The sequence below is a fragment of the Hemicordylus capensis genome, chromosome 1 (assembly GCF_027244095.1).
Source record: "Hemicordylus capensis ecotype Gifberg chromosome 1, rHemCap1.1.pri, whole genome shotgun sequence".
NCBI classification, from domain to species: Eukaryota; Metazoa; Chordata; class Lepidosauria; order Squamata; family Cordylidae; genus Hemicordylus; species Hemicordylus capensis.
This window is the reverse complement of record NC_069657.1, coordinates 279,664,684-280,241,399: the sequence shown is the minus strand read 5'-3', so window position 1 is coordinate 280,241,399 and position 576,716 is coordinate 279,664,684. Positions and strand designations below refer to the sequence as shown.

At 43.6% G+C, this 576,716-nt stretch overlaps 5 protein-coding genes and 3 long non-coding RNA genes across 40 annotated transcripts in view; 4 read left to right on the top strand and 4 right to left on the bottom strand.

Annotated features, from left to right (window-relative positions):
- The window catches only part of SLC66A3 (solute carrier family 66 member 3), a 13,717-nt gene extending 10,925 nt beyond the window's left edge, over nucleotides 1–2,792 (top strand). Inside the window, exons 6-7 of the mRNA XM_053285637.1 lie at nucleotides 1,361–1,402; nucleotides 2,447–2,792. Coding sequence (XP_053141612.1) covers nucleotides 1,361–1,402; nucleotides 2,447–2,538 — 134 coding nt within the window. The 3' untranslated portion in view covers nucleotides 2,539–2,792. The remainder of the gene's footprint in view (nucleotides 1–1,360; nucleotides 1,403–2,446) is intronic.
- Nucleotides 2,793–21,189: 18,397 nt separating this feature from the next.
- ROCK2 (Rho associated coiled-coil containing protein kinase 2) lies at nucleotides 21,190–191,284 on the bottom strand. Of its 5 annotated transcripts, none has more exons than XM_053285616.1 (34): nucleotides 191,270–191,284; nucleotides 136,566–136,647; nucleotides 131,098–131,198; nucleotides 119,303–119,440; nucleotides 117,885–118,145; nucleotides 94,846–94,990; nucleotides 93,601–93,739; nucleotides 91,330–91,421; nucleotides 79,761–79,920; nucleotides 78,977–79,064; nucleotides 77,299–77,387; nucleotides 76,104–76,152; nucleotides 75,520–75,655; nucleotides 75,282–75,373; nucleotides 74,845–75,091; nucleotides 74,526–74,632; nucleotides 73,113–73,272; nucleotides 71,749–71,909; nucleotides 65,477–65,661; nucleotides 64,858–64,927; nucleotides 61,817–61,920; nucleotides 61,353–61,539; nucleotides 60,144–60,237; nucleotides 59,953–60,047; nucleotides 54,575–54,754; nucleotides 54,024–54,189; nucleotides 53,540–53,716; nucleotides 49,079–49,149; nucleotides 47,539–47,627; nucleotides 39,682–39,760; nucleotides 38,695–38,956; nucleotides 37,626–37,839; nucleotides 24,720–24,842; nucleotides 21,190–23,557 (listed from the first exon to the last, which is right to left on the bottom strand). In XM_053285616.1, the coding sequence occupies exons 3-34, from the start codon at nucleotides 131,161–131,163 to the stop codon at nucleotides 23,554–23,556; spliced, it is 4,230 nt and encodes a 1,409-aa protein (XP_053141591.1). In that variant the 5' UTR covers nucleotides 131,164–131,198; nucleotides 136,566–136,647; nucleotides 191,270–191,284; the 3' UTR covers nucleotides 21,190–23,553. The 5 variants fall into 5 exon arrangements, with proteins under 5 accessions (XP_053141591.1, XP_053141592.1, XP_053141593.1 ...); XM_053285617.1 differs by lacking the exon at nucleotides 191,270–191,284 and adding an exon at nucleotides 186,146–186,299; XM_053285618.1 differs by lacking the exon at nucleotides 24,720–24,842.
- On the top strand, nucleotides 39,796–46,579 carry LOC128340484 (uncharacterized). 2 transcript variants are annotated; one of them, XR_008313748.1, is made up of 5 exons: nucleotides 39,796–40,346; nucleotides 43,000–43,101; nucleotides 43,305–43,499; nucleotides 44,381–44,482; nucleotides 46,027–46,579. It is a non-coding gene; the product is annotated as an uncharacterized LOC128340484 (long non-coding RNA). The 2 variants fall into 2 exon arrangements; XR_008313747.1 differs by lacking the exon at nucleotides 39,796–40,346 and having other exon boundaries at nucleotides 42,107–43,101.
- A 15,595-nt stretch (nucleotides 191,285–206,879) lies between the features above and the next one.
- On the bottom strand, nucleotides 206,880–217,374 carry E2F6 (E2F transcription factor 6). Its single transcript, XM_053285635.1, is given in 7 exon segments — nucleotides 206,880–207,979; nucleotides 210,278–210,373; nucleotides 210,562–210,721; nucleotides 211,016–211,081; nucleotides 212,701–212,851; nucleotides 215,504–215,597; nucleotides 217,258–217,374. Coding segments are annotated over 7 exon segments (651 nt in total). The 5' UTR covers nucleotides 217,336–217,374; the 3' UTR covers nucleotides 206,880–207,973.
- Nucleotides 217,375–217,443: 69 nt separating this feature from the next.
- Nucleotides 217,444–364,675, top strand: GREB1 (growth regulating estrogen receptor binding 1). 16 transcript variants are annotated; one of them, XM_053285607.1, is made up of 34 exons: nucleotides 217,444–217,589; nucleotides 225,065–225,142; nucleotides 272,870–273,026; nucleotides 290,651–290,779; nucleotides 295,725–295,901; nucleotides 313,713–313,895; nucleotides 315,008–315,151; nucleotides 316,260–316,373; nucleotides 323,650–323,772; nucleotides 325,879–326,049; nucleotides 326,168–326,353; nucleotides 328,782–329,132; nucleotides 332,085–332,213; nucleotides 333,779–333,904; nucleotides 338,193–338,390; nucleotides 338,474–338,654; nucleotides 339,818–340,010; nucleotides 340,710–340,846; nucleotides 341,168–341,507; nucleotides 342,621–342,736; nucleotides 345,151–345,350; nucleotides 345,739–345,828; nucleotides 346,754–347,316; nucleotides 348,942–349,044; nucleotides 351,057–351,215; nucleotides 352,411–352,553; nucleotides 354,969–355,130; nucleotides 356,492–356,696; nucleotides 357,192–357,366; nucleotides 357,454–357,672; nucleotides 358,057–358,192; nucleotides 359,238–359,438; nucleotides 360,610–360,748; nucleotides 363,325–364,675. In XM_053285607.1, exons 2-34 carry the CDS (start codon nucleotides 225,140–225,142, stop codon nucleotides 363,486–363,488), a joined length of 5,817 nt encoding a protein of 1,938 aa, XP_053141582.1. In that variant the 5' UTR covers nucleotides 217,444–217,589; nucleotides 225,065–225,139; the 3' UTR covers nucleotides 363,489–364,675. The 16 variants fall into 16 exon arrangements, with proteins under 16 accessions (XP_053141582.1, XP_053141576.1, XP_053141583.1 ...); XM_053285606.1 differs by lacking the exons at nucleotides 217,444–217,589; nucleotides 225,065–225,142 and adding exons at nucleotides 232,275–232,448; nucleotides 232,618–232,856; XM_053285605.1 differs by lacking the exons at nucleotides 217,444–217,589; nucleotides 225,065–225,142 and adding exons at nucleotides 232,431–232,534; nucleotides 232,618–232,856.
- Nucleotides 228,240–233,018, bottom strand: LOC128340485 (uncharacterized). Its single transcript, XR_008313749.1, has 2 exons — nucleotides 232,686–233,018; nucleotides 228,240–229,055 (listed from the first exon to the last, which is right to left on the bottom strand). It is a non-coding gene; the product is annotated as an uncharacterized LOC128340485 (long non-coding RNA).
- On the bottom strand, nucleotides 363,177–381,748 carry LOC128340483 (uncharacterized). The gene is made up of 4 exons (XR_008313746.1): nucleotides 381,679–381,748; nucleotides 369,868–370,054; nucleotides 368,461–368,539; nucleotides 363,177–363,471 (listed from the first exon to the last, which is right to left on the bottom strand). It is a non-coding gene; the product is annotated as an uncharacterized LOC128340483 (long non-coding RNA).
- LPIN1 (lipin 1) lies at nucleotides 380,302–506,116 on the top strand. 13 transcript variants are annotated; one of them, XM_053285629.1, is made up of 24 exons: nucleotides 380,302–380,325; nucleotides 430,698–430,754; nucleotides 434,176–434,351; nucleotides 437,474–437,838; nucleotides 464,284–464,484; nucleotides 465,766–465,861; nucleotides 466,632–466,963; nucleotides 469,115–469,222; nucleotides 470,198–470,305; nucleotides 474,814–474,943; nucleotides 476,732–477,050; nucleotides 480,146–480,239; nucleotides 481,038–481,228; nucleotides 484,264–484,357; nucleotides 484,996–485,065; nucleotides 488,770–488,862; nucleotides 489,654–489,709; nucleotides 490,136–490,280; nucleotides 491,310–491,458; nucleotides 493,615–493,701; nucleotides 494,225–494,377; nucleotides 495,038–495,152; nucleotides 496,940–497,043; nucleotides 498,508–506,116. In XM_053285629.1, exons 5-24 carry the CDS (start codon nucleotides 464,293–464,295, stop codon nucleotides 498,665–498,667), a joined length of 2,796 nt encoding a protein of 931 aa, XP_053141604.1. In that variant the 5' UTR covers nucleotides 380,302–380,325; nucleotides 430,698–430,754; nucleotides 434,176–434,351; nucleotides 437,474–437,838; nucleotides 464,284–464,292; the 3' UTR covers nucleotides 498,668–506,116. The 13 variants fall into 13 exon arrangements, 12 of the variants coding, with proteins under 12 accessions (XP_053141604.1, XP_053141599.1, XP_053141602.1 ...); XM_053285627.1 differs by lacking the exon at nucleotides 380,302–380,325 and adding an exon at nucleotides 381,966–382,017; XM_053285628.1 differs by lacking the exon at nucleotides 380,302–380,325 and adding an exon at nucleotides 393,908–393,988.
- The last annotated feature ends 70,600 nt before the right edge of the window (nucleotides 506,117–576,716 follow it).

Genomic DNA, 576,716 nt, shown 5'->3' with positions numbered 1-576,716 from the left:
CCTAGTTATAGATTGTCCTTATCAAGAGAGTGTCCAGTTCCTTAGACTAGTACAGTCGTCGTAAAGCAGTACCAAAGCAGCAGTCTTTCACTTTGGTCTTCACAATTTGAGATCCTGTTTGAAATGAATGCAGTTAATTGCGGTCAGAGTATGACATACCTTAGCATTTGAGTTAGAGGTAAACTTGACTTACACAAATTATCATCTATGTATAGTTGGGGTGCAAACCTAAATGACAAGAAAGCAGTCATTAGCACAAAACTAAGTTAACATCAGAAAACAGCCTGTATCTTATGTGAACCAAGTTGGATCTATTTGTGACAAAAACAGGATTGCTACCACCAATTGCCTATAGTAAAATTATCTGATAAATGTGGAGATTCCTGCTCAGAAGAACCACCTGAGGCATTTCAAGGGAAGTTGAAAAGTATTTGATAAACTAGTGAGATTACTTGGGGGTGGGGTGCAGGGGGGGGATGTCCTTGCATCTTTACTTGGAGAAAACATTGATGGAGGTTATTGGTCAAGCTGTTTAATGGGTGTCGTCTACCTTTCAGCAGGGATGGATGTTCTTTTGGGAGAGGTGCAAGTCTCCATACAGTAGGCAGTACTGAGACAGCGTGGTGTAGTGGTTAGAGTGCTGGACTAGGACTGGGGAGACCCGAGTTCAAATCCCCATTCAGCCATGAAACTAGCTGGGTGACTCTGGGCCGATCACTTCTCTCTCAGCCTAACCTACTTCATAAGGTTGTTGTGAAAGAGAAACTCAAGTATGTAGTACCCTGCTCTGGGCTCCTTGGAGGATGAGCGGGATATAAATGTAAAAATAAATAATAATAATTAATTTTTATTGTTATTATTATTATTATTACTATTTCAAGCTGTAGTAGTATTATTTCTGGCAAGCTTCACCTAAAGAAAATGTCTAAACAAATATGGAGAAAGAAATGTCTGAGGAAGTGCAAAGAAAGACACACATTTTTTATTTTTTTAAAATAAGCCTAAAATATTTTGTATCTCTCTGCGTGTGGCAAGATGGCTTTGCATATCCCTAGACCAGGCTTGCTCAACTTCGGCCCTCCTGCAGATGTTGGCCTACAATTCCCATAATCCCTGGCTATTGGCTGCTGTGGCTGAGAATTATGGGAGTTGTAGTCCAAAAACAATATGGGGGACCTAAGTTGAGCAGGCCTGCCCTAGACTAAATCATTCTATTTGAAGTAAAGCCAACATGTTAATGCATCAATTGTCTGGTTATATGTGGAAACTGCAATTTTAAATGGCCAGGTAGGATATTTGCTTGACAGCTCTTAGCTTTTTGATTGTTAAAGTTTGCCAACTCTTTCTGTCTCAATTACAGCAAGAATATTTACAACTATAATGACCTCAAATGATGTTACAGGTAATACTGTGTATTTTATACACTTTTTGCTCTGGCATGGCAAACAGTAGCTTAGGGGTGTGTGTGGCGGGGGTGTACACACATTTCAATTGACTGTTGTTACTGCAGTGGGCTTTATAAAGTTACATAAAGGGGATGTATAGACATTTATAATTGTGGGTCCAGAGACAAAATTTTAAAATGGGCCCCTCACTGATATATATACACACACACACTCACTTCACATGTGACTTGCCTCTGGGGGGGCCCTTGAGGCGTGGGGGGCCCCATGCAGCCGCCTCCCCTTGCCTAATGGTAGTTACGCCCCTGGGAACAAAATAGGGGGAAAACTCTCTTTGGATTAACTAGTTGTTGGTGAGAGAGAGGCAAATTTTTGAGAGCATATCTCTGCATTCTAAACAGAATTGAAGCTTGCTTTAAATTTAAGGTGAGAAAACAAATACTATTGGTTGTGAAAACATTGAGTCTCTCCAGTCTTCATTTGTTATCCAATACCTACTCAAGCAAGCAAGCAAAGTTGCATATTTTTGTACTATTTGTTATTGTTATTAAAAATGCTTATCGGTTTTAAACCACAAAGTTCTCAAAGTAGTAGTAATGATGATTTATTGCAGTCATACGTATCTCGGGAAAATAGCACCTAGGGCAAGCACTGAAATTGCTCCCCCTGTCCAAACATCTGACACTCATCTTTCAAATAACTTTACCATAATATCAGTAAAAGATTTTTGTCTGACTGGTGAACAGAGCCAATGCTTCTTGACCCCTGTCTATGGGGTACCTGAACTGAAGGTTTTCAACAAAAGGGGTACATTTGCTAAAAATGGTCAGGAATCTGCACAATATCCTGCTCCAATGTGTGGACTTCCTCTTGCAGGATAAGGGCAAAGAAATTGTGCTTTGGGTTACTATGTATTTGAATAAACACGTGATGTTAGCTTAGTATATGTCCGAGTGCACTTATCCTTTAACTGAGTGTATACTGTAGAATGGAAAAACAAGATGGCTAATCTTTAACTAAACACTACTTAATTCCTTTTTCAGTTCTTGTCCGTTTCATAGTCATGTCAGTTCTCAATGTGTGGGTCTTAGCAACTATACTGCATTACAGGAAGATTGTGAAGAAGACTGACTAAGATGGGAGCTCTTCTATTTTAAGTCGCTTGGACCAAATAGGAAGATGGAACCAATATAAGAGACTCTATCTGGGGCCAAAGTGTCATTAAATCAACATTCCATTTAATAGGAAATCACCAAAAGCTACACGCTGACAATTGAACTTGGCCGTATTGATATCTGAAGTAAAATTCCACAAGACTTTGGAATATACACACTTGGATGTACTGTTTTCTAATAAACTTAAATAGTTGGACAATATTTTAGGACGGTATCCACTTAATGTGTGAGTTTTTATTCTTTGGTCTGATCAAATGTTTGAATATATTTATATCACCAACTAGCCAATAGGTGTAGGAAGGTAGGGACAGCATTCGCCTTGGTTGTTGCCCTGCTTCCTGATCCTATCCTATCGAGTTAAGGAATGTCCTCTGGGAGTGAAAATGGGAAAATAAAAACAGGTTGCTCACCTGTAACTGATGATCTGGAAGGGATCTGTTGTATTCATAACATTGGGTTCTGCGCCTGCACAGTGACCTCACGGACCAATTAGCTAGCTCCTCGCTCCGCCCCTAACTGCCATGCATGAGGCCGTGCTGCTCTTATCAGTAGCAGTTGGGGCGTGTCTCTTTCAGTTTCTGGTGGACCGATAGTTGACTCCTTGAAGTCCTTACATGATCTTGTCCTGCTCATTCACCGTGTGGAGGTCCCGGCGGGTCTTATGAATACAACGGATCCCTTCCAGATCATCAGTTACAGGTGAGCAACCTGTTTATCTGGATAGTGATCCGTTGCATTCATAACATTGGGTGATTAGCCAGCTGTAACCCTGGTGGTGGGCAGCAGTCATGGCAGGACCCTTTTCAACACACTCCGCCCAAACTCTCCTTCCTTCGATTGACGAATGTCCAGGGCATAATGCCGTATGAAAGGTTGGCTGGATGTCCAAGTTGCTGTTCTGCAGATGTCGTGCATCAGCACTCCTGCCAAATCCGCTGCTGAGGATGCGTAGGCCCTAGTTGAATGCGCAGTAATGGACCCTGGCGGAAGCTTCCCCTGAACAGTATAAGCCAACCTTACCGCTTGTACAATCCACTGAGCCAATCTTTGCCTAGAGACTGGTTTTCCTTTAGAGCGTCCCTTATAGAGGACAAATAGCTTCTTAGTTCGTCGCATATAGCTTATTGTTTCCATGTAGTACAAAAGTGCTCTACGCACATCCAGAGTATGCATATCTTGTTCTATACTGGACTCTGGGTTCTAGAAAAATGTTGGAAGAATCACGTCTGCATTGATGTGGAAATCCGTCATCACCTTGGGGCGGAATCTCGGATCCAAGCGTAACGTGACCTTATGTGGATAAAATTGCATGAATGGCCGATCCATCCGGAGGGCAGCCAACTCACTCACCCTTCGAGCCGTGGTAACCGCGATCAAGAAAGCGGTCTTTAGAGTCCGTAAACGCAAGGAAGCTGTAGACATGGGCTCAAACGGCTCTTGAGTCATTGCCTGCAGCACCAATGTTAAATCCCATTGCTGCTGTGGGCGTCGTATCGGTGGAAACAAGTTATTCGAGCCTTTGAGGAACTTCTTGCATTCGGGATGGGAAAACACCGTAGTCTCGTCCCAACCCCTATGCTCTGCCGATATTGCAGACAAGTGAACCTTCAGCAAAGTGTTCACTAAGCCTGTCATCTTGAGAGTTGTCATGTACAACAACACCTGAGTCACACTTGCTCGCCTTGGGAAGAAACCTTGTTCTTTGGCATATTGTTTAAAACGCCTCCACTTACTATCGTAATTCTGGCGCGTTGACTTTTTTCTATTATTTAGCAGTATTCTACTTAGTAGCCTATGCACCACGCTGTCAGTCTTAGCACTTCCACCTGAGGATGTCGCAACGCTCCGTCGCTCTGAGTCAACAAGTCCGGCACGTTGGGAAACTTGTGGTAGACCCCTTTCGACATACGTAGCACCGCTGAAAACCACTGTTGTCTGGGCCACCATGGCGTTATCAAGATGCCCTTTGTGGCGTCCCTGAGCAGCTGTACAACAACCTTCGATATCAGCGGCTGTGGGGGGGAAAGGTAGAATAGACTCCTGGTCCACTTGTATTGAAAAGAGTCCCCTTGCGACCCCGTGCCTACACCCGCACGTGAGCAATACGTTGGACACTTTGCGTTTGCAGCTGTCGCAAACAGATCCACAGTTGGCCACCCCCACTTGTTGAAGAGGGGCCTTAGATAGTCCATACTTATCTCCCACTCGTGGTTGTGACTGCACAGCAGTGACCTGCTGAGACCATCCGCCTGTACATTGTCGACCCCCTTGATGTGTATTGCCATCAACACCCCGTCTTGAGCTATGCACCAGTCCCAAATGTCCTGACTCAGCACGCAAAGCGACCGAGAGACCATACCCCCTTGTTTGTTCAGGTACGCCATCGCTGTGGTGTTGTCCAGATGAACCTGCACAACCTTTCCTTGCAACAGGGGCTGAAATGCCTTTAGGGCCAAAAATACAGCCAGGAGTTCCAGGTAGTTTATATGTCTGCGCGCTTGCTGACTCGACCAGTGTCCTTGTATCTGATGGTGTAGACAATGCGCTCCCAACCCTGTAGGGAGGCATCCGTTGTCATACTGCACGCCAGGGTAAGCGGCTGATAAGGTACCCCCGACAGCAAGTTGGCCGGGATCATCCACCAACTCAGAGATTCCAACACCACGCCCGGGAGTGTTAGTCGCATGTGCTGACTGTCGTGGTTTGGTCAGAAGTGCTTCAGATACCAGTTCTGCAGCGTGCGCATACGTAGTCGAGTGTTGCGGACTGTTGTATTGCACAATGCCATCAGTCCCAGGAGCCTCTGTATTGACACCGCCCTTTGTTCTGGGTGTCGTTGAAACAGGCGAATAAGCTCCTTGATCTGTAAAAATCTGGACTCCGGCAGGTACACCCTCTTCTCCTGCATGTCCAATACCGCGCCTATATAATCGACCCTCTTTTTGGGTTCCAACCTGGATTTCTTCAAGTTCACCGTAATTCCCAGGTCCCTTAGAAGATCTAACACACACTGGACATGCGAAAGTAACTTTTCTCTGTCGTCGCTGACCATCAACCAATCGTCTAAGTACGGATATATTACTATACCCATGGTCCTCAAATGCGCCACCACAGCCGCCATCACTTTGGTGAATACCCGTGGCACCGTGGATAAGCTGAACCGCAAAACCACATATTGGTATGCTGTACTTCCGACGGTGAAACGCAGGTATCTCCGATGGTCTTCCCGAAAGCCTATGTGAAAATAGGCGTCCTTCAGGTCTAGAGTGACTGCCCATTCCTCCTGCACTAGAAGGTGTAAGATACTTTGCAAGGTTATCATTCTGAACTTTCTTGTGTCTACATACATATTCAGTTCTCTCAAGTCCATAATGGCCCTTATTCCCCCATCTTTCTTGGGGATTTGAAAGTAGCGGGAGTAGAAGCCCTGCATCCTGTCCACCCACCTCACTGGCACAATTGCCTGTTTTTTTATCAACTCCTTCACCTCCTCCAACAACACTTGGGTAGGTCTGGTATACGTTATCCCTTGAAAGGGTGGCAAAGCCTTGAACTCTATTGCATAGCCAGACTCTATGATCTTCCAAACCCACTGATCTGATGTTATATGGTGCCACGCTTGGGCGTGGCTGGCCAGCTTGATGGTGTTGCTGACCCGCACAAGACCAATGTTGTGGGTCTTGGGTTCTATCTGCTGTGGTATTGTTGGTCTCATAGGTAATGTTGGATTCAGAGGTGGATGGACCGTCCCATCAAAGAGACTGCTTTTGTTGATCCTTGCCCTGTTTCTGACCTCTTTGGCGCTGGGCATAAGGCTTACCACGTTGGTAAGGCCTATAGCGTCTCTTGTATTCTCTCTTATCTTGCCTATAGGCCATCCGGCCTTGCTGCCGCCCGAACGTGCAGTTCCTAGACGCCTGGCCTCCCATGGCCGCCATGAATGTCTTTGTGGTAAACTTCGACTGTTTCCACGATTGCATCGTTGAATCAGTAACCTCTGCAAAAAGTCCCTTGCCGTCGAATGGCAGATATTCCACCTTTTCACGCATGTCCTGCTGCAGAGTTGTTGAGCGCAGCCATGCATGACGCCGTAGTGTTATGGCCGTAGTAAGTCTTTCTAAAATTTTCTTGAAATTCTTCCGGTGTCATAGTCGCAGAATCTTGGAATAATGTGTCCCAAATATGGTGTCCATAGCGTGCTAGACACGCTGAGTAATTTGCGATCTTTATCGCCAGACTTGATGTCGCATAAACTTTGCAGCCCAGCACATCAAGCTTTCTGCCCTCCTTGTCACTGGGCATCGAATGACGCTGGCCACCTCTGGTAGAGGCACACTCTACCACCAGTGAATTGGGAACTGGGTGTTTCATGAGGTAGTCGTTGTCTTCATCCTGTACTCGATAGAGCCCCTCTAGTTTATGGGAAGTAGCTGTCGACGTCTGTAATACGTCCCAAGCCGTCTTCGCTGCCTTTGTTATTGCTGGCAGCATGGGTAAAGACACCGGGTGTGTTACCTTGGCACGCGCCATCATATTGTATACAGGGTCTTTTAAGTGCATTTCCGGTTGTTTTAACTCAAGTCCCAAAGCCTCTGCCATTTCACGAATTTGAACATGGTAGGCTTTTAATTCCTCTGTGGGTGACATAGATGTGTGTGAGGGCACATCTGACGGCAAATCCGGCTCTAGCGGCTCCTCTGGAATCGAAGGGTCATCTTCATCCGAACCAGAAGTGTCTGAAGAATCTGCATCTCCAGAGTCAGGCACCTCAGGTGGTTGGACCGGCACCTGGCGCTGTTGTCTCACCGGCTGACGTCTCTCTGGTGGTGCAGCCACCAGCGTACTCCTGGGTGGAGGTACAGGTGTTGGCATCGCTGCCTGGGCCACCAGAGTTCCAGATTGATACTGTGCTTTCCAAATCTTATACTCGGCGTAGTCCGCCGGATAAACCACCGAAGGGGTATGAGTAAAGCCACACACGACTAGAATGTGAGGTCTGCGGGTGGGTGAAACACATCACAGGAGGGCACACAAACAACGGGGATGGCCCCATCAGGGTTGTCCTATCCATCATCGGCAGTCTCTGCGGTTGCATCGGGCTCGTCGCAGCCGAAACACACTGCAGTGGTCCCAGCAGAGCAGGTAAACGTAGGGGTGCATGCTGCGGAGACATCGATGGTGTCCTCGGTACCGGGAGGACAGGCGAAGCACTTGGTACCGACAGCAACCTGACACCTTGGTCCGTTGATACACCCGAGAAGCCATGAAATGTTGTTCCCGTCGGAGTTGTATCAGTGGAGTCCAAGAGAGCAAGTAAGTCAGTCCGCGCCTGTGCTCCCTCTGTTATACCTCTCTCCGCAGCATCTTCCCCAAAATCAAGGAAGTCCTCTGGTCTGTACTCCTGTCGCGGAGTCAAAGCAGGTGAGACCAGAGGGGTATGCGCTGGGGTAAGCTCCATTGCTGGCCGACGATGTAGAAGGGGTCTCGCACCCTGTAGATCCAACGGTGCCTCCCTCGACACCGAGCACGACGTCGAAACGAGTCTCGGTACCGAGGATGTCAGCAACATCAGCACATTCTGTCCTACCGACACCTGCGGCCTCGATACCGAAGTTGACGGCGTCATCGAACTCGACATCGGTTGCAGCAGTTCCTCTGCCGGAGTCAAGGAGTCTTGTGCCGGCATCGAGAATGAGGATGCATCAGCCTGTCGCGGCGTCGCAATGCTCGACTGCTCTGTCGACCTAGGTGGCTCTGGGCTTTTCCTCGATGTCGATACCCACTATGTCGAGGCCGTCGATCCCATGGATTCCCAGCCTTCGCAATCGGACTGGAGTGGCAATGGAGTACGACTATGCACTCGAGTCTTCTTTTTTCACTTTCTGGGGGGCGAAGCATCCCGTTCCTCTTCCATTGACGACTTATGTGCACGTCGCTTATGCTGGTGGCGCCTCTTCGCCACGTCCTCTGGCTGCTTGAACTCCTTCAACGTAGTGGCTTTCGACTTCCCAGAGGCAGAGTCCACCGTAAGAGCACTCGACCCTGACTGCACAGATGACTTTATTGTCGGCATCGAAGTAATTCCCGACATCGATGTCGAGGGTCTCGGCATCGGCGGGCGGAGGGCATCATCATAAAGTGCCGCCCACAACAGCAATGCCCGGTTCTTTAACGTCTGCTTTGAGAAAGATGAGCATATTTTACAAGTCGCTGGGTTGTGCTGCTCCCCCAGGCATAGCAAGCAGGAATCATGCGTGTCCGTGGAGGGCAACTTTGCCTTACATTCCGAGCAGTGCTTAAAAGTTGTTTTGGGCTTCTCTCTGGCCGCCATGGCCTTAGCCATAACTGGCTTGGAAACGATCGTTTTTAAGCTTATTCTCCTTAGGTTAATCCATATCCAGTCCAAAAAAAACAGTCCAATAATCAAGATCCTTTCCGTGTTCCAATTCCAAACCTAGTCTTTGTCCAAATTTACTATCCAAGGAGCTAACAGTCCGAGGTACTCACGCAACGGTGGTCAAACAGAAACTGAAAGAGACACGCCCCAACTGCTACTGATAAGAGCAGCACGGCCTCGTGCATGGCAGTTAGGGGCAGAACGAGGAGCTAGCTAATCGGTCCGTGAGGTCACTGCGCAGGCGCAGAACCCAATGTTATGAACGCAACGGATCACTATCCAGATCCACCCTTGTTTCTGCAGAGGCGGGACAAGTTGTCAGCACAACCATAGAGTTCCACTTGTCATATTCCTAGCTTATTATGGAATAAGACTGTCCCTACATATATTGAGGCTATATAGCACTGTGATGGAACCTATATAGGAGCTGGTGAGTGTGTGGGGGTTACCTTAGTAATCAGGTGTGGAACGTTCCGAGGGAGAGGGATTTAAAATAAAGGCAGTGGAGACAGAGAGAGGAGTTGCATTTAGTTGCATGGGAGTAGGAGGCAGGCGTTTTGGGCTGAGGGTTGAGAGATTGGTTGTTGTGTTCTGAACAGGAATGATTGTTTGTCTGGAGGGGGGGGCATTGTGTGGAACTGGAAGAGTGAATGTGAGGAGGCTGGAAAACCAGCAGTGTACTGGGCAGCTCCTAGTAACAGACTAGGACGAGGTCTGGAAGAATTCACTAAATTTACAAACCCAGTTTCAATTACCTCTGTCCCAGTTATCTTATCTCCCTATATGTTACATGTTATCCAGATGAAAAGAAACACTCAAGAAGTTGAACAGCGGATGTACCTAGCAACTTGGTAGAGGAGCTTGTGTACTCTGCTTTGCAGAGATCTTTATTCTAATCAGCAAATAATAAACTTGTTTTCATTTTATACCTCGAGTTTTGTTTCATTTTATATTCTCAACATATACGCCAATCCTGTGCTCGCAAGGTTATGCAGTCAGAGGTGTTGAGTACCAAGAGCAGGGTAACAAGAATGTATATGTTTTAATGTAAACCACCCTGAGCCTTTTGGAAAGGGCGGGTGTGTGTGTGTGTGTGTGTGTGTGTGTGTGTGTGTGTGTGTGTGTGTGTGTGTGTGTGGTGGCAGTGGGGTGGCAGTGGGGTGGCAGTGAGGGAAAGACAAAACTCAATGAATTCCCAGAACCTTGAAACTAAACTGTCATAGAACACTGAGAGAGGCGTCAGGAAGGGACCCTGACAAGCACCCATACGTGGTCTAGTTGGCCCTTCGCCCCAGCTTTCCTAAAAAGCTTAGTGAATCAGTTTTAAATAAACTCAGCAGAAGTTGAACTATATTGAAGAAACACAGATTAACATATAGCAAAAGCACACATCAGCTCAGTAACATTGTATGCACACAAGTTTTGCAAGTGATGTTATGCAAAAGTAAACCCATTGGAAATAATGAGTTTACACATCTCTAACACTTGCAGTTAGTGCAAGTTGCACAACTCACATGCATGCAAAGTTATTGGCCTGAAGTTCCCTTGTGCAGTGTGTCTCGCCAACGAATTTTAGGCCCTTTACAATCTTGTGTGAAAATGGAGAGCTTTTCTTAAGAGGTCCTTGTTTGTGCCCAGTCCTACTGTGATCGATATCCTTATGAGCCCCAGAATTTAAAATATAAAAATAACAAGTCATAGACATGTTTAGCTGAGATTCTCTCAAAATAGCTTTAGCCAAAAAAGAGAGGTCTCTTTCTGTTGAAATCTCAGGCTTTCTTTTTGTGGGGGTATCTAGTGCAAAAGGCTTCCTGAACATCAAGTTACATTAGGCTCAGTTTAGGTTCATCTGTCAGTGTGTACAGGAAGAGTTAGTCACACTGTATTGAAAAGCCATTGCATGGGCTGCCTTCCTAAGGTGTGCATTGCCACCGTTTGTCCACCTGTTAGGTGACGGCTGTTATGTAAGCTTGAATTGCTGTATGGAAAGTGCAAGTCACAGAGGGTTAATTTACAAGTCCATACTGATATATGGCAGGTAGCTTGCCCTTCAAAGAGTGCAAATGCTTGATCAGTTTAGAAAGATTTGTAGCATTGCCTCACATGTTGAAACGGCAGCTGTTGCTTCCTGGCAGTCTAAGCTAAGAAACTGACTGGTGAGGGAGAATGTTTTGTGCTGATTTTGTAAAGTGTCTTCTTCTTGTAGTCCAAAAGTATCTAGCCCACTGAGATTGGGAGTTGTAGTCCAATGGTATTTGAGAAGCCCTGGTGTGAACAGTCTTTAGAAGGTGAGAATAGGGAGATTTACATTCTTTCCACTCCTCCTCCACGGGAGATAAATTCTAAGCATGTGCAACATCCTGTATAGCCTAAAAGTGTGCATACAAGTAAAAGAAAGAGCAATAGAGGTTAATACACAGTGAAATATTGATAGCCACCTAATGGCTAGTAGCAAATTAGCTGGACCCACTTTAGGAAGAGGTGACACCTGAGCCATGGATTTCCAAAGTCGCAATTAATTCACTGCACTAAACCAGCTGTATACTAGAACGAATATAGCATGCCACTACCTAGCTATGTTAAGGGGGGGGGGACAAGTAGTTCCTACTTTCCTTTCACTATAATTACCATCTTCACAAGGTAGCCTCAAATGTTCACGCATCTGCCATTTTGATTTGGAGTGGGTGACATCATCACACTATACTGTTCAGTGTCGCCCAAACTGCACACCTTCAAAGGTCAGCCAACATGCTTCATAGGAATGCCCGTGAAGCCAGGATTTTGGCAAAGAGCACTTCTTCTTCCCCAAGAGCACAAATGCTGTAGCTCTTGCAACAATGCCAGCTAAGTCCCATGCCAGGGTTAATCCTCTAGAACTTATTATAGGAGCAGTAATGCAAAACTACCTCAAATTTGTTTCTAAGGCTAACTGCTCATAAATCAACAATCTGAACTTATGGGAAGAAAGATGGGATACAAATTAAAAAACTTAGTGGAGTGGTTCACATTACCTCCCCCCCCCAAAAAAAAACCCCCAACCCAGCCTGCACAGTTAAGAACCGGGATTCATTGGGGTTGTGCCTGTCCCAGTGCCTTTACTAGTGTGTGTGCGGTTTGAACTGCCAATCAAGTGTGTAGATTGCATGTAGAATAACAATCCAGGAAAACTGTCTCCACCACCTGCAATAGAATGAATTGTTGACACTTACCTGAAAGGTCACTCTCCTCAGAAATATGGGTTATATCCACAGCCTATCCTGGGTTGCTTCGACCTCCTGCTCCTAGGCACAGCCAATCAAATAACTTTGCCTATAACCAGGAGGAAGGAGCAATCCCCTCATTCACTGGAAAACATATAGTTAACAGAACAAGACACGTTTGCAAGGGGAAGGAAAAACCCCCAAGGAAAATATCCTAGAACTAATAGAATATTCTCCAGGGAGAACAAACCACCCCGGAAAGGAACGCTGCCCATAGAAAAAAGGACAGGAAGAAGGAACAGACCAGACCAAAGGAGGAGGGAGGCAGATACAACCCATACTTCTGAGGAGAATGACCTTTCAGGTAAGCATCAACGATTCATTCTCCCTCAGAAGAGGGTTGTATCCACAGCCTATCCTGGGACCTACCAGAGCCCCTACAAGAAAAGACTTGGGTGGGAATTGCAGAGTCTGGTCCTTAGGCAGAAACCACTTGCTGCAGTACCTGCCTGCCAAAAGCAGCACTGGCGGAAGACCAATCATTGATCTTATAATGCCTAACAAAAGTAGACAGCGAAGCCCAGGTGGCCGCCTTGCAAACGTCCGCTAGTGGAGATAAGGTAGACAAAGCTGCAGAGGCAGCAGCACTCCTAGTCGAGTGGGTCGTGACCCCACCGGGAGAAGCCATATCAGTAGCAGAATAAGACAGCTGAATACATTGGAAAATCCACCGGGCTAGTGTGGACGTGGAAACTTTCTTGCCCAGGGAACAATTCCTAAAGGAAACAAAAAGAGAATCAGAAACTCGAAAAGATATGCCTCCAGTAGATCTTTAGGGCTCTATGCAGGTCCAAGGTGTGCCACTCCTTTTCCTTAGGGGATGACGGACAAAAGGATGGCAACATCAGTTCTTGGGCTCTATGGAAAATGAAATTAACCTTGGGAGATACATAGGATCGATACGAAGCAAGACATATTCCAGGAGAAATAAACACAGCTCTTTCCATACCGACAAGGCCACCAGGTTGGAAACCTGCCTGGCCGAGGTGATAGCCACCAAAAACAATACCTTAAAGGAAAGGAGTCTCAAGGGGACTGACCTCAAGGGCTCAAAAGGTGCTTTAGTCAGAGCCCCGAGAACCAGCTTCAGATCCCAGGTGGGAAATCTGTGCACCGGTGGCAGAGAAGAGCCACACCCCTCAGAAACCTTTGGACATGAGGATGCCCAGAGAGAGAGAGGGCACACCCTGCACCTCCAAAACTGAGGCAATGGCAAACACCTGACGATGAAGGGTATTTGGCCAAAGGCCCCTATCCAACCCCCTCTGCAAGAACCCCAACACCTGAGCAATAGAGACTGATAGATGTAAAATACCCTGAGAGAAGACCTTCCAGGACTGGTAAATCCTGACTGTAGAAGGTCGATGTGAGGCCATGATGGTACCCTGGACCGAGTGAGAATACCCGCAGGACTCTTAAGGAGGCCGCTCAATCTCCAGGCAAAGAGATTGAGCCATTCTGATTCCGGGTGGAACACAGGTCCCTGCCTGAGAAGCTGGTTGTGACAACCCAGAGACAAGGGAGCCTCCCTGGACAACTCCACTAGGTCTGAGAACCAAGGTCAGCGTGGCCAGTGTGGAGCCACCCAAACCACCTCTGCCCTTTCTTGCCAGATACACCGGACAGTGTGTGAAATCACTGCCATCGGAGGGAAGGCATACAACAAGCCCTGTGGCCAGGGAGCTGTCAGGGTGTCCACACCCTCGGCCCCCAAGGTCAGGTACTTCGTCAAGAACTGATCTAGCTTGGCATTCTTTGGAGTAGTGAACAGCTCCATGACTGGTAGGCTGAACCTTTGCACAATCTGACAAAAGGCATGTTCGTTCAGTGACCACTCCGCTGGGTCTATTGGCGACCAACTTAATCAGTTCACCACTGTGTTTGACAACCCGCTTATATGATCAATCTCCAGGGACAGGACAAGACAGGACAGGAGATTGACCTACGCCCAAGCTAGAAGCAAGGTGGCCTCCATCAGGGCCTGAGATCTTGTACTACCCTGGCGGTTGACGTGGGCCTTGGCTGTTGTGCTGTCTGTTCGAATCAGGACATGCTGGTGCTGGAGGACAGGCAAGAACTCCCTGAGCATATATCTGATGGCCTGGAGTTCCAGCCAATTTATGCTGTTTGACCCCTCCTCCTGGGACCAGAGACCTTGTGCAATGAGATGGTGACAATGCCTACCCCCCAGCCCTGAAGGCTGGCATCTGTGGTTACCTGAATCCGCTTGAGTGGCAGAAACATTACCCCTTTTCTTGTGGCTGGAGACACCTACCAATTTAGGGATAACCATACTGATTTTGGCAATGCGATTCTGAGCCTTGACCTCTGCATGACCTGGTCCTGCCAAGGTAACAGAGACCACTGGAGGGGCTGTGAGTGGAATCAACTCCACGGGACTATCCCTATGGTTGAGCCCATGAGCCCATGTAGTTGGCTCAAGGACAGAATGTTGGACCTGGGACACAAACTCAGAGCATGGCAGCTGGCCTCCAGCTTGCGCCTTCACTCGGGAGGGAGAGAAACCACTCCCCTGGCAGTGTTGATGAGGGCCCCTAAGTGCAAGATCTTGGTCTGGGGCTGAAAGGAACTCTTTTAGTAGTTCACTATGAAACTGTGGGACTCCAGGACTGAAAGAGTCACCTTGACATCCTGCTGACTGTTTTGAATGGATGATGATCTTATCTTATCATCTAGATAAGGAGAAACATGGAAGCCCTTGGTCCTCATGTGTGCCGCCAGTGCCATCATAATCTTGGTAAGCACCCAAGGTACAGTCGAGAGACCGAAGGGACGGGCTTGGTACTGGAAGTGGGAGCTGTTGTACGCAAACCGAAGCAAGCATATGACCTGAGCATGAATGGGCACATGGAGATATGCCTCCTTGAGGTCCACAGATGTTAGGAAGTCCCCCCCCCCCCACTGAATTGCCATCAGAATCTGACGTACTGTGACAGCCGATGCCAGAGCCCTGGCTGACAACTGGACTGCATCAAGTGAAGAGTCTGCCATAAAGGCAGCAGCCTTGCCCAGTTTGTTAAGGCAATGGCGCAAACCTGGCAGCTTGGGTGGAACAAGCAGAGTCAACTCCTTGACCCACAGGATCGCTGCCCTGGCAAAAATGGAATTAGACATGAAGGAAAAGGGCAGTAGCCTCATGAGACCTGCGTAGGGCTGCATCACATTTCTTATCATCAAGGTTCTTAAAGACATCATCGCCGTCCTTGGGAAGGACAGCCCCCGTCACCAAAGCAGCCACTTCCGCATCCACAGGTGGCACCTTAAGCTTATCCATGATGGGTTTACCCGAATTCTAAAAACACCTGACTGCAGGTGGAGGACCCTTAGACTCAGTGGGCCTATCCCATTCTGCCTGGACGATGTCCAAAAATAACTGCGGGCAGAGAATTGAAATCTTAGGCACCTTAAGGGAACGCAGCACTACTGGGTCTCCTTCAGAACTGTCAGGTGCTGGAAGAGTAACCCCCCTCCAGCTTGAGACTTTTAAGCACCTTATGTAGGAGCACAGGGAAATCTGCTTGCGAGAATAAACGATAAGGAGTATGCTGGGGAGACTCAAACTTTCCCTCATCCCCTAAAAGTTCTCCCTCCTCCCTGCCAGAGTAGGATGCCTCAGATGGCTCAACTGGGATGGCTCTAGAAGGCAGAGAGAGCGCACTGCTGGACAGACAGGGATGGGAGAACCCTGAGGAGACAAAACGGGTGGCTCTTGACAATGCCTGAGATTCTGCGAACCTGAATCTGACAGAGGGACAGTTTCCCTGCCCCCTCTGTCATCCAAAATGGCGGCCGCAGTTCCCCGAGTGGGAAAGCCTGGCAAATTTGTGGGAATAGGCGGCCATGGAAATTGACTCCTCAGCCACAAAGTGGCGGAGCAAGGCCACAAAACTAGGGGAAATCTCATCCCCCACAGCGTCGGATGAGGCTTTCTATCAGCAGACCCCGGACAGATAAGGGAGCTTTGTGTGCGGAGCACAGGCGATAGTGGTGGTAGCCTGCAGCTCCAGGGCCCCATTTTCCTCCACCAAATTGGCCAAAGCAGGCGAAACACCCTCCGAAGGGGAACTGGTGGTGGGAATTACATCGGCCGGCACCCCCTTTCGATGTGGAGTCTTACGTGCTGCCAAAGCCTTGTCTGCCTTCCTCTTCACTGCTGCCTTTTTCGGGGCTTTCAGAGGCTGAGCATCGGGTGAGGGATGAGATGCTGCTACCCACTTGGCCTGGCACACAGAATGCGCCATCACATTCCTTCACTCCAAGAGTGAAGGAGAAACCTCCCTCTCACTATGAACGCTATCAGTGGCCATAAAGGAACAAACACGCTGAACAAGCTGCAGCGGGGGCAAAAGTGGGCGCAACCAGTCACACTGTCTCCCTGGCTTCCCCGGACTAGCTCTAGGCATGCAGGAAAGATGAAGGGGAGAGGAGTCAAATAAAATAATAATAAAAGAATTAAAGAACTAAACGTTCAAAAAGGAGCAAAAGCTAACGAGAGCAACAAATTTTGGCACCTGCTGGAGCTAGACGGGGCAAAAAACTGGGAGAATTGAGAGGATTGCCCCTCCCTCCTGGTGATAGGCAAAGCTCTTTGATTGGCTCTGTCTAGGAGCAGGAGATCGAGGCAACCCAGGATAGGCTGCAGATACAACCCTCTTCTGAGGGAGAAGGAATGACAAGGGCTTCTGGGAAAAATGTCCCGATGGGCATGCTCTCTGCACTTCCCCATTTTTAATTGGATGGGCTGGTTGAGGGCAGGGGGAAGCATCCAAATTGGAATGTGCCACTTTTGGCATATTACCAGATGCCTTCCTTTCCAGAATATAAAGGGCTCTGCCTACAAAATTCAGGAAAAACTCCTAAAGCCTCTTCACTTGCCAGCCGAACCCCTAAGCAAAAACAAAAGCCATCTGCATGGGTTACAGTATGATATTGGACCTTGCTAAAATACTACTGTAGGGTCCATAATAAGAAGTACTTCTGTAGTTCAGCAAATTCCCTAAATCCTCTGTTGGAAATAGATCATAAGTTTGTTGGTGCTGAGGTTGGGTTGACCTCAGCTTAACCATCAACACTATCTTTTTAAAACTCTTGAGAATCTTGTGACACATCCATGGCCTTTGTGATTAATTCCGATTCTCTGTGGTGCACTCCGATTTGATACCATAGGCTCTATTCTGCCCAAGGTTGTAATTGGTAGAGACAACACACAGATATGATCCTTCATATCTCAAGGCTAGTCCTGTGATTACACTGCATGAAGCATATTGTGTAATTTAATTGAAATAACTGTAGATCAGATCCTTCAAGCTCCCAGCTTTAGAAGTTGACAAGTCTTCTGATGAGAAGAGGAAATTATCCAGCCTGCAGATTGCTCAAAGCAGAGTCACTCTCTAAAGCCAAGATAAAGTCCAAGCAGGTCGGTGAGTCAGATGATCCAACATCTGATGCCAAGGCAAGAGTTACACACTTGACAAGGGCTTTTTAGGAAGCTCAGAGCAGGAGGTGGCAGCAGTTGTATGGACCTGGTGCTCTGCAGAGTATTGCCCTATAGGTGACTATTGCAGTACTCTGAGGAGCACCAGGTCTATGCAACTGCTGCCTCTTCCTGGGAAGCCCCTGAGCTTCCTTAAAAGCCCTTGTCATGTAACCCTCTGCAGTTCAGGAGATGGTAAGGAGAGGAGAAAGCCTGGCAGAAACATCTGGTCTACTAGTGGAGCTTTGCTTGCTTTCCAGGCTCTCTCCTGGTGTGGCTACCTGTACTGCAACCCCCAGCAAGGACTCTTTGGGAAGCTCAGAGGAGCCAAAATACCCCCCCAACCCCCCCCCTCAAGGTACCTGACTGATAATAAGATGTACTATGATATTAGTAGAAAGAGAATATATACATTAGTTAAAGATATATACAGTCTAAGTGACTCAATGGGTAATGACCCAAATGACAAAATGCTGAGGCTTGTTGCGCTCAAAGCAAGTTTTGGAAACTTCCTCAGTCATATGAAATCTCACAGGGAGCAGCACTGCTTTTAATAATATGAAGAAGTTTGGAGACCAACTTTGTTTTTGTGGCAATACCTGTAAGGCCAATGAGAGCCATTGGAGGCGCAAGGCACTAATAAGTAGGGGTGTGCAATTCGAATTTTTGGTGATTCGGTTCGGGACCCGAACCGAATCACCCCTGTTCTGTTTTGTGCCCGAATATGGGCCACACGAATCACCCTTGATTAGTTTCGGATTCGGATTTAATCCTAATCCGAATCGATTCAGGGGGAAGGGGCCCAGGGGCAAAATATTGGGGTGGGGTGGTAGTGCCCAATGGGTGGAAGCTACCACCCCAATTTCAGGGGGATTGGGCAAAGGGGTGATTTTTGGGGAATTTTTGAAGTTTTAGTGACTTTGGGGCAGTTCAGGGGCATAGCATGGGATCTGGACAAAAAGAGTAGGGTGGGGTGGTAGTGCCTATTGGGTGGAGGCTACCACCCCAATTTCAGGGGGATTGGGCAGAGGGCTGATTTTTGGGGAATTTTTGAAGTTTTGGTGTCTTTGGGGCAGATTGGGGGCAGAAAGTGGATCTGCCCCAAAAGAGTGGGGTGGGCTGGTAGATAGTGCCTAATGGGTGTAGGCTACCACCCGTCCCCAATTTCACCCATCCCCTCAGAAGTTTTTCTGAAGAGATGTTTTTTCCTTATTTTCTGAGGTGTGAATTCTCATTCTATGATAGCAAATGAGATTTTTTTTTCAATTAAACAACTCTCATGACCCCACTTTCACTTTTTCACACTCTCATTTACTAAGAATATGATGAATGGGATCAATCTAGCACACTGCGCCTTATGAAGAAAAACCTCAGAAATTCACCAAAATTCAGCCCTCTGCCCAATCACTCTGAAATTGGGGATGGGTGGTAGCCTCCACCCATTAGGCACTATCTACCAGCCCACCCCACTCTTTTGGGGCAGATCCACTTTCTGCCCCCAATCTGCCCCAAAGACACCAAAACTTCAAAAATTCCCAAAAAATCAGCCCTTTGTCCAATCCCCCTGAAATTGGGGTGGTAGCCTCCACCCATTGGGCACTACCACCCCACACCACTCTTTTTGCCCAGATCACATGCTATGCCCCCGAACTACCCCAAAGTCACTAAAACTTCAAAAATTCCCAAAAAATCGGTCATGAGCCGAATCACCCGAATTTTTCAGCCCCAAAATTCGGGTGATTTGGCTCGGCCCTGAAAAATATCGGGGGACATCGGGGGTGATTCGGTTCAGCCCCGAATCACCCAAAATTGCTCGTTTTGGGCACAGATCGATCTGTGCCCGAAATTTTTTGCACATCCCTACTAATAAGTGCAGCTTGTAGAAAAGACCACAGAAGTCCATTTGAAAACATGACTACTTCCTTTGAAGACTGAGGAAAACATTGCCAATATATTGAGTGGAATTCAGGTTGACTAGCTACCTTTTGGATTTGATAAGGTCTGTGATATGTGAGTATAATCACAACTAATAATATAGTGGCTGGTAAATTGGAGATTTAATATGACTAAGTTTCTAAAACTTAGTTCGAGCACTACAAGTCTCAGTATTTTGTCATTTGTATCATTACCCATTGGGTCACTTATACTGTATTTCAGCATGGTGTAGTGGTTAGAGTGCTGGACTAGGACCGGGGAGACCCGAGTTCAAATCCCCATTCCGCCATGAAACTAGCTGGGTGACTCTGGGCCAGTCACTTCTCTCTCAGCCTAACCTACTTCACAGGGTTGTTGTGAGGAGAAACTTAAGTATGTAGTACACTGCTCTGGGCTCCTTGGAACATAGGAAGCTGCCATATACTGAGTCAGACCATTCGTCTATCTAGCCCAGTATTGTCTTCAGACTGGCAGCGGCTTCTCCAAGGTTGCAGGCAGGACTCTCTCTCAGCTCTATCTTGGAGATGCCCAGGAGGGAACTTGGAACCTTCTGCTCTTCCCAGAGCGGCTTCATCCCCTGAAGGGAATATCTTGCAGTGCTCACACATCAAGTCTCCCATCCATATGCAGCCAGGGCAGACCCTGCTTAGCTATGCGGACAAGTCATGCTTGCTACCACAAGACCAGCTTTTGTGGAGGAAGCTCTTGTGGACCAGCTCTTGGAGGAAAAGTGGGATATAAAATGTAAATAATAATAAAAAATGTATATTCTCTTTCTACTAATATAATAAAGTACATCTTATTAGCCAGGTCATTATTTTTTTCTCTCATTGGGATTGTATTTTGGTACTTTCCCTTCTTTTATCCCCTAAGCTCAGGGAAACAACAAATGTGTGGACTCTGTATTCCAACATGTGAGTGTGTTTGTCTGAGAGTTGCACTGTGTTGCAAAAGACATATAGAGACCACTCCCATTTATGTTTACCAAGAAGGCAGTCACACTAAGTTCAATGGGCTTTAGTCCCAACATATGCATAGGACTGAAATCTAAGGCTCCGTTTGTGTGACTGTTTTGTGTTCTCTGACTCCGTTCATTAGAAAAAGAGGACCTGGCCCAGCTCTAGCAGAGTATTTGGTTTACCTGAAGCCTGTTTTTTCTCACCAGTCAGATTTGGTAGGTCTCTCCAACCTCTGGCTGTCCCATTTTTCTCTGATGTACTTACCAGGCTCACATACAACATCTATCAGGGACCTTTCATTCTTCCACCAGTCTTAAATTTATGCCATTCTCTGGAAAGGCAATGAATTACAGCTGACATTGCCTCTTCTGCTGGCATAGATCAGTGCCAGGATTGTCTCCATCTTTCAAAAGGACTACATAAAGTTCTGGTTTTCAACACAGGCAACAGCTTTCCTGTAACCATACAAATGGCATTTTTCTCATTCTGAATCCTAGAAGAATAGTTTTATGTAAATGGTCTGTTGCATACTTTTAAAAAATTAATCAACTTGTCAACATCAGGAATTCTTTTATCTTACTCAAATAGTTTATTTAAAAATATATATATATATTTTCCCCCAATTCAGAACTTCTCACAAAACAATTTTTATATAAAATATGTATGCCTTCAGTGAATGGAAACAGTTTTTATTGTATACATGTTTAAAAAGTTTTGTATGTAAAATATGCATTTCTTAAAATATGATATACTCCAGCTGTTCAAAGCAAGCAGGCAAAATGATAAATATTCCTTTGCTGTGCCACTGGGGCTTTAAGGGTAACTGAAACAACATGGTACATTTTAAATTATAAGTTATGGGATGCACAGCTTTTCTTTCTTTCTTTTAAACTGTATAAACAATATAATCGGATATATAGTGGGTAAGTCACAATGTATTAGTTTTTTTTTTAAAAGATAGGCCCGGTTCACTGGGATCTTCTCCTATTCAAGACCCACTGGAATGAATTCCTGCTCATTTCACTGGGGTTTGAATGGGGAAGATCTCAGTGTGCCATAAGCTTAAACTTCCTGTATCCTACTCCTGCACACAAAGCCTGCTGAAATAAATGGAAAATGTACAAAGAGTTCTGATTAGTGATGTCCCATATGGAACTCTAGCCCAGATTCCAATTTTCATGGCTATGATGTTTAAACTAATCACTCCTTCCAAAAACCTAGCTATTAAAGAAAACAATCTAATGAAATGTCTCATTTCCTTCACTTAATGTTAGATTCTGTATTTCAATAGTACACTATCACACAACATATATATGCATATATATGTATACATACTTTTAAAAAAAGAGACCAAGGAAGAAGCTATAATATTACTTTTTTACTGCCAACATGTTTAGCATTATAGCATACTGTAGTTGTATAAAACATGCATCTGCTGGGATAAATTATGGACATGGCATGAATGAGCTCACATAAATTATATTTTGTACACATACAAAAACCAAAAACCAGATTAAGTGCCTTCAAGGCTTTCCCCTCCCAGCTATATGTTCTCAAACACACAACTGAAAGTATCTTCCTATTCCTAAAGCTATGTGCCAAGAGAACAGGCTTCAAATAGTTTAAAATACATCTACAGTATGTTTCAATTAAGGATTGGTGACAGTCCTTTGATATTGTGCGGTGAAAATGTAAAAATAGTTAATAGGTATTTTTCCAGAAATAAAACACACACACACACACACACACTAGGATAGTATGCAAAAAAGAAAGGCAGAATGAATTTCTGTAGCACTTAATAAGGGCGTAAGTCAAATGACCAATATCGAGGTTTGTACAGAAGGTTAGATGGAGAGTTATGCCAATGCAGGAAAGTTATATATTAGTTCTAATACTACCAGTTCATTGTCTGAAATCAATACTTGACCAACCCCTCCTCCCCTTTCAAACTCATTAGATATACATTCAGAATAGACAGACACTGATATAAAACTATTATATGTAAACATAGTGCACTATTTTGTTCTGTCACAAAGCAAAATTGCATCCTAAGAGCTGGTAAACCTCTGTATCCTCCCCCCCCCTTAAATATCTAGAATGGGCATAGCATTTAAGGGAACACAATTAATTTAAGGCATTCAAGACTGGTAAAACAGGATTGCCCATGAAGTAGTAACTAAATGAGCATATACTTCAGGACTTTTCATTATACTTTGCTGCTGAATGCAGTCATGCAGCTTTCCCTATACAGATATGAATGATATATATAAACAGTATGGCTTTATACAAGTGCATAGTTGCAACTGTAGTTAATGGTACATGAATAATATGTATAAAAATAAAGTGGAAAGTTTTGTTTTTTTAAAACCCTCTTGCAGCATTACAGTACAATATACATATATACACACATCAAAACACACACACATACATACACCCTCGCACACACAGTATAATGGTCACTTCTTCAAAATACAGTTTTCATCAGTGTGACGAATCCGTTTCCCCTCCTACCCCACTAGTCTTCTATCAAAACTTGCTGGTGCCATTTTTCCACACAAAGCTGAATGAGGGATGGCTTCTTCAGGTTTTCCTGCTCTCTCCATTCCTTTTTTGAAATGTAGTGTGAATCTTTCCAAGACAAAACAGAATTTAGGCGTATCCTTGCACTATTAGCAACCATTCCTAATTTAATCGGTCATCCAGAGGAATTACATTTTAAAAACCCACACTGGAATTATTAGTAAGTTGTATTGCAGCAACAACAACAACAAAAAACCACCTCCCTGTAAACCTCTGGTATATATATTTATATATAACTGTCTTTCGGGAACATATATATAAATTTCTCATAAATTTTGGGATACGATGTTTCAGTCTTATTTCAATTGGAAGAAGACACCTTCAACAAGGACTGCATTCACAGAAGGCAGTTAGCTGAAAAAGAAGAAAGATCTGGTCAGTAAATGTTATCGTTTTGCTCAAAAGCAGTTGAATTCATTTCACAGACTGTTGGCTCCAAAGCACATGCGCACGTACGTGTGTGTGTGTGTGTATTTGTATGCATATCTGAAACAAAATGTTACACACATGGCACTTCTACATTCATTCATATGAGATAAAGCCCTTGTGACAGAACCTGGGTGGCAGGCTTACACTGTGTATTTTTGGGAAAGGGGGAGTATGGGGCAAAACCTGCCCACTGCACCTAACAATGGGTAGCCTAATTACCACAATCAGGGACCCCACAGGATGGGGTCCCTCCCTAAAGGGAACCCAATACCTACTATTGCCTCTTCCGCCATCCCCCAAACTAAACACAGTTTCTGGACATGGGGTGCATGTGTGCGCGCCTTATTTCATCAGGACACAAACACCATGTTCTACTGCGGGGGGAAACAGGAGACAGGGCCAGATTTGGAAAAGCAGGCTGGTCCCACCTGTAAGGCAATAGCCTCAATGATAGGTACAAGGGTGAAGGGAGTGGGAGCTGGGAAAACTAAGACTGGAGTTCTCCATCCAAAGACTGGAGCTCTGAAGGACAAAACTGAGGGCCCTTTATCCAGTGAAGCACTACATTAGTTTTACAACTTATATTTCAATGTATTTGCAAAGCAACTTAAGACTACTCTTCACAAATGGTTAGAAAATAAGAAAAAAGACACACAGAGAAAGCCAAGTCATATTTAAATTTCACAGCACTATCAGGAAATGCAAGATGCAAGTCACCAGCTAGATGAAAAGCTGCACCACACTTCAAAACAGATATATGTTGCTGCCCACATCTCAGGTTGCAGTAACATATAAAGGATGAAAAATACTACATGGTGTTGTGTTTCTTTAAAATGATTTGCAGGAAGGTAGCAACACATACTTGAAAAGTATGTTGTGACACACAGCTTAATATGTGGATACTGAGAATCACAATTTCAAGGTCCAATACATGTATTGAACATTTCTGAATATGTTTTTTTAAAAATAAAAATTGCTTTGGGGCAGCATTTGAGCTCACATGCTTCTTCTCTGGGAAAAATCCAAACAGCATGCTTTATTTTAAGAAAGCCAATTCATTCTTCCTAGGGATAATCACCCTATTTACCTCTTCAGAACAAATACATCGTTATCATCATCGCTTTCACCGTCATCATCAAAAACATCAATATCATCAAAATCAACATCATCAAATGACCAATCCCAGTCTTTACATGCCAAATCAAGCAATCTGCAAAATGAGGTTTTAAAGTTTATGAGCTGTTAAAAACAGTCTTAACATGATAATAAATATTGCAACACACATTTCCCCCCTGTGTATTATTTGTGACAGAGGTCCTATGTGTCAGGGAGATAAGAATGGATTATTTTTTAAAAACAAAAACTGGATTTTTAAAAAAATCTCAAGTTTGGGAAATATTCACCTTCTCTTTTCAAAACAACCTTGTTCAAAATGAAATCTGAACAGAAAGTGATCATGTAATGTCTTATGACCCTCCTATGAAAGGCTGTTTTTCTTGCACAACAATAGGTATTGGGGTGGGGGGTGGGGGAAAGCACACTTTCAGTAAGTCAACATGTAGCATAATAGTTCACATACTTATATGATGGCTTGATAATGGGGCTAGGAACTTGCATGTCAACCACAGCGCCATCCATTGAGCCATCTCATAGGAACATAGAAAGGTGCCATATACTGAGTCAGACCATTGGTCTATCTAGCTCAGTATTGTCTTCACAGACTGGCGGCGGCTTCTCCAAGGTTGCAGGCAGGAATCTCTCTCAGCCTTATTGTGGAGAAGCCATGGAGGGAACTTGGAACCTTCTGTTCTTCCCAGAGCGGCTTTATCCTCTGAGGGGAATCTCTTACAGTGCTCACATGTGGTCTCTCACTCAAATGCAACCAGAGCAGACCCTACTTAGCTAAGGGGACAAGTCATGCTTGCTACCACAAGACCAGCTTTCAATGATCTATTACTCCTATGTTATGCCTGATCTCTAAAACTGGCTCAGAGCTACTATTCTGATGATAAATATACCTCCTACCTACTAATCAAAGCACACGGGCATTCACCTTTCATCTTTAGAGTATATTAATGCTCCCAGTAACTACTTTGCCTATGGGTTCCCCAGAGGCATCTGGTGGGCCACTGTGTGAAACAGGATACTGGACTAGATGGGCCTTGAGCCTGATCCAGCAGGGCTATTCTTATGTTCTTATGTACCACTGGCTCTTGCTTGTAAAATTTTAATTTATCAATTATTTAAAATTGCCCTTTTTTCTTGGTACTTTACATTGCTAATTAACTTGCCTTGATTTAAATCAATCCATCTTGCTGGATTGAGGAAATAATGTGTGTTTAAAGCAAACCAGTGTCTGCATAAGGCTCTTCCTACCATAAATGACATGAGAAGTTGTGCATACGTGAAGATGTAGGTAGTTGTGGTGCTTTGCAATATTGCACAGCCACAAGTGAAAGACCTTCTCTAGGACACATACAAAGTTACACAACTTGTCAACATCTTTCACTAATTCAAGAACTAGTCTAGAACACGCTTTCTTTCTGCAGTGTCCTTCCACTAGCGCAACACTAGCCTAGATGTTGGCTGATGGCCATGACAGTGGCCCAGAGCACTGTTCCCTCTAAGGCATGTGCGCACGCTCACAAATTTTCTGGTGTCCACCCAGTTAATTTTAGATCCCACTCAGGTTGAATTAGGAAGGCCCCACTCTGAATGCATGCTCACAGACAGTGCCTTGATTGTGTCACCCAGAACAAAACTCATTCCACACAGAGATGAAAAAAATTAGAGGGACCACTGGCCCAGAGGCCAAAGTAGTTAACAACTACAATGTTTCACTCCCCCCGACAATTCCCAAAAGCATTAATTTCTCAGACTGCTTCACAGGCTCCTTTTGAAATTCTACAAGGAGAAAGAGACAGCTTGGCTAGTCTGGAAGATGAAAAGCGGATTTTGACAACTGGGGGACTGACGGGGCTTAAAAACAAAGGATAGGAATGAGACCTTTGTTTAAGATGAAAGTTGGATAGAAAGAACAATTAGGTTTACTATCTTTCCAACATACCTAGGCACAATAGGTTTTGAACCAAAATAAATCTTAACATAGGACCCTAACTGCCACAATTTGATATTCCAAAAATGTGAAACTAAATGAATAAGCTGATACATTCCACAAAACAATCACACTCACAGCAGCTGACAGCCTAAGAAAATGAATCAATTTTATCAACTAGAGCTATAACTTGATTAAATCTTAGTTTAATATTCAAATCTATGCAGATTTGATTAAAGCCTATATGATTAGACAATAATTCTAAGTACATATGCTCAATTCAGACATCATACCAAAGCACAGTTTGAATGACAGTTTGAACTTCTCAAGCTTGAGGCTCATGTTCTCTCTGCTCCCAATTCCATGAGCCCAACTGATGCTCCAACCAGGACAAACCTGACCAGACTGACAGAGCAGCTGTTTCCTGCCCCTGGCACTCTGCCCTTCTGTCGAATGATGAACGGAGTGGAGAGAACACTGCACTGCCCCAACCATAGTACCTCATTACATTAAACCATTTCAGCAAACATTGCTACAGAAAAAGCAATCACATTTAACTGACCACTGCTGAAAGTTATACAAAAAGTCTCACAGTTGCTAAAGATACAATTTTTACACATCTGTATACAAAGCTCACATCAAGAGAGAATGCTTTCTAAAGCCAGTATAGGAGAACCTCGTTATTCGCGGGGGTTCTGTTCCAAGCCTACTACTGTGAGGAATGGAACCACCAGGAACGAGGCATTAGGGCTATGGGAAAGAAAGGTGGGTGAGGTTCCAGGGTGGAGGGACATTTTTTTAAAGCCCTCAAAACAGCCCTGAACTGACTGTGGTGTGCTGTGTGTGTCTCCATGTGCCCAAGAATGCCCCTAAAGGACAAAATGCCTCCCCGCAAAACCACAACAAGTAATGGAACATCCTAACTGCCAGGAGACTAAACTTTTAGACACTATCTTTTTGAATGTGAGGCAGGAGTCCACACATAGAAATTACACCTGCAAGTGGACTTGTTTCTCTTCCTATGCTGCCACCAAAGAGTTTGACCCCTTTGCTGCCTCAATCCGCCAGGTGCTGCTTTATTCAAAGACTCTTAAGTGCACAGGACTTTCTAACACATCTCTTAAGGTTCTTCTCACAGCCCTCTCATCTAGACATCCTGGCTGGGATGGGAAATCGCTTTTTTCTCACCCAGATGCAAAGAGATTTTTGAAGGGAATAAACAATCTCTTTCCTTCCATCCGGTCACTGGTAGAGAGAGATGGCAGCAGCCAAGGATCTCGGCTCCGTTTCAGTGAGATGCTTGGCTTAGATGCTCAGATGTTGTTTTGTGACCTCTACTGACCTAGCCAGGACAGCCTTCAACTTTTCATGGAAGGAGTCTGGGACCCACTCAAGATCTTGACTGAGCTCATCCCATACAGAATAGTTGTACTTAGCCATACAAGCCATGTAGTTGGTGAGCTTAACTGTCAAGCACAAAGACGAAAAACAGGTTGCTCACCTGTAACTTATGATCTGGTAGAGATCCATCAACATCCAGAAGAATGGGGGTTCTGCACCTGTGCTGGACCCTCGTGATAGAATGCTGCAGCTTGTGGTGGTGACCAAGCACCGCCTCCACGCCCACAGCATGCTATTTAAAGCTGGGCCAGTGCCATGTTCCTCAGTTCTTGGATGAACGCCGTGGATGACGATCATCTGGAATCAGAGGAGTTCATCGTCGAAGAAGAATAGCATGCACACTCTGAACACACATAACGGAACACTACTCCAGAGGAGTGGTTCCAAAGAATATTATGGATGTTGACGGATATCTACCAGATCATAAGTTACAGGTGAGCAACCTGTTTAGCTGGATCGAGATAAGTTGAGATCTGTAAGAATTGGTGTTTAGCTTGCTCCCAGTGGAGGAGATTGCAGTGGTAGCTACTGTAACACTCATTTCAGAATGCCTTTCCTGAAGCTCGCCTTGGCAGCTTCAAAGAGCACACATCTATGGCATAATGCTCTATGAAAGATAACTCTGTGGACCATGTTACTACTTTACAGATATTTGTGAAGGTTACCCCTGAAAGGTGTGCAGCTGATGAAGCATAGGCATGGGTAGAGTGGGCCTTACTTGCTTCAGGTGGAGTTATGTCCTGTGCCTTGTAGGTCAGCATAATGACCTCAACTAGCCATCTGGAAATGCAGGTGCCTTTAGTAGGATCCTTGTATGGTACAAAAAGGTGCTTGGTGGACCTAAAGTCTTAAGTGCGGTCTAGGTAATGTAAAAGTGCCCTGTGCACATCCAAAGAGTGCAGCACACATTCCAAAGGTGTAGGAGGATCCCTGAAGAATGTAGGGAGAACAGTATCTTGACTGAGGTGGAATTCAGATACCACCTTGAGTAATGAGTCGGGATCCATACACATGAGCACATGATCAGGATAGAACCTGGTGTATGGGGAGTCAATCCTCAAAGTTGTCAGTTCACTTACACGCTTTGCCATAGTTATGGCCAGTAGGAAAGCCATTTTTAAAGTTACTAGACTGATGGAAGTAGTACCCTTTGGTTCAAATGGGCTCTGGGCCAATATCCAAGGATATGTTCCAAAGTTCCACAGGAGTATGAATAAGTGGGTATACATTCATGAGGCCTTTCAGGCCTTTCCAGGTGAGAGAAAAGAGTCTTACCAGCAGAGCCTGCAAGTTTGGAAGAGAGTGCCGCCAAGTGAACTTTAAGGGACACATTAGCCAAACCCTGCAATTTCAAAGTAGTCAAATAGAGGAGTACATCTTTAATGGTCACTTGCTTAGGGTGAAAACCAGGCGCTCTGCCATATATCTTAAAACACAGCCATTTGCCCAAATAGTTACAGCTGGTGGAAGGCTTCCTACAGTTGAGCAAGATGTTACTCAGAAGTCGATTCACCATGCTGTCAGATGGAGTGTGAGTACATCTGGGTGTAGGATATGACCGTTGTGTGTCAGACGATTTGTGGCAATTTCTGGTACTGGTTTCCCAATAGTTTGAGTACCTGTGGAAACCATGGTTTTCTTGGCCAACATGGAGTCACTAGGATGTATTATCTTGGAGTAATCAGGTGACATGCCATCATGTGGCTGATCAATGGGTGTGGTGGGAACATGTATGGCATCTCTCAAGACCAGTCCATCTAGAAGGCATCCCCCAGTGAGTGTGGGTCGTGACCCGCCCTTGAACAAAAACAGGTGCACTTTGTGTTTTCCAAAGTTTTGAACAGGTCTATAGTGGGGCTCATCCAGTTGTTGAAGAGGGGAGCAATTTATTCTGTTTTGATCTCCCACTCATGTTGCTGCTGTTGCGCAAACATGCGACTTCAGATCTCCTGCTAGGATATTGTCTGGGCCTTTTATATGGATGGCTATTGGGTAAACCTGATGCCTGATACACCAGTGCCACAGTTGGAGGCTGAGATTGCGAAGGGTCCTTTACACTGGTGGTTGATGTAAGCCAGGGAAGTGGTGTTGTACAACTGCACCTGCACAACTTTGCTTTGTAGAAGTGGTAGGAAGGCCTTCATCGCTTGGAAGATGGCTAGCAGTTCCAATGAGCTGATATGAAACTGAGTTTGTTGTGGGGTCCACTTGCCTTGAATTTGATGGTTCTTGCAGTGGACGCCCCAACCCAGTAGACACACGTCCGTTGTCAACCAAGTTGAGCGAGTCAGAGTCTGAAAAGGAACCCCCTCTAAGAGATTCCAGCCATTTGACCACCATGAAAGGGAGTGTAGTATCTGAACCACAATTTCCAGACTCTTGTGCTGACTGTCCAAGTTCCAATAGAAAACTGATAGAAACCAAAGTTGTAGCTTTCACTTCTTCAAACATGCATAACATACTACTGTGTTGCAGGATGCCATGAGACCCAAGAGCAGTGTTCCCTCTAAGGCATGCACATGTGTGCACGCTCACTCATTTTTTGATGTCTGCTCAGTTAATTTTAGATCCTGCTCAGGTTTAATCAGGAGGGTTCCACTCTGAATCCATGGGTGCTCACACTGTCTTGATACTGCTGCCCAGAACAAAACTCATTACGCAACACAGATGAAAAAAATTAGAGAACACTGCCCAAGAGTCACTGAATGAGTTGAGCCGGCTGCGACAGATGTTGTCAGAATTCGTGGATCAGATCTCTGATACAATCTTATTGTTTTTTGAGTAAGCAAGCTTTCCTGGTCTCTTTGTTCAAGATTCCTCCAATGTAGTTGATGATGTGCACTGGTTTTAGATGGAACTTTCCCCAATTGACTTGGATCCTCATGTCTTGGAGGAAATTTAAAACATACAGTGTCTGAGAATATAACTCTCCTTGGTCTTTGGATGTCAGGAGCCAATCATCCAAGAACAGGTAGATTACTATACCTGCATCCTCAGATGGGCCACCACAACAGTCATACACTTGGTAAATACCCTTGGGGTGGTAGAAAGTCTGAAGGGTAACGACTTGTATTAGTACACATGTTCGCCTACGGTAAATCTTAAATACTTCCTGTGTTGTTCCCTTATACCAGTATGAAAGTACGCATCTTTCAGATCCATCATTGCAAGCCAATTCTCTTGATAGAGAAGCAGTAGGATCTCTTGCAACGCTATCATGTGAAATTTCCTTACACGGACAAGCTTGTCTAGGTAGCGTAGATCCATGATGGGGCAGATCCTGCCATCCCTCTTTGGGATCAGGAAATAACAGGAGAAAAAACCCTCATGTTTGTGCACCCACCGCACAGGGGTGATTGTGCACTTTTCGAACTCCTCATTCACTTCCTCTTGTATCGCCAGGGATCCTTGCAAAGTATGGGGCCATTATGAACTCTATGGCATATCTCAAGGATATAATCTTCAGGACCCAGCAGTCCAATGTTATGCGGGGCTGTGCAGGGGCATGGCGTGCCAGCCTGATGGAATCGTGAGCTGAAGGAAGGGATGGGATTGCAAGGCTGGTTGAGTTGCTCGCTTGCCAAGATGTTAACAGCCTGGTGGTGGGAAGAGGGAGGAGTGTAGAGGAGACAGTGGGCTGTCTTTTTCCTCAAAGATGCTTTTGAGGCTTTGTCAGTTTTGTGTGCTGTGATTGGGTGATTGGGTGAGCTGAAGGAAGGGATGGGATTGCAAGGCTGGTTGAGTTGCTCGCTTGCCAAGATGTTAACAGCCTGGTGGTGGGAAGAGGGAGGAGTGTAGAGGAGACAGTGGGCTGTCTTGTTCCTCAAAGATGCTTTTGAGGCTTTTCCAGTTTTGTGTGCTGTGATTGGGTGATTTTGCCTTTTACATTAACAGGAACACTTATAAGGGTGCTGTTTTTTGAAATCACAGCGCTCCAGTTGTCTGAACAAGGGCTTTTGTCTAGTATTTTGCCCCATAAGAAGAAGTTGAAGTTGAGGTGGTAAAAGTCTTTGCAGTAACTTGGAGTTCTTTAATTGCTCCATTGTGGAGTCAGTAGCCTGCTGAAAAGGCCTTTACCATCAAAGGGCAAGCCCTCAATCTTCTATTTCATATCGCTCTGAAGAGAAGAGGGGTGAAGCCAAGCATGTCTCTGTAGTGAGACCTCCATGGTCATAATACAAGACTTGGCCAGATGTTTCGTTGAGCTCAGTTGTTGTCGAGTGAGGGCAGCTGATTTATTCAAGGTTTTTTGGTATCTCCTTTTAAACTCTTCAGGTGACGGACTGTCTAAGTCATTTTGAAGGGCTTCCCACAGGCCATGATCATACTTAGCTGTGCAGGACAAATAATTTGTGATCTTAATTGATAGTTATGACGTGGAGTAGATTTTCCTCTCTAAGGGATCCACCTTTCTCCCATATTTATCTGCATGAGTCGTGTGGCGCCTCCCAGATTTCGCCGAGGTGGTGCAGTTGATGACCAGGGAGTTAGGAGCAGGATGCTTTAGCAGGTAAGTATTGCTCTTTTCTTGGATGCGATATAAGCTTTCCAAACATTTGGAGGTTGGGGGTTGATGTATGAACAGCCTCTCACACACACTTTGCTGTCCTGGAGATTAGCGAGAGAAGAGGGAGAGCCATAGGTTGAGTTGTTTGTGACTTCACCATAATATTATAGACGGGATCGTCTATGGTGGCTAGTTCAGATTTCAGGTCCAAGCCCAGAGCCTCCGCCATTTCCTTAATGTGTTTATGGTAGGCTTTCTTCGTTAAGGGAGACATAGGTAGAGGATGGCACATCAGTAGGGCAATCTGTCAAACTGCCCCGTTCGTTTGGATCCGATTTGAAGTCTGAGGAGCCTTGATGGTCTGAAGGTGAACCAGTTGGGGAAAGTGGGATGTATGTTTGAGTCTCAGAAGTAGACTTCACAGGTGGTGAAGGCTGAGAACGCGTTTGAGTCCCCACATCCAAGTACGGAGGTTTTGGTAGCAGTGGGACTGTTTGTGTCACCATAGACACACGAGGCACAGGAGTTGAAGTAATGGTCTGCGTAGCCCACAGAAGTTAGCATAACAGGTCTGCTCGATAAAGCAGGTGCATCCCCACTCGCCAAGTTATTTACTGCCAAAGAAGAAGAAAGGGAATGGTAAGACTTCAAATGAGTCAACTTCCATGATCTTCCTTCCTGATAGTCATATGTAACTCCAGGAGAGGAGATGCCAAAAGCAGCCATAGCAAGCTTTGAATCCGCAGCCAAAGTATGAGAAAAGCCACAGGAGTGCCAAACAGATGGCTCCTCTAAGTGGGCAGCATGGTACAAGAAGATGGCTGGTCCACTAAATGAACAGGGACAGATCATGTCGGTGTAGTTGTGCATAGTTGTGATCCACCGGCGCCTGTCGGGAGAAACCCTTTGAATGTGGACATATAAGGAGTGCTGGAGGATGAGTCTAGGATCGACAGTAATGTGTGTGCAGTGGAGGGTCTAATTCTGCACCTCTGTCTGAATCCTTTTCATCAATGTTGAACTGAACTGGCATCTGACATTGAAGTGAGACTTGCCTTGATGCACAGGTACATGCACTGTTGACACGGTGACTCCTCGATTCCCAACTGCATTGTTGACACTGCATCTCAGCGTCAATCAGCAGGCGTAGAAGGGGCAGAGGAATTAATCGGTGTTGGAGCTGGTGACAGAGATCGAGTCCTTGACATCAACTGCATTGGAGTCGAAGGGCAGTCAGCGTGGAGAGGCTCATGTGGTTCCAATGGATCTTAGACCTTTTTGATGTTGAAGTCGAAGGATCGATGTCGAGGGTAACCTTCAACTTTGAGGACTGTACATTGTCAAATGTTAGATGCTATAGATCCTAGGGCCACCGTGTACAGTCTTTGGTTAGATCTATAGTTTTAGACTTCTTTGATCTTGGAGACAATGAGTTAGCTTCCAAAGCTGACTGTTTGGTCTTGGACTTCGATTGCTTCAAAGTCGAGCCAACTCCCAAAGGTGGCTTAGGGCTCCTAAAAGCTGTAGACGCTGATTCGATGTCGATGTTTTTGAAGACTTTGGTGTTGAGACTTGTCTTCGATGGCGATTTTGATGGCAAAGGGTGGGGCTTGCCCAGAACCAAGGGACTTAGTGCCTCGTCTTATATAGCAGCATAAAGCCTCAGAGCCTGATTCTTGTGAGTTTGTTTAGAGAAAGACAGACATATCTTGCAAGCAGAAAAGCGGTCTTCCTCTCCAAGGCAGATGAGACACAAGTCACGGAGGTCTTTAGAGGAGAGTTTAGCATTACATCCCTTGCCACTCTTAAAGATCAGTTTCTCCTCAGCCATAATGATAATCAAAAGAATAGTCCAAAGCCTGTTTCGAAGGTCAAATAATGCCAATGTTGTCTGGAAGCAAAAAACAAGTCAAATAACTGAAATAACAGTCCATTATTTTTTTTTAAAACAGATGAATTTATGAAGAAAAAATTCTGAAGAACTTTATCCAACAAGGAGCGACAGACCAAGGGCTGAATGCAACGGATGTCAGAAAATAACTGAGGAACATGGCACTGGCCAGTCTTTAAAAAGCATGCTGTGGGCGTGGAGGATGTTTAAACAAAATGGATGTTTAAACAAAAAGAATCGTCTTGAATCCTATATAAGCTTTCAAAGCACTTGGAAGTAGAGATAGAAGCTGCTGGGGATTCCCACACTATCTTAGTCGAACTGGCTAAGAGCTGTAGATGATGATGCCATAAAGTTGTAGAAAGGGTCAGATAAATCTTGTACAAGGGCTTTGATTTCAAGGTAAAGCACACTGGCCCTATCTTAAGACTTGATAAGATTTCGTCTCTTGAGCAGATGACATAGAGGTATATTCCCCATCAGAGCTGTCATCCCGGGGGGCAGGGGGGTGGTGATCTAAACTGGTGGGTCAGCAGGCTGAACCGGTGGCCGTGAGGATTCCTCAGGAACATAAGTAGCAGCAGATTGTAATGGTGAATTAACTGGACCTAAAGGAGTACCAGGAGTTGAATCCACATGCCTTGGTGTAGGGATAGCCGGTTTGGGAGATGACAGTCTCCCCTAAGCTTTTTCTCCTTTCACGGATGGTAATCAGCAAAGTCATAAGGAAGAGCTGGAGTAAAAAGGAAAAATGAGAAGAGTCTCTGCAACACACACAAAATCTCTTCATAGGAATGAGAAGAAAAGCGAACCTATGCAACCTATGCAGCGGTCATGAAGGAACTAAGGCAATCGGGTGCTTTCCCACTTAGATAACGGCACGATGCAGGTGTGAGGCGGTGGGACGAAGACCGTCCCAAGAGGAGCTTGTAATTCTTCCACAGTCATTTTGAGCATGAGCACAAAACACAGTTGCAAGGGACCATGGATCCCCTCTTAAAGATCTTCACAGTTCCTACCCAAAGGAATGATTTACTGGTACAACAAATTAGCAATAGCAATAGCAACAGCACTTACATTTATATACCGCTCTATAGCCGGAGCTCTCTAAGCGGTTTACAATGATTTTAGCATATTGCCCCCAACATTCTGGGTACATTCTGGGAAATTAAAGGCCTTTTTTGTATGTAAGGATTTATTTGATCTGGAATTTACCGTTGGTCCCAATCTCATCAGCAGTCATGCTGTTGTCAGTCATCTGGTGCTTTTTTCTTCCAGGAAAGAACAGGAAATTCTAGCCCAACTCAATAACTAGTTAGAACCATACTAAACTTGAAAATGGATGTTTGCTTTAGTTAAAAGTGGTAGGTTCTAACAAAAACAAAAGGTATAATATATGTGCCCCACTGATTTCAATGAGATTCAGAAATGCATCTAACACTCTCTATATTGAGTCAGAATAATCTCATATTACATATTTCTTTTCATAGTCTTTCAAAAGTCTTTTCAACTTCAGTATTACCCATAAATCTCCACTGCTATTTTAAATGCACCACCAACAGGAAAAGCATCAAGCACACAAAAAACATCTTTCATCATTCTGACATATTCTAAATTTGACTTGCTGTAAGATGACAATATTGTTTTTGCTTTGTTTACAAAACTATAATGGAATGTGGATTGTAAGATTTAAGAGTGTGGATTGTAAGATTTAAGCAGCAAAATATTTAAATTCTTGAACCTTTACCTCTATGCTAATGTGATACCTACTATCATTCCAATAATTTATTCCTCATATCCAAGCTGATACAGATCTTTCAAAGATATTGTCATTTAGGCTTTATAGCCAAGTTGTCACAGTTAGTTCTCACAGTTAGTTCTCAGCATGCATTTGTTCTTGAGCTGTAGGTCCCTATTACTTACTGTTGAAATGTTAATACACACAGTATCGGGTGGGGGTGGAGTGTCAGTGAAGAATAATTCGAAGGACGGGCCCAGAACTTTTTAAAAAAGGGGGAGGGAGAAGAAAATAAACACCAAAAGGCACGATATATGTTGTTTTCACTCATAAATTGTTTGTGACCATTTTCTCTCAGAACCAGAAATTAACATTATGTTTTTATAATATCAAGGAAGAATAAATGTAACAACATCGATATCATGTACTCTTAAAAAATTATACAGACATGGCAGCTGATGCAAATGCAGTGGCTCACCTAATCAGGATGGGTAACCTGAACCTACAGAAACTGCCTACAGATACTGGGGTCCATTTGAGGATTCTGGTTTTGGCCTGCAGAAGCGCTTAGGACAAGATATAAACCATAGCAAATATGTAACAAAGGGCTCTAATTTTGTCAAACACGCAAACATTGTCTATTATACAAAGCTAAAAATCAGACTAGAGAATATTTGCTGTTGACTTGTGTAGCCAGGCTAATCAGTTAAAACACCCACTGAAGTCTGCACTATAAACTATACACAAAATGCAAGCAAAATAGACAGGACAACCTGAGAAATCAGGAAATCATTTGGCAACATAATAAAGTGGTGGTGATGAAGCAGCAGCAAATTGCCTCATTCTTTGAGTCAAACAGGATATAAATGTAGCTCATTTGATTACTTAGGGATTTGAAGCACAGCAAGGCCTTACCTTCAAACTCATGCAACTTTACTTAATGGAAGACATCAGCAGAAGACACATGGCTAATTAGCATGGAATGGTAATAAACCATTAAAAGCAAAGCATTCCAGTGATTCAATGCTTCCACTAATGCAGTACCAAAAATATCTTTTTATTGCTTTATTGCTTTGCTAAGGAGAAATGGATTTGACTTGTGCTCTAGCCTTGAACATCCATTATCAGTTCCATGCAGCTGGCTGTTTCTACCCCTTCTTCCCAGAATACTTTCAAAAAGGTTAGAAGAAAAGGGATTCCAATAGATAGCAAAGATCTCTTAAGACAAAACAGGCTAAATACAGTGTGGTGGTACAAGTCATAAAAATGCTGAAATAGATGCCACACTTCAACAGTTTTCAGACATATAAACACATCTCTAGAATTGCCTAGGTGAACGATCCAACATGGTTATCTAAAGTAACAATGTAATCCAGTCATGACCCTTGTGTGGCTTTTTACCTTGGTTTATTTGGAGGAAGTTGTCTACTTGGCCGTCTCATAGACTGGTTTGGCTGTACCTTCATGGAAGTTCTTGGTGAAGATCGTGCAAAAGGATCTGGTGTTGGAGGCTTCTTGGGAATCTTTTTCCCCAGACGGCTCACCCATTTCTGCTGTTCCTCTGTAGAATTGGCTAACAGTAGTAGATTCTTTGCAGTTGAAATATCATAATTTACTGAAAGGTAATATTAAAATCAACATCTCAGAATGGATGCTCATGAAAATTGAACTCACTGTACTTAACATGGGAAATAAGCAGATCTGGTTCCTACAAATAGTGGCCACATCCAGTGAAAATTAAACCATTTAAGACAGCCATTAGTTTAAGAACATACTAATTCTCCTGCTGAAATTCACAGGCTTAACTTAGGCTGGATCATGCCTAATGCCAAGAAGATAACTTGCCAAACAGCAGTCAAATGACAGGAAAGCAATATAAACCTAATTGTTTGGGCTTCCTTGGCAATATAAAAGAGTGATTTTGAAACTGTATGAAGGGAATCTTGGAAGTGCTTGGTTTGTTAGTTTTTTCTCAGAAGATCATGGCGGACAAGCTTTCCTGAGGAACAACTAGCCACCAATCTTCACTTGCAATGCGCAGCCTGGAGATATTGGGTACATACTATGGTGAATTCTTCAGCTCTGTGTGAACTGGCTGCACACACTACAATAAACCTCATATTTTGGTATAATAATAATAATAATAATAATAATAATAATAATAATTATTATTATTATTATTATTATCATTATTATTATTATTATTCTACAGTACATAGTGATTCTTTGACAGAAATCAATGTGGAACGGGTTCCCTGAGGGTAGAAATTCTGAAACTTGCAGATGCAGAAGTCATGCCAAGTTACCCATGCATTTTGAAAGTTGTATGTTTTTCTAATTATGCTTCAGAAAGGCAGGGAAAACTTATTCTTAGAAATACTTCTGCTGGTACTTCACAAGACCCAGTAGCTGCATCTCACTTTCCTAAGAGACCAATCCAAGTTATACTATGCAGTCATTTATTAAATACCTTTGCAAGGTGCTATAATTTCTTCCTTTTTATCCATGTGGTCTTTATGACATTTGATATGGCAGCGACGGCATTCTAAAGCAGGAGGAGGTTTGAACATGTGCCACAAGGGCTTCATACAAGCCTCACAATTGGTTGGGAAATGATACAGAGTAGGTATGAACTCGTGTCCTTTGTGGCAAATATAATTTGATTTCTCCCCTACAGACTCTACAGCAAATTCTTGCTCCCTTTTGCTTTCTCCTTCATTATCATACAGGATCTGGAATAAAAACAGAAAGAACCATGCCAGTAATTCTTGAGATACAGGGTATGTTTCCCAAATGAATTTATTAGGCTTTTAACTGAAATTAGTTTTAAACTGTTTAATTTGTTTTTATCACGAGCTTGTTTCACTTTATTTTTTGTAATTTTAACTGTTTTTACTCTGTTTTATATTGTGTTTTAAATTTTGTACACCATCTAGAGATGGCACATATCAGGCGGTATAATATATATATGAGAGAGAGAGAATGAATTGAACGTGGCTATGAGGAGAATTTTCTGTTTCTACTCAAAAGAAAGGGTGGGGAGAGGGAAGCCTGTAAGGAAGTAAAATGACAGAGCGGCAGTTCAGACAGGGCTTGAAGCATTCGGCCCATTCACTTGTCAGACACAATATACAGGAACTACAAACATGAAATCCAACCCCTGCTACCCTAAACTGTGGCATCACTTCCTATAGGTTTTGTATGTTAAGGCTTGTGTGATTCAAACCTATAGACTCTGGACTTTCTGCATGTAGTCCCATTTTAACATTGCATCCAACAGACAGATGATAGGCACAGAAGTAGGACAAGTATGCCTGGGGGAAGGGACAGATCATACACCATATACCACAGAATTTTGATTTGATTTTTAGTTAGAGTGATCCAAAGGACTCTCTCTTTAGAGTTCATCAGGACAAACTATATTTAAGAGACAGATGCACATCAGTCCTACACATACCTGAAAAATCCTAGGAATATCTTTGGAATCTGCTCGGTACACATCTGTTTGTGTGACTGGTCGGACATGGAACAATTTGCTTTAGAGGCAAAAATGCAGAAAGATGACAAAAATGTAAGTAAAATATGAAATGATGAAGTAAGCAATTTTAATCCATTGAAGTCTATACAAGTTTTCCTCTTTCCTTTTGCTGAGTTCAGCTCAAACCCTAAAGAATTTAGATTTAAATCTACACATGCATGTAGTATTTTAAAGCCTTACTTACATAGATTCTTCAATTACTATATTTTAAAACCAAACAAATATTACTCGGAGTAATATCTGTATCACTTTCCCTATACTTTTCAAACAATAACAATTCAAAATAAATTAATAAGTGGACAGAATATATAAGCTCTTTCTCTGGTTAGAAAGCCAGAATGAAATCCTTTGCTCAATTAGATAAACAGGTTGCTCACCTGTAACTACTGATCTGGTAGAGATCCATCTACATCCAAAAGAATGGGGGTAATGCGCCTGTGCAGGACCCTCGGTGAAAAATGCCATAGTCCGTTGAGGCAACCGAGTCCTGCCCCCACGCCTTCAGCATGCCATTTAAGGGCGAGCCAGGTGTTTGCTCTTCAGTTTTTGGACGACCGCCATGGAGGACAATAATCCGGAATCAGGTGAGTTTATCATCAAAGGAGAATAGCATGCACACTCAATGCACACATAGTATAGCACTACTGAAGAGGGGTGGTTTGGAAGAGTCATGGTTGTTGACAGATCAATAGTTACAGGTGAGTAACCTGTTTATCTGGACCGAGATCCATCAGAATGAGTGTTTAGCTAGCTCCAATGGAGGAGGGTGCAGTAGTAGCTATTGTAATACCCACTTCAAAATGCTTCTCCTGAAGCTCACCTACACAGCCGAGCACACATCTATGGCATAATGTTTGATGAAAAGTAACTCTGTGGACCAGGTTGCTGCCTTACAGATATCCATGAAAGTTACCCCCAATAGTTATGCAGCTGATGAAGCGTAGGCATGGGTAGAGCGGGCTTTCATTGCTTCAGGTGGTTGAACATTCTGTGTCTTGTAGGTTAGCAAGATAAGCTCAACTAGCTATCTGGACATTCTTTGTCTGGAAATACAGGAGCCTCTCACAGAGCCCCTGTGTGCTACAAAGAGATGCTTGGTAGATCTCAAGTCCTTGGTGCAATCCAGGTAATATGAAAGCGCCCTCCGCACATCCAAGGAGTGCACTGCACATTCTAAAGGTGTAGATTGATCTCTGAAGAACATAGGGAGAACAATGTCCTGGTTGAGGAGGAAGTCGGATACCACCTTGGGTAGAACATCCAGGTCCATACACATTAGCACTTTATCAGGATAAATTCTGGCATATGGCGAATCTTTTGGCAAAGATGTCAATTCACTAATGCATTTAGCTGTAGTTATGGACAGAAGGGAGGCAGTTTTCAAAGTTACTAGCTTGACAGAGGCAGAACCCATAGGTTCAAATGGATCCTCTGTCAAAGTTGAAAGGACCAAGGATAGTAGCAATAAGTTTATTATGGTCCTTAGACCAGCTTAACATTTAAAAGACCATGGATATATTCTATGGTTTGATGGGTATGCAAATGAGTGGATACAAATTTGGTTTGGAAGGATCTTATGCAAGCATCAATCCACCATGCTGTTAAGCAGAGTGTGAGAACATCTGGATGCAGTATGTTGCCATTGTCCTGTATTAAGAGATCTAGCTCTTGTGGTAGCCTCCTGCAACACAGTGGTGCGATATGCCCAATTAAAGATGCTCAGGTTGCAGCATTGGTTCTGTCTGTCTTCTGCCCGGATATGGATCGTCAAGACCTATGTCTAGTGCTCCCAGATCAAATTCTACACTCACTTACCTGGTGGTTGATGGGCTGGAAGGCGTCTCCTTGTGGGTTGTGACCTGCTCTGGAGCAGAAACGAGTGCACTTTGTATTCTCTGAGGTGGCAGAGATCTATCTAGTCGTATCCAACTCATGAAGAGAGGTGTAATGTATTCTGTCTTGATTTCCCATTCATGTTCTTGTTGTGGGAAAACCCGACTTAAGTCATCCACCAGGATGTTGTCTAGCCCTTTATGTGTATGGCCATCGGATGGACTTGATGCCAGATGACCCAATGCCATAATTGTAGGCTGAGTGCACAAAGACTTGGAGAAACTGTCCCTCCCTGACGATTGATGTAGGCCAGGACAATGGTATTGTCTAAATGCACTTGTACAACTTTTCCCTGCAGAAGTGGTAGGAGGGCTTTTATTGCTTTGATGACAGCCAAGTCCTCTTGGTATAGAAGAGGTAGGATCTCTTGTAATGCTGTTATGCAGAATTTCTGCACATGGAGAAATTTGTTCAGATGGCATAGATCCATGATAGGTCGTATGTTGCCATATCTCTTTGGGATCAGGAAGAAAAGGGAGTAAAATCCCTCCCATCTCTGCACCCACAGGGCAATGGCCCCTTTGGCTAAAAGCTCCTCACTTTTATTTATTTATTTTTACATTTATATCCCGCTCTTCCTCCAAGGAGCCCAGAGCGGTGTACTACATACTTGAGTTTCTCTTTCACAACCACCCTGTGAAGTAGGTTAGGCTGAGAGAGAAGTGACTGGCCCAGAGTCACCCAGCTAGTTTCATGGCTGAATGGGGATTTGAACTCGGGTCTCCCCGGTCCTAGTCCAGCACTCTAACCACTACACCACACTGGCTCTCCTCCAATAATAATTCACACTTCCTCCAATAATGCTTGGGAGGGTTGAGTGAACCTCATCCCTGTAAATCTTGTTCTGAACTCTATGGCATAGCCTGAAAATACGATCTTTGGGACCCAGCAGTCCAATGTTATGTGATGCCATGAAGGAGCACGGTGTGCCAGCTCGATGTTGGTCTCTGGTAGGAGAATAGAGTTCGTGAGACTGGTGTTGTCCTTCACTTGCCAAGATGTTGTGGCCCCCTGTGGCGGGAAAAGGGAGGAGTGTAGTGGTGACAGTGGGTGGATCTGAACCTCAAAGACGTTTCTGAGGCTCAGTCTGTTCCCCTTGCCTTGAAAAGGGTGTTTGTAGTAAGGTTGGTACTGCTTTCACTCCTGCTGCCTGAATGTGGACTTCTGTTTTGAATAAGGATGGTATTTGGAGCCATAGGAAGAGGTAGATGTTGATGCGGTGAACGTTTTGGTGGTGAATTTAGATTTTTTCATTTTCTCCATCGTGGAGTCGGTGTCCTCACTGAAAAGGCCCTTACCATTGAACGGTAAGCCCTCAATTATCTCTTTCATATCGCCCTGCAGGTTGGTGCAGCAAAGCCAGGCATGCCTCCGCAGGGAAACTGAGCTGCCAAGGAGTGCGATTCAGACTCGGCCAGGTATTTGGCAGTGCTCAACTTCTGACGGGTGAGTGTAGCTGATTTATCTGTTTCTTGGAATTACTTTTTAAATTCTTCTAGAGAGAGGACCTCCATGGCATTTTGTAGACCTTCCCATAAGCCATGGATGTATTTTGTAGTGCATGCTGAATAGTTTGCTATCTTAACAGACAGGCAAAAGGTGGGATAAATCTCCCCCCCCATCCATTTTTCTACCCTCTTTGTCTGCAGGAGTAGCATGCCGGTGACCAGACTTAGAGGACGATGAAGTAGCACAGTTGATGACTAGGGAGTTAGGCGCAGGAAAGCTAACATCTGGTAACATCCAAATTGGACTACTGCAATGCGCTCTACATGGGGCTGGCCTTGAAGACTGTTCGGAAGCTTCAGCTGGTTCAGAATGCTCCCGCAAGGATGCTCGTGGGTGTAAGTTGCTTCACAAGTATTACACCGATCCTGCGTCAGCTTCATTGGCTACTGGTCTGCTTCCAGGCGAGATTCAAGGTGCTGGTATTAACCTTTAAAACCCTACACAGCTTGGGGCCAGGGTACCTGGCAGACCACATTTGCCCATATGAATCTGCCAGGGCCCTCCGCTCATCACCTCAGGCCCTGCTCATGACCCCACCACTAACAGAGATCCGGTTGGCGGGGACTAGAGACAGGGCTTTTTCGGTTGTGGCCCCTCGGCTTTGGAACGCCCTCCCTGAAGAGCTTTGCCATGCTCCCTCCCCTCAGTGTTTTTAAAAAACATCTTAAAATGCATCTTTTTTAAGAGGCTTTTTAATGCTCCATTATCATTATTGTTATATCTGGTAGGTTCTTTAGCTTTTTATAATTTTCCATTTTAATTTAAACCTAATGGATTGTAGTTTTTAATCTGACAATTTTTTTCTTTTTTCTTTTCTTGTTTAATTTAGTTAATTTTATTACTTTTTTGTATCTTGTGTCTATCTTATTGTTGTGAGCCGCCCCGAGCAGTAGTGCACTGGAGGGGCGAGGTATAAATATCGTAAATAAATAAATAAATAAATAAGTTTGGAAGATATTCATTGTCTTTTGCCTGAACCCAATATAAACTCTCCAGTTGCTTAGACATGGGGGTTGAGGTATTCCCTACCATGCACATTGTGCAGCCAGTGAAATGACTGGGAGAACAGGCAGAGCCACTGGCGGAGTTAATTCAGACCTAGTCATAAAATTATAGACTGGGTCATCAATAGTGGCTAGTTCAGATTTAAGATCGAGACCTAGCACTTTAGCCATCTCCATAATGTGACGGTGATACGCTCTCATTTTCTCATTAGGGGAGACGTGGGTTGTAGGAGGCACTGCAACTGGAGGATCCACTCTGTTGTCTGGGTCATCTGAATTGGACTCGAAGTCAGAAGAGCCACGGTGATCAAAAGGTAAGTGAGACGAAGAAGGTAGTATGTATGTTTGTGTTTCAATAGTCGTTCTCCATAGAGTAGGAATACTCTGTGTTTGTGTTCCAGCCTCCCTGCTTTCGTAAACAGCCTGTGCAGCCACAACTTTAAAAACTTTTATCGGGGACCAGGAAGTAGTTTGTGTGGCTACCGAAAAAGTTTTAATTATAGGTTGTGATGGCATGGCTAAATTATCACCTCCACCCAGGGTGTGTACAGTACAGATGAGAGGCACCACTGTAGTTAGCGGCAGAGAAGGTTTAGTCTTTGAGTACCAGGGTTGGTACTCTTGAAAGTTGTAATGGAAACTGGAAGATCTAGTCCACATAGGTTTCGATGCCAATGTCACCCCCACAGCCACATGTATGCCATGGCGAGGAGTCTGTCAAATGAACAGCCATCAGTGTACCCAGTGCCATAGTATGGTGGATCAAGGACTGCACTGCAACTGATTCCCTAGGAGTTCCCACTTCCAATGATTGTGGAGGAAGATCCTTAAACATAGATGCTGAGGGAATGCTGAAGGTAGAATCGAGTATTGAACGTAAGGTTTGGGCAGTGGAAGAATCTAATACCGCGTCCCTGTCCTCCTCCTCGACATCAAAAGTTGGTATCTGGGCTTGGCATTGAGGAGTCACTAACCTCAACGCCAACAGCATTGGTGTGTTTAAAGTCGGAAAAGGAAATTGTGCTTTTGGAGTCGGTGGAATTTGAGTTGATATTGAAGGGATTTCCTGGTGGCGATTTGCAGGTGTCGATGGAGGCAAAGAGTTTATTGGAATGGGAGCTGGAGACAGAGCATGCTCTCGGTGTCGACAATCTCGGTGTCGATGTGCTGTTGACATTGACGACTCCATGCGTTTCCGATGTTGGTTGTTCCTTTCAGGTGGAAGTTCTCGACATCCAGAGATGTCTGTCAACCCTGACATCAGAGGTCGAGGACTTTCAAGGGCAGGGTCTGTAGACCTGATGGAGATGGTGTCCTTTCCCTTGTCAAATCCAGTTTTGGATTTCTTCGGCCTCGGGGAAGACCAAGGATCCTCCAATCCTGACTGTTTTCGTTTCAACTTTGAATGTTCTGTTGTCGAAGGGGGAGCGGACTTTGAAGAGATCTTGGGAATTCAAAATAATGCCATCGTTGAGCTCAATGTTGATGGCTGTGGTTTCATAGAAGGAGGCTTTGATTGTCAACACTGAAGTTTTCGAAGTCGAGGATGAGGTTGCAGGACAGGGTTCTCCTGATGTTGAAGGACTTAGCACCTCATCATAAATGGGGAAAGCCACAAGACCCAATTTTTTCTCATCTGCTTTGATAAAGATAGGCATATCTTGCACGAGGAGACACTGTACTCTTTTCCCAGACAGATTAAGCATAGCTCAAGCTCTGTTTCTCCTCAGCCATTTTAGGGATATTCCAACTTGTAGTCAAAGTCAGTTTCAAATTTGGAAAAAAAAATGCCAGCAAAGTCTGGAAGCCATTTCCAAGTCAAAACTGATAAATAGTCCAATATATTTTAATTTTTCAGATACTCATAAAGAAGAACTTTAACTGACGAGGAGCAACAGCCCGAGGATTGAACACAACAGCGGTTAGAGAAGAACTGAAGAACAGGTGCTCGGCCCGCCCTTAAATAGCACACTGAAGGTGTGGGGGTGAGATTTGGTCACCTTGACGAGATGCAGCATTCTACCATGAGGATCCTGTGCAGGTGCATTACCCCCATTCTTATGGACGACGACGGATCTCAATCCAGATCTGCATGTTATTTGCTTGAGTAGGATGGTTCAAAATCGCAGCCAAGAACCAAAAGCTGAATGTGTCACAGTTATTTGGCCCAGAAAATCTCAGATGATATTAGTAGAGAGGGACAGCTAATATTTTGCTGTCCATTCCCAACCTGTGGAGAGATACTGGTGGAGGTGGTGGGTCAAGTAAAAGATTGGATAACTATTTTTGATCACCCCTTTCCTATGAAGTCAGATACTAGACATGTCTCACAGACTTCCAGCAGCTGCAAAGATTATTGCCAATTTGACAATTGTATATTTACATGACTTGCTTGCAGAGAGGCAAACAGAGTTTAATAAAGGATTACTATTATGTGGTGGTTTTTTGGTGGTTTTTTTTTTTAAAAGCCCAGAATAGCTTGTATCCTGGCTATATTTGCCTAAAGCAAGTCTGTGCTCAAACACCACTGCTTATTGGGCACCCCATCCTAAATTAGTAAGCTATCAGCTATGATGGGCTTTCAGTGTATAACTTCTTCCCTCCAGATCTCCACCTCATATCTTGAAAGCACCCGAAGATTTTCTCTCTACTGTTTCATTTTAATGACTCTCCAATTCATTGTTTTCCACCTTGTCACATTTTTTTCTTTCCACTGTACTTGCCTCTTTAGGTTTTACTGCATTTTTATAAGAAGTACCTGAGCACCACTGCTGGGTGGATGCATGCATTCAAGCAATACAGCCAAACTAAGGGTTGCACAACAGCATGTTCATTTTTATTTACAAACATCTTGGAACAAGATATTGGTAATAAATGCAATAGAATTGGCATATATATGGGCAGGTACACATGTAGCACTCTTAATTCTTTAACCATGGATGGGCCAGGTTCATTCACCCCACCTGTTCTTCACAAAAGTATATGGCAGCTTCCTATGTTCCTAAATTCTACCTGTCATCCATAAACATGGTTAACACTAGCCAGATGTTCAGAAGCTATCTTCAAATCCTGATTAGTACCAAGCCCTGGGGAATGTTAAAGTTAGTGCCAACCTAAGTCTCAACTATAGCACCTACTCTCTTAATTATGGCTAAGGGATTTAATGCACTAGATACACATGTTCTATTCTCATATTATGTACTCTACTTGTATTTTTAAATAATAATTACCACCATCCACACAGGACCAATGGACACATTTTAAAATCATTTATATTTTTCTGTTGGCATTGGTGTAACATCTTTCTATCCAAGATTTTTGTGACTAATTGTATGTTAACAAATGAATAAAGTCACATAACAATACTTACTCTATATCTAACACCATATAAGGGTTTGATTGCTCTTTATCTTGTTCACTGTGATAGAATAGTATCTTCTTGCTGCTTACAACCACATACTATTTTTTTAAAAAAAGATACAAGCATAGTTTTTAATTGCAATTTCATTTTGACCAATACAAATTATCTCTTCAGTGATAATATTTTTAGAGGGTAAAACCATACCACAAGATGAACTTACAGACCAAGTTAACTGGAGAAATAGCTTTGGCTAGTTTGAAGTCATTTGTAAAAGCTATCACTCCAAGTAACTGTATTAAGTCACAACTTGTGTAGTGACAAACGACAGAGCAGCATGAGAACTGTATAAGCAAAAGCACAATCATTCAAAGTTACAATATGGTACAGGTAATACAAACTAGACTGGGTAAAACAAGAAGAAAAAAGAAAAAGAAAAACCAACTCTCTGTACAAAAGCACCTACCCCTTGGATTAAATTCTTCTTTGGTTTGAAGCTGCAGTTTAAGTTCTTGCGGCTGCATAACCAAATTTTTTTAAAAATGTAACTCCCCCTTGCCTGAAAAAATCACTTCAATCTGTAGCTGCAAATAGGTTATTCTAAGGTAAAGATAAAGTGTGCTGATTTCTGTAGTTGTCTTTCATAGAATACAGGAGGGGTTTACCATTGACTCCTCCCGTGCAGTATGAGACGATGCCTTTCAGCATCTTCCTATATCGCTGCTGCCTGATATAGGTGTTTCCTATAGTCTGGGAAACATACCAGCAGGTATTTGAACCAGCAACTTTCTGCTTGTTAGTCAAGCATTTCCCCGCTGTGCCACTTAAAGTGGCAGGTTATTCTACCTTTAGAATATCCAAAACATGGCTTCACGCATTTGTAATTTTTAGGTTTACATAGAGCCTGGACACATTGCACTTGAAAGCGCTATATTCATCAGTTGAGAGCAGCCCATGATGTGAGAGTTCTTCCTGTTGAGAATTCTAATTTTTTCCTGCTCCTTCCCCTCTCAACCCCTAAGGAAAGATTAGCCACTAAGTAGCTGTCACCTAATGGCACAGCGAGGAAATGACTTGCCTAGCAAGCATGGAGTTGCCAGTTCGAATCCCTGCTGATATGTTTCCCAAACTATGGGACACACCTGTATCAGACAGCAGTGATATAGGAAGATGCTGAAAGGCATCATCTCATATTGCATGGGGGATGGCAATAGTAAACCCCTCCTGTATTCTGCCAAAGACGACCAAAGGGCTCTGTGATTGCCAGGAGTTGACACCAACTCAACGGCACACTTTACCTTTAGAGTTGAGAGAAAAATAATTGATTGAGGAAAATTATCCAGCAGCTTGTTTTTTTGCTTTATATGTGTACAATTTATTTCCCATCCAACATTTCCGCCTGTTGTGGGAGCCTACAGAACTGTCGACGAGAGAGGTCTCATAGGCTGAGTTTACTGTTTGCGCTAATTCATACTTCATATCTAGAAAAGTAGAAACTCACTTTAGGAAATCTCAGTATTAGGCTGACATGTCAAAGAATTAGATTTCTCACCTTTTTAACCCATCCAAATTTCTTAGTGTTGTTTCGGGCAGGAAGGGATAGCCAACCCTCTAGTCTTGACTCTAGAAACATATTGAAAAAAGAAAACATTTAAACAACAAATATTAATTTGAGGGGTGGTGTTTCGTTTTGTTTTTTAAATAGACACCCCGATATGCAAAGTGATAAAAATGCTATTCATCTACAACCCCTCTTCAAGCAAATATTACATTTCAAACAGCTGAAATCCAGAGGCAAAATGAGCAAAGCTCTAGTCATAAAACTGTGTCACCAAACATCCCTATTAGTAAATGTTTTATGCCCTGCAGCAGAAACATATAAAGCATTTATTACTATTTAAGATAATGTCTGTTGTAATCCATTCAATTTCCTTTTGCAAAGACATTAACAGAGTACACAGCAAATTCTTTTGTGGCCATACTTATAGATAATCTTCTTTATATATATTTCTCTAAGGCACACCCATGGCTAATCCCATGCGTGGCAGCTCTCGCAGGAGTTGGGAGAGCTGCCGGATAGCCACGGGACGGGTGGGGGAAAGAAAATGGTGGCAGTGGCCGGCGGGCAAAAAAAAACAGTGATGAATGGGGCTGGCCAGCCGAAGAAAACAGTGGTGGGCAGTGGCAAAACAGTAGGCCGGCGGGGGGCAGGGAAACAAGATGACGGCAGGCAGGCAGGGGGCGGGCAGGGAAACAGATTGCCGACGGGCGGAGAAGGAAGAAGATAGAGGGCAGGGTGCGGGCAAGGAAGACTGTGGTGGGGTGGGCAGGCAAAAAAGCGGCAGTGGTGAAATAGGAGCACAGATGCTCTATACCGGATCAGCTAGTTTCAAATAAAACAAGAGTGCCTGAAATGAAATTATGTTATAGGATGTACCAAGGAGTTTCTGCTCACAGTGCAAGATCTGGGACCTTGGTGATCCTTAAGTATTTTTTGCTGAAATCTTCAAAGGGATTAAACAGATCCTGGCACATATGGGAAAAAGACTCTAATACTTAATAAAAATATGAATATACCACCTTACCTACAATCTGAATCTAGATGAAGATAGCTTGCTAAAATTTGAAAATGTCTTAAGAAAAAAGAGGGCTTTTGACTTGCCTCTTCCCTTTAGCTTTGCAACTCAGACTGCAAAGCTAAAGGGGTCTCTTGGCTCTTACTTACATATACAGCTTAATATACAACAGGCACTGCACTTATTAACCTATCACATAGCTCAGGGGTTCCCAAGCCTGGGTCCTCACATGCTGGTCTAGAACTCCCATCATCTCCAGCCCAGTGGCCTTTGGCTACTGTGGTTGAGGATGATGAAAGCTGAGTCCAGCAATAGCTTAAAGACCCAAGGTTGGGGAATCCCTGATACAGCTGAAAAAAATCAAGATGTCTGTTAAAAAACAACTACTGATGGGATGAATATAAATATGTATGTAGATTTAATCTAGCCTTCAAATGTGTAAAAACTTGCTTTTAATAAGTATTTCTTCAAAATCCAGCACTGTGGCTGGGGCAGAGATTTCAACTTCCCCAAGTGTGGGAAAAGATACTGGATTTTACAAAACTGGAATGTATGGAACTAAATTTCGAGATCTTATCGGGGGTTTTTCAACCAACTTCCATCAGAAGACATATGGAAGGGTGTTTGGTAAAAATACTACCTAACACGCTCTAGATCTGAATACATGCTACATAAATCTATATTTATTTCAGTATGTGGTTAGAAGATAATGATACAAGCAAAAGGTTTAATATGAGAGATGTTTGAATAGTTGTAATAACTCTTTTTTAACATGCTAGCAACTTTGGAAAGGTACTTTATTTTTGGGTTTACTTCTTCAATCACCTTCAGCATCATAAATTCAAAATGCAAGTCATATTTTGTTAAGCTCAGTTTCCCCTAATCCTTCAATTTAATTCTTAAACCTATTGTTTTTGCTGACAGGTTTGCAAACATTCATATTTACAGCCTAATGTGCTTCTACCAATGTTCCAAGATTATATTAATAATACACCTGAAACTTCAGTTTGCGCATGCGCACACACAAACACAGAACAATACAGCACTGCAGTTTCTCAAGTGTCAATTTTCCTGGGAGCATGGAATGTATATTAGTATTAGCAGCGGCAGCCAGTATTTCAGCCAACTTCAGGCCTTTTAGATTAATATGCACACACAATCTACGTAACACACTCCTTTACTGATGGAGTTACACTGGCTGCCAATAGGTTTCCGGACGAAATACAAAGTGCTAGTTATAACTTACAAAGCCCTAAAAGGCTTAGGCCCTGGGTATTTAAGAGAGTGTCTTCATCATTACAAGCCCCACCGCCCATTGAGGTCATCTGAGGAGGTCCGTCTCCAGTTACTGCCAACTCATTTGGTGGCTACACAGAGACGGGCCTTCTCAGTCGCTGCCCCGAGATTGTAGAATGTGCTCCTTGCTGAGATACGATCCTCCCCATCTCTGGCAATTTTCAAATAACACCTGAAAACCCATCTTTTCGCCCAAGCTTTCTCAGCTTCCTAATATTTTTGGGTTTTAACCTCTGGTTTATTTTTAAATTGTTAAATTGTTTTTAAGTTTTTGTATATGTTTTTAACTGGTTTTATGTAATTGTAAATCGCCCAGAGACTAAAGTTTGGGGCAGTGCACAAATTTGATTGATTGATTGATAAATAAATAATCTAGTGATGTTTCCCTGACTAGAGAATGATACCATGACAGGTACAAACAGCCACATCTGGAGTAGCTGAAGGAAAGTTGATGTTCTCCCCCACCCGGGGAAATATCATCCTAGTACCTAGTAGCTCTTCTTTTCAGTAGAGAAATTTATTAGTTCAAGGATTTTGTCATCAGAAAAGTAATTCAGTAAATTAATCTTAAGCACTGTTGACCCAAAATATTACTCTGGGTCCACAAACAAGAATGGCATAGTTAGGAGTCTTTCCCAGGTGTATGTTAGAATACTCTCCTTCCATCCACAGAAGCAGAAGGAAAGTCAAAAATCGGCTTTTAAACAATCTCTAATGATTAGTGTCTCAGAAGAGGTTTCAGATATTTTGTGTCTCAGCTGGCGATGACAAGAGTAGAGAACAAACAAAGGCATCGACTACAGTTGCCCCTTGCCAACCGCAGGTTTGCCAATCATGATTTGAGTATCCACGAGTCACTGGAGCCAATTTTTCTCCATTTTTGGCCATAATTTCAGCTGGTTTCTGGGGTCACAGGGTCAATCCGGAGGTCAGTTTCAGAAGTCAGGAGACCTTTTCAGGGGGTCAGGGGTGATTAAAAAAACCCTTTTTGGTGGATTTTAGGCCCTTCGGCACTCGCGATTCCCCTATCCCCCTGTTTATAATGTAGTCCTATGCCTCGCCAACTGTGAATTCTCCAACTATGGGAGTTTCCAAGAACGGAACCCTCATGGTTGGCAAGGGACAACTGTACGTTCCTTCCACAATGTGTACTTTCCACAATGTGTACCACAATGTGTACAACTGCACTTTTCTTCCACAGATCATGCTTCTCTATGAACTATGTCACCAAGCTGATCACCTTTCTGACAGCAGCTAGGAAGGGCGTGCTCTCCCCTGACACTCCACTCCACAGAAGAAAAAGGGCTGCCTAAAATGAGTAACAGAAGCAGCGCCAAAGCAATATCAAGTAACAAAATGTCCTATGTGTTGAGCTGGCAAGAAGAACCCGAATGCAAGTTCACATCCCTGTAGGTGGATTTAGAGCAACAAGCTCACACGTTGAACTGATTTCTGAAGTGGGGCCAGACAGATTCCACAAGTTTAGGAATACTTTGAGTTTTCTGGCTGAAGTGTCATGCAGAAGATCTTGATATGGAAACACACAAGGAGCACACCATATAGAATATTTACTACCAGCAGCTCTTCCTAGAGAGAAAACCCAACACATTGTCTCTGTGGCTACTGACTAATTAAATATTAGGCAATTCATCATCTAGCTTTTAACGGATTACATTGAAATAGATCTGAATTGTTCAAGATTTCCAAATAAGCTTTTTTGGAGAATACCGAAGAGAGAGTGCAATAACTTACGATGTCCTAAAGTAGAGGGCACAATTCCAAAGTGAGCTACTCAATCACCACTCTGAACTAAAACTTTTCTCTCACTGTATAATCAGTGAAGGCTTTAGTTGATTAAATCAATTAAGGTTTGCAGCCCTATGTTTTTCATCAGCAGCTCTTGTGCCCATGGTGAAAACTGCGGATAAGGGAAAATGTGAGTGTTGTATGCATGCATCTCCAGACAGCACCACAGCGTCTGATTAAGGTAACAATCAGGGGCTATTTGAGATAACAACAAGGGCCACTCCTTCCCTCATGCAGCTTTGGCTTCAACTGCTTTCAATGTTAGTAATGACAAATTAAAGAGACGGCCTTCAAGCAGCAGCATTCCACCACTCAATGGTTTTCAGGAACGTCACCTGTATTGTCAGGTTCTGAAGGGGCTTGTGTGGAAGACAACGGTTCTTCCTCCGAGTCAGAATCAGAGTTGAGAAACACATGAGTACTCGAAGGCTTAGTGGCAATACTGACAGAGGTAGAAGAGCGCTGATAGGTAAAAGACATAGACTCCGTGGTGTGGGACTGAGTGATACGAACTGAGTACGCAGGGTCAAAATGGAGGAGGGAAAGTGCAGAAAGAATTAATGAACACAGCTAAAAAAATTAACATGTTTGCTTCAGTTATGTAAGAGAATAATAAAGCAGATGCATTAAGAGGAAAATATGAGTGAGAACTTGTTTCTTCATATATTCAAATGCTTTCTGTTAAAAAGTTGAAGTATTGATGGAGGAACAGATGAAAAGATTGCATTTCAGCTTTTGAATGTTACAGAAGGGAGTAAGTTTAGATATTTTTTGCTTCTGTGACGAAGGAAACGTACACTAATGACAGACGAGCCTTACCAGGAAATCCATCGTCAGCTTCTGCTTCCACAGGGCCACATATACTGGTGCTATCTAGACCGATGTGTATGGACTGAAGCTGTGAGCGAAGCTGCTCAATGTCACTGTCCTTGCTGTCCAGAGCCATCTGCAGTTCTATTCGAACCTGGCTCTCTTCTGCAATTTGCTAAGAAAGGATATTTAAGGAGCACAATCAAACCTCAACTTACTCTTAAATGTTTTACTACATTACAAAATCTTGCTTGCAACATTTTCTTGGTAGACATGTTCTCAGACTATTCTCCCAATTTCCACCACTTGAAAGAGGAGAGAGACCCCAGAACCCTGTGAAAATAAACAGCAGGGTTGGCTTGCACAAGCCCAGGGAATGAGAACAGTGGGGACAGAAGATCGGGATCGCAGAAATTGTATCAGGAGTACAGGGTAGACTAGACTTTTTGAATTATTAAATTTCTGAAACATTCTTTTGGAGTAATTTCTTTTTCACTAGGCTATGCAGTAATTTTGTTACCACCATACAGTTACTTGCTGCTTTGCATACAGGTACTTACTGCTTGCATTTCATTGATCTCTCTCTGATACTTGATCATCATCTGAGTTAACTTTTCACGTTCAGACTTTAGCTCCATATGAAGTTTCCTGTTTTCTTTTTCTTTTCTTCGGACATCTGTATCAGCCCCTCGCTGGACAAACTGCTTCCTATTCATTACTTCTGCCAGCTTGTTGACAGCCTGGGAGGAGGAAAGGGGTTGGAAAAGAAAACTACATTAGGAATGCAGAATCAGAGTTCATATCCTCAATCCAGAGTAGAAGCCCAGCAGAGGAGCGGGAGAAGTCCATCTGCTTCCCACCCAATACTGCCTAGGGTGTGAGACCAGGTGGGTCTTGGGGGCTCCTTCTGCTGCTGCCTGCCTACTCCTGCTTCCCCTGTGGGGCTGCTGACTGGAGGTAACATCTGTGGGGAGTGAGTGCAGGACTAGGACCAGCCCCTGAGTGACTCAGCTGTTCCTTGGGTCATCTGCTCAATCTTGGCTTTATAGGAGGCTGTTTGTGGCGGTGGGCCCGCCACCGGCGGGGTAGCCACTTCGGGGGAGAACGAAAGCAAGGGCTAGAGGGCTTCTGTTTAATTAGTCTTAGCTGTCTGGGAATTGGGTTGAAGTTGCTGCAATGTGTTTGGATTCATCTGGAGATGGGGAAACAGGGGGCACCTTCGTTGACTATGGGGCAGCTATTCCGGTGGTGGTGGGTAATAAAAGAAGAAATGTTGGCAGGTCAGTAGGTTGCTCCAGGGGAAGGGTAGTCAGAAATGTATTAGCTGTCTCTCCTTCCGGCTGTCCTGCCAGCTCTTTGACCTCGGGGAGCATTGCCAACAACCCACATAGGCTTACCTTGTTCCTCTGCAATGCCAGGTCTGTCCAAAATAAACCTGAGCTCATCCATAATTTGATTATGAATGAGGGGGCCGACCTGGTAAGTATTACCGAGACTTGGTTGGGGGAGGCTAGTGGTCCAGTCTGGTCCCAGCTTCTCCCTCCAGGATATTCTGTAGAGGAGCAGGTGAGGGGACGTGGGCGGGAAGGTGGAGTGCCTGTGGTCTATAAGGATAACATCTCCCTCACCAGGGTCCCTGTTAGGGTATCGGACCAAATTGAATGTGTGTACTTAAGTCTGGGGACCAGGGATAGATTGGGACTTCTGTTGGTGTACTGATCACCCTGCTGCCCAACGGAATCCCTTACTGAGCTCATGGACTTGGTCGCAGAACTTGCGTTGGAGTCTCACAGACTTTTGGTGCTGGGGGACTTCAGTGTTTTGGGACCAGTGTTTTGGCTGGAGGACTTCAGTGTTTTGGGACCAATCTGTCAGGGGCAGCTCAGTTGTTCACAGCGGCCATGACAACTATGGGCCTATCCCAAGTGGTCTCTGGACCGATGCATATTGCAGGTCACAAACTTGATTTGGTCTTCTACTCTGATCAGAGTGGTGTTCTGTGGGTGGGGACTCCTTTGATCTCTCCGTTGTCATGGACGGATCACCATCTGGTTAAGGTGGGACTTACAACCACTTCCCACCTCTGCAGGGGCGAGGGGCCCATTAGAATAGTCCACCCGAAGAGGTTATTGTGGAGGGATTCAATGTTGGCTTTGCTGGTGATCCTGTTGATGCCCTGGTTGAGAACTGGAACAACTCGCTTATCAGGGCAGTAGACATGATTGCCCCCAAGCGTCCCCTCTGACCCACTTCAAAATTGGCCCCTTGGTATACGGAAGATCTGCGGGGGCTGAAGCAGCAAGGTAGGCGACTGGAGCGCAAGTGGAGAAAGACTCGACTCGAATCTGACAGACTACGACATAGAGCACATTTAAAGATCTATGCTCAAGCAATGTGTACTGCAAAGAAGTGTTTCCTTTCTGCCCGTATTGCCTCTGCAAGTTCACACCCAGCGGAGTTGTTCAGGGTTGTGAGGGGACTGGTATCCGCCCCCCATCCCTTGAACCAGAATTTGGAGTCATCTGTTACCCGCTGTGAAGTGTTTATAGAGTTTTTCGCAGATAAAATCTCTCAGATTCAGGCCGATCTAGATGGAGACTCCACAGTTGCTGAACGGGAGGTGTCCAGCAACTCCTCTTATGCAATTCAACTGGATCGGTTTCAGTTTGTGACTCCTGAGGATGTGGACAAGCTGCTTGAGTAGGTGAGGCCTATGGACAAGCTGCTTGGGGAGGTGGGGCCTACCACTTATTTTCTTGACCCTTGTCCAACATGGCTTGTTTTATCTAGCAGGGAGGATGTTGTAGACAGCCTGGAAGAAATCAAAAATGCTTCTCTGAGGGAGGGCAGGATGCCTCCTTGTCTTAAGGAGGCAATCATTAGACCTCTTCTAAAGAAGCCTGCATTAGATCCCTCAGAGTTGAGCAATTATAGGCCAGTTTCCAATCTCCCATGGTTGGGCAAGGTAATTGAGAGGGTGGTGGCCTCTCAGCTCCAGGCGGTCTTGGAGGAAACTGATTATCTAGATGCATTTCAAACTGGTTTTCAGGCGGGCTACGGGGTGTAGACTGCCTTGGTTGGCCTGATGGATGATCTCCAATTGGGAATTGACAGAGGAAGTGTGACTCTGTTGGTCCTTTTGGATCTCTCGGCGGCTTTCGATACTATCAACCATAGTATCCTTCTGGAACATCTGAGAGTGTTGGGGGTGGGAGGCACTGTTTTACAGTGGTTCCATTCCCACATCTCGGACAGATTCCAGATGGTGTCAATTGGAGACTGTTGCTCTTCAAAATCTGAGCTTAAGTATGGCATCCCTCAAGGCTCCAATGCTTTTTAACATCTACATGAAACCGCTGGGATTTGGAGCTGGGTGTTACCAGTACGCTGATGACACCCAGATCTACTTCTCCATGCCAACTTCTTCAGGAGCTGGCATATCCTCTCTAAATGCCTGCCTGGAAGCAGTAATGGGCTGGATGAGGGAGAATAAACTGAAGTTGAATCCAGATAAGACGGAGGTACTTATTGTGTGAGGTCAGAATGCCAGAGATTATTTTGATCTACCTGTTCTAGATGGGGTCACACTTCCCCAAAAGGAACAGGTTCGCAGTCTGGGAGTACTTCTGGATTCACACCTCTCCCTGGTTTCTCAGGTTGAGGCGGTGGCCAGGGGTGCTTTCTATCAGCTCCGGCTGATACGCCAGCTGTGCCCGTTTCTTGAGATCAATGACCTCAAAACTGTGGTAGATCTGTTGGTAACCTCCAGACTGGACTTTTGTAATGCACTCTACGTGGGGCTGCCTTTGTATGTAGTCCGGAAACTTCAGTTGGTTCAGAATGCGGCAGCCAGGTTGGTCTCTGGGTCATCTCGGAGAGACCATGTTACTCCTTTACTGATGGAATTACACTGGCTGCCAATAGGTTTCCGGACGAAATACAAAGTGCTAGTTATAACTTACAAAGCCCTAAACAGCTTAGGCCCTGGGTATCTAAGAGAGTGTCTTCTTCATTACAAGCCCCACCGCCCACTGAGGAGGTCCGTCTTCAGTTACCGCCAACTCGTTTGGTGGCTACACAGAGACAGGCCTTCTCGGTCACTGCCCCGAGATTGTGGAATGCGCTCCCTGCTGAGATACGATCCTCCCCATCCCTGGCAATTTTCAAATAACACCTGAAAATCCATCTCTTCACCCAAGTTTACTCAGCATCCTAAATGTTGGGGTTTTTAAAATATGGTGGTTTTTTAAAATTTAAAACCTGATTTCAGAGGTTTTAATTACTGTAATGGTTTAATTGTTGTTTTAAAATGTTTTGGGTTTTAATTACTGTAATGGTTTAATTGTTGTTTTAAGATGTTTTTAAATTGTTAGTTGTTATATTGTGCTTAGCTCTTTACTGTTTTAGTGGTTTGTTTTAACTGTAAATGGCCCTGAGCCATTTTGGAAGGGTGGTATATAAATCAAATAAATAAAATATTTTCTTCCAGTGTTCTTACCTGATCAAAATTAAATACATTCTAGTTTAAGCTTGGCATTGGTCATTACCAATACGCTTTCAAGAAGACTTTTAAAAGGCATGTGAATCCATTTGTTTTACATGCCTAAGTTCTGACTGGAGAAGCCACAGTTTAGTTTGTCCAATGAGACTTTCACCAGTTTCAGCAAGGGGGGTCAAGAAACAAGACAGATTAAAATAAAGCAAGCTTTATATGTAAAACTATCTGGTAAAGAACAGTTAAAGGTTTATCATAAAGGCAAGCATGGCTCTCTATTGTTCAGCTATAATCTATATAATTATTTCTCGAAGACATGCTGGAAAAAATTTGTGGTGGGTATCTCACCAGAGTTTGTGAGCAGGACAGAAAATGGCAGAAATCTCCCGAGAGTTCGCGAGCAGGACAGAAAATCACAATGGCGGCCAGTGGAGCTGGAGGTGGCTGACGGGCAAAGCCACACCAGTAGGCAGAGGCAGCCGGCCGGCCAGTGAGAGGATATGGCAGTAGGAGGAGGCCAGCAGGCAGGAGGAGGCAGCCGGCGGCGAGCCTGCTGACTGGAGGAGGCAGGCGAGCAGGAGAAAATGACTGGACCCAACTAGGGGCGCAGATGCTCTGCCCTCCGGCCCACTAGTTTAACTATATTATGTGCAATGACCACAATATGCCAATTGAATTTTGGCATAGATTTATTCATTCAACCAACCAGCTAATATTTAATATATCTAAATGACACTGGCTGACATCCTAAGGAAGCACCAGTGCAGCAAGAGGATCAAAGCAACAGCACTTCCCCAGTGCACCACTGCAATTAAACTGGAAGGGATGATTTTTTAAAATGACCTTCCCTTCCCAAGGGAGCTTTCTGTGCCACCCGAAACTATTTCCCTGAGGACTGTGCAACTTGTAGGGACATGTTTTCAGGTGGCACTGAGGGTTTTCTGGCGAAGTGGAGGTTGTCAAAAAGATCACCACTTCCATGGTGCACTGGTGCAATTAGCCTCAAAGTGCTGCTGTTCTGATCCTGTCGCTGCATTGGTGCTTCTTAGTCACAATGTCAACCACTGTTCTGCTCATTACAAGGCTTGTGCTTGTGCTTAAACAAGTAACTAGCTAGCTCAGAACAGCTACCTAGCTTTCAGTGCTGCTCTTCTGCTCACTTGGTGTATTATATTCTGATCAAGTTGTTCATTGTCTAGAGGAGCCTGTGGCACATTTTCAAAGAAACAATGGCAGTCTTACTACAGTCATTAAAACAACTGTAAAGATGCTTTGTAGGACACTATTCAAGTTGCATAGTATTTATATTTAAGTCTGAAGCTGTGGACATTTACAGGGCTTCTTTTGTTGCATTACCAGCCTAAAACATTTTTGAAAATACTTGCTACTGCATACTGAAGTAATAATTATTCTGTTTCACCACATTTCTCTTTTATGTTTTACCTGAGTTTTCATGGTCCGCTCATAGGCCAATTGTTTCTCAAATTGTGTCTTGAGAACGTCTATGCCAGCTTCTTCTTCATTAATGCTGACAAGTTCTGCAACAACAAAATGAAGGTTTGTTTTAAGAAATAAACTTTAATTGATGAAATAAATGCACTATAATTTTATAAAAGGCGGGGGGGGGCACTCACGATCTTGGATTTCCTTCAGTTTATTGTTCAGTTCCTCTTTTTCATTGGCCAGGTTTGCAACATCACTTGTTAGAGTACGATTTGCTTCCTCTAGCTATAGATATTAAAGGAGGAACATGTTACTCACAGGCTATAAAAGGAAAAAAAAAACCCGCTAGAAATGTGAATTAGTAGAGGGGAGTTGAGGGGACTGTCCAGGGATGGGGGGAAAGGGAATGCATAATGGAATGAACGGTGAGTTAAAACTACAGAAACAGTGGTGGCAAACTATATAAATATTAGTGACAGTCATGAATTAGGATTCAAAATCAAGCAACTAGATATGTAGACTGTGCAACTGGAGCGTGCATATTTGTATTTTTAAACATAAGACCAGCCTGATTCTCAATCCAGATCAGGACCATGCGGTGGGGTGGGGTGGGGGCATTAACCCTTTCCCTGCCACAGCCTGGATCTGGATTGGGGTCCCCATGACTGCTATTTACAATTTTAAAACAGAAATGCTGGTTACAGTTACACAATCTACATATTGTTCAGTTTGGCCAGGATAGGAGAGTTACAGACTGGGTTAGAGGTGAATGTCATTCGGAGCAGATGGTAAATAGTGGTCAGCATGCATGAGCAAGAAAAAATATGCTGTGCACACAAACTGAATTCCTATACACTCTGGCTACAAATCTGTTTCAGATACACAAGCATTGGAATAACACTGGAACCCATGTTTTTGAAACTAGCTGCATGGTTTTCAATTGCACTTCATGCTATTATATATTATAGGAGCAACCAACACTCCTTAGATACATCCATGACTGCAACATAGTAAAATTATGCTATGTTTTCATCGGGTACATGACCGAACAGACCTACTTTGGAAGGCTCCAAAGTTAGCTGTATTTTTTCAGCCAGGGCAAAAAACATCTTTTTCGGAGGACCTAACATTTCTCTTTTTCAATATAGAACACACATCGCCTAACAGATATCCAATTGCTTATCAATGCTCTACTCAGCAACTCAATACTGTTTCAGGCTCTAATGACAAAATCATAATACTAAAGGTGTGAGCAGCCTGGCTGTCACTCACACAACTGTAGCCAATCAGGCTACTTCAGACTCGTTATCCGTGGTGGCTCACCACAAAGGACTCCTTGTACTTGATAAAGAAATTCTGACACACAAACCTACAAATAAAGTTTGATGTCAATTACTTACAGAAGCAATTGTTGCATCTTTTTCACCAAGTTCCTGTTTGTGCCTAGCCATCATTTCCTTAATTTCCAACTCCTTCATTATCTTTTCTTTTTCTAAATCCGAGTACTGTTCTTCAGCAATGGAGCGAGCCAACTGTTCTGAATCTGCTTTGGTTAAGGTAATCTCAAGTTGTGCTGCCAAAGAATCCCTGCAAGATGACAAACAAACATTTATTTATTGTTCCATTTCTACACCCCTTTTCATTAAAATAACCCCAAAGCGGTTTACACTGTAACTAAAACAATGCACAATTAAAATACAAATTAAAAGTACAAATAGTAAATATAAAAATAATACATTTCTATTTTAAAAGTTTAAAAACCTATAATAGCATTGTGACTGAAGAAGTTATTCCTGTAGTTTCTAAATGTTCAATACAGGTATTTTGTTATGAATAGACAAGAATAAAAACTGCAAGTTCTCACCTCTCATCTTGCAACTCTTGCATCTTTTGTTGCATTTCCTTGCAAAGTTTGGTTTTTTCTTCACATTCTTCTTTAAGTTCCCGCACTTGTGTTTTGTACAATGTCTGAAATTTTTTATTTAAAAATGTGCATATTTTAGCATTGGTGAAGTGAACAGGGGAAGGGCACATTAGAAAGGCTGTTTATCTGCATTAACTTTCATTCAAGATGCACAATCTTTACATTGGGCAGGGTGTCTAATTTTCCCCTTTCTTGTTATTCTAGGCCATTAATGAAAAAAAAAATTAAACATTAGAAAAAGACGTAGACTTTCCACAGCTCCTAGCCAACATGACATAAGAAAGAAACCTTCCCACTGTATGATCACATACAGAACAACTGCTGGCATGGAAGCTATGAAAAAACTTATTGAGCAAGTGTTCTACATTTGAACCTCCAAACAGTATGGCTACTAAACTCTTTCACATTATTCCCACATTACTCCTAGACAGACATGCAAAATGTTCCATCTTTGCCTTATCTTATCACTCAGAAAAACAGGTTGTTCACCTGTAACTTCTGATCTGGAAGCGATCCATTGCAGTCATAAGAGTGGGTTCTGCGCCTGCCCGGGACCATTCGGGCAGAATTGACTAGCTCCTCAAAGTGTTTAGTCCCGCCCACTGCACGTGGTGCACTGCCTCAGTCTGGGTGGGCTAGCGTTTTCTCTTCAGTTCCTGAAGGACTGACATTTGGATTCTACCATCATATGGAATTAGATCACAGTTCAACAAGGTATGTAGCACTCCATGTTCTATGAACATGAGTATTGTCATTTCGCATACTGTAGCGGGGTTCTGTTTTCTTGTGTTAGAGGATCTTCACGATAAGGCAGATGTCTGTGGCAACCCTTCGACAGTCTGAATATGCCTGTTGAAACTATAGCTTTTAGGGCCACCATGGAGAAGGAATATACAACTTGCTGATCCCTGCAGGATTTTTGCCAGTACTCTGTTCAACAGAGGTAAGGAGAAAAGATGGATAGCAACTTTTGACCCCAGTTGAATCGGATGGCATCCCCACTGGAGTTGTGGCCAATTCCGGCCCTTGACCAATACTGGGAGCACTTCTTGTTCACTGATGTCATGAACAAGTTGACGTCTGGAGTCCCCCAAGTCCTGAACAATGGCTGGAGGTATTGCTGATTAATCTCCCATTTGTGTTGCTGCAGATAAAGCTGTGACCTGCTGAGACAATCCACTAAGGTGTTTGCCACTCCTTTTATGTGGATCGTGATCTAAGTAATCTGCCGTGCTATGGCTCAATCTCAAATTTGTAGACTCATCATTCATCCCTCCCTGGCGGTTTAGGTAAGTGATCACTGTGGTATTGTCCAAGCTGCCTTGGACCACTTTGCCTGTCAAAGACAGTTGGAAAGATTTGAGTGCCTGGAAGACTGCCAGGAGTTCTAAAAATTGATGTGCATGTGGTGCTGATTTGGGGACCACAGGCCCTGTGTGCAAAGATCCCCACAATGGGCTCCCCAGCCTCTCAGGGAAGCATCCATCGTGACGCAAGCAGATAGCTGAGGAACCCTGAACAAGACTCCCAACAGCAAGTTGATTTCCTTCGTCCACCATTGGAGTGTGACTAAGATTGGGCAAGCAATTGTCAACAGCACCTGAGAGCTGTCCACATTTGGTCAGAATACTGACAGAAACCAAAGTTGAAGCCTTCTGAGTTGTAGTTTGGCGTAGTACATGGTGGAGTTGCACGATGCCATGAGGCCCAGCAATTTCTATATCTCATATGCCTTCTGTCTTGGTTGTGCTATGAAGGCAGTTATCAGGGTCTTGATGCGCAAGAAGTGCTCCTCGGGCAAAATAAGTCCGTTCTGCCTCCACATTGAGGATGGCCCCTATGTAGTCTATGTGCTCCACTGGCTGGAGCTTGGACTTTGACCAGTTGACCTGGATACCTGAGTCTTCAAGGAGCCAGTCATCGAGAAAGAGGAAGACTATCAAACCCTGCACCCGGAGGTGCGCTATGATCATGGCCATGCACTTTGTAAATACTCGGGGCATCATCGCCCGTCCAAAGGGCAGGACATTGTACTGGCAGACGTGGCAACCCACCATGAACCTGAGGTACTGTCTGTGATCGTGTTAGATCCACAAGCATGCATCTCGGAGATCCAACTTTGCGAACCATTCCTTCCCATGGAGGAGACCTGGGCATTGAAGTGCCAATGTAAAGGCCCTCAGCCATAGGGCTCTGTTCTTTCTTGTTTGATGAGAAGTTAATCAAATTTTTACAGGTGGAAGTAACCCTCTCCCAATGCACCTCTCCCAAACCAAGTAGACACAAATCATGATTGTCCACTGAAGGGAGTTTTGCATTACAGTGAAAACAGTGCGTAAAGGTTTTCTTCTTATCCATAGTGCAATAAAGAAATAAAAAGAAAAAATACTCAAGTATTGTGAAGGAAAGTCCATTCCAAATCCAGTCCAAGGCCATGTGATCATCCATCCATTTCGACTAAGTTTTAAAATACTAAGAATAAAAATAGTCTTGTCCAGTCCAAGTTGTAAAACATCAAAAATCTATCCAACTCTTTTCTTATTTCCACAAGAAACTGTTCTGGTCCAAGAAGCTCAATGTCTGAGACGCCGAAAAAAATGGCAGTCAGAAAGGAACTGGAGAGAAATCACTAGCCCACCCAAACTGAGACAGTGTATCACGTTCAGTGGGCGGGGTTAAGCGCTTTGAGGACCCAGTCAATTATTCCTGAATGGTCCCATGCAGATGCAGAACCCACTCTTATGAGTGCAATGGATCACAATCTAGATCTCAAAGATGTAGCACTTTACTTTGACTCCAGAGAAATTAGCAAGGCTGTAAGTGGTAGAGCCACCTTGAATGGCTAGAAGTCTACTGATCCCCAAGGGAAAGATGCTATTTACAGGTGTGATATAACTACAAGACCCATGAGGTGATGAAAAATGTCTGCATTCTCTTTAAGAAATGGAATGGAGTGATAAAGGTGCTAACGCAATACATACTGAAAAATACTGTTCTGCTTCAAGTTGGTCTTGAAGTTCTTTCATCTGCCCATCAGCATCTTGACGTTCCCTGGTAGAAGCAAAATAGAGATTTGTTTTAAAAACCAATACAGTTCTTCTGACAAACACTGCTTGCCCTAGATACATTAATATATCAGATCTTCTATTTCCCAATCCTCCATCCTTTCTTGTAGCCATGGCCCTTGTTAGCTGTCCTTCATAAGCAATTTATTAGAACAATTATACCTGATACATACACACCTGCAGTGGGGAGGGTGCTACTGAAAACTGCTTTGGCATGGCAAAGGCTCCATACCAAAATGGGTTTTATCAGCAACTAAGAGGTTGACGGTACATGAAAACTGGACCTGAGCAGAACTAAAATGACAAGGGTCTGAGTTTTAATGCAAGTTCTGATGGTTCTCAAACTTTAGGGTTGACCCAGAGAACAACTAAGTTATCCACTTCAATTTGCCTCTAATTCTTTATCAGTCCTTTGTTTAATATCAAGATGGTTGTGTAATCTGATTGTTTCCCATGTGGCAGATGCTACCTTATCCAACAACAACGGAATATAAAACAGGAAAAAATAAGCACCCTTATTAGAGAATTGTCTTACTTGCGGAGTTCAGCATTTTGCTTTTCCAAACTTAGCTTGATTTCAGCAAGATGGTTATTCTCCTGTTTTAACTGTTTCTCTGACACTTTCAGTGCATTGACATGCTGTGTTTGCATCTTGAGGTCATTCTGTGTGAGGCAGCGCTTTTGTGTTTCCTGTTCTATTTTTAAGGTCAAGTTTTCAACCTGGAAAACAACCCAATCATTCCTTTTACACAAACATTTTGAAGGCATACAAATAACAAACAATGAACATCACTGGCCACTTAAAAAAAATGGTTACTCAAACATGGCCAGTAAAGGGGGGGTGGGAATCTTGGAAAATTTACAAAATATTAATAGCTGAAGAAGGAAATTATTCACCCTACAAAATTTCCAACACCTACAAGTAGAGAAGTCTATAGTTTTTCAGGATTAAGCACACCTAAATTTTTCAACACATATTCACTGCCTATAACTGTACAACGTAATTTATATTAAGAGTGACTAAGACTGCAGTTCTAAACAGACATATGTGGCAGTAGATTCCACAAGTAATTGAGACTTGCTCCCAATTGTACTCATTTGTTTACAATTTTTTTTACACCCCTTTCTTTATAAAAGCAGGCACAAGGAAGTTAACATAAAAACAGGCATAAAAACATACAATAAAAGAGAATACATATATATACAGTAAGCAGCAGCCTAAGAGTAAATAAAAGCTTCGCTAGACAGAGAACCTGTTCTTGTAGAGAACAGGCAAAAATAGAAAGATAGAAATACAATTAAGAATCTGATGTTGATCTTGTAATGAGACACCAGTAACTTTTATTTATTTAAAATATTTTTATTCTGTTACAAACACGTATGTGTTTTTAATTTTATTTTAATGTAAACCACCCTGGGCCACTTTAATAAGAGTGGTATATAAATTAAACAAACAAACTTGTGCTTCACTCACTGCTCTGTAATCTGCATTGCAAGGTGTACTCAATCAAAATGTGGCTGAAGTTGAGCTTATGGCTTTGCTTGCTGCTAAGTGTGCAGCTGGGACAGTGCTGGGAACATTACATAAGGAGTCATAACTGTATGTGAGAGAGTAACTTGTGCCAATGATGTTGCTGCAGTGCAGGCACTGTGGCTGGCAGTGGATTCTGGGTCAGTGATTCTTTTTTGGCCATTTTTGGACTGTGCTTGAAATGTGTGTTTCTGTGTTGGGAGAGATAGATTCCCTTCTACTTTGTGCTTCTGCAATGTTTTTCAAGGTAGGATTGCAAAATGCATTGCAAATTGCAATGCAAAACTTGTCCGTGAACTCTGTAAGTTCAGCTTGTTACGGCCATAAGGCACAATAGGAAAACTTGCAACACCCCACTATTCCCCGTGGTTAGCTCCTAGGATCCTATGGAGATTGGGGGGAAAGGTAAAAGGTTTGTTTAAAATCACCCACTTCCCATTTCTTTTGTGAGTTGGGTGGTAGGTAGCACCATCATGCCCTACCATATAACCCACTTTGGTGTCCCTAGGAGCTACCCATGGGCAACCGGGGGTGATTCTAGTTTCCCCATTGTTCCCTATGGAACAATCACAAGCACTCAAAACGTTTCAAGTTTGTTCCATCGAAACAGCAGGGGTCGGCCGCTGTTTCAACGAAACGTTTTTGCCATCTGTGTTTTGAGCATGAAACAGAACACAAAATCAGTTTTGTGCACAACTCTAAAAAAACAGGAACAACTGTACACCAAAGATAAGCAAAAGCCCCCGCAAACCACAGCGGACACCACAGCATCCTTCCCAAGCTGTGAACCTGTTCCTTTAAGCGGAGTGCAATCCCATCAAGGACAGGTTGGGTATACCATCCCTGAGGCAGTATTGCACACCATTTTATTGGCAGGCTAAACATGTATCCTCTATGTGGTTCTACTGTCTGTCATACTGCAGGCCACTTATTTGGTTCATATCCTGACTGCTACCTGTTGCTTGCTTGCCTTAATTGTGAAAACATCCTGCTGCTGGGCCATGTTTATCTGACAGGGTGAGTGAGAGGCATGCCTATTGGACTCTCTAAATTTCTGGCCCTTTATAAAGGTGGGCTGTGCCAGGGGGGCAGCCACCAGTGCGGCCTGCTGGTGGGCTGGCCGGCCACCTTCAGGGGTGGGACTGAGGGCTGAGGCAGACGTTACTATCTGTTTCCTAAAGGAGAAACCTCTGCTTACCACACTGCTACTGTTGTCAAACATATTGTTGGGTCTAGTGTTGGTATGTGCCTTGGATTGTCCAGAGATGGGAAAACAGGGTGACTCTGGGGCAGCTATTTCAGTGGTGGTGGGGAGCCGATGAAGGTATGGCATTGGTAGGTCAGCAGACCACTATAGGGGGAAGGGTAACTAGAAACCTAATAGCTGTTTCTCTTCTTCCAATTGGCCTGCCAACTCTTTTGAGCTTGGGGAGCAGTGCCAATCACTCACAAGAACTTCACTTTGCTACTTTATAATGCCAGGTTGGTCCAAAATAAATCCGAGATCATTCATGACCAGATTGTGGATGAAGGAGCCGACCTGATATGCATTATGGAGATTTGGTTGGGAGAGGCTTGTGGTCCGGACCACCTGTCTGGTCCCAGCTTCTCCTGGTGGAATACTCTGTGCTGGAGCAGGTGAGAGGATTTGGGTGGAGAGGAGGTGTGGCTGTGGTCTATAAGAATACCATCTTGCTTACCAGAATTCCTGTCAGGAAATTGGCTTATATTGAATGTGTGTACCTAAGTCTAGGGACCAAGGATAGACTGGGACTTTTGTTGTTACTAATCACCCCACTGACCAACAGAGTCTCTATGAGCTGACAGACCTGGTTGCAGAACTGATGCTGGAGTCACCCAGACTGTTGGGAGTGGGGAACTTCAATGTTCACTTTGGGACTGGGCTGTCTGGAGTGGCTCAAGAGTTCATAGCTGTCATGGCGACTATGGGCCTATCTCATACCGAAGCATGATGCTGGTCACACACTTGATTTGGTCTTTTGCTCTGATAAGGTCTATGGGTGGGGACTCCTGTCATTTCCCCATTGTTATGGACGAACTACCATCTGGTTAAGATAGGATTTGCAGCCATGGCCCACCTCTGCAGGGGTCAAGGACCTATTAGGTTGGTCCACCCAAGGTGGTTATTGGATCTAATAGGATTCCAAGAAGCATTGGAAGGGTTTTGAGTTGGCTGTGCCAAAGTGTCTGTCGATGCTCTGGTGCAAACACGGAACAATAAACTCACTAGAGTGGTTAACACAATTGCTCCTAAACATCCTCTCCAGCCAGCTTCAAAATTAGCCCCATGGTAGTCAGAAGAATTACAGGAGCCAAAGCGGCAAGGTAGACAGAGTGCAACTGGTGGAAGGACTTGATGCGAATCGGATAGATTACATTTGAAGATCTATGCTCTGGCAATATAGGTGGCAAAGAAGTGGTTCTTTTCTGCCCATATTGCTTCCGCAAGTTCACATCCAGTGGAGTTAGCTAGGGTTGTGAGAAGGCTATTACGTGCCCCTACCCCTTGAGCTCAAATTTGGAAACTTAAATCACCCACTGTGACGTTTTTAATGAAGTTTTGTGAATAAAATCTCCCATTTTCGGGCCGAACTGGAATCCACAATTACTGCAGAGTATACTAGGGAGAAGTCCAGGAACTCCTCTTATGGAATCAGATTGGATCACTTAGAGTCTGTGACTCTTGAAGATGTGGACAAGCTGCTTTGGACTGTACATCCTACCACCTGTTCTCTTGACTTTTGCCCCACTTGGCTCATTTCATCTGCCAAAAGTACTATCAGAGATAGTCTAGTACATATTATAAATGCTTCTCTGAGGGAGGGCAGGATGCCTCCTTGCCCAGGATGCCTCCTCTTAAGGGGGCTATTAGACCTTACTTGAAGAAACCTGCACTGGATCCATCAGTTAGCCAATTATAACCTGTCTCCAATCTTCCATGGTTGGGCAAGGTGACTGAGTGGGTGGTGACCTCTCTGCTCCAGGCAGAGAGGAAGCAGATTATCTAGACCCATTTCAAACTGGCTTTTGGGTGGGCTACAGGGTTGAGACTGCCTTGGTTGGCCTGATGGATGATCTCCAAGTGGGTATTGGCATAGGGAGTGTGGCTCTGTTGATCCTTTTGGAACTCTTGGCAGCTTTCGTTACCATCAGCCATGGAATCCTTCTGGGTCATCTGAGGGAGATCAGATTAGGTGGCAATGTTTTACAGTGGTTCCTACCTCTTTGACAGATTCCAGATGGTGGTGCTTGGAGACTGTTGCTCTGCAAAGGGGGAGTTAATGTATGGAGTACCACAAGGCTCCATACTGTCTCCAACGCTTTTTAACATCTACATGAAACCACATGAAATCATCAGAGTTTTGGTGCAGGGTGTTACCAGTATACTGATGACATCCCAATCTATTTCTTCATATTAACTTCATCAGTTAACACAGATATTAACTGCCCTAAATGCTTGCCTAGTGGCGGTAATGGATTGGATGAGGGATAACAAACTGAAGTTGAATCCAAATAAAATTATGGGGGGTCAGAACTCGAGAGATAGTTTAGATCTGCCTGTTCCGGATGCGGTTACACTCCTGCTGAAAGAACAAGTATGTAGCTTGAGAGTCCTCCTAGATCCAAAACTTTCTCTGGTCTCTCAGGTTGAGGCAACGGCCAGAGGCACTTTTTATCAACTTCAGCCAATACATCAGTTATGCCCATTTCTGGAAGTTAATGACCTTAAAACAGTGGTGCATATGCTGGTAACCTCCAGGCTTGACTACTATAACACTCTCTACATGGGGCTACCTTTGTATGCTTTGTATTGTATTGTCCAGAACCTTTGTATTGTTTGTCCAGAAACGGGTCTCTGGGATAACCCAAAGAGAATATAACACAGATCTTAAAAAGAACTACACTGACTGCTGATATGTTTCCGAGAGAAATACAAACTGATGTTATTACATATAAAGCCCCGAGTTCAGAGTATTTAAGAGAGTGCCTCCTTTGTCATGAACCCTACCGCCTATTAAGATCATCAGGGGAGGTCCTGTTACAAACGAGTTACAGCCAGCTTGTTTGGTAGCTACTTGGGCCCGGGCCTTCTCTGTGGCTGCCTTGGGGATCTAGAATACACGCCATGTTAAAATCAGTGTTTCTCCATCTCTTGCTATTTTCTAAAAGACCCTTAAGACACACATGTTTCTCAGACTTTTAATTAATTTTAGTTGATTTTATATTGTAATTGCTTAATCATGTTGTCCTGTTTTTATATTGTATTTTAAATTATACAATATATAATTTATATATATATATATATTATTATTATTATTATCATTATCATCATTATCATCATCACATGTCAGACAGTATAGAAATATGATGAATAAGTAAATATGTATATCCAATAAGAATAGGATAGTAAGACCACCTTAAGTGGTGCAGCGGGGAAATGCTTGACTAACAAGAAGGTTTCCAGTTCGAATCCCCGCTAGTACCTATATTGGGCATCAGTGATATAGGAAAATGATGTAAGGCATCATCTCATACTGCACAGGAGGTGACAATGGCAAACCCCTCCTGTATTCTACCAAAGAAAACCACAGAGCTCTGTGGGAGCCAGGAGTCAAAATCGACTCAACAGCACACTTTACCTTTAAGAACTCTTTAAGTACTTATGCCGTCCACCTTTAAATTAGGGTTAAATTGGTCTGTAATAATGTCTGCTTCGTAAGGGAAGTTCATTTTATTATACCTAATTACTCATCCAAAGTTTATACATATTACAAAAATCAATTTTAATTTCCATTTAAAATTACAAACAATTTGCATAGGGTTCCATAAGGTAAGGGTACAGATTTAGAAACACATGCTTGGTTCAAAAGTACATTGTGCACAAGTGGAAGGTACTTCTGTTCATAAATCGGGGGCGGGGGGAGAGAGAATATCAATTCCCCTTCTCCCTTTCCTCACAGCCTCTCAAGCTGCTAAAGCAGCTTTTCAGGGGCAAAGTTAGCTGGAAGCTACAGTGAATACACAAAGTGGTGTACACAGTACTTTAGATCCATGTGGCCTACTGGATTCTCACACCTTATGTTCTCAGTTTCTGGTAAAGAACCAAAGTGAAAATAAGTGAGAACACCAAGTAGAAACTTAGGTATAAGGAAATAATGAATTGTATTTTTGGTAAAGTAGCAGAAAAAGAGGCCTAAATAAATGTAAAAAAAAGCAAGCTTTAAAGTTATTGAAAGTTGCCTGTTCATACTTACGTCCTCATTCAGTTTATCTTTTTGCTTAAGCAGCTCATTTATTTTCTGCTGTGACTGTTTTAGATCACAGTCCAACATAGAACACCGTTTTTCAACTTCTAATAAGCAGTTTTCTACTTTTTGCTTTGAAACTCTCTCCTCTGAGAGCTTCTTTTCCATTTCTAAAAAGTTTTTGTAAAAAACACCACAAAATTAATAATGCAAAGTCAATGTTCATCATTTTTAAAAATCTTGGCACTTGCACAAATACATTTAGCCCCACCAACAAACACAAAGAACCTCTGGGAAGAAAAGCAATTTAACATATGGATCAAACTGAAAATTCAGTTATTAGTGAAAGACCTACATAACTGCAATCCTCTTAAATTGGACAGAATAGTCTTTGAAGCTTCAGTCTGTGAAATGTTTTTATATTTAGCCCAGTCAGCTTGAAATGAACAATTATTTGAAGACATTTTATATAACCAAGCCCCCTCAGCTTCAGATTCACTGTCAGCTTTCCACTTTGCTATTCTAAGACAAGATCTAACTTAATTACTGCCTACACACATTCTCAGTACTTTGTGAAAGTATAGTTAACTTTTTGATGCATGGCTACCCCCCAGTTGGATGTATCAGTCATATTTGACTGGGCAGGGACAGAAGCTCCTGTACATTCTAGTGCAAGGACAAGCAAGCTCATTAAGATTTGTAACAGTCCACACAGTTTATTCTGAGTAAAACTGTAAGAACAGAGAGGGGATTTCCCTCTTCAGCAAATTTAATGTATATTATATACATTACTTTGTCTTGGAACTACCCTGGAACAATCCGGACATGACAGTTTACAAATCTTTGGACATATTTGAAAGTACCCTCACTCTCTCTTTTTCATTCATTTTCTTTGACAAAACATAAAATGCCAGAAGGATCCAGAGGTAGCACTATACAATTTATAAGACTCAAAAGTTTCCAGAATGATTAATGTATGAACACATAATGATCAACAGTGGGTCAATGTCTAGTCTACACTTGAACACTCCCCCAACCCCAAATCTAGATGATAACTGACATACAGCTGTGAAGCTAGACAGACTTTATTTGTATCAGTTTGCTAATCTGCAGAACACTGACAGTGTTTCAAATTAAAATCAGCCAGTGTGATAAAGGGACCAGAGTGTTTAGCTCAGATGTTGAAAAACTCAGTTCAAATTCCCATTCAACCATGAACTTGACTGGGTAGCCTTGGCCACATCATTACCTCTCAGTCTAATCTACCTCACAACACTATTGTGAGACTGAGGTGCTGCTGTGAGCTCCTTGGAGAAGGAGCTGGATACAAATTTAATAAATGAAATTATGAATGTCTGACTTTACATACTAACCTTTCATGGCTTCAGACTTGGCTTCCTCAATAGACTTGTAGATTTTATTTTTGTCTGCTAGCCGAGCTTTTGTTGCCTTATGTTCAACTTCTTCTTGCTCCATGTTCTGCTGCATGACCTTAAGTTTGTAAGTCATATCTATTTCCATGTTGCTCTTCTCCTGTTAAATAAGCACACAAAACAGGCAACTGCTTGAGTATAATCCCTGAAGTGCTATAAACTAAAAATAGTATAGTTTAATCAAAATGCCTGGCCGTTGTCAGAAAAAAATATGAACTGACTGACAGATTTCTAATTTGATCTTTGTATAACAGAGTAATCAAGATGCACATTTAATATGTTAATTGGAAACTGAATGTGTACTGGAATGTCGTACACAGCCACAACTAAAACTTGCGTTGCAATACAACCTACAACTCAAAGGTGTGCAGAGTCTGATTCTTCAAACTCTCTATACAGCTTGGAATAGTGCTTGGAATCTGGACAATACCATGAATGGGAAACATGACCACCTCAAAACTCTTCTCACATCCTACTTTATGTCCCCATAGCCTTTCAGTTTCTCAGCTTACATAAAGTAGTCCCTTTATTCAACTTTCCACAGTTGCCTTAACATACAACTGGCATCATTTTATCTTTCATCTCAATAGTTTCCTACCCATGAACTTCTCAATCTCCCTCCTACTGCCTGAGCATCAAAGGTGTATGGGCAGGAAGGGAAAGAAACGTGCCAAGCGGTGACTTTGAGACAGAGTAGAAAACAAAGAATATGGAGGTTACATCAACTAAGTTTCATCCCTCATCACTGATGTATGAAAAAGGGGGCACAGACTGGTAGAAGAGCAAAGGAGAATTAAAAGAAATACACAATTACAGACACAAGGATTCAGGGAAATCTTGTTCTCCCAACAGTGGGCTACAATTCCTCCACTAATATGATCACCAGCCAGCTTAGAAAAGTATAGCTTAGCCAACTGCTTAATGTTTAATGCCAGTACAGAGGTCACAAATGAAACAGAATATGGTGGGAAAAGAACAAAATTTATTCAAAGAGCACCCAGTCCATCAACTTTTATATATAGTTTTTATTTATTTATATTTGAACAAAATATAGCAGCTGACAGCCTAACACAACATGCTTAGGATCAGGGATGTACTTTTGCTTTAACAGAACACTTCCGGACTGTGGAGAGAGCTCCAAAAGAATTCCTGCTCACAAGAGTGCTCCTGACTCAGAAGTGCAGGAACTAGTGATATGTGTACACTGTTAGAAGAATGCATGCAGTGTTAGGATGTCAGCCAGTATAATTACTCCTGCCAAGGAATGTTGAAATTAGCACATAAAAGGTAAGTGACTGGAAACTAGGCACAAACACACAATAAATAATATAATCTTTGCTTTGATATGTTTACCTTTTCCAGTTCTGTGAATCTTTCCTGTAATTGTCTTTTCTCTGTCTCCATTTTAGCTAATGTGTTTTTCCCATTTTTTACTTCTTCTTCCAAACTAGATATTCGCCCTAAGAAAACGTTAAAAAAGAAAAACCAGAAAAAAATAGTATTAACTTTTTTTTTAAAAAAAATCTTAATTCATAGAAGATCTTTCAGATGTCTGATTAGTTAGCAGAAGCATCAGCTGCCACTCTGTAACCAATTGAATATTGGCTGTTCAATATGCTAGCATAATAGCTTCTAATGTGCTAGCCAGTTTCCAGGTTACTGAAGTTCATACCCTGTAGATCACTGATCATCTCTGACCCATGACTTCGATCTCTTCTTTCAGACTCTAGGGCTGACTGCATATTGAGGAAGTCCTTCTCAAGTCTGATCTTGGTATTTTCCAGGGCACAATTTTTATCCTGCAGCTCTCTGTTATTAGCTTCCAACTGCTGAATCTGCTTTGTACTTTCCGAATGGTTCTTTCTCAGCCGGGCTGCTGTATCAGACTCTGTGCGCAGCAAAGAATTGGCTTCTTCCAGCTAGTGAGCCAGGAAAAGATTTCAGATAATTACTTATCAACCAAAAACTAAAGCCTTTAAAAACACTTTTGAGATGACATCACTGTACCAAAGCATTCTATCAACAGCATCACATTTGTTTAAATAAAAATACTTTTAACTTGCCCCCCAGACTTTAAGAATTTAATTTATAAACAGAAACATAACTTGCCTGTCTTTGCAGCTGATTAATTTTCTCATTTGATATTTGAGAGTTCTGATTCCTCCTCTTCAAATCTTCAAGTTGGTCTTTCAAACTGTTAACTGCAATAAAAATGACAAACTTAATTCCCCCACACATTGAAAATGGTCTTCTACAAATTCTGAGCAGGAACAATTTTTTTCATTCCTCAACACATCTTCCTCCATCCCTCAATAAAGCAATCTCTCTAGGTTTCGGGTCCATTTACCATCATTTTCCAGATTGCGTTTTTTATCTGCTTCATGTTCTGCTTTCCTCTGGTATTCTGCATTCTTATGCTGAAGAAGAGCTTTTTCCCTTTCCAATTGTCTTAAGACAGATTCTAGATTCTTTCTTGAGGTTACCTAGAAACACGTATTGAAGAATAGGCATTTTTTTTAAATGAAAAAGACTGAATATTCTTCTAAAATTGCAGCAGAGAACTCATAACATCCAATTAATGCACTAAAAACTCAAAATGTTTCTCATCTGACTGGAATAAATATAATGTCCAGCAGATGTATCATGCAGAATTTCAGACAGCCACAAAATTTTCAAACAGTGAAGCAGACACACAATTCTATATATTAGAAATCTATGGGACACATAGAAAGTATCATTTTAAAGTTGTACTATGCTATTTCATCCTAAAGTGTACAAATTTAGGATGTAATCCATAACACATTAAAAACAACCAAACCCTCTCCAGTAATCTTTCAGAGCTGAATTAATGTTGCCCTTGTTTAAGAAAGACAACCTTTGCTGCCTTGTTTAAGAAAAGAATTGTTATAACATTCAAATACAATACTTTACCTCTTCATCCAGTTCTTTCATTATCTTCTCTAAACGGTTATTAATAGTCCTGGTGAAGTATTGAAATAAATATTAGAGAAAAAACACAAAATAATGTACAGTACACAAGAATCTGCCTTGAGTTAGAGCATTGGCCCATGGAGCTCAGTATTATCTACACTGACAGTAGCTTCCCAGGGTTTCAGAAAAGGAGTCTTTCTAGATTCTTCCTGAAAATGCCAAGGATTGAACTAGGACATTCCATGTGTAAAGAATGTGCTTTGAACTACAGCTGCCAGTCTTAAGGTTGAAATTATTCTGTTTCTCCATTATAAAGCTTCTACGTAAAAAACGCAAACCACTCATAAGCTTTCTAGCAGTTACCAAGTTACAGGTGACACAGAACTGAACATTCTCCAAAAGCCCATTTCACATTAGATCTGTTATGGCATAGGATGGCCGTGCAAAAAGTCCAGACAGTAAAAGGTCTGCAAATACATGACTTTTTGGATATAAAGATCCCTGAGGTGCGCCAAGTTCCAACATTGTGTACATTCAGGAGAATGATGAAGACGCACCTCTTTACCCTGGCCTTTGACTAGAGATGTAGTGGTTCTTCCCCTCTCAGGCACTGTATTTTTTAATTGTATTTTTGATTGTATGATGCTGAATTTTAATTGTTTTATATTGGTTTTATTGTAACCTGCTCTGAGACTTTTGGGTATAGGGTGGGCTAGAAATGTAAAATAAATAAATAAATAAATTTCTATCATCAATAAGCATTCAATCTGTAGATTGCAGCTATATAAATGGATATGTAGAGTGTAAGAAAACAAAAAAAAGTATTACATTTATGACAGAACCAATTTACACTTATTTTTAATTGAGTTTAAAAGGATTAGGAGCTTAGACAAGAGGAATGGCTGAATATGCATGTGAAGGATGGCCCAGACCTTTCATTTTCCCCAGCAACCAGTTGCACTGCCTGTGAAGGCAGAAGAAAGAGTGAAAATAGGACTCAATTAAGCCCCTGTCATGAGTGCACCAAGGCCAAAAAAATATTAGAAATTTCCCAGCACTAATATAAATAAAAGTGCATCAAATATAGACTGCTTCTTGGTACTATGGCTTAATGCAGGCAATATTCTTCATTACTATCCCATTACATATTTCTTGCAGAGCTATTCTATGCACAGGGGCTGGGTGGAAACTCTACCTGCATTTTTGCTCGACTTCATCTTTGGCTTGTATTTCATTGCGAAGTTGATCTTCTAATTTGTTTACTTTTTCCTGAAATTGTGCAAACTGACAAAAGCAAGATCTGGATATTAAATGCTTATCAAACAGAACTTGAAAAGTTAATTCGCACTGGTAAAAACTACAAGCAGCACCCACCATTTCATTAGGGGGGAAATGGTTTATTTACTAGTTATATCCACAGCTGAGAATAAATTAGGGCTTGGCTTCGGACGTCACATGGAACAATAATTAAGCTAGGTCCTGTGCAACCTCTTCAAGATTCAGGAGCATGTGCTCCTCCCCTTCCATGCCCCTGCAAGGATCTACTTTCAATTTAGGTTAGAATAAACCAAGGTTGGTGGTGACGTTCAAACCAACCGATTTCTAACCTAACCACTTAAACTGCAACTGGTTGTTTTGGATGTCACTACCAATCTTGGTTTATTCTAACCTAAATTGGAAGTAGAGACACACACAGGCTTGGGAGGGGAAAGCGCATGCTGCAAAAACATCAATCAGGCTTAACTATAGTTCCACATTATGTCTGAACCAGCCCTCTTATTTTTTAAACAAACTCAAAATTTCACAGAAATACATAGAATGGCATCTTCAATTACAGTAAAATTCATATAACTCTTTGTGAAAATAATAAATAGAACACATATATAGAAACATCACCATCAGTGTTCATAATCCTCTACACTAACTTGTACAACAAGATAATGACACAGGATATTTCAAAATCCAATTTATTTTTAAGTGTTGCAACACTTTACAAATATTGTATGTTGTCATAACTATTTACAATTTGGGAAGTCAGAATTTATAGATGTCAAACTGCAGTAATTATGAAAACTTTAGTAGGTGCAAAGCAGTCTATAAACATGCTTGTTTCAATGATATAAATACATTTTACCCAACATGGTTTTCCTCTGTAGTTCAAATTCTAGAGTGAGAATGAGAAAACGCAACAAATACCATCCTCAAGGTTGCCTACCTGCCTCAACAGTCTTAAGTCTACAACTACAAGCAAAGGATGCTGTGAGGCAAGCATGACAGGGAATTACCATCAATTGTCAGTTTGTATACCACTATTTTTTCTAATATGAATTTATCAAAGTAAAACTGGCAATTCACAAAATCTGGATTAATGTTTCTTATCTAGGGGTATAGCTCTCAATTACTATACCACCAGTATATGAAACAATTTATATGTGTAGCCAGCTACTGCTAGTGCTTCTTTAAAATATTTTAAGTCTATACTCAAGACAGTATTGATAGTGTCAAAAAAAGCTAGTTGGACAAATCTTTCCATCTCTTCCACATTTTAAAATAATGTGCTTACCTCTTCACTGTGCTGTAAAAACAGACCAAAAATCCAGATCAATGCTTATTTTTAATAGGCCTCCCCATCCTAAGTTTCCAATAAGCTATACAGACTCACTATCTTGGTACTGCATTTTCATTTCTTCAGAGAACGACTGTTCTAAGCCATATAATGGCCAAAATCCTTTCACGTAACTATTCACAAGCAGTACCAATTTGGCAACTAATGCAAACTGTTCAATATCTAATATGGAAGTCTACAGTATATGGCTTTTTAAAAATACATAGAATACTTCACACGTGTTTAGTGTTTATTAAAAAGCACTTGCCTCATTTTTCCTTGACTCATTTTTCCTTGCCACGTTGTTCTTACAGGGTTCTGCTTCCCTACAGAGCTCAGGAAAGTCACTTAGCAACCTGTTGAAAACAACTCAAGTTTTCAAAAACTCCAGCAACCATGCCAATCAACTTACATTAATAAATTCTCAAGTCTTAATCCCCACTAGATTACTCTCAGAATGAAGGCAGTTTTATTCAGGGAGAATTCTCTTTTCATTTTAATTGACCCCTGGGGCGTAGCTACAATTGAATTGGGGCTGGGGATGAGGCGGCGGCAAATGTCCCTGGGCCCTGGTGCTGGGGTGACAGCTTACTCTTTGCCTTCCCCTTACGTCTCTCGGAAGACAATGACCAAGGGGGCAGTGGTAGAGGCCCATCTGCACTTTTTTGTCCCAGGGCGCACTTCACCTTATTATGCCCCCTGATTGTCCCTAAGGGCTTTGGGTTAAAAGGAGAGATTGAGAGGTTTTTTCAAACCAATCTTAAACTATTAAAAAGGTCTATGCAAAAATCAATATTTATTCATGTTATAACACATTTATGTGAAGGTTCGATGTTGCTCCTTAATTAACTACCCTACCAGTACATGTATTCTACTTGAACTTTTCCCCACCCCCTGCCAAACTACTAAGTACTTGTACTGAACACAATATCTGTGGATATTACAAAATACAGAGTATAATGCTTGAACATTAATCAATCATATTTTGATAAAAAATCAACTGTTAAGGAAAGCATAATTGTCATGGACATTTTCACAAGTATATTACATACAGGTTGTCTCTAAAGTAGGTAAATCCTATAAAAGGCAACTGGTTTCCAACAAAGGCTTTGGGTACAGGAAAAGTTTCGACATCTCCTTTATCATCTTCAATGTCATCAAAATTGCTGCAATCTATGTCACTACTCAGCTCAGGTACAACTGGTGCAGCAGCTAAAAAAAAAAGGAAGGGGAAATAGCTGCATTAGGATAAAATTCATGTCCTCAATATTAAGTTTATTCCTGCTATGAAAGAATTTGGACTGCAGAATATGCACCTGCAGGCCAACTGCAGCATACCAGCAACATTCTGCAGCACACCAGAGTCTTGATAAGACCAGTACTTTAAAAGTTTTGAGAAACTGAGAAACAGAATGTTTATTCACTTGTGTAAACGGGTGGGCCACAATGCAAGCTACTGTGCTGTAACTTGTGCAGGACTAGAACAGTTCCTAAGTAAAAAATGATGAAAAACAGCTTACGTACCTGTAACTAATGATCTGGTGGTGATTCTTTGTATTCATAAGGAATGGGTTCTGCGCCTGTGCAGGGACCTCACAGATAAATTAACTAGCTCTTTGTGATGCCCACTCTGCCTTGCACATGCTCCATGCTTCTGATGAAATCGGCAGTTGGGGGCGCCATTTTCTTAGTTTCTTGCAGACCACCATATCCTGACGATTATGCAGTGTCTTTTCCATGTTAAGTCCTTTCCTGTCCCTTTTTTTAGGGGACTAGGCACAGTAGACCTGGAAGCCTATGGCAACCCCTTCTTTAAAACACTCCTCCCAAAACCTGCCTGCTCAGCAGATCACAAGTCAATGGCATAATGTTTAATGAATAGCTGCTGCGAAGACCATGTTGCTGCTGCACAGTTATCTGCCATTAGAATTCCGGACAGATGCACAGCCGATGACACATACACTCTTGTTGAATAAGACCTTATGGTGCATGGTGGATCCACGCCCCGTAGTTTATAAGCCTGCATTATCAATTCCACTAACCAATGTGACAGCCGTTGTGATACTGGCCATCCCCTGGCCTTGCCCTTATAGGCTACAAAAAGGCATTTTGTTTTTCTAATACTTGTGGTCCCTTTCAGGTAGTACAGAAGAGAATGCCAAACATCCAGAAAAAAGAGCACCCTCTCCAATGGTGTCTCTGGATTATGGAAAAAGATAAGCAATGTGGTTTAAATGAAACTGAAACAATCTAAGGGCAAAACTGCAGATCTAATCACATAACTACCTTTTGCAGAAAAAGCTGCATATAAGGAACATCAGTCTGCAGAGCTGTGAGCTCACTTACACACCTTACAGTAGTGATTGCTATCAGGCACGCTGTCTTTAGGATGAGCAGCGTTAAGGTGGCGCACCCAAAGGCTCAAAAGGGCGTTCTGAAAGGGTGTACAAAACCAGAGACAAACGCCACTGCTCCATGGGTTTTCTTACTGGAGTGTATAGATTGTTTAAGCAATTCGTTTAGGAATTTTCTGCTGTCTTGGTGGGAGAAAACCGTGGTGCCTTCCCAGGAGAGCTGGTCTTGTGGTAGCAAGAATGACTTGTCCCCTTAGCTAAGCAGGATCCACCCTGGTTGCATATAATGGGAGACTGCAGTGTGTGAGCAATGTAAGATATTCCCCTCAGGGGATGAAGCCACTCTGGGAAGAGCAGAAGCTTTCAAGTTCCCTCCCTGGCTTCTCCAAGATAGGGCTGAGTGAGATTCCTGCCTGCAAAACCTTGGAGAAGCCGCTGCCAGTCTGTGAAGACAATACTGAGCTAGATAGACCAATGGTCTGATTCAGTATATGGCAGTTTCCTATGTTCCTAACCCCCATGGTTGGAGGAAATAGCCGCAAGGTGGGCTCTGAGTGACACATTCGCCAAGCCCTTGAGTTTCAAAAATATCACGTACAGCAAAACTTGGCACAAAGGTGCCTTATGGGGTCGGAACCCATGTGCTCGCATACTCTTTGAAACGCTTCCATTTGCAGTCATAATTCTTTCTAGTCACAGGCTTCCTATTGTTAACTAGTATTTTCTTCAGAAGCCTACTTTCCACACTGTTAATTTCATAGTCCTTACATCTGGGTGCAACAGCTCTGATGTCATCAGAAGATCTGGTCTTAGAGGGAAGCGGTAGAAGGTCCCTTTCGCTAGTTTGAGACCAGAATGCAAGTTGTGTTGTCTCGAATAAGCTGTGCAAGTATGTGATTTATCAGTGGCTGGGGTGGAAACATGTAAAGGAGTCCTTTACTCCATGCATACTGAAACACATCTCCCAAGGATCCCCAGATGACACCTGCACGCGAGCAAAATCGCAGGCACTTTCTTTTGCCTGCAGTAGCAAATATGTCCATGAAATGACCCCATAGAATGAACACTTGCAGGAGGCAGATGCTGTTGAGCTCCCATTTGTAGTTTTGATATTGTTGAATGGAACTGCTAACAACATCCACTAACACATTGTCTACCCTCTTACGTGTATGGCTTGAGGGTAAACACTGTGGCTAATGCGCCAATTCAAAATCTGTATACTCAAGGCACAGAGAGAACGGGACACTGTCTCCCCACATCTGTTGAGATATGCAGTGGTCATGGTGTTGTCGAGTTGGAACTGCACCCCTGTTCTGGAGCAGCAGCTTTAATGCTTTCAGTGCCATGAACACAGCCAATAGCTCCAAATAACTGATGTGCAGACAATGCCAATGAGCTATCCAAAGTCCTTGCACCTGATTCTCAGCACAGTGCCCCCCCAATCCTTACAGACACGCATTTGTAGTCACCCATTGTGAGGGCGCCAATCATTTGAAAGGGACCCCCCCATAGGTTGGTTCCCAACATCCACCAGCGTAGAGACCACAGCACCTCCAACAGGATAGCCAATAACTTTATCTGGCTGTCGTCTACATTTGGGTGGAGGTTTCTGAGTTATCATATTTGCAGCGGCCGCATCTGCAGACATGTGTAACATACTGTAGCACTGCAGGGTGTCATCAACCTCTGAATACTGCATGTGGCTTGCACTGGTCTGTTGGTGAAAAGATAAACTAGGTCCTTGATCTGCTGGTAATGTTCTACTGGTAAGAATTCTCTTTTTTCTCACACATCCAGAATCGCCGCAATGTTAACTATGTGCTTCTGTGGCTCCAGGCTCGACTTCTTCCAATTGACATTGATGCCCAGATCCTGCAGCAAGGTCAACACATATTGGTTTTGAGAAAGTAACTTTACTCTGTCGTCTCCCGCCATGAGCCAGTCATCCAAAAATGTGAAGACCGCAATGCCTTCTGCCCTCAGGTGAACTATAACTACTGTCATAACCTTTGTGAATACTCACAGGGCAGCTGACAACCCAAAGGGAAAGACAACATATTGGTATACTGCATTTCCCATTGAAAACTGCATATACTTGCAGTGATTCTTTTGAATCCCTATGCAGAAGTATACATCCTTCAAATCCAACGTTGCCACCCACTCCCCCTTGCACAGAAGAGGCAGTATTCCTTGCAACGTCGTCATTAGGAACTTGCATGCCAATATGAATCAGTTGAGGCCCGAAGGTCTAAAATTGCCTGGATTCCCCCATCCCACTTTGGAAACAGTGGGAGTAAAATCTGGACATCCTCTCCGTCCACTGCACAGGGACAATTGCCTCCTTTTCCAAAAGAACCTGCACTTCTTCCAGCAATATAGGAATTTTGTGTATTTCATGCCCGAAAACGTAGACATAGTTTTGAACTCTAAAGCATAACCAGACCTGATAATTCTGAGCACCCATTGGTCTGATATGTGTTGCCATGCTGAGGCATAGCTTGTCAGTTTGATGAGTTGGCAACTACAAAGCAGGTGTTGTATGCTCTGGCAGGCTGCTGTAGAAAGTGCAGTATATAGTGCAGCAGATCAAAGAGACTGCTTGTTCTGATCTTTAGCAGGCCTGTTAGTCTGGGCCTTGGCCTGCTGGCTGAATCCTTTGTTTCTTTGGTAAGGGTGGAACTGATGTCTGTAAATTCTCTTTTCTTGTTTGAAATTCGTTCACTGGTTGAAATTTGTTATCAACCATAAGGCTGATAATGGGACGCAGCAGAAGATGATTTCGTGGCTGCAGCCATGAACTTTTTTGCTGTATATATTGATTTCTAAAGTGATTCCATAGTTGAGTCCGGTTTCACTAAACAGGCCTTTGCCATTGTATGCCAGATTTACTATGTGCTACTATGGGCCACTGTGCGAAACAGGATGCTGGACTAGATGGGCCTTGGGCCTGATCCAGCAGGGCTGTTCTTATATCTTGTTGAAGGCTAGTGGATCTCAACCAGGCATGGCGGAGAAATGACACTACAGTCGCCATAGCCCGTGACTGAGTGTTTAAAAGTACTCAGCTGTTGTCTGGTGATGGCTGTGGTCTTTTCACAGACTTCATTATATTTATCCTGGAACTCTTCTGGAGTCATAGACAGAGTCATACAATAAGGAATCCTAAAGATGATTATACCTGAACATGCAGGCTGCATAGTTAGCTATCCTTATAGCCAAACTGGATGTGAATAAATCTTCCTCCCCATCACATCCATCCTTCTCTCTTATTCATCTGTAGGTGTGGTGTGACAAAGTCCAGCCTTTGACAAGGACACGCAATCAGTAACCAAGGAGTTTGGCACCAGATGTTGCAAAAGGTAAGTATTGTCTTCTTGTTATATTCTATATAAGCCCTCTAGGTGTTTTGAAGTCGGCGTAGATGTTTGCAGCATCTCCCACGCTGATTGGGCTGCCTTAGTGATCACAGGCAGCATTGGGAGCGCCACTGGGTGAAATGTTTTCACCGCCACTATCATATTGTATACAGGATCCTTCAGCTCTGCCTCCGGCAGCTTCAACTCTAGGCCTAACACCTTCACCATTTCCCAGATTTGAGCATGGTAGACCTTTAACCCCTCCAATGGGGAGGTGGAAGTCTTGAGAGGCACATCTGAGGGCGGGTCCAAGGGGTGATCTGCATCATCCAATTCCGTGTCAGAAGAATCAGAAGAAGCACCATCACCATCTGATGGCGGGGCTACCGGAGCCTCTTTCCTTTTTTGTTTCTTCTTTGGAGTTGGTGGCTGAACTGGAGACTCAAGAGGTGCAACAGGAGGCAATGACTGTGCCAGCATTCAAGGAGCAGACGTACTTGGTGGAGCTGCATTATGGAGCACCTGTGGCACAAAATGCTCTGTCACTTTAGATTCTATCTGACTGTCCGTGGAAATGGTCCCGGTGCTGCTGACAGGGGCAGTAGCTGCGGCAGCCTGAGCAGGCGGTTCCACAGGTTGTCCCTATGTGGATATGGGATGTGCTGAAGTTGTTTTAGTGGCTATTGAAAAGCTCTGTGTGCCTTCCATACTTGAAACAGCATAATCATCTGGAAGCATCGCAGCAGTGGTCAATAGCCAGGGGTTATGGGAGTTTTAGGCCAACATCTGCAGGAGGGACGGAGTTGAGCAGCTCTGCTGTAAGCCCTGGAACCCTGGCTCAGTAAGCCTTGCAAAGCCACATATTGCACAAGAGACTTCCAGGACGAAGGAGTAAATATTGCAGTTGTCAACATTGTAGGTTGAGTTAATGTTGGTATTGACTTCGACATCGAAGTACCCCCGAAAGGGAGACATGCTGGTGATGACGACAGTGTCTTTGGGATTGAGATGGGAACCTCCTCAACATCAGGGTCGATGTCGAGGACACTTCTCAAGAACCCATGAAAGGTGGAATCGGAGGAAGTGCTGTTGGTTGAATCTAGAATAGAAAGTAGTGTGTTTGCTGTATTTGGATCAAGTGCTGCCTCATCCCCTATAAATCGGTCCTCCATGGTGAAATCCACCAGATCAACTCGATCCGATTGCTGTTGATGTAACTGTGTCGAGGGAGACTGAACCGGCATTTATGCAAGAGAGAGTTGTTGTACTCTACGAGAAAGATGGTTGCCAACAGTGATCAAGGCATCCCAATCGACTGAAGCAGAGTACAAAGCCAAAACCCCGATTGACGACGATGTCAATATCAAAGTTGACATTGAACAAACAGGCACGTTCGATGCCGAAGCCTCTGTCGACAGCTTCAATGACATAGCCTTGGTATCCAGAGCAGAGGGCGGGCTACAGCACTGCAAAGTAGGAGACAGGGTGACAACCTTTATTCTGGATTTTCTCTTATAAGGCAGAGAATCTCGCTCCTCATCCGAGGAGTGCATTCTCTTTTTTCCCTTATGTCAATGTGCCTGCTTAGGAATCTCCTTTGGACGTTTGAACACTACCTCCGTGCTTGCAGTCAAGTTTTCAGTGTATCTTAACAGTTCCTGACTTTTCCTCTGATGCCAGGCCCGGCGCCGCACTCAACCCCAATGCCGATGGATAAGATGGTCTGGGTGCTGGAGGTCGTAGAGCCTCATCATAAAGAGCATTGCACAGCCGCAACTAGATCTACTACAGAATTATGCTGCTCCCCAAGGCACATTAAACAAGAGTCATGATAATCCGTAGAAGGCAATTTTGCCCTGCATTCCACACAGCGTTTAAAAGTCTTTTTAGTCTCCAATGCGAGAGGGGCACAAACCAAGGCCCTGTGTCTCACAGTGCCATGGCAAAACATAGATAATCAATGCGGGGGGAGAACCACAACTAGCTTAGTCCGTACTCCAAAAGAATAGTCAAGAAGTCCATATATCAGAAGGAATAATATTGTTTTCTCTCTTTCTCTAGAATCAATTTGAACTGAGGAGCCAGCAACAAGGTGTTGACGCTTTGGCGGTCAAATAGAAACTGAGAAAATGATGTCCCCAACTGCCAATTTCAACAAAAGCATGGTGCATGTGCATGGCAGAGTGGGTGTCAGGAGGAGCTAGTTAATCTGTCTGCAAGGTCCCTGAGCAGGTTCAGGTTCAGTCACGGAATAACTCATGAATGCAACGGATCACAATCCAGATCACTCTGTTTTCAAACCAATGACAGACTCAAAAATATTATGATTTAAAGCAGCGTATTAGGATGCATGTTTTTGCTAAATGAGAGAAGAACCTGAATCACTATTTGAAAATACTGAACCCACACAGAGTTCAGGCTAACAATTAAGAATAAGCATTTGATCAAGCAAACCTAACAACTATTATCAGCAGTCACCTGTCATCACCAGTAGCCCCTCCCTGAAGTCCTCTGGCACATGCAGAGAACTGACAATATGGGAAAGTCTTCTCTCACTTTGTACAAAATGAAAGGAGAGCTAGTCTTGTGGTAGCAAGAATGACTTGTCCCCTTAGCTCAGCAGGGTCTGCCCTGGTTGCATATGAATGGGAAACAAAGTGTGAGCACTGTAAGATATTCCCCTCAGGGGATGGAGCCACTCTGGGAAGAGCAGAAGCTTTCAAGTTCCCTCCCTGGCTTCTCCAAGATAGGGCTGAGAGAGATTCCTGCCTGCAGCCTTGGAGAAGAAGCCGCGGCCAGTCTGTGAAGACAATACTGAGCTAAATAGACCAATGGTCTGACTCAGTATATGGCACCTTCCTATTTTCCTAAAGGGATAAAACACAAGCATATCATACATGGCACACTTGGGGTTTCAGTTAGAATCATCTACATGACAAAAGTGGTCGAAGTATATAGGAATCCGTGTGTGTGTGTGTGTGTGTGTGTGTGTGCGCGCGCGCGTATAAAATTGGAAATGCATTCTTATGCTCTGATGTAAATATGCCTTCTACCAAAAGGTTATTTTGCTTACAGTCCGTTATTGGATGATGGATGACAACTCAGGAATTTTTAAAGAGCAAAAGATAATGGTACATATGGGAAGGAAAGAAGACAACAGAGAAGTCTGCAGCTAGCATTCAGTATATGAAGTCTGTTTTGTTTATGAGAGTAATTGTGAGAGTATATGCATTTTGGAAATGAAGTATTCCTATGAGCATAAAGAAAGCCCTGCTGGATCAGGCCCAAGGCCCATCTAATCCGGCCTCCTGTTTCATACAGTGGCCCACCAGATGCCACTGAGAAGCCCACAGGCACGAGGTGAGGGCATGCTCTCTCTCTTGCTGTTGCTCCCCTTTAACTGATATCTATAGGCATCTTGCCTCTGAGGCTGGAAGTGGCCTATAGCCAACTGACGAGTAAGCCATGGATAGACCAGACCTCCATGAATTTGCTAAGCCCCTTTTAAAGCCATCCAAGCTAGTGGCCATCCCCACATCCCTTGACAGAGAATTCCATAGATTAATTATGCATTGTGTTAAAAAGTAACTCCTTCTCTTTGTCCTAAATTTCCCAGCCTTCAGTTTCATGGGATGAAACTGGTGTGTGTGTGAGAGAGAGTTTGAGTGAGTGAGTGAGTGAATGAGTGAGAGAGAATTTTCTCTGTCCACTCTCTCTACTCTCTGCATAATTTTGTACCCCTCTATAATGTCTTCTTGTATTCGCCTCTTTTCCAAACGAAAAAGCCCCAGATGCTGTAGCCTCACTCCATAAGGAAGGTGATCCAGGCATTTTGGTTGCCCTCTTCTGCATCTTTTCCAGTTCTACAATGTCATCCTTAAGATACGGTGACCAGAACTGTACTCAGTACTCCAAATATGGTCTCACCATAGATTTGTATAAGGGCATTATAATATTAGTATTTTTATTTTCAGTCCCCTTCCTAATGATCTCTAGCAGGAATTTGCCTTTTTCAGAGCTGCTGCACACCAAGTTGACACTTTCAATGAGCTGTTCACCACGACTCCAAGATATCTCTCCTGGTCACTCACCAACAGCTCAGACCCCATCAGTGTATATGTGAAATGGGATTTTTCTGCCCCAATATGCATCACTTTACACTTGCCAACACTGAACTGCATTTGCCATTCTGTCACCCACTTTGGAGACCCTTTTGGAGCTCCTCACAATCTGATGTGGATTTCACTGCCCTAAATACTTTAGTGTCATCTGCAAATTTGGCTACTTCACTGCTTACTCCAACTTCTAAATCACTTATGAACAACTTAAAGAGTACTTGCCCCAGTTTAGATCCCTGGGGAGACCCCACTTCTTACTTACTGAAAACTGTCCATTTATTCCTACTCTCTGTTTCCTGTCCTTCAACCAGTTACCAATCCATAATTGAACCTGTCCCCTTATCCCATGACTGCTAAGTTTACTCAATAGCCTTTAGTGGGCAACTTTGTCAGAAAAGAAATTGTAATTCCAAGTGTACCATGTCAACTGGATCACCTTCATCCACTTGCCTCTGACACTCTCAAAAAACTCCAAAAAGTTAGTGAGACAAGACTTGCTTTGCAGAAGTCATGTTGGTTCTCCTTCAGCAAGGCCTGTCCTTCTATATGTTTAATAATGTTCTTCAGTATGCTTTCCATCAATTAATTTACCAGGCACAGAAGTTAAGCTAACTAGCTTGTAGCTTCCTTGATTCCCCCTAGATCGCTTCTTGAAAATCAGAGTTACATTAGCTACTTTCCAGCCCTCTGGTATAGAGACTAACTGTAGGAACAAGTTACATATTTTTGCTAAGAGATCAGAAATTTCACAATTGAGTGGATGCCATCTGGCCCTGTTGATTTAATTTTTAGTTTCTCAAGACAGTTTAGAACATTCTTACCTCTTGTCCATCCAATGGCTGATTCAGATGCCACATGGTGTCCCATTCTGGTTCCATAATTAAACACTGACTTCAAACCGTGCCTCTGAGGCTCATGAGCACCCATGGCACCCCACCCCCAGAATTCTCCTTATGAACATGCCTTCAAAGCCCACCCCTCTACCATACACATGCCAGGTGAGTGACCTCCAAATACTGCAGGGAAAATGAATGTGTCACTGGACAGTTAAGAACAAGCCAACATTGCTTGTTACATTTGAGTTGTCTGATCCTGGCTTATTCTGAGTTCCAAATAAGCCAGGATCTGGTGCTCTCTCTGGTTCAGAACCTGGTTTAATTTCTAACTAAGCCAGAATGTAATGTAATTTGGATGTCCTAGCTCATTCTCAAGCAGACATGAAAGAATGCTTCCAAAACATGCATATGGGGAAAGATTGCATTTTCCTGAAACTCTGAAATGTCACACAACTAGACTCTGCGTGACATCCACACTGGCCCAATGTAATATAATCTAGCCAGAAGAATTTAAAGAAGTTCACTATTCAGAACAGATTTGCCAGACATACAGAATGGAAAATTTTATTTACTGTAAATTTCTAACCATGAGAGTGAACCGAGAACAGCTTTCACCTCTGGGAAAACACCTCCTCCTGGCTGAAGGAGCTGTAAGCCACTCAACCCACTGAGCCTAGAGTTGTGAAGGCCTTCTCACTAAAGTCCATCAAGGAGGAAACCCACTTGGCCACTCCCAAGTTTTATGTGTATGGCAGACACTGAAGACAGTGGGGCTGGTCTCTCTCATGCAGCACAGAAATCTCCTCTTCAGAGTTCTCTACAATGATTATGCAAAGAACTTGAGAGGACATATCTGCACTAAGCAAGGACCTTCTTCAAAGAGTGAGAACCTGTCACTACTGACTAGATTTGTGGACGACTGAGCATTAAAATAGCTGATTAACAACCAATATGTTCAATTTCAGAAAGGCTGCATTATGGCAGGTGGGCCAGGCAATGCAGAACACAACACAATACCAACGCCAGGAAATATTCTTGGGTAGGTATTCAAGGATACTAAAAGAGATCCTGGCAACACTGGGTTGACTGATATTTGAATGAGCATGAGAACTGATGTATTTTTAACAATCCAGGAACTACACCCCATTTTTGCAATTCCACATTGTAATGTGTATAGAGTGGGTCAGGTACTTAGCTGGGCTCAAATTGCACAACTTCAGTTGTAAATGAACCACACAGGGCCTCCTCAAAATGTATTTGTTTCAATCAAATTGTACAAAATTCACTTTAATTTAATGCTTAGAGGTTATGAAGTCAACGTGATCTTGAAATATATGAAGTGGTATATTGGACTTCAAAGTACATTAAACAGAGAACATATGCAAGTTAGAAGATAAAAACTAAATATGCTCACATTTCTTAAATATTGAAGTGTAACTAATCTAATCCAGGGCTTCCTTACATGCTTGTGAGCCCGACTGAGTTATCAGATGTGTGAGGGTTTTCCTGTTGAAATTAGGGAATCTCTATGCATCAGCCAGTCATATCCCTTTGCATGTGCACAGCTGCCCCTGAAGTTAAATGTGGAAGCTTGTGCATTCAAAAAGCCTTCAAGATCATCAGACTCCTCACACATGAGTTCTGAATTGGAGGGAATATTTATTATTGAAACAAATTATACTTTTACATATACATATATGTATATCTTTAAATCAATGGAACACATAAAGCTAATTTCAGGAATATCTGACCTACTTTCAGTCACTACAGAGATCATTTCAGCTGAAAAAAATGGAGACAACGAATTTCAAAGCCTTGATAATTTGCAGGAAAATGTAATTTGCAAACTGAAATTTCTATAACAAGACCTTTTAAAAGCTCCTGAATTTTAAATCCATGCTAGCCCAAAGCAACTTAAGAAAGAAAAATGTATTTTTGTGCTAAAAAAGGTACTTACTCTCTCGAATGTTTTCCCAATTCCATTGGTCGTTCTTAAAGAAAAGATGGGATTTAATTTCTTCTACTCCATTCCTCCCGAGACGCACTTCCCTGAACATAATAAAATCAAATTTTATATTGATGGTGCTCCACGTTCAAATACATTTTTAGATTCTATTTAAGTGCCAAGGATGTCTAAACTTTGCCATGAATATCAGTTTTTCATCAAAAACAATGCTAATTTTAAGCCTCCTGCTGAATGTACCGTTGTGTTGCTCAGTACTCTCACATACTGGGAATCAGAACGTTTCACATACAAAAATGACTGGAAATCTCTGTCTGCCACGTGTGGAGTAAAACGTATTTCCAACTGGACTGTGCAGGAAAGGAATGCAGGAAAAGGCTTTTAAAAAATGCAAATCTACACAGTTTGCCAAACCACAGTACAAACATTTAGATGTAAAATGACAGATGACCTCCAAACATAGGCTTCCAAGCACAGAACAGTTATTCAAACCCTACTGAAATAAGGAATGTTAAAAAATGCATCCTTTGCCTTTCAAAATACAGAGATGTACACATTTCCCTCCAAATGTATAATAAGACCACTATGCAGGTAGCATACTAACTTATTTTCAAAACAGGTTTTGCTGCTGTTTTAACAGCTCACGTAAGAAGCTTGCATACAAGAACTAATAAGTCATATGACAGATACTAGCTCCTTGTTATTTTAAGTGCTTCAGTGGCATCTGTATATATAAAAAGGCTCTCTGTTTTAAATAAATCCACAGATACATTTACTATAACTAGGAAAGCATACAGGAGAAGGAAGAAGAGTAGAAAGTCAAAGTACTCCTTCAAGTCATTCAAAGCTCTTTCCCCTCTATCTCCTTTCCCATCTGCCATTCCTTGTATTTGAACATGGGCAGAAGCTAATGCATCTCCAAAAACATAGAACCTCTTGTGCTGTTTGAGTGATTGTTCAGCAAACAGGATCCTCCTTTGAAGAACAATACTCAGGTCTACAGGTGAAACTCGGAAAATTAGAATATCGTGCAAAAGTCCATTAATTTCAGTAATACAAATTAAAAGGTGAAACTGATATATGAGACAGACGCATTACATGCAAAGCGAGATAAGTCAAGCCTTAATTTGTTATAATTGTGATGATCATGGCGTACAGCTCATGAAAACCCCAAATCCACAATCCCAGAAAATTAGAATATTACATGGAACCAAGAAGACAAGGATTGAAGAATAGAACAATATCGGACCTCTGAAAAGTATACAGTGTACTGTGCTTGACTGGCCAGCAAACTCGCCTGACCTGACCCCATAGAGAATCTATGGGGCATTGCCAAGAGAAGGATGAGAGACATGAGACCAAACAATGCAGAAGAGCTGAAGGCCGCTAATGAAGCATCCTGGTCTTCCATAACACCGCATCAGTGCCACAGGCTGATAGCATCCATGCCACGCCGCATTGAGGCAGTAATTGCTGCAAAAGGGGCCCAAACCAAGTACTGAATACATATGCATGCATATACTTTTCAGAGGTCCGATAGTGTTCTGTTCTACAATCCTTGTCTTCTTGGTTCCATGCAATATTCTAATTTTCTGGGATTGTGGATCCCAGAGGAATTGCATGTGGCAATTGTAACATGTTCATCTAAAGCAAGACTGGAAAATTCCAAATTGAAGAAGCGTAATGCTGATAGTTTAGAGTCAATTCACACCCAGCCAAGATTCAGTGACAAGAAAATCCTGAGACACTCATTTGAACAGGCACAGGGACTCTAAAAGCAAACGCTAGAGTGAAGGCTTGGGGAGTGGAGACACCAGTCCATCTGGTCAGCAGTAGTTAGGGAATTATTAGTGACCAATTCTAGTCTGCATTGATGAAAAAATGCAAAACCACCAAAAAGGGAAGGACATTTTAGACCGTATAGCAACCATAAAAATAAGGTTGTGATCCACCTATCCCTTTAAAGCACCTCAAGCCTATGCAGGATATTCAAGAATGGAGCCTCTCCCCCTTTTATGGGCAGTAGAAAGTGACATAGAGTAATCCTTAATTGAACACTGAGGATATTTAACATTTTACTTATGAACGTAATCTCATTGACTGTACTCACTAGATTGTGTCCAGAAATATTGGGGGGTGGGGATGGATGGGGTGGTGCAGGGAGAAGAATTCCCCTGAAAGTTTGTTTTGATAGGACAGTTTTGAGCATGGAATTTCGAGCATGGAATTCATTTCATTAAGAGAGAAAGTTCTGCGCTGACATACCTGTCTGTTAAAAAGGCACAGATAAGGTCCTTTGCATGCTTAGAGATTTCCACATCATCTGGGAAATGCAACGTGTTCTTATGATCCATTATTTTACTGTATGTTCCTACCAGTGAATCAGCATAAAATGGAGTGTCTCCTAAGATTAAAAAGTTTAGCATAAATATTAACTATTGTAAGTCAAATACCAAAAGTTCAAGGTAGATAAATAATATCTTAAGATGATAAAAATATATGTAAAGGTTCAAAACAAAAACATAATGGCTGACATCCTGACTAACAAAGCATACGCACTTCAAGGGACCGTGCGGGTGCACAGGGCCCTCTTCCCCCTGTGCACATTAGGTTGTGCAACATGTTTCTGATCTTGCAGAGCCCTTCCAAAGTCCTTGGAATCATAATGACTCTGGGAGAACTGCACAAGGGCTGCTGTCATGCCCTTGCGGTCCTTCATAGTATGCATGCGTCTCGTTAATCAAGATGTCAGCTATTGACATCTACCTGATGAACATCAATTATGTCCCCTTGTTTATGTACACACAAAACTATCAGTCTAATTAAATACAAAACTCAACACAGTCAACATACACAAAATTAGATCAAGCATATAGTGAGAATATTTTCAATTACCCATCAAACTCATTTGCCTCCTCGCTGTGCAAGGGGGAAAAAGGTGTTCTTTGGGAAGCCTGATTATATATCCAGCTGAAGTATCACCATTTAAAAACAAACAAACAAACAAACCGAAAAATAACATACATAGAAATGGAGGCCTGCTGCAGAGAAAGTGGCTTTGCAATAGGGATTTGGTAAATTGTATATGGGTCCCTAGTTTGCTTTAATTATGAATGAGAGCAGCAAAGGGAATCAACAAGTTTCTCCAGCATCCCTCAAGACATAACACAACCTGGAATGAAAGACACTGACTATATTAAACCCATTTATCTGGAGAATGGCACTACATCTCATTGTTTCCACAACCCAATCAATGGGTGCGGAGCAGGAGAGATTTGGGTGAGGGGTGATTTGGTAGGACCTAGAGAGAACCATCTCACACATAAAGAACCCATGGTTCTGGTATAAAAAGTATTACTAAAAGTAGATTCATTCGGGGACCAATATCATTATCATCATCTTCTTCATGATTTATTACATCAATAACTCACAGGACACCTTAGTAGCAATGTACAACCACCTGAGATCTAAGTGCTATCTGGGTGGAATATAAAAGAATTCACTACTCACCAACCAGCATCTCAAACAGGAAAACTCCCACAGACCACCAGTCACATTCCCTCCCATAATAGCCATCACCACCTTGTGATTTTAGTACTTCTGGTGATATGTAGTCTGGTGTTCCAACAGCAGTATCACAATGCACCATCCCTGTCTACATAATCACATACAAGACAATTACAAATTTGGCATGTGTAACTTACCATGCTAATTTATGTATTTTTAATCTTAGGCTAAAAACATATTTTTAAACATTCTAGGCTGCCATTACAAGTATCCTACACTTATGTACACATTCTATTACAGTGTAATTATCCCTTATTTATTTCATAAAGCTCTTGCCATATGTATATAAAAGGAATCTTGTTAAGTGAAATGGAGGAGTTAATCATGGAGCCAGACAAAGTAAGCAAAAGTTGAGAATGCACGCTATGTCCAATTCAAGGCCCACAGAATTCACTAGAAGTCTTTGCAATAAACTGCAAAAGAAATTTGGAGCTGGTCCTATATAATAGCAGAAGACAATATACAGACACACCTCTGTTTAGACCAACTGAGTGCAGTTGTGAGTGGCCTTTCTGTGCTACAGTAAAACAGATCCTGGTTGTACACAGACTAAACTAAGCAACTTGAAAGAATGTATGTATTTCTATAGGCTTTGGTATTTTAAAGCTATTTATTTAAGAACCAACATAGTATGGTGGTGAAGAGTTTGAGCTGTGAACCCAAAGTTCCTAACTGAAATTTTCCCTCGACCACAAATTTAGCAACTCTCAGTTTGTTTTCACATCTACCACGTGCTAATATTACTGACCTCACCAAGTTTTTCTAAAGATTACAGATAATATCTTCAGGTAGTGTGCGTGAACTGCTTTGGATACTCTAAAATATTCCAGTAATATTAAAATGCCTGCATGTTCATTGTGAAATTAAGAGGATCTCCAGACTCCTTATGTTTCTGCTCACACACTACATAATACACTGTTTACGAGTAAAGACTTCCACTAGTTTAACTAGGATTATTCCACAGATTTCAAGTGGAGAATAACACAAAAATATTATCAATATACTAAGATCCCCACGCTTTTCTTCCCACACATTTATTTTATTTATAGCACTTTTACCCTGCCTTTCAAGAAAAGCTTCTTGGGGCAGCTAGATAGACGTGTTTCCTGGAGATTACCTTGAAATGGCTTCTTCATGCTGGGATAGCTTTTTACTTATAGATCTACTCTGTTAACCTGAGCTCTTACAAAAAGCAAGAACATGTGTCAACATTTGTAGAAAGCTTACAAAAAGAAGCAATTTATATCTACCTGGTTAAATGTCTGACTTCATGGCTGTGTGTAATAAGCTCTTGGTCATTATTTGTACCGAAACATTCTAATTATACAAATGGCACATAGCAAGTGCCAAGCATGTAATATATTGTATTTGTAAAACTATAAAGGTCCTAGTTACTTTAAGGCAAACAACATTTTAATTCTATGTTTTCACTAACACTGTTGTAAAATTAAGTCTTTATAATCACACCTATGTAAATTTGTTTATTTAAAGGGATTAATCAGTTAAAATAAAATTACCTAACTTGGGCGAGGGGGGAGTAAAGACAATACATGAAACCTTGGTTACATTTAACTGATGGGCCTCCATCAGCAGAAATGCTGCAAAGCTGTACAAAAGGTCAATGGTTATTTCCTTCGATAAATGCCTTGCATAAGCTTCCCCCTTGTACAGGAGATCAGCGAGGCACCCCAAAGAGCAGGGCATTCCGCTCCATTCTTGATATTAAAGAATACAAGACACAAGGCAGAAAAGATCAGGTTGGGAAAGGGATTTCACGCTGTGCTGAATTTGCTGTTCCCAGGGGTGGAGCCACCATTGGGTGAACGGGTTCAAAGAACCCGGGCCGCCACCAATCAGGGGATGCGCCTCATGGCCCCAACATGCCCCCCCCCAGCCACGTCTGACGTCAGACGCAAGGGTGCTGATTTAGCTCCTGAACTAAATGGCTACTGCGTTTGCGGCGCAGCCAGTAGGGGCTCTTCCCAGCTTTTAAGGCAGGCAAGAGCCACTCCTGGCTGCACTGTGTACGCAGCACCAGTCTAGCTCCTGAAGGGGCCGCGTGGCCCCTTCAGAAGCTAAATGGCCGGTGCTGCGCCGGGCTCCAACTCCCGAACAGAGCCAGGCCACGCGCCCTGTATCTGATGTCGGCCGTGGGGGGGGGGGGCGGGGTGATCAGTGCCGCCGCCGCCGCTGGACATGGGCCACTGGCAATCAGGCTCTGCACCTGGCTGCACCTGTGTTAATGGGCTGCTGATGGGTTTCTGCTGTGGCAGGGAAGAGAGTTGCAGAAGCAGCAGCTTCTGGAGAGAGAAGTCAAAGAAACAAACTACATGTTGTATTCTATGTAGTTATCTTTTGTGTTGTGTTGTTTGGATGTTTGTCCCAGTGGACATCCTGTAGAGAGAGTGTGTGGGTGGTGGGTGGGGTGGAGTCAGGAAGGAAAAGGGAGGAAAAGGAGAAAATGGAATTGCTGCTGAATAAACTTTTAGTTAAATCTATATAAAAGTTTTCTTTATGTGTATCAGGGAAGCAGCTATAGAACACTACAGTTTATTCCAAAGGTGGGTTCACATTAGGGATGTCCACGGAACCAGTTCATAGGCCTTTTATGGGCCTCTGAACTGGTTTGAACGTGGGGGGGTTGACTGTAAGGATAGGGGAGGGTGCACTTACCCCTCCCCCTCTTTCCCCCCATCGGCGCTCCATTGCAAACAGGTCCAACGGGGTGGCAGCGTACCTCCCTGCTGCCCCGTCCATTCCTCGGACCAGAAGTAAGCACAAGTAACCGGCATGCATGCTAACAGATGTTGCGCGGACGTGCCCAATATGCACCTGAATGCCAGGGACGTGCGTGTGATGTTCGTGCACATGCACGCTGGGTACTTCCGCTTACTTCTGGTCCAAGGAGTGGATGGGGCAGCAGGGAGGTACGCTGCCGCTACACCGGATGAGTTTGCAATGGAGTGCTGACAGGATGAAAGCAGAGGGAGGAGTAAATGCACCCTCCCCCCACCCTTAAAGTCAACCCGCCCCCCGCCTTCGAACTTCCCCTTCCCAGTTCAGTGCACATCCCTAGTTCAGACATAATGCAGAACTAAAGTTAGCCTCACCTTAGAGACACGAGCCAACTTCCAATCTAGGATTCAGGTCTTGGTTAACTTCCATAAATAAAACCATGGTTATATTGCAGAAGAAGAAGACTGCAGAATATCAGGAGGAGATGAGCTTTGACTGTTTATCATCTAGCCTCCTTTGCTGGACAGCTGGGAGTCTCTCAGCTGCCTCCCCCACCCTTGGTTTGCTGGCCAGGACAACTCAGACCAGCACAGTCCTGCTGCCTGATTGGGAACCTTCCTTCCTCCAAGTGCCTGAACTAATACCACACGCAGGTACTGGTTGGATACATCAGCCTTGCCCAGAGTCCTTTGTGAGAGGAAGGACTCTGGAGGCTTTTTAAGGAACAGGGCTGCCGCAGGCAGTATCTGCAGAAGATCAGAGGAGGTGAGCTTTGACTGTTTATCATCTAGCCTGGTGTTTCTCAACCTTTTTGGAGTCAAGGAACAGTAAATTATTCGTGCGGAGTTTCAAGGACCACTACTTTCTCCGTGTGCACTTTCCTGGACCAGCAGTTAGTAAAGGGGTTTCAAGTTTATCTATTAGTACAGGCATGCACAACTCAAATGATCTGGTGGGCCAAAACTGACTGCGACTTGACTCACTGGGGCAGAGGTCCATTTTTAGGGTGCTGATTATTAAAGTAACACTTAATATCAATCAATTAAATCAAATTTAAGTGAAATTAAAATGAATTTAATCAAAATTTAACTTGAGAAGTTGTGGCAGGCCAAGATTTATTTAAATTAAAATAAAATAAATTGAATTAAAAATCCTAATAAAATAAATACAATACAATTTGTATAAAATAAATAACAAAATGCATTGTTCTTCCTTTCCACCTCTGCCAAATCATGGAGCACTTGTAAGGAAAAAGATTAGAGAAGTTTTTCTCATAATTTTGGCTAAGAAGATTACGCTTTGATCAGAAGGGAGAGGAGGAAAGGATGGGGCAGGAGGCTTGGAGGAAGAGAGAGAGAGAGAATGGGGGGGGAGAAACAGGGAAATGATGGGGCAGGAGGCTGAACGAGAGGAGCCACCCCATCCCGCCAAACCTCCATGCGTTTCCTTTTACATTCTGCCACTGCACGGCCAAGGGTGGCTGCTGGGGGGTTGAGCCTGGAGTAGTCCTTTCTTCCCCTCCAGCAGGCAGTGGCTCCCAGGGGAGAGTGCAGCTGGGCAAGGCCGGGGCTGCGGCAAGCTGGTGCGGGACCAGCGGGGCTGTAGAGGAGGAAGCGGAGGCAACAACGGGTCCTAGGTGGCGGCAGCTGCTGCTGGGCAAGGTCTGGCCGCCTCGGTCACCACCGACAGCCTGGCCGTGGGGCAACAGGAGCCTGGCAGCGCCACAGGCAGAGACATGGGGAAGCAGCAGAGCTGCGCGGTGGCTGCAGGCAGTGAGGAGAAGAGCAAGGAAAACTCTGCCCAACGCCTGGCTGGAGAGCTCCACAGGCTGATACTGCTGTTGTGGCGGGAAAGGAAAAAGAGCAGGGAACCTGGCTCTGCTGCCTCCTGCTACTAAGGCTGCTTGCCAAACCCGCCTGCCCTGGTCCACATGCTGCGCTCTGGGGGTGTTGCTGTGCCGCCCCAGCCCTGCCTGCCAAGCAAGCTTCTCTGCCTCTTGGCCTCTCACCCTCAAACCACACATTTCGCCTGCTACAACAAAACCAGCAGCTTCCCTGCCTATGTTCGCCAGGTCTGCCCTTCCGTTTGCACTTGTAGCCACTAAACTGGTGCCTCGACGCCAACCCTGTTTATAGCAGGAGCAGCAGCAGCAGCAGCAGAAGCCTCCCTCCTATTCCCAGAGCAATGCAGGGCTTGCAGTTTGGCTACGCCTCTCTTCCCAACTGTGAGGTGCACCTGCACAGTGCAAAGATCCTCGCAGCTGTGTCACTATGGGAGCCGCGGCGGCGTCTAGATCTACTCTGCTAACTCCACGGCCAGATCTACTCTACCTGATGGACAGCAGAGTGTGCACAGGGAAGAACTACTATTTCTGGCTCACCTCCCTGGCAGCCATCCCTCGGCAGCAGAAATTTAAAGAAAATTTAAAAATAAATACATGGAGGTTCGGAGTTGGGTCAGGAAAGGTGGGGAGGGGGACAAACAGAATGTTTGGGGGGGGGCGGTTCCTTCCCAGGCACAGACCGGCACTCAATGCTTCACGGACCGGCACTAGTCCCCAGAACAGTGGTTGAGAAACACTCATCTAGCCTCTTTTGCTGGACGGCAGGGTTTCTCTCAGCTGCCTCCCACACCCTTGGTTTGCTGGCCAGGACAACTCAAACCAGCACAGTCCTGTTGCCTGAATGGGAACCTTCCTTCCTCCAAGTGCCTGAACTAATACCACCTGCAGGCACTGATTGATTACATCGGCCTTGCCCAGAGTCCTTTGTGAGAGGAAAGACTCTGGAGGCTTTTTAAGGAGCAGGACTGCCGCAGGTGGCCACCAAAGCCGGCCACCAAAGAGGGCCAGCCTTTGGTGCCAGCCTTCAGTGTAGGGGTGAGGGTTGGGCTACACTATTTTTATTTTGGCTGTTTAAGAAGTTGTAGTAGTAAGTGTTCCAGCTTTGATATTGAGATTGGGTTGAAGTAGTCATAATGTGTTTGGATTTGTCTGGAGATGGGGAGGCAGGGGGCGCCTTCGTTGAATGTGGGGCAGCTATTCCAGTGGTGGTGGGGAATAGAAGTTACGTTGGCAGTTCAGCAGGCCGTTCCATGGGAAAGATAGCCAGAAATTTAATAGCTGTCTCCCCTTCCAGCTGTCCTGTCAGCTCTGTGACCTCAGGGAGCACTACCAACAACCCGCAAAGCCTTACCTTGCTCTTTGCAATGCCAGGTCAGTCTAAAATAAACCTGAAGTTATCTATGATTTGATTCTGGATGAAGGGGCCGACCTGGTGTGCATTGCTGAGATTTCGTTGGGGGAGGCTGGTGGCCCAGTCTAGTCCCAGCTTCTTCCTCCAGGGTATTCTGTAGAGGAGCAGGTGAGGGGACGTGGGTGGTGAGGTGGAGTGGCTGTGGTCTATAAGGATAACATCCCCTTTACCAGGGTCCAAGTCAGGGTATCAGACCATATTGAATGTGTATACTTAATTTTGGGGAGCAGAGATAGATTGGGACTTTTCTTGGTGTACCGATCGCCCCGCTGCCCAACAGAATCCCTTACTGAGCTCACGGACTTGGTTGCAGAACTTGCATTGGAGTCTCACAGAGTTGGAGTAAGAGTTGCGTTGGAGTCTCACTTTTGGTACTGGGGGACTTCAATGTTCATTTCGAGACGAATTTGTCCAGGGCAGCTCAAGAGTTCATAGCAGCCATGACAACTATAGGCCTATCCTAAGTGGTCTCTAGATCGATGCATACTGCAGGTCACAAGCTTGATTTGGTCTTTTACTCTGATCAGGGTGGTGTTCCATGGGTGAGAACTCCTGTGATTTCCCCCTTGTCATAGACGGATCACCATCTGATTAAGGTTGGACTTACAACCACTTCCCACCTCTGCAGGGGCGAGGGGTCTATTAGAATGGTTCACCCGAAGAGGTTATTGGATCCAGTGGGATTCCAAAAAGTCTTGGAGGGATTCAATGTTGGCTCTGCCAGTGATCCTGTTGATGCCCTGGTTGAGAATTGGAACAACTTGCTCACCAGGGCAGTAGACACGATTGCTCACAAGCGTCCCCCCCCAACCCGCTTCAAAATTGGCCCCTTCGTATCTACAGGGGCTGAAGTGGCAAGGTAGGCGACTGGAGCACAAGTGGAGGAAGACTTGACTCGAATCCAACAGATTATGACATAGAGCACACTTAAAGATCTATGCTCAGGAAATACGTGCGGCAAAGAAGCGGGTTTTTTCTGCCCGTATTGCCTCTGCGAGTTCACATCCAGCGGAGTTGTGTAGGGTTGTGAGGGGACTAGTATCTGCCACCCCTCCCCCTGAATCAGAATTTGGAGTCATCAGTTACCCGCTGTGATGTGTTTAAAGAATTTTTCGCAGATAAAATCTCTTGGATTCGGGCCGACTGAGATGAAGACTCCACAATTAATTTGATGTCTGAACTGGAGATGTGCAACTTCTCTTCTTATGTGATTCGGCTGGATTGGTTTCAGTTTGTGACTCCTGAGGATGTGGACAAGCTGCTTAGGGCGATGAGGCCTACCACTTGTTCTCTTGACCCTTGTCCAACATGGCTTGTTCTATCCAGCAGAGAGGATGTTGTAGGCAGCCTGGTGGAAATAATAAATGCTTCTCTGCGGGAAGGCAGGATGCCTCCTTGTCTTAAGGAGGCAATCATTAGACCTCTTCTAAAGAAGCCTGCATTAGATCCCTCAGAGTTAAGCATTTATAGGGTCTTTCAACCTTCCATGGCTGGGCAAGGTAATTGAGAGGGTGGGGGCCTCTCAGCTCCAGGCGGTCTTGGAGGAAACTGATTATCTAGACCAATTTCAAACTGGTTTTCGGGCGGGCTGTGCAGTGGAGACTGCTTTGGACAGCCTGATGGATGATCTCCAATTGGCAATTGACAAAGGAAGTGTGACTCTGTTAGTCCTTTTGGATCTCTCAGCGGCTTTCGATACTATCGACCATAGTATCCTTCTGGAACATCTGAGAGTGTTGGGGGTGGGAGGCACTGTTTTACAATGGTTTTGCTCCTAACTCTCAGACAGATTTCAGATGGTGTCAATTAGAGACTGCTGCTCTTTGAAATCTGAGCTTAAGTATGGTGGCCCTCAAGGCTCCATACTTTCTTCAATGCTTTTTAACATCTACATGAAACCGCTGGGAGAGATCATCAGGGGATTTGGAGCGGGGTGTTACCAGTACGCTTACGACACCCAGATCAACTTCTCCATGTCAACTTCTTCAGGAGCTGGCATATCCTCCCTAAATGCCTGCTCGGAAGCAGTAATGGGCTGGATGAAGGAGAATAAACTGAAGCTGAATCCAGATAAGACGGGGCAGTGGCGGCTGGTGACTCCTGGGACTGGGTGGACACCAGGCAAGTGGGCAGAGCCAAAGTGGGTGGCGCAGGGGTGAAGCAAAAAAACAAAACACAACAACACTAACTCCTGTGGGCATATAGGAAGTAAAAGGTAAAGTTGTGCCATCAAGTCGGTGTCGACTCCTGGCGACCACAGAGCCACGTGATTTTCTTTGATAGAATGCAGGAGGGGGTTACCATTGCCTCATTGCAGTATGAGATGATGTCTTTCAGCATCTTCCTATATCATTGCTGCCTGATATAGGAGTCTGGGAAACATAGCAGTGGGGATCTGAACCAGCAACCTCTTGCTCCCTAGGCAAGTTACTTCCCCACTGCGCCATTAAGTGGCTATGTCATTCCAAGGAACATACCCGTAAACAGGGGCGTAACTATTATAGGACAAGGGGAGACAGTTCTCTGGGGGCCCACTGCCTTCGAGGGGGGGCTCAGAGGCAAGTCACATGACTGACTCCCCCAGATGCACAACCGCCCGGGCTTCCTTCAGTTGTATTTCTCCTCTGAAACTGACGTGAGTGTTAAGACCTGGAGCTACCAGAACAGCATGTCTTTCTCTAGTACCATTAAATGACTTGCACCATCCACAATTGTTACCACTATTCAGCTTCACTCAAGATTTCTTTACTTTGTGAGCTGAGCTTCAGTGGGGGGGGGGGGGGGCATTTTAAAATCTCGTCTCTGGGCCCACTCCAACCTTGCTACGCCCCTGCCTGTAAAAGCCTCTGCATTCAAGGACACCCATTTTCAGACAGTTATAAAAACATGCCATGAGTACATGTTTTGGCACACTTTGAAAATGTTTTGTTGGTTGTTTTTTAAAGCTTAAGAATTCTCTCTCTCTCTCTCTCTCTCTCTCTCTCTCTCTCACACACACACACACACACACACACACACACAGAGGATGGGACTTCTCTCCCATGTGCAACACACACACGGTTCATGGGGGTGGGGGGGAGAGCGAGCAGCATGGTAGCTTGACCTAGGGGAACAAATCTCTCTCTCTCTCTCTCTCTCTCTCTCTCTCTCTCTCTCTCTCTCTCTCTCACACACACACACACACACACACACACACACCCAACCAAACAGCAAAGGGTTTACTTTCAAACATCAAATGTTTTACTTCCCTTCTTGGTTGGAGGGAGACTCTCAGTCCAACAGAGCCAGCTACCTGGGCTCTGCAGTTCCATACAAATTCCATTCGGGGGAGGAGCACAAGACTCCAGGAGAAGCAATTGGGCTGGAAGGAAAGTTAACCCTTTCTTGACTGTCTGCTCCTCCTGATCTCCAAGGCTTGCTTTGGAAAGCTTCAGGCTTCAGCGAGGCCTATGCATAGGCCTCTCTGAAAGCCTGGCCCACCTGCCACTTTTTACTATTTCAGAAATGCCTAACAGAGCGTTTTAAAATAATTATCTATCATTTCCCTCTCTCTTTTTACTTGTAACCCTGAATGCCTAGAAAACCATCTGTCTGGCTCTGCAGCTTTGGTGTATTTAAAAATGCTAAAAACAAACAAACAAAAACCCCACCAAAACCCTCCACAAATTAAATCAAGTTGTTATTTCCACATAGTACTAGCATGAGGGGCTTATAATTATTTCTCACATTTGCAGCTTGCTCTTTCCAGGGGCAGGAGGAGCCATGCCTATTCCAGTGTCCCGCACAAAGAAATTGGTGGGTTAAGTGAATGCAGAGGAGGCGGGAGTGTGTGGCTTGGCAGGGCCCCAGAGTGCGTAACTAGGGAGGCAGGTGTAAAAAGCTTCTAAGCTACCCCTCCTGTTTTATAAATAAAACTGTCCAAATGATGATAGGAAATATCTGCAGACTGCAACTATGGGAAGATTAGATTCCCAATTTGTGAAATGATGGTTTTTAAATCATGGCAGACCTGGCAGGAAATTAGTAATTATTGCAAGTTCATGATAATAAAAGTGCAAATAAAGCATGCATTTAGCAGGGGTGGCCCTTCCATGTGGTAGGGCAAGGTGATCGCTTCAGGTACAGACCTGAGGAGAGTTGCAGGGGGCTACCTACACATTTTGTTTTGTGTTGATTAGTTCCTCAAAGGTGCCCAAACGCACATTGCTACCTACCGCGCTGTAATTGCTGCTAGCAACTACATAACTTACATAATCTGACAATCACATAAACTTAACTCACATAATCTGAGGCTAAATAAACAAAATAAATGGTCTCTCAGCAAGCTCTTCTCTCAGCACACTGTCCAAGAGTGACAAAATGGCGATTGCCGCTGTCTTCCTTCAGAAGACTAGAACAAGGACTGCCCCCGGCCACACTGATTGCTAGTTAGAGGCAGAGGGAGCTGTCAATCAGGATGATGTCTTCCTGATAGGGCTATTTGAATTCAGCCCATCTTTTGACAACAAAGGCAAGCCATGGGATTGGCTCCTGCCTTATGAACACTCTCATTTGAAACTAGGGGTGTGCACGGAACCGGTCCAGCACTGGGGTGGGGGGTTCCAATTAAAGCAGGGGGGGCTTTACTCACCCCTTCCTTCAAAGTCACCGTAATTTTTGTAGTAATCGGGCGGCAGGGTGCCGCCCGCTTCAATCTCTGCTCGTCGCGGCTCCTCCATGTGTACACGTAATCGGGCGGCAGGATCGCTCCCAGTCCCTGCCGCCCCCTTCAAGCTAAGCCCCGCTCGGCTGGCGGCTGCCCCCTGCAGCTCTCCAAAGGTCCCCTGCCGCCCCTTTCTTGCCAAATATTCCCCCGTTACAAGAGGACGGCAGGAGAACTCCCTGCCGTCCCCTTCCCCTTTGCCGGCTGGGCTGCAAATGGCTTCTAGGAATTATTCACTCGCAGCATACCTTTTCCATTTATCTATCTCTAAATTTCGTTGGGCCCTGACTTTAGCACGCTGTAATGCTTTGCACACAGCAGTGCTGGAAGGAAGGTTTCATGGTGTCCCCCAGAAAGATCGGGTGTGCCCATGTGGTTCAGGAGAGATGGAAAGTACGGCCCATGTTATTTTACACTGCCAGTTTTATAATGATGCTAGATTTGAGCTTATTTGCCCTGAACTTGCCTTTTGCTACCCAAAATGGATTTTAGAAGCACAAAAAAGTCTTTGGAGTCCAAAGCACTCCATGGTCCTCCTTCAAACTCCTCTTATAACCCGTAAGCACATGCAGCAAGAACCAATATGTGAAACGATGTACTGTGGACAACAAAGTGGGGTATATATTGCCCGACCGTGGATACGTGAAATCACGAGTGCTGAAACCGCAGACAACGAGGGCCACCTGTAAAGATCGTTTATGGCATTCAAGGCTGATAGGTAGGAACACAGAAGATCTTTATACTAGCATGTGTGGCCTTTGTATGCAGACACCAGAAACAAACTGAAACTTTTGTTAACATCTTTAAATGGGAAAAATAATGGGAAAAAGAAATAAAAACAGGTTGCTTACCTCTAACAGGTGATCTGGTGGTGATCAGATAACATTAATAAAAAATTGATTCTGCGCCTGCACAGAACACTTTTGGAAGTACACCTCCCAAATTTAGCTGCTGCTACTGAGCGGAGATCCATCACACAGTGCTTCATAAATGTCTACTCCGATGCCTACATAGCAGCCATGCAAATATCTTTGAAATTAATTAATTCCAGACAAGTGTGCTGCCGAGGATGAATACACCCTCGTAAAATGGGCTTTCACTGCCTTAGGGGGATCTACCGTCTGCATCTTGTAGGCCAGGTAGATCGCCTGCAGTAGCCAATGAGAGATCCTTTGTCTAGGGACTGGATTTGCTCCATCTTACAGCTTATAAGTGACTAACAACAGTTTTGTTTTTCTAATGGCAGACGTCTTCCAGAAGAGCATGCCACACATATAGGCTATGCATTGCTCTTTCCAGTGTTGATTCAGGATTGCGGGAAAAGGGAGGGTAGAACAATATCTTGAATGAAGTGGAAGTCAGAAACAATCTTTGTCCTGAATTCTGGGTCCAATCGCATCACCACTTTGTCATCATGAAACTTGGTGCACAGCTCATCAATACACAAAGCGGAAGAGATCACTTACTCTTTTTGCTGTAGTAATAACAATCAAAAACACTGTCTTAAGCGTCACCATCTGAACTTTAGCCATTGCCATGGGTTCAAATGGCCTTTCTGTTAGGGCCAATAGGACCAGAGAAAGACTCCATCTATCCATGGGTCTCTGCACTGGCGGTCCACTTCCACTCACTATATGCACAGCAAAGTATTTTAATGAATTATATACCCCTAGAGGCAGAATCTTCAATGGGACACCTGTAACTATTGGGGAGGTGAAGCAACTAATTGAGCAACTGAAAAGAAACAAGGTCCCCGGTCATGATTCCATTCCTGCAGAAGTGTTCCAATCGAATATTGACTGATGGGCACCAGTATTGGCATCTCTTTTTACATATATTGATAAATCCACCCATTTCCCGGATGATTGGGGTATGGCAATCATCGTTCCAATTTATTAAAAAGGACAAAGGAAAGATCCTGCCAATTACTGCCCGATCAGCCTCTTGAAGAGGAGGAGGAGGAGAAGGAAAAGGTAAAATATTCTTGTTTGGATGAAAGAAAACTGAAGGATTTCCTCGCTTTAAAATAGTGGGGTGGAACTCCCACAGCTTGTGGGGCTCGTATTAAGGGAAAAATACACACATTCCAACAAACTCGAAGGGTAAATAAAATGAGATATTTAGGATGCACTTCCACTTGGAGTAAGTGCCTTTGAACAAAGTTGAAGAGGTGAAGTCACAGATTGAGGCAGTTCTTTGCTTAATGAAAGAAATACCAGCCAGAATTCCAAGAAAAACTAAGGATTACAAATTTTTGACAGATGTTTTGAATTCCAATGGAATATACTTCAGGGGGGAATTATTGGAGGGAGTTTATATATATATATATATATAAGGGTAAGAAGAACAGATTTACTGAGCTCCTTAAAGTGCAAGAATTCTGGTGGAAATATATTATTTTTAAAAAAACTTATCTTTTGAGCATCCAGCTCCTTCAACACATAATTCAAATTAGACCAAATGGCTAATAGAGATTAGAGGACTCTCTCTTGGAACATTAATGGGTTAAATACAAAAAACAAAACAAAACAGACTCTTTCATTCTTTTAAGAAACAAAATTTGGACATTGTGTGTTTGTAGAAGACATATATTAGAAAGCAAGAGAATTTTTTTTTTGTTAATAAGGCTTTTGGACAAGGATTTTTTTACCTAGACAAGAAAAAAAGGGGGGGTTAGTATTTTATGTTGAATAATAATTTGAATCTAAATTGATTTTCAAAGATGAGGAAGATAGGTTATTAGTATTGGAAATTCAAATATTTCAAATTAAAATGGTGATAATTGGAACTTATGCCCCTAATGAAAAGAAAGCTGAATTTTATAACTATTTAGATTTTTAAGTTGGATTTGATGATTAGGTTTTAAGTTCTGACAATTAGTTTCTAAATGTATAAAGTGTTACTTTTGGAGGAGACAAGAGAGGAAGTGGTTAAAACGTTTATGATAAAGTGGGCTCAAGATGTGGGGTGCAATATAGAAACGGCAACCTGGGAAAAATTATGGGAAACCGATTTAAAATTTACTGTATCTTATGCTCTAAAAGGAAATTATTATAAAATAATGTATAGATGATATTTGATAACAAAAAAAATGGCATTGATGTATATATGTATAGAAATGGAAAAGCAGTGAACTGCCTTTAAAAGAAGATTGGTTGATAAAAATTTTGGAATATGTGGAGATGGCAAAATTTATAACACTGATAAGAGACTAAAACTTAGAATGTTTTAAAGAAGATTGGAAATTATTTTTGTTGTACTTAAAGAATTCCTACTATGGATCTTACAGCTGGATTTGAAATCTGAAATGCTGGTTGGGTAGATTAATGGTGGTGGAAGGTTTAAATTTGTGTTTTTTATTAATATTATAATATGGGTAAAATTTATAGTTGTTATCAAGAAAAGAGGTACGTGGGAAGTCAATTTGTAATTGTGTTTATTATGACTGTTATTGTTAAAAGTTAATAAAAATTTGAAGAAGAAAAAAAAGTAATCTCTTTTTTATTTCTGAGTAAACAGATATGAACCGCATTCCATTAATGGGGAGAGGAGGTTACAAGATGATTTCTGGGCGGGTGTTAAGGTGTCTTTGGGGTGTGCAGGAGATTTCACCCTGCAAGAGGAGGAGGGAGAAGGAAAGTGTGTGCGCGCGCACACGTGCACCAAAAGAGAAATGAACGAACAATAACCCCCAGCCCAGCCCAAGGGAAAAGGTAGAACAAAGGCATCATGATTCTGGCAGCATTTCACATTTATTTTAAAAGAAGAAGCTTGCATATTTTATTATACTAAAAAGTGCAATGGATAAGATGCATTATTTTTTTGAACAGGCTAGATATTCTGTCCAACCTAGCGTCTCTTCCCCCAAATGACTGTGTGGATGCCTTCTCGCAGAAGCAATAATTTATTTGGGACGGGCTCGGATGGCACTGGGACCATAATAATAGAGCAGGGTTATAGTTTAGGGCCCTCCTTTGCAGGGTCTGCTTAAAGACCCCGTTTGCTGGAAGGTTAGCCCGCGTTCTGATGAACTCTTGAGGAGCTCGCCAAATGGAGAGGGTGAGATGGGAGAAAGACCTGCCGGGGTGCACAGAGAAACACCGGTTTGGGTAGATTTCCCTGCTCTAAGGTAGATTTCCAAACTGTGTCTCCAGCTTGTCTTTCTCTTCCACTAACTCCAGAATAACCCTGCTCCATTGCCTGGCCACAGGTGTGTTTCCTGCGCCCTTCTCCAAGAAGCTAAGTGTGTGACTCTGGCGCTTCTCTTGCTCTTCTTAAGGAGGTGAAGGCAGATGCTTTGTTCAGTCCCCGCTACATAGCTTGGGTTTTGATGGAAGAATCTTCGCGGAAGGGGCAGAAGCTCCAATTAAGAGAAGGGAAAGCTCACAGATGCAAAGAGCTGGGGAGGGTCACAGGGGACCACCGAAGATAGCAGCCCAGGGAACGCACCAAAGGTTATCTGCTGCTCTGTCTTGGGAGAAATTTGAAATTTGTCCTTCAGGCAAGGCTACTGCTGTGGTATTAAGTGGTCCTCCATTGTCGGGCCCAGCTGGATATATACGTATTTTTAAAATTCCTTAAGGGGGACCCCCCCACTGTTGAAAGAAGGGGCGCTGAGAAAGATACTCTGTCTCCCTATACAGGGAGGAGACCAGAAATGCAAATGTTGTGTTCAGCTTCTCCAGAAAGACCAGGAATTCACCCACACCTGAACTTTTTAAAACCTGGAGAATCCATTTGGGAAATTTTCCCAAAATTATTTGTATCTTTATTATTAACCCTAACACTGCATCCCAAACCAATTTCATTCAAAGGATGCCCACACTGAATTCAAGCTTCAAAACTCCTTTAGAAATCCACAGGACAGAAATCCCAAAAGCGTATTTAGGATTTGCAGGGAACTATCCAGTCGTTAGAATGGGGCAGGCGGGAGGATCTTCTGGACTCCACAAAATTGGGGTCTCAGAGGCACAGCAGCTGCAGGCAGCCTTTATGGCTGGGGACAGGGCTGAGGGCCTTTGCCCAAAAACCAGCTGAGCAGCCAAACAGCTGGCTGAAGTGGCCAGAGGGGAACATAAGTAAAGAGCCCCTGGTGGCGCAGTGGTAAAACTGCCGCCCTGTAACCAGAAGGTTACAAGTTCGATCCTGACCAGGGGCTCAAGGTTGACTCAGCCTTCCATCCTTCCGAGGTCGGTAAAATGAGTACCCAGAATGTTGGGGGCAATATGCTAAATCATTGTAAACCGCTTAGAGAGCTCCGGCTATAGAGCGGTATATAAATGTAAGTGCTATTGCTATTGCTATTGCTAAAGCCGGCAGGGGGAGGGGCAACCTCCCCCCCATCACCTCCATCAACTCCCCGAAGGGAGTGAGGTAAAACATTTTTTAAATTTTTTTCCAACACTTCAAAACATCCACAAACCCCCCTGAACAGAACAGGGGGAGGAGTTTCGAGGCGGTGCCAGACTAAACTGGCCCTGTCAGGTTCAAGTCCAGTCCGGACTCGAACAAAACGAGGCCAGTCAGTTCCGTGCACATCCCTAATTTCTAGCACAGAGAAATAATCAGCTGGTAACAAACAATGAGTCAATCTCCATGACTTAATCGATTCAGGGACTAGTACAAGATCTTGTACATGTGCTACATCTAATATACTCTGTTTCAACACATTTCTGACCCCTTCATAGCCCAAAGGTGTCAAGCTTTCAAGTGAAAGCCCGTAAGTTAAGGGCTTTTCCACCAAGGAATGTTTCCATGGTGACTGGAAGGGGCCAATTCTTCGGAGGGAGGGGATTAATTTTCAGCCAATAACTAAGGCTGCAAGCCCAGGCACAAGATTCCACTGTCTGCAACCCTGCCTCCAAACCATGGACTGCATTGGGAACACACCCAGCCACCTGCAAAACTGATCTCAGGGATTTTGGTTGAATAGTGTCTAATGGTGACTGTAAGTAGTAAATACACACAAGTTATTTCTTCACAAACATTAACATGTTTTTAAAAACACACAAGAGATAAACAGAGAAATCAAAAGCCACTTTGATGCTTCAGTCTTGTTTATTACTAAAAAACCCCACAAAGTTCTCCCTCACCCAGTTATCCAATGTGAATTTATTTCCAAGCTTTTAAACGTATTTTTAAAGCCATCTACTGGCAAAAACTGGTAAGTCAGTTTGGGGAGGGAGAAGTGGGGAGAATGAAGCATAAAGATAATTGCTTTGGACAACCAGTCATTCCAGGTGGTGAAGTACACCGACTGCTGTCAGCTGCTCCGACTGCTTGCCACCAACTACAAGACCCCCTTATGCACCACCTTCAGCAAGCAGGCGGTGCCCTCCCTGTACCAGGCATGCAGAGAGGTTGTGCCGTGGCTACTGCGCACAGCTGTGCCCGACACCAGCATGCACTTCACTGCCAATCTGTAGGAGGATAGTCCCAGTGGGAGGCGCACTGCTTTCCTGTCCCTCACAGTGCACTGGTAGAGGCAGGAGAGCGAGGGGGCAGCTGCTGTTGGTGGCGTGGCCTGCCTCTCCCATGCAATGAAACACAGGTGGGCTTTGCTGCATGTGGAGCTGCTGGACACTAACCACATGGCAGATGAGCCATTGGTTCGCCCGGTGGTTCATGGAGGAGCTCCTTGATGCCTTGCCAAAGGGTATGGGAGGAGCCCACTGAGCTCTGCAGCAAGACTCAGCACTATGTGCTGCAGTACCTACAGGAGCCGGTGGCAGTCCAGGAGCCCATCTAGTTTGGGCAATGTGTAGCCAACACTGTTCCCTGTCCTTATAGAGCACATAGAGAGAGAGCGCGCATGTGCGTGTGCGCACGCTCACACATTTTTTGATATCCACTGAGTAAATTTTAGATCCCACGCAGGTTGAATCATGAAGGCCCCACTCTGAATGCTTATACACACAATGCCTTGATACTGCCGCCCAGAACAAAACTAATTCCTCACACAAATGAAAAAAAAAAATAGAGCGAAAACTGGTCACCAGGTCTGGCCAGACTTGGTGATGATTGCCAGATGGTTCATCTCGTACCCATCAAATGGCATCCAGAGTGAGAGGGTGTTCTCCATGGCCGGGGTTTTGGTGACATCCCATCGCTCACACTTGGACACTGAGATGGTGGAGCAGCTGGTATTCCTCAAGGCCAACCTTCCCCCTGCTGGGCTAGCTGGCCAAGGAGGACAAGTGACTCATGGTCAGCCCCACCCACTGCAACACCACTGGCAACTTGGCCCACCCTGACCAGCCCCGGCCAATACCAAACTAGGGATGTGCACCAATTGGATAATGCACTCCCGGGAGGTGGAGGGGGTCCTTTAAGGGGCAGGGAGAGTGCCCCTACCTGTCCCGCTGCTTTCGTCTCACCGGTGCTCTCACCAAAAGCATTGGCATGGGGCTGCAGCATACCTCCCTACAGCCCCAATCAGCGTCATACCAAAAATGGCTGAGGCGCATTCAAAGGACGCATGCGCACTGGCTATTTCTAGAAAAATAGCACCAACCCGGTTCATGCACACCTCTACCCCAAACTCAGATGTGTCTCAGACTGCCTGTTAGTGCTGTTAACACAGAGAGAGTGCTAACACAGAGAAACACATACACACACCACTGCCATAGCAGATGATGAGATATGGACTGGTGCCCTTGACCCATGTGTCAGGCTGTCAGCTGGGGCCCAGCACCAAGCCATGCTGATGTCATGCTGTTATCCAGACACAGGCAGGCATTGCCTGCCTGTCTTGAGTTGTGGTTTGGTCTGTTTGTGAGATGGTGTTGTGGCAAGAAACAGACAGTGGCAGCTCAGCTCTCTCTTTCTCTCTGCAATATTTTCTTGGTGACTCCTGCAAGATGAGCTTAGTGTCTGGTCTTGGACTAACTTGTGCTTCACTCTCTGCTCTGCAATGAATCTTCATTCTGCATTGCAAGTTCTACTCACTCAGTCAAAATGGCTGACGACATTGCTGTAGTTGAGGTTATGGCTATGCTTCCTGGCTGCTAAGGGTGCTGCTGTGGTAGCTGTAGTAAGGAGTCATAATTGTGTGTGAGAGAGCAACTTGTGATGTTACTGCAGTGCAGGCACTGTGGCTGGCAGAGGATTCTGTGTAAGTGATTCTTTTTTGGCCATCTTTAGACTGTGGGTTCAGCAAAATAAGGTGTTCCATGTTGGGAGGGACTTGTGTGTGCTTTTGTTCTGCCGTAGTGTTTTTCAAGGCAGGGTTGCAAAATGTGTGCAAGCTGCTTGTTTAGCCCATGGGGAACTCCAATCACCCCACTGTTCCCTGTGGGTAGGTCTTAGGGATATCAAAGTGGGTTGGTTTTTTTTGTGGGTAGGTCTTAGGGACACCAAAGTGGTAGGCATGACCCTACCACTCAACCCACAAAACCATCAGGCAATCAGGTGATTTTTAATGAATGACGTGTGCACGTGACACTGAGATGTGACACGCATGCGCAAAAGGCTTTCTGAAGCCTTTTGCTGACGACTGAGGGAAGGGGCGGCAGGAAGGTACCCTGCCGCCCCAACTGCTTACTAAAATACACACGCCAGCAGGGGGAAAGTGGCGGGAGGAGTAAGTACACCCCCACCCTGACGTCGAACCACCCCATGTCCGGACTGGTCCATACACATCACTAATGAATTTTTGAATTTTATCTGGGCCAGTAGGTCAAACAACATGCCCTACCACCTCAACTGACTTTGGTGTCCCTACGACCTATGCATGGGGAACAATTAAGTAATTCAAATTCCCCATTGTTTCCTATGGGCAATTCACAAATTTTGCAATTTGATTTGTCAAACTGGCCAGTGATGGCTGGCTGATTGAATGAATTGATTTGTGTTTTGTGTTATTCAATTCGTGGTCAAATCGAATTGCAAAACACAATTTATGCACACTTCTACTGGGATACCTCCAAGGTCCTATGATCAATTACAAGCAACATTATTAACCAAGTAGAACTTTTTAAATTTGTTGACAGCCCTGAACAAAAAATAATCCTACACTACAAATGGGCCATGATTCAAAGGATGATGATGATTATCATCTTTATTTGTTAAGCTGCCCCATAACAAATTGTTCTCTCGGCGGCTCACAAGAGAGGATTAAAACATACTATTAAAACACAACATATTAAATCATAACAGACAAAAAAGGTAAAAAGAAAAAACAAAATACAGTCATCCCTCGCCAACTGCAGATTTCCCAAACGTGGCAACAAGTATCCGCAACGAGGAGTTTGTGGTTGGTCTCAATGTGACTTAAGTATATGCCATTTCCTGCTCCTGTCTGCCCACAACCAGCCTAAGGCTCACATCCTGGGCCCCCTTCTTCCCACCAAGAACCTATTCCCTCACCTCCCTTTCATATGCAACTGTCACCCTGAACCTCTCACGGGCTTCCCTCGCTCACTGGCTTCCCTCCATTCCTTCCCTCCCAGGCACCCTTACGTGCCCCTCTGCACACCATTTCCCTCATCCCCGCCCCATCTCCTTCCACTCTCCATTTCCTTCGTCACCTGCCCTGCCTCCGCACACCATTTCCTCCGCTCTCCATTTCCATCTTCCCCCAGCTGCTCGCCATTTCTTTCCGCTCTCCATTTCCCTCCACAGCCATTTCTCTCTGCATGCCAGTGGGTGCCTACGGCGGAGCCAGGGCTTACCGCAGGGTCCATGGGGCAGCTCCCTGGCAGGACCTCTCGCCTCCTCTCGTCTCTGTTTACAGCAGAGCACTGTGACTTCAAATCCCCCCACCCATTTCTGAAGTGGTTTTGGGACAGTGGTTCCCCTAACCCCCTCATTCCCATTTATTCCTATTGCTCACCAACCGCAAATTTGCCAACCACGGGGTTTTGTGAGAACACAGCCCTTGCGGTTGGTGAGGAATGACTGTACAATACAAAACAGCTTAAAAACTCATTTTAAAATTCGTTATCAGATCAAATCTGATAACTAATCAGAGATGTAAGTTTTGGGTGGTATAAAAATATGTTAAATAAATAAAATCTGAAGACAAGAATTTAAAAGGCCTGGGTGAACAAAAAGGATTTTACCTGGCATCTAAAAGAACAGAGTGATGAAGCCAGGTGAACCTCACTGGGGAGGCTATTCCATAAACGAGGTGCAACCACTGAAAAGGCCCTCTCCCTGGTAGCCACATGCCTCACCTTGTTTGGCAAGGGCACCTGGAGGAGGGCCTCTGAAGATCTTAAGGTTTGGATTGGGTCATATGGGGCAAGGTGCTCTCTAAGGTAGCCTTCTCCCAGGTAACCTGGTTCCCAAACATCACAAAGAAGGGCTTTTTAGTCTCTCCCTAGCACACAAACATCTCACTGCAAAGCTGAGAAGTCTCTCCTCATAAGTAACACTGAAAACAACTGCAGAAGTTGTGCTCATATTTTAAAGCTTGTTTTACTATTTCCTGCCTCCCTTGAAAATACGCAAGTTTTAAACCTGGTGTTCAAAACTGAAATATAGAATTGTGTCCTGAATATTCACACCAACCTTCATTGTCTCTCAATCTGCAAGACCGATATAATAAATGTTGGGGGGTTTTTCCCTTCCCTCTTTTAAGAACAAGAATGTGGATTGAACTAGTTTTCAAATTTGAAAGGTAGAACTGTGTCCTGAACATGCAGATCAAATTTCATTCCAATGTTTTAACATTACAAAACTGAAAAAAAGAAATGTTGAACTTTAAACCAAAGGTTGTATTTCACTCAGCACATTAATATGGTGCTTTATGTGCCTGGAACGGATTCTGAGTTCTATTTTGAGCTCGAAAATAAATATAAGATGACTGAAAAGTTCCATCCAAACAGCAGTTGAACCAGCTGTTTCGAAAGAAGCTGTTTCGACAGAAACTCAAAACATTTCAAGTGTTTCGACCATTGGGAAGAATGGGGATCCTGAAACACCCCATTGTTCCGCATGGGTAGCTCCTACGGACACCAAAGGGGGTTGTGTGGCAGGGCATGATGGGTGCTACCTGCCACCCAATCCTTGGGCTTGCCGCATGGGCAAGCAGGTGATTTTTAACAAAAAATTTAACCATTCCCTAAAACCCCCATAGGATCCTATCGGGGTTTGGAGAAAAAAGTCAAAAATTTGTTTAAAATGTTTGCTTTCCCATTTCTTGTGTGGGTAGGTAGCACCCATCATGCCTCACCACACAACCCCTTTGGTTTCCTGTAGGAGTTACCCATGGGGGACAATGGGGTGTTTCAGGTTCCCCATTGTTCCCAATGGCCGGAAGACGCTGCATTCACAGGGTACACTGCACGCAAGTTTTGCTTTGCAATTTATAGTGCATTTTGCAACCCTGCCTTGAAAAACACTGCAGAAGCACAAAGTAGAAAGGAATCTGCCCCTCCCAACACAGAACAATGCACATTTTCAAACACAGTCCAAATATGGCCAAAAGAAGAATCACTGTCCAGAGCCCACACTGCAGTAACACCACCGGGATAAGTTACGCTCTCACACATTACTCCTATTGCAACAGCTGCCACAGTAGCACCCTTACTTAGCAGCAAGCATAACCATAAACCCAACTAAAGCAACTTCAGCCACATTTTGATGAAACCACAAAAATCAAACCTTCATTCAGTCCTAATGAATCCTCTTCTTCAAGAAAGGCACAGTATAAGGGCTCCCTCTCTGTCTCCCAGTCCCTTTGAATACACTTTGAATTTGAAATTCCATCCTTTTATGTTCCCTCCTCACCCCAGCCAATGGGGGCACAGTTGCACATGACAACACTTGATTTCTTTGATAACAAGCCAACCAAGAAGCAAGGAGACCACAAGCCAATTGGAAGCCAGTGCCAGAAAACTAATCAGCAAGGGAAAAACAGGTCTCTAAAATGGCACTTGGAATATCAGAACATTTTGAACGAAACGGGGGTTGTTCTGCTCTGAGCTCAAAACAGTCCCTTTATTTAAAGGAGGTTCTGTTTCAAGCTTGAAACACTCAAAATGGCCTCTTCACCAACTAAACGTTCTGCACATCCCTACTTTGAAGTGTTCAAAGCATCTTATGCCTGACTGTTTCAACAGTCCTTTAAACAATCCCACAGGGCAGATCAATGCTGTATACTGTACAGGGCAAAAGGCGAGGCTATATGAATTCAAAGCAATTGTAAGAATTGACCTGGGAACTTTCACAGCTCAGTTTCTTCACCACTACATTATGCACATTAATAACTATGTCCTCATAAAAATTGATCCCCCATGCTGTACACACATTGTTTCAGAAGCAAACACAGTAAACCACATACTTACTTCATCCATTTTCATACAAGTACCAAAATCGGCAAGCTTCAGATGTCCATACTTATCCAACAGCATGTTGTCAGGTTTCACATCTCTGTGTATCAAGCCCAAGGAATGAATTGCATCAAGAGCAAGGACGACTTCAGCTGTGTAAAATTTGGCCCACTTCTCAGGCACATCGTAATTGCTCATAAGGTTGACAAGATCTCCACCTGGCATGTATTCCATTACCATGTATAGATATCGGTCATCTTGAAAGGCACTAGAAAGCTGCACCCAGAAGGATGGACAGTTATAACATTTGAAAAACTGATTGATTTGCAAGGATGAAATCGACACCCATTCACAGACATGCTAGGTTAGGTCCAGTGCTCTGCTTGCAATTCTGAGGTTCCTATAGAAATTCTGATACAAGTCATGAACTTTAATTTTATTTTCTTCTGTCCCATTTGTCCAAGGGCTACTGCCCCCTCCCTGTCGCTCTCCCAACTCCACTTTCCCATTCCACGCTATGTGTGCGTTAATCCACATAGCAGGAGGGAGAAGGCAGCCAACTTTATTCTCTTGGGTTTATCTTCTTACACCCTCCAACAGTGCAATAAGGACAATACAAAGGGTACGCCTGCACAGAAGTGCTATTATAAGTCCAAGAGCAGCCAGAGAAGTGGTTTAGGCTGAGGACTGCCCTGGTTCCAAAATGGTTTTAAGGTTTTAATTTGCTTTATGTGCTGTGATTCACCCAGAGACAGAAGTTTGGGGCGGAATACAAATATAAATAAAATAAAATATACCATAGTAACAATAATTGTGCTTCAAGATATTTATTTAAATGATAAATTTAAACATATCATTGGAAGTCCATTTGACACACTCATGCACTCATTCTTCCTCTTCTCAGAAATCCTCCCTGCATTCCATAATCATGGCAATGGGGAGCAAGACCATGCCTGCTGCCCTCCCCATGACAACCTCTTTGGCATTCTTGAAAAAGGAGTGGTGCCCACATACGCTACATCAGTATCAAGGGGCATGGCCAGCAGGCACTCTCACTCCCCTTATTTATGGAACTCAGAGAGGGTTTGTGACAAGAGGGCTACGGATACCAACGTACACTGTATGTATGGCAGAATTATGCTTTTGCAGTGGGGGAGCAGTTTTCCTAATATATGTCATGACATACACACAAAGGTGCTTTACAATAACCTGAATATTCAGAATCTAGGAAATGCATCTGAAAGAACGGCACATTACAAGTCCATCGTAATATAGAGAAAGCCAAAACAGAGACAGTACCCCATTATAAACTAGGTAGAAATGCATAAACTAAAGTCACTATAGAAAGACCACTCTACACATTTATAGTTTCAATGCTTATTAAAATTCACCAAAAAGCACCACATAATATTCAACACAAAAATAACCCTTACCTGAACTACCCATGGACTGTTGGCAAAGGCCATTATATCTCTTTCTTCCCAGAAAAAGGCTGAATCTGATCTTTTGAGCATTTCAAATTTACTTAGAAGTTTCATTGCAAAAGCCTTCTGGGTTGTTTTGTGGCGAACCTGTTGATGAAGATTTTCTTTTAATGTTACTTTCTTTATAAGAACCTTACAAAAATGATTTAAATTAAGTGTCTTGTATTATTGTCTGTACTGGCTCACAGTAATGTAGAAATCTGAATCTACTTCCCTTAATAATAAAAACCAGAGTATAACTAATGCAAATGATTTCTATGCAAACAAGAAGTTTTTCTAAGCTGATTTGAATGCTAAGGGACACAATACCCTCAAGAAATCAAATTAAAGACCTAGATAATACAGACATATCCAAGTGCAAATACCACTGATAAATGGCAGATCTCTCAACATTTAGACTTATTAGAAACCTGTTACAATCTAGTCAGTATGAGTTTGTGCTTTATCTGATAATTAAAAGGTACCCCCACTTTACCTTAATTTTACCAAATGTTATTCATAAACATTCCATACATCTCTTAACAATGTTCCCAATAGTTTATAGCACAAAATATCAAAATATTCATAAAGCAATACAGCAAAAAATTACAACGCTTAAGATGACAGAAATAAATCATTAGAGATAACCACTTTTTAGAAAGTCACTACTAATCTTGCTAAGGTCTTAGGTTGAAAAGTGGTCAGTGAATTAGATTTGCACTTTATGGCAGGGAGTACATTCCATAGCCCAGTGCTACCACTGTAGGTCAAAACCAGCACTTTCAACTGGGTCTGGAAACTAAGTGAAATTGAGTACAGATGCTTCAAAACTGCTTGCTACTTAACCCTAGTTATGGGATGCGCTACCTTGATGTCAAACACAGCAGCATATTAAATAATTTCAAGGTAGCATAAAGGATCTGGGAGTAATCCAAGGTTGCTCCAACAGTGTCACAGAGCAACTCCATCAACAACACACTTACACAGAGCACTCGGCTTCCCGAGTTTTGCAGAGGGACAGCAACTGTCCATATTCCACCAATCATACTATTCCTGCCAGTAGTGTTGCTGGAGTCTCCCTTGTGTTTTTGCTAGATTGTGAGCCCCTTTGGAGCAAGAACAGCCTTCTCATTCCTTTTGCAATGTAAACTGCTTTGAGAACATTTTGAAAAGCTGTATACAGGAGGCCTCCAATTATCACAGAGGTTACATTCCAAGATACCACCACAAATACCAAAACCACAATAATGGAAACCTTGTGCCTATGGGAATGATGGGGTTAGATTCTTCGGTATATTAAAAAGTACCCAAAAAAAATTAAAACCCAAACACAACCTTGGCCACTCCAGTTCTCCAGCTCCTCCAGTAATGCCCTCCCCCAAATCTTCCAGATTCCACAAAAGCTCATCTCATCATGAGTCCCAAGCCAGAAATACCACTGGAAATGCCACTGGAAGTGTGAAACACACACCCAGGAACAGCAAAAGGCCAAAATTCAGCCCCATGAGAACTGAAACTGAGCATATGGAGCTGAACCGCAATTAACTGAAACCGCAAATGCCAGACTTGAGATAATCAAGGGCCTCCTGTGTAAATATTCTTAAGAACATTGGTAAAGGTAAAGTGTGCCATCAAGTTGATTTCGACTCCTGGCACCCACAGAACCCTGTGGTATTCTGTGGCAGAATACAGGAGCAGATTACCGTTGCTTCCTCCCATGCAGTATGAGACGATGCCTTTCAGCATCTTCCTATATCGCTGCTGCCCGATATAGTACCAGTGGGGATTCAAACTGGCAACCTTCTGCTTGTTAGTCAAGCATTTCCCCACTGCGCCACCAGATATTTGAAATACTGCAGCAAAAGCTATGACCAACAGCTTAAAAAACTGCTGACAGATCTAGATATTGGCTCAATTATGATCAACTGTTCAGTTGTTGCAGTGCATTTCACCCTGTCCGAGTGTGTCTGCCACAGCTGCAAGCCGTTAACCCGTTTTTGGGGCACACTCTTGCCAAAAACCTGGGTTAAGTGGTGGGCTCCATAAGTGGGCTTGCTGCCGAGAGCCATGTAGCTCTCGTTGCTGCACACGAGCAGCAGAAACCGGCTGGGCTCCCTTAGCCCAGTTCCTGCTTCTCATGAGAATAGTTTCTTTGTGTTTTTATTTTATTCCCCAACCCCCCCCCCAACCTCTCTTTAAAAGAGGCCTCTTGCAACCTCAATTATGCTTTCCTTTTGGCCTTGTTCATGCCTTATTATATGTTTCACTTGTTCATGACTTATTATACCAGCGTGGTGTAGTGGTTAGAGTGCTGGACTAGGACCAGGGAGACCAGAGTTCAATTCCCCATTCAGCCATGATACTAGCTGAGTGACTCTGGGCCAGTCACTTCTCTCTCAGCCTAACCTACTTCACAGGGTTGTTGTGAAAGAGAAACTTAAGTATACAGTACACCATCCTGGGCTCCTTGGAGGAAGAGCAGGATATAAATGTAATAATAATAATAATTTAATAATAATAAGAAGAAGTTTGACTATCTCTTCTAAATACATTTGTGTCAGTGTCAACATTTGTATCAGTAGAATGTATCAGTAGTACCGAGAATTGTAAGATGTTTGCACTGTAATCAAGGAAGAGGATCATAAATACTGAAATCACATTTATACTAGAGAAACACTGTTCTGAACACCTAGAGCCAGAATAAAGTTCTTCTTAAAAAACCCAGCCTGGTCCCTTGAGGTGAGCTGATTTAATCAAAGCCCTCAAGTAGCTTCAATATGAATGAATCATCAGATATTCAGGAACTTGATTGATTAGAGTACTAATGCATCAAAAAGGCAACAAGATCAACTTTGTGAAAGCAGCCTAAGTGGCTGTGACTTTTTATTCTGCTATTAAGCGAGCTAGTGGCAGAAGGCCAAACTGCATGCTATGTTAAGCATATGCTTAATGCTGACATGCTTGTTCTTTATTCATTAACTAGCCACTGCCAATAGCAGTTTCCCTTAAGGGGCAAAGAGCTTCAGGCAGCCCCACTTTGGATTAGTGCCATGGCAGGGACAAAAGGTCAGATCTACCCTCTCCCCACCTCAGGTTCCTATCTGGCTCAGGTCATCCAACAGCTACTAGTTAAAGAATAAAACAAGGTGGTGCTTAGTGTAATATGCAGTTTGGCCCTAAGAAAATGAGCGATGCAGTCCCAGTTCACATATTACTTCAGCCATAAACTCATCAGGCAAGCCATTATTTTCTCAGCTTTAGCCTATATCTGCAACAAGACAATAAGGATGGTAGCCTACCTAATACAGATGTGACATGCAAAGATGACGGAGATCATCTATCTGAAGTGCTTCAAACACATGAAATGCCACTTCTTGTGAGTATTACACTCTCTTAATTCCCTGTAACTGCTTTTGGCACTACAAATGGAAGTGTTTCAAATCTTCCAGTATTGCATCCTTCCATCCCCATGTTGAAACATTGGTGTGACAGGGCTTGGTTTTTTTGTTTTAAAGGCATGTTTGAGAAATGAATTGCTAGTAACAGTGCCTAGCCTGTTGTGTTTTGCCCTTAGGAGTGAGGAGTTTGATTCAGCTCCTTCCAATTCAAATCAGTCTCCGGGGACTTTGTTCTGCTGTGATGCTTTTAATGGGTTCTGTGTGAACACAATCTCTTGTATTCGGGCCGACTTGGACTACACTGTCTCTGCAGAGTCTATTAAGGTGGTGTCCAGCAATCCCTCTTGCAGTATTAGATTGGATCAGTTTCAATCTGTGATGCCTGATGACGTGGACAAGCTACTTGCGGCAGTGCAGCCTACCACTTGTTCTCTGGATCCTTGCCGAACTTGGCTGCTTCCATCTAGCAGGGAAATTGTTGGAGATGGCCTAGTTAATGTCATTAACTCATTGCTGAGGGAGGGTAGGATGCCTCTTTGTTTGAAGGAGGCAATGATGAGCCAACTTCTTAAGAAGCCTTCCCTAGATCCCTCAGTGATGGATAGTTATAGGCCAGTGTCCAATCTCCCATGGTTGGGCAAGGTGATTGAGAGAGTGGTAGCTAACCAGCTCCAGGCAGTTTTGGAGGAAACTGATTATCTAGACCCATTTCAAACTGGCTTTAGAGTGGGCTATAGGATTGAGTCTGCCTTAGTCAGCCTGATGGATGACCTTTACCAGGCAATCGGCAGAGGGAATGTGACTCTGTTGGTTCTTTTAGACCTCTCGGTGGCATTCAATACCATCAACCATGGTGTCCTTCTGGATCGCCTGGGGGAGTTGGGGATAGGAGACACTGCTTTGCAGTGGTTCCGCTCCTATCTCTCAAGCAGATTCCAGATGGTGGCGCTTGGTGGCAGTTCCTCCTCAAAACAGCTGTTATGTGTAGTCCCTCAGGGATCCATTCTGTCACCAATACTTTATAACATTTACATGAAACCGCCGGGTGAGGTCATCAGGAGATTTGGTGCAGGGTGTTATCAGTATGCTGATGACACCCAAATCCATTTCTCCTTATCATCATCATTATCATCATCATGATCATGAAATGGCATTCACTCCCTAAATGCCTGCCTAGCAGCAGTAATGTGCTGGATGAGGAATAGCAAATTGAAGCTGAATCCAAGCAAGATGGACATCCTCATTGTGGGGGGTTGGAATTTGAGGGATGAATTAGCTCTTCCTGTGCTGGATAGGGTTACACTCCCCTAGAAGGAACAGGTATGCAGTTTGGGAGTGCTCTTGGATCCAGGCCTTACCCTGGAATCTCAGGTGGAGGCTATGGCCAGGAGTTCTTTCTATCAACTTCAGCTTATTTGACAGCTGTGTCCATTCCTTGAAGAGAACAATCTCAAAACACTGGTGCATCAGCAGGTAATTTCCAGGCTCGACTACTGCAATGCACTCTACGTGGGGCTGCCTTTGTACACAGTTCAGAAACTTCAGTTAGTTCAAAATGCGGCATCCAGACTGGTCTCTGGGGTAACCCAGAGAGACCATATCATGCCTGTTTTAAAACAGTTGCAGTTGCTGCCGATATGTTTCCAGGCGAAATAAAAAGTGCTGGTTATTACCTTTAAAACTCTGAACGGCTTGGGTCTGTCCAGGCTACCTTAGAGAGTGCCTTCTTCTGTATGATCCCCATTCCACATTTAGGTCATCTGGAGAGGTCTGTCTCCAGTTATCACCAGTACGTCTGGTGGCGACTCGGATCCGAGCCTTTTCTGTACCTGCTCCTGGCCTATGGAATGCACTCCCAGCAGATATCCGCAGTTTAAGCTGTCAGCCTTTAAGAGAGCCCCCCAAATTTACTTATTTGGCCTGACCTTCCAAGGTTTTTAAATTGCTTTTTTAAAGTTTTAAATTGGTTTTAAATGGTTTTTAATTGTTCTTGTTCTATATTGTTTTTAGCTCTGTGTTTTAAATGGTGTGTGTTTTTATATCTTTTTAAATTTGTTGTACACCGCCCAAAGCCTTTGGATGGGGTGGTTTATAAATGTAATAAAATAAATACATAAATAAATCTAGTCAAAGTCTTTTATGCTTTCTTCCCTATTGCGATCACCCAATTAAAAGAAATCTTAGTCAACCATATGAATTCTAGTTGGTTAATCAAATCAATCCCTCATTTGTTTAGCTGCAATATTTTACAGCCAGTGTTCCCCCTAAGATGTGCGCATAACTCACAAGGTTTTTGATGTCCGCTCAGCTAATTTTAGATCCTGCTCAGGTTAAATAAAAAAGGCCCCACTCTGAATGCACCTGGGGCCACACTGGCCTAACTCACACATAATGCAGAACTGCCAGTCCAAACGACCCACGGTTCCACCCACACCCACCCCACTCTTCCATCTGCGTTTGGACATTGGGAGAGCTGCCTCTCTGCAGTCAGTGAGACTGCAGGGAGCTGACTGAGAAGGCTTCCTTGTTGACAGCAGGACAACCCGCATAGCCAATTGGGATGGAGTGAAGGAGGAGCTGCCTCCCTCAACTCCCGTTCCATAGGGCCGAAACTGCAGGACTAGTGGTTGGATGCAATGTTGGCAACACAAAACTGGAGTTAAAGGTGGTAAAACTCCATTCTGACCAAAGGTTAAGAGTTTGGGGAGGGAAACCGGGGGCACTTTTTCACCCTTAACTCCAGTTAAGGTCCTCCATGAGAGGAGAGCTAGTCTTGTGGTAGCAAGTATGACTTGTCCCCTTAGCTAAGCAAGGTCTGCCCTGGTTGTATATGAATGGGAGACTAGAAGTGTGAGCACTGTAAGATATTCCCCTCAGGGGATGGTGCCGCTCTGGGAAGAGCAGAAGGTTCCAAGTTCCCTCCTTGGCTTCTCCAAAACAGGGCTGAGAGAGATTCCTGCCTGCAACCTTGGAGAAGCCGCTGTTAGTCTGTGTAGACCAGGGTTTCTCAATGTGTGGGTCCCCAGATGTTATTGGACTTCATCTCCCATAATTCCCAACCAAAGGCCACTAGGGCTGGGGATTATGGGAGTTGAAGTCCAGTAACATCTGGGGACCCACACGTTGAGAAACCCTGGTGTAGACAATACTGAGCTAGATGGACCTATGGTCTGATTCAGAGTATGGCAGCTTCCTATGTTCTGGTTTCCTGAATTCGGACATGCGGCTTCAGAAACCAGAGGTGAAGGGACCTCTGGTTTCCTATTACGTCCAAATTTGGCCACTCCCTTGATACTGCTTCCCAGAACAAAACTCACTCACACACAGATGAAAAAAATTAGAGGGGGACACTGTATACCACTATAATTGCACAAATGTAATTGCACAAAAAAAGGGGGGGGAGCCAGCGTAGTGTAGTGGTTAGAGTGCTGGACTAGAACCGGGGAGACCTGAGTTCAAATCCCCATTCAGCCATGAGACTAGCTGGGTGACTCTGGGCCAGTCACTTCTCTCTCAGCCTAACCTACTTCACAGGGTTGTTGTGAAAGAGAAACTCAAGTATGTGTAGTACACCGCTCTGGGCTCCTTGGAGGAAGAGCGGGATATAAATGTAATAATATAATTAGAGAGAGAGAGAGAGAGAGAGAGAGAGAGAGAGAGTATAAGCATAAGTACTGCAACTGCATAACTCAACAAAAAAGCAGTAATAATCTGTACCACAGAAGCTGCATATACAAATTAGGCAAATCAGTATAGCTTACACTAAGCAGGACTCTTTTTGAAGAATTATATTCTATTCCAGCAAGATAATGGGTAAATCAAGTGCCAAAGGGGCGGGGGGATTGGAGAAATACTAATAATTATAGTAATGAGCCATGGGGAGCATCATGAATCTGAATCAGTATGAATAAGTGGTTTCAGCACTTCCATTGCTGTGGGGAAATGACTACTTTTAAGACAAATTCCCTTCCTTCTTCTAAGATGGTAACTATTGTGACATCTAAAAACTAAGAAAAATGATTTCTTTCCTCTCAGAGCTCATGTTTCAATCATGCACAAATTAAGAAATATTAGTCAATTCAATCAATAAAAACACAAATGATCAAACCGACAAAGATGTCTTTAGTTGGATGACAGCTGTATCACCCTTCAACTCTCTTGGTATGCTCATGTGGCTGGAGGAGGAGCTCTGACAACTAACCATGGGCGTAATGAGGGGGGATCAGGCAAGGCATGTGCCCTGGGCGCCAGTTGCAAGGGGGCACAAAGTGCCTGCCATGCCCCGCCCCCAACCACCCGCCCCCAACCACCACAATTTTTTTTTAAAAAAAATTGTTTTAATTCCCCGCCCCGCTTAATTCCCCGCTTAATTCTCCGTGCCACCACAGCCCACACCCCTCCACTTGGGCATACGTGACCTACGAGATCTCTGAGTTCGGGTGGTGGTGCCGGTGGGCGGGTGCTGTCTCCTCCCATTGGCTGGTTGAGTCTGAGGGAGCGTGTGCAGCGCCCTGCCAGAATCAGCGCATGCCTGCCTGCCTGCCCGCATGATGCATGAGATGACCACATGGTTGGATGGAGGAGAGAAAAGAAACTAGCAGTGTGCTCCGTGCTAGTTAGTAGTCCCTGTGTTGTGTGCCGCACAAAAATAACAAGCATTCTGCCTGAAGTTTGTGAGCCTAAAGTTGTAACTTCCTACAAGTTACTTTCTGATCGCAGCAGACAAAAAATGGGCACCCCGTGCCCCCTTTCCTCATTGGGGTCTGTGCTGAGCTCGTGGCATCTGAAGTTTTAAGTCAGACAAAGCGGATGGCCACGGAAGGATCGGCATCTGGCTTCCATTAGCTTGGGTAATGTTTGTTCCTCTGAGTTGTTCTGGGAGCCAGAACCGTAGAGTGGAAGGAGGCGACTTTACAACTTTTCCCCCATAGAGGAAAGATGTGCTGCTGTTTACCCCTAGCACTGCTCGTGAGACAAACAGTGACAAACCTCAAAGTCTTTCTTTAATAGCTCCTCTCCTGGCTGGAGATGAAGAGAGTGCTACATTTTGTATTGCAAATGCCCCTCCCCTGCACCTTAGTAGTCCTAGATTTGGAAGGACTGAGGCTGTAAAAACTCCAAGAGTGACAAAAAGCGCTTATCCCTTGAGAGGTCTTTTTGTAGCTTGATCCTGTGCATGTTGTTGTTTACTTGGAGGTAAAGAGTTTTTTGTCGAGGGGACTAAAACATATACCATCAAGTAAGTGTGGGACACCTATTGCCAAGCAGTAGGTGTGCAGCTTTCGTGTGCTGCCTCTTCTCATTATGACTCCCTAGGGAGTTTCCTTGAGCCGTCTGGATACAGCCCTCCTCCGTAGCACCTCTGCTCTGCAGTAAGCGAGCCTCTCTCCCCCACTCACTCCTTTCTTCTCCTCCCCCGTCCCTTTCTAGTGCGTGCGTGCGTGCGTGCGTGCGTGTGTGTGTCTGTAGCCCCAAGAGCCCTCTGAGTCCCGCTCCCTGCTGCGTCTTGGCTCTTAGAGCTGTCCATTCAAGCAGGGAGGATTGCACTGTCTGCAGTAGGCTGAGGCTGGCGCGAGGCTTGCGATCCAGCCCCGCCAGGTGGAAAGGAGCCCCTCAACTTTCCCTTGCTCACTTTCCCGCATCTATGTGCCATTTATATAGCTATCAGGAAGGATGCCCTCTATGATATCAATTTTCTGGTTCATGGTGCAGCAGCCTGATTAAGCAGTTGTGATCTGAAAGTGGTTGGAATTGTTGATATTTATAAAATTGTCTCCCCCCGCCCACCGCCCCCCACTTTGGACGTTCATGAAAGTATTTGAATGTCCTTGATTATCAATTTCCTTCCCATGTAATTTCCGCTAAGGCAGGGGTTCTCAAAGTCCCCAGATGTTCATTGTGTTTGGGATGATGGAAGTTGTAGTCCAACTTCATCTGGGGACTCAAGCTTGAGAACCCTTATGCTAAGGAGAACATTTGCAGGATCAGGTATCACAAGAGTAAATTAGAAGCAAGCACATTTACTAAGTGTAGATGCTGAGAATTCTATCAATGGCTAATAGTCATTTATATATTGCTTTCCCACCCCCCCTCCCCAATCTCTGGCTGGCGCAGACACGTGTCAGGCTGGCGAGAGCGCAGCGGTGTCTCCTGCCTGGGCACACGCACGCACACACTCGGAAACTGCCAGAAGTGGGGAGTCAGAGGAGTTTTTCTTTTCCTGGCCCCTGTGAGGTCGGTCTTTCTTACTTGTTTCTTGGGTTGGTTTGTTTTTTAATGGAAAAGTGTGAGAGTCAAGATGTGTACTGTCACCATTTGAAAAAAAACATGCACACACCTAGACAAGAGTCCGGGTGTATATAAGGACCAGTTTGTTTGTAGTGATGTAAAACACACACATACATACATATACTGAACAGTTAAAAGCTGCTCTCTGGGTGATTTTTTAAAAAATAATAATTTAGTATTTTCCTCCTCTTTTTAAAATATCTTTTAGCCAGACAAGAGGCAAACTGGGAGATCATAGACTTTAAAAAAAAAAAAAGTGTTGGTTGTGCCTGTCAAAGATTTGTGTGTGCGTTATTTATCTATTTATTTGTGTATCAGAGAACCTATTGTCAGCTTAGGTGTTTTTGCTTGCCAATGTGTGTCTGTGTGTGTATGAACTCATCTACCTCAAAGGACTGAACCTCTTGTAGAGCAGAGAGCAGCTGTGGAAGAAGTCTGCAACCTTAAAGGAAACACAGGCTTGTAGCACAGGCTTCCATGGACTAGATCAGTGTTTCTCAACCACTGGTCCCTGGACCGCTGCCGGTCCCCGAAGGGTTGAGTGCCGGTCCCTGACTGGGAGTCAACCCCACCCCCCCAAACTGAAATCAAGGCACTCACTTCCTCAATTTTGCACATGGTACGGAAGAGGAAGAGTATCACGGAGACATGGGACCCTTCTTGTGTCTTGCCTCCACGTGCTGCTGAGATCTTCCTACAGCTATCTTATTCCCTATCTTTACAGCTTCAAACTGTATGCAGTGCGGGGGCATGGAGGAAAAAGTATGGCAGTGGGCGCCACTTGAAGGGCTGCTGGTTCTTGCATGCTCATTGTTTGCAGCCCAAGGTTGGTTGATTGAAACCCAGCTGCCTGTTGTGCTCGAGGCGCCTTGAGAGGGAATGCTGTTTCTCTCTTGCATCAGTGGGGCTTGCTTGTATGTTGTTTTCATTGGCCCCATGTAGCTTTTGGATTTTTCTAATGGCCCAACATCCCCTCTCCATTGAGTAATCACAAGCACCTCCACCCCCACCCTGCACATACTGAAGACATACTGGAGACAAATTTGTTCACCCAGGCTTTTAGATTCAGGGGTTCTCAACCTTGGGTACCTAGATGTTGGTGGACTTCTACTCCCATAATCTCCAGCCATAATGGCCAAATGCCATTGTTGTTGGGGGTTATGGGAGTTTAACTGAGGGACCCAAGGTTAAGAACCCCTAATATTCCATGTTTGCAAAAGATTCCAAATTTAATTATTTTAATGCTTATATTATTTTCATTCTAAACTGCCCAGAGATGCAAGTTTTGGGCAGTAGAGAAGTCTGATAGATAGATAGATAGATAGATAGATAGATAGATAGATAGATAGATAGATAGATAGATAGACAGACTTGAAACCCCTTTACTAACTGCTGGTCTGGGAAACGGCGCATGAAGAATGTAGCGGTCCTTGAAACTCTGCACAAAGAATTTAGCGGTCCTTGACTCCAAAAAGTTTGAGAAACACTGGACTAGATGAAGTGAGTTCAAGTCCACAAAAAGGTTAGGCTACAATTGCCATGTTAGTCTTCAAGGTGCTGCAAAAGACCTTGTTGCTTCTGAAGTAGTTACTTAGCCATGTGAATTAAAGCAATTTACTTCTCATATATCTCTACAGTAATAGCTTTATTCCCCAGCCCCCCCCCCCCCGCAACCAAACAAAGGAGATGGGTATCATCAAAATCAGATAAGGAAACTATGGCAGAAGGCAGCTTCTGGCTTTACACAGCAGTAAGCACAGGGGGGAAAGAGGGTCCAATCTAAATTTCCTGGTAAGCATACCTGAATGATTGTATATATCCCATGTAATGTGAAGCAGTGCTGGACTAAGACCAGGGGCGGGGTGGGGGGAGAGCGCAATTTCAGTGCTTGCCCTGGGCGCTATTTTCTCTAGATACGCCTCTGCTACTAACCATTCTTGGTGGAGGCACCAACTCTGCCAGAAATGTCAAAGTCAAAACTGTGATTATTTTCAAACACGAGATGTTGTCACCACAGAACATGTAAATAATAAATAATAACATAAATGCAATAGTCTTGTGGAGATAAAAAATTCTTACCAGTTGTACTTCGCCAAATGCTCCCCTTCCAATCACTTTAACAACATCGTAGTCTTCTGCTTTCATTTGCAGACCACGAATTTTCCCCACAACTTTCTCATCTAAAACAATTTTAAAGAAGGCCATGATAAATATATACAAACCATGGAGTACAAATACAATCATTTGATATTGAGGCTTTCAATACAAACAATTTTTTTGATATAATAGTTAGCATCCACAAATCATCCAATATTATCCAGTATCAGAAGACATATAAAAGAGAAGCTTACATTATCATTACAATCTTGTTTAAAGAATCAGCCAATATATTAAAAACAAGGCCCAGCCCTTCCTAGTATTTAAGATCAACATATTCCTTGCCTTTCTATAGTTGCTTTATTAAAATCATTTTATCATAAAAATTGTATGCCAGCATTTTATTAACCATTTCTCCACATTCCAAAAATGATTTTAACTCCATGTTCTAGCTACCATTATTCTTGCTGAAATAACTAGAACAGAAACTGGTGCACAGTCTAATATAAGAATTTAAATATTTTAACAGAAAAATAGACCATAATAAAGGTCTATCGTAATCCATGACTTCTTTAGTTATATTAGCTATTTCTCCTCTCTTCCGTTCTATGACATCTCCAACACAAATTATTCATTCCTGGGAACATTTCTGGTATCCTGACGGGTAATACCACTATCTATATAAGTGTCTTTGTTTAGAACTAACATCAATAGTACAGTAATATGTTTTTTCTAAAAATATACTACTGAAGGAATGTATCTTTCATTCGAAAGTCTTTCTTGTACAGTCTCCTTAATGCTCTAAGCAGTAGCATGGAATATCCTTCCATTACAAAACAGTATCTAAGTTCTACTTGCATTAGGGATGTGCGGACCGGTCCAGCTGTTCGGTCCAGGGATTTGGGGGTTTGTGGTCAAACTGAAACCGGACCACTAGGTCCGGTCCGCCAGGTCCGCGAACATTTTTTTAAAAAGATTAAGTAAATTAAGTACCTGTAGCCCCTTCGGGTTCCCTCGCCCTCCGCCGGCCTTCGTCATCACTGCCGCGGCCGGGTAAGTAATGCTTTTTTGGCCCTTTCAGGCCTCCATCAGATTGAGAGCCGCCATTTGGGTGGCCGCCGCGCATGCGCAAATGCCCTCTACTTACCCAGGCGTGGAGAAGATGACGAAGGCCGGTGAGGGGAGAGGGAACCCGCATGGACCCTCCCGTGGCTTCAGCAAGCCCCCCGAAGGGGCTACAGGTACTTAATTGACAAAAAAAAAATTTTTTTTTAATTCGTGGACCAGTCCGGGGCCAGACCAGACTAGGGGGGGCAATGGGGGGCCAGATCGAACTAGCCCGGTTCCATTCGAGGCTGGTCCAGCCTCGAACCGAACCAGGCCAGATGGTTCCGTGCACACCCCAACTTGCATTTATTAATAGGCCATTCCTGAATAGATATTATATTCAATTTCTCATGTAGTAGTTCATGCCTTGTTGCTGGACTATTTAATCCAGCAGTCGCCTCGCAGGGGGCATTTGCGCATCCACGGCAACCACCAAAATGGAGGCCGCTCAATCTTACAGAGGCCCGAAAGGGGCGAAAAGGCATTACTTACCCGGCTGCAGCGGTGATGACGAAGGCTGGCGGGGGGAGAGGGAGCTTGCGCGGACCCCCCAGCGGCTTCAGCAAGCTCCCCGAAGGGGCTACAGGTACTTAATTGACTTAAAAATAAAAAATAAAAAATTTGTGGACCGGTCCAGACGGGTTCGATGGGGGGGCCGGACTGAATTGGCCCAGTTCCATTCGAGGCCTGTCCAGCATCGAACCGAACCGGGCCAGATGGTTCTGTGCATACCCCAACTTGCATTTATTAATAGGCCATTCCTGAATAGATATTATATTCAATTTCTTATGTAGTAGTTCATGCCTTGTTGCTGGACTATTTAATCCAGCAACATGTAGAGACTGGGTAACAAAATCTTTAAAGGTGGCAGCTCTCCTAAATCAGGAGGCAGAGAGCAATTCTACCAAGCATAGCACTCCCACCAGTAGCTGCTGTTAATGTTTCTTTTTAAGTTATAAACCTCCTTTGGGACAAGCAACAATTTTTTATTTTATTTCTTTTTGTTACATAAACCACTTTGTGATGTTGTTGAAAGGTGCTTCTCAATAAATAAAAATGATATCAAAACCAGGGGAAATATAATTACATAACTGAATCCACAATTTGCCTATAAACATCCCAAGAACAGTGTATCTACACTTTAAAGATCCCGTGTGATCTACAGGAAATATTTTACTGAATAAGCTTATACGTTTGTATGTGTTCCTGTTCTTCCTCCTGCTTTCTGGTTTTGCTCAAAGTTGTCTGTATTTCATCAGTATCTAGGGTATCTAAAAACTCATCTGCCTGTTCTTATGTTTAAAATATCAATATCTTTCTTCTATAATTGATCAGAATTTCAAAAGGAAATCACCATTTAAATGTGTTCATGTGCTTCATTAATTGGGTAATTAACAAAATTATCTTCATTTTTTAAAAGTTTTGAAAATAAAAAACAGATGGCATTATAGTTTTTACTCTTCCAGTCTATTTCTTCATGAGCTCCTATAATCATCCAAAACTATAATTTTCATTCCCTCATGAAACAGCTTTATCAATACATATACACAGATTTATTTTGTTCATAAACTGGACTTACATATCCTACAAAGAGCCCATTTAATCAGGGATGTGTGAGAATGGCTGGTGCAGGCGAGGGGAGCAGTTCCCTTAAAAAGCAGGTAAGCAGGTGCTTACCTGATCCGCTGCCACCCCATTGCTTTTCTGTGTGTGGTACTTGCTCTAAAAAGGCCGTGTATGGTTGCGGCGCTGCCCCCTGCAGCCTGCGCATGGCAGCCATGTGTATTGCCAATGATATGTGCAGGCTGCAGGGAGCAGCGCCACAGCCGTGCACAGCCTTTGGTAGAGCAAGCATCACGACTGGAAAAGTAGTGGGGCAGCAGTGGAGCAAGTAAGGACCTGCTTTTTAAGATAACTGCTCAACGTCCCGCCCAACCTGTTCAGCTGTGGGTGACCAGGCCACTTCGGTGCTACCCAAAGGAAGCACCAAACCGGTTCATGCACACCCCTACATTTAATCAGTCCTTTAAGCGTCTTCATTCTACAGCGTAGTACTCTAATTCAAAAACAATTGCACCTTAATTGATTACCAACTTTATCCACTTGGATCATCTGCATCATGTTTATTTCCCCCCACAATCTTTGTTATGTTTTGTTTTCAGTTCCACTTCTGTTTGCATTTTCTCCTGAGTTACTTTCTCTCAACAAATTGTTTTTTTTCTTCTGTCTCGTGAAATTTATTACTTAGGGATTTTTCTGCCAATTCTATAGTGCTGATAAATTGTTTAAGCCTTCTATATTATCCAAATTTTGAAATTCAGTTGAAAAAACCGTCTGGATTCTTTCCAGAATTGGAGATCTCTCCTCTTCTTCAGATTTGTCTTGTTGAAACGAGACAAATCTGCTTGTTTGTAAAATCCATAACTTTAAAAGACATATCAGGTAAAATTCCCTCCTAATTTCCTTTTCTTCACCTACCTCAAAATAACCTCAAAAAGAGAAACTCTTACGTTTTGTGACCCAAATTACAATCAATATATGTTCTTCCAAACAATTTCTTAATTCAGGCATACATTATCACTTCATATTCAGAAGCTCATTAAATAAATAATTTATCAACTGTCAATCAATATCAATTCACCATCAAAGTTCTCCTAGGCTAAGTGGCCAAACAGACACTTTCCTGGGGCAATTTATCTATAAAGCACAATTAAGGGACAGAAGAAAGAAAACACAAAATCATTTCAAGCATATTTGGTATACGGCCCTGGCTCCTTCCTCACCCCCTGTTGTAGGGATCAACTAGAGGGCCATAGCCCTTTCTACAATGCCTTTGCTACACCTCTGCTGTGCTCACTGGCTGCAAACAAATGAAAATAGGAAACCCCTTGAAAGGGGGTTGCCTCATCTCTCAGTGGCAGACGGCAGGCCACAAACAGGATAGCCCTGCCCGATAAGATGGGTAGCACAGCAATAAGCAACTGGCTGGTCCAGGACCGGAAGTGAGCTCTGCTCCTACGGCTGTCCCTGGGAGTGGTTGCAGTCTTGGCTCTCTAATGTACAAATGTAGCATTATCCATTTTAAGTGAACCTTTGCTGTACTGATAACATGTTATCAGTACAGCAAAGGTTCACTTAAAATTGACAATGCTACATTTGTACACTAGAGAGCCAAGACTGCAATTCTCAGCACATTTAAGTTCTCTCTTTTAATAATTTATCCTACTGTTTACTACTACTACTACTACAACAAAGACTACTATAAACAAGAGACAGACTACAAAGAAAATACCATGACTGAGCATCTGCCAGCAAACAAAATTACAGAGAGACTAGCTGATCCCACACAGAGCATCTGTGCGGCAGTACAGTACACTCCCCCCACCTTCTGCCCTACTCCCCTCCCCGTCAGCCCTCAGCCCCAGTCCCCTCCCCCCCAAGCCTTCTGCCCCAGCTTGCTCCCTCCACCATTTCCCCTTCTTTCTCTCTCTTTCTCTCTCTCTCATTCGTGCTCCCCCCCCCCCACTTTTTAGTCTGCTGTTGCCGCCTCCTCCTTCCTCCAGTCCCTGGTGCGTCGGGCGGCCAAGCATTCAGCCGGCTCCTTCCTGCACGGCCCTCCCTCTAGAGAGCATCTTCCAAGGCGGCCAGCCGTTTGTCTCTGCCCAGCCAGGCTCTGCCACTTTCTCTCCCCTCAGCTTCCCCCCTCCCTTCTGCCCCAGTCCATTCAGTTTTCCTCTCCACTTGCCTGCTTTCCTTCCTTTCCTGCCCAAGTGGCCACTTCCTTATGTGGCCAACCACTGCCCAGCCAATCCGGGGCCTCCACCGCCCAGCCAATCCGCTGGGTTGCTGGGACGCATCCCCACAGAGGCACGTCTATGAGAATTAATATAATAGATTCTTTGAAATGTCATTTGCTTACAAGCTCTACCTGATCCATTGGAATCAGTAAACATGGTTAGATTAAGGACCAGGGTTCTTAATAAAAATGGCACCTAATTAAAAATATATGTTTAGGATTTTGGATCATTAGGCACTCTAGTCGTACACAATGAAGTAGAACTTCATTCAACACACAATGCTCTGAATTTCATATCCAGCACAAAAGAATTCATCTTACTTTTAAAGTTACTGCTAATACTGCATGGAAAACAAGAATGACTTAACTTAAGTCTTAATATTAAATTGCTGTTGACAGATTTTACTGTCAAATACATGCCAATACAATCATCTTTTTACAAGTCAGGGTCTGACTTGTTCAGATAAGCAAAACAAAAGTGAGTAACTTGTAACATCTCTAAATGTTCAACATCAATCGACAGCTTGTGCATAAAAGCAAAACTTACAGCGGTTTAAGAAGTTGTCTATGTTCTTGTTCTTTCTGAGTGCTGGATAATCCAAATCAAGAACTAAAGAGTTCAAGCCATCCTAGAGAAAGAGGGGGGGAAAGATATATTTTTTAAAAAACACCTTAATTGTAATATTTTATATCTCATCCCTTCTCACATTGCAGCCCTGTGGACAGATATGGCATCATGCCATGGAAAGACTACGAACTGCCCCTAAATATCATATATACAACCTACATTCCAAATATAATTAAGATACTAAAGAACCATTTTTGTTTTAAAATATTTATATCCCACTTGTCATTTCAACTCAAAATGGAATTCACAAGGTAGCTAGTTTGCTCTTCTCACTGCACTGGCACTTCTTTGCTCTGGATGTCAGTCACTGACCCTCACATGATCCACTAGATTAAAGAACATAAGCAATAGAGATAACATGCTCTTACGATATTCAGCATTAGTACCTCACAATAAATCTGATTTAAAATAAAACAAATAAAAATAGCTAGTGAAGGCATATCAACAGTTGCAGACCATTGACAAGGAATAGTTTCTAGATATGGCCTCTGGCCCCAAACTATAAAATCTGTTGCATGTGGCGAAAGAACATAAGCTGTCTATCTCTGAAATTTTATCCAAGTCTGAATAGAGGAACAGAGCAAGTACGGGAGGAGCTGCACAGTTTCTAAGAAGAGAGCTCTATAAGCAAAGAAATTACTACTGAAAAGCCCTGCCCTGAACCTCTGCTCGGAGCTAGAATTTGAGTAATATGTTCTCTGCATCTTGCTTTCTGACAGGAGGGGGAATTACAGAATCCTGCAGCTCCCAGATAGTCTTCAAGGGCAATCCTGCACAAAACACATTACAGTAGTTGAGTTGAGAGGTTCCCAACAAAAAGCAAGGTCTGATATATGGTAGGTTCAGAAGAGAAACAATAAAGTACTTCTTCACACAATGCATAATTAACATGAGGTCCAATACCACAGAATAGTTTGACAGCATTTGACAATGATTTTGTCTTTTAAAAACGGTTTAGTAGCTTTATTTTGGTATATGACCAGAACAGCAGCAGCAATATGACTGAAATTAACATAAATTAAAATTAACATGAAGTAAAAATATTCACTATTACATAACCAACTAAATTATAACCACCAACTAATCAGTAATACTCAACATAGCTTGTCTAATCTTACAAACTATAGGACAAAATTTTGCAGCCTTAGTATCTATTATATTAATTCTCCTGGATGTGCCTTGGAATGTGCGTCCCAGAGTCCAGCTGATTGGCTGGGCAGCAGACGCGCCTGATTGGCTGAGGCGCACCCAGGAGGATTGGTTGCAGCGGTGGCAGCCCAGCCATGGAGGCCAGAGGTGGCGGGCCCAGCCTGGCTGTGGAGGCAAGGCCCAGGAGGGGGGAAGAAAGGGGGGGCAGAAGTGACAGTGGGGAGGAGAGATGGCTGGGCCCGGAAGCAGAAACTGGGGCAGAACGGGGGGGAGAGGTAACCGCTGGCCCCAAAGAGCACCTAGTTGCTCTGTGCGGGGTTGGCTAGTAAATTTCTAAATTTAGACCAGAAAGTAACATGGTAACACGGAACACTTCAGAACATCCAAGGTATAAGGCTCTGAGTGAAGTGATATGTGTTCCCTGCAATTCTCTATAAAGGGTACAGTTCCAGAGATTATGCTCAGTAGTTCCAATAGCACTAGAGCCACAGGAGCAGACGCCCTCATGAAAAGGAGTTTTCCTATATCTCCCAATCCCATGGGAAAGGCATTACATCTCGCTAAAATATAGGCTCTTTAATGACTTTTTAAAAAAAACCATCAACCACAATGGCTAAATTTAAGCTTTCATATCATTACAATGTGAGGTTGAACAGTGCCTTGCAACTCCAGCCATTCTTGCATGAAACCAATTATCTAGATCAATTTCATTCGAGGCCTGGTTCTGGACAAGAAACTGCTTTGGTTGCTCTGGTGGACGACGTATGCTAAGCGAAGGACAGTAGGAAAATTACCCTGCCTTTCCTTGGTGGGCCTCTCTGTGGCGTCCAATACACCATGGTATCTTTCTCAATAGGCTTTCTGGGTTAGGGGTCAATAGCATGTTTCTTCGGTAGCTCCTCTACTACCTGGAGAGTCAATTCCAGGAGATCATGCTGAGGGACTACTTCTGAATCCCTTGGCGCTTATGCTATAGGACCTTTCAGTTCTATTATTCCCCCTATGTTTTTTAATGTCTATGTGAAGCCGCTGAGTGAGGCCATCTGAAGATTGTAAGTGAGATGTCATCCATATGCCAACCCTATTTCTCCTCCTTCTCAGCTTCAGGTGAAAAGGTACATCTGGAATCAGTAATAGACTGGATAACGGCCAATAAGATAAATCCAGATAAGTCAGACGTTCTTAGGTGGCTCCCCTGACCAAGGAGATAAGTATCAAAAGAATCAGATTTGTAGTTTTGGGGTGCCATTAGATCCAATTTTGTCACTACTAAAGGCCAAAGAGGTTATTCTGACCTGTAGTGCCTATAAACACAGTCCGGCCACTGTAATCCATCCAATGGCAACCTCAAGATCAGACTACTGTAATGTGCTCTGCACAAAGCCACCTTTGAAGACTTCTCAGATATTTCCTTTAGCACAGAACAAGACAGCAAGACTAAGTGGGACCAGTTACTCTTGCCAGTTTTGAAAAACCTTTGCTGACTGTCAGTCAGCTCCTCTGCATAATTCAGAGTGCTGGTGCTTATCTATGAAGCCCTTAATTATTTGGGATCCTTGTATTTGAACGACTGACAGTGTCCTGTCTGAACACTTTAATCAACAAAAGAAGTCCTGATCCTCCAGTCTGAAGTTGCAAGACTGTTAATTGACGAGAGGGTCTTTTCAGTAGTAGGGTTTTTTGTTTTCTCTCTCTTTCAGTTTTCAGCTTTTTATTAAGAACTTATAAAATAAAGTTTTAAATGTGGTTTTTAGCCTGGTCTTTTAACTTTATTAATCTTTTACTTTACATTGCACCTGTTTTGCTGATGTTGTGAGCCACCCCAAGCAGTAGTGACTGGAGGAGTGGGACATAAATATTTTAAATAAATAGCCCTTCAACACTAGAATTCCTTCCCCATGAAGACTTGCCTAGAGTCAAGCGTCATGCCCTTCATTTATATTCAGGCCTTTGAGTAGAGGCTGGTTTTAACCTGCCTTTATGATATGATTTTGCATTGCACTTATTTTTATATGCAGCCCTGTTAGAATTTTCTCAAGGACAGTTTACACTTTTTAAATCAAATCAAATATTAATAAGTTATTTAAATGATTTCCAATAAAATAATGGATAATTTTGGTTCCTATCAGACACCACTCGATGGAAGTGCCATGGAGTCTGGACTCCGGAACACCTTCAGAAACAATACACATCATTTTGCAATTTGTTTGGAAAACAAATTCTTATTAGCTAAAGCCATCCATTACAAATCAAAATTGGAGGCATGTCAATAATCATTTATGCAGATATTTAATCATTTTAAAGTACAATGCATATTAAAACTGACATGTAGAAACAACATTACCACCACCAATGTGGAGAGCCATTATATTTGTAACTTTTCATTAAAATATTGTAACATTGTAGAATTCAGTAGTATAACTGTTCCTGAGGAATCTTCCACTAAGAATCCCAACATCTCAACTGTATGTATATTTATTTAGAAGTAAGTCCCACCGGTTTCATTGGAATTTACTTCCAGGTAAGTGTGTTCAAAATTACCAAAGGCCACAGACTAAAGTGGACAATTAAACAAATGCTTTTAAGATTGTGACCTATATCTGTACAACACTTACAGACCCTGATGAATGTTTGGGGGTCAAGAGATTACATAGTATAACAGGCCATCCATACTAAAGATAAGTAATCCAGGAAATGACATGTACTCTGTCTAAGCCTCAGATAAAAAAACACTTCAAGCAGGAAATATGTTATTAAAGTTATTTCACTGTTCACTTCCTCTTCCCTCTTTTACAAAAAGTTTAAAGTCAACCAATACTAAGAAGAGCGTTATCTAACAAAACACATCCAAGGCAAAGGAAAGCACAGCACAACTGTATGCACAAATGTGCATAAAATTGGAGGGGGATCTTCAACACAAATTGTACTATCGCTTGGTACTGTATTTATAAAAGTATTATTTTAAATGCTAAGCTGGTCTAAGGACCGTAATTCATTTACTTACTGGTACTATATTGTTATAGTTCTCTCTGGATATGGAAAGAAGATTTTTTCCATGCTTATGTAGCAAAGCAAAACATCAATATAACAGGCTTTGATATACTGACATAACAGTGAATGCCCTAGCATAGTGATCAATTAAAGCTCATTAGGTCATTAGAAAATCTCAGCTAAGATCAGAGGCTCTCAGCCAGAAGCCTAGCGGGACTTCTCCCTAGAAATTTTGAAGATGACTAAATCTAAGAATAAAGACTGTGGAAGTGTAGCAAACATTTAGACTATTTACACTGAAAATGAGCAGAGCTGTGGAGGTTGGTGGTTTCTCAAACAGTGTTAATATACTCAGAGCAACAACACTGTAGTTTTAAGTATAGCTGAATTTAGATTAGGCTATACTACCATGTTTCTATCAATTGATCATAGAAGTCAATAAAGTATTTGCCTCAGCTGCAATGCATGAGATATACAAAGCTGGGTTTCAATCAGATATTTCCCAGAATCCCAGCCTTACCTGGAGATTCCAGGGATTGAACCAGGAACCTTCTGCATGCAAAGCAGATGCTCTGCCACTGGGCTATGGTACTTCTCTTCCCTCATAGTACACCAAACTGGACACGATGTATAGAACAACAAAAATGCAGGCAAAAGGCTACTGTGGTGTAATAGAGAAATAGAGAGTCCTGGACCTGAGTAGAGGAGATACAGATTCAAAACCTCACTCCGTTATTTATGTATTTGATTTATATACCGCCCTTCCAAAAATGGCTCAAGGTGGTTTACATCAAAATATTATTAAGTTCATTGACAGACCCTGGACCAGTCAATGTACCATGGCCTAGCTTAATCTTACCTAACAAGACTGTTGAGAAGTTAAAAGCACAAAATTATGCCATCCTGAGCTGCATGGAGGAAGGACAGGACACTACAATTCCTCAGAGAACTGTGCTCCATCAAAAAAAATTTCTACAAAGGCAGTGTGTCCTCTCTAGCATTCTCTTTTCCAAAATTCCTTTACCAAATTGCACCCATCTATATAGATAGCATATCTATCTTGCCACCGCAGGTCAACCTAAAATAGTGTTGGCCTTTGTTCAATTATTCGGTTTTCCTATGCAGCAGCAACTGCAATTACATAACTGCTCAAGATACCCTTGAAACACAATAGGACAGGGGGCTATGGACTTAACATTAGATTTCCCTCTCATTTACTAACATTCAGTAACCTTCTAAATCAATGCTTTAAGACTTTAACCACAGCATACAAAGAAAGAAACCTAGCATAAGAGCACTGCTGAAGTGTTGACAAGTTTTGCATTTTGGAAATATTCTATAAATATGGGAGTTTATAGAAGAGTGAATTTTAGCTGCATTGGATGTGTGCAGCTTGCATGTTAGTGAGCAACACACATACACACACCCCTCTGAAATAATAAGTGACAGCAACTAAAGAGAAACTGTAAGTCCCCCAATATCTCATGCAGAGTAATCACTGATACTTTGATCTTTGTTAAGAGGCAGGCAAGCTGGAAAATATCTAAATTTTAGGCATTTTTCTTTATTGCAAATTAAACCCTAGTAAACTTCTAAAAATCAGATTATATTACTAAGTAAGACTTTAATGTAACTACGTATGCAATCAAAAATAACTTCCAGTTTTTAAAGTTTCTTCATTTGTCACTTCCCACAGTTCATCTGCTGTTTCTGTCAAGGAGCATATCACAAATACTCTATTTCTGTGGTGGCAGTGCAGTCATGATATAATCTGTTCTGAGTAGCTGCCAATATTCATTTATGAATTCTTTAGTTTGTTTTAATTTTTGAGTTCGTTTACCATCAGAAAATGAGCAGGAAATAAAACCCAAGAGAAAGAAACACTGGTCTTACCATGAAGGGTTCTTTTTAACAGTATACGGAGGTCATCCATGAAAATAGGTTGTGGAGTGAACATGCTTCTCGTAGGCCAGACTCAATGGAGAGCGAAAGAGGCTAGTTCCTGCAGCAGGCGGCACCAAAACCCCAGTTCCAGTACTGGTGCATAGAGGAGTTCAGGTGAAGAAAGGTAGAACAAAGGACAGGTTAAAAAACAGGAACAGTGGTCAAACAGGAACAGTGGTCAATGAGCCCCTGGTGGCGCAGTGGTAAAACTGCCGCCCTGTAACCAGAAGGTTACAAGTTCGATCCTGACCAGGGGCTCAAGGTTGACTCAGCCTTCCATCCTTCTGAGGTCGGTAAAATGAGTACCCAGAATGTTGGGGGCAATATGCTAAATCATTGTAAACCGCTTAGAGAGCTTCGGCTATAGAGCGGTATATAAATGTAAGTGCTATTGCTATTGCTATTGCTATTACATGCTAACAACTACATACCCTGGGACTTCCCACCGTCCCAAAAGCGAGACCCAAACCCGCATAAGACACTTTGCAGAACACAGGCGGGTCGGATGACCTCCATACACTGTGAAAAAGAGCCCTTCACAATAAGATGTTTCTTTTGTCACAATGTAGGAGATCATCCATGAAAAAGGGACATGTCCAAGCGGTGATGGAAGGAGGATGTGTCTCTACAACTTGCTGGAAGACTTTACGCCCAAAAGCCACTTCGGTGGGGAGGCTTGAGAAGATTGTATAGGGCAGGACTACTCAACTTCAGCCCTGCTGCAGATGTTGGCCTACAATTCCCATAATCCCTGGCTAATGGCCACTATGGCAGGAGATGATTGGAGTTGAGACCTGGTAGAGAGTCTAATCAAGGGCATGACTGATTATCATGTTGCTGCCTTACAAATGTCATTCAGTGGTGCATGTGCAGAGAAAACTGCTAAGGTCGAAGTGCTGCAAGAGGAATGTGCGGTAACGCCAGAAGGAATAGGAAGCCTCAGAGATTCATAGGCTAAGGTGATGCATGCAAACAGCTTCCTCGACAGTGTAACCTTGGACACCTTGGCGCCCAAAGACGAGGGGTGAAAGGGGTCTAGGATTGGTCGAAGGATGGTGAGATGCTAGGATGGTGTTCAAAACTGCAGAACCAGCACCCTGCTTGGCTAGGGCTGAGTGTTCAATTTCCAGGTGCAGAGTTGGAGCTACTTTGGGTCTGGGTGAAGAATGGGTCCTTGAGAGAGGTCAGGATGGATGGGAAGATGACAAGGAGGTCCTGAGGAGAGGGAGATCAGGTTGGAGAACCAGGACCACTGAGGCCAGCGAGGAGTAATCAGGATGATCTCTGCTCTTTCTAGCTGTAGTTTCCAAAGGAGTTTCCCTATGGCTGCTGTTGGTGGAAAGGCACAGAGAAGTGCAGCCAGCCAAAGCGCTGTCATAGCGTCTGTGGCTTCTGCTAGTGGAGAGTGGAACCTGATGAAAAGTATGGGAAGGCAGTGGTTCCATAGGGATGCAAACAGGTCCACCTGTGGCCATCCCAGTACCTGGGTCAAATGTAGGAAATACATCTAGGTGAAGAGACCACTCAGCTGGGTCGATTGTTTGGCAACTGAGCCAGTCGGCTTATTTGTTTGTTTATTTATTTAACATATTTTTATGTGGCCCAAAACTTGCATCTCTGGGCGGTTTACAACAAAAACAAGAAGTTAAAACATTAGTTAAAACAAATAAATGACAAATTAAAACATTGGTTAAAATAAATGACAACAAAAAGTTAAAACATTGTAAGAATTTAAAACTTTAAAACAATATTTTAAAATGAAGTTAAAACTATTAAAATAGTATTTAATTAAAAGCCTGGGTGAACAAACGTGTCTTTAAAGGTTCTTGACTGGCCACTCCAATGAGATGCTTGGCTGTGACGGACTGCAGATGGGCTTTGGCCCAGCGAAACAGAAAAGAGGATTCCACCATCAGAGGGGGAGATTTGGTGCCACTGGCCATTGATGTGAGATTTCAACATCACACTGTCTGTGTGAATGAGGACATGGCCATTGTCTACAAGTGGACAACTCACAGTTCTTATATTCTGACCTTGTCTGGATAAGTTCCACTTGCCTTGGGCATATTTATTTTTGCCACGTGCTACCCAGCCTGACAGACTGGCATCTGTGGTGATGGTCCGGACAAGGTCTACTAGGGGCAGGTGCCCGAGTATGGCCAGAGACAGCCACCAGCAGAAAGACTGTCTGATCTCCCAAGGAAGTGGGAGTTGCTTGTGTGTACTAACCATGCTGAGGGCCCAGAACAGCAGGAGGTGCCACTGAAGGGGGCACAAATGCCACCGGGCCCATGGGATACACTCTATGCAGGCAATCATTGACCTCAATATTTGGAAGAGAAACATCAGGTCTGTTGTGGCCTGTGAGAGGAGGGGAGAAAGAATACTCTGCAGCTTGTTCCTGCAGGCATGGGGGAGAGAAATCGTATTCTGCGCTGTGCTGAAAATTGCTCCTAGATGTTGCAGGGCCTGAGAGGAGGTAAGATGGATCTTCTGGAAGTTGATGAGAAAACCGTGAGACTGAAGGTACAGGATAGTCATCTGTACATCCCTGCATGCCTGTTGGAATGAAGGGGAGAAAATCAAGAGGTCATCAAAAACGGGTGTACATGAATACTTCGCATCCAGATGTGCACTATGAGTGTGACTATGATTTTAGTGAACACTCGGAGGGGGGGCAGAGGAGAGGACAAATGGCGGGGCCCTGTATTGGTACTGGTGACTGCAGCAGAACCCAAGGAACCACCAGTGAGCAGGCAGAATTGGTACATGGAGATATGTCTCTGAGAGGTTGGTTGATGCGAAGAAGTCCTGGGGTCTTGATTACCTCCTTGATGGTACCAAGAGACTCCATCTGGAATTTCTTCTTCTTAATAAAGCAGTTCAATCACTTGAGGTCCAACACCACCCTCCATTACCCGTCCCCGTTTGGGTACCAGAAATAAGATAGAACACACTCCTCAACATATATCTGTCAATGGGACAGGTTCTATTGCCCTGATCTGGGGAAAATAACGAATGGCCTGACTTATTCAAAGATGTTTGTTTGAATTCTTGGAGGTGGATGAAACTATGCATTGAGTTGCGGTAGAGGAGGTAAGGTCTATGGAATAACCGTTGGAGATGGTGTTGAGTACCCAGTGATCGTGAGTGGTGTCGGCCACAGGTGCACCGCAACACCAGACACCATGGCTCTGGAGGCATGTTGTATGCAGTCCAAGCTGGAGTCCGCCATAAGGGCAGATGCTTTGGCCAACTTATTAATGCCCTGTCTGAGTTCGGAATTGTCTGAAGGAATATGCTGAGCAAGCTCTTTCATCCAAAGAACAGAAGCGCAGGCATGTATAGAATTGGTAGTCACTACCCTGATCACAGTTGAGGAAGCATCATGGGCCTTACAGAGGAGAAAGTCGCATTTCTTGTCCTCAGGGTTTTTTAATTGTTCCTTATCCTCCTTATTACTGTGCCTGAGACCAACTGGGCTACTGGGGCATCAACCAGAGGAACAGTGATGGGAAAGATCACATCCGGAGGGAAAGTGTACATCTTTTTAGGGCAGGTGCCAATGCGTTTTGAGGAGACTTGCCACGCATCCATCATGATGGATTGGAATAGAGGGGGAAGGGAACTGTGGCTGAAGGCATAAAGGAGAAAGGGAAGATGTCCTGATCCAGAGAGGATGTAGCTTATACGGTTTCTGCTAGAGAGACATCACTGATGGCACTCTTAGCCTTAGCAAGTAGTATGGCAAAGACAGACATGGCAAAAAAGGCGGGATGAGATGGGAATCTGTGACATGGTTTCCTCATCAGACAGCTCTCCATCCTCCTCATCTGACTGTAGGGAATGGTGCATGTGTGTAGAGACTGAATGACTGGAATCACAGTCAGACACTGGAATCACCAGGTAATGCTAGAGCCAATGGAGAGAGAGCTGATGGCGATCCATAATGTGATGCAGAACAGGCTGTAGAGATGGTTTCTTGGAAAGGGGCTAAATGTTGTTCCCTGAAGATGATGACGACGATGACACAGCTATTCTCTTGTGACATGGCATTGCTGGTCTATGGATGAAGCACCCTCGTTCCGTAGATGGAATAGTGTTCTGATGAGGGCTGGAATCGTGTGAGGAGGAAAAGGAAGTATGGGAGGGCCCCCTGCATTTGGGTGCAGGCTGCTCTGGGGCAACTGGAAGAGTGTGGCGGGGGAACAGAACCAGGTTGTGGGACTAGCAGAGACTGGCAATCTTTATCAATGAAATCTTTGAGCCAATGTGCCATGTCTTCAGGAAAAGGGTCCCATTGCCCGTGAGGTGGAAGGGGGAATCCTACTCACTGCTGTTGTTTTCCCAGGAGTGTTGGGAGCTGCTTTCATCGGCACCAGAATTGGACAGGTAAGCAAGGCAGTGGAACATCTGGGGATCAGGAGAGAAGCCTGATCCAGTAGCCCAGGCACTGCTTTGCTGGCGTAGAAGGCAGGGTCGGGGGTGGAGGAGAGGGCAATGCTGGTTCACCCTTACCCATATCAGATTGCTGCCATAGGGAGAGGAGAGCCAGGATGGTGCAGGCTTCTAGCAGCTCCATGTGGCCTTCTTTGGCTTGAGATGGTAATCAGTGGGGTGGGTGCTGCGCTCACACCGCCTGAAGTAAAAGACACTCACTGAACTGCACCACATGTGGCAACCAGAATTTTGGATGCTGTTTGTTTGAGGGCTCGAGAGGGTGTTTAGCCTTCTTAGGAGCCTTTTTGTGTGGCTTCTCCATGCATGAAGGTCCCTGCTAGGTGGTGGGGAGGAGAGGTGGGACCTTCCCTCCGAGGGGAGGAAAAACAAGGCCGTTTGGACCCTGAGGGGGCAATTTTAGGTAAGCCCTACCCCTCCCTTCAGATTGTGGTCCCTCAGAAAGAGAACCCACTTGTTATTTTCCCATGTGGGAGATATCCATGACAGGGGAAGAGAAAGAACACAAAACAAGGCAAGATAAATGGTCTAATTAGCCAAATAAAATTTTAAAAGTGGTTAAAGGTTTTTTAGCAAAACAAGAACAACTCCCTTCCCACCCTGGCACAATCTAAGAAGGGGGGGAAAGGACAAGCAAAGAGAAAAAACTAGCCTGAGGAAGCTGAAAAATTTCGAGCTCTTTCAAAGCCCTGCTACTCAAAGCAATAAAGTACCCAAATTGGGGTTTTGGTACCATCTGCGGCAGGAACTAACCTCTTTTGCTTTCCATTGAGTCCTGTATACGAGAAACTGTTTTTATTATCTTTTTAGCTCTGTTCAAATGTTGAGATCAGAATGCTGGGGTGCCTCATTGTTCTGCATTATGTGAAGTTTTTCTCCATGAGTACAGCATTTGTCTCTGCAGACCAAGGACAGAAGGGGGTGAGCCTCCAGCACATTTTTGGGGATACTATATGAGTACCATGTCCTCAAAGGGCTTTTGATATGATGTATGCAGCCCTGGGGTCTTGACAAAGGGTAGTATAGAAACAGTCTTGTTCCCCAAATCTTTATTAAGAAGAAGTGAAGTCCCATCTACAAGTCACCCATTCCTGCCTGATAAAATGGAGCTCCAATGCACTTCATGAGGTGTGCATTGAAAATCTGAGGAGGCTTAATCTCTGTTTTAGCTATTGAGACCCAAGAAATAAAATTTATACATTGCTATTATGAATCTATTATGCTACTATGGGGACTTCTATGTAATGGATTTTAAGCTTGAGGAAGATGGTGGCTTTTCCCTCCATAGTGTAGGAGGGAAATTCAGATCATCCATGAAAATGGGTTGTTCACACATATAAAACTTAATTTAAAAAAACAGCAACGATAAAGCAAGAACAAAAACTCTGCACTCCTTGGCCAAAAGCCCAAATAATTAGGGTGGTCTTCAATTGCTTCTGAAATACCAGGAGGAAGGGCATAGAACCAATCTCCTCTGGGAAGCTAGTTCCATAGTCTGTGAGCAATCACAAAGAAGGCCTTGTCCTGAGTGCAACCAAGTCTCTGCAAGCACTGTCACATGGAATAGGCCCTTACAGCAGATCTCATCAGGTGGGTAGATTCACACAGGAGAAGATGGTCTTCGAGTAGCCAGGGCTTTAAACCACTTAGGGCTTTAAAATAAAAACAGCACCTTGAATCGCACCCAGAAACAGATCAACAACCAGTGCAAATGCCTCTGGACCGGTCTATGTGTACAGCAAGAAGTCCCACTCAACAATCTGGCCACCACATCCTACAGCACCTGCAGGTTCAGATGCTTTTCAAGGGGAGACCCACAGAGTGCATTTCAGTAATCTAACCAAGATGCAGCCATGGTATAAATAACCATGGCCATAGGAACATAGGAAACTGCCATATACTGAGTCAGACCATTGGTCTATCTAGCTTAGTATTGTCTTCACAGACTGGCAGCGGCTTCTCCAAGGTTTCAGGCAGGAATCTCTCTCAGCCCTATCTTGGAGAAGCCAGGGAGGGAACTTGAAACCTTCTGCTCTTCCCAGAGAGCCAGATTTGCTCTCTTAAGGATCACAGCTGGTTGCACTAACCAAAACTACACAAAGGCACTCCAAGGCCATAGCTGCCACTTGGCCCTCCAGGAGCAAAGCCAGGTCCAGGAGAATCCCCAAACTAGGCCCTTGCTCCTTCAGAGGGATGAGGCCATAGTTCTGTGGTAGAGCATCTGCTTGGTATGCAGAAGATTTCAGATTCAATCCTTTGCATCTCCCAGGGACTTCCCAGATAGGGCTGGGAAAGACTTTTGCCCAAAACCTTGGAAAGCTGCTGCCAACAATCCTGAGCTAGATGGACCAATGGTCTGACTCAGTATAAGGCAGCTTCCTACATAACCCCATCCAGAAGAGGCTGTCCCTGAACAGTTCTCCTATTATATGATCTCTTTAAGGTCCCTACATATCATAGGGCAAAATGAAAATGGGGCTACTCATCTACCCAAGATCCAAGGTCTTCTGCCTACTGTGGTTGAAGGGTTGGGGGTGTTTGGGAGAAAAACCAATTGAACTCAATAACTCATATATCACATCCTTTCCACAAAAAGTGAAAAGTGGTTTTAAGCACCTGCTAACAGCCTTTGTGTCGAGTCAAATTCTCAAGGGTTCAATTGTGCGTGCCCTCTCTCAGAGAACACCTTTAAAAGCACCTTCATTTTCAACTTCGCTTCAAGGTTTCCACTATCAATAGTAAAAAGCCCATTCACTTAACAACAGGTGGATACCAGGAAAGCAACAGAATTTGTGCCAGTTGAGCTTCCAACATTTACCTTAGCTTAGAAGAGATGCTGCTTCATCGCTTGCAACTTTGTTGCTGTCATTCATTCATTCATTTGATGTATATACCACCCTTCCTAGAGTGGCTCAGAGCCACTCATTACTATCAGTAAGGAATACAGAAAACGTGTAAAGAAGATTATAAACACTCTGAAGAAGTTACACATTCCTCAAACATTTGGAGAGGAAAAACAGAGCTGACAGTCTCATATTCCCTTGAACAAAGCTGTGTATAATTTTCATCATACTTAGAACAGGCCTGTTTGTGATCTGCCAAGCCAAACAGGTTCATCTTTCCTGACTTACATTATCCCAGGTACACTGTTCCCTCTAATGTGTGTGTGTGTGCACGCACCCATATGGTTTTTTTTATGTCTGCTCAGTTAATTTTACATCCCACTCAGTGTGAATCAGGAAGGCCGCACTCTGAATGCATGTGCGCACACACTGCCTTGATACTGCCACCTAGGATTTAAAAAAAATTCTGCACACAAATGAAAAAAACTAAAAAGAACATTGGCCCCCACCTCATTTTTTTAGTCCTAAACACACACACACCGTGTTCTTGTTCCCCACCCCTGCTCTCTCCTTAGAACTTTAAGATCCAATTCCAATCACTTGATTTTCACAGATAAATGTGTGCACTGCTTCCACTGACCACCATTTTGTCAGAAGTGACAAAAGCCAATATGCAAGTTCTCTCTATGGTGCTCAATGCAGTGGTTCGTATAAACACCCCCAAACCGATGTTGCAGGTGCCAAGCGACAAATATGCATATCACAGTCAGTCCTCAGAACCAATTCAAACACTAAACTAGAACCTTGCCATATATATTCTAGCTTTAGATGTGCAGAGAAATTTTAGCATGGGGCAATAATATGTCCTATGTAAGTGTAAAGTGTCGATTCCAAGTCGATTCCGACTCCTGGCGCCCACAAAGCCTTGTGGTTTTCTGTGGTAGAATACAGGAGGGATTTACCCTTGCCTCCTCCCGCGCAGCGTGAGACAATGCCTCTCATCATCTTCCTATATTGCTGCTGCCCAATATAGTACCAGCAAGGATTCGAACTGGCAACTTTCTGCTTGTTAGTCAAGCATTTCCCCGCTGCACCACTTAAGGTGGCCTAGGTCCTCCAACACAAAATACATAGTTATTTAAAACATTAACAGAGAGATCAAAATTCAAGTCACTGCTCAGTCGTGTGCAAATCAGTACACCAGTTCACAAGTAACGCAAAGCCTAGATTAAGTCTTGGCTTTGTGTAATGTCCCCTAGCTTTGGGAGTCACACACTCTTTATCTCCCTTCATGTGCAATCCCAGGACCCGATTCATTTTGAAACTCTGATTAGAATAAACCAGGGTTCCTCGATTTAGACATAAGTGATTTTGGCTTATTCTAAACCAGAATCAGAACTAGAATTATTCTAATCATATTGTGCAAAGGGGAAGGAGAGTACACACTCCTGAGGTTAGGAATGTTGCATGTTTAATCTTGACTCCACACTACATCTGAACTGTCCCAGTATCTCTCAACCTAACTTGCTCATACAGGATAGCTGAAAGGAAAAGGGTTCTATAGTCATAGATGCTTAAAAAATTCATAACCTCTACAGAATAAGAAATGGCAATGCTGCTATCTTAAATACTATGACTAATCTTCAATCTTATAAGTGGCTCTGTTTAGTTCTAATTTTAAATTACACACAGAGAGACAGAGACAGAGACAGAGAGAGAGGTTTGCAAGAAAATCATAAGCAAGAAGACAACGACCCTTCCTCAGCCTCTTGCAAGTTCCTCATTCAGCAGGCACGGGGAACCTAGCACTATGTTCCCAAAACTTCAGGGGTGAAAGAGGGCTTCCAGAGGGTTCCCCTCACCCAGTCTTTAACCATGGCTTCACAGCTGAAAGGCGGCTGTTCCATTTGTTCTCTCTCTCTCTTTGAGAAAAGGTTTAATGCAAATTTTATGCAAGTGAGAGGGAAATCTGCATGGATAGATTTTACAGAAATATCTCCAATTCAAAATTTTCCAGAAAACCTACATTTCTGCATACATCATGCTGAGGAACAGGAGGGGCCATGCAATTGGTGGGCTATGAGTAAAGGTGATTTGGTGAACAGAAGTCCAGTAAGCCTAGAGTTAAGTATCACCTAGAACTTTATAGGGCTGCTGTATAAGTGCTGTGCTGAAGGTAGGTATATTCTGCCAGTTGTCCTTTTTACTAGCACTACAGTATTGGGACTTGAACATTGTGACCCAAGACAGCAATAGGGGCCATGAAACCACACGGGCTGAGCAAACCTGCATTTCACATACAGTGCTGAATAATCAGTTCTTTGACTGCAGACTTTTAGCAGGTATGTGCTATAGGAATTGTGAAGCAAGCAGTGAGATCAACTCTTGTGTAACTATGCCTCTAATACTTTCTGATCCCAACTGTCATTTTCTTTAAACAAAAGTGAAGACCACAGAAATCAAAAGGACAGGAAGGAGATGCAAATGAGGACACACTGTAGTTAGTTTGGCAGGCTGTGGAAGATGTACCTTCACACACTTAAATGACTGGGAGAGAAGGTATTTTGGCAGCCAGGGACACATCTATGCTTGCAGATTTAAAACTGAGCTTACTACTATATAAAGTTAATGTGCTCATCATAGCTAAAAATATGAGGACTGGACTGCTACTCTGCTTTATACTCTGATGCTTAAGAGGTCATAGCACACATTAGAAGAATTGCTTTGAATAAGTACACATGCAATCCCATATTTTTGGCTTCATACCCTCACTAGAAATACTTTCCCAGGATACTGAAATAGGTTTTCTAGAAATATCAATCTTTCTCTGAACTGATGATCTGCAAATGAAATCCACACTTTTGGGGAAGCACAAATATTCACCTCTGTCACTTGCTCATAATGCAAGACTTCCTTGTGAAACAAAGGATCAGAACATCTTTTTAAAATTTACCTCACACATTTCCAACTATAATGTTGGTAAGGAAATTATAACATCTGAAGTGCCAAAGAATTTGGCAGTAATGAGTCATGTACTTGTTTCCATTTAATTCAATGTAATTAGGAAGAAGCCATTCCAACAAATGACAGATAATACTACATTGTCTATTAGCATTATAGAGTTCCTCTAAACAGCAGGTGTTATTACGTTCTGCTATACATATGCTTTGCTCTAAATTCAGACTTCTTTTAGAGGGCTAGGCAATTGGCCATTTTAAATCTATGTAACTGAAATGTTATACTGTACGCAACGTTCTAGTTCAAACAGCATATTACCCCTAGCCCCAGCCACACACCGGGGGAAATAATTTCAGTTCCTGTCTTAGAACCGTTGTGATGTCTGAACCAGGCAAATCTTGGCTTTGTTTATAGCAAGAACAAGCGTTTATAAGCAGGCAGGATCTGAAGCTGGGATATAATCCTGGCCTGTTTGCAAACTCTTCTTAGAAAAAGCCAGAATTTGCCCTATGCAGACATCACCACAAATCCTAACTTACTCAAAGCCAGAATCAGAGGAAGAATCTTTCCTTCCTCTACACACAAATGGATGGGAAGAGCATGTCCACCCAAGACTAGAGGACATTGTGCAGAACCAGGATTAAAGATGGTTGACAACTGAACTCGGGCTATATATGATTAATATAAGAAGGTGAGAGCACCCCGCACCTTGGTCAAGTTATAGACAGCATTTATTATTTATTTATTTAATATATTTTTAAGCCACCCAAAACTTACATCTCTGGGCAGTTTACAACAAAGCAAAATAAATGACAAAGGTTAAAACATGAGTCAAAACAAAATAAATGACAACAGAAAAAGTTAACACATTACAATTTAGAAATTTTAACCAATATTTCAAAACAATGTTATAACTATTAAAACAATATTTAATTAAAAGCCTGGGTCAACAGATGGGTCTCTAAAGACTTTTTTAAGGTTGTCAGAGATGGGGAGGTTCTTATTTCAGCGGGAGCACATTCCAAAGCTTCGGGGCAGCAGTAGAGAAGGCCTGTCCCCAAGTAGCCACCAGACGAGAGGGAAGCAATTGCAGACAGACCTCTCCTGATGATCTCAGTGGGCAGTGGGTTCATGACAAAGAAGACATTCTCTTATATACCCAGGGCCCAAGCTGTTTTGGGCTTTATAGGTTATAACCAGCACCTTGTATTTTGCCCGGAAACCTATCAGCAGCCAGTGTAGCTCTTTCAATACGGGAGTAACATGGTCTCTCCGAGAAGACCCAGAGACCAACCTGGCTGCCACATTCTGGATCAACTGTAGTTTCTGGACTACATAGAAGGGCAGCCCCACTAGAGAGGCAAAAGTGCTAAGAGGTTGTTGATATTTTTTAATGGCATGATAGCTATGTATGTGAATCAATGTCAGCGCCTGACATGCAGGCTATTTTTCTCAATAGTACTAACCTGGAGTTACTCTAAAGGACTACTAAGTTTTAATCAGGCCTCCTCTAGTAGGTTAAGTCAGAATGTCAGCCACTGAGTCTAGAAGACAAGGGCTGGTTGCTGGTGATTTCAGAAATGCTATGAGATTTTATTTAAGAAATCATCTTATAAAAAAGACATTTTACTCCAAACTTTAATCCATCAGCAAAACAAAAGTTAAGACTCACTGAAGTTTATATTGCAGGCTTTCCAATTCATATGTAGAATTTGACAGTACTCTGACATCAGGATTTTTTATATTTTCAAAATATAGGGAAATAAAAAGCGTTCTTCTTTGTCCCAACAGCCTCGTGTGCAAAACATGGCTAATCAAATTAAGTCTTCTTAGAACCTCTTGCATTCAAAGGCTCAAACCTTCATAACCTGCAGACTTTTTAGCCTTTCCATCATACTCATTCTCATTCACCAACATATATACTTGGATGTTTTACTGAACATCCAGCTTGATCATTTAAGGATTCTGAAGAACCTAAAAGCTTGCTGCTCACTACTCTGATTTTTAGCTGGTTCTAATAACGATATTATCCTACTTTGTGAAATTATTTTACAGTGGGTCAACGTAACTGCTAATGACTTTTCCAACACCAGATTAGAGCTATTGGACTCTTTTGAATAAATATTATTTTGAACTCCCAATATTCAGACTTTTAGGAATGGAAACACATGGAATACTTTTTAAAGAGATAATCCCATACTAAACTGGACATTATGCAGACTTTCCCAAAAACTTTAATGTACTGGGAAACAAGTTTGAAGTTCCCAACCTTTTACCAACAGATCTGTGTAATGGAAAATATTTTTTTAGTTAGACACTGAACAAAGTTAACTTCATGCTTCAAATTCCAAAAAGGAAGTTTGTCATACCAACACTTTGGACACAAGATAATTTGTGTTTATTTCATTTCCCCTTTCCTGGGGGCGGAGGGAGATCGAATCCTTCATCATGATGCTTTTACTGCAACAGTTATGGCTGCAAAGGCCTCACTATTTAGCTTTCATGGTAAGTCTTCAAAGACTACACTTCAATCTTGATCAGTTCTCTTGGAATTAAGCTGCTCTGATTTCAGTAGGGCAAACATGCTTAATATTGCAGTCTTGGGCTGCTTTATAGCATATATACTTTTTTTTAAAAAGAACCCATTCCTTCTTTCTCTAAGTTAACAACATATAATCTGAAATCCCTTGCTTGGCAGTGCAGCTGTTAAGAATAATTCTTCTCCTGTAATGGTTGTGATCCAGAGACTTAGTACAGGTGGACCTCATTACCCATGGGGGTCCTGTTCCCACATATTACTGCGGATAATAAGGCACTCTATAGAAATGCAGGGTTCCCAAACTCAGAAAAAAAATGCCCCCCAACGCTTCGAAATGGGCCAAATAAAGTGCCCCACTGTGCCCCACAGGTCTCCCGGCATCCAGAAATACCCCCCCAAACTGTGTATTTGGGAGGGGCCTGAAATGAGCCACAACATGCTCCCACGGACAAAATGGCAGCCAGAAATGAGTCCTTCTGTGGTCACTTTCAGCCTTCTAGGAACCGCAGATACAAATTATCCTTTGTATCCATGGATAATAAAACTGGGTATCAATTAGACATCCGTGAATATGCTAACCCATGGATATAGAATCCACATATAACAAGGTTCTCCTGTATACTGTTCCCTCTAAGGCATGCGCACATGCGCGCACTCACAAGTTTTCTGAAGTCTGCTCTGTTAATTCTAGATCCTGCTCAGATTGAATTAGGAAGGCCCCACTCTGAATGCAGGTGTGCACCCACTGCCTTGATACTGCCGCCCAGAATAAAACTCATTCCGCACAAAGATGGAAAAAGTTAGTGGGACCACTGCTCCTGTACCATGAACAATGCTGAGGCTTTTCTTCAGTCAGGGGTAGAGCAGTTTCTGAAAGGAGTTATTTGAGTTGTATAGTCAACACCTGAGCCTGGATCTATGAGCAAATACCAAGACTTGTGGTCTGCAGTTTCCTGGATCATAGTAACATGTTTAGAATCAAGCTATCTACAGAAAGCAACTGCCAAGAAAGAGGGTTCATAAAAACTGATGTTAAAAAATAATAATCAAAAAAATCATATTTTAAAATTTTAAATCAGATAGTTTAAACAACAATTCATAAAGACAACCTAGGTAAAAGATATCATCATGAATATTAATCATAACTTCTAATTATATTCTATGAATATGTTAACAGCAGTACACGGGGATGAGAGATAACAGACCAGGATCAATCCTATTCTGTAGGTGCTGTACACACACACAGTCAAGTCCTTGTCCCCCTACACTCTCAAAGTGAAAAGACAAAGTAAGCCAATGAATGGAGGATTTGGGGGGATGGAGTAGATCTGAGCAAGGAAAAGGAGTCTGGATATAAATGCATGGGATGGGAAGGGAATACAAAGTGAAGCCCAAAGTGAACAGGAACATATTCATGCAGTCCTGAGGAAACATTTTTGGAGTGTAGCCTCCATTGTAGAAGGGAAACACCTATCATGGCAGCAGGCTATAAGAAAATATCCCATTTGGGAATATTTTATGAAGTTCACAAAACTATGGTGTGAAACATGTGTGTTCCTGAGCTCCAGAGATTCTTTTTTTTGGGGGGGGGGTGGAATCCAATTACTAGGCTACTTGGTTATTTCTTTTACATTTAACTACAAATATGAGCAAAGGAATTATACACAAATGATGGGAAGAAAGGGGAACAAAGGAATGCTGGTAGCTTGCAAGGAGGTGCAGTTTTCTAAACAGCTTGCAGCAAAACAATTTACAACTGCAACACAAACAAAGCTTGACTCGTTCCTAACAACTCAAGGATACGTAAGTGTTGATGCTGAGGTCACTATCATTAAGTAACACCCAAGAGTTTGATGCCAATACTAACTGCTACTCTGAGCTAGGAATAAGGGGAGACTTTGATAGATTGTTAAGTCCCCCCTCTCTCAGAAACTCTGTTATATTGCCTTCTGCATCATTGTGTCTTTTAGATGGACAAGCCGTAATGCAAGCGGATTCTATGCCAAATACCGCTTTAATTGCAGACTCTGTAACTGAACCCAATTTAAGGACGTGTGCTTTAATGGCGGAAACCCTTATCTGTCTCTTTCAACATCTTTCAACTACAATTTTTAAACTGGATGAAATAAGATCTCTGATAAGTCAGATAAAGAATCCTGACTGTAGAGCAAAAATCCCCACCAAGTCTGAGGCAACTACGCAAACAGCTGGATGTTTATTTGGAGACAGATCATCATTTTGACTTTTCAAAAATGGGCAATATTTCTTCTGTTTCTGAACCCACTAACATTTTTCAACCATGTCAGATTGAACTTGTTATTTTAGACCACATTAATCTACATCGATGGGACAATATGTCTAATATAAAGAGATCTCTAGAGCAACTGTTAAGTTTCAGTGCGGAGTCTATTGACTTGAAAATATTCATGAAACAACCTTCACACAATCCTCATATACTGAAATTGCTGCTATTCTTTGAGCACGAATTAATTCCTAACACCAGCATGGTGTAGTGGCTAGAGTGCTGGACTAGGACCGGGGAGACCCAAGTCAAATCCCCATTCAGCCATGCAACTAGCTGGGTGACTCTGGGCCAGTCACTTCTCTCTCAGCCTAACCTACTTCACAGGATTGTTGTGAGGAGAAACCTAAGTATGTAGTACACCGCTCTGGGCTCCTTGGAGGAAGAGTGGGATATAAAATGAAAAAATGAAAAAATAAAAATTCCAGCCTCATTAGTATGGATGAGGAAATTTTTTGTAAGTGGAGCATTTACCTGAAGAGAGCATTTTCTAAACATCAACCAACAGCCCCAGTGGATAAATATTTTACCTCAGTTAAAAAACATATGAAATCTTGGGGGTTTAAGGCTTTTTTGAAACCTTTTGATAAACAAACTCGACCCAATCTTCCCACTCTGAGAAAGCAACAGATAAGTGTCTTGGATGAATCCCAGCTGATTACATTGTCTCAAATTGAGCAGTCTTTTGAATCTGTTAAGGCATCAACATCTTCATTGCTGGAATTACAACACGTCCCTTTTAGGGTTATGGATATAATTCTAAATGAGAAATATGGGGAGATGGAGGTGAGGAATCCCCCTCAAAGAGGTGACACCCTACAATTCTCTGTTCACCCAGAAATCCAGGGGGGTGAACATTCTCATCCCCCCTTGGAAATTGTGAAGCAGAAGCTGGTTACTTATGACATTAGATCTATAAATTGCTCCAAATATACCCTTAAACATCCACTAACATCTGACCTGCACTTGGATGACTACATCTCACTGTTGACATCTAATCATTCAACACAGAAAGAGGAGCCCCTTGGCCCAGCTAGTAACATCTTGTCCACAGATCTTGACTTCCCTACAGCCAGTCTCTCTGCAGAATTGCTACAACCTGAGGCAGAACATTCATTTCAGTGTAATTCTGTCTTATTTAAATCACCTTCTAAACTGGAATTGATACCCTAAAAGCCAGAGTCAGCAGATCTGAGACCTGGGGTGATGTTTGCAAGTGATCCACATTTCGATGTGTTGAATGCATTGATATGTCTGGATGATTCTATGGAGAGGAGTCAGCTCTCCAGGGACACTGATGACCCCCTGCTCAAGGAAGTAGATTCTGCAGCCTTGATATCACTGGAACCAGGTAGAAGCCAACAAATTGAGGAGGATAAAAATTTCGTGTTTGGGAGTGAAGAAGAAAGGGCAACATTGCCCTGCTGTGTAAAGGGGGCTCGAACTAAGTCACAATTGGGAACATCTATCAAGCCCCACCTTACGAGTCCATTTATTGATTCTAGCTTTAAGTCCCAGGCAGTCGAAGGAGCACTGTCCTAGAAGAACCCTAAAATAGTAATTTTGAATGCCAGATATGAGTAGGTGCCCTTCAGGGACATGTGGCCCCAGGTAGCCAGAATGGCTCAGAGAATTTAGAAAACTGACTGGTAGACCAACGAAGTGCCTTGTTAAAGGTGGTCTCGTGGAATGTGGCTGGACTAAAAGCTAAGTTACAAGACCCTTCCTTTATCAAGTATTTGGCAGAGTGCAATGTGATTCGTCTGCAGGAAACGTGGTTGAGAGAAGATATACATATGGAGGAGTTTGTGACCCTTGCCTTGAGTGCAGTGTTGGGCGCTGGGGTAGGAGGAAGAGGGGGAAGACCAAGTGGTGGGCTTTCTATTTCTATTGCAGCCTCAATACAGGTTTCTTCTGAGGAGAATACTATTTTGGCCACTAGATGCCACAGTACCAATAGAATTTATCAGGCAACTTGGGCTGCCTTCCTCAGATGGGCAAAGGGACTGATCCAGGCTCAGCCAAGGTTCCTCAGGTTTTGGCCTTCCTGCAGGCGGGCTTGGACAAGGGTCTAAGACCCAATACTCTAAAAAGGCAGGCATTTGCCTTTGACTCAGTCCTTAAGCTAAAGAGGGCAAGGGGTATGACTCTCCACCCCCACCTGTCATGCTTCTTATGGGAGGCTACCAATATCACCCCACCACCAGTCCATTGCTTCCCCTCATGGAACCTCAATAAGGTCCTGAATGCCCTCATGTGTGTACTCTTTGAACCACTATCATCCATCCCGCTAAAGTACCTATAGTACAAGGTCCTCTTTCTAGAAGCAATCACCTCGGCACATACGGTATCAGAGCTGGGGGCGTTCTCAGTTCGCAAGGAGCTCTGTGTCGTCCAGCCCAATGCAGTGGTCCTTAAGATGGACCCTACCTTCATCCCTAAGATTAACTCAGTTTCCCATCGGTCCCAAGCACTGGTCTTACCATCCTTCTGTCCCAGTCCCAAACACCCACTGGAACATAAATGGCACAGCCTGGAGGTCTGCAGGGCCCTACAGATCTACATTCGAAGGACCAAGGACCTAAGATGGTCCAAGGCTCTCTTCGTGTCCTTCCATGCCAGGTCCCTGGGAGCCAAGGCCTCCAAAATGACCCTGGCTCATTGGCTGAGGGCATGCATCGCCACAGCTTACCAGGCTCTGTCAATGCAAGTGCCACGGGGGATCACGGCTCACTCTACTCACAGTGCAGCCACGTCAGCGGCATTCACGGCTCAAGCGCCACTAGGAGATCTTTGCCAAGCAGCCACATGGTCATCCGCGTCTCCCTTTCTTAAGCACTACAAAATTGATTCACTGGTCGCAGAGCAGGCAGCCTTTAGGAGGACAGTACTCCAGAAGGTGGTGCAGGACTGAGAGGGATCCACTTCCCGCCTCGGGTACCTGTACTGCTTTGGTAGGTCCCATTGTGAGCCGTGACCTCCTACTTCGAGGGAGAAAGAAACATTGGACCTACTGTGAAGCGTTCTTTCTCTTCTGAAGTAGGACGTCACATGGCCCACCCATGGATCCAGGGCGTACCTCCTTCATAGAACCTGCACTAGGGTGCAATACTAACGTGGATTGTTCTGCTTTTACTAACTTCTCTAAAGTCTCAGGGATCCCATCCGCTATCCTTCACCCTTGCATGCCAATCCTTAGTTCCATAGCTCTGTTAAGCTGAGCAACCAACTCTGTTATGCTGAGCAACCAAGTTGAAGAAGTCCAATCATGTCCAAGGGTTCTTTCTCCTCTGAAGTAGGAGGTCACGGCTCACAATGGGTAATCTTCCACTCCTTGCTCCAGATAGACAGGAAGTCTCAGGTGTTTCAGACAGGTGAAGACCCGTTCCCTTCTCTCAGCATGCCCAGGTGCAATTCCCCAGTTCTGACTGTTGTGCCTCATGATTGGACTTCTACTTTAGGTACCATGATCTCTGCCATCGCTTCGTATGGCAGGATATAGAACCTCTTAGGGAAGGAACTTGCGTGCCTAATAGCTGTTGTGGGGTTAGCCCATTCGGCGCACATGGTATTCCTAAAAAGCATCGGGAAGGGGACCACAGGAAGTTGGTGCTTAGCTATAGGGAAAACCTCCCGTGCTAGCTGGCTGGAGGCCTCCTGTGCCTCCTGCTGTGGAGCTGCAGCATTAATGGCCCTTTTGGCCTTGGTCAGCATCATCTCGTAGGTATCCTGAGAGAACAATCTCAGGATGGGGCTCAAGTCTTGAGGGGTCTCCTCCCCCGAAAGTTCCCCATCTTCCCTGTCAGAAACCTCAGATTCACTGTGCTCTCTAGTGCTACCAGAAACCCCCAGAGCTGATGGGGGGGGTTCCCCTCCCTGTCATTGGTGGGCTGGCCGTTGCTGGCCCTTCACATGCTGGTAGCAGCGCCTTCCAAGGTGTACCTGTGCCTCACTGTGTGGCTTGGGGGAGGGGTGCCCTTTCAGGACTGCTATCGGAGGAGGGTGAGGGGGATCTTGTCCGTGCCTTCCCGACTGTGGGCTGAGGTGAAGAGCCCTGGGAAAGGATCGAGACCTTTCTCATCTCCCTGGCCACCGCCTCCTTATCTGAGTGTGAAAGTGCTCTAGCATTTGCTCTCATTTTCTTGGTTATCGTGTCTCACACCTATTGTGCTCTCTCCTGTAGCTGCACTGAGTTCTCGAATGCATCACTCACCTGTTGTTGAGTAGGGAGCAATGAGATCTCATACCTGGGGTTGTAGAGACTCGCCTGGTGGCACAGGTTGGGCTGGTAGCCGGTTGCCCTTAGCTGGGTGCCGTCCTGGTATGGGTTTTGCTCTTGGGCAGGTGAGGCGTGGGTGAGAGGTCTATGGACTTCGCCCAACCGCCTACTGTCTCCCAAGCTCAGGGTGAGTGGTCTATGGACTTTGCCCAAATGTCCGATGCCCCTGATTGGGGCAGAGGATGCCAGCCCCTGTGCCCCTGTGTAAAGGTCCTCCAACCTAGGCTGAGCCCCTGGAGGGTGACCGCCAGCCATTTCCTGAGCTGCATTGAACAGCCCTTGTATAATAAAGGGGCCTGCCCCCGTCAAATCGATCCTTGCTCTGTGGGGCGGCTGGTGCTGGTGCTGTTGCTCCTCCTGGCTCTGCAGCGCCAAACAGCTGATCAGCAGGATGGTTTCCATCCCGTCCCTTAATTCTGAGGCCTGGCCAGCAGGCAGCGCTGCACCGCTTCTCACCGTCATCCCGTTGGCTGACGGCTGGGCAATGGCCATAATGGTGGCAGCCGGGGCTGGTAGTGACTCAGCTGGCTCAGAGACAGCCTCAATATGGGCGGTCTCGGAAGAAGCTGAGTGGGCAGCAGCTACAAAGTCGGCGGCTTCCACTGGTGGAAGACCCGGCTCAGCTGCCCTTGTGGCTTCCTGCTCGGCGGTGGCCACAGCAGCGGTCTCCGCTGTGGCGACCCCGGAGATGGCTGAAGGGCCAGAGATCACCATGGGGGCAATATCCGCAGGGGAGAAGTCCGTGTCGGCTGCCATGCCAGCTGCCGAAGTGGCGGAGGCCTCCATAAAGGCTCCGCATTGCCGCAGGAAAAACGGTAACAGCAGGCATGAGAAGGGAGGGTGAAAAGGGGAAGGCGAGAGGCCCTTCTAGTCATGAGTGGGGGGGGGAGAGAGGCTTCAACTTCACCCATCCCTCTCTGCATTGCATTGAATGCCATTCCAGAGGATCCGTTGACCCTCAGGAAGCAACAGCAAAGCTCTGTTCCACAAGCAGAATTCAACTTGCAGTTCATGGGATCCAGATTTATAATTTTTCCAAAGGTAAACTTGTGAGGATAATAATTCTAGAATCAGAAAAATGAATAATAACCACTTGCAGGCTGGTATCTGCCACTTTCATAGAAGTAATACGCAGATGGCACTAAATAATGCAACTGAAGCATACAGCCTGCTTGCCCTGCCATTTGGAATACATCCGCAACTGTGATTACCTTGCAACACAATTTGTACCAATGCCAAACCTATGGAATAGGTCCTCAATTGTGCAGCAACATAGAAGTTTCCTTTGTTCAGGGCAAAGGAAATTTTAAAATGCCAACTATATATTTATAATCTTTATTATTAATTCTCCTGGGTGTGCCTTAGAATGTGCGTCCCAGCACCCAGCTGATTGGCTGGGTGGCAGAGGCGCCTGATTGGCTGAGGCGCACCCAGGAAGCAAGTGGTAGGCCGTCCCATGCCCCGGGGAGTTGGGCGGGGAGGAGGGAGGACAAGAGAGAGGAGGGAGGGAGGGCAAGAGAGTGGGGCGGGAGGGAGGGGAGAGCAGCTGGCCCCAAAGAGCACACAGATGCTCTGTGCAGGTCGGTTAGTTTATTTATTATTTCTCCATGTAAACCGCTTTGGAAACTTTTGTTGAAAAGCGGTATATAAATATTAGTTGTACTTTCAGGCAATACGCAACTGGTAAGCTTGTGAATCAGCCACAATAGTAAGTAACTGTGGTGTGAAAAGGCCATTTGGGGTGATAAATCCCCTGTTTACCATATATTTTGCAAGTATTCTTATCTCATTCTGTAGGTCATCTGAACAGTTATTTGTATAGATCAGGGACTCGATATATGAACTGGCTTTGTGCAGGTTAGAAGTTTAGTTTCTTTTTTTAAGACAGCTCTGAAGATATTTCCCCCCCCCAAAAACAACACTAGTCTGATGGACTAGTTATCTGGGATAAATTCCTTGCAAAGGATACAAGTGGAAGACTTTTAAATAAACTCTATAGAAGCCATTTAAGATTTTACAGTGCTGCTCAGCACTGTAATTAGCTTGCCAAAAAAAAAAAAAAGGTCCACTGTAGAACAGTACTGTATTGCATTTCCTGACCAGGCTCAAACTGAAAGGGGTTACATAAACATTGTCTTGTTTTTCAACTGGCTTCATTATCTGTGTCATCCACTCAGCAAAATTCGACATGAGACCTCTTTTGCTACCAATTAACCGAACATGGAAAGCACTCTTGAAATTCTACAACACAAGCATTTCAGCCTTGTAGCCTTTGTATGTCAACTTAATGCTAGTGGCTGACATCACACAATCCCCAGACACACATTTGCGGAAGACACAGTGGGCTTCAGCAAAAAGGGGAGATGAGCAAAAATGGCCCCTCCTTGATTGGCCCCTCCTTAAAGCACCAGCGCAGCTTTAGTCTGGATGTGAACCACCAGTTTCACATGGGATGCTGACAATATTAACACTCTCACAAGGTTGCCAAAGAATACTACTGATACTATGTGGCCATTGCTACCTCACTTAAACCATGGCTTTGCCGTAAAACCCTTTAGTATTTAAGCAGATTCATTCTGTCCAGCTTTTTTAATTTTAAAAAAGACTACTCAGTGTGTTGCAGTCAACAAAACATATGTTTACAACATTAAAGAGCTTCATGAACAAGGAACAAAGCATGCCAGAAATATTAACCAAACATAAGAAAGAGCAGGGTTGCAAAGTGCAGTCCTAAGATATTAAGACAGGCCTGGTTTTCTACTTCAGTCCATTTCACTCTAGCACAGACAGATAGTAGCAACCTACCCAGACGCTAGATAAGCTACTAATTTGTCCTTCAGTATTGTCACCAAAGAAGATGTGAAGACTTCTACTTGAAAAATTATTCCATTCATCTATAATTTGTGCTCCTCAAAAATATGCTCCATTACTGGACAAAACTAGAGCCAGAGCCAAAAAGTCAAGGGGCAGTATCATACACACTGTGAACGATGATCAGTAGTCGAGATATACCGCATTTTACTTAGTCCGACCTGCAATGCATGGTGAACTACAGTAATAATTGAACTGGAATAAGCTACAGTTAAGAGAAAGCATCATCAAAAATTTCTTTAATCAGCACAACTAACCAAATAATTAAGTAGAGGCTTTTAAAAGTTATGAGAGTATTGCTTTGACTGCCATTAGGCATCACATGAGCTTCCAAAACAAACACTGTGTAAGTCATGAGAAACAATCCAACTGTACATACATACTATAAAATATATTTACTTACTGACTAGTCTGTCAGTGTAAAAAGTTAAATAAGAGCTAGAGCTCATAAGCTTCTGCTGAAAACAAACTGTTTCAGACATGAAAGCACTTCTGTGTAAGAATCAGCATGCAATTTACATGTAGATTACCACATGCGATGATCAAACATGCCTGTATACTGCTGCGTGTAGTACAAGTGGTTTGTGTGCTGCAATGAAACGAGGGTAGAGAATAAAATATACAGAGTTGTCTTTTTATGTTGGAATGCTACCTGGGCAAGAAGGGGTTAAAGACCATACCAAGAGTCTAGCAGTGAAAAGCCCTCTAGTCAAGCCTGGGAAACCCCTGCCTAGTGGGTGGGTGGGGAGGGGGGAGTTTAAGAAGCTTCCATTAGAAAACAGTTAAGAGTTGTTGAATGTACTTGCTATATAATATGTACATCAGACACTTTTACAGAGTGTCTGATGTACAGCCTACTAAAAAGGCTGAGAAAAAAGCATATTGTCCTGTGTAGCATATGTTTAAAGGGGATCAGCTGTGTGAGCTGTGAAGAACAAGTTTACAAACAAAGTTTCTTATGAAAATTGTATATGTCTTAAGTGTAAAGCTTCTATAACAGTCACAACAGCCCTGTCACTAAGCAAGTAAAGCTACTCTACTTTCTAAGTGGAGAACCAAGCTAACATAATTAAGAGAGTTTTATTTTATTCACCTTTGTCTATGACCCCATGCCTACACCACCACATTACCTCAGCAGAAGACCTTTATATACTTAGATCCTGAGGGCCTGTATATTCATACAGAGACTTTAAATGGTGGCAGTGAGATAAACGAATGCTGAGAAGAATGACAATCACAACATTTTCAAATAAATGTATCCTAGAAAAAACTCACATGTGTCATTTCCTATGCACAAGATTTCCATGTAGAAGTTGTGTCATGTCTGACACAGCCACAGAGAACTAAACGATGCTTTACATTTATATTTCTAAGCATATTTTGGTGCCAGAAGACATCTCTTTACATTGTTTAATGCTTAGTTGCAAACAGAATAAATTAACCTGAAAGAGATTGTTATAAAGCTGAAAAAAAGTGATTATCTTCCAGATACAGCATACCTGCATATATTACAGATACATCTGAAAGATACTGAAGAGAGAACATCAGTGACACCATCAAGTAGTTATTGTCACTGATTTCTCAAGATTTACTGTTACCCAGTTGCTACTGTTGACACAGAAAAATACAAAAGAGGTAGACATTTTTTAAATGGACCAGTATTGAACGTGTATTTACAAGCACAGTATTGAATGTGTATTTACTATCCCCAGGGTTCAGCATAATACTTATTAGTGATGTCAATAACAACAAAATCACAAGAAAGCTACACATTTATCCCACTCTTCCCTTCGTACTCAGGGCAGAGTGCAAGGTTCTCCTCTTGGATTTTATCCTCTGTGAGGGAGGTTAAAATGAGCAATAGCTGTTGTATTGGCCCACAATAGCCTAATGAGCTCCATGGCTAAGTGGGGATCCAAACCTGGATTTCCCGTATCCGACATTCTAACTGCACAAATATTCTTGGGCACAGATGGCTTTAAGTACAGTGAGGGAAATAAGTATGGTAGGTTTATTGTAGCTGTGAGAGACAGAATAACAACAAACAAACTCTCAAAAGCCCAGTGCCCAAAAGTCAGCGATGGATTTGCATTGTAGTGAGGGAAATAAGTATTCGATCCCCTATCAACCAGCAAGATTTCAGGCTCCCAGGTGTCTTTTCACTATATGCAGGTAACGAGCTGAGATGAGGAACACCCTCTGTAAGGGAGTGCTCCTAATCCCAGCTTGTTACAGTACCTGTATAAAAGACACCTGTCCATAGAAGCAAGCAATCACTCAGCTTCCAAACTCACCACCATGCCCAAGACCAAAGAGCTGTCGAAGGATGTCAGGGACAAGGTTGTAGACCTGCACAAGGCTGGACTGGGCTACAAGACTATCACCAAGCAGCTTGGTGAGAAGGTGACTACAGTTGGCACGATAACTCGCAAATGGAAGAAACACAAAATAACTGTCAATCTCCCTCGGTCTGGGGCTCCATGCAAGATTTCACCATGCAAGATCATGAGAACGGTGACAAAGCAGCCCAGAACTACACGCGGGGAACTTGTCAATGATCTCAGGGCAGCTGGAACCATAGTCACCAAGAAAACAATTGGTAACACACTACACCGTGAAGGACTGAAATCTTGCAGTGCCCGCAAGGTCCCCCTGCTCAAGGCAGCACATGTACAGGCCCGTCTGCAGTTTGCCAATGCACATCTGAATGATCCAGAGGAGAACTGGGCAAAAGTGTTGTGGTCAGATGAGACCAAAATCAAGCTCTCTGGCATCAACTCAACTTGCCGTGTGTGGAGGAGGAGGAATGCTGCCTATGAGCCCAAGAACACCATCCCCACCGTCAAACATGGAGGTGGACACATCATGCTTTGGGGGTGTTTTTCTGCTAAGGGGACAGGACACCTTCACCGCATCGAAGGGACGATGGACGGGACCATGTACTGGCAGATCTTGGGTGAGCACCTCCTTTCCTCAGCCAGGGCATTGAGAATGGGTCGTGGATGGGTATTCCAGCATGACAATGACCCAAAACACACAGCCAAGGCAACAAAGGAGTGGCTCAAGAAGAAGCACATGAAGGTCCTGGAGTGGCCCAGCCAGTCTCCAGACCTTAATCCCATAGAAAATCTGTGGAGGGAGCTGAAGGCTCAGGTTGCCAAACATCAGCCTCGAAACCTTCTGACTTGGATAGGATCTGCAAAGAGGAGTGGGACAACATCCCTCCTGGGTTGTGTGCAAACCTGGTGGCCAACTACAAGAAACGTCTGACCTCTGTGATTGCCAACAAGGGTTTTGCCACCAAGTACTAAGACATCTTTTGTGAAGGGATCGAATACTTATTTCCCTCACTACAATGCAAATCCATCGCTGACTTTTGGGCACTGGGCTTTTGAGGGTTTGTTTGTTGTTATTCCGTCTCTCACAGCTACAATAAACCTACCATTCCAATTATAGCCTGGTCATTTCTGTGTCAGAGGGCAAACGGACAAAATCAGCAGGGGATCAAGTACTTATTTCCCTCACTGTACATTCTTGCAGATACAGGCAACTTTTTTTACTGGGGGGGGGGGTTTCCGTTCCTCACCTACTACCGCGAGTAACGAGGCATCATGCCTAGGGGGAAAGGGGGGGGTTAGGTTTCTGGATTGATTAAAAAGGGCAAAAACCATCCAAAAGGGGGGGGGAGAAAAGAAACAACTGTAGTGCTTGGGTCTCCATTGGGTCTCCTCCTGCCCTCCATGTGCCCAGCAATGTCCCCAAACTGTAAAACACCTCCCCAAACAGCTAAAATAGGGCCCCAAAATGGCAAAAACACAGGCAAAAGAACAACTATCCCATGCTCTCCAGGGTCTCCTTGTCTCCTCCTAGTGCCCAGCAGTGCCCTCCAAGCAGCAAAATGCCCCACAAAACAGCAAAATTTGCAGAAAAAATGCCAGTTTTAAATAGGAACCAGCCACAAAACGGCTCCTGCCTACATGCTCCTTGGCAAAGCATTAAAAATGGCAGCAGGAAGTGACCTCATAATCACTTGTGGCCAGTGTTTCCTCTAACAGGGATTCCCTGATGCTGTTGACTACAACTCCCAGAATCCCCAGCTGCAATGGCTTTTGCTTGGGGATAGTGGGTGTTGTAGTCTGCAACATCTGGGAATCCCTGTTAGAGGAAACATTGCTTCTGTCCCTCTAGGAACCACGGATACATGGGTTTTATTTTAAAATTTATTTTATTTACAATATTTCTATACCGCCCAAAACCTGCGTCTCTGGGCTGTTTACAATTTTTTTTAAAAAGGTTTTAACCCTTTAGTATCCGCAGATAATGAAATTGGGTGCGATTTCGACACCCGCAGATGCACAAAAACACGGATGGTGAGTCTGCAAATAGCGATTTAAAATGTTTAACACAGACTGCCCTTTAAGAAGTTTTAGATTACATTTTTTTTTTGCCCAGACAAAATGGACCAATGTCTTTCTCTGAAATATCAAATGCTTCAAGGATACTTCAAATGAATTTCCTACTCTGTCTTTTCTATAGCCAAAGTTCAGATTTCCCTACTTAGGAGAACTCACTTATAGATTGGTACAGATCTCTTTAAAATAAATAATTCAAATAATACACAATACATCTGTATTTACATTTTAGAGGCCATCACTCACATAATCAATTCTATATTGCACTATGGTTTCTGATAAAATAAAATATTGTTGCATTCAGAGAGGATGTTTGGCTGTTAAATCCTGCAACATGTCCACATTGTCTCAGTGGCAAAACCTGGTACTTCATAGGATTTTCTCCCCATTATTCAACAACTGGTCCCATCTATGTTTAAAACAACAATTCTGAATAGCTTTGCTTCCTGTTCATTTTTATACACATTTGCAACTGAGCAAGAAATGGCATACGGATTATGCTTAGGGCCAGTCTACAGGGTCATTTCTGAGGCTCTCTACCCCACTGGCACGCACAGAAATGCAATTGTATGGAGAAAGAACTCAGCAGTGATTTGCATGACCATAGCAGCTGACTTCAGCATTGGGTTAACTGACAGTATGTTGTTTCACCAGGTAAGGTGGGGGCGGGGAGTATGCATTCACAGGGGAGGAGACCCAAAAGGCAATGGGACATGGCCCTCAGGCAAGGAAGAACATACACACAAAACTTGGAAACTTATAGGTTATAAGGAGAAACTCAACTATAACCAAGTATTTTACACATTTTATATTGCTTTCAAATGAAATCTGAGAACTCTCTCATTAGAACTACATGAGAGAGAGAGGGAGATTGCCTACAGCATTACCAATCCTTGATTTAGTTAAATTCAAGAGAGAAATTATTTCCAGAGGGAAGCAGACAACAAGAAGTTTATTTCTGTGTTTTCCTGCCATAAGAATCAGGAATGAGTACAAGTAAGGGAGGGGGCAAGTGTCACATCCTGAAGCAGAATGAACAAATAAGGCTTTCTGGTTCTCTCAGACTTCCTCACATCACAATTGGAAGAAATCCCACAGTTTGAACATAATCTTAAAGTCAATATCCTTCCTATGCAACAGAGAGTTGACTAGAATAAGCATAAGCTTAATTTACACATAAGTTACTGACAGGGAACATTTTGGGCAGCATCCAGAGTTCTAAGCAGAGTGCTGCTCTGTCAATGGAAGCTCCTTCCATTCACAGAAGGAATTTGTATTGATGAAGCAGCACTCCACTTACAGCTCTGAATGCTGCCCACCATATTTAACTTAAAGGAACCTCACTGACTTACCCTGATGCTAATGGCTGCTTCACATAAGGTGATTTGCTATCCATTACAAACAGTCATTGGGCATGCAGTTGCATAGACAAACAACATGTGAACCAGCAAGTCACAGGTAACAGCCAGCAACAATTTCCGAGGTCACAAAAGTCCTTTTTCCAGCCATCATAATAATAGGAATTGTTGCCAGTTGCATCCATGAGTGGCTGACCATGTTGACCAAAAGGTGACCTTGAAACCAATGTGACTGCTTGCCTCTAGTCGACATTAAGAACTGAATAAACAATTCTGTAAACAAGTCAAGGAAACATGCAATAAATTGGCTAGGTAATTCAGTAAAGAACTGGCAAAACTAAGGTATCCATACAAAAACAGGGGAAACTCCTGAAGTGTCTACTCGGCTATTATAGTTTTAGAGGTGGCATGTATGTTCCTAGACAAGAGATCTGAGGCAATTTCAGACAGGATGCTTAGTATGAGATTGTCACACATTCATTCACTAACTCTTTAGAGGGTGTTCACATGACAGTGTCATCTATCTGTTGTTCGCCTTTATTTTTCCATGCTTAAATAGTCATACTTAAAAATAAGCCAACTTTAAAAACAGGAACAGCTATATAGCCGTGCAATGAGTGCACGAGCAGACACTTGTCAGAACTCAGAGGTGACACAATGCAATGGAAGCATCTCAAAACAGCTACATCTGCGGCAAGCAGAATGGACAACTGGCTGGCAGTCCAGGAGCATGCCTGGTCATGCTTCTCTTCTGTTGTGTGGCAATACCTTCCAGGGGAATAAGGTGTATGCCCTTCAAATAAGGAACATCTGTTAGTTCGGGATAATCTAAACAAAAAAGTGAACATATTATAGCAAGACCTTTGATGATTTCTGTGGCACAGTCATGACATTTTTGTGGACTTTTAAATTCTTCAAACAAAAATGAGTGATACCCACTATTTCCCTTCCTCTACAGCAAGGTGGATCCTTGAAGGAAGGGACACTGTAGATGCCACTCAATAATGCGTGAATTACTATTTAACAGATATCAATAAATAATTAAAATTATTCAGTGGACACCTCAACATTAAGGCTCTTCACGTTAGCACTTTCTACTGAACCTCTGAAAAGGAGTTTCAGTGGCTTTTGTGACACTGAAATACACACAATTTCAATCCAGGTGCCAGTGTTCAATAATATGGAGTAACTCTAGTTTCTTGCACCCCTCCTTACTATGTATGTTGTGTTTTCAAGAATAGAGAACACTGTTAGCTCAAAATTACATTTCAAAATAATCCCCCATAATTCCCAGCAGAAAGGAAAAGTGCAAACTGTTTAAACACATCAACATGATACAAGAACAAACTGTCAGCACCTCTCTGCTTTCACAAGAGAAGTCCCAGAGACATTTTCATTCACCCGTTGCACAAACAGTAGGAGAAGCTGAGAAGAGTCAATACTCTTCGACTCCTGTTGACGTGCAAGTAAATTTATCATTCTAACTGTGTCTTAGGTTTACTGTGGTATTAAGATGCTTAATTGACAAGTGATCCTAACAGTGCAACCTTATCAACCTTATCATCAATGACTTCAGAATCATTGCTTGAGCTAATCCAGTGTTTGGGGGGAAACAACCTACAACAAAGCCAATTTGGTGGGTTATCAAAATCCAGTTACAGAATTTTACCAGCACATTTCCTTGACTATCTCTCATATGTTTGGTTTGCACCATGCAAGGCTATTGTAGGAAACATGTGTTTGCATATTGCTGACTCACTGAAGAACATTAGTTATTTGTTTACATGCTATTTGAATACAGGGAACAAATTAGCAGAGGTTATTATCATACAGTCATCCCTTACCAAAAATGTGTGTTTTCCCAATTGCAGTTTTAAGTATCTGCAACTGGGAATTTGCTACCGGTCTCATCAACCACGACTTGAGTATATGTGATTCTTGCAGGATTTTGTTGGTGAGAGGTGCAATTTTCCAAGGGCGAGAGGTGGGAAAGAGTGGAGGAGCATTGTGGAGAGGCGTTGGAGTGGTGGAGTAGAGAGAGAGAGAAGCAGAACAGCAGAGGAAGGAGAGGTTGGGAGAGGCAGAAGTGAGATGTGTGCACAGGGAAACTGTACAATATTGGGGGCTGTAGATGTTGGTGGCTGTACAGTAATGGCTGCTGTGCTTTCACTACTGCTGCGGGAGCCTGCATGTGCTGGGGTGCTGCATGGCTGCTGTGTCTTCACTGCCGTGTTTGCACTGTTTGCTGCTGGGGGGAGCCTGCATGTGTTGGGGGGGCTGTAATGGCTGCTGTGTCTTCACTTCTGTGTTTGCTGCTGGGAGGAGCCTGCATTTGCTGGGGTGAGGCATTGAAACCAATGGAAAACAGGGGGTTAGGGGAACCGTGACTGCAAAATCACCTAAAAATCAAGAGGAAAATGCTCACACACACACCACCCCGCAAATCAGCAGAACTCCCTAAATATCAACAGAATCAGCGAGAGTTACCAAGAGTCACCAAGAGGAATGAGCAGATTGAAACCCATGAAAATTCCTGAAACCCGCCCCCCAATTCACTCAAATGCACTTTAAAATCACAAGAAAACAGCAGAACATGGGAAATCTTTAAGAAGCTTTTCCTACCTGACAGCCATGCTGATGGTCAGGATGCTGAGGAAGAGGGATGTGGTGGGTTGCAACCAGGGGGAAGGGTGCCGTGAGAGGGGTGGGGTGGCTCGGGGGATTCTTAAAAGGGAAAGGGGGGTACCAACACCCTCTGATGATGATGCACCCTCTGTTGGGAGCAGTTCACAGCTTCTCCCCAAAGTAACAGGCCGCTCTGAAGTGTCAGGATGCTCTTAAGTGCCAGACTGCACTCTCTTGAAAAAGCTCAGGAGGGCTGGCTGTGCCATCTTCTTCCTGAGGTCTTTTTGGACCTGTGCATAGGACTGAATAACCTGCCTGAATGTCAGGCTGCACTGCATAAAGGGGTCCCATGAGGGAACGTCACCTTCATGGTTGGCGAGGGATGACTCTACTGTGCTCCTGGTCTATAGCAAGAGTCATCTGTTTAGGCATGATAAAGATGAACTGAAGTCCAACGTATAGAATATTTAGCAGAATCAAGGGGTAAAGCTTTTGGACTCTTGCCATTTCAGACTACAAACCGTATTTTTAAATGCTTACCCATGTGAAACAGGAGGTGGGATCTTTTCTTCTTTACCCCTGCTAACTTTTTAACGTGGCAATTCTCTTTATTTAGCAGGGGGAGAGTAACTGGCCCTATCCACCCCCAGCACAGTACCTCCAGTGACCATTGCTGGTGTGTGTCTTATGTTTCTTTTTAGATTGCGAGCCCGTTGGGGACAAGAATCCATTTTATTTATTTATTATTTCTCTGTGTAAACCCCCCTGAGCCATTTTTGGAAGGGCGGTATAGAAATAGAGTAAGTAAGTAAATAAATGAGTAAAGAAAGAAAGAACCGCTATGTATCAGGGATAAATGTTTAGCCTAACCTTTCTTGGGTATCTTTCCAGCTATTACAGTGCCAGGCCTGACTGCAGGATGTAGAAATTTCTAGGCATCATAACACTGAAAAGCCAAAATTCTCTAACCCAATCCAATCCAAGGTCATCTTTTCACCTTGTGTCAAGTAGCAACTGCCTCCAGATAAAACATTCAGATGAGAAACTGCCCTTAACTAAGTTGCTGTAATAGAATCACATGCATAACAGCATTTAGCACAGAGCCATGCATTTAAAGTTGAATGTGTGGGTCTTACCCCTACAATAAATTGCAAGACGTGCAATTTTCATCCTGCGATATTGTGTTTAGCACAAGTCCATGGAGACTGTTCATGAAGCTCCATCTCTCTAGTAGCATTAAACAGCCATTAGCGCTTTAATGCTGGCAATAAATCTTGCTGGGAAAGGTAGCAACAGCAGTGAGGGTCTTAAGCTAGGAACTGCTTTCCCCATAGCCCTTCCCATCTTGACAACACCTTGAATACCCCAGTGCTGCTCAGTAGAACTGGGTTATTTAAGGTTGCTTTGTAGGAAGAAGAGGAAGGCATTTGGGTAGCAAGGATCAGTCCTCTCAGGGAATGGGGAGCAGAGTAAACTCTTGAGCCAATTCATTGCTATAACGGCTTGCCTTGGCTTCAGGGGGAAAATCAGCCTGGATATAGGCCATTCTTTACCAGACATGAAAAGATTGGGCTTCCTTTTCTTTGCAGCCAGGGCAGGTAGCAGCAGAAAGGGCAGGTTGTATAGGCTCCATACAGCAATATCAAATTTCTGCCTATATAGCACAGCTCACTCAATGCTAAACACAGTGCTGGCCAGTTTGTAGCTGGCTTTCTTGCTATTGCCCTCCTAGCATTAGAGGAATCTGTCTAATTAGGGGAGGGTTGTCAGGGGAAGAAACTAACATGATATATTCTAGCTTTAGAAAGCCACAGCAAGAAGAGGGAGGATGAAGAAATTTATCAGAGATGAGGATGGCAAGCTACCTCTGAATTTTTACATAAATGATTGCTCTAGTTTTAGCACAGTGTTCCCATTGTCCTTCCCCACACAACTGTCACATTTGTTCCGTTTGACACTTAACAGTTATAGCGAATGCCAACAGTATAAAATCAGTTATAACCAGAGACATGCTTTAATGCCTAGCTCTGCTTCAGCTCTGGTACTTGCGGCAGGAGATGGGAATCAACCCTCCACTCTCATTGTGAGCCCTCAGCAATCACCAACAAGTCCTTATTGGCCTCTACTTGTATATGTAGACTTTACAATACTGTCCCCTGATTTCTGGGCACCTATTATGCAAATTGTCCAATTCCTATCTCTGCAATGTACTTAAATTCCCAATGTATTATAGTGCAATCTTACTATAATTTAACTAGCTGGGCCAGGCACAGAGCATCTGCGCCTCTAGCAGCCTGCCCTGCCACCACCGCTTCCCCCATCGCCATTGTTTTCTCTCCCACCCACCTCACCCGGCTTCTTCCTTCCCCTGCCTGCTGGCCGCCATCACTGCCTTCTTCCCCGGCTGCTGTCCCACTGTTTTGCCTGCCCGTCCTCCCGCCCACCCCTCACTGTTTTGCCCGCCCGCACAGGGCATGGCCTGCCCATTTTGTCCTCCTGCTCGTCCAGCTGCCACCCACCATCTTTCCTCTCCCACCTGCCCCTTGGCTAGCCTATCCGGCAGCTCTCCGAACTCTCGCAAGAGCTGCCACATATGGGATTAGCCATGGATATGCCGTAGATAATTAAATATATAGATTGCTTCCCATTTTTCTCCAGTTTTTCTAGTGAAGTGTGGTTCTCTTATCAACTGAACCTAAATCTACACCACCAAGGCTTGACCTATTTCCTTTAGAACTAGGTGACAGTCCAAAAATTTGGGAGCCACTATGGACACTTGACAAAACTGCTGGACTTATTGACCAGTAATAAGCCATGATGGCTTCTCTTTATCCCCTTGACAAAACATAGAAACAAGGCTGCCTGGGACAAGTAATTGTTTTATTAAACAGCACCTCTGAATGTCCTAGTTTAGGTGGCATAGATTTCTAGGCACCACGGCTCCTGGGATTTGTAAAGCCCTGTACCACCTTTTCTAGAAATTCCCTAAACAATTTGCTACTCACTCTGACATTTTCTAAAGAGTTTCCTTATTCCGCAATGAAGTGGCCCAAGACAGAAAAGGGAGAGAGGGAGGATTTTCATTCCCTGAAACAAGTTGTAGTTCATGTATCAAAGCCATGTATACCCCCTGATATTAAATGTAAACATTTCTAGTTGGCCAGGCAATTTTATAATAAAAATGTTAGTAAATACCCAATCACAATTTTCACTATTTCATCTGTCAAATCTTCCAAAATGCTCAGCACCAAGTACATGGAATATGTACAGAAATGTGTGAAGAGAACCCGTGAACTCAGACCGCGGCAAGTCACTCTCTCATCTGCAAGGATTCATTATCTACCCTGCAGAATTATTGCAAGGGCAAAACTCAAGGAAAACCATAAAGCACTTCACAGGTTGAAGGCTTCTGTAAAGATTATTACTGGCTCTAGTAGTATCTGGCCCAAAGGAAAAGAGCATTATTAAGCATTCTGAACCTTCCTCATGCATGGATTGAAGCATGACATCTACATGCTTCAATCCATCTATTCAGTATACATCTTGCAATTTTCGTTTAATTTTCATTTTTAACTTTAGCCCTATTTCAGGGTTCAGTTGATTTAAATCACGATTTAAATCGCTTCACAGAAGAACTCAATTCTAATGATTTAAATCACAATTTAAATTACTATTCAGGAAGATTCTGTTTTATCATCATTTTCTATTAAAAAAACATTATTGTTATCTAATATAACCTTAACACATATTTAGAGAGAACTGTAGGTTTCATTTTTAGAAGATCAGTACACACTTCTCACAATGCTGTTTCATTCGGGCAACCAGGCCCTGCATTTCATTGTTGTGCTATTTGCATTTTGCATGCATGCCTGTCTTATCCACAGGTACAGGAACTTCATTAAACTATTCCCAAATGGGGTCTCTCTTACAGCCTGCTGCCATGATAGCTGCTTCCCTTCTGCAATGGAGGGAACAGAACTTATTCATACACTCCAATAACATTTCCTCAGGACTTTATGAATATGTTCTGTTCACTTTTGGTTTCACTTTCTATTCCCCTCCCCTATCGCATGCATTTATATCCAGACTCCTATCATTGGCTTTTCATTCATTGGCTTTCTTTGTCTTAGCACTTTTAGAAGGCGTTCATGTGTGTGCGTTGCATGTACACCACCTGCAGATTAGGACTGATCAGCTCTATTATCTCTCATCTCCATATACTGCTGTTAACATGTTCATAGTATATAATTAGAAGTTATGATTAATATCCATGATATCTTTTACCTAGGTTCTTTATGAATTGTTTTTAATCATTTTAAATCAAATCAAAAAATCTGATTTAAATAAAAAAACTGATTTTAATTTTTTAAGCAAAATTTTATCAACTCTGCCCCATGTGCATGCTAAGATTAGCACAGAGTATGTACAGTGTACACATACATAGATCTGAACTGTTATTTACAAAGTATGTTAAATGCATGTACAGTAGCCCATTTCTTATCTGTACCCAGCATCTGAGAGGCTTGTACTCAGATTCACTTTTAAAATGAACACAAGTACACTCATTCACTCAAAAACATGTGTACCACTTGTGTACAGACACCTGTACACACATACAACAAAGTGTCTGAATACGGCTAATTAAAAACCATCTACTTATCGTTGTTCCTTCTAATAGCATAGTTCTGGAGAGAAGAGCTGGTCTTGTGTTAGCAAGCATGATGTCCCCTTAGCTAAGCAGGAGTCTGCCCTGGTTGCATATGAATGGGAGACTTGATGTGTGAGTACTGTAAGATGTTCCCCTTAGCGGAAGGAGCCACTCTGGGCATCTCCAAGATAGGGCTGAGAGAGATTCCTGCCTGTAAACTCAGAGAAGCCGCTGCCAGTCTGGGTAGACAAAACTGAGCTAGATGGACCAATGGTCTTACTCAGTATATGGCAACTTCTCATGTTCCAAACTCAAGTGGCTGAATGGCTGTTAGTTTGGAAATGAAGTGAAACAGGGCCACCCAGATATAAGGTAAATGAAGGACACAAGAAGTAGATACCTTTGTGAAATGAAAAAGAACTAAATTAAAATGCCTTCAAAAGCAGAGCTTTTGAGTCGAAGCATCAGTTAGGTTTTGTTCTTTCAAAGGAAGGTAGAGGGCAGACCCCTATAGTACAGCAGAAGGTGGCCTGAAGGTAAATGGGGTGGGCGGGAAGGCATCCTTTTCTTCTTATCCTCTACTGAAACTCCTCCCCCACTTCACTACAAGGTTCCTGTCCCAGGATGGTTGGCGCTCTGAACACTTCCACTCCTCTTAAGTGCTTGGGATACATTGCAACATTTTGTTGCAAGTCCAGCTTGTTCTGTTCGATACTGAACAAAGTGGCTGAGTGCTGCTGAGGGCCCCCAGTAAGTAAGGCTCACTACCAATCCGAGAGACAATCACTGTTCCCATAGCCTGCATGTAGTGATGGCAGCATAGCAACACTTCTGGGGCCCACCTCGGTAGGACAGCCAATGGAAAGCAGTTTGCCAAGGGGCCTCCTAAACTTTGAGCTGGACCTCTTTGAGGTCATTAAAAGGTCATTTGAAGGCCATTAAACAATGAGACAGTGGTTTCTACATACTCAGGAGGCTCCTTAGGTATGCAGGAATTGTTAAGTTTAAGAAATGGGGAAAAGATTAAGATTCCCACCCCCACCTCCCAAAGCCTTTTCAGCCTTCAGGGTATGTATGTGTATATATGTATGTATGTAAGCTTTTTTTATTTATATCTCTGTAAACCACTTTGGAAACTTTTGCTGAAAAGCAGTATATAAACATTCATCATATTCATATGTTCAGGCAGGGTATTGGAGCTTTCTTATTGTTTTAAAGGAAAATTGAGAGCAAGGGAAGAAAAGGAGGATATTGGCCTGCTCAGAGACCCTAAACACCTTTTAAAAACTTTTCCGGAGGGATAGCATACTTCTGGAGAATGGAAATTAACGGAGTCCTTCCTCTTGAAACATCCTTTATACTGTCGGGGAGAGAGAATTATTAACCTCAAGGTACGTATCCTGTGAGTGGGGGGAGTGGGGGGCATGCATATGGACAGCAGCATCCACAGCTACTGGCTGGCCTTAGCAGCCAAGCCACAATTGTGGCCACCCGCTCCTGCAATTGAATATGGCCAAATAGTCAAGCCCTGTACTTTCCTTTTCTGCATGATGGGAAAGTATGGGGGCTTTGCTGTTTGGCCATGCTCAGCTGAGGTGTGCAGGGCTCCTCCACTAAGCATGGGCCATTATTATTTTTTTACATTTATATCCCGCTCTTCCTCCAAGGAGCCCAGAGCGGTGCACTACATACTTGAGTTTCTCTTTCACAACAACCCTGTGAAGTAGGTTAGGCTGAGAGAGAAGTGACTGGCCCAGAGTCACCCAGCTAGTTTCATGGCTGAATGGGGATTTGAACTTGGGTCTCCCTGGTCCTAGTCCAGCATTCTAACCACTACACCACGCTGGCTCCCATCTCTTTCCACTCCTCTCCAGAGCAGAAGAGGGAACTGCAGGGCTTGCTGGTTCAGCCCTGCATGACCAAGGTACTCCATGAATTATGGCAACGCAGTGCCCAAACCACCCCAGCTTACCTTGCAACCTTGGAGTTAGGGAGGGGGTCTTCAGAGCTGCGAGGAAGGCTAGGCTTGTTCACCAGCTTTGCCAGAGGGCAGGAGCCCATTTACCATGGTAAAGGTAAAACCTAAATGTGGGGTGTGTGTGCCATTAGGTTAACAACTCCCTTCCCTGCACTATAAGGGATGTTTCAAGCAGAAGGACATCTTTTCCCCTTTCCTGTTCTCCAGAACCATACTCCCCAATGCTATATAGTACTAAAATACTCACGTTTGGGGCTAGCTTTATACAGTATATGACAACAGAGGAAAGCATCAAAGGAACGGGAAACACATGTAATTTTTTTCTTTTTCCTGCTCTTGAAATCCCACTCCCACCCCATACCCTGGGTCATGAGGCCTGAACAGATGGAGCCCTGAACTGGAGAATTCTTAGGGGATGGAGATACATACATACTAGCCAGAGTCAGGTCCAGAATAGCATTTCTGCTGGATATCTATTTGGAATGACATTTTTTTTCATTTAGCACAAGAAATAATTCCTTCAAATCAAACTCTAGCTTCAAGGCATTGCAAGGAGGGTCAGAATCTGCAATTCTGCTACTGTTACAGGACTGTGGTCCTGACCACTCTACTGTTAAAATTGTAACTAGAACTACCAGTACTGTGGAACTACCTGTTCAGTACCTTTTAACAGTGATGAGAAATTCTGAAAATTTCTCCAGTAGATGCAATGTATGCCACACAGTAAATATAAAGAAACACTGAATTCACTGTTTATCTAGTTCAAACCTAACAAGTTTACTCTTTACAACCTTTGCCAGAACAAGCAACCATACGTGATATTAAGCCCAATGCTGCATTGTCACATAGAGACCACACAGTTTAGGATTTGGCCCATTACACTGGGAGGCAACTCCCTTCCTACAATGAGACCTTGATCTCATGCTAGATGACATGGACAGCCCTGCCTGCTTCTTCAATCCCAACCTTTCCAGTTGGGGTTTTAAACAAACTTTTCACTTAAAACCCATACACTTAACACACACACACACACACCAGTTAAAAAGAGAGGTGGGATAGAGGACCTTGAACAGATGGCAGGGCAGAGCTAGGAAGCTTTACCTGCTTGTCTCACAAAAAGATTACAGTGTAACTGCTGAGACCCAGAAGCTTGTTCCATAGTAACTACAGGGAGGAATCAAGTTAGTTACAATCAAGCTGGTTATGGTACCATAGCATCTCATGAAGTATTTGTTATAAAAACCACTATAAAAGGGGTAGTAGCTCACATACCAATCGTTTAGTTATAATTTTAGAGTTTTATATACAGATAAAAAGGGCTATACTGACAAAGTACATAACAGTAATTCAAAAAGCCCACAACACACTTATCCTTATGGCACCCTACTACTTGAGTTACTAGATAAGCCTGATATAGGCACAGTTTCAGAAAACCATGTTTTCCCACTACAAAAACAAGCCTCATGCACTCCTCCCCATTTTGCACAAGATTAGAGAGCAGTGAAAGCTTCCACTTCAGTATGACCTAAACTCCAATTCCAGATTATATATGAATTCAGGAAACCATGGTTTATTCAAACCACAGTTTGGTAAACCAAGATCCAAAATTACAGATTAGTTTTACTTAACTTGTTTGAACTAAACTGCAGTTCTTCCAAGTTCATATTTTATTTATTCATTTTTACATTTCTATCCTGCTCTTCCTCCAGAGAACCCGGAGCAGTGTACATGGTTACATTTATCCTCACAACCACCTTGTGAGATAGGTAGGTGTGTAACATGGAACTGCAATTTACTTCAAAACAAAGATAGAAACTTTCACTGTCCACTTATGTGCAAAAGAATCAAAAAGTGGCTCTTTAAAGCTCAATCTCAAAGAAAGAAACCATAGTTTTTCTGCTATGCCTGAATCAGGCCAAAGTCTCACCACCTGCAATAGCCAATTGAGTTAATTTTGTTATTATGCTATTACTGGCAAATAAAAGCTCACGTTTGTGCCAACTGGACCGGCAATCCAGTCCAATCAAGCAATAAACCAGATACTTGGGTCTTGGTTCTTTTGAATGCAACAGTAAGACAGTTAACTTGTAAATTACAGTTTACAAGTAACAAACTATAATCTTTATTAAATTTGTACTGGAAAACATTATTGTTAGACACAAAGCTTTGACTTTCCAGTGGCATTGTTTGACTCCAAGAGCTAACACAGACACCCTCCATACCTTTGCCCTGCCTTTACCATGGTTTGGCATTATATTTAACTAGCATTAGCCAAGGCTATCAAAAGAATAGAAATGTTCCAGATCTAACCTACTGTTTTAAAGTTTGGAGTGCTCACACCCTGTTGCTGTTTAACCCTAGTTAATGACACTCAAGAGATCATGCCAAACCATGGAAAAGCGGAGCAGCGGATAGAATTCACATGCAAGGCCAGAAGGGCACACAGTTCTACAGTCTACTTGAAATCTCTTAATCTTAGAAAAGGCCAGCTTGATGTCACATCTGCACCAACCCTAGTACCGACTGCAAAGACATTTCAATGTTGAAAGAAACAATGTATTTTGTCTTTCAAAACACAATGTATTTACAAAATACATTTTTGTGAACATGTGGCTTCACCCATTCAGCATCCATTTGTGTTGGAAAAATGCTTCTAATCCCACAACAATTAGTTAACTTTTCTATTTAAAAAGCAAGCTGGACTGAAAAGAAGAATAATATTAATGTGCCCACATATGTGTCCTCCTCTCTACTAGCGCTCTGCAGAAAAAATGCCCCCCCCCCAATCTTATTATGATGAATCCTTTTAGAACAGCTGAAGAAAAACAACACTCATTCTATTAAGGAAAATTGCTATGGACAGAGGTCAGTTCTTACAACTCCCAATACATGGCACATCTTCAATACAGTATATGTAAGTCGAGCCAAAGGCCAATCTTCTCCATAATAATTTGTTACATTACTCAGTGCTGTTTAATGTTAGTAAAAACTAAACTGAGTAATTTCTAATCATAAAATAAAGATGATAGTACGGTACAGCTACACATGCATCTACTGCAAAAACTCCTAATCTGAAGTGAAATTTGGGTTTTAACTTTTACATCTACAGAGTTTTGAAGTGTTAGCTGATCAACTGACTAGCCCAGTGCTATGAATTATTATACTGTGGTGATAATAAAGAATATTTTGAATTGATGGCAACCTGCTAATCACATCAGATAGTAAAGGCAGAGCAATGTTCCTCATCTCCTGCCTTTCAGGAGTCAAGATCCATGTAGGCACTCACATACATTCTACGCTACAAACATACTACCACCTAAAACTGATATTTGTTTTTTATAATAGCTAAGTGTGCTTTGTTTAATTCACTTTAAACAAATATTGTCATGGTTTGGGCTACAATGGAGAAAAGCTAAAAAACAACAACCAAAAAACTAGCCACTTTGAGAACCCCCTATTGAGAAGCAGGCTAGAAATTTCTATTGGGAAGCAGGCTAGAAATAAAATTTACTTAAAAATCTACCCTTTGGGGACAGGGTTCCATCTTATTTGTTTGTTATTTCTCTGTGTAAACCACCCTGAGCCATTTTAGAAGGGTGATATAGAAATCAAATAAATAAATAAATAAATTTAAACTAATCAATTAACTATAATCCAAATAGATAAACAAGAATTAGATGTATGCAATCTACAGGATGTCAGATGCGACCAACCATCATAAAATTAAGGAGATATGCCTGAAAACAGTTGTATAGTCCTAATTTGAGTGAAATCAAACTAGATCTTCAGATAAACCAACAACTTCAGTCTGTACAAAATTGCACCAACAAGTTTACCAACAATAATCATAGCCTTCACTAGGAAATGCAATAGTTGTCATTTTTCCCAACTGTCAACAGGTGTTCATGCCAATTACAACTATTACTCTTCTGTTTTCACTGCCTATCAGAAACACAGTAATTCAAAATGGTGTTACAGTGAGTAGTCTCTTAACAAGTCATACAAGAAATCCTACTTCAAATATCATTTGACAGATATTTAAGATAATGTTTTGAATTTTTTTCTACTAATAAAGTTGCGACTTTTTAAGAGTATAAGTAAGTTGTTGGTCAGTTTTTACTTCCAATTCCACCTTTAGATATCCAGTAAAGATACACGGAACTGTTATTCATGTTGTGCACATTATTTTGTGCACAAGACTACAATCCTAATTAATCTGCTTTAAGGTTTGACCAAAATCAATAGGACTTTTATCCAAGAGTTGGATAACTTAAGGGAATCACCCTTGCTTTACGATCATCCAAAAAGCCCAGTCTTTCTAAAACAAATATTTTACTGAGACAAGAAAGGTTATATTTGCTCTACTATGAAGATATGTGGTATACAGGTGTGCATACGCACTACATCTCAATGTATTACTCAGCAATTTTGCTGAAAACAGCTATACACATACAGATGTCAACTTGTATACATTAACCCAGGCAAACCTTTCTCACAGAAATGACTTTCCTTCAATACAATTGAACAGGCTTCATTTTTACAACAGCCCAACAATGTAACAAGTTGTGTGTGTGTTTTAAATCAACCCAGAACTAAGTATTTCTCTTTTGGCTACTGGTCTCACTATCCGAAGGGCAACATAAGAATACTGTAAATGAATACTGGAGACAAGGGATCTTTTTTGCTGAATGCAGACATAACCCATTGAAATATTCTCCAATATTTCTTTCAAGTATCATGACTGTCATCACTACACCCTGGAGAGTCTGTAACAAGCATAGATCCCTAAACTCTTCAGCACAGACACACATACTATTTAGTCAGTTCCTGTACTTTGGCCAAGCAGGACTGAGTCATTTTTGCAAATGACTCCAGCTGCTTCTCGACCCCTCCTCCCACCAAAATGCCTGCAGCGAGAAACTCTTGGAACAGAAACAAAAATCCCATTCCTCTTTCTCCATGAGTAGGCATAAGGTCTCTGTTATCCCAAAAGCTATTTTCTTATACAGGCAACTAGAAAAGTCTCAGACTCAGTCCTCTTTCTTCCTGAATGAGCTTTGTAACAGAAAGGAACATAACAAGATTCCTTCCATAAACTTTCAGAGAGAAAAGCTTGTCTTCATATTTGTGTAGCTAAGTTAATCATCATTCCTACTAAACCACTACCTTCTCATGATCTATTTCTTCCCTAGGAAGTCTAATTTTGGGACATAGAGCTTGCAGGCAGAAAATTAACATTAGTTTCCCATTAACAGAAAACCAAGTTCACCGAGGAGCCAAAGACAAAGGATCAAAGATGACCCTGAAACATTACTGACAGGAATTATCATCTCAATCCTAACAGATCTGACTATTTCCAAGCCATCCAATTAAAACTTTTAAGTGTGTTTAGGATCAGAGTGTAAAGTTGCAACCCTAAGAACACTCAAACGATTCCATCTTCAAACGTATTCAGGAATGATTACCAGAGACTATATTTCCCCTCAGACTAAAGAAAATCATATGTTTTAAGATATGGACAGTACTCTCTCCTCCTCCCCTCTAAAAGACTCTCATTTGCACACTAAACTGCACATATCTACTTTTCTTGCTAGCTTCCCGCACCCCGCCCCCCCGCAACTTCCTAAGAAAAGAAAGGAGGATCTTTCAGCAGGCCCAACTAAACTCGATTGCCAGCACCCTTCCCTTGTCCACACTCTCTCGAAAAGGGTGTTCATGATGATTGCATTGTCCATCCAATCAAGTATCTCAACCCAAAATCCTGCACTATCAAGAATTTTCGGGTGGGGGAGAAGACACAGGGTGGGGAGAGTGTTTTAAACGCACAGACACACAATTCAAGGAGATGGTTAACCCCTTCCAAGTCCACCCGATTCTCCAAATCCCATCCATGCAGAGAAGCTGTAGTGGTTACATCCTCCCCACTCTTCGAAAGCAAAAGGAGTCTCTTCTCCTCTTTCCCACTCGCTTAAAACGCGTGAGTCGAAGACTCTCAGGCATCACCACCCCAGAAGAAAATCCCCCCAACGGGCTGCTTCTCTCTGGCTTTCCCCTTCCCTCCAAAGAAAGCCTCGCATCCCTCTCTTTCTCCCAACCCACGCCCCACCACCCAGGCTCTCTCTTCCCCCAATCAGCTGAACTCACCAACAAACTTTCCACGTTGACCGGAGACCGGGGGTCCCGGATCATGGACTCCAGCTTCCTTTGGCGCCCTGTGATGAGCCCTTCTCCGGGCTCCGGCGGCGGCGGCGGCGGCGAAGCGGACATTTTCACCGCCTCCTGCTGATGGTTCATTCTCCCGCACCCCGCGGGGCTCTCGCCTTCTGTGTCTTTTTGCTCTCCCCCCTCGGGCGCCCAGGCAAGCCCGGCAGTGGCTGGCAGGCAAGAGGAGAGAGCAGAGCAGCAGCGAGCGAGGGGTGCCTTCCGTCGCCAGCGCCGCCGGTATCCGCTTCAGGGCCTATTGAGCTGCTACTGCTGCTGCTGAAGAAAGCAAAGGAGAGCTGCTCGCCCGCCGGCCGGGAAGGGGGGGCTGCCCGCTCCCGGCCTGGCCTGTCTCAGGAGGGGCAGAGAGGGGCGCGGGCGGCGGCGGCGGCGGCTGCCCTCCTCCTCCTCCTCCTCGTCGTCGCCTCCCGATGGGGGCGGGCGCTGCCGCTGCTCCACCCGCCCGCTTATGCCCCCCCACTCCCCGCTTCCCAGGCATGAACAGCCCAGAGAGGGGGAAGGTGGGCGGCCGGGGCGAGGAAGGGCAGGTTCCCGTGAGAAGCGCTCGCGCTGCCTTCTTCGACCTCCTCCTGCTCCTCCTCGCCGACTTAGGCGGGAAAACAAGTCACGGCCGGGCCCCCCATCATGCTGCCTCGGCCATCTTGCACCCGGTCAGTACCCGACGGGAGAAGACGAGAGGGAGGGAAGGCAACAGCGGAGGAGCCCGGCTTCCTCCCTCCCTCCTCCGCTGCGGTGAGCGGGGGGCGAGAGGGCTTGGCCCACCTCGCTCTTGGGTTCTCTCGCTGGACGCTGGGGCGTTTGTGTCACTCAGGGGGCGGACTTGCCCCTGCACTGCCCGCCGCGAGTTACTATCGCTTCAGTAGTCCTGGGGGCTGAAGGTGCCGCCCCATTTTCTTTTTTTCCCTCCCGCCTCGGAGAACTATTACTGTTGTTGCTGCTGCTGCTATGGCCTCCGCGCTACCCACAAGCCTTCGCTCTTGTCCAAGCCTCGCTAACTCTCAGACTGGCGGGCAAGGCGGCGGCGGCGGCAGCAGGGAGGAGGAAAGGGACAAGAGAGGGTTTCTCTCCCCCCCCCCACCACCACCACATAGCTATGCAGTCAGTCACCAGGGCTAACTATAACCCCCTTAGCTCAGTCGGTCTGGGAGGGAAGGACTGATATTGTGTCGTAGGCTTGCTGGCTGCTGACATACACACATGCTTGCTCCTCTGGTCAAATCCCCAAAGCGGCTTGTTGACTACACTGCAGGGTTGGCAAAGCAAAAAGTCACCGTAAATATATGTGTGTGTGTGTGTGTGTGTCCTCAAGCCAGCCGAAATAACAGGGTGACTTCCTGTCTGCCTCATTCAACCCTCCTGCACCTCCAATTGACTGTTAAAAGAGGGAAGGGAGGAGGCAAAAACAATAGAGAGCGATTAGTCCCAGAGGCGGTCCTTCGAGTGATGCTTGTACTCTGGCACGAAGACCTTATAAAGCTTGAGGGAGGGAGACCAAGGTCTTTGCTTCGTAAAACTCACTTTTGCTTCATTGCCTCCCCCTCCCCCCAAAGGAGGAGGAAACTACAGTTCGCCCTCAGCAGCAAGCACAAGGAGCCTGTCATTTGTGCAGACCACCTACTCCGGATTGCAGTTGACACTCCTCCAAACCAAGAGGCTTGAGGAATGCTCTCTTGTCAGCCAGCCTATTTGGATGGTTTGACAGGGCAACAGGTTATCTCTGAGGTTGGGCACATCAGTATTTCATAAAGGCAGTGTGATTGATTGATTGTTAGAGTTATATACCACCTTTCATAAAATTGTCCCAAGGTGGCTTACAAAAGTTCATACAATAAAACTCCATAAAATCACATTAAAATGTTAAAAACGATTAAAAACATAAAAATACCATAAAAACAAAACTGAGGAGCCAGAAAGAAGAGACAGGCAGTCCCTAATAGGGATGTGCACGGAACCGGTACGGAGGCCCTTTATGGGCCTCCGAACCGGTTCAAAGGTGGCCGGTTCCGCCAGTTTGATGGCGGGGGGTGCTGCTTTAAGAGCGAGGGAAAGGTGCTCTGCTCTTTTCCCACCGGCACTCCTTTTTTCCAAAGTATCAATCACTCCCCCTGAGTGTTCAGTGATTTTATATTAGTAATCATTATAACAGCCCTTTAAAGGTAGTCCTACCCTTATTGGAAGACAAAGGCCTTCCCTTATTGCAGACAAAGGAGCTGAATGATTAGTTAGCTTGCTTAAGACCAGTAAGATTGTGGCCAAGGTGAATCTTGGAGACTTTCTGACTTACTGCTCAAATTATTAGCTATCCATTCTCTCTGCTATGAAAAAGATACTCCACATGCACTTAGAGATACTTCATGTCCTCCAGGGCTCATCTGCAGTATTGAAAGCAGATTTGGATGTGCACAAAGTCAACTTTACATGGGTAAGTTCAACATATGGGCCTAACAAATAAATCCAAAATTCCTTTAAGGCAGTATCCTTAAGTGTGGGAACTATAAGCCTAAATGAACAGAAGTAGCTAAATATCCTACTAATACCACGTCCTACAATATCATATGATGCAGAGAAGTTCAATTGATTATGGTTATCTACTAGCTCCCTAGAACTATCCCATTAACTGGCCATACATCACTACCTAAGCAGCACCAACATATTGAGAAATGTCATTGCTGTTTAAAAATAAGTATCTTCTAAATGTATTATTTCATACTATTTCTGGTTTTGCCAATAATTTCTATTCTAATAGTCTCTCTCTATAGGCAACCCCTGTCTCTAGACACCACAAGAGCCTGTATAGTTGCCTGCATTTTTGTGCATATAGGCAAACACTTTCACAGTGGAATTCTAATTAAGATCCAATTAAATCAATGAGACCAATGGCAAATAGCTGTGGTTATGCTTATTGTGGAATATAAGATTATTTTAGAGAGAGTTTTTGCCATAATCTGGAAAGGAGTGTACATACAAATGGTACTTTTCTGAAGGTCTTACCCCACACATCAGTTTAATCTGCCTCCAAGCCATATCTCTTTGCTTTACTTGACATAACAAGTTTCTCTATTACAAGCACTGCATAACCAAAACAACAGGGGCAGAGTAAGCAGAATTCCCCGTCAAGAATTATCAGTACCATCACCCCTTGAATTCCAGTTGCATCACTTTTTTCTGTTTGTATGGGACAACAAGGACAAAGTCTGACTACCAGCTGACTGTCAGATCTGAATAAGCATTTAAATCTTCAGATATCCAACTCTATTAAATGGATGGCAAACTACCTACTAATTTAATTGTGCTTTACTAAGACTTTGTATTTTTGTAGCCTTTTCAAACTCCCCCCCTTCCCTCAATCCTCCCTAAATAGCACACTTACTGAGATAACATGGGTGAATTACACTGACTACTTTGTAACAATATTATTATGACCCAGAATATTATTACTCAGTATTACTCAAAGTTTAATGTCCATGGCCCTACTTTAGATTATCACAATAGTACAGATGATTTTGCTCAAAAGGGTTATAATATTTCAGGAAGGCCTATCTATGGGGAGGGCCAATAGTAGAATCTCAAGTATCAGAGCTGAGAAAGATCTTTGCCTGAGACCCTGGAAAGCTGTTTTCAATTGGTGTAGACAATACTAGGATAGATGGAACAATGGCCCAGCTCCATAAAAGGCAGCTTCATATGCTCATATTTTTAAGACTGTAGATATTTGTGCACAGGCCCAACAACAAGAAGAGGGAAATGCCCTAATGTGCAAATTGGCAGCAAACTTCTGTGGGAGGATCTAAATTCCCCAGGTGGCTAGTTTGTTCCCAGTTCCTTGTTCAGTAGTAAAGCCCAGCATTGCCAAGTGACCTTGTACAACCACAGGGCCCAGTGACAGGCAATACCAAAAAAGAGGAACAGTTTTTAGTCTCAAGGAACTCAAGTGCACCTGACAAAGCCCTACACAATCAGTAAATTACTACATCTCTCAACCCCTTGGAGGTTGTGGATTCCTTGGTTATCTGTGTTATCTGATAAAGAACATCAAAGAGAATTGCTTTGTCTAACCAGATACAGATCTCTCAAAGGTCAGTTGGACTTCCAATGCAATTCTGCTAATTACTTCTCCCATGGGCCCATTAGAATCACAACAAATAACACACCCATTGCTGTGTCAAACAACCTGCATCAGGGATCCTGAGAGCAACATGCACAAAAATTAAGCTTAAGGCTAGATAAAGTTTCCTGGTCAAAGAGAGAGTCTCCTGTTCTTGGCCATAATTTGGGGAATGCAAAAATACCCACTTTCATGTCTCTGGATGTATTGGGAAGCATATAATAAAAATGGTTTAGGGGAATTACAACTGAGAGCAACTTGTATAGAAAATAAGTTTTGGCTGGACATAACCCCTATGAGATCTTCTAGGGGAAAGTCTCCTGGTAGTGAAGATGTATCATATACGTTGGCCTGAGGCTTATTTCTGGGTGTAAAACTGTTCCTTATTCATGGGTATATTGGCAAGGAAAGAAAATAATTCATTTGAGAGTTCTAACTAGAGAGCTAAGTGTGCAAAAGCAAAGATTTGGGCCAGTCAAACATCAAGAAGGGTTATCTTATAAAGGACATTCTCATATATTGGGAATATATATATATATATATATATATATATATATATATATATATATTGGGGGTGGCCCAAAATTTGTTTAGAGATGCAAATCCCACAGTTTTTTATTCACTCATTTCTATATTGGCATGGCATACGAAAGTGGCCTGTGCAAAAAGGAAGCTTTGGGACACACACAATGCTAAGGTATCTTCTAGGTGGCATGCTCCTGTTAGTGGGGCTGCATAATTTGAGGTGACCCAAGGCTTTTTTTCTGGTGCAGACCCCAGATCTTATTTCTAAGTGTTGCCTGGGTGCATCATGTTTTAAGGGATACTGTGGAAAAACAGCCCTTTTATTTATTTATGTATTTATTTGCTGCAAGGGCATCTCAGAGAAGAGAGTTTCCTGGTCACAGAGAATGATTTGCAGTGGCCTAACACACTATTACCTCTTCAGAAAGGTCTGATGTGCTTCTGCTCGACATCTCCTCAGCCTGGGAACGTCCTTCATTTTCAGGATCTGAGGAGGGAGAAGAGAAACACTCAGAATGGCTAATTCCTTCACCTGCATCACATGGCTTATTCAACAGAGCTGGAAGGGGAAGGCCCTGACAGAAATGCTCAGAGTAATCATCTCCACACTGATGGTAGCCTAATCTAGCATATTGACTCAAAAAGCATCCTATCACTTTGTATAGGTTGGCTTTCTGCTATGTTGGTAGTTGCTTTAAATGCCAAAGCCAGAGATGGGAAGGGACTGGCTATGGGGGCAGGGACCAGAGGTGCCCCTAGGTAATTTTGGAGCCTGGACCTAAAGGCCTTTGGAACCCCCCACACTCTTGCAAATTAAGCACCATCATGCTCGGCTGGGCAACCATACCACCCAGGACAGACTAAAGAGGCTGTGGAGGCCCTGTTCTTCGGCCCAGAAGTCCAGTGGTAAGAGCACCTCTGGCAGGAGCAGCACTCTCACCAACAGCACAATAACTGCAGGCATCTAGACCATTTCTGATCACTGGTCTAGTATGAAAAAGTGGGATTTAAATAAATGAAACTTAGCTCTGTGTATTACACTAGACTGACAGTGAACTGAAAGCCACCTCCTCTCTGCCAGAACCTGTAGTCCTGTGAGGGGGCTGGGCTAGGCATCTCTTAAAAGAGAAAACAAGCGCCTGTGGCATTCACTTTATCCTTTCTTAAAGAATCTCAGGAAGACTGCAAGGAAGACACAAAGGAACAAGTGTGCTTGGGAAGGGCTGAGAATCCAAGTGCCCTACTTGCTTCCCTCACCTCTGCTCCAGTCCCCAGCTAAAAGGGTACAAAATATCCAGCTACTCACCACTGGTGTTTTCCTGGTTCTCATTGCTGGGAGCAAAAGCCTGCCACACAAACGAAGAAAGAAGAGGCAATGAGCATGCGAAGGCAGGGAGAATCTCAGCACTTTGTAATGGCCAAATCTTGGGACCAGCCAGGTTTCTGTGCTAGTGGGTAACCAGTTGTCTGGGTGAAGGCAGACCACTGGTGTGCCTGTGCCGAGACCACAAATATCAGTGCATGTGTCCAAAGTGGAAGCCATGGACCGTGGATACAATCTACTGAGTCTCCGGAATATATTTTGGTATATTCAGCATCAGAACTCACAGAGAAGTTGTTTTTTGTTTTTTGAAGGAGATTTGTTTGGGCCTTATAAAGACCAAGCTGTCTTCTAGTTTCCTTGCCTGGAAGACTGGAGGCAAGTTGACCCAACCGACAAGATGGGTGGTTCTTTACAGGATTGTTAAACAGTTCACATGTTTGGGCATTTTTCTTTTTCCAAAAAAAATATTTACATACCATCTGTACAGAAAATATTCTATAAAATAGAATTACAGCTGGTCTCCTACCTGACAAATGGCTTTTCTCACATAGTTCAACAGTGCACACAAATGAAACATAATATAATGTAAACTAAAGCTAAGGCTATACAGCCTAAACTAACTAAATTAAACTAAATGTGTGGATTTTTAAATAAACCCTTTCAAATAGCAAATGACAACGCTCTACTAACTGCACCTAAGTACATGTTCAGGTAGAAATGAATATATTCAAACAGCAGTTATGAAGACTAACTACCAGCATTGTTGAGCGCAAGTATGATATCATAAAGAGAGGTAAGATAATAAGCTAGCTGATGATGCTGACTGCATGAGGATGATATGATCATGCTTCAGTATCTGCTTCTTGGGAGTCAGCTAGCCTGGAAAAGAATTAGGGTTGCCAGCTAGCTGGGGTGGGGGTGGGGGAACAGAATGACGCCTCTGTGTCTTTAACAGAGGTTTGATCTGCGCAAATCCACTAGTGAGGCTTGTTCTTAGCATGTCAACAAAGAGAGAGGACACATCCCAAGATGCTTGTAAATGAAAGATATGTATTTTAGGGAAAACCTAACACCTTTTCGGCCAAAAAGGCCCTCTTTAGGGGCAATTCAAAAAAGACAGACATAAAGCAAATTACCACTATTTGGTAAGAAGTAAAGGAACAACTATAATGCCATCTATGAAAACATAACTTAGTTTATAGTGGTGTTTTTGTTCTTAGCATGGTTGTGATGAACTGAACTCATTTATTTTTGGTCAATGGCCAAATAAAGACTACAGCAAGCATGGTTGTGATGATTACTGGAGAGCTGTTACAGGCACATCTACAGGGCGCCTGTTCAAATGTTGGTAACCCCGGGAAAAGTTCTACACAACTTGAACTCTCACATACCACATTGTGAACTTTGGCCCTACTATTCGGTATTATTTCATGGCCCTTGGACTGTACCATAGCCAGACCTGTCCTTTGTGGGGAGGGCATGAATCGGTTGGGGCAATCAACTTGAGCCCTGTGCCATCTGGAGCCCTGCGCCAGCAGAGATTCCTGCCTGGAGTCTCCCGGCTCCCACTACCACCAGCACCAGAGTGCTGTGAATCTGAGGAGGCTTTGACAGGAGGAGATCCTTGGACCTTATGTGGTGGTGGTGGAAATGGAGGGCTGGGGCAGCACCAGGCTTTGTGATTCAAGGCAGCACTTTCTGACGGCAGATTCACGTGATTTTTGGGGATGGTTCTCAAAGAGTGAGTCCTTCTAAAGGGGACTTTATGTCTGATAGGAGAGATGTACACTCCTGCCAAACCTCACTCCCAAGTTAGTTCTTTACTATGATCTATTATCTTTACTCAGACCTTTGGTGTAGGATCAATCAAGTTTTGCTTTCTGTTCTGTATTAATGGGGATTATTAACTGACTATGATTACTTGTAGAAAGGGCCTATATATTGAACTGGATTAAAGCTGGAGAGAGGCCACTAGGCATGCTATTCAGTTCCATCTGTTTTGTGCAATAAAAGTATGTGCATTACCACTGTTCAGCTGTGGGGCTCACAACATAACCTCGGTCGAGTCACTGTCTTGAAGCCTAACCTGCCTCACAAGGTTGTTGTGAGGATAGAACAGGAAGAAACTATATACATGGATCTGAGCTGAGGGATGCAAACTTTAGAGATACAGGATTGAGCACTTTAGTTGTAAGGCCTCTAAAGAGGAATTGTGTCACTATGATGTTTTGTACTTCTGCTGGCCCATTGTCACTTCATAAATGCTACCATTACCAGAATAGATTAAGAGTACCGTTTTTGCTAATGCCACACATCTGTTCCTAGTATGTATCACATTTGGGCGGGGGGGACGGGGACAGGGCCCTCTGCCTCTTATTTAAAGATAGTAGATATCATGAAAGCCACAGTCCACAGCGTTTTTGCAAGTATAAAATGGAATGGCTCCATATATGTTGCCTAGTTCCTTGGAAGATATAAGAATTGTGGGACATAAATGCAATAAATAGCAGCTTTTACATTAACTAGTATCAGGCAGTTCGGGAAGCCTGGCACACAAATGTCTATGTCCTTGTTTTGTGAATGGAGTCTGGTCTAGTGCAAATACAGATTAATTAATTTTGCTACTCATCTAATGAGTAAAGCCAAAGACCTAAAAAGCAGTTCAAAATTTAATTAGGAGCAGCTTTCTTCAAAAGATTCATGCAATTGTCTCTAATTTACATGGGCTGTGCAGGGAATCTGTTCCCACCTGATTTGTTGAAGGTCATGCAGGACAGCCAGTCGGCTATAATTCCATTCCAGATAAACTTTTAAAAAACAAGCCTTGGCAGTAATGTTAGAAAAAGCAATCAAACGAGTACCCAAGCCAAACAATTGTGCCTTGGAAGCTGCCAACTTTAAGCTACTTGAATCACACTTGCTGGGACAAAAATATCCCGACTAGAGTCTCTGTTAAGAATACCCTCCTGCTACCCCCTGAAGGGTTTTGTCCCAGTATTTTTAATATAAACTTCTGCTTCTAGTATAGCATATTGGTGCTGTACTCTCTCAAAGAGAAGTTGCCCTTAAAAAGATTGAGAAATGCTGCATTAACTAAAAACTCAGGGCTCTGTGTGTGTCACTGTTCCTCGGAAGCCAGAAAAGCTACAGGGTGTGCTGAAGAATTCATCTTTCATCATCATTATTGTTTTTTTAAAATTTACTAATCCTTTTGGGTAATATGTGAGCAATCTATCTATATATATAAAGCACTAAGATGTAAAGGTAAATAAATGTAAAGTGAGACGGACCTGTGGCTAATTCCATGTGTGGCAGCTCTCACAAGAGTTCGCAAGCAAGGGGACGGAGAGAGGAAGGCAAGGGGCAAGTGAGAGGAAGCAGTGGCTGACCTGGCCGCCGGGCAGGAAAAGGAAACAGTGGCCAGGCTGGCCGCCGGGCAGCAAAAGGAAGCGGCAGCAGACCTGGCCATGGGCGAGAACGAATTGGGGCTGAAGGGAGGAGAGGAGGGGGAGGGGATGGAGGAAGCAGCAGCTGGCCTGGCCACCGGGCAGGAAGAGGAAGTGGTAGCCGGCCTGGCTGCCGGACAGCGGGAAGAAACAGTGGCCAGCCTGGCCACGGGCGAGAACAAACTGGGGCTGAAAGTGGGGGTCGGGGGAGAACGGCTGAAGGGATGGAGAGGGAGAGACAGGGAGAACTAGGGGCACAGATGCTCTGTGTAAGATCAGCTAGTACATATTAAAATCTCAGAAGCTATTGGACTGGACAAATAAGATTTACTGAATGGGGGGGGGGCTGCTCTTCAGAAACTTACATGCCTTCCTGCCCTCCTTGTGATTAGCTAAATCAGAATAAAATTAAGCAAAATAAGGAAAAAATGATTCAAATCCACTCAATTTGCATAATTTATATGTTGCAGACTTTCCTTGACACAGAATATAGATGATTTGTTTGTTTGTTTTACGGGGCATACGCAACCCTGCCCATACCTTGTGTCACTGTACACCTTGGACAGAAGACGCTGTACTAGCCCCTATTTTATCCCTATCAGCCTTGCAAACAAATAAGGCATCATAATGAGTTCAGTTCAGGACATATATGATGTGCAAATGCACATCTTTGTTTCAAATGTGCCCTGTCAGCAATGCCAGCCATATTTAGGCACAAGCTAAGCAAGCTACAGCTTAGGACCTCACATTATGAGGGGCCTCTGAGTAAAAGAAGAAAAAAGGATTACATTTCAAATTTACATATTTGTTTGAAAAATAAAGGAGAAAAGAAAGAAGATCCTAAAATAGACATTATTCCGATAAGACAAAAATATACATATATGGCTACACAATTATTTATCATATTGGGTTTATAAATCTGTATAAAAATAACTGTGATACCAAAATTTCATTAGTCTGAGGCCTGGGTTTTAAAAAGTCTGATCCTGGGATCAGTTTTGATCATTGCCAAGTACATATGTAAAAATAGACCTTTATTTCTATTTATGTTGTGTTTTTTGTTAGATAGATATATTTATTTGTAATGCTATGGGGCCTTTTAACCTTAACATAGTTTAGAACCTCTAAATGTCATAATCCAGCCCTGCCTGTCACCTTAAAGCAGAAGAATTTCATTTTATCCAAACTGTTGAGTAAAAAGTAAAATGTCAGTCACTGTGAACTTTTGGAAAGGCAAGGTTTAAAAAAGACAAGTTACTCTAGTAAGAACTAATATGAATATGACAAATATTTATATACCACTTTTGAACAAAATTTCAAAAGTGGTTTACATAGATATAAATAAATACATCTGCCTACTTTCCTTTCACTATCCCTACAACTGGACTAAATTTGGTGCAAGTTAGTTAGGCAATTCACAGCCAACTTGCACCACAAATATTCATGTGCCCACCACCTTGAATTGGGGTGGATGGCATCATCAAAACTATGTGTTTGAGGTGTTCCTATATGTCCTTACAACTGTACCAAATTTGGCCCAAATCGGTTCCCACGTTCACCTCAAACTTTCATGTGTCTGCCATCTTGAATGTGAGTGGAGGACATCATTACAAACTATGTCTTTGAGCCATCCCTAATGTGTACTTACATCTATAGCCAATTTGGTTGAAATTGGTTAGGCAATCCACAAGTTAGTCTAATTGTGCCTCAAAATGTTCACACGTCTGCCATCTTGAATTAAAGTGGATGACGACATCATCACAAATCAGATCAAATCAATCTTTATTACAGTCTCAGACCAGCATAAAATGTAGGGGTGGTTACATAATAAGATTAGATAAGAGAAATGATTGCATATAGGATAATACATTTTTAAAAGCTAAAACACTAAAATACAAGAGTAATTACATGTTATGCAGTACATATACTACTAAAAGGACTAAAAGGCTAAAAATATTTAAATACTTAGAAATACTTAAAATAATAGGTAATATACCTGTGACATTGCCTAAAAAGGATAAAAGAAGTACAAAAAATACATGAATTTAAAAACATGAGAGGACAGAAGTATATGAGATTCTGAGTGATAAAATTGACAAACAGCCCAGTTAAAGGTTATAAGGAGCAGTAAAGAGGGAGGCACATAAGCAGTTGCAGGACCCACACAAAGTCATTGAAATTCAAATTAAGGCTGCAAGGACTCGCTGCATGTCATTCACCGGGCGAATGCTGGCAACACTATATATGATGGCAGGCTTAGAGTCAGTGAGTAGCAGGGAGCTGTAAAATTGGCTTGGACGACCTGGGATATGTGCGTATCAATGGAAAGATTAAGGAGGCGCAAATGTCTCTATAGAACGAGCAGTAAATGAGAACATGCTCAGTAGTTTCAATCTGTCCTAGGCCACAGGGGTATAGTCACTCTGCAAATGTAATCCTTCTATAGCTGCCTTCCAGCACTGCTGAAGGGAGGCCATGACAGTGAGCCAAAGTGAATGCCCTTCTGTGCTTTGGAACCTCCAGTTAGGTAAGCTATGTCACTTGAGAAGCAGAATATCTAAGCCTGTCACTGATGAGACATTTTGGAGCACTGCTGAGAGCTGTTTGGCGCTCAGTGTCTGTGATGCGCTGCTTGATGGTTGTTTTTGCCTGATCATAGCCCATACTGAGCAAGGACAAGGAGGAAAGGCCTAGAGTAGCTATTTTTGACTCAATTGCCTTAGACTAACTGGATTGGTAATCATTGTGTAGGGTAAGCGGGGCAAGGCCAATTGGGTGGAGAGATAATCTGAGCCAGTAGCAGAGAGTGGCCACCCACACCCTAGCCTCCAACTTGATCAGGCCTGTCTCCAGGCGCAGAGTGGCATTAGAGATGCATCTCAGTACTTGGAGCGCGGCCCGCAGGAATTTAGATTGTACAAGTTCCAGAGCCACAATGTTGGGGAAGGGGCCCAATTGAGCACCATTGAGTAGCTGAGCTAGTGACTTGACTGTGAACAGCTCAAGGGCCGCGGGTACATAGTGGCCTCTTCTTGTCCTCAGGAATTTGAGAATGGCAGAGGAACTTCTCTGATCATTCAAAGCTACGTGGTCTCCATGGGCTTTCCTGGAGCCTCCAGAATGAAAAACTACTCCCAAGTATTTGAAGTATGCGACTTGCTCAATCTTATGTCCCTCAATCCACCAAAAGTGAGTCTTGGGCCTCCTGGCAAAGGGCATAATTTTAGTTTTGTGGTAGTTGATTTCAAGACAGTCCTCCCTGCAATGCAGCATCAGGGCCCTCAATGCTCTTCTAAGGCCAATGGGGGTCCTTGAGAGGATGGCTGCATCATCCACATATAACAGGATGGAAATGTGTCTCCCGGCGAGCTTTGGAGGATGGAAATCTGGATTGCTGAACTGGTCCACCATCAAATTAATGTAGAAATTGAAGAGGAGTGGGGCCCAAATGCATCTTTGTTTGATGTCCTTCTGAGTTGCAACAGTTCTTGTGAGGTGGCCTTGGGGGCTACATTTCACCTTGAGTGATGTGTCTACATGCAGGGTGCAAAGAAGGTATAGCTGGCGCCGATCTATGGTGGAGGCTTCCAACTTCTCCCATAATTTGACATGTGAGATATGCTGCCTTGAGATCGATGAAGTTGGCATAAAGGGAGGTCACCCTGCAGGAGGAGTATTTCCTGATAAGATGCTGAAGAACTAGGCACTGGTCGATCGTGCAGTGCTCTGCCCTGAAGCCCACTTGTTCCTCAGGAAGAAGATTTTCCTGTTCCAGCCAATCCCTAAGTTTCCCATATAAGTGTCTCGCATAAAGTTTGCTAATGGTATTGAGCAAACTGATGGGTCTGTCATTGGCAGGGTCATCTTTCTTGCCATTTTTAAATATAGGGACAATTATCGCAACCCCCCAGTCCTTGGGGATTTGGCCATTCGTATCGATATAAGTGAAGAACAATGCCAGGATGGGGGGCCACCAGTCCAGATTATTTTTAACAGCCTCTGGTGGAATAAGTTCCTCACCAGGGGCCTTCCCCTGTGAATCTCTGATGATCTGACATCATCACAAACTATAGTGCTGAGATGTCTCAATATGTCACTCACTACAACTGTACTGTATTTGGTTCAAATTGGTTAGACAATCCACAAGTTAGCCCACTTGCCCCTCAAGCCTTTATGTATCCACCATCTTGAACTGGGGTGGATGACATCATTACAGACTAAGCTGTTAAGGTGTCTCTTCAACTATACCCAATTTGGTTCATTTTGGTCCAAGCATTGCGAAGCTGATATGGGGACGGACACACACACTGAATGTCAGGCGCTCTCATAAGCCTATTGGAAAATAGGCTAAAAAGGGAGAGTGATAAATAAATTAATAAATCCAACCATCTTCTCAGTCACTCAGATCCCCAAACATTTGGGGCTTTAGGAGATTATTTATAGCACTTTGCATTCTACATTGATCAGTATTCCCATGATGTATCATCACTACAAAAATGTACTTGGATAATTTTTACGTGGATTTTGGGAATACACTGTGGTACACAGAGTTCAAGTTCAATGCCTTGTATCTCCAGGAAGGGCTCAGAGAGACCCCCAGTCTGAAACCTTGAAAAGCTGCTGGCAGTCATCAGAGCGCTGAGCTAAATGGACCAATGGTCCAACTCAGTATTAGGCGTTATGTATGTTCACATGGGATGACTGGAAATTGTGTTCTGTTGGTTTTTCAGCTGAATGCAACCTGGCAAAAAACCCTAAGATGTTTTCTGGGTTTTATACAGAGAGGGGGTGGAGGAGAGTGAGAGGCAAATCTCACTTTATCTTGCATTATTTTGGCTTGATTTATATTTTTAGGAGAATAATCTACTCCGTTGCTGCAGAGCCAGTTTATGGAGCAAAAACAAACATACACTTAAGTTTCAGCCAAGCTATATACAAGCAGTTTCTGTTGTGCTGTGTTCATTTCCAAGCAACAAGATTTCCAAAATTTTTGATATATTTAGAATTCAAATAACATTTGGACATCTCCTTCTCTCCTTCCAGCTGCATTCTTACAGTTCTGAGACACCATAGCTGAAATCTAAAACCAATAATTCTCTCAAGAGAAAAAAATGCAATATTTAAAAACACACTGGTTGGAACTTTATCCATCTAAAACTTCCATTAACAAGAAGTGACCACTTTCTAGGCATCAACATTTTATTGTTTTCAAATTGTTGTAAATAGAGGAAGTTGCAACTTAATGTTGTTCATTCTTAGTAACATTTTCTTGAATGCAGACTTTATTATTATTATTATTATTATTAAATTGCAGCTCTGCATGTGATCAGGCTGCCAACAGTGTACAAGATTGCCGCCAAAAATCTTCACCATAACTTATCCTAACTATAAATATTATTTTGTTTTATTTATATTGACCTATTATACTATGCAACTGGCAACTTGAGCATCAAGATTGTATGATAATTCTTGATTGCTACGTAAAATCTTGATTGCTACATAACTTAAGTTCCACATCAATCAGCGTGCTGTCCCAATAATTCCCTTGTAATTACAACTGAAATATTTTGATAGCCAGTGTGGTGCAGTGGAGAGAGTGCCTGAGTAGGGCTAGAACAGGGCTGCTCAACTTTAATCCTTCTGCAGATGTTGGCCTACAACTCCCATAATCCCTGGCTATTGGCTACTGTTGCTGGGGATTATGGGAGTTATAGTCCAAAAACAGCTGGGGGAGGGTTAAATTGAGCAGGCCTAGACTAGAATTTCCAGGTTAAAATCCACACTCGGCCATGAAACTCACTGGGTGACCTTAGGCCAATCACTTTCTCTCAGCCAAACCACCTCATAGGATTCTTCATCTGAGTTTCTTGGAAGGATAATGGTATATGAATGTAAGAAACAAACTGTGTCCAAAATCAACATTTGGGAAAGCAGCATTAGATTCACTGTATAAAAAGGAACAGCCTAACATCTTGTTTATTTATCTCAAAAGAACAAGGCTGCCACCTGGATTGAGAAAGTAAAGCTCATTAAAAAAGACAACAAAGTTGCAATCCCATAATGGTGATTTATCAGTGCAATCAGGGCACATTGCACTTTGCAGAACAACAAAAGCCAAAAAGAAGCATCCCCCAGAGGCGAATGCATCATCACACGGCCTCTGGAGGACGTTCCCATTTGCAGATGGAGAATGCTAGGAGAAGACAGCAACAGAGACATTCTCAAGAGTCTCTTGGACTCAAGACAGCTCACACCAACAAGATTACAACACAATAAAAATCAATCACCATCAGACAGCATGGAAAACATATAAATGGAAGAACAGTTCAGCAACCAAATGCCTTTGAAAATGAACAAGTTCTGCACTCTTTCCTGAAAGGAACGAGAGGAACAGTTCTGCACATCTTATGGGAGGGCCTCCCTGGTTTGATAGTAACTATGGTAAAGGCCCTGCTCCTTGCAGCTGATATTCTTCTACCCACCACTGTGAAGCAGCAAATCCTGGCCTGCTAATCAACTTCTACAGGGGGTTCAATGTACACAGAAAGTTGGTATCTGGCAGGGATAGGCAACCTTGCTTCTCCAGATATTGTTGAACTACCACTCCCATTATCCCCAGCCACAATAAATTGTGCTCTAAGTACCCCTGCTCTAAGGTATACAGTTCCAGACCATGAGGGATTTAAAGGTAAACACTCACATCTTGAATAGAACCCAAATACAAACCGGCAGTCAGTAAAAAAAAAATACAACTTGAATATATTCTTGCTTCCCCATAAGCATCAGAAGGCAAGCAGCAGCATTTTGCACAAGCGTCTACATTATCTTCAAGGGCAGCCGACAGTCTCTCCCCCTCTCTCATTGGGCAACTCTAGCCTTCTACACAAAACAGCAGAGCATAGACAGGCACTTGTTTCCATAAAGGAAATTGGCCTCTGTTTGGATCAAGCAGCAGAAATGAAGGTTTGGAACTGGTGCAAAAGCCACCACTCCACTAAATTAGTTGAATTTTTTTATTAAGCCTGAGTTCAAGTTCATGTCACAATAAAAGAAGTATTAGGCATGTGAGGCTGGAAGAGCCTTTAAACTGTACAAATGCCCCCTAGAATGCACATAATCAGTTCCCAAGACAGTTATGCATATTTGGCACAATGGAGTCCTTTTGTTGATTCAAGTCACTTGCCCTATTATAGAGGGGTGTGTGTGTGTGTGTGTGTGTGTGTGTGAGAGAGAGAGAGAGAGAGATTCTTCCTGAATCATTGTTGCTGCTGCAGTCATGGGAGCTGGGTAGTCCAATCTGCCCATTACTGCCTTAGAATCTCACCTGACCCAGTAGTGCATTCACACGTTTCCTCCTTTTCGATGTTGAATCATTGGGCTGCTAAGCCAGAACACTGGACGGCAGGGTCCAGAATAGCTGCTAATCTAAAATCACTAGCCTTGTGTTCTCCCTCATGAGGTTGTTGCAGGGAGACCTGCACTGGACACTCTTGAGTCACTTTCTGAGTGGGCTTGTTACAGGATTATCCCTATGAGTGACTACCTAAGAGCCCCTGGACTCCTGAGCAGAACCCTAGAGAGAAACATTGAGGCTGGGTTGCTCCCTCTGTGGGCCTGCTGCAGGCTAGTCCCTTCACCTGACTGCCTGGGAACCCGGTGCTTCCCTTTGCTAGCTGTGCAAACACCTATTGCCACAGACCTTGGCAACAACTACATCTTCTTATCTGCACTTTGGCAAAACCTTTGCAAGGGACCTAAATTATTGCAAGGGTAGGAAATCATTGCTTTTGGCATTACACTAAAAATGGGAGATTTGGATAGTAATATCCAAATCCAGAGTCTGCTCTTTCCCTTCTATTCTTTATTCTCTCTCCCCATCCACTTTCAGTCCACATCCCACACCATAGCAGAACCTTCACTCTATCACTCCCCCACCTGATCTAATCCGTGGGAGTTGCTTTCACTCTGAGCCAGTATGAAAGCTGCAAGTTTCACTATTTGTATTGTGCTTCTGCTTTGTCCAACTTTGCTTTGCTTCAACAGCCTTGTCTCAGAGTGCATTGCTCCTCTGGGGTACCTTAACATGGGCATTTGTTTATGTTCAGACTGTGGTCTCTGCTATACACATTTGTTGCAAATTTAGTTTTGCAACACCTCCTCTAGTACATTATAAAAGCATAGATAAATACATGTGTAGTGTACACGTGGGTTAGCAAGAGTGGTAGGGCACATTACAAAAGTCAATATGAGAGGTTACAATGGCATAGACAATTGTAGCCAAGTTCCTGCTCTCTAAGAAAGTACAGAGCTATTGCAATAAATGCTGTAGATAAAAGACTTTCCTGGGCACTAGCATCACCAGGAGTACAGCAGAGTCTCCCAACTCCATACATGTCCAGGTGAGTTTGACAGAAGACAGACAGCATATCTCCCTTTAGATCATCATGGCTGCCCACTGGAATCACATCTGTTTTGCCCAGAGTACACATCTACTTCTTTAGCTTGTGTAATGTATGGCTCCAAGTAGAACATGACACACACTATTCTGTTTCCCCCCATCAAGGGTGTTCACTAAATTCTTGCCATGTTAATTCCAAGTTAAGAGAAGGAGGTAGAGCTCTAACCATCACTTCTACTCAGTGGTGTAGCTGCAAGAAAATAAAAATGCAGGTGCTCTCCCTGAACGCCCCATAACCACACTCACTTTAACAACCATGCCCTATAGCCATGCACATACCAATGGCCACGCATCCCACTTAGATAAATGCAATAATTTGAGGGGTTCTGTTCCAAGAAGCCAAGGTCAGTTTCCTAATCTTACAGAGCTTGAACCTCATGTGGTTATTTACCCAGAAGAGCAGTCTGGACCATCAACCACAAAGGGTGGAGGATACTCCTTGTTAACAGAAGACAGGAAGAAGAATAAAATAAACTGGACCGTCAACCACAAAGGGTGGAGGATATTCCTTGTTAACAGAAGACAGGAAGAATAAAATAAACTGTGGTCCTATATTCAATTATGTAACAAGTATGTTGGAATGCCTCTTTGGTGCAGTGGGGAATCAACCTGCCTAGAGACTCAAATCCCTGCTGGTATGTTTCCCAGACAATGGGAAACACCTATATTGGGCAGCAGCGATATAGGAAGATATAGGCAAAACTTCAGTGGCCAGAAGAGATTCAGCTAGATTCAACCACTGAAGCTTCATTCTAGATCCGAACCAGCACATGGCAAACCAGACGTATCCCTCCCAAAGTATCCCTGCTTCAGTCCTTACTGCCACCACATACTTATCTCACTGTCGCCCCTACTTATCAGGCACGGGCAGGAGACAGGCCAGCTCTATTTTTATTCAAATAGAGCAAAGGAACAACATCTTTCACATCATCATTTCAAAAAACAGAACACTGCTTCTAAGACTCAAATGCTTCCCCTGCAGTCCTGAGTGAGATGGAAGATTTCCTGGGGTCTGTACGCTCTTCTGTGGCTGCAACAACAAATGAAGAAGGCATTTAAGATAACGCCTTCTTCACTATGAACCACACCACCCATTGAGATCATCTGTAAAGGTTCATCTGAAGTTGCCACGGGCTCGTCTGGTGGCTATTCAGGGACGGGCCTTCTCCATTGTTGCCCCGAAGCTTTGGAACACACTTCCTGCTGAAATAAGAGCCTCCCCATCTCTTACAACTTTTAAAAAGGCTGTCAAGACGCATTTGTTCACCTAGGCTTTTAATTATATATTGTTTTAATTGTGTTTTTACTAGTTTTAACCTTTTAAATTTTAATTGTATTGTTTTGTTGTAAACCACCCAGAGACTTGAGTTTTGGGCAGTATACAAATGTGTTAAACAAACCAACAAACCAGTGTTCTGACTATGACCAAGGTCAAGGGAGTGCTGAGGGACAAAACTTTGCTTGGATCCAGGCAGAGGTGAAGCAGGACGTGCCCCGCCATCCCCGAAAACCTGAATTAAATCAGGTCCCCTCCAAAACAGCACTTGAAACGAGGCAGGGCTCTTTGCACAGCCCTAGAACATACTATATTAACTTTATGTAATGTAAAGATTTCCAGGTTGCAAATCAGAGAAATGCCTTGTTTCCAAGTTTTGAAAGTGTAAAATTTCATTTAAATTTTACTGTAATTTCATTTACCTTGCTCCACCTGTTGCCCCAAGCAGGAGAAATGGGAGACATGATTTCTGTTTCCTCAGCAGACTGGACAGAAGGGTGGGTAATGGGATGAAGCAGATAAGAGCAGAACTTATGAATGCAGCCTCTTTTGCACTGTGGAGCTGTTAAAGACAGGACAAAACTCTCCATTGCCTTGTGGCAACCCTGATTTAAAATCTGCATACAGAAGTTTAATGGGTGTCACTGCAAAAGGAGTCAATATAATGAATTTTATATATGCAAGTCTTGTGATAAAGTTAAGCTGACATTTGAGTTAATGAACAGGTATAATTCAACATGTATGAAATGTAATTCAACAGAGGCATAAGCAAGAACATTTTACTTTTTCTACATGTACACAAGAACAGCCCTGCTGGATCAGGCCCAAGGCTCATCTAGTCCAGCATCCTGTTTCGCACAGTGGCCCACCAGATGCTGCTGGAAGCCACAGGCAAGAGTTGAGGGCATGCCCTCTCTCCTGCTGTTACTCCCTTGCAACTGGTACTCAGAGGCATCCTGCCTTTGAGGCTGGAGGTGGCCTATAGCCCTTCGACTAGTAGCCATTGATAGACCTCTCCTCCATTGTAGCTGTTGTAGCCCTCCCTCGGTGAGAAGGAAGTGGTTTTTGGTTTTTTGGTTTTAATCCAAGCAATATGTACTTGCAGTGGACAACCTGAATGGCATCCTGGAAAACTAGTTTAGAAATCAGGCATGGCTAAGTAGCAGATAGTGCTGCCTATCTTTGACATTAGACAGCTTTCTTCAGCATCCAAGTATACCAAGCTACCGCTAACACACTTGCTCTGACCCTTGATTACAGTTTTATTTCCTTCCCAATTACAAATTCGTGGTCTATTTTAGCCCCTTCTAGCAGATTCTTCCAGTTTGCAGGGTCAATCAAAATCTCTAGCGTAACAATTCACAGCTATTAAGACCCATGAAATAGACCCTGAAGCTGTTTTTGAAAACAAGAACTTAAGGTTTTCCTTCAGTTTCCCAAGCCTTAATATAGAGAAATGTTTTCTAGTCTTCTCAAACCACACATGGGGAAGGCTAAACAAGTAAATGCTGGATTCCTGAAATTGTTTTTTTTTAAAGTTCATTTATTACCCAGCCCACCAGACATGGCTCTGCACTAGTGCAAACACAGTTGAGTTTACATCGATAAAATCTGATTAAGTCAATCAACTTGTAGTACCATTTAAATTATAGTAACTAGTTAACCAAAGATAAAAATCTAAAATAAGCAACAGTGCATAATTAAATGGAAAACCTGTTGCACAGTGCAATTATGTTTAGACACTACATGCGAACGAAACTAAAGTTGCATTCCTATGCACACTTACTTGCAACACTCATGAACTGTGTGGAATTTATTTCCAAATTAAACATAGAATCATGTTGCTTATCTCAGAATATATTTTCTTATTGTATTGCATATCTTAGTTTGCAAAGCATAACTTCATCTCATACACTGATGGTATGAAATTACTGCATATTAGTTGAGCTTTATGTCAAAATGAAAGGCCACAGGCTATGGCACTTTTCATATATACAAGTTTATTTCTATTTCACTGTACAGTTTTACCCTTCCAAGATTTCCCTTAGTGGTAGTTTAAGCACAGTTTGTTCATTCGTTCATGTTCTCTCTCTCTGTCTTCTGCAATGTATTTGCTTTTGCAAGTTCTTTTCATGTCACAGCATTGGTCTGACAATTCCATCTGGAAACAGTGCCACTTCAAAATTTAAAAATGCATATCTTTAAAAATTGTCCCATTCTGATAACACTTTGTTCCATATTCAATTCTGAAGAGCTATAAAAAAGTAATTACAATTTTTTTTAAGGCAGAGAAAGTCATAGAAAACAATAGAAAGAAAATTGGCAGAAGGTAAGGAGTTGCAAAGGAGGGCAGGGCTCCTCTTTTTACAATAGTTGTATACAAGAAGGGAATTCTGCTGGTGCAGCTTAGCATGGAGAGGTAAGAAAAACTGCACATCCCAAAGATCTCCATCCAGGTATTTGAAGGAGGCACAGTAGGACTGCGAGGTCTGCAAGATCTGCAAAGTATTTGCTTTTCCAAGTTCTTTACATGTCAGCATTGGTCTGGGGAAGAAACTGAAGTGCAGAAATCAAATGCTTGTGGTAATCCAACTGTTTTCATATACCCCATGTAACTCAGAACTGTAAAAGTTAAAGGGGCGGGGGAGAAATCAGACATACCATTTTAGAGCAGGGATATATACTGGAGAAGCAAGCCATGTTAGTACAATAACCTAAAAGTATTCAGGTAGGTGTGTGTGTGTGTGTGTTTTGGTTGGGGGTGGTGGGATACAATCTGTGAAACTCTTTGCTTTAAGAGCCACTGCAGTCAATGCCCTATAAAAGCACACTATAGACTAACCAATATCAATATAACTTGAGCACTTCACTGACTGTGAAACACAACTTTTAGATTACAAGCTGACAAATTCAGCCTTAGGACCCTTGTTTATTTCAACAGTAGTGCAGAAGAGGAAATTTTGCCATAAAAAGCGGCCTAGCTAAATTTCCTTTTTCTGCACTGTTATTAAAAGATATTGGAGCTGTTCAATAGGTTGCCTATCCCCGCTTTAGTTCTACTAAAAGGGGGTATTCTACAATGTTTTGCGCATATGCTTGCTTCAGTATCAAGCTACTAGATACTGATACAAGCATTTGCTCTGTAATGTGGACTACTAAAGAATGCCTAGCTGTTACAGCAGAACGATGGTGATCCTGTACAAATAGCTGAATTCTGTACTTATACAGACATAGTGAGAGAACTGCATCCAGAAGAGTCTGTACCATTATGTTTCCCCAACAAGTGAACAATTTAGGTTTTATTTTTCTAAGGAGAAGACCAGCAGACATCATTCCATGGTGCTGGATAATAAAACTGGAAATCCTTTACACGGGGTACCAAATTGTTTGAAAAGTTTCTGATACAGTTTGCTCTCAAACCACAATCTCCAACTCTGACGTTTGGAGAATCAAGTTGTTGAACTGATGCCTGTGCAAGTCCTTAACAGCAACTACTATAGTACCAGTTTACAGAAGTACACTACACTGGGAAGTGCTAGATGAGAACCATGTAATCTTTTTTCTTCAAATTTGACTTATGAAGTATTACTGAAACCAGGCTTCAAGAACAGAGCAAAATGGTCACAAAGTGATTAAGTACCTAACATAAGTTCTTTTGCAGGAGTGCTAGAAATTTAACAGATTGCTGTTCAGAACACCACATCCTGGACTGTGACCATTCTCCTAGTGAACAGGCACATCTGCCTGTAATATTTTGGGAGCTATCCCATCTTAGAGGGAAGGGGGCTAAGTTGGATAGTCTGGAGCTTGCGCCAACACTTATTCCAAGTACTAACATTATGGATAACATTAGGTTAACATCTCATCTGAGATTACTGAGTAGAGACTTTTAAAAATCTTGTTACTGTATTATAAATGACAGAGCCCAAAATCAGCAGGGAAAGCAGGGTCTTTCGTGCTGCAGAAATATTAAGACTGCTTTTTGCTTCAAATGCCTCCACCTTCATTTCAACTGCCACTCATGTCGATGAAGGGGTAATTGCAACCTGAGTTATAGCCAACATTTTACCATGTTCAGTCAGTATTTTGAAGTTGAGACACACACACGCTTGTTTTAAAAAGCTCTGGGTGAAATATGAGACATCAATGTTTATCTTGATAAAAAGAGCTTTAATATTTTACATATACCTACCCACCCACTATCACTCCTCTAATTCAAAGCAGTATGTCAAGAAGCCAGTCTGGCAATTCATGCTTTGCTCACATCCAGATTGGATTAGTGCACCACCTTCTACATGGGGCTGCTCTTAAAGAGTGTTCAAAAGTTCAACTGGTGCAAAACATGGCCATCTAGAGATTTGCCAGGGGGCCCATTCCCCCCGCAAAGCATACAATTTCAATTTTGTTTGAGCCACACTGGCTGCCAATTAGTCTCTGAGCACAATGGTGGTTATATGTTTGTTGTTTTACATTTATATCCCGTTTTTCCTCCAAGGAGCCCAGAGCAGTGCACAGGGTATGTTTAAGTAGCTCAGGACCCGGATATCTGAAGATCTGCCTTCTTCCACATGAGCTGGACCACCCGCTGCGTCTGTCATCCGAGGCCTCGCTCCAGATCCCCAAAGTCTAACAGGCTGGGATGTGACACAGGGCCTTTTCCGCAGCAGTGCCAAGACTGCAGAACTCCCTACTCCAGTAGGCTTGATTGCTGCCCCCGCCCCCGACTGCCCCCATTACGGACATCGATGGGTTATTTGAGACCTTTTGTTCCACTATGCCTTCAGTTAGTTTTCCATCCATTTGCTTTGGTTTATATGCACTGGCTCTGTTGGAAGCCTTGCAAACTGCCTCAGACAGGAGTCCCTTTGTGATAAAAATATTTTAAATAAATAAAGTGCTTATTTCCTTAGGTGTTGGTACCTCCATTTTTGTTTCTTCTGGAGCCTTGATTGCAATAACAACCTGTTCTTGAAATGTTTGAATGCTACAGATATCCTGATAGGTCACATAAGCTAGAGTATAAGATGGTCAAGGAATATTAATAGCAGCCCTTAATACAACATATGCTTTAATCTGAAAAAGGGTACAAATTTATATGACTACCAATACCAGGTTTTGCACTACACAAGGCAAAACCTCACTGTTACTCATCTCCAGCAAGTCAGAATGTTTGCCAATGCCAGTTTGTAGTAGGAAAAAGGATACCTTGTGTTTTCCTTGTCATCTGTTAGATCAAACAATTGGTGAGCACAATCCTTTATTAATTCATCCAATGCTTCTTCCATTGCAGTTAAGTCATAAAGTTCATCTTTTAGCTTTTGCTGCTCTGGTGTCCTTTTAGTAATCTGCTTAATATTAGATCCACTATAATACAAAGGTTTTTATAGTTATAGCACAGATACCTCTTTTTTTTAAAAGAGAGAATATTACATATAATCAATGTAATAATGATAAGGAATATTTAAAAACAGCTCTTGATAGTATCTGTCATGTCAAACAGTTACATGTTTCATAGTATGGAGAAACCTAGCTTCAGAGAACAAACACACTAACAGCCCAATATTATGCAGAGCTCGGCTCATCTCAGTCCACAAAATGAGAAGGCAGCCTTGGACAAGGTCTCCATTGTTTGAAAATTAAAAATGAAAGTCAACTTACACCCACTGGATGAGGTTCTTGGATCATTTCTGAACAAGTTGTATTCCATTCAAGACATTTACAGTGAGGGAAATAAGTATTTGATCCCCTGCTGATTTTGTCCATTTGCCCTCTGACACAGAAATGACCAGGCTATAATTGGAATGGTAGGTTTATTGTAGCTGTGAGAGACAGAATAACAACAAACAAACCCTCAAAAGCCCAGTGCCCAAAAGTCAGAGATGGATTTGCATTGTAGTGAGGGAAATAAGTATTCGATCCCCTATCTACCAGCAAGATTTCAGGCTCCCAGGTGTCTTTTCACTATATGCAGGTAACGAGCTGAGATGAGGAACACCCTCTGTAAGGGAGTGCTCCTAATCCCAGCTTGTTACAGTACCTGTATAAAAGACACCTGTCCACAGAAGCAAGCAATCACTCAGCTTCCAAACTCACCACCATGCCCAAGACCAAAGAGCTGTCAAAGGATGTCAGGGACAAGGTTGTAGACCTGCACAAGGCTGGACTGGGCTACAAGACTATCACCAAGCAGCTTGGTGAAAAGGTGACTACAGTTGGCACGATAACTCGCAAATGGAAAAAACACAAAATAACTGTCAATCTCCCTTGGTCTGGGGCTCCATGCAAGATCTCACCTCGTGGAGTTGCAATGATCATGAGAACGGTGACAAAGCAGCCCAGAACTACACGCGGGGAACTTGTCAATGATCTCAGGGCAGCTGGAACCATAGTCACCAAGAAAACAATTGGTAACACACTACACCGTGAAGGACTGAAATCTTGCAGTGCCCGCAAGGTCCCCCTGCTCAAGGCAGCACATGTACAGGCCCGTCTGCAGTTTGCCAATGCACATCTGAATGATCCAGAGGAGAACTGGGCGAAAGTGTTGTGGTCAGATGAGACCAAAATCGAGCTCTTTGGCATCAACTCAACTCGCCGTGTGTGGAGGAGGAGGAATGCTGCCTATGAGCCCAAGAACACCATCCCCACCGTCAAACATGGAGGTGGACACATTATGCTTTGGGGGTGTTTTTCTGCTAAGGGGACAGGACACCTTCACCGCATCGAAGGGACGATGGACGGGACCATGTACCGTCAGATCTTGGGTGAGCACCTCCTTCCCTCAGCCAGGGCATTGAGAATGGGTCGTGGATGGGTATTCCAGCATGACAATGACCCAAAACACACAGCCGAGGCAACAAAGGAGTGGCTCAAGAAGAAGCACATGAAGGTCTTGGAGCGGCCCAGCCAGTCTCCAGACCTTAATCCCATAGAAAATCTGTGGAGGGAGCTGAAGGTTCGGGTTGCCAAACATCAGCCTCGAAACCTTTCTGACTTGGAGAGGATCTGCAAAGAGGAGTGGGACAACATCCCTCCCGGGTTGTGTGCAAACCTGGTGGCCAACTACAAGAAACGTCTGACCTCTGTGATTGCCAACAAGGGTTTTGCCACCAAGTACTAAGACATCTTTTGTGAAGGGATCGAATACTTATTTCCCTCACTACAATGCAAATCCATCACTGACTTTTGGGCACTGGGCTTTTGAGGGTTTGTTTGTTGTTATTCTGTCTCTCACAGCTACAATAAACCTACCATTCCAATTATAGCCTGGTCATTTCTGTGTCAGAGGGCAAACGGACAAAATCAGCAGGGGATCAAATACTTATTTCCCTCACTGTATGCTATCATATATTCTTTGTTTACGTACCCCCAGCATACGTGATGCCTCATTTAAGTCAACAACACCTTCTGGAGCAGATTTGACAAGATCCATGAATCTCTTAGTCAAATGAACCAAAGATCCATCACATCAGTGATTTCTGGCTTTCATAGATTCTGTGCAGGTTTAAGAAGATATTTGCCAGGTTTTGACCCCTCTCAAGCGATAGGCAGGCTGTTGGAAGGAAGTAATTCCATTATCACCAGAGAGGTGGCCAAATTTTGTGTTGTAGCCCTCTGTTTGTGTAAGTGTTTGACAATGGGAAAGTAGGTGATGGTCTTAAGGTCAGAGTAATTTTTGCAGGCATAGAGTGGATAATTGTATGTGGGCACGCAGGTTCTGGGACCATATGCATATTAGCAGCAAAATTAACAACTAAATCTTTCTGAGCCTTTTAAATGTTTAACCACCACCCCCCGAGTTAGGAAGGCAATTGTTTAAGTTTTGATATGTATGTAATTTTATAAGTATAAAATGCTGCTGTCTCATTGTTAGTTTAAGAGCTGTGTACTTTTAGTTGATTTATATTTAGAAAGATTTTCCTAGTTTATTTGGTTTTATATTTGTCTTAACTTTGTGCTAGTCGTTGACAGAAATAAAGATTTGATTTATTGATTTGATTGAAGAAGATGTTTAGGTTAGATAGTACCAGCAAAAGGAGAAAGACTTCTCATGTCTTGTATTATGCACAGCACTTAATAGTACTGTTGAGTCAAGTAAGCTTGGAATGAATAGCTGGATTAATGTAGAGTGAAAAAAGCAAGTTTGTATTCAGCCACCTTTAGATTGCAAATAGTTTAGAGCAGGGACCTAGCTTTTTTGATGATGCTGTAAAGCACAACTTATACCTGTGTTCTTCATTGTAAGGCCTGGGGGGATCCAGTGGCAGGCCGCATCAACTCTAAGTGTTGATAACTGGATACCTGAGGGACCGCTGGCTCCCAAGGGTTGCTGCCTGCTTGAGGGGCATCTGAGGGGGCTCTGCTCTGGGTGCCAACAATGAGGAGGGCTTGGCTGTTGTGCACAGGACAGGACCTTCTGTGTTGCTGCCCCCAGACACTGGAATGCTCTCCCGGTGACTATTCACTCCTCGGTCTCTATCACAGTTTTTAGAAAGCTTGTGAAATCCTGGCTTTTTACCCAGGCTTTTATATGATTAACTCTACTGCTGTTGCTTTGTATTTTTGAATTGTTATATTGTGCTTGTATTTCAAATCTTTTTAGTCAGATCTATGTTTTTATATTTTTAGCTTAATATTTTAACTGTGTAATTTTTATAGTTTTAAATTTTTTGGTGTGAACCGCCTTGGGAATGTTTTAATGAAAGGTGGTATACAAATTCAACAATAGAATGAATGAATGAATAAATAAATAAATATTATTAATTTGATTTCTATACTGCCCTTCCAAAAATGGCTCAGGGCGGTTTACACAGAGAAATAATATATAAATAAGATGGATCCCTGTCCCCAAAGGGCTCACAATCTAAAAAGAAACATAAGATAGACACCAGCAACAGTCACTAGAGGTACTGTGTTGGGGGTGGATAGGGCCAGTTACTCTCCCCCTGCTAAATAAAGAGAATCACCACATTAAAAGGTGCCTCTTTGCCAAGTTAGCTTGGGGATGATAAATAAATAAAGTGTGGCTCACTGACTAGAGCCAGCATGTTGGAGTGGTTAGAGTGCTGGACTAGGACCGGGGAGACCCGAGTTCAAATCCCCATTCAGCCATGATACTTGCTGGGTGACTCTGGGCCGGTCACTTCTCTCTCAGCCTAACCTACTTCACAGGGTTGTTGTGAGGAGAAACCTAAGTATGTAATACACCGCTCTGGGCTCCTTGGAGGAAGAGCGGGATGTAAAATGTAAATAATAATTGTTTATTAGGTATATGTGAAGCTCTGGCCAAAGCTGAATAATCTGCACAGTCCCCCTGGCATCATGCAGAGATTACCATTCTCACCATGCAGTGTTGTGCCTTGCCCTGTGTGATGGGGCTCCTTTAAGGGAAACAGAGCCCTGTTGAGCCCCTGCACCATCTTGGAAGGAATGCACACAGTGTGGGACAGTATAGCCCTTCCCAGTGCTTTCCTCCTAAAGCTCTTAAGAGAGGGCTCAATCTCTCTTTAAGGGCCCTCCCAGCACTGACAAAAGCACAGTACTGTACAGAGAACTGCATGGAGGTAATTCTTCATACTGACTTAGATTATCTGCCCCGAATCTACTGCCAATCTAATTTAACTGGCGACTGAGAAGTAATATGAGAAAGAGAAAAATCTCTATCCATATCATCCATAACCCCCCAGCTGTTTCCCCCCTTAAACTAAAGAGTCCTAAACATGGAATTGCCCTCATGGAAAAGAGGCATCAATCCCTTGATCCTTCCAGTTGCTTATGGCTAATGCTGACAAGGAGAAAATGTCACAGGAGACAAGGAGGGAGCATGTACACAAGACTGTGGCCCTCTCCGAGTCACCCAGTACTTGCATTGAGTCATGTCAAAAATGGGAGACAACCATTTTATCATTTAAATAGTAGGCAAGTTGAACAGAATAGTGAAGTTTTGACACTAATTCCCAACTGCTTATCTTTATCACTACTTGAGACTAAAGTGTTCTATGCCAAAGTCAATGCAAGTCCAAGGAAAACAGTTTAAGTGCCAACACCAATTATTTTCATTTTTATCCAAAACCCTACATGAGGCTGCTGCACCTGAAAGAGATACTCAGCAGGTTTTCATGGGAAAATGTAATTCAGAAGACTTACTTCTGATTGCCACAAACGATCCATTCTCATCTACTTCTTTGTGGCTTATAGACACAAACTGTACATCATCTTCATTTTCAGTTTCAATGTGTGCCTGTGAAGAAGAGAAAGCTCTAAGTCAACTGAGATCATCTTTCAGAACAAAATCACACTATCAGTTCACATAATAGGCAAGCTATAGTAATAGAGCTGATTTATGATAGTTCATAGTAGAACCAGATTATCTTGCTATAAATGTGGCAGAATGAATTGGTACAGAGATTTTATAAGTGAGCACTGACAATATTTTGACATTGCACAGGTTCCCTAGTACATCTTCAGTATCTTTATGACAGTAAAACTAAACTTCGGCACACAGCATTCCTAGCCTATAAAGCCAAGCTGAATGAGTCCATTTGGGGAGAAGGAAGAAAAAGCAAGTCAGTTAATATTTTTTTATTCACAAGTTAAAACATACATAAAATTTGAAAACAGTTTAGCACTTAGCAATAGCACCTACATTTATATACCGCTCTATAGCTGGAAGCTCTCTAACCGGTTTACAATGATTTAGCATATTGCCCCCAACATTCTGGGTACTCATTTTACCGACCTCAAAAGGATGGAAGGCTGAGTCAACCTTGAGCCCCTGGTCAGGATTGAACTTGTAACCTTCTGGTTACAGGGCGGCAGTTTTACCACTGCACCACCAGGGGCTCCTTTAAACAATTAAAAAAGTCAAAACACATTATAACTTAAAAATTTAAACAAGTTTGGGTGAGGAGATGGGTTTTCAAATGCTTTTTAAATATTCCTAAACTCTCTAGTTAACACATGCAGCAAACACACATAGGTAAAACTGAGCTACAGGTACAGTAGTTGAGTGAAATCTCAGCAAGCAGAGATGTTAAGGTACACAAATGCATTAACAGTGAACAGCACTAGAATGTTCAATGTGGGTCTTTTGGGTATCAACATTTTATTAAAATTTAAATGAGATTACACAATTTAAAAAACACTCATAATTCCATCCCAGATTCTTCATATAGATGAAGGGAGAGGAGGAAAAGGGGGGAGGGGCCGAACAAAATACCACTACCGTTACATATTTATTGTATGCATTTATTTCTACATTTACATCCCGCTCTTCTTCCAAGGAGCCCCTACATGGCTACGTTTCTCCTCAGAACACCCCTGGGAAATAGGTTAGGCTGAGAGAGACATGACTGGCTCAGAGTCACCCAGTGAAAGTCAAGGCTAACCGGCAACGTTCTGGGACATCTTGCAAATTAGAGCGAGTGGCGGCGGCGGCAGCAGACTCGAAAGGACTTCTTCCGAAGTCTGCAACAAAGCTGCAAGCAGCACAACTATAACACTCCGCGCTTTGAACTCACACAACAGCAGCAGCAGCCCGCAGCACTTCGCAACTTTACAGGGAAGTGCAGAGATGGGCGGGGCTGGACGTAGCACAACATTCCTCCCGTCCCAACGCCGCCAGCAGCCTCTTCGTTGCTCCGCTCCCCTCCCCTCCCCGGGACCTACATCACCCTCTCCCCCTTGTCATTCTTGGCCGGGGAAACCCCCGCCACCGGCGTGTTAACGCCCCCTTAGCGGCCTTCGTCTTCCTTCCACGGCCAGCCTCCGCTGCCTTCCCGAGCATGCATGCCCAACCCGGGAAACTGTCTAAGAGCGGAGCGCGGAGCACGTTACAACCCAGGGGGGGAGCAAAATGCGCCTGCCTTACAACGGAGAACATCACATGAGTTCGGGCTGACTTTGCTCGCTCGCTGCTTCCCCTCCTCTGAATTACTCGCCGGCAACAAATCCATCGAAAGCGGCGGGAGGAAACCCATCGGCTGTTCCAGGCTTTGCCGCCAGCCGGGAGCTGCCGTCTTCGCCCCAGCGCCTTCTCGGAGGGCAGCCCCCGGAGGAGGGGTCGCGGCGGCCGGGGCCTAGCAACTGTGCAAACGAAACAGAGAAGGCACCGCCCCCCCCTCCTCCCCGGCCAGCCTTTCCCAGACTCTCTCAGCAACTCTCGACCCCGCCGCCAGTTACAGCGATGCTTATTATGCAGGCACCGAATGCCTGCGCGCTAGGAGTGGGAGAGGTAAGGTTAGAAACACAACACAACTCAACACAGCATTCTGCCTTTTTATTTCACCCGACGACCCCCCCCTTCTTCAACCTTCTGTGGTTTCTCAGAGCTTAGAGGCGTTGTTACTACGGAGCTAGGTGATTTTGGACTCTGGACCTAATAAGCTTACACCCCCCCACAACCCACTCCGCAAAATAAGCATCCTCTCCGTATTTGTTGGTTAGTTGGTAGGTTGATTATATTTTTATACCGTCTGTTATGCACATCTCTAGGCGGTGTGCAGAACTGCAACACAGCAAATATATGTCTCTGTGTGTGTATCAGGGGCGTAAGGAGGCTGGAGTGGGCCCAGAGACAAAATTTTAAAATGGGCTCCTCGCTGATACACAGACACACTCACTTCACATGTGACTTGCCTCTGGGGGGCCCCTCGTGGCGTGGGGGCGCCCAGGCAGCCGCCTCCCCTTGCCTAATGGTAGTTATGCCCCTGGTGTGTATACACACACACATATATATCAGCTAAAATTTCACAAGATAAAATTCTCATAAAATAAAAACTGATTAAATAATTTAAAAGTAATTTCAGTTAAAAGCCTGAGAAAAAAGGTGCATCTTGAGAGTCTTCCTGAAAGCAACCAGAGAAGGAGATGCTCTTATTTCAACAGGGAACATATTCCAAAGCCCCAGGGGCAGCCATAGAAAAGTCTGGACCCGAGCCACCAACAAAGGAGCCGGTGGCAACCGTAACTGGGCCTCTTGAGAAGATCTTAATAGGTGACGGGATTGATAATAAAGAAGACACTCTCTTAAGTATATTAAATATACATTTCACCACAAACCCACAGGTCTGGGTCAGAATGCATTTGCCAACCCCAACAGACATGTACAAAGACTATGCAAGTGCCAATGGATTCACATACCGTGTTTCCCCGAAAATAAGACAGTGTCTTATATTAATTTTAGCCCCCAAAAATGCACTAGGATAATTAGCGGTACATCAGAAATTACTGCTAGGTCTTACTTTCAGGGAAACAGGGTAGCTTCTTGACCATTCACAAACTAACTGGGATGCAACGGGGCTGCTCGTGTGGAATGCTGGGTGGAATGCTTTTGCCCTCCCGGCGCTGGAGTTCTTTCGGGGGGGGGCAGCATACCTCCCTGCCGCCCCTTCCCCTCTTCAGCTGGAAGTGGCCAGAAGCACCAGGCATGTGTGCACGTTCTGGTTGCACGCACATGTCGCAATTGTGCGCAAGCCCATCTGCATGTGTGTGTGACGTGCGTGTGTGTGCAACATGTGCTTGCACACCCAGTACTTCCACTTCCAGCCAAAGGGGAAGGGGCAGCAGGGAGGTACGCTGCCACCCTGAGGGATTTTAGAGAACACCAGTGCCAATGGGGGGAAAGTGGAGGGAGGGTTAAGTGCACCCTCCCCTGCCCTTAAAGTCCTACCCCCCACAACCCTTCGAGCCATCCCTGCCCAGTTCCGTGCACATCCCTAGTTGGAGCAGCCAGCATCTGTCTAGTCTGGTTTATCGGATGACCTCCCCACAAATGCTCATTGTGAGATAAAACAATTATCCCTATTAAATATGACCAATGTAAATGTATTGCAATATATTCTGCCAATTGCATGCATATGCAGAATCTCTTCACAATGTTCAAACGATGTTTTCTCATCTTAGTATGTGTATGGAAACTAATTTTTATTGGCGGGGGGAAGGAAAAAATAAACTATCATTAGCCTGCAGAGAGTATATAGCCAAGATCTGGATAACCTTCCATTCTGTCTGATCAAGAGTTCTGTAAACTCAGAAGCTTGCATCCAGCAGGGTAACCATGTTAATCTGCTGCAACAAAAATGAACGAGTCCTGTAGAATCTTTAAGACTAACAAATCTCTTGCAGCAAAAGTCTTCAGTGACTAGAGCCAACTTTGCCAGATGCACAAAGGCTGACAAATTGGGCTCTGGCCCACAAAAACTTATACCATGATAAATCTGTGGGTCTTTTTGGTGCCACACAACACTTGGCTGTTTTCATTCATCTAGAGAGTTCAAAGTGTGCTTTGCTTACAATATGTTCAAACCGGAGGCTGGACAGACATCCTGCATCCAGGGATTTAGTTCAAATGATTGCTTTCTTATTCTCTCCACCAGAGGGCAGTCAGTTCATACCCTAAGACATATTTTGTGTTCTCCATCTCCAGTAAAGGTAAAGTGTGCTGTGGAGTTGGTGTTGACTCATCTGAGCTAAACACATTCATACTTTGTGTTCTATAATACATGCCCTAAATGACATATATTAGTTTTTTATGTGCACTTCTAAACATAGAGCATCCTGATACTATTACTGTGTACTCTGAAATACATTCCACTGAATAGGGTCAACTCCAAAGTGAGTGTGCATAAGAGTTCGATCTTATTTGGAAGTTCCATCAATTTCAAGGAATTGTTACATGTAATTATGTTTAAGAAAGCAGAAGATATGTGGAAGTTCCCCTCGCCACTGCCCCCTTAATTCTGTACTGCCTTTTCTGAAAGCAGTTAATAGTTTAAGGAAAAGAAATGAGATTAAAATATGATACCCACTATATAAAATGAACATCCCATCTTGTAAAGATAGTTTGCCCAAATAAAAATAAAATAAAAACCCTACTATGTAATAGTTACTGTTGCTGCTTAATGTTTGTTCGCTGCGAATGTGGAGAGAGGTACATGCCTACGTTCCTTTCAGACGTTATTCCAAACATATATGGAGGAAGAAGGGCCAGCATGCACAATCACACTCTCTCCTTTTACTCACATTTGGAGAATGCCCGAACAGTGCTGTTGTTCACAAAGCACTGACCACAGTTAACGCTGCAGCTGAACTCTGCTAGTTTTCTGTGTGCTAGAAGAGCTCTTTGTGGCGTGTGTGGGGGGGTAGATATAGAAATATTGGGTCCATCACACGACCTACCAGACAGGCAGGTGGGCGGGCAGGGGGAAGGCTCTGCAAACCTTGCCTCCCCCTGCCCCCCCCCCCCCGACAATCATTGTTTGGTTAGTGGGAGCACGCGGATCCCTCCGCGTGCAGTGTGGAGCAGGGCTGCTCAATCGGAGGCCAAGACGTGGTCCCAGCCCCCAGAAATCCCACAATGCACCATGCGAGTGTGTGGTACATTGTGGGGATCCCCCCCCCCCATTGACAGGCAGGCTCCTGTCCGTGTTTCAGCACCAACTGAAAGCAGCCAGCATTGACACATGGTCAGGTAAATGCTTGTTCCCTTAACCTCATTTAAGAGGCGGGCTCCCTATGTGTGTTTGCTGCCAAGGCACCTCCGTGAGCCAGTTGGCTCCCCGGCATTTCCCATGGGCAGCCAAGCCCGGGCTTAGCCGCCCTTAGCCGCCTCTTGGCTGCTTGTTAGAACAGCCTCATTGTCTGGAGGTCGAGTAACAAACAGAATGCATTGTGTTCTTTCGAATCCCTCCCAGATTTACATATGAAAGGGGCTTTTTTAGCATGTTTTTAAAGCTGGCAACTCAGATACCAATTTGCTTAACATGATCCCAATTTTTGAAAAGTCTCATAATCATAACAAATGGCTGTCAGTGATTTGTTAGATATTTAGCCCTTGCCTTCTACAGTATTTTACTGTATTGTAGCAACTATTCTACTATTCTTTTTTATTTTCCTCTGTCATCCACTTTGGGCATCCTGTGTTGGAAATAGTAGAATATAAATATGGTGAATGAGCAAATTCTGTACATAGATGTTGTGTATAGAATTGCTAACATTATTTCAATCATCTTCAGACATAAAAGATACACAATTTGCCTTCTCATTTATAATGAAGTGTTAGATATTCATGGCAATCATAGATGAACTGGAAAACACGCAAAGGGCTTCAGGGCCAACTGCTCACCATGGATAATGTAAAATAAATATTTGATTTATACTAGAGTGTGTAAAGAAGACAGGGTTTCTTTCTTATTTCACCAAGTAAGATACAGAAGGTGTAATAAAGGAACATACAGAAATATCCAATCAGTTCCCAGCAGGTGTCTTGACAGCAGGCATAGCACAGTGGCTACAAAATTGTGCTATTTATTTAATTTATTATATTTGTATTAAATATAATATAAATATTTAAACCCTTATATTTAATAGATAAAGTTGAGAGGCCGGGGAGAATTAAAATAGTCTTTGCTTGGCACTGAAAAATAGCCATGTGGGCCTCAGGCGAGCCTCCCTGGAAGGGGAATTCCACAGACAGAATGCCACACCATCATTGTCTTTGAGATTTCCCATAACTTGTATGTTATGCTGATGTTATGTTGCTAATATGAACAGTCCAATTTCCTATTCCCCCCACCATCACACATTGATTTTAACACATTGAGCCCTTTCTCATGACCGGTGAGAAGGGCTCCAGAGCAGGCTGCGGGGAAGGCGGATTAGACTTACCTTCCCTGCAGATGACCACTCCTCCTGTGCTGGGCGTGCCTCCCCGCTCAGGCAGCAGGGAGGGCCAGGGGCTGGGATGTGTTGTCGGAAACACACCGTGTGAGTACGCGGTGCATCATGGAGATCTCCCTTCCCTACCCCGGGCTCCCCACAGTCTGGCAACCATGGCTACAAGCAACCATGGCTGCCAGACAATAATAGAAAAAATGGGGTTAGGAGAGCGCTCACTCTCCTAACCCCGTTTTAGAGGGAGGCTTCACAGACGAGTTTTCACCATGGTGCTGCCGGGATCGAGCCGATCCCGGCAGTTCACATGTGCTTCCATAACTGAGCTGGTCTCCCTTAGCCCAGTTTTGTATGCATGTGTGAATAGCCTCATTGTTTAATTGGACTCGCAGCCTGTCTTGCTGTAAGGGCTTAGGCGGCATAACACTACGTTAATGTATTTAGCTTGTTTCTTCTTATTCTTCTCTACTGAAGAATAAGAAGAATATTTAAACTCTCCTAGTTTAAATAGGAACATAGGAAGCTGCCATATACTGAGTCAGACCATTGGTCCATCTATCTCAATATTGCCTACCCAGACTGGAAGAGGCTTCTCTAAGGTTGCAGGCAGGAATCTCTCTCAGCCCTATCTTGGAGATTCCAGGGAGGGAACTTGGGACCTTCTGTTCTTCCCAGAGTGGCTCCATCCCTTAAGGGGAATATCTTACAGTGCTCACACATCAAGTCTCCCATTCATATGCAACCAGGGTGGACCCTGCTTAGCTAAAGGGACAAGTTATGCTTGCTACCACAAGACCAGCTCTCCATACATTTCGACTTTTTGTCTTCAGGGGAAGAGGGGAGCAATTCAAAATTGGGAAGCAGCCAAAGCAAGCTTTTTAGACTTCTTGTAAGCTGCTTTGAATGAAGGGATGACATTTTTTACTTTCTGAAGGCTTTATGAGATCACCATGTCCATGTGTGTGTCTATGTACCCTGCTAACTGGGCAAAGAGGCATTTTTTTACCATGATGATTCTCTTTATTTAGCAGGGGGAGAGTAACTGGCCCTCTCCACCCCCAGCACAGTACTTCCAGTGACTGTTGCTGGTGTCTATCTTATGTTTCGTTTTAAAATGTGAGCCCTTTGGGGACAGGGAGCCATCTTATTTATTTGTTTCTCTTTGTAAACCGCCCTGAGCTATTTTTGGAAGGGCGGTGTAGAAATCAAAATAATAATAATAATTTACAGTCTAATGCTAACCAAATTTAGAATAAATAGGAGGAGGTCCCAGGAGATCCTGATGCAGATATTTTTATTGCAACCCACCATCTCAAAACAAGATGGTGGTCACTTAAAGTATAAGCAGCATCCCTTTAGAATTTGTATGTTTACTGTCCCTTAGAAATGTTGGATGGAGTCCTAGGGGATTCGGATAGAGATGTTTCTATTGCAATCTGCCATCTTGAAATGAGATGGCAGCCACTCAGCTGATCAGCACCACTCCTTTAGAACTAATATGTTTACACACCAATAAAAATTTGAGTTTGATGTTGAAAGAAGTGGAAAGTTAGCTCCATTTGTTCTACTTAGAACTACTTTGAAAACAATGAACAGATAAACAAATATCTTCTTGTCCAGGTCCCTGCTCTTTTGACAAGATATTTTACTACTAAGGTTTCCCTGCCATATGCCTTCCCAAAGTAAAAAAAAAAAAACCAAAACAAAACTCAACCCTGATGTCCATGACCTCCATGATCTCACATAGCAGAGCAGGGGCATTTCTTTGCCTGAAATCTGCAAGAACTCCTGCTGATTGGAATAAATAGCATTGTGCTGGATTGACTACTGTTCTGATTCAATATAAGGCAGCTTTGTATGCTGATATCACCAGTGAGATGTGAACAGGCCACAAATGGCCTTCAGTGGTAGTGATATGATGCTGAAGCAAGTTAGATGGGGTTATATTACAGAGGTTAAAAGAAGACAAAAGTCTGCATTGGCTTCAATCTACACAGACACAGCCATGGTGGTGATACTTGATTAATACTTCCCCTTGATGATCTGTGGAAAACTGAGTGGTGAAAGGAAAAGGCAAGAACTTTCAAAGGTACAGTGGATGACATCCAGATAATAGGAACCTAGGAAGCTGTCTTATATGAAGTCAGACCACTGGTCCATCTAGCTCAGTATTGTCTACACATATTGGCAGCGACCTCTCCTGGAGGTTTTTTACACCCGGCTTTTAGCTTGCTTTTGGAATGGAGGGGGTGCGTTTACATATCAGCTAGATTTACCCTGAAGTCCCTGCGAGTATTGGGAAGCACTTCATATGTTTCGAGTTTTTTCATTACATGTCAGAGTTTAGGCCAATTTATATCCGGGGTAAAAAAAAAATCCACTTTTTGCGATAGGGTTTTTTTTTCCCCCCAACGTTGAACTCGCAGTAAAGCCTTGCAGTAAAGCCTGCTGTCTGAAAATCCTCTTGGTGCAACAGGAGAGGCATCATTCTAGGCTCTAGTGCTTCCAAAGCGTTCCACACTAGCACTGCACAGGTGCTTGGCTTGCATGGAGGGGCAAATTTTGACAACCTCCCCTTCAACCTGAAGCACTTTGTGCCACCCATAAATAAGTCCCTGAGGGCTGTGCAACCCTTGGGGAGATATTTTTGGATGGCACAGTGCTTTTGAGGGAAGGGAGGTTGTCAAATCCCTCTTGCCCACTGCATAAGCCGTGGGGCTGATTTAATTGAACTCTTTCGAAGTGCTGATACTTCTCCTGTAGCACTGGTGTTTCATTTGTTTGGATGTCTGCCACTGTATCCAAACTATGGGAAGTTCAACACCTTTGGTGTGGTAACTGCTAGCAACATGTTCACTTCATCTTATGCACAGGACAGGAAGGAAGAACCTTTTATTTCCAATTTTCCATTGCAAAGGAAGAAAATCAGAGCAGCTCCTTTTATGGCTAATGTTGCCAAACTAGAAGTGAGTGAGTCTGAAAAAAGAGCTATCAATTAGTGTTGTGTTTTGTAATGTTAGTCATTTGTTTTGACAGGTCCTCCTATATATATATATATTTAATCCGTTTGCCTGACCGTCCGCCTTGAAGTGCTACAACTGCATGTGAAAAATGGTGAGAGATTTGCAGTTTGATCCCCAGATCCATCAGGCAGGAAACCGGGATGGGACCATAGCTCAGTTTGTAGAGCATCTGCTTTCCACACAGAAGGTTCCAGGTTCAAACCTGGAATGACCTCTGCTTGAAAACATGGAGGGCCACTGCCACCAGGGGTTCCCAACCTATGGTATTCCAGATGTTGCTGGGAACCCCTGGTGTAGTAGACAATACTGAGCTAGATGGACCAGTGGTCTGACTCCATAAAAGGCAGCTTCCAAACTATTTTGAAATCAGTGAGAAATTTTGAAATCAGAGGGAAATGGAGGCTGATTCACAGAATCATATTGTGGGGGCTTTTCAACCCCCTTTACTGTCTGCATGGATTAAACAGAAACATAAAATCTATTGACTAAATCAACACATGGAATCATCATCACGAGAATCTGCACAACTAGTTGGTGTGCACCATACAAACAGTATAGATTTTATCACATGGTTCATGCGGCATGTGCTGACAATTTGTGCTTATACGGGTGGACTTTCAAGACTGTTTTTGCCATACCTGTATTCAATCTGTTCAGCAGGGAAACAAATTTAAAGAAATGGATGTGCACATTGAAATAAGATTTAAAAGTTGTGTGCATCAGTGTCAGATGGAGTGTGGATGCATGGTGGAGTGCGTTGTGTTTCCTGGTGGTGCTGCAGACTGCAGAGAGAACTCGGAGCTGCAGCTTCAACAGGCAAGAAAGGAAAAGAGACTTTAAAGCAGGAGGTCAGCATGAGAAGTGACTTCAAGCAAGAGGTCATTGAGAGCTCTCTTTCAGGCTAGGGATGGGAGGGAGGAGGGGAAAGGAGGGGGAGGAGGAGGAGGAGGAGGAGGGTGGGACGAGAGGGAGGGAGGAAAAGCAGAGCAGCATCCCTATCCTTTTCTTTAGAGCACACTGCTGCTAGCAGTAAAACGAGGTGAATGCTTCCCTAATTGTCATCACTGTCTGCTTCCAAGCAACAAAGAGAACCTCAGAGGTAAGATTGTTTTCCCCCTTCCCTTCAACTCTCAAAATTCTACTTCACTGTATAAATAATAAGGCAGGGAAAGAAACCCAACAGCCACAAAGGGGGAGGAACAACTGAGAATTATCTAGGAAGGAGGGAAGCTTGAATTCCACTCCTCTGAACAGAAAGAGAAGAGAGGCAGGAGCAGAAGCAACATAAAGTGGGGGAAAGGGTGAGAATCTGCATGAAAGAGGAGCAATATTAGGATTTGAAATCTTGATTCCTGGGAAAGAGAAGGCAGCAGTACTGCCCAATGATTGCTCTCACACAGAAGAGGAAGGAATACCTTGGCTCTATGGAGACCCTTTTTTCTTACACTGGATCATGTGTACTCATGTTTTGCCATATTTAAATGTAAGCTTTTTGGGGCAGAGATTTGGTGTTCTGGACATCTGTGGTACATCTTGTAAAGCATGTGTTGCTTGATCTGAATAGTAATTAGCAACAATATGGGATTTGTGTATATACTCTGCAAAAAGTCTATTATGGGGCTGTAAGGAGTCTAGATCTGGTTTCTTGTCTTGAGAAGAGGTCTTTGCTGTCTTCATTCACGGAAATTGAAGTGATGAACCTGGAATGCTTGCATTCTTTTGAAAGGGTGTTCTTTAAAGCAGAGTTCTTACCTTAGGTGATTTTCTTTTTCCTTGTTAAAAAACCACAAGGACAGCGGCTAGTGGTGAAAAAATGATGTCAAACTTGAAAGGTCATGGAGCAGAAAGTGACATAAAGGCTGCTGTGGTTTAGGGGGCAGAATGTTGGAGCCAAGGCTCTCCGCAACTTCATGGAACTTGTAGATAAAGGGACTGATCCTTATTTTTGCTACAAAGTAAAGCAAATCCAAAGCAACTGCCATTAATTCCAGTGTGTAATTAGTGTCAGATTGGATGTTGCTCTGTTTCACTGTCAGTCCTTTCCAGTCATCTGTGAACATTTCTGGAAGAATAGAGAAGCCACTTCTTGACAAGTTTGAGTTTTCTTTTCTTTTCTTTTGACAACATTTCTCAATCACATTAATTGTAATTGCAATGTGTATTCCTTTGAACTTTCATTTTGGTGGGAACTTTCAATTCAAACAGAGCAAGAACAAATTCTGTATCTTAAAACCAAACCAAAACAAAAGTCTCTTACCCTTTACTTAGAGTTAATAGCAGGATCCTTTTTGTTTTGTTTTGGATCTTTGCTTTAACTTTGTAATCACTCTGCAAGACATTCAAGGGCACACTCAAGATCCTGCTTTATTTTCCTGTCTCCCTGTTTTTTACTTACTTTTCATGAACCTGTGCACTTTATGTTAATAATAAAACAGAGTGAAAAGAGATGTGTATTAATCTTCCTCTGATAGTTAACAGTGTGGTTTTCTATTTCTACTCTACTACTAATTCATATCTAGCCAGAGTATGTTATACAGATGCAAAAGCAAACCTATCCCCAGTCCTTGTTCAAAGTAATATGGTCCATGACATTGTTCAGTAGCAGTACTACCATTAGACTCAAGTTTATTTCGAAGGATGCTTTATTCATGCAAGATAATGTCTTAGGTACATTCTCTTGGAAGAAAGTCCTATTGATTTCAGTGGTGCTACTTACCATGATGCCCCTACAGCTGTACCCTTTCAGCATACATGGGGGTTATCCCGTTTTATCCTTACAACAATACTATGATGAGGGAGGCTAGCTAAGAGACGGTGACAGACCCAAGGCTGAGCAAAAATTGGAACCCATCCCCCACCCCCAACATTCAACCCATTGAATGTTTTTGTTTTTTGTTTTCCATAGCGTACTTAGGATTGAGGTATTGTTTTGTTTAAACCCAAGTATAGGTTTATGGATCAGGCAGTGGTCAAGTTTGAGTCTGGTATTTTTGAAACAGACAAGCATAATTCACTTTGTTGCAGTTGTTGATCTGCTAAAGATGTTTCGTTTTGCTTCTGTGTTCTATTATGTATTTAGACCTAAAGAGCAGAAGAAACAGCTCTACAATCTACTCAATACTTAATAAGATACCCTCCTTTTTATATCAGAGGACACTGTTTCTGAGATATAAGAATTACTCCAAGAGTTTGTGACATCAGTTTCATTTATTCTTTGCTTTTCTATACAATAATATTAAAAGTGACATACAAAGTTAAAAATACAAACAATATATAATTCTTAATTAATACAAATAACATGTAAGAAACATTCAATTTAAAATTGTAAAAATAAACAACAGAATAAAATCCATTTATGTCACGCCTCATTGATTAAAAAATTTGAATAAATAATATGCCAACTTGATGGTCTGAAAAGCTAAAAGAGGAACCTGACAGATCTCCCTAGGGACAGGTTCTAGAACTTAGGTGCCACCACTAAAAGTCCCTGATTCATGCCCCCAGCCAGTTTAATTTCCATAAACACAGGGCATGGAAGAATGGCCATGCCCCCAGATCTTAAGAACAAGCAGAAAGTGCTTCCTAGTGCATGCAGAGTCCAGGCCATTTAAGATTTTAAAGGTAATAACCAACACAATCCTTTTACTGAAGCTGATAAGTAGCAAGTTCAGCTGGCCAAGAATGATGAAACTCACTTTAATCCTGTCCTTAAACCATTGCACTTGGAAAACCCCATGGCTTTCCTTATCTCATTGATAATAAATACATCATTTGCTTCTTTGCTGTCATCCTCTCGCTAACTTCCATGCAAATGAACTTAACACAGATTACTTTAAAAAGAGTTACTTGAAGATATTTTTTGTTTGTTTCTCTGAGGGCACACTCAGTGAGGAAGTTCTCCTGTGCAAGCCCCAGTGAATGAACGGGTGCTGTGCAAGAGCATTATGCTGATGATGTGCAGTTCATTTAAGCGAGGCTTGGCAGGACATCTTGTGGATTTTGTCCTTTAAAAAAAAAAAAGTATTCAGTTTTCTCCTTAGCCCACAGCTGGCTGATTATTCCACAGTCTTACTGGTCAATATTTTTTTAAGAAGACATGCTTCTTAAAATTTTAGTACCATATGTGATTCAATACCCACTTTTAATTGTGTGTCCAGATAACTTTATTTGGTATACTAGAGCCTGGAAACTAATGTATTTCTTCAGCTTTTGCTATTAGTGATACATATACTGCTGGAATTTTTATCTGCTGCTCTGTCTTGTGTTTTATGTTTGATACATTTTTATTGTTGGTTTTATTTTTCATTCTATTTTATTGCACATTCTGAAAGCTTCAGCTGGAGAGAGGCTAACACATACCATAAATAAATAATAAATAAAACTGTGCAAAACTGCCAACTGTATGAAATGCAACAGAAATATAGTCAGTGCAAAAATGAAACTCTAATCTTGCCCAGCATTGCTTTTAACAAAAAGTATACTAACACAAGATTGCTTCTGAAACAAAAAACAGCGGAAGAGTCTTACAACACCTTAAAGACAAGCACATGTCTTATAACAGGAGCTTGCGAAGGCAAGAGCTGTTTTCATCATAGACATTCGTCTTCAAGAGGCCACAAGGCTTTTTGTTGGTTTTGCTGTAACAGACTTCATTGGCTACATTTCAAGAACTTACTCCTTCAAAAATGAGAGACTAAATTACTTTCCAACAAATAGGGTTGTGGCGAAGGAAGCACTTGAATAAAATGAGGAGACTACGTCATAAGGGGTTAAAGAGCTGACTTCTTAATCTGGGAGAGAATCAAGCTACAATCCAGTGCACAGTTATACGCACTTAATCCATGGGGCTTAACTGTGCATAACTGTGCAGTGGATTGGAGCCATTGTCTTTCATTCAAGAAACTCTAAATCTTTGTCAGCCCAAACATTTCAAATGATTTGGTCCAAAGGCTTCTACATCTCAAAGAAGCTCTAAATTATGCCCCTTTTCCTTTTGATCTGGGAAGAATTTTTCTTTCCAACACAAACTGTAGTGTTCTTTATACCAGCTGATATTCAATAGTCAGTTTAAACAGTCAGATGCCAGAATTTGGGAGGCATATTAGGGAGTGGTAGTATGAAGGTGGTATGTAGTAATCTTCAATGCATACAGTTCAACTGGCAGTGATATCTTATAACCATTATTCATTGTATGTTAACTTTGTTCAGTGTCGAGTCATACAATTTTAATCACTTGAAAGCTGGCTAGGGGGCAACCCTAATGACAAGATCTGGGAATTCTAGGGGAAATACCACCATTTGTAACACTATGCACTTGCTTTAATAGATAGCAAGCTTTTCTACAAGGTTCTGCAAGGTGTACCCCAACTGCATTTCCCCCCTCTCTGCAATTGTCATACAGTGCTACATCCACAGCCTCTAGGACAAGATACTGGGCTAGGGGATACTCTGATATGTAGCACTGTCCTTTTCATTGACCATATTCCATGTATTCCAGATAGTCAATATGTACACACACAAACTTCAGGATACATGTTGCACCTTCCTCATGGCCAAAAAGCAGTAAAGTTCTGGCTTTTAATTTAAAAATAAGATCTGGTTCCAAGGTGGGACCTAATGAAGGATGAGCTGAGAGCTTAGCTTGTCCGACTCTAGTAGGTCAGTGAGATTAGCAAATTGCAGTTGTGTGGAGCTATGCCTGCACTACAATTGTAGATGACCAGGAGGCGCTCATTAGCTCAGCAGTAGAGCATATATTTCACTCTTTCCAGCCAAAGGATTTCAGATACCTCCAACACATACCTTCAGATACCTCTCTGAAGAGCTGTTGCCAGTCAGGGGAGGCAATGCTTGGCTAGATGGATCATACAGTATTGTCAGATATTGGGGTTACCCCAAAGTTTTTAGCCTCCCTTTCAGAGTATCCAAAATCTGGGTAGTGGGGGGGGGCACAACCAAGGAGGAAGACTATTTCTCCTTGGCTTGAGAGTTTTGGATGTTGACTCCATTCCCAGGTCCATCAGACTCCACATCTGATCCACTGGTCACAGCCAGGCTCTGCCCGCTGATCTGACAAACTATACCCTTCCAGTCACTACTAAACTCCGCCCATTCCCCCATCAAGCTCCATCCTGTAACTCCCAGGCTCTGCTATGTGTCAGGATCTATGTGTCAGAAGCCCAGGCCACCTTATGGACCAATGGTCTGAAACAGTAGAAGACTGCTTTCATGTGTTCATATGAGCTATGTAAGGAAGCAGGTCTAGAGCAGCCTCCACTACTGCTGCCAAACCATAAGAAGAGCCCTGCTGGATTAGACCAAGGTTTATTTAATCCAGCATCTTGTTTCCCACAGTGGCCCACCAGATCTCTCTGGGAAGCCCACAAGCAGGAGGTAAAGGCAATACCCTTCTTCTGGTGTTGCACCCCAGCAACGGCTATTTAGGAGCATAGTACCTCTGCACCTGACAGTTGCATTTACTTATCATGACTAGGAGCATAGTGTGGACATCCTCCCCTCTAAGGAGGTAGCTCCATGTTAAGAGGCACAACGAAATGGTTGGGGTTCTTTCAGCAACAAAAGAAGTTGCAGAGCAGGGGAATGCTTTATTTCATTCATTCGTTCGTTCATTCATTCATTCATTCATTCATCCGATTTCTATACTGCCCTTCCAAAAATGGTTCAGGGTGGTTTACACAGAGAAAGAACAAATAAATAAGATGGACCCCTGTCCCCAAAGGGCTCACAGTCTAAAAAGAAACATAAGATAGACACCAGCAAAAGTCATGGGAGGGACTGTGCTGGGGGTGGAGAGGGCCAGTTACTCTCCTCCTGCTAAATAAAGAGAATCACCACGTTAAAAGGGGCCTCTTTGCCAAGTTAGCAGGGGTATTGCCAAGTTAGCAGGGGTATTTAACATTTTGTAGGAGGATTCCAGCACGGGTTCTCTTCATCATGCCAGGGTTTGAGCCTCTTTCTTCAGGGACCCACTGGTGGATCCCAATAATGCACTTGCATCCATTTCACAGGGAGTGCTGGCAGTCCTCCCAGCTGTCTGGTTGCCTTTCCCCACTCCTTGCAGATGGCCAGTGATGGCACGCTGTAGCACACAGCCTAGTTCCTCATTCCATTGCAGCTGTAGTGGGTGTGTCCTTGGTTGTGCACCGTGGCAGCTCCTCTGCTGGTATCCACCCTTTCCCAGGCTTTCTGCTTGTTAAAGTTAAGTCCAGATGGTGGCTGAACAGGTCTCTCTGCTTTGGTCTCCCTGGGCAAACCTGGGGTTGCACATGGATAGGTTTGTCCTCAATAAATGGGTCCAATCCACTTTTAACTCCATCTTTTCCACAAATCCAATCTGGGTCACACAGCTGAATCAAAATCCGGAGTGGAGGAACCATGTAGGTAATCCACACAGACAAAAACTGTGTTCTACCCAGAGTTGGGAGCTTTGTGTGCTACCAATTTCCGGCTGTGTGGAAGCAAGGTAGGAGGAAAACCTGGGTAGCTTTCCCTCCTAGCTTGCTTCCACAAAATCACTTCAGGTTTTCTTTTTACCTTGAATTACAGGCAGAATATCAACAGGTGCTGCTTGCAACCTCATAGGCTAGCCAAAGCTGCACCTATTATTGGCCTACCTGTCACGCAACTGTTAAACATCCTCCTGAGCCCTCTGGCCTTCACAAGGGATTCAGCAGCCCTCCCGCCTTACGAGGAACAAGGCTGGAAGGTGGCAAAGGCCACATAGGAGCACTGAGGCCTACTGGTTCTGAGGTAAAATGAACAAAATAGAAGCAGCCAGAGGTAAGGTGCGTGTGATTGAGCCTGTTCGCCTATTTACCCCCAGAGACATGACTGTAATGGTTAGTGATGAAATATTCCGCCAGCCAGCCCCTTCAGTTCATCGGCCCCTTTCACAGCCGTTTCCAGGCCAACAAGGGCAGGAGCTGTGCACTCCTCCCTCTTCTCCTCTCTGCCCACAAACATTCTGACTCTACTAGGCATGTGCAAATTTGATGTTACAGGGCCCTCTTTTCCTTAATTTGTAGAAATTCAAAACATATTGATTTATTTAATAAATGTGCATACCGCCCACTACTGAAGTCTCTAGGTGGTATACAGCATAAAACAAATTGCTTTCAACTATCCCGTGAAAGTGGGATATGGAATATGGAATATGAAATTTGGAAGGCAGACCACCTAAAGAGACCTTTCCAGAAGCATTTGGGCCAGTCTGTGCTTCCCTCTTTGGATTTTAAAAAACCCCATTATAAAGATGGTGGGTGGGAGAGACCCAACTATGGTCTTGAGGTTTCATGTCTGCTCTTTAACTTTTTCTCCTCATCACTGAGTCATTTCCCCACAGATTTAGTAAAAAGACCAACACAGTTGTTGAGCAGGCAATTCTGAGTGTAACAATGTTCCTTCTAGCACGAATAGTCAAAAGAGAAAGCTTTGAGAAGCTACAGAAGGTTGTGCAGGGGTCCATCGGATGAAATAATATGATGGAATGCTGTTTTACCTCTTCACCCATAATACATCACATAATACACCCATAATACACATAATACACCCATAATACACAATACTCCTGTGCCTGTGTAATTCCATCTGATGTAAAACTATGCAGACTATTAGAAATGTTAAAGAGTTAAGGCTTAAACATTGAATGATACAAGCAATACAAAAAGGAGTTTTGCACATCGCTGCTAATCCCCAGAGAACTTCAGTTTTTGACAGATCTTCCACGCGCTGTAGATATCAGATGGGGGTGTATTGAGATGAAATTCCATAGAAGCATGGAAACCGTCGTACTACTATACATAATGATTTTAAAGGTAAAGTGTGCAGTTGAGTCAGTGTTGACTCCTGTTGACCATAGAGCTTGTCTTTGGTAGAATAGGTTGTCTTTGGTAGAATACAGGAGAGGTTTACCATTGCCATCTCCCACACATTATGAAATGATGCCTTTCAGCATCTTCCTATATCGCTGCTGCCTGATATAGGTGGGAAACATACCCATGGGGATTCGAACCAGCTATCTCTGGCTTGCTAGTCAAGTCATTTCCCCACTGTGCCATTAGCTGGCTTCCACATAATCATTTTACTATGCTAAATATGAACATTGGAATTGGCATTACTTCTGTTGTATTTTTTTAAAAAAATCAGAGACAAAAATTTTCTGAATTGTAGGGTTACAGCATAAAATCAGGGAGAAAAAGAAGTGCAAAACTGAACAATTCCAGTCCTCAGTGGCTCACCAGTAATCCAAGGGCCAAGCTCCATGATCAGGATTGCCTATGATTTTTTTAAAAGGTTCATATCATTATTATTATTATTATTAATTCGATTTATATACCGCCCTTCCAAAAATGGCTCAGGGTGGTTTACACATAAATAAGATGGCTCCCTGTCCCCAAAGGGCTCACAATCTAAAAGAAACATAAGATAGACACCAGCAACAGTCACTGGAGGTACTGTGCTGGGGGTGGAGAGGGCCAGTTACTCTCCCCCTGCTAAATAAAGAGAATCACCACATTAACAGGTACCTCTTTGCCAAATTAGCAGGGGTGGGTTATCATGTGGGTTAGAATTCAGCTTTGGACTACTGCCCTGTGGAAGAATGGGTTTCCCTTGATTCATATCACCTCTTCACCCCAGCTGTTATCGGCCTGAGATCCCAGTCAGTGTGGCGATTGATACCTGGGGGCATCTGACTCAAGGGGCCTTGGAAGGAAGCGGAAGGCTGATTACTTATACTTGCCTCTTCCTATAGGAAGCTCAAGGCAGGATGCACAGGGTTACCCTATTGTGTCCTCACAACAGACCACTGAGATATGTTAGGCTGAGAGACAGTGACCCATCCAAAGTTGTCTGGTGAGCTGAGTGTGAAAGGTGGCCCCACAGGGCCCAGCCCCCTTATCTATGTTTTTAGAAGGCTGTGAGGGGCATGATTTGGATCCAATTTGGGACATTTGAGGGGAGGCCTTGTAAATTGCAGAGTGGGGTGCTTTCTGAACCACGCTTCATGCACTGATGAGAATTCAGGTCTTCTTGTTCCAAGTCAGACACACTATCACACCGGCTCTCAAAGTCAAGGTTAACTTGACCTTCCCTTCTTTTTGTCTCCCTGCAACATCCCTGGCTGCCCTGCAGGAGAGTCCTGTATAGTATAACCAAGAGCAGCTCCTGCCTTCCCAGGACAGCCTGTACCCTCCTAGCTGCTGCTTTTATGACTTCAAGTGGTTGGTTCTCTTATATACAAAGCAACAGCTTTATTGCAGACCCACCTAATGCATTCAGACATAGTGGATGGGCAGGCAGCCTGCTTTCCTGCCCCATGATACTGCTCTTGCATGGGGATCACACAACTATAGATTTAATAAAGCACAGATTTTTATGCCCATCTCAAAAAATACTTTGGTGTGCAAATTAAAACAAGTGGTAGACAAGTTGTACACAATAATGACAAATATAAGACATTGATATGAGAACGCTAAATAAATAAATAAATAGATGGCATGATGTGCTCCTAATACTTGGGGGTCGGGGTTTCTTACCCAGGAAACATAATGGATGAATTGTGTCAACAAAAAAGAAATCCCACATAAAAGAAGCTCTAAGGAAAGGAGACGGCAATGGTTTATTGTACATAGAAAATAGGTTATTTCTCTTCTTTCTGCTTTTTTTAAAAAGTGCATTTTGAGTCCAGTTGGTACATTGAAAGACAACAGTATTATGGGAAAAGCAAAGAAATCTTTTGCTGAGTAGTTAAATTTGGAAAGAATTTTTGACAAGGCTGACAATCTTTCAAATGAGATCTTTGTGCCAGAGTGCAGAGGTCAGGGTATAGAACCCTCTGGGATATCAAAAGGTGGTGAGAAGAATAGTCGGGATTTCTCGCAGCCTGAGAGTTCTCTTTTGTTTTCATTGGTCAGTCGCTGAGGATGATGCCTGTGGACATCAAAGCAACAGCTCGACAGTGTTATCTAACCCCGTCCTTAGCCCCCTGCCATGTAATAGGCCTCTTTTCAGGAAAAAAAAACACTGGGGTAAGCTGAGAAAGTAAGTTAGGATGTGCTATTGAGCTTTTAATTTTAGAAGAGAATGGATAAATAAAACGTGCATTTGCCATTAAAACCATTAAAACAAATTAAAACCATTTGTGGAAACCTCAACAGGAGCAGAGGCTGCATGTCCAACAATGTTCATAAGTTCACAAAATACTTATGGCAAACTAGTAATATTTTACCACCACCACTCTCTAATGTGAAAGTTATCTGTTTCTAAACAGTGGTTTACACTGTTCCGGATAAACTAGCATGTTATTTGGCAAGTGGGTCAGAGAGAATCACACAGTCATGCTATCCTTCCCATTTAAACAATTTACATATGTTTCAGTTTAAGAAGTCTAAATTACTGTTCTAGCCACGCAGCTCAGCTGGGAATACAGAGCTGATCTGATGGCACTTGAGATCTTGCTCAAGGGTTATTGCAGGCTACATCTCCTCATATACTACTGCTCCTTCCATTATAAGTCATAGAACAATTGTGTAAGGGCTGGAAGAGAGGTTTAGGGTAGCAATGGCAACAGTGGCGGCAAGGCGCCAAATGCTGCCCCTTTTGCATGCATCCTCCTCCCCTCTTTCCCCCTTAAAAAATATACTGCCTTGCTGGCGCCCCAATAATCTATTGCCTGAGGCAACTGCGTCACCTTGCCGCAGTTGGGAAGTCTCTCTGGTAAGAGATACCCTTCTATTACAGCAGAGTGCACTGAGGCAAAATACAGCGGATTCTGCCCAGGCATGTGTGTTTGCTGAGAGCAAAAGAAACTTGGAGCCAGTTCATAGTTTCAAATCAATATAAGGAGTCTTTACTGGAGAACTCCATTCTAGATAGGAAAGTGGAGAGATAGAATCTCTAATCTAGCTAGCTAGCTGGATGCAGAGAGATGCTGTCTGCATCTCTGCACACATGGTGCAGAGAGAGAGGCAAGTGTGTGTGATAGAGGGAAGAAGAAGGAAGAGGAGAGAGAGAGGCAGGCAGGCAGGCAGGAAGTCCCTGAGAGTAGCAATCTACATATCAAAGGGATAGAGCAGTAGAGAGAAGGAATGACCAATGTCTTGACCCCTCTAGCCCTCTGACTTACTAATCTGTCCCCCTCTGTCATTGAGGCATGAGGCAGCACAGAGTCCTTCACTTCCAACAACCACAAGGAAGGCCCTGAATTGTAGTGCTAGAACTGGGTCAGGCCTGGAACCTACATCTGACTTTTGGGTTGCTGTCTCAGCACTGAAAGGTCACATTTGACAATGCACTTATGTTGAGGATCATGTTCTGTTGCTCAGCAAAGAATCTCAAAAGATGATGCTTCACCGGTGCTATCAGTAGTGCATATAGTTATGGGGTGTTAGTCTCCAGTCAAATAGATGGCTGACCTATCTTCCCAATTCTGAGAGCCATTACACAGGAGCCTGCTTTATATTTGACATTTTTCTTGCATTGGGAAAGGAGAAATGTACACTGGCATTATGTAGATCATGTACTAGTCTTGTTTACCAGGTGTGTTAGCAACAGTCTACACATTTTGGATGGCCTTAGTAAGCTAGCTATGATGTATGGTCACCCAAACCCCTCCTATAAACCAACGGGCACGTGTCGAGGACTCAGGAGTGGAGAGGGTAAGCTTCACTATGCTGGGAGACACTTAGAAGTCAAAATCTTTCTATATATATATGAATGAACATTATATATAATGCTTCCAAAATATGATGGGAAAATGACCCAATCCTTCTTCTGAGGTCTGGGGGGCTTGGGTGTGGGTGGAGTGGGTCATTTGCTCTCCCACATCATCATTCTAGGCTTTTGGGGTGATCAGAAGCAGTGAAAATGTACACAGTTTGCCCCTCCATCCTTACAAGTACTTAACAAAATGCAATGACAATATTATAATATGTGATGTTGTTACTGTTATTGGGCATGATCCAGTCCAATTTTTTGTGTTATCTGTTGATTTCTGTGGGAGAATTTCTTTTGCAGTTTCACCCTGTTCATGTTTACTTAGAAGTAGGCCCCACTGAGTTGAATGAGCCTTCCTTTCTATGCAGTATATGTAGGACCACAGCCAGTCTTAGATGGTCCATGGCACTTAAGAATGCTTAACTTTGCCTCAACAACTTAACTATAGTGTGTGTATTTATGGAATGATTTCCTTTGGGCATGTGCTCAGTAATCATTCCATTCAGAACTGTTTTTTTCTTTCTGTGTTGGATGCTGGAACTCTGTGGCCAGGACTGTTTCTAACGGACAGTACAAGGTGCTGAGCTGTGGCGTGTGAGGCAACATGTTGTGCAGTACATGCCGTCTCTCTGGAGTGCTATTTCGTTCTTTCCTCTGTTTACATAATGTTTTGCTCTTCTTTTGAAAGCTTCTACCTTGTTCCCAAGAGTCTGTGCTTCCCTGACATGTCTCTAGTTTACAAAAACCTTCCGTAAGAAGTGAAAGTAAACTTGAAGGCGTTACAATGTGTGCTGTGCTTTAATTAATCAGAGGAGGTGCTGACTCCGATGTCTCCAATTACTCCAAAAATTGAAGAGCATTACTAAGACAATAGGCACTTCAGTTAGAAGGAAGAGAAGAGGTGAGAAACTCAGGCCTGGAGGAGCTTGGGGTTCTGTGTGAATGGAAGTCAAGTAGTTAGTCCAAGTTCCCTGTCTGACTATGCATAATTCATTCAGAATGCGTCCACACATTATGATAATATTCATAGAGAGGTACTATTTGATAAATGTCACTTCGCCATACTCATGGCCTTAACAAAAGGTGGCTGACTCCTGAGTGGTATGTATGGGATGCTAAGCAGTGTTTTGAGATGCTAAGCTGGCTTATCACTTAAGCCAGCGGTTCCTAGACTTTGTTCCCCGGATGTTGATGTTGCATCGTCTCCAGCCAGAGACTATTGTGGTTTGGGAACCCTGACTTAAAACCTTTAAAGTAGTGCTATCACCCAATTCAAGGCACCTTAGTAGATTGATTTTGTTTAATTAATAGATTGCATTTGTCTAGAGTTGAAAACAAGTCATTCTGAAGAAAAGAGCATACTGATTTAACATTAACAAGCCATTATTTTGTTTTTTAAAAAAGGAACACAGTTCTGCAATGTTTAGCTATTATTCTGCACCAGGATTTATTTATGTATTTGTTTGTTTATTTATTTATTTATTTGCATTTGCATAGTGCAATACAATGTCCTTCCTTTGGTGGGGGGGGCGGGGTTTGATGGTCTGTCTGCCTCCTTTACTACCTTTGGTACCTTTTTCAAACAACATAATTCCTAATGCATCTTCTCTCTCCAGTTGCTCTTTTGAGTGTCAGGGGGGGATGGGAGCACAATTAACTGCATTTTAAAAATCAAGAAAACACTATTCTGGTTAATTGGGGGCACTTTTTAAAATCCAAAAAATATGGTTAATAAATCTAACCAGTTAATTCACCAAATTTCTTATCCCTACTTGCGTAAGATAGGTCCTGCACATGGTTACAAGTAAGTCAAAATTTTAACATAGGTTAAAAACTGGCATGCTGCTGCCTGTAAGTTCAGAAATTAGTAAGCATATTTCCTGTGAACCCCTGCAAGTGCAATTAATGAGTGGAGGCAGGGGTATATATATAAACAAATTGTCCAAAGGTTGAACTTGGATGGATGAAAGTTGATATCAAATCTCAGCTCTCGACTCCTTGAGAGGCTCGGGCAAATCACAGACTGAGATAGTTCACATGACCAGGCGGGGCAGTGGGCGGGCGGTGAGGGAAGGCTTGTTTCACTCACCTTTCCTCCAGACTAGTGATGCTATGATTCTGGGAGAGCGGACCATGCTCCCAGATGAGCAGCTCTTTGTGGTGCAGCATGCAGCTCCAGAGGCTGGGACAATGTGTCCTGGTCTCCGGGAATCCCACAATGCACTTTGTGACACACAATGCATTGGGGGATTCCCCCAAGAAGCGGGTGCTCTAGGCACACATCTCTATGTGCAGCCAGGCTGGAAGCAGCCTGGCTCGCACACGAGCAGAAAGCCCAGGTTAAGGGAGTGCTCGCTCCTTTAACCTCGGTAACAGTCGGGCTCAAGAGTCGGGCTAGATGGTGCTGGCCCACCAGGATCATGCCCAATCCTGGTGGTACTCACATGCAGCCTAACCCAGGCTAGGCTAGGGACGCCTAGCCTGGGTTAGGCTGCATGTGAGAACAGCTTCTCTATCTTTCAGCCTCAGCTCTTCCTCTATATAATGGGAATAATAGTAATGACATTGTAGTGCAGGTGAATGAATAATGGAAAGTGTGGTCTGCTGCATTGCCTAAGGGCCGCATAAATAATAGTTTTGCTTATTAAAATAGTTTTGCTTATTAAAAGATAAGAAAAATGTACAAACAAGTTTTGTACCCTTCTATTTCCACAGCTAGTGAGTTAGTGTAGTGCAATATTGCCAGGCCTTGTTTGGCCTTTAGTTCAGCCTCACCCTTGGTTGGTGAGCTTGGGCCAGCCATTATCCTGCATTCTTCCCTCCCCACCAACTCACATTAGAGATGTGCACGCAACCAGGAGGGGGTGGTTCGAAGGCAGGGGGGTTGCATCTTTAAGGGTGGGGAGGGTGCACTTACCCCTCCCTCCACTCCCCACCCCAGCACTCTGTTTTCTTAAAGTCCATCGGGGCGGCAGCGTACCTCCCTGCCGGCCCGTTGCCCCCTTTATCGGAAGTAACCGGAAGTATCTGGCACACCTGCGTGCACTGGACACGGGCACGTGCATGTTGGGCCAGTCGTGCGCATGCACCTGTGCCCGGCATGTGCAGGCACATTGGATACATCTGGTTACTTCTGGTAAAGGGGGCAATGGAGCAAACCAGGGAGGTGCACTGCCTCCCTGATGGACATTAAGAAAACGTAGCGCCAGCAGGGGAAAAGCGGAGGGAGGGGTAAGTGCACCCTCCACTGCCCTTAAAGATGCACCCCTGGCCTTCGAACAGGCGGAACCGCCCACCATTCATACCAGTTCGGAGGCCCATAAAGGGCCTCCGAACCAATTCTGTGCACATCCCTAACTCACACTATTCATCCATACAGTAATAATAATACTGGCCCAGTTTATACGGTTGTTGCAAGGTTTACTGAGGTAATCTAAATGAAATACTTTGAGCAGTAAGAAAAAGCCTTACAAAAACTCTTCAGTGTCAGTCAATGATGAGAAATGTTCTGATTTTTGGCTTGAAATTTTACCCTGATTTTTGCCTTGCTGTTTTCTTTTTAGTAAGCCACACTTTTAATAAATAGTGGGCAATCTCAGGCTAACCCCAAAGCCACAACTAATTTGCCGAGCCACTCCAGGTCACTAAGTCCTTTCCACTACATTATAGCAGATAGAACAGAACAATGTGTCCTTTACAATTTTTACTGAAATAGTTTTTTCTTTGTTTTCTTTCCTTTCTCTGCCTTCCATTTCTGACCAGGTTTCAAATCCAGTAGTGGATCCCAGTAATATGGCTCTGTCTCTGTGGGCTTTCTTTAAAACCCAAATGCAAATAAACTTCTTTTCCTGGGGAATGAGTCATTGGACTAGTATCTGTACTCACTTTCTGTAGTCTTTTCGATTCAGTTCAGGGTACTGGTTTTGCCTATTATGCTCTCAGCTGCTTGCACCCAACCTGCTTGAAGACTGCCTCACCTCATATCCTGTTGTGGTATTTCTAAAAATGCAGTGGCTGTGATAACTTTGTAACACAAAGCCACACATGGAGGCCATCCATGGCCCTCTTAGTGGCCATCCACTGAGGATCTCAGTGCTAGACAGAGAGGTACCTCTTAATGGGATGGCTCTCTTATAGTTAGCCGGGAGTGGGGGGTGGGGTAGCAACTATCCCTATTCATCCTAGCATTGTATCCCACTACTGTCTGTTGATGGTGTCTCCCTTCCATTTCTTTGTGGGTTGTGAACCACTTTGGCATAGGGAACCATCTTTCTTATTGATTGATTGATTGATTGATTGATTGATTGCTATGCTAATTGCTTTCTAACAACTTGTTGTTGTAAAGCCGTAAATAAATATTGTAAATAATAATGATAATATTTTTGCCTGAAAAGTGTTAGGTACATGTAGGTCCTATTATAGCAAACATTAGTAGTAATGATATAGCAAATGTTAGTCATGGCTAAGTCCCACTGAAGGCAATGGAACCTGAGTTAGTTGTGACTAACCTGTTCCCTCTGTTACGATAAGACTTAATCATTACTATTAAACATAGCTGGCTCAAGGATGTTGGGGCATTGTTAGGCACAGACCTGGGGGCCCAGGTCTGTGTTCCTGCTCTTCTAGAGGGCCCCATGATTTTCCCAAGTGGAAAAGAGGGCCCACTTAATATTTCTGAAATGGCTTGTCCTAGAGTTCTGAAATTTGGCAGAGATGTAGGGCTGATTATCAGAACCCTGTGTATTGATTTTGAAGGTCAATCTATTGGTTTTTAATGATTTTTTTTATTTTTAAAAAACACTTACAAAAAAAATCCCATAGGTGGCTTGTTTCATGGCAGAAAATTATAAAAACACCTAGAACTCCCCCCTCCACTATCATTCCACCCCCATGTGGAGGAATCTGCCCATTGCCTTCATAAAAAGAGTAAACATCACCCCCGCCCTTTCACCCCTTTTATATTTCCAGAATGGATAGGCCTAAAGTTCTGAAACTACACTCAAATTTAGGACATCTTAGCTTGACTCTGTGTATCGATTTTGAAGCAGATCAGTGAATCCATTGACTTTTAATTATTATTATTTTTTAAAGTCCTATAAGTGGCTTGTTTCATGAGAGAAAATTACAAAAACTTCGGGAACTAAAGACCCACCTTGGACCATCTTTCCACCTGTGTGAAAAAAATTGGCCGTTTGCTTTCATAAAAAAGCACACACACCCCTTGCCCAAACCTTTATTTCCAGAATGACTGGGCTTAGAGTTCTGAAATTGGGCACTCATGAAATTGGGCACAACATGGCAGGGCTCTGTGTATGTTTCATCATCATCATACTTTATTTCAGTCATTAACCAGAAACCTGTGTATGTTTATTTCAAGAAAATTGGTCAATCCTGTGATTTTTAATGATCCACCCACATACCCTAACCCCCGTTGTAAAGCTGCAAGAAAGAGTTATCTCTATCCATAGAGTACTTCACATCTAGTGAAAGTGTAATGATTGGCGGAGCTATCCCGGGTTGTGAGGAGTTTGGTTTCTGCTCCTTCTACTTCCAATCAGTCCCCGGAGTTGCTCTGCTGTGATGCCTTTAATGGGTTCTTCGCAAATAAGATCTCCTGTATTCGGGCCAACTTGGACTCCACTATTTCTGCAAGGTCTATGGAAGAGGTGTCCAGCGATCCCTCTTGCAGTATTAGATTGGATCAGTTTCAATCTGTGACTCCTGAGGATGTGGACAAGCTGTTTGGTGCGGTGCAGCCTACCACTTGTTCTCTGGATCCTTGCCCGACTTGGCTGCTTCTATCTAGCAGGGAGATTGTTGGAGGTGGCCTAGTTAACATCATAAATGCATCGCTGAGGGAGGGTAGGGTGCCCCCCTGTCTGAAGAAGGCAATGGTTAGACAACTCTTAAAGAAGCCTTCCCTGGACCCCCTTAGCGATCAGTAATTACAGGCCAATCTCCAATCTCCTTTGGTTGGGCAAAGATTAAGAGGGTAGTGGCCGACCAGCTCCAGACAGTCTTGGAGGAAACTGATTATCTAGACCCATTTCAAACTGGCTTTAGAGCTGGCCATGGGGTTGAGACAGCCTTGGTCGGCCTGATAGATGACCTTTACCAGGGAATCGACAGAGGGAGTGTGACTCTGCTGGTTCTTCTGGATCTCTCGGTGGCGTTCGATACTATCGACCAAGCAAGACGGAGGTGCTCATTGTGGGGGCTAAGAATCTGAGGGGTGAGTTAGATCTTCCTGTGCTGGATGGGGTTACACTCCCTCAGAAGGCACAGGTGCGTAGCTTGGGAGTACTCCTGGACCCAGGCCTTACCCTGGTATCTCAGGTGGAGGCCATGGCCAGGAGTGCTTTCTATCAGCTTTGGCTGATTCGACAGCTGCATCCATTCCTTGAAGAGGATGACTTCAAAACAGTGGTGCATCAGCTGGTAACCTCCCGGCTTGACTATTGCAATGCGCTCTACGTGGGGCTGCCTTTGTACGCAGTCCGGAAACTTCAGTTAGTTCAGAATGCAGCAGCCAGATTGGTCTCTGGGGCAACCCAGAGACACCATATTATGCCTGTCTTGAAACAATTACACTGGCTGCAGATATGTTTCCTGGCAAAATACAAAGTGCTGGTGATTACCTTTAAAGCCCTGAAGGGCTTAGGTCCGAGTTATCTAAGAGAGCGCCTTCTTTTACATGATCCGCACCTTAAGATCATCTGAGGACTTCTGTCTCCAGTTGCCACCGGTTCGTCTGGTGGCGACTCAGAGGCGGGCCTTCTCTGTGGCTGCTCCCAAGCTGTGGAATGCACTCCCAGCAGAAATTCGTAATCTTAATTCCTTACTGACCTTCAAGATAGCCCTAAAAACCCATCTGTTTGGCCTGGCCTTTCAGGGTTTTAAATTAGTTTTAATTGTTTTAATGCTAACCTGGTTTTCAGGGTTTCAATAGTTATGATAGTTTAATTGGTTAAGATGTTTTTAAATTGGTGTTAATATTTATATCTCTGTTTTAATTGTTATTGGTTTTAATAGTTTTTGTTTTTAATTGTAAACCACCCTGAGCCATTTCGGAAGGGCGGTATAAAAATTAATCAAATAAATAAATAAATAAATAAATAAATAAATAAATAAATAAATAAATAACTGTTATATCTGAATAAGTTGGCTTTGTGTTTGAACTGGGGAGGAAGGCACATGTGTTGTGTTTCAGTTTGTGAATCATCAAGAAGCTATGTGAACCCCCTGGGGCTTGTGTATTTTTTATTTTTATTTTTTATTTCTTGCGTTGTGGTAAAATGTATATATACAGAGAGGATGCTTATTTTACAGGGGGCCCCTGTAAGCTCATTAGGTCCAGGGTCCAAAATTACTTAGCTGCACCCCTGTAGAGTTGTAGGGTTTTTTATTGAGCTATCCTCTTTACACCTTGTCTTCTCATTTTTAGAGGGAACAAATCCCTGATACCAAGGCAACCAGGATGCACATCCAAATATTTCATTAAAAGTAATGAAATGCAGAGGAATGGCATCTAAATGAATATATCATTCCTTTGCACTGCCTTATTTTCAATGGCATGTACATTTGGGTGTGTGCCCTACTGATAGGTAGCATCACCCTGATTGCCTTGATGTCCAAAGTGGACCATGAGCAAAGTGGACCATGACCAAGGAAGTTGAAACTTGGAGGGCTGAGAAGGAACCAATGATGGGAACCAAATTTTGAGGCCTGTGAAAAGATTCATAATCAAAACTGAATTATTTGCACATCACCCCTGCTGGCCCCACGGGAAGGCAGCCTCTTTTAACACTTGCCTACATGCAGAGCAATCTTGTGCACAACATCAGGGAGCATCACTAAAGAGATTTGGAGCTGTAGAAAGCCTCAATGATGTCTTGGAGGGCACGTAAGAAGGTGCACAGGGAACAATAGGGAATTTAGTCCTTTATATCATGATCTCCATAGAACACATGTTGGGGGCGATATACATATTATTCAGCTTTGATGCTTCAAAGCCAAATCTTTGTACAGGCCCAGTATGTAATATGTAATATGTAATAACATCACCCCCACCCCTGCCCCAGGAGAAGATCAGAGATAAAATAGCTGTGAATAGGTATTTAAAAAATATGAGAAAGAGAATAAAGCTGGGGCTTTTAATTAACATTTTTGTGCCCTCTGAAATTACAACTTCCCCTCGGAAATTTAAATCCTACCAACTGGCAGCACTACTTCATAAAGTTTGCTCTTCGTTGCATGAAAATTGTATAAGAGAAAATTGTGAGGCCTTTCACATGATCGCATGGACGGGCCGGTGGGCTGGAGGAAGGCAGGGTTAAGCCTACGTTCCCCGGCCAAAAGACAATCCAGATTGACCCCAGCCTCACTGCCATGCACATGATTGCCATGGCGATAACCGGCACAGCATTCTGGAGGCTGGGGAAATCCCACAATGCACCGTACAACAAGCGTGGTGCCTTGGGGGATCCCCCCAGGAGACCGGCGCTCTAGCCACTCATCTCTGTGTCAGCGTGGGTTGTAAGCAGCAGCCTGTAGTGACACATGATACTAGAGCCTGGGTTAACAGTGTGCTTGCTCCATTAACCCAGGCTAAGAGCCAGGCCTTGGTGCTGGGTTTGGCGCTGCGGGGGTCTGTGTGGATCCCTGTAGTTCTCACAGGCAGCCAAGCCCAGGATCGCTTGCCTAAGTTTGGCTACTCGTGAGAACAGCCTCGGTGTTACTGTAGAAGCGTCCCAACATTGCTTCAGCTCTCTTTTTCCTCCTTAAACACCATACCTGGCACAGCAGTAAACAGACACGTGATGTTCATATGGTGCAATGATGAAGACCATTTACGGGGAGCAATGGATTAGAGAAAAAGTGGCTGATACTTGAGGTTTGATTATATCTTCTAAACATACATGCCCTGAACCATTGGGAGTGATTGGTTAATCTAGTAATTAAATACATACCACCAAGGGCTCTGAATAAAATGTTCTAGAGTGAAGTCAGAGCTTTTTTGTTTAAGTAGTGACAAGGACTCAAAAACTCTTACATCCTGGTCCTAAACACATTTGTGTGGGCATTATTAAAACTGTGGACACTATACTCAAATAGATTGTGCCAGCAAGCCTTGCCCCCGTACTGCTGCACACACTTAAACCACCCTCCCCCTGCTTTGAAAAGCACCGGCTCTGGTAGGGGCAGTGGGGATCGAGGGCCGCCTGGCCCCTGGAAGTCCCAGGATGCCCCGCATGAGTGCATGAGGCATTTTGGGGAGACCCCCATGCCGGGAGGTTGCTTGTAGCCTCCTGGTCGGGGGTCTACTTGTGTGTCGCCATGGCAACACACGCTCAGTAGAATGGGGTTAGCGGAGCACTTGCTCTGCTAACCTCATTTAAGGGGGGGAGTTAAACGGGCTAACTGCTGGGGGCCATGTGGCTCCTGGTGGTTCCCATGACTGCAAGAAAGTGGGCTGGGCTCCCTTAGCCCACTTTCCTGCAGTCATGAGAATAGCCTCTCTATCTGTGGAGATCAAGGGGCTTAGAAGGTGTGTGAGCACAGCATCCATGGTTTTAATAACATCTGAATGGGACATACTTGAGCAATTCTCATAAGATTCCAATACATATGTGTAGGTCTGCAGCCTTAATATAGATATCTTAATGAGCAATGGGGGCGACAGTAAAGGCATGGCAGAACAAGGTGCCATCACTTATGACTGCCTTATTTATGATTCAGTCTTTGCTTAAAGTGCAAATAAAAGATCAGTGTGTTGTCTTTATCCTTTCCCCACAGTAACCTGATATATTTTGATTAGCACTGTTATTTAGCACAAGGTTCTGTGCTAAATCTACTAGTCAAAATCCTGTTGAATTCTACAAGCTGTATAATATAAACCACTTGAACAGATTTGCTTATTTTGCAAAACGTATTCTGCTAGATGTGGGTGGGTGGAAGCAGCAGCTATGAAGGGCACTCACTGGGTATCTGATTCAATCCCATCCTGCCTTACCCCCCTCTGAGAAAAATATATCCAACTTTATTTGTAAGCAGAACAAATACATTCCAAAACTGATATTAAAAACCCACACAGGGGAGCAACCATATACATGCTCTCAGTGTGGAAAAAGCTTCACTCTGAACAACATCTTACTAGACATCAAAGAACCAATGAAGTGAAGAAAACTTAGACATGCTTGGAAGGTGGAGAGAGTTTCTGTCACAAACCAAACCTTCATGCACATGAAAGAAGCCATAGAAGAAGTCACTGAGCCGATGCTCGCACTGTAGCAAGAACTCTGGTGATGAATCGAGTCTTAATGAATATGAGATAATGCACACAGGAGAAGAGATTTCTCGACTACTTGGAGTGTGGAAAGAGCCTCATTCACAGCACATGCTTCATTTTGCATCAAGGAATCACGGGCAAAATTTCAGACTCTTTGTCCCAATGTAATTACATGATCAGGTGAGGGCATTCTTTGAGTGCCCTACCTGTCTACGTCTTAGAAGCTTCAGGGTCTGGAGCAAAGCCTTCTTAGTGGCTGCCCAGTGAGGAATTCCATGGGCTTGTATAGTTTTTGGTGGTTTTAATAGTGTCTTTTATGCACTGGATTCAATGTTTTCAAATGCTTTGATTAAAAAGCAGGAGAAATGTGGAAGCTTTTTCCATTGATGGAGTAACTGCAGCTATCATATTCTGAGACACCTGAGCTTTTTACCAATAGAGAGGACCCAATAATCCAATTATACTGAAGGCTTTTCTGACAACTGGCCAATTCTGCACCTGATCATATCGCCTGTATCTTGGAAAATGCAACTGCCATGTGAATTCACAAAGAAGAAGAGAAAAGTTTGAAAACTCTTTCCAAACTGCTTTTGAAATGTTTTTTTAAATATCAGTATTGGTATGTATTTGCCCCCACTCTCTTGTAATGGCGATCTCTATAGCCATTATTGTTGGAATCTGGAAGGAAGGAAGGAATGATTTTTTAATAAAGCTGAGTATTATGTCCCATGTCTCACTCTGCACTTTTTTCATATTTGTGTCCTGTTGTGGAATACGCATAACCCCTGGCAATGGTGTGGCTTATTCTCTTATGAGCTAGGCTGACTCCAGGTTGCAGGGGGACCCTCAAACAAACTGTTCTCCATGAGTTCCCTCCTGCTTGTCTGGGCCATGAGAGAGTTGCTCAGCCATCGCCAAACAAAGGCTATGAGCAGGGATCGGCAGTGGGCCCATCTGAGGGTGCAACTGTCCTTTGGCAGTGGCCAGTGATGCCCAACCCTTGACATTGGCCTTCCTTCTCAGCTCTCTTTGTGTCTTGAAATCTTCAAACTATTGCTACTCATGGTATTTCTAACAACATTACTTTCAGGGATGACAGATAGGGACATCATGCTTCAGTGCTAGAGGGAGAATTAAATGACCTTAAGCTACCATGCCAGCCTTGCAACTCTATAAACCAGGGCTGCACATCTCTGGCCCGCCTGCTGTCATTGGACTACAACTCCCACAATCCCTCACTTTTGGCCACAATGGCTGGGGATTATGGGAGCTGTAGTCCAACAACAGCTAGAGGGCCAAAGTTGTGCAGCCCAGCTATAAACCCATTCATCTTAGTGCCATACGGTATTCAGTGCACTGAAAAGAATTCTAAAGGAGATGGTAAAAGCATACCTTTACTAGAGCCAACTAATGTTCACAAAATGGATTCCTCATCAGGCAGGTGTGAAAAATAAAATATTAAACAGTGGGAGGGGGAGAGGAGATTTTGAAAGGCAGCATGGAGTTAAGCTCTGTCTGCGGTGTGTTTCTGTCTTAAAATGGTGACTGAAGAAGAAAGCTCTTGCAGGCTAAGTAGGTTAGAACTGTGCCTTGTGCAAAAGATCTCAGGTTACACAGAGGTAGAAATGGAGAAGCAAATAGAGCACCTTCATTTGGAAATTAGAAAAACAACAGGGGATAAAGATGTGTTGCTTTTAAGATAATTACTACTGGTATATAAAAATAAGCTTTCTTAGGCTAAAATGGTTAGACTAATGGCTCATATAGTAATTTCCCATCCTCATATATTTATAAATTTCTCCAACTCTCCTTCCAGCTAACTTTTAATTTGAGATGTCAGAGCTGGGACCTTCTGCAAACATAAAGAGATAGTTTGGTGCTGACACAGGTATTCTTGCTCCTAATCCTGGGTTTGGGAAAGCCAGAAGCACACAACCACCAGGGCCCTTCCCCAGACAGCTTTAGACAGCCTCCCCCCTCAGAAGGCCAAACATTAAATGCCAGCCTCCAAATCCATCACCACCAACAGAAGCATCAGGCTTAGGCTCTCTGCAGGGCTCGGCATTTGCTAGAACATGCTCTCAGTTCATGAATCCAAGAGGAGGAGACTTGTGTATTGGGCAAAAAGGGTGAAAGTGGCCGGAAATCTTTCTCAGCCAGGCAATAGGCAATTTACACTAGTGTCAAGCCTGTAATTAGAGAGGAAGGGATCACAGAAATTAATCAATGGGCAGTTTTTTAATTACTCACAAAAGATTTGATTAATCAAGCACAGATGAAGTGATTAAAGTTGGTAGCCCTAATGATGAAGAGGTTTTGAAACCACTTTCATGTTAGACAGCATTACTTAACAATATAGTTGTGGATAATAGTGTCTCATCTTGTTCATGTGACATAGTGTGAACAAGAAGTGTGTGTGTGTAAGGGGGATTGCATTGTACCCACTGGATCTGCCAAATCCTCCATTCTGTTCCTTGGCACTTCTGAATAGAACATATGTGTGTATGAACATATGTAAGCTCTGTCAACACGATGTGTATCACTGGCCCCATTCAGACATAGTGTAAAACCTCAGGTAGATGAAGCTGTGGTTAATCTGTGAAGCAAAGCATCATGCCAGAGACAATTGACTAACTGAGGTTAGTAAATTGCAGACGACTCACTGTGGTTCCAGCTCCTGGGCAGAGGAATGCCTCCGTCTTCCTTGTCTGCCCAGGCTCAATTCCAGCAAGCTCCATTCCTCTAGTGTCACCGCTCTGACTGTTGGCAAAGCGCCAGCACGCTAGTGAAGCTGCAACCACTGGCCATGATGTTGGAGGGGGCATGCCCAGAGCGACTGTGCCTTTTCAGCAGTGTTCACCCGCCCTTGGCAGGGCAAAGGTATTATTTTTAATCCTTTCCTCACTCTGCTCACACCACTGTCTTCCACAGTTGGGGAGGAAGGGTCTTGTGGCCCACCCCTCCCCTCCCCTGGGAAGAGATCATTGGGCCCCTCTCTTCCCACTTGTTCTGGTCAAAGACTGAATGCACAAGCAATCCCTCTACTTTTTCTCATATGTTCACAGAATGAGTTTGTTACCTGCAAGGGAGGATGAGAGTGTGTTGGCTCTTTCTCACTGCTTTTGCCCAGGTCTGCAAGCCTGGTAGCACCTTTGGTTACAGTGAAATAACCCCCGGGATCCTTTGCCTGCCTTTAATATATGTATCCCCTCCTAGGAGGTTAATAAGATCTGTTCCTAGAGTACCAGATAAGAGCCCCAGCCCTTCCATGGTCAGGCACTTGGTGTCTTCCCCTGGGATTTTCGGGCATGTCCCTCAGTCTGGTTCCCTCCTGACCTCACACCTTTGTATACATTAAGACCAAATAAACTACATGTCATTGAGAAGGTCTGAGAGCCCCAGGAATGGGCTAGATTAGGTGTTAGGTCAATGACAGTCTCCTTGCCAATGACAATGTCTCCTTGCACATTTGTCTATTCTTCTTCATTTCTTTAAAGATGCTTTCCCCTTGCCCTTTAAGTGCAGGAAGTGCAGGGACACGACATCCCTGTTGCCAAGCAGTGGCAGGAGGAGCAAGGAGAGGGCAGAGGGTGGGGCATCAGCTCTGAGAGGTGGCCAGTGAGAAATGCGGCTGCCCTAGAACTGACACATTTATGGGCTACTCTGAGCCAGTGGAAGGAGCTTGCACTCGAAACCCAGGTTATAGCGGGTGGCAGAGTTCAGATGACATAATGCTGCTCTCTAACCTCAGGTTTCAGCAGCAAAACTCACTACAAACCAAGGGTTCAAATTCAGGTTTGGGAACAAAAATAGAGCTGCAGTTGGGTGAAGAAACCACAGCTTTACACTTTTGGATGATCACAAACTCAAACCTCTGGCGTGTTTACCTCTGGTTTGGCATTATGTCTAAATGGGGCCTTCGTTTACCTGGTAGCTCTAAGGTGTTTTAATATGAAAGCAAACTCTGTCTTCCTAGCAAAGGCCTTAAATAATATGTCTGTTCAATATTGCATGCTTTTGAAAATGAATGGGAGGGTTTGCTTAGGAATGATTAGTCACTGTTAAAGTAATTATAAGTTTTATTTTATTTTGGCTTGTTTCTAGGTCAGAATGACCTTGTTTTTTAAAAATAATTTTTTCAACACTTGTGTGTTCCTCCAAGAGTTTTCTTTTCTTTTTTTTAATGGATTGGCCACAAGGTAGGACACACCTAATTCATAGGTTTCCAGCTGGTATAAAATAAATAGCCCATGTTATTTTATTCCATATGTCTTTCCTACACTGTGCAATGCGGCTAGAGGATGCAATGCTGCTCTCTCCCTCATTTGTCAGTGACATTGATAAGCAATAATGCTGGGAATTTGAATTCATAGTTAGAATATTTTGCATTTTGTGGTGCTTAGCATGCTCAGAGCATTCCAAATTATTTCCGTAATCATACAACAGCCATGTCAGGTCTGTCAGCATTCTCACTATTTTAAAAACGTAAGAGGACAGCTAAGAAATAAGTGCTTGCTTGAGATGCAGTTCATCCTAGAAGTGAACCAGGATCTTCCTAGCTTAAGAACTATTTGAATTAGGACCTCCTAGCTGGGTGACCACCTGGTGGGTACCCTGTTTAAGCCACTGAGTTCCAATGGTTAGAGCTGTGGTCAGAGGCGGCCAGTGAGGGCGGATGGGGGCGGGGAAGGCAAGAGGTACCTTTAAAAAGTCATTACCTGGCCTCTGCACATGTGTGTGGCCATTTGTGTGGTTGGCATGGCTGCTGACCATGCAAATGGCTGCTGCACAGGCACAGAGGCCAGGTGAGGGCGGTAGCCAGGTCAGCCTCCACACAGGACACCGGGCAGGATGCCGCTGCTCTTGGTGGCTTGCAGGTGCTGGCGGTATTGTCGGTATTGATTTTTAAAGGTACCTCTCACTGCCCCCCACCCAATGCCACCCTCCCCGGCTGCCTATAGCTGTGGTTATTTGGCTTGGCTACTATACAGTAGATTAACTGGTTCTCTTCTTGATCTAGTTTGCTGAAAAAATAACCCTTAAGGATGGCTTTTCCTCCCAGTTTTTATCCAAAGCTGTTCATTTAGGATGAAACTACTACGACTTTCCTTCAGACTATAAGAACTGTGGGAAATTTGAGCAAACAGTTGAAATATTTGTCACTACATTTTTTACATTTAGATTTTCCATGGCGCTCGTGAACCTTAAACTTGTTTATTTTTTAAAGTCAAGCATTTTGTTGTTATTATAGTAGTCCCAGATTTTATGGGGGGAAAATATTAATAATGACATGTTCTTGTAGCAATGAGGGTTGTGTTTAACCTGGGGGCTGGCACGTAAGCTATGTGCCAAAAATATAAAAGAGCTGTTTTCTTCTGATTCATGTTTAGGTCTCGCAGACTTAGGGAAAGTTGTGTCAAATTGCCATATGCTCACTGTATTATTCTAGTAAATTATTTGAGAAATTACTCCCCCCCCCATATCATATGACTGCTAGGTATGCTACTTCTGTGCCATTATATTCTCACAGACCTCAGCTTTTGTTTAGTTTTGTTTCAAGGCTCTGTCATAATTTCCTGAGGTATTGGCCTCAAAAGCCAGGAGAATAACATTTTAGCTGCCATTTTGCATTTGGGCCACCATTTTGAAACTGGACCACATAGTGGTCTAGTTCACACAATCATCAAAACCAGGGTACAACCTGCACTACTCACATTTTAATGATAGTGTGAGCTGACAAAAATCCCTCCAGCCAAGGTTGTTCAAACCAGGGTAACCCAACATTTCTACCCTGCTCTTAACCAAGTTAGGAGGAGAGGAGAGCTCTTCTACTTTGTTTTTCTGGTCATGTGAACCCACTCATCTTTTTTTACACAGCTACCAGGACTCAGTAGGCCTGGAAACGATAGAGAGCTATGGCTACAGGGGCTGCTGTCCCTGGATGTGCCACTCTGCAAAGCACACTCTATGATCCAATAGCTGCAACAGCTTCAGTAAGGCTGTGTTCACCTACTGCTCTTTCATGCCCAGTTGGAGAGCAGCTACAGATATGATGAGGCTTTCCAGTCTACTGGCAGTGCAAAGCATGCTGGGAAGGCAGGGAGGCCTTGGAGGACTATCAGCTCCCTCTTTCAAAAATAGATGTCAGGCCTGGCTTACTTGTGTGTTTCCTGGGTTTTCTGACCCAAACATGTTCTGCGTGCATGCTGCTACTGCGGTAAGAGCTCTCTGACCCTCCAACCCACCTCCAAACAATCTTGTAAACGGACCTATTACTTGAGAACATTCTTTTCCCAAGATCCATAAAGCACAAATTAGGGGAAAACAAAAATCAGCTTGGTGAATTTTTGGAACACAGCTTCTTTGCCAGTCTGTGAGTTGTGTAATCCCTAGAAAACACCTTCATTGGGATATGCCAGTATGCACATTTATTAAAGTGGAGCAAATCCCACTGAAATCAATGGGATTCACTTCTGAGCAAACATGGTTAAGATCGGGCTGGGGGGAAAACAACTACTGTTGGTTGATCACCCCATGACTACTTGCAACACTAGAGCAAGTAGAGTCTTGCTTCTGTGACAAAGCATTCCATTCAACTCAGTTCCATGTATAGGTATTTTGTGCATATCCACATAAAGAGCAGAACAATCATATGAAATAGAGAATGAGGAACACTATTAATTTTGAGTAGTTGAAAGCTTTGAAAGCTGGGGCTTTTGTGACTATATACGCTTTAAAATCTAATTGATGAAAAAAGTGACAGACCTGTAAATGTGTGGGGGTCTGTGACCAAGCAGCCTGGGAGGTGTGGCATACAATGCTGACTACGAGAATGCCACAAATGGAGAGTGGGTAATAAAGTGCATGCAGAGCACATCATTCCAGATTAACAAAGCAGATGAGCTAAGCCCACACCCTCCAACATTTTGCAGATGATAAAAGGGATCCATTGGTATCAACCAATTCTCCCCACCACCACCCACCCACCATTACACATTGCTGAAGTCTAGATTTCACCTGCTACATGTTGGGTGCTGCATAGTATCTTAGTGTTGTACACTCCATTTACATGCTGCTGCATTGGAGGCATGATGCGTCCACCCAACTGCTTGAAGATTTAGATTCTAGAGACTGGAGAGGGAGGTGAATCCTAATGAATGACAGTGTTAGCAACATGAACAAAATTGAACAAGGTATCTCCTGGACAGAGACAGAATAGGGACCACCATGGTATGCCAGAGACAGATTTGAGAAAATAGGGACTGTCCCTGATATATAGGGACAGTTGGAACCTACGTGATCACATATAACCAGCTGCTAGAATATAAATTAAAAACTGAGGTTGATTGACCTAACCAAAATAAATTCAAATTATAAAAGGCTATGTAAGTAGGGCCCAAATTTCATCCAGTATATACAGATTATAAAAAAGAGAGAAAAGCTTGATAAACATGCCACAGGAGCATGGGGAAACATTCAAATTATTGCTTCCATTTGATATTAATCCTTCAGCCAATTGGCTACCTCTCCATCATTCCTGAGCCTTTCCTGTCTTTGGTCCAAGGCTAATAGGCTGAATGTAGATACTGGTTTCGATGTCCAGAAAAAAAGGAATGGCTAGAAGAAATCTTGTTTTTTAAGTTCAGGATAATGGCACTGCTGTCAGCAGAGGTGCCAAATTGCACCTGACGCTGACTGTGACTGAATTACAGTCCCATCCCTACAAATCAGTTAAGTTACCAGTGCCTATGTGCAGCCTGAGTTCACCAGTCAAGAGTCAACTGGCAGCACAGTACCCATCTGATCTGCGCATCCTATGCAATTCTATCTTCCTGATATTACCAGAGCAGCTTAAAGTCTGCCCACAAGGAAATGGGGTCCTTTCTGCTCTATTAGTGAATTTAGCTTCATTATGACATTTGGCCAGCTTCAGCAGTACATGTGCTGACCCTGCCTGTCATAAGCATGCATGCCCCACTCCTCCTCTGAATGTGCCAATAAATAAGTTTATTGGTTTAGTGTAAATTTCCATTGGTTTAAGTGAAACATTATTTCATAATTACACAAGGGATTCAGATGAATCATCCCCTACACCTGATTTAAATATTCAAGTAGTATTTAATTTTTGTGTGAGGAGTATGTAATAATGAAAAATGGAATGGCATGCAGGGAGGGGAACACGATATAACTTACATTGCTGATCACGTAGTGGGCAAGGACAGTCAGATGTATTGTCTGAATCAGGCCTTGATGAAGTTTCATCACATATGAACGAGTTGTTCTGGTAAGAACTAATCTGCCTACTTTCCTTTCACTGTAACCTTAATTGATAATTACTATCCTCACAAGTTCACTTGTGTCTCAAATGTTCATGCATCTGTCATCTTGAATTGGGGTGGATGACCTCATTACAAACTATGCTGTTGAGGTCCAAGCTGGTTAGGCAGCTCACAGGTTAGCCCACTTGTGCCTCAAGTGTTCACACATCCACCATCTTGAATTGGGGTGGATGACATCATCACAAACAAGGCCATTGAGGTGTTCCTATGTGTCCCTACATCTGTAATAAATTTAGTTCAAATTGGTTAGGTAGTTTACAAGTTAGCCCACTTGTGCCTCAAACGTTTACATGCCCCCCATCTTGAACTGGGGTGGATGACGTTGAGGTGTCTCTTCGTGTCCCTACAACTGTAACCAATTTGGTCCAGGCATTGCGAAGTTGATGGGTGGGACATACACACATGGAAACACAGACTCATGGACACGCATACAGAATGCCGGGTGATCGCCTACACTTACTTTCCTTAAGGAAAGTAGGCTAAAAATAATTGGGTCCCAATGACTGATTGACTGACTCAGCCACTCAGATATCAGATCAGTTGGGATATTTCCAGTGGACCTTTTATACACATGTGGTCTAGGCTCCCATGATTACTAGGGAAGTATGAATGCAGGAAATGGTACCCTTTTCACGCAAAACATACTTCATAACAGTTCAGCCAGAATTCTATCAGAGCACAAGCAAAGCCATATCTAAGGATAGAATGTGAACCTGTGGATCTTTTGCTTTCACGTACTATAACAATACTTGCATTGACATAAAGGGCATTTGCAATATCACCAGCTAGGAATCTCATTCTAAAGCCACAACAAACAACACATGCAGTGCAGTGGAAGGTCTGTGAGGCTTCCTCCTTCACATACTTCAAAAATCCTCCTATTGTGGGATGGTGAATTTCCAGGAGCAGCCAAGGATATACCTATGCTGGCAAAATACACACTATTTTTAATAGTATTCAAATAGAACTCCAACCAATGGGTTTCCTTCAAAACATCAAACCAAAACATCACATGACACTACAAGAGGACACTGGAGACATATCCCCTTGCAACATCAATTTGGCTTCTAGGGATATTCAGTTTTGATGTGATTGGATTAATAAAAATGCTAGGGAGAAGCTGGGGGAACACAATTCAATTGATTTTTAACCCATGGATGTTGGCCAGCCCCCAGTTGTGTGCCATGTTTTACTAGACACATTGCTTAGAAACATATTACAGTACGTTAACTAGAGCCTGATTTAGGAGCTAAATTGTTTAGAGTCAAAGAAGGCCAGGGGATAAAACCAGGTCTGCTACCCCGCTGAAATAGCCAAATGGTAGGGATGATATAAAATCTATAGTACCTCTTTTGTAAGTGCCCTGCTTTACACACGGGGCTTCTGCCCTGAATCTCTTTCGGGAGAGAGTGTGCACATTCACACACCAGCCAAATTTAACCCGAACTCCCAATGGACCCACTCCCCACACAATTTGGGATTTGTGGTGCGAATTCTAGCTTGAGGTATTTCCGGATTTTTAAAATGCTGGTTTTATGCTACTTTTTCTGAAAACGCTGGAGCAAACAGGGAGAGGCACTGACGTAGAATCATTAGCATGATAAGAGGCATGGTCTCTTCAGAAATGCAGCTGTATCTCTGCAGGGAACTCCCCCCCCCCCACTATTGGCTGGGAAGGAAAACACTGACGCCTGCCATGTGTACTTGCAAAAATGAAAGCTGAGAGCAGAGAGGAGGGGCTGTTTCCCTCAATGCTGCAAGAGTACTTCGAAGTGGCTTCACTCAACATTTACCCCGAAGCCTGAAGCCAAGTGTGAATAACCTCCAGTTCTCAGCCCTTTTATTCTCCCCATGTCACATCTGCGGAAGACTTCTCCCTAAAACTAAGTGCCATGCCTGCCAAAGTGAGGCAGTGGAGGGTAGGGGTGTTCATGGAACTGGCTGGTCCAGTTTGGTTTGTGTCTGGACTGGATCCAAACTGGACTGGGCCAGTTTGGTCCAGCACCCCCTCGAACCCCCCTGGTTCGGTTTGGTCTGGGGAGGGGGGGTTCGCGAACATTTTAGAAAAAAATTAAAAATGGTTTTTTACTTACCTTCTCCAGGGGACTTGTTGGAGGCGGTGGGGGTGGTGGTCCACGGAGGTTCCCTCTCCCCCCACCGGCCTCCCTTGATGCCCATACCGGCTGGCCGGCTCTTTGGCCCATTCAGGCCTCCCACCCCCTGGCACGGTGGCCATTTTAGAGGCCGTTGCACCTGTGCAATTGGCCTCTGCGTGGCCTGAGTTGAACCTGTTTGCACATCCCTAGTGGAGAGGCATTAGTACTTCCATGGTGAAAACCCTCAGCAATGTTCCCTGTAACAGGAATTCCCAGAGGTTGTTGACTACAGTTCTCATCATTCCCACCTCCAATGGCATTTGGCTGGGGATGATGGGAGTTGTAGTCAACAAGCCCCTCAGTGCCTTGCCTCAGTGTTCTTCCCACATGCTCTTGCTCTCATTTGTCACAAGCAGCAGCTCATCTCTGGTGCAGTTACGTTCGTATTGTGTGTGTGTGTGTGTGTGTATCCTTCCCTCCATGTCATATGAAGAGCATACCTCAAAATGTGTGTGCATGCAAACACACACTCCTATAAAGAGCTTTTAAAAAATCTTTTAAAATTAATGTTTTTTTTAAATTAATGTTTAAAAAAAACCAAAAAAACCACCTGTGTTGTGAGAAGGACCAACCTTGTTTCTTTAAACAGAGAAGTGGCAGTGTCTGGGTTGGTGGCAGGGAGGTGGTGGTGGGAAGTGAGCTGTTGACGTTAATAGTGCCTTAGATTGACAGACTGGTAAGTACTTGACTAGGAACAACATGACCTAGCACAACACTTAAGTGTTAATAAGACATAACGGTGGGGTGGGGAACACATACCATTTATCATCTAGCCCATTGGGCCCAGAAATGAGAAAAAAGCTTGCTAGGTTATGGTGTACCCCTTATTTTGTTTCCGCCGTGGCCACAGAACATAACATAACAGAGATAGCTCTGAATCCTTCCTCTGTTCTGCTGTCACAGAAGAATGTTTGTGTCATGATGACCTGACCAAGTGTTCAGTTGCACAGACTGCGCTGTTTCCAGAGGGTTACTCAGTCAGGCTGACAGCCTCTCTTCTGAATCAAAGGGAGGCAGACTCGGATGGAGCTCAAGTTGGCAGCTGTTCACCACCTTTCCCGGTCTGGCAGTGCTGCTCTCAGTTCACAATGATTCAAAGCTTAAGACGGACTTAGAGGGTGTAATGTGGGAGCCTGCACGCCTCGCCTCTGTAAGGTATAGTACATTTTGGAAACGTCCCCCCCGCTTCGGTGTCACTGAATTTTTTCAGATGCAAATCTTGCAAAGGACTACCTGACCTAGCCCAAGTGTGAACCTACTCCAGTCTTGTGTGGCCTGCTTTCCCCTTTACTAGAATGCCTGTTGTTCACTAACCTGTTTTAAACCTACAATGCAAGAAGAGTGCATTGGGTTGCTTTTAACAGCTAAGGCATTGTTAATCGGTGTTACATGATTCCAAGCGTGAATCCTTAGTGTATGAAATGCATGGCAGGATCAATCCAAGGCCCCCCTTGTCCAGCATTCATGGCAAGAGTCCCAACAGCTAGCAGGTATTAGGTAGTTCATTGGAAATTGCCCAGTGACCCACCTGCTGCCCGTTCTACAAGAAATAGCATACATTTGGTGCACTGAAAAAATCACTTCAGGGGGTTTATCTCAACAGTGTGCATTGTATTATTGTTTGCAGAAATCAAAGTTGCTTGTTTGTTCCGCTTCATTTAACTTGAAAGAAAGCAAATGTTTAAATGGCAGAAAAGGTGTGAGGGGAGTCTTTAAAAAAAAAATCATAATGTAGACGTTTGGGAAGAAGTGTCTCTATTGCAAATTGAATAATCTTTTTTCCCCCAAACCCCCAACCCTCTTCTTCCACCTAACAATGTATTGGATCTCGATGTGCAGAAAATCAGGCAAGCTGAAGGAGGAAATATTTGTAAGCCCCCAGTTAGTCCTTTTACAAGTTTGCCAGTAAGTTTCCACTAGGATTGGTTGTATGAAAAGAATCACTAGTTCCCTTGTGATATTCTGGAAATCTCTGCTGCAGCCTTTAAAGCTTAAAATGTTGAGGAAAGACTTGCACACTGTAAAGTTTTGGGTCCTTGGTCCTGATGAGTTGAAAGCATGTTTAGGGTACAGAATTAAACTTGAACATTATCTTTCCCTTCCCTTCCCCTCCCTTTTTTGAAATGGAAATCTTATCAGAGGCTATTAACTTCAGGGTCTCTAACCCAGAATTATCAACACTCTCACAGAACTATGGTTCTTATGGTTATGGAAAGCATCAGGTATATGCCTATATTATTAATGTCTTTTGTGTGTGTTTGTGCGTGTGCGCGCGCACACACACACACACACACATGCATGCATGCGTGTGTTTAAGAAATTCACCAGAGAAATTAATATCTTAAGGTCATTGTTGCTTTACTTATGATTCTCTGTATGATGGGTTGAATTTTCAGCACATTGATTGATGCTATTCAGTAACAGTAGTCGTCTTAAAAATTATAGTAGTAATTTGTAAAAATGAATCTCATGATTTCATTCTGAGATTCACCTTGAATTCTGAGGGCTGAGAGGGAGAAGAGATCAATCAAAAATAAGAAAGGAAGACTGGAAGGTACCTAATCAGAGCACTGTGAAGTTGGCTTAAGACTGGATTGTTTCTAAGAGCAGATCTTTCCCCTCAGGGTTTTGTATTTGACATAAGAGATATGGATTTTGCTCTAATTTGTGCTCATAAAGTCCTGCCAGCTACAATAGCAATGTCCAGAGTGTCTACCCTTCTGCCACCTATATTACGATTCTAGCTTACATAGATATCATGCACTTTATGAGCTTAGAAACCAATACATTAATGAAGAGGAATCCATATTAATATTTTTAAAATAAAAAAAAATCATGGAGGTGGGATGGGTGAGTAGAGCAACTCATGAATTCTGAATGCCAGGCTTAGCTACCTTAATGCAAACTGATTTCCCACAGCCTGTTAGGTCTACACTTAATCCCGGGGGGGGGGAGGACCAGGGGAGGCACAGAGGGAGTTCATTTCTGGGTGGGTAAGCTGTGTCCCACATGCCAGATCTCTGAAACAGAAATGAGTGAACAGTTGGGGATGCATTTAGTTTTCTGAGAGGGATACTTGCCCCCCTTTCCCCCAAAGTCACTCTTCGCTGCCCCAGCCCCCACTGTAGCCATCCCTGCCCAGCGTTGGCCATGGATCTGTGGAGCTCACCTCAGTGCAAGAAAGCACAACAGTGGAGCACAACAGTGGAGGCCTGAGAGGATGCTGTTTTCAGAGATAGCTGAACCTTGCTTTTGTGTAGGCTGGGGAAATAATGTAGGTTTCTTGGATTCATAGCACTGGAGTTATCACTCATATAGTGTGCAAAGTGCTTTATAGACTTAATTCTTACAAAAGCTTTGTGAGGTGGGGGGGCATCATTATTATTCCCTTGTTTATAGGGTTGCCAACATTTCATTGCCAGAATGAGGGACACAAGTTGGTGGGGGCTGAGAGAGTTGGGGTTGGCTGGGGGGCCGGCATGTGTATGTAGTGTTAATCAAGAGCCTGAATATCATTGACGTATAAGTAACTGAATTATATGCTATTGAGTAGTGCCAGCAGTGTTATTATTTAGAACATGTTCAAGTTATACCACTTTTCAACCAAAAACTTCTCAAAATAAGGAGCTGCTCACCTCGCCACCAAAATGAGGGACAAATGCAGTCCCTAGAGGGACCAACATTTCATCCCTGAAATGACCGATGTCCCGAGTAATGAGGGACAGTTGGCAACCCTACTTGTTTGTGAATAAGAGAATCCACTCAGAGTGATTTGTGTCAAGGTTCAGTTGATTCAAGGCTGAGGTGAGATGCGAATGCATGTTTCAAGTGCAGCTAAATAAATCTGACAGGAGTCTGTGTTAAAAGGGGCTGCACCACACCTCAGTGCAAAAAAGCACAACAGTGGAGGCCTGGGAGGATGCTGTTTTCAGAGACAGCGGAACCTTGCTTTTGTGTAGGCTGGGGAAATAATGTAGGTTTCTTAGATTCATAGCACTGGAGTTGATCTTTCACTGCCTCAAGGAGCTACGATTTCAAGGGTTCTGAGAGGGTGAAGAGTCACGACATTTAAACAAAAATCTAAATAGTCTATGGGCACAATGCAGCCAAATTGTATCACTTTAAAGTTCTCTTGGTTTCAGTGGGATAATCAGGGAGGCTATTCACACATGCAGAGGAAACCAGGCAAGGGAGCCCAGCCCGGTTTCCCCTGCACATGTGAACCTCTGGGAGCCTCATGGCTCCCCGTGGCTAGCCCGTCTAATTGCTCCCCCTGTTAAATTAGGATAGTGGAGGGAGCACTCTGCTAACGATCCATTTTTTGGATCTTGGGTCACCACAGCGCAGCTTCACGCCATGGCGACTCGTGAGGAGACCCCCCAACCGGGAGGCTACAGCAAGCCTCCCAATGTCGAGGGGCTCCTCAGAATGCCCTGTGCCCTTGCATGGGGCATTCTGGGGCTTCCGGGGACCAGGCACTCCCCAATCCCCACCGCCCCCTACTGGCTCTGTGATGTCAAGCCCGCTCTCCCCAACAAACCCTCCTCAGCTCTCCACACTGCTTGGGTGAGAGCCTCAGGGTGTGCTTGACTCTCCGGTTTAAATTAATGGGATGTCAAAGGGCTTCACATTGAGTGGAACAGTGAGTGCCCTGTGTTTTTGGAGGAAACTGGGCATTTTCAAAAGTGATGCTGAAAACACACCGTAGAGTTTCATGCTAATCTTATTAGGGTAGGATGGAAAGCTATAAATAATACGGGAAGAGAGCTGATTTTAAACTGAAGGTTCATTCCAGCTCATGTAGGTATTACATTCATACTTTGGATGCAGGAAATGCAAAAACCATCTTAATCAATCAATCATTCATTCATTCATTCATTCAATCAATTTATATACTGCCTGACTCCAAAGGCTCTAGCAGGTTCACAAAAATAAACACAAGAAAAAGAAAACAAACTTTTTAAAAAAGCAATTTTAAAATTTAAAATATTTTAAGCATCACTTTTGAAAACAGCCTCAGCTGTGAATGCTGGAGAGTCACAGCCCCATGGTTAGAATAGCCAGGAGTTTACTGAAGCACATTTTCACTCCCCCATCAGGTCTATGACTTTGGTAACTCTGTCCTGCTTTTATTTGTTGGAAGCCTTGCTTAACTTCCCCCTGCTACTTCACAAATTCAATTTGTTTTAAGCTTGTACTTTCCCCCAAGAGAGAGTGACGGTGATCTTTTAAATCAGAAGCTTTGTGTTCTTCCAAAATATGCAGAAAAGCTGAATGAAAGGTAGGAGGTGAGAGGCAAGGACACAAATAAGTCCTTGGGTGGCAGCCAGGCACAGGCTCTGTGATCTGAGCTTGGTAAAGCACATTGGCTGAAGAACAGCAAGCCATAGAGCCTTGCAAAGTCATTTTCTTTCCAAAGTAACACCTGCAGCGTTTATGAGGTCCTGTAGGAATCTGCATTAGAATACAGTGTTTCCTGTAGGGGAGAAATGTCAGGATACGACTCTATTGCCTAATGTATTTATTGCCATAGCATATATTACACTTCAGCCTGCAGCGCTGTTTCAGTACCAGACTTACAGCCAATTGCTTTGAGAGTTGTTCTCTGGGACTCGGGGAAGAGCAAAACCTGTCTGGGAATGGACAGTTCTCATATCAAGACAAAGATAATGGGCTAAGATTTTTAACACTTCCAGTCTGAAACCTGCACTACTAGAAAGGAAAAGTCTGGCTCATTTGAAGCTTAGCTGCTATTTTGGCCCCAGATTACAGGATATATCTGTTTCTTTCTTATTTGCTGAAGTTGTGGTTTTCTAGTAGACTGATACACAGCTTGGCTTTTAAGGGGCACCTTCATTGTTTACTTGCCCATATCAGAAATGCAAAAAAAGAATGTCCCTTATTTCAGGGACATTTCATAAGGATGGAATGTTCCTTCAGTCTGAGAATTTGATCTGGCAGTTTCATATAGGTTACATCATTGGTACTGCAAGATCTGCTTGTTATATTCTGTGGAGAAAAGTTGTCAGTGTGAAAAATGCACTGAAATTTTGTCATTTGCTCCTTTCTTTCCCCCCACCCCACATGTGTATATTCCACTCTATATCCACATGCACCAGCTTGAGATGACTAGAATGTCTTTCTTTAGGAATGTATGTTTGAAAGATTTTCTTTAAAATCCAAGAAAAGATCATTCTAAGGCATTGACAACGTAGTGAATTTCAGCCTGCACTTTGCTCTTCTTGCATCCGTTCCACATATATTTCTAGGAAGGTGAGAGTTAGGGTAGTTACAATTTTCATTCATCCTCTAAAAAGTGTAGAAATTATGTGTTGAAGTGGTCTCCTTAACTTCTGCGCCATGTAAGCAGTAAAGACTTTGTATATTCTCATACTGCATATTATTCTGACTTTACAAATTAAGCTCCATGATCCTACACTTTGCCTTGTCCTTCAGCTTGACATTAGACTGGGAAGAGTTGCATCTAGGCAGAAATTCAATAGATGCAGCTTCTCCAATCATTTGGTAGATGTACACTTTATCTGCCTGATATCTCTGCAAAGCAGAGTTTCTCCCAAATGCCCCATATTAGCATTAGTAAATGTCCAGGCAGAAATTTAACAGATGCAGCAACCTTGCTACAGATGCACCTGAAGGATTTTTTATTTTATTTTGATTTTTAAAAACATTTATATCCCACTTTTCCTACGAGGAGCCCAGAGCTGTGTACATGGTTATGTTTATCCTCACAACAACCCTGTGAAGTACATTAGACTGAGAGATATATGATTGGCCCAGAGTCACCCAGTAAGCTTCTTGGCTGAATGGGAATTTGAACTCAGTTCTTCTCGGTCCTAGTCCAACACTCTAACTATTATGTCATGCTGATGTATTATAACATTATCCACAGCATTTCACAAATGGACTCCTAAGAGAATGTGCCATCAAAAGCATGCAGTAGATCTGCATTCTCACAGGATCCAGATGTGGTCCTAAAATAACCTGCACAGGATCTAAGAGGCACTTGTAGCCTTGAAAATTGTCCAGGTTGGAATCATCTGCTTGTTCCTCATCCGGAAGGTGCAAGCAGGTAGATATTAGCAATTGGAGGAATTGCAGAAATCTGGATCAAGTCTTTGTTTAAAGTGAAAAACCATGTATGAAAGGCATATCTGCAAATGGGAGAGATTCCATAGTCATTACCATTTATTTTGCCTATTGATCCATGGAACTCTGTACCATAATGACCGTGTACCATAATGACATATCTTTTGATTATTTATGTTCAAGAAGAAAGCAAATTTAGGTGGCATAATGGACTGGTAGTAGATGGACAGAAGGGAACCCTGAGCAGCAACAAGAGCAACAGGAGTCAGCTATCCCAACTAGTGCTAAGCTAAATAAGGAGAATGGGGAGCATGGTTTTGTTCAAAGCATTTTCAAGTCCACCAAAAAATTGCCCTGAATTTTTTGCTGTTTGGAGGGATGGAATGTGTCAGCATGTGCTGAGGCAACCAGGTACCCATCTTCTTGCTCTGCATCAGCACACAAGGAAATGCAATGAAACATAGGGCATGAAGCCAGGAAGAGCTATAACCTGACAATCCTTCTCCATTCAGGCTGAGGGAAACGAAAGCCCTTGCATTGCCATCAGTCTGGATGAAGGTGGAGAAATTTGCTGGAGGAATGATAGGTGTAGTTGCTGCACCAGTTGAATTTCTGCCTGGACATTTACTATTATAGGTGGCATTTGGGGGAAGTGCTGTGGCTTGTGGAGAGACACCATGCAGAAATTCAACATGCCTTGCATAAAGATCTCTTTATCCACACTTCTAGTTATTTGAAAATTTGGATTGCAGTGTAACCTATGCAGACAATAAGACAATTGTTTATTTTTAATCATTTTAAACTTTTAAAAAACTGTATCAGTATAAATAAAAAGTTAAACAGACATATCCTATGTTCCTATGTCCCTATATATCAATTAAAGAAGTGATATATGTTTACCTATAGAGTTCATATAAAGGCCATGAAAAATGCTGTTAGAAAATGTGATCAATATAAGTATAGATACGTGTAGGAAATATAAATATATAATATGTATAAATTGAATAATCTTTTACTTAAGTGCACTCAAACTAGCAACACTTACACATAAAATTAGGAGATGGAAGGATAGTTTACCACTCTGTGCTTTCTCCTTCTGCATGTGAAAGCTTGACACCTCTTATTTTCAGAACTTGTCGCTTGGCAACAAGGAATCAAAACTTGTAACATAGGTCATGCAGATGAAATCTATCCCTTTATATCCAACTGATTTTTGGCCAAAATAGTAAATTAAATACTTACACGTGTGTGCGTGCGTGCGCACACACACACACACACACACACACACACACACACACACAGTGAAAGAGCAAATCCTCTTACATTTCCCCATATGAAAATGAGGAGAAATTTAAAAATGTAATTGTCTTCTTAAGCATGTCATGTGCGTAATTGACACTTGTATGTTGAGTGAAAAGCTCATATTTTTCATGCAAGTATTCATTTATTTTATTATACTTTTATCCCATCACAAGGTGGCATGGTTGTCCACATCCAATTTATCCTCACAGCATCCTTGTGAGGTAGCTTAAGCCAATGCTCATAGCCTGTGCCCCCAAGTCACTAAGTAAACTTCATGGGAAGTTGGATCTGGGTCTCCTCAGTCCTAGCACAAAATACTATTATTTATTTATTTATCTATCAAATTTGTACACCGCCCCAAACTTTCGTCTTTAATAAAACAAGTTAAAAACATATACAAAAACTAAAAACAATTTAACAATTTAAAAATAAACCAGAAATTAAAACCTAAAAATTTAGGAAGCTAAGAAAGCTTGGGCAAATACTAACAACAAAACCACACTGGTTTTCTCAGGACTGGCCTCCACGTCACAGTGATGTTTCCTATTGGCCTACACTGCTGAGGCCAACTAAAAAAGCACCAGTATTCTAGGGCAAGAGTCCAAGCCCAACATTCATTTTTCTGAACCACACAGCTTGAATATAAGTACAGATAATTAATTTTCTTCAGGTAGCATCTGAATAAAGGCAAAAGTTCCTGGCTACTTTAGGAAAGTGACACCATCAGCATTTTAAGTCATGGGAAATAAACACAAAAGCAACATATGATAATAAAGGAATATCAGCTGAGATGGCCACAGAAATAAAAGAAGCAGCAGAAGCGAGAAAATTTATTCCAACATACCTTATTGTCTTGATCACCTTCCCCCACCACCAAGGAATATCTATAAACAATGCGAGCATAATAAAATCTCTGCATATGTATGCATGTTAGAAAATATGTGTGAAAATATAATATAAACCAAGTTCTAGTAAGAATTAATCTGCCTAATTTCCTTCCACTATCCCTAAAACTGGACTAAATTTTGGTTAGGCAGTTCACAAGTTGGCCCACTTGTGCCTCAAACATTCATGTGTCTGCCATCTTGAATTGGGGTGGATGACATCATCACAAACTATGCCTTTGAGGTATCCATATGTGTCCCTACAACTGTACCAAATTTGGTCCAATTCAGTTCCCACTTGCACCTGAAAAGTTCATGTGAATCAGTGCGGGATGACAACATTACAAACTATGCCCTTGAGCCATCCCTATACCTGTAGTAAATTTGGTTCAAATCAGGGCGGGGGGCACATACATGGATGCATGGAATGCTGGGTGATCTCATAAGCCTACTAGAAAGTAGGCTGAAAAGGACAATATCATACTCCTTAAGACACTATTTATATAACAAGACCACGGAATATAATAAGAAAAGCATCATTTCTGTGGGCATTGTGCATATTGTAAATATTGTATATGAAAAAGAGTTTATCCTTTTGAGATCTGAATACTCAATGAGAGTATTGCCTATTAGGGTTTACCACTTGTGCTAGTCAAGGAGGAGTTTGTGTAATGAACTGCCCATGTGGTTTGATATATATGGGGATGACAACATGTACATTGTGACTTTTGTATTGTATTGTGACTACTGTATTTTAATTTGTGACTTTTAAATATTTTAAATTTTGTACACCACCTAGAGATATAAATATTAGGTGGGATAGATAGATAGATCAGGACTGGAGAACGCTATAGTAGTATAAAACAGAAAATTAAATATCTGGTTAAATATCTAGTTAAAAATTTGCAATGTGGGCACAAGGCAGAAGATATTCTGGGCTATTGAACAGATTGTCCATACAGAGAGGAAAGAAATATTCAAAAAGAAGTTTCTTAGAAAGGAAGCAGTTTGGATTTTAAGACTTGATACTACAGTATCATCCTTAAGGGGTTAAATGGTAGCATAGATTATATGTCCCTTAAAAATGGATTCTTCTATTGGTGGTTTTCTTAAAAGTTATTTTTGCATCCATAAATCAGCAGTGGGTCACCCCAGCCCTTTGCATTCTGTGTCTTGAGATGACAGCATTGTTCCTGGTTTTAGAACACATGTGTTGCCATATAGAACATCTCTTTTGAGGTTTATAGTCTCAGTATTAATTTTCTGGGTCTCTCATTGTAGCACACATAATTACAGCTGAATTTTGTCTGTATGTAAGTTCTTATAGGGCATAGATACCTTTTGGTTTATTTAATGGTAAAGTGGCACAGTGGAGAAATGCTTGACTAACAAGCAGAAGGTTGCCAGTTTGAATCCCCACTGGTATGTTTCCCATACTATGCGAAACGTCTATATTGGACAGCAGCAATATAGGAAGATGCTGAAAGGCATCATCTCATACTGCACGGGAGGAGGCAGTGGTAAACCCCTCCTGTATTCTACCAAAAGGAAACCACAGGGCTCTGTGGGCGCCAGGAGTTGAAATCAACTTGACGGCACCCTTTACCTTTACCTTAAGAACTAGAGTGAAGCCATATTAGAGACAGCTGAGTCAGTGGAAAACTTCTAAACGTGTCCTTGGATGGATATACTCATCAGTCTGCTTAGGATTTTGGCAAGACAATAGCTCTTTCAGGCATTTCAGTGAAAGTAAGAATTGAGTCTTTTTATATAACTTCATCAATACATATTTTAAGCTCAATGTTTTTGAGTGTAATGGGTCGTCTTCTGCATAATGTTTGAATCTTTAGGTTTTGGAGTGCATGATATTGTCCTTTTAGAATTATGTTTTTAACATACTTTTCCTAACATGCATACATGTGCAGAGATTTTACTGTGTGCATATGTTATTGTTCATAGCTATTCCTTGAAAAAGAGAAAGTTATCAAAAAGGGTTGGAATGAATCTTCTCTATTCTGCAACTGCTCTTGCTTTTGAAATAAAAGACACTTACGTAGCATATTTTAACTAGCTTGTGGTGTCCTTTTGGAAATGTCTTTGTTTCCCACACTGTTTTTGAATTGTCCTTATATAAGCTTTTGTTGTAGTCCTGTTCTAGTGAGGATTCTCTATTCATAAAGCTCAGCTTGAGGTGGGACAAAATGGTAATCCATCGAGTTTCCTTTAAAAGAACTGGATGGGGAATTGACCAAACCTAGTGATAGTTGAACTTGAATTTGGCTTCCATACTTGGTAGGAGCAGCACATGTGACCTGCTTTGTAATCCTTCTTTACCTTGCAAGTCCCACACACAAAACCCCTTTATACTGGATTCTACTTGGCTGAAGACAGCAAAGGAACCTGGATCTGCTTGATTCTTCCCTGCATCGTTGTTGTTTTTGTAGGGAAAGAAAAGAAAGGCTGGACTTCTCTATGATTGTGTTGGCTATCTAAAGTAGCGTTGTGTGATCAATTATATTGCTCTAAGTTGCTTTTTGAAGGGTATGTGTATTTTTTAAAGATGCTGACCAACTGTAGTGTGGCCACTCTTAATTCTGCTTTTTTCCTTCCACCATGTGTATTTATGTTGCTCTTCCTTTGTACAATTTCTTCAGTGTTCTTTCCACAGTGAGTTGCAATGTTTTATTTATCAGTAGCTATGCTAAAGGAACAGCCACCATTGCCTCCCCCCACTTCCTGTTACATGGGGCCTTTTGAACAGAGCCGGTCAGCTTCCGATCACCGTTTGGAATTTCACAGGCCTCTGAAACCTCAGCCTGTGTGACCCGCTAGTGTTTGAGAGAGACCGCAAGGAGGTATAAATCTGTGCAGCAGATACAGAGTTCAATAGCATGAGAAAATGAGGCCCAGCATGTCAAACTTCCTGGTGCCATTTTATTACTCAGCTAGCACATTCAGGGTCACCGGCATGTATCCCCCCACCCCACTGGATTGGTTACAAGAGATATTTGCAGATTTACAGTGGCTTCAAGACGGGTTTGTATGGTTTAAGTGCTAGCAACCAGTTCATATGGTCAGAAATAGGGGATTTTGATATTACTGCTTACTATAAGCCACCTCATCACAGCCTCCTTTGTGCATAGCCACCTTATTTATTGGCTGCTCCATAACAATTACCTGGGCGGCTCACAAATAATAAAACAGTAGAATAAAAAATATACAATTGAAACAAACACAAAAAGTTAAATTAAAATGCAGATTGATTAAAAAACAACAACAATAACTTTGTCTTTGTGTCCAATCTATGTGTGTTGGAGAGCCTGCTACCAATGTGCAGCCACTACCCTGCCTCCCAACCTCTGTGTATTAGGGTTGATGGAACAGAACAGGCACTGTGCACACAGAGCTGGTATGTGCAATTGAGAGCCATGGTCTTGCCAGGATTCCCAAACATGTGTTTGAGTCATCATATATGTGAATAGTTGTATGCAGCTAGGGCTCATTTTTCCATTCCTCCCAATGTGTGGCAGTTGGGGGCAGGCTGCATGCTGGTGGAGAATCGGGTTACCCTATGAGATCCTTCTTCCTTCTGGATGTTGACTGAGTGTGTAGAGGGGAACGTAAGAAAAATTTCTTGCCTCTGCTCCAGTGCCCTGCTCCTTTATTCTAAAGAGCCTCAGACTCTGCCAGGTCTCCAACTCAGGAAGGTCAAAACCCTCAACTTCTTAGTAAGTCAGTTTAGGATTGCAACAGCCATCGCATTCCACTGCTTTCAGTGGGAATTACTCACAATCACTTCATGTTGAATTGTGTCTTAGTTGGTCACATACAAATATATCACTCAATTTGTTCAGTGTTTCGATGCGTCAATTTTTTTTCTTAACACCAAATAAGCACCTAGCCAGATTCAACACTGGTAGTACAATATCTTAACTGGTAGAACAATTGAGGAGGTAGCCTTGCTGCAGATGCGGCTCCAGTTCGTAACTGGTACTGGGGGTGGGGGGTGGGGAGAGAATGCATGCTTGAGAATGATACAAGAGAAGAGAATCCTGTCAACAACTAGCTGTGAGGGGATATGTCCCTGATGATTGATAACTAAAAATGGAAAACATGCACATATTAACTAGTGATACAAACTTCTGTGAATCAATTAATTTCTAGTTAAATTCTGAGATAATTTGGGAATGTTTTATTAGATATTGGAATAATTTGTTTCGGGATTGTAAACTGACTAAATGTGTTCATTCTTTATAATTTTCTGGTGTGTTTTGTCTTTTTCTCCATTCTTGAGGAGAAACGCCTCACCTAAATTTATTTGGTGGTGGGGAGAAATGGGTTATTTGGCTTGGTAGGGGAAAGTTGTTTCAGTCAAATAAGGTGGGAACTCTTCAAAAGCTTAGGGAGGATATGCACTCCTGTATTCTTGTATTTAACATACCCACAATAAAAAGAATAAAGACAAGTAAGCAAAACACGTGGTCTGTATCTATTAACCATTTTATTTGGGGGGAAATGTGCCAAGAGATCTTGGGCATATTCTTTTGACTTTTCTATTACGATCAGCATCATTTTACAAGAAAAAAACTTGAAACATTTTCCTTGAATTTGGAGCACAAAAGGCAGCCCTTTTATTTTATTTTATTTTATTTATTTACTTATTTACTTATTTACTTATTTGCATATTGTGCTACAGCTCATCAAATCAATGCTTTCACTAGATGTTTCAAGCAACGTCTTTAAGAAGCTGTCAGCAGCTGATGCCTTTCTGGTGAATTACAGAAATCTGTTGTCATAACTTCCGGTCATTTATCTGGAGGATCTATTCAGTAACTTCTGTCAACTTCCCATACTTAGTATTTTTCCTGTCAAAGACTGTCACCCTCATGTCTATCATAAGAAATGCTTTTTGTTCTCACGTTTTTGCCTACCTGATTTTACTTTCTTGTTTTATGTGGATCTAAAAACAACCCTCCTCAAATTCTGTTTTTTCCTCCCTCCCGTAAGATGGGAAATTCTTATGCTGGACAGCTCAAGACAACACGCTTTGAAGAAGTGCTGCACAACTCGATTGAGGCCTCTCTCCGGTCCAACAATTTAGTCCCCAGGCCGGTTTTTTCACAGCTGTATTTAGAAGCTGAGCAGCAGCTGTCATCTCTAGAAGGTAAGAAATGCTAGTGTTGTGTTTTTATTCGCAGACAATTTGGACCTGCTCCTCTTGTGCTGATCAAGAGATCATCATAAGGTGTAGGCCACAATCCACAGGTTTAGTTATACAAGTCGAACTCTGTGCTGGATTGTAGCTCCATGTTTCTTTTGGAAAATTCAGAATTATGACCTAGTTCTCACTGAGGTGGCAAACCTGAATGTTGAAACACATCAGCCCTCATTTGCAGTCTGAAATGGTACAACTCGGACCCTGGTTTACCGTTGCTGTGAGAATTAGAGCCGTAGGGCCAGTTCGGATGACACGTCCTGAAATGAAATTCCACCCTGGTCTCCCAAACTCAAACAATATATAAACAGTCAGAAAAATCACAATGTGTGGGGCTAATCCGGATGATATTTCATAAGCCTTGCTATCCCGCCCCCACCACACACAATAAGGATGTGTACATGATGTGAGCATACACGAGCATGTCCTCTACCACCCCCACCCTCAGCAATTAGAGGAAGGGAGGACAAGCATACCCATGGTCTACATGTCCTTATTGGACCAGTTCAGACAATACTTCCCCCCTGAAACCCTTGTAATTTAGGGGGATCGTGCTGAGGGTGCCCCCATCCTGGCGCCTTTCCCAGACATGCTGACATCCTCGATCCTCCCAGCCTGTTCTTTTATTGTGGGGGCAGTTTTTCCAAAGCAACACTGTATACATGCCCCAAATATTATTTTAAACTCATTCTGTGATCATGTGTAAAGAAGTGATTTGGATTAACTCCTCTATCCTACTGCCATATGATAAAGAACACATAGGGACATAAGTAGCTGCCATATACTGAGTCAGACCCTTAGTCTATCTAGCTCAGTATTGTCTGTCCATGGAAATGAATGGGGTTTTCTGAAATGCATTTAAAATTGTGGTGCTGACTACTTAATGTCCTCTGATAGCCTTGATTTTGGCAATTAATAAATTTTTTTTGACATTTTAACAGAACTCTTTGCCACACATTGTACTATAATGCTGGGTTTTGTTTAAAATCCTGCCTTTGACCAACAGAGATATTGCTTTAATATTTATTTTACAGCCAGCCTTTGTTTGCTTTTGTCTTTTATATCGCTTCCTGGGAGGTAAAAATGCTTAGGCACAGATTCCCTCAGCAAAGTCACTGGATTCTTTTCATGAAACATCAAGTCAACTTGTTTTACTGCTAAACTCCAGAAACCTCTGCGGATCTGACAGTGTGCAGGCATCATTATCCTCTTGGTGCAACTATTTCCTCTTGCTAATTGCTGGTTTCTCTTTATCTGCTTGGAAATTCTTTTCTTTGTATCCTATTCGTTTGCACACATCCCCTTCAAAGCTGTCTAACTATAGTGTGGAGAGACTCATTATGGATGAAGTATGGTAGCCTTTAATGAATTACGTTGAGAAATAATTCAAATATTTTCAGATCTTGAATGATATAGCCATTAGTGAACCTATTTAGGAACAAAACTGTGTGTATCTCATCCATATTTAATTCTCGCTTTTCTTTCTTTTCTACTGAATAAGGACATTTGCATGAAAAACATAACCTTTTGTTTAAGTGTCCATCTGCTCCTGCTGTTTGTTCCCCCTGTGGAATGCCTAAGATTTCACGAGCTTTTCCCAGCAACAAAATCTGATGTCACAAAGTGGATTATGACATGTGGGAAGAGAGGTTGCAGGCGCTTTGCCATTGTTCACAGACAAAGGAGAAGCTTTTAACCCTTGTGTAGTTATTCTAATTTTCAAAGGATTTAAGGGATCATTAGGGTCCAATCCTGCTTTCCTTGAACTAAACTATGTCTTATCCTGATTATTTTAAAAAATAAATAGTTATTTTATCTTTTAAATATTTATATCTGACCTGTCTACCTGAAAAAACCTTAGTGAGAGTGTGGTCTTCCTAGTTTTCTCTTCTCTTCTACATGAATGTAGAATGCAGATCTACATGAATGTCCATGCTCACAGTAGAGAGAGTTCAACCTAGAAAGGAATTCAATAATAATGAGCACAATGCAGCCCAAACCCAACAGTTTAAAATCCCAGTTTTATAGGAGAGAGTTTGGTACATGTTTAAAACTCATTAATACACCTAAATCAAGTTGATTAAAAGTGCTTAACTTTGTTTCAATTTGTGTATACAAATTATGTGTTATGTGTAAACACACACAGTTTAAAACATCACAACATGGCCTGCTCTCATGGGGCAAGTTACACCATTTGTCATTTTTAAATTTATATTGTTATCATTATTATTATTTAACTTTTTATATCCCACTCTTCCTCCAAGGAGCCCAAACCCTGTGAAGTAAGCTAGGCTGAGAGAGAAGTGACTGGCCCAGAGTCACCCAGCTAGTATCATGGCTGAATGGGGATTTGAACTCAGGTCTCCCCGGTCCTAGTCCAGCACTCTAACCACTACACCATGCTGGCTCTCATCATTAGCGATATCATAGGCACTATCCCATGAATAGCACCATGAAGTTATATTCTGCACACCAAATTGTAATAGTCTACCTAGCTGGGGAGAAATGCATTTATTATTATTATTATTATTATTATTATTATTATTATTAATTCAATTTCTATACCACCCTTCCAAAAATTGCTCAGGGTGGTTTACACAGAGAAATAACAAACAAATAAGATGGAACCCTGTCCCCAAAGGGCTCACATTCTAAGAATAAACATAAGATATATACCAGCAACAGTCACTGGAGGTACTGGGGTGGATAGGGCCATTCATTTACCCTCCCCCTGCTAAATAAAGAGAATCACCACATTAAAAAGGTGCCTCTTTGCCAAGTTAGTAGGTGTTTTCAAAGTAGCAATATATACTGTAGTGCAGTTTGTGTGTTAGGCAGATGAGATATCCCCAAAAGAGTTTCCTTGAGAGAAGATGTTTTCTTTTTTATAATTATATATTGCTTTTCAGCAAATTCACAAAATAGTTATATAGCAAAGATATGAAAAATGGTAGGCCTGTGCACAGATATAAAAGCTGGGATCGGGTCTGACCCCATTTGATCTGCCCCCACAAATGTCTGTTCGGGGTCCTTTGGACCCTTCTGAATGTCAGGGTCAGAGTCAGACAAACTTGAATTTATTTCTTTTTAATCTTACTATGGATACTCACTGTGAAGAAAAGTAACATAACATCAAAGAGTTGCAGGGGAAGTGCTGTAATTAGAGAATCCAAGGAGAAAGTGTGTAACAGAGAATTGCAGAAGAAACCTGGAAATCAGCTGCTTGTGAGTGGAAAATCGGAAGTTAAAAATTTTGAGTGAAAGATTTATTCATGAGTAGGTGGACAGAGAAGGCAGAAGATGCCCACCCACCCACCCCCGCAGCTGTGATCACAAAAAAAGAAAATAAAAGAGCTCTGGGAAGCTCCCACCACCACTTTTTCATGAAGGAAGTCAGAAAAGTCTGATCTGAACTTGGCCGTGCAAGTTCAGGTTTGGACTCTCTCCACACCCCTCCGATTTTGGTAAATGTGGACGATATCCAATTTTACCTATTTGACTTTGCATAGGCCTAAAAAATGGGTTTAGATCCCTCACAAGAAAATAAGTTCCCTGCACTCCTATTTATTATTTGATCCTCATTCAGGTGCTCCATAAATGCCTTCCCCCGCTCACACATACAGTGCAAAAAGCAAGCAGGAAGTCCTGCCCTGGTGCTATCACTCACAGGCATCTCCAGCTCCCCACTCATGGTTATGGTGTGGTTTGTCTGGAGCAGCACGTGCAATAACAGTGATGTCCAGGGCTTCCATGAGTGGCAACCTGGGTTGCCTGCTTCTTGCTTCAGAGAAACCAAGCCACAACCATCTGTGGGGAGCTAGAGGAGGTGAGTGACAGCACCAGGGCGAGACTTCCTGCCAACTTTTGGTATTGTAAGTGTGAAGGGAGGGGGCAAGCAGCAGGTATTTGTGGAATGCCTGTATTAGGCTTTGGTAATCTGATAATCTAGGTAAGGCCCAACCAAGGGGGGCTTACACTTTCAGAGGAGATGACTTTCTTTCATGGATGGTTCAGAGAATGAGCATCCAATATGGAGTGTATAGCTGGCAGCTCTTCTGTATGGGCCAGTTCAGATTATGCATCTCAGCTGGCCCCATCCACATGTGATTAGAGATGTGCATGTGCACATCTTGCTCCTGGAATACTGTTCCCCCTTCTAATTGCGTGTGTGTGTGTGTGTGTGTGTGTGTGTGTGTGTGTGTGTGTGAGTGTGAGAATTGCTGCACACACATTGTTTAACTACTACATTAAGGTTGTTTTAGATTGTGAGAGAGGAGGCAGTTTGGATGACCTCCAGTTGGGAGAATGGGAATGATATGCTAGGTAGGAGAGGGACCAGCACATATTTGTGTGTGCCTCTGTGTGAGTGGAACTGCCTCAGACAGATCTTCTTAACCAGCCCAGAGAATGTGTTGCAGTACTAAGCAGAAGTAGTGCAAAAAGAGCTGGGTTGAGGTTTTTGCTGTGATGGTTACTTTTTAAATTTTTTGCACTTGTGCTGTTAGTGGTTGTATAGTGGTTAGTCTGTTTGGAAGATCAGAGACCAGTACAGGAATCATCACAGTCCTCTGTGTGGCTATAGGTATTTGGAGAAGTAAACCAGTTCACTTCACTCCTCACCCAGTTTGGAATTTCCTGGCGAGAATTTATAGAGCTTTTGGCAAGTTCGCTTCCTCAAGGCACCCAAGGTATGGGGACTAGACTTAATCCTTCCTGTCAGTTAGGAGATAATTGTTCAACATAAAGGCCTTGTGATTAGGTTGCCACCTAATCTTGCTTTTGCCAGGTTAGCTTCTGGCTGGATTCCTGTGTTTTGAACATTATTTCCTCATCATTGCAAAACTTTATTTCCTGCCATTCACACATCTTATAAATGTACAGAAGCCAAGGATGCAACTTCAGGAGCATTGCCAGATGGGGCTTTAAGCTTGGAATGGAAGGTATGCATTCACACATTGGCTGGATTCACGCCAAAGTTCGTGCGAGATATTGGGGAGCACTTCACACACAATTTTGGTATTTCATTGTGCCCTAGAGCATAGCCCAATTTATGTCTGGGGTGTAAAAATCCACTTTTTGCAGGGGTAGAGCCCCCATTGGGCCAACGGGTTCAAAGAACCCAGGCTGCGCCCAATCAGGGGCTGTGTCTTGTGGCCCTGATACACCGCCCACGTCTGACATCAGGCATGGGGGTGCTAGTTTAGCTCCTGAGCAGGGGCCACGCAACCCCTTCAGGAATTAAAAGGCTGGCACAGCGTTCGCAGCGCCAGCCTTAGTTTAACTCCCGAAGGGGCCGCGCGGCCCCTTCAGGAGTTAAACTCCAACTTCTGAACAGAGCCTCAAGGTTCCGTTCGGGAGCCAGACCCCGCCCCCCTGCATCTGACATCAAATGCGGGGGCATGGCTAGCCCCGCGTCTGATGTCAGATGCAGGGGGGCGGGCTCAGCGGGGCCGCCACCGCGGCCACACACAGGCCATTGGCGGTCCCACTCCACGCCTGACTTTTTGTGTCAATTTTTTGGGCAAATTCGAACTCGCAGTAAAGCCTGCTGTCTGGAAATGTTCAGGTTTCAGTTGCGGGTGCAGGGTCGAAGATGAACAGCAAAGGCTGAAGATCTGTTCTGGAATATATATTGAAGGTTAAATTGTAGGGGGCGGGGGAAGCACTGAATTTTTAGAACATTTGTTATGGTTACTTTTTTTTTAACCTCAATATACAGTACAGGCTGTCATGAGGAATGGTCAAATATGGTCTGAAAAAATGGGGGAGAAGGACAGCTGTCCTGCCTATACTTCCTGACTGGGAGCTTTGTCAGAAAAGAAATTGCAACTCCTTATGGCACTTTTCATAGTTGTTCAGTCTGCAAGCTCTTGAGATTAAAAAAAAGCCCACTGGTACCTGGTTAAAGCCTGGGAGCTGTTCTTCTTACAGACTTGGGGACAAATCGCATTGGGTTTTGGTGGGCCCAGAATTATATCAGTCCTTGGCTGCTTCTAAACTGTGAGATTTTTTGTTACCATTTTACTCACCTATTGAATGTAAAAAATGTTGGTGATGTGCTTCCCCCTTACCCGCATGCCCCCTTCCAGTCTCATATCCTCCATGTCTGTGTATAGTGCATTTTAGAAATGGGTCTTGCCAAGATCCGGAGCTTGAGGCCAAGCCCGCTTTGCGTGTGACGGGGTGTGGCCTCGAGCTCCCAAGAGCCTGAGCAAGCTCTGCCCTGTCATTTCAAGCAGTGCTTGCTACCTGGAAGCACCTAGTTCCCTTTCTCTCCCTCGATGGAGGGAGAGAAAGGGAAATAGAAGCTTTCAGGCAGCAAATGCTGCCTGAAATGACAGGACAGAGCTGGCTTGGGGCTTGCCGGAGCCCAGGCGGTGTGTGTGTGGGGGAGTTTGGGTAGAGCTCTTACGGAGCCACAGCCACACCCCATGCACATGATGTCACGTGCACGGGACGTGGCTTGAGGGGCCACTGGGCGTGGCTGGACCCAGGCCACCGTTTGACTGGCTCCACGCCTGCCGTAAGATCTTTGGAAGACTTCCTCTAAGTGCCCCTGACATGCGAGCGACTAGGGAGAGGGCCTTTCTGGTGGTTTCACCCCATTTATGGAATAGCTTCCCCAGTGAGGTTCGCCTGGCTTCGTCACTTTGTTCTTTTAGATGTCAGGTAAAGACCTTTCTGTTCATTCACACCTTTTGAATTTAATTTTTGATTTTTGATTTGATTTTTAAAATGATTTTAAGTGTTTTAAAATTACATTGTATTGTATTTTGTATCCCCTCACCCTTTGGGGTCTGTTAAGATTTAATGTGTTGTGAACCGCCCAGAGAATAATTTGTTATGAGGTGGCTAACAAAGTATTTTATTTTTATTTTACACCTATTTTAAAAGAATTACACTGGCTGCCAATAGGTTTCTGGGTGAAATATGAAGTGTTGGTTATTACCTATAAAGCCCTGAATGGCTTGGTCCAAGGTATAAGACAGCACCCTCTTTTTCATGAACCCTGCCAACAATGAAGATAATCTGGGGAGGTCCCATTGCCTTTGCCATTGGCTTGGTTGGTGGCTACTCAAAGCTGGGCCTTTTTTAGGGTTACCCCTGAACTTTGGAACATGCTTTCTAATGAAATTAGAGTCTCCCATTCTCTGGATGTTTTTAAGGAGGACCTGAAGACATACCTGTTTAGTTAAGTTTTTAGTTTTAGAGTTTTTAATCTGTATTTTAAACTGTTTTAATTGTATTGATGTTTTAATTGTGTTTTTAGATTGCGAACCACACAGGGACCTGCGTATGGGACAGTATAAAAATGTGTTAAATAGAAAAATAAAATAAAATATACTAGCACAGAATCCAGTGTACACACACTGCCCGTGTGTGTGTGTGTGTGTGTGTCTGGATGCTGTCTTCATTGGTTTGCATTTCTGATGCCATAGCAGATTGTAGCAACACCAGAAGGCGCCACAGTGGTCTAGAGGGGAGGGGGATGCTGAAGAGCAACAGGAAGATTCTGATGTACCAGCACGATCCCTGGAGGAGAAAAGCTCAAGAACCTGCACACATCCCTGAGAACCCAAGAGAATATGCTCCTGGGCCATCAGCAGAGAGGACCACAGATGTTGACACCTCAAAACAGATGGACAGTGACATGGCACCCCATACTGGGGTCCAGAGCATCACAGGAGACATGGAACGTGAGTGGGAAAGGCTTGCTGTAGCATGATCAGCATTTCCCTTTCCTTTAAGGGTATCCCATATTTCTTCTTTAGGAAGGCTATTTTTTAATTTTAATTTTTTTAAAAAAATCATTTCAGTTCATTTTTCCTTGCATTGCAGGAGTTGACATTCTCCAGAGAATAGAGGCTTTGGGGCAGCAGCACATCTACGAACATGAGTGTAAGGACTGCCCTGCTGAAGCAAGGCTGACTACAGAATTGTTACCTTCCATTCCTTCTTCCAGATTGTAATTTAATTTTTCTGTTCCTTCTACTGCAGGAGCCAACACTATATGGAGGCTTGAGACCAGGTGGCGCTGCCTGTGGCAGGCCCTGTACCCTATTTGGAGCACAAGACAGGGTGGTGTTTCTAGGAGAAACCACACCTAAAAGAGGGTGATAGTGGAAGCTATATTTGTTTCATTTTTAAAATCTTATATTCTATTAGATTGCATTGTCGATTTGTTTAACTGTATGCTGGAGAGAGCCTTTTTTGCACCTGCTAATGTTTGTTTTTAATACCTGTGCAAACTGAAAACTTTTGTATTGTAATGCAGAAGCCTTTTATTTTACAATGTCATTTTAGAAGCCGTTTAAATGAAGGCATAACGTTTTTATTCTAATCAGATCTTATTTAATTGGTTTTATATAAATGGTACATAATTTCTAGAAATGCTAATAAAATGAAGGCTTCACAAGAAATGCCCACCTCTGACTGCTTCTTCAAAAAGAAAGTGATACATAACGTTCTTCACAGAATGATAAACCTGTTAGATAGAAAGCAAATAATCCAGGAAATGTACATGTAATTTATCCTTCATTGGTCTTTGGCTGCAGTACCTAGAGGAATGTACAGTGCTTAATATACAGATCAACACTTTACATACACACCTTCTTTAAAAAAAGTACTTATAGTACCTTTACCCCGAGGGATAACTGCTTTTAAAAGCAATTTCCCTTTAAACTTTCTGTAACAGTAGTCAGCTTATTGAGGAAGATTTCTTCCTTGTCTGCTCTTCTCTTGCAGTACCTGAAAAGTTATGCAGTGCAGTAAAGTTGTGCTGTTGAGTTGGTGTTGACTCCTGGTGAACACAGAGCCCTGTGGTTGTCTTTGGTAGAATACAGGAGGGGTTTACCATTGTCTCCTCCCACACAGTGTCTTTCAACATCTACCTGTATCGGCTAATGATGCCTTTCAGCATCTTCCTATATCGCTGCTGCCCAATATGGGTGTTTCCCATAGTCTGGGAAACATACCAGCGGGGATTCGAACTGGCAAACTCTTGCTCCCTAAGCAAATTACTTCCCCACTACGCCATAATATCAGCAGGAACAGTTTATATCCCCTTCTCCAAGAAACATCCCCTGGTTCAAATAATGATAGTAGGTTTATAAAGCAACCAACCCTTAAAATTTAACTAAAGTTAACCAGCATGCAGACAAACCAGTAATTTGCAATTGGGTTGGTGTGGACTGCAGGACCTGGACAGATTTTCATTGACTGATACCACCAGCAGCAAGTTACACCCACCGCCTTTAAAAAGCACCCCCACTTCCTTCCAAAAAGAGAGATTCTGTGTAATGTCAAAAACTTTCAGAATGTATGTAAAAGTGGGCAGCATGCAGAGGAGCAGCAAGAGTTTTTAGTCCTTTCTTCCTTAAAAATAAAAATAAAACTTCTAGAAGCAAGGAGTCTTTAACATATAACTAGTCTAGGCAGTATGCAAATGAACAGTTATTTTTTTCCTAGTTCATTGGCAATTTACAGTGACTGACAGCAGCAGCTACATCCTATAAAACCCCTTGCTTCAACATTTTTGGAGAAAGTACCTCCCTGTCAATCACTCCAGCAATGGTGCATGGTGTGCCCCAAGTGGACTTGATACTCCAATAGTATCCTGGGTTGGTGGTGCATGTAGCAACCATGCAGAAGATGCATCCCTCCGCACCCCTTCCACGTACACTTGTGAGCTGAGAGATGGAGTGCACAGCAGGGCTTGAAGGGACAGGGTTTGAGTGTTACAGTATATAGGTGGGGCAGCTGTGACCCTCCTCCTAGCATCTGCCCCCAGTGCACTGATGCCTGACAAAAACCTCCCTAATGGTGCAGTGGGGAAATGACTTGACTAGCAAGCCAGAGGTTGCCAGTTCGAATCCCAGCTGGTATGTTTCCCAGACTATGGGAAATACCTATATTGGGCAGCAGCGATATAGGAAGATGCTGAAAGGCATCATCTCATACTGCGCAGGAGGAGGCAATGGTAACCCCCTCCTGTATTCTATCAAAGACAACCACAGGGCTCTGTGGTCAGCAGGAGTTGACACCGACTCAACGGCACACTTTACTGTAGTATAGCAGCATTCTTTAATGGTATCAACCACCCTCCTGTCCTGCACTATCATGAGCAAGGGAGAGGTCCTCTTCAAGGACAAGCACAATATGCTCATCCACCCTGGCCATCTGTGCATCTGATTTCACATACTGGCCCATCCACGCCCGCAGGAGCTCATCCATGGAGCTCCTTCACACCTTTTGTCCATCCTCCTCATGGTGAGCCTGGTCAGTGGAGACAGCACTGCCTTTGGACTGAAAATGTAGGCATCTGCTGTGGAAAGGCTGAGGGGAACACGGATAGTTTGATATTTCAGAGTGTTAAGGTAAAGGAAGAAATGGCAAATGCAGGAACAGCCAAAGGAAATACAATGAAGCCCCAGGAAATTGCAGTGTACCCCAACCACCCATCAGAGTTCTCAGTGACCTGCACTTCCTCTGTGGACAAATTTTCTTGCAAAGTGGAAAGCTGTGTCAATTGTACATTAGAGGCAAAAAAGGAAACATTTTTGTCCAGAGAGGATATTTCAAATATTGCCGCAATCACTCAAACAGGGAGAATACACATATTTAAATAAAAGCTGTGATTATGCCCCTAAGCATATCAGCACCTTCCTGCAGTTGCCACCCATAAAGAACTTTTTGTGCCCAAAAAGGAGCATAATGGATGCTTCTGGAAGACCAAGAAAAAGGTGGGGAACAATGTTGTCTCAGAAAACCATATCTCCTGAGCAGGGATTGAAATCTGATCCTTTCTTAACTCTCCCAAATGGAGTGGTTTACTAGCTTGACAAAGCAAATGCTGCAGAGCATTTGTTTTGGGATTGGAGTAAAAATATGGTGGCGGGCGGGGGGAAGGATGAGCAAGGCAAAGCCTGCAAAACTCAAAAGCAGACCAGACTTGCTAGTTCCAAAGTATGTGGCCATGATGAACAATTCAAATAGTAATTAAAAGTTGACCAGCAACACAATTGGGAACACTACAGTGGTTCAATGGGACAACATTTTAACAGGATGGCCATGATGAGGTTATTGCAGACCACAGAATCAGATTATATACAAGCCAGCCATCTCGGAATATGGCCCCAAAGTACATGAAGAGCAAAGGCACTGCAGATTTTCTGGGCTGCCATGTTGGGATCAGTGAGGGAAAGAAATGGCATTGCCCTTGGCAGGAAATAAGGGGAGCAGCTAAAATGGTGCACAGCCAAAAAACAAAAACAAAACCCACTTTAGTTTGGATCCCAGCAAGTAGCTCCCAAATGTACTCTGTTCAACCTCACAAAGGATAAGTAGCTGAAAAGCATCTACCATGATCCACATTCTCAATGTTAGTGTCCATATCCCTCTCAGTAGTTCCTTGGGGTGTTGGTGGCTCTTCCATCTGTGGGTGCTATAAAATAAAAAGGACACTCTGTGTTGCCCAATCTGCCTCTGTGTAGATAACACCAAAAATAACCTTTTATAAGATTTTCATAGGCAGATGCCTCACCATTCTGTTCCTTGGTCATAAGAACCTTCACCAGGTCATGACAGAAGAGCTCCACAGATGCAAGATGATCAATTTGAGAGGATCCAAATTCAAGGCTGGAGGAAACATTTTTTGGTTTAGCTCTTGCATACCCCTCCCCCACAAGAATCCTATCAAGGTTTTCAAAAAATGGGCAGGTTGTTCTGCTGTGGCCTGATTTGGAGCTGCTGTGGCCTGATTTGGAGTCTGCTACTATTCTAGTCTTATGGTCTTGGTCTTAGACTTGCACTCCACAGCTGTTCACTGCTGGCCCTCCTCCTCCCTTTGCTTGGTGATAGAGTCAACAGAGTCCAAATTGCGGTGGCTACTGTAGATCTGGTCCTGCACCCACTGTTCCCCCCAGATAGCAAGGAGATTCTGTATCTCCTTAAACTGTCAGACCATTCCACAACCAGTGCAGAATTTTTCTTCCTTTCCCCCCTGCCATCTTAAAAATAATAATAAAAGGTCCTGCCACTCTATTAGCCCAGCAGAGTGGTTACTGGAATACTGGACTGAAAGAGGGGGAAAGAAAGAAGCAATTAAAAAACAAATCTAGTAGTAAAAGATTTCCAGAACACATAATGGAGCAGCAGAGATTACAAATCATGCTGGATTAGCTGAAAACTCCAAGAGGCTGGCTATCTAAAAGAGTGGTGTCCCAGTGAGCCGGTACAAAATAAGATATTTTTAAAATGGAGAAATAATGGAGGTAAATCAATGGTAGCAACCAAAGGGAAGAGTGCATGGCAGTCATCAGAAGCTGTGTGGCCAGAAGAATGTCACCTCAGGCTCAGGTGTGCAAGGGGTGTGCCTTTAGTGTTCCACCTTTCTCTGTGTCAATGGGAGGAAATGCAAATTAGTCCTTTCAATCTTGCAGTGAACCATCTGCATGGTACTCCCCACACATAATCCTGCACTGAAGTCAGCACAAAAGCGGTAATAAAAAAACACTGGTTTTTCACAGATTGGAGTGCTAATCATGATGAACAGATGTGGGAGGGGCCGTGCACTGTGTGGCCTGACAGCAATATTATATGTGACAGAAAACAATGAAATTGGAACAAATTGCAGTTTGGAAGCAGTCTAATGTGTAGAGTTTTAGGGAGGAAATACAGGCTTGCCTCTTGCTTTTCTGGCAATTGTTAGTGTTTTTAGTCTGCAAACCACCCAGAGATTTGTCTATGGGGCAATGTATAAATGCAATACATAAATAAATAAAAAACAGCCCTTTGAAAAAGACCTATATATATTTCTGATTAGTTAGTAGCTTTCCTTCACAGGCAGAAATTTATTCTCTCATTTAAAAACAGCTGCAATCAGTAGTCAATGGTGCACACTCTTCTACACCCCCATTGTAGCAATAATTTTTTTGTGAGCTTGTCTCAGAATCTGTCTTTACCCCTCATGCTCCCTGGAGCTATGGTCATTTATACTTCCTCCAGGAAGATCTTAAAAATGGGACAGTTTGACAAAGATATAGTGTGGACTTACAGCCCTTTAATGCTCACTACAATTTCCTCTGCAGTCGGTCCCTTTTATTGATATGATTGTAGGTTGAAAGCACAATAAAATATATTAGTGTCTGAAGATGTTTATGTTTGCAATGTGCTTCAACTGTGTCACAAAGATGATACACTTTTGTAACCCTGTTGCAAAGATGATAAACAGTTACTGAAGCTTTTTAGACTACACCTTTGGAACAAAAGGAGACGCCCAGAAAGCATCCTGCAGGGATCTTGCTTGTTAACATAATATTTATTACATTACTCAGTAGAACAACTGCTTTTCTAACAGTAATGGTTGTGATGTCTGCAGAGATTTCTTTTTTTCCTTGCTCTGCAGCTATTTTGTTTTCATAAATTTCTCTGCCACTTTCCCTTTGAGATAGACATAATTTGTTGTGATGGCTTTGTATCAAATTAACTATATACTTTTCAGTTAATTTATATGGAATGGATCTTTTAGTCATGCTTAATATTTGGCTTATGTTTAATTCAAATGCTAATTCAGTAACAGTTGCAAGTTAAGTCTTCTTTGTTCTCTGCTTTTGACCCTGATTTACAAATAAACCCAACCAAATAAACAACAACACCCATCTTGCTCCTAACTGGTAGAATACTAACTTGTAGGCTACTAAGGAGTATGTGGTGTAAGAACACAAACACACAGCTGAGTGAGCTCTCTTTATCCCTCCCCCCACCTGTTAGCCTCATTTGTTGATTGAAATTACTTCCAGAGTGTGTGTAATTACAACTGTGAACCATAACAGGTGATCCACAGATGGAGTAGGAACAACACTGAGAGGTCTGGAGTTTAATGCTTTTAACAACATTTTAAACAATATTTTTTATGTTTTTACAAGCTTTATCATCTGTTTTTTATGCAATAAATTTCAAGGCCTTAAACAAATACTTGGGAGTCCTTTTAAATATGTATATTGCATCACCAGCTTACCAATTAATATGAATTTGATATAGTTATGTTCAGTCTTAGTTTTATAGTGAGTTGCTTTTCAAGGGTTTCCATCCAGGCATCCTGAACTGCATACACAAGATCATGAGTAATTTGCATGGTGCAGAGTGGAGGCTGAATGGTATATATTGATGATTTGGGTGTGGGCGTGATCCAGCTGAGAATAATGTTCCCCAATCCTCTGCCAACACAGAGCAGGGCATGAGCGCAAACCACCATGCAAGGGGGCATTCCATGGAAAGTCGATGTACATCTCCCATATCCCCAGTCAGCCTCCGCTCTTGCTACCATGCAAATCACTCATGATCTTTGTATATGGCACATGGAGGAAGGGCTGGGTGCGGATAGGGTGGGGGGAATGTATGACACCTCCTGTTCCCTGCAACAACCCTCACATATCACGCCATCACTTTTGCATGCACTCATATGCTTACATCACTGAAAGGATAGAGAAACAGGGCTCCATTAAGCCCTGCCAGACTTCTCCATGCCCAACTTGATCAGTCCCTTTATTTTTCCCCTCCCCAAATTGCTTTTAATCGTGATAGTTTTGGGGTGTGTGTATTAAAATATTTAGGTTGTCATTGCTTTGTGCATAACTTTTATATTATTTATTTAAAAGATCTATCATGCACCTGTCAGGCTAAAAGCCTCACAAGTTGCCTAGCAGCAATTTTAAAGACAAGAACATAGTAAAACAGCAATAGAATGGCAGTGAAATAAGTAGGAACAGCAGTAAATGTGATGATGTTTTTTATTAAGAGGTAAAATGAGAATTAAAATGTTTTAACTAAAAGCTGTGTAAGAGGTGCATTTTGACCAGTGGTTAAAGTCAGCGTAGGCCTAGGTAGGCTGAGACTACCCACTATATTTCTAAGGTAGGCCCAGGTCCTCCCACCACCTTTGCCAGTACCATCCCCTCCTATTTGAAAATGAAAAGACGTAACTAGTATCAATATGAAAAATAAACATTTCTCTCCTTTTCTTGTGCTTCCTATTTTTTCATCTGCTGCTCTTCCTTGCAGCTTCAACCACACCACCACCTTGCAGGTCTTTCTAATTTTTTGTGCTGTCCAATATGAATTTTTCCACTCCCAGTGAAGTTTCTTTCTTGTCCAGTGCGGTTTGTATTTTGCTAGACTTTGGTGAGTTAGAGCATAAAACAATCTTTCTGGAGTGGAGACTGAGTTGCAAAACAAGAAGGGGAAGGCAAAACAGTGAGAGCCCAGAACCTATAGCACCTAGTGGCTGAAACTGGAAACATTTTCATCTAGCAGGTGGAATTAGGAAGTATTTTACTGCACTGTATTTCATTTTGCGGTCACCTTAAGTGGTGCAGCGGGGAAATGCTTGACTAACAAGCAAGGTTGCCGGTTCAAATCTCCACTGGTACTATACAGGGCAGCAGTGATATAGGAAGATGCTGAGAGGCATAATCTCATACTGCATGGGAGGAAGCAATGGTAAACCCCTCATGTATTCTACCAAAGGAAACCACAGGGCTCTGTGGGCGCCTGGAGTCGGAATCGACTTGATGGCACTCTTTACCTATTTCAATTTGCAAATGGTCGCTCTTTGCAAAATCAAATCAGCTATACTGTACCATGTTTCCCCAGAACTGGAAGACTACCAGCCCCTTTCCACACCCAAAGAAAGTAACCTACCTCAGTTTTGTACCAATCCTTAAGTCTAGGGCCTACCCAAGAAATCAAATCTACTTTAACTCCTGGTATTGACCAGCAGTGGTCCCTCCAATTTTTTTTCATTTCTGTGTGGAATGATTATTGTTCTGGGTGGCAGTTATCAAGGCAGTGTGTGCACATGTGCATTCAGAGTGGGGGCTTCCTGATATAACCCGGCTAGTCCTGTCCCATCCTGTGAGATCTTCTAAGGTTGCCTTTCTTTCACTCCCTGGTCTCAAAGAAGTCCATAGTACTAGGGCCTGTGGAAGGGCTTTCTCTGTTGCTGCCCCTTCACTTTGGAATTCTCCCCCTCCCCCCCGCCCTGATTCGGTCTGCCGCCTCTCTTTCAGCCTTTAAAACCTTATTGAAGACATTTATTTTCTGCTAGGCATTTGCTCCCCCCCCCTTTTTGTTTTTTAAAAAAATCTCAGATGCTGTTCTTGTTTGTATACTGCCCTGAGTTGTGTGGATTGGGTGGTATATTAAATCTCTAAACAAACAAACAAAACAAAACAAACCTGTATGGAATCTAAAATTAACTGAGTGGACATCAAAAAACTTGTAAGCACATGGACACAAGCAAGCCTTAGAGGGAACACTGTTGACCCGACAAGAAGAATTGAAGGAACATAGGACCACTTCATACAACTCCTTGATGGGCAATTGCTGACTTCGTTGTTTCTGTTATTACTCGGCTGCCAGCACTAGAGTGAGTGAATTCACACAAGCATACTTGTCACTCAGTGACTCAATGGATTGCTTGTAGGTGTGAAATAGTTCCAACATTCTAAACAAGAGTTTTGGTAACACTTCATATGTTATCTTTCTTGACAGAGACAATGTATAAGTTCAGTTGTGGGTTGAATGACTTGTGCTGAGTGATATATCTGCACAGACTTGTTTCAGTAGCTGCCTGCTGCTTGCTTGCTTTATTTATTTAACAAATTTCTATACCACCCCAAACTCATGTCTCTGGGTAGTTTACAATAAAAATACCATTAAAACAAAACTGAAACATTAAAACAATCTATGATTTTAAAAAATGTTAACTATTCAAATTGTAAATCTAATTAAAAGCCTGAGAACAGATGTGTCTTGACTAACATTTTAAAAGTTGTCAGAGACGGGGAGGCTTTTATTTCAACAGGGAGTACATTCCAAAGCCTCAGGGCAGCAACAGAGAAAACCCGTCCCTGAGCCACCAGACAGGCCGGTGGCAACTGTAGACAAACCTCTCCGGATGATCTTAATGGGCAGTGGGGATCTTGCAAAGCATACCCCCAAATGTAAGAGAGGAGAGCTGGTCTTGTGGTAGCTAGCACAACTTGTCCCCTTAGCTAAGCAGGGTCTACCCTGGTTGCATATGAATGGGAGACTAGAAGTGTGGGCACTGTAAGATATTCCCCTCAGGGGATGGAGCCGCTGCTCTGGGAAGAACATCAAGGTTTCAAGTTCCCTCTCTGGCTTCTCCAAGATAGGGCTGAGAGAGATTCCTGCCTGCAACCTTGGAGAAGCTGCTGCCAGTCTGTGAAGACAATACTGAGCTAGATAGATGAATGGTCTGACTCAATATATGGCAGCTTCCTATGTTCCTAATGTTCCTTTCCACACATTACACTGGAATTCATGTGCTTCTTTCATGTCACTGTTTTGCTGTAATATGTGAAACCGCCCCAAGACTGTCTTTAAGTTACTGTTTCACTGATCATGTAGTAAAATTGAATATCCACATGGCTGTGTACTCTCTGATAACTGCAGCTGCCTGCTAAAAGTATGAAACAGTTGTCATTGAATTGATAATACCAAAATATTTGCTCTAAACTGAATCTGCTTTCTGTGCTCATGATATCATTTAGCAGGCAGTAGAGTGGATAATGAGGAAGAGGAGGAGGAAGAAGAAGAAGAGGAAGAAGGTTCAGAATCAAGTAGTTCCCCTATCACTTATCAGATGAAACCACCTCCTGAAGGCTGTTGCACTACAGATGGTAAGACATTCATTCAACTCACTTGCTAATTTCATAGCTGTACACTGCCAAAAATCCCTTTTCATATACATTTCATCTTGTTTCTCCAGAACAAGATGGGGCCCAAAGGGGGCAATAAATCAAGGGTTAGGCATGACCAAATTTGATTGAAATCTATGGGAGAAGTTAATAAGATTCAAGTCCCATATTCCATGGCTTTCAGTGACCATATTTCACGGTCTTCATTCTCGCTGAGATGTTAAACATTAAATATTTGCAAGTGGAGCTCATGGGACTGAATGCAAGCCTGCACATCATCTTCTTTTTTAAACCAACTCTCAGGGAGACCAGTTCTAGCCTAGTGACATGCCAGTTTTCTGTGTGAAGGGAATATTTTATTTGGAGAAGGATTCAGTCATGCGAGCCTCACTGGAAGCCAGAAGTAGAACAGTCCAGCATGGATTTGCCACCTCACGGAGAACTTGACCTCAGTCATGACAAACGTTCACTGGATGATGTCCAAAATATTATGTTACTGTTCAACATAGTTGTGTATATGAGATTACTTTTAAAATCAAAATATTTCAAAAATGAATGTTGGATTATTTTTCATTTGTGGTGTTTCTGAGCTTTTAGTCAACTAGCAGGCTTTCTTCCACAGCATTTGGATCAGTTTCACAATATCTGTATTAATTAGAACAGAAATACTTACCATTTGAGAATGAAGATACTGTTATGTAATTGTCAGTTGTGACAATTAAAAGAAAACATACAATATTCCAGATTATTTATGATGATGATGTCTAAATAAGAGTATTTTTTTAACATTAGTTTTTTGATTTGGTTACAGTTAGTTGAGAACTGTTGTATGCTGCAAATGTATGATATAAAGTAGAAGAGTTCTTGTTTTTTCTTATATTTATCAATTTGATTTTTTAAAAGTTTTCCTTGGAAATTGCTTAAAAATAACTATTTCTTGAGACTTGGGGGACTGCCATCTTGAAACCCTGTTTTAACGTTGTCACTTGTGCTTCATCATTTCTTGAGAATTTTTCACATCTATGTACAGTAATGCATTTTTTTTAAAGAGATGAATCTAAGGGCATGTCTATACCTGCTCTTTTTGTGTGAAATGCAATCTGTCACTGGAAAAAGTGCATGGAGGTCTCCATCCTGGGTCTCGCTACTTATTGGGGCTATTCTCACGATCAGCAAAAATCGGGCTAGCCTCTGCTAGCCCGATTTTTGCTGATCATGAGAACCACTGGGCTCGGCTGCGAGCCCGGTGGTTCTAGAGTGGGTAACTTGCTCAAGTACCCCTCCCCTTAGCCCGGGTTTGCGGAGCAAGCGCTCCACAAACCTGGGCTATCTGATTGTGAGCAGCCATGGCTACTCACGAGTAGACCCCCGGAGGAGAGGCGAAAAGTTGCCTCCAGGCTCCAGGGGTCTCCCCAGTATGCCCTGCACACTTGCGCAGGGCATACTGGAGCTTCCAGGGGCCGCGCGGCCCCCAAGCTCCCCAGCCCCTGCCAGCTCCGTCACGGGGCCGGCAATCGTGTGGGCAACCGATCCGGCCGCCCAGGGCTCCCTCCCCACTCGTGTGCAGGGAGAGCGGGCTTAGGGCTTAGGGAGCCTGCTCTTCCCGCGTACTCAGAAAAACCGGGTCTCACTGATCGTGAGATCCGGTCCCTTGTCTCTTTTCAGCACTCAGTTTCATGTGTGTGAAATTTAGGACCTCACTAACTGGGTACTTTCTGTGATGTCCTTTCCTTAGTTTGGACAAATGTCTTGTTCAACCTTTCCATTATCTTTCCTATGTGCCTTCATTGCCTTACTCTTTTCCCTGCTATGTTTTAAAAGAGCTAAATGTTCATGTTTTGAGCATTGAGCGCCTTTCCTTAGAAAGACAGTGCAGAGAAATCTTTACAAAAAGATAATCAAATATTATTTTAAGTTGACTTTCTTTGTATTTACCCATTGACTCTTCTACTAGGATGGCCAGAGCCTCCCCCCCCCACATTTTAAGTTATTCTAAAACTGATTTTGCTCAAATCTACATCCACACCCTTTTTCTTCATTATCAGAGCCTTTTATAAATATGTGCATACAAATATTATCCACCCATTCATTAGCTTCTTCTGCTGGTTTATGTTTTTGAGGTAAAAGGAGGGAGTTGTTCCTTGGTCTACAAGATCCAAGGTCCATTCACACATTATGTTCAACACTCGTACAACGAGTGTACAGTGTACACAGGTACAGTCATTCATGTTATGTTGAACACAGATACAGAAGTACACTTCCTATCTGTATCGTGCATTTGAAGGGCCTGTATCCAGGTTCACTTTTTAAATGAACACAGGTACAATTATTCACACAAACACGTGTATGAGTGTACAGACATATGTACACTCTTACAGCATAATGTCTGAATTGGGCTCCAGTTTCTTCACAATTTCATTCAGATATTTAACTCCTCTCCACCTTTACATACTATAACAATGTAATTAGATATGTGTGTGTGTGTGTGTGTGTGTGTGTGTGTGTGTGTGTGTGTGTGTGTATACTGGGTGCAGACAGAAAAAATTTGAGGAGTAGCTCCTCACTTAATTTTTTTGTGGGGAGAGGAAAGACATTTTTTTGGTGTGGCGAAAAGTATATTTTGTAGATACAGATTATTAAGTTTGGCAGGCCAGGGTTTAGTAAAATGAAGAAAACTCCTCCAATTCTTAGGGGGGATTTGCACCCCTGATGTATATATGTCTGGAATTGTGCAAAATAACTAGTGTTTTGTTTTGTTTTTAAGCTTGTAATCTTGAGAGGAAGATGTGCATGCATAAGGCATGAAGATATGTCCTGGGAAAATGAGGAAGTACAACAGATCAATTGAAATGAAAAGAAATCCAACAAGCAGTGCTCATTTAGACATAGCCTTAATGCACATTAACACTAATTTTGTGAAAGGGGAACCAGAAAGCAGTTTTCTCCCCACAATATTTATAGGGAGAAATGGTTTTATGACAGCATTCCTGCTTACCAATTTAGTTAACACCTAAGAGCATCATTATTATGATAAATAGTAGAGCCCCCTCTATGGACCTCAGGGCAGCATAATATGTTTCCTGCCACCCATTTTATCCTCACAACAACCCTGTGAGGTAGGTCAGGCTGAGAGATACTGACTGCGACAAGGTCACCCTGCAAGTTTGTTTCCTAGCATTTGTTCAGCACATAAGTAACTTTTGATTTTTACCACAGGCACAGGGGCTTTCATGATGCCCAATTTATTGAATCAATACTGAGGGAAATTATCACTTCACAGTGACTCTTCCACCTCAAAAATTGTCCCTGACAGAGAAGGAAAATGGAGAAGGGGTATGAACCTGTTCTTGAACAGGAAAACTTATCTACAATCCTGAGTTGTCTAATCCTGTGAATGTCACTAGAGTAGGGCCCCCTGCCATTCTGCAGTGCTTCTCTGCGCTGCTAAAAAATTAAATAGAATTAAAATTAAAAATAAATAAATAAGAGGGCACTCCTAAACAAAAAGGTTGAGCAGTGGAGACCTGCTGGTTATCCTCACATGATGTGTCTGAACATTACTTTCCTTGTGAAGATGAAGCAGGCAATGCCCGCCTTATGTGTCACAGTAAATTAGGGTTACTCAACTGTAGCCCTCCCGCTTTTTTGGACTACAGCTTCCAGCACCTCCAGCCACTGTGGCCAATAGTCAGGGATGATGGGAGTTGTAGGCCATCATCTGCAGGAGGGCTGAAGTTGAGGAGCCCTACATTAAGAGAACATGAACAGGGAAGCACTTGCTCCTGAATTACCTCTTCAGGTGAGTCAAACTCTGTGCATTTTAGTTCACAGGAGAAGAGCTGAAGTGTCAGCCTGCTTTGTTCAACAGCTCCCACACAATGGGAGTTCTCCATACAGCACGCAGGTTTTCTGCGAGGCTTTACTGCAAACTCAAAATTATCCCAAAAACCCTATGAAAAAAGTGGATTATTTTTTACCCCCAAGCTGCATTCTAATGCTCAGTGAAAAACCTGAATTGTGTGTGAAGTGCTCCCCAGGGCTCTTTGGGGTAAATCTGCCCCTGTGTGAATGCACCCCCTCCATTCTGGAGGAGTTGTGAGCTAAAGGGCTTTAAAAGCCCTGTGTGAAAAACTTCCTGGAGGCTTTACAGACAAGGCAGGGTAAGTTTGGCTGGTGTGTGAATGCACACACTCTCTTCTGAAGGAGATTTGGGGTTGAAGCCTTGTCTGTAAAGCCTCCAGGAAATTTTTCCACACAGGGCTTTTAAAGAGATCCTTGGACCCACTCCACACACAAGTCGGGCTTTGTCTTGCAAATTCTAGCTTATCTCGAGGTATTTCCAGGTTTTAAAAATGCTTGTATTAAGCTACTTTTTCTGAAAATGACAGAGCAAATAGGGAGAAGCCTTGATATAGAATCATTAGCATCATAAGGATACTCTTAACAAATGCAGATGTAGTTCTTTAGTACTCCCTCTCCCCCCCACCATTGGCTAGAAGGAAAACACAAAGGGAAACATGTGAACTTGCATCAAAACCAAACCTGAGAGCAGAGGCTGCTAGTGATTTGCAACAACTAGTAGCCTTGGATGGGAATGCGCAGCTCCATCTATATGCATCAGAAGACCAATCCAGACAATGCAGTGGGGCCTGGATGAGCATCACAATGTGTACAGTCACATCCATGCACATTATTGACACAGGTGGAAATCTGCTCCTGCACATGAAACTCTTTTGCAGGATTTTTCTGTGGCTAACTTAAGCCAGTTCTAAAAGATGCATCAGTGCTAATATGAATTTGCTTTCAGGTGGTTCTTCTTTTTAAAATGAGTGTGGCACTGCCTTTAGATATGTAAATAACAGGATTAATTTTTATTCCATCAGATCAAACTATATAACTGATTTAAACTGCTATCTTTCCCTTCCAGGTTTCTGTCAAGCTGGGAAAGACTTGAAACTAGTATCCATTTCTAATGAACAAATTGAAGTGCCTGCAGGATTTTTACTTGTTGGTGTGAAGTCCCCAAACTTACCTGATCACCTTTTAGTGTGTGCCGTAGACAAGCGATTTCTGCCTGATGACTATGGACGCAATGCCCTGTTAGGTAAGTGGTGCTGATGGTATCCAGTAAATATTATTCAGGGCTGTATCTTGATGTAGGGGGAAAGAGGCTGGTTAGCAGGTCTCATTTTGATCGCTTGTGCACTTACAAGTATTTCTGCACAATCTCATCTTCTGCAATTGGCGGCACTGACGTCAGAACAAGTACAGAGTTAGCCGCTGTGTTGCAAAGTACGCCATGGAGCAGCTGCATTACATCTTATCCTGTGAGAATGCCTTGACTTCAGTCCAAGGCTAAAATCATTGTCAGGTTCGGTTGCATTACAGTTGCCTGAACTGCACCTTGAATTCCTAAGTTATTTCTGCACATTGCCACTACCAGCTGTCTATTATCTCGCCTTATGCTGATAGAGAACTGTTCATTTCTTCTTTCATGACGGCAGTCTGTGGCCCGTCCCACACAAAGACTCTTTAACACTGCAAAAGGGGTTGCTCTTTTGCTATCAGTTGACCGTGCAATTACAGTTGTGGATCCTCACAGCACTTTATCTTTGTCCTGGCCTCACAACAGAGAGGCACAAGCAAGTGAGCTGAGCCCAAGGTTGCAGCCCAGTGGTGTCATCTGATGTGCAACAGCAACAGCAGGACCTTCCCTTTACCACTCGGAGTACTGTGTACAGTTCTGGTCACCGCATCATAAGGAGGATATTGTAGAGCCAGAAAAGGTGCAGAAAAAGACAACCAAAATTATCAGGGGATTGGAGTGACTCCCCTATGAGAAAAAACTACATTGTTTGAGCCGTTTTAGTTTAGAAAGAAAACGGGGACATGATAGAGGTGTATAAATGCTGGAAGATTCGGGACAGACAAAAGGAAGTACTTCTTCACGGAGCATGTGGTTAAACTGTGGAATTTGCTGCCACCAGATGTGGTGATGAGCACTAATCTAGATGGATTTAAAAAGAAAGTAGACAAATCCTTGGAAGATAGGGCTCTCAGTGGCTACTAGCTTGGTAGCTATATATTTCTATCAGGATCAGAGCTAGGGAACACCAATGCGAAAGGGTGGCTGCCCTCTTTCCCCCACTTGTGGGCTTTCCTGATGTACCTGGTTGGCCACTGCATGAAACAGGGTAATGGACTAGGAGGGCCTTTGGTCTGATCCAGCAAGACTTTTCTTATGTTCTTATGTTCAGACTTCTTCAGAGCTGCACAGTAGGGATGTGCAAATACATTTGAACCCAGACACCCCCTGTTCGGTCTGACCCCGGACTGAACCCCTGTGGGGGGTTCGTGATTAATCTTTTAAAAAACTTACTCCCTCCAGGGGGTTGTCCAAGGCAGCGGGTGTGTGTGTGCATCTGTGGAGGTTCCCCCTCCCCCTGTTAACCTTCCTTATTCCATTAATTTTGGCTGCTCTTTGGCCATTTTTCAGCCTTTCCCCCTCAGGATGGTGGCCATTTTGGAGACTGACACACCTGCTCAATAGGCCTCTGTATGGCCTGGCATGACCCAATTAATGGAATAAAAGAGGTCAGCGGGAAGAGGGGGAACCTCTGCAGACCCCCCTCCCACTGCCCAGAGGAGATAAGTTTTTTTAAAAAAAGTTTAAAAAACACAAAACCTCATGAACCCCCACTCCCCAGACCTAATTGAACCGGGAGAGGGTGTTCAAGGGGGTGCCGGACTATACTGGCCCAGTCTGGGTCCACTTTGGACTCGGACCGGACCAGCTGGTTCCGTGCACACCCCTACTGCACAGCAGCAGTCTGATTTGCTCACTTCTCTGTTGTGCGGGAGGCTGTTCTCATGCTGGGTGACTGGTAGATAAGGAAAGACTGGGACCTTCCCTCTCCTCCTCTCTCCCACCAATCAGCTCAAGCAAGCACACTTCTCTGCTTCCACAGGTGAGGAAATTAGAGAGGGGAGACAGGAGGTGCAGGGGCACCAGTGCTATGGAAGAAGTGTATGCCATCGGACAGGCGAGTGCTTCAATTCAAATCAAAGGCAGCAAAATCACCACAAATTAGGTCAGAAAAAACTGCAATAGAACTCCTCAGAAAACACAGCTGTGCAACGAGCTGGTGACAACATTGTCTGACCTCCCAACAAAAATGAATAGATAAAGGATAGTAGTTTCAGACTAGTGTGGGACTGCCCAGCAACATGTTGGCAAAACTAGTGATATAGTTGATAAGAACAGAGGAGCCCTTCTTGTTTCTGAACATTATAATCTTCTCTTATTTTATGTTGCATGTTGCTGTGTTTGTCTAGAGTCTCAGTGGGATACTTTGTCTTACAGCTCTACCCCATATGTACCTACTAGGAAGTGAGTTCTATTAATTTCAGTGACGGACATCTTGACTAATGAAGCACTGGAGTCAGTGGTGTAGCAAGGCTGGAGTGGGCCTAGGGACAAAAAATGAAGAAGGGCCCCCTTGCTCCCTGTCTTCTTTGTTTCTCCTGCTCCCCCATATATTTTTTGGCAGAAAAACTGTAAGGACATGATGAAAACAAGATTCTTAGCATGCCCTTTATTTCCCTTCTATGCATATAATATACCCTCTTCATATTTGCATACACTTTCACACACATACTTGTGCATGCATATTCCCTTAGCTCAGAAACATTTTAAACAAATATACCTACTACTGTGACCCGATATATGCATACATACAACCGTAGCAATGTTCCGATCCCTATTTGCCCATTCGTGTGCTCTCTCTCTCTCTCTCTCACACACACACACACATCAAAGCTGCTCCAAGGACCAGGGGCGTAACTACTATTAGGCAAGGGGAGGCAGCTGCCTCCCCACAAAAGCACCTCCCTCCTCCACGCCTTGATGGGGCCCCCAGAGTCAAGTCACATGACTATATATTGTGAAGTGTGTGTGTGTGTGTGTGTGTGTGTGTGTATCAGCGAGGGGCCCATTTTAAAATTTTGTCTCTGGGCCCACTCCAGCCTTGTTACGCCCCTGCCAAGGACTCTGGATACAACATGAGAAGAAGTAAAAAAAGACTTGACTTTTGAGGGCTGGCAAAATAGGTAGACCAAGGACAATAAAATCAACCATGTTCAGAGGCAGCCCTAAGCTTGCAGACATAGGAAATGAGAAGCATTGAAAATAACTCTGTGCATACTTCTGAGGAATTTGAAAATGATTTTTATTAAGTCTAAAAATCTCTCTCTCTCTCTGTTATGTATACAATTCTGAGATCTTGTTTGGTTGAAATACAATTGAATATATATTTACCACCACCACCACCACAGACCAGCCAATAAACTCCACCCCACTCGCTCTATTAATTTCTGCTTTCCTTTCCACGGAGAGGAAAACAACTCACTGAGAGTTCCAAGGGGAAGATCACATGGGTCAGGACTTATTGGGAAGAACGCAATCATTGTAAATCATTTTTAAAAAGTTAAAAATTTCTCATACAAGCACAAACAAGGGCTTGGGGATAGAGAGGAGACGCATCAAGGAAGGCTTTCAGTTGGGGATGGGGTCTCTCTCTCTCTCTCTCTCATTCACACACGGTTCATGAATGTGGGAAGGAGAAAAACACACATTGGCTTCTGAGGGAAGAAATCACATTTACAGAAATAACAGATTAACATTGTTTGTTTGTTTGACTTTCCTTTCTACCTCTCCTTGTGGCCATGCTTTCTCCCTCGCCAACTCTGTGCTGAATTGCTGAGCAGAGAGAAGGAGCACAACTCAAGGAGGGCCAATCAAAGATGGCTGCTGCTGGGCTAGTTTAACCCTTTCCTTTCTCAGCATTTGCCACCGTCCTCCTGCCTGAAAAAAGAGAAACAGCTCACTAGCTATGATTGTGAATCACGCAGCTGATGCTCAGGAGGGCGGTGCAGAGATGTTTGGGGGGCAATGTTACACCCTGGCCACAGGTCTGTAGAGCCTTGTGGGGCCCCTTGACCCTCTGGGTCTGGGGGCAATTCCTTCCTTCCTCCCCGCTTATCCAATGGATCCTATGCCCCTGGCTGGAGTTTTATATGTGTGCCTTCCAGATCAAGGCAGTATGTGCCAGGATGTGTGTGGGATTTTGCCTATCTCCCCCACATCCTCACAAGTGCTCCCTGTGACCTGGAAGTGGGTTGCTGAGGGTTGCACAGTCCACCTCTGGGTTGCAGGAAGCACTTTTGGAGGTGGGGGAGATTGTTGAAAATTGCTCCCCTCCCGTGCAACCAGCAGAGTGATGCTAATCTGCAGTGCAGAAGCACCAACTGTGCTTCATTAGTTAGAATATTGGACAATGGAACTTATTTTTCAAGTAAAGGGTTTAGGATTACTGCAGTGCAGTCTTAATAGTCTTGGAAGTGAGCCACAGAATTTATTTCCTAGTAAGGGTGACTTGTGGGGTTTTTTTTCATGGTAAGGGAAACTGATATCTTTATATGGAGAAATATAAAATGGTTTCCTTGTCATAAGAATAACCCATGAGACAACAATTATATGCACACATATTTTGACATTGATCAGCCTGTTGAGAGCCCGTTGAGTGTGGATATAATCTTGGACTTGGACTTGGATGGGGGAGAGAGAGTTTGAAGGATGAACTTGCGTGAATTTGTCTTTCAGCCTAAGCTAAATCTTATGAAAGTCACCCTAAGCTCTTTAGAGGAAGGGTGGGTTACAAATGCTGTGGGTGTGGAAGTTTGGCCACTGCATCAGAATTATAAATGGGACAGGAAGGATCCTGTTGCAAAGTGAGCACCAAAAGAGACACGAGTAGCATTGAACAAGACAATGAAATAATATCTTTCAGTGTTACTGGTAGTACTAGTGTTTAACATTTGCTTCATGGACTTCAAGTGCTCTCTGGCACAAGCTTGGAAGCTTCAGAAATGGTGTTCTGTCATACTGAATTCTTAAGTTTTTGAGGGGTGCAGTGCAGGCCTGTCTACTTGGAAGTAAATCCTGCGAAGTTCCATGGCATTTCTTTAATGTTAAGTGTGTACTTAAAAATGCAGCTGAAATTGATTTGCCGTTAGGGTTACTCTTAGCAATATTGCTAGGCAACAAGGAACTGTGGAGGTCTGCTAATAAAAATCAAAAGACTACAGTGTGAACCCAGTCCAAACAAATTTGGGATTTGGGTTTACAGCCAGCTTTGTGTGAAGCTGCAGAGTGTATAACTTCATTGAACAATAACATGTTTTGCTGGGAGATCTTTGCTGACTTTGATGGGTCTCAGTACAATTGGCCTGCAATTGTAAAGGAATTAAAAGAGTTGTAAATCAGCTGTGTAGTGCCATTCTGAAGATACAGGCAGTAATGTTGTACCACTCAGCCCATTCACTGCTAGCACTATTAACAGCTTAAGGTTCCTAAGGTTGTTAACACAGAGGAAGTAGTATATGTGTTAACAGCATGCTAAACCAGAAGAGAAAAGGGTAATAACAAGGAGCATTTGGTAATAATAACTAAGGCTGCTTGCTGCAATCTGATGCACACTTGTCTGGGAGTGAGTCCCTTGAACATTCTAGTAATTTATTTCTACTTTATTTCTAAGTAAATAGGCAAAAGATTGGCTACAATTCTTTCTTAACATTGCCCCATGTACTCACTTAATATCTTTGATTCATTTTCTTCCAATTTTCAGTTCCAGTGCATGTTTTTAATCCTGCTTTAACACAGGAACTGAAACAGAGATTCTCTTTGTACTGGCAGAATGTCTTGTTGGTATGTTAGGTTATGCTTTTGGCTTTCAAAATGGGTGACTGTTGCTTAATAACACTAAACAAGAATGGACCCAAAACAAAATGTTGCAGTGTAATCCTGGTGTGCATGTGTTACCTGAGCCTGTGGCTGGCCATGGTGAAAAAAAACAAAAGTTAGCAGCAAAGACAGGAGTTTCTCCTCTAACTTGGGTTTGTTTTCATGTGCACTTTTATTCCCTGGGCTTTTTGTGGGGGACTGGTGTGCAGTCTATACCTTTCTTTCATCCAGTCCTATAGCTTCAAAAGAATGTTAAGAAGCAGAGCTCTTCATTTTGTGCAGCTGCTACAAAGTGGGCTAAGGCATTATTCTTCCATTAAGTCTTATTGTGGTCTTCTGAACCTCCTGAGTATTCCCATACAGCTGGGGAGTTGTGAGGAAATTCCCTTAAAACCCAGCACCTGGGAAGGCAGTACTTCATAAGACCAAATGATTAACTGTGTCAACTCCTTCTGCTTCAGAAACAGAAAACAGTTACCTGACTGGTGCAGGAGCTGCAGAGTTTCAACACTTTCTTCTGTGGAGATTATTAGACAGCTTTCTCCCTCAGAAGGAGAAAAGCTTGAAGGAGTATTCTTCAAGCCGATAATTTTTCTGGTCTCTCTTTCCTTAAGTCCTTTCCGCTGCCCACTCCATAGACTTTCACTAGTTCCACTCATCTGCTTGTCTGTTAAACTGCACTCTGAACATGAACGTTCTGTCACATTGACTAATTTGGGGACAGTTTGGGGTGGTTGGCTTTGACCCCCTTAGGTTTTTTCTTTCACATATTTTGAACACTAACACACCTGCTGGTCTGCTGGTACCTCCCACTCATCTGCAGGCATTCCCTCTGTAAGGATTACAGTTTTCTGCACTTTTGGAAATGGTATATAGACAGTCACTTCTCTATAAAATACCCGAAGAAGCCTCTTTACAAGTTGCCTAGTTTTTTGTAGTGCATATTGCTCCTTCAGCCAGGGCATGTGAAACTAATCTTTGTGGCCAGAAACAATGATATTTAAAATGTCTTTAGCAGGCAAAGCTCAGTAGGAATGATATCATCATCATGAGCATTTCACTGCTGTGACTGACTATGGTGTATGTGCATTACACCAACAAGGTGCATGGCAGTATTGAGAAGCTTTAGACACTTGTTCAGCTTGCAACATATTGGTGTTGTCCTATCCCACCATCTCATGCCACAGAACCTCAGCAGAGTTTACAAATAATAAGCACAGGCTGTCCTAGAGTCAGTGTGGTCAGGAAACCACTGAAATGGAGTGTATTTGGTGAATTTGGACTCAGACCAAATCCTGTCTCTGGCAAATTGTCTGCACTTCTGCATTTTGTAAACCAATGTATTTTTTTAAAATCTGCTCTGGTATGGCTCTCTTTCATATTTCAACCCACTCTCTTTCCTAACTAGTGTATCCTTCTTATTTGTCCTTGTTGATTATAACTCTTAAGGAATCTGTTCACAGGAGGAAAACATGCACCCCATCCAAAAGTGTCTGACATGGTTTCCTGAGCACTTCTGAGCTGGCTCTGTTAACTGTCTGTGGATATGCCTGGCGGGCATCTGTGGACTCAGAAGGAAACAGTTGAGAACCAGTTTAGTAATTTCCTGAGCAGCCCTTTGACTTCTGCCTCAGATTCATGACAAGCCAATGATATGCCTGTGGGGCACAAGCAGGGTCCTTTTATTGATTTTGTTTAAGGTTGCTTTGCATTTCCAGCTTTTCTGGTCACGTTAGAGATCTAACTTCCCTTTTAATATTCAGTCTAACCCTCTAGTGGGAAGTCTCTTGTTTTTGCAAAGTACAAATGCTTTGGTGTAATTAGTAGGAAAAGGTAGTTTGTACACCAGGTTGTCACATAGTCTTTGTTCATTAGAGTGAGTGAACTTCCTCTTGAAAGCTTTGCAAGGGACATTTAGGAAATATGCTTCACTTATATCTTCAGATCTGCTATGATATCTGTTAACATGCTGGATGGAACACTTTTACTTCATCAGAGTTGCTCTATTCCATCACAATTTGTCTATTTGTGGGCATTTTATTTATTTAAATCTTTGTATATAGCTTAGATCTTTGTATATAGCCTACAAAGCAGTTCACAATGGAAACACTAAATCACAAAATTCTAAAAACTTATTAATAGCATTTGTTTTATTTATTCTGTTTCTATATCACCTGACATGTGCATCCTGATGTTCGTTGTATTTAATTAATTAATTAATTATAATTTCTATACCGCCTCACACCAAGGCTCTAGGTGGTTCACAACAATAAATACAATAAAGACAAAATAAAACAAACGGTTAAATCAACCATAATTTAAAACAATCCAAGATTACTTAAATCAAAACAACAAACATCAGAAGCAATAGACATAAGACCAGCCTTGCTGGATCAGGCCCAAGGCCTCTCTAGTCCAGCATCCTGTTTCCCACAGTGGCCCACCAGATGCCTCTGGAAGGACAACAGTCAGGAGATGAGGGCCTGTCCCCTCTCCTGCTGCTGAACCTCTGTAACTGGTATCTGGAGGCATTCTGCTTCTGAACATAAAGGTAGCCTATAGCTAGCAGGGCTAGTAGCCACTGAAAGACTTGTCCTCCATCAACAAGACAGCAGCCAATATATAAAAATTTACCATCACATCAGATGAAGAGCAGCTGTTAGGACCATTAAAAAGCCTTGGTTAAAAGAATGTTTTTGTCTTGATGTTTGAATGATACTAGATGCCTCCTTCACCAGTCCTGGGAGAATAAGTGGGAAACCACCACTGAAAAGGTTCTCCCCCAGTTGCCCTGGGTTCCCAACCTTAACAAACAAACAAACAAACAAACAAACAAACATACCCCTTCTGTCACAAACCTTCAGCTCAGGCACTCCATAGATCTTTTTAGTGTGTGTACACACAAAAAAAATTAAATGTTACAGTTGTGAGACAAGCCACTCTAGTCACTGGCTTGCATCCAGACTAATTACATCCAGACTAATACTCATGAGTATTGCCTTTGAAATAAACTATTTAAAGTCACTCCCAATTGAAGTAAACTTATCCCAATAATTTCAGTAAGACTGCTAATGAGCAGTGTGGGGAGGCAGGAGGGCTCCGAGTACCCCCTGGGAGGCCTTCAAGCACCCCTATGGGTACTAGTATCCCCTGTTGGGAACACTTGCCCTAGGAGATGGTTTCTTCATCCTTCTCCCTGGAAGGCCTGCTTATTTTGATGTATGCTACTCATCCAATAAGCCAGTGTGGTGTAGTGGTTAGAGTGTTGGATTAGGACCGGGGAGACCCGAGTTCAAATCCCCATTCAGCCATAAAACTAGCTGGGTGACTCTGGGCCAGTCACGTATCTTTCAGCCTAACCTACCTCACAGGGTTGTTGTGAGAATAAACATAACCATGAACACCGCTCTGAGCTCCTTGGAGGAAGAGTGGGATATAAATGTAATAATAATAATAATAATCCCTTGAGATGGTCCCAAAGGTGCAAACAGTACAGTTCTTAGCCGTATTCAGACAAGTTGAACATGTGTACATGAGGTAAAATGTACACAGGTACAGCTGTTCATACGTTATGTTGAACACAGGTACAGCAGTGCACTTCATATCTGTACCATGCATTTGGTGGGCCTGTATCTAGATTTAAAATGAGTGCAGGTACTGTTGTTCACATAAACACATGTACCTGTGTACTTGTGCAACATGGTAAGATCGTTCACACAACCAGCCTTCCTTGGACTTGGTTGTGTGAGCATTGGGTTCGCTCCTGATCCCGGCACTCTGTACTGGAGTAGCCTGGGTTCTGTACCCAGGCTAACAGTGAGGCAGAAGGGTGCGAGGGCGCCCTTCTACCCCTCTCCCCGGTCATGTGAATGCTTGGGCTGCCTGCTGCCCAAATGTTCATAGAGCCAGGCAGCAAGAGCACCCTGCAGTGTGGAAATCTCCCAGTGCACTCTGCTCCTTGTGTGGTGCATTGTGGGATGTGGGAGGCCATAGCCTGCTTCCCCCACCCACCCACTTGCTGCTCCTGGAGCACTTGCGAGCTGGTCATGGGGGCGCGCAGTGCTGGGAAGCCTGGGAGTGGTGCCAGTTGAGTGGGGGAAGGCAGGAAGGTTCTTGTTTTCCCCCTAGCCCTCCCCAGGCAGGGTAAGCGTGGTTGTGTGAGCAACCTTAATGTCTTAATAGGGCTCTTGTCTCTCACCATCTTTCTCCCATTCAAGAAGGTTGTGTTTGCACAGCTTATCTCCACTTTCACCCCTATGAGGACTTCCTAAATTTCTCAAGGCAAAATGATGGGAGGCGGAGCAGTTGTATTTGCTTATTGTGCCTGGAGAGTGCCAAAGCTGCTACCTGTCATGCATAACCAAGTACTATCTTTTCTGAACCTCTTTGTGTTGCTTTTTCTACTAAGGGAAAATCCGCTTGATGGTTTTGAAGAGAAAATGTGTTCTACCTGGGATCTAAATAGCCTTAAAAAAAAAAAGTCCTCATGCAGTGGCAACTCCATTGGTCCGCTACCTGTCCCTGCCCATTCGCACTGGCAGTGAACAGGGGACCCATGTGGGTCGCAGCAGTCTACAAAGTGAATCTTATATTTAAGTTTCCCAATTTGTTGATTCCCCATAGAGCTGCTTTGAGAAATCTGAAAAATGAAATGTGCGAAGGGTTGGAATTTTTTGAAAGACTGGATCTAAATTCTGGTTTCCACCCCCATTTTTTATTTTTATTTTTTGCTCATAGAGAGTGTGCTTTCTTTACCATTGAGTAACTGCAGCTCACCTACAGTAGATAGGGCTTTCAGGTCAGATTTAATATCTGGAGACCTTCTTCATGTTTAGATTTTCACATAATTTCTTTTCAACTCTAATGTTGCTTGCCTTCAGTTTAGTGTATGAGCATTGGACTGGGATCAGAAGGTTGATGCTTGTATCTGGCCTTGTTTCATTATAGTTGTTTTACATTTCTATCCTGCCTTTCCATCTGGTTTTTGGCTTACAAGGAAACAATCAAAGTTTATACAAATCAAAAGAAAAAATAACTACCAATCATATAACATAAAATAACAACAACCAGTTTCAGCTAACATACACCTAAAACAAGAGAAGACTTTAAAAGTGTTTTTAAAAAAAAACCTGTCAAAGTGCTGTGCAGGGCAATACTAGTGTTGGCTGTCAGACAGCACTGCAGGACACATGACAGGCGGCCTCTGTGGTATTGTGCAAGCAGGCAGTTGCACTCCTTAAAACTGCACACCTGTCCACTGGAAACAACGTAAGTAGTCCTGCACAACAGCAGGCACACAGTTTAAAGTCGTTGTGCAACTGCTCACTTGTGCAGTGTTACATGCACAGCAGTGCCAGCAGATGGTCAACTCCACCGCTGGGTTGCACATCATGGTAGCGGCTATCTCCAATGTCTGATGAAACAAAAGTCTTCATTTACTTTCTGAAGACCAGAAAGGAGCCAGCAGTTCAAGGGAAACAGCATTTTAGAAATGGTGGGACCCTACGGACATTTTGGGTTGCCAGCTGACCAAAAATGACCTGACCTGCTCCTAACAGCAACTTTTCTGCAGGAATCAGGAGGTTCAGCATTCCATACTGTGGAGATAAACATTGTCACCCGCTAATGTTTACAGATCAAATCTCTGCTAAAGGCAGAGGAGCAGGCAACTGTACTGGCTGACCATTCCACACTTAATTGAAAGCATCTGTAGGACTGAATGTCCAAGATATGGCTAATCTTTGTAATGACCAAATAATTAGGTGTAAATATGAAATACAGTTTATGCATTTCCAGCATTTATGACTGTTCTGGCATTTCATCTTCAGACATCTGCAAAACTTTGTAGGGAAATATGCTCTTAGAAGCAGCCCAGATATGGAGGAACCACATCTAAAATGAAGAGCTCAGTCAGGTTCCCCCCCCCTTCCTGTCCTTGGCCTCTGTCCTCCAAATGTCACAGCACCAAGAGGGTTGACAGTCTCTCAGATGTGGTCCAGTGGAGTCAGCTAAATGTAATTAACATAGACCACTGAACACTCATCAGATTGTAACAACCTTCGGTCACTATTGATGCGGGCTGGTTTTGAACTGATGACCTAGAGGTGAAAGGCCTTTATCCGTGAGACTACAAATATTGATCTCTAGCCATCTCGTGGACTCAGCCTTATGACAGAGATAAATGGGAACACCTTCTGGTTGGCTCAGCTCCTCTGACCTTTGCCTTATCTACAATGTATATGGAAAACTGTTTTATTTGGTTTGCTTACAAAATGAGCAGTCCTCCCTATCATGTGCTAGGTCCAGATGTTTGTGTCTAACATGAGGCATGGCACAGAGTGAGCATTCATTTATTGAGTTGCTGACAAGAATAACTTTGTGCTTTGATTTTAGCTTGCAGTACTATTATAGTATACAAGTCTAACCTTGTTTCGCATATGAAAAATTTGAGTGAAAAAGGGTTTCTGAGTTTTGGAACCCTTCTTGCTTACCCTTTCCATGTGCTATCCACTTTTCCCATAACCCCCCCCCAGATGAATAGGGTTGGTGCCATTTTAAAAACCAAACCAAAACAGGGACCTCTTCCTGAGGCAGTCCTAATCAATCAGATGATGTAGTTGACATTATGACATTGTGAAACACAGTCAGTCAGATTTTGTTATGTGCCAGTCTCACAGTCAAATAATTATGAGGGGTGGAAGCATTGCCCTTACTCTGAATAGGCTTCATGACAACGTAATGTAGCCAATCAAATGTGACTCCATGGTAATATGACAAAGCAGAGTATGGGTAATGCTTCCTGCTCTCAGTCTGAACAGGCAGATATTCATATCTCATTTTTCTGGTCCCCTCAAAGAATTGGGAGAATAGGGAAACCCTCTGTGTTTCACAGGGGAGATGTGAAAGACGTCACACACTCCTCGCCTCGTATTGGCTCACTATAGTGTACTAGTGAGATGCCCACCACATGTTAGCCATCTTTTCTATCAGCAGCACAGTTCTGCCATTCTGTTAAACAGTTTAAAAATGTTTTTTAAAATGCCATATGCATATTTATCTATTAATCAGTTGTCTTACCAATTAAAAAGGAAACATTTTTTCAAATGCAAAATTGTTCCTGGGAAAAGCTTGGGAGTTTTCTTGGCAACATGTTTAGAATGTCTATCAATTAGCATTTTGTACAGCCTGTTGCAAATGTCTGTGTGTGTGTGTGTGTGTTTGTGTGTGTGTGTGTTTCCCCTCAGAGCTAAACCCTTGAGAGGAAAGGAATGATTAAACACGCTGAGGATGTTTCCACAATAGCCTCACCGCTTTCCAAGTGTTACATGTGTCTCCATTGTAAAGTAATCATTTTCTGTTAAGGATTCTGTTCTCATAATTGACTTTACTAATTGGTGTTTGACTAGTAAAATACTTGAACATGACATGAAGTCAATATGCAACCACCCTGGGCGGGGGGACACCATGAAGATGCAATTTTAGAACAAATGTACATACACTGGGTCTATAAGGGTCCACCCTACCAGGGTAACTTTTCACTGCCACCACTCAGATTTCTTGACTGGATCTGAGACTAAGTCATTTATCTCCCCACCCCCCACCCCCTGCCGTTTGCTCTTTAGTAGCATGGGGGGAAGGGTCTCTCTTTTGGTGGTGTGGAAGAAGAAATAAACAAAATTGATAAAACAATAGGTTTTAAAATTCAATAATAGTTCTTTTGGCATGGGGGTTACAAGTTCAAGTAGTTCTGAAGTGTATTGGTTTCAAGTTCAAAAGTGTAGTGGTTACAAGAAGATGATGCAGTTTACATAGTTGATGACAGAGACTTTCTCCACACTGGAGTTCAGGTATCTTGCTTGTTTCAGAGTTACTGCACAGCCTCTCTCCTGAGGACTACTGGGGCTTCCTCAAAATAGGTCCTGGCTTTTTGCACCAGTTAATCTTCCTTGTTCAGAAACTCTTAACTCCTCAAGCCTACAGCCTACCATCTCCACTTTTCACTCACAGACCAATGGCCCACAACTGACTTTAGCTGCCTCTTCAGCTCTGTCTGCCCCCTCCTGCATTCTAGGTGGGGTTTCCTAGTCTCTGTGGTCCTACTGCCAATCCCCCTCCTGCCCAGTCTTACAACAACTGGTTATACTCCGTTCTATAACAATTAAACACATATAAATGATAAATGTAACAGCCCACGCAAAATACAACTCATCACAGGGTCCCTTTGGATGGTAATCTCAGCGGAGTGGGGCCTGCTACAGCGTGGCTCCTTCCTGCACCCCTTGGCAGCGTTGCAAGGTTCAGTAACGTGGGAGATATCCATGCCACGTTGTTTCATTTTCTCTGTGGTGTGTGTGTGAGTGAGAGAGAGAGAGAGAGAGAGAGAGGGTGGGATGGAGTCTACACTGTTGACTGGATTTTTGAAATCACAAAGTAGTGTGGGGAGGAGTCAAGCTGCAATGGCTGCTATACAGCTAAAGGTCAAATCAAAAAGATTATATTTATTTAATTTAAAATATTTCTATACTGCCCAAAACTTGCATCTCATATACTTGTGTTTAAACCATTGAGTCAAATTCTATAACTTAGCACTGAGAAAGCTAATATCATTATAAAAACAACAAACAACATCACGGAAAATCAGCTGTCATGGCTGATTGTGTTTCTTCACCAGATTAGGAAGCTGTAGCTCAAGGGTGGCTATCCTGAGCTGCTTCAGCTGTTGTTGGGCTACGACTCCCATCATTCCCAGCCAAAATGGCCATTGTGGCTGGGGGTGATGGGAACTTTGGTCCATCAGAAGCTGGAGAGGCTCAGGTTCGCCATCTCTGCCATTGCAGCCTCCTCTCTTAAGATTTAAGGCTTTCAGAATAGGGTTGTGCGTTTTGTTTGTTTTTCTGTTTTGTTTTTGGCCCAAATCCAAAACACCTCCATTTTGTTCTTTGTTCGAAATCAGCCAATCCGAAACACCCCAATTTGTTCTTTGTTCGAAAATGCAAAATCCTAATCCGAAATGTTTTGGATTTTAAAAAATGGCCGCGAGGGAAAACTAGTGGGTGGTGGTAGTGCCCAATGGGTGGAAACTACCACCCAAATTTCAGAGGAATTGGGCAAAGGGCTGAATTTTGGTGAATTTTTGAAGTATAGGATTTTCCCTATAGGGAATAATCGAGGTTTCAGCAAAAGAATAGGTTCATGTTGGGGGGAAAGGGGTGGCCCAGAGCAGAGTAGGGTGGGTGGTAATGCCCAGTGGGGGCAAGGAAGCTGCCAGAATTATTTCAAAGGAATTGGGCAGAGGGCTGATTTTTAAAGATGCAATGGTTTGTGTGTCTGTAAAGTTCTTCCCCATAGAGAATGATGGACCTTCATAATTCCTGGCCCATAACTGCATTTGGGTGGCACCAGGGTGGCCCAGAGCAAGTGGCGGTGTAGAGCACATAGGGTGCCAACCACCCCCATGGGTTGCTAACCCATGGGGTACTGGGTTCTATTGTTTCTGAGATGTTTTGAGTGTAGATTCAGATTCTCTGGTAGCATATGAGAGTGGATTCATGGTTTGTCGCTGAAAATTTCATATGCTACCAGAGAATCTACACTCAGAACACCTCAGAAACAACAAAACCCAGCACGCCATGAGTTAGTAACCCATGGGGGTGGTTGGCTCCCTATGTGCACTACACCACCACTCGCTCCCGGCCACCCCAGTGCCCCCCAGGTGGAGTTATGGGTCTGCTGAAACCTCCATTATTCCATGGGGGGTGACCTTAAAGAAGCGTAAACTTCAACAATTCCTAAGAAATCAGCCCTTTGCCCTATTCCTTTGGAATCTGGGTTGTGGCAGGCACCCCTTGGGGCACTGCCACCCAACCCACTGTTTTGCCCCTCAGGCCCCCTTTCTGCCCAAAATCTGCCCCAAAGACATGTCAACTTCAGAAATTATTTAAAAATCAGCCCTTTCCCAATTCCTTTGGAATCTGTGTGGCAGCACGCACCCATTGGGGCACTACGACCTGAACCACTCTTCTGCCCCCAAAGCCCCCTTTCTGCCTCAGATCCACCCCAAATAACATCAACATCACACATCAACAACAGCAGAGCTTTGGAAAAAATCAGGCAGATTTCCAAAGGTCATGCACATCCACATCCCCCCCCGCCGCCCGAAATGCAATTGATCTACATACAACAGTGTGAAACAACAACAATGAAATGCACACTGCCCCACTGGCCAATGAGAGTAAATGCACACTGCCTTACTAGCCAATGAAGGTGAAATTTACCCTTAAATTTGCTTAAAAGGAATAAGGAGGCAATTGCCAGCAGATTAGCCCATGCTTTCGCTGGCCAATCCACAGGCTGGAAGGGCTGGAAATTCAAACAGATGTCAAAACTTAAAATGGAGACTGAAGGAGAAAGACTTTTTGCGATTGCAAAATGGAGTTCCAAAACAGCCGAAACAACAAAACGTTTTGTATCCGAAACAGGGACGTTTTGTTTTGGCTACAAAATTTTCTGTTTTGAGCACTGGGTGTTTTGTTTTGGCTACAAAACAGCCAAAATGGCCTGTTTTGTGCACAAAACGTTTTGTATCCGAAACGAAACCCACATCCCTATTTCAGAATCACTCAGTCTAATGAGAGGGCAGGGGTTGTCTGGCTGAAACACTGTTGTTGAAGTTTCACAGTGTCTTGTCTTAAAAGATTCATTGGTGGTGGATCATTGCTCTTAGACCAGGGACGTAGCTAGGGGAGAGGGGACTCATGTTCTCTCCTCTCTCCAGATGCCCCACAAAGTGAGGGAGATAATGAAGATAGGGACGGGTGGAACTGGGAGGCCCTCAGGAGTCTGGGTTCTTTGAATCCACCCACTCAGTTATTATACCCCTGGCTTAGACCCTATCCAATATAGAAATACTTTAAAAGCATGCATATAGTTAAACACTGGATGATGGATGGTAGATTCAGCCTGTGAAATCTAGTCAGTTACAACGGATGAAGAAATTTTTATTGTGAATGGGAGACAACCAGTAAATCATGTCACAGTGAAGCTAGCCCCAAGGTACTCATGTTGTTCAGAGTTTTGACCCGGGTGGATCAGAAGATACTGGACCTGACAGCAGTATGTTTGTTAAGCTAGAAACTCAGATGCTCTGAACATGACAGTCTGGCCAGGATGCTGAGAGTAAGGGCAACTTCAGAGGTTACATATATAAAATGCAAGATAAAAGCATAAAGCACTTTGTATGCTGAGGCAGCTGCAGAAATGAACATGTAAAACGATGAACCTTAATACAGTTATTTTCTGATCCCAAATGAATTAGTTTTGAATCCAAAGTCTCAAATGTGTCTATGTGTCCAGTTAAAGGACCATTTCAGAAGTATGTTCTAACAATTATTTCTATAGCAAGTGGAAATTAGTCCCAACAAATTAGCTGTGGAATGTATCTTCCCCTCCCCCCTCCATCTCTGTGTGACGCTACTTTGAGAGCCGCTTAACACAAACATTTTAGTAGAGTGTCTGGGGTTTCTCTCAGAGGTTTTGGCTACATTGGTTCAATCCTCTTCAGTACGTGGTGAGTGGGTTTTGTGAATCCACAGTGGTCTGCAAGATTTAGCATTTGACATATTACTGCCTAAAGCCTAAGCCACAGGACTAGCACAGCATTGACTGCAACAACTGTAAGCTTGTTTGGGAGCAAGGCTTTTTCCCCCAGCTGCCAAATGCTATGAGCAGGCCTTGAATTGTTCTGGTTACCGGTGGTAAAGTCTGAAATGTGTAAACAAACTTGTAGCCATTCTGTGGCCTCTGTGATATAAATTTGTCATCCTTTCCTGGTTCCATCAATCTATTGATCAGTCTGGCAATCTTAACAAAGGGATATGGGATTTCCATTCCTCTCCAAGTTGTCGTTAAAATTACAAATTAAGGAGACCGAGTAGTTATTGAATGTAGACATTTATTTAGAAAAAGCTGACATCCAAGCAATGTTTGTGTGTCTTTTTGTGTGAGAAACTTTCAGACTGAGTACATTCTTTGCAGCCACTCCAAACAACCTGAAGTGCAGTATCTGTGCTGTTTCACTTATCTCTCCTCATCTTTGTGTATTGTTTATTTCATCAGGTTTCTCTGGCAATTGTGTTGGCTGCGGCAAGAAAGGCTTCTGCTACTTTACGGAGTTTTCCAATCACATCAATCTTAAGCTGACCACTCAGCCCAAGAAACAGAAACACTTAAAGTATTATCTGGTCAGGAATGCACAGGGAACTCTTATGAAAGGCTCAGCAATCTGCTGGAAGGGAGCAGGTGAGATAATGAAGCTGTCCCATTAGACTAGGTCTGGCATTCTTCTGACAGGTTTAGACACCGCAGATATGTGGCACTTTTGAAATAAATCTAAGATGGAGGGGATCAATGAAAACTCTTTAAAAGCTCAACAACTTTAAAGAAATGTCACCACTTACAATGAAGAAAACCACCAGCATGGTAATATACATAGCTCTTCGGTAGGTGGGGGTGGGGAAATGTGAATAACTGCAGCTTTAGTTTCCACCATGCCTGCCACATAATATGCCAGGATGTGACCTAGGGCCTTCTGCATGCAAGCAGATGCTCTACCCCTGAGCTACATCCTCATTCCTAAGGAGAATATCTTACCTCAGATAGCACCCATCCACATGCAAACCTGTGCAGACCCTGCTTTGCATAGGGGACAATCCATGCTTGCTATCACAAGACCAGTTCTCCTTGCCAGTGGGACCTTGTTGGGAAGGTTGTGTAGGTAAGTGTATAAACCTATCCACCGTAGTGCAGCAACAAGGGTATTGGATTCTGATATGGGAAGCCCAGATTCAGGTTCATGCTGATTTATGACGCTGAGGGCCAATTCACTCTTTACTCAAAGAGCAGGGCATACGTTATGGCTTGCTGCAGTTTGCTCCATTAGGGTTTTCAGACACACACAATAGGATGCCCTGATTGGCTGGTTAGGGTTAGCTCTCCAAGGCCTGCCTGCTTCATTTTTACAAACATGTAGCTTTGCTTTGCACTTTGTTCATGACTGCAAACCACAGTTTATATGTGGCAAACTTGTCCCACAAAGAGTGGGCATCTTTTTTAAAAAAATCAGGTAGCCTTGGGTAAAGCTTAAGTTACTTGTTGAGGAGTTGTGAAGCTAAACTGCTGCTCTGAACTCTTTGGAGAAAGGGGCAGGGGTACAAATAAATAAAAGCAAATGGAAGAACTGATGCAAGGGTCTCTCCTCTGATATGAATAATGGGTTTTCCTTTTGAAGTGATAGCCAATGTGAATCTGCCTGTGATAAAACTGTAGAAGTTCTGCTGTGTCCAAAAGGGTTGCAGCAGCCATAAAGTGAACTGAACAAGTCTCACTGGACCAAGAGCATCTTCCCTTTCTAGAGTTCAGAAGCTGCCAGCCCTCATCCAGCACTTGTTCCAACCCATTGTTCCAGCCTCCAGAGAATACAGGCCCCTCAGCAACTGTCCCGAATGAGCCAGTTCTAGCAGCACATCCAATCATTCAAGCTGGGATGCATCAGATGGGTAAATATTATTAAAAGTGTTCTCTTCTAGGAGGTCAGATTTTCCAATTTTTTCCCTGTGGATGTCAGTCCTCTGCCTGGATGGACCGAGGATAATCATAATGATTCCATTGGAAGACAATACTGTCAAAAGAGTGCCAATGATTTAATGTGTTTAGGTCAATCTTGGGGTTCTGCTTCAGCTTTTACTGCTGCAAGCAGCTACACGAAAGTCGTTCTTAGAGAGTAAGAGCAATGGTGGGACATTGCTTCTGCCAGTGCTAAGACTTTGTCTGCTATATTGCATTGTGGATAGCAGCCACTTGCCATTCAAATAGGCACAGTATATGTTGGGTATTGTGGAATTCAGCAATATATGATGCAGATGTAACCCTAGAGGAAGGATCTCTGGGTGGGTAAGCCCTTAAATATAAATCAATCAATCAATCAGTCTATATCTATCTATCTATCTATCTATCTATCTATCTATCTATCTATCTATCTATCTATCTATGGCACAAGATGATGCACGGGCAGAGTGACAAGTGATAGGTCTGTTGATGAGAATGTGCAGGGGATGAGTGTCTAGACCTGCCCTAGATATCTGTCCGTTTCTTTAATTGAAATAAACATGTTAAGTCACCACACCACCCTGTGAAATCTCCTGCTACAGCCCTGTGCCCACCCAGGTGAGTACTATGGCATTTGCTCATTTTTACTTGGCAGTAAATTCCACTGGATTCAAAAGGGCTTGTTCTCAACGAAGTGTGCATAGGATTACAGCTCAAATGTCTTAATAATAAAGGTGACTATCTGATTATTTAATGTATGTAAAGAAACAACCCTCTCTCTGAAGTATTATTGAGGGAAAGCTAAAATGTTAAGTAATAGTAATGGCTTAAAACCCATGGAAGAAACCCCACAGTTTCAAAGTAAAGTAACTAGCAGAGAGTAAATAACTACTAATGAGAAGGCATTTCAAAGTTCATAATAATGAGAAAGTTAAAAGTTCACTGCCATTGGTTGTTATGTTTAAAATAATAGAATGGTAGTGGCCCATACAATAAGCTGTACACAATGCACCTGTAAAATAACTGTATTTCCTATTTCTTTCCTTGTCTTTGACATAGCACCTGACCAACTCCCATCAACAGCATGCCACCCAGTTTACAACGGCAAAGATTCTCCCCAGCAACATTCAGTGAAAAGCAATTTATCTTCCATGACAAGACCATCAGTATTAGGTATCGTGAAACACCAAGGGTATCCATACACAATATTTATGTTGACTTAGGATGACTTCGCATGTTACAGAAATAGCAGACAGACACCTGTATGCTATATATACCCATAGTGTTTCTGATGGCATGTAGCCTGAACATTCATGTATCAGACAGCTGCCTTGTATCTTGGGGCCCTACAGTATAATATATGCAATTTACAAAAAACCAGCCATAGTTTTCTTACATTATGAGAAATACAGTAGTATACAGGCTTGTACCTAGACTTGTTCAAAATGTGTGCAGTGGTCCTAAATCCCTCTGGTTTAATGTGACTGACTCCTCAGACCAAGACATACTATCTTGGATCCTAAGATCCTGCTCCATGAGCAGAAGGCATTCTGCTTGTTGAGACAGGATTGCCAATCCCCCGCTGTGCTCTCTGAAGCTGCTCTGGAGGATCCCTTCATCTCCAAGATCCAGCTTTTGGGATATGCAGGAAGCTGTGGTTGGAGGGAAATCAGTGACCAGACCTTGTACAAGTGGACGTGCCTTCCACTCCTGCAGCAGGAACTTGGACTCAAGGCAATATACAGGAGTAGTCCTACTTAGGGTTGATTCACATGGCCACCATAAGCAAAATCAGTAACTCCATCTTTCATTCCAGAATGACTGTTGTATTCTTTCAACAGCAGAGTGGGCTGTATGAAGTATACCCCAAGATGGCAGACATGTGAATGTTTAAGGTGCAAGAGAGCTAACTCAGGTGGACCACCTAACTGATTTGAACCAAATTTTATACATCTGTAGCGAGTGACACATAGGGACACCTCAATGGCATAGTTTGTGATTATGCGATCTACCTCATTCAAGATGGCGGATGCATGAACATTTGCAGCATAACTGGGCTAACTTGTGAACCACATAACCGATTTGAACCAAATTTTCTACAGCTGGAGGGACACATAGGGATGGCTCAAGGGCGTAGTTTGTAATGATGTAATCCACCCCAGTTCAAGATGATGGATGCTTAAACATTTGAGTCACAAGTGGGCTAACTCGGGGTGAACCACCTAACTGATGTGGACCAAATTTGGTGCAGTTGTAGTGAGTGACACAAAGGGATACCTCGATGGCGTAGTCTGTGATGAGGTCATCCACCCCAATTCAAGATGGCAGATGTGTGAACATTTGAGGCACAAGAGGGCTAACTTGTGAACCACCTAACTGATTTGAAACAAATTTTCTACAGCTGTAGGGACACATAGTATACCTCAACAGAATTGTTTGTAATGATGTTGTCTATCCCATTTCAAAATGGTGGATGCATGAACGGTTGAGGGGCATGGGAACCGATTTGGACCAAATTTGGTACAGTTGTAGGGACACATAGGGACACCTCAACAGCATAGTTCGTAATGATGTCATCCATCCCAATTCAAGATGGCAGATGTGTGAACATTTAAGCCTAAAGTTGGTTAACTTGTGAGGATGGTAATTATCAGTTAAGATTATAATGGAAGGAAAGTCGGCTGACTCAAGGACTACAGTCCTAAACATAGGCCGCATTTGGACATAACACAAAACTGGAGTTAAAGAGGGCTGAGATTGGAACTCTGTGAAGTTCGAATTCGTGCAACTATGGTTTCAAGCCGAAAGTGATCTGCAGTTTGCCTTGCCAACCTCCAGTTTGAACGTTCAGTTTGCAGTATGGTTCACAGCAGAAACCTAAGGTTTGGCCACTGCAGCATTACATCTGAATGTGGATGTAACTGCAGTTCTGTGCAGTTTCTGGAAATGCAGAAATAGAAACAGCAGCTCAGACCTACCCGGGATTGCACCCGCTCCATGTCTGCAGCACTTCTCACTGGCCGCCTCTCCAATCTCTTGCCCTGCCCCTCCCATCTCGAATCAAACACAATAGTTGCTTGACAACAGTGATGCTGCTACATCCCAGCCCTAGCTTGTCAGTCGGTCAAATGGCAAAGTCACACAGGGGCATTCCCTCTTCCCACTCTGTCCCTTGCTTCCCACACCTGGCAAGCAGGAGGGAAAGGGGATGGGATGACAGGCCCGACAGCAGATGCTGCCCAGCCAGGTTGCTCTATATAAGCTAGCAGCGGGCACGGGTGCCCTGCCATGACTCTCCCTGTCTTGGTGACTGGTGCCAAGAAGCTGTCAAAGTGTGCTCTTTGCTAGCCCATCTGTCCATTTGGACATGTCCACCCTTGCTTGTGCCCCCAGATGGCGACCCCACTCTCCTGGAGTTGCTGGAAACTGGGGCTCCCCATTCCCACAATTCCCCGTGGTGGCAGATCTGCAAATGGCGCAATGCTGATCCGAACCTGGGGATTTTGAATGAAAGTAAAGATTCATCTCCACACCCAGTGTTCTCCCTGTCTGCATATGCAGCAAGATTCTGACACATGGGGCATAAAAATCTGCTTTGGGTCCATGCAAGGCTTCCCAGGGGAGGAGGGGGTTGCAGTGCAAAGGTTCTACCATTAACCTGAGAGTGGGGGGCGCATACAAGTGGAAACCCCTTTGTTTGGTTTGCTCAACTCATGGGTCTGCAGTCTGATGGGAGTCCATGGGTATTTGACCCCAAGGTCCTCTCCAGTAGACTGGCCCTCTCATAAGAGTGTTAGTCCCCTGGCAGAAAGCCGTCAGGGGAGCAGGAGTGTTGTTCGGTCTGCATGGACTGCTTTGCCAGGGTGAACCCTCACAAGAGCATCCTTGGTCACAGCGGGCCAGACACCACCACCACCCTGGATCCTTTGCCCTCCCTCATATACATATTTCCTCCTGGAAGTCATTATGTTTCCCTCCATTTTCTGAGTAACAGGATAATAGTGCCCCCCCCCCACACAAATCATGAATGTGTGAGACAGTATTGTTTTGAGGCAGAATAGTAGCTTGTGCATCCATTCCATTGAAACCAATGGGACTGGTCTTCAAAGCAAACATAATTAAGCTCAGAGAGTTAGTTGAGCAGTTCTGGATCTGATATTGTGGCCCCTCTGAGAATTATTGTGTGTGCTGGGTCACCACAAGTCAGTACATCTGTTAGTCCTGAATAAAAAACTTAAGAACAACATTTTCTGTCCTGGTGGGTCTGTCAGAACAGAACCAAACATTCTGAGCAAGAGGCAGTGAAGAGCAGTAGTTCTTCTGTACCTGTTCTGTGAACAGAGAACACAGTACTGGGAATCAAAGTTCCCTGCAAGTACAGGACAATAAACATGAGTGCAGTCTTTCATGCCTGGACAGACCTGGCAGTGCTTAATTTCTGTGTTTGTTCAGTCAGGGCCAACGCTACTTTGTAGGCAGAGCCTTGTTTGGCAATTGATTTTGGTGCTTTTTTCAGACAAGCTATAGGATTCCCAGGGCATGTGTTGTGGTTTTGTAGAGGTCAGCCGGAGACCATGACAGGGACTACAGCAGGAGTGTTTTATTGACCTTGGGGCTTCTCCCTGTGGACCTGCAAAAGAAAGATGAATGAATGGCCCAACTGTAGCAGAAATGGCTGTACGCTGCCATCCTGTGGAAGAAGAGCAAAGTAAATGAAAGTGACTGAGTTTAATATCTTCAGTTTAAGGCTGTCCATTTATGTGCATGCTCTGAGCCAAACTAGATGTGGCACAGGCGCTCTAGGATCAGCAGCAGTAGTAAATTTATTACGATCATAGACCAGCACATATAAAGTAACACACACAAATTTCTATTGTAGGCCTATACAATGGGAGCAAAACAAACAGCTCAGACTGCATATTTATTTATTTATTTATTTATTTATTTATTTATTTGATTTGATTTATATACCGCCCTTCCAAAAATGGCTCAGGGCAGTTTACAATTGATTATGCATTATTATGCATATACTGCATAATAATGATAATCATGGTATTAGTAATAATGGTAGTAATAATAATAATCATCATAGAAAGGTGTCAAATACATTTACCATTAAAATATTATAACCATTAAAATAGGGCTACTTAACCATCAGTCTGTGGTGGGCACAACTGCAGTGGCACAAAACTGGCCACCTTATCTGCAGTCTGTGAGCTCTGATCAGAGAGAAGAGGACAAAAGATAAAGATTCTCTGTCCTTCTTGGGATTTTTGTAATATGGGTGTGATAAAGGCCAAGCGTGTACCTCAATAGAAAGGGCAACACAAAAGGAAGTGCTCGGCAGATTTCACTCCTCCCCCTCATCACAAGGCCATATATGTTTGTGATAAGGGGCCTTCTGATATCTCCTCTCCAAAAGAGCAGATGGCAACACAATAAATTGGTCTAATGTAAATGCCCAGTGGGCCACCTTAAATGATGCAGCAGAGAAATGCTTGACTAACAAGCAGAAGGTTGCCGGTTCGAATCCCCCGCTGGTATGTTTCCCAGACTGTGGGAAACACCTATATTGGGCAGCAGCAATATACAAAGATGATGAAAGTCATCATCTCGTACTGCGCGGGAAGAGGCAATGGTAAACCCCTCCTGTATTCTGCCAAAGAAAACCACAGGGCTCTGTGGGCGCCAGGAGTCAAAATTGACTTGATGGCACACTTTACCTTTAAATGCCCTGTGAAATTTTGGAATTATTAACAGAGGCGTAACTAGGGAAAACGGCGCCCGGGGCAAGCACTGAAATGGCGCCGCCCCGCGCCGCCCCTGCCCCCCAACATACTGCATTATACTTAGGTTTTTCCTCACAAGCGCCCGCCGCCGCCGCCAAGCCAGGCCACTGACTGGCCGCCAGGCGCCAGCAAAGCAATGGGGGGGGCGCAGGTGGCGCGGAAGGGACCGCTCGTGGGGGAGGGGGCGCCGACGCGCTCCCTTGACTGCTGCAGCGCTGCTGCACTGAGCAGGAAACATTTGTATTAACAAAAAATAAAAAAAAATTAAAAAATATTTTTTGTCATGGCGGCGCCCCCCACATGACCAGAAAAGATGGCGCCCGGGGCACGTGCCCCCCCTGCCCCCCCTATAGTTACGCCTCTGATTATTAAGTTGGTTAGATAAATAGCAGGCGCCAATGCATTCCTAGTGGCCCCTAGGACAGTATGTTTAGAAACTAAAGTTAAATGTTTCTATAATTCAGTGTCCAATATTGGTTGTTTCAGAGTGTTTTTAGCGTTACAATATCCAAGGGGTATTAAATCAGCATTTCCTGTGAAATGCTGAAAAAAAGCTACTTACCTTACAGCAGGTATTCTCAAACGTGGGTCCTCAGATGTTGTTGGACTACAACTCCCATCATCCACTGCCACTTGGGCATTGGGGAAGAGGATGATGGGACTCATAGTCATCCCATCATCCCCTGCCACTTGGGCATTGAGGAAGAGGATGATGGGAATTGTAGTCCAAAAATATCTGGGAACCCAAGTTTAAGAACCCCTGCCTTACAGGGCTGTTGTAAAGATTACATCAAGGTAATATGTATGGAGTCCTTTGCTCACTCAACGAGTTCTATACAAATGCTAAATTGTAGTTACTATTCCTTCTACTATGATGCTATATTGCTTTCAACAAACATTCTCAAAATGGTTTACATGGAAAAAATAAATAGTAAATAGATAAGATGCTGCCCTACTGCAAAAGGATTTACAGTTCTTTTACCAGCAACAACCACTGGCCGCTTTCCAGATTACATGCTAAACAGTGGTTGGGGGAGGTGCAAAATGCTTCAGCTTGGCAGGATTGTTTTGAAAATGTAAATAAAGGGTGGAAGCCGTTTGTTGTATAGAGCTGTGGCTGTTACTATTGCCACCCATAACAACATGTTTTCCCAGCAGGAACCGTTCATACTGCATGCTCTCTGTGCCCTCCTACTGCCCCATTTTAGGCCAATGAGGTTGCAGAGGAGGCAGGGTGAGGGGAGATGATATGATGAGGCTTAAAAAAATCCGTTTGTTTTCTTGGTGGCTTTGTGCATGGCCACCTGCAGGGGGAGCAGTCATTTCTAGCTTGCACAAAATTAACTATTCCTTGCCTTGGCTGACAATTAGTTTTTTAAAATAGTTAAAGAACTCACTGGTGAAGGCAGAAAGAGGAAAGGAAGAACAGAAAGAAACATAATCACAGAAATATGAAAAGAAATATAATCGCAATGGGTTTAACATTAACGGAGGAGGGGAAAGCAAATAAAAGGAAATTACACAAATGTACCCTTGCACAAGGCCTTCAGATATTAACCAATCATCTGTGCAGTATGAACTGTCCACACCACACCACACCACTTATACCTCCAAAACAGCATTTTAACCCTCCTAAAATGGGAAAATACAGCTGTTTTCTTCCAACGCACATGCAGTGTTATAGCGCACTGAAATGCAAAGATAAAACATGAAAGAAGGCATCGGGTCTGTGAATGGCACCTTGCTGTCAGTGCGGGGACTGCAATGTCAAGACACAGGTAGTTCGGAAGCACACTTGGCGGATACGCAGGGAAACTCTTGTAGCGTGTAATCTGGAAAGCGCCCATGCTGTGCTCGGGGGTGGATAATGATGCTTACTCGCTCCCTGTTAAATCACCACTTTAAAAGGTGCTTCTTTATTCAATCATTGCGGATATTATTAATTAATTAATTATTATTCCACTGCTTTGAGCATTGGGCAGAGCAACCCATTGTGCAATTAGGTCACATAATACATTATTAACCCAAAGTGGTCTCAGGTATCTGCAAGTTTAAATGAAGGGATCTGTGGTGGGAGGGAGAGGGGAAATTATTTGCAAATATATATATATTGGTGAAGTTAGGAAAAAAAATGACAGTTGACATCAAATGAGGAAGGGCTGCTGCAATCAAAGTGTTCACAAGGACACAAACACAAGGAGCTTGTCCTTATCCAAGAAATACTCAGCTGATATGACTGTGGAGAAGACATCCAATAGCGGGTATCTTGTACAGATTTGACGTGCTGTGCTGCTTTTTCAAGCATCTCTGTCATGAGGCAGAACTCGACAGTATGGATGAAATGAGTCTGCTGCTGAAAATGGCAGCCTTGCGTCTCCCCCGTAACTACTAGAGAAAATCAACATCAGCTGTGATGTTATCATACATGATTCCTTAACTCTAGTTCTATGCTGATGTTTCCTGTGTATTTGGGATGTTTGTCTCCACTATTTTTAGTTGGTGCTGCAGTGTGCTGTTCACACCTTTTAAACTGTTTTATCCTTTATATGCCTTATTGAACTGTTTTTAGTTTTTGTACATCTTCTTACATGCATGTGCTTATACAAAGGAAAAATGTGTATCCTTTTAAAATAATATTTTCTGGATTCTTTGTTATCTAGGCACTTTAACAAATTCAGGGCCTCCTAAAAAACGTCACAAAGGATGGTCACCAGAGTCTCCTTTATCCAATGAAGCCTGGAATTTGCAGCCCAACACTCAAATCACAAATAGAAATAAAAATGGTAAGTGAGGGTTTTTGTTGTTGTTGAATGCCTTTGTAGATGGTGAGCTTTGGTCATATATGTGCTGGTGAGTTGGTAGATCAATGGGTTCCATATAACTCCACCACAGAAACACCATTCCTCTCTGGCTCTGTAATATTGCATAACTAAAGGTGCCAGCTAAACGCATCCAAGTGCTTAAGAAGTATTTAATACACTTTGGGGAAAACCAGAGCATGGCCTCCAATGAGTGGGTCAGCTCATACGTTAATACACTGTGTTAATATATGGACTGACCCACTCATCGGAGGCCATGCTCTGGTTTTTGCTGCCTTCAAAGGTGAGGTAGATAGTGGCTGGAAATAGGGTCTTTTTGGTTGTGGCACTCAGCGGGCCTGTACTTCACTAGCTTTTCAGTCCAGCAAAAAAAAGGGTTATTCTCTTGAGCTTTTAGTGAATTGTTGTTTTTATTCTTGCTTTTATTGTTGAATTTACTGCTGTACTATTGTGTTGTGATTTTTAATATTTTATTATTTTAATTTAATGTTCATTGTTGTTGTTTTGTTAGCTGCCATGTCAGCTTCTGCTGAAAGATGGGATACAAATTTTTTAAATGAATAAAAATGGAGGGATGGATTTGATTCTTATCTTATATTTAGTGGCAGTGCAGCCCAAGTGGCTAATGATAAATAGCAAAGAAAATAAAGCAGATATAACAAAAAAATTTTAAAAATCCTAAAATACGATAATAAAATAATAATGCAGCAGTTAAAAAGCAACAAGCTGAAGCAGAGAAAAAGCAGCATATACATATTAGGGATGTGCCCGAACTGACGTTTATGCAATGGTTTGGCGCAGAACCATGGTGTTGATGACCATGCAAATGATAATGTGAGCCACATAGGAATACTTGGGACAAATGCCGTGGCAGCAGGAAGCTGCATGCGGCGGTGGAGAGCAGGTAGGGACCTGTTCTCCTTTTTCTTAAAGATCCCACACACCCTCCCCCTCCCCCTCCCGGCGGTGCCGAACCAGTGAACAAACCTCACTTTGTGCACATCCCTAATACACAGAGGTGTACTTTAGGAGCGTGGACTAATTTTGGAGGCTGGACCTAAAGGCATTTGGAGCTAGTCCCCCACTGCAAGTTAAACATCAGCCCCCTCTACACACACACACACACACACACACACACACACAAATACATTATTTTTAAAAAGTGAGTTCTCGAGGGCACAAACAGCAACTGAACTCACAAGAATGTAAGAATATAAAACGGGTATATTTATGGAAATATGCATTAGCAGAAACATTTCAACATGCAGCCTAACATATTCTCACCCCACATTTCTTTCCCCATTCTGGTCACAATCACACTTGGGGGCCTGGAACAGCACAGGCTTGCGGCCACACCACCCAGAACAGACTAAAGAGAATTTGGGGGCCCCCAAGGGCCCCGAGAAGCCACTTAATGGCGCAGTGGGGAAATGACTTGATTAGCAAGCCAGAGGTTGCCGGTTCGAATCCCCACTGGTATGTTTCCTAGACTATGGGAAACATCTATATCGGGCAGCAGCGATATAGAAAGGTGCTGAACGGCATCATCTCATACTGCGTGGGAGGAGGCAATGGTAAACCCCTCCTGTATTCTACCAAAGACAACTACAGGGCTCTGTGGGCGCCAGGAGTCGACTCTGACTCGATGGCACACTCAAGGGCCCCAAAGTCCAGGCATAAGAGTGCCCCTGCTAATACATATAACTTAAAAGATGTGTGTCTGCATATATGCTGTAACTGCATATTTGCAGAACACTGTAAATGCATTTTGAGTTCTTGCTTACTGTCTACATTTTGCAGTCTTTAACCGCAGTTAGCCCAAAGGCTCATCATTAGCTTACGAAAAAACAAATTGTCAAACTTTTTGAGGTATAGGATATAAGTATAGTAAGTGTTTTAAATAAGCCCAGCATATGCAATTTTATTTATATTTATAAAATACTAATAAAATGGAAAGGAGAGGCAGATGGGAGGATTTTTTCCTCCTCTTTAGCCAACATTTTTAGCAAGTATGTGGTTTTTTTTTCTTTGTTGCTTTATTGCAGTTGTTTATTTCTGAATTGATTATAGATGGAGGAGGAGGTGGTGGTGGAGGTGGAGGCAGTGGAGGAGGAATGTCTTGCCTACCTCATGCACCCTTGGTAGGACCAGTGTCTTCTCCAGTGCTGGCCTCTGAAGAGCCAGTTTTAGTTCCTGACAACTTGCTGAAAATATATAAAGCAAAGCCAGTCATATTTAAAGGTAATGCAAGAAGAAGTGCTATGAAACAAGTGTGGCTGCTTGTCTTACCCGCCTGCAATTTATTCGCTGCTCTTGCACTGAACACATGGAATCCTGTATGTTGTGCTTTATTTCACAGGGCATGGAAACTTCCCTTATCTTTGTGGGAACCTTAATGATGTCATAGTGAGCCCCCTTTTATATACATGCTACAAGAATGCACAGTCTCTCTCTAGGGCTTATGAACAATATGGAGCCTCCACAATACCGCCAATTTCAGAGGAAATGCAGCTCTTACTAACAGTCTATTACCTTGTTCAACTTGGTGAGTTTTGCTCCTTTAACCCATAGCAAATCAAATCAAAGATTTTGATGTGAGTTGGTGAATTTGTAAATGGCCACTGAAAAAGAGCCTTTAGGATGTTAGTGGGTTTTTAAAGAAGTTTTTCTACCATGTAAATGAAATTCATAAGCTGTGGCTAAAACTATAGAGGAAATAAATGAATATTATAATAAAATATTATAGATATTAAAGACACAAGAGAGAAGCTGACATCCAGACCAAATTACTCATGAGAGGTCCCATTGAAATTAATGGAATAAGTTATCTATCTATCTATCTATCATATTTTTACACCGCCCAAAACTTACGTCTCTGGGCGGTTTACAACAAAATTAAAAAGTAAAACATTAATTCAAAACAAAAACAAAACAAAACAAAAATTTAAAAGCAAGAAATGTAAAACACAATTTAAATTTTTAAAAACAATATTCTAAAAATAACATTCAAAACAATCAAAACAATATCAGTTAAAAGCCTGAATCTGGGGGAATTAATAGTCATGACTAACTTGTCCTGTTAATTTTAGTGAGACTCAGCCAAATAATAAGCATGGCTGAAAAAAGCATGGTTGCATGCAGTTTATAAAATGTGATCTTTGGAGAGCTTCATTCTGTGATTAATAAAAACTTAAGGTAGGTTCACATGCATTTATGCCCTCCCCTCTACCCACTTCTTTCTTTGCTCACATGCTGCATTTACTGAGTCAACCCAAAATGCAGTTACAACCATATATAAATAGCTATATACGCAAATACACATATTTTACATTCTGTCCAAGTGGGCAAACTATGGTTTCTATTTGCCCTAAAAATTAAAATGAGTACCCCACTGCCTTGCGAGTGGGAGTGGGTTGTAGTTGGCACATGGCAGTTGACAGTTGGCACCGTCCAAAAGACAGTCAAAATGAATAGAAGAAATGAAGGTGTGTAACGAATCCTAATAGGGATTCATTGAGGGAAAGTTATTATACACCAAAGAGTCCAAACACTTGAAAAACAGTGACCACACATTTTGCTCCATAACTCCACTTCTACAAGGGCTAGAGCTTAGCTTTTTTTTTTTTTTTTTTTTAAAGAAAGCTGGGAATCTGGGGGAATTAATAGGAGGGATCTAAATCTCAAATCGATTTGAATTGAATCAGGCACAATTCAATTTGTACCTGAATCTAGCCAATGGACCACAGGGGCAATTTGTTTTGTCTCCAAATTACCCAAATCAGCTAGATTCGGGTACAAATCGATTTGTACCTGAATCGTTTTGCACATCCCTAATGCAAATTAATTCCAGATCTGAAAGATGTTTTCAGACATGGATCACTCTCCCGATTGAGTCTAATGCATGCAGAAACTTGTTGCACAGTCCTTACCAGAGATTTGTAGCTGTATTGAATCCATGGATGTACCTACTAGGAAAATCATTGTCAGATACAATCACTTGTTTGGGACTTCTGGGGGACTGAATCTAGCCCTCCTGTACCCATCCTCCTCTCATATCTTATCAAAGCAGATGGCAGTAACCTTCTGATTGGCTGGTGCATATGTACAGATCCTCTATACACCAGGGCCCCTATTGATTCCAAAGTCTGTACATTTTTAATGCTGTTGACTTTAAAATGTTGTAATGTGTCTTGAGCCCACAGGATAGGAGAGACATGGATAGACATTAAATACCCAATCTAAGCTGGGCAGTAGATTTCACAGTTAGCGCCACATGTGCAGCACATGAACTCTCAACTTGCATCTAATTTGCACAAGCACAAAAATGGTATCATTAACCCAAGTGATATGCATGAACACAATGAACACCAGCCCACCACTGGTAGGTGGTATATCTTTTATTGTAAAATATCTGATGTGAGACTAGAAATAGATATACCCAGGAAGTTTTGGAGGTAAAAATGATGTGAAATCTCTAATGAGGCAAGTTATCTAAGCTTGCCAAGGAAAACAGTTCATGTCTAAATGTCCCAAAATGTCTTGCAAGCATTATATTTTCCAGATATTATCTACCGGCATGAGAATCAGAATTATCACTTTTAAAATATTCAAAGTGAACACCAAGAGCTCTTGAGCTACAGAAGAATACCCATGGATTATGTATGGTTCATGGACTCCCTTCTCCCCCCGTTCACCCAGAATAGTATATCCTAAACAAAAATGTAGAAAGGGCTTGAATCAGAGAGTGGCAGTACTGTCATTTTGCAGGGCTCAAAGAGTTACGTGCTCATTGAGCTTGAATAGGTGCCACTTTAGGAAGGTCTTTGGCATGCTATATGTAAAATCAAAGCAATCAGAACTTTAAAAACTACCTTTATATTTGTTGTCATTCTCAGAACACAGGAGACTCATTTGGTTATCAGATTAACTCCGAATATTTGCCTAGTTTTGATGCCATGTCAATGTTTCTGTAGCTTCAGACCAGGTTCCTTTGATCGAGGACTTGGAACAGATCTTCATGCGTTCATGGCGAGAGTCGCATCTTTCTGAAATCCGCCAGTATCAACAGGCCATTCCACAAGCCTTTCCTCAGGTCCCTGGCCAAATTGCACCCGTGACATCAGCTCAGCTTCCTTGGCTAGCAGGACTGGCAGCCAGCTCATGTAATGACAGCGTCCACATCATTGAGTGCAACTGTTCTTTAGCGGAGGGGCTCTCAGAAATGTTTAAGATGCTCATGGAGGGAAAACTAGTGAAGACCAACTATGTGGTGATCATATGCGCTTGTAGGAACAGAGCCATTGATTCTTGCATTGCTGTAACAGGTGAGCTGCTAAGGAAAAGCATGGGACGTTCTAGCATGTTTGTTACTGAGTGGGTTGTCACTTTTGGCCCCTTGTAGGGCCAATAGGTAATGGGCAATATGGTGCATTTATCTGTTTATCCATGTGAAGCAGAATTTCATGTAACACATAAGGGCACATTTGTAGGAGGCTTTCTTCAGGGATTGGATGCACTCATATAGCACATTCAGTCTTTGCAGTACACACCCTTCTGAAGTCTATGCATGTACAGCTGTATGTGTTCAGAGGCCACTTTCAGACATTCAGCTGAGTGGGGAGGCAGATGTTGGGGGTAGGGCCAGCAGGCACTCTGGGCAGTTGGTGCAGAGGGGGAATGTCTCCACAGGACTTATGCACAGAATATTCCTCTCCATAGTCGTAGAGGAGAATTTTGAGAGAAAATGTGATTTGGCACCAGGTGTCACTATAATGTACTTCTGAGAGTGGGATTCTTGTACTCTGTACTTCTGAGAGTGGGATTCTCTTGCACTTCTGGCTGGAGATTGAAAATCCCATTAGCAGGTTGATCCTATGTTAGTGCCTTCTGCTGTGTATAGAGTTAGTTGTGGGTAGGCTCCAGGCACATGTGAAGCCAAATATTACCACATCTCCCATTTGCCTCTTCTTGTGGGAATGTGCTAACATTCAGCTCATTGTGTGGCTGGGGCTTACAGGCAACAATGGCCCCTCCATTCATTAAAACTAGCACTGGCATTTCCAGAGGTTATTAACATGTACAAGGAATGTGCATGGGGGTGGCGGCATCATGATGCTGGGCTACGTCCCACAACCTGTGTGTGTCTATTGTAGGTTCTGAAAGGACACCTGCACACACAACTGTATGTGTGGTGGGCTCTTCTCCATGCATTTGAGACCCCTACTTTTCCAAGTTCCTGAACATGTGAAGGAAGTGCTATGTATGTACATTAGTAGGGGTGTGTGCGCGCGCATGACTCCAGATCTTCAAATAAATACATGAAGGTCTGGAAGTGGAATCTTCTGCCACAATCAGGGGCAGTCCTTTCATGAGGCAAGGTGAGGTGATTGCCTCAAGCAGTGGATTATTAGGGCGCAAGCAGGCTAGCAACAGATGTGCCATTGGAGCAGCTCTTCAACACCAAACGGACCCTTGCAAGCTTTGCAAGGACTGCCTCTCCTCACCGGGACTGGACTGGGGGCACTGAGAGGGTGGTGGAATGTATGTGGGGAGGGCACCAGGTTTTGAGCAGAATGGGTATTTAAGGGTGGGAGTATTCACTGCTGCCGAGTGCAGCGGGGCACAGGGGCGCCCCATGGGTGGGGCGCACCGGGAATATGCCCTGCTGCCCTGTGGGCCAGTCCAAGCCTGCTCCTCACACTCCTTGTAGAACTTGCAAGAAGCATAAAGAGAGAAGAGGAGGCTGCTGGCAACCTGCCCTCCTCCCTGCACCCCCCAATCACTTTCAAAGCTTGCAAGGGTTCATTTTGAAAGGGGGCTGGCCCCCACTAGGGGCATGGGGCAAGGTAGGATTTGGCACCTCAGCTCAGATGCGACAATAGCTTGGGCTGCACCAACCACAATGCCACCTCCCTCCCCGCGTTCACTGTACATGCTAATAGTGTGTGGGAAGGACCTATGAGAGAATGATTTAAAACAGCAGCCGCGTAGTCTATAGTCACCTATTTTCATCCACAGTGTGGGAAATGCTCCTGGTAGCACAGTCCCTTCAGTTGCGGAGATGTATATTTTTACATTTGTATTTTGTCCTTCCTCCAAGTTCCAAAGAGCAGCATTTTAGCCTCACAACAACTCTGTGGAAGAGGTTAGCCTGTGAGATAGCTTTGCTGAGACCTCCCAATGTGCTTAATATTTGAGCAGAGATCTGGATGTGGGTTTTCAATATCTAAGTCCTAAATTTCACCCTGCATCACATATACAAAGAACTCAGTGCATGCTCTGCACGTTCCCTTCGTTAAATTAGCTTGGCCTGAAGACCACCCTGTCCCTTATGCTCATGTATGTATTTGCCATTTCAGCTACATGTCTAGATTACCCTGAGCAGTAGTGCTTGGTCAGGTAAACCACAGGGCAGAAGATATGAAGCATAGTATAGAATAAACCAACAGTTCATGTTGGTTTATCCTGTGTTGCTTTTAATTTCAGGTTAATGAGCGTAAGCTCTGTTTCTTTAGATTCCACAGAAGAACTGATTTTCTCAGTTGATTTCAGAAGGGAATTAAATGCCAGACCTGATTTTGAAGTACTCAAAACGGCACAAGAGAGTATGGTAGAACAACACTATGACCCAAGATATCATGGTGAAAACTAGAGCCCTATTCAGACATTATGTTGTATGAGCATACAGATGTCTGTACACATGTACATGTTTGTGTGAATGACTACGTGTGCTCACCTTAAAAGTGAATCTTGGCACAGGCCCTTCAAATGTGTCAGACAGACAGGAAGTTTACTGCTGTACCTGTGTTCAATATAATGTGTGAATAATTGTACCTGTGAATACTCATACAAGTGCTGAGCATAATGTGTGGATAGGGCTTAGTAGTGTCCCAAAACTAAATGGCAGTACCAATGATTATGCTTATGTATTCAGTTCCATAATTTGCTTGGAATTATATTCCTGGTAAAATCAATGGGGCTGTATGGTATATTGGTGACCCAAATGTTATTGAGAAAGGGTAGCTAGAGTTATTTATTGCATATGTGCTCTGCCTTTCTTCCATGGAGCATGTATGTTTCCCAAGCAGTTTTTCATTGAAGTGCTGATCAATCACACCAATGCCTGCTTAGTTGCAGCAAGGTTGGTGCATCATATGTTTTCAGACCATTCCTGGGGGGTTTGGTAAAATTTTATTGGTGTGTGGGATTATTTGTGGTGTAGTGGATTTGAATTGAATTGTTATATAACAGCCCCTTTCTTTTTTTGTATCACTTAGGGAAATACCAAGCAAGAATACTGTCTGAGAGCATGCTCACTCCAGCGGAATACCAGAAAGAAGTTAGTTATGAACTAGTTACTGGGAAAGTTGAGGCTCTAGGAGCCTTCTTCAGTACTCTCTGCCCAGGTATATTGTGTGATCTCGATACAGAAAGGGTTGTTTTAAAAGCTTTCCTAGAACTTACAGATCAAGAATCCGATCATTTCTGAGAATCCAATAAGATTATGTACATTGAGACAGAAATTCCATAGCAAAGTATTATTTGACTGATAGCTCTATCCAACAAATTAATATAAGCTAAAGAGCAAATTGAACAATGCAGTTGATATTCTTCTTGGGGCATGGCTGAAGCCAAGTACCTTAGCTTGGCTACCCAGGAACCCCCTGTGTTACCAGAAATCTCTGTGGCTCCTGTGAGCCAGCATGGCAATAGGAAGGCAGCTTCAGAAAACAGGTGCTTTCCAAGTGCTCTAGCAGATGGAGCTTTAGGGCATGTCCCAGGCACTCTGGAACAGAATGTCATCCCATAGGACTGGGCTGTTAGAAAACTCTAGCACCACAAAAGCATCCCATATATGAAAATTTCAACTTCAGTTCTCTGAAGTTACAATACTAAAAGGCTTTATGAAAATGCTCTCTGAAGTTACAATAAAAAAGGACTTTTTAGAATGCATTGTACAATATAAAGTTGGATTTTACAGGACAAGGTGTACCACACTTGCTTGGTCTGGTGTCCCTTATACACACATATATAAAATGCGAATGTCTGGGACAGGGAAATCAAACTGATTCTGGGAATTTGTCAGTTGCTCACTTTTACTTCACTGAGAATTCAGCCTCGTTGTCCCATCCCAGTATTGTTAATGTATAGAATGGAAATACAAAATTATACTTAGTTGAGCTCACTTTTATTGTATCCCACGTTTTGTATAATTTCATTGTTCAAGATGAAGAAATGTGATTAAGGTTTGAAATATAATGGTATGCTTTTACCAAAAACTAGCTGAAGAGCTGACTGGTTATCTTTGATCTATATGTAAAAGTCAACCTCTCATCCCTGCATGTCTTTCCTCTAACAGTATACTTTGTTGAAGGGTAGTGTGTGTGTGTGTGTGTGTGTGTGTGTGTGTGTGTGTATGTATACATCTGTATATATATGCACACCGGGTACTTCCTGTTACTTCTGGCCAAAGAGGACACAGGGTGGCGGGGAGGTACGCTGCCGCCCCAACGGACACTTTTAAAATGGAACGCTGGCAAGGGAAACACAGTGGGAGGGGTAAGGGCACCCTCCCCCACTTAAATATGCCCCTGCCGTGGAACTGGTGGAACAGCTGGTCATTTGAAACAGTTCGGAGGCCCTTGAAAGGGCCTTCAAACAGGTTCATGCACATCCCTAGCCTGCACAGCCCCTCAAGCAAAGAAAATGACTTCATGGGATTCAGCTGTCAAGAATATGGCCAAACGCCACCTTAATATTTGTTCTGGTTTTGCTTGCTGCATTTCCTGCCAGTACCAGTCCACCATCTTCAAATATTTTCCTCCTTAGTAAGGGCTGTAGTCTTTTTTGTTGAAATGAGATAGTATTTTAACAAGCTTCATGGCTTGATTAGAGCTTGGAGATTATTAAGAGTGCAATGTCATGGTTTGACACTGAGAACAGCAGCCATTTTTTCTTTCATTTTTGCTAGATGGTGACATTGATGTCTTGCTGGACAAATTTTATCAAGAAAATCGAACCCATATTTCATCATCTCTCTCTGCTTCAGTGAATAAACCAGCAGCATTGGAAGTCACGGGAACAGCTGTGTGTACAAGTAAGTGATGTGTAATCGCAACAGATGAGGATGCTAACCTTTTTACATTTGTATGCCTCCTCTTTCTTCCAAGGAGTTCTTAGTGGCATTTTTGTCTCATAAGAATCCTGTAAGGTTGAGATATGAGGTTAAACCACATGTGGTACTAGAAGCATCATTAGAGCTTGCATTTGCATTTGCTTTTCTTGCTTTAAAGTAGCAGTACAGGGTGGGGAGCTGATAAGGATCAGGGACTCTGATGCATGGGTAGGGGGCATTTAACCTTTCATCTCACACCACAGTTCCTATGAAAATCCCCAAATGGCCCTTCAAAGCTGCTGTTACCCTCAGGAGGGAAGCACCAATTGGTGTTTGTGGCACCGTCTTTCCTGAGGTTAATATTCTGTTTAGAGGCTGTCTTTGTTGGGATGTGGTGGGAAAGGGTTAAATACACCCCGCCCTCATGCACTTTGGTCCCAGTCTTGAACTCCTGACCTCCACGTGGCTGCTATTTGATAGCAAAAACGGAGAATATAACATGTAGTCGGGCCCTCAGGCACCACTCCTTCAGCTGCGTTTTTGGGTTCAGCAGTCTATGCCCTTAAATGCCTATCATACACAGCCATGGGTTAGATGCAATAGCGTAATAGTAATCAAATCCAGCTAAAACATGGTTAATAGGAGAAAAACAATTTCCACCCACATTTTGCAATTTCCTCTTTTTAAAGGGAAGTCAACTTTACAATTAACCTAAGGCAGCTAGATCGGAAACAACCAGAGTACTGAAGCCGGCATGAGAACATTTTACTGCCTTGGCTGACATCCAGATTAACAAAGCACTGGTGCTTCAGTGGTGCTATGAGGGCAGAGTAGTTTTAATTAATATCCCTTTCCTTCTGAAGTCCACTGCGACTCTCTAAAATATGTCTCTGAGGGCTGTATGATCCTCAGGGACATATTTTCAGGAGTCACAGTCAGCTTCATCACCCCCCCACATAGCATCAGCACATCATCTCTTCATTAGTCTGGATGTCGGCCAGTGTTAACAGAAGACACTTTCTGATCATCTTCACTGTTAGCTATTGCAAGTTTGCCTGCAGAGGCCTAAATCAAGTTTCATCTACTTTCTGGACAGGACTTCGCTCTCTCTCCTTGGAGAAATGAAGCAGCAAGTGCAGCCTAGCTGTGTGGAACAAAAGATAATGGGCAAGGTTATAAATAAATGGCTACAGTAACAGAGGCCATGGCTCCACAACATACAAAAGCAGTGATAAGGAAGTATGTCTTCATAAATCCTAACCATTAGCTACCCAAGTTAGTTAGGAGACACTATGAAATCTTATGAAACCTTCTTTCGAAACCTGATTGATATTGCTTGGGGCAGAAGAATAAGTTTAAGGGACAATGCCCCCCGCCTCCAAGGAATGGGCAAACACATAGCAGCATGTTAGGTCAGTGGGACTTTGTATGCTTACCAACCTTTGAAGGTACTGTGTGAGTCAAAAGAAATCCTCCAGATTGCACCAATGCCTAGCTAGCAAAGAAGACTTCTGGGAGACTTGACAAATTAGCTTAATTAGTCTAGCAATATGAACGGATTCCATTGGTGATTAACTATAGCTTTATTCTACTCCATTTAGCAACATAGCTTAATAGGTGATTAGACCTGCATTTGTTTAATAGTTGCGGTTACTTCTCTTGAATGAAAGTGTAGATCTCAAAATGCATTGGAATAGAGAAGGCAGCAATAGAGAAGGCAGCCCTTTTTTGTACAACACCCCCCACCCATTTCTTGAGTGTTCTTTGCCTCTTGTTGTCTTCATCAAGTCCAGTTCCTTGCTCCAAGGCAGAATCCTTTGTGCATGGCTCCCCCTGCAGATCAACCCATATAATGTAGACCACAATATGCCATAAACAAACAACTGAAGCAAACTGAGTCGTTTCGGACCAAATTATATGTTCAGATGAGCTGTTTATAGGAGTCATGCTACTGAGAGGTGATATAGCATATTGGCTAAGAAACTGAGCTATGCATCATAATTTCCCTAGTTTTAATCTGTTGGGGGTTGTTAATTTTGCCCTCAGTAGTAAAAAGAAAAGCACTAGGAATGAGCACACACTCCAGTTACAGAGTAGATAGCAAAGGGTGGTTTAGTATGTATGTATGTATGTATGTATGTATGTATTTAAAATATTTCTATACCACCCAAAACTTGCGTCTAGTTGTTGCAGCTATTTAGAGAAAACACATGGAGATTCTTGTAGAACTAAATACTAAGTATTTATTGGTTAAGTACACTTGGATGGGAAGTACTAATCCTAATCTAAAGGACTGCATAAGGAGTAGGTAAGGAAAGAGGGAGATGTTTCCATCTACTCTCTAAGAGGAAAGGAAGGATTGTGACTCAGCCATGGGCGGAATTACGATTAGGCAGGGGGAGACAGTTGTCTGGGGGCCCCACTGCCTGTAGGGGCCCCCCAGAGAGACCTCACATGACTCCCCATTGCCCCCTGCCCAGCCCCAAGGCCCCTCAGCCCCTTGCCCAGTTCACCCTCTCTCCTCTTGTTTGCCTTCCTGGCCGCAATCTCCTTCTCTCCCTGCCTCTCAGCTGATCGGTGGGTGGGCAGGGCTTCCAGGGAGGCCTCTGTGTAGGCCTCGCTGAAGCCTGAACTCGAGTAGGCTGGCAGGCCCCAAGCAAGCCAGGAAGGAGGAGGCAGGCAGAGTGGGACCTACAGTTCTCTGCAGCAGATCCTCATCCCAGCCTTTGCCAGGTAGAATGTGAATTCCTTTTTGTGGTTACACCCCCCCCCCCAGATATATAGGGATCTGCTTGCCATAGGGCTCTGATATGGTGGCAGGGAGACTGAGAAGTTTCTGGATATTTAATTTAAAACAGATTAGAAAATTTGCTGGCTTAAAAAAAAAACCTATCTAAAAAGTCCTATAAGTGGCTTGTTTCATGGCAAAAAATTACAAAAACTTCTGGAACAAACAATATTATATTATACTTATTTCTTCATTCATTCATTCATAAATGCACTTATGTTCAAGTTGTTTTGCTACCCAGAAGGTCTGAGTGAGAAATGTGAAGCATGTGTTGTGCTTTTATTTTATTTTATTTTTCTTGTGTGTGAACTGCTCCCCAATAACTTGCAGGGACTTCAGGGTAAATCTGGCCAACATGTGAATGCAGCACCTCCATTCCAGAGGAGATGTGTGTTAAAAGGGCTTTAAAAGCCCCGTGTGAAAAACCTCCTGGAATCAAACTTTACTGAATTTGTTTAGAATTCTGAGAAAACAAACATAGGCTCACCCTGCATGGTTGCAAGTCTCCTTTGCTAACCTGTAGCAGCGAGGCGACCATTTTAATAATTATTATTTCTAGTGTGTTCTAGGCATTAAAAGTAGCATAAATATATAGTACTCAATGTATATCACTATATATTGTGACGTGTGCGTGTGTGTATTCAGTGAAATGTATTTCCAGGCAGCATACTTATTTTGAAATATCAGACTTAAATCTTTGGGAGCCTGGGGTGTGTGGAGGCCCTGGACTTTGCGGGGTGTGTGTGTGTGTGCATTTTAAAATCTCGTCTCTGGGCCCACTCCAGCCTTGCTATGCCCCTGGACTCAGCACAGGAAGTGCTGAAGAATCAGATTAGGGGTCATAGAGTAGAGACAGGTAGAACAGTTAGGGAGACCCTGACTCACTATCTCTACTCCCAATTGCCCTAGTGGTCATTCGGACAGTTGGTGCAAAAGGTTGATGCACTGGAACATCTCCAGTATAACCTTGCCTCTGCCCTGAACACACCTGGTGGTCTTAGGTAAGCCATTCTTTCTCAGCCCCAGCTGCAATATGGGGATAATGGCTCACATTCTGCACAGTGAAGTGCAGATGGTTCAGCAGTGCCCACACTGTTGCAGAACACGGGTGTTCCACTCTGACTTGCAATTGCAGTTTTGCCATGTGCAGTTGCAGTCACACCATGCCACATCCATTGGAAATAATGGATGCAGCATGGTGCAACTGCAATTGTGCCATTTTAAGTTGCAGTAGAATAGCCCTGTTCTGCAACAGTTGAACCGTCTGTGTTTCACTGAGCAGACTGTGAGCCGCTGATACTTGCAGTGTTGTTATAAGGATTACAACAAGATAATTAATGTAAAGTCCTTTCAACACTGGAAAGTTCTAGACACATGTTAAGTATCATTATAAATGAAACCAGCAAAACTTGTAAGTATTTTAAAAAAGTTATAGTCTAATGCTATCTTCCGCCCCCTTCCATCATTTTGCTTTTCTTCTAGGTTATAACCTTGAGCCGCATCAGATCCGACCCTTCCAGCTCGCAGTGGCTCAGAAATTGCTGTCTCATGTTTGCTCCATTGCAGACTCCAGCACTCAGAACCTTGACTTGGGTTCCTTTGAGAAAGTTGATTTTCTGATATGCGTCCCTCCTTCCGAAGTGACGTATCAGCAAACGTTGTTTCACCTCTGGCATTCAGGTGCTCATTGCCGCAAATATGTACAAAATAACATTGGCCATTTGGGTTTGGAGGATGACTGACATGCATTGTATTTCTTGTAGGTGTTCTGTTAGAGCTTGGTTTTGAGAAGGAGCATCTTACAAAGCAGAGGGTGGAACAGTATGTTGTAAAACTGGATGCAGAAGCCCAGACTAAATTTAAAGCCTTTTTACAAAACTCAATGCAGAATCCACATACTCTTTTTGTACTGATTCACGACCATGCTCACTGGGACCTTGTGAGGTAAGAATGGTTTAGCTTTTCAAGGCATGTAGTTAGAAAGGATGCTGTTATGTCCCTTGAGCATAGGTGGAGCAACACAAAACAAAGGCTTCTTGGTTCCAGTGTTAGCAGCAGCTGGTCACTTTCACTGATTTTCCTCACTTTGGCTTGGTGTGTGGTGGAAAACCTAAGTAAACTTTAAATGAAGCTGGCATGCAAGATATTTTGAAACTCTCTTTGTCAATTCATAAATCTGCTTTTGCATATATTGTACCTTAAGATTTTGAAAGAACTTCTATTTTTAGGGCAACTGTGATAGATGTAATATGACCTTGGGTTCCTAAAGGACAACATGATAGTGGGAGGTTGATACATTTCACACATGGATGAAATTGTGATTACAAGGAGGAAGTGGTGTGGGGATTTTCAAGAACAATTTTTTAAAAATGGAATCACACCGACTATTCTGGTCCAAATTCTAGATCTCGATCTCTCTCTAACATACACACACTCTTTCTGTCCTCTTTCATATGAAGGTTTTGTTAAAATGGCATTGGGGTCATTAACAATCTGATCCTATGCTTGTTTGCTAGGAAGTAAGCCCTACTGTTTTTTTATGGATTGCATAGGATGTGTATAGGATTGGAGCAGTAGACTTCAATTAAAGTGAACGAGGAAAATGAAACACTCTACATCCAAGATTTGGGGTGTGTGTGTAAATGACCCGACAGTGATAAAAAACTAATTTAACATCTACTTAACGTTAATACAGCAATTCAGATAAAGACTTATTAAACATTCAGGTTTTGTTTTTACTACTGGACCTTCATGAGTCTTTGAGTTGAAAGAAAAAGGTGCAGAGTAAAATGTCACTGGTCTGAGAGATGCATATTGTCATTGTAATGACTACGCTGATGGTCATTACAAACCTTAGGTACCATCCCTGTATACTTGCACCCTTGTACTATAAACAATAACACTACACAATTTCACATCTTTACAACAACAAATATATCTCATTGGTTTTATTAAATGATGATTAACTTAATCTCTATCTGACCTGGCGTGTCTTATAAATTAATAGAAGGAATGTTTAAATGGATGGATGAATAGATGGATATGCATCTGTGTTTTCCCATGTATCTGATTCTAACCCTTGGCAGTGTGCATTCTCTTTCTTACAGTGCAGTGCACAGCCTTTATCCTCAGTCAGATCCAGCTGTGGGGCTTGTGGACAGGCTGCTGAACTGCAGAGAGGTGAAAGAGGCTCCCAATATTGTGACACTTCATGTGACATCCTTCCCCTATGCTCTGCAGACGCAACACACTCGCATCAGCCCTTATAATGAAATCCACTGGCCTTCATTATATAACAATGTAAGAAAGATCCTCTGAGGGTCTTTGTGAGGGTTTTTTAGAATGTGGGGATCTAAGAAGAGCTGAGACGCTGCAGATTAAAGGCCTGTTTATTTTATTTTTTTAACCCCTAATTTGGCTGTAATGATTATGCTGTTCTGTGCTATGATGAAAGCTTTCAACAAAATATTGAGTCTAATCTCATCCTTGCTAATCTCTGATCTGCAGATCATTCTTTTGTGTTTTCCTAATCTCTTTATAGCTTCCTTTTTGCCTAGATCCTCTCAGCTCTTCTCTTCTCCTTGCTGAAGGAGAGGCCTTTGAGAATGTAGCATCGAGTTTTCAAGAGCTGAGGATCAATGATGGTGCCCATTTGTGGACAAAAAATAATGTAATTTTTGTTGAAAATATTTCATTTGATTTGAGCTCTGGCCATGCTAGAAATAGAAGGAGAGCCCTGATCTTCCACACACTTTCCAGCATGGCTGGCACACTGGAAATTGTGCTGCCATCAGTGTTGCCTAATCTGTTTGTGTAGTCAAGGCAACCTGAAATGGGGACAGGTGAGCATCTTGGCCAAGAGGAAAGATAATACTAGTGATGGAGAAGGGATCAGTGCTAGTCAATCCCAGTCCTGTTTATGGTCACTGGATGACTAGATGACTGAACTGTGAAATAATGACCATTCCTTTAAATTCACATGATTTCATTTTATTCTAGGGAGCAGACTTATACCATGAAAACAAGAAGTACTATGGACTGCCTGAATTTATTGAATCCACTTTTTCTGGACACAGCCTTCCATTGCTTCGTTATGACAGCTCCTTTGAAGCAATGGTCATGGCATTGGGGAAAAGGTACAGTGTATGGCTTACAGTATGATTCAAAATTAAAGAGGCAGTATGGTTAAGTAGATAGGAGGGTGTCTCGTGGAACTGGAGATTTGGGCTGTATTGTCAGTTGTGCCTGGGTCCCTTGGTCAAATATGTTTGCGGCGTTGCATTTGTGACGAAGTTTTTAATAATAAATGGAACATGGCCAGTTTTGGTCCTTGAATAGGAAGAAGTAGCAACTAGCGAGAATTGATTTCATGTGCACCTCACAATAACCCTGAAGGGCTTCATCATATAGAAAATAAGAGTCTGCTCAGAAAGCTATTCCTGCTTGTTTTGTTTCAGGTTCCCTAGATTGCATAGTGCAGTGATCAGGACGTTTGTTCTTGTTCAGCACTACTCTGCAGCCATGATGGCAGTATGCGGCTTGTCCCAGATGAAGAATTACACAACAGTTGAAACTCTAGAAATCACCCAGAATCTCATCAATTCTTCAAGGCAGTGCCCCAGTGGACATGGGCTCATGGTTGTTTTGCGGATTCCATGCATTCCTTTGGCAGCAGTGGCTTATGAACGCCTCAGCCATGTGAGGGAAAGACTAGCCCTTGAAGACCATTTTGAAATCATCCTGGGGAATCCCAACTCCGGAATCACTATCGGGAAACACTTTGTGGAACAGCTCAAGGTACTGGGTCAAACCACACAACCCTAGCAGAAGGTTCCAGCCTGAGCTGCACAGATTTTATTGGTTCTTCACATATTATATACCCCACTGTTCAATACAAGTATTTCTAGGACAATATTGTAAACCAGGAAATGTTGGGAGGGGTGTGGGCAGTTGGCAGGCAGTGGTGGGGCCTGTGGGTGGCAGGGCTAGCGGAGGTGGCGGTGGCAGGAACCACTAAGAAAATAATGCCAGTGAAAATGTTTGGGCAGTACCTATGGTGCTGCAAAGCCACCTAATGGCGCAGTGGGCCAGAGGAAGCCAGAGGTTACGGGTTCGAATCCCCCCGATATGTTTCCCAGAAACACCTATATTGGGCAGCAGTGATATTGGAAGGTGCTGAAAGGCACCATCTCATACTGTGTGGGAGATGGCAATGGTAAACCCCTCCTGTATTCTACCAAAGACAACCACAGGGCTCTGTGGGCGCCAGGAGTCAACATCGACCCAACAGCACACTTTACCTTTATGGTGCTGCAAAAAAGGCTGGGGGAGAGAAGGTCAGTGTTCAGCTATGGGACACATGTCCATCCAGACCTTGTTATGTCACTGGTTAAAAAGGAAATTATTAAACCATCCAAGAACTAAAATGGTTGATAGGCCTGAAGACTATTAATAAGTAATCACGTTGTAATCTGTATTGATTTATTACATTTTTATTCTGCGCTTCCTCCAAAGAGTTCAGGGCAGTAGATAGGTTTCTCCCCTACTTTCTCCTCACAACAACCCTCTCAATAAAGTTAGGCTGAGAGTTGGTGACTGGCCCAAATCACCCAGTAAGCTTTATGGCTGGCTGGGGTTTTGAACTCTGGTTTTATTTGTCTAAATCCAGCACTCCAACCACTGCATCCCACAGCTTCCTCAGTACTGTAAGGTAAGCCAGAATTATTGATGCTCTCCTGCAGAACAGAGACTGCATGATAGTGGCTGGCCCCAGCAGGCTCACAGCTGAGCCGAGCCTTGGACCAGGAACTTCCTGGCTTATACACTAGCTCTTAACTGCAATAGAACTTGCTTTCTTTTACTTGGCACAGACATGTGGTGACTACTAGTTTCTTTCAAATATTGCAATAGATCTGGCAGAAAATCGAAGATGCTGAATGGAGGCCCCAGACCTATTTGGAACTGGAAGGTCTACCTTGCATATTGATCTTTAGCGGAATGGACCCTCAAGGGGAGTCCCTGCCAAGGTAACCATGCGGTACTGGCAAACATTTTCCATGAAATACAGCTTGGTCTTTAATCGCTATACCATCTTGTTGCCATGTAGTTTGTTAGCAGGAATATGAAGTGCATTTAACTCTTGCTAACTAGGTTGTTGGTTTGAATCCCCGCTGGTATGTTTCCCAGACTTTTGGAAACACCTATGTAGGGCAGCAGCAATATAGGAAGATGCTGAAAGGCATCATCTTATACTGCGTGGGAAGAGGCAATGGTAAACCCCTCCTGAATTCTACCAAAAGTAAACCACAGGGCTCTGTGGGCACCAGGAGTCAAAATTGACTTGATGGCACACTTTACCTTTTAACTTGCCAAGAGGCACCTTTTGAAAGTGGTGGCTTTCTTATATTTAGCAGGGAGAAAGCAACTGTCCCTAATCAATTCTGGTATGTCGAGAAACCATCTGAGAATATTCTCTGTTTCCCCAACTTCTTATTCAATTATTCTTTGCTTTTAAATCCCAAGGCTAGGGATGTACACAAACCTAACTTGCCCAGTTCAGCCAGTTGAACACCCCTCGCTTGGCTCGAATTCAAGCCAGTTTGGGGGTTCAAACGTTTCTTAAAAACAAAATTTAAAGAGTCACCTCCTCTGGGAGGTGCTGCTGCGGCCCCGGGGAGAGGGTCTTGAGCGTTTCCCCCTCTCCCCACCGATCTTCCCTCGGTCTCAAAACAGCCCAGTTCAGGCAGTTTTTGGCCTGCTCTGGGCCTCTGTGTACTGTCAGTGGCCATTTTGGAGGCCACCATGCATGCACAATGGCAATGTGCATGACCCTGGTCATGCAGATGGCCATTGCACATGCACGGTTGTCTCCAAAATGGCTGCTGACAGTACACAGAGGCCCAGAACAGGCCAAAAACTGCCTGAACCGGGCTGTTTTGAGACTGGGGGGAGGGGGAACCACTGTAGATTACCCCCACAGTCACGGCAGTGTCCCCTGGAGGTGGTGAGTCCTTTTAAACATATGTTTAAAAAGGTTTTGAATCCTGGAACTGGCTCCAATCCCCCAGGGGGTGGCTCAACCTCAAGCCGGGTGGGTTTCAGCGAACCCTTGAGCCGGACCAGTTGGATGTCGAACCGACTCAAGATCAAGCTGGTTCGCATATCCCTACCCGAGGCCCTATGGAAGACATGTTTTGAAACTTTTCTGTGCACCCATGAGGTCATTTAACATACATTGTTTTCTGTTTTTTAAAAAGGCAAGCCAAGTTATTTATGTTGTAAAAATACCGAGGCTACTGAGGCCTACTCAGATTATCATTTGGTGGTAGTGGGCAATGGAAATATGGTTGCCAATTCTTTGTTTTGGGTGATTCTATTTTCCTAGCATTCAGTTCACAATATGTTGTTGCTATGAAAAACATCTTTGTCACAGAAAACTATCTGCTGTCTTTAAAATTCATTTGCTTGGAAGTGTAGACATCCTAAATTCAGGTTCTCCAGCGCCCATACCTTCTGTCAGGAAGTAAGGTGGTTCTTGAATTCAGTTTCTCATTCCCGCTTCCTCAGCAGTTGATCACCATTGTGCGTGCAGCTGGAAGCAGCCCTTACATGAGGCGAGGTGAGGCAGTTGCTTCAGGCAGCTGGTTTTTCAGAAAGGTGGCAGGATGTCCCCTACTGCCATCATCATTGTAGCAGCTCTTCAGGTCTAATCCAGCCCTTGCAGGTCACGCTTACGGGATTTTTTCAAACTTTATTTATTTATTTATTTGTTTGTTTGAATATTTACTCCCCCCCCTTTCCTCCCCCACCCCACTTCAGTTAAATAGCAATAGCAATAGCACACACATCATATACACACACATCATTCTTATCCTTGGTTATGTTATATGTACTGCTGAAATTTAACTTTACTAAAAAAAGATTTGCAAGTGCTGCCTCTCCTCACACTTCTTCCAAAGCTTGCAGAAGCACAAGGAGAGAAGAGGAAGCTGCTGTCAACCTTCCCTCCTCCCCATGCCATTTTCAAAGCTTTCAAGGGTGGGTTTTGAAAGGGGGCTAGCCCCCACCAGGGGCAAGGCAGCATTTTTGCACACACACCCTCAGGTGCTTCAATCCCTTGGGCCACCCCTGCATGCAGACCTGGGAATTGCATCACAACTCTGTGCAGTTCTGGGTGCAACACAGCAATCTTTCACGTCTGCTCTTCTCAGCCCAGCAGTGAATGCATGTCTACGTTGCCCTTGCTGCCTCGCGGTAGAGGCTGGTTACAATTATTGCAACAGCAATGGTCTTCTTGAACACAACTGGACTGTCCCATTTGTTTTGTCTAAACATTCCAAAGGGGTAGGAAATGACCCAATGACCAAAAGGCCCTTCAGTTATTGATATTACAGGATATTGTAGGATTCATTCAACTCTCTCTCTCTCTCCCCCAACCCAGGTCCTTAAGATACTGTGACCTTCGTTTGATAAATTCCTCTTGTTTGGTGAGAACAGCCTTGGAGCAAGAACTTGGCTTGGCGGCCTATTTTGTAAGTTCTGACATTTCTGGGGAGAAAGTGGTAGCAAATGATGTCCTGGAGAGTGACCCAGAGAAGCTAAGCAGTACTGATAACGAAGATGAAGAGACCGTAACAGAAGGTAAAGAAATGACCACAGACCATTTGTGCTAAAAAGATGTCTGTGAAAGGTCTGGTGAGGCGACTGCCTCAGGTGGCGGGTGTGCCACAGGGTGCTCAGTGTTGACACTCTGCCCCACCCCTCCCTGCTGCAGGCATCATCCCACCTGCCTGCTGCCTCCATGCCTTCCTAATTTCTGCTGCTGCTGTCCCAACCTGGGCTCCCCCCTTCACTGGTTTCACCCCTCTGCTATCCTTCAAGATTTCAAAGCAGGTTGCTAACAGGAACAGTGCATGCCTCACCTGTAAATGAGCCTTCATGTTTACCCCCATTGCATTTTTATGTTAGATCAGATCAATCATTTCCAGAAAATGTAATGCAAATTTATTTTCTCTCAATCATGGAACAGGCTCTACTTCAGAAAAGAGAAGCCCTGTCAAAAGAGAGAGGTCAAGTTCACATGATTCTGCTGCTTCATCTGTCTCTTCTAAAATGTCAAGTAAGACTTCAGCATTGCCTATTTCAGTATTTACTTCAGATGTAGAAATTAACAGGTGATGTTACTGTTGTAATTTGGCATTTGCCATCACTCGTGAAAAGTGGGCAAAACATCTCAACATTATAAAGGCTGCATTCACACAATCACAAGAATCCTGGTTCTAATGAGGATTAGTGAGCCCAGTTGGAGCTGACTGTGTGAACACAGAATTTCAGGGCAATCCTGGTCAAAGTGCTCTGGTTAACCAGCATTTAACTAGGATAGAAACATAGTTGAAGCAGTTTGACCAGGATTGCCTTGAAATTCTGCATTCACACAATCGGTTCCACTGGACTCACTAATCCTGATTATCCTTTATCCAGGATTGTTGTGACTGTGTGAATGCAGCCAAAGGCATTTTCTCTGTTTAACCATCATCTGGGTTTTGCAGGAGATTTCTACCCCCCACTATGTGAATGTGGGTAAACAAGCAAACCGTTGCACTCCCAGCTATGCCCTTTATTATAGTCTTACCTGCACTTTGGCACACAATATATCTACAAGTATGACTCTTCACCAGTTATGGTATTTATCTCATTAATAAAAATATGGTACAGGGTAGAAAACCACCCCAAAATGAATGGACTCCCTATGGTGGGTTGGTTTCTATCCCATTCCCAAGTTATGTCAACTGGGAGAAAAACCACACCAGAAATGCATGGACCTGCCATGCTGGTATAGTTTCTATCCCATTCTCATGTTAAGTCAAGAGTTCTTGCACACAGTGCATGCCCAGCCACATTAACTCTGGGCCTACATTTCTGCTTTATTTTTTGAAGACAGATAGTGAACTGTGAATGACGTCGGGTAGGGTGGGGGATGCATCCTGTAGTCGTTACTTCAATTTTAATATGGCACCCTGTTAAAACCTGGATTTTGTTCACAGGCACAGCATTCTGCAGTGAATTGTCTCCTCCTTTAATAACTGTAGGGGAGGTAGGAAAGTCACCTCATCAGGTATTAAGCAGCAGTACTGAAGAGAGTACTAACACAGAAAGGCAAAGACAGAAAGTGGAGAAGGATTCAAAGTTGACTGCTAAAACTGCTCAGCCTTCTATCACTTCATCGTCGCCACCCCCCTTTTCATCTTCCTCCGCCTCTTCTGCACCTACCCACAGCTCTTTTGTCCTGCAGGCATCTCAGTGCTCCATGACTAAAGCGTCCCAGCAATCCCCCATCGTTTACCTGCCCAAACTGGTGTATGACATTGTTACTTCTGCAGACAGCACCGGACTTCCTAAGTCATCGTCCCTCTTGCCTTATCATTCGGTGATGTGGGCGAGTTCTTTCCGCCCACTCATGAGTAAAATGATGACCTGCACAGAGCAGTCCCTATATTATCGCCAATGGACAGTCCCCAAACCAATCCATATGGACTACAACAATAGGAACGAAGGCAGAATGGATACCTTTCACCCAAGGAGGTTGTTGCTGAGCGGGCCACCACAGGTTTGTAGTAAGAGTAGGGTCTTTAGTCTTGCCATTGGCTTTCTATTCACTTTGCTTCATTATCTCAAAGAAACAGAAGAATTGCCTTGCCATATTACACCAAGTTCCCATCTAGAATAGCATCTTGTTTTCAGCAATGGCAGTGCTAATGTCTGGACATGATTAAAGACATCCACCCCTCATTCCATGTCTCCAGCAGCTAGTAGTCAGCGATTTCAATTAGTATGAAGGTTCATTTTGACTATCATGGCTAATTCATGAATTGTCTTCCATGGATATATTTAATCATTTCCCCTGCAAGCCACTCAAGATAATAGGCTGGTTCTCACGATGGTCACCTGTCAGCAAAAAAAAAAAAAACTAGGGCGGAGATGGAGGAAGTGGTCAGGGATGGAGGATTGCAGTGCAGGCTCCAATGCATCTCCTCCACCCTTGATAATATGGTGGGTTACTGGCTAGGACATTGCCTTTGGGGCCTACACCCACCTCCTCCTACCGAGGTTTTTGCTGACCAAAAACTGAGGGGATGCCCAGTTTACTATCATGTGAACCAGCCTATTAGGCATCACAGCATCTTGTGGCAGTCCCATAAGTTGTAGGTAAGCCTGCTGTCTTCTCTCTGTTCTGTATCTTCTGCCAATCCCAGCTTATTAAACAGTGTTTTCCACAGAACAACTCTCTGTCTATCCACTGTTTCCTTACCTGGGTTTTATTACCATGCATGCTCTAGATTGGTAATTTCCTAAATCATGTAGTTCTTAACCTAAATCAACAGCCTCTCTCTGTGGTCATGTCAAATCAACTATGTCATGACATAGGGAAGGAGAGGCCAGAGAATGAGGCTCCCTCCATTGGCCTACCTGGGACCAACCATCATCTCTCTCCTCCCCTCAGAACTGGGTCTATCTCCAGCGAGCTAGCCAGCCATCCTCCATCCATTAGAGATGCTGATGGAAGTTTTTAATGTATTTATTGGTGTGTTTTTCCCCATTGAGATTGTTACCTGCTTTGGGAACTCTGTATGAAAAACAGAACAGACAAATAAATAGAATACAAACCATAGAATAACAGCTATTCTTTTAAGCAGTGTTTTAAAATTAACTTCTCTGAGTGTCCTTCCTTTGAAAATGTGTTTTGTTTTTAAGAGTGGCCAGTCACATGCTCCTAGAAGGGCTGCTAAGGAGAGCATATAGTAGTGGCCACCCCCTTTTGTTTGCTTCCTGGGTATCTCAACACATTAAATAAACTGAGAGTGAGAATGGGTGGCAGACTATTGGTTCATCTCTATGAAACTCTTACTCAGATGTCTAGATCGGGGCTCATTGGCAGTCTAGACCACTGACTTTAAGCTGATATGGACCTAAACATTCTTAACATAACGTTTTGAGTATAGGAATAAGAATAAAGGACAAATGTGAGTACCAGGGATGAAGGAGTGTTGAGGAAATATCATTATGTGGACTTTGAAATGAACTTAATTAAATTTGAGGAATCCAAAATATGATACTCAAGACAAACATTGGTACAGTTTCTGGGGTGTGTGTGTGTGTGTGTGTGTGTGTGTGAGTGAATAAATAAATAAATAAATAAATAAATAAATAAATAAATAAATAATATATTTACAGATAGGAAAGACAGGTGCCTATTTGCAGTTTCTCAGTATCTTGTCCAGAATGCTGATTCGATTGACAGAAGTGGATGTTTATGATGAAGAGGAGATCAATAATGGTATGTTGTTCATGTGAAAACCTTTACTTTGGGGAGCAATTTATAATATGCTTCTTAATTATGACTGTTTCATTGTTGCACCCTTAATCTCTCCTGTTAAAGTATTTTTTTAATGGAAGCCCTCTACAATCCTTTAAAAAATCCTCTTCCAATTGTTTAGCATTTTACTATTTATTGGTTTAACTATTTTGAGCTTATGGTCACTTTCAGTCATTCTGATTCAGTATATCTTCGTTCTTTTGCTGAACAGCTGACATCACCATATATGTGGCTTTCATCATGTCATACTTGGGAGGGTATGTGTCTTTCCCTGCAAATAGCACATCTGAAGCAGTGGGATGGGTAGGGAGGCTTTAATGTGACCCTCTGCCATGTGCCTGGTCTGTATTCTGCTGCATGTGCCATTTGCCTTGGGGACTAAAATTTCTATTGACTTCAATGGGAGGTCCCTCCCACCACCCCAGGGCAAATAGCACATGCAGGGGTAGAATGATTCCGATCAGGACAGGGTGGGGAGTAGCATTAACAACTGCAGACTTGATCCAAATCCTGCCCCACTCCACATGTGCTATTTTCAGACAAGCAAAACATAAGCATTAAAGTCCTTGCACGTTTGTTTATACATTTATAATCTGTTTTTCAATTCACAAGAATTCTCAAAGTGAAGAACAACAACAACAAAAATCTAAACATTCCATTTAAAATATCAACAGTAGCAATACTGATAGAGTTAGCAGTTCTTCGGAAGTAGTGGGGAAAACCAAAACCCAGCTCAATTCAACTCCCATCACATTGGAAATTAAATGGTTTTCTAGACAAAAACATTCTAACAACATGGTTTAAGTCAGTGGACTAGGCTCTTAGCCTTGGCAAATCTTAAATGAAAACGGAATCCAAAGACACAGCACCACAAATGTAAATGCTCTTCAAGCTGTTACTGACAGCTTGAACTCGAGTGGAAGTGGGCTCTGCAGCAGGGACTCCTAACTGCATTGCAATAACCAGAGAGGTTCACGTGAAAGTAGGTGCCCACTCAAGTAACTTGGATGAGGCACTAGAGGACACTGTAAAGGTTAGAACCAGTACTTTGAATTTAGCCCAGAAACAAATCGGTAGCCAGTGGAGCTCTTGTAATACTGGAATTATGGGCTCTTGCTAGCTTGCATCTACCACCAATCTACTTCTGCTGCATTCTGGACTGGGCCAATTGAACTTTCCAAACCGCCTTCAAGGGCAGCCCCACGTATAGGGCATTACAGTAGCCAGAAGTTTATCACAGCATATACAGCAGTGGTAAGGTCTCTTTTTCCAGGAAGATGCACAGGTGGTGTAACAGCCAAAGCTCTTGGCCACAGCCTCTGTCAGAGTGTCCAGGAGGAAATCTAGGAGCAGTCCCCACCTACTCCTTCAGGATCGCATCCCAAACTGATAATCTTGGGCTGAAAGGCTGTCCGTCCCTCATTGACAACTCTGTTGTGTCTGGATGAAATTTGAATTTACTCACCTTCATCCAGTCCATTACCAACCTCAGGCAGTCATTCAAGGAAAACAAGGACTTGCTTCCTTCCTGTTGAAAAAAGTACAATTGCATGTATTTATTTATTTATTTATTTATTTATTTAACACATTTTTATACCGCCCAAAACTTATGTCTCTGGGTGGTTTACAACAGATAAAAACAACATTAAAACATGGTTAAAAACAAAACAAGAAATATAAAACACAACAATTTACATTTTTTTAAAACAATGCCCTAAAACAACATTAAGAACAATCAAAACAGTATCAGTTAAAAGCCTGGGTGAACAGATGTCTCTTTAAAGACTTTTTAGAGGCTGTCAGAGATGTATACTCATACAGAGATGAGTATACAGAGATGTATACTCATGTTGTATAGCATGAGTTTGCTTTCCTGCTGTTCCACATGCATCCAACCGTTTGCACCACCTTCATACGTGAAATGCTTTATTTGCTTATTTTCATAAACATTCTTTTTGTTACCGGTTCTACAGACCTCAAAGAAGAATCAGAGCAATATTACCACCAGTCGGGGGTTGCATGGCCTGACCTGGAAACATTTAAAACAATGCCTTTTGACTACATTATCCATGATCCCAAATATGAAGATGCAAGTCTAATTTGTTCAAGGATTCAGAACATGAACAGTGAAGGTCAGAGTTCTCATTTATGTATATATTTTAAAAGACAGTGACTTCTTTGTGCATTACGTGTCATGCAATATAGCAGTACAGTTAGACTGTATTGCTCAATATATCATTTTACATTCCAAACCAGAAAAGATATTTGGGGGGGAAATGGGGCTAGACAGAATACCCCTGATCATTACAAGCTGGACAAATTCGTATTCTGAGCCAAGTAACTGAACTTCAGAAAAAATTACTTATTTCTACTTAGACCAACCACATCTCATTTTTTCCTTCCCCCCCAAAAAACCCATGTTTTTCATATTTCATTTATGATGCAGCAAATAATGTTTTGTTGTATTACTTATTTTATGTAGTACCAACAATACAAAACTGTACTATATAACAGTAACACAACAAAAAGCAAACACAATCTGGCCTCCCATTCCTGTGAATCTTCTGGGCTTAGGCCACACAGTTTATAAAGCTTCTGTTCCGCTTACCACCATCTCCTGTCAAGCTCCGCCCACCTTCACTTGCCCTGATCTCTCAAGTTTCCAGCAGATACCTGGAACTAAGGAAGGAGAGATCAGTGGTGAGTCTTTAATTTAAACTGGCCAAAAGCTGCATGTGAAATGTTTAGGAACTGCATGTGATTGCTGAGCCCGAACTTGGTCACTGTGCTGTTAGATAACTTCTACCACAAACACTCATAATACTCTGAAAGGCTTAACATTGCCACTAGAGGGAGCAAGGAACACATGTTCTTGAAGAAAACCAATCATTTCCTAACAACAACATCATAATGTTTAGCATGTATATAGTGCTTGGGAGTGTAGTGTTCAAAGCAATTTATAGTGTCTCAGTTATTTTTAAAATGGGAAAAAATATGTGAAATAACTTATTTGCACCTTAGTGTATGTAGAGCAGATTAGGAATCATTCTCAAATTTTGATGGAAACCGAAATAATTTCAATATTATAGATTAATTCTTTTGCCTTAAAGGCAGTACTGTTTTGACAGTAAAAATAATTAACCTCTCTCCCATTCATTTTTTGGAGCCCATTTCAATAGACGATTTGTGGTCATTATAGTTCTGCACGAAGAAGATAAGCACGGCTGGGTTCTTAGTTGCGACATACTCATCATGCAACAGTTTTATTCATCCTTTTGTTCTGGCCAATGCACACTGAACTCATAGAGTCAACATACTTTTGTACAGATACATCAGCAAACAGAAAACAAGAGGACTTGTATATGCGCCGTCAGACAACTCGAATGAGATTATCCAAATATGCTGCTTACAACACCTACCACCATTGCGAACAGTGTCATCAGTACATGGGTTTCAATCCCAGGTACCAGGTAAAACAGATCTAACTTGTTTTAAAACCAAAAGTTCAGCACAAAACCCTGAAGTGTGTATCAGGTTAAAATGTTTGTAAAATACTAGTTGCAACCATCCATACGAGGATATGCACATTGCCTAGGTGTGATCCCAGCAACTGTAAAAGCCATATTGAACAGCCTGGGTTATTTCATTTAATTGTGAAAAATATTTATCCCTGCCTCTCCAAGGCTCAAAGCAGTTTCCAAATGAAAAAACAAACAAAACAAAATCAGTCATAAATAACAAACACAGATGCATCATAATATCAATAATAAGAAATCATTCTCATTTGCTCCAAAACATTCATAGGGAATCCAGAAAATAGACATCTAGTCTAAATAAATGCCCTGCTTGTCATTCTCTCTCATAGCAAACTTGGTAGCCCCATGCTAATTAGGGATGTTCAAACAGGTTCAACGCCGAACATGTTCGACATCCACCTGGTTCGGTTTGACAGTTTGTGGTCAAACTGAACCACCCCCTGTTCAGTCCAACCCTGGACTGAACCACCCCCCCAGCCTGTTCGGGTGGGGGGGTTCATGTATTTTTTTAAATCGTAATTTTTTAAAAAAACCTTACCCCTCTGGGAGTGTTCTCCAAGGAGGTGGGGGGAGGGCGTCTGCAGAGGTTCCCCCTCCCCCACTAGCCTACCTTCTGTTCTAACCCATTCACAGATGTTCATTGCGCAGGTGTGGTGGCCTCCAAAATGGCTGCCATGCCGGGGAATAAGGTCTGAACAGGTCAAAGAATGGCTGAATGGGCCAGTTTTGAACAGAAGGGAGACAGAGGGGGGAGGGGGGACCTCCGCAGACCCCACTACCACCTTGGAGAACACCCCTGGAGGGGGTAAGTTAAATAATAATAATAAAAAAAACCTTTAAAAAAAATTCACAAATCCAATCCCCCTGTCTAGGTCTGGTTCGGACTCAAACCATACTTGACCAGCCAGTTCTGTGCACACCCCTAATGCTAATCAGTAAGGCAATGAAATAGAGCAACCTACAAAATAATGCACACTTGGGGGAAAATATTCAGAAAATTTCATTGTTTTAAAAAATGACAAAATATCTCCTAAAATTTTCATGAAGAGGGCTGCAAGAGGGCATGAACATCATAAACATTTAAAAGTCCTGGCAGTGATGAAATCAAGCATTGACTAATTTCCTCCCCATTTCAACAAGTTAAAAAGAACACTACCAGGTGGCACAGACAGGATATAACCCCCCCCCACCCCTTTGTCTTACCACTCAGGCTGTAGAGGCTGAAGCCTCTCTTCTATATCAACATAGCACTGAGATTCTGGGCTTGTGATATAGGATGTGAACAGGAGCTTTAAACCTTCTCCTCTGTTGTTTTACTCAGGTTGAGTTCTGCCCCATAATCTTTGCTCTGCAACCACTTTCCTGCCCCCAACAGTCATTTCTGAAGACAAGGGAAGCTGAGCACCCTCTTACTTTAAATCCTTGTAGCCCCTCACAATTTGTAAATGTGACGCAAAAGGTTGTTTCACTGCTAGAAAGGCTCTGCTCCTTGCTCTGGGGTCACTTCACTTCCCATCTTGAGGGAATGATGAGCAGATTCCTATCGGGATGGATACTACATACGTTGCCATCTCACACAGGTTTGTGTCCTTTCTTAGCACAATACCTCTGCTTGTCTTGAAATGATATGTGAAGGGTGGCAGATTACAGCCTGAATCGGTTCGGTGTATGTCTTTCACTTATAGTGTGTCTTTACATTTTTATTCTCCACCAAGGAGCTCAGCTCAACCAGCATGTATGGTGCATCCTGTCCCCTGCATTTTAGCCGTACAACAGCCCTGTGTATAAATTAGGCTGAGAGTGAGTGGCTGGCCCAAGATCACTCACTGAGCATTGTGGGAGCAGAGATTTGGACGCTGGCCTTCCCAGCCTAAGTCCAATACTATGCTCATCATACATACTAGCTGTGCAAAGACCAGCTGAGGTCGAGCTTTTGATTTTGGTACACCTAATGGAATTCAATGCACAGGTGAAACCAGCCCTGCTCTAGTATTTTTTTTTTCTAATCTTGTGGTGCTGTAGCAGAATCAGAAAAGAATCATAGGAATCCAGCACCACACTGGCAGACATCGTTCCTGTTGAGTCTGCACTCTACATCCATCATCATATATGTCCCCAAACCAACCTCTAAACAAGCATTCCCTTCTGGGCCTATTAAGGTGTGCTCGGGGCTGGAGTGTAAGGCTGGCATACAGTCTGTGTTGATAAATGCCTCTTGATTACAGGATGTGGCCTGTTCTTGTATCAATATTTTAATTATTCCTAGACATGTTTCAGTTGTGGTTGATAAAAGATTGCTAGGCTGTATTGCAAAATGAGTTACGTTCTTTATTTTTCATCCTCCTCCAGCTTTATGAATCCACCCTGCATGCTTTTGCCTTTTCTTATTCTATGCTTGGAGAAGAGATCCAGCTTCACTTTATCATTCCAAAGTCCAAGGAGCACCATTTTGTCTTTAGCCATCCCGGAAGGCAGCTGGAAAGCATGAGATTGCCACTTGTCACAGATAAGGTAGATAAATAATAACACACGAGGAATGGACAGATCTGGTTCTTCATGTTGCAGGGACAGGCCATGAGTCACTCTGTCTACCAATGGCTCAGCTACCAAATGATGGTGAAGTTGGATTTTCTCTTTTTTTGTACGGCATAGGGAGATAGCTTACAGACTGGCTAACAGGGATACAGGCCTCCAACCAGACTGCCTAGCAATTTTTTTACTTGTCCTAGGTCACTAAGGAGACCTCTGCCATTTCTTCAAACATATGCCTTATATATGTCTTAGCCATTGTCAGATTGTACTCATTCACATTTCAAAAGATGAAGCACTAATGGCATCACAAGGAAAACTGTATGGCAACAGTCCCCAGAAAGGGAACTTTTGTTTATGCAGTGTTTATCTATCCTGAATGTGTGTCATTCTGCATAGTCCCCTAGTCAGCAGTGTGTTTTATGGAAGGCCACTTTGCAGAGGGATGGTGGGTAGTGGACCAGTCCCACTTCTGTAATCCTCCCAGGGAAGTCTTCAGCAACTCTCATTTCCACTGCTTCCATTACAGACCTTTCTTGCCTCTCAGTTGGCAGCTAGTGAGCCAATTAGTAATTCTCAGAGGACTGGAATTGGCCCTGGGTCCTCTAGTTGCGGATCTCTTGAATAGAGCAATAGCTTGTGTTGTTTTTTTTTAATGTTTGATTTCAATCAATTGGCTTCAGCTTTCCCCCCCTGTTCAAGCCACAAACAGGAACTATACAGATTTTAGCTCATGTATAACGCACACAAGTGATGAAAGCATTTTTTATTTCTTATTATCTCACAACTTACGTATGGTTTTCTCTTGGGTGGTGGGTGTTTTTTCCCCTTGGTTTTTTTTTTTTTAAAAATCAGCTTCATATAACAAGTCACTTTTTCACACAACACATAATCAACTTGTGGAATTATCTGCCACAAGATGTGGTGACAGCCAACAACCTGGATGGCTTTAAGAGGGGACTGGATAACTTCATGGAGGAGAGGTCTATCAGTGGCTACTGTCTGAGGGCTATAGGCCACCTCCAGCCTCAGAGGCAGGATGCCTCTGAATACCAGTTGCAGGGGAGTAACAGCAGGAGGGAGGGCATGCCCTCAACTCGTGCCTGTAGGCTTCTAGTGGCATCTGGTGGGCCACTGTGTGAAGCAGGATGCTGGACTAGATGGGCCTTGGGCTTGATCCAGCAGGGCTATTCATATGTTCTTATGGTGTAAATTGGTGGAAATATATTCTTTACAATGAAGCAAAGCTGATTCATTCATTTAGTTGCTGATCCCTCCCCCCACCTGCCTCCACTCTGTTAAAGTCAATGACCACAATAACACAGAGATTCCTAACTTTACAGAACCAGGATTACATAAAGAGCCCCACCTTCACTCCCACAACTGGACGTCATGAACATGGGCTTTTTAACCTTTACCATGCAATGGATGGGGCTAGCCATTTGCATGTCCTGGTTGTCAAGGAGTATGAAATGGCGATATATAAAAAATACTGGCCCAATCACATCATGCTTGTTCTACCAAGTATTTTCAACAGTGCTGGAGTGGGTAGGTATATGCTGAAATAGTCACCTGTGCAAATGAGGTAGGGTTGCAAGCTTTAATTCACTGAATAGATTAATTAATTGAAGCTTTGGGTAATTAATCCATGGAGACCAATTTTAATTAGTGAAAGCAAATTTTGAGTGGGGCTGAGATGCTTGTTTTGTTTTTAGGCTGTTTGGGTTACAGTGAGTTACCTCACTGAAATGGGAAAAAATATAACAACCTTTTCTTCTAACAACGAGTGGCAGCTTTTATTTCTTAAGTCATAATTTAGTTCACACTTCTTTTAGTATCTTGAAAAAAGCACATATATTCAAGTTTTATTAAGAAGCAATCTATACAAACGTAATCAGTAACAAACCAGGTGGTTAATCAGCTAAAATTATTTAGCATGAAATGAACTTGAATGCAGAGAAGAGATATTTTTGCATAGCAAAAAGCTTTATATAATACAAAGTGGCCAGTTTTGCCAGTATAATGTTTGATTTATTACTATAGGTGCTGCTCATTTCCTCATAAAAGAGTTGTCTTACCATAATCTGGAGCTTGAACGAAATCGTCAAGAGGAACTAGGGATTAAGCCCCAGGATATCTGGCCTTTCATTGTCATTTCAGACGACTCTTGTGTCATGTGGAATGCCATAGAAATTGATTGTTCAGGTGACCGAAAAAGGTAAAGACTAATTAGTTGAGTTTGATATATTATTGATTAGCCTTTTAAAATTATATGACTTTTAACTATTTCCCCACCCCCTTGCAGTGAATACGCATGGACTGAAAGGAATATTTCTCTGAAGCAAATTCTGCACCATATTGAATCAACTCCTAATGTCACTCACTATGCCTTGATTGGGATGAGGAAGTGGTCAAGTAAAACCAAGAGTGGAGAAATCAAGGAGCCATTCTCTTGCTGCCATGTTCATGACTTCATTATGCTGAATGTGGACCTAACACAGAATGTGCAATATAATCAGAACAGGTGGGCCATTATGGAGGATAAGGGCTGCATCTCACATTATGTGGCACCAACAAAGAGCATTCGTAGAGCAAGATCTTTCTCAGCCTACTCCATCAATCTGATGAAGAACTCACGCCACAGTAAATCATTAGCCTATAAAGTGCTGTGAGGTTCTTTGATATGTGGGATTCATTTCAATGCTGTCAGGACACCAAATCTCTTCCGTGAACCAGTTTCTTTCTTGCCCATTGACTTATTTCCATTTATGTCAGTGCAGACTGGGCCACAGTCTTCATTTCTGTTCTGTCTCCATCACTGTGATGTCTTGTCTATACATTTCAGCCCAATTAATGTTCCTTACATTTTCTTTTGTCGTTCCCTCCCCCCACTACTGGATTTTAACAGATTTATGTGTGATGACGTGGATTTCAACCTCCGTGCCCACAGTGCAGGCCTGCTGATCTGTCGGTTTAATCGATTCAGTGTCATGAAGAAGCAAATTGCCGTGGGTGGGCAAAGGTCCTTTCATATTAAGTCTAAGGTGAGAGTTCAGAAACATGCTTGGCTTTTACTATTGGCAAGGTAATGTGTTTGCCCAATCAGGTTGAGCTGACCTAAATTTTCTTTTGAGGGATGAGATATGTGCACTACTTGATCTCTTATTTACTTGGGATGGAACTATGCATGATGCTCAACTGCTGAGAATAGCAGCCTTGTGCCACATTCTCCCCCTTGTCCCCACTAGGTTTAGTCACACTTACTCATAGGCAGGCAGTCTTTATTACAATCTTTGACCAATAACACAACATCTAAAACAATATAAAATTGTAAACACAGCCATATTAATAACATAACTGTACACTGGATCTAACCATTAGCGAGCAGAGTGCGACAAACTCGTATTGCAGAACAACAGAATTTTACCATTGTGTGTGATAGATGAATTTGCATTGAGTGTTTCCCTGCTTCTGCTAGCAGCACACAGTGATGCCAAGTGAAGGTGGGGAAATATAACATTTGACTAAACGTTGGCAGAGGAGGAGGAACTTTAACATAGGGCTGCCATTTACAGTGGCAGCCTCATGGGGAGCGCCAAGTGTAGTTTCATCTTTGGAACTCACAATTTTCCATGATATAGACCACTCCCGTATAACTTGCCAGTTGTCTTCCTAGAGGCCTTAAGCAGCAGACACAGATCTGCCAACTCTTACTATTTTTCTAGTAAGTCCTAGGACTGACTTGTAGGAAGTGAAAGACTAGCAAATCTCATTGATCTGATCTCATATCCAGAAAGCAGTGGAGTTCACAGGTCTCCTTCAGAAAAAGCTCATAGTCACTGTATTAAACCATGAGTGCGTGACTTGAGGATTCCTCATTTTAATTCACTTCCAGGAAGACATTTGTGTTCATTTAAGAAACTCACGGTCAAAAGGGCCCAACAGCAGTAGTCATTGTGGTATTTCATAGTGGCATTATTGCTAAAAATTGGCTTTGAGATGCATTTATAGTGTGAGACCATGACAGACTTGCTTTGGGTTTGGATGAAAAATATTAATCTGTTTCACACCGCAATGCTTTCCTTTTAGGTGTCGGATAACCCAGTGTCTATTGCCCCAGCTCAATACATCTGTGCTCCTGACAGCAAGCACACCTTCTTGGCTGCTCCTGCCCAATTGCTGCTTGAAAAATACCTGCAGTATCACAGCCATCGCTTCTTCCCTCTATCGCTAAAGAATTATAGCCATCCAGTGCTATCTGTGGACTGTTACCTTAATCTAGGGTCACAGGTAATAAACCAAAATGATACTGATGTTTTTCAATTTTTTAAAACACACACACACACCCTAATATCAGCTCTGATAAGAGCTGTTAGAGTCCTATTCCTTCTCTCTGTTGCCCATAGAAGTCAGGTGTTGCCAGGGAGGACGAATAGGATAGTGGAGGTGCTGTTGGTGATGCTGCTGAGAGGGCTGTGTGGGACTCTTTAGCGGACTGTAGCAACTATCAGAGTTGATACCTGATATAGCCAGCCAGATGCACCTTTGGTTCACAGGCTCCTGTGTCAACTAGCCCATAGAGGATAGTTAATACCAATGGATTGGACCCAGAGAACCATGAACAGGGCTGTTAGCAGAACGTGGCTTTCTCATCCCCTCTTTCACCCTCCAGTTGATTCTGAGGGCCAGGGTGTTGTCAGGTATAGCATGATACATGGCTCAGGGAAGCGGCAAGAATCTGCACCCCTATTATAGAAGCCCTTGTTGGAATCCAACCCATTGTGGTACATTATTTGAGATTGTAAATGCTTGTCTTATCTTGATATAAATTAGATTGTGAAATAAGTATTTTAAAGAGGCAAACACATGAATGGATAATCACACATTGTGTGGCATATTATCTGTTTAGTCTTAGGGAGTCATTAATTCAGGGGTAAGCAACCTTGGCTCTCCAGGAGTTGCTGAACTACAATTCCTATCATCCTCAGCCACAATGAACTACAGCTAGGGATGATGAGAGCTGTAGTTCAGCAACAGCTGGAGAGCCAAGGTTGCTTAAAGTAAAGTGTGCCTTCAAGTCGGCGTCGACTCTTGGCGCCCACAGAGCCCTGTGGTTGTCTTTGGTAGAATACAGGAGGGGTTTACCATTATCATCTCCTGTACAGTATGATGCTTACCCCTGTATTAATTCTCTAAGTTTCAGGAATGTGAGCAAATGAGGGGCTACTCCTCTGTCAACAGGGCCAGCAGTCCTGCTTGGGCAAAGTGTAAAGAGTCTTTTTCTCAGTGTACCATGACAGTATTTCATATAGTATACCTGTGGTATAAAAGTGTCTCACTGTATCCAGCAAAATTTGAAACAGCTGCAGATGTTTGGACATAGTAGTTAGATAATGCTAACATCAATTGTGCTTTGTTCTGAGAAGAAAATAAGTCCTGGTCCCCCCTCCCCTTCAATCAGATTGCAGTTTGCTACGTCAGCTCTCGGCCTCATTCTCTGAATGTCAGCTGCTCTGGTATGATCTTCAGTGGGCTCCTGCTGTACCTCTGTGATTCCTTTGTTGTAGCCAGCTTCTTGAAGAAGTTCCATTTCCTGAAAGGTAAGAGGGAGTGTGGCTGGCACGTCACGTTTTGGCTCCGGTTTTACATTGTTGCTATACCTGTGATCACAGTCTCTATCCCCATTTGCAGCTATACTGACCAGGCAGCTCAAATATTCTGATGCTGCCCAAGGAATAGCTTGAAATATGTGCATCCTCTGTCACTTCCAGTCACGACCTAAGGGGTACTTGTAGGGCTGCTTGTGAGTTATCTACATGCTCCTAACTCTTTCTCTTTCACACATAAGAGCACATTCTTACATTACCATTGCGCTGTTTTGGCTAGTCTTGCGTGATTCTAAACCACACTGATAATGTCTATAACTTGAATCCATGTGGGTTGTGTGGATGGTGTGGTTACTTTCTGCAATATTGCGTAAGCTCCCTGGGCTCTGGTGGCACTGGCATGGGAAGGAACCGCATCATCTGGCCCTGGTTGCTTCTGCAGGAGCTGTTTAGTCTGGAATTGCAATCTTTCATTCACTCACTTTCTAAAAAAGCAAAGAATCCAGGCAAGATTGCTGTCAAATTCTTTTATTTCAGGGTTCTCTCCCTGCCACCCCAAGTTCCTCTCCAGTCTTTTTTCCAGACCTGATTTGTAACATGCGTGTGTTTGTTTTGCAGTAAATTGCAATTGCAACACCAACCTGTTCAATGTGGACAGGCAAAACACGGCTGAGGCACTTAGCTAAAGAGAGGTCTGTGAGGCAGCATGATCTGGCTGGTGGAGGCCTGTCCTTTCTTCGTTGCACTGCCAATGGAGACCCTTCCCCTATTACTTTTAATTGGCACTTGGGTCCCACTCCAAAAGAGCAAGGGATGTACCAGAGTTTGCAATCTGGAATTGGTGGAGGCAGCAGCTGACAGAGGAAAGCTCCTGGCCCATCCACTAGTCTTGGCTGCTGTGATACAAACAAAAGGGAGGGCAACGGAAGTCCCTCTGCCTCTGCAGCATTTGACCTCTAGCCTGTCAAGCTCCCTGGGGAGGGAGGGGGCTCCTGCAGCTGGCAGTTAATGGAGACAGCAATGGATGGAGCAGAGTCTCGCGGTTCCCTAAGTGAGATTATATTGTAAAATGTCTCCACCTCTGTTAGTTTAAAGTAAGTAAGTAAAGTGTGCCGACAAGTCAGTTTCGACTCCTGGTGCCCAGAGAGCCCTGTGGTTTTCTTTGGTAGAATAGAGGAGGGGTTTACCATTGCCTCCTCCCACGCAGTTTGAGATGATGCCTTTCAGTATCTTCCTATATTGCTGCTGTCCAATACAGTAGCAGTGGGGATTCAAACCGGCAGCCTTCTGCTTGTTAGTCAAGCATTTCCACGCCGCGCCACCTAAGAAGGTCTCTGTTAGTTTACAAGTACTCAATAACTGTAACAAAACCAAAAAATAAAGGAGATTATGATTGACAGGGAAATGGGGAATCTAGACCAAGAGAGAAGGAAATTTTGTGCCATACAGGTTGCTGCAGCTGCTTATCGTAGGTTGGAGCCCTGCTGGCATTTGTGGTGTTTGAATTTTTAACTCCCTGGCCACTCCTTGCCATCGTCTCCCATTAGGCTCTGAGCAGCTCACTTTTCCAGCCAAATAGCACTTTGAAGTCCCATTGCTTCAGATTTCAAGAATGCCAGGGGCTGTGAGAAGGAGAGTAGGCCCCATTGCACTGAATAGGACTGATTTCTGAGGAAACATTTCATTTCTATATCACCCATCCAAAATTGTTCAGGGCGGTTGACAGTCTTTGAATTTTACCTTATGCCTGAAATCCTAGTTCAGTAATCCCTCTTTTGTCTTTACTGCGCAGACGGACATTGCAAGATTGCAGTGGTGAATATAGCCCTAAATATTAAATAGAGCCACAATTACAATCCAGCTTCCAGCTGGTCATGCAAGAGCAATTCCTCCAGCACGTAAGAGCTCTAGTGCGGAAGCAACCCACGTCACCAGAAATGGTCTATGTATTTCAAATGTTACTGGCCACTTGGGTATGGCAATCCATCTGCAAAGGTGATAAAAGAATCATACTAAAGTGGCTCTTCAGAACAGAGGAGCTGCTCGGTATGGGGAATAGACATCTCCTCAGGACAGAGAAGAAAACTGCTGGGCATTTGCTAGAGGGGAAGTGAGATTTCGCCCCAATACCGGTCTCAAAAATGGCTCACTGCCCAGTCTAGTTGCCATTCTAGAGCTCTACAGCATCCCCAAATGTATTCATAATGTTTGGCTCAACGAAGGGGAGGGAATTTAATAGGAATAATTGTATAGCAGTCTGGGAAGGAAATATGATTGAAAGAAACCCTGTGGCAGGTATAGGCAGGAGCTGGGTGAAGGACCAGGTTCCAGTAGCGCCTGTTTTTCTCCTTGACTGACATCTGTTGTTTTAAATGATTGAGTGCTCTGGTTCTAGTTCTGTGTTGCTGTCTCTTTTATGTGGTGTTTTTAAAAGGATTTTATTGTAATTTACATTACACATTATACATCTTATGCTGGTGATCCATTTTAGGGGCCATTTGTTTTGGCTGGGAAGTGGTATATAAGTAAAAAATAGTAAAAACAAATAATGACAATGACAATTCCCACAGGTGCCACCTTATGTGTCATTTGCCAAGACAGGAACTCCCTGCGTCAGACGGTTGTCCGGCTGGAACTGGAAGATGAGTGGCAATTCCGACTGAGAGATGAATTCCAAACAGCCAATGCCAAAGAAGACAAGCCCCTCTTCTTTCTGACTGGACGACATATTTGATAGGAAATCAAAAACATTAATGTGACACAGGCAAGGGCATAGCTAGGGGAGAGGGGGCCATGTTCATCCCTCTCTCTGGCGGCCCCCCAGAGTGAGGGAGATAATGAAGAAAATAAGGAGGGGTGGAGCTGGAGGGCCCTCAGGAGCTGGGGGCCTGTGTTCTTTGAACCCTTTCGCTCAATTATAGCTACACCCCTGGACACAGGAGCTTGGCTTCTTTCTGACTGTACAAATGGTCTACCAAACACACAGAGAGAAAAAGAACTGAAATGTCCATACAATGTTACAACAAGAGCAATTTCTTTTAGTGTCATCTAGGCACAATAGTTAGGCATTTTTGAAATATTTTTATTAAATGTTTATTTTATTTGACCAGTGTATGTTTATAGTTCCAAACACTGTTAGTAACGTTTGTAATTTAATGAGCTTGAGAAAGTAACTTCTTTTGTGCAGGGGGAATACTTGAATATGATTGAACTGGTTGCCCCCAACACTGGTTGTATATATCATACAAATTGTTTCAAACAAAACTAGTGGTATAGTTGAGAAATTTGGAATTTAGAAATAGAGTTCCTCCTACATATTGTTAATCTGGAAGCCACAGCATATCAAAATTATTGCCTATGTAGTGATTGGTAAACATATATAGTGACTGGTAAACACTAACAGCTATGTGGTGCTCCTTTGTCCTGAGAGCTAAAGGCAAAAATCACTGAGAAATTCTCCTGTGAAAGTCCTATTGAAATGAATGGGATGTGCACAACAACATGGTGGTCTGCATTTATTTCAAAGGAGATATGCAAAGGAAAACTTCCCAGTGGATCGTGCCACATACTTCTGTTCTAATGAAAATTGGCTTTCCATCCAAATTTCAGAACCAATGGTTATCTTGCATAGTTTAAAACTATGCCAAAATTTGTGAAAAGTAGAAATGTAATTATAGCAAACCTTTCTGATTTGAGGCCCTTCAAATTGAACTGAATTTTAAAGACTGAACACTTCAGGACCAAGACTGAAGCCTACATAAAGTGTTTTATGTGCTTAAATTAAAGCAAGTGTAACAGGAAAAAGAATGGCTAAATAAACTGGTGGGCTCAGTCGTAGCTGAATTTTCTTGCACATTGTAAACATTGTAAATTGCATTTGTGCAAATAAAATTTAAAAACATTAAAGTTAATTTAGTAGTTCTCTTGCCTTAAAGCTCCCTTGCAAAGTTGCTTCTTACTTTGGTACTTGGAAGGCCAAGTCATGGTTACAGCTTTAGAAAATACATGAAAACGCAAGTTAACATGTTGGTCCATTAGAAAAATTCCAAAAGTAACAGTAGAATAATCGTCCTTATATATATTTCTCCTAGGTGTGCCAGTCGCTAATCCCATGCAGGGCAGCTCTTGTGAGAGTTTGGGATAGTGACGGGGTGGCCGCGAGGGGGAAAAATGGCGGTGGTGGCGGCTGGCCAATGGGGAAACAAAATGCTGGTGGGCGGCGGTGCGGCTGGCAGATGGGGGGAAGGGAGTGGGCAGCCAGCTGGGAAGAAAATGGTGGTGGTGGGTGGGCAGGAAAAGCCGGGGGTGGGGGGTGGAACAGTGGCAGAGGCTGGTGGGGAAATGGCAGCGGAGGTGAGTAGGGAAGAAGATGGTGGCAGCAGCGGCGAACTAGAGGCCAGGCTGGGAGGAGAAGCGGTGGGTGGGGAGGAGAAGCCTGGCCACTGAGGGAGAATGAACGGGGGGGGGGGACGGGACAAAATGGGGCTAAAGGGGGGGAGAGACAGGGAGAACTAGGAGTGCAGATGCTCTGTGCCAGGTCAACTAGTACTTTTCTATTTATATTAGAACCTAGAAACTTCTGTGTGCAAAACAGGTTTTGCTATTGAACCATCCCTATCCCAGCCAGCTAAAATGTCACAGAGAAGTGAGCAAACTTTCAAGTCATGAGATTAGATTGTCCTGGGTGCAAAATAGATTTCATGTTCGACAATGAGTTCTGAGAGAACCATGAAAATATGAAATCTTGCTGTTACATGGATCTGCCTCTGTGCTTATACAGGTTTTTACAAAGCAAAGAGCAGAAGTAAAGAAAAATGTGGTAGCTCTTTCCAAGCTGAAGATTAATTTTAGATGCTACACATACATAGGTATGCAAAGCACATTAATGATAGTTGGAAAACTTTTAAGTAGCAAGACTCTCAGTTGAGCTACTATCGCCACATATTTTTGTCTAACATCTGTATTGCAGAGATTCCTGTTCTACTCCCAGTTTGAAATCCATACATATATTTATTCAGCAATTCAAAAACCTTGGTTTAAAATGAGAGTTAAGCTGCTTTACATTTTCACTCATGCCCGAAAAAGAATGGAAACTACAAGTTAAGGTGCTCATCTTAACTTCCACACCATATAAGCTGTAAATACTTTGTACAGTCAAGTATATGATGGCTTTAGAAATGAGGCTCCATACACCCACACTTTGCCTTGATTAGAGATGCATCAGGCAGAAATTCATCAGGGGCATCTCTAGGGAATGATTAGGGAAATTGTACCTGTTAAATGTCTGTTTGGATGCATCTCTCCCCAGTCCAATGTCCAACTGAAAGACCAAAGGCAAAGTGTGGGTACATGGAGCCTCATTTCTAAAGCCATCGTCATCTACCAGACTGTACTAGGGATGTGCATGGAGCTGGTTCCATGCACTCCTGGGAGGGTGGGGGGTTGCTTTAAGATATGGGGAGGGTGTCCTTACCTCCCCCACTGCATTTCTCCCGCCGGCACTGCTGTCAAAATTGCTGGCATGGGGCAGCTGTATACCCTCTTACCACCCCAGTCAGCATAATACCAGAAGTGGCATGCGCGCTGGCAGTGCTGCAGCGGGCAGGGTCGGGCCATGTTTTTTGTGGGCAGTGTTATGGGCACTGTAAGCTCAAACTTGCTACTGTGCACAGCCTCTGTTTGCACTGAAAATGCTTTTTCCCCCTGCCTCTTAAAGCACAACTTTGAGGATCAATTGTAAAACATCAATCAATTGAATCCCAGGGGGATTACAAAAGGCGCTTTTCTAGTATGCAGTCTAAAGGCTGAAACTATGTAAACGTTTTCAAAATAATTTAAATAGCATTTCCTTAGTCAGAAAAAAAAAATGTCACCAACTCCTTAAATCCTTTTCAAAAGAGAAAAACTTTAAACTTCTCTAAGCCATTTCCCAACAGATCTTCACCAAATTTGCAGGGGAGGTATCTCTTTTCACCTCATGAATGAGGCTATTCTCATGACCAGGAGAAATTGGGCTAAGGGAGCCTAGCCCAATTTCTCCTGGTCGTCTGCTGCCACGGGAGCCACGCTGCTCCCAACAGAAAAGTACCAAAAGTACCCCTTCCCTTAAACGAGGTTAGTGGAGAGAATGCTCCAAAGTTAGCTGAGACCGCCAAAGCCTTTGGCATCAACCGGTGTTGGCTACCTTCAAAAGCCCATAGCCCTCCTCACAGTCATGTGAAACTTCGTTATTGGGTCCTTCAAAGTCTAAGGAAAAGCAGTCGAGATTGGATGAGCCTTCATTGTCTCTGTGACCAAAGAACGCTAAGACCGTGGACTTGACAAGGGAGAAGACACTGTCTCCACCTGGTCAGCAGAGCCTTCCATTGAAATCTATGAGGTTGACAACCTCCCTTGATGCCGACCATCACTCGACGTTGAGACTTTCAACGTTGAGAAATGGGACAAGGCATACTTCAGAGACACCAGAGTAGGAGGAACCATTTGATGTTGACCGCCCTTCGACACTGAGACTGTTAACATTGAGGGCACAGTCCCAGTCCCCAGCCTGGACGCCAGTCGTCTCCTTGGTGTTGTTGACACCATCTGATTGACACCATCAATGCCAACACAACCTCCATCGATGCCGAAGGCACGTGCCCCGGTTTCAACTTTGCTCCGGTGACCCCTCGATGCCAGGTCCCGGTATCAACGTGCAATGTTGAGGAGGAGGACCCAGAAAGAAGTGCCAGTTTAGGCCCTGCTACCACCTATACCTTGCTGTCAATATTGGACTCCAGTTCGAGCACCCCATTGACATCCATGTTAAAAGGTTTTCTTCTGCTAGATACTGATGGGGAAATTCCTAGGAGGCAGGCCAGTTGACCAATGTACTCTGGCACCATACACCCTGACTGCTGTCCATTTAGCAGGCTCTTCTCCATGGCATTCATGTGGCTTTTCTCATCTGTCAGCTGCAGGTACAACACTTGCTTCTGCAACTATGGGCACCACTTCCCCAGGCTTCCCTTACAATTCCCAGGAAGAGCAGCCATGGATATCTGCACAATCTAAACTTTATTTTCCACTGTCTTCTGCTGTGAATCTAGTATGTTCAGTACATGCCCTGGCTGGTGGTGATGGCCCTGCCCTGCCAGTTAGACCTGCTGCATGGGGTATTTCTGTTGCTATGCAGACAGTTGGCTTGTAGCCTAAGAAGACCTTGGTGAATGTAGCCACTCAAACTACTTCACTGGTGCCTAGACCTCCAGATGTAGATATTAGGACACAAACTCAGCCCACTCTCCCACCACCGGCCAAGACTACCAATAAGTCCCAGACATACGCCTTTGCCAACTCGCTCACTGGCTGATCACCACAGTTCCTCAGATTTTGAATTGGATCCAGATGACCTGGATAACCTTGCTGACCGTCCAACTGACATACTTCCAGTCACCCATGTCTCTCCTAATGAAGAAATGAAGCATTATCACCATTGCATTAGAGATGGCTGCGGCACTGGGTCTAGACCTTAGATCTGAACTTGCCACAAGACAATCCCACCTATAATTTTATGGTCAAATCTCAGTCTTCTCAGCCTGTGGCTCCCAGTTCTTCCAGTCATATCCATGGCTACTAAGTGTGCATGGAAGGTGATTCATATATTGAACCCCCCTTCAAAACACTTAGCAAGTTTATATCGTATTCAGGAAAAGGATAATGAATACCTTTTGAAACATCCTGCTCCCAATTCCCTGGTTATTGATTGCACCTCTTCCTCTAAGATGGGTCATCGCCACACCACCCCTGCTGACAGAGAGGGAAGAAAGTTGGATATTCTGGGGAGAAAGATCTACTCCACATCATATCTGTCTGTTAAGATAGCAAATTATTCAGCTTGCATGGCTAAATATAGCCATGGCATATGGGAGGATCTACAAAACAATTTGGATGTTCTATCTCCAGAGGAATTTAAAAAGAAGTTCCAACAAACATTAAATAGGTCGGCTGTGCTTACCCGCCAACAACTGAGCATGGCCAAATCAGAATCATGTTAACTGACTGCTGCAGTCTCCTTGTGGAGACACGCCTGGTTTCGCTCTACTAATCTACTGGGTGATATGAAAGAAAAAATTGAACGCTTGCCTTTTGATGGTAAGGGCCTCCTCAGCGAGGAAACGGACTCCAGTATGGAGAAACTTTTAAAAAATCAAAGTTTACTGCAAAAACTTTCACCACCTCAGCGCCTACTTCCTCCTACGGGTCCAAGTATCTCTCTTATTCAAGACAAAAGCCAGCCAGCATTCAGGCAGCAGGACCATCGTGACTTGAAAAAACAATACCACCCTACCATAAGTGCACTTATTTATTTATTTATTTATTTAAATTTATATTTATATATAAATTTATATGCTTATCAGGGCAAAGGGAAAGCCAACCAGTCTCAACATACAAAACTGGCAGAGACTCAAAAACATCTTTGAGGTTCAGGACCGCCCACCATCACTGCTGCACTCCTCTCCCTTCCTGTCACCTGTGAAGGATACCACCAGATTCACAATCCCAGTGCTTCCGCCAGCATCCAGCATCAAGCTGGCACGCCATGACCCTCTCATGGCACCACATAACACCAGACCACTGGGTCCTGGAGATCATATCATTGGGATATTCCACAGAGTTCAAGACAATCCCAAGATTTGGGGGGATGAGGTTCACTCAATCCTTCCAGGCGTTACTGGAAGAGGTGAAGGAGCTGTTAGCAAAGGGGGCAATCACCCTGGTGCACTGGGCACACAGGTGGGAGTGTTTTTACTCCCACTACTTTCTGATTCCAAAGAGGGATGGCGGGATCCGGCCTGTCATGGATCTATGCCACCTGAACAAGTTTGTCAATGTACAAAAATTCTGCATGATAGTGTTGCAAGAGCTCTTGCCTTTTCTATATCAAGAGAACCGGCTTGTAACGCTGGATCTCAAAGACGCACATTTTCACATTGGCATCAGAAAACAACACAGGAAGTATATGAGTATTGCAGTAGGAAATAAAGTGTACCAATACACAGTCTTACCCTTTGGACTTTCCACCCCCACCCCCCAGGGTATTTACCAAGTGTATGGCTGTGGTGGTGGCTTACCTAAGAATTCAGGGTATGTCGGTCTATCTGTATCTTGACGACTGGGTCTTGACTTCCAAAGACGAAGGAGAGCTGTGTTCTCAGACATTGTATGCTTCGTCTCTCCTCCAAAACTTGGGCATCCAGGTCAATTGGAAGAAGTCCCATCTGAAGCCAGTTCATGTCATCAGTTACATTGGAGCAGTTACTGGAACACAGTAACCAGGCGGGCGTACTTACCTCGGGAATGCTTCAAGTGTGTCAAGGATCTGGTTCTCCACTTCCAACAGTGTCCGTCTCAGCCAGATCAACTCATCCAACGACTCCTAGGGCTCATGGCATCCTGCAACATAGTGTTGCAATATGCCACTGAGAACAACCAAGATGTTGTTCTCCCCACTTTCTTCAGAGACCCATCCACACCTTTAGAATGTGCAATGCACTCTTTGGATGTACGAAGGGCACTTTTGTATTATTTAGATTGTACTAAGGACTTCCAATCCACAAAGTGCCTCTTTGTGGCTTACAAGAGCCCTGCTGGAGGTTCCTGCACCTCTGCTGCTGTGGGATCATGGTTTTAACTTGCTCCAAGAGCTCTTCATTTTTATCTATTAGTGTTCTAATTTTTCTAGCTTCATGGTCATGTTTCTCTAGCTGCTTATGTAGAAAAACTCTGAGGATAGTGACTGCTGCTGCATTTTCCTCCTTTTTATTTGGGCCCTGTCTACTACAGTACTCCTCGAAGAGAGCCTTACAATCTTCAAGTTCTGAAAGTTTCTGCCTTACAAACTCTAAATTTGGAAAGGGTGAAGCTCTAAATTCCTCTAAAGCTGCCTCCCATTTCCCCTTCTTGGGTCCTGAAAAAGCACCACTAAATTCACTTCCCTCCCAGGACTGAATTTTGGGTTTGCTCTCTTTCTCTCTGCGCTTCCAGAAAGCCATGGTGTCACCAATATCCCACCGCTGCCACAAATTTATGTTACAGACCAGGCCTGACATATATACTAAATATGCTCATTAGCTAGTATACAAAATAGGTCTGGACCAAGTTCTTTTATATTAGTGACCATGTGTGATCTGGATGCATGGAAGAAGGAGATCAAACCAATCCTCAAAGAGTTCAATGGGCTTTATCCTATACCATAAAATGGTTAGGTGTGCGGCCGTGCTGCCCGTGTTTTTTTGGGCCATTCTGGGCATGCGCGGAGCGCATGCCCAGATCGGCCCAAAAAGACACGGCCGCCCAGAGACGGGCGGCCATGTTGGAACAGGGGAAGCGGCGGCCTAGGAGAAGCGGCTGCAGCCAATGGGAAAAGAGTGCTGGTGAGGCGGCGGCGGAGCCGTGGCCTCGGCCAGAGGTGGCGGTGGCCGCGGCGGGGCGACTGGCCTTGATGGCGGTGGCCGCCACCACAGTGAGAGGGCTGGGAGGAGGAGGAGCGGCAGGCCGAGGAGAAGCGGCCGCCACCAACGCCAAAGGAGAGTGCGGGCCAAGGTGGCGGTGGCCGCGGCGGGGCGACTGGCCCCGATGGCAGCGGCGGCGGCGGCGACAGTGCGGTACATGGTGAGCTGCAGCAGCCTCCCCTTCTCCACACTCCCCGTTGGGTCTTGGCCTCCAAGAGCAGCACCCCCCCCCCCCCACTAGAGCCCGTTATTACAACGGGCTTACACATACTAGTTGAGTATAAAAGATTAATCTAGCAAAGCAGAAAGCAGAACCCTCTATCAATATTAGCAACAGTATTTAAACAGAGCATCCTAACCAGTACCAATATTCACCCGTGTGCCTAACTAACATGTGTGCAATTAAATCTTCCTAGAGCCCAATACAATTCAGATACAGGCGGAAAAAAGGGGGGTGGTTGAGAAAGGCTGAGGGCTGGCATGGTTTTGGAATTAGTAGGAGAAAAGGGGGGGGGGAGGAGAAGGAGGGGGAAAGGATGGAGGGACCCAAGGCCTGCAGCATATTTACCCAGGACCAGAGGCTTGAGAGCGGTGAATCTCTTCAGATTAAGGAGTGAGGCGCTTGGCGGAGACAGGAGCTGTGCATTTGCTCAGATCACCATGGCTGGGAGCCAGGGCACCATGGCTGGGGAGTCTTGACTTTCTCACTGCGCAGTAGAAGTCACAGACAGCCTCTGACCATAGGCAGAATTCCTGCTTGTTGCCTCGCGGTTTAGCAGCAAACTCTGGGTGTGTGAGCAGATTGCCCGTAGGCACAGAACTGCTTGTAGGAGACAGTTCCTGTTCATGGACAGAGTTCCTGCTTAGCCCCACGGCTTGGCAGCAAACCCTGGCATTGCTGTGAGCAAATCTTGCTGTAGGCACAAGAACTGCTAAACTCTCTGTCTAAAAGCCTCATTCTTATAGTGTATTTCAATTTGATCCTTGAATAGAATCTATTCAAATCTCATCTTTTTCCTGGGTCCCCCCAAAAGGTGACAACTCGCCGGACAATGTCTTTATTATTCAGGATATTGGCTAGTCCAGCGAGTTCTCAATCCCATCTTCTGTAAACTGTGTGCTCAGAGGGGAGGGGAGGCATTGCCCACAGCAAATCTGCATCTAAGATGCTGCAAATTGCATCTTCCCCCAATAGGTGCTAAAATTCAGGAGTTAGTGAGAAAATTAGTTGTGAGACAGCAATTACATTATTTCTTGTGTACCTCTTATCTAGTGTGTGATTATATTTAAAGTAACATGAAAAAGGTGTGTGAGACATTCAATACATTGTAGCATCAGCGATGTAAGATTTAAATTCTACAGGCGGATCTCTGTATTCATGTGAATCGCTACAGAGAGCAATTGAGTTAATCACTGGCAAGGATTAGCATGGATTTCTTGCAACAGGAAGGGGGGAATCAGCCTCTGGCCTCCTTCACAGACACCTGGTAATCAGTTGCATTTTTGCATATGAGTAGCCCAGGCCAAGCCTTTGTATTCCTTGCATATCCATTTTAACAACACAATGCTGGATCGCCTCCTCCCTTCACAGAGCAGGGAGAGCAACATCCTAGTTCACCTTGAGTTCAGGTATCATTTCTTAATATAAAATGAAATCAGACAGACACAGGCCCATACTTCTGAGCTGGTACCTCTGGTTCTGATATGTTATAGACTGTTCATAACACCTAGCTGGCTGGCTGAACTCATTGTGCTGACCTACAAGTCACAGAACGTGGAGCCGCCCACGGCTGTCAGAGCCCACTCTACCTGTGCTTACGCTTCATCAGCAGCACACTTATTGGGGATAACCTTCACAGATATCTGTAAAGCAGCAACTTGGTCCACTGAGTTACTGTGCATCATGCATTACACCATAGATGTGCGCTCTGCTGCCGAGGCGAGCTTTGGGAGAAGTCTATTAAAGCAGGTGTTACAATAGCTACTACTGCACCTACCTCCAATGGGAGCTAGCTAAACACCCATTCTTATGGATCTTGATCCAAATAAACGGGTTGCTCACCTTTAACTTATGACCTGGCAGAGATCCGTCGACATCCATAAGACCCTCCCATGCCACCCCTCTGCAGCAGTGTTCCGCTATGTGTGTATTGAGTGTGTCTGCTATTCTCTTCCGCTGATGAACTCATCTGATTCCAGATAATCGTCCTCCGCAGTGGTCATCTAAGAACTGAACAGGGCACCCAGCCTGCCTTTAAATAGCATACTGAAGATGTGGAGGCAGGGCTTGGTCGCCCCGAGGAGATGAGACATTCTACAACGAGGGTCCTGCACAGGCGCAGTACCCATTCTTATGGATGTTGACGGATCTCTAGCAGATCATAATTTACAGGTGAACTGTTGGAAATTCTCTGTGGTAAGAGAATTCCCTTTTCATTACAGCAGAGCGCACAGAGGCACAACACAGCGGAATGTACTTTGGCATGCGTGTATGCTGAGAGCAGGGTGGATTTGATTTAAATCAAACTGATTTAAATCACGATTTAAATCACTAGCAGGGTGGATTAAAAAAAAATCCGATTTAAGTAAAAAAAATCTGATTTAAATTAAAAAAATCCTATTAAATTAAATTGGATTTTTTTGATTTAAATCGGATTTTTTTGATTTTTATCCACCCTGCTAGTGATTTAAATCGTGATTTAAATCAGTTTGATTTAAATCAAATCCACCCTGGCTGAGAGTAAAGTAACTTGGAGCCAATTCATAGTTTCAAATCAATATAGAAGGCATTTATTAAGGAACTCCATTCTAGATAGGAAAGTGAGGAGTTAGGATCTCTAATCTATCTATCTAGCTGGATGCAGATGGATTCTGCATCTTCTCTGCACACATGGTGCAGGGAGAGGAGCTTGCCATGTTGCAAGGTAGAAGGGCAGGTAGGGAAGAGAGAGAGGAAGGAAGTTAATCCCTAAGAGTACCAATCTACATTTCAAAGGGATAGTGTCAGAGCAGTGGAGAAGGGATGACCAATGTCTTCACCTTCTAGCCCTCTGACTCACTAGTCTGTCCTCCACTGTCTGAGACAAGAGACAGCGCAAAGTCCTTTAACTTCCAACATGAGCAACCTGTTTATTTTGACCCATCTCAAAAGAGGCCATGTGAACTAAGCATCTGAAGTCTAACAGCCCGTTTGCATTTGAGGCTTCAGCTTGATCAGTGACCTGGCCAATGTGCCTTGGATAAAATATGAACACTAGCTGTAATGGGATACTTGAGGCCACTTCTCACAAGACTGTCACCACACAGGAGATTTGAAACTACTTCCATGAACTCTGTTCAATGAGCTGCTTCACGTGGACTTGCCTGCTACACAAACTAGATTCCATGATGCAATCCATTTCTTAAGGCTTCTTGAATTTTAAGGCAATAATGTTGAGTCTCAGCAAGTCAAAATCTGTACTTCTGAAAACAAATTCATGGTAGAAAATTTTGTTTTAAGTATTTCCCTATCCTGATGTTTCATCTGTAGCAAAATTAAACCTGATTCTGCATTGCTATGCAAAGACATTTCTCTGTAATATAAGTATGTTCCAGTCATGAATGTTTAATGTATGACTATGGTTAAGTTTGGAGCTTATACTAAGTATATTTGCTCATCGTTATTTGTCCACAACTGACTCCGGGAATGTAATAGCTTGCTATAAATAGGAAGGGTAGTTATATAACTTGGTGGAAAGATTTAGCATCCTTTACACACAGAACAACAGATGTATCAATAAGGATTAGTGCATCAGTCCACATTTTATTGAGCTGTTATGGGACTAAGTTCAATTAGTAAGATATGAATCAGTAAGTAAGAAGTTTATTGTTGTGACCACAGGTCAGAACATAGCGTAACATAAAAGAAGAAATGCAACATACCAAGATATTACATCAATTAAGTTGAGCTAAAACCAATGTTACATTTTATTTAAATTTATTTCTGAGTTCAAAAGAAAGCAAAGTGAAAGTAGTGACTTGACAACTGACATGTGGAATTGCATCCACAAGAAGGTATGTCAAGATGAAGCTGGTAGATTTGACTTCACAATTGGTGGAAAGCTGAAAACTACAGTGTGGGCATTTCAGCAACTCGAGTTATGATCCAACTAATAATTATTCCAGCTCTTACCATGTCAACCATATTTCAAGAAGCTATGAAAACAGCCCTGCTTCTATTCAAATCACTCCCTATACAAGTAAAATGGATATGAGTGCAATTGATATGGATGTGTGCTTGGGGTCAAAATGTGTGTTGTGCGGGGGCAGGATAGAAGAGGATTACTTCTTTGCAATAAATAAATAAATATTGGGAGGTTGGAATGCTTCCCCCACCCGCCACCAGGGGTGTGTTCCATTCCAAGAACCCATGCACAGCTGCTGGTGGGGCCGCTATGCGATGCCCCTTCTCCCCTGGCATTCTCCATGGGCCTGGTGGCAGCCCCTCTGATGGAGCAGCCTGGGCTAGGCCACCCTTCCCCTGCCATTCAGATGGCTGCTGCTCAGCAGGCCCCCACACACGTGCAACAGCCATCTGACTGGTCCGCACGGCATTCAGCTGCCCTGCAAGCACTCAAATGGCAGCTGCGCATGCGTGGTGGCCATCTGAGTGGTGGAGGCAAGGCAGCCTCCCCCGGGCTGCTCTGTCGGGGAAATTGCTGCCACGCATGCACAACAGAGATTGAAGGGGGAGGGGTGTTGTGCAGCGGGCAACCCGAAAACAGGCCGCTTATGCCCTCCCTCCACCTCCCTTTTAAGCTCCAAAATCAGGAAGGGTCATGGTTTGTACATGCACACTGCCCTCAAGCTTCCCAGGAACCCTGGCAGTACAGAGTAGCATCCTGACTTGAGCCCTCATTTAGGGCTGGGATTTAGGCTGAAGGGATGCCAAGAAGCTCTTTTTGCCTCCCTTCAGTATGGAGCCTTAAAGGGGAAGGGCATTGGCTCAAAGCACAAGCAGCTTGGGATGCTCAGCTTCCCCCGGATGCTTTAAACTGTGTGGGAGTGGCCAGGGGCATAGCTAGGGGAGAGGGGGACCGTGTTTGCCCCTCTCCCCAGTGGCCCCTTGGATTGAGGGAGACAATGAAGAAAATAGAGAGGGGTGGTGCTGATGGGCCTTCAGGAGCTGGGGCACCCGGGTTCTTTGAACTCACACGCTCAATTATAGCTACACTCCTGGGGGTGGCCCTCCCACAATTTAAAGGATGGTAGTGATGGAATGACTTTGGAAAATGCATGTCCAGTGAGTTCAAGCGGAACCAGCGGAACCCTTTAAGCCTTGAGCGGGAAAATGACTCAGAGGAAAGAATCCTCTGAGCCCAGTTTTCCTCCCTCATGAAATTATTGTGTTGTCCTGGCTTCTTCCATTAAATACAAATCCTGATATATATCATTTAAAAAATAAAATAATAAAATAATTTTGATCTCATGACAAAGAGCCATATGTGTTGCTTAAAAAAAACACAGCTTTCTCTTATCAATATAATTTAAAGCAGCTTAAAACAAAAGGGGGGGGAGAATAAAAGATCAAAATACATTGTATATAAGGGATAAAGAAGTTGCTGTTTTTTAGGGTTGTTAGTTTCTGCGAGACTGCTCCCCCTGCTATTTATATTTTGAATGTGACTTTATATTTATATTTTGAATGTGACCAGAACAGAGGCATTTTGCTGCTGTTGAGCAGCTAGTCTGGAAAGCACCCTGGAGATGCAGGGACTGAATTAAGGCACAAAAGGTTCAATACCATTCTATCAAAATGGGAGGTTTGCCGTTGCTATCCCTAAAGCAAGCGGAGTTGTTTGTTTGACAATGGGCTATTTCACACCTGACACAAGCAGCCCAGGTTCACGACCATGTGGGAGTTTCATACAATTACAGCTCCGAGGAGTTGGAGAAGCAAAGACTGGGGTGGTGGATCCCAGGCAGAGGAGGACAAGGAAGACAAAAGGGCTATTTCACTTAGCCAGAGTGCATGGAGAAAGGATTCTCTCTGGAGTGGAAGATGAACCTCAGGCCCACTGAAACATTGATCAAATTGCCCTATCTCTTTCTTTGTGTTTTATTTCTCTGATAAAATTAACCAATTTAATTGGCCTGAATATTCTGGTAAGAAGTCTGCCTTTGTTTGGAATCCCAACTCTCTGCAGGCCGAAAATAGTATAGCACTTTGCATATAAAGAAACCAAGTGTGATCCATGCAGAGTTGGGAACTTTTAAATCAAACAGAATTTAAATGGAAAGTTAAATGTGCCTTTAAATCTCCCCCACTGAACAAATGGGTCTGAGAAGGGATTACATTTAGCACAATCACAGAGGGTATGTCTAATGGCATCCCCGATTTGCCTCCTGAAAGCCTCACCTAGGACATCTGCCTGGACAGAATAGTGATTCTTTTATCATATGAAAATAATCTGGATGCAAGTCCTATAGCTTCTAAGCGTTTCTGAGATACCACTATAGATTCCTTTCCACCAGAATGAGAATGATACCTTTGAGCCTCTTATGATAAGAACATAAGAACAACCCAGCTGGATGAGGCCCAAGGCCCATCTAGTCCAGCATCCTGTTTCACACAGTGGCCCACCAGATGCCTCTGAGGAATCCACAGGCAAAAGGTGAGGGCACACCCTCTCTCATGTTGTTGCTCCCCTGCAAGTGGTGTTTAGAGGCATCTTACCTCTGAGCCTGGAGGTGGCCTATAGCTACCAGACTAGTACCCATTGATAGACCTGTCCTCCATGAATTTGTCTATGTTCCTTTTAAAGCCATGCAAGCTAGTTGGCCATCACCACATCCCATGGCAGAGAATTCTATAGATTAATTATGGTTTGTTTAATTATGCACTGTGTGAACTTCCTTTTGTCAGTCCTAAATTTCCTGCCCTTTAGTTTCATGGGATGACCCCTGGTTCTAGTGTTGTGAGAGAGGGAGAAAAGGTTATCTCTGTTTACTTTCTCTACTCCATGCATAATTTTATACATAATTGTATAATGTCTCCCCATAGTTGCCTCTTTTCCAAAGTAAAGAGCCCCAGATGCTGTAGCCTTGCCTCATAAGGAAGGTGCTCCAGGCCCCTGATCATCTTGGTTGCCCTCTTCTGCACCTTTTCCAGTTCTATAATATCCTTCTTAAGATACAGTGACCGAAACTGTACACAATACTCCAGATGTGGCCGCACCATAGATTTGTATAAGAGCATTATAATATTAGCAGATTTATTTTCAATTCCCTTCCTAATGATCCCTAGCATGGAATTGGCCTTTTTTATTGCTGCCGTGCACCGAGTTGACACTTTCAATGAGCTGTCCACCACAACCCCAACATCTCTCTCCTGGTCAGTTACAACAACTCAGATCCCATCAACATATATGTGAAGTTGCAGGTTTTTTGGCTTCAATATGCATCACTTCACGCTTGCTTAAATTGAACCGCATTTGCCATTTTGTCACCCACTCCCCCAGTTTGGAGAGATCTTCTTGGAGCTCCTTACAATCTGTTGTGGATTTTACTACCCTAAATAGTTTAGTATTAGTCTGCAGATTTGGCCACTTCGCTGCCTACTCCAACTTTTAGATCATTTATGAATAAGTTAAAGAGCACGGTTCCCAATGCAGATCTCTGGGGGACCCCATTTCTTACTTCCTTCCATTGTGAAAACTGTTCATTTATCCCTGCCCTCTGTTTCCTGTCCTTCAACCAGGTACTGATCCACACATGAACCTGTCCCCTTATCCCATTACTGTTAAGTTTACTCAAGAGCCTTTGGTGGGGAACTTTGTCAAAAGCTTTTTGGAAGTCCAGGTACACTAACTATGTAAACTGGATCATCTTCATCCACATGCCTGCTGAAACTCCCAAAGAACTTCAAGAGGTGAGTGAGGCAAGCCATGCTGGTTCTCTTTCAGCAAGATCTGTTCTTCTGTATGCTTAACAATTTTGTCCTTGAGTATGCTTTCCATCAGTTTACCAGGCACAGAAGTTAGGCTAACTGGCCTGTAGTTTCTCGGATCCCCCCTGAATCCCTTTTTGAAAACTGGGGTTACATTAACAGCTTTCCAATCCTCTGATACAGAACCCGACTGTAGGGACAAGCTACAAGTGTTTGCTAGGAGATCAGCTATTTCACATTTGAGTACCTTCAGAACTCTTGAGTGGATGCCATCTGGCCCTGGTGATTTGTTTATTTTTAGTTTTTTAAAAGACAGTTTAGAGCAGGGATTCTCAACGCTGGGTCCCCAGATGTTACTGGACTTCAGCTCCCATAATCCCCAGCCCCAGTGACCTTTGGTTGGGGATTATGGGAGCTGAAGTCCAATCATATCTGGGGACCCAACGTTGAGAATCCCTGGTTTAGAGCATCCTCTCCAAGTTTAAGCATACACCTGAAAATCCAATGTGAATGTGACAAGCATGTATTTGCAAACAGGATGCATCATACAGGTATATTAATCAGAGAGCTGTACTTGCATAAAACTCCCTGTTGAATGTCCACTTGATAGTGAATTTGGGTGTCAGGTATGAAAAGGATCTTTGTTAAACAACTATTGATTACGTAGTGAGACCCATGGCAACCCGCCCCCCTTTCATTTTAATAGATTAGTACTGAGCCTTTCATTCCTCACTCTCCTCCCCACCCCAAATTTAAATGTAGTGATTTGAATTGTTGAATCAAAATGCATCATGCTGGAAGCTGTTTTCCCTACGCACAAACACCTCCGTTTTCAGAGAGGCTTATGACTTAACTGGGATACTTGAGGAGTCAGTTGCACAGCAAGTGTGCACCGGCTTATTGGGCTCATGTTTCTTGTCCTGGCCGAGGTTCCAACTTGAGCAAGCTAAATTAGCAAGCAAACATTATCACTGAGGAATTATTTTCTCTGAATCTTTGTTGTCAACAACTTATTACTTTAAGGCAGTGTTTTTGTTTCTGATGGTAACTTAGACTGGGGTTAACACCCCTGGAAGAACAATTCTCTGGCAATGGAAGAAAGCAACCATCTCAAGATGCCATCGGGAGACACTGAGTCACCTTGGTCCTGGGTAAGGCCTTTCGGTCCAGAGTTACAGGAATACAATTCTGAAATAGGGGGAGAGTTTTAAGAAGCCAATCCCCTTCAGCCAGGCTTGGCATTTTCTTACTTGGTTATCTTATTTTTTCTGAGTGAAGATAGTATAATTGAAATGCAGGGGAAGTGGGAATGGCATTGAGTAACATTGCTCATCCCAACTGTTGGATGTAATTGGGAAAATGTGGTTTATGATTTCTTTAAATGTTAGCCTATGATGGTGTTCTAACTGGTAAGTCTTACTGTGGAAAGGTTTATTTTTATTTTCCTCCCAGATTTGAGGTGATGGCATGTATTTTAAATTGGTATGAATTGCAGCAGAAAGTGCTATAATGGACATACCACACACAAATGGACTAACATTATACAGTCTCTCATATTTCCTCTTTTTCTTTGACAATTTTAGTTAATTAACATAGTTCTCTAACATTTGCAAAAGTTAGTAAAGCAGTTACTAAAGTTAGTAAACAGACTACCTCTGCATAGTCAAAAGTAATGATGCTCTACAGCACTGTGATACTCTACACCTCCAAGAAGTGAGATTGTCTTGATCTGTGTACTATTTTTTAGCCTACTTTCCTTAAGAAAAGCAAGTTTATGAGATTGTGTATGTCAACTTCGCAATGCCTGGACCAGAATGAACCAAGTTTGGTACAGTTGTAGGAACAGCTCTACAGCGTAATTTGTAATGATGTCATCCACAACAAAAACAGAAAGGGGTGTGTGTGTGTGCATGAATGATGCAGCACCAAAAAACCAAACAGAAAAAGGAAGAAAGAAACCCCAATGGTGTTTTTTGCTCAGCAAATCAATATTGTCTTTATTTTAGGCCTGTATTTCTTTTCGCAATAGCAACTAATCATTTTGATCCATCTGTTCTATTGCCCAGAAAATAAAATCTGTAGATTTATGTTTATGTTCCACAAAGTGTTCTACTAGTGGTTCTCCACTGTGTTTATTCTGAGTATTACATTTATGTTCACCAATACATTTGGTCCCTAGAGACAGGGCAAGCAGGAGCTCTCTCCTGTGCTTTCCTCCATGGTGGAGGAGAAAAAGCCCACTAACATGTAGGAAAGCAGGGAGAGAGGCAAAGAATATATCAGAAACAGGGGGAAAGCAGAAAGCAGGGCAAAAGGAAGAAACCAGAAGTTGGGGAGGCAGCAGAAACCAGGAAGGGGGGAGAAACCAGAGGCCAAAAGGCAGAAAGCAGAAAAAGAGGGACGGGGGAAAGAAGAAAGAGGGGTGGAAAAGAGAACTCAAGGAGGAGAAAGCCAGGCCCTGCATCCCACTAAATAAACAAGCTATCAGAGAAACTCAAACTTACCAGTACAGGGGCAGCCAGCAAATCCTCCAAAGCACGGCGCTCCCTCCGCCCCCTCCTCCTTGCCTATTGCTTCCGTCCCTGGTCTTCTTATTGGCTGGAACAGCCTGCTAATCAAGCTGTTCCAGCCAGTCTGATTCCTAGGGGGTGCTGGCCTGGCAGCAGCCACTCCTGGAACTAAAACATAGGTAGAAAATACAGCCCCTGAAGCCACAAGGAAGTGTATTTTTACCCTTTTTTTTTTTTAGTTCCTGGAGTGGTCGATGCCAGGCAACAGATAAGCAAGAGGGGCTGGAGGAAGCTCTGTGCTTTGTAGGGTTGGCTGCCTATCTATATGTATTGGTAAGTTTGAGTTTCTCTGGTAAGCATTTGGTTTGTTTGTGGGGTGGGGGCACAGTTCTTCTTCCCTTTATTGATAAGCCACCTCTGGTGGAAACCCCTTTTAGGGTTAGTAATGTATAGTTCGATAATTATTAACATTTTCCAAATAAAAGTTTTTCTCAGCAATTTTCAGATAACTAACATGATTATATAGCAATGATGCATTTCCACCCCCCTTTCTTCTTTCCCCGTGTCCCTCCTTTTCTGCTTTCTGCCTTTTGGCCTCTACTTTCTTCCCCCTTCCTGGTTTCTGCTGCCTCCCCAACTTCTGGTTTCTTCCTTTTGTCCTGCTTTCTGCTTCCTCCTGTTTCTGATATATTCTTTGCATGCTTTGCAAATGGAGGGTTTGTATATTGTGTGTGTGTCTTTTGGGGTTTATTCCCTCCTTTTTCTGTATGATGTCATCCACCCCATTCAAGATGGGAGATGCAAGTGGGCTAACTTATGAATCATCTAATTGATTTGAACCAACCTTGGTATAGTTGTAGTGATTGACACATAGAGACCCTTCAATGGCATAGTTTGTGATTATGTCATCCACCCCAATTCAAGATGGTGGATGTGTGAATGTTTTGAGGAGCAAATGGGCTAACTTGTGAACTACGTAACTGATTTGTACCAAATTTAGTCCAATTGTAGCAACAGTGAAAGGAAAGCAGACAGATTAGTTCTTACAGAACTACTTGTTAAAAAGTGCTATAGGTATGCCTTGTTTGCATACCCCAAGTACTTTGTTTCTGATTTTCTATCACAAATCTCTACCCTATGATTTCAACAAGATAAGTAGACATTAAAGAATGGTTCTCTCTGTTTTCAGAGTTCTTGTCACTTTGAGCACATGACATCTGATTTGAAAAATACTTGATAGAAGTTCCGGTGAAATTGTAAGGGCTATCAAGAAGTTGCAGTTTAACATTATAGCATGTAGTGAGCATGCATAAAAGGTCAGAAGGAAAAGTTTCATGGTCCTCAGTTTCCCTATGTAGATAGGTAATAAGGAAGCAGCATTCTTTGAGCCCCATGTTAGCATTAATGTTGATGATGTGTCTGCATGGAAACGATACAGGATGAGATTAGAGCTTAAGGCTGCACATATCTATAGTGTGGTTGGGGAAAATGTGTGACACAAATGTGTGAATATGTACAAATATTCAAGATATTTGGTAGGCCGCACCGTTCCAATCACCTTGTCCACATCTTCAGGAGTCACAAACTGGAACTGATCCAACTGTTTGTGGTTGGGCATGTTCTTGCAGTTAGTCTTGGGCAAACAGGAGGGTGGCTTCAGCTTATTTGGCTTAAGGCCACACCACACATTACACAAAGTCAAATTTGGGATTTCTTCTAAGCATACAGGAAGCCACAGCTAAATCATGGCTCTCTGAGAAGAGTATGCATAGGATACTTGTGTGTTGCATTCACACATTGGATGTGCACTTTAAACATTTTAGGCATATACCCCCAACAATGGATGAATGGCCAGTGAGAGAGATCTGTGGTTAGAAACTGGCTTCTGCTTGCAAATCTTCCCTACCATGGATTTAAAGGCACACTTTATGTACCCCTCTGAGTCAGCTGCTGCTAGCTGAACAAAAAGGCAGCATCCAAAGTGGAGATTCTCTTTTATGTAGCAATAAGGGAGAGCAACTGGCCCTATTCAACCCCAGTACAACACCCTTCCAGTGCCTCTTGCTGGTGTCTACTTTGTGTGTTTTAAACTGTGAGCCCTTTAGGAGTAGGGAACAATCTTTGTAGTAGTTGTTTATTTAATTATTTAAAATATTTATTTCCTGCACCTCCAGTACATTACTGCTTGGGTCGGCTCAAAACAATAAAATAGATACAATAAAAACATAAAAGTAATAAAATTAACCAAATTAAGTAAACAACTTAAATGTCAGGTTAAAAACTACAATCATTATTAAGTTTCAAATTAAGTTACTTTAAAAGCTAAAAATTGAGAATTATAAAAACTAAAAACTGAAGAACCTACCAGATATAACCAAAGATGGAGCATTAAAAAGCCTCTTTAAAAAGATGTGTTTTAGTTGTTTTTTAAAAATCACTGAGGGAGGGAGCATGGCAAAGCTCTTCAGAGAGGGTGTTCCAAAGCTGAGGGGCCACAACCAAAAAGCTGTGTCTCTAGTCCCTGCCAACCAGATCTCTATTAGTGGCATGACCATGAGCAGGGCCTGAGACGATGAGGGGATGACCTTGGCAGGTTCATATGGGCGAATGTGGTCCGACAGGTACCCCAGCCCCAAGCTGTGTAGAGCTTTATACAGGTGAAACTCGGAAAATTAGAATATCGTGCAAAAGTCCATTAATTTCAGTAATGCAAATTAAAAGGTGAAACTGATATGAGACAGACGCATTACATGCAAAGCGAGATAAGTCAAGCCTTAATTTGTTATAATTGTGATGATCATGGTGTACAGCTCATGAAAACCCCAAATCCACAATCCCAGAAAATTAGAATATTACATGGAACCAAGAAGACAAGGATTGTAGAATAGAACAATATCGGACCTCTGAAAAGTATAAGCATGCATATGTATTCAGTACTTGGTTTGGGCCCCTTTTGCAGCAATTACTGCCTCAATGTGGCGTGGCATGGATGCTATCAGTCTGTGGCACTGATGAGGTGTTATGGAAGACCAGGATGCTTCACTAGCGGCCTTCAGCTCTTCTGCATTGTTTGGTCTCATGTCTCTCATCCTTCTCTTGGCAATGCCCCATAGATTCTCTATGGGGTCAGGTCAGGCGAGTTTGCTGGCCAATCAAGCACAGTACACTGTATACTTTTCATAGGTCCGATATTGTTCTATTCTACAATCCTTGTCTTCTTGGTTCCATGTAATATTCTAATTTGCTGGGATTGTGGATTTGGGGTTTTCATGAGCTGTACGCCATGATCATCACAATTATAACAAATTAAGGCTTGACTTATCTCACTTTGCATGTAATGCGTCTGTCTCATATATCAGTTTCACCTTTTAATTTGCATTACTGAAATTAATGGACTTTTGCATGATATTCTAATTTTCCGAGTTTCACCTGTAGGTCAGGACCAGCACCTTGAATCTAGCCCAGAAGCGGACCGGTAACCAATGAAGCTGCCGCAGGATGGGTGTGATACTCATGAAGCAACTTGCACCCGTGAGCATCCTTGCAGTAGCATTCTGAACCAGCTGAAGTTTCCAAACAGTCTTTAAGGGCAGCCCCACATAGTGAGCACTGCAGTAGTCCAATTTGGATGTTACCAATGCATGAGTGACTGAAGTCCAGCTTCTCCAAGAAAGGTCACAGCTGGCGTACCAGACATAGTTGGTAAAAGGCGCTTCTGCACACCACTGCCCATGTCGGGTCCAGAAGCACTCCCACGCTGTGGACTTTGTCTTTCAATGAAAAGACCAGATATACCTCATTACTTGGATGATCAGTTCTACCCACCCATAGCACTTCTATCTTCTCTGGATTATGTTTCAGCTTGTTTGCCCCCATCCAGTCCAGAACAGACTCCAAGCCCTCTATGTAGACCACATTGAGAACATACTGAGGGCAAAGTATGTAAGGTTGTTCTGACGACCATTGCAGCCCAACAGAGAGGGTGCAGGGGGGTGGGGTGTCAACCTTACCTTCTCCCCAGATGACCAGGAGCCTTGTGTGGGATACACAGCTTGTGCGCCCATGTGACCCTCACTGCTCTGGGCAGCATAGATTTCTGGAGGCTGGGGAAATGAACTCCAGGTATCCCTAAATCTCAATCAATCAAAATATCACTATTAGCCAATTACTGCCCTACATTAAAATTGTGCGATATATTTACAAAATACTGGTATGATAAAGGTACAAACTACAGAGCGGTGTCTTACACAATGAGAGAAGTACAGTAAGAAACGTCTCAGTAAATACACTGCTCAAGGAGTGCGGTGCATTGAGGGATTTCCCCTCAAGCCGGGCACTCTAGGCGCCTCGCTCTGCCTGCTCAGGCTGCCTGCACACACTTACCAGGGACCCTTGCACCATTTTACCAAGGTAAAAGCATGGAGAAAATTTCCGGGCTACCCGGTGAGGCAGCGCTGGAATCGGCCATGATCCCGGTACTTCCCACAAGCAGCCCTACTCAAGTAGGACTGCCCAAGACTAGGTAGGACTGCTCATGTGAACAGCCTCTGTGTCTTGGTGGGAGTGGGAGCAGAAAACCAGGAAACAGCTCTTGGGGTTTGCACATAGTCTTTCAGCATTGTATATGCCTGCCCTAATCCAAGGATGTCATCTTAGGTGGAGCAGCAGGGAAATACTTGACTAACAAGCAAAAAGTTGCCGGTTCGAATCCCCGCTGGTACTGTATCGGGCAGCAGCGATATAGGAAGTTGCTGAAAGGCAGCATCCTCTCACACTGCATGGGAGGAGGCAACGGAAACCCCTCCTGCATTCTACCAAAGAAAACCACAGGGCTCTGTGGGCGCCAGGAGTCAAAATCAACTTGACGGCACAATTTACCTTACTTTTAATCCAAGGACAGGCAGACTTTAGGCTTGTAGGATTTACTTTTTAATTTTAAGCCAGAACCTCACAGTCACCAGCTTGAGTCAGGTGCAAATCACTGGATGGGGGTAGTAGATGCAAAATGGTAGTTCAGGGGATTGATCGAATTATGTATGCACTCCATGAGCCATATAAGATGCATATGCAAGCACAAATCTCCATCAGAGTTAATATAACTTGGGGGTTCGTCTTACAGAACTGGCAAGTAGAGTGTCATGATGACCTAGTCAAAAGAAGCCAGTTATTGTTTATATTTTTCAGGCAAGGAACCCTGAGGCTGAGTTAAGTGATTAGTACAAGACTAGCCATGGCAAAGATTATTATTATTATTATTTACTTGCAGTTTTTAAGGCCTAGCAAGTTGGGTTAGCATTCTTAAGCATGAAGTCCTATTTTACAGCTGGAGAATACTAAGGCTCAGAGATATATATTTTGCCCAAGGACCAAGCAAATAAGTGTTCATAGGATGCTGGTTTTTTGTTGTTGCTTGGTAAACATTTGGAAGTCAGAAACCTTTACTGATCTATTGCAAAGCACCCAGTGATCAACCAATAGAGTCCAATCTATCTCCCCTGCTAACTGAGCAAAGAGGCACCTTTTAAAAGTGGTGATTCCCTTTATTTAGCAGTGGGAGAGCAAGTGGCCCTATCCATCCCCAGCACAGCATCCCTCCAGTGGCTGTTTCCAGTGGTCTCTCTTACGTTTCTCATATTTGTTGTATTATGTTCAACACATGCACAGTAATGCACTTCCTTTCTGTAGCCTGTATTTGAAGGGGCCTGTTCCCAGGTTCACTATTAAAATAAATGCATCTACATGCACACAAAAACATGTACATGTGCACCTGTATGCACATACAAAGTAATGTCTGAATATGGGTAAAGTGTGTGAGTGAACTCCTTGATTTGAGATATTTTAGAATTCATAGCAAATGAAGATCTCTCCAAAAGTCAAAGATGTTACCCTCATTATACTTTGTAGACATGGATGGGAGAGGGAAATTCTATTTTGCTTCCCAGAACATCCCTATCTATAAAATACATTGAGAGATATACAATTGATCTAATGGAATGTTTAAAGCATTTATTGGGCAGGACATGGAATTTTCCTGTGGGTGGGGAATTCAGAATTAATAGTAAGTATGAGACAGATGCTTTTAAATCTCCCAATTGTAACTGCAATGTCCTGAGACACCAAGGCAAACAACAAAATATAGCAGACAGAAAGGAATAGAAAATGTCAGCTTTTGTGAAAGACATACCATGAAGATTCCTTCCTTGATGGGATAAAGAGAAAGAGCTACAGATTAGAAACCTGAGCAGCAGACTGTGAATAACCCCTCATTTTGTCTGTTTTGCAATAATCAGTAAAATGTGTAGGTCCAAGAACAAAAGTGGATTTTCATCCATATTACAAAAGGTTCAGGTTTTGGGGACTAATCTTGTAGACGTTCATGCTGCAATTCAGACTACCATTGATGGAGCCAGTGGCTTATGTTACACTTAAGCATTTTGCTGATGACTCTGGAATGACAGGAACACAATAACATAGCTCATTTCAAACACCAGTGCCTCTCTCTTGGCTCCTTGATTTGCATTCTGGCCCAGGAAGAGGGCAAAGGCATTTGGTTTGGACATATAATACCAGAGTTGAACTAAAGGACAGGCACAGCAGCTTTATGCTGAATCACATGTCTTTCGCCCCTGAACCAAACAGCTCCTCCATCCTTTATATAACATACAGCAATATACATCGTCTCCATCAGAGGTGGATAGATAGCTATTGAGGCTGTTCTCATGAGACCAGGCCCGGGACCAGGCCCGGGCAGCTAGCTAAGCCTGGGCTTAGCTGTCTGTGGGAACCGCCGGGAGGTGTGCAGTGCCTGATGGCGCCTCGGTGGCAAACCCGGCTAAGAAGCAAGCGTTCCCTTAATCCCATTTACTTGACTGTGTGTCAGTGCCGGCTGCTTTAAGCCAGCGCTGAAACACTGACGGGTGCTGGGGGGATCCCTACAATGCATTGCACACTCATGTGGTGCATTGTGGGATTTCTGGGGGCCGGGACAATGAGTCCTGCCCCTCACATCTCCGCACTATCTAAGCCAGCAGCAGACCATCTGGGTGTGCAATCCATGTACCCAGACAGTCGGGCTTTTGCAGCCTTCCCTGCCGCCTTCCAGCTAGTCCTCTCATGCGATCGTGAGAAAGGGCAGTGTGGGTGTGCTCTCCAAGTGACACTCCCACCACGTTACTAATATTTTACACACAGACACAATATTTGTATCTCACCCCTCCAGTACAATACTGCTTAGGCTGGCTCCCCAGAGCATTCCTAAGACAATAAAACAATAACACAGATAAAACAATGCAAAATTAATAAAAATCAGTTGTAAACTAGACCCAGCTAAAATCAGATTTACGGATTAAAAACGTACTGGAACAAAAACTAAAAAACTAAAATGCCCCTCCAAAAAGATGGGTTTGCAGTTGTTTCTTAAAAACCTAGAATTTAATTGACTTACTGAATTACTGGAGCACTTTGAATTCATTGAGTGATTTTTCTGGCTTCTCCAAGTAACTCACTTGCAATTACGGAACCAGCGAATAACCAGGTGTCCTCATGACTGCCACTTCTGACTCTTAAGGTTGCAGGGGACCACTGTAAATCATCTCTATGGAAATCGTCAGCAGAAAATGTTGACACTGGTACTGTGACAGAGGGCGGGCTTTACTGAGCTGCAGATGTAAGCATGGCCCCTGGCTAGTGTATCATCTTCTCTTCAGTGGCTACAATGGCCTAAAGGTCTGAGGGGATGACGAGATGGCAGCTGTATTCGTTCTAGCCAAGCCAGTTGTTCTAGATCAGGGCTGCTCCATTTAGGCTCTCCAGCTGTTTGGGGACTACAACTCCCATAATCCCCAGCCAGTGTCCAATAGCCAGGGATTATGGGAGTTGCAGGCCAACATCTTCAGGAGGACCGAAGTTGAGCAGCCCTGTTCTAGATGCTACAGATGGTATTTAAAGCATTAGCAGACCTGGTGTAAATAGTCCCCATGCACGGAGAAAAGCTGGAAGCAAATGGCAATGATAGAGGAATTAACTAAATACAATAAAATATACAGTCCTGAATAAGTTGTGTTTGCTGTATCGGCTACTGGTTAGCTCACTTGGGCAATTAAGGACCTTGACCCACATGAGGCACAACGTTGCAGAGCCGGGGCTGCTGCAGACTTCAAAGGCAGCCCCGACACTGTTTTGAAGTCGTGATTGTGGAAGCAGCATTCCTGCAGGATCCCCTATTTGCAACAATGGGGACACGTGCAGAAATTTTGTTGATTCAGAACAACGCTGGAGCTGTCTCTAAAGTCTGCCACAACCCCAGGGAGCAGCAAGATGGCTCCGTAATGCTGCACTACATGTCAGCACTTATTGTAAGTGAAACGGGACCCTTTGTGTCTCTTGGGAGTAGAACTGCCTAGGAGCAGCAGAAAGGCAGTGATTAATAATGGCGCAGTTGTGCTGATCCAGCCCACACTTTAGGAAGTTTGGGCTTCCGTCTCCTGTTGTAGATTAAGACTCCCAGACTTGGTCGTGGATCACTGTGGCACCTGTTGACCTCAGGCTTACTGGAGTATGGATTTTTGCATGAATGAAATGCTCTCAGATGTACTCAACGTAAGACTGCTTTCGTTTTCCATATATCGTTTTCTACTTTTTTTTGGGGGGGGCGTTATTGTTATATTAAAAAACTACACACATGCAGATTAGGAACAAGTTTTCAAAGCACCTCTCTCAGGCAGGATTATGGAAGTTAAGTTACATGTCTCTTTGAGGCACAAACACAAGAGGAAACGGAGGCTGGGAAACCCACCCACCTAGAAGCTCATGTTCTGTCCATCGGAAGATATTTGTTTCTCTTGCATTAGCGTGGTGAGATGCTTTGAAAGTCAAACTTACTCCTCCAGGATGTGAAAGCAGTTGCTGGTGAGTGGTCAGCACAGGCCCCGCCAGTTAACTCCATGGCAGGTGATGCAGTATTCAGTTCCTCTTGCTTCAGCTGTGATGAATGCAACCTTTATGAGGGATCAGTAAATCCCCTACTAAGAATTTGTGGGAGCAGATTCTTTTCTTACCAACCATCCCCACAGCACTGTAAAACAGAAGTGTCACATTTGAAGCCAGAGTGATCCTGGTGTAAGAAAAGGGAAAGTGACCACCATTTTCCTTGACCTAAAATAGCTGGTAGTTTCCCAGACTTTGGGAAACACCTATATCTGGCAGCAGTGATATAGGAAGATGCTGAAAGGCATCATGTCAGACTGTGAGGGATATGGCAATGGTAAACCCCTCCTGCATTCTACCAAAGAAAAACCACAGGGCTCTGTGGTCGCCCGGAGCCAACACCGACTCGACGATGGTACACTTTACCTTTAAAATAGTAAAAAGGAAAAAGAGTAGAAGCCAAGTCACATTTTGTATTCTTGATTGAGCAACTGTACACAGGGATGCTATTTCAGATTTTAGGAAGGCAAGTTTCTCAGCAACATTCAAAGGCGCATGCTCTTGGGCATGGATTCAGGATTCAGTTGCAGAAATGCAATGTATTTGAAGAATATGTTTGTAAGTTTTAAAATAACTGTAACAATGGGTTGGATCCAAATGTTTCCTTCCTCTAATGCAGGGGTGCAGACTGAAGTAAAGCATGTGGGGGTGGGGACTTCAGTAAAATGAGGTGGGAACTCAAATGAGTAGGGAGGGGGATCTGCTCCCCTACTCTAACAGAAGGAGTCTTCCTTCAATGGACAGAATTACAGACTTATTGAATGGATTATAATATGTAGGTTTTAAAAAATGGATTGTAACAATAATCATTCTATAAGCTGACCAGAACTAATAGGTGTTCCTACGGAATAATCTAATCAGACATAGACCACTCTCCATGTACTCTTGTCCCTAAAAGCGGGGCTGTATTGATATCCCCAATTCTATAAACACGCATGAAAGTATGCTGGTTAGGCTATCGTTCTCAACATTCCCTTTGCTAGGTGGCTTTGCTTTGCTACCTCCAGCAACTGCTTGAGGCAAAAATTTGACAAGTTGAATATGATCCCAAGAATATAAATGCCAAATGGGAGGAGGAGGAAAGAGGCAAGGCGTACAGTTGTTGTTCCCAGTTTATTTTCTCCATGACTTATCACTACCTACAGATAGCTGGTATTTTTAGAGAGGGACATTAGGTGAGCTAATGTTTCAAAGTGGCCAGGGCTTAGATTTAGGAAGCAACCTCATGGTCTCATTGTTCCTGAGACATTGTCTTCTGTATTTTTCAAATGAAGATAGAATCTATTTACATGGTCATATGCTGAGGTACCGCAAGCCCTTAGCTTCCTTTAGGCTTTAATTTGCATATGATCAAGAATTTAAGGCAAAGCTAAAGGGAGATGAAAAGTGCCTTTGACTAACCTCTTCCATCTTGGGATAATTAATCATGTGAACAATCTATATATTTAATTCTCTAAGGCATACCCATGGCTAATCCCATGCATGGCAACTCTCGCGAGAGTTCGGAGAGCTGCTGGATAGGGTAGCCATGGGACAGGTGGGAGGGGGGGAAATGGTGGCAGCAGCGGCTGCTGAAGAAAACTGTGGCAGGTGGCTGGCTGGCAGCAGGACAAGCAAGAAGACAAAAAGGTGGTGGGGCGCGTGGGCGGGAGGATGGGCAGGGGACGGGTGGGAGGACGGGCGGGCAAAACGGCAGTGACAACGACTGGGGAAGAAGGTGGTGATGGCGGCCAGCCAGTGGGTGGGCCAGCGGGCAAGGGAAGAAAGAAGCAGGGTGAGCGGGGGTGGGGGAGAAAACAATGGTGATGGGGGAAATGGCAGCGGCGGGCAAGTGGTGGTGGGGAGGTGGCGGGGCAGGTGGCTAGAGGCGCAGATGCTCTGCGCCCAGCCCAGCTAGTATCCTTATAACCCATCTTTAACCTGCCAGGACCTACATGTTGTTGTCATAGGCACATATGACCCATCCTGTCCAGCGTCTTGCCTCTAAAGGAGCCATGACGTGATGCCTTAAGGAACTGTGTAAGGAAGCATGTAGTAGAGTGATGTTGGGATGATATATGAAACTCATCAACACCCTTCAAAAACAAGGGAGCAGCTGACACCTGCATAATTGCATATTTCAGTCAAATATTTATGCATGCTAACGCCATACATTCAAATGCAATAGTGATGGGCAAACTCTCCATAACTCATACCAGATTGCCTATGAAGTAAGCTGAGCTACTTTCCAAAACACTATTTCCAAGCTAATCCAAATTTGGTCCTCTCACTCGGCTACAAAGGCCTTGCCTAACTTGGCTACCAGGCCACGCCCACATGCATGTGATGTCACGTGCAAAAGGGGGATGGCCCTGTCTCCAAAGGGCCCGAGTGAGCCCTCCAGAGCTCATTCCCAGCCAGTGTTTGCTAGCTGGGTGCATTTATTTCCCTTCTTCTCCCTTCAGCAAAGGAAAGAAAGGGAAATAAATGCACCCAGCTAGCCAGCAGTGGCTGGGAATGAACTCTGGAGGGCTCGAGCGGCCCTTCTGTGGCTTGTGGCTGCGGTTCTTTGAACTGGTCCGCTCCATAGTGGCTCCGCCCCTGGACACAATGGGGTGAATGGATCTTTCTTTTTTTGCATTTGTATTCTGGTGCCCATATACCCAAACACCAATCCATTTAGTATAGCCCTGAAGACCAATATAGATATTAACCTCTGTGCCGTTTGAAATGAAACTTTAAAGCAGTGCTGCACAACTTTGGCCCTCCTGCAGATGTTGTTCTACAACTCCCATCATCCAATTGGCCACTGTGACCGAGGATGATGGGAACTGTAGTCCAAAAACAGCTGAAGAGGCTGAAGCTGCCGGGTTGAAGTTGTGCAGCCCTGCTTTAAAACAAAGCAAGGAGGAGGAGGACAGCAAATGAGAGGGAAGAGCTGGCTGATGTTTAGAGCTCTCTCTCTCTTTCCCTCATAAAACTGCCTGTGCTGCTCAGCTCCTGATGTGGCAGCACTCCAGCCTGCTGCTACAAATTCTGAAGATATGGTGTTATGCCATCTCTGCAGCAGTCCATGTTTTATCTGGTCCACGTGCACAATTTGCTCATGTACGTACTCTGCAGCTTGGATGTGAAACTGCTATTGGAAGCCTCAATGAGGCAATGTGAACAGTGACTTGGATTGGCTGATTTGGGATACGGCTTTACAAGCAGAACATTCTGAATGCTCTAAGAAGATTTTTCTGCCTAGAAGGTACCTACATTATTGAAAGAGAAGCACAGGGTGAGAGGACACCGCAAGAGCATCTCCAAAGTGATCGCTGTTTCTCAAAGGATGCTGGTAAGCTGGCTTGTAACTCATTTCATTTTGCTAAGAGTCTGAGCTAATCATCATAAATATATCTGTATCTAAGAATGTTTGCGGACTGAGTGTGGATATACCATTCAGTCACTATCAGGTTTGCAAATACTTGGTTCAGGGCTTCAGTGAAACAGTGCGCTGTGCAGAGATGGCAAAAATCAGAGGTTGGGTCGAAACTTGTCTCTAGGGCCCAGAAAAGGCAAGAAACCTCCCTTAAGGGTAAATTAATTGCCACAGCTCTGTCTGACATTTATTGACATCCGCAGCATGCCCACTCAAAGCAAACCTGTACAGCTCCAGTGGGAAGGACCATGCACCATACATTTCAAAAGTCATCAAGTAGCTGAGAGAACCTAGTTGTATAGTTCCCTGAAACTCTGAATTATCAAAGGGGGTGTGAGAAGGGCTTGAGTGGATGTTGGAATGATTATGGCATGGCACTGTGGAAGAGGAGAAAAGAGATTTATTAATAGATGTTTGGCAGAAATGCTATACCAATATTTCATGAAGCTGCAGAAGCAACCCCCGATCAAGTTTCTAGTTCAACTTCAGTGATGCATGCTCAATAAGTAATAGGTCAGGAGTGGTGGGGAGAGAACTATTCGCCCTATATAGTCAGCATTGGAATATGCCTGTAGGAAAACACAATTTTCCTAAAAGCCAATTCTGTGCTTCTTTACTCAGAAGTAATTCCCACGAGTTTAATGGGATTGAATCCAAAGCAAGGGGAGATCAAACAAGCAGAAACAACAGCTGCAAAATGCTGATAAATCCCAGTGTGTTTCAAGCTTAAATAAGCTCTTTGCCAGGGGAAATCTAAGATGTATGCACATATATGCCCAGTTTTACCATGGAGAGAGTATTATAAGAGGTTTGATCTCCATTGACTGGGGGCTACCTTCTTGCTGTGCTCCCAAAGAAGGGTGCATAGGACAGTAGTATTTATAGTTAATGTGTAATGTTTGAACCAAAATCAGATTCATAGGTCTATTTAAAATTGTAGGTGCCTTACAAAAATTTTTCTTCTGATGCATATTCAACGGATTCTTCTTGATTTGGTAAAAAAAATTGGCCTGTCACAGATGGAAGCTGTGATGTTGCAAAGCAGTAAAAACAATGATAAACAATTACTCAGCACACTTTCCTCTCTCCATACAATTAGCATCGAACATGTCTCATACTTCTGATACACTGTCAGTATAGCAGACATTGCCTCCAGCTCTGTCCCTCATGAGATTAATGGTCAGTGAGCTGTCCAGTGCATCACACCATCTTTTTGACTCTACATTTGGATCTTTTGGTCTCTTAAAGGCAGAGTCCAGGATTTATCTGGGTTGGAAAGCATATCTACTATATCATGCACACATATAGAACCCTTGCCAAAATTGTGCTTGTCTGAAGTGTTTACCACTGGGAAATCTAATTTTATCTTTCTGATTCAGATAATGGCCGCATTTGCACAAACACGTTGGCACATTTAACTGCAGTTAAATGGGGCAGAGGTTGAGACTCTTTTCCAACCGAATACTTGGAACCACGGTTTCGTGGTAAAATCAACCTGCAGTTTACCTCACCAAACTCCAGCTTGAACCGTCGGTTTGCAGTAATTTTTGCCACCGGATTTGGCTGCCGCGGCATTACATCTGAACGCAGGGGGCACCCTAACCATGGTTTTGTTCTCTTTCTGGAGCCAAAATCATATAGACGGTGGCACAGACCCACCTGGGATTGTGCCTGCTCCATGCCTGCAGCACTTCAAACTGGCCGTCTCTCCGAGCACCCGCCCTGCCCCCTATCTCTGATCCAACAAAGCTGTTGCCCGGCAATAGGGTCACCGCCACACCCCAGCCCTAGCTTGTCAGCTTGTCAAATAGCAAAGTAACCAAGGGGCATTCCCCCTTCCCACTCTGTCGCTTGCTCTCTGCTCCTGGCAAGCAGAAGAGAGAGGGGATGGGATGACCAGATGGGCACTTAGTGCTTTGCTCCCCGAAAATGAAGTGACAATGATGTATGTTCACAAGCACTCCCCTTCAAGATGGCAGCACAGGCAGGGCAACCCCATTCGAGTGCTGGAATGGAAACATAGGGCGGGGCGGCGATACCCAGGGTCGGCTTTAAAAGGCAGCCCCAACCAGGGATGATGGAATGGGTACGGTCTATTTTTTGATGATGGGGAAGGGGGGCCCAGCCCCTTCCCCTTAGAGGTAACTGTGTGGTTCCCAGGCTTACTCATGAGAAGGGCCGGATAGCAGGATCAGCATTGCCCCAGTGAAAGGGGCGATCCGTCATATGCGATGATGATGGATGCTGACCCCGAACGGACCGCTCACTCATAGGAGTGTAAGGCCATGGGGATACCTCTTCACAACTCATGAGAAGAATCATCTGTGGGTACAGGGGTGTTGGCTGAATCTCTAATAATGTGTGATGACAAAAATTTTGTTTTGTTTTATTTTATTTGATTGATTGATTGATTGATTGATTGACAAAAAAGACAATCCCCCTTCTCCCATGGATTGCACTCTCATGAGAGTGTCAGGACATGGGGGCCAGATGGCAGCTACCACCCACCAGGTTGCTCTGTATAAAAAAAGTCGTGGGGACAGGCAGCCCACCATTAGCTCTCCCTGTCAAAGGGTGCCCTCTGCCAGCCCATCCACCCATTTGAACATGTTCACCTTTGCTTGTGCCCAGAACGTTGACCCTGCTCTCCTAGGGTGACTAGAAATTGGGGGCCACTTCACCTGTGATTCCCTGTGGCAGCAGATCTGCAAACGTTGCAAAGCTGGATTGAAACCCAGGAATTTTGCATGAAAATAAAGATCTGTCCCTGCACCTGGTGTTTCCCCAGTCTGCACACATGATTACACTTTTGCACATGGCACGTCAGAATCTCCTTTGGGTATGTGAAAGGTTTCCCTGGGGAGAAGAGGGTAGCTGTCAAAAAGTTCTATTGTTATGCAAAGAGAGTGGGGCCCCCATGCAAGTGGGGGGCCCCTTTGTTGGGTTAGCTCAACTCATGAGTGCACAGTCCGATGGAAGACCAAATGTTTTTGAGCCTAAGGTCCTCCCCAGTAGACTGGCCCTCTCATGAGAGTGCTAGTCTGCTGGTGGCAGGAGTGTGGTTTGGTCTGCATGGACTGCTTTGCCGGGATGAGCCATTGCAAGAGCATCCTTGGTCACAGTGGGCCAGACCTCCGTGGATCCCTTGTCCTCCCTCATATACATATCCCCTCCTAGGAAGTCACCATGTCCCTTTCCCTTTCCTGAGTAACAAGGAAACATTGCCGCTGAGGACCCCCACCCCACCCATTCTGCTTGTGCAAGACAGTTTTGTTTCAGGGCTCTTAGAAGGGTAGTGGTGCAATTGCTGTCCGAAGAAGGACGGTCATGCCATGGCATTTAAAGATTAAAATGCCCTTTCCCTGCCAAGGATGGGCGAACCATTCTGAAAAGGCACCATCATGCTTGGCATGCCCCCTTGATGATCATGGCCAATGGCTGCCGCTCGAGTGACGTGCTGATACCTTGCCCACAGTCTGGTGAGACGAGCACTATGGAGCTTGCTGGGATGCCTTCTTGGTGGGCCAGGAAGAGGGAGGGGCTCCCCTGCCTTGAAATCAGAGGTGGCCAGGCTGTGGTTGGATGAATGTCTGTGATGCAATTTACGGTTAGAAAAATAGACTGTGTGTCCAGTGACCTCCGGTTTCATGTTGCATGTGAATGTGGCCAATGAAGTTGTTCACACAAGCAGCCCTACCCAGGTTTGGGCAGCCCTACCTGGGAAGGGCTGTTTGTATGAATCATTGGGAACATGGCTGATCCCAGTGTTACCTCGCTGGGTAGCCTGGGAATTTCCCCCAAGCTTTAACTTAGGTAAAAGGGCGCATGTTTGAGGGGAAATCACTCGATGCACCATGCTCCCCGCCCAGCGCATTTAGGGGTATCTGGAGGCTGGGCTGCGTTTTCCCGGCCTCCAGAAATCTGCACTGCCCAGAGCAGCCCGGATTGTGTGGGCGTGTGAGCTGAGCTTCCCACACAAGGCTCCTGGTCATCTGGGGGGAAGGTAAGATTGATCTTGCATTCCCCCTGCACCTTCCCCGCTGGGCTGCAAATGGTCATGAAAATGACCTTATTATGTTACTAACCAGGGTGGATTTGATTTAAATCAAACTGATTTAAATCACAATTTAAATCACGATTTAAATCACTAGTAGGGTGGATAAAAATAAAAAAAATCTGATTTAAATAAAAAAAATCGGATTTTTTTGATTTAAATTGGATTTTTTTTATTTAAATTGGATTTTTTTATTTAAATCGGATTTTTTTGATTTGTATCCACCCTGCTAGTGATTTAAATCATGATTTAAATCGTGATTTAAATCAGTTTGATTTAAATCAAATCCACCCTGTTACTAACCAAAGGCTCATACACAGAAGTTAACTTAAGACAGGCCTGCACAGCTTGTGACCCACCAATCAGAATGTGGCCTACCGGGGGCTTGATAAACTGGTTGTTTATATTGTCTTCTTGAGACGGAAAAACAAGGAAATAGCTAAGCCACATTCACTACATAACACTAGTGGGTCACAAGTTGACTAGGCCTGACTTAAGAGGACTTAGGGTTGGCTCAAGCTAGGTCAGTGGCCTAGGAGAAAATGAATTTTGCTGACCCATCACAATCTTTTGTAGGTTTATTTATTTATTTATTTTGGAGAATAGTATTCATTCATTCCCACTCCCCCACATGTTTAGGGAAGGTATAAGGTGGAAATGCCCCCAATGTCCACATTTTGGACTTTAGTGTCAAGGGGCTATGCGCTTGTAGGATTCCCATTCCTCCATACATTTAGAAGTGCAGCTTTATGTACAAACAGCCCCTTCACACTAATGGGGTCATCACCAAATGCTGAGGAGCATGGCCAAAGGCATGTCATTCCACTTCCACCTCATACATTCCCTGAATGCAGGTGCCAGTGGGAGAAGAATGAGAAAACTGCCCAATTGTGTTCCCCCATCAAGGATATTCTGGATTGTCACCTTTTTTCCTCTGCTTCATAAGTGAATGGAGCAAGAAAATGTGGCTGCAGCTGGCAGGAGTGGGGTGCAGTTGCCCTTCTGTTGACCCAAGGTTTTGAGACAGGGAAGTTGTTTTCTTGAGCAGTATTCGGTATCTCTTCAATTCTGACACCTCAGACAGGTGCGTGTCCTCCCTGTTGGGTTAGGCCTGTCATGCTTCAGCAGATGTACACTGAGGCATAGGTGGGCCATTTTGTCTCTCTAAACAGACGTCTGTTTTCACCTGCTGAAGAAACACAACGGTAAATGCTTAATGGCACTGGAGCTTTATATAGAAACAGACACACACATACTCACACACTAATTTCATCTTTTAAAAAAGAATGGGCTCACTCGAATTGGCCTATGCAGTGCTAGTAAAGGTATGTCACCTGACTGCCTCACTCACTGCAAGGGAACTCACTGTACATTCAAGGCATTATCGCTGAGGATCAAGTGAACTCTCTTCAGTGCAAATGTTCGATGGTTCTCGGGTATCATGTTACGCACATGAATGACTCCCAACCCAACCCTTCATGGCTTAGAGTGCTTCACATTTGTCTCGTAAAACTGCTGATTAAGATTCACCTCTTCCAAGTGGCTCTTTTAAGTACAAGCTGGCTCAGTGGGAGGAGCAGTGTCTGTGGAGTGTTCTGAGGATCTTGCTGCCAGGGTGCAATCTTTCATACAGGCCTGTGACCCCCAAGCAAAAGGCAGCCCATCTGCCATGTACTGTGGCCTGCCAACTGCTTGACAGAGCTAGTGTAGCATAGTGGTGAAGAGACCGAGCTATAAATCAGGAAGGCTGTTGTTCAGTTCTTACCTCTGCCATCTACTCACTACATGCCCTTAGACAAGTAATCCTTTCTCGATGCCCACCCCCCGCATTTTGCAGTATGGGGGGTGATGATGATGATGATAATATTCACCTACCTTACTGGACTGTTGTAAGGACTACAAGGAGATAATGAAGCTTCTCTCTCTCTCTCTCTCTCTCTCTCTCTCTCTCTCTCTCTCTCACTCACTCACACACACACACACACACACACACACACACACACAGTGAGAGAGTGAGAGAGACAAAATTGGGCTAAGGAAGCCCAGCCCAGTTTTGCCTGTGCGTGTGTACCAGCGGCACACACAGCGGCAGCAAACCCGCCTCTGCAGCCACCCTGTAAAACAAGCTTAGGAGACCGAGTGCTTTCCTAACCCCATTTCTCTGATCATCTGCCAGCCGTGGCTGCTTGCAGCCACAACTGGCAGACTGCGGGGATCCCAATCAGATCCAGGGAGGGGAGAGGGGATCTCCATAATGCACTGCACACTCACACAGTGCATTATGGGATCTCTAGGTGAGCGCTCCGCTAACCCGTTTTTTCTGATCGTGAGTAGCCATGGCGCGGAGACCCCCGGAGGGGAGGTGAAAAGCCGCTTTCCGGCTCCGGGGTTCTCTCCAGTATGCCCTGTGTGCTTGCGCAGGGCATACTGGAGCTTCCAGGGGCCGCGTGGCCCCCGAACTCTCCAGCCCCCGCCGGCTCCATCCCGGAGCTGGCAATTGTGTGGGCGGCCGATCTGGCTGCCCAGGGCTCCCACCCTGCTCGTGCGTGGGGAAAGCGGGCCCAAACCAGGTCTCACTGATCGTAAGACCTGGCTCAAAGTGTTTTTGAACTCTCAAGAGCACTTTCCAAATGTATTATTTGTAGTCCCAGCCAAGTGGCAAAAACAGGAGGTTCATCCAACCCCTGGTTGGGCAATTTGCCTCAGAGGTTACACAGGAAGCTGCCTTATACTGAATCATACTGTTAGCTCATCTAGTTCAATACATCATCGACACTGACCGGCAGTGGCTGTCTAAGCTTTCAGGCACGAGCCTTTCACAGCCACACTTGGATATACCAAGGACCGAACCCAGGACCATCAGCAGATGCTCTTCCAGTGAGCTCTGGTCCTTCCCCAGAGAGTCATAAGTTGTGTCAGCCTACCCTGAGTCCTACCTGCTATGGGGCAAAAATAGTCCTGCTTGCTTCAGGAGAGAAGGTGGGCAAAAGGACCAATGGAGCAGCAGGGAAAGAGGTGCAGTCGTCAAATCCTTGTCAATGCCTCTTGGAGCTTTTTAAAGGACAAGTATACTGTCTTTGGATGAAGCTGGTGAACATATTTGGTTCAGTGTGTACTTCTCTATCTTCGTGAATAAAGTGGAGAAGGAGATCCCTTTTAACAGGGAGGTTTATGTTGTGTGCATGGAAGCTTTGATGTTTAGTAAGCCTTTTGAAAAGCTCATGAACATTTGAAAACAACTTAGAGCTGAAACAGATTTGCACCCCCAAATTCTTCTCAGCATTTGACTTCTGCTGTTATTTTATTTCAACATTTGATATGTCAGTATTTGGATGGCTGACATGACAAGATTGGGCAACAGGCATGCAGTGATATTTGGTATTTGATCACTTTTGGAACTCTGACAGAATTTACCAGCTGACAGCTGATGGCATTTAATATTTGAAACATAACAAAAAACAAACAAACAAGAGGCTGCTAAGAAGTCTAAAACATGAAGATTTCTGAATTCTAAATCTTAAATTCTGTACTGGAGAGCCCCAAATCTGAAAGGTTGTCTGGTTTTGAAGTTGTTTTTGAAATTTCACTTCTAATGGATGACACTCTTGCCAGCAAAATGGCTCTAGTAATCTGGGCCATTTTAATTAATCTTGTCTCTCAACGAACTCTGGGATAAAGGTCTTCCCCGACCTGTGAGGTACAGAGCCCTTTTGCCAACACAGTGAAACGTGAGGAATCAAAATGGGACAAAGGGGGTGGTTGTTTCCATCCTACCTTGTGGACTGAAACTTGACCTCTGTGTTTTGTTTCTTAAAAGCACCCTTTTCCAAATAATGATTAAGTCACCTACAGGAAATAGCAACTAGTACATGGAAAAAAATGTTGCTGGAGTTTGTGTCAATCCAGTGGTTCTGATGTAATGGTGCTTCAACCATGCAATTGTTGTCTCTTGCACAAATGATTTTGTTCTGCTCATATTAGCTGCTAGAGCTATATAAGCCCCTTGCATCTGGAAAAGTAAGGTAGAAGTTGTTATCCTTAATTACAACTTTTACCAGATGTTTACTTTGCATTTATGCTCTAAGATAGCAGATGTCCAGGAAGCAAGGATGTCACTATCTTGCACCTGCTCAATGAGCATACTGAGAAGACACAAAGGAAGTGTCATCGAACACACAGATGTCACTGTCCATGTGAGTTGCACATGAGCATTAGTAATCAGGATGGCAGCATCCATTATGCTCACCTGCTCCTCTCTCTAGACCTCACTGAAAGAAAGGTTGGCCAACATTCTGCACAGCAAAATGTCAGCGCAAGGAACCCGCTGGCGCTGCTGTACAATGTGAAAGTCAGCCCCGATGCTGTTTCCAGTAGAAGTACCGCTGCTCTACCACTCTGAAGTTTTAAAAAGTAATTCTGCAGTTGCCTTTTTGTGCTACATTGGGGAGGATGACTTTCACATTGTGCAGCAGCCTCAGCAAGTCATTAATGCATGGGCCACTGCATGGAATGTTGGCCATTAAGAATAGGTGATTGTTTTGTCAGGGATTTAAAGGGATGTGCCAAGAGTTGAATCTAACACCATGACATATGTAATAGAAGTTTTCCCCTTGAAACTGATTACAGCTTTGGGGTCGAGTGGGAAGGGGATTTTAGTTGGGGAAGAAGTACTGTGAGGGGGAAAAGTTAAATACCACCGCCCTGTGCACTGTAGTTCTGATCCTGCTCAGCTGCCCACCCCAGTCAAAGCTGCTGTTTAAGTTTGAAAAACACAGATGAGCTATTCAATTTATAAAATTGTAGTTTCATCCCAAATATTTCCAGTATTTACAACAATAGTGGCACAAGGGTGGGGGGAACATTGGAGGGATACAGTGAATAGGACAAGCTATATAATTTATTTAACGTATTTTTATACTGCCCAAAACTTACGTCTCTGGGTGGTTTACAAGAAGATAAAAACAACACTAAAACATTAGTTAAAAACAAAAACAAGAAATTTAAAACACAACAATTTAATTTTTTTAAAACAATATTCTAAAACAACATTAAAAACAATTTAAAAAGTATCAGTTAAAAGCCTGGGTGAACAGATGTGTCTTTAAAGACTTTTTTAAAATGGTCAGAGATGGGGAGGTTCTTATTGTACTAGGGAGCACATTCCAAAGCCTTGGGGCAGCAATGAAGAAGGCCCGTCCCTGACTAGCCACCAGACGAGCCGGTTGTCAGCAATCTGGCCAACCGGTAGGGAAGTCTAGGATGATAGTTAGCAAAAGACCAGTCTGGGTTGCAGAAGCGAAACATGGCTCAAAAATGTCTCTGGCTCTGCTGAGGCTGAAGGCTGTCGACACTAGGGATGACATATGTTGTTTTCCAGCAGCTAACTGCAAGCTGTAGATGTGCTTTATAGTCCAAGCTGATAACTCTCAGCTGGCAAGGATTCAAGGCTTATCAGCCCACTGCAAGAGGCGCTTACTACTTCTGATGGTTTCCAGCTGTGCCTGCTGCCTTGTAACCCGCCTCTGCTGTGAAGTCAGTGGGGGTTGCCTGAACAGCTCATCCTCCGGTTCGTCAGTCGCTGTCTCTGCTGCCTCAAACTGCTGTGCCTGCTCTGAAACATCTGCCGGACCTGCCTCAGCCATCTCTTGGGAACCGACAGCTGGGCTCTGCCCCTCAGGCACCCCTGCATCGGCCGAAGGGCTGTCAGCATCCCCTTCCTCCTCGCTATCTGAGAGCGAGGGCGTGACACTGGTGGCAAATGCAGACAGACCTCTCTTGATGATCTCAATGGGCGGTGGGGTTCATAACGAAGAAGACGTTCTCCAATCCCCACAGCTCCCGCCGGCTCCGTGACAGAGCCAGTAGTCATATGGGTGGTCAGTCCGGCCACCCAGGGCTCCGTGAGCAATCGTCTGCAGCGAGAGCGATCACCCGTGGAGCCCTAGGCAGCTGAATTGGACACCCACATGACTGCCGGCTCTGTCACAGAGCCTGCGGGGGCTGTGGAGATTGGGGGCTGTGTGGCCCCCGGAAGTTCCAGGATGCCCCGTGCAAGTGCGTGGGGCATCCTGGAGAGACCCCCGAGCCCAGCAGGCTGCTTGCAGCCTCCCGGTTGGGGGTCTACTTGTGTGTAGCTGCACCTCGTGGTGATACACGACCAAAAAGACGAGGTTAACAGAGAGCTCGCTCCATTAACTTTGGCTAAGGGGAGGGGGTACTTTGGGAGGTTTGCTGCTGGGAGCTGTGCGGCTCCCGTTGCAGCACATAAGAGGCTGAATTTGGGCTAGGCTCCCTTAGCCCAATTTCAGCTGCTCGTGAGAATAGCATCAATGTCTCTTTAAGAACCTGGGTTTCCTGCAGAACCTTAGGTGGGTGGGCTTTGTCTGGGGTTCTGCCAGAATTGAGTCTCTGCAGAATTCTTCTGGTTGAGCAATTTGTTAAACAAAGAAGGCTGTTTTTGAAAGGAAATGTTCTGGTCACTGCTGCTCCAGGAATCTAGTGGAGTGAGCACACCCATGGAACCCACACCATTAGGGAGAGATTACATTTCTTCTCTTGCAGTGGGGAGTATCACCACTGCTCATTGGTCACTATTTTTTATTTTTATATTACTACATATATATCCCACTCTTCCACAAAGAGCCCAGAGCAGTGTATTTGGTTATGTTTATCCTCACAACCACCCTGTGAGGTAGGTTAGGCTGAGAGTGAAGTGACTGGCCCTGAGTCCTTTTTTAATTATGAAGAGAACTCTTCCGGAGCAATTTGTTTTCAGGACCGCATCGTCACCTAATCAATGTGAAAATATTTGCTATGGAACCATTTAGACTGACTTGAGAATATAAAAGAACCCTTATCTGCTCTTGTGTGGGGCTTTCTTCCTTTGCCTGCCTGCTTAGATGATTTCATACTAGTGTTTTTCTAAAGTGTTCGCAAAACATATTTACATCAGAAGACAGTGGCACCGTATGTGTACCAGTGCCTTGAAGAAAGTAATGTAATCGAGGGCAGCAAAGGCTACCCTGCTCTTATATTGTTGTTTCAAAATAAGCAGCTAGCAAAGCAGTAGCATGTTCTGATTGGCTCAGATGGCCCCCCTCCCACTTCTCAGAAGCAGTGCTGAACAATCTGCAGATAGGATACTCAGAAAGAAAGAATGCAGAATGTGCCTGAGAAGCCGTGGCATAAACTTGGAATTCTCTTCTTGCTTGAGGAATCAGTGGTCAAAAGGGCTGTTTTTCTGCCTGAAAACAGGACGAATACATATCCTCTTGGGCCAAACTACATGCTGTGTTAAATGCATCATTTGGCCTTGCATGCTTGCTTTGACTAATTGAAATAGCAGTTGGGGGAATCGGGAATGATTGATGAAGTGCCGTCAAGTCGGTGTTGACTCTTAGCGACCACATAGTTAGATTCTCTCCAGGATGATCTGTCTTGAACTTGGCCTCCGGTTTGGGGCCATGCAATGTGGGAGCTTGAACCCTCCCCGTACCATGGTTGCAATCTCTATTGCCACACCCTCGCAGCTGCTATTTCTACTCAGAGGGGAGTGTGGAGTTTGCTGTTGATTTCAGTAGGTACAGGATTGTGCTCACTATAAAACCTAAGGTTATAAAGGCTACTGGAAATGTATTACCAGTGAAGCTCACTTTTTTGAAGCCCTAATGGATCTTTCTGGGCTGTGAATAGCAAATGCAAGACAATGGTATGAAGGGATGGGGAGGGAGAAGAGATTGTGCAACTGGGACAATGATAGGGAATGCCATTTTCTTACTATGACTGTCATTATTATGGCATCAGAGATGTTCATGGTGCTTTACAGTACAACATACAGTATAACAGGTCTTTGTTCCGAGGAGTTTACAATCTACTTTTATTCCACTCACCTTCCAAAGAGTTTGGGGCAATGGATTATTGTGTTGTGCTGGGCGTTAGCGATGTGTTTGTGCAACAGCACATGTGCAGGGGGAATTGCATGAGGGCTCCCTTGGCACTCCCACAGTCCCTTGAAGCACACATGCTTTGTTAATCAGGATGACAGCTGGTGACTGCAATTATTCACCTTTGATTCCAGTCCTCCTGGAGTTTTTTCAGCCAGCAGGCTTTACCGTGGTTTTACTGCGAGTTGGGGGCATAACAGATACTTGGAAGCAAAAAGAGGATGTTTTTACTCCGGACATAAAGCGGGCTTGGTTCCAATATGGAGGGACAAACCCGAATCGTGAGTGAAGTGCTCTCTGAAAGATCGCATAGACTTCAGGGTCAATCTGGCCAATATGTGAATGCACACCCACACTCCCTAAGTAAAGTCTCCATCTGAAAAAGCTCCTAGCCTTTGTTCTCCTAGTTTTAAGGAAATGCAAGTTTTAAAGCCCCTGGTGGCGCAGTGGTAAAAGCCCCTGGTGGCGCAGTGGTTAAACTGCCGCCCTGTAACCAGAAGGTTACAAGTTCGATCCTGACCAGGGGCTCAAGGTTGACTCAGCCTTCCATCCTTCCGAGGTCGGTAAAATGAGTACCCAGAATGTTGGGGGCAATATGCTAAATCATTGTAAACCGCTTAGAGAGCTCCGGCTATAGAGCGGTATATAAATGTAAGTGCTATTGCTATTGCTATTGCTATTAAAGCAATTTTATCTCCTTGAATAATATGCTCATATTGAATAATTCCCTTGCTAACTCATTGAATAATTCCCCTGCTAACTCATTGAATAATTCCCCTGCTAACTGAGCAAAGAGGCACCTTTTTAAAGTGGAGATTTTCTTTATTGAGCAGGAGGCTTTACACACAGGGCTTTTACTTCGAATCTCCTCTGGAATGGAGTGTGCCAGTCCACATATTAGCTGCATTTACCCTGAAGTAGCTGCGGGCTTTCAGGGACCAGGACAGACAGGAAGCTGCCTTATACTGAGTCATACTGTTAGTTCATCTAGTTCATGGACACTGACAGGCAGTGGCTGTCTAAGCTTTCACGCATGGGCCTTTCACAGCCACCCTATGTGAACTGTCCATTTAATCCCATGAATTAAACATCTTGCGAATCTGCTGCGAAGCAGATTTGCTCTTCAGATACCCCCGCAGCATGAAGGCATGTGTGAATAAGGGGAAATGCAACTGGCCCTATCCAACCCCAGCACAGCATCCCTCCAGTAGCTGTTGCTGGTGTCTGTCTATGTTTAGATTGTGAGCCCTTTGGGGACAGGGATCCATCTTATATTTATTTATTTATAGTTCTCTGTGTAAACCACTTTGGGAACTTTTGTTGAAAAGCGCTATATAAATATTTGCGGTTGCTGTATTGTATAAAGGAATAGTGATAGCAGCAAATCGGAGAATGTGCATGAAGACAGCATTTAGCCAGAACACAGGAAGTTGCCTTATACTAGAGCTCTTCTCACAATTCGTGAGAAGAGCTCGTGGGCAGTCTGCAGGGAAGCAGGGGTTTAACTTACCTCCCCTGCAGACGATTAGCTGTTAGTCCCGGGGCGGGAGGATTGCCCGCCCAGACGAGCAGCAGTACCTACTTCAGCTCCCGGGGTTGGGGTGCTGGGATGTGCCACGCATCGCCCCGCCCCCTGGAGCCCAAATAATGCACTGCATGAGTGTACAGTGCATTACTAGGATCCCCCCTCCCCCAAGTGTGCCAGCCGTGGCTGCAAGCAGCCGTGGCTGACACACGATTCGAAAAACGAGGGTAAAGGAGCACTCACTCCCTTAACCTCATTTAACTGGGAGGCTACTGAGGCAGGTTTGCCGCCGTGTAGCAACCAGGATTGGGCGTACTCCCAGTGGTTCACTAAAGTGTGCAAAACCAGGCTGGGCTCCCTTAGCCTGGTTTTGCACGCTCATGTGAATAGCCTCACTGAATCAAACAATTGGTCCATCTGTCTCAGTATTGTCCACACTGACCAGCAGCAGCTGTCCAAATTTTTAGGCAAGAGCCTCTCCCAGTCCTACCTGGAGATGCCAGGGAGTGAACCTGGGACCTTCTGTATGCAAAGCGGATGCTCTGCCACTGCGTTATGGCCCCATTCCCTCAGGGGAATATCTTACCATGCTCACATGGAGTCACCAATCCAAATGCAAACCAAGGCAGACCTTGCATAGCAAAAGGGAAGCTCACTACCACAAGATCAGCTCTCCAATCCATTAAAAGAGCATGATGGACATATTTATGTAATGTGGCCAGCAGCCACATTTCTATCCTATTGTATTTATGATATTATAAATTCAGGATGACAGACTGGACCAATATGAGACCTCTAAGAAGTGTCTCGGCCTCAAAGAAAGAGCTGGCAAAGGATAAAGTTGTTAGATCATGGCACACTGCCAAGTGAGTTTTATTGTACGGGCAGTTCTACAGCACGGAGGCAGCTAAGAAATTAGTTAATTTTAGTTAATAAAAGGTTAAATATATAAATAAATAATATTTTGGTTGACACACAAAACCAGGGTCCTCATTGCTTGAGACTTGTTTATTTTGAACATTTAGCGACCGCTCTTTGGCTGAAGCCCTCAGAGCAACTTGCAAACAACAACAACAAAAACAAATATTTATATACTTTATATTGCAAAGTACTTTATATTCTTTATATTGCGAAGAAGAGAAAAACAATGCAAATGCAATTCAGTGCAATTGATGTTTAAATGATATAAGTAATAAGAGCAGCAATAAAATCCCAGCATAAAATAACTGAACAATCTTAAAGGCTTGGGCAAATTTTAAAAAATTCAACTGGTGCAGAAAAGAAAAAGATAGTGTCTAGCAAACTTCTCTGGGAAGGGAATTCCAAAAACAGAGTGTCATTGCAGAGAAAACCCTATTTCTGGTCACCACTCATTTTATGTCAGATAATGGTGGGGACTAACAATTGGGCTTCAGAGATGAATTCATGCAAGAGGAAGGGATTTTTTAGGTACCCCTTGCCCCAAGCTGTTTAAGGTTGTAGAGATTAAGGCCAGCACATGAATCGCTAAGTTTAGCTTCTACATTATATAAATATTGTTAGACTTGAAATGAAATTTCAAATAGTTATGACAAAATGGGCTGAAGATTGTGGATGTGACAACCAAGACAACAAATTGTCACATATCTGATTCACAGGAATATTTAGATCATCTCCTTTAAATATTAGAGAGTTTACTTTTAAAGAATTAGTGCACCGATATATGAAACCATTAAGATGGTCTCGTATACATGTATCATTCCCAGCAGAATGTTGGAAACACTGTGATAGTATTGGGACACTTTTTAAATATGTGGTGGATATGTGATGTCCATGGACATGGGCACTGCCACTACATGTGACATTTCCTGGATCCCCTGTAACTCCAGTGCCCTTTGTTAGGGCTTTTTCCTCATATAGAATAATAAAAGTTATATAAAGTTGTCTTGCACTTTTACTTATGCTGCCACCACACAGGTTCACTAGGTGTAGTTTTTGGTAACTTATGGCAAGGATTAGGTGTGCAGGTATTGGTAGAAAAAAGACTTTAGCACACTTTATGTAAAAATAACAATACTAAAGTTTTTATTTATAAGTGTGATTTAATGTTTCAGAATATCCATGCTTAACTTGTTTACAGATATAACTTTACAGCTGGTATTTGACAACATGACAGTGGCTGGTATGCTTTGTGGTTCAAGTAGTCCTAATTATGATATATAATACACGTTAGTGTTACTGGCTTATGTTTCACTTGATGTTTCAGATGATGGTTTTAACAGCCTATGCTGTTTACTTTCTTCCCTTTTGCTCTTAGTTTAAGCTCTTTCTTTACTTTAGATTAAGAACAGACCCAATTCCATTTTCCTACACTTCTTCGTGAAGTGCTAAGGCGAATTTACTCCTCCTCACAACACTCAGGATCAGCTTCTATCCAGGTGCTCCACACAAGCAGCCTAACTCAGGCTAGGCTGCATTAGCCTGGGTTAGATTGATCATGATAATAGCCTTACTACCTTCTACTGGCTTCTCTTCTTGAGAGTCACACCATACCCAACTAAACTTACTCCTGATAAATTGTTCTGCTAAGAACTAATCTGTCTACTTTCCTTTCACATAATCTTAATTGATAATTACCCCCTCCCCTCCCCGACACACACACACACGTTAGCCCACTTCACCTTTAAACGTTCACATGTCTGTTGTTTTGAATTGGGGTGGATGACATCATCACAGACTATGCCATTGAGCTGTCCCTATGTGTGCCAACAGCTGTGGCAAATTTGGTTCAAATTAGTTAGGCAGTTCACACGTTAGCCCAGTTGTGCCTCAAATGTTCACATGTCCACCATCTTGAATCGGGGTGGGTGACATCATCATAAACATACCCCGTTGAGGTGTCCTTATGTCTCCCTACAACTGTACTCAATTTGGTTAATACTGGTGCAGGCCCTGCGAAGTTGTTGTGGTGGGCAGAGGACACAGACATACACACTCAGTGCTGGGGGATCTGATAAGCTTACTTTCCTTAAGGAAAGTAGGCTAAAAAAGGCCTGTTAATTATCTCCCCCCCCCCATTCCAAACAGAGTTTCCTGGGCAATGCAGGGCCTACTTTGCTAAAAAGCCCTGGCTGCACACTGTATTTGTGTTAACCTTTGAGTTAATAAAAGGTTATATGCTTACCAGCATACTTTGTTTTTACACAAACAAAACAGAACCTAACATATATGCGACTAATGCACATCTTACACAAAGTAAAACATTTGTTTCTCCACACTGCATATCTCTTTGTTTTGGCATAGAGTTTTACAATATGTTAAAGATATAACAAGAGAAATAATTCCCTTTAATAGTAATGAAAGATATAATAGAAGTAATATGTTAAAGATATAGCAGTATATTTAATAGGTCTTATTAAATATACACCTATTAATGCTTGCAGAAAATAATTCATGTTACTTTTGATATTACTTTTGATCACTGCTTTGAAGTTGTCTGTGTCTAAGGGGAAATATCCTCTGAGAATAAGGGACTGGTTAAAGAGGATATGGGATTTGGTAATTCAAGATAAATTATCCTCTCAGATAAAAGCTACCTCAAAGATAAGTGCTTCTTCTTGGCATATTGGATGCTCTTTTAAAGCTATATAGACAATTGTAGGAAAAAATATACTAGACTAGAAAGATTAAATGTTTATTTTGTAGTATTGGGGTGTTTATTTTGTAGTACAGTGGTCCCTCGACTTACGAAGTTAATCCGTTCCGAACGCATGTTCGTAGGTCAAAATTTTCGTAAGTCGAAAAGCGCACCACGGAGGTCTGGAAACATTCGTAAGTCGAGGAAACCGCATCTAAAAATTCGTAAGGCGAGGAAGCCGCATCTAAACCGGAAAAGACTTCCGGTCATTTTTGTCGTTCGTAAGTCGAAAACTATGGATGTCGAGTAGTTCGTAAATCGAGGGACCACTGTATTGATATATTACTCCTATATTAAAATAACTACACTGGCTACCAATATGTTTCTGGGCAAAATACAAGGTGCTGGTTATAACCTATAAAGCCCTAAGCATAAATAGCTTAGGTCAAGGGTATTTAAGAGAACGTTGCCTTTTCTATGTGTCGCATTGTCCATTGATATCATCTGGAGAGGTCTATCTGCAGTTGCCACCAGCTCATCCAATGGCTGCTTGGGGATGGGCCTTCTCCATTACCCCCAACAAGACTTTGTACTGTGTTCCCTGCTGAAATCCTAATCTCTGACAGCTTTTTAAAAATTTCTAAAGATGCATGTATTCACCCAAGCTTTTTAACTAGAATTGTGGTTTTAAATTGTTTTGATGTTTTAATTTTTGTTTTATGTTCTTGTAAACTGCCCAGGGATGTGAGTTTGGGATGGTGTACGAATATAACAAACACATACAATATTTCCATATATATTTATATCAAAGCTGAAAATATTTAGTTAGTCACTTGAAATTTGGCTGCTTGGCAGCTTCTAAGCTGAGCAGTGATATTTTCCACCAGGTTATCCTGCTGTTGGATGAATAGGACTTTGCAATGTTGGTTTACAAACCAAATTTCCTTTGTGTAATGCATGCAAGTGAGTGTCATCTGCTGTGATGGGGAAAGTATAGCCATAGAAATTATGTCATGGAATTGGGCCTTGGTGAAGCTCCTGGAGGAACACGATTGTGGAACTAGGATAGGCTTCTAAAAGAAGTGAGGGCGTTTGGTGGCTCAGTTCAAGGATTCTCAGTGTTGGGTCCCCAGATGTTTTTGGACTTCAGCTCCCATAATCCCCAGCCCCAGTGGCCTTTGGTTGGGGATTATGGGAGCTGAAGTTCAATAATATCTGGGGACCCAACGTTGAGAACCCCCGGCCACTATTATGGACTCCTGGATGATCCACTCACAGTGTAAGAGCTATGCGGTTACGGAGGATCCAGATGTCTTCCCAACTGGAAGACCTTCCATTTCACAGATACCACATTTCCCCAGAATTTGACCCGTGAACTATTATTGCTGAGAAAAGAAAAACTGTAGTGACAGTTTTGCTAAGGTGGGAAGTTGCCGTACTCTCTCCAGGGATCTTTTGCAGCTTGCTTGTTTGGACATTTGTCCCAGGGAGGATTCTGTAGAGAGTGTGGGGGAGGAGTAGGAAAGAAAAAGGGAGAGAAAGGCAAGGATAAAATGGAGTTTGGTTTTTTGGTTAATGCTTTCCTGGGTTCAGGCCAGCTTTTGAATGGTGCTTTAGTTACTTTTAGTCTGTCCTGGAGTAGGGGCAGGGCTAACAAACAAACAGCAGCAAGAGCATTGAAAGTAGCCTGCACTTGTCTCTCTATAAATAATATCTATTTTCATTAAACCATTAATATTTCTGATTCTATTCCACTGCCTTGTCCTTGCGTGGCACAACTCTTTCCTCTGGATTCTTCAAAGTTGTTGCTGAATAAACCTTTAGTTAAATCTACACAATATTTCCTTGTGTGTATGAGGGAAGTAGCTATAAAGTACTCAGTCTGTGTCTGAGTACTCCAGGCCACAAAAGGAGTTTCACATAATGGAATACCTTTCTGTACTAAATCTCTCTCTCTCTCTCCCCTGCCCCCCATACACGGTTCTTCAGGTAGAACTGTACGCACTGAGGGCTGTCTCCATGCGACTGAAAATCCTGGAGTCATGATCACAATGAAAGAGTCGTCCTCTGCTAGTATAATTTTCCTTGTGGGGACACTTTTGTTTATTCAGTCATTTGTTCATAAATAAGTAAGTAAGTATATATGTTGGACAAACAGGATTTGATCCCGTACTCTGTTCATATAGTATGTGAACAGAGCTATATTCTATTCAAAAGAGAAAGAATTTCAGATGCTGTCATACTAACAGTAAAACAGTTATTTATGGGAACATTAGGCCAGAAAAAGATACTAGTAGTGTGCATGGTTCAGTTCGGGCACACTGTTACAGACCTCCGGACTGGTTTGGCAGTCCGGCGGTCCGGATGGGCGGGGGCATGTAGCTTTAAGCGGGGGGGGAGGGTTAAGTACTACCACCCCCCGCTTAAAGTAACAGTCCCCCCGTGCCGGACTGGGGGGGACTCCAGACCATGCACACCCCTAAAAGATACTGCCTCTATGGTGATGAAATGCCGGATGAGATGTAGAAAAGATTACTCGCACATCAGGAATGACTGTCAGCAGAGTGGAAAAAACAGGTTTTAATTTCTATTTGGGGGGCAAAGGAAGCTTGGGGTTATGGAAGTAGCTGCGGAAGATGATCAGACAAAACTGGTTTATATCTGTAAGGAGAACTCTAGTTCAGACCAGGTGAACATGCATTCAAATACTGATTCCTTAATTTACAGCTTTATTCCTCTTTAAAAAATGACCCGGGGATTGGTCCATCAGTCACTGCTAAACCAAGCAAAGAAGTGACCACCCTGAGTGATATCAACAGGAGTGCACTGGTAACTAACTATGGTAGCCTTGGTCAGGCCGATTTAAAATTTAAACTTAATAGGCATTTATATGAATCTAGTTAGAAACTTTCTCTGAGCTAGGTCAGTCTTTGAAACATGGTAACTTTACATGTTCAGTTTGCAAGGAGGAGATTTGTACAGGGGCTATTTACAGTTTGATCAAGTTTGTTCCTAGAAAGCCCTGGTAGAAAGGGGGAGAAAATTAGGAAGAATGGAGGGAAGAGAGAAGGCAAAAGCTGCAGCAGAATCTGTTCAAGTCTTGCCTGCTGTGTTTCAGGACAAGATACAAAAGTGACGACGACAACGACTACTGTGAATACTTACATACTGCTTTTCACCCAAAGTGCTTAAAGCAGTCTACATAGAAAAATAAATAACAACTATATAAGACTAGCTTAACCCACGCAGAGCATCTGCATGCTAGTACTTGATTGCTCCCCTCACCCCCTGCCACAGCCCCCCTCACCTCAGAGATCTCTCCACCCTCACCTGAGCCGCACTCCTGCTCCATTCCATTGCTTCCACCCCGCTCACCCCTCTTGGTCACTCCTCCATCCCTTTACTCCATCCCCCTCACCCCTCTTGGTCGCGGCTGTAGTGTTGCTGGCACCTATTGGCCAAGCTGCAGCCCCCTATCCCCAGAGACCTCCCCACCCTCACCTGAGCCCCATTCCTGCTCCTCCCCACAGGAGTAGCGGTGGCGGCGGCTGACCAGGCCCTTTTTCACTGCTGCCACCGCCATAGCTGCTTGTTCCCCTTAGGCCACTAACAGGCTCGGGCCTGTCCCTTGCCTGCCTGCCTCCCTCCCTGCATCAATGGCCCCGGCAGCCCCAAACAGCAGCAGTGGTTGACTGGACCCTTCCTTGCTGCCGCTGCCACCATAGCTGCTCGTTCCCCTTAGGAAACTGACAGGCTCGGGCCCGTCCCTCGCCCTTCCTTCTTTCTCCCAAGTGCTGGTGATCCCTCTTTAAGCAGGCCACCTATGAGACGGTGCAGTTCTAGCCTCTGTGTGCATGTGCGGTGGCTGGAACTGCGCGCAGGTGGCCTGCTTAAAGAGGGATCGCTGATGCTTGGGCTGAACCGAGGGGTGGTGGCGCTGGTGGGCTATGCTGGGCTGGTAAACATCTTAAGCTACTTTTATTGCTGCCCCACCCCGCACCACCCTTCTGTGGATTCCCCCATCAGATTCCCCTTTACAAGTATTGTCGCTTGAACCACTGAACCAGTATTGTCAAACAGGCTGGCTGGTCGTTTTGACCAGATCGGTTCGGTGGCACATAGTTCGGTTGGAATTAGATCTGAATTCAAACCGAACTGCGGTTTTTGGTTCATGTACACCCCTAGTCCATTTAAACTGGGATCCAGAATCTTTCCATTCCCAGTGCTTGGTCAATTGGCCTATCTCAGTTGCTGTAGACTGGTCATGTGTAACTAGCAAAAATAAATAAATATTTTTCTGCTGTTGCAGTTCTTTGCCAGAGACCTTTAAGGGTTATTGTTAAGTATCACAAGATTTGATTTGTATCTAAATAATTTGCCTAAAAGAATATTTCCCTGTGCTTAGAAAATATGGGTAGGGCATTGTATTTGCCTCTGTAATGTTTATATAGCTGTTTTACAGAAATTTAGGTTCATCAGATAGAAACACCAGCAGGGGCCGAAAGACTTCTTCAGGTTTTCAGTTTTGTTGTGCAGTCTCAGACCTGTCTTCCTCCCTCTGCCTTTAATACATTTGCCTCCTGGCACAAACTATGAGGGTGTGTTTACATTTACGAGAAAACCAGAATGGCCTAGGAAGATAATACTTCTCACAGCAATATGCTTACACTATTCTCTAGTGTGCTTATGGCCAAATCTTACTATAGAGCGTACTTGGACAGAAACAAATAACTCACTGTGCTTGTTCTGAGCACAGTACAAGTTGTGTGTTGACACTGCTGTGATAAATGCTGTTTGTTTCTAGCGCTTAGTTGGTGCCCTGATGTCTGGAGATCCAGGGTGTTTTTTCACATCGCAAACCCATTCGGAAGCTTGTAAACATGAACATGGACTTGGTGGTAGCTCAGCTGTCAGGCTTGTCTGAACAGTATATACTGTAGGTGCCGGAGTCAGATGTTACATGTTTTGCTTAGTGCAGGATCTTATAAGGCAGGGATTCTCAACCTTGGGTCCCCAGATGTTGTTGGACTTCATCTCCCATAATCCCCAGCCCTAGTGGCCTTTGGTTGGGGATTATGGGAGTTGAAGTCCAGCAACATCTGGGGACCCAAGGTTGAGAACCCCTGTTATAAGGTGTAGGGATAGGTTTGCCCCTGGTGTTACTCCATAGAAACAAAGAGTTATAGCAGTGAGCTCAAAGTAACAAATGGTGCACAAATCCGGATGCACGACTAGGGTTATGCCCAGGCCATGTGTATTCTGCACTTAAAACAAAGCATGTTCACCAAAGTATACTCCAAAATAAAAAGCAGGGTTCCTGATCGCATGGATGAGCTACATATGTACAGTTTGCATTGATGTGGGATCAGTGCACACAGTATGCAGAATGTGAATATGTATTTATGTACATACTGCAGTGGCCTTCATTGTTTTCCAAGCAGGGGCCACTTGTGCCAAAAAAAACCCCCACCTTCAACATGAGAGCCATTTCCCACTATGCTGACCGCCATGCCGTACTGTGCTTTTCTTAGTGCTCGGAGGGCCCTTTAAAGGAGGTGGAGCCCTCCCTGAAGTGCTCTGTGGGGAAAGCGCTGGGAAGGGCTCCACTTCCCAGCGCTCTGTGCATACCTTCCAAGATGGCATGCACAGGGGCTCAAGAGTTCCATTTCCCTTAAAGGACCACCCCTTCTTGGTGCTGGGCAAAGCACAGCACAGTGGGAATGGTTGCCTCCACATGGTGCCAGGGTGACCATGCAGAGTAGGATGCTTCAGACTAATTGATAATAAGCAATTAGTCAGGGGGCCTCACTTAGGGTTAATGGGGGCTGCCGCTGGCCCATGAGCCTTACAATGACACTGGCATACTGCCTTTAAGGGCAAAGCCTCTGGAAGCGGTTTGTATCGAATAGAGACAGGAATCGGCCCCGCAGGCCCACCAAGCATGTTCACTGATCATGAATATCTACATAGGGCTAGTTTCACTTTCACCAAAGGGGAAAACAACAACAACAACAGTCCTTATCTTCCCAATAATTCCTAGTTTCAAGCTGCCCCATTACTTCAGGCTTAATGGTGGACATGCTGACGACTGGAGTACATGTATAAAGAAAGCCTGTGGGGATGTGTCTGAGGTGCACATGCAACTTCCCCAGTGACCTTCTGCATGCATGCATGCTGTTATGCAAGTGGGCAAAACGTCCCCACTCTGCCTATTCCTCAGAAGGTATGTGGAAGAAAGGAAGTGCATTGCTGAGGGTCAGTGATGCATTTCCTCTCTTCCAGACCATTTCTGGAGTATTGGCAGAGCAGGGATGTTTCACCCAGCTGGGCAACACCACATATGGGGAAGAAGACAGAAGGAACAGCTTGGGTGGGGCACTGACTGACTGTGCTGTCTTTGCCTCTGCCCCACCTTTCCTCAGGTGTGTGACATCTCCTTGGGCTGTTGCTGGGGCATTCTGCTGCTATATAGGGCAGGCTGGCCCAAGGGCTCTCGTCCTTGTGGCTCTCAGCCGTGGGGTGAGCTGCCTGCAGCCCGGAAGATCTCTTTCCTCTGCCTTGAAGATCCGTCTTCCCACAATTAAGAAGCCAGCAGAAGATTACGCGAGTCTGGTTCTGGTTTTTATTAAGCCAAGAAGCTGTGGTGGGTTAGTCTGGGGAGATGTGTCAGGGAGAGCGAAAAATTGGGTATGGAGTGGGGGCAGCAATATCACGGGTAGCGGGCAGAGGGAGGGATGGCGGTGGGAGTTGGGCAGGCCATTACAGGGGAAATCGGTCCAGGCAATTGAGGCCTGTTTCTTTTTCCGGCCCTTCTCCCAACCCTCTGACCCCAGGGAGCTCTGAGAACACTCCCTCGAGGATTAGGGTGCTGCTGCTGAATGCCAGGTCAGTTAATGCAAAAACCTCTCTCATCCACGATTTGATTGTGGATGAGCGTGCTGACCTGCTATGTGTGACGGAGACCTGGTTGGATGCGCTGGGCGGGGTTGGTCTCTCTCAGCTCTGTCCTCCAGGTTTCCAGATCGTGCAGCAGCCCCACCTCGAGGGTCGGGGAGGAGGCGTTGCAGTCATCTTTCGAGAGACTCTCCCCGTTTCCAGGTGCCCGGTCAGGCAATCTCAGAATTTCAAGTGTTTGTCCTTGAGGGTGGGCCTCCGAGATAGGCTGGGGATTCTGCTGGTGTACCGACCACCCGCTGCACTTCAGTCTCCCTACCTGAGCTGGCGGGGGTGGTCTCGGAGGTGGCCTTGGTTCCCCCAGGCTTGTTGTTTTGGGGGATTTCAATGTCCACGCTGAGGCCCTCCTAGTGGGTGTGGCTCAGGATTTCATGGCCTCCATGGCAACCATGGGCCTGTCTCAATTGGTATCGGGCCCAACCCACGTTGCGGGACACACTCTGGATCTGGTTTTTGCTGACCGGGAAATAAATGATCTGGAGGTGGGGAAATTTGAGACCACTCCCTTGTCATGGACAGATCATCATCTGGTGGGGTTTAGTTTGACTGCTCCATCTGCCCTCTGCAGGGGTGGTGGGCCGATTAGGATGGTCCGCCCCCGGAGGCTTATGGATCCGCTTGGATTCCAGATGGCCCTCGGGGAGTTTCCAGTGTCCAGAGCTGGTGACCCTGTCGAGGCCCTGGTTGATCTCTGGAATGGAGAGATGGCGCGGGCTGTTGACACGGTTGCTCCTAAACTCCCTCTCCGGCTTGGTGGAGCCCGATCTGCTCCTTGGTTTTCCTCGGAGCTTAGGGCGATGAAGCAACTCGGGCGACTGCTGGAATGATGCTGGAGGAAGGGTCATCACGAATCTGACCGAACACGGGCTAGAGCCCATTTTAGGGACTACTCCGTGGCGGTGGGGGCAGCGAAGAAATGCTTTTTCTCCGCCTCCATTGCGTCTGCTCAGTGCAGACAAACAGAGCTGTTTCGTGTGGTATAAACCTTGCTCCACACATGCCCCCAGACAATGGGGGAGGAGTCATCTACAGCTCTTTGTGATCAGTTTGCCTGTCACTTTGCAGATAAAGTCGCTTGCATCCGTGCTGACCTGGACTCCAGAGTTTTGGCAGTTCCGGCAGACGTGCCTTTGGTACCATCTGGTCCCGTTGTGTTGGATTCTTTTCGGTTGGTGCGGCCTGAGGATGTGGACAAGATCCTGGGCAGTGTGCGGGCGACTTCGTGCGCTCTTGACCCTTGCCGTTCATGGCTAATAAAAGCTGCCAGGGATGGGACAGGCAGATGGCTGGAGGTGATCGTTAATGCTTCATTAAGGGAGGGCAGGATGCCATTGTGCCTCAAGAAGGCGGTGGTAAGAACACTATTAAAAAAGCCCTCCCTTGATCCCTCCAACCTGGATAACTATAGACCTGTGTCTAACCTTCCCTTTTTGGGCAAGGTGATGGAGCGTGTGGTGGCGTCCCAGCTGCAGAGGGTCTTGGATGATACGGATTATCTGGACCCTTTTCAATCTGGCTTCCGCCCCGGGTATGGGACTGAGACTGCCTTGGTCGCTCTAGTGGATGACCTACGCCGGGAACTAGACGGGGAGTGCGTCCCTGTTGGTTCTGCTGGACCTCTCGGTGGCGTTCGATACCATCGACCATGTTATCCTTCTGGGCCGTCTCTTGAGTATGGGGATCAGAGGCACTGCGTTGCAGTGGTTCCGGTCCTTTCTTGGGGGGAGGGTCCAGAAGGTGGTGCTTGGGGACTACTGCTCGGCCCCGTGGCCGTTGGCCTGTGAGGTCCCGCAGGGATCGGTCTTGTCCCCCATGCTGTTTACCATCTACATGAAGCCGCTGGGAGAGGTCATCCGGGGATTTGGACTGAGTTGTCAGCAATATGCGGATGACACTCAGCTCTATCTCTCCTTGTCATCTGATCCTAGGGAGGCGGTGGATGTCCTTAATCCGGGACTGGAGGCCGTGATGGGTTGGATGTGGGCTAACAAACGGAAATTGAATCCGGATAAGATGGAGGTATTGTTGGTCAGTAGGAGAGCCAATTGGGATGAGGAGATTTTACCAGTTCTGGATGGGGTTGCACTCCCCTTGAAGGAGCAAGTACGCAGCTTGGGGGTACTACTGGATCCGGCTCTGCTTTTGGAAGCTCAGGTGGAGGTGGTGGCCAGGGGTGCCTTTGCACGGCTTCGGCTAGTGCGCCAGCTGCGTCCCTTTCTCAAGAAGGCAGATCTGGCCACGGTTACCCATGCCTTAGTCACGTCGCGGCTGGATTACTGTAACGTGCTCTACGTGGGGCTGCCCTTGAAGAATATCCAGAAACTGCAGCTAGTGCAAAACGTGGCAGCGAGGGTGTTATCCGGAGCTGCCCGTTGGGAGCACATCACCCCCATTCTGAAAGAGTTGCGCTGGCTGCCGGTTCGTTTCCGGGTCCAATTCAAGGTGCTGGTTTTGACCTTTAAAGCCCTTAACGGTTTGGGCCCGGGGTATTTGAGGGACCGCCTGCTCCCAAGGGTTGCTGCCCACTTGATGAGGACATCTGAGGGGGTCCTGCTCCGGGTGCCGACAATGAGAGAGGCCCGGCTGTCGTCCACTCGGGACAGGGCCTTCTCTGTTGCTGCTCCTAGACTCTGGAATGCTCTCCCAGTGGCCATTCGTTCCTCGGACTCCATCGCGGCTTTTAGAAAGCTTGTAAAGACTTGGCTTTTTACCCAGGCTTTTACATAATCGTTTTTACTGCTGCTTCTTTGTGTTTTTATCTGTTGTATTGTTTTTATGCCTGTTTTTATATGTTTTTATACTTTTTAGTTTTTATTGTCTTTTTAGTGTATGTTTTAACTTTTGTAAACCGCCTTGGGGTTGTCTTTTAACGAAAGGCGGTATATAAATGCAAAAATAAAATAAATATAAAATAAATAAATATGTAGTGGGACTTGAGGAGTTGCTCACAAGCCTGTAGTCCTTCTCTGCACATATGCTTTGGTCGGCAGGATGTCAGCCACTGTCTAATTAGGTTTGTAGTGTCCTACCCATTCCAGAAACCAAGAAACCATTTTTTTAACCAGATCTAAAAACAGCATAATCTGGATTTATAGAGATTAATTGCTCATTACATCTATGGATAAGGCTATATTAAAATTAAATAAGTCTTCAGGCTTTTTCAAATTTAAAAAAATAGCACTAAGGCACTATAACTTCCCTTTGATGGGGATAAACTGTAATTGCCACAAGAGAAGCAACCTTCTTTTTGTTTTAAGTTTAATGTATTGCTCATCCCTGTGGGAATGTAATTCTGGTCTATAGCATTCTTCCTTTTTAAAAAAAAAAAAAATTAAAGAACACTGACGCATATCAACTATGCTGAATTGTTAAAGCTTTGTTCACAAATTGTAAAACATGTATTTGCCCTTTCCTCACAAGGAAAGAAATACAGTGAAGAAAAGCAAATTATTCTCCAATTTGACCATCGGACAATCTCCTTTCTGGGGCACCTCTGAAAACCTGCAGAACATTACCAAATATTTCTCAAACTGGAAATTAAACATTGATAGTCTAGATAGTTATCAACATTCCTGTCACATGATCTCACTGACCTCATGGTATAGCGTTTCCCTTAAGTTTTCAGTTTTAAGTGTTTTCTGATGGGGATTTTCCACATACGGTTGTCAAGCCCAACAATACACCAATGTCTGACCTCTGACTGGCCTATCCAGCCAGCACTAGGAGATGATGTTACATGAAGCTGATGCAGATGAGCAGGTATGGCTAGCAAAGCTTGAAAAAGGGAGGTACAAAGGAATCCAAACAAACTAGGAGGGGTCAGTCTTTTGCAGCAGTTATGTTTACAGGATCTGAATAAGGCGGTGAACTAACATTGTTTATCTGGTCTTTTGTAACAATAGAAATGAATCACCCAATGATTCTATGACATCATATGCCCCCTACATTATGCTCAAACAAAACGGCTGTGTCAGAAATCAACAATCCAGAGAGCTGTTATGCAATCAATTCCCTCTTATTCACAAGCACAAGACTATTGCCTACAGTACATTTTTTCTAGAAGCATCTCAAATCTGCTTCTCATGTGGCATGTAGATATTCCTGGCTGCTGACATTACAGCTTGAATAATTATAGCAGTCTTATGTAAGGGGCTCAGCAGTGGACACTACCAAGGCCATTGGGATGGTCAAGAGTCATTAAACCATCTTACTCAAATGTACCCAACACAATGAATTTATTCTGAGAGTACCTGGCCTACCCACATCTATGTCCATCTTGCCCAGTTAGTAGTTAACCCCTGCTAACTGGGCAAAGAGGCACATTTTACCGTGGTGATTCTCTTTATTTAGCAGGGGGAGAGTAACTGGCCCTATCCACCCCCAGCACAGTACTTCCAGTGACTGTTGCTGGTGTCTATCTCATGTTTCTTTTTAGAATGTGAGCCCTTTGGGTACAGGGTTCCATCTTATTTGTTTGTTATTTCTCTGTGTATTTCCCTGAGCCATTTTTGGAAGGGCGGTATAGAAATTGAATTAATAAATAACAACAACAACAACAAAGATATCTTTACAGCAACAACATTGACAATAAAATTCAGCCATCGCAGGTCCTTGGGAAGGACTCGACGTCTGGATAAAACAAACCAGTCAATAACACCTGTCTGACTGTGTAAATAAATAATAATAATATAATCCCAGTGGTAATTGGTGCCCTAGGTGCAATTCCAAAATAACTTAGGAACATAGGTAACATAGGAAACTGCCATATACTGAGTCAGACCATTGGTCTATCTAGCTCAGTATTGTCTTCTCTTCACAGACTGGCAGCGGCTTCTCCAAGGTTGCAGGCAGGAATCTCTCTCAGCCCTCTCTTGGAGAAGCCAGGGAGGGAACTTGAAACCTTCTGCTCTTCCCAGAGCGGCTTCATCCCCTGAGGGGAATATCTTACAGTGCTCACACATCAAGTCTCCCATTCATATGCAACCAGGGCAGACCCTGCTTAGCTATGGGGACAGGTCATGCTTGCAACCACAAGACCAGCTCTCTTCTTGAAGAGCACCTCAACACCATAGGGGCCACAGAAATCACCATCAGCCAATTACAAAAAGCAACTTTACTGGGAACAGCCTATATTCTGCGACAATATCTATAATAACAGCAACAACATTGATGATAAAATTCAGCCATCCCAGGTCCTTGGGAAGGACTCGATGTCTGGATAAAACAAACCAGTCAATAACACCTGTCTGACTGTGTAAATAAATAATAATAATATGTATCTTCTAAAGTATCAGGATGCGTCTTCCTCTCCTTCCCATAGGCACACTGCCAAACAGACACACTGCTAATTCAGTTTAAAAAGCAGCTTGTCTTTTCAGCAGTGGGAACTATTCTGTGAAGAGAGCAAGCAAAGCTCTGACTACACATAGACAAATGCTCCTTCTCCTATAGACAAATGCTCCTTTTTTGTATTCTGATCGGTCTCCTCTCTCTATTAGTTTCTAGCTTAAATCAAAAGTTTTGATTCCTCGAATCTTCTGTGTTGCCTGCAGCTGAACATGGATGTTCTCTATTTCCCTTTTTATGCACTTTTATATCAGCAAATTGAGCATAGGCGTGCATGCAAAATTTTTCTTTAATGACTCTTAGGCATTAGTTGACTTGTTTTAGAAAGGTGAACCATTCCTTGGTCATAACATAAAATACTGTGCCTGGAGATATGCAGGGTTCATATGTGGCCGTGTGGTTTCCATATCTGAGAATTAGACCATTCGAATGTTATTTATAGCTCTGCATTGTGAAGGAGTGTCAACTGTGCCCTCAAACACTTGGCGAGGTTCCCAGCTTGTCACGGGCTGGTTATATCACTACACGAAGAAAGTTGTTTTCAAGACTGAGCGTACAGTGTTGTTTTCAATCGACGTCGTTGTACTGCTTCCAATGGCAGTACAATTGCCCAACATATTGCAACACACTACTGTTGTTGCCATCCTTGAAACAGTCTGTGTTGTTCCCCCATCACAACTGAGCATCAGAAATATAGCCAAAGTGAGATCTATTTGCTGTTTGATAACTTACAAAACTCCTGTATTTTTCCATTGAAGCTCCTGACAGGTTGTACTCAGGGTTTATAGTTTACCTGGCATATTTAGTCTCACTCAGCGTGTGACTGATTGTTGATTAACTGCTGTACTATGCAGTAGCCACAGAGAACAGAATAGATGGTAGGTGGCGGTACCCAGTGCCAGGAGAAACAAGTCCTTCTGGTTTCAGCGGGACTTGATTTCAAGTAAAAATGCTTAGGATTGCAGCTTGAACAGGTCTCTAGGTGCAAGAGGAGCAGAGTATGATAGATTTGCCATGCTGGCCTCATGCATCTGCTTGGTAGCAGTTTTATTTTATTTATTTGAAATAAATATATTCTGTCTTTCTTGATTAATTCAAGGTGGCTTGAAATACTTTATAATGTATAGCATTCTATTAAAGTATCTTCTTTGGTTTTTAGATTACAGGTGATCCAACAGAAAAGTGTACTTTGAGCCCACTGGACCTCAGACAGATTCTGTAGCTTAGGTCTTACCAAGCATGTTTGTTGCTGTAGTTGTATAGAGCTGGATAGAACTTTGACTCATAGTTTGTGGCTCTATCCCATTATTGCACCATTCTGGAGCAAAACTGGATTAATTTTTGCCCCTCATTTCAGCTTTAAGATTCTCAGTCCCCCATTGGATTCTTAGATATGTACCATCAATATGGAATATAAGTCATAACTGTGGGTTCCGAGGACCATCATGTTAGCCAAATGACAGATTTTACAACAGAAGGTGAGTCCCTCGTTCCCCCCATCCCCCCAAGTTTGAATAGAAGATTTCCTGGATTTTGCACTGAAGGACTGACCCACATGACTGAAATACCCTCAAATGCAGGGTGTAGATAGGAAGTGCAATATTGCACATTTGTTGAACATATGATCAGTTCAGATGATATGTGAAAAATCAGAGAAAATGTGAAGGGGGAAATACCCCTTTAATTGAGTTCTTCATAATTAAAAAGGGGGATGGACAGAGAGCGGGCATGTCCTTAAGTCTTCCTGGCTTTCCTGACATCATCCTGGCATGTTCCTTTATTGCACTGGGGAGTGTGTGTCTGAATTGCCGCTCTATACCTGGCTCAAGCCATGTATAGAGTGGCAGTTCAGACACACACACGCACACCCCTGATGCAAAATGGAACATGCTAGCCTGGAAGGGGTCAGGATGTGCCAGGAAGATGTAAGCAGCTCTGTAGAAGTCTCTGTACCCTGTAAAGGTGCTTTTAAAGGTTCCTTGCAATTGGGGGTGTCCTATTATTATTATTATTATTATTATTCCATTTATATCCCACTCTTCCTCCAAAGAGCCCAGAGCGGTGTACTACATACTTAAGTTCTTCCTCACAACAACCCTGTGAAGTAGGCTAGGCTGAGAGAGAAGTGACTGGCCCAGAGTCACCCAGCTAGTATCATGGCTGAATGGGGATTTGAACTCGGGTCTCCCCGGTCCTAGTACATCACTCTAACCACTACACCACGCTGGCTAATTGGAAGAAAGGGCTCAGGCAAGCATTGCTGTTAGCTTGTTACATCACAGATAAAAACACAATAAACCAGTTGTAAGGATTTGTTCAGGAGAACATGTATAGGAAACATTATTAAGCATGTATATGAAACATTATCTAGAAGATGGCTCATCAGTTTTGTACACAGATTCAAAGCTTTCAGTTCAGCCTGGCCCAACTCAGTCAGGAGGGCTGCTTTACAAACATTATCCTATTGCTTGAATGAAAAGGGTTCAATCTAGCCAAAATGAAGCACTTTTGAGATCAAGCTTAAGGTTCTTTTGCTGAAATCAAGGGATATACAAATGTTAAATTTGCACAATCTATGTTGTTGGAGTTCCAGTGCATTGACCTTTTGCACTACCTATCCTAATGACCACTAGAGGCATTTGAGTAGAGATAGTGAGTAAGTATCTAGCTGTTCCACCTATCTCTACTCTATGACCCCTGATTGGACTCACACATTTCCTGTGAGAGTCAGATTCTGTTCCTTACCTCTTGGAGAGCAGATGGAAACATCTCTGCAGATGGAAACATCTCCCTCCCTATTCATTATGTAGTTCAATAGATTAGGATTAAGTCTTTCCTATCCAAAGTGTACTTCACCAATAAATACTTAGTATTTAGATCTACAAGAATCTCCATGTGTCTTCTTTAAGTAGTTGCAGCAACTAAACTCTGCAACTACTCTGTAACTGGAGTGGGTATCTTCTTTAGTGCTCTGCATATTAATCTGGAGGTAAAAATTGCAACCCCAAACATATGTGACCCATTGGCATTTCAGTCTCTGCAAGTTAAAAATGACACCCAATAATTACCTTACAAAGCTTAAACAGTCAGTATTGGCAGTTCTGTGCAATGGCTCCACTGCAGTGTTAAATCATTATCTTGTAACTATATGAAAATGTCGAGCTGTTAATTAGGATTGCACAAGTAATATGCTTGGATCACATTACTTCCTGTACAGTCTTAAGTAAGCCATCTAATACCAGAGTTCCCCAGTCTCCTTATCTTGAATGCAGGATTAATAGCTGATATCCAGCCCCTATGCATTTCTGCTCAGAAGTAAGTTTGTTCAATGAGTTCAATGGAGCTTACTCCCTAGTAAGTATGCTTACAGTTGCAGTTTCAGACAGGTGTTGTAAAGCTCATTAAACTGGTGCTTGAAAACTAGCATGTTGCATTCCTGCAGAGGAAAACTCTCCAGAAATGTATGTTGTTACAAATGGTTGGATTGATCTCCACCAGCACTTCTTATACTTCACTGACACATCAAAAAGCTGTTTAGCACGCCCTCACCCCCTACAGCACCTGATCTATTGGGTTCACCTAATCTATCGAAATTCACTTCAATTGATATTTGTCTGAAGCATGTGTATGCCATGACCGATCCAATCTCTCTCTTTATCAAAACTGAGCTACCGAACTACCTGAGTTCTGCAGCCTGTGATCTTCATTAAGCCTTTGGTGTTCATCATTTACTAGATTTACCTGAATCCAAGGCTAGTTTCCCCCCAAGCGTTTTGATATTAGAAATCAGGAGATCGTCTTAAATTCAGAGTCTTGTTCCTTTCGAGTAAATGCAGGTATAAGCTGTATTTAAGCTCTACTTTTTAAGAGGCTCGTCTTAAATTCAAAGTCATTTTCAGTTCGGGTATATACAATAGTGCAACTCTTGTTTGCTGAGTCATTCTGAAATTAGATTATAATCTAATGCCTTGGCTGAAAATTGTTTAGTATATTTCTGAGTGTGGTTGAAATAACAAAGAGAATTAGACATACTCACTCCTCAGCCATGAAAATTAAATGGAACCTGAGAACCAGATGGGGGCAGACCATACGGGAAGTCTTTGTGCTCTTGTAATCTCTGTAGAGACATCTGACTGACCACTGTTAGAAACAGATTGCTGGGCTAGATCAACCTTTGGTCTAAATCCCCCAAGGCAGTTCCTGTGCTCTTAACAGCAATCATCTATTTTTTTAAAAAAAACCATAAATACTTTCACTGCTGTGGATTAAGTTAGGGGGCTTTTGCAGAGTTTAGAACGCAAAGAATGGTCTATTTCAGTTCCCAGGAGGCTTTACACATGTGGCTTTTACTTCGAATCTCCTCCGGAATGGAGTGTGCCAGTCCACATATTAGCTGCATTTACCCCGAAGTCCCTGCGGGCTATCAGGGACCAGTACAGACATAACACTGTTTTTCCCCAAATCAAGGCTGCACATTCTGGCTTAGCCTGAATTATGTCCGGCTTAATAAAATGTGAGATGTGAGAGCCAGCGTGGTGTAGTGGTTAGAGTGTTGGACTAGGACCAGGGAGACCCGAGTTCAAATCCCCATTCAGCCATAAAACTAGCTGGGTGACTCTGGGCCAGTCACTTCTCTCTCAGCCTAACCTACTTCACAGGGTTGTTGTGAAAGAGAAACTCAAGTATGTAGTACACTGCTCTGGGCTCCTTGGAGGAAGAGCGGGATATAAATGTAATAATAATAATAAAATCCTCTATTTTCAGCGGCTTTTTTTAAAAAAATGAGGTTTCTGTTATGCCCCTCCGCTTCTCCCTTGATGTGTGTAGAGGCCATTGTCAGTAATTCGGCATTTTTTAGAACTCAATGAAGGGGAGTTTGACAGCTGTGTTGGGTATGGTCTGCTCTGAGTGATTTGCAATTGCAAGCACTGGAGGTGGGGGGAGGAGAGGTTGTGGCAGATTGGTGAAATTCTGTGGAGGGAGTCCAGAAGGGGAGGGGGAGGGAGAAGTTCCTGAGTTAAACACAAGCACAAACTGCAAAATGTGGGTCTTAACATAGGCTTTTGATATGCAGAATGGAGACTACAGCTTGATATAACCTGAGCCCTTTTTGTCTGAGCTGATTTGCCTGCATTTTTATTCATGACAGAATGTAATGATTTCTACTTTAAACTTCTCTGCTTCTTAATGGTCTGGGGTGTGTGTGTGGGCGGGGAGGGGAACATGAGGTGATGAAGGCATCCACTCATAAAGGCAAGTTCATTATAAAAATCAGCAAAGATTTGGGTCAGATTTGGCAGGCTCAGGTGAAACATTCTGCTGTTTGATCTGCCTGCTTAGCAACTCGTCATGCTGTACTTCCGTAACGATCTGTCAACAACAACAACAAAAGCTCTCTCACCATCTCCTCTGTGATATGATTGGTTGGAGGAAAAACCCAGAGCAAGCTGTGGGAACGCACAGGAAAAAGATCTGCCAGGGATTGTGGAGAGGAGCTGACCCTATGTGAATTGTCCATTTAATCCCCCGAATTAAACATCTGCTAATCTGCTGCGAAGCAGAGTCGCTCTTCAGATACCCCGCAGCATGAAGCCATGTGTGAATAACTCCCAAGGAAGTTTTTCTTATTTCCGGCTGAATCTGAGCTGGACTCCTCTGCTTCTGCACTATCCCTAACATCTCCAGGAGCATTTCCAGTCGGGTTTTTTTAGCTTACTTCTCCTCTGGAATGGAAGGTGTAGGCTCACATATTGGCCAGATTTGCGTCAAAGTCCCTATGAACTATCGGGGAACACTCCAGATATGATTTGGGTTTTTCGTTGTGCATTAGAGTGTAGCCTGACTTATATCCAGGGTAAAAAAATCCACTTTCTGTATCTCTCTCTTTGGCGGGGGGGGGGGGGGGCGGGATTCGAACTTGCAATAAAACCCCACAGTAACCCCATGGTAAAGACTGCTGCCTGGAAATACTCCAGGCAGTATATTTTCCCAGCCATTTCCCCAGCCAGTATATTTTCAGAGGTTAGAGAATCTGGAACAGAAAGGCTACATGCCCTCATTAAGATGTTATCAGAGCTCAGTTCCTGACTCTGCCACCAGTTCCCTTATCTTCTTTGCCTAATGCAATTTATCACTACAATAAAAGGGCATACCTGTACTGTAAATACAAAACACATTGGCTTAAATTATTTGTGTATCAGGTGCTCACATTTCCCGAAATTTCTTAGATTGCAATCTCATGCATACTTGTCTGGGAGTGAATCTCAGCCGAATATATTGAACTGACTTCCAAGTAGACATGCATCAAATCAGCTTCGTGGTGACAAATTCTTGAATCTTTAGCAATAAAATAGACCCAAATAAAGACAGTGGTTGTGCTCCCAAATCTATCTGTCTATCTATCTGTCTGTCTGTCTATATCGAAACAACCTATTTGTGGAGTGATGTCACCCTGTGGCAGCCTCAGCCTCTTTGTGCCTGAGGCAGGGTGCCAAATGCCTCCTCCTCACTTCTTAAAGTGGCAGTGGGCCAGCTGTTGCCACTCAATTTCATGTGCATGCCTGCACGTGCACCTCTACTGCCTCTGTAGAGGCAGTGGTGATAGCTGCTGTTGTTAGACACATAGCATGCATGCCCTCCTCCACTTGCTGCTGATCTGATGAGAAAGGGAAGGAAGCAGAAGAGAAAATGAGCATAGGACACGGGAGTACTTGAGGCACACCAGAGAGAGGCTGTGCTACCACTGTGCAAAGAGCTGCTCAGATTATGGGGGCAGCTGAGGTGGCAGGTGAGGCAGTGGGGGGGGGCATCTTGCCACCTTCCTGGTGCCCCAGTAATTCACCACTTAAGGAGACTGCCTGGACTCTTGGATGGACCACCCTTGATGTCACCCTGTGTCCCATAAACCCCTCTTCTTATTAATTACAAAAATGATGTCTTCCAATGGTGTCAGCCACATGGCTTCTCCAAGGGCAGTGGACATTTGTGAAGTGAATAGCCTCCCAGCAGAAATCAGCTCCCAGCAGAATCCAAAGTTTGCAACAAATGCCAGAGAGGAGGGTGTTCCTGTGGCACCGTATGGGTAGAGTTTGGAGATTCCAGAGGCTGTTCACAGAGGGGTGTTATAACCCACTTGAATAATGAAGGAAGGAGTGCTGGTGTTAATCATTATTTCTCCTTGCTTTTAGATTCCACTGATGAAGGATCCTGGATGGATTCGAAATGTCTGGACTCTCAACCTAAATGTGAGTGATGCCGTCTGTATTTATATTTATTTCAGTGGCTGAATTTCCAGAAGGTGTGGTGAGGCCTTGTGTTCTGTGGTAACCTGGAAAGTTCTGCTGTGCTCAGCAGAGCTTGAGACTCCACTTCCCATGCATTTCAGGACATTACCTTGGATGTCATCATCTCCTGATCGAGCGAGATCAGAATGTACAAATCAGATATGAGACAGCAATTTAGCTAGACTTGTCGTGAAAGAAAAACACCATATTTAGGTTGTTGTCTGAATGATTCATCTGACACCTCATGTAGTTCTGGTGTGGGCTGATCAGTTTATAGACAACCAAGCTGTTTATTCACAGGCCAGCACTGAAGTCTATCAGAGAAAGTAGATTAGAAACATCTGTTCTCATATTACAGCACTTGTGCTGAAACACTGATGGAAAAGATTTACATCCTTTCATTCATCCATTCATTTAAATAACAATATTTATATACCATTTTCCAGCAAAAGTTTCCAAAGCATTTTACCTAGAGAAATAATACATAAGATGGCTCTCTGCCCCCAAGGGCACACAATCCAAAAAGAAACATAAGATAGACACCAGCAACAGTCACTGGATGTACTGTTCTGGGGGTGGAGAGGGCCAGTTGCTCTCCCCCTGCTAAATAAAGAGAATCACCACATTTAAAAGGTGCCTCTTGGCCAGTCAGAAATTAAATAATTTCACAGGATAAAACCAAACAGCTTGATTTCAATTAAAAGCCAGAGAAAACAGGTGTGTCTTAAGGGTATTTTAAAAATAAATCAGAGATATAGAAGCTCATATTTTGACTGGCAGTGCATTCCAAAGCCCTGGGGCAGCTGCAGAGAAGGCCCGGCCCCAAATCACCACCAGACAAGCCGGTGGCAACCATAACCAGACCTCCTCAGATTATCTTAATAGGCAGCAGGGTTCATGACAAAGAAGACAATCTCTCAAGTATCCTGGACCTAAGCTGTTCATGGCTTAACAACAACAACAACAACAACAACAACAACAACAACAATTCGATTTCTATACCACCCTTCCAAAAATGGCTCAGGGTGGTTTACATAGAGAAATAATAAATCAATAAGATGGCTCCCTGTCCCCAAAGGGCTCACAATCTAAAAGAAACATAAGATAGACACCAGCAGCAGTCACTGGAAGTACTGTGCTGGGTGTAGATAGGGCCAGTTACTCTCCCCCTGCTAAATAAAGGGAATCACCATGGTAAAAGGTGCCTCTTTGCCAAGTTATCTGGGGGTAATGATTACCTATAATCATTATAGGTAGTGACCAGCACTTTGTATTTCACTCAGAAATATGTCAGCAGCCAGTACAATTCTTTTAGAATCGGTGTTATATGGTCCCTTCATGTTGCCCCAGAGACCAGTCTGGCTGCCATATTCTGTACCCATTATAGTTTCTGGACTATACACAAAGGCAGCCCCATGTAGAGTGTATTACAGTAGTCAAGCCTGGAGGTTACCAGCATATGCACCACAGTTTTAAGATCATTTACCTCCAGAAATGGGCATAGATGATGTATCAGCTGAAGCTAATAAAAAGTGCTCCTGGCCACTGCCTCAACCTGAGGAAGTACCATCAGCCTGAGTGTGTCATCAAAAAAATAAAAATAAAAATAAAAATCATCAACATAGTATACTTGGACTTTTGACAAAGTTCCCCACCAAAGGCTCTTGAGTAAACTTAGCAGTCATGGGATAAGAGGACAGGTTAATGTGTGGATTGGTAACTGGTTGAAGGACAGGAAACAAAGGGTAGGAATAAATGGGCAGTTTTCACAATGGAGGGGAGTAAGAAGTGGGGTCCCCCAGGGATCTGTACTGGGACCAGTGCTCTTCAACTTGTTCATAAATTATCTAGAAGTTGAGGTAACTGGCGAAGTGGCCATTTTTGCAGATGATACTAAAATATTTAAGATAGTGAAATCTAAAACAGATTGTGAGGTGCCCCAATCTCTCTAAACTGGGTGAGTGGGCGACAAAATGGTAAATGCGGTTCAATGTAAGCAAATGTAAAGTGATGCATATTGGGGCAAAACCCCGCAAATTCACATATACGCTGATGGGATTGAGCTGTCGGTGACTGACTAGGAGAGAGATCTTGGGGTCGTGGTGGACAGCTTGTTGAAAGTGTCTACTCAGTGCACGGCAGTGGTGAAAAAGGCCAATTCTATGCTAGGGATCATTAGGAAAGGGGTTGAAAATAAGAATGCTAGTAATATAATAGGCGCCCACAGAACCCTATGGTTTTCTTTTGGTAGAATACAGGAGTGGTTTACCATTGCCGTCTCCCACGCAGTATGAGATTATGCCTTTCAGCATCTTCCTAGATTGCTGCTGCCCGATATAGGTGTTTCCCATATTCTGGGAATATGTTCCCCATATTCTGGGAAACATACCAGCAGGGATTCGAACCGGCAACCTTCTGCTTGTTAGTCAAGCATTTCCTCGCTGCATCACTTAAGGTAACAGTAATATAATGCCCTTATACAAATCCATGGTGCGGCCTCGTTTGGAGTACTGTGTACAGTTTTGGTCACTGTATCTTAAGAATGATATACTGTGGTACTCTGCTGGGGGTAGATAGGGCCATTTACTTCCCTCTGCTGAATAATGAAAATTATACAAGATTATAGTGGTGGGAAATGTGCACACAATTCCTTTCTCTTTTGCTTTAGGTTTGTTAGATGCTTCTGATACTAAAAGGTCATCCACGTAACCCAAATCCTTGGTGGCTAGGGAGGGCTGCGGGGAAGGCAGGAGTATACCAACACCACCACCCCGCCCCACGATCTTCTGTGGTCTTGTGCTGTGCTGCACTGCCGCACAAACGATCGCTGTTGTGGGGAGCGGCGCAGTGTTCTGGAGGCTGGGGAAATGCTGCCTGGCCTCCAGAAGTCCCCCCATGCACCGTGCGAGAAGTACGGTTCAGTGGGGGATTCCCCCTCAAACCGGGTCCTCTAGGCACCCGGCTCTGTCTGCTCAGGTTGTAGGCAGCTGGAGGAGACACATCACCAGGATCCCTGGTAGAAGGGTGCACTTGCACTCTTTTCCCAGGGGAAATTCCTGGGCTACCCTGGGAAATTTCCCAGGGGAAATTCTTGGGCTACCCGGTGGGACAGTGCCAGGACCGGCCACGTTCCTGGAGCTTCACACAAGCAGCTCTACATTGGTAGGGCTGCGCAAGCCTAGGTAGGGCTGCTCATGTGAACAGCCTCTAAGTCTTAAAAACAAACAAAACCTCTGCTCCACACAGTGCTTTAGAAAGGCATAGTTTTGTATAGTGGCGATTTAACAAGCTAGAGGTCAAACATCAGAAGCAAGCGCTAGAATGCGATGGTCCACAACAATGGCAGTGTATTGAATACAGCATATTACAATCCTCTATTTAGGATTAACCGGCATCAGCATTGCATCTGCCTTGCAAAAATCTGAGCACAAAGAGTATTGCCTTCATCCCAAACACTGCATAAAGATTTCTTGGATAGGAGAAGTCTGGGAATAATAAAGGAAACGTTCTCCTCTTACTTCGGATGACTGCTCTCTGTCCAACTCCATGAAGACAATGGTTGGTACTCTTTGCTTGTAGAGTTGCATAACAAGATCTAGGCTGCAACTGTATGTGCTCTTACTTGAGAGTTAGCCCTACTGAACAAGGTGGGACAACGTCTGAGTAAACAGGTGATTCCTTGTGTATTTGTAAGTGTTGTGCTTTGCAATATAATTAATAGCTCTGATGCTCCTAAATAGGGTTATCCACATCAATGGGTTAGTTTGGATGACATAGCCACCTTGCACTCATGATTATGAAGGGGATGTATAGAAAGCATTCCCTTTGGGAAGTCCTCAGTGGCTATTGAGATTACCAAACACCACATGCATGCAATAAAAGGACATCCATGGAACATGTTCTGACAGGTGTGGTTTTGGTGCATTCCCTTCATAATTGTGTGTGCTAGGAGCTGCATTGTACAATCCAGTCCTAAAGATTTTTGCTTATACTTAGGAACATAGGAACATCGGAAGCTGCCATATACTGAGTCAGACCATTGGTCTATCTAGCTCAGTATTGTCTTCACAGACTGGCAGCGGCTTCTCCAAGGTTGCAGGCAGGAATCTCTCTCAGCCCTATCTTGGAGAAGCCAGGGAGGGAACTTGGAACCTTCTGCTCTTCCCAGAGCGGCTCCATCCCCTGAGGGGAATATCTTGCAGTGCTCACACATCAAGTCTCCCATTCAGATGCAACCAGGGCAGGCCCTGCTTAGCTATGGGGACAAGTCATGCTTACTACCACAAGACCAGCTCTCCTCTCTACTTGTCCTGGCAAAAATATGATCTGGGGAAATAATGAAATAAGAGGCAGTTATTGTAAAGGCTTTTAAAAGTCTGGAGAAGGATGTGCTTACAATGGCTTCTACTTTTGCTTTTCCTTCTTTGCTGTTGTCAGCAATAATTGTATCTAAACAAAAAGCTTCGCCTTAGGTGTAAATAATAAGCTGATGACATTTGACTGAAAAAGAGTCCTTGCTAGAAGAACAGCACCACTGATACCCCAATACACACTGTGGAGATTGTTACTTTCCCACTTTGGATGAATGCAATTGGGGTCAGGTCATTTTGGAGGTTATTTATTTATTTATTTAACAGATTTTTATACTGCCCAAAACTTATGTTAAGGCAAGATAAGAGATACATTTAACTCACCCTTCCTCCTTCAGCAACCAAATAAAGGTCTACACAAGAATAGCAAGTGGTCATAATTAGTGTTACTTACAGCTCAATCCTGTACATATTTATTGGGAAGTAAGTCTCACTGTGCTTGATGGGGTTTACTTCCAGGGCACAGAATTTCATCCTTAGACCACTCTCCTGACAATAGGCTTTCGTGTGTGTGTGGTGTGTGTGTGTGTGTGTGTATGTGCCCTGGACGATCAAATTCCAGTTAACGTCTGACTTTGTTATGAGCCAAAAACGCACAGATATTCTTGCTTCTCATCCCAGGCAGCCCCAGTTAGTCTTCTATCCTCATGTCATGCATGTGGAGTCCTTGAGGCCCCCATTGCCATTGCTGCCTAACACCATAGCCAATGGGTGAAATTCTAGAGGGAAAAGGAAACGCCCAACAGTTGCATAGCAACAACAGTCTAATTGTCAACACACTCTCCTCCTTCTGGGGGAATGGTGATTTTTTTGGTTTTCCTGTTCCCTAGAGTGGGATCCAGGCTTGTGTGCATGTGTTTTCAGTTGTCAGATGTCTTGCTGGCAAAGCGTAGGAGAAGTGGTGGATATGATATTCTTGATGTATATTTATTTATAATGTATTATATTTATAAACTGCCTAGCACCTAAACCTCAAGGCGGTGTACACCACTTAAAACAATATATAGAACTCAATAAAAACAAAAGTTTTAAACTCATTTTAAAAAATAGCTTTAACAAAAACATTTGAATAAGAGTTGTAGCAAAAGGCCTGAGAAACAAGTGCGTCTTAAGCGATTTTTTAAAGGCAGTCAGAGATGGAGAAGTTCTTTTATTGACAGGAAGCACATTCCAAAGCTCTGGGGCTGCCATAGAGAAGGCCTGGTCTCGTGTAGCCACCAAACGAGCCGGTGGCAGCCGTAACTGAACCTCCCCATACTGATCCTGGCTACTGGTTATGCCGTTGTCCTCCCTTGTCAGACAGAATGAGTTAGCACCAAGGTGTCTAAAGTTAAAAGATGACACATACGCAAGAGTGTGTTTTAAAGAAACCTTTCAGTCTGCAAGTGCTCATCTTATTTGGGCTGCCAAATTCATACTGGTCACAGTCATTACTTAACCATGCGCTTTGAGTTTTGCCATCTTGAATACTGGAAAAGGTTCCTCTGCAGTTGGTGGCTTGTCTGGTGGCTACTCAGGGACTGGCCTTCTCCATTGCTGCCCCGAGGCTTTGGAACACACTTCCTGCTGAAATAAGAGCCTCCCCATCTCTTACAACTTTTAAAAGGGCAGTCAAGACTCATTTGTTCACCCAGGCTTTTAATTACTGTTTTAATTGTGTCTTAATTGTGTTTTAATAGTTTTAACTTTTAAATTTTAATGGTTGAAATGTTTTACTCTTTTATTGGCTGTTTTAATTGTTTTGTAAACCGCCCAGAGAACTTGTGTTTGGGGCGATATAGAAATGTATTAAATAATAATAAAATAATATCCCTGAGCAGTCAAGTGGCCAAAACTCAAACAAAAGAATAGTCTTGTTCTTTGATAGCTGGGAATTTCTCTCCCGCCTTTGTAATTTGACAGAGTAATCTGTGAGAATGTCATCTGACACTCTCCAGCTAAAGGGCAGGTCCAGACAAAGCTTTTTGAAAGAGATTTGCTGTTTTGAATTTGGGAGAGGTGGTGGGGAGAGTAAAGAGCAGCCCTGTGCGGAGGCTACAGCAGGGGCTCTCTGGAAGAATCAATTGTTCTAAGAGCCTGCTTGTTTCCAAATTCAAAAGAAACAAAACCTTGAAAATGTTCAGTTTGGGGAAGAGGGAGGCACATCACAATGCGATCAGTACTTGCTCTGATCCTATGGCTACTCCTTAATTTAACAGCCTTTGGGATGTACTTGCAGTTTTTCACTGGACCACGAGGCATTCATGTCTGTCCTCTCATTTCCCTTTCATCTCATTTTTTCCCCTTTCCTCTTGCATTTCTTATTTAAAGAGACTTCTGGAAACATCATAGTCTTCTGAGGATGATGCCACAATGACACCGTTTGACAACAGGCTTTTCATAAAACATGGGCAGTAAGGAGGCGTGGGGTCAAGGCTGTAGGATTTCAGGAGAGGGGGGATAAAGGAAAGAGGAACAAATAGACTGGAAAAGAAATTATAGCAGAAATGGGAAAGGCAACAGGGGACTAATTCAAGGAAGAGTCCCAAAGGACTTTGGTTATATGGAGTCAGACATCTACAGTTCACCAGACTCAAGAATTCCTCTGGGGACCAACCCAACCAGCTTGTCAGTCTTCAGCATATCTGTTAGATAGATTTGAGACACAGACCCAAGATGGAATACTAAGGAATCAGGTGAGAATGCTATGTGAAGTGCTACAAAACATGCCATCTATACATTTTTTGCTTTTAAAATAAGTATGTTAGCTAATTTCTAAAAACCCCTGTTCTTCAGGATTTAGTCATTTAAAACTGAAGTGAAATTGAGAAACATGGATAAGCAGTTTGTAAAAGGGCAAAGAACTAAGGCCAAATCTTATGCCAACTTACCTTGGAGTAAGTCCCATGCAACATAGTAGGGGTTATTTCTGAGTAACCATGTATATTTCTGAGTAACCATGTGGTCACATACACACACATTTCTACACACACAAACACACACACACACGAACATAGGAAACTGCCATACAGGTGAAACTCGGAAAATTAGAATATCGTGCAAAAGTCCATTAATTTCAGTAATGCAAATTAAAAGGTGAAACTGATATATGAGACAGATGCATTACATGCAAAGCGAGATAAGTCAAGCCTTAATTTGTTATAATTGTGATGATCATGGCGTACAGCTCATGAAAACCCCAAATCCACAATCTCAGAAAATTAGAATATTACATGGAACCAAGAAGACAAGGATTGAAGAATAGAACAATATCAGACCTCTGAAAAGTATACAGTGTACTGTGCTTGATTGGCCAGCAAACTCGCCTGACCTGACCCCATAGAGAATCTATGGGGCATTGCCAAGAGAAGGATGAGAGACATGAGACCAAACAATGCAGAATTGCTGAAGGCCGCTAATGAAGCATCCTGGTCTTCCATAATACCTCATCAGTGCCACAGGCTGATAGCATCCATGCCACGCCGCATTGAGGCAGTAATTGCTGCAAAAGGGGCCCAAACCAAGTACTGAATACATATGCATGCTTATACTTTTCAGAGGTCCGATATTGTTCTATTCTTCAATCCTTGTCTTCTTGGTTCCATGTAATATTCTAATTTTCTGAGATTGTGGATTTGGGGTTTTCATGAGCTGTACGCCATGATCATCACAATTATAACAAATTAAGGCTTGACTTATCTCGCTTTGCATGTAATGCGTCTGTCTCATATATCAGTTTCACCTTTTAATTTGCATTACTGAAATTAATGAACTTTTGCACAATATTCTAATTTTCCGAGTTTCACCTGTATACTGAGTCAGAACACTGGTCTATCTAGCTCAGTATTGTCTTCACAAACTGGCAGTGGCTTCTCCAAGGTTGCAGGCAGGAATCTCTTGTGTGCATGTGAGATACATTAACAGGCTAGGAAGCTGCCTTATACCAAGTGAAACCATCTATACAGTATTTCCCAGCCTAAGAATGAATCCTGAACTTTCTGCATGCAGAACAGGTGCTTTCCCACTGAATTAGAATCCTTTCCAAACAGGTGTCTCTGCCCCACCTAGAAAAGGTTAATACCGAGGATCCTCTTAGCAACTCTGTAAGGTAAGTTAGGCTGAGACTTAATGACTGCCCCAAGGTCATTCCATAAGCTTCATGGCTGAGCAAGGATTTGAACCTGGGTCTCCTTAGTCTACCTATCCACAACACCACATCAGCCACACTTCTGTCTGCCTCACCAAACTATGGTGCTGGAAGTCTGTGCCTCCCACATATTTCTTGTACTACTGTTTTCCCTGAATAACCAGACTGATCAGTTCAAGAACCTTATTGTCTAATCTCTCCAGCTGATTGGTTGGCAACAGCAGAACACACAACACGTTGCTGAGGCTATATGGAGAGTTTGTTTGACCAGTCTGTTTCTACCTTAGAAATGTACATACCTGGCGTGGTACTGTAGTGTTGCAGCTTTGATGAAAAATGAATACTCATAATCCTAAGCACGTTTAACTGGGAAGTAAGCCCCACTGAATTGGTGTGAAATTTAGCACCAAATTCAGTTGGGCAGTGGATCGATTATAAGGCCTACACACATTTGGCAAATAGACTAGCATGGCAGAGCTGCACGTCGCCTTGCATCCCAGCCTGCCTCTGTGTATTCAGAGTAATGTCTAAACCAGATGTATATTCCTATGTATGACAAAATGTAGACTCCATTTAGGCATTATGTTGAATATGATGACATGATGCTGTGATCCCATGTTCGGTAGACTCAGTTTGCTGAATGGGTGTGTATGATCCCATGATGGAGGAGGTCTAAGCTGTTTAAGTTGATTAGGAAATGGAAATAAACTCTCATGGGAGGGCTAGTACCTTCATGGGGCAGAACACAGGTGGTCTTTCCTTGGGAAGCAGAAAGGCACCAGTTCCTTCCTGGACTCTCCAGTTAAAATGACCTTATAGCAGGGCTGGGCAAGCCTGCTGCTATCTTGGAGAGCTGCTGCCAATCGGAGCTGACAGTACTGGGCTACGTGAACCAAGTGTCTGACGCAGTATCATACATAGAGCATGTCACCCTGAGTCTTTGCCAAAGGGCCCTGGGTTTCAGAGGAGGGCAGTTATTGACTTTAATTCCGATAATGAAAGCTCATTTGTCAAAAAGAGATTTTGGCTCATGAGGCTGAACCTATTGCCAAGTTTGTTTGATGACATGGGTCTGAAGGCAAACTTTTGCCTTCATTCTGTAAATGAGTATCATGGTATACCAATGATTGACAGAACCAATGATAAGAGAAGAACCAGCATCAGCATCCTGAAATGTTGCCCTGGAGGAATACAAACACATTTTCTGTGACATCTGCAAGAGTATTAAACCAACTGGTTCATAAAGCTTAATTTCACATAATCTGAGCATTTTATTATTTGAACCAAACAGCCAGTTCTCAGCCTCAACACAGCCAGACTGTAAGCAGTCCAGGCCTCTGTATTAGAGATGGATATCAAAGGCATGCATCGACTTGCTTAAGAGCAAGGTGTGTGTATGTGTCAGACAGCGCTAAAAAGGACATTATCACAATAAATGCTCTTAAAATACACTGTGCTGGCTTTTAATTTTGAATTACTGGGCCACTGGACTTTCCTGTGTATCCTCCCCCCCGCCCCATCACACCTAGGGTGTCTGAAATGGCACCCCTTGGCGGAAAAGGAACTTCTGTGGAAGACAGCCTCAGGCAAACCTTTTGCTCAAGCCCTCAAGCAGCCTCTTATAAACAGTGGGCTATTTGCAGAACTACCCAGTCCCATTTCGATTGCTAACAATGCTAATTTAAGAGTCAAATTGGGTAAATAACCAGTTGTATGGAACTTAATCTGAAAAGGTCATGTTGTATATAAGTAGGAGAGGACTGCATAAAGATGTGCTACCATAGAGGGTGAAAAATGCAGGCTAATATTCTAGCTGAAATTCTGCTGTTACGAAAGTGCTGTTCACATGTTATGTTCAATGCATGCATGATCTGTGTACAGTATGTACATACAGATCTGAATGCACATACAGTTATTCACACATTATGTTCAACAGTACACTTCCTATCTGTAACCTGGATTTGAGAGGGTCTGCTTCACTTTTTAAAATGAACAAATACACAGTCACTCACACAAACACGTGTACATGCAGGTAAGGTACCTGTGTGCTTGTACAATGTAACATCTGATCAAGGTGGTATCAAAACTCCCATTGATTTTAATGGAGCAGAATGGCAGCCAATATAATCAGCAACAGGCACATAGCTCTGTATTATTTTTAAAAGGGAGATGCAAGTACAAAAGAATAGACCAGCCCTTGATACACAATCAGGTTTCTGCTTGTTCATAGAAGCTCAGCATTTCAGAAGACTTTTTTTTAACCTGGATGTGCCTGTACACTTCCAGGCAAAACCCCGGGGGAATAAGCAAGAATATAGTAATTACTTATTTATTTATTAAAAATATTTATACCCTGCCCCTCCAGTGCACTACTGCCTGGGGCGGCTCACAACAATAAAATAGATACGAGACACAATAAAAGTAATAAAATTAACCAAATTGAACAAACAAGTTAAAAGACAGGTTAACTACACTCATTATTATGTTTAACTTAAAAGTTATTTTAAAAGCTAAACACTGAAAATTATAAAAAGCTAGAGAACCTACCAGATATAACAAAAAATGGAGCATTAACCCCCCCCCTTAAAAAGGTGTGTTTTAAGTTGTTTTTTAAAAACACTGAGGGAGGGAACTTGGTGAAGCTCTTCAGGGAGGGCGTTCCAAAGCCAAGGGGCCACAACCGAAAAGACCCTATCTCTTGTCCCTGCTTAAAATAATATACCAAATTGTCTCCTCCTTGACAAGCTATCTTCAACTTTTGCTCTCAAATAGATGTGCACCGAGATAATTTTGGAGCCTGGACCTAAAGGCCTTTGGAGGCCTCCCTCCCCTGCAAATTAAGCATCTCATGTTCGGCTGGGCGACCACACCACCAGGGACAGACTAGAGAGGGTTGACGGGGGGAACTCCAGGGGCTGTGGAGGCCCTTGATCTCGCCCCGAAGTCCAGTGGTAAGAGTGCTTTTGCCCTCAAAAGACAGCATTGAGTTGCATGGATGTTAATGATAGTTGGCGTTCCCCTTTTGAAGGGTACCCTTCCTCCCTCTGCCTTTCCGCTGTCTTGACCAACTTTCTCCCATTTGTCGCCCCCACCCCCGGTGACCACACACTCTCCTCTGGTCTTGGATTTCTCCAGTGACCCTCCACCCTCTGTGCCCACCGAAGATTACTTGTTGCTTCCTTTTAGAGCAGACAAGGGAACACGATTGCTCAAACAAGAAGCAAACTACCTAGAAGGAAGCAACAAGGTTTGTTAAATAATAAAAACATATGAAGGAGAGTGCTGTGAAACTCAGCGTTAAGCTCCTGAAACTTACTACCCTACATAATAAATGACGGTTCTTTGGGTTTATTTTTAATTTGCCTCTGATCAGGGAGGGACTCTTAAAAACACGTGGCCAACAGGGTTTGCCTTAGTATATGAAAGGAGCGTGGGAAATGCAGGCTGCTGCTTGTGTTATTGATGTATCTGCAAGTTACAAGTGCTACAGAAATAAGACTGTTGTTGCAAGAATTCCACAAATCACCATATGGCACCTTAAAAATTAACAGATTTATTGTAGAATAAACTCTAATAGTTTTTAAGGTCGCATATAAGACTCCTCACACGCGTGCCAAAAACAAAGCATCATTTCTGTCAGCGTTTCCACCTAGCTCTTCCTTTTCTTCGGCTAATGAGATTACGGGGGGGGGATCCCCCCTCCTTTCTCTTCAAAATATACCGCTGCTATGCACGTTGATTGCTAACGCCTGAAGGTTAAGTCCCGGTCTCCAATGGCTGCACTGATTTTTAACGCCAGCCTGAGGACAATGGTGTTTGCGACACGTGCCCGAAAAACTCATGCAAACAAAATTCCAGCGCACCGCCCAAATTGCTCACGAGTTTCCTCGCGGATCCGCCTCTTTCCCGACAGCTGGGTTCGGCTGAGGCCAGGCAGCCTCCTGATTGGCCGGAGGGATCACCTCAGGTCTCCTCCTCCTAGCGCTGAGTCACAATGCAATAGCCAAGCAGAAAGCGTACAAGCTTCGAAAGGAAGGGCGCTGCTAGGGGGGACTGTGACGGCCAAAGCACATCAAATCAAGTGTTTTCTTTTTGGCATATTTTCTTGCTTCTGTAGACGATGTGGTGTAGTAGCGCGAATGGATTTGAGCATGTGCAAAGTGCCTTTGCCTCATCGCTAAGTAGCCATAACCAGGCACCATATGTATGTATTAGGGGTTGGGTGTTCCGCTGAAAAGGCGGACTAGGTTTATGTAGAAGAGAAGATTTTCGTGAAAGCAGAGTGTCTCAGATATGATCATTCTGTTATTATGATTATTTCGATTTCTGTACCGCCCTTCCAAAAATGGCTCAGGGCGGTTTATTCTAGGGGTACAAAGTGTCTTCGGTAGCCTTGCTTGAAAGTGTTCCACGGAAGTTTCTCTTTTGGAGACTGTGGTACATATATTGTTGCAGAAAAATAATCAGTTTGCTATTTTTATGTAGGAAAAAAGCACATATAATAAGCAGCTTATATTTTCACTCCAATATAGTGAAATTCTGAGATAAGAAATATCTATTTGATTTTGCCTTTTAAGTCCTCTTTTAATGTCAAAAACCCTGGAAAGCTGGCAAAAAAAAAAAGCTCTGATATTAAAAACTAAAGGTATGTTCATAAGTGCTGCAAAGATTAGGTGTTACTTGAATGTTGTTAGTGTGAGTTGAGAACAAAATGATTTGCACAATCTGTTCAGAATACATACACTTTATTTTATGTATGTATGCTTCCCCTAGCTCTTTATACTGAAAGACTAAGATATATTAACTAGAATTATGTACATTGGATTTAAAAATACCTCCCCTCCTCACCCTTTAATACTTCCTCAACAATATTTGCTAGCTACACGTTTCAGACTAAAACATGTTCTTATGAATGCCACACTGATGTATTGTTGCACTAGGCAACTGTCGGCTTCACCATGAAGTGTGTGGACTGAGCTGAAAAGGTGGTGGCTGTATATACAGGTATGTTGGAAGTATACTAAACAATAAACCAAATTCAGAGCAACTACAATACCCCTTTCTCCATTTTGATAGTTGAAGTGTTTAGCTTAAATAGTTGCTGGAACAACATCAAATGTGGCAATTCTGGTATAGGCGTCCCAAGGGGGGGGCAAAAAAGGGCACTTCCCCCCATTGGACAGTCCCATTGAATCAATATATTGAATTCCATCAGCTGAATATAATGGGCTTTTTTGCCAGGTTACTTAGTGGATATAATCAAATTGCAGCCTTTGCTGCCCCCCCTCCCCACCCCCAAAAAGTTCCTTAGACACTCATGAGTTCTGGTTTCTGGCAGAAACCTCCTCTTCAGAAGTCCAGTTGGGTCCATCAAGAGAATTATTTGCAGGTAGGCCCTGACACGTCATTCGGTTGCAGTATGTTTTCAGTGATCTCATATGCAAAGAACCTCCTTCATCTGCTCCATAATCATATATTTGATGTTTGTTCCATTTTGTTACGGATCATTATAGAGAAGCTTCTGGCATGAAGGGCTTTAAAGCCTTTATCTTATTTAATCCTCTCACAGCCCAACCCTGTGATGTTACTTCTGTCTTACAAATCAAGGAAATGAGGCTGAGAGATTGTGACATGCCTGGTGTGTTTATGGGGATGCACTGCATACTTACAGGTGCATTCTCATGAAGAGTCCCCACTCTCCCAACCCATTTCTGATGCTTTGAAAACAGTTTTCTGTTTTTAAAACAATGGCATGGTTTTGCTGTGTGGGCTCTTGCAGGAGGTTACTTCTTTACCTTACTCTATTTCTGTCTCCTTTCCTTAGTTGCGGTTGGATTTTGGTGGGCTGGGGTCTTTGACCAAGGCCTTATTGTGCTATTGTGTTGCATGGCTGGTCTGCAGCTGAGCACTGTTATATCCTGCTCTCCAAGGGAGCTCTTCTGGTCGTTGAGATCTGGGGTTATCGTTATGAGTTGATGTTGACGTTTTGCACTCATTATGTGTCCGTGTGTGTCTGTGGTGGTGGGAGGTCCTCCTTACATGGTTTGGCATGCCTAGTGCTGCTTTCCTTCTCATCTAGCTCCCTTTCCAGACCTGTGCAAAGCTTATGGATCAGCCCAGTAGTGTTGTCCTGAATCATGCTGCATGTATGGAACACCCGGAGTGTTCCTGCTGCACTGCTGTAGCTCCATGGCATGTAGCATTGCACTGTGATGCGATGTCTCTTGTACCTGACTTTTTGCTTTGTACTTGCTAGAGGTATAACATGTCTCTTAAATAATTCCCTCCAATGCACTTATGTATTGTGGCTAACATGACTGTTTCAGTGTATTTGTGCACATTGAACCAGTCTTGTGTGATCTGGCATATTTCAGATATTCACAAGTGTTGAATCATTCACAAGGGCACATCTACACAGTTTAGCATACATAGATCTATTGAGAGAGGCAGTTCTGATCAGATGCGTAACAGTGTTGTATGAATAAAATCTGCCTTTTTCCCTTGTTCTCCATTATAATTTGCATGAATTAAAAAAATTCCATCAACAGTTAACCACTCTTAATGAAATCTCAAATGCTGCTTCTTCCTCTTCCTCTTCCTTTATATACTACTTTTCAACAAAGTTTTCAAAGTGGTTTACATAGAAAAATGAAGAATAAATAAGATCGTTCCTATCTCCAAAGGGCTCACAATCTTAAAAAAGAAACATAAGGTAAATATCAGCAACAGTCACTGGAGTAATGCTGTACTGGGGTTGGATAGGGCCAGTTGCCCTCCCCCTGCTAAGTATAAGAGAATTAACAAGTATATAATAATAGAGATAATGAGAGATACTATACAAATGACACAATCAATTTATTGTTCTCATTATAGACAATAACCAGCTTATTTGTTTTATTGTGCATAAAATGATGCTTCTGATTTAACCCTCATCGAGTTTCATATGTTGGTTACTATGATACCTACCTCTTGTATTTTGTGTAACTCCATAGGCATTTCCCAATTTCCCCAGCATTTGGCTATCAGCAGCCTTGATGAAATTACCCAATTAATTGAGCCTATCTTCAGTGATTTATAGTCTCTTTCAATGATTTATAGTGTGCTCACAAGTACATACACCAAAGAAAAAGAAGAGGGTACTCAGAGGCTCACATAAAGGTGGACACAACCAATAGGAGACCTAACATCTGCAGTTACTGTGTGTACTCAGGGGTGTAGCAAGGTTGCCCCCTTCTTCTCCTTCAGATGCGGGAGAGGAAGAACAAAGAGCAAGCTGTTAGCCAGCCAGCGGGCTTCCTTCCCTCAGGGGCCCAGGGACATTTGTGCCCCCTCATTCAATTATAGCTATACCCCCTGTGAACCCTACATATGGTGGTTGTACTGCTGTTCTGATTCCCCCTTGATTCCCCCTTTCACAGTATTGTCTGTCTTCTCTGGGCTCCTCCTCCAGGGCGGGTACCAGGCTGCGGGTGTGGGATGAATTGACATCCCTGCAGCAGCCTGTTTGCACACAAAAGCAACGCACTGCACAGCTCTGGCAGGTGAGCGACTTCCCTTTTGTATTGTCGTCTTGTTGCTTGCCCTAGAAGAGGACAACAGTGATCTAGGAACAGCTGCCTTTTGCCTTCCCCGGAAAAGTTGCTGATGTTTCTCGCTGTAGACAGAAGGTGCAAAGACAGGTAAAGGAGATGATGGAGGGGGGGGGGGGGGGAGGACCACCCGCTAAGCAGATGCCAGATATTGGGAGAAATGTAAGAGAAGTGTGATAGTACTGATGGCAACTGAATTTTACTTGCAAAATGTTACCTTGCCTAAGATACTCATATTTAACCAAAGGCAAGGGTGTAGCTGTTTTGTGTGTGTCCTTTTTCCAGCTTGTTGTTTTTTTACCTAGACAACTCCCCTGATTGACTCTAAGTGCTTTCTGAAAAAGTATATATCTGCCTGCCAGAACCTCAGGGTACCCCCCTCTCCCCTCTCCCCTGTTGATCACCCGTTCACATTTGGATGTGAATGTGCATCTCCATATGAAAATAGACACAGTAGGGGAATAATTTTATCTTCTTCTTTTTTCTGGCTGATTTGATACATATTTCTCAAGGTGTAGGGGGTGGCAAAGGATCTGATAATGAAGGTGGCGGGGAGGTCTTCCTTCAAGGGCTTTTGTGGTGCCAGATATTTGCAGGCCCCATGTAGATCTTAGGCATTCGTGGAGGCTTGGTTGTGAGAAGAAAACGGTTATGTGTAAATTCAGACAGTCTGTCTCTCTTGCCTTCCTGCATGTTAGCTGCTGTTTTGGTGTAACAAGGATAGAGACTCTTTGGGCCTTGGTAGCAGTGAGCTACGTGACCTTTTCGAAATCTAAAATAAGATTTTCTAGCAATTGTTGTTGATATGTGAGGCAGTGCTGAGCTGGGCACCCAGCTTCCATTGATTCCGGCACCCTCTGAATCTCTGCATTCTGCTTTGGTTGCACAATCATCTAATGTGTATGGAGCTGGAGGACTGGTCCACAGAGACCGTTAGATGTCCTTAGGCAATGCTAATTACCCAAATGGTATTTTCGCCACTTGTGTTTCCTGAATATCATAGCTGTACTTCCAGGCCCTTTACGTTTGGGCCCAAATTCTCTGTAAATGACATCCACTTAAAACACCTTGTTTTCAGTGTAGTTGGAATCTTTTTAGCAGTTGTGTGAGGTACTGTTGCCAACATTTCTAGTATGCAACCTACTAGAATTTGGGGGCATAATCCAGCTAAAGTTGTACTCATGTGCCTTAATTCTACAATTAAAATCAGTAGGACCAGTGTAGCGGTTCCCAGCCTGGGGGCTTCCAGACATTGTTGACCTACAACTCCCATGATTCCTAGCTACAATAAATAAAGCTGGGGATGATGGGAGTTGTAGTTCAGCATCATCTGGAGGCCCCTGGGTTGGGAACCACTGGACTAGTGCATAACTTTGCCTGGAATATGCCCCTTTTCTCCTAGGAAAAAGGGGAAACCTTGTGGAGCCTGGAGAGGATTTAACTTGAGAAGCAGGCCATTTCATGAGCAATCCATTTATTTCTCAGTGAGAAAAATGAGTTGTAGGACAAATAGTTTCAGATACTACTTGTGGTTCGTGTACAGTTTATTTGTTTGCATTGAAAAATTTTAAACCATGCGAGTCTAGATATTGTCTCTTCCCAGAAAATGAGATAATATTTATATCATGGGATATCATGACTGGATAATATCGCATAATGGTAAACAGTATTTTGATTTTGGCCTTTTTAAATTAATCCAACAGTTAGTTATTACAGCAATTATATCAGCCTATACATTATATGAATACTTTTGCTGTAATTCAGTGACAGTGGAAAACTTCCAGACTAATGTGACATGTGCAGAAGAATGTTTCACATGCACAATGGGGGAGGGGGTGACTTTTACTAATCCTCCTCTTTTCAGCCACCTGAAAATATGTTCCCAAAGGCCGCACGACTCCTGTTATCTTGGCAGAATCTGTCACCTGCTAATTGGGCAAAGATGCATTTTTCAGAGTGCATAGGAACATAGGAAGCTGCCATATACTGAGTCAGACCATTGGTCTATCTAGCTCAGTATTGTCTTCACAGACTGGCAGCAGCTTCTCCAAGGTTGCAGGCAGGAATCTCTCTCAGCCCTATCTTGGAGATGCCAGGGAGGGAACTTGGAACCTAGATGCTCTTCCCAGAGCGGCTTCATCCCCTGAGGGGAATATCTTGCAGTGCTCACACATCAAGTCTCCCATTCAGATGCAACCAGGGCAGGCCCTGCTTAGCTATGGGGACAAGTCATGCTTGCTACCACAAGACCAGCTCTCCTGGTCAATTCTCTTTATATTTTGCAGGGAAGAGAGCAACTGTCCCTGTAAAGTTCCAGCATAGCATCCCTCCAGTACCAGTTGCTGGTGTCCGGTTTGTGCTTCTTTTTAGTTGTGAGCTTTCTGGAGACAGGGAACAATCTTCAAATTATTCCCTTTCTCTGAAAACCAATTTGATAACTTGTTGTTGTTGAAAAAGCAGAATATAAATAATAATTTTGGGTGGCCCAGAAATCTGGAGAGGGAAAGGGGGATTGGTGAAAATGTCCCCTTTGTGCATGTGACATGTTCTGCTGCTCATGTGATGTTATTCTCGATGTTGGCCAGTCACATTTAAGACACTGAAATCCATGGTAACTAACAAGTGATATTGAAAGCCATGTGGTGTAATGGCTAGAGAGCTGGACTTAGACTAGGGAAACAGGTTCAAATCCCTGCCCAGCCATGAAGTTCATTGGGTGTCTTTGGGCCCATTACCCTGTCTGGGCCTAACCTGTATTATGAGAATAAAGTGGAGAGGAAGCTGTGAATGCTTCTTACTTCTCGGAGGAAGGGTGAGATAAAAATGGAATAAAGAACATATATAATTTCAGTAGGAGTGACTAACTTTCTTTGCATTCAGGCCTTTTGGTTTTTCAGCCAGTTCCTTGAAGTAAGTTCCTTTGTGTTCAATGGGGCTTATTTCCAAATAGGTGCAAGGGATTGCAGTCTTGGACTAAGCTTAGACACATCTCAGAAACTATAAAGCTCCGCTTGTCTCATATAGACAGTGTACTGTAGTGGCACTGTAGGAAATTGGCTCTAGTCCGAAAGAGAAATTACACGTGAAGGCTGATATTTGACTGATCTGACATCTGCAGAATAGTATTGGTCTCTCTGGAACACCCATAACTCTTCTTTTTTTCAACTTCTGCAAAATGGTTTTGAACCCCACATGTTTGAATTTGGACTGTAAATGAAGTTTTTCGTTGGAAAACTATTAGGATGGAATTCACAGAACTGTGCTTCTATGAAAGTCTGGATGAAAAGAATGGGTTTCGTGTCCTAACCATGCTTTTTGTGTCCTAAACTGCACTCCTGCCTTGCATTCCAATTTTATTTACCGCTTTGTGGTTTTAGTGCACTTCAGTTTTAAAGGAAAGGCATTCTTTGTGCAATCAAGCATGACCAAATAACACACTAGGAGCTCTTTTGGAGGCTTCTGGCATGTTAGTGGATTTTGTAGTTGATAGTAATGTTTAGTTTATCACATCTGGTAAACAAATGCAAGTATTCGGACAAGGATATTCTTGTTTTGTTTGATACATAGTTTTGGCTTTAGAACTGGGACAATGCAGAAGCAATCTGGGATCTCTACCCAGATTGCAGCTGCATCACTGAACTGTTCGGATTATTTCAATAGCAACATGAAGGCTTCAGCTTGTGGCACACCATAACAGTTGTACACTGTGCAAAAGTATGCTTCAGAGTATGATAGGAATTTGTTTCGGCACACAGCCATATGTGGTTGGTGGTACTGAAGTTTAATATTAGGGACAGCTTTCAATCCATGCTGGGAAGGGACCTTGTTTTCTTTGGTAAAGCTAAAGTGTGCTGTCAAGTCGATTTTGACTCCTGGCGCCCACAGAGCCCTGTGGTTGTCATTGGTGGAATACAGGAGGGGTTTACCATTGCCTTCTCCAGTGCAGTATGAGATGATGCCTTTCAGCATCTTCCTATATTACTGTTGCCCAATATAGGCATTTCCCATAGTCTGGGAAACATACCAGCGAGGATTCAAACCGGCAACCTTCTGCTTGTTGGTCAAGCATTTCCCTGCTGTGCCACTTAAGGTGATATTTTCTTTGGTGCTGTTCTTTAAAAATAATTGATGAGAATGAAACAGCCCTCCTCCCATTAGTAAAGTGAGTATCCTGCATGTGAATGGAAAAATGGGGTGGGGGGAGGTGAGACATGGGTTTGGACATGTTGGGTGTTCCTGGAGGATTCTTTAATACAGGGGTTCCCAACCTGTGATACTTCAGATATTACTACAACTCCGAACATCCTCAGCTACAATTATTTTGGCTGGGGCTGATGAGAGTTGTACTTCAGCAACAACTGGAGTACTTCTGGTTGGGAACCCCTGCTTTAATATAAACTACCCTAAAGCCTCCCAAACTGGCAGTGGCCTGAGATTGCCTCTGAATGTTGGTAGCAAAGAGCAGCACTCAGGTTGCAGCTCTCTACTAGCTTGGACTGGGAGTTCAGCTGAAGGAAGCAATAGACTTGCTTGCTTTTTCACAGGGCTCTACTTCACATCTCAAACCTTTACTAACAACTGTCTTGTTCTCGGGAAGAGCAGCTAAAACAAATTGCTTTTATCTGTCACATCATCTACAATTATGCTTCTATGCAGGCACACCCCTTATTCCTAAATCATGGAAATGGCCTAACAGACCCCTTCTTCATGTGCAAGTGGGTGTTTCTGAGCTGATTGCTTTCTTCTCCTTTATGGGCAGGAAGGAGTATAGTAAGACTTGCTATTAATCCCTTATGGAAGGGGATAGATTAATGACCCAGTCTCCTCAATGGACGTAGTCTCTTAAAAGTGAGACAATGAGGACCATTTTAAGATTCTCTCTTCTTCTTCTTCTTCTTCTTCTGTCTTCTAATTTTGCAAATGCAGTAGCATCTCGTTTGCTTCTAGACATTAAAAGGCTTTAGAATGTTGACTCCTCCCTCTCCTGCGTTTCTGTCCTGGGAGTTTCTATATGACAGAAAAGAAAAGGAAGTAATTGAACACCAGTCTCGATCAACACTAGAGTGGTTGCTAAAAGGTTTACCGCCAGTGGTTTGAAGGTGTAGCACAATGATTTAGAGCGGATATTCCCTTTCCTGATCCTGCTAACTGCATGCTGCTTAGATCCCTGAGGAGCAGAATTTCCCAAACTCTTGATAAACCTTTTTCTGGATTAAAACCAGAGGCACATTTCATATTCAGAAAGATACATGTAACCCTCGCCTTACCAGCTAGAACAGGGCAGCTGACCCTATTTCAGGGAAAACTTCCCTGCTTGCACATCTAGACTAAGCTGGGTCATAGAATCATAGAATTTTACAGCTGGGACCTTGGACGTCTTCTAGGTTAACCTCCTCCTCACTACAGGAATCTACTACAATATTTCTAATAGATGATCATCTGGGCTCTGTTTGAAAACCTCTTAGAGAGGGAGAGTCCACCACTATATGAATGTCAAACAACTTTTACAGTTAGGAAACCCTTCCTAATGTTTCGCCTAAATCTGCTTCCTTGTAATTTCAGCCTAGGGGTTGTAATCCTACCCTCAGGAGCAACAGATACACTCCTCCTCCTTTGTGACAATCCTTCAGACATTTGACAATAATTATCGTAGCTGTCTTCTCCTCTTAAAGCTAAGGATACAGAATTCCTTCAATCCTCCCTAATCCTGGGCTGCCAAGTAGGTTGCTCCTTTGCCAGGGCCATACTCTCTTCTGAGGCAAAGCAATAGACCTCTGCTCTCTTATGAAGGCTGGGACTAGGTCCTAGACTTCTGCTGCAGAGGAATTAAAGGTAAAAGGTAAAGTGTGCCGTCAAGTTGATTTCGACTCCTGGCACTCACAGAGTCCTGTGGTTGTCCTTGGTAGAATACAGGAGGAGTTTACCATTGCCTCCTCTCATACAGTATGAGATGATGAGGCTATTCACACGATTGCAGAAAATTGGGCTGGCCTCCACTAGCCCGATTTTCTGTAATTGTGAGAACCACCGGGCTCGGCTGCGAGCCCGGTGGTTCTAGAGCGGGTAACCCGCTCAAGTACCCCTTCCCTAAAACCAGGTTTGTGGAGTGAGCACTCCGCAAACCTGGTTTTCAAGATCGTGAGTAGCCGTGCTTACTCACGAGGAGACCCCCGGAGGGGAGGCGAAAAGCCACCTCCTGGCTCCGGGGGTCTCCCCAGTATGCCCTGCATGCTCGTGAAGGGCATACTAGAACCCCTGAGCTCCCCAGCCCCTGCTGGCTCCGTCACAGAGCTGGCAATCGTGTTCCACCCAGGGCTCCTGCTTGCTCGTGTGCGGGGAGAGCGGGCTTAGCCCGCTCTCCCTGCTCAACTTCACAAACCAGGTCTCACTGATCGTGAGACCAGGCTTGATGCCTTTCAGCATCTTCCTATATCGCTGCTGCCCAAAATAGTACCAGTTGGGATTCGAACCAGCATCTTTCTGCTTGTTAGTCAAGCATTTCACCCCTGCTCCACTTAAGGTGGGCAGAAGAATTGCACTGTGTTAATTTCAGCTCTTTCCTTGGATATGAATTAGTGCTGGATTTAGGCACAAGCTAAGTAAGCTGCATACCAACAAATGACTAAATTTTGAGTTGTACATAGTTTGTTGAAAACTAAATTAGAAAAGAAACTGAGTGCAATGAATATTACTCTATTCAGTTGTTATAATATGCGTCCCCTCATATTGCTCTGTACAAGCAAGATGGAGGAACTCATTGTGGGAGGTTGGAATTTAGGAAGTGGCTTAGATCTGCCTTTTCTGGATGGGGTTACACTCCTCCAGAAAGAGCAGGTACATAGTCTGGGAGTACTTCTGGTCCCAAACCTCTCCCTGGTCTCTCCGGCTGAGCAGTGGCCAGGAGGGCTTTCTATCAGCTTTGGCTGATGTGCCAGCCACGTCCATTTCTGGAGATAAATGACTTTAAAATAGTGGTGTACATGCTGGTAACATCCAGACTTGACTGCTGCAAGACATCCTGTATTGGGCTGCCTTTGTACATAGTTTAATTATGTTCATTAATGTAATTAGAGCCTTCCCTTCTCTGGATGTTTTTAAGAAGGACCTGAAGACATACCTATTTGTTCAGGCTTTTAGTTTATGATTTTAATGTTTTAGAGTTTCTATCTGTATTTTAAACAGTTTTAATTGTGTTAATGTTTTAATTGTTGTGTCTTTGGATTGTGAACCGCTCAGGGACCTGCGTATGGGGCGGTATAAAAATGTGTTAAATAAATTTATTAAATAAATAAAAATTGTGTATGTGCTGAAAGTAGGTTGGAAGTCCGCTACACTGCTCACAGTTACAACAGTGTTTGTCTGAAGAGGTGAACACTGTAACCGCAATGGTGGGCTGAAATAGATATTTTGATTTTCGTTGTCCTTTTTGTTAGAATAATAATTTTTTAATCCTGTGGAACCTTCTAAGCTTGACATAGCTTAAGGCCTCAACATATCCTAATCTGAACCTGATTCTCGCCCACACTTTCCCTCATGCATTCATCCTCAGGGCTTTGGACAGACAAATGCTTGCATTTGCACTTCACATGCAATAATCTCAATCATAGCACAAATAAAAATAAAATTAATTCACATGGTACATTCTTACTTGTGCTTTTTACAAAACTGCTTAAGATATGCAGATTAACCCCATCAGCTTTTTTGGTGAGTTTTAACTAAGCTTCAGAAAGTACTTCTTACTTTGTGTAAGAACATAAGAACAGCCCTGCTGGATCAGGCACAAAGCCTATCTAGTCCAGCATCCTTTCTCACACAGTGGCCCACCAGATGCCTCTGAGAAGCCCACAGGCAAGAGGTATGTGCATGCCTTCTCTCCTGTTGCTCCCCTGCAACTGGTATCAAGAGGCATCATGCCTCTGAGGCTGGAGATGTCCCACAGCCACCAGACTAGTAGCCATTGATAGACCTGTCCACCATGAATCTGTCTAAGCCCCTTTTTAATTATGTGCTGTGTGAAAAAGTACTTCCTCTTGTCGGTCCTAAATTTCCCAACCATCAGTTTCATGGGGTGACCCCTGGTTCTAGCGTTGAGAGAAGGAGAAAAATGTCTCTCTGGCAACCCTTTCCACTCCACTTCCACTCCATAATTTTATACACCTCGATCATGTCTCCCCTTTGTCACCTCTTTTCCAAGATAAAGAGCCCCAGATGTTGTAGCTTAGCCTCATAAGGAAGGTGCTCCAGGCCCCTGATCATTTTGTTTGCCCTCTTCTGCATCATTTCCAATTCTACAATATTCTCCTTAAGATACAGAGACCAAAGCTGTACGTAGTACTCCAGATGTGGCCGTACTATCGATCTGTATAAGGTCATTATAATATTAGCATTTTAATTTTCAGTGGCCTCCCTAATGATTCCTAGCATGGAATTAGCCCTTTTCACAGCTGCCATGCACCAAGATGACACTTTCAATGAGCTGTCCACCACGACCCCAAGATCTCTCTCCTGGTCAGTCACCGACAGCTCAGATCCCATCAGCGTATATGTGAAGTTGATGTGTTTTGCCCCAGTGTGCATCACTTTACACTTGCTTACATTGAACCGCATTTGCCATTTTGTCACCCACTCCCCCAGTTTGGAGAGATCTTTTTGCAGCTCCTCACAATCCGTACTCTGTGTCCTCTTTGAAGTGGCAGCCTAAACCTCGTCCTACATATATACAGTACACATTTTCCCAGTCAGTTCCTGTAACAAGGAGCATCTCCTTCCAGCTTTGGGACAGCCCATTTAATAGTACCCCTAGCCTTTCCCTTTGCCAAGTCATTTGGGCCTCAGGGATGGGACCTTGTTTTCTGGTAAGTGGTGTTGCTTCTGGGGTTCCCTTCAGCTGTAGCTTATGTCTTATGAATCCTGGTGAGGCCTGGCACAGTTACTGCTATAGAACTGCCTCCTAGATAGGAACAGATCTTATTATTTGCTGTTTTCACTAAACATTATAGCAGTAGTGGTGTTAATTCCTGAGGAGACTGCTAACCCCATCAAGAACTACAATCGGGTGTAGGGACCATGGAGCAAGGGGGGGGGTGCGATTGACCCCTGGCTGCCAAGGTTGGTGGGGGCGGGGGGAGTGCCAGCTCCTTCCTGAAGTACTTGCTGGCTGGGAACGTGAAGTAGGTTCCTCTCCTCGAAAAGAGAGGGAAAGGAACTCCCAGTCATTGATTCTAGGAACTGCTGATGGGGAAAGGGAAAAACTGTTGGGGCTGACATCCCCCCCCCCCAGCATTGGCTCTACCCCCTTGCATTTGATATCAGATGCAGGAGGCATAGCTTGGCACTCATGATTGTAAGCCTAGGAAGTGGGGGAGCCACCGGAGGACTTCTTCCTCTGGCCACAACAAAGCTCCTTATGCCCCTGACTACAATAATCACCTGTGGCAGGGCATGGGAGACTACATGTCAACACAAGTGATATACAGGATCCACTGCAATTGACATTACATTATCTTGGTACTGAATATTGGAGGGGAGATTGTCTCCTCCAGATTGAGGCCTCAGTTTATCATTGGCAGTACCATCCATGAGTGGTGTGCACCGTACAGACAGTCCAGCTGTCCCAGACCAAGCTCTCTTTCCTGGAGATAGCATGGTTATTTCATCCTGGTGAGTCAGTAGGAGGGTTTTATCATGTGTGAGGTCAGGGCTTGGAAAATCTCAGGCACCAGAGCACAATGGTGCCTGGAAATTTAACTGTGGTCTAGATTAGGATATAGAGAACATAGGAAGCTGCCTTATTCTGAGTCAGACCCTTGGTCCATCCATTTAGTATTTTGTATTATTTGTCCCAGGCAGACCTGTTTCCTTGTAAAGGGGAGAAAGAGAAGTACATCTCCCTTTCCCCGGTCCACAGTGTCCATCACTAAATCTGTTAATTTTGCCAAGTGTCCGCTGTGTCGCTTCTAAATTTTTGGACCGTTTCCTAGACTCAAAGAAAATGTGTTGAAGCTTGTGTTGGCACATGTGGCAAAGAGGTCATCCATATGTGATCTCTGCAACATCTTGACAAGTAGTGAAAAGAATTTCACTACTCCTACATGCCTATATTTCTGATCAGGTGTGGCAATATAAAAGTTTCCCCACCTATTTGGAAGGATAGCACTCCTTACTACAGTGCTTAAGAACTGCCCTGAGGGATCATATCCGAGGTCCCAAAGCAGCCAGCTCAGTGCCTCTGGGAAGCAAATAAAAACTGCTGCTCTTCTCGCTTGTGCCCAGCATCCGGCATGCAGATAGATAGATAGATTCATTCATTCATTCATTCATTCATTCATTCAATTTCTATACCACCCTTCCAGAAATGTTTCAGGGTGGTTTACACAGAGAAATAATAAATAAGAAGATGGCTCCCTGTCCCCAATGGCTCACAATCTAAAATAAACATAAAACAGACACCAGCAACAGTCACTGGAGGTACTGTGCTGGGGGTGGATAGGGCCAGTTACTTCCCCCCTGCTAAATAAACAGAATAAACCACGTTAAAAGGTGCCTCTTTTGCCAATTTAGCAGGAAAATACATGCTTCCTAATGTTTTAAAAATATAATTAAAGTCATCTAAATTAGTAGCCATCACTCTTAGCCACTAAGACAACACACTTAGCTTATTAAGTGGTTACATGCACAATGTGAAAAGTTATTATTTGGTAAATAGCCACCTATGTTTGTCTAGTTATCTTACTAAAGAGCATCATGCAGATATAGATCCATTGTTTTAGCATTTTACTGAAATCAAGGGTAAAATACTATGGCATTATTAGGGTGGCATTGGGATGTCTAAAGGCAAAGTGTGCCATCGAGTCGGTGTCATCTTATGGCAGCCATAGAGCCCTGTGGTTTTTCTTTGGCAGAATATAGGAGGGGTTTACCATTGCCTCCTTCCGCGCAGTATGATGCCTTTCAGCAGCATCTTATATCGCTGCTGCCCAATATAGGTGTTTCCCATTCAAACTGTATTTTACTTTATGGTCATATTCTAACCTTTCTTGTACTGGTGCTCAGTGGTTGCAAGCTTTTTCCATGAATGGAAGGAGGGTTGCACTCTTAATATAAGTGCAGCTTTCCTTCATGGTAGGAGCTTGTGGCCCTGGAATGCCAGCATGAGAGAGCTTAGGATACGACCCAATGCCCATTTTATTAATTGACAGCACTACACAATACTATCACCAGGGTCTCACTTTCTGACCCTATGTGCTTTAAAATGTTTCAAGCAATGTGCATTATTTCATTCATTGCTTTTGACAATGACGATCACAGATCTATACAATGTTGCATTTCAGTAATAAACCTTAGTCTCTAATAACAGGGTTGAGACTCCTTTTGAATCAAATGATTTAACTGTTACGATAGATTCTGTCCAGATGTGCAGCATTTAATCATCATTTTGAAAATACTCATCCAAGGAACTTTTACAATGAAACACTTCCTTTTCTTCTGCACCGCTTTCTGCATTCTGGACAGATTTATACTTAATCAGCTATTGGCAAAGAAAAGCATATGAGAAAATACCACTTAGCAGACTTGTGGAAAGAAGGGTTTCTGTTTAATAATGCAAACATCATTGATTATGGAAAGAAAGTCCTATAAGCAGACAGTGGGCACACAGGCATCTCCAGAATGACAGATCTTATTTCCTTGCTCCTTCATCCTGACTGGGTTGTGCTTCCTCCGCTGGGCTAGCTGTACCCCTGGTATGGCTACCCTTTTACTCAGAGAGAGATTGAAGAAAGTATATTGTGCCCCAGTCTGTCTCTAGCACAGTTTTGTGCCACAGACTAAAGTTCCTCTCTCTGTCTGTGAGAACAGACCTGTGCAACTTGTGACTTCCTAGTGGAAAGGCCATATATGGCAGCCCACCTAGGGCTTGAGAAACTTCCTGTTTTTGCTGTATTTGGATTGGTGGGTCAAAATTTGCATAGGCCACTTTTAGAGGCTCATTGGCACTGTGATGGAATCGCACCAGATTGCAGGCAATTTGCATGCAACATCTTGTTGGTTGAAATGACACAAACCAGATCTCTTGGCTTGCCTCAGAGAGGAGTCTGCAGAAGCTTTGTTTATCTGCTGCGCAGCCATCCTTGCATTATATTATCTGTTCCCCATATTGTCTTTTCCCTTTTTTGGGGTATGATGAAAATGGGGTACAGAGGTTCAGCCTAAGTATCTGTTTTCCACAGGAAAAAAAAGTGTGGTGCATTGACCACGAGCTGGCATTCTGTACACATTGGAAATTTCACCTTTTATCTGCAGACATATGAACCAACTTCCTGCTCTGTCTCAGATCATTAGTCCAGGCAATACTTGCTCAGTATTGCCAGTACTGATTGGCAGCAGCTCTTGAAGGGCTCAGATGGAAGTCTTCCCCAGCCTTGCTTCTGAAAGCCTTTTAACTGGGGAGATGTCAGGGATTGAATCCTGGGGCTTCATACATGCGTTCTACCACTGGGTTATGACTCCGGCATGTAAAGCATGTGGTCCACCACTGAGCTCTGAACCCTCCACAGCTCCAGAGATTGGAGCTAGGCAAGCTAGATTAATGCCCTGCTGACCACTAGTACCCTACATTGGCATGCAGTGGAACTATCGCTAAGCGCTGATTCACACACAATCTGTTTCTTAACCCCACCCCCCAATAAATTAAAATGACAAAAGTTAAATTCATGCGTTACATCCAATGTGGGTATGATCTCTGTAAAATGTCGACAAGTACAGATCTGTGTACACATACAGTTACTCACACATGTTCAGAGCATGGACACTTTTCTATCTGTACCCCTGCATTTGAGGGAGCCTGTTCCCAGGTTCACATTTAACATGAATGCAGAAGTACAATCATTTACGTAAAAACACGTACATGTGTACAACGATGTGTGTGCATAACTACAGCAATGTCTGAATAGGGGTGAAGTGCAAGCCCAAAGTGGGATGAACTTGTCTGAGCTATAAGACAAATTCCAAGCACAGTGAGCCGTGGTGCCTAGAAATTTAATTGTGGCACCTAGACTAGGATATTCAGAGGTAGCATTATTTGATAAAATGGTCCCCCCCCCCCGGGAGCCCTGTTTCTATTCTGTTACTTGTAATGGGGATAAAGATAAGCCCTTTAATTTCTCCCTCCACACAGAGGCGTAGCTAGGGGACGGGGGGGGGGGCATGTTTGCCCTTCTCTCCAGTGGCCCCTCAGTGTGAGGGAGATAATGAAGAAAATAGGGAGGAGTGGAACTGGGGGCGCCCTTTGGAGCTTGGGAGCCCGGGTTCTTTGAACCCATCCACCCAATTATAACTACACCCCTGTCTCCCCAAAGTCCATCACTAAGTCCAGTAATTTTGTCAAGTGTCCCTTGTCGGACTCCTGAAGTTTTGGGCTGCCTCTGCCAACTGCCATTGTTCTTCTGACCTTCCTTTGCACAGCAAGGGGCAAGGCCCAGAGTAGAAGAAAGTGTGGCGTCCTCTCCACGCTTCCTTTCTGTGTCCCACCCTTTGCCAGCAGTAAGAGTGGGACTTAGAGGGAGGAGGAGGAGGAAGAAGAAGAGGGGCAGCTGTTGTTGAAGCCAGATAAAGTCACAGGGGGTAGATGGGAAGGGCGGCAGGCATTGCAAGGCCTTTTGATGGGGTGGGAAGAGTGGGAGAGGAATGGTGAGGGCTTGTTGTGGGTGAGGGAAGGATGCACAGGAGGTCAATATAGAACAGAGAGCTGGGAAAGTTGTGAGGGGGCATTTTGGTATATGGTGCCCTTTGCGTACACAAACCTGCTTTGGGTGCCACTAGGGATTGCCTCAGGTCTAAAAAAAGGCCTTAAATATAGTATTATTCATTGTTGCACACACCACTGAAACCTCTATTTATGTTTTGTCCTTGTTCTTGTATACCTGGGATTTGCTAAAATCCTCCAAGGAGTTGTGTCACTTGCCTCTTCAGTGAAAGATCAGGATAAGGAGAAACCCTAATTGCTGAGTGGCTTGATGAAATGTCTGGGTTCCGGGTGGTTTTGTGGGGAGAAAGGGTGGTATAGAAAACCGTGAGGCCTGAGAGGCTTGTTGTGGTGTCAGAATATTTCTTCCTCCTTGTTGCTTGGATTATTGGAAATTCATTTTTGACCACAGGGGATGCTGGCATACAAATCACACTTCCACAATAGAACAACTCATGTAATGACACCTGCATTCCCAGTATTGTGTATGGACCCAGGTGTGCAGGCATGAGTAGGCAAGGTGACCGCTGCTGCTGCGGCTTAGAATTGCAGAATTTTAGAATTAGATGGGACCTTAGAGGTGTCTTTTCCTGCCTCTGCTGCTCTGCCCTGTCCAGAGGGGTGGCAGAGGAGATCATGCTGACAAGGAAGAACTGCAGAGATATACTGCTAAAGATAGCTCTTGCTACTGCTGACTCTTCCCTGCTACTAGTCTTAGTTTGGCTCTCCTCCTCTGCCTCCCTCCCTTCCCCAACATGCTGTTTTCTCTCTAGGAACTGTATGACTCTCTCCCCTGGAAGTACTTTGCAGCCTTGATCTGGTTTCTGAGCCATCCGTACGCAGTGAAAGCTTCTAACCCTCATCTGAGAGGGCTCTTCGAGATCTCCTCCCCGTCGTTCCCTCAGCAGTTCTGTCTGCCCACCTGCTGTGGCAGGTCTCCATAGGTGCCTTGCAGTAGGTGAAGGAGGTGGCAGGTGTGAAAGGAATAGTCCTGAGGCAGTGTCGCTATTTCCCCTCCCAATTCAGCTGGAGGTTTAAGGACAACAGTTCTGCACTATCTTCAGTATCCCCAGCAGCTTTGAAAAACACTCTTGAGAGGCATCTGTTTAACTAGGCTTTTAGTTAATTTCAAGTAGTTTTGAGTGATTTTTTTAAAAGTCTGCAGTCTTTTAATTTTAACTTGTATTGCTGTATTTTGATTGATATCGAATGCCTTGAGATGCTTATTTTGGAGGTATATAAATGTATCAAATAAACCATACAAACCTCTGCCCCTGAAGGTTGCACATATTCTTTCTTTCTTAAGCCGTAAACGCTGAGATTCTTAGTTGTTTAAATTCTGTGCCAAATAGTAGATTCCACACTTGAGCTGTGAGTCCATGGGGAATGCACAAAATCAAATGCATATAAACCAAGCAAATAAATAAGATGAATAAACAAACATACAAACAGCTCTTCTTGTATTCTGGTGAGCTTGGTTGTTTATTATTAGCACTTCTACTCTCCAGAAAGTCAGGCAAGGTTTCTTGGAGCAGTCAGAACAAACTGCATAATGCAAACGGCATACAGAGGCTGTTCACACAAGCAGCCCTACCTAGGCTTGGGCAGCCCTACCTGCGTAGGGCTGCTCATGTGAAGTGCTGGGATTGGGGCCAGTCCCGGTGCTGCCTCCCTGGGTAGCCCAAGTTTTTTACTCGGGCTTTTAACTGGGTAAAAGGGTGCAAGCAAGCATGCCCTTTTACCCAGGTCGTGTGTCTGCTTGGGCTGCCTGCAGAGCCGGGCGCCTAGAGCGCCTGGCTTGAGGGCAAATCCCTGAATGCACACGCGCCTTACATGGTGCACTGAGGGATATCTGGAGGCTGGGCCTCATTTTTCTGGCCTCCAGAGATGGATTGTGTAAGCAAGCACACTGCGCTGCAAGCAAATCAGTGATCATTTGGGGAGAAGGTAGCTTTGACCCTGCTTTCCCCGCCCCAGGAACAGTCGTGTGAATGATCGCACAGTCTTCTTAAGAATTGCGGAGTGTTCCTGGGAATGCTAATACTGCACAGAAATAACTGTGGGCCTGTTGGGTAAACTGGCATTCTTCAGCAGGCCACAACTGCATTTTTAGTGTTGGCTGTATAGTATGCCTAAAATTAAGTATAGAGTAGTATTCTGACAATTTTATTCTAACAGGAGAAAGCTAGTTTTATAGAGAGTCATACCAGTCTTCTTTTTGAGCAATAAATAAAAGTTTCTGTTATTCCAACATATGCCTTTGTACCTAATAGTAATAGTAATGCTTAGCATTCATGGAGCACTTTTCAAGCATACTTAGTGCAGCACTGATCTGGTTCAGATGTCAAGTGGAACTTCTTATCTGAAATCCCTGAGTTTCAGACTCATGTGTAATGTGGAGAAGGTTTCCACTTCCAGTCCTGGCTTAAAACCGGCCATGGCATCCAAACCTGACAAATTCTGGTTTGTTCTAAGTGGTGTTAAAAAACAAACAGTTTCATATCCTGGCTTGTTTCCAAACACTGATTAGAATAAGCTGATGTTTGGACATCATGGTGAATCCTGGCTTGTTTTAAACCCAGGATTGGAAGTGGGAACATTTCTCTTTTCAAGTGGTAAGTGGGAGGGGAGAGGCTCAGAGGCATTACACAAACCCAGAGGCATTACACAGACCCAGGATGAAAACATGAACCAGCCCATTATGTCGGTAATTCTCACAACTGCTCTGTACAGTAGATCAATATTACAGATATTTTGTTTGCTTGTTTCAAAGCTATGCCCCACCTTTCCTCCAAGAAGCTCAGTTCGGGACAGCATTTATGGGATTTACCATACTGCACCCCCCCAACAGCAACAACTCTGTAAGGCAGATTAGGCTTAGAGGTATGACCAGCCCAAGGTCGCCTATGACTAAGTAGGACTTCATGACTAAGTAAACATTTGGATCCTGTTCTCCAAAGTATTGTCTTTTCATATCTACACATACTTCTTTTCTTTTCCTTAAGGCCACCTCAACAATTTACCAAGCATATGTACCAAGAACTGGAGTGAGTTCATGGCTGACCTGAAATGTAGGCCTTGATTCACACTGCTAGCCATTTCTCCTCACATCATTCCAAATGTGCTGAATCCTATTGACAGATGTTTCTGTTTGTAAAGAAACCAAAAAGGATTGAAATACTGTTTCTCTTTTGCATCCCCCCCACCCATTTTAAGAATGGAACATTCTTACAACTGAGTTGGAGATCAGGCTAGATTAGAAACTCAGCCTAACCTTTACATAACCATGGGCAAGCACTTCATCAAGGCTATTTAATGTAGGATAGGCCAGTTTTAAAGCCACCGGGCTTTCTTTTGACCCAAATGTACCCACTGCTCATGAGTAGCATACCATTGCATCCCCTCTCTTGCCCGTGACAAGTCGGAAGCCAGGCAGTGCCCTCTCAGGATGCTGGCTTTGGCCCAGAGGCCCTCACTTGCTGACCTCTGTGGTGCTTTTCACAGTGCTTTAGTACAAAAAAGAGCTCCTGAGACCGAAGTTGTTTTACAGATACTTTTGGTCCTGAAGAGATCTTTTGCAATGGCAGTACTGATGCTAACTCAGGAATTTGGTAATGTATTCTTCTGGGCTCTGATGCCTCCTCCATTCTTTTTTCTTCTCCAGGCACAAACCATGAATTACGTTGGGCAGTTAGCAGGCCAAGTCTTCGTGACGGTAAAGGAACTCTATAAAGGATTAAATCCTGCCACGTTGTCTGGATGCATTGACGTTATTGTCATCCGCCAACCAGATGGCAGTCTCCAGTGTTCTCCCTTTCACGTGCGGTTTGGAAAGATGGGAGTTTTGCGGTCAAAAGAAAAAGTGGTAAGGAACAGAAATCGGCTCTGCATGTTTGTGTTTGTCCATGGACCCTTTGCCTTTACTCTCAAGTTAGATACTGCACTGAGGCAGGGAATGTTTCCATCATATGCCATCTCAGGGCCTTTTATGCTGTATGGGTCACCCTGTTTGACCATCACCGTTCTCAACAATGAGTACTATGACAAGGCTATGGATCTCTCGCAGAGTCCTCAACACTTTCCCCAAATGACAAAACCCTGAGTGGTGATTGTGGACCAGCACACCCAGGTGGGAGGGACCCACCGGCCAAGGTGAGCCTGGGGAGAATTTCTGAGCTGTCACCCATGGAACACTGGACTCCCAGCCAGTCAAGGGGAGATGTGTGAGGGTGGTGATCCATAGTGGGCTATGCAGTTGTGACCCTCAGGTCACCTGAGGCCAGTGGGTGGGCTGGGATCACACCCTCCTTTATCCAGTCCTTAGGAGGGCTGTTGTGTGACTAGAGGTGGATAGAGAGGATGCCACCTACTAGGGGCAACAAGAAATAATCCACCACTTGTTTGATCTCAACTTTGGTGGGATTATATTTTCCATGTGGGCCAGTGTAGTATAGTAACTAATAGTGGCATGATGTGCAGCCTAATGCCGGTATTTCCCTTCTGCTAGTGCATATAAACTCTAGCCCTCTGCAAGAGCGTGGTTGTACAGAGACTCAGAAATGTGTGCTTGTATAATGGAGCTTCTGTTGAAAGCAAGAGAAGCTTCATTTCACAAGTATAGGTGCCCATTTCCAAGCTGTTGCACAGCTCCACAGAGGTTGGATTTTACATGCACAGCAGTTCCTGAGGAAGGGACATGTTGTAGTTAGGCTATGCATCATGTTGGCCACAATGAGCTGTGAAGTAGCATAGTAACTAAGAATATGAGCTCTGAAGTCCCCCATTCAAATGTCTCCTTGGCTATGAATTTACTAATTGACTGTAGGCAAGCCTCCATTTTCTCATCCTCAGCCCCGCATATGTAGTATGAGGATAATAATGCTGACCTACCTTGCAGGGCTGCTGTAAGGATTACTGAGACAATGAAAAATGAAATAAAATGCTAAGTATGTTTATTATGATGTGTACTAGCCCTCTGACACATATAAAAGGAAGTTAATGGCTCAGTGTTGCCGCTTATTGTAATATTTTACTGTGTAAATAGTCAATAAATCCTAATGGATGGAATGCAAACTGGATTATAATTTTTCCTGTGTTATGCCCTTAAATCAGAATAGTTATCCAGATATCATCTTGCCTCCTCAAGGTTGACATAGAAATTAATGGAGAATCTGTGGATTTGCACATGAAACTAGGGGACAATGGAGAAGCGTTTTTTGTAGAGGAAACAGATGATGACCAGGTAAGGCCCTGCCCCAGCAAAGACTTCTTCCATTTATGAAAAACTACATTGACCGTAATTTTAAAATCAATTTTCAAGTGATAATTCTCTTGAAAGGTCTCCAGCATGCAAAGCATGTTGTCTTCCACTGAGCGATGACCCCATCCCCTGAAGAAATTGATATGTGATGAGACTGTATCATGCCATTAGTTGCTACTTGGTAATGACAATTGATAGGAGTTGATTGGATGAAAGGTGCTCTGATCCTCAGCACCTTCCTGGTCTATGCCTTTTTCTGGGTTTGCCTTTTCTGGAAGGATTCTGCTAACTGGGAATCCACGTTCTTCCTGTAACACAATTATTTACAGAGAAAGATTGCTCTCTTTGTGTAAGATCCAGAAAGAAGAACCTGCTGTGGCATATAAGAGAGAGATGCAGTTCCTCACAATGCACTCATGGAGAGAGCAGGCACTGTGCATGTTTGCACATCTGAGACTGCAGTCCTGTCCTCTCTTGCTTAGAAGTAAGTCAACTGAGCTTCACAGGAATTACTTTCATAGAACCAGGATCAGACTGAGAGTCCAAATGCAGCCTTTTGTCCTGCAGCATTTGAAACGGTTGAAAGATACAGTATTTGTACTACAAGGCCTTATATGAAGTCTACCGTGGGAATGTAGGCTTGGACTGTGTTAATATTTTTTGGGTTGATGAAGATAGATACCATTCTGGGCAAATGCCATACTTCCACTGGCAGGAAAATCAGACCCTGACTTGTCCTTTTCTTTACCTAGGAGGCTATTCCATACCACTTGGCTACTTCTCCCATTCTGACAGAGGGAGCAGCTCTCATGGAATCGCAGCTGCTGAAGAGAAACTCTATAGAGAGGATAAGAAACATGGATGCTTGTGGCCCTTTGCAGTTGCCAAACCCTACCTCTCCATCCACGAGTGAGGCCACTTCTGCTGGCTGCTCTGTGAAGAAAAGGAGGAAGAGGAGGAGGAAATCCACCCACAAAATAGAAACTTCTAAAAGAGATGAAAATGCAGATACCACAGAAGACGAAAACATGTTCCCTATAGAAATGAGTTCTGATGAAGAAAATGAGCTACTAGACAACACAAGGTACTGATCCTGGTTTAACTCAGATTTATCCAAAGATATTGATGTTCAGGTAATCAAAGGCAGATAATCAAAGATGGTGAATATAACTGGCCTTGTTTTTCTGTAACACACGAATGCTAGGATTAGGGATGTGCACAAAGTGTTTAAGGCAAATCTGGCAATTGGGGGCAGAGGAGGAAGGCAGGGCTTACCTGCCCCTCCATTGCTCCTTCGTCACATGCTGACCAACACCGTGCTGACCACTCAAGATGGCTTCTGCACATGCTCAAACAACATTTCCTTCCTGACACCACTCACGGGCTGCTGGGAACCGGGAACTTCCTGTTCCCAAGCAAGAAGCAGCCAGGTGGCATGGCTTTTCAGAACAGATAGCCCAGCTGCTTAATATGAACAGCACTGCACTGGGGCGGCAGGGGGTGGTGGAAGAGCAACGGAGGGGAAAGTAAGACCTTTCTTCCTCCTTTTTAAAGTGACCTGCGCACCTCCACAAAAACAATTCGGCTGGGGCAGCTTAAAGTGTTTCGGTGCCTCAAAATAGAGGCGCCAAAACGCTTCGTGCACATCCCTAGATAGTATATCTGTAAACATTAGAATTGTTATTGGGCAAATAAAAGTACTTTTTAAAAAACATCATGCTCTGTTATGCAACTACTTTTGAAAGTTAATATAATAACTGGATTCAGAAAAAAACCCCAACCCAAACTGAAGTGAATTTGTGGTGGCTAACAAGGTCCATCCAGGGTTCCTAGTCAGAGTAAGCTGGTAAGCATAATTGTTAGTGTAAGGGTAAGCGTACTTGTTCTGAGGAAGTTCTAAACCTCTGGCTGCCAGAAGGTGGGATTCAACATTTCACAGTTGCTTTGCATTTTCTATGAGGCGTGTAAATTTGGACACTGCCTTTGACATCTATGAAGCTGCCTTTTGTTGAGTTCCTAGACCTATTTAACATCGTATTGTCTACACATCAGATAACCTCCAGACAAAGTTAGTCACAATTAAGTACCATTGAAATCAATGAAAAAAGTTTGTCTTGACCAAATTAGTCTAGGAAGCTATCCTTATGATTGCATAAGGTGGCTACCCTGTTTTGTGGGGAGGAAGCCCAAAAGCACTTACCTCCCCACAGACAATCAACGCCTTCTCCCTGGGCGGGCAGATTGCCCACTCAGACAAGCGGCGGCTTTGCTTGGGAGCTCCTATGCCCAGCTGCGACTCGCTTGGGCACTTCAGGGGTCGGGCGAAGGGAAGTGCTGCCATGTGCGCGCACCCCGCCCCCCCCGAGCCACAATAATGCACCGCGTGAGTGCACAGTGCATTTCTGGAATCCCCCCTCCCCGAGTGTGCCCGCTATGGCTGCAAGTGGTCGCGGCAGACAGATAACCCTTTTGGAGGGCACGCTCGCGCCCCAAACCCGGGTTAAGTGGCAGGCTGCATGAGTGGGCTTGCCGCCGTGCCGCCGCCGGGAGCCACATGGCTCCTGTTGGTGCACACGAGCAGCAGGAACCGGGCTGGTCTCCCTTCGCCTGGTTCCTGCTACTTGTGAGAATAGCTTCTAGGTGTTGCCCAGTGATTGGAAGTTTCTAGGGTTTTAGACAGAGATCTTCCCTAGCCCTATGTGGAACTGCCAGAGACTGAACCTGGGACCTTCTTCATACAAAGTATGTGCCTTTCCATTTGAGCTACAGCCTCTCCTTCAGTTGCTGGAAATGAGTCTAACGGTTCTTAAACCGTTCACACTCCTGCTAATGGATCACCCCTGCTAACTGAGCAAAGAGACATCTTTTAAAGTGGTGATTCTCTTATTTAGCAGGGGGAGAGCTATTGGCCCTATCCAACCCCAGCACAGCATCCCTCCAGTGGCTGTTGCTGGTGTCTACCTTATGTTTCTTTCTAGATTGTGAGCCCTTTGTGGACAGGGGACCATCTTATTTATTTATTATTTATTTTTCTATGTAAACTGCTTTGATAGTTTTGTTGAAAAGAGGTATATAAATATTCTTCGTTGTTGTTTGTTGCCATAAAGGAGAGAATCATTTAAGGAAATCAGTCATCTGGCTTATTCTTGCAGTATGGTAGCACTCCCCACCCCCAAGCTGTCAACTAAGGTGAGAGAGAGCTGTTCAAACAATTTATTCTTTTCTTTGTGCTCAGAACATCTGTCCCTGATCTGTGCAGAGATGAAGTGCTTGAGATAAGTTCCTCTTCAATTAGTATACTCTCTCACCCCCATTCAGATGGAGAATGGACACCAACACAAAGGTACAGTATGTTACTGGAATAGCTTTGACAGTTTCCGGTCTGCAAGCTGAATGCCTTCCTCAGACAGAGACTGCCATGCAGTACAGCCTTATGAAGGTGGAGCAAGGATCCAGTAAATTAGTTTGCGTGTGAGGCTTGGCTCACAGCACTGTGACTGGAGAGAGAGATAGGGATGTAACTTCTGCTTCTCTTCTCTCCCTCCCTCACTGCAAAAGTCATTTTCTCTGCCAGGAATATGTCCCTGAGAGCTGTGAGAATCCTAGTTGTGATCTGAAGTTTGAATTCTTTGGTACACTGCATGTGAAAGAATTTTAAACACAATATGGAGTCAGTTTACATAGGCAGTGATTGTTGTAGGAAATTCCAAGTTGAGATCCAGATAATCAAAACCAATTATGTAAAAGTAAGATATTTCATGATGCCAGGAAATGAATATTTCTCTGCCAATTTTAAAATAAGTGTGTGTGTGTATAATAAAGGGAGTTTTAGTGAATTTCAAGTCTAATTCAGAACATTTTTGTTAAATTGTAGAGGAGTGAGAGCATGTGTGTGTATAAAATATGATGTGGTATATGCACACATGTGTTAGATAATATATCTGCCTTTTTTTCTGATGATATCTACGTGTCAATTTGCACTGTTCTTCTTTCAAATTTGGAAGTGTTGCACGCACCGTAAGAAACCAGGGTGTTTCCTGTGCTGCTCATGACATCCCACAGATTATACAATGTGCAAACATGATTGTTCAGCTGTTGTGTGCAGTGGTTTGGTGGCTTTCTGAACTCTGTGCTACCTTTCTGTATATATTTGCCTGTAACAGTTCTGGAGCTTTTGGTTTGGAGTCTCAGTTCTGTTTTGAAATCTGAGTTTTCAGGGGTGCCGGAGAGCATCCCAACAGTCTGGATTGATTGGAGCATACTGTGAATAATGATGCCTAATTTTTTATCTCTCTTACTTGTACACTACACTGTCCAGTCAACCTCTAGCTTGTGCAGGGAGGTCCTCTTATCTTACTGTTCCAGCAGATGGAGGATTATCTAGTTCTTGCCCTCATCAGTCTTCTCACTATCCTGCTACAGACAGGTAGAACAGCTACTCTCCCCATTTTTTAGGAATGGTGGTTAACCTGTTAATCCTTTAACAGTATGCAAATGTCAGACTGATCAAATACTGCTTATTACTAACTTAGTTGCTGGTCAAGAAATTGGGGGGAGGTCGTACTTAGGGTGGTTGCTTTTGATCCACAGCATTAATTGTCTAGAAACTGAAGACCTGCATTCACAAATTTGACTAGTTGGTTATTATGCACAACGCAGTTATTTCTGGTTTCCTTGCAGGTGAATATCTCCCCTCCCCTCCCGGTCCATCTCTCTTTTCCCCTTCAGACTGTTCTGTTTGGCCTCTCTCTTCTTTTCCTTAGGGACACCCCTTGCCCATGTTGGGGTCCACCCACTGCCCCCTGTTTTCTCTACCTTTCGCTCTCTGCTGACCTCTTAAGTCCCTATATTCTCCAACACTGATTTATGTTGCTGACCTCTTTAGTCTCCCTCTTCTCCATTGGCCCCCATCTGCCGGGCCAGCTCCTCTGAGGCAACAGAGCTATCGGTGATCTTTGTAGGCACAGGGGCTCCAGTGCAAACACAGAGTTCTCCAGCTCGCAAGGACTTCCTCATTTCTTCAGTGAACAGGGCAGCTCTGTACATAACAAGGTGACATATCTGCAGAGTTCTCCATATGGGAGTGTACATGGGGCTCTAGCTCAGGGTAAGAGAGTGCAAGAGACAGAAACGTAAATAGACATTAAGGAACACCTAATTTTACATCTCTGCAACAGCAAGATGCTCAGCATTTTAAAGAGATTTATGGTTTGCCATTCTTAACATGTGTGTCCAGCCTTCTGTTGAAAGTCAATATATACACTTCTGTTTCTTTCAATGAACTTTAATTGAATTAATGTTGGTTAAATATATCATTTGCAGACTGCCTAATTATAGGCAAGCACACTTTTTAATGAAAGTTGATTTAAAAGCAAGTCACAGTTGTGCTGAATTACATAGGAGAGATTGACGCAAACTCCCCAAGACTTCCCTGCAGCATAAAACACGGTCATAACTTTCAACAAAGCAAGATTATCTTCACTCCAGTGAAGCCAGGCCACTGACAGTTCTCTCCTTGACAAAGCTACTGGAGGAAACTCCTATCTACCTTGATTTATAGCCCTACTCAGATATTATATTCAAAAGTTGTATTGTGAATGTACAGTGTACACAGGTACAGTTGTTCATGCATTATGTTGAACACAGGTACAGCAGTATACTTCCTATCATTTGAGAGGCCTGTACCCAAGTTCACTGTTAAGTGAACTTAGTACAGTCATTTACATAAAAACACATACAAGTGTACAGGCATCTGTACGCTTGTACAACATAATGTCTGAATAGGGCTTATGTTTTAATCTACTGAGGTAGAATCAACTATATTTGGCTTCTCTGAGATTTTCTGAGCAAACAAAAGAGGCAGAAATGTGGTGGTGGTGAAGTTGTTTTCATATCTGCTAGCGAGTAGCAACTAGAGGCTTGAGATCAAATCCAGCCCCCTGAGTACTTCTAGCTAGTTGTCAGCTCAGAAGCAAGAGAAATATATGGGGGGAGTAATTGCTGTGGCAACAGAACTTGCTGGCAGTCCATTTTGGCACATGGGTGAGGAAGTCTGGCCTAGTTTCTTTCATCCACTCCTGAACTAAGCTTTCCTGTACAACTGGTTGCTGACCTATATGCTTCTGTACTGAGGGAAATCGATAGGGAGGCTGAGGGCCTTTCTCTTTCTCTCTATTATGCAAAAGGAAGTTCCTTCTTTCTACTTGGATCCTGTACATGTTTAGGTTCATAGATTCTGCAGACAGGAAGCCATTTGTTCATGGTTCCCCAGTGCCTGTGATTTAGAAGATAAGAGTATATTTCCTGTTTGTCGTGTTGTGAAGCTGCCAGGCATAGGCTGAGGTCCTTTAAATCTTCCAGAAAGTCAGTAGATAACAGAGGCCTTTTTAAGGGATGACATTTGAGTGGAGCCTCTATTATTGAAAGAATTATGGGCATTTTAAAGTGTAAGTGTGTGTGTGTGTGTATGTGTATGTGTATGTGTTGGTGATTATGACATTTCACAGACACCCAGTCTGTAATTAATTTGGAAGGAGCAGATTAATTGTGAATTGAACTCAAGGCTAGCAGAGGTGCGATGGGCTGAGAGGCTTCTCTGATGACATCAGGTATGCTAAGGAGCCTACAGGCTTCTTGGAAGGCTCAAGCCGCCTTAGCCCTTTCAGGCCCATTTTTGACTGTTTGGTTGTATGTTGGATTTTACTGGAGCAAAATGGACCACTAAAGTCCATTTTATTAAGAACGCCCACAGCACATAATTCCATATTTCTTTAGCAGCTCTCATGCCAACAGAAGCTTAATCTAAGATCAGACAGGACTAATGGAAATCTTGTCGTTGTGCTTCTTCACTAAATAAATTTATCTCTTCTTCTTCCTGTCTGTCTGCCCTAGGTACCTACTATTTTTCAAACTGAAATTGTAAACTCTTTGAACAGGGACAGTATTTGTTCCAGGGCAGTTCTTAACAAAGGAATTATAACATCATTCAGTGTCCATAACATTGAGGTGTATTAGTGTTGAGAATTAGACTGCCACCTTGGTTATTCTCGATCCAGATATCCCCTGCTTCTAGCAACTCCGAGTTCTGGTCTCCTTTTTTACGCTGTATATTCTGATGGATGGATGAACAACCGATAGGTGATCAAGTCCTTCAGGTGTTCTTGTTGAATGCCCAAAAACCCTCATGGAGTTTTTTGAGTGTTCAAAATGAATGCTTAAAAGACCTGTCTCATCCTCTTCCCCCAAGGGGAAAAAAGGGGATGGGCAGCAGACAATGGGGGACTCCCATGAAGAGTGGGGTGGTGGGTGGGGCTCAATAGGTGGCCCATCTGCCAGCAAATAACATGCAGAACCCCCTTTCCCTCTAAGGCTTTCATTGGCTGCAAATGATGCAGAGAGGATCATTTCCTGCTGGGCATCATAAAGCTTCTATTTCAGCCCATGATGCCCTGGCAGGAAAAGAGGCTCTGTTTGCCATTTGCTGTTGGTTTGGCTACCCACTGGGCCTTTCTATGCTTCACTGGAGTCCTCCATCATCTGCTACCCCATTTTTCTTCCCTAGGTGAACCCCCCCCCCATTTTGGAGAAGGGGTTATAGGGCAGTGAGGGCTGAGCAGGCTATGAATGAAATGGAAGTGGGGATCTGCTTGAGTGGACTTTGTTTCTTTTGCTTCTACTTTCCATAATTCAAGCAAGACTGCCTGCAGAGTCAAGCACCTCTGCTTCAAGTTCTTGTTGCATCCATATCCTCGTCAATTAGTGATTTCATGCGAATTTTTGTCTAAGGCTGATTCGGGTGCTGCTGGTTTGCTGAATTATTCTTGGGAATGCACATGTGTCTGCACATGTGCCACAATGTACTGAGTCAGTTGGTACTGCATGAATCCAACTTACCAAAAGACCTGTACACTTTAGAGTTCATGTGGATGGATTCCTGTGCCCTTTTTCAGAGTTCAGGAGTTCCTGCATCTGCCCAGCTATACATGCATGTTACCAATTTACAAAATGTGCCTTCAGAAAGATAACATGAATCAGCCTTTGTTGACTTCATTCAACAAAGGCTTGGAGTGTGGTGCGGGGTGGATGCAGGTTTCCAGAGAGCACCGACTTGTGTTATGAAGATGTGTCCCTAAGGGCACTTGTTTGCTAGTATACATCCCATTTAGACTGTTGGGATTTGTTCCTACTGGAAATGATTTGATTAGCAAGCCAGAGGTGGCCGGTTCGACTTCCCAATGGTATGTTTCCTAGATGGTGAGAAATACCTATATCGGGGAGCAGCGATATAGGAAGATGCTGAAAGGCATTGTCACATACTGCGCAGGAGAAGGAAATGGTAAACCCCTCCTTTATTCTACCAAAGACAACCACAGGGCTCTATGGTCGCCAGGAGTCGACATCAACTCGATGGCACGGTTACCTTTAAATGTGCATAGGATTGCTTGAACATTTCTGTTGTATCCAATAATCAATCATCCATCAAAAAGAGAGTCCTAGGGTTTTCCCCCCCTGTTGCATGAGCTCACTTTGCTGCCACTGATTCCAATAACAACCCTAACATGAGCATCCATGGTTGCAGTATAGTCTTTACATGCATATAAGGCACTGAAAATATATTCAGATGTATTGTATCTGTGCCCGGTCAGAATAAGTGGACCTTTTAAGTGCTTTTTAATCATTCTCAGAGTATTAGGATTGAGATGCATGGTGTTTGCCATTGCTGTTGCCTTCCCATCTAACTTTGCATTTTTGGCTGCCTCTTTGCGACTGGATAAAACCTCTGTATCTTATTATAGATTTGAAATATATTTGGCACATTAGGTGCAAATTGACACAAATGATATACTCCTAATGCATAATAAAACAGCCTGAGGTTATGCATATATTTCGCCAGTTTTAATGTTTTTTTCCTGCTCCCCACCTCTTTTTCTGCAGTCCTTCAGGTTCACGGCCTGACACTCCTAAAAGTGATTCAGAATTAGTCAGTAAATCATTGGAAAGGGGTGTCCAGAAGAATAATCCACAAATGCACTGGGACTGGGGAGAACTACCTCAAGCCACAAAGGTATGAAAATGTAAAAGAAATATTATGATAAGATATCTTCAGCTTTACTTCAGTTTTTAGGGCTGATTAGCATAAGCCAACAGAGCTAGAAAGTTTGTAGCTGGATATATTCTAGTTCTTAGAGCTGATCTGAAATACCCTTTCCATTCTCTCCAGCAGAATCTCAGGTGGAGAAAGTGGGAAGCCAATTTTCTGCACTTTTTCAGGGATGGGAGGGCTGAGAAATTCTGATTATTTTCGCAGATTACTGACAACCCTATTTGAACTGTCCCAGTGGCAGCCTATTTTGCATGGAGGAGTGGCCATTTTGGCCCTGCCTCACTTGGGTGCTGTCCCCAGGCCAGCCCTGCACAACCGCACAGGGTCAGAAAGTCAGAAGGACCCCTAACTGTGTGATTTAAATTATACTTTAAAGAATCTGACCTGGTCCTCTGTCATGACCAGTGCTGGTACAAACGGGCCCCATCTGGAGATGGCAAAAGCGAAGTGAGGTGCATTTGGCATTTTCAAGGCATGGGCATGGAAAATTCATAATTTTTTGCAGGAAGATTACCGGTATTGTCCATTGGTTTATACACACACACACACACACACACACACACACACACACTGTGTTATGCTGCACTGGTGGAAAGAAAGGAAAGAAAACAAAACTCTGTTTAGATTCAGCAATATGTTAGAGCATTAAAAAAAGAATCCAAATATTATATATGAATATTTTAATATAATAGTAATAAAACTGTATGATCTGAAAACACTGTCCAACTATGCAAGAAATTATAAAACTGGATCAGTAAAAATATAACTATAAAACTAATACAAAATGATCACTGAGATACACTCTGTGTTAAACTGGAAAGTCCAGTAGTTTGCTGCAAAATCACTGATAAGATGGAAGAAGTATGGATGAATATTCCCAGTATTATGCTTTAACTGAAAGATGAATCATCATGTCGTGACTTTGCCAGCATCTGATCACTCGTTTGTTGTTGCCAGATGCATTTTGACTATATCAAGTCTTCTTCATTGACAATTGTCTGCTGTTAGTCTCCATCCAACCCAAGGATTGGACTGCTGTTGGCTTCTCCCTTCAGCATTTTTTGTGGGAGGCAGCTTACCTTTGGTTAGCAGTATTGTCTATTCATTGTTGTTGTTTTAAATGACGTTATGGTGCACTGGTGTGTCTCCTCCCCCCTTTCCCTTTTTAGTGTATGCTGTTCCTTTGCAGACAGTGGAAGTGCTAGACCTCTTCCTAGCAGCTAGCTCCATCCATCCACCATTCTTTCCTCCCCACCCCCAGAAGTCCTTTTGGAATGATGCTACATACTGACATAGTATCATTCCAGGGGCATTCTGGGAACAAAAATGGAGCTGGCCACCAGAACAAGGTCTAGTGCTTCCAGTGATGCTGTTCCTGCTGCCACCTACAAAAGTACAGTGTAAAAGGTAGAAAAGGAATAAGCAATATAACAACTGCTGTTGCTGCCACCAAATACCTGCAAGCCATCTCCCATGAAACTTTTGAAGAATTTCTCTGGCACATTCACTGAATTGCTGAGACTGGCTGCAACTCCCTGTCTAAGGAGTGCTATACTCAGTGGCAAACCTGGGTTTGTTGCTGTGTTGTGTGAAGCAGTCCTAACTCTGACTTGACTATAATGACAACCATGCAGTGTGGCATGAAAACAGCCAGTTGGTCTCTCCCCATTCAGAGTTACATAGTTTCTTCTGGGAAGATCTTTTGAAGACCAGCTCTTTAAATGGGTGTGTTTTGTTTCTCCTCTTTAGTCTACCACTATGCTCAAGCCCAAAGAACCCACCACAGTGACTGTGAATATGTCTGAAAGCACTCATTTCCGCGTCATTCAGACTAATGCTTCGGAGGAGCATAGTAGTGCATCTCCCTTGCCTGTCCTTGGACAGGCTGATGCTGTGATGATTCTGGAAGAAGCTGAGCTTCAGGCAGCAGGAACTGAGATAAACGAACTGGATATAGAAAATTTAGGGGCAGCTGCCCCCCCACTCCCTGCCAGTGAAGAAATAAAGCAGACTACGGCATACTTAATGCAGCCAGCAAACAAAACCGATTCTCCCTCCAGGAAAAAAGGTATTAACAGCTGCTTTGCTCTCCACATTGCTTACATTGTTTTATTTGGCGGTGGGGGGGGCACAGGCACTAGAAATGTTGAAGCACCTAATAAAGAGAGACATTTCTTGAGATAATGAAGAAAGCCCACTTGCCTTGTATGTAAACAGCAGTGTGGAACAGCAGGCCTGTTTGTAGAGAGGTCTTTCATTGAGAGACAAAGGAAGAATGGGGGATCTCTTCCTTGGCCTGATCCAAGGCAATCTTATGAGGAGTGGGGGAGCAAGGAGAGAGGGATTGTGTGAGGGCAAACTACAGCTGCCTGGACTTCTGCCAGAACCTCCAAACCAGCTGATTGGGCAGCCAGTTGTACCAGGATCTGAGATTCACAAAATCTCCTGAGAAATGTGTCAATTTCTTATCAAAACTGTTTTTAGTTTCCTTTGAGTTTCTTTGGATGTTTTGTCCAAGTAGAAACTTCCACATTTGCCTCCAGTTTTACTTTAGATGGCATTTGGTGTCTGAGGGAGATGCAGCTATCCCCCCGCCCACGCTTCCCTTGGAATTCCTCAGATATCCTGTCCAAAAAAAACCCTAACATTTGCTTCTAATGTTACTCTAGGACAAGTTCAGTGGAAGCCCAGAATGTAAAGCAGCCATGATTTCTCAATTAAGTCTTTTGAATGGGTTGCTTGTATTGCAGTATGTGCTAATCTTGGGTTCCACAGTCTGGCATCTCTTGATTCCCTGACTCCAGGAATTTTCAGATGTTCACATTCTAGGAAGCGGCCCCCCCCACCCGGCGTGCTTGCTTCAGTTTATGTGGTCATGTGCTGTAGAACTGTACATAGGTGAAAGTGAAAGTTCTCTGGTTAATGCACATATCTCCCAATGTTGTACATTCATCACTGGTGTGAAAGGAGCTCATTCACAGGCCGCTGCACATACATAGGATGCCTCCATGCTGTTGGGAACCCTGATTACCTCAGTGTTCCAGCAACATAATGTACATATCAGGCAGTATAAAAATATGACTAATAATAACATAATATCACAAAGGGAAAGAAACCAAGCTAACCCCAGAGCATGGCAAAACAAAAAGCTTCTAACAAAGCACTGCAATGATAGTAAAGAGGGGGTCAAATGGGCCTTCTGGAGTAGGGCGGTCCACAATGTGAGCTCAAAAGGCCCCGCTAGACATCATCGCCAGTTGCACTTCTGGTCGGTCTCCGAGCAGGGCCCCCATTGCTGACCTCAGAGGGCACACAGGATCATGTGGGAGAAGGCAGACCTTTAAACACTCTGGTCCCAAACCACTTAGGGCTTTAAAAGTGATCATCAGCTCTTTGAACAGCGCTCAAAAACTAACCCCACATTACTTTGGACAATATTGGATATCATATCCTCTAAAATATGGGCTTGGGCCAAAATCTTGGGTGCAGCATTTTGCAGCACCTGAAATTTCTGAACACATTTTAGAGGCAGCCCCTCTAAATTGTGTTTGTAGTAATATATAAGGCAGTACACATGATCATAATTCGAGTAGGAGATGCCCCTTACCCTGATTCAGGAGCTGTGTGTGCTCCTGTTTGTTGATTGTGTGTGGGTTAAAACCAAGCTTAAGAACATAGGAAGCTGCCTTATACTGAGTCAGCAAACAAGAAAAAATAAGACCCCTACCATACTATGCACAAACCATAAGATAAAGAGCATGCAACAACTTGGTCCAGTATAATTTTATAATCAAAGATATTCTCAACATAAGATCAAGCAAAAGATAACAATTGGAAATCACATAGATGACACTCGGTATATTGCATTGGAGAAATGGTGAAGTCCATTGTGTGGAGAGTAATATAGTCTGTTACAAACAAGTCCACACATCCACAATGGTGACCCGGTGACCTCTCTTTTGATGTTAGTCTTTGTCGAGTGGAGAACAGTCTTAGAAAAATGACAACACTGATCCAAATGCTCCAAAATCCAACAATGTGTATAGCCAGCTAGAAAATTCACTGAGAGAACCAAGTTATTATGACATTCGAATAAGGTACAAAACTTTGGAACTTGGAACCTTCTGCATGCAAGCCTGCCGGTGCTCTGCCCAGAGCGGCCCCATCCCCTAAGGGGAAGATCCTACAGTGCTCGCATGTAGTCTCCCATTCAAATGCAAGCCAGGGCAGACCCTGCTTAGCACAGAGGAGAATTCATGCTTGCTACCACAAGACCAGCTCTCCTCCCATAAGGTTGGAGGCACCTCCTATAATTATGATCATGTGATCATAACTGGGTTAAAACCAAGGTTGGAGGCATTGTCTGTGCTCGTCTGCCAAGCAGTTGCTGGGTCGAATGACTTTTCCTCCTACCTCATTCAGCAGCTGGATACATCTGCTGGATAGAAGGGAGCCCTCCGACCAGCTGCTGCTTACCACACACTCATGGAAGAAGCCTCCAACCTTGGTTTTATCCCACACATGATTGGCAAATAGGAGCATGCACAGCAATAACAATATCCTCTCTGCCTCCAATAACTTGCAAGCTCAGAAGGTGTGTCTGAATAGTGCCCAGGTTCAGAAACGGAAAATAATTAAGTCCATTTAAGTAGCATCACACTTAAAGGGATTTAAGCGTCCAGGTCCATTGACTTTAATTGTGCTTAAAATGCTCAATTCTCATGCTCCCTGTTATACTGAACACACAGTGGGGGGGTGGTATTGTGCCCCACTTGCCACTCTTCTAGGTGTCAGCCACTGCTGCACTAGCACAGTGCTGGTCTGGATGTCAGCAGCTGATCGATTCTCATGTCTGAAATTTCTGGTTTAGTACCCTTAGTTTAACACCGAGCAATTCATGCCTGCCTTTGTTAGCTCCTCCTGTAGCACTGCACTCTCGCAATACTGCATGCTGGAAGGATTCTCCTCTATTGAGAAGACAACCTTGATGGAGTTATGGGCTGTTCTGGGTTCCTGTAGAAATAGCTGCCTGCCAACGGATTGACTGGGCATTCTTTTAAAAACACAGAGGCAAGCAGAATCGGGAGGCTTCCTTAGAGGAGAAGAGATGACTGTGTGTTTGGTTAGACTACTTTCTATTAATATTTATTCTGCATTTTGCAGATAAGCGAAGCCGACATCTCGGTGCTGATGGTGTATATTTAGACGACCTCACAGACATGGATCCAGAGGTTGCTGCTCTCTATTTTCCTAAAAAGTATGGACAGTATAAATTAACATTTATGTCTGGTCTCACAAATTACATTAACGCACATGGCCAGGAGATCATTTCCTGGTAGTTGTCACAATGTTAGGGTAGCATTTATTTTTGGGTGACTATTTACTATTATTTTTTTAATCGTATGGTTTTCCAGGGGGAAGACAAATTATTCAGGGAATCTGATTCTTATCTGTTTGTCTTTTTTTGCTGTTGTTTAGTGGATATGATTTTTCCCATTTGACAGAGGTACTCTGTCATTTATAGGGATGAGTAAACCTCAGCAATGGGTGTATGTATTTTTAAATTGGGATGCTTTAACACATTTTGCAGATTGACACAAGAAAAATAAAGGACAGGCAAGGGCAACTTGTTCAGCATAAAGAATGTCCAGAAAAATAACTGTTATCACATTTTCAAATTTACCTCTGCAGCCATGCAGTAAATGTGACTTTTTAAACACGAATGCTTGTTCTTGAGATTCTGATAAGAGTATGCGGTATATCCAAATAAGTCTCAGAGATGCATGCTTATAAACAGTGCAGAGTCTAGTTCTGATAAACAGGAATGCCAAGGACTCCAGGGTGCAATGAGAAGTGTTGGAGAACACAGTTTGTCTAATATGTGCAAGTAAGCAGAAAAATTGTTTTGTGTGGCATCTGGAGATACTCAGCACAGTTGTTGTTACAGTATCAGAATCCAGTGTCTGATACAATTTTAGTTTTCTAACTTGAGGAAATGTGTTAACTGTATGAATTGGGAGGTAGTGGAGGCAGCTGATTGTTCTTCTCTCCTCAGTGGCGAACCCACTGCCCATTCAAAGACTGTGAGTGAAAATGGACCCCGCTCAGCAAATCAGTCCCCTCAGTCAGTTGGAAGCTCAGGTGTTGATAGTGGTGTTGAGAGCACCTCAGATGGAATAAGAGACTTGCCCTCCATTGCCATTTCACTTTGCGGAGGACTGAGTGACAACAAAGAAATATCAAAAGGTATGCAGAATGGCCTTATACTTTTTTAACAGTGCCTTGCTGTTTAATACTCAGGCCCTGTTCTGGAAAACTGCACACTGACCTCTTCTGGCTGTTGTGTGGTAAGGCATAATAGAACATTCCCTTATAAAGAATGTCCATTGCTAGCTGCAGTTAAGGTTAAATATTGGATTTGGAACACTGATTCCCCCCCCCCCCCAGGGGAATCATGTGCTTGTTTCCTGCGACTAAAAAACAAAACAAAAACCTTCACATGTTTAGAGTTTGTGCAAACATACTTTTAAACAGAACTCCTTGTGGTCAGGGCCGGATTAACATAGTAGCAAATGTATCATTTGCTATGGGCCCCGCGTTTTCTAGGGTCCCGCACGCCTGGCTTGAACATCTGCCCCTTCTTTCTGCTCTCTATTTGGTGCTCTCTGCTGACTCTCCTCATTGCCTTTTGCTGCCCATTTTCATCTCCGGCATCGTTCCCCTCGCTCGAGGGCGTTTAAGCAAGGTCTTCTTGGCACCATGGTGTTGATTGGGTTATCTATTATGTTAAGCAGCACGGGAGGGGAGTAGTAAGAACAACAATAGGAACAGATAGCTTGCAAAGGGGTCTCAAAGATAGCTTAATCGCCAGGGAGTTGGTCCTTATTTGTTTAAACTGTAAAAGTTTTTTAAAACATACATACAGAGAGTAAAAGAAATAAAAGCAGTTTAGATTAAAAAACAACTAACTATTAATGCCGGGTGGAAGAAAGGAAGCTAAAGAAGATGCTAGTTGAATGTTGCCAGCATTTTCCAACTGACTGGGAGAGGGTAAAGATAAACAATGAGAACGTGTACCTTTAAGAGGAAAAAGAAAGCTGGAAGCAACTCAGATGCACGGCAAGAGGAGTCTCAAAGTTTAGTGGATCAATTGAGGGGAGCTTATATCATGGTCTTGTTGAGTAAGGTCACTTATATCCTCCTTTAGTATCTAGTGCTGTTGGGAGGGAATTTGTGATCATTGCTTTTCAAGGAACTGCCAAATTTAAGGTGAGCTCCTTTCCTCTCCTCTAGAACTGAAATAACTACTGCTGCGTTACCAGCTTTACATTGGGATGCCTGTTGAAATTGTCCAAAGATAAACGGAGGCTGCAAACCTAAACACACTTACTAGAGAGTAAGGCTCATTGAGTTCAGTGGGACTTACTTCTGAGTAAACATGCTTAGGGTTGCACTGAATGATTTGTGCATTTCCTCCTTTTAATATTAAGCATGTTAGTGTAATTTAGATTGAAAGAGGCTGTGCCTCCTGCCAAAAGATTGTCTTTTGGATACTTCTGTTTTCATGGAAGTTGCTAATGCACCTCATCATAATCACATTCATTTGCAATGCATCAACTATTTTAAATATACATCTGCTTTCCTGTCAGGCTTGCACAAGAGGTTAAACATATATTCTTAATATTGTCAAATGGCCCTTTTAATGTGATGGCTGCTGGGATCCAATATGTTCTGCACACATTGGAATCAAACATCCGTTGTTGTGTGCCAAAGTTGCTAATAGGTTCAGATTTCTCAAAGTACAGAATTCCTGAGAACCTTTTAATTTAAACATTCAGAGTTTTGTTCCCCACCCCCTTTCTCTTTGTGAAAATAACTCCAAAGGAAAACCCACGGTCAGGAGTCACAAAAGTGTGTGTGTGTGTGTGGGGGGGTGTTTTGCAAAGTTTGTTGACTGGCTGGCTCAGCTGAGTGGAGGCACGGAGTTGTTGGTGGGGGCGCACTAGGCAAATGAAATAATTGAATTACTTTACTATGCAAGTAAATAATTTATGTTTCAATATTTATGTGCATTTTTTAAATTTGGGGCCCCTTCATAACATATGCTACAGGCCCCACACTAGCTTAATCCGGCCCTGCTTGTGGTACTTGATCCCCTGGAGTGAAGGCATTTCTCCATATTTACTATGTATTTGACATATTTACCAGCAATTCAGATGCTGCTCCACCCCCCTCACCCAGTTTTCGGGTGGGGTGTGTGTTTAAGTGCAGCACGAATCTCTATTAATTTAAACGGTATGTAAAAGGAAAATCTATTTTAAAGAGTTTCAAAATGCTCCAGGACCTGTGTGTGACATCACAAGGGCCAGCTAGCTTTTGCTGCAAACTGGCTGAACTAGTTTTACCTGAACTCAATCCTTGACAGGGGATTATACAGTATGTATAGAATGTCATGAATGTGTTTCTACAGCGACTCAAACAACGTATGTTGCTGTGTACCCTAGTGAGCTTACCTTTTCCAAGTGAGTTTTCCAAGCGCTTCCAAGTGAGTTTGGTGCTTCCAAGTGAGTTGCCACTTGGGTGAGTTGCCATTTGGTGCTTCCAAGTGAGTTTTCCAAGTGAGCTTACCTTTTCATTTTACTCCTCCTCATGTACATTCAGTTCAGATGTGGAAAAGAGGTTTTGTGAAAAAACCTCTGTTTTCCGGTCTGTCTCATGTATCCAGCTAAAATTGGCATTGCTAATCTTCACCCTGAAAAAAATTAGTGTCTTTCAATTTGCAAAATACAACCCTTAAACTAGTGAATAGGCCTCAGATATATGGCGAAACTTCAGAATTTAAGAATGAACAATGAACTGGGCTTTGTTTATTGTAAACTCCCATCTTCTGTGGTGATTTAATTGCTCGTGCAGGCATTCACAGCTTGTGCCTCCCACTCCAAGCTGAAAATCACCCCCTAGCCATGTATAGCCACTTGCTAGGGGTTGATTCACCTCTTGGTTTTTGCTCCCTGTCTGGAACCACCAAAACGGAGGTTTGTCAAGCTGCAGTCCATGGTTTGAGAGAGATACTTAGCAAGTGGTGGTCACAACCTATGTAGGCATTCCCTCAGTGAAACACGGCATTCTTATACATGAGTTGTCCTCCTCTAGTTCCCCCGTTGCCTGCCATTCCAGTATTAATGAAGGAAAGGTGTTGATTCAGTTATATTCTTCAGTGCTATCTTGATACTTCCATTGGGGCTCATGCTTATTTCCATTTTTACTTCTCCTTCAAATAGAAATGTTTTTGGAGCAAGAAGTAACATATCAGCAGTTTGTGGACAATCCAGCTATAATTGATGACCCCAACCTTGTGGTGAAGATTGGAAGCAAGTAAGTATAGTTCAGTAGAAAGAAATGGTAGATATTTTGCTAAATACAAGAACTGGGGGCTCTTGATGAGATCTTAAAGGCCATTTCCACAATTGCAGCCATAGCAGAGCTTCTCTAGAAATATGGATTAGTCTGGTCTGAGATGCACATTGGAGCAACCTTTCTGAAACTAAACAGATTTGGGTCTGATCATGCCTGGATGGCATACTATCTGGAAACCCTATGTATACCACCTTGAGCTGTAGCATAGAAGAAATGCAAGAAATAAATGCATTAAATGCATAAAAAATAAAAATTTAAAAAACACCTGTCTATCAGCATTACAGCTAAGGCTCAACTTGGGTTTAGCCAAATATACTATAAATATTTTAAGTTACAAGGATATGAAGCTACTTGATGTTGAGTCAGACTCGTAGTCCATCTGGCTCAGTATTGTCTGCACTGATTGGCAGTTACTTGCCAGGGTTTTAGGCAGGAGTCTTTCCCAGGTCTACCGGGAGATGTCAGGATTGAAACTTGTGCATACAAAGCACTTGATCTACCACTGAACTATGGCCCCTTTTCCTCAAGTTATGATGGAGGCATGCGGTGTTTTTTTTTTTTTTTACAATGGTGAATGAATTGTTCTGACTTCTTAGATACTACAACTGGACAACAGCAGCTCCTCTTCTGCTGGCGATGCAAGCATTCCAGAAACCATTGCCAAAGGTAAGAGTGACCATGCAAGCCTTTGGGGGGAAAGCGAGCAGGTGCATTTTTCTATTTCCAAGAAAGAATAAATATCAGAGAAAATGGTTTCATTCTTGACAGTGATGGTATCAGTGGCTGACAGTCCAGCTGACATGTGTGTTTTACTGCTGGCATCTAAAACACACACTCACATTACTGTGCCCCTACTACTTTAACTTTGGATGATGATGATGATGATGATAAATAGACTTTATTTGTTAGCTGCCCCATAACAAATTGTTCTCTGGGCAGCTCGCAACATAACATTAAAACATCAAATAAAAACACGTAACACATGAAATCACAACACAAGAAAAATACAAAATACAAAACAATTTAAAAACTTTCAAAAATCAGTTTAAATTTTGATATTTTTTTTTAAAGGTTAAAAGGTGATCGCATGTTGTGATGTGTTGCAGAACATGTGAGCCACTGAACTACATTCTTGGTTTGCCTCCACGGACTTTTTGCTACCTAAGAACAGCCCTGCTGGATCAGGCCCGAGGCCTATCAAATCCAGCATCCTTTTCCACACAGTGGCCCACCAGATGCCTCTAAGAAGGCAAGAGGTGAGGGCAGGCCCTCTCTCCTGCTATTGCCCCCCCTGTGATTGGTATTTAGAGGCATCCTGCTGCTGAGGCTGGAGGTGGCCTATAGCCACAAGACTAGTAGCCATTGAGAAACCTGTCCTCCATGAATTTGTCTAAGCCCCTTAAAGCCATCCAAGCTAGCGGCCATCACCACATCCCATGGCACAGAATTCCATAGATTAATTATGTGCTGAGTGAAAAAGTACTTCCTTTTGTTGGTCTTAAATTTTCTAGCCATCAGTTTCATGGGATGATCCCTGGTTATAGTATGTGAGAGAGGGAGAAAAAATTCTCTCTGTCCACTCTCTCTACTCCATGAATATAGACCTCTATCATGTCTCTCCGTAGTTGCCTCGTTTCCAAACTAAAGAGCCCCAGATGCTATAACCTTGCTTCATAAGGAACTCCAGGCCCCTGATCATCTTGGTTGCCCTCCTCTGCATCTTTTCCAGTGCTACAATGTCCTTCTTAAGATATGGTGACCAGAACTGTATGCAGTACTCCAAATGTGGCCGCATTATAGATTTGTATAAGGACATTATAATATTAGCATTTTTATTTTGAATCCCTTTCCTAATGATCCCTAGCATGGAATTTGATGTTTTCACAGCTGCCACAGTTTGGAGAGATCCTTTTGGAGCGCCTTACAATCTGTTTTGGATTTCACTACCCTAAATAGTTTAGTGTCATCTGCAAATGTTGCGACTTCACTGATTATCCCAACTTCTAGATAATATACTAACAAGTTAAAGAACACTGATCCCAATATAGATCCTTGGGCACCCCACCCTAACCCTGCCCCTTTAACCCATGACCGCTAGGTTTATTCAAGAGCCTTTGGTGGGGAACTTTGTCAAAAGATTTTTGGAAATCCAAATATACTATGTCAACCGGATCATCTTTGTCCACATGCCTGTTGACACTCTCAAAGAACTCCCAAGAGGTTAGAGAGGCAAGGCATGCTGGTTCTCCTTCAGCAAGATCTGTTCTTCTATTTGATTAACAATTTTGTCCTTACGAATGTTTTCCATCAATTTACCAGGCACAGAAGTTAAGCTAACTGGCCTGTAGTTTCCTGGATTCCCCCTGGATCTCTTTTTGAAAATTTGAGTTACATTAGCTACTTTCCAGTCCTCTGGTACAGAGCCTAATTGCAGGGAAAAGTTATATATTTTTGCTAGGCAATCAGCAATGTGACATTTGAGTTCCTTCAGAACTCTTGGGTGGATGCCATCTGGCCCTGGTGATTGGTTCATTTTTAGTTTTTTAAGAAACTTTAGAACATCCTCTCTCCTCATCAGCCTCCAAGTTTGAGAATCTTAGTTCTGAAGCGGGGATATGGTCAGTATCCTTTGCCAGGAAGATAGATGCAAAGAACTCATTCAACTTCTCTACAATCTCCTTCTCCTCTTTAATCCTTTCATACCCTCATCATCTAAGGGTCTAACTGCTTCCCTGGCAGGTTTTCTGCTTCTGATAGATTTAAGGAAATTTTTGTTGTTCCCCTTGACACTTGTAGCTATATGCTCCTCAAACTCTTTTTGCATCCCTTATTGTATCCTTGCATTTCTTTTGCCAGAGTTTATGTTCCTTTCTGTTCTCTTCATTTGGGCAGGACTTGCATTTTCCCTGTATCTTTGACTAACATGAACAAAAACACACCACGTATCCCTGTTTCCCTCCCTTGTCTAGTGGTGCCATCAATAGATCAAAGGCCATTGGCTGGTCTCAGCTTAAGGAATCATGCTTAGCTTAATGCTATCACTGGAACCTGTATTGGATTCTATTCTGGATCCTTTATATGATGTATTGTCTGCTGTTACCATTGCTCACTCTTAGAGCTGTTTCACACATTCATACACACAACAATTTCCCTACACCATTATTATAAACATTAATGTCTGGCACCTGAATGTGAGCAGACACCTTTGAAAAGCGATTGCATTTGAGGTGACGCAAGGAAACTGTACTGTACTATAGTGGCCCATTCAAAACAAGGGTCATCACTTTATGATAGGGATGTGCCTGAACCGTGGTTTGAAGCGTGATTCAAGCACTTTGAGGGAAATCAGAAAGGGAACTTTCAGCTTCCTACAGGGCGGTGCATGTCCCCAAAATCCCCGTGCACCGTCAGCATGCACATGGCATCTGTGCGGGCACCATTTGTATAGTCAGCACAGTGTTGTGCAGGAGATAAGCACCTGCTCTCTTTTTCCTTAGTCCCCTTTCTGATTTCCCTCAAAGTGCTTGAACCATGCTTCAAACTGCAGTTTGGGCACATCCCTACATGATGATATCAGTAATCACATAATGAAGATACATGTATTAGTCAGCTGAGAAAATGATACTCCTGCTTTAGAATTCTCCCCAGTGGCTCGGAAGGACTTTTAAATAAATGGGATTTTTCATTTTAGCTATGGTTAAACCACATAGAGGATTTGTATATTAGTTTCGGAGATTTGCTTTTGTTAGGACATTTGGACATCTCTGTTTGATAATATTCACTGTAAAGTGTTAAAGAAAGAACAGTGTAGCAGAAAGAACATTTGTCTTTTATAATCTATAATCTGCATGGTCCATTAATTCAAATGTTGGGTTCAGTTATACCATTTAGCTTATTTCTGCTAACTAGTCTTTTAAGAGGCATTAAACCATCCTATTAAGTTGCATTATTTAGTAATAACAGATAGTATACCATTGTACCCTCCTGTGTGCCTTAACAGCAAACCCCACTTTCTGAATTTTACTAGATTCTTTTTTCTCCCCTTTCTCCTAAACATTATACTAATATCTTATTATGCTCTCCCCCCAACCCCCTGCCCTTTTTGGTTTGTTACCATTTTCTTTTCCCTTTTTTTCATTTTCAAATTTCTGAAGTGTTCATGTTTAAGTTACTTCCGTACAGTTTTGGATACCATTAGATTTTGCTTTGATAAGATTTGTGGTCCACAGATAGTATGTTTCCTTATATTATATTTGCCTGAGTTTAAATTGCGTGTGGCTTGTTTCCCCGCCTCCCCCCTTAGTTTGCATGAGTTGGATTATTGCTTTTTGTTCTGTTCCATTATTTATGTTCCCATCCATTTATCACAGGCCACTGTGGATTCTATAATGAGGGATAAGATGCCCAAAAAAGGTGGAAGATGGTGGTTTTCATGGCGAGGGAGGAATAGCTCTATCAAAGAGGTAGGTTTGGAAACGAAATGGACTGAAATTTTCCCCTAGTTTTAGAACACTGTATTCAGAGCCATGTATAACACAGGCTTTAAAAAAACAAGTGTGGGGGGGAATGTGCTCAGGCAATCAGGCAATCACTTTTTAACAACTTTTCTATCCTTTAAAATATCATTTTAAAATATTTAGTCTAATTTATATCTATGTAAACTACTTTAGGAACTTTTGTTGAAAAGCAGTATATAAATATTCTTGGTATTCATATATATTCTGCCTATGTTAGCTATCATGAGAGTGAAGCAGGACATTGAAGCCCTCTTCCCAATCACTAGAAACCTTCTTTACTCCTATTTATCTTATTATTTTGCATTTGTCTTATTATAAAACTTCAGGCATAGCGTTGCAACCATTGGGACTATAAACTTCAAAGAAGAAAGAAGTAAATCTGAGATTCTTAGGAAGCCAAATTCTTCACTCAGTAGCCAATTCAATGTTTTTTTCTTCGGCCCTGTAGAATCATGGAGATTCCACCAGTGTAGAAAGGGCCCTACCAGAAGCACTTTGCCAAAGGCCATTTCAAACCTTGATGCCAATTGGATAGAACAGAACAGAATCTCATCATCATGCTGTTGGCTTATGCTACAGTTTTGCTCATCCCTGGTGTATCTCTTCCTGTTCAAAAGCAATAGACATAATCAGTAGTAGTTTCTCCTCTTCCTTGCACCCAGAGAGCTCTACCAGATTGCATGTATAATTTTCAAAATCAGCTCAGTTTTCATCCTCTTCTTACATTCACCTTGTAGGAAACAAAGCCAGTTCAGGGTTTGAGTGGAAAAGAAGAGTCTGACATTGCAAACAGGTATTTATCCTTTCTTTTGTGTTTCTCAATGTACAGATTGCTTTAGAATGTGGAGTTCACACAGCTTTCCGTCCTCTCTGGGCATCCTCTGAGCTTCTTGAAGAGCTCTTGTCAAGGGACCCTTGGCACCTCCACAGGCTGCAGTGCATGCTGCTGCTGCTGCAGCGGGAGGAGAAAGAGTCGGGCAGAAACACTTGTTCCATTAGTGGAACTCAGTCCACTTTCTGGGCTCTCTCCCCTCTCCTTGGGGCTGCCTGTACTGCAGTCTGTGGCATTTACTGAAATTGAGAAAACATTTTAGTTCTTCGAAACGGTAATGTTTTTATTCCTGTTCCACCCTAATGTGTGTTAATAGATGCCATCATGCATTTGCTAAAGACGGTAGTTTTATGTCTTATAACTGTGTGTGTTTACGTGATGTTTCAGAATCAAGGATGAATCTTCCTCAAGTGATGAAGACCCTAGGACTTCAAAACAAGTCCTTGGATTATTGCCAGCAAATGCCAATCATCTTTCCCTGTTGCCTGGAGTAGGTTACAAAAAGACCCTTCGACTCAGTTCGGAACAGCTGGTGAGTTATTTTCTCATCAACCTTTTGCATCTCCATGATCAGGCTAAAATCTATAAGTGACAATAATACAGCTCCCTATGCCAAGTTACAACCCTCCCCTCCCCTATCATGTTATGGAGATGTAAAGAGCAATATGTTGGCCCATTTAGCACAATACTGTCTGCACTGCCTGCAATTAAAGAACTGTGCCTGCAATTAAAGGATAGCACAACAGGACATCCTGTAGTGACATTTGGGCCAGCATGCTCTTGGTGCATCCCCTTTCTGGTCATGTGTGCTGCAGACAACTGTCCGAACTGGCCCAAAGAGGTTTTTTCTGTGTGTTGCTAAAGAGGCTTTTTATAAATGAAACAATTGTGTGCCATAAGAGAGCAAGAATGATGATAAACTCAGGAGGGTATATTTATTTTAGGAACTTAGTCAATATATTGTCAGGATGTTAAAGTCACTAATAAGATCTCCTGGTTTTTGCCAAGGGTAGCTTATTATGTAGTTTAGATTTATTTATTTATATTATTGAGAGCCAGCGTGGTGTAGTGGTTAGAGTGCTGGACTAGGACTGGGGAGACCGAAGTTCAAATCTCCATTCAGCCATGAAACTAGCTGGGTGACTCTGGGCCAGTTACTTCTCTCTCAGCCTAACCTACTACACAGGGTTGTTGTGAAAGAGAAACTCAGGTATGTAGTACACCGCTCTGGGCTTCTTGGAGGAAGAGTGGGATATAAATGTAAAAATAATAATAAAATAATATTGACTTGTACATTCCAGACCATGCCAGATCATTGATTATACAGCAGAATTCATTATTACATTCATTGGCAGATTATACATCAAAAGGAGCACAATGACCCTTCAGATCAAATTCTGCATTCTTTGTTCACTAGTCGGGAGGGAAGAATTAAATGCAACAAAAGCAATTTATGATCTTGCCTTTGCTTTGATGTTATCCTGACCTATTTGGTTTGTTAACAGGGTAACTCCAGGTTTTATTTTCTCTGTTTATGTTTTATGTTGTTGTTTTTTAACAGAAAAGTCTAAATCTTAAGAATGGCCCCAATGATGTGATTTTTAGTGTCACAACGCAGTATCAAGGAACGTGTCGCTGTGAAGGCACCATCTACCTGTGGAATTGGGATGACAAGGTCATTATTTCCGACATTGATGGCACAATCACAAGGTATGTTCACAGCAAAACAGCCCTGCAGAGTTTCACTTCAGGAAATAATCTTTAAAAAAAAATTGTTGATCAAGCATGCAAAGTTGAGATGTGCACTTTCTAATTCCCTCTCGAAAGAAGTTTGCCTGGTGCCATCCTTCTGTTCTTTTTGGCACAGATGACAGCATATTTTTTTTATTTGCTGGGACCTTCTAGATCTTGTGGTTTGATGTTTAAATGTTATTTGCTACTCTGCTTTCTTTTTATTGTTTGCAATTTATTGTAGACCACTCGTAGAGCTTTAGGTGGAAAGCTGCTAATAAATGCCCTAAATAAATAAAAGATATGGGGTTGGATCCAAAGTTTTTCTCCTTCTGATGGAAGGAGCTTGCACTGGGGGAAGGAAGCCTTTGGATCCAACCCTTTATAAATAAAACACCAGGTTAGAAGTCATTCACATCTCCTTCTTACACTGTAGGGATTTTTTAATCCTTGCATCATGCAGGCTAGGTGACCCAAGGCTGTTAGGGTCCTGTGCCACACCTGGTGGAGTAGTGCTGGCAGCTGGACTTAACTCCTGCCTACTTCCATCTCATTGCAAACATACTACATGCCAGGTGGAGATACACACTACTACCAGGGAAGGTAGGACAATGTACCTTCATGCTTCCTAATGCATCTTGTCAGTGTTTGTGAATCAGACCTTGGTAAACCACTGGAGACACGGAGACTGACCACAATACAGACTACACATTACTGTAAGTGTAGACTGCAGTTCCCTGGTACTTTGTGGCACAGGAAGTCATTGCTTGCTTCTCTTTATTCTCTGATACGCTTTGCTTATTTTTACAGTGCTTTGCTTATTTTTACAGTTTGGTATTTATTGTAAAATGCCATGCCTGTTGTAAAAATTGTGTTAACATGTTTTTTGTTGCTTTAAGTCACTTTGAATACAGATCTTCTGTAGAAAAGTTACTAATAACATCAACATTGACCCAGAGAATCAAGCTTGTAGTGATTCAACACTACAGGCAAACCTTGTCACTTGCGGAACCACTATTTGCAGTTCCGCATATTTACGGGTGTCTAATTCACACCCGATTTCATTATCCTTGGATACAAAAGGGTTAAAACCCGCATATTTGAATTTCCTAAAGGGCTGGAAGGAAGTGACACGGAGGTCACTTCTGGGCACCATTTTGCCAGGATGAGCCATTTTGTGGCTCAGTTTTCTCTTTTTAAAAAAGCATTCTTTTCTGCGATTTTTCACATTTGGGGGGGAGGCATTTCACAGTTTGGGGGGTATTGCTGGGTAAAAGGAGACCCCATGGAGCACGGTACAGTAATGACTTTCTGTTTTTTCTGCTGTGTTTTTTAAAAAAACTTTAAAAACCATTTTTCCATCCAGGACCCTAACCCGCTGTTTTCCATAGGCACAATGCCTCATTACTTGCAGTTTTGTTACTTGTGGTAGTAGGCAAGGAATGGAACCCCTGCCAGTAATGAAGCATACCTCTATTGTAAAATCTAGAGGCAGCATTCACACTAGTACTTCCATGAGCCCTTGGTGGTGCAGTGGTAAAACTGCCGCCCTGTAACCAGAAGGTTACAAGTTTGATCCTGACCAGGGGCTCAAGGTTGACTCAGCCTTCCATCCTTCCGAGGTCGGTAAAATGAGTACCCAGAATGTTGGGGGCAATATGCTAATCATTGTAAACCGCTTAGAGAGCTCTGGCTATAGAGCGGTATATAAATGTAAGTGCTATTGCTATTGCTATTAAGACATTCTTCTTGTGCAAGGGACGATTCTTGCCAGTCCTTTCTTACCTCTGCTGCACTTGAAGTTCCCGCAGCCCTCAAAGGCATACTTTGGAGAACACAGAAGAAGCAGAGGAAAAGAGAATTGGCAAAAATGTTCTCCTTCCCTCTCTTGTGTGAGCAGAACATTTTCCATTAGAATGCTGTTCTAAAGTTTTCAGAAAGAAAAGAAAAGAATGACTGAACCATTATTTGATGAAAGAATTACTAGAAAGGAGCTTGCCTTTTGTGCATGGTGTTGTTTTTTTAATCTTAAAATGCATAAAATGGAATAATCTTGTTCTGTAATATAACTCACTGATTGGTTGGCTGGTTTTAGTCCATTTATTTTTGTTTTGTTTTATCTTTTCTTTTTCTAGGTCAGATACTTTAGGTCATATTTTGCCCACTCTTGGCAAAGACTGGACACATCAAGGCATTGCCAAGTTGTACCATAAAGTGAGCCAGTGAGTTGACTTCTTTTGTTCCATGAACTGCATTGAAAACTTTTTGTTGTTGAAAAGGGATATATAAATAGTCTACCCACATACATATAATAATGATACATTGAAACCCAGCTTTTATGGGCATTTAATGGTATTCTTCGATCTGCTGTTTAAGTAGTCTGCCTAATCATTCAAACAGCCCTGTCTCCTGGTCTGTACTTCCATGCACAGTTATGCCTCTGTAAAGCCTATAGAAAATCAACCTTCCATACACATGTCTGGGTGTGGGTTACAGCCTTTGTACTTATGGGGCCTTGAGTCCTGTGATGTTATCTATATACTGTGAGTCACTGTGATGGAAGCACGTTTTATTTTCTCTAATACATTTTATCCAATACACGGTAGAACTTGAAAGGCAATGTTAGCTACCAGTATAAAAGTTCTTACTTGACTGTTCAGAGCTACAGTTGGATTACAATTTGATTGTGAAAAAACGTTTTCAAAACATTTGTGACAATGATGGCACATTCTCTTTTTCAAACAGAAATGGGTATAAGTTCCTGTACTGTTCAGCACGTGCTATCGGCATGGCAGATATGACCCGCGGATATTTGCACTGGGTCAACGAGCGGGGGACGGTGCTACCTCAGGGACCTGTGTTACTGAGTCCTAGCAGTTTATTCTCAGCTTTCCACAGGTATGATAAAGTTGAATCTTGTAATTGTAGAACACACACATCTGTTTACATGTGTAAAGTTCTGTTTACATGTGTAAAGTTCTTTGGATTTAGTCCTGGATGACAGACAGTCCAACTAAGTTAAACACACTCAATTCTGCTTCATTTCAGTGGGTGAATTAAATTTAGTTCTCTTTCGCTGAAATATCAGCTTTAAAAGAGGTAAACATTGGTTGAATTCTGTCCTCATTTCCAGCCATTCTATCTGTCTATGGAAGCTTCACAAAAACACCAGAGGTGGTGGGGACAGAGGTAGGAGCAGCATAGCTGGCAACTGCCAAGAGCCTAAGACCAGGGCCGTTAGAAGAGCCCCACTGGTGATCCTTAAACTACCTCTGTGCCCATCAACTTCATGTGCTGATGGCAGAGTGACTTCCTTAGGACCCACTCAGGTAGGAGAGGGACCATGGAAGGCAGTTTGCCAAGGGTCCCTTCAAGCCTAGCTTGACCCTGTCCAGAGGGAATTATGACTTGAACATGGATTTATAAATTACCTTTTTGGAACCTATAGCCTAGTCTCTGGAAACCTTTCATGAGGCCTAAAAAGACTGGTTGGGTTGCTTCTAAGACGTATACAGTGCTTCCAAAAACATTGTATTGTTGTATGCTGGTTTATTCCAGAGAAGTGATAGAGAAGAAGCCAGAGAAGTTTAAAGTTCAGTGTCTAACAGACATCAAAAACTTGTTCCACCCCAACACAGAACCTTTTTATGCTGCCTTTGGGAACAGGCCTGCTGTAAGTACCAGTTGGGATATTATTTTGGGATGTTATTTTCTAAGGCAGGGCTGCACAATTTTTGTCCTCCTGCAGATGTTGGATTACAACACCCATCATCCCTGTCTATTAGCCACTGTGGCTGGGGATGATGGAAGATGTCATCCAAAAACAGCTGGAGGGCCAAAGTTGTGTAGCCCTGTCCTAAGGGCTAATTCATATGGGAGCTTCCTGCATTGCTGGGTTCTTGCTTTAGTTCCAGTCAAGAAGTGCAATGCCTGTTTAAATAAATAAAAGCTAGCTGAATTGGCACAGAGCATCTGCACCTCTAGTTCGCCACCGCCGGCATCCCCCCACCGCTGTCACTGTCTTCTTCACCTTGTGCCCGCCCATCTCCACCACCGTTTCCTCCTGCTGCCAGCCAGCCAGGCTCTGCCACTGTGTCCCCCCCACCCCCGGTGCTTTGCCTGCCTGCCATTACTTCCTCCACCCACCTGCTGCCACTGCCACTTTCTTGCCAGCCGGCTGGCTGACCAGCTGCCCTCCCTCCCTCCTTCCCCCGCCGACCAGCCATTCACCGCCGTTTTGTTTCCCTGCTGGCCAGTCCACCACCACCATTTTCTTCCCTCCCGCCCATCCTCGTTGCTATCCGGCAACTGCTCGTGAACTCTCGTGAGAGCTGCCACACATGGGATTAGTGACAGGTGCGTCTAAGAGAAAAATATATAAAGAAGAAGACTGTGCAAGGCATTTGGGTTTTGCCTTCCCATTGATTCCTTGTCTTGCCATAAATTAGATATTAGCACAAATTTCTTATGAGATTCGTGCAAACAACTTACGCTTTTGTGGATCTTGTGCTGAATCTGGGTATGCAAGATTCTCCTTTTCATACTTCTCCATGTGAGTGTTGCTAATGTTGGGGATGGGGTTGTGCTTATCCACCAGAACATCAAGTTGCACATACTTGTATGTATGTATGTATCTCTTTCGTGTGTGTGTGTGTGTGTGTGTGTGTGTGTGTGTGTCTGTGAATGAGTGATTGAACAAAAGAGGTTCTTTAAGCATAATGGGGATAATGTTGGTAGCAGCAGCCATTTTCTTTTGCCCTACCAGTTCTTCTGTTTCTTCACTTGTGTGTCATTTTACTCTTGTATGGAGTTTAATACAATCTTGGAAGCATGACATGAAAACTGTGTTGGAGAGGAGTTGGAAATCAATCAGTGTGAGACTTTGGGAAGTATTTTAATTGCCTGCCTTGGATTGCTTACCAAAAATTACACTCTCACAAGCCAATAGCAGTTATTCCATAGAAGCCTAGCCACTGGAAGTTTCGATCATGTGTAGCCTTCCTTTGTGAGAGCTATAGCTTGAACTAGCTGCAAAGGCTTTTAGTGGAAAGACTCATTTGCACACAAAGAGCTTATCAATTCATAAATGGAATAGTAGTTGTGTGAATCTGCTCCTTCCAAAGTCCCTCCCCCCACCCCGCAATCGCCCTGGCGCAATCAGATATTTGAGGATCAGGCTGTCTGCGATATAGAACAAATCCATTTCATAGGAATTTTGTTTAACTGGTCACACTGGCATTTTTCTCAGACTACTGTGAAAGGGTCTTAAAATGGCTACAAACAGGTTAAAAAAAGATCTGCCTAGTGCTGATATTGTGACACACAGTATGTTGCAAGATGTGTGGTATAATGGATCTCTTAAATGCATGCTATCTAAAATATATATATTGCATAAAATTAATGAAGGTTGATATTGATTTATCTTGTGGTGGAAACCCATCTTTTGTTACTTTTATTTAGGATGTGTATTCTTACAAGCAAGTGGGAGTTTCTTTGAACAGAATATTCACCGTTAATCCTAAAGGAGAGCTAATTCAAGAACACGCAAAAACCAACATCTCATCGTGAGTACTCACTTGCTCCTAATGTATCATGGCCTTGATATTGTGCTTTCTGTAAGCCCTCTGGCGATCCAGGTTACATCAAGAACTAACTGAACTGCCTTGAATTGGGGTTGCAATAATGTGTTTCGGCTGCCAACATATTACCAGGATTTACCTTGATGCAATCTAATATATCTTAAAAAACAAACAGTCAGGCAAACAAAAACAACCCTTTGTAGTCACTTAAAGACACAGTTAACCTGAAATGTTGTTCTGTTAATGCATACTAAAAACTTTTGGCAGAAAATTAACTCCCACAGTTCTGTAACTCCACAGTTCTTGGAGCACTGCCCCTTCACAACCTCTCTACCACACCCATTTCCCCAGCTTCTCATCTTCCCAGCTGTCCTCTCTCACATACAGAAACACATCAACATGCCCTGATGATCGTTCCAGTGCGTCCTCAGGTGCCCAAGCACTCGGCCAGCCTCATGTGAATGAAGATCGCTCCTTCATTCTGAGACCAAGTTTTCTCTCTAAACAGCATATCTGCCTAAAAGCCTTGTTCTCTCATGCTCTTGAAAGGGGACTGATTTGAGGGGACTGTTTGATTCAGAAGCTGAAATTCCGAAAAAGCCATGGAAAACTATTGTGAAGAATGTGTGAGAGAATGAACTGCTGTAGTCTTTGTTACAGTGCCAGAATGTCTGTAGTCTCTTTCAATAATTTGCAGGGTGGGACTCCCATAGGAATCTATAAAGCTGCCTAGGAAATGTAAGACTTCCTACTGTGACCTTGCAAAGCCTTCCAAGGGCTTCTATTTTCTGCTTAGCAGCTGGACTTTGTTTCCTGTCTGTGTCCTGACTTCCTGCTCTTCCCAGTCCCACAGATTGTAGGGTTAGGCAACAGGGAATGGACCTTAAAATGCATTTCTTCTCAATAGGATTTGAGGATTTCCCTCCATACAGGCTTTCCTTTTGCGCTTTTTGGTTTTGTTTTGTTTTTTTCATGGGATAATCACTGGAAGTCAACTGATGGTTTTTAAGCAACATTCCCCCTGCTCGCTTTGGAAATCTCCAGGTTTGCTTTCAAGTGGGCAGGGTCAGGATGTGAGCCTATTCATTTCAGAAAACTGAAGGAAGAGCTGTGGCAGTTACTTTTTCATAGTGGGGGGTTCTGTGGCACGTTGTGACCTGTGGGGACAAATTTTGTCTGAAGGCTTTCCCCCCCTGCACATCTTCAGGTATGCTGTTTCATTTAGGCCTCAAACCAGTCCTCCGCAACTGCAGTACACATCTTAGCAGTTTGCGTCCACACACATCAAGCTCAGCCATGGTCTAAAGCGCTCTCGGTTCTGTTGTCATTTCTGTAACAATTATTCCGTCTTAAAATGTGCGCAAAGATAGCTACATGAAGACAGCCCACTAAATGTTTGTTATCAGTGTGTTCAGAACACCAGCTAATATCTCATTTTGTTTTTTCCAGGTATGTAAGACTCTGTGAAGTAGTAGATCATGTATTTCCCTTGCTGAAAAGAAGCCATTCTTCAGACTTCCCATGTTCTGACACCTACAGTCAGTTCACATACTGGAGGGATCCGTTGCCACGGTTTGAGAACCAGGACATTCAGTCTTCCGCACCGTAATTAGTTCAGAATCTTCCTAGCCGAAGGATGAAGCGTTCTGTGCTTAACATGATCCTGCTGGATTTTGCCACTTTCCGTTCGCCTGGAGTTTGAGATGTAGTGAACATTTGTTAAATGTCAATTCAGAAATTTCTTTTTGTCCTTAAAGTAACATTTCTGAATGTTACACTCTCCGCTCTTCTCCAGCATCATGCTCAAGAGATACCATGTAGTCTTATTATGACAGGATGTTTCTGAGTACCCTGTCCCTGGGATTTCCAAAAGCAAATCCTTCTTCAGTGTTTCCGTGGCAACTTCCATCCCAGTGATGAGCGATACTTCCAGTCTGAGAGCGTCACTGGGGCCTTCCAGTTCCTAATATTGAGGGTAGAGAAGGAGTAAGTAATTTAAGCGTCTGAGCTGAAGTGGCCATTTTTATGAGAAAAAATATGATCAGATCTTATGGAACCAAAGTCTGTTGGTCCACAGGTGACCTCAACGTATGTGGCAAGGCTGTGGTTATTAGAGCTGTACACGTTTGCACTGGCCGAGTGTGTGGCCCATTCCTTAGCACCCCTTAATTATATATATTATGGTGTGGAAATGCCAAACTACTTTTTAGCTCTGAGGGATTTTTTTTTAAAGCTGCGTGCATGTGTCGACACTGTGGCAAATGTCTTTTAAAAACAACATTGAGTGTGCTTTTTCTATCTGTTGTGTGGTGCTGTTGGTGGTTCTGGATCACAGCAATAATCTGTAGTACGGAAAATGGGATTGGGTCGGAATCTGCTAATCTCATTTTACACCAAGCCAAACTTTAATCAAGGAGTAATCCTTTTTGAATAACTGGACCCACTGCTTGTCCTCAGTTGACCTTTTAGGCCACATCTTATGCTAAAGTTTTTATTATACTTGGCAGTAGTTACTCAAAGCGGCATACAGCCTGGAATCAGTTGGGAGTGGCATATGTGCTTTTAAATCAATAGAAAATATATGGAGGGATGGGGAACTAGTTGGTTTTCTTTCACCAGGAAGAGCTGTGCCATTTAAATGCCTGTGCACTTTTCCTGTTTGATATGTTGCATCTGGGTATCTCCTTCCTGAAGTGCAAAAAGAGTATTTCAGGAAGCAGCATTTGTCTGAGGAACGTCAGGGGAGTTGTGTCACGGGGCCGTCCACACGTTGTGTTTGCCCTGTCTGTAGCTGTGATATGAACTTTTATACTGGTGGTGGATGTTCACCAGGTTTATCTTGCTCCCTTTTTCCAGCTTTATGTTGATATGATTTGGGTGCCACACAACACAACCAGCCATCAAAGGGAGTTTCCCCTTTAACTTTTCAGTTTTCTGTGTTTCTGTTCTTTGCACAATATTGTAGGTAATGGTCCTGATTTGTTGCCTATAAGGTTGGCCTGCCTTGAGATTTAATGGTATGCATAATGAGCAAATGTTCTACATAATTGTCCAGAGAAGCTGCTTTTGCAAGTTGCAGGCCTTATTTAAAATTCAGGCTTCTACTGACCATATACCAAATACTTCTAAAAATGTTTTGTTTTATTTTTAAAAAATATTTCTTAGATTAGATAAGTTAGCTATTTTCTGATAGAGACTGAGGGGAGATCTAGACGTGATGGTAATCGGCCCATGTGTTAGAACTGGGTTGATGCCAGATTCCTATAAAACAGAGGAGAGATGTAGAGGGTAGAAGAGTGGGAGTGAGGGGTTGCTGCACCTTTCCTGTGACCATGCTTTTCCTTCAAGGCTTCTCCTCCCTGGACACTTTCCTCTTGGTGGGGCCGAGACTGGAAGAAACCCAGACTGAGAGAAAAATGGCTGGGGAGAAGGAGCAAACTGGGAAAGATTCAGCAACCCCTACCATCCTCATGCCCTTTTGCACTTCAAAAGCCCCACTTTCATTTTACAAATTCATCATGATTAATCACATTCTCCCTCAGTGGAGGAGTGTATCCATAGGAGTGAATCCATAGGTCCTACCTGCTCCTGAGACAGTAGCAAAGCAGCTCAGATGACCCATGTAGGAGGGGCATATACCCACTGCCTTCCAATTTCTGCCCTGTCTATCTCCAGAGCAGGAGCCTCGATGGCTTGTCTATCCCTGTGTCTCTAGGAGAGAAAAGAAGATGGTGGGGAGTTGGTGGCATACGCAGCAGGTGATGTTGAGGGCTTAGGCAATCCTGCAATTGCCCCTGAAGGCATGGAGGAGGGCCATAAAGTTCCCAAGGGCCAGCATATGTGGCCCAGCTGAGATACATTGGATGTAGTGAGTCTTGGCAGCCCCCAACAGCCCCAGGGTTCAAGGAGCTCAGTGCCAGTGTGGGTGGAAGAGATCCCCAAATACATTTTAGTCTGACTCAAGGAGCTGGTCCTAGAGGATAGTGGTGTTCATGGAACTGGTGCCTGCCAGTTCGAAGGTGTGGTGGTGGTGGGGATATCTTAAAGAACTGGGGAGGGTGCTTCCCCCCCCCCGCTGCGTTCCCCCCACTTCTGGGTACTTCCGGTCCAATGTAGACTGGGGCGGCAAGGTGGTATGCTGTCGCCTCATGGGACTGATTTCAGTGACAGCGCTGGCAAGGGAAACACGGCGGGGAAGGAGGAAGAGCCTCCTCCCCAGTCCTTAAAGCTACCCCCCCCACCTTTCAACTAGTTCATGGACATCCCTACTAGAGGAGATTCAGAAGCACGGAAAAGGGTCTTCTCCTTTCTAGCTCAGGAGAGTCCCCCAAAAGGGGGGGGGACCTGTATTACAGCAGCCTCAGGCGCCCCCTGCTTCTGCAGTGCTAGCCCCTGCAGATAGAGGGCAGCCACCACTGGAGAGACACAGAGAGGCCTCTGTTCACTCCATTGAGGGTTCTGATCAGGAGTCTAGCTCACCCAGATGATCTGGGGTTGGGGAAGAGCTGGAAGCACCCATGACTCCCTCCTCAAGCCTCTCTAGCCCCCTCTCTTTGAACTCGGGAGTTCCGAAAAACATGAGGAAATCCTATCTTTGGCTCTAACTCTGCTGTCCCAAGGTCTTCAGATAGAGGGCAACCACTGCGCCAAAGAAGCAGAGAGGCCTCTGTTTGCTTCTATGAGGGCTCTGATCAGGGATCACCCCATCTGTGTAGGCCACTCAGACAACCCAGAGGCACCCACCACCCCCAGGGGCCCATCCCTTTCTCCTTTTCCCAGCCCCACTCCAGCCAGATCATATTGATCTCACTCATCCCAGGGTGAACTATGCGAGAAGGAAACTGGCCTGGCCATTCTGCTGCTCTCAAGAATTTCTTCCAGGGAGGTTTTGCCAGGTTACTACACAAGGCCCACAAGATTCTCAATCTAGAAGGGCAAGGGCCTTCACCCATAGAACCAGAGGGTTACCAGGAGGTCTTTCCCCCTCCCCTGCCCACTGAGGATATTATCCCATGCCCACAGCTTTTTACACAAACCATCCATTCAGAATGGTCAAACCAAGACAAGGTTAGGGACCATGAAATGCTTTTATCTGGCTCCTAAGGCGATCATGCTGAGGGTTATTTTGGTTGAGATGCCCATGGCTGCCTTGGTTAAAGGCCAGTTATTGCACTAGGATGGGAATGAATTACTAAAGAGTCCAGATGATGAAAGGGTGCTCTGCCATTTTGAGGCAGTCACACGTGGCCTTGGTCCTGGTCCTGAAAGCCTCTGTGACCTTATCCATATTTACTTGGGCATCCATGTTATGGTTAAGAAACTTTTGCAATAGGTTCCTCCAGGCAACTCCAAACTGAGGTAAGGGTCAAACAAGCTGGGTAAAAGTTACTGCCTTCACGGCAGACACTGCACTGGATGCCATGCAGATTTCTGCCAGAGCCCTGGCATGCAATGTGACCATTAGGAGACACTTAAGCTTCAAGAATTGGAAATCAATCAGACATCTCATTCCATCCTGTCTACCACACCCTTCAAGGGTGGCAAGTTATTTGGTGAAAGTTTTGACCTGGTTCTCCTTGAACCTAAAGACAAAAAAGGCCACGCCATCTCCTTTTCCCCAGGAGGATACAAAATGTCCAATTCCTCCCACTTCCTGTCTAGGCATGTGTAGGAGGAGTGAAAGTGAGAGGTGCTTTGACAACCAGCTGGCGTTAGGGTCTACTATACGCATTCTCTCCAACAGCTATATTGCCCCAAACAATAAGCAGAATCTTGGTGGCACCAGTCTGTCCACATTTTGTATTCCCTATCTCAGGAGCAGGTAGGTAGAGCAACCTGACCTATGGATACACTCCTGACCATTGAGAATGATCTCTCTGATAAGTGCCAATGGTTCATTCTGGCAGACAGGTTATGTGACTGCAATGTGCAGATACAGCCTAACATGGGCATCTGTTTTTTATTGTCCTTCATGACTATTGTCTTGGTAGCTCCTAAGACAAGTGGCTCCAGTCTAGCTAAAGTTAATTGCCCCATAACGTTCAATGAGACGGACGTTAGCCTTGACTAACTTGTTCCACTAATTTAGTTATGACTTTGTCATAAAGAACTTCTGTGGGATTGGGGTACAAAATCACAAGCCAGCACAGTCAGGTGCATTTAAGCCCATTGCCATCATTGGATGTAGACTTGCCTATCTCTATGCTGGACTGTGGTCCAAATCTGTCTTTTGCCATTGATAATGAAAGTGAGATTAGTACCAGGGTTTGCTAACTCTTTAAAGTCCATTGAGGATTTGGGAAACTCAGTGCCTTCTATGCTACCTTGTTCTGCCATATGAGTATCTTGCTGTGTTTAAATTTGCAAAACACCTAATTCATATCCAGTATTGGTACAGTCCTATGGTTTTGTGTGCATAAATATATGTCTATACAAAACCTGCTCTGGTCTTCCAGAGTCAGCATTAAAGGTTGATCCAAAGTCTTGCCTGTCATGGCAGGACTGTGGGGTTTTTTAGCCTGTCTAACTTAGGTCCTAGCTGGAAAATGGATTTATATTCACATTTAGTGCTCAACGTGCTTTCCCCCCAACTGGCCATGAATGGATGCCCAATCTCTGAAGTATATTATTTGCAAAGCATAATAATTGATGTACCCCAGTCAAAAGGAGCACACATAGAGTCTTCTCAAAATACTGAAAATCCATCTGATCAGCTCTTTCAAAATGGGGTGGGTGGGACTGAATCCAGGTTCTCCTACCACAGCTAACTGGCAAAATGTTAAATATTTTTCAGCGTGTTTAGCCAAACCTTTGGATTGGAGAGGACAAGCACATGCTCAGAAACTGTTCGCCTATGCAGTTCCCCATCCAGCTGGGGATATGCCCCTGGGAGTCTGCTTCTCCTTAGCTGGATAAGAACATTGCATTTGCCATGAGGTTGAACATCTCCTGCTGTAGCAGTGGATGGGTGTGGCAGACTTGGCAATTGGATAAAGGGTTAGACATAATGGGTATGATCCAGCTATAGTCATGCCTAGGTTCCATTGAAATAAATAGGACTTAAATGACTTTCCATTAAGGCTGTAACCTGAGAACACGTAACTAGGAGTAAGCCCCAATGAAACTCAGTGGGAGTTGCTTCTGAGTAATCACACATTAGGAATGGGTTGCAAGTCCCATTCCATTGCCTTCAATAAGCCATTGTCATGATTAGATTTTTCTAGATTGTTCAATACTATGCTCAATGTGCATTAATTGGTGAGGGATGGGGACATCACAAATTGTGTAAAATGGTTAAAGTGATCTTTCAAACATTTGTGGAAATGCCCTGATTTCTACATAAGCTTGGAAGTAATTTGGGTGCACATTCACAATAATAAGCCAGCCATTACTGCCTAAAGAAGAGGCATAGATCCAATAAATTATGTGATTTTAGGCTTTTTTCATATTAGTTATCAAAATTGCTTCATGAGCAAGAAGGAACACCATTTTTAGTTTTCATAGGTCAGGCCATGCTTGTAGACCTGGCAACATTTTAAAAACCAAAAATGTCAGTTTGGGATCCATGTGAAACCATGAAAAGTAATCTCAAGGATAACATGCCAATTTTAGAGAGACATTTGTCTTACTACAAACTGCCACAATTTGTCCATATATTCTTGAAATGTTAACGTTTCATCATACCATAATTGGTGTTGTCCATTATGTTGAATTGTAAAAATATACTTGCCACATTAGAAAAAAAAACTTGTTCACCAACTGGCTTAGAATATATTGGGCATGATCCAACCAAAGTCCATTACTACTAAGGCCCACTGAATTTCATGGGAGAGTTTCTTAACTCTCTCACAAATCGATGAGAATCAGCTCAGCAGTGTTTAACTTCAGCTGGTTTGAATCCTTACTATCTAAAATATCCAGATCCTTTAAGGAGGAAACTCTTGGTCTTGTCGGAAGTTTGCTCATCTTTTTAGGAAATGTACCAATTCACATTTGTAGGACACTTGTAGCTTGCATTATCTTCCAGCTAACCTGGAAACTACTTGGGACTGTTATGATTGTAGGAGATAGTAGAATAGTGCACCTGGGGAATAGCATATAAATAGCTTCACATGCACTTACAGCATTGGGATGTTACCTGAGTGGAACTATGAATTCCTGAAGGTCCATGTGAAAACTACTTGCAGAAACCTCCGCAGATACAGCTACAGTATATTATTAAATGCACTTACAGTGAATACATCTGTGTGAGGTTACTATTTTAAACAAATCTGAAGACCTTCCTGCCTCCATCCTGTTAGAGATGCTACAGTATCGACTTTTGAATGTAGTTATATGGAATACCTGCAGATTTATTTCACTCAACTAATATATATTGCATTGGTTTGTGGTCACTGGAGACAATAGTTCTTAAGGGTTGCTGTTACTAAAACTGAAAAACGTAGCTGCAGGTACACACAAATTTATAAATGGTTTCACTTCAGCTGAGCAGTTTTTAATGCACATTTAAACTGCATTGTTGAATTCCCAAAGAACAAACTAAAACATGGAAAGGCTGAATGAATTCTTATTCTTTCTATGAAAGAAAAACAAATGACTTTTGACTTTGCTTTCAGTGTACTGGGTGGTTTTCTGTTACAGAAAAAGGTACTTTTTCTAATGCACTATAAATGCACAAACACAAAACCAGTATTTGCTCTGTTTATATAGTCTCCCATCTTCTGAGCTAGAATATGCAAGAAATGGATCCCTGTTTATTTTCATACATTAGATGGTCATCTTTCTCTACAAGTGCTATGTGAAGTGGAGAAAAATAACATGATGAACATCACATAATACAGATGTAATTTAAGGCTCTAATAGAATTATCTTTTTAAATTATTATTTTAGGACTGTTGATTAGTTTGTTTCTGGATACTACTACTTCTGTATATGTATGCACTAGTGCAATGAATTATAGAAAGTAAGGTAATATCTCATTTTGATGATGAGCTGAATGCAAATATTATATATTGTAATAAATGCAATCTTATTTTTTAAAAAATGTTCTGAAAATCCAGCTATTGGGCGTGATTTTTTGGGGGGGGGGCAGTGTATGGTAAAAACATGTATGTGTAGCATGATTCATCCCAAATTAATCTGATGCTTAAAGTGATTATTGTCACTGGAACAGATAAAATTTAGGCTGCAATGTAAACACATTTACTAGGGAGTAAGTGCTATTGAACATAGTGGCAGATGTGGTGAAGAAATATTACTCCAAGTAGTCCCATTATAGGGTTGCCATATTCAAGTTCTTCAAATCATGGCATCCCAATTGGCATGGTATGCAAATTAGCTCACAAATATGCATATTCAAATTAACGGAAACTGTCCAGTTGACTGCATTTGCTCTGGATATCTGCCAACAATAGTTGGGGAAGATCTCTTTACCTGAGGATTAAATGCCCAGACTTTATATCCCAATACTTTATAATATACAAGTTCAGTTTTTAAACCTTGCCTAATTAGCTGTGTGCACTGTTGTCATGGATTCCTCACCAACTACAAACTACCACCTCAATCCATTTTCCAATACCTGAATATGCTATTTTTTGGTGGATAAATATGCTTTTTATTGGTTTAAATATGTGAATTTAAATATGCTATTGATTGGTGAAGGTGAAGATACCATAGATAAGACTGATGAAGATACCAAATGAAAGCTCATGCTGAGCAGTGCTGAGTGCATTTTCATCATCACTAAATTCTACAATTGACCCATAAAACTTGTACTAGGGATGAAGGTTTTCATGCCTGAGCCTCCCTACAGTCACCATTTACATCCTGACATAAATATATAAAATGTAACACCACAATTAGGGATTTGCAGAATATTGGGCCGTTTTGAGCGTCCCAAGCTCAGAACAAAACACCCTTCAAATAAAAGGCCTGTTCCAGACTCAGAACGGAACAGCCTGTTTCAAGTTGGAACATTCCAAGGACCATTTTGGAGCTTCTGGCCAACACCACCGTGCAAATGGCCACCATGCGTGTATAGAGGCCAGAAGAGTGCAATTTTGGATTCCAAAATGGCACTCAGAATGTTCTGACACAGAATGGGGTCATTCTGTCAGAACAACCAGTTTGACCGGTGGTTCCGATGGAATGTTCCGCCAATTTAACATTCTGTTCCGAGCTTGGAATGGGACACTAAATCCATTTTGTTCACATCTCTAACCACAATGACTCATTTTGATTTTGAATACTATACCAAAGAAAACCACAGGGCTCTGTGGGTGACAGGAGTCGAAATCGACTTGATGGTACACTTTACTTTTATAGGCTGGAAAAGAGCAGGGGTCAGGGAGAATTCATAGTGGCTTAAAGCAAAATAAAACAAAATAATATGTGTAGAAAATGAAGACTACACTAAATTTGAGACATAAATAGCAATAGAACAAAAAACACACTGAGCTTTTCAGTTAAGGCTCCAATTCTATATACCCTTACTTTGGAGAAAGTCTGATTGAAACCAATGGTACTTCTAAGTAGGTATGCATAGAATGGATTGCACTATAAAGCCAAAAGCTTTTAGTATTACAATACAGTGATTTATCATTTACATCAAAATCAAGCTATCCTCTCAACTCTCTCTAGGGATCCCCTGCTGGGGGGAGTGAAGGGGAGACAGACAAAGGCAACATTCCTCAGAAGGATTACATATTGTGAACCTTTCCCAGCCAACCTCCTGTCTTTCACCTGCCTTTCTCTGTCCAGTGGTTGAGCAGAATAGTGAGCACAGGTTTTGCTCCTGCTTCTACAAGGGCTAGAGCTTAGCTTAAAAAAAAAAAGATAGCTGGGAATCTGGGGACGCTAATGGAGAAAACAGGTCTCCAGGGGCATGCCTAATATCTGGTAAATACCTGAAAAATCCAGGGAAGCTGGCAATCTTGCACTGAAATAAAAAGGACAAAGGCAAACATGTCCTTTTAACTTCAATGGGACTACTTTGAGTAACTTCCTTCATGTCAGCCAGTATTGTTACTTCTGAGTAAACATGCATAGACTTGCACTGTTAAGTGCTTAACTATGGCTGGACTGTGCCTTGAGTGTGGGATCTCGTGTTTTCACCATCATTTTAGTTCCAGAAACCTGCATATACAAACCTCCGGTCTACAGGATGTGTAATCCCATGACATGACTCACTGGCCCTGGCTTTTGCTGTAATGTTGGCTGGGTTTTCCAGCGTAGGAAACTTGAAACCGCATGCTTTTCTGTGGCTCTCCTCTTTTTCCCCCCTGAAAGGGTCTACCATAGCGATCCCACTATGCTCTAGGGAGGCTGCTTGGTTCAGCTTTTCCATTCACAGAAACATTTGGGAAGTCCAAGGGGATGCTTCTGCCGCATGCCACATGTGCATATATTCCTGCAGCTTTTAGCAGAGTGATTGATTAGTTAAATGAGCCCAACTCGCAGTCTAACAAAACATCCTGCTAACCCACTGGCAGCTCTTATCGCACATAATAGAGGTTGCTGGAGGAGCTGGATTGCTATCGAGTGGTTCCGTTCAGGAGCTCTTTTGACTCTGACTCTGCTTTCTAAAAGCCTCTTGCAATGTCAGGTGTTCTCTGTGCTGACAAGAGGCTATTTATTGATTCAGGAAATCCATCTCGCTTGCTTTTAACAAGGTCTGCAAGCAAGTGGCCCCTTCCGGTTACTCATTCATTGTTTTCTGAACAGGAGCCTGCTGTGGTAATCAGTTTCTCAGTGGAAAAGAACCCTGATTCCTCCTATCCTTTGCCTGCTGGAACCTTCACAAGGAGAATATTTTCTTGGGCAGACAGTAATGGAAATGGACTAGAACAGTTGCTCAGGTTTCTTAAGCAAACTGTATAAACATCCCTTTTAAGGGAGGAACTGTGCAAGCTGAAATGATGTCAAGTTTTCAAATAATGTTTTAGCTTCATAATCAAGCTTTTCATGCTTGAAAAACAAAACATTTTGACGAAGCTGTCTTGAGTCGAAAATCTTTTGATATCTAACAAGTATGCAAAAGATGAATGCCAAAACATTGATCGGAGCTTGCTTGCTTCAGTTGTATTGCTGCAAGCTTGGATTAGACCTTTAGGAACATAGGAAACTGCCATATACTGAGTCAGACCTTTGGTCTATCTAGCTCAGTATTGTCTTCACAGACTGGCAGCAGCTTCTCCAAGGTTGCAGGCAGGAATCTCTCTCAGCCCTATCTTGGAGATGCCAGGGAGAGAACTTGGAACCTTCTGCTCTTCCCAGAGCGGCTTCATCCCCTGAGGGGAATATCTTGCAGTGCTCACACATCAAGTCTCATCAAACACATCAAACCTTTGAGACAGAACGAGCTAGAAAATTGCATGCTTAACAGGGAGTAAGCCCAGTCGAGCTCAGTGGGTTTGGTATGGTGCCGTTGAGTCGGTGTTGACTCCTGGTGATCACATTCCATGTGGTTTTCTTTAGTAGAATACAGGAGTGGTTTACCAGTGCCTCCTCTCTCACAGTATGAGATTATGCCTTTCAGCACCTCCCTATATCGCTCCTGCGCCATATACAGTAGGTGACTACACATGTATTTACTAGGCACAGTCTGGGAAGCACACCGGCGGGGATTTGAACTAACCGCCTCTTGCACTCTAGGCAAGCGCTTAGGATTGTATTCCAAGGCTTCAACCCTACACACATTTACCTGGGAAGAGCCCCACTGAATTGAGCCCCCGTTGCTGAATCGAGCCCCCATCAGCTGAATATACTTGTACCGAGGTTGTTACCTGGGTAGAACTGCCAACTTTTAACTGGCCTGCTCCTGTGCTTTTAACAACCACCTGAAACTATGGGCATGGGCCCCAGCCACTGTGAAGCATTCTTGTTGCTTAACTCCCATTTCAATCAAAGCTTGAGTGCATACTAGACCATGCCCATAGACATCAAGCAGATGATGCTTTTCCTGGCATGGAGACTGAAAGCATTGCCAATATAACTTCTGTTGGTCAGGCTGCTATTAAAGGCATGGGAGCAAAAGGTGAACCTCCATTGTTACCGCATTTAACTAGGTTGCCAGCTACTTCAGTGCTTGTGCTTGCTGCTGGTCCTGGTAATGAAGACATATCAGTCCATGCCCTATCGGAAGTTGCTGCAGACCTGTTGTGGTCTTCCTTCTCTGGGAAGAGGGGATGGCTGGGCTAGGTCCAAAGGTCCTAGAGTTGGAGGTGGCCACCTTGTAGGCCATCTAGTCCAAACCCATGCCCAATGCAGGAAATCCAGAACGGGGGGGGGGGGGATCTCCAATGTTGTCCATTCAGCCTCACCTGGAAGGTGTCCAGCAAGGGAGAGCCCACTCAATCGCATCAATGCTAGGATAACACTGCTTCTAGGAGCAGTGTTGTGGCAGAATGGTTCCCTGAAGGGCTGGGAGAAAAAGAGACTTGAAGGAGATGTAGAAAAGTGGTGGGAATAGTCTGAAAGGGTAATCATAACAACCCTGATGTCATTTATACCACATAAACAAGCCGCAACTCTATTTCAGTGTCCATCACTGAATGCAATGGCATTAATGGAGATGTCGAGCAGCAAATTAGCTACCGATGAACCCTGAATCTGTATCTTGAAGGTGACTTACACTTTTGGAAGTGATGGTGGTAGTGGGATGGAAACTCCTGTGGCTGGAAGTGTCTCATTACAGAGCCCACCTGGAAGCAAAGAGAGAGGGGATGCAATGGGTCTCGCCAAGGAAGGCATTCCACAGTTTTGCCACCATCACCAAAAAGGACCTGCCTTTGGTGCCCATCCATTTTCACAAGGCGGAGCCTCCGATTTTAAGGAATGGGCAAGTTCGTGCTGGAGAACTTAGTCCGTGAAGGGGATCAGAGCTGAATGGGGAGTGGCAGGGTGTGAGCTACTTGTCTGAGAGGACCTTGCCTAACCTCTCCCCCCCCCAATCCCCTCTGGCACTGCCTATCGAAAGTGAGCGGTTGAGCAGTGCCAGCTGTTCCTGTGTCCTGATGCCAAGAATGCAATACCTGTCATTTTATCTAGCAATCTTTTACACTCTCTCTCTCCTTGTCTCATGGGTACCCAGGTCACATCAAACGTAGTCTTCCAGGACTACTGCACTGGAAGTTACAAAGGCAATGAGGAAGGGCAGAGGGAGGGAAGGGCATTTACACACAGATACAACGTCGGCATCCCAAGCAAGAGGCCGTTACTGTGTTCCTGCAAAAGGGAACCCATCAATTGCAGGAGCCTGGAGTTAAAGCCATCTGGCTGCCTGCAACAACACCAGGTGTTAGCAGCCAAGACAGATTCCCTGTGCAGCCACATTGGCTCAGAAGAATAAGTGTGCAGCAAGCAGCTTGCCTAGACTGCGGCAATGCAGAGGGCCATATATCATGATCATTATTCGCAGGTAAAAATAAAAAGGTAAGCAGCCAGGCATGAGCATGTTTGCTACTCAGGGCTTATGGTTATGATTTCCCCCTCTAAATCACATGGCTGGGGGCGGGGGGGACTCACACTAAAAGAAAACAAAGCTGGAGTCCGGGTGAGCAAGTGTAATGCTATCAAAAACTACTCCGCACAGTGATTTGCACTGTCGGTGCAATTAGAAATCAGAAGCACTCCAGGGTAATAAAGGGGTTTCATAGTGCAGGCCTATGGAGTACGCCCCACAGTGTTCAATAAAGTGCTATGCATATGTACTCCCAGGTATGTATGCATAGGATTGCAGTCTTGGAGTTTTATCACGGTGCCTTACATTCTGCACAGTGTCCTGCAAATCTAAGGGAAGGCACTTGAGTTGGTTCCATGCGACCCAAGAGTCCACCCTCACTGCTAGTGAAGGCGGAGAGACACTGTGGCTGCTAAGGATTGCATCCATGCTGTAGTAAGGATTTCCCCATCATTTTCAATGGGAGAAGCATTGCTGCAGTGATGATGCAATGCTTAGTAGCTGCGGAGCATCTCCACCATCACAAGCAGTGAGGATGGGCTGTTGGGTCACCCAGAACCAGCATGCATGCCCTGCTCTTGGACTGGCAGGGTGCTGCATAGAATGTAAGCCACTAGGCCCTGGTTGTGAGCGGACTGGGTTCTGGTTGCTTAATGCAGACACTTGATAAGGCAAAGGACCCCTCACAAAGAACTCTGAGGACTCACCAAGTTACCATTCCCCACATTCTTTGGAGGAAGCCATGACAATTAAGCGGACAGAAAGCAATACAAGCAAGCAATGTAGATCTATCAATGTCTGTGATAACTAAGGTTGCCAGTGTTTTGCTAGCCCTTGTTTCTATGCCTTTAACAGCAGCTTAAGCTACATAAATTAAAGGGTAATGATGCTCTTGCTTCTACAAAAAAGTTTCACCTGCTGATTGTATGGTCTGCTGACATCTCTAATAGCAACTATCCAACACAGAGTTAAACATGCATAAGCTCATTACAACGTATGGTTAGCCCCGTGTTGTATTATGACCTGTCATTGCAGGATAGCTATGGCATGGTATCCTATCATTAGCAATGAGAATGGTCATCTCCTCCAAAGAAGGAGAGGGCTCTTTTACCTTTAATTGTTGTGCCGAAGAGAGGATTTGACTAGTGTGGTTGGTTATGCCTCAGTCCTGCAGTTCTGAGGAAAGCCCCACCTGTCAACAGAATTCTGAGAACTCCAAATTCAACACAACTCTTCAACACAACTATGAAATTTCCAGAAGATCTGGCATCTAGAGCATCTGGTCACCTGGCCTAGCAAAGCTTCCACAGAGTTGGGAAAAATTGACTTACTGTTCAGAAATCATGTGCCCATTATTCCATGATAAACATTTTTTTTCTAATTCCTGATATTGCAAATCGTGTGCCAATGTACTCTTTAAGACCACCCGAACAAAGACTTGGTTGTAGCTTCAATAACCAATCAGGGGCCACACCTCACAGTCCTGACACCCCACCCCCCGTGTCTGTCTTCAGATGCGGGGAGAGTTATTTCAAGCGGCTCCATTTGGGATCAAAATCGGCCCACGCTGCATTGACAGCGCAGGCTGGAGCTGCTCCTGGCCTTGCTGCCAACGCAGCGGGGCCGATCTCCCTCTCTAACGGAGCCATGTGGCTCCGTTTGGGAGGGAGAGCAGCCCATGCTGCGTTGGCAGTGCGGCTGGAACGGCTCTCCCTGCCTTTAAAGCCAGGGTGAGTTGCTCCGGCCCACACTGCCCAACGCAGCATGGGCCGATCTGCCTTCCAAACGGGGCTGCATGGCCCCGTTTGGGAGGGAGACCACACCCCCATGTCTGACGTCAGATGTGGGGCCGTGGCTAGTCGGGCCCCTGAGTCTGACGTCAGACGCAGGGGTGGGGCCAGGGGCCACGGTGGCGGCCGAACATAGGCCACCGCCAGCCTCACTCCGCAGCTGACTGTGCATAATTGCTGCAGCACCCTACTCTACCCCCATCCTTCCCTAAGGGAGTAGAGCACTGCAGTGGCGATGTGCAGTGTTGTTTGCATATATCCTCTCCTGCCATTGTTAGGAGTGTGGATGGGCTGGTGAGTCGGGATGTGCAGAATGTTCCACAGCTGGAATGTTCCAACTCAAAATAGGCCATTTCAAGTGTTCTGGAATCAGAACAGAACACCCTTCAAATGAAAGGTCTGTCCTGAACTTGGGATGGAACGGCCCATTTCCCATCAGAGTATTCTGAGTGTTCCGAGTGCCATTTTGGATTCCAAAGTGTCGCTCTTCTGGCCTCTGTGCATGTGTGGTGGCTATTGGTGTGGTCAGCACTACCATGCAAATGGCTACCATGTGTGCGCAGAGGCCAGAAGCAGGGGTGTAGCTATAACTGAGTGGATGGCTTCAAAGAATCTAGGCACATGAGCTCCTAAGGGCCGCCCAGCTGCACCTCTCCCTATTTTCTTCATTCTCTCCCACCCTCCGAGGGGCCGCCAGAGAGAGGGGTGAACATGGGCCCCCTCTCCCCTAGCTATGATCCTGGCCAGAAGAGCACAGTTTTGGATTCCAAAATGGCACTTGGAACATTCCGATGCAGAATGGGGTCATTCCTTTGGCACAACTGGCTCGACTGGTTGCTCCAATGGAGCATTCTGTGGATTTAGCATTCCCTTCCAAGCTCAGAATGGAACACTAAATCCGTTTTTTGCACATCCCTATTGGTGAATACTGCAGAAGCAGTGAGCTTGCATCCCTCTTGGATGTGTGGCTCACTGCACAGTATGCAAGCTACACACTATTATGAGTAAAATATAAAATATATTAATTGCTCTCATTCAAAGCAATGGAAAATGTCTGATTCAGCAGAACAGTCAGGAGCAGCTGTTTCACTGGGCTGGTCCCATGGTGCAGAAGTAACACCTTTAGAAAGGAACCACGTGGGTCGGGTAGATGATATGGTTAAGCCTGCAGTGAGGAAGGAGCAATCCTCTGAAAAGTCAGTGTCACGTGGCCAGGCTTCATTTATTCTGCCCTGTGTGTACTGCTGGGACTGGACCTTCCTTGAGGCTGCAACTATAATACATTAGTTGGGACAAAGAAATACTCCACTGGCAGCAGTGTCAACTGAAAGCATTGTTGAAATTGTGAGTATTGCTATTTTTGTATCACAATTTCAAGCGTGTTGGGACTCGCTTCCTCCTAACAACAGAGCCATTGTTCATGAATTTTCTTGGTTACTTGCAGTTTGTACCTTTGGCCACAAGGTGCCACTGTACAACTCGTACTGAAAACCAGCAACATTTGAGTGAGTTTAGCATGGTCACACATATGGGTTGCTCACAAGTGAGCAGCCCCAAATCCATCATAACAAGTTGCCTGATTTCTCCTTTGCATTCTTGCCAGTGGCTTCCCCGCCCAGCTGTTTCAAATCATGTGTGTGTCCCAAGCAGGGGCGTAGCTAGGGGAGAGGAGGCCCATGCTCAGCACTCTCTCTGGCGCCCCCCCGCAGTGTGAGGGAGACAATGCAGAAAATAGGGAGGGGTAGAGCTGGAGGGCCCTCAGGAGCTGGAGGCCTGTGTTCTTTGAACCCTTTGGCTCAGTTATAGCTACGCCCCTGGTCCCAAGCCATGCCTCTTGTGTCTGACATCAGACATGGCCAGTTCTGGGGACGGGGCCAGTCAACCCTTGCAGAGTTTCCCCAGTCAGCCATTTGTTTCTTTTCGTGCTTATCTTAATCCATGGTCACCAGGGCAGGTATAGCCTTATAACAGAATGAAGCTCTTCTCATGACCTCAGGAAAGGGCTAAGAGAGCCTGGACTGCTTTCCTGCGGTCGTGTGCTGCAACGGGAGCCACACAGCTCCCAGCAGCTAACCTCACTAAGAAAGACCCCCAACCCCCATTAAATGAGGTTAGCAGAGCCATTTTCCTGATCGTGAGATGCCACTGTGACCCACAAGGAAACCCCCCACTGGGAGGCTACAGCAAGCCTCCCAGTGTCGGGGGTCCCCCCCATGCCCCCCACTCCCTTGGGGCATCCTGGGACTCCTGGGGGCCAAGTGGCCCCCAATCCCTGCCGCCCCTCCGTGACACAGCCGGTTGTGTGGGCGGCCGATCCAGCTGCCCAAGGCAAGCTCCCTGCTGTGGCAAGCTCCCACACAGCCCAGTTCGGCTCTACATATGGATCGTGTGTAGAGCCTCTAAATCAGGCCTGCTCAACTTTGGTTCTCCTGCAGATGTTGGCCTACAACTCCCATAATCCCTGGCTATTGGCCCCTGTGGCTGGGGCTTATGGGAGTTGTAGTCCAAAAACAGCTGGGGGGCCTAAATTGAGCAGGCCTGCTCTAAATGAATTGGGAAGACTAAAATCTCGCCTAAGCCATGACATCACCAATTCCAGAGTGGTCGAAGTGTGAGAGCAAATGGGAAGGGGGGGGCATGAAATAAAGCCGAGTGTCTTGTGGCATCTTAAAAACGAACGAGTTCATTGTGTCCTAAGCTTTCATGGGCAGATCAGATGGGTTGTAGTCCATGAATGCTTATGCCACAATTAAGCTGTTGCAGGGGAGCAACAGCAGGGAAGGCGGCGTGCCTTCATGTCCTCGTTGTTGGCTTCCTAAAGGCACCTAGTGGCCCACTGTAGGAAAAAAGGATTCTGGACTAGAGAGGGTTTGGGCCTGATCCAGCAAGGTTCATATTATGTTCTTGTCCTTAAGCTGCCGTGACTCATTTTTGCTTGCAATCACTAAGTGTCCCTCTCCTCCCGCCAGCTGTCATCTGGAAATAATAATACTGACCACCTTAAAGTTTTGTAAGGTATTCGTGAGATGGTGTACACAGAACTCTTTGTTCACTTGGAATGTACTATACAAATGCTAAGTGTTATCTTATTGGCACCAGCAAATCTTTAATGCCAGATGACCTAAGTTGTCCCACAGTCATTAAGGAGGACATTTGAAGCAGAGATAGACGTTGATTCTAATCTGTATTAGAAACCTCAATCTCTTTTCAAGGGCTACTTGATTCCTTGGTAGTCAAGAGCAAGGGCTGAAGTCCGTTCTAGATTGCTCCTTTTCACTTTAGCATCCTTGAGTCAGAGACACATTTTATTTTACCTCTAAAGTAAATTCTGCAGGACAACAAAGGTACACTTCATGCATGGCATTTGTCTTGTAGGAAAACCCATATTTTAGGCTCCGCTCTAGCCCTACTCTGAACTTATATTGTTCATGCGTACGAATATCTTTACACACATACATGTCTTTGTGTGAATGAGTGTATATGTGTTCAATTCAAAAGTTGATGCAGGGAACAGATGAGAATTTTGCTATTTCATGTGCATAATGTAATATGGGTGTCCAGATCTGGACATGCATGCACTGTACAAAAACTGTACATGAGTTGAACACAATGCATGAATAGATCTATTGTGAGGAATATACACATCTACAGATCTGTATGTACATACACTTCTACTACTACGTACAGTTATCCACACATTATAACTTACTAGTTACTCTTACTTAGGTAGGCACAATTGCTCCTAAGCATCCTCTCCGACCTGCTTTAAAGTCAGCCCCATGGTATTCGGATGAACTGCGGGAGTTGAAGCGGTGAGGTAGACAACTAGAGTGCAAGTGGAGGAAGACTAGACACGAATCCGACAGATTGAACACAGAGCTCATTTGAAGATCTATGCTCTGGCTGTGTGGACGGCAGAGAAGTGGTTCTTTTCTGCCCATATTGCTTCTGCAAATTCACATCCAGCTGTCTAGGGTTGTGAGGGGGCTAGTTCATACCCCCTCTGCCCTGAATTTGAATTTGGAATAATCTGTCACTCACTGGGATGTTTTTAAAAACTTTTTTTGAGGATAAAATATCTTGTATTCATGATGAACTAGACTCCACAATTACTGCAATGTCTATTGTAGAGGTGCCCAGTAACTCCTCTTGTAGGATTGAATTGGATCACTTTCAGTTTGTTACTTCTGAGGATGAGAACAAACTGCTTTGGACTGTATGCCCCACCACTTGCTCTCTTGACCCTTGCCCAACTTGGCTTATTTCATCTGGTAGTCATACCACCCTGAGCCATTTTTTGGGTGGCTACCTGATGACCACCTGATAGTCATATTATTAGAGAGACACTGATAAATATCATAAATGCTTCTCTGAGGGAGGGCAGGATGCCTCCTTGTCTCACGAAGGCTATTATTAGACCTTATTTGAAGAAACCTGCATTGGATCCCTCAGAGGTAGCTAATTACAGACCTGTCTCTAATCTTCCTTGGTTGGACAAGGTGATTGAGAGAGTGGATGCTTCTTAGTTTCAGGCAGTTTTGGATGACACAGATTATCTAGATCCATTCCAAACTGACTTTCACATGGGCTATGGGGTTGAGACTGCCTTGGTTGGCCTGATGGATGATCTACAATTGGCCATCAACAAAGGGAGTGTGACTCTGCTGATCCTTTTAGATTTCTTGGCAGCTTCGATACCATTGACCATGGTATCCTGCTGGGTCACTTGAAGGAGGTGGGATTGGGTGGCACTGTTTTACAGTGGTTCCATTCCTGTCTCTTCAGCAGATTCCAAATGGAGATGGTTATTATGCAAAGCGGGAGCTAAAGTGTGGCTCGAGAGGTCCTACATGCTGCTTTCCAAGGGCTACCTTGCCCTGCTGCGCTCTGGGCTTGTCTGCAGCAGCTGAAGAGGGTGTGTGTCAAGTCCTGAGAGCCATTCTTTGCGGCTTCCAGCAGATGGTGTCCTGCTGCTAGCAAACGAGAGTGAAAAACAGCAGTCATTCCAGTTCACTGGCAGAATGTCACGCAGAACGCTTTGTGTCTGTCAGCACATTCCTGGAAGGTCACAGCAAATGATGAATGCTCCTGTGTAGGAGCTGGAGATATTTTTTTTCCATGAGTTGCATCACTCAGCGGCCTTTTGGCTTCATTCACTCGATTCCTGTGGTTATAAACCTTTCCCAATTGTTATTCGGCTGCTTCCTCCACAGTCCTTCTGTGGCCAAGGCAGGATATTCATGACTGACTGGCCTTGGGAAGCTGGAGAGGTTCCAGCCACTTTCCACTGCACAGTTTCTCCCTCCCCCCCCCCGACAAGGACTGAAATATCCTGTGGTTCTGGTTAGTGCTCTCTCCGGATACATCGCCACCAAAAGCATATGCATCACCATGTGATACCCAAGGCTCTTCCAGCATTGCTAATTATGACAGGGGCTTTATTTAGAAGGAGACAATTTAAACAGCCTGCTGTGGAGTCCAGTAGTTTACTTGACTCTGTCTGGGTCCCAAATGGAAAGAGAGTGTGCTTCCTCTGGCAGTTACGGCCACATATATTGCCACTAGGCTTTGCACAGGTTTGCAAAACATTCACATCAAAAAAAGCTGCAGCTTCAGCCCTTTGGTTCCATTCAATTGCCATTTCCTTGAACCTGCTTTGCATTGCTTACTATCAGTCCATCACATCGCATCACAGGTTTGGTTCTGGCTACTCTTGGCCAGTGGCTTTCCAGCCTTTTCAGACCCAGGTTTCACTATTTATGCCAACCTATAATGCAAGTCCTGTTTTTAATGTTTTGCCACATGTGCCCATTTTTCTCCCTGTGTTTTAGAGACCATGAAAGATGGGGCCTTATGTTGTAAAAAGTTGTTCAAAAGAGGATATTTTGGCAAGGGTAGCTTGTTGTAAAATAGTGAGCAAGTTGCAGTAGCTGAAATCCCCTCTTCTACAGAATTGTTAAAGATGGGTGCAGATCCCCCTAAGCATTTGAAGAGTTCACCCCCTCATTTAACTAATCTCCATCTTTGCCAAACCTAATAATACATATCCCCCCCCAAGGCCTTTCCTCCTTCTTCCTGCCCCCCACCCTTCAGTAAGGACTTGCTTCTCAGGTTTTTCTCTCTGTGTGCACCCCTGGTCAAAGATAAAAATGGGTTGGCCCTTATAGCCATCCAGTAGCCCAACTATCGATCCCATTTTTCTTCTCTCTTTGTATCTTCCCATTCTGAAAGAGAAAAACCTCCAGAAGACAATGTTTAGAATGGTGGCAGTGGCATGGCTGTTGAATCCTGATCTAACCTCAAGTGGCCGCCGCCAGACTGTGACATGGAGGAGGCGGAGCCAGGCCGATCAGAAGGGCCTGCATCACAGCTGCCAGGTGGCAGAGAGGTAATTTGGGTCAAAACATAGCCTGTTGGTCCTTCTATACCCCACCCAAGGCTGCCAATATGCCCCAATACACTGGGGGCCCTCAGCCTTGTGGGACTTGGGGCCCCCCTTTGCCCTCTGCACCTCTGGCAACAAGCCACACCAAACTAGGTTTGGAGCCTGAGCCTGTCAGCCACGGCTTCCTTGAGCCAAGGACCCCTGATATGGTACTCCTAGAGACAGTATGCCCCCCAAGCCAGGTTTGACCAACGGTTCATCTCCCTCTGTACCGGGGGGGTCGCATTTCCCAGTGTCCATTTGCCAATGCAGACAGTGCACCAGGTGTGAACTGGTAAATTGCTAAGCTTCAGGACAGCCCTTTTAAGGCTCTCCCCTCTTCAGGAGGCCTCGTAGTAGGAACGTGAACAAAGTGTTTCGGGGACTCTTATTTGATGTGCCGAAATGCTTCGAGCTGCTCCAGCCGAATCGTTTTGGTGGGCAGTAAGTGGGTGCTTTATAAGGAGGAAAGCAGGTCTTACCTGCCCCTCTGCTGCTCCTCCTCCAACCCCACAGCCCCACCGTGGCACTGTTGGTATTAAAAGCTTCAATGCATGGCTGCAGTGCTACTCCCAGCAGCCCACTGGCAGCATCAGCACATAAATTACATCTGTGCGTGCGTGGATGCAATTTATGAGCAGTTGCCACCGGTGGGCTGCTGGAAGCAGCATTGCAGCCAGTTCTCCCCCCACCCCACCCCAAATGTGCACAAAATGTTTCATGCACATCCTTACCACATAGTCTGGGAGGGGTAGCCTAACCTCAAGAGGGATATAAGGCCCGAACTGAGCTCTACACCTTCTTGGAGCACGCTGCCAACTTGGAGCTGCCTGAGGCCTTAAAAATGTCCTTAAAGATGGCTTTAAAAGATGGCTTTAAAAGGGGCTTCAGATTCATGGTGGACAGGTCTATCAATGGCTACTAGTCTGATGGCTGTGGGCCACCTCCAGCCTCAGAGGCACGATGCCTCTCAACACCAGTTGCAGGGGAGCAACAGCAAGAGAGAGGGCAATGCCTCTCTCAGGGCATGCCCTCACCTATTGCCTGTGGGCTCCCCAGAGGCATCTGATGGGCCACTGTGTGAAACAGGATGCTGGACTAGATGGGCCTTGGGCCTGATCCAGCAGGGCTTTCTTATGTAGGCCTGCACAGGCTTGGACTGGCCTACAGGGCAACAGGGCATATTCCTGGTGCACCCCAGTGTCCCACCGCACTCGACAGCTATTAATACTCCCACCCTTAAGTACCCATTCTGCTCAAAAACCGGTGCCCTCCCCACATACATTCACCCGCCCTCTCAGTGCCCCCAGTCTGGCCCTGGGCCTGCAACTCCAGCCCAGCCTGCCACCAAGTTAAGTGATTATCTTAAGTTTTTGGTGTGTGTGCACTGCGGCTGCAGGTTCGCACTCAGTGGAACTATCCCGTGTTGTGATGAGTTTGATTTCTGCTCCTTCTACTTCAACTCAGTCTCCGGAGTCGTTCTGCTGTGATGCCTTTAATGGGTTTTTTGCAAACAAGATCTCCTGTATTCGGGCCGAATTTGGACTCCACTGTTTTTGCAGGGTCTATGGAGGAGGTGTCCAGCAATCCCTCTGGCAGTATTAGATTGGATCAGTTTCAATCTGTGACTCCTGAGGATGTGGACAAGCTGCTTGGGGCTGTGAGGCCTACCACCTGCTCTCTGGATCCTTGCCTGACTTGACTGCTTCTATTTAGCAGGGAGAGTGTTGGAGATGGCCTAGTTAATATAATAAAAGCATCACTGAGGGAGGGTAGGGTGCCTCCTTGTTTGAAGGAGGCTTTGATTAAACCACTCCTAAAGAAGCCTTCCCTGGACCCCTTAGTGATGGACAGTTACAGGCCAATCTCCAATCTCCCTTGGTTGGGCAAGGTGATTGAGAGGGTGGTGGCCGACCAGCTCCAGGCAGTCTTGGAGGAAACTGATTATCTAGATCAATTTCAAACTGGCTTTAGGGCTGGCTATGGGGTTTAGACAGCCTTGGTTGGCCTGATGGATGACCTTTACCAGGGAATCGACAGAGGGAGTGTGACTCTGCTGGTTCTTCTAGATCTCTCAGTGGCATTCAATACCATCGACCATGGTATCCTTCTGGATCGCCTGGGGATAGGGGGCACTGCTTTGCAGTGGTTCCGCTCCTATCCCTCAGGTAGATTCCAGATGGTGGAGCTTGGTGACAGTTGTTCCTCAAAATGGGAGCTGCTATATGGAGTCCCCCAGGGCTCCATTCTGTCACCAATACTTTTTAATATCTACATGAAACCACTGGGTGAGGTCATCAGGAGATTTGGTGCTGGGTGTTATCAGTATGCCGATGACACCCAAATCTACTTCTCCTTTTCATCTTCAGGAAATGGCACTCATTCTCTAAATGCCTGCCTACAGGCAGTAATGGGCTGGATGAGGGAGAACAAATTGAAGCTGAATCCAAGCAAGACTAAGGTGCTCATTGTGGGGGCTCAGAATCTGAGGGGTGAGCTAGATCTCCCTGTGCTGGATGGGGTTACACTCCCCCCAAAGGAACAGGTCTGCAGCTTGGGAGTATTCCTGGAACCAGGCCTCACCCTGGTATCTCAGGTGGAGGACATGGCCAGGAGTGCTTTCTATCAGCTTCGGCTGATTCGACAGCTGTGCCCATTCCTCGAAGAGGATGACCTCAAAACAGTGGTGCATCAGCTGGTAACCTCCCGTCTTGACTACTGCAATGTGCTCTACGTGGGGCTGCCTTTGTACATAGTCCAGAAACTTCAGTTAGTTCAGAATGTGGGAGCCAGATTGGTCTCTGGGGCAACCCGGAGAGACCATATTATGCCTGTTTTGAAACAGCTACACTGGCTGCTGATATGTTTCTGGGCAAAATACAAAGTGCTGGTTATTACCTTTAAAGCCCTGAACGGCTTAGGTCCGAGTTATCTAAGAGAGCGCCTTCTTTTACATGATCCGCACCTTAAGATCATCTGAGGAGGTCCGTCTCCAGTTGCCACTGGTTCGTCTGGTGGCGACTCAGAGGCAGGCCTTCTCTGTAGCTGCTCCTGGGCTGTGGAATGCATTCCCGGCAGAAATTCATAATTTGAGATCATTGCCATCCTTCAGGAGAGCCCTTAAAACCTACCTATTTGACCTGCCCTTCCAGGGTTTTAAATGATTAACTGTTTTAAATTGTTGCCCTGATTTTCAAGGCTTTTAGCTGTATTATTGGTTTTATTGTGTTTTAATAGTTTGATTTTAATTGTTAATTTGTTTTAATTGTTTTTATCATGCTGTGAACTGCCCTGAGCCATTCTAGGAGGGCAGTATATAAATCTAATAAATAAATAAAATAAATAAATTATGGCTGAGGTTGTTACCCTTAGGCATCTCCTTGTGCCTTTTGGGCTCTTTTGGTCAGGTCAGAACCCACTTGTGGGTCTCAATTGATGCTGAAGACCAATCCTAAATTTGATGGATTTTTTTTTAAACCCACTGCTATATGGAAATATCAAGAGGTTCTGGGCTGAGAAATACCAAGAGGAAGCTCAGCCACCTTCCAAAAACCACTGACCAATTTGACATGACGTGGAAGCCAAGCTGTGGCCATCCGGAGCATGATTCATGCTTCTGTTGATTGAGAACACTTTCAGTAAAGCTAGTGCCAGCTTGATCAAACAGAGGGAGGGTTTTCATGTATTTGGCCAACATCTGACCTGATGGTCATTTTTGCTGTCTGCTGGCTTAGATGAACACACACTGCATGAAATCAGCTCCTGGGGGTTATTCCATGCAAGGCTGATCATTGAAAGTACTCTGAATCACTTGACTGTTGTGGTACGGAGAGAGAAACACTGCATGTGGCCAAGAAGACGGCATCACATTATGTGCAATAACTGTTTAAATGAACCTTGCCTGAGAAGAGGGAGAGATTTGCCTTTCCCAGTACTATCAGGCCACACGAGTATCTGCTCCTCATGTAACAGCATGGTAATCTTGATGACAGTGGTTTGCCACCAACTTCACATTAACTCTCCTCTCATTTTCATGGGGTTGCACTGGCACGGTGATGAAAATCCACCTGAAGAGTCACACCACTCTGTGGCGCTCTCTCTCTCTCTGTGTGCTTGCATTGCAAATGACCACCCACATGGCTGGCTGCATATGGGAATGGGATCTAAATGGTAAATGCTGTAACATTGCCAAGCGAACCTATTCCAAGGGGGTGGGGGGTGGGAGAGGTATGTGCTCTTTTCTCCATCAAAAATGGAATCTGTGCTCCTTTGTTCCTGGAGATCAGTCTGTTCTCAGTGTAAGGCTCTTCCACTCATGTTATTGCAATGAAGCACAGTTAAGCTAGTTGTGCTACCCATAACTAAATGTCAGCTTTTGTGAGTCCATTCAAGGCGCTACGAAATAATGAAAAGCATATTGTGTAATACAGGAATGTGGCTCTTTCATCAAGTATCTTTCAGAATTACCACGTTGTTTGTGATCTTGACAATGTGTGAGTTCCTATTACTCATTCAGATCACGTGTTTTGTCCACTGCAGGAATAATATCATAGGAATCAAAAGTGGCAAGCAACAAGGGCCCACAATATTAGCCATCGTCCAATCTATTGTTCATGCATACCATCTCTGGAAGGGCTTCAATTTCACTAGCTTGACTCCACATCTAAAATACACATTGGACGGGCCTCCAAGCTTTACCCTGCCAAATATAACTTGTCCAAGATCTAAGTAAAAACATATGACATGTATCCTGTTTACACGTCCACAATTATAATAATTTCAAGCTCTGCAAGAGAATTATGAAGCAGCCTTTCCATTTTAAGACTTTAAACCTTATCCACACAGGCACTGTTGGTTAGCCTTTATAATTTACTGGCCCGCTACTGTGGGCAAATTGTACCATGTGTTTCTTTGAGACAGTCTGAAGGGGACCAATGACACTTGAAGGGCCAAGATCAGAATTGCAGAGCAAGGAAAGACAACTGCCTGGACCCCTAAAGAGCTGTTGCTAGGGTCGATTAGATATACCATTGACCAGACTCAATATAAGGCAGTATTTTTAAAGGCTGGATCAAATTTTTTGTGGGGAGTTTGGAGCCTCCAGAAATGTTCTCCCACAGACTCCTTAAAGGCTCCTTGCCTGGTTCATACTGTTTTGCTCCTGTTTGCTGCCCCTCCCAACTGCTGTTCTGGTGCATCTCTTTAAAAAGGAGTGCTCTTCTTGCTGACTATGTGATCCAGGCACTTAAAGCTCATGTAGTCAGTGTAATGACATAATGGTAGCACACAGCCAATCAGATCTGGCTATGTGATGAAATCACAAAGCCAAACCAGAGCGAGGGCAATGATTGGGGTGGCCCAAACTATTGCGATGACTGAGGTAAGGCATTAAATGCTGCCTTGGCCCACATTCTCAGTGCAGGCCAGCCCACACCAACCCTTGCAAGCTTTGGAAGTAGCACAGGAGTGGGGAGGAGAAAAAGTTGCCGCTTCTCTGCTCATGCCTTCAAGCTTTGCATGGAATGTGAGGACAAAACTCCTTACAAAGCTTCCAAAGGTCAGATCAGAGCTACTGTGATGGCAGAGGTGAGGGGCATCTCATCCTGTTTGTGCCTCAGTAATCTGCTGCCTGAGGTGACTGCCTTATCTTGCCTCATCAAAGGGTTGCCCAACAAACACCAGTGCTTCCTATACTCAATCTGAATGGAAGAGCTTTTTTGCAATTGTTTTGCAGTCCCTGGATGTTTTCTGAAATGGGGGTCATATTTTGCAGGTGGCACATTTATTTTACAGAATGTCCTCTCCATTTCAGCTTAGCCCTAGTACCATGTTTGTTTGAGAAAGAAGTTCAGATGATTGCCATAAATTCTTGTTTATGTTTTCTGACTAATCCTATGAACCTTCCAACACATATCTAGATCACAGCTCAAGGCGACCTGGTTCCTCTCAGTATTTTTTCCAGGATGTGGTAAGCCATAATCTCAACACACGTCAGGACATTTGCAAGAAAACAAAAGGAGAGGCAGAGCCTCAAATGTTACACAAAATTACCCCAAACATTGAATGACAACCTTCCTTGGGGCAGAGGATCTTCATCTCTATTAGTCTGGTAACCAGCTGAAATGACTTGCTCCAAGAATAACCATTTCCAAAATGTGTTGGGCAATTTAATGATAAATTACTATTTCTCAACCACAGTTTGAAACTCTGCCTCTCCTCCTGTCATTTTGTTTCCTGATGTTGCCTATCACTGTTGCCTGGGGGACATCCACAAGCCTAGTCATCGTGTATGCAGTCCACAGGAGCCACAGAAATAATTTGCACCTTTACTTGCACTGTGTGCGAGCTGACGGGCACAGTGTCAAGCAGGGGGAGCATTAAGATGAAGAGACAAGTTAGGAATGGAGACGTCTCTGCTTCACATGTCCTCTCTCTCATAAATCCACTAAGACTACCATCTTCAACACCCTGGCTATCATACGACACAATGTTTTGTGCATGTTTTAATGGAACATGGGCACAGAGCACTCTTGTGCACACAAAAAATTCGAAAGTGCAGTAGCACAATGGGCAGCCATGATTTCCAATGGCCATCCATTTTGCAACTCTGTGTGCACATTCCATGCATGTGCGCAAGAGCGCTCTAGCGCAAATGCACCCATAGTTCATTACACGACACATGGACCCTGGGCTGAATGTCAGCCTCTAAGGAAAAGGTGAAGTCCTACTGCAGTTCCCTATGATCCCATTGGACTCAGGAAGATTTACTTCTGGAGAAGCATGCTTATGATTATGATGTTGCTGTAGGCAGGTCATTCCTTCTCAGACTTCAATCTGCAATATGGTGATGATAATGTCGTAGGCATTTAAGTGGGCAACCACAGCAGCCTCTGGCCTCTGCCAGACAGGGACAAGCAGAGCCAGCAGCATGCATGGGGAGAGTGTGCCATAGGAACATAGGAAGCTGCCATATACTCAGACCATTGGTCTATCTAGCTCAGTATTGTCTTCACAGACTGGCAGCGGCTTCTCCAATTTTGCAGGCAGGAATCTCTCTCAGCCCTATCTTGGAGATGCCAGGAAGGGAACTTGGAACCTAGGTGCTCTTCCCAACGTGGCTCCATCCCTTAAGGGGAATATCTTACAGTGCTCACACTTCTATTCTCCCATTCATATGCAACCAGGGCAGACCCTGCTTAGCTAAGGAGACAAGTCATGCTTGCTACCACAAGACCAGCCCTCCTCTCCTGGGATGATTGGTGGGGCAGGGCTACACAGATGCCAGTGAGAACAGGCCTGCTTTAAAGGGGTCACGTATTCTCGCTGGGATTGGGGCAACTCTGCCAACAACAGCTGGAGAGCCTCTGGTTGGCCACCTCTCGCATGGGCTGTTGTACACAGCATCTGAGTGGACATTCCAGAACACCCAACCATTTCTTCCCTGATAACTGCCTCACCCTGTGAGTGGAAGGGCGACTCATGCAGGCAGGAGACGGTAATCAAGAGGCTTACCCAAAGCATGAACAGGTGCTCTGTGTATGGTTTATAGCAAGTCTCTCAGCCTCAGTTTCCCTTCTGTGAAAGAGAAACAACTGTGATCCACTGCAGCAGGCTGTTTAGATTACATGCCCAAGACAGACGGCAAAGTGCTTTGCAAATGTTAACCGCTATATAAACAGCACTACTTTTAATGCAGAGTTATAAAATGTATATCACATTTGCAAAGTTATGTTGCTCTTTGGACTAATAACACATCTGCTCATTTTGTGAATGGGAATGAATTTTGAAAAGTCTCATTGAGAACCCTTGTGAACATAAGAGCAGCCCTGCTGGATCAGGCCCAAGGCCCATCTAGTTCAGGATCCTGTTTCACAACAGTGGCCCACCAGATGCCTCTGGGGAGCCCACAGGCAAGAGGTATGTGCATGCCCTCTCTCCTGCTGTTGCTCCCCTGCACCTGGTATTGAGAGGCATTGTGCCTCTGAACACTAAAGAGGAATAGAAGGTTGGTTTCTGAATGTGAGCACCTTCACCACCGGTGGCTAGTCACTCTGGTAAGTTTACCAGATTCTGTCACATGGAAGCACCTTGGGGCTCAGAAACACAATCCTGGATGGGGTTACCCAAGTGTAGGGATGTGGCTCTGCAGATGGCACCTGGTTGGGCTCTCAGTGGCTTCCACTGTGTATTTTGGGGCAATGTAAACAGCACACAGTCTGTGTCCCAGTTGCGTGCGCGCGCGCGCGCGCGCGCGTGTGTGTGTGTGTGTGTGTGTGTGTGTGTGAAGACCTCACCTGCAACCCAGACACCAGAGTTAAAAGAGTTAATTTGACTTCAGTCCAGTGGTGACCCCAAACTCCACTGACTTGGTATAAGGCAGCTTTCTGTGTTCCTACATTTATTGTAACATGTCTCTCCTCTTTCCCTGCAGGGGCGTAGCAAGGTGGGAGTGGGCCCAGAGACAAGATTTTAAAACGCCCCCACGCACTGAAGCTCAGCTCATGAACTAAAGAAATCTTAAATGAAGCTGAATAGTGGTAACAAAATGGTTACCTATGTGCCACAATAGAACATCATCCTAAATTATTTTTAAAAAGGTTTTGTAAATTGTGGATGATGCATGTCATGTAATGATACTAGAGAAAGACATGCTGTTCTGGTAGCTCCAGGTCTTAACAATCTCATCAATTTCAGAGGATGAATACACCTGAAGGAAGCCCGGGCAGGTGCGCAGCTGGGGGAGTCAGTCATGTAACTTGCCTCAGGGGGGCCCCCCAAAGCAGTGGGCCCCCAGACAACTGTCTCCCCTTGCCCTACTATAGTTATACCCCTGTTTCACTGCAATATGTGGGCCCTTCACACACACACACACACACACACACACACACACACAGACACACACGTATGTTTTGCTAATTTTACAGACTAGCAGGAGATTAAGCAAGTCAAGAGACACTCTTCAAGGTAGTGAGTCACTGTTCTGGAGACACGCTGCTGCATCTTCCACTGTGCATTAAGCAGCAGACAGGAACTGCAGGCATATTGAAGTCATATTGCGTCCGGGTCACAAATCACAGCATTACCTTATGAATCAGACGATAGCATGTACAGCACTCAGTCGACAGTGAGATCAGACTCACTTTGCCAGACATGTCATATTACCAGCTGTTCTGTGTTTCAGAGAACAAGCTGTATTTCCTGTGCTTGGTCATTTTTCTCACTTATTTCTTAATGCTTCACATGTTAGATCATCACAACTTTCATAAGAAAAGAAAAGAAAAACCCAGGTTTTTTTTAAAGGTACTGAGCTGAACATAGTGAAATGACCCATTGTGCTGTTAGAGTAGCCACGTTTCCTAAATGATATGTTTCAATAGCAGCATTTTTTTTTGTTGGCATAGCAACTCACCAGGTCTGAACCAGATAAGCTAATATGCTTCTCCCTGTTCTCTCCAAGGTATTCTCAGCAGGAAATTCCTGTTCCATCTGGTTAACTGAAAATGCACATTATTATTGATACACAGTATTGATGCCAGTTTTGATCGCACTTAATGGCACTGCATTAGCAATTGCAGCTAGAGGAAAGAAAATGGAAATGTGGAAGATAACTGAGCACAGAACAGGCAGTGACCATTAGCATGACTTTCATGGAAAAAAACTCATTGTGCTATTTGGGAATTAGCCTCACTCAGGCAAATGTGTTGCCAGCCTAATCTAGCAGCCTGTATTTTTCATTTTATTTTGCACTAGCAAGCTTAACAAGACAGCCATAATTAAAGGCTACATTGAATACATTGGCTCACATTAATCCCTTCTTGCTACCCTTGCCTCTCCTCTTCCCCTGCCTCCCCTTCCCCTCTCTTCTCCCCATTCCCAGGTTATAGATTGTAAACTCTTTGGGGCAGGGACCTGTCCATTTTGCTTATGCTAGAATGCATTGCGTATGCAGTGGTGGCAGGTAAAGCAGTTCACTAGGTGAAACTGTTGTGATTGCAGTGACTGTTGCTGGTGGCTATCTTATGTTTCTTTTTCAATTGTGAGCCCTTTGGGGACAGGGAGCCATCTTATTTATTTATTATTCCTCTGTGTAAACCGCCTTGAGCCATTTTTGGAAGGGCGGTATAGAAATCGAATGAATGAATGAATGAATGAATGAATGAACTGCCACCAGTCACTGTGTGGCAATAGAGCGGAAAGGGAAATTCCCTGTTTTGCTTTTAGGTGTAAAAAGGGGTGTGTGCTGCATCAGGGCCATGTAAGCACACTATCGCTATCACCTCTGTTAGCAACCTGTGCCATCACTGTGTGTACACTGATCTATTTAAGTATCAGGAACAGCCAACCTGAACCTCTGCTGCTGCTGTTGGACCACAACTCCCATCAGCACCAGTCACCAGCTTACCTACATCGCAGAGTTGTGACGATAAAAATAACAACCATGTCTACTGTTTTGTGCTCCTTGGAGGAAGAGTGGAATGTAAATGTAAAAAGAAATAGGCATCACACTGGCAGTTTATTGTGCTGGTTAATAATAACAACCAACCGCCTTCATGCAGTATATTTCTTTTTTGCTTACTTACAGCACAAGAAGATTTGCCAGTGGACTAGTGTTAAACAAGAGACCTGTTGAAGACCTGGCTGGGCTGCTGAGCTTTCAATTAGAGACGGGATGGACTCCATCTTTCTTTTACAAAAAGGGATGTCTAGGGAAAGCTTGCATCAGGCTTGAGTCCACCAAGAGAAGAAAGTGGATGGCCCTCTTAGAAGGGTGGGAGTTGCTTTCAGTATGTCACTTTGTGTAATCCAAGTCAGTAAGTGGATTTCAGAGACTGAAGTACTTAGCCGTTACAATGGAAACATTCGTGGGGATAATACCAGGATTGTATTGGGTTTATGGGTTTCATTTGTAGCTTTCCTTTCCTCTAAGGCAGGAGTCCCCTACCTTGGGTCTCCAGATGTTGGAACTCCCCTCCTCCCCAGCCACCATGGCCAAATGGGGATGATGAGAGTTGTAGTCCAATAACATCTGGGGACCCAAGGTTGAGAAACCCTGCCCTGTGGTGCTCAAAGTTATCATCTTTTACCTTGCAAAACAGTGGCTGGGCCAAAAACACCCCATGATTTCTGACATGCAAGGCCAACACTCTAGCCCAGGCCTTCATAACATATGGGTGACCACCAAACTGAATCCTGGCCACCAGCCATGTGTGGTGGCCCGTTGGGGCTCAATAAACCTCTTGCTTTGCTCCCTGCCTGGGAAATTGCCAAGCAGGTGGTCAGCCACAGGATACAGCCAGGGTGCTGCATTTGACATGGAGGCTTCTAAGTTGTCCAGGCCTGCAGCTATAGCCGAGCTGCACTCTGGTTATGAAGCCATAATACACAGTTCTCATTGAGATAGTATGGAATCTGTTCACCTTTTAGCTATTTTCCTCCTAAGCCAGAAAGAATGGGAGGACAGCATCAGAACGAACCTAGAAGAAAGAAGCAAGACTCAGAGCAGCTTATTTAGGCAATTACTTATTCTGTGAGAAGTTTTGATACATTTTGGGATTTGGGAATGTGATGGCTTCCACGTTTCCACTTTCTATATGTATGAATGTGTTTTATTGTTATTCCTCCCTTCCTCTAAAGAGCTCAGGGTAGTACACATGGGGGCCCCCTGTCCCATTTTACCCTCACAATAACCCTGAGAAGTGAATTGACTCTGATTGGCTCAAGGTCAGTTCTCCATTTGAACCTGGGTCTCCCCCAAGCCTAGTCTGGAACTCTAACCAATATGCCACACTGGCTTTCCTCTATACATTTTGCAGATCCATGTTTGTGTGTGTGTGTGTGAGTATGTGAGAGTGATTGGAATGTGATAGGAATTTTGAATATCATTCAAGTGTGGACATGAGGAATTTGTGGTATTTATCTATTATTTTCTATCCCTTCCCTAAGAATTGATGGATATTTGATGCTAAAGCTGCCTTGAGCAAACTCATTGAGGCCGGAATATAACTGTATAGCATATAAAAATAATTCCTAATACATTTTTACACATGCTCACTCTTCTGAGCATTTTAACAAATCCACATAAATTATGTGAGATTCCCTCAGTTAAATCCATTTTAATGTGGATAAGCCACCCCAGTCTAATGTTTTAAAGAGGTATTTATGCATGGTTAGTTGTGCATGCAATGTGAATGGATACATGCATTCAAATGCACATTCAAGCACATTTCACTGAAAGCAATACTGTGCAGACAGACGGCAGCATCGAATGAAAGTGCATTCTGATGTGCACTGAAATGCACATCAGAATTGTACCGATGGTCAAATGCCTGATTGAGCATGCAGCTCCCAGAACAAGGTGATATGTGTTTTATACTTTATATAAATCTGTTCACAATTTTAGGGTGACCTTATTTATTGTTTCACCTTTCTGTATCTTGCTCTGCATACAATGCTAAACCGCACCTTTAATGCACTGACCTTCATGAGCCAAGCACATTGTTCTCTGCAATGTTTCAAAGAAGCATGGGATAGCTCAGACTTCAGCAAACTAACTGGCTTTGACAGGTAAATTTCCCCTTAAATATGTTTCAAACTTCCTCTATATAGGCGCGTGAGTCACTCTGACAGGTTTAATTTGTCCTGAAAAATGAATGTGTTAAACTCATTAGCCATTCAGTTTGGAAAGACTGTAAACAGTAGATTGATTACTTTTCCATATGCCTGCTATATAGGATAGGCCTGCAAATGTAAGAAATACTTAGCCAGCAAAAATGCATACCAATTGTTTGATAGGAAATTAACCTTAATCCTGTTTTCTCCTGCAGGTTTGATGTTGCCCTGTTACATAATTTGCTACAATAAGAAATGTGGCTATAAATCCTTTGTCTGTACAGTTGTCACAGCTGTGGCCCTTTATACCAACATTTTGCTCTAGAATAGGGGGCACAGCCCAAATGCCCCCGTGGGCCAGAAGCAACCATGACCTGGAGTGTGGGGGCCAAGGTCAGTTTTCAACACATTATTTTTCACATTAATTATAAAAAATATTAATGAAAGTGAGGGGATAGGGGTGAGGGAAAGAAGGATGGTATCAGTGGATTGCAGCCCAGGCGCAGAAGATATTTGGTCTCAAGCAGCCAACTGCATCAAGCCTCTGCTGCTCCTCACAGCAGGACAGGCCAAGAGCTCTTCATAGCTCCTGATGTTGCCTCAGGATATTCCTACCTGTGGACCCAGCAAAAATAATGTCCCTGCAGGCTGGATCCAGCCCCAGGGCCTTATATTCTGCAGGCCTGCTCAAAAAAACTAAGCTATACACTAGAAGAATTAGTAGATTCACTATGACTCTGTTCTTGAGATAAAATATGTGATTTTAAAAACTAGATTTCCAAGGGCAATTAGTTATGCGAGTGTTTTTAAGGGTCATCATGGGTAGGTAAAGGTAAAGCTGTGCCCTCGAATCGGTGTCGACTCATGGCGACCACAGGCCATGTGGTTGTCTTTGATAGAATACAGGAGGGGTTTAACATTGCCTCTTCCCATGCAGTGTGAGATGTTGCCTTTCAACACCTTCCTATATCGCTGCTGCCCGGGAGAGAGGTGTTTCCCATATTCTGGGAAACATACCATTGGGGATTCGAACCAGCAACCTCTTGCTCGCTAGGCAAATCATTTTCCTGCTGCACCATTAGGTGGCTGTTAGGTAGCATGCTGAATTAAGAAGACCAAGGAAACGTGGGTTCATGTATTTGGACCAGAGTCAGCCTAGCCTCTCTCTTAGCTTCGATTCTGCACAATATGGTATTCTCTCCTTTCACAAGGATGTCATGATAATTAAGTATTACTTTGCAACACATTTATACATGCCCTGCATTTTCAGTGCAAAAATATATGATGTATATTGGGGCAAAAAACCCCAAATTCACATATATGAGGACGGAATCTAAGCTGTCAGTGACTGATCAGGAGAGAGATCTTGGGGTCGTGGTGGACAGCTTGTTGAAAGTGTCAACTCAGTGCATGGCAGCTGTGAAAAAGGCGAATTCCATGAATCATTAGGAAGGGGATTGAAAATAAAATTGCTAATATCATAATGCCCTAATACAAATCTATGGTGCAGCTACATTTGGAGTTCAGTTCTGGTCACTGTTCTGGTCACTGTATCTTAAGAAGGACATTGTTGAACTGGAGAAGGTGCAGAAGAGGGCAACCAAGATGATAAGGGGCCTGGTGCACCTTTCTTATGAGGCAAGGCTACAACACCTGGGGCTTTTTAGTTTAGAAAAAAGACGACTGCAGGGAGACATGATAGAGGTCTATAAAATTTGTTTGTTTGTTTGTTTATCAATCAATCAAATTTGTACAATGCCCCAAACTTTTGTCTCTAGGCGGTTAACAATAGCATAAAACAGTAAAATATATACAAAAACTTAAAACAATTTAACAATTTGAAAATCTTCTACAAATTAAAACCTTAAAATTTTAAAGAACTGAAAAAGCTTGGGTGAAGAGGTGGGTTTTCAAATGCTTTTTAAAAATTGTCAGAGATGGTGAAGATCGTATCTCAGTAGGGAGCGCATTCCACAGTCTCGGGGCAGCAACCGAGAAAGCCCGTCCTCATGTGGCCGCCAGCCGAGCTGGCGGCAACTGAAGACGGATCTCTCTGGACGACCTCAATGAGCAGTGGGGCTCATAATGAAGAAGATGTTCTCTTAGATATCCAGGGTCTAAGCCATTTAGGGCTTTATAAGTTATAACCAGCACTTTGTATTCTGCCCAGAAACCTACTGGTGTAACTCTAGTAAGTGTAACTCTGTCAACAAAGGAGTGATGTGGTCTCTCCAAGATGACCCAGAGACCAACCTGGCTGCAGCATTCTGTACCAACTGAAGCTTCCGAACTACGTACAAAGGCAGCCCCACATAGAGCACATTGCAGAAGTCAAGTCTGGAGGTTACTAACATATGTACCACTATTCTGAGGTCGTTCATCTCAAGAAATGGACGCAGCTGATGTATCAGCCGAAGCTGATAAAAAGCCCCTTTGGCCACTGCCTCAACCTGAGATACCAGGGAGAGTTGTGGATCTAGAAGTACTCCCAGACTGTGAACCTGTTCCTTTTGGGAAAGTGAGACCCCATCCAGAACAGGGAGATCAAAATCGTCTCTGGAATTCTGACCCCGCATAATGAGTATCTCCGTCTTATCTGGATTCAGTCTCAGTTTATTCTCCCTCATCCAGCCCATTACTGCTTCCAGGCAAGAGTTTAGGGAAGTTATGCCACCTCCTGAAGACGTTGACATGGAGAAGTAGAACTGGTTGTCATCAGCATACTGATAACACCCAGCTCCAAATCCCCTGATGATCTCTCCCAGCGGTTTCATGAAGATGTTAAAGAGCATTGGAGAAAGTATGGAGCCTTGGGGGATGCCATACTTAAGCTCAGGTTTTGAAGAGCAACAGTCTCCAATCAACACCATCTGGAATCTGTCTGAGAAGTAGGAGCGGAACCACTGTAAAACAGTTTCTCCCACCCCCCAACACTCTCAGATGTTCCAGAAGGATACTATGGTCGATAGTATTGAAAGCTGCCAAGAGATCCAAAAGGACCAACAGAGTCACACTTCCTCTGTCAATTCCCAATTGAAGATCATCCATCAGGCCGACCAAGGCAGTCTCCACCCTGTAGCCTGCCCGAAAACCAGTTTGAAATGGATCTGGATAATCAGTTTCCTCCAAGACTGCCTGGAGCTGAGAGGCCACCACCCTCTCAATCACCTTGCCCAGCCATGGGAGGTTGGAAACAGGCCTATAATTGCTCAACTCTGAGGGATCTAATGCAGGCTTCTTAAGAAGAGGTCTAATAACTGCCTCCTTAAGACAAGGAGGCATCCTGCCCTCCCTCAGAGAAGCATTTATGATTTCTCCCAGGCCCCCTACAACAGCCTCCCTGCTAGAAAGAACAAGCCATGTCGGACAAGGGTCAAGAGAACAAGTGGTAGGCCTCAGCATTCCTCTGTCAAGTCCCAACTGGAGATCAACAACAGCCACTCCACCTCCCCACCCATGTCCTCTCACATGCTCCTCTACAAAATACCCTGGAGGAAGAAGCTGGGACCAAACTGGGCCACGAGCCTCCACCAGCCAAGTCTCGGTGATACATACCAGGTCAGCCCCTTCATCCATAATCAAATCATGGATGAGCTCAGGTTTATTTTGGACTGACCTGGCATTGCAGAGGAGCAAGGTGAGGCTATGTAGGCTGTTGGCAGTGCTCCCTGAGGTCACAGATCTGTCAGGACAACCGGAAGGGGAGACAGCTATTAAATTTCTGACTACCCTTCCCCTGGAACAGCCTGCTGACCTGCCAATGTAACTTCTTCTATTCCCCCACCACCACCGGAATAGCTGCCCCACATTCAACAAAGGCGCCCCCTGTCTCCCCATCTCTAGAACCCAGACACATTACAACTAGTTCAACCCAATCTCACCAACAGTGAAGTGAGCAAGAATCTTCTCTAGCCATTCAAGTTAGTATGCCGCCCCCAGCCCTCAGTCCCACCTCCGAAGTTCGCCTCCAGGGGCCAGCCCCCTTTGGTGGCCCACTTTGGCACCCGCCTGCTGGCAGCCTGTGCCAGCGGCTGTGCCTTTGGCTGCAGCCCACTCTAATAAAGGCCAAGATCTCAGAAGCCCAATGGGTGTGTCTCACACCCACACCAATCAGGCAGTTTGGCTAGGTGCAGAATATATAAAACACAATTAGACTGAGCTCAGCCCCTGATAACAAACAGGCTACAGCAAGGAGGACAAGAGCAAAGAAAAAGCCTTGGCCGGACCCTTCCCCACCCAGAGAAGAGTGGAGCGTAGAAGCCAGATAAGAACTCCTTACCTCCACAGTCGTCTTCCTTCCAGTCACCCTAAAATTATGCGTGGTATGGAGACTGTGGGTAGAGTGGGCAAATTTTTCTCCCTCTTGCATAACACTAGCACCATGGGTCATCCTGGGGCCAAGGTTCCCCACCCATGCTCTAAATCAACCACATTGGAACTCCCACAGCTGGGACCTGAAACGGCCTTGGAGTCTTCAGTAGACACTTGCCTCACTGACCTGAGATGTTACCCTACTTCAGTTTTGGGATTGTTTCTCTAATGGACCCACATGGCTGCCTATGCTTGTTGTGTATACATTATACAAACTGTCTCTATAACTGGTTCTCAACACTCTGGGCCCATTTGGACATTGTGAAGAGCCCATGGTTCTCTTGCCCATAACCCAGTCAGCCGGAGCTGCGGTCTCAGAGCTTGAAAGGGGGCGGAAACTGGCTGTGCGGTCTTTCCAGGAAGGAAAGCCATGCCAGCCACTGAAGTTAAAGTAGTGGGAGGAGCTTCCTTCCTTAACGGGTTGCCCAAACTGGATGATACAATCCAGCCTCTGGACCATTGATTTGGTAAGTGTACCTTACTTCATACTGAAGGTTCATCTGGCTGGGTCCTTCAACTGTAGTCCCGATAATTCAGATGTGTGGGGCCAACCTGAGGTGGTTTCACCTCAGGTTCCATGTGACATCCGAAGGCAGCCTCTGTCATACGCTGACGTCACACTCTAGTGCAGGAGTAGCCAAGCTGTGCTCTTCAGCTGTTGCTGAACTACCCACTCCCATATTATCCAGCAGCAATTTATTGTAACTTGGAATGATGGGAGTTGTAGTCCAAGAATAGTTGGAGAGCCTCAGCTAGGCACTCCTGCACTAGTGCGCTGGTCGTCAGCTGGTGAACTTGGACCCAAATCCATACTGTGGGCCAACCTGTGGTCAATCACACCACAGACACAGCCATCTTTTTTATTATTATCTTTAAAAAACCCCACACAAAAGTCCCCCCCCCACGCCCCGGTAAGAAGGGGAAGCAGAAGGTAAAGCATAAATATGTAGGGGCAGGCATAGAAACAGATACGGCAACAGTACTGTGTGTGTGGAAGAGAAGGAGAAGCCAAAAAACAAACGTAAATAGGAACCTATAGTAACCAATGAAAATAGGATATTCCCTTATACTGAGTCAGACCATTGGTCTATATTTCAGGCAGGAGTCTTTCCCAGCCTTACCTGGATATGTCAGGGATTGAACCTGGGACATTCTGTGTGCAAAGCAGGTGATCTGCACCGAGCTATGGTTCCATTCCCTAAGGGGAATATCTTACAGCAGACAGTGTTCCCATGAAGCCACCCATCCAAATGCAAGCCAAGGCAATCCCTGTTTAGCAAAGGGGACAATTCATCCTCACTACTGCAAGACCAGTTCTTCTGCAAGACCAGAAGTGTGTCTCAGGTAGCAGATTGCAGTTAAAGGTGGGTTCTGGTCTGAAAAGGTTGAGGGCTATTGGCTAGTGTGACCAAGGCTGCAGTCCTATGTACATTTTCCTGGGAGTAAGCATGCTTGAACACAGTGGGACTTATTTCCAAGTAAACATGCACATGTGCTTTAAGATGCAGCACTCAGGATGGGGTGAGGACCATGGAGAAAAGAGCAAGTTTTATTCTCAATTACTGGGATCATCAGGGACTAGGAGAAGGTTTAACCTTCACTTCAACCCAAAGGGGTTGAATCTCTGTATGCAGAGCACACAGAGAAGTATTTACTCAGGGATGAGGGAGATCTGTGCAATATGCAAGTTCTCTGAAGCTGATGTGTGTGCACACATATGTTTGTATGTGTGTGCGTGTGTGTGCATGAGTGCATACACACACGTACAATGATTGTTGCTCTTGACTGTTGCCAAGAAGGTAAACCACTTGGCTATATAGGAAGTGTTCTGCGTGAAGTGGCTCCCACATGAATTAGGCCAAATTTGGCCATGCCAGTGAATTTTTTTGGCTATGGATCTATACTGGATTTACTCACCCTCGGTATGTTCATATGAATGAGGCTTGGCAGCAGGCTTGGCCTTGCCAGGTAGGTCATCCTACCTGGTAAGATTGTTGTGTTTCAGGACACTTCTACATCAGCTACTCAACACTTCTACATCAGAATAGGGGTGTGCAGAGCGTTCCATTGGCAGAACATTCCAACTTGAAACGGGGCATTCCAAGTTTTTTGACCTCAAAACATCGTTCAAATGAAGGGCCTGTTCCAAGTTGGGAATGGAATAACCCCATTCTGAGTTGGAATGTTCTTCTGGCCTCTGTGCATGTACAAAAAAAACCAACAACAGACAAACACTCAAGTTGTGTTGGAAGTGAAGGACTCTGCGCTGTCTCATGTCTCAGTGACAGAGGGGGAAAGATTAGTGAGTCAGAGGGCTAGAGGGGTAAAGACATTGGTCATCCCTTCTCTACTGCTCTGACACTATCCCTTTGATGTGTAGATTGCTACTCTCAGGGACTTCCTTCCTTCCTGCCCCTTCCTCTTCCCCCTTTTCTTTTCCCTTGCAACACACACACTCCTCTCTCCCTGCACCATGTGTGCACAGAGATGCAGACAGCATCTGTCTGCATCCAGCTAGCTAGCTAGATTAGAGATTCTATCACTCCACTTTCCTGTCTAGAATGGAGTTCACCAATAAAGACTCCTCATGTTGATTTGAAACTATGAACTGGTTCCAAGTTTCTTTTGCTCTCAGCATACACGCATGCCTGGGCAGACTCCGCTGTGTTTTGCCTCTGTGCACTCTGCTGTAATAGAAGGGTATTGCTTACCAGAGAGACTTCCCAACAAGTTGCTTTGAAGCATTTATTGGAGTCCAATGCATTTCAGCCACAAGAGGCTTTCTTCAGGGGCAGTGCTAAAATGACATTTTAAAATGTAATTAAACCACCCCATTAAAAATACATTTGAAACAAGATAAAAAGGAAATGGCAATGGCTGCAGAGGCCAGAAGAGTGCCATTTTTGAGTCAAAATGGCACTCAGAATGTTGTGACTCAGAACGGGGTTGTTCAGTCAGAACAACCGGCTTGACCGGTTGTTCCCACAGAATGTTCCAGATATTTGCATTCCGTTCTGAGCTTGTAATGGAACACAAACATTGTTCTGTACGCATCTCTACTCCAGAGTCAGTTTTCAGCTGAGTAATGTGAAGGATTTGCCAAAGTATTAATGGGATTCAAGTCAACTTGAATCTTATTTATTTATTTATTTATTTATTTATTTATTTATTTATTTATTTTCTAGGCTGCTCTTACAAAATAGCTCAGTCTTTGACCAGCATAAAGAAGGTTACAATGGCATAAAGGGCATAAAAATGGCATAGAAAGCATGAAAGTGGCATTAAAAGAACATAAAAGAGGGGTATGATCCTAAATCCTAAGAACCTGAATCCCAACGGGCCCAAAATCTAAAAACCCAATGTCTTAAAAGTTTAAAAGCTGCAAAACTATAAAAGTATGGAATACTGTTTATAAAATGCTATTATAACATGCTAATGAGTGAGCTAAAACTGGGTTATAAGGTTAAGCACTGAGTCCAGCCTGCTTAAGTCTTACTGCCTGACCTGACCTGATGGATTTTGCATGCTGTCACTCAGAACTTGGCAACATTATGCGTGGTTGCAGGCTTGTAGTCAGAGAGCAGACGAGAGGCATAAACTTGGTTTGTGCAACTGGGAACTTGAGAGTGGGAGGATGAGGATGAGGATGGTGTGAATGTCTCTGGAGGAGGACATTCACTGTTGTTTGAACTTGCCCATAGTTGCAGGGGCACTGGTGTTCCGAGGGAGGGGTCTTCCTGTATCTGCCTTCTAGCACAGCTGAGGGAAGGGCACGGCATCAGGCCAGGATAAAGGCCCTTCTGTGATTTGGGGCTTGCAACTGTATTGCATATGCAGTGGTGATGCAGTGTATCTTAGTCTTTCATTGACAAGGAAGTACCAGGCCCTGCCCAGGTCAGTTTGGTGCTCTATACAGGGGCGGAGCCACCATTGGGCGAACGGGTCCAAAGAACCCGGGCCGCGCCCAATCAGGGGGCACGAGTGCAGCCCCAGACACAGACCCCACGTCTGACGTCAGATGTGGGGGCGTTATTTTGGTCCTGTTTGGAGCCAAAATCGGCCTGCACTGCATTGGCAGCACGGCCAGAGAGACTCTCCCTGCCTTAAAGGCAGGGAGAGCTGCTCCTGGTCCCGCTGCAAACACAGCAGGGCCGATCGATCTCCCTCCCAAATGGGGTCGCGCGGCCCCATTTAAGAGAGAGATTGGCCTGCATTGCATTGGCAGCTCAAAGCAGCGCGGGCCGGGCCGATCTCCTTTCCAAATGGGGCCGCATGGCCCCATTTGGAAGGGAGACCAAGGCCCCACGTCTGACAGGGGTGGGGGCATGGCTAGCTGGGCGCATCTGACATCAGATGTGGAGGGCAGGGCCAGGGGACCACGGCAGCCACCACACATGGGCTACCACCAGCCTGGCTTCTCTTTTGGCTCTATATCCATTATGCACTGTTTGATGAGGGTTTTTTCCTGTTCATAACCCATGGCAAGTGGGGTGGGGAAGGGTGGGGAAGATCCAGGGCATTGACATTTCTATCAAAAGTGTCAATTTCCAATTGGTCTGGTAGTTATTCTGTAGTGTTAGGGGGGCTCCACTCAATGGGCTGTGGGATAGCCTTAGCCAGTAGTTAAGTATGGCCATCCACACTCTGGCCTCCACTTTTAGCAGACTTGTCTCCAGATATAGGGTAGTGTTGGAGACACATCGAGGGACTTGGAGAACTGCTCTTAGGAATGTTGTCTGGGCGAGCTCTAGTGGGGCAAAGTTGGAGAAGGGGCCCAACTGAGCACCATACAGGAGTTGTGCCAGTGGCTTGGCTTCTAACAGTTTGAGGGCTGCAGGTATGTAGAGCCTCTTCTTGTCCAGAAAAATTTAAGGATAGCCATGGTCCTCCTCTGTGTGTTTTGGGCAATGTTAGAGCCATGTGTTTTTCTGGTGCCAGAGGCATGGAGAACTACTTCCACGTATTTAAAACACAAGACCTGTTCAATCTTGTGCCTGTTTATGCACCAGGAGTACATCTTAGGTTCCTTGGTGATTTTGGTTTTATGGTAGTTGATTTCCAGCTGGTCTTCCTTGCTGTATTGGGCGAGGGCCCTCAGAGCTCTTTTGAGAGTTGGGGGGTCCTTGAGAGAATTTCTGCGTCATCTGCAATTAACAGGGTACGGATGTGTCTCTCCATGAGCTTGTGGGGGTGGAAATCTGGTTTGGCGTTGATATACCATGGCGTTGATATAGAAGCTGAACAGGAGCAGGGCAAGAATGCAGCCTTGTTTGATGCCCTTCTGGTTGGGACAGCACTTGAAAGGTGGCCTTGGGGATTGCACCTTACTTTGAGGGATGTGTCAGCATGTAGAATATGTATAAGGTGTAGCAGGTGCCGGTCAATTGAGGAGGCTTCCAGCTTTTCCCACAGTGACTTGGGAGACGGATTCAAATGCTACCTTGAGGTCTATGAAGGCTGCGTAGAGGGAGGTTGTGGTGTAGGTGGAACATTTCTCAATAAGGTGTTGCAGAACTAGACAATGGTCAATTGTGGATCAGCCCTCCCTGAAGCTGGCCTGATTTTCTTGGTCAGTCCCTGAGCTTCCAGTATAGATGGCTTGTGCAGAGTTTGCTGACTGTGATGAGCAAGCCGATACGTGTAAAGTTTGCGGGGTCATCTTTTCTGCCTTTTTTGAAGATGGGGATGATGACCGCTAGCCCGCAGTCCTTGGGAATATGGCCATATGTGTCAATGAATGTGAAGGGCAAGGCCAAAATTGAGGCCCACCACACTGAGTTGTTTTTGTTTTTTTATAATCTCTGGGTTAAGACCACCCCGGGGGGACTTCCCAGGTCTTAGTTGAGAAATAAGGCTCTTAATCTTGGATGTCATCACTGGTGGCCATGTGGTCAGGTCCTCTATATATCGTGTAGGGGGGAGGTACATTCCATGGCTGCATCTTTATATAGATTGTGGAAGTATTTCCCCCAAATTCCTGGCGGGATGTAGCTATCCAGGTGCATTGGGCTGTTACTGGGGAGATACGCTGTGATGTGCCAGAATGAGGCTGAGTCGTTGGCTCTGACTGCCTGGATGAGGTGTGACCAGGTGGCTTTCATAGCATCTCTTTTCTTGCAGATGAGCAGTTGTTTGTATTGCTTCTTCTGTTGGAGGAGGTCCTGAGCAAACACTGGTCCTCTCTTGGTTTTGTAGGCATGGTAATTATTGATGAGTGCTTTTTTGGCATTGACACAGTCTTTGTCAAACCATGGTTTGGAGTGGCGCAGGTGCTGCTTTGGGAAAGGGTTGGTTTTATGGGTTAGGTGTTTATGGAGCTCTTGCACTAAATTGCTGTAAATCTCTAAAGTTGTGTCAGAGGATTCTACTGTAGTCAGGGCAAGCCAGAGGTGCTGGAAGTGTTCCAAGGTGAGTAGATCAGATATTGTTTGGTCTAAGTGGGTGGTCCATTTGGTGTGGCAAGATCTTACCACTGGTGAGATGTGGGGTTGGTAGCGGTCCTCAGTGTGGGATTGTTGGGTGAAGGGCTTTAGTCTGAGGGAGACTGGGAAGTGGTTGCTATCGAATCGGGGAATGACCTTGAAGCGATCAGCAAATGGGAGCAGGTTTCCAGACAGGATTATATATCCGATGATGCTCATTCTGGAGCCAGTCCAGTAGGTGTTTTCAGTGGTGAGGTCAGTTTTGTGTGGGCCATTTAGAATAAAAAGACTGAGCCTGGTGGGCATTTGAGCCAGGCAGAGATCCACATAGTTCGACTTTCTGTCCTTCGAGAGGCAGATAAGAGGGAGTCGGTCTGCTTCAGCATTGGTAGGGTAGCTCCGGTAATGTGCTTACAGAGTGTCATCGTCAGAGTCCAACCTGGCACTGAGGTCACCTCTCAACACAATGTGCACATTGGGATTGGAGAGGAGAAGGTCTGATATATAGTTTTCTAGCTCGGACCATAGATTGCTGATCTGGGATTTCTGATGTTGGAAAGGGGTGAGGTAAATGTTAATTAGCAGTAGGGAGCAGTGTCTGAAGTGGATTGAGACTGCCATAACATACTGCTTGAGTGTGTGTGTGTGTGTGTGTGTGTGTGTGTGTGTGTGTGTGTGTAGGGGGTGTTGTTGCTGAAGTTGCATGCAGGGTGATGGAAACTAGTACCCTCAGACCATCCTTGAGTCTGCCTCGACCTGCCCTGGGTTCTGCCTCTAATGAATATGAGTTAGCAGCAGTCCAGGTTTCCTATACCATGATGATGTCGTAGTGGAAGATGATGTCTGTGAAGGAAGAGTAATTTAACATTACTTTGCAGCATGGGCACTGTCCAGATACTATTACTTACTAGTTCTGCTCAATCCAGTGTTCAGGAACAGGAAACAAGAAAGACAAAAATGTCAGCTGTACTGTTCAGGAACTTTCGGTTGGTTGATTGATTTTTATACCATCTTTCAAGGCGGTTAACAAAACATTTAAAACAATATACAATTATAAAACATTTGCACAATAGAATATAAAAATACAAATCTAATTAAAAGTTTAAAAACATACACAATAAGATTTCCATAACATCTAACTTTTTAGGTGTTATGGAAACGTTTTAAATTCAATTGACTGAATTTCCTGAAAAAATGCCACATTTGAAGAGTTTATCATGATTCTCAGTCAAGATAAACAGCCGCACTTCATGCAATAAAGAATGGAAAATATTTTTCCCCCAGAAGGCATTCCTGGAGAAAAATGTTCACCATATGGGAATGATTTCCTAAACATTTCTTCTGTATGAAACAAAGGACAGGAACAGCATTTTGATACGATAGATAGAAATCTGAAGTATCACTCTGGTAATGCCACCTGATTGGTACAATGTTTAAGCAGTAAGTCAAGATCGGAAACTGAAGAACATTCAGGATATGTTCTTTTCCATCTCTTAGAATCAATTTTCAGTCCTAAGGGAGATACAAGCAGGAATGACAACAAAATATTATCATTTATTAAGTGCTTAACATTCAACTATGCACTATACAGAAAAAATAATAATAATAAGAGAGAGAAGCCTGCCAGAATGACTTACAATCCAATAAACACAACTCAAAAGGAAGAAGGGGCAGTGGAGAGAAGAAGAAAAGGCACACATTTGCCATATTTATCCCTCCCTCCCTTGGTCTCTCTGTCCCCTCCTTCTGTCGTTTTCCTCGTGGTTTTACATTTGAAGCTCCTAGGGGGCAAGGGCCAGTCTATTTTCACTCAGGGCTGGCCCTATCATGAAGCAGGGTGCTGTGGGCTGCTTTAGGTGGCAGATTGTGGGCCAGTTCTGGGGGGCAATGTGACAGCCCACTCCGCACACCACCCCTGCCCCATGGATAGCCCACAGAGAGCCAAAGACAAAATGGCAGCATGGTAATCTCCCTCTCTCCTTTTTAATAAAAAAGGATGGAAGCGGGGAGGGAATATGAAATAAAGAAGGAATGATTGGGGTGTGAGTCTAATAGAAAAAGAGAAAGAAGGGAAGGGGTGCTATTTGGTGGTCTACTGCAGGCAACAAAATTTTTCAGCTGGCAATGTTTCCACCTACAATGTTATGTACATGTTTTATAGCTGCTTCCCTCATAAACACAAAGCAACTTTATGCTTGTTTATCTAAACTTCAGTCAGAAACGTTTCCATCTTTCTACTTCTCCTTTTCTGCCCTTTCCTTTCTGACTTCACCCACCCCCTTGTACATACTCTACAGGATCTCCACTGGGACAAATGTCCAAACAACTAAATACAAAATATTATTGGATAGAATACGAACACATCGCTCCCTTTTATAACAAGCAGAACTGAGTTAATTTAAAGGTTAGCAAAAAGGTCTTGAAGTCTTTTAAGTGGTCCACTGTCATGCATACTTCTAATTCTTAAGGTCTCTGGCACAGGAGCTGTTAGTGATTTCTATTCTGGTACAGAGGATTGTCCATCACTTTTATCAGCCTTATCTGTGAGTTCAAAATAGGAGTCAAGATCAAATTCCTCTCCAGTTCCTCTTTGGAAATCAGACTCTCTTCCCTCTTTTCTCATAGTATGCATGCTGGAAAGTCTCCAACTCTTCTATTACTTTCCATCATCTAATATGACAGAATCTCCTCAGATTTTGATTATTTGTTTTGGTCCAGAAAATCGGAAGCATCCCTTTCTCACTTTATAAGGCAGCCATACTCATACAAAGTCCCCCACCTGAAATGTTCTCTGTTTTACACCTCATTTTTGATCCACATACAATTTATATTTCCGTTGCTTCTCCATTACCCAGTCATGACTCTTTGCATCCTCAGAGTCAGATGGCACGGAAAGCCCTTTCAGTTATTGCCATTGCATAAGTTTGGTGCTAGCTTTGCATCCTCTCAGCAGTTCAAAAGGTGATTTTCCTGTAGTAGAATGAGGAGTAATTTGATAAGCAAGTAGAATTCACAGATTGCCTCCTTCCAGGGTTGTTGTTGCATTATAGCCAGTTGTAAACTTTCTTTCACTAATCTGTTCCTTCTTTCCACTAAGCCATCCCCCCCAAGGATGGTACAATGAAATCATCTTGTGTTTTATCCCATAGTTATGCAAATATTGCTCCATTTCAAATAAGGTAAGCGGTGTCCCATTGTCAGTCACGAATTCTTTAGGAAGACCTTTTCTCGCAAAAACTGCAGCCATGAACTGGACCACCTTGTTTGTAGAAATGTTGTCAGCAAATGAAACTTCTGGCCATGTGGAATAGCAATCAACTCTCACTTTAACAAATCTGTGTATTGTGAGTTGGTTATCAAAAGGCCCCGTTGTATCCAGAGCAAGTTATTCCCGGGGACATTGGGATACTCTACTGGGGGTCAAAGGGATGGTAAAAGTCTTCTGCAATTTGTCACCTACAGCACAAGCCACACAGTGCCAGGTTACATTTTCAATGTGTTTGTCCATACTTGACCACCAAAAACTTTCTCTGATTCGCCTTTTAGTCAAGCTCATGCCAGGTGACCTTTGTGGGCAATGTTGATCACTTTTGCTTGTAAAGAGGTTGGCATCACCAAATGATCAATCTTCAGCACCAGCTCATTGAGAATGGACAGCTCACTTGCTACGTGCATGTATGGTTGAAGATGATCAGGTACATTGTTTTTGCATGGCCGTCCATTAGTTACGTCAGGTTTAAATTCAGTAAGCTCTTTCCACTCAATGCTTTCCACTCAGAAGATGAGTAAATGAAGTTAATTGTGCAATCACTATTCCTTGATACTCTTGATCTTCCAGTCCTCTTGGAGTGGAAGTGGGTGGAGATAAACAATCCATAATTGTATTCTGAATTCCTGGCAGATATTCCACCTAGAAATCAGTCCATAAGTCTGGTGATCCATTTGCCTATTCTTGGAGTTGCTTGATTTGATCCCCGAGTAGTAAATAAAGCAAAGAGGGGTTTATGGTCTAGCCATAACGTGAATTTTCTGCCCCACAAGCAAGTCGTGAAGTTGCCTCACCACCCAGAAACATGCCAGAGCTTCGTTTTCATTGACAGAATACATCTTCTTTAATGCAGTAAGCACTCTGGAAGCAAAGGCAACTGTAACTTCCCTGTCCCCTTTTTGCTGGGTCAAGACAGCACCCAAACTTTATTTAGAAGCATCAGTAGTTACAACAGTGTGCCTGTTGGTGTCAAAGAAGCGAGAGCATGGCTTTCAGCAATGACTGATTTGATAGTCTGAAAAGTAGCCTTGCAGGATGCATTCTAGTGCAATGCTGCACTCTTCTTAAAAAGAAGACACAATGGAGCAAAATTTGAGGCAAACTGTCTAACAAATTTAGAGTAATACTCATATAATCCTAAAAACGAGCAGAGTGCATCCTTGTTGTGTTGCTCAGGTGCTTCCCGAAAAGCTTTCACCAAGTCTGTTTTGGGATGTACACCACGCTGAGATATTGGGCGCCTTCAGACATCACACCAAACCACCAGGCAACCATGACAGAGGCCTGGGTTTGTTTTTATCCAAATGCAGAACCCTGAGTTCCATTTGAAAAGTGGCTCAAGGTTTCCCACCACAAACCTGAATGTGCACGCTTGGTTACTGTTCAGTTTTGTGGCCAATAATTTCAGTTAGAAAGTGGCATCATGTTGTCCATAGGCTGCTACTGTTTCTAACCGGAGTTGAGAGTAGGAAACTCCTCCTTCTCTCCATCTCTGGTTGGCTGCAGCAGCTGTCCTTCATGAGAAGGAAGAAGCCCACACATCCAGTCCCCTCCCCTCCACCCCCAGACTCCAGATCAGATCATCTGGGTGTGCGGTAGGGGGAATGGGGGCAAACTGTGGGTCTGTGTCACAAGTACCTCACCAAGTGTGTGCAAAAATGAAATTTCTCTGTAGAGATAGCAAGTCTGTGGTGTTTGAGTTTTCTTAAGACTTCTGTCAGTTTAGCATTATAGTCCTCAGTGGTTTTGCCATACACTAAAATGTCATCCTGAGAGTAAGTGATGCCATCCATAGTTCCAAAAATTGCATGCATCATCCACTGGAATACCAAAGCTGCAGAAGCAAATCTAGTCTTTTGTACTGAAAAAGACCCTCTGGAGTAATGAAGGCTGTGCATTTGTGAGAACCTTTGAGCAGAGGAATTTGATGATAGGCTGTAGACAAGTCCAAAGTTGTGAACACAGAGGCCACTTTCAGAGTAAGCAACATTTCACTGAGATTGGGTAATGGATGACAATCCACTACCATCAACATAGGATTTCAACATGGTGACATATTCAACATGGTGACATAGTCTCAGTGAACTCTGTGTACCATTTGATCTCCATACAAGAACAATGGGAGAGGCTCATTCTGATGAATCAACAGGCTCTATGATGTCAGTATGCGGTAGTCTTGAAAATTCCTATCTAAGTGGTCGATGCAATGCTATGGGTACCTTTGTGTTGTACAAGTATTGCATTTGCCTTCATCTGAATCAGTGTTCCCTCTAACAGGAATTCTCAGATGTTGTTGACTACAACTCCCAGAATCCCCAGCCAAAGGCCATTGCAGTTTGGGATGCTGGGAGTTGTAGTGAACCACATCTGGGAATCCCTGTTAGAGGGAACACTGATTTGAATTTTATGTTTGAAATGTGTGGCTGTGCCAGGAGTATCAGAAAAAACATCCAAGAAATCATCAACCATATCAGCATATGGATGCTCCATCAGCTGTAATACAGGTTGTGTGCTATTTGGTTATGACTTTATCCATAGATCTATCTGATGTTTCCAGCCCAATATTGATACTCCTTTTTGTGACATATACACTTTCCCTTCTGCAGTACACCCTTTGTATTCCAGGATAGCTGTGGAGTATCCATTTATGGCAATGAGGAACCTCCATATCCCCATGAGTAGAAGCCTGCAAGTGCAGGTCTGATGTAGTAAGGGGTAGAGATGTATAGGGGTGTGCATGGTCCGGAGCGGTCCGGACCGGCACCGAAGGGGGGTGTTCCTTTAAGGGCGGGGGGGTAGAACTTACCCCTCCCGCCGCTCTGCCCCCTCCAGCGCCCGTATTTTACCGAGAAATTGGGGTGCTGGAAACCAGCCGCCCCCGCCGCCCCCCCTGTGAGCGGATTGGGGGCAAAAACTACTACCGCCGCCCGCCCGCCCACCCGCCCTCCCAGCCGCCCGCCCGAGTCCTCACCAGATCATGTTGTTTAAAAAAAGAGAGGAGCTCGCGAACAGAGCTCCTCTCCTTGCAAAGTCTCGGCCCCAACTGGGGCCTTGGGTGCACGCGCCGCCGCAAAGGACGCCTGGGAGTTCTGCCAGAGGCCCGGTCTACCCGCCGCGAGCTCCTCTCTTTTTTTAAACAACATGATCTGGTGAGGACTCGGGCGGGCGGCTGGGAGGGAGGGCGGGCGGCGGCGGTGGTAGTAGTTTTTGCCCCTAATCCACTCGCAGGGGGGCGGCGGGGGTGGCTGGTTTCCAGCGCCCCAATTTCTCAGTAAAATATGGGCGCTGGAGGGGGCAGAGCGGCGGGGGGGTAAGTAAGCCCTCCCTGCCCTTAAAGGAGGACCCCCCACCCGGACCCGGACCGGCCAAGTCCGAACCGGTCTGGAAGTTCGGAGGCCTTTACAATGGCCTCCAGACCGGTTTGGACACACCCCTAGAAATGTACAGAAGTTGATTTTTCTATTCAGCTTGTACCCAAATCAAATCACCCCCAAATTATTTGGGGGTCCAAATCTACCCCCAATCACCCCAGATTCTATTTGTACCCGGATTTTCCAAATCTGAATCTGAATAGATTCAGATCGAAAAAAGAGGGTTCTGGGGGCAAAAGAGTGGGATGGGTGGTAGTGCCCCAATGGCTGCCTGCTACCACCCAGATTTCAAATAAAATGCAAGGGTGATTTTTAATTTTTTTCCTGGAGTTTGCTCATCTTTAAGCCTTCCCCCCATAGGAAATAATGGGGAATTTCAGCAGCCCCATAACTCCACTTGGGGGGCACCAGGGTGGCCCAGAGCAGGTTGTGGTGTAGTGCACATAGGGTGCCAACTACTCCCAGAACAACAAGCCCATGGGGCACTGGGTTTTGTTGTTTTCAATGTCCGAGGTGTTCTGAGAGTTGATTCTCTGGTAGGAAATGAGAGTAGGAGCCAACTTTGAAAATTCTTTAAAAATCACCCCTTTGCCCAATTTCTTTGAAATTTGGGTGGTAACTCCCACCCAATGGGCACAACCACCCAATGCACCTTGGCCACAAAATAGAGGTCTGAATCTCAAAATTTTTCAGATCCGAATCTGCAGTGATTTGTTTTGTACCTGAATCTGGGCAATTGAGCACAGGGGTGATTCGTTTGGTCTACAAATCACCCGAATCAGCCAGATTCAGCTACAAATCGTTTTGTACCCAAATAGTAGAGATGTGCAAATTGATTTGGGTACAAATTGATTTGTACCCGAATCTAGCTGATTCGGGTGATTTGGAGACAAAACAAATCACCCCTGTGGTCCATTGGCTAGATTCGAGTACAAATTGAATTGCGCCTGATTTGATTTGAATTGATTTGAGATTTGGATCCCTCCAAATAATTCCCCAAGATTCCCAGCTTTCAATTAAAAAAAACCTAAGCTCTAGCACTTGTAGAAGTGAAGTTATGGAGCAAAGTGTGTGGTTACTATTTTTCAAGTGTTTGGATTCTTTGGTGTATAATAACTTTCCCTCAATGAATCCCTATGAGGAGTCATTACACATTTTCATTTCTTCTATTCATTTTGACTGTCTTTTTGACAGTGCCAACTGTCAACTGCCATGTGCCAACTATATCCCACTCCCACCCACAAGGCAGCGAGGTACTACTCCATTTATGTTCTAGGATTGTTTTCAAGTGTTTAGGCTCTTTGGTGTCTAATAACCTTTCCTCATAATGAAGAGTCTAAAAATCCCTAAAATATAAACTGATTACCCAGTTGCTTGTGGGTTGATGGGTAGTTGGTACATGGGATGCCACTAATTCCCCACCCCCACCCACAAAGCAGCTAAGGGGACAAGTCATGCTTGCTACCATGAGACAAGTATTGCTTCACGTCGGGGGGGGGGGGGGAAGGGGTGGCCTAGAGCGGTGTGGGGTTGCTGGTATTGCCCAAGGGGGGCAAGGAAGCTACCAGAATTTTTTCAAAGGATTTGGGCAGAGGGCTGATTTTTGGTGATTTATTGAAGTTTACAGGTCTTTAAGGTTCCCCCCCCTAAGGTGTAATGGAGGTTTCAGCAGCCCCATAACTGCACTTGCGGGGGGGCTGGGATGGCCCAGAGTGAGTGGCGGTGTAGTGAACAGAGGGTGCCAGCCACCCCATCGGTTGCTAACCCATGGGGTACAGGGTTCTGTTTTTTCTGAGGTGTTCTGAGTGTAGATTCTCTGGTACCATATGAGAATGGATTCATAGTTTGGATTGAAAATCTCATTTACATCATCCCTTTCCCCCCGATGTGAAGTGATACACCTCCATTATACCTTATGGGAAAACACCTTAAAGACGCGTAAACTTCAACAATTCACCAAAAATCAGCCCTTTGCCCAATCCCTCTGCAATCTGGGTGGTAGCCTCCACCCATTATGCACTACCACCCCACCCCACTTTTTTTGGCCCTGGGACCTGGTTTTTTGATCCAAATTGATTCAGATTCGGATTAATTCAGATCCGAATCGAATCTGGGGTGATTCAGATGGGTCGGATTCAGACCCAAAAACAAATTGGGAGTGTTTTGATTCAGATCAGAATCGAAACACTGAAAATCTGAAATGCACACCATTACCAAATAGCTTCACACCTCCCTAGTCAGGGGTTTTTTGTAAAGTAGATGGCAAATGATAGTGTAAAGAGAACCAGAATCAGCTAGCATCCACGCTTCATGGCCATTGAGTTTTACTTGATAATATGGAGAAGCAGGCTCTGATTCTGTCACACTTAAAATGCTGTCAGGAAGTGATTCATCTGCCTCATTCTTATCATGTAGTGATCAATTATAGAGTGGACAGCAGACTTGCAAACCTTTAGCAAAGTGTCCCCTTTTTTGCACCTGTTGCAAGTGACCTTCCATTCAGGACAGTGAGCAAAATTGGCTTTGTGGGCAGAGTCAGTGCTACACATTGATAGCACTGGTTGCTCCTCCTTGTGCTGCCACTTTATGGGGCAGTGCCATATGAGAAGATTGGGTACAGAAGGATTTAGACCGAACAGCTTGAATTTCAGGAAGCTGGTTTTGGGGTACAAAAGAGAGGAATTTGGCACAGTGAAGAGTTATGTCATCCTCCCAGCCATCTATAACTTTATCCAAGGTAAGTTTTTGCCCCAATAACAGTTTTTCAAACAGTTTGGAGTAGTTTATTTTTATAATAATCTGATCTCTGATCATTTCACCAGTCAAGTTGGCAAACTCAGAGGTTACACTTAAGGCACACAATGCTGTGATATACGGATCAATAGATTTGCTAGGCAGCTGGAATCTAGAATAGAACTTGTAATATTCAGCACTCACATTCAAAGTAGCCCTGAAATGATCATCTAAGGGCTGAAGAGCAGCTTCATAAGATTTGGCAAGTTGGTAGAAAAACGGCAAATTCCTACCTTGCTTCCAAGTTGGTAGGAAACGGCAAATGAGTATAGATTCTTTGGCCTTCAGGGCCCAGGCAGCGAAGCAATATAGCCTTCTGGTTTGCTGGAGTAAAATCAGGGCTCTGTGTGGTGAGGAGGTGATTGCAGAAATAGGACCTCCATTGTTTCCAGGGACGCACAGGTTCTCCTGGGGTGGCCAACAACAACAACAAAAAGTAGTGGTGGGATTTGAACCATGCTGTGATGGGCATCCAATGAACAATCGAGTCCAAGATGGAGAAGGGAAATGTATCTTCAGGGTCCAGGATTCAGGGGTTGTTAAGGCCAGGAAGTTGGATAAACAATCAGCAGCAGCAACAGTAGAATTCAGCAGTTCAGGAACGCAGGCCCAGTAATGCAGTGAAATGAAGATGCATCAAGCTTCACAAGCTTTGCAGGCTCACATGTATAGCTGGTTCAAAATTGTGCTGCCAAACATTTTATAGCCGCTTCCTTCATAATCACAAAGCGATTTTATGTTTGTTTAATTAAGCTCAATTCAGAAATTCATTTTTTCTCCTGCTCCTTTCCCTCCTTTTCTTTTCTGACTCCACCCCCCTCCCACACACTGTCTACAGGATCCCCATGGGGATCAACTTCTAATTAACAAAACACAAAAGATAGATAGATAGAATACAATAGTACCGTGCCAGGTACTTGTTGTATAGTACAGTACAGTGGTCCCTCTACTTACGAAATTAATCCGTTCCGAATGCACATTTGTAAGTCGAAAAATTCGTAAGTCGAAAAGCGGTTTCCCATAGGAATGCATTGGGAACGGATTAATGCGTTCCGGAGCCTAGAAAAAAGACCCAGACCCCCAGTAAGGCTTGCAAACTGCACAGGAACATTTCTTTTCAAGAATAAACAGGCAGTAAACAGGCAGGCAAGTCAAGGAAACCACATGTAAAATTTGTAAGTCGAGGAAACCCCATCTAAAAATTTGTAAGTCGAGGAAACCCCATCTAAAAATTTGTAAGTCGAAAAAACTGCATCTAAAACTGGATCTAAAACTGCCGTTTGTAACTCGAAAAATACTTATGTCGAGTAGTTTGTAAGTCGAGGGACCACTGTACTCAGTTACCCCGGCTAACTGAGAAAAGATACACTTATTAAAGTGGCGATTCTCTTATGTTCAGCAGAGGGGGAGCAACTGGCCCTATCCAGCCCCAGCACAGCATCCTCCAGTGGCTGTTGCTGGTGTCTGCCTTATGTTTCTTTTAGATTGTGAGCCCTTTGGGGACAGGAGGCAATTTTATTGATATATTTTTCTTTGTAAACCACTTTGTGGACATTGGTTGAAGAGCGGTATATAAATATTCATTGTCGTCGTCGTCATAGTATGAGGAGGTACTTGATGACACTGTGTATATGAACATATGCAGCTGCCTTATTCTGAGTCAGACCATTGGCCCATTCAATTCAGTATTGTCTCCACAGACTGCAATGGTTCTCCAGGGTTTCAAATAGCTCTTCTACTTGGAGATGCCAGGGATTGACTCTGCGGTCACTGAATGAGTCCACTCTGGTTGGGAAGGCGGATAACCTCATTCAGATTGATGGAGAATGCCTAGCACCTCTTGAATGTAATCACATCTTCCTAAGTTAATTCTCCCAATTAAAATCTTGTTTTACTGAGCTCTTTTTAATGCAATTTTAAAGTAGGGGGAAAAGAGCAATAGCTTCACTTTATTTAGCAGGGGGAGAGCAACTGGCCCTATCCGTCCCCAGCACAGCATCCCCCCCAGTGGCTGTTGCTGCTGTTTTTCTTATGTTTCTTTTTTTAAGATTGGTGAGCCCTTTGGGGACAGGGACATTTATTTATATCTATGTAAACTGCTCTGGGAACTTTTGGTGGAAAAGCGGTATATAAATTTTCGTCGTAGTCATATTCTGTGAGGAAGAAACATAGCTGGGCAGCAGTTCTCTGCACCAGGCTGATGGAGAAGGCCACAAATTTTGTTCCTCCTTTTGTGAAAAGTCACCAGATGAAATGATCACTGATGGAATTTGTCCTGGGAATGAGGGTTCAAATGGAAAGGAAAGGTCAGTTCTACAAGCCTGAAGGGATGATTTTATGGATGCACTTGGGATTTCCTACACTTGCTGAAGTTTTGAATCTACTTGCTTACTAGATAATAAAATATTGGATGGATATTAAAGTTGCTTAAACTGGAACATGTGTGATAGATCTGAAAATGGTGTCAATATTTACTTTATTCACTGAATTAAACAATGCCTTCCATATGGAGTGGGGTGGGGATGCAGGAGTTGTTCTGTTTTAATGATTATTTAAGTGTAAAGCAGAGCCTGCTGCTTGAATGAAATGTGTCCAAAAGGCATCAGAGCTGACAGCAATCGGTCTGCTGTGTTCATCTGTGATTGTCAAGGCAATGTAATCTGACAAGAGATGTTAACCAGACATATCCTTTTGGCACCTACAAACATTGACAAAAGGGGTATAGTTTAGCAGAGTATGGTTGTGTTTTATTTTTTAAAAAACTGGTCATTTAATATATAAAATTGCCTCTATTCTTGCACCAAATAGAAAACATATGCATCCACAAAACCGATTGGTTATTTTCCTTCTCCTAAAAAAAATAAAAATACAGTTAATACACAGTTCCTCTTCAACCAGCCCCAAGCTAGACACTTAATTACAGTACATTTTCCTATGTTAATGCTCCCAATTAAAATCTCATTTTACTGAGCTCTTCTCAGTGTCGTTTCAGATTCAGAGTGGAAAAAAGAGCAACAACTTTCATCCTACAGCTAGGATGGTACAACCTTTGAGTTGCTTGCTTTAGAGCTCTTTTGCAAAACAAGCATACTGTAGTTAAGGACAGTTTGACATATTACATAGAGGCAATCCCAGCTTTGCCAATGAGTGAACATTCAACAGGGAGTCAATCCTGCATTTCTTGGTGTTTTGCTGACCTTAGTAGCTGACTGACATTCCGCACAAGGTTCCAACTGCACTTTAATGGAACATGCACACAGCTGAGTACAGAACACAAAAGGTGTGCTACACAGTTGCACAACGGATCGGAAATAATGGCTGTCCATCGCGCAACGGTGTTTGTGTAATTTTTGCATTTCAGGCCAGAGTGCTCTTCCACACTTGCAGGCACATTCCATCCAAATGCAAATGGGAAGCTGTGCAGTACGTCAGCCACTATTTGTAAAACACCATCAACGTCCATGGTACCTTACAGATGAGTGTGCAATTATGACACCTGCATTTACAAGCACCTGTTTGCTGCATTCACACATTATCCTTGTAATATTACACCTCAGGTGTTTTTTTTAAAAAAGGCGTTGACCTAAAAATGTAATTTCTGAAGAAGCCTTCTGATGAAACTGAACAGAAAACAGCTCTGTTTCACCCATTCTGAAACTGAGGTACCAACAGTACACATGGTTGACATCCCAACTGTCATTTTGTCTGTGCTCTTAAGATCAGTGTGTGCACTGTGCTAGCCCTCGTGTAATCCTCATGCTTCTGAAGCACAGGTGCTCTTGTGTGAGAGCACCAATACTTTGGAAGTGTTCTGTTAAAGCGGAAACATGTCCCTGAGGGTTAGGGATGTGTGCTCATGCTTCAAGAGAGTGCTTCCAGAGCACGGGAGAGCTCCAAAAGTATTTGTGCTCTTGCACCTGCTTCAGAAGCAGAGGAGTTTGCATGCGGGCTGGAGCTGCATACATTGATGTTAAGCATACACAGCACTAGGATATCAGCCGGTGTGCTCAACTAGAGATCCTTCTGGATGAGATAATGTTTCATTAAACCGACAGGCTGGAGATGCTATGAGGCTTATAGCTGAGCTGTGAGTTATAGGTGGTGCACCTTGCAGGGTTGTCCTAAGGGCTACTGAGATAGACATCAGGCTCTTTGAACAATCTAAAGTGCTGCATAGATGCTTGTTATTATTACTAGCCAGCACGATGCACAATGTTACAGAGACACTGCCCACCATGTCAGGGCTACTATAGACCCGTAAGGCAGCCCTGATGCCGGTTGTGGAGAATGCACAGTTGCACAAGCCACACAGCTGCAGCTTTCTTCCATAATTAGAACTGGGAGAAACAATTGTGGCAGCGCTATGAGTGTACAGGTGAAACTCGAAAAATTAGAATATTGTGCAAAAGTTCATTAATTTCAGTAATGCAAATTAAAAGGTGAAACTGATATATGAGATAGACGCATTACATGCAAAGCGAGATAAGTCAAGCCTTAATTGTTATAATTGTGATGATCATGGCGTACAGCTCATGAGAACCCCAAATCCACAATCCCAGAAAATTAGAATATTGTGAAAAGGTTCAACAGTCTAGGCTCCAGGTGTCCCACTCCAATCAGCTAATCAATCCATAACACCTGCAAAGGGTTCCTGAGCCTTTAAATGGTCTCTCAGTCTGGTTCATTAGGAATCACAATCATGGGAAAGACTGCTGACTTGACAGTTGTGCAGAAAACCATCATTGACACCCTCCATAAGGAGGGAAAGCCTCAAAAGGTAATTGCAAAAGAAGTTGGATGTTCCCAAAGTGCTGTATCAAAGCACATCAATAGAAAGTTATGTGGAAGGGGAAAGTGTGGAAGAAAAAGGTGCACAAGCAGCAGGGATGACCGCAGCCTGGAGAGGATTGTCAGGAAAAGGCCATTCAAAAGTGTTGGGGACTTTCACAAGGAGTGGACTGAGGCTGGAGTTAGTGCATCAAGAGCCACCACACACAGACGGATCCTGGACATGGGCTTCAAATGTCGTATTCCTCTTGTCAAGCCGCTCCTGAACAACAAACAACGTCAGAAGCGTCTTACCTGGGCTCAAGAAAAAAAGAACTGGTCTGTTGCTCAGTGGTCCAAAGTCCTCTTTTCTGATGAGAGCAACTTTTGCATCTCATTTGGAAACCAAGGACCCAGAGTCTGGAGGAAGAATGGAGAGGCACACAATGCAAGATGCTTGAAGTCCAGTGTGAAGTTTCCATAGTCTGTGTTGATTTGGGGAGCCATGTCATCTGCTGGTGTTGGTCCACTGTGTTTCATTAAGTCCAGGGTCAACGCAGCCGTCTATCAGGAGATTTTGGAGCACTTCATGCTTCCTTGCGCAGACGAGCTGTATGGGGATGCTGACTTCATTTTCCAGCAGGACTTGGCACCTGCCCACACTGCCAAAAGTACCAAAACCTGGTTCAATGACCATGGGATTACTGTGCTTGATTGGCCAGCAAACTCGCCTGACCTGAACCCCATAGAGAATCTATGGGGCATTGCCAAGAGAAGGATGAGAGACATGAGACCAAACAATGCAGAAGAGCTGAAGGCTGCTATTGAAGCATCCTGGTCTTCCATAACACCTCAGCAGTGCCACAGGCTGATAGCATCCATGCCACGCCGCATTGAGGCAGTAATTGCTGCAAAAAGGGGCCCAAACCAAGTACTGAATACATATGCATGCTTATACTTTTCAGAGGTCCGATATTGTTCTATTTACAATCCTTGTTTTATTGGTTTCATGTAATATTCTAATTTTCTGGGATTGTGGATTTGGGGTTCTCGTGAGCTGTACGCCATGATCATCACAATTATAACAAATTAAGGCTTGACTTATCTCGCTTTGCATGTAATGCGTCTATCTCATATATCAGTTTCACCTTTTAATTTGCATTACTGAAATTAATGAACTTTTGCACGATATTCTAATTTTTTGAGTTTCACCTGTACATGCTGTGCACACAGCGCATGCTGTGCAGTCCTGGAGTGCCTTACAAGTCTGCAGCAGCCCCAGTCCACTGCACAGCATCTCTGTAACACTGTGCGTCATGTCAGCCATTATCATTAAAGCCGAATCAAAAGCCCATTCAAATGCTAATGGACTTCCATGGACATCTTTGGAAAAATGAGCGGCTCTTGACACATGAAGTCATTTCATAAGTACTTCAAATGAGCTGTGCAGAGCAATCCTATGCCACTTTGTGTTGAATGGGGTAACCTCAATGTAGCAGGCTATGAAATTCTATCCACCTGAAGCTCCTTTTGCAGAAATAGAATTTTGCACTACAGCCACAGAACCATCCAGACCCAGATCCTTGAAATGTTAAGGATTCACACTACCGCTGAAAGGAAACTCCAAAAATGCTGCACATGTTTCATAAGAAGGCAGTCATTTTGGGAACAAAAGATTATTTTAGTCCCTAAATTATGATGGTGGTGGTTGCCAAGAACATCTGAAACACATTTCCAGATATCATCAGTTGCTGAGGATTCAGTGTCTAAATTTTCAAGATTTTGTACAGTGGTGCTCATCTAGAAGATGGCGTTTAGATGGAGGGATACTGATTACATGCACAACACACACAAAGGCACAGCATGCACACAATACAAATACACAAAAAACACATACATACAGCATAAAGTCACAAATGCCTAACACACAAACACATGTACACAGCACACAAATGCAGGCACACAATACAAATACACAACCATTTACAAATGAACAAATACACAAATGCATGGAACACAAGCACACAAACACATGCCATGCACAATGCGCAACATGTATGTAACACAAAAACACATGCATGCCACAACACAACACAAACACTCAAACATGCAACACAAATACATATAAACATATGCACAGAACACAAATGCACACACACTCACACACAACATAAACACCACACAACTCACAAACACACAACACATTAAAGAACACAAACACAGAGACACATATGCAGCACACATACAACACATAAATGCATACAAATGCACACATGCAACACAAATGCACACACATAAGAACATCCCTGTTGGATCAGACCCAAGGCCTATCTAGTCCAGCATCCTGTTTCACTCAGTGGCCCACCAGACGCCCCTGAGAAGTTGACAGGCAAGAGGTGAGGGCATGCCCTCTCTCTTGCTGTTGCTCCCCTGCAACTGGTATTCCGAGGCATCTTGCCTCTGAGGATGGCAGTGGCCTATAGCCATTAGGCTAGCAGCCATTGATAGACCTTTCCTCAATGAATTTGTCTAAACCCCTTTTAAAGCCATCCAAACTGGTGGCCATCACCAGATCCAGTGGCAGAGAATTCCATAGATTAATTATGCGCTGTTGAAAAAGTACCTCCCTTTCGTTAGTCCTAAATTTCCTGGCCTTCAGTTTCATGGGATGACCCCTGGTTCTAGTGTTGTGAGACAGGGAATAAAATTTCTCTCTGTGTTCACATGCAACATGAACACCACACCACACAACACATGCACACAACACAGATGCACAAACACATGTGCACCACACAGACATATGTACACTGCACAAAGACACGTGCACCATACAAACACATGCAACAGTCTACATATCAAGTCCACACAGACAGCTGCATACTACATACACAGCCACAAAAAGATGCATGCTGCACATGCAACCACACAGACATATCACACACAAACAGATGCACACCACACACTTCACTCAGACACATGCCACACAAATACAGAAACACAAAACCAGACAAACACATTGACACTCACACATCAAAAATGACAAAATGCAAACATATGCACACTCATAAGCACATGCACACAACACAAATGCATACAAGCACTCAAAGATACAAAAACATGCACACAAGAACACATACACACAAATACAACACATGCATATGTACTCACACATAAAGATAAACACACAGACATGCAACACAAGCATGTCTCTGTGTTTATCTTTATGTGTGAGTACATATGCATGTGTTGTACATATGCATGTTAGTACATATGCACAGAGGCGTAACTAGGGAAAACGGCGCCTGGGGCAAGCACTGAAATTGCGCCCCCCCCCGCCGCCCCCCCAACATACATCTGACTGACACACATGTGTTTTTTCCTCACAACAACCCTGTGAAGTTGGCTTGTATCTCAAACACCAGAATTATGATGCAATGAATGATGATACATCCTACATTACACTTAGGTTTTTCCTCACAACAACCCTGTGAGTGACTGTATGTATTTTAACAAAACGAAAACCAAGGACTCCAGAGTAATTCGAGGGACTAGGGTGATAGTGCTAAAGACTCCTTATTCTCCCGCTGTTAAAGAAAGACTCCCCTTTTCCAAAACCGTGCGCTATTTACACCAGAAAAGGTTTCAAATGGAGGGGGAAGCAGCGAGATTGAAGTGGAGGGGGGGGGGGCGGCCGCAAGTTTCACCAAGGGGTTGGGCTGCTGCTGCTCGTAGATCATGTAAGGCTGAGATGCAGAAGTAAGTAAGTGGCAGAACGGGCGGGGAATCGGGGATTGATAAGAATAAGAAGACTACACGACACGACAGAAGAGAAAACACACACCTTGTTGTGACCACCCGCCCGCCGAATCTGCCCGCCTGCTGAATCCTTTCTTGTCCATGCCGCCGGGTGTCCGTGTCCTCCTGCCTGCGCCTGCAGCCCCAGCCCCAGCCCCAGCAACGATGCTCTCCTCCGCGACCGCGCCATGTGCAGGCGAGCCGAGCTGGGAGGATGGACACACGCATGCACAGCGTGACTCGGCACGCCGGCCAAGTTGCGCGTGCGTGCGTGTGTGACTAGAGACCCTCCCTCACCCTGGCTGGCAAGCCACTAGAGGGCCTCTTTCTGGCTGGATATAAGTTCCGTCGCTAGCCAAGGAAAGGCAAGAGCATGGAAGTAGGCGCCCGCCGCGGCGCCCGCCGGAAAGCCAGGCCAGCAAAGCAATGGGGGGGCACGGGCGTGGAAGGGACCGCTCGTGGGGGAGGGGGCGCCGGAGAAATTTGTATTAGAAATTTAAAAAAAAACACCAAAAACATTTTTTTTCAAAAAAAAAAATTGGGATCTGGCGGCGCCCCCCATGTGACCCGCAAAGATGGCTATAGTTACGCCTATGCATATGCATGTGTTGCAACACAAGCATGCACAAACACATAAACATGTATATAGAAATATATGAACACAGGTGTGCAACACAAGCACACACAGAGAGAAACAAAAGCACACACAGAGAGAAACAAGCACAGGTACACAGAAATGCAAACACACATACAGAAACACAAACATAAATGCTCTTTTCAGAAACCATGGAAATTCTATGGTCAAAAGACCTGCTGGTTTAAGACCAGAGTTAAAGCTGTCTCAATCTGGCCAAGTTTCAAAGAGCCAGGTAACTGGAACCTGAAGCTAGTGCCTTAACAGATGTGCCATGTGAGCAGTAATGATGTTGTGGATACTCAAATCCGCGATTGGCAAGCCCACGATAGGCGAGGGACGGCTGTACTTTATTACAGTGATAGACCAGTACAATAATAATACATAGACACAGAAGCCCAACAGAATAAATCATAAAAGTTGCAATATAGTATTAGCAAGTTAAACCTCAACACAGAAAAGCTAAATTGACTTCATAATCAACTCCTGCTGAATCTTGCTGGCTACCAAACAAAACTTAGCCACATTATAGGATATTCAATCATTCTGGTCAGCTAGAAGATAATCAAGATAAGAAGAGTCTGTATGACCTGGATGACAATTTATAAAAGAAATCATATATTTGTGCATTAATCTCAGTAAAATTGGCAATAAACAAGCACGTGAGCCATCGTTTTGATATCTTCTGAATTACACCGGCAAAATGTACTTTATAGGGGATTTTTAAATATCTCTCTTCTAGAACAGCTGTTTGTAAAACATTACAACGTACCAGCCCTGTAGTATTTTGGCACTGTGATCGAATTAAGATATCTAGCAGGGTTAAAACTCAAAATTTCATTACGAAAATAACACCAGCAGGATTGGAGCCCTGGTCGATTTGTCGCTCCTTATTGTATATTCGTAGTCTGAGGTTTGTTCTGGCATTTTCATACTTACTTACTTACTTACTTATTTAAAATTTATATCCCGCTCTTCCTCCAAGAAGCTCAGAGTGGTGTACTACATACTTAAATTTCTCCTCACAACAATCCTGTGAAGTAGGTAAGGCTGAGAGAGAAGTGACTGGCCCAGAGTCACCCAGCAAGTATCATGGCTGAATGGGGATTTGAACTCGGGTCTCCCCGGTCCTAGTCCAGCACTCTAACCACTACACCACGCTGGCTCTCATTGGTATTAGTACAGGAGGAGAGAAACCAACCATAGTAGTACAGCCTCATCTTCTCTAACTCTCTTTTCCATCCCGAGGGGTAGGAGTCTAATAGCACAGATGGAACTAAACCTATGGGGTAGAAAACCAGCTTTAGCCAAAATTCAGATATGTGAATCCTTACTCTGGCCTCCACTTTAAGCAATCCTGTTTCCAAGCCTTGTGTCATGCTAAAGTGTGTTGTCGAGTTGGTGTCGACTCCTGGCGACCACAGAGCCCTGTGGTTGTCTTTGGTAGAATACAGGAGAGGTTTATCATTGCCATCTCCCTCACAGTGTGAGATGATGCCTTTCAGCATCTTCCTATATTGCTGCTGCCCGATATAGGTGTTTCCCATAGTCTGGGAAACATATCAGCGGGGATTCAAACCAGCAACCTCTTGCTCCCTAGGCAAGTTACTTCCCCACTGCGCCATTTGGAAAATATTCCTCAGAAACTTAGACTGCACAGATATCAACTTAGAGAAGTTAGAATACATGCCAAGTTGAACTCCATATAGGAGCTGTGCTCGACCTTTGGCAGAAAAAAAAGTTTTATTGTAGAGGGGACAAATTTAGTGCCCCTAGAGCAATGGAAAGATTGCGTAGCGAATGCAGTCTTATGTGAATTCTGAATTCTGCATTACATATTCACTATTATGTGCATCTTCTACCTGAGGCCTGAAAAATCACACCAAGGTACTTAAAATATTTAACTTATTCTAAACTGTGCTCATTTAGTGACCAATTCCAGATCTTTGGTCTCTTCACGAACACCAGTATCTTCGTTTTAGTATAATTTATTCCTAAAGATTGTTCATCACAATAGCTGGCAAGAGGACATAAAGCTCTTCTTAAGCCTATTGGGCAACTCAAGTTTGAAAAGTCCTGCAGTAAGTCTCAGATGCTCCATAAGGCAGTACAGGACCGGGACAACATGGGACATCTGCTGGCAGGGGTGTATCTAGGGTGGGTCAGGCAGGGCACATACCCTGGGCGCCACTTGAAGGGGGGGCATTTTTAAAAATGAATTTTTTAAAAATGGCCACCGGAAAAAAATGGCCACCACACATGCTCAAATGGCCTCTGTGAGGCCCTAGGCCATGCCAGGCCTTGCAGAGGCCATTTGAGCATGCGTGGTGGCCATTTTGTTTTTGGTGGCCATTTTGAAAAAAATATTTTTAGAAATGGCCACCGCACATGCTCAAATGGTCCCTGTGAGGGGGACCTAGGCCTTGCCAGGCCTCACAGAGGCCATTTGAGCATGTGTGGCAGCCTCCAAAATGGCCACAACACTGATCTTTGCAGGCCCAAATAGGCCTGAAACTCAGCCCGGGATGGGCTGCAGTGGTGAACTAAGAGCTACAGGGTAAAAAAATTTTTTAATTTAATTTAATATAATATAAGTCACTGTACACATATTCAGTTTGGCACTATGTACAGAGAATGAGGGCTTGTCAATACTGAGCTGATGCTTAAAAGCTAGGATTGTATTTATTTGCTCTTACTTTGCTTCTTGTAATAAGTGAGTTAAATGTGATGTCTTAATAATATGGTCATTAATGGTGAGTTCGTCTTTGAATCAGTGTGAAATCCTTAGTATTAAGGCCACTGGGAGCTTCTTGCTCTCTTTCTCTCATTTTAACTGTCTTTCTGAAATACTAAAGTATATTCCAAGCAGTGACATAGTGTACTCTGCATATCCTTTAATTATTTTCAGAGTATCTGGAAAAAGCCAAATTCTTCATTTATTTTTAAAACGTATGTAATGGTGATGCTACAATGCACAGTAGAGAATTAGACAGGCACTTCTGTTTAGTTTTCCAAGTATACCTCTACATAGTATTTGGGTATTTCATGAGCCCCAGCATACTGAAATTTGTAGTTTCCCAGCATTTTTTGGTCTGTCTACATCTATTGCTAAATAGTTTTTGAAATATTAAAAAATTAATGAGCTTGACTTGTATTTTTGAGCTGATATTATGGTAAAGTTATCTGAAAGATACAGGTGAAACTCAAAAAATTAGAATATCGTGCAAAAGTTCATTAATTTCAGTAATGCAAATTAAAAGGTGAAACTGATATATGAGATAGACGCATTACATGCAAAGCGAGATAAGTCAAGCCTTAATTGTTATAATTGTGATGATCATGGCGTACAGCTCATGAGAACCCCAAATCCACAATCCCAGAAAATTAGAATATTGTGAAAAGGTTCAACAGTCTAGGCTCCAGGTGTCCCACTCCAATCAGCTAATCAATCCATAACACCTGCAAAGGGTTCCTGAGCCTTTAAATGGTCTCTCAGTCTGGTTCATTAGGAATCACAATCATGGGAAAGACTGCTGACTTGACAGTTGTGCAGAAAACCATCATTGACACCCTCCATAAGGAGGGAAAGCCTCAAAAGGTAATTGCAAAAGAAGTTGGATGTTCCCAAAGTGCTGTATCAAAGCACATCAATAGAAAGTTATGTGGAAGGGGAAAGTGTGGAAGAAAAAGGTGCACAAGCAGCAGGGATGACCGCAGCCTGGAGAGGATTGTCAGGAAAAGGCCATTCAAAAGTGTTGGGGACTTTCACAAGGAGTGGACTGAGGCTGGAGTTAGTGCATCAAGAGCCACCACACACAGACGGATCCTGGACATGGGCTTCAAATGTCGTATTCCTCTTGTCAAGCCGCTCCTGAACAACAAACAACGTCAGAAGCGTCTTACCTGGGCTCAAGAAAAAAAGAACTGGTCTGTTGCTCAGTGGTCCAAAGTCCTCTTTTCTGATGAGAGCAACTTTTGCATCTCATTTGGAAACCAAGGATCCAGAGTCTGGAGGAAGAATGGAGAGGCACACAATGCAAGATGCTTGAAGTCCAGTGTGAAGTTTCCACAGTCTGTGTTGATTTGGGGAGCCATGTCATCTGCTGGTGTTGGTCCACTGTGTTTCATTAAGTCCAGGGTCAACGCAGCCGTCTGTCAGGAGATTTTGGAGCACTTCATGCTTCCTTGCGCAGACGAGCTGTATGGGGATGCTGACTTCATTTTCCAGCAGGACTTGGCACCTGCCCACACTGCCAAAAGTACCAAAACCTGGTTCAATGACCATGGGATTACTGTGCTTGATTGGCCAGCAAACTCGCCTGACCTGAACCCCATAGAGAATCTATGGGGCATTGCCAAGAGAAGGATGAGAGACATGAGACCAAACAATGCAGAAGAGCTGAAGGCTGCTATTGAAGCATCCTGGTCTTCCATAACACCTCAGCAGTGCCACAGGCTGATAGCATCCATGCCACGCCGCATTGAGGCAGTAATTGCTGCAAAAAGGGGCCCAAACCAAGTACTGAATACATATGCATGCTTATACTTTTCAGAGGTCCGATATTGTTCTATTTACAATCCTTGTTTTATTGGTTTCATGTAATATTCTAATTTTCTGGGATTGTGGATTTGGGGTTCTCGTGAGCTGTACGCCATGATCATCACAATTATAACAAATTAAGGCTTGACTTATCTCGCTTTGCATGTAATGCGTCTATCTCATATATCAGTTTCACCTTTTAATTTGCATTACTGAAATTAATGAACTTTTGCACAATATTCTAATTTTTCGAGTTTCACCTGTAGATGTCAGGTGTTTGGACAGGGGGTGCAATTGCAGTGCTTGCCCTAGGCTCTATTTTCTCTAGATACGCCTCTGTCTGCTGGTGCCAGGCACTCCACTCCCCATCTTGATTTGGGCCTCAAAGACCAAAGAAAAGGGCCCAGTCTCCTGACTTTGTGATGCTTGAGCCAATCTGAGATAGCCTTATCTCTGGTCTTAAACTGGCATCGTTTTTTTTTACTATTATATATCTCTGAGGCGTGGTGAGAGGTGGAATGGCTGTGCTAGTTATTTGCATAGCTGTGGTAGAGACAGTCAGAGGGGAGGAGTGTAGGCCATATTAGAGGCAGTTTCCTTCTGAATATCAGTTGTGTGGAGAGCAGCAACAGGGGCAGCTATTGCCTCTCTGTGGGCTTCCTAGGTCATCTTGTTGGCCATGGTGGAAAACAGAATGTTAGAACTGGTGGATCTAGCAGAGCTCTTCTTATAGTCTTAGAATGAGAAGATGGAATGATTGTTGGGACATGTGACATTGATAGTGGAGAGAAAGCCACTGATGGTACTAGGGCTATATAGCAAGTAACAATATCTCTCCAATATTTTGACCCCAGACAAAACAAGGCATTCAGAAGGCTGAGGAATATAATTTATCTGTGGCAAATATGACAGATAGGCCTCCATCCCACATTATTAAAGGTGATGAGTTTGGAAACCAAGTCCTGTGAGGAATGATAGAAGGAGCTGGGTATGTTTAGCCTGGAGAAGACTAAGACCCCATTCGCACGTAATGTGAAACTGGAATTAAAGGAGCCTGAGGTTGACTTTCCTGTACATCCAAATTAATGAAACCCCATTCCTGTCAGAAAAGTGACCCAAGGTTTCCCTTCCCAAACTCAAATTTGGAACCCAATTTGTAGTGAGTTTCGCTACTCCTACCCTGTTTTCCCGAAAGTAAGACCTACCCCGAAAGTAAGACCTAGCAGTAATTTCTGATGTACCGCTAATTGCCCTAGTGCATTTTTTGGGGCTAAAATTAATATAAGACACTGTCTTATTTTCGGGGAAACACGGTACCTGAGGTTTGCAGCTGCCAGTGTTACATGTGAATGCTGAACTGCAGGCTGTGTTCACTGTAAACATTGTTGAGGGAGGAAGTTCCTCCTTCTCTCTGGCTGTGATTGGCTGTCAGGGCTGTCCTTCATGCCAGAAGGAAGCCCTTACAGCCAGTTCCCCCTGCTCCCTGCTGTCTCCCTGTCTGTAGTTTGGTTCCTGTCTGAACGTTAGCACAGTGGGGGCGGAACCATTGGACCTTCGCTTCTGCATTATGTGTGAATGGGGCAATTGACAGTTGCCTTAAGATATCTGAAGAGCTATAACATGGGATAAGGAGAAGATTTGTTCTCTCTTGTTCCTGAGGACAGGTATGAAAACCAATGGGTTGAAATGACAAGGAAACAGATTTAGGCTAGACATTAGGAAGAGTTTCCTAACTTTAAGAGCAGTTTGACAGTGCAACAATCTGCTGGACAGGCATCTGTTAGGCATGCTGTAGCAGTTTCCTGCACTGTGGTTGGATTAGAAAACCACAAAGGTCCCTTCCAACTCTACAATTCTATGATTCTATGATCCATCTGTAGAAGCTAGACACCAAAGAACTAATTTTATCTTTTGAAATATTCACTTGCATAGACAGTAAAATGCCTTGAGTGGGTGGCAGGATAGACAGATAATAGATCATCTCCCAGGTTGTCAAGACAGCATATTTCACTTAGTGACACTTAAAATACATGCACAATTACTTTTGAAAGTTTCAAAACTATTTACTGTTTCAGAATTGTTTTTCAACCCTATGGTTTTTACATAAGCAACAGAGCACAAACATCTATTTCCTGTATGCAGCATAAGTGACTTGATAATGCTTAATGTTCTGGTTGATGTTATTAACATAATACTTAATTTGATAAGTGATAACGCTTTTATGCAAATGTGTTCAGTTAACAATCACTTATTTGGTTGGGGGAAAGGAGTATTGAAAGTTTGATGAGGAATTTGGGAGTGACATATTCTAGAGGTAAATATTAAGGCAATCTCTGTATGCAAATACAAGCTATTAATTTTAGTAGCCATACTTAAGTCCAGATGAGGGGAAAATGTTTTTAAAATGAAGTAATTTGATAGCCATTAGTCTCATTAGATTGTCCCTTTAAAGTTTAATCAATCAAAAACACATGATGGACTCATTATTTGATTACATTAGTGATTCCCCCTCCTCTGATGTCTTTAATTTGAAGATCTGCAGCATCAAATATGACCCTTTATGAGAAACAAGAACCGAGTATCCATTTAGTCTTGGGAAATGAATATATATTTCCAGGTTCAGTCTTGTTAGCTGGTTTCACTCCTTCATCTGGGGCCATTTACACATACAATTCTGCCCCCCCCCCGCCCCGTGGTTTGTCCTAACGTCACTGGCAATGGGATTGTGCTGAAAAAAGTGTATAAGCAGACAACAAAGCATTTCTTATTAAGCATCATATCAACTTATGGTTGTTTCTCATTCCATGCATATGAATGTATGCCACATACTGATTCCACAACGAACACAGGATGTATTCATAATTACATTCAGACAGAAATATTGTAAAATGTTTTAAAAGTGTAAGCAAGTGATAGACTCTCTTATATGCATGTTATATCCTCCCAGGTTTCTTCCTCCCAGATCATCTCCTATCCATGGTAATCAGACCACAAGGACCAATTAAGCCCAGCATGAGCCCAGCAGAGAATAAGTGGCAGCTGCTGTAGCAGTGAGTAAATTGAAATCAAGAGACCATTTATGGGATGTTAGCTTTACCGTTAGGCAATTGATAGATATATATATATCTCAAATTTATTGGGGACACTGAGGAGTCCATGTTCATTTGGAGCAGCAATGGCAACATGCCCACAAAACCTTGAGAATATTTTTTGTCTGTTTTTAAAATTCAAGTAACTTTTGACTCTCAAGAACCCAATCCTAACAATGTTTTCTCAGATTGTCCTATTAATTTGCAAAGAATTGTCTTCCAAGTAAATAGGATTGTAGACAGTGCTCTAATCCTGAAACCACTCTGGTGACTGCCTTCTGCAGAACTACCTAATCCTATTTAACGTTGGATAGTTCTATTTTTTATTGTTATATTGGCTCTTCCCACTTGGCTGGTCTTGTGGTAGCAAGCATGACTTGTCCCCTTAGCTAAGTAGGGTCCATCCTGGTTGCATATGAATGGGAGACTAGATGTGTGAGCACTCTAAGATATTCCCCTCAGGGGATGAAGCCGCTCTGGGAAGAGCAGAAGGCTCCAAGTTCCCTCCCTGGCATCTCCAAGATAGGGCTGAGAGAGATTCCTGCCTGCAACTTTGGAGAAGCTGCTGCCAGTCTGTGAAGATGATACTGAGCTAGGTGGACCAATGGACTGACTCAGTATATGACAGCTTCCTATGTCCCTATGTACCCTGGAAATCTATCAAAATCTGTCAAATAAATGAAAAGTTCTATCTATCTATCTATCATATTTTTATACCACCTGATATGTACATCTCTAGGCAGTATACAAAATTAAAAATATTTAAAAGTCACAGATTAAAATACATCACTATAAAAAGAATATAATACAATAGTTATTAGAACAAGTTTTTAAATTTATTAAAATTAATTCTGATTAAAAGTATGTGAAAACAGGAGAGTTTTGAGGGTCTTCCTGAAAACCAACAGAGAAGGAGATGCTCTTATTTTGGCAGGGAGTATATTCCATAACCCAGGGATAGCCACAGAGAAAGCCTGGTCCCGGGTTGCCACCAAACGAGCTTGTGGCAACCATAACTGGACCTTTCCAGAAGATCGTAACAGGTAGCAGGGTTTATGAGAATGGAGGCACTCTCTTAAATAGCCTGGACCCAAGCCTTAGAAGTAAGCCTGCTTTATTCAATGCAACTGTCTTCCACATAAGTGTAATCTCCCTTTTGTTCCTATCTTAAACACTCTTTCAGAAGGACTTTAAGCATTTTTGAAATCTATCTATTTAATTATTTTCAGTTAGTCTTATATCCCCCTCCCATGAAGCCTTTGACACAACCCCCTGGCCTCTGACCCTACTTAAATGAAACCTAACTTCATGTAAATAAAATAGCTGTATATACCCCTGCCTCTGTTGTTTGCCTGGTCTTGGCTGATCATAAGAACTTCCAGGATCATGCCTGATCCCAGTGGTGTTTGGTGGCAAACCCACCTGTGGAATAGGGATGTGCGAACTGGTTCAAATTCAAACTGGTTTGAATTCAAACCGGGGTGGTTCAAAGGTTCAAATTCAAACCGAACCAGCCATCAGGTTTGAGTTGCAGGTTCGAATTCAAACCAAACCAGGGGGTGGTTCGATTCGAACTGGTTCAAACTGGCTTGAACTGGTTTGGACCTCCAAAAGTGGGTGGGATAGTAGCTGGCATCCATGGCTACCTACCACCCAAACCCCAAAATGTACACCCAAAATGTATAGCTTCACATCGGGGGCAAAGGGGTGGCCTAGAGCAGAGTGTGGTGGGTGGTAGTGCCCAAGTGGGGCAAGGAAGCTATGAGAATTATTTGAAAGGAATTGAGCAAAGGGCTGATTTTTAAGTGATTTTTGAAGTTCATGTATCTTTAAGGTTAGCAATGAGAGTGGATTCATGGTTTGTCATTGAAAATCTAATATGCTACCAAAGAATCTACACTCAGAACACTTCAGAAACAACAGAACCCAGTACTCCATGGGTTAGCAACCTATGGGGGTGGTTGGCACCCTCTTTGCACTAGACCACCACTAACTCTGGGCCACCCCAGCACCCCACAAGTGGCTTTAATGTTTTTCTCCATAGGAAAGAATGGAGGTTTCAGCAGCCCCATAACTGCACTTGGGGGGTGCTGGGGTGGCCCAGAGCGAGGGTGCCAACCACCCCCATGGGTTGCTAACCCATGGGGTACTGGGTTTTGTTGTTTCTGAGGTGTTCTGAGTGTAGATTCTTTGGTAGCATATAAGATTTTCAATGACAAACCATGAATCCACTCTCATTGCTAACCTAAAAGACACATAAACTTCAAAGATCACTTAAAAATCAGCCTTTTGCCCAATTCCTTTCAAATAATTCTGATAGCTTCCTTGCCCACCTTGGGAACTACCACCCACCACACTCTGCTCTTGGACACCCCTTTCTCCCTGACGTGAAGCTATACATTTGCTGCAATCCTCATTATTCTCTATGAGGAATTCCAAAATAATTTTAAAATTCACCAATAATCAGAGGAGTGTCTGATTAACTTGGAACTTTGTGGGTGGTAGTCACCCTGGGTGTCTACCACCCACCCCACTTTTGTGCCCCTAGGTGCTCCACAATAGGGGATATGGGCTGGTTTGGGTCCCATTATACCCTATGAGAAAAATAATTAAAAATATTTCAAATATTCATTAAAAATCTTAGGGGTGTCCGATTGCTTTGGGGTTTGTGTGGTTGTTGGCACCCATGGGTGCTCCACAATAGGGAATAATGGGCTGGTTCGAGTCCCATTATACCCTATGAGAAAAAATATAAATAATTTTCAAAAATTCATAAAAAATCGTACAAGTGTCCAATTGCTTTGGGTTTTGGGTGGCAGGTACCCCTGGGTGCCAGCTACCATCCTACCCATTTTTTGATGTCCTAACTGATTTGAACTGGTTCTAACCAGTTTGAAATGATTCAAATTTGAACCGAACCAGGGGGAGGTTCGAGCAAAACCAAAACCGAACCACCCCCTCCTGGTTTGAACCTGCTTTGAATTTGAACCAAACTGGGCAAACCAGTTTTGTGCACATCCCTACTGTGGAGCCAGCGTGTTAATTGGGGTTAAGGGAGCAAGTACCATCTTAACCCCATTTTCTGGATGTCTGCAAGCACTGGCTGCTTGCAGCTGGGGCTGGGAGACTGTGGGGCTCCTGCTTGTCACCCAAGCGGGGGGGATACCCACAATGCACTGTGCACTTGCATGGAGCATTATGGGATTTCCAGGGGCTGGAATGACGTGTCTTGATCCCCGACCCTCTGTGATGCCAGAGGAGGCAGCTGGATCTCTGGGCGCACAATCTCCAGGCCCAGACCCAGAAAACTGATTGCGGGGAGGTAAGCTTTTCAAGCCTTCCTTCCTGCACATCCTCAGGCCCTTCTCACCGATCATGAGAAAGGGCTCTGCATCTACATGGTAAGCCCTTCAAGGCGGGGATTTGTCCTCTCATACTTAAAAAAGCACCATGTGAATTGGTATATTATTAATAATGCTGCTGCTGCTGCTGTTCTGAAGATAGAGATATTTACTTGGAAAAGTCACAGAGACTTCAATATAATGCATTACTCAGAAGAAAAAGAAAAACCCAGAAGAGTGTCATCAAAGAAAGGTGTTAAAATGTAGAATTGACTACTTTTATTTTTGTCTTCTAGAACAGATGATGGAAACCAAAACAAAAACAAGAGTTATTGCTATAATTCTTCCACAATGTAACAGCTTCATAATAATCTTTAGAACTGGTAGATGGACGGAATTGGTGGGCAGGAAGGGGGGGGGTAGTAATTTGTGAAATCATTGCCATGTGTTGTTGTTCTCTGTGTTCACTTCAATTGTGTATTTATTCACCATGTCCATTAGAACTGCAGTGGCAATCAGAGAGTGGAAATGGTTTCCATCTATCATCCTGATTCTAACAAGAAAAGGAAGCAGACCCTTTTAGTTACAGTGCATTAATGCTCATTACTCCTCTAATGAAGATTTGTGCTGCTTTTTCAAGAACCTTGAAGCTAATTTGTAACTTATTCTTGACAATCCAAGTAATTCCAGAGCTGTATTCATTTGAAATCTGCTTATGGCGACCTGGTTCACACATGTTACATCCCAGGAATGCCATATGTATGATGGGTTAACAGGCTGGGAGCTATGTATATAAATCTGTATGCACATAAGCCCAAATTGCACAGTCTTTCCATGTGCACACAACTTCACAATTTTGTAATGTATTGTAGATGTCATATGGGCATGCCACCTCATCGTACATATGGTATTTATAGCACACACGTTATCCCTGCAGGGCATCCCAATATCTTGATCCCTCCCCAGCTCAAAAAGTATCATTTTGGGGTACCAGCTTGAGGCTCACCTCTTCTTTTTCTCTCTGGTGGTACCCCTCATCTCTTCTGCTAATTTCTAGGGGCTTTATTTATTTGTTTGTTTGTTTATATTTAACACCTTTTTTTACCTCCCCGTACATAAGACCCTGGGCAGTTCACAATCTAAAAACACAGCATTTTAAACATTAACACAATTAAACCAGTTTAAAATACAGATAAAAACTCTAAAACAGAAGACTTTAAAATGTTATTTATCAATGGAAATGTTAAATCTGGCCTTTTGGTCCCAAAGATTTGGTAACAATAATACAAGTTAAAAACAAATCAAAACCAATGAATAAAATCAACAATTAAAGCAATGCAACATCAAAATTAATGAAAAACAGAAACAGTGGCAGAAATGAACACAGAGAGGAGTCATTCAAGCTCATTGGCATGGCAAATGAAGCAGTCTTCAACAGGTGCTGGGACACCATCGAAGAGTCTGGGTGCTACAACCAAAAAGCCCCTGTCCTGTATTCCCATCAGCCACACCTCTGATGATGAGGGGACATAAAGCAGAGATACAAAAAAATGACTGGTGCATGGAAAGGATCATGCCGGAGAGGCAGTCCTTTAAATATCCTTGTTCCAAGCCATTGGCCAGGACTGACCTTGTGAGAACCAGTCCTCAGATAAGAGGGTCAACTTGAATCACCCCTCTATACATGATCCAAAACCCAGGAGTGCTTGTTTTGTAATGCATGTAGAGGGACGATTCCGATGAATACCTCTTACATGAGTTTAAAGCAGGGATTCTCAATGTTGGGTCCCCAGATGTTATTGAACTTCAACTCCCATAATTCCCAGCCCCAGCGGCCCTTGGTTGGGGATTATGGGAGCTGAAGTCCAAAAACATCTGGGGACCCAACGTTGAGAATCCCTGGTTGAAAGGATGTGCTGAGATTGTGTTGGCACATCCTTTAGTGATGGCAGGGTGGGTGCATTCTTGCTGCAGCCCCATCCTCCTCACGCGTAATAGAAGCTGTTCATCTGAACCAGCTCATTATTAAAATAACTGACAAAATCAAGCAGCTGTATTACTGGAACCTACAGTCAATTACCACAAAATCTCACCTGCTCATAGAATTCTATATGTGACTACAGCTTTGAAGTAACTGAGTAGTCTGTCAGCAGTATTGTGTGTGGTGGGTACAAAATGAATTGTTATTTCTGTGTGTGTGTTCTTAAAGCTGTGGAGTGGTTAAGGTAGTGCTCACTTTGCTGAGCAATGCAAATCTACTGCTGCTTGGACAGTTGCTAAGCCTGCTATTAATTTTAAAAGGATTAACATCAATTAAAACTATTTGTTCTCATCAGGTAACTAGTGTCTTCCTATAGCATGTTTTCCCTCAGCAGATATTTGTGCTTCCATTTTGCTTCTTCTTAGCCCCGTGGCCATGAAAGGCCTCAGCAGTGCTTCTCATTTATTCTTTTATTTATGTTCCAGTTCTCTGAGCTGTTCTTCAGAATACCAGCGCCTCTATCCAGCCATCAAAGATCTAATTCACCAGCTGAAGCTCAGCAGTAATGATTAACAAACATAGTGCTCTTCCGTACTTATATGGTTAACTCGCCAGTTTAATGTAGACAGTGTGGAGCCTCTCTCAGTAGCTGTGATTCCAATTTCAAAGTGAATACAATGTAACAAATACCTTGCTTCCTGTTAAGAACTCGTTTTTGACTTGACAGATAGCACATCAAATGGTCTGAATCTTCCTCACAAGGAGCTTTGAGGCTTTGGCTTTCAGCTTATACCCAAAGCAGCTTGGTTTGTTTGCAGTGAAAGTGTCTGGGAACCAGAGGTGCACCTAGGTAATTTTGGAGACTGAACCTAAAGGCCTTTGGAGGACCCCCTCCTCTGCAAATTAAGCACCATCATGCTCAGCCAGGCAACCACACTACCAGGGACAGACTAAAGAGGATTTGGGGGCCCCCAGGGGCTGTGGAGGTCCTGGACTTTAGCCTGGAAATCCAGGGGTAAGAGCGCCTCTGCTGGGAATTGCTCTAGGAGTAGCAATATGTGAGACTGCCATTATGTCAAAGTTTGTGAACTCATTCTGCTACCATGGAATCAACTGGCGTCCAGTGAAACTGGAGTTGAAGGGGTCTGAGGCTGAAATTTTTGTACATCCAAATGTGTGCAACTGTGGTTTGGACCCCAAAGAGACCCTAGGTTTCCTTCCTGAGACTCTGGTTTGAACCTTCAGTTTGTAGCGCTGTGAACCTTTGGTTCGCCACTCCTGACTGCAGTTTGACGGTGCCATCATTACATCCAAATGCTGCACTGCAGTTCCACTTTGCTGCAACTGGACTTGAGGGAGGAAGCTCCTCCCTTGCTTTGGCTGTGATTTGCTGCCAGGGCTGTCCTTCAGTCCAGAAGGAAGCCCACGCAGCCAGTTACCCTCCTCTTTGCAGTCTCCAAAATGCAGATAGCCTCCCGTCTGTTTTGTCTGAATGCAGACAGGAGAGCGGGGTGGGTGGGGATGGAACTGCGTGTCCACTGGAATGTGCGAATGTGGCCCGTGTGACTGAGAGTCAACTCTGATTCTGTAACTGGAAATATACTACTGCATTTTATTTATGTTTGCAATTTATGTTTGTTTTATTTATGTTTGTAATCAGTAGACTAACCAGCTAATATCGCCCACAATGATTACTGGCAGACCTATAATTCTTGAAGGAAACTCTACCATATAGGTAATAGAGAAATGACATATCTGCCTAGTCCAATGAATAAGGCCTTTAAGGTAGCATTCTCTTCTGGTTCCTAGTTCGCTTTTCCTCCCAAAACTAGCAGATATTTCACCTTTGAGGATGATATTACTACATTGTTTTCTTTCTCGTAATAACCACACGTACCGAGGCTGATCAGGTTCAACTGAAATACATTTTTAAATCCAAGTCATCAGCATACTAATTGTCCTTAATTTGTTTATATTTTGAAGCTGTTGTGGTTCTAGCATATTA

Bases quoted from the DNA above. Each gene is read 5' to 3' on its own strand.
- ROCK2 (XM_053285617.1), bottom strand. From the start codon at position 186,295: ATGAACCATCAGCAGGAGGCGGTGAAAATGTCCGCTTCGCCGCCGCCG. The intron at 79,065-79,760 runs GTATGTAATATA...TGTTTTCAACAG, and splicing joins ACCTACTTTAGAGACAACCT to GTTGCTAAGTGACTTTCCTG. The intron at 24,843-37,625 runs GTAAAAAGCCAC...CTCATTTTGCAG, and splicing joins CTTCCTCCAAATAAACCAAG to ATTGCTTGATTTGGCATGTA.
- GREB1 (XM_053285599.1), top strand. From the start codon at position 232,281: ATGGTGGCTGAACAGGTCTCTCTGCTTTGGTCTCCCTGGGCAAACCTG. The intron at 341,508-342,620 runs GTACTGGGTCAA...ATATTGCAATAG, and splicing joins ACTTTGTGGAACAGCTCAAG to ATCTGGCAGAAAATCGAAGA. The intron at 342,737-345,150 runs GTAACCATGCGG...CCCCCAACCCAG, and splicing joins CAAGGGGAGTCCCTGCCAAG to GTCCTTAAGATACTGTGACC.
- LPIN1 (XM_053285622.1), top strand. From the start codon at position 443,410: ATGTGGTGTAGTAGCGCGAATGGATTTGAGCATGTGCAAAGTGCCTTT. The intron at 489,710-490,135 runs GTATTTATCCTT...GTGATGTTTCAG, and splicing joins GAGTCTGACATTGCAAACAG to AATCAAGGATGAATCTTCCT. The intron at 491,459-493,614 runs GTATGTTCACAG...TTCTTTTTCTAG, and splicing joins ATTGATGGCACAATCACAAG to GTCAGATACTTTAGGTCATA.